The 560,812-nt window shown below is 31.5% G+C and overlaps 31 protein-coding genes and 2 long non-coding RNA genes across 97 annotated transcripts; 16 read left to right on the plus strand and 17 right to left on the minus strand.

The window, feature by feature from the left end:
• Positions 1–11,795: 11,795 nt before the first annotated feature.
• LOC126768607 (carboxypeptidase N subunit 2-like) lies at positions 11,796–17,663 on the plus strand. Its single transcript, XM_050486792.1, has 8 exons — positions 11,796–11,861; positions 12,544–12,699; positions 12,978–13,128; positions 13,793–13,936; positions 14,283–14,739; positions 14,917–15,176; positions 16,318–16,443; positions 16,645–17,663. Exons 1-8 carry the CDS (start codon positions 11,813–11,815, stop codon positions 16,886–16,888), a joined length of 1,587 nt encoding a protein of 528 aa, XP_050342749.1. The 5' UTR covers positions 11,796–11,812; the 3' UTR covers positions 16,889–17,663.
• Positions 17,664–19,672: 2,009 nt separating this feature from the next.
• Positions 19,673–51,579, plus strand: LOC126768776 (uncharacterized). 2 transcript variants are annotated; one of them, XM_050487072.1, is made up of 36 exons: positions 19,674–19,919; positions 20,888–20,992; positions 21,528–21,715; positions 22,265–22,573; positions 23,080–23,287; positions 23,409–23,579; positions 24,814–24,936; positions 25,018–25,323; positions 25,620–25,793; positions 25,877–26,011; positions 26,364–26,672; positions 26,772–26,951; positions 27,184–27,318; positions 27,392–27,703; positions 27,782–27,952; positions 33,238–33,360; positions 33,600–33,755; positions 34,195–34,317; positions 34,572–34,727; positions 35,009–35,131; positions 35,342–35,497; positions 35,601–35,723; positions 36,049–36,204; positions 36,304–36,426; positions 36,890–37,045; positions 37,187–37,309; positions 37,610–37,765; positions 37,935–38,057; positions 38,476–38,631; positions 40,130–40,276; positions 45,124–45,254; positions 46,024–46,572; positions 48,716–48,904; positions 50,309–50,568; positions 50,674–50,886; positions 50,966–51,579. In XM_050487072.1, the coding sequence occupies exons 1-36, from the start codon at positions 19,856–19,858 to the stop codon at positions 51,429–51,431; spliced, it is 6,798 nt and encodes a 2,265-aa protein (XP_050343029.1). In that variant the 5' UTR covers positions 19,674–19,855; the 3' UTR covers positions 51,432–51,579. The 2 variants fall into 2 exon arrangements, with proteins under 2 accessions (XP_050343030.1, XP_050343029.1); XM_050487073.1 differs by lacking the exons at positions 35,601–35,723; positions 36,049–36,204; positions 36,304–36,426; positions 36,890–37,045 and having other exon boundaries at positions 19,673–19,919.
• A 28,098-nt stretch (positions 51,580–79,677) lies between these two features.
• LOC126768452 (collagen alpha-1(III) chain-like) lies at positions 79,678–104,805 on the plus strand. 50 transcript variants are annotated; one of them, XM_050486558.1, is made up of 23 exons: positions 79,679–79,861; positions 94,130–94,304; positions 94,559–94,775; positions 95,057–95,253; positions 95,380–95,520; positions 95,888–96,028; positions 96,223–96,285; positions 96,627–96,788; positions 97,285–97,347; positions 97,655–97,804; positions 98,353–98,415; positions 98,689–98,838; positions 99,232–100,017; positions 100,189–100,251; positions 100,414–100,467; positions 100,513–100,584; positions 100,711–100,866; positions 101,011–101,034; positions 101,197–101,271; positions 101,947–102,051; positions 102,205–102,432; positions 102,568–103,482; positions 103,927–104,805. In XM_050486558.1, exons 1-23 carry the CDS (start codon positions 79,832–79,834, stop codon positions 104,502–104,504), a joined length of 4,608 nt encoding a protein of 1,535 aa, XP_050342515.1. In that variant the 5' UTR covers positions 79,679–79,831; the 3' UTR covers positions 104,505–104,805. The 50 variants fall into 50 exon arrangements, with proteins under 50 accessions (XP_050342522.1, XP_050342521.1, XP_050342515.1 ...); XM_050486559.1 differs by having other exon boundaries at positions 101,965–102,051; XM_050486512.1 differs by lacking the exon at positions 101,197–101,271 and adding an exon at positions 101,308–101,748 and having other exon boundaries at positions 101,011–101,172; positions 101,929–102,051; positions 103,927–104,804.
• A 3,193-nt stretch (positions 104,806–107,998) lies between these two features.
• On the plus strand, positions 107,999–112,491 carry LOC126768599 (uncharacterized). Its single transcript, XM_050486785.1, has 3 exons — positions 107,999–108,118; positions 110,633–110,783; positions 111,530–112,491. The coding sequence occupies exons 2-3, from the start codon at positions 110,633–110,635 to the stop codon at positions 112,099–112,101; spliced, it is 723 nt and encodes a 240-aa protein (XP_050342742.1). The 5' UTR covers positions 107,999–108,118; the 3' UTR covers positions 112,102–112,491.
• Positions 112,492–112,645: 154 nt separating this feature from the next.
• On the minus strand, positions 112,646–123,058 carry LOC126768598 (peptidyl-prolyl cis-trans isomerase G). Of its 3 annotated transcripts, none has more exons than XM_050486783.1 (14): positions 122,774–123,058; positions 120,935–121,024; positions 120,322–120,444; positions 119,247–119,417; positions 119,035–119,159; positions 118,607–118,713; positions 118,180–118,339; positions 117,458–117,543; positions 117,171–117,273; positions 116,817–116,936; positions 116,487–116,561; positions 115,163–115,276; positions 114,910–115,034; positions 112,646–114,314 (listed from the first exon to the last, which is right to left on the minus strand). In XM_050486783.1, exons 1-14 carry the CDS (start codon positions 122,786–122,788, stop codon positions 112,948–112,950), a joined length of 2,781 nt encoding a protein of 926 aa, XP_050342740.1. In that variant the 5' UTR covers positions 122,789–123,058; the 3' UTR covers positions 112,646–112,947. The 3 variants fall into 3 exon arrangements, with proteins under 3 accessions (XP_050342740.1, XP_050342739.1, XP_050342741.1); XM_050486782.1 differs by having other exon boundaries at positions 115,163–115,291; XM_050486784.1 differs by lacking the exons at positions 120,322–120,444; positions 120,935–121,024; positions 122,774–123,058 and adding an exon at positions 120,019–120,105 and having other exon boundaries at positions 115,163–115,291.
• A 5,321-nt stretch (positions 123,059–128,379) lies between these two features.
• LOC126768605 (phosphoribosylformylglycinamidine synthase) lies at positions 128,380–139,023 on the plus strand. Its single transcript, XM_050486790.1, has 23 exons — positions 128,380–128,811; positions 128,894–129,207; positions 129,282–129,418; positions 129,503–129,615; positions 129,684–129,937; positions 130,031–130,162; positions 130,301–130,429; positions 130,902–131,030; positions 131,128–131,202; positions 131,286–131,477; positions 131,801–131,974; positions 132,062–132,210; positions 132,461–132,664; positions 133,321–133,516; positions 134,088–134,217; positions 134,817–134,932; positions 135,047–135,315; positions 135,447–135,579; positions 135,794–135,895; positions 135,980–136,126; positions 136,334–136,550; positions 136,806–137,047; positions 138,624–139,023. Exons 1-23 carry the CDS (start codon positions 128,534–128,536, stop codon positions 138,803–138,805), a joined length of 4,014 nt encoding a protein of 1,337 aa, XP_050342747.1. The 5' UTR covers positions 128,380–128,533; the 3' UTR covers positions 138,806–139,023.
• A 25-nt stretch (positions 139,024–139,048) lies between these two features.
• LOC126768606 (fas-associated death domain protein-like) lies at positions 139,049–140,550 on the minus strand. Its single transcript, XM_050486791.1, has 2 exons — positions 140,042–140,550; positions 139,049–139,674 (listed from the first exon to the last, which is right to left on the minus strand). Exons 1-2 carry the CDS (start codon positions 140,340–140,342, stop codon positions 139,307–139,309), a joined length of 669 nt encoding a protein of 222 aa, XP_050342748.1. The 5' UTR covers positions 140,343–140,550; the 3' UTR covers positions 139,049–139,306.
• Positions 140,551–143,790: 3,240 nt separating this feature from the next.
• Positions 143,791–151,086, plus strand: LOC126768772 (glycine dehydrogenase (decarboxylating), mitochondrial). The gene is made up of 18 exons (XM_050487067.1): positions 143,791–144,076; positions 144,684–144,762; positions 145,171–145,306; positions 145,458–145,622; positions 145,707–145,935; positions 146,018–146,241; positions 146,359–146,534; positions 146,660–146,889; positions 146,971–147,147; positions 147,238–147,422; positions 147,744–147,945; positions 148,625–148,774; positions 149,229–149,341; positions 149,432–149,579; positions 149,831–150,038; positions 150,178–150,350; positions 150,426–150,506; positions 150,874–151,086. Exons 1-18 carry the CDS (start codon positions 143,858–143,860, stop codon positions 150,982–150,984), a joined length of 3,006 nt encoding a protein of 1,001 aa, XP_050343024.1. The 5' UTR covers positions 143,791–143,857; the 3' UTR covers positions 150,985–151,086.
• A 122-nt stretch (positions 151,087–151,208) lies between these two features.
• Positions 151,209–161,176, minus strand: LOC126768770 (uncharacterized). 2 transcript variants are annotated; one of them, XM_050487065.1, is made up of 14 exons: positions 160,911–161,176; positions 160,697–160,794; positions 159,999–160,087; positions 159,740–159,892; positions 158,356–158,492; positions 157,693–157,818; positions 157,106–157,197; positions 156,918–157,011; positions 156,675–156,831; positions 155,655–155,826; positions 155,359–155,575; positions 154,914–155,006; positions 154,515–154,656; positions 151,209–154,404 (listed from the first exon to the last, which is right to left on the minus strand). In XM_050487065.1, exons 1-14 carry the CDS (start codon positions 161,097–161,099, stop codon positions 151,619–151,621), a joined length of 4,545 nt encoding a protein of 1,514 aa, XP_050343022.1. In that variant the 5' UTR covers positions 161,100–161,176; the 3' UTR covers positions 151,209–151,618. The 2 variants fall into 2 exon arrangements, with proteins under 2 accessions (XP_050343022.1, XP_050343023.1); XM_050487066.1 differs by lacking the exons at positions 159,740–159,892; positions 159,999–160,087; positions 160,697–160,794; positions 160,911–161,176 and adding an exon at positions 158,860–159,339.
• An 825-nt stretch (positions 161,177–162,001) lies between these two features.
• LOC126768462 (piercer of microtubule wall 1 protein) lies at positions 162,002–164,079 on the plus strand. Of its 2 annotated transcripts, none has more exons than XM_050486579.1 (3): positions 162,002–162,294; positions 162,665–162,751; positions 163,773–164,079. In XM_050486579.1, the coding sequence occupies exons 1-3, from the start codon at positions 162,123–162,125 to the stop codon at positions 163,895–163,897; spliced, it is 384 nt and encodes a 127-aa protein (XP_050342536.1). In that variant the 5' UTR covers positions 162,002–162,122; the 3' UTR covers positions 163,898–164,079. The 2 variants fall into 2 exon arrangements, with proteins under 2 accessions (XP_050342536.1, XP_050342538.1); XM_050486581.1 differs by lacking the exon at positions 163,773–164,079 and adding an exon at positions 162,951–163,145.
• Positions 164,075–230,518, minus strand: LOC126768458 (synapsin). Of its 2 annotated transcripts, XM_050486573.1 has the most exons (16): positions 230,446–230,518; positions 228,916–228,970; positions 222,753–222,835; positions 222,206–222,332; positions 220,703–220,839; positions 220,259–220,477; positions 219,801–219,961; positions 216,419–216,504; positions 215,757–215,883; positions 214,946–215,050; positions 169,287–169,379; positions 168,590–168,702; positions 168,076–168,172; positions 167,773–167,940; positions 167,344–167,566; positions 164,075–166,977 (listed from the first exon to the last, which is right to left on the minus strand). In XM_050486573.1, the coding sequence occupies exons 6-16, from the start codon at positions 220,461–220,463 to the stop codon at positions 166,754–166,756; spliced, it is 1,602 nt and encodes a 533-aa protein (XP_050342530.1). In that variant the 5' UTR covers positions 220,464–220,477; positions 220,703–220,839; positions 222,206–222,332; positions 222,753–222,835; positions 228,916–228,970; positions 230,446–230,518; the 3' UTR covers positions 164,075–166,753. The 2 variants fall into 2 exon arrangements, with proteins under 2 accessions (XP_050342530.1, XP_050342529.1); XM_050486572.1 differs by lacking the exon at positions 230,446–230,518 and having other exon boundaries at positions 228,916–229,009.
• On the plus strand, positions 178,398–214,843 carry LOC126768461 (tissue inhibitor of metalloproteinase). 2 transcript variants are annotated; one of them, XM_050486577.1, is made up of 8 exons: positions 178,398–178,620; positions 193,372–193,445; positions 210,510–210,636; positions 211,227–211,309; positions 211,396–211,504; positions 211,886–212,007; positions 213,369–213,487; positions 214,201–214,843. In XM_050486577.1, exons 3-8 carry the CDS (start codon positions 210,525–210,527, stop codon positions 214,256–214,258), a joined length of 603 nt encoding a protein of 200 aa, XP_050342534.1. In that variant the 5' UTR covers positions 178,398–178,620; positions 193,372–193,445; positions 210,510–210,524; the 3' UTR covers positions 214,259–214,843. The 2 variants fall into 2 exon arrangements, with proteins under 2 accessions (XP_050342534.1, XP_050342535.1); XM_050486578.1 differs by lacking the exon at positions 193,372–193,445 and having other exon boundaries at positions 178,534–178,620.
• On the plus strand, positions 230,440–250,014 carry LOC126768459 (uncharacterized). 3 transcript variants are annotated; one of them, XM_050486575.1, is made up of 12 exons: positions 230,440–230,721; positions 242,092–242,213; positions 242,430–242,538; positions 242,738–242,850; positions 243,539–243,651; positions 243,747–243,825; positions 244,131–244,261; positions 244,544–244,657; positions 246,414–246,559; positions 246,968–247,044; positions 247,360–247,456; positions 247,921–250,014. In XM_050486575.1, the coding sequence occupies exons 1-11, from the start codon at positions 230,659–230,661 to the stop codon at positions 247,445–247,447; spliced, it is 1,155 nt and encodes a 384-aa protein (XP_050342532.1). In that variant the 5' UTR covers positions 230,440–230,658; the 3' UTR covers positions 247,448–247,456; positions 247,921–250,014. The 3 variants fall into 3 exon arrangements, with proteins under 3 accessions (XP_050342532.1, XP_050342531.1, XP_050342533.1); XM_050486574.1 differs by having other exon boundaries at positions 230,456–230,721; positions 246,968–247,074; XM_050486576.1 differs by lacking the exon at positions 246,968–247,044 and having other exon boundaries at positions 230,456–230,721.
• A 1,791-nt stretch (positions 250,015–251,805) lies between these two features.
• LOC126768773 (carboxypeptidase E-like) lies at positions 251,806–264,882 on the minus strand. The gene is made up of 8 exons (XM_050487068.1): positions 264,514–264,882; positions 264,240–264,436; positions 264,004–264,159; positions 263,613–263,779; positions 263,000–263,151; positions 260,615–260,875; positions 255,747–255,889; positions 251,806–254,053 (listed from the first exon to the last, which is right to left on the minus strand). The coding sequence occupies exons 1-8, from the start codon at positions 264,734–264,736 to the stop codon at positions 253,913–253,915; spliced, it is 1,440 nt and encodes a 479-aa protein (XP_050343025.1). The 5' UTR covers positions 264,737–264,882; the 3' UTR covers positions 251,806–253,912.
• Positions 264,883–267,274: 2,392 nt separating this feature from the next.
• LOC126768383 (uncharacterized) lies at positions 267,275–275,817 on the minus strand. The gene is made up of 18 exons (XM_050486407.1): positions 275,114–275,817; positions 274,911–275,035; positions 274,737–274,830; positions 274,498–274,657; positions 273,226–273,453; positions 273,021–273,129; positions 272,754–272,938; positions 272,466–272,570; positions 272,287–272,377; positions 269,548–270,265; positions 269,353–269,477; positions 269,183–269,276; positions 268,935–269,094; positions 268,583–268,810; positions 268,277–268,385; positions 268,024–268,208; positions 267,460–267,564; positions 267,275–267,358 (listed from the first exon to the last, which is right to left on the minus strand). The coding sequence occupies exons 1-18, from the start codon at positions 275,815–275,817 to the stop codon at positions 267,275–267,277; spliced, it is 3,609 nt and encodes a 1,202-aa protein (XP_050342364.1).
• Positions 275,818–279,795: 3,978 nt separating this feature from the next.
• On the minus strand, positions 279,796–281,195 carry LOC126768841 (protein THEM6-like). The gene is made up of 3 exons (XM_050487192.1): positions 280,944–281,195; positions 280,280–280,494; positions 279,796–280,104 (listed from the first exon to the last, which is right to left on the minus strand). The coding sequence occupies exons 1-3, from the start codon at positions 281,083–281,085 to the stop codon at positions 279,874–279,876; spliced, it is 588 nt and encodes a 195-aa protein (XP_050343149.1). The 5' UTR covers positions 281,086–281,195; the 3' UTR covers positions 279,796–279,873.
• Positions 281,196–281,363: 168 nt separating this feature from the next.
• On the minus strand, positions 281,364–283,438 carry LOC126768840 (protein THEM6-like). The gene is made up of 3 exons (XM_050487191.1): positions 283,289–283,438; positions 282,594–282,808; positions 281,364–282,023 (listed from the first exon to the last, which is right to left on the minus strand). The coding sequence occupies exons 1-3, from the start codon at positions 283,431–283,433 to the stop codon at positions 281,787–281,789; spliced, it is 597 nt and encodes a 198-aa protein (XP_050343148.1). The 5' UTR covers positions 283,434–283,438; the 3' UTR covers positions 281,364–281,786.
• A 2,124-nt stretch (positions 283,439–285,562) lies between these two features.
• On the minus strand, positions 285,563–296,438 carry LOC126768384 (doublesex- and mab-3-related transcription factor dmd-4). The gene is made up of 6 exons (XM_050486409.1): positions 296,346–296,438; positions 294,198–294,368; positions 287,813–287,986; positions 286,670–286,767; positions 286,022–286,203; positions 285,563–285,855 (listed from the first exon to the last, which is right to left on the minus strand). The coding sequence occupies exons 1-6, from the start codon at positions 296,436–296,438 to the stop codon at positions 285,563–285,565; spliced, it is 1,011 nt and encodes a 336-aa protein (XP_050342366.1).
• Positions 296,439–297,708: 1,270 nt separating this feature from the next.
• On the minus strand, positions 297,709–299,146 carry LOC126768836 (integrator complex subunit 12). Its single transcript, XM_050487186.1, has 2 exons — positions 298,505–299,146; positions 297,709–298,057 (listed from the first exon to the last, which is right to left on the minus strand). The coding sequence occupies exons 1-2, from the start codon at positions 298,934–298,936 to the stop codon at positions 297,761–297,763; spliced, it is 729 nt and encodes a 242-aa protein (XP_050343143.1). The 5' UTR covers positions 298,937–299,146; the 3' UTR covers positions 297,709–297,760.
• A 789-nt stretch (positions 299,147–299,935) lies between these two features.
• LOC126768823 (uncharacterized) lies at positions 299,936–302,432 on the plus strand. Its single transcript, XM_050487169.1, has 5 exons — positions 299,936–300,291; positions 300,442–300,663; positions 300,898–301,035; positions 301,113–301,332; positions 301,431–302,432. The coding sequence occupies exons 1-5, from the start codon at positions 300,043–300,045 to the stop codon at positions 301,901–301,903; spliced, it is 1,302 nt and encodes a 433-aa protein (XP_050343126.1). The 5' UTR covers positions 299,936–300,042; the 3' UTR covers positions 301,904–302,432.
• Positions 302,433–305,280: 2,848 nt separating this feature from the next.
• LOC126768839 (GTP-binding protein Di-Ras2) lies at positions 305,281–308,364 on the minus strand. Its single transcript, XM_050487190.1, has 4 exons — positions 307,987–308,364; positions 307,374–307,469; positions 306,931–307,191; positions 305,281–306,297 (listed from the first exon to the last, which is right to left on the minus strand). The coding sequence occupies exons 1-4, from the start codon at positions 308,122–308,124 to the stop codon at positions 306,163–306,165; spliced, it is 630 nt and encodes a 209-aa protein (XP_050343147.1). The 5' UTR covers positions 308,125–308,364; the 3' UTR covers positions 305,281–306,162.
• A 537-nt stretch (positions 308,365–308,901) lies between these two features.
• Positions 308,902–320,008, plus strand: LOC126768810 (constitutive coactivator of PPAR-gamma-like protein 1). 2 transcript variants are annotated; one of them, XM_050487151.1, is made up of 19 exons: positions 308,902–309,016; positions 309,267–309,480; positions 310,651–310,829; positions 310,909–311,022; positions 311,102–311,248; positions 311,329–311,490; positions 311,574–311,769; positions 311,853–311,962; positions 312,266–312,457; positions 312,592–312,874; positions 312,952–313,111; positions 313,655–313,780; positions 313,854–313,965; positions 314,718–314,942; positions 315,210–315,413; positions 316,284–316,459; positions 316,997–317,085; positions 317,178–317,311; positions 317,474–320,008. In XM_050487151.1, the coding sequence occupies exons 2-19, from the start codon at positions 309,333–309,335 to the stop codon at positions 317,540–317,542; spliced, it is 2,826 nt and encodes a 941-aa protein (XP_050343108.1). In that variant the 5' UTR covers positions 308,902–309,016; positions 309,267–309,332; the 3' UTR covers positions 317,543–320,008. The 2 variants fall into 2 exon arrangements, with proteins under 2 accessions (XP_050343108.1, XP_050343109.1); XM_050487152.1 differs by lacking the exon at positions 312,266–312,457.
• Positions 320,009–320,419: 411 nt separating this feature from the next.
• On the minus strand, positions 320,420–323,376 carry LOC126768832 (GPN-loop GTPase 2). 3 transcript variants are annotated; one of them, XM_050487182.1, is made up of 3 exons: positions 323,303–323,369; positions 322,605–323,067; positions 320,420–320,993 (listed from the first exon to the last, which is right to left on the minus strand). In XM_050487182.1, exons 2-3 carry the CDS (start codon positions 323,011–323,013, stop codon positions 320,986–320,988), a joined length of 417 nt encoding a protein of 138 aa, XP_050343139.1. In that variant the 5' UTR covers positions 323,014–323,067; positions 323,303–323,369; the 3' UTR covers positions 320,420–320,985. The 3 variants fall into 3 exon arrangements, with proteins under 3 accessions (XP_050343139.1, XP_050343138.1, XP_050343137.1); XM_050487181.1 differs by lacking the exon at positions 320,420–320,993 and having other exon boundaries at positions 321,687–322,751; positions 323,303–323,376; XM_050487180.1 differs by lacking the exon at positions 320,420–320,993 and having other exon boundaries at positions 321,687–323,067.
• Positions 323,377–327,704: 4,328 nt separating this feature from the next.
• LOC126768846 (60S ribosomal protein L37) lies at positions 327,705–329,077 on the plus strand. The gene is made up of 3 exons (XM_050487201.1): positions 327,705–327,800; positions 327,974–328,109; positions 328,901–329,077. The coding sequence occupies exons 1-3, from the start codon at positions 327,798–327,800 to the stop codon at positions 329,038–329,040; spliced, it is 279 nt and encodes a 92-aa protein (XP_050343158.1). The 5' UTR covers positions 327,705–327,797; the 3' UTR covers positions 329,041–329,077.
• A 2,044-nt stretch (positions 329,078–331,121) lies between these two features.
• LOC126768829 (PDZ domain-containing protein GIPC3) lies at positions 331,122–345,290 on the plus strand. Its single transcript, XM_050487177.1, has 4 exons — positions 331,122–331,665; positions 342,029–342,259; positions 343,171–343,422; positions 343,978–345,290. Exons 1-4 carry the CDS (start codon positions 331,423–331,425, stop codon positions 344,212–344,214), a joined length of 963 nt encoding a protein of 320 aa, XP_050343134.1. The 5' UTR covers positions 331,122–331,422; the 3' UTR covers positions 344,215–345,290.
• A 2,434-nt stretch (positions 345,291–347,724) lies between these two features.
• Positions 347,725–353,744, plus strand: LOC126768817 (succinyl-CoA:3-ketoacid coenzyme A transferase 1, mitochondrial). The gene is made up of 9 exons (XM_050487161.1): positions 347,725–348,062; positions 348,267–348,465; positions 348,574–348,692; positions 348,934–349,074; positions 350,134–350,554; positions 350,648–350,803; positions 351,264–351,385; positions 352,041–352,211; positions 353,325–353,744. The coding sequence occupies exons 1-9, from the start codon at positions 347,985–347,987 to the stop codon at positions 353,484–353,486; spliced, it is 1,569 nt and encodes a 522-aa protein (XP_050343118.1). The 5' UTR covers positions 347,725–347,984; the 3' UTR covers positions 353,487–353,744.
• A 2,919-nt stretch (positions 353,745–356,663) lies between these two features.
• Positions 356,664–358,252, plus strand: LOC126768845 (39S ribosomal protein L20, mitochondrial). Of its 3 annotated transcripts, none has more exons than XM_050487200.1 (2): positions 356,664–356,690; positions 357,711–358,252. In XM_050487200.1, exon 2 carries the CDS (start codon positions 357,719–357,721, stop codon positions 358,196–358,198), a length of 480 nt encoding a protein of 159 aa, XP_050343157.1. In that variant the 5' UTR covers positions 356,664–356,690; positions 357,711–357,718; the 3' UTR covers positions 358,199–358,252. The 3 variants fall into 3 exon arrangements, with proteins under 3 accessions (XP_050343157.1, XP_050343156.1, XP_050343155.1); XM_050487199.1 differs by lacking the exon at positions 356,664–356,690 and adding an exon at positions 357,497–357,515; XM_050487198.1 differs by lacking the exon at positions 356,664–356,690 and adding an exon at positions 357,553–357,628.
• Positions 358,199–359,687, minus strand: LOC126768849 (uncharacterized). The gene is made up of 2 exons (XR_007669276.1): positions 359,454–359,687; positions 358,199–358,390 (listed from the first exon to the last, which is right to left on the minus strand). It is a non-coding gene; the product is annotated as an uncharacterized LOC126768849 (long non-coding RNA).
• Positions 359,688–361,101: 1,414 nt separating this feature from the next.
• On the minus strand, positions 361,102–386,117 carry LOC126768814 (pancreatic triacylglycerol lipase-like). Of its 2 annotated transcripts, none has more exons than XM_050487158.1 (15): positions 385,902–386,117; positions 366,075–366,238; positions 365,350–365,470; positions 365,118–365,265; positions 364,642–364,794; positions 364,256–364,345; positions 364,018–364,153; positions 363,478–363,708; positions 363,335–363,410; positions 363,080–363,216; positions 362,295–362,356; positions 362,139–362,215; positions 361,998–362,067; positions 361,790–361,914; positions 361,102–361,432 (listed from the first exon to the last, which is right to left on the minus strand). In XM_050487158.1, the coding sequence occupies exons 2-15, from the start codon at positions 366,220–366,222 to the stop codon at positions 361,327–361,329; spliced, it is 1,680 nt and encodes a 559-aa protein (XP_050343115.1). In that variant the 5' UTR covers positions 366,223–366,238; positions 385,902–386,117; the 3' UTR covers positions 361,102–361,326. The 2 variants fall into 2 exon arrangements, with proteins under 2 accessions (XP_050343115.1, XP_050343114.1); XM_050487157.1 differs by having other exon boundaries at positions 363,478–363,690; positions 385,898–386,117.
• Positions 386,118–389,569: 3,452 nt separating this feature from the next.
• LOC126768848 (uncharacterized) lies at positions 389,570–390,804 on the plus strand. Its single transcript, XR_007669275.1, has 2 exons — positions 389,570–389,631; positions 389,902–390,804. It is a non-coding gene; the product is annotated as an uncharacterized LOC126768848 (long non-coding RNA).
• A 9,957-nt stretch (positions 390,805–400,761) lies between these two features.
• On the minus strand, positions 400,762–403,037 carry LOC126768821 (translation initiation factor eIF-2B subunit gamma). The gene is made up of 4 exons (XM_050487166.1): positions 402,673–403,037; positions 401,748–402,574; positions 401,426–401,655; positions 400,762–400,953 (listed from the first exon to the last, which is right to left on the minus strand). The coding sequence occupies exons 1-4, from the start codon at positions 402,830–402,832 to the stop codon at positions 400,791–400,793; spliced, it is 1,380 nt and encodes a 459-aa protein (XP_050343123.1). The 5' UTR covers positions 402,833–403,037; the 3' UTR covers positions 400,762–400,790.
• Positions 403,038–404,332: 1,295 nt separating this feature from the next.
• Positions 404,333–409,833, minus strand: LOC126768385 (serine-rich adhesin for platelets-like). Its single transcript, XM_050486410.1, is given in 17 exon segments — positions 404,333–404,444; positions 404,691–404,818; positions 404,889–404,994; positions 405,073–405,202; positions 405,321–405,694; positions 406,053–406,253; positions 406,328–406,440; positions 406,520–406,622; positions 407,071–407,183; positions 407,270–407,376; positions 407,456–407,709; positions 407,800–408,098; positions 408,286–408,312; positions 408,724–408,787; positions 408,976–409,068; positions 409,071–409,535; positions 409,684–409,833. Coding segments are annotated over 16 exon segments (2,640 nt in total). The 5' UTR covers positions 409,747–409,833; the 3' UTR covers positions 404,333–404,444.
• A 460-nt stretch (positions 409,834–410,293) lies between these two features.
• Positions 410,294–461,463, minus strand: LOC126768811 (mucin-5AC-like). Its single transcript, XM_050487153.1, has 7 exons — positions 461,211–461,463; positions 439,838–439,968; positions 413,794–413,860; positions 413,074–413,141; positions 412,665–412,841; positions 412,182–412,536; positions 410,294–412,074 (listed from the first exon to the last, which is right to left on the minus strand). The coding sequence occupies exons 3-7, from the start codon at positions 413,858–413,860 to the stop codon at positions 410,624–410,626; spliced, it is 2,118 nt and encodes a 705-aa protein (XP_050343110.1). The 5' UTR covers positions 439,838–439,968; positions 461,211–461,463; the 3' UTR covers positions 410,294–410,623.
• Positions 461,464–560,812: the final 99,349 nt, after the last annotated feature.

Raw genomic sequence — 560,812 nt, forward strand, 5'->3', positions numbered from 1 at the left:
ATTATATATAAATTTATGTATGATTATTTCATGTGTTTAACCGTTGAGTTTCTTTCCGGTTCCTTGCGGTAGAATCTTCATCCCGAACCGGTCGTATCTATAAAGTTAATTTATCTTATATTATAAGGATTCAAAAATATCTTATAATCCTATTTGAATTCGAAACAACAGGTGAAATTAGATTTTTATAACTTTTCCCTTTAGTTTAAAAGTCACTCGGAAATCGTAAGTCATTCCTGTGACCTTTCGCTAATTCACCTAGCATTAGTTAATTGTATTTTAATTCCTCGGTCATTTCCATTTTCATTGTTACTGTACGACCGGACTAAATATAATATGGTTTTAGGTAAATAACATATTGAGATGGCATATACGTTCATGGGGTTAAATAAACGTTTTATAAAGTAACTAAATTTAAAATTGAATGTCAATATTTTTACAAGATTAAATATATTTAAACACGATCCAACACTACTATTAAAATACTTTGAAATAATAATGTTTCATAATAAATTAACAGTTTGTAGCCTTTAAGGAATATCGGCTGGTTACAGACTTATACCAAACAGCATATTTTGTATGTACAGTGAGGAACTTTAATTTGAAATCCATTTAAACTTGAATATCGCACAACAAATATATAAACTCTAACAGCTATTATTTTAGCATGTAAGTTTTTAATGTTGGAATTAACGCTTTGTGACGTCACCAAGGACAACTGCTCTAAGATATCGAGTGAACAGAAAAATTATTTTCATACTTTTCCGAACAAAATTTATGAGCAAGACCAGCTGTTACTTGGTATCTCCGGTACACACTTATTTTCAACAATATTATTTTGTTCACGTTATTAAAAAAAATATAATCATTATAATAATGTACATTTATAAATATAAAATATATACATTTCACTAAATAAGTCGATTATTTTAAATATCCTGTTTGATGGCTTTGACAGTTCATGCATTGTCATAATACGACGAAATTAAATGTAATGCAAAAATATATACGTGTATATGTGGAGATGAATTCACTTGAATTCTATCATATAAGTATTAAGCGGATCTTATCTAGGATAAACAGAACGGTAATTGCCGTGTTTGTTTTACTATTTATAGTTTATTTACTCACGAAGAAAGAAGACTTTATCACTATCAATTTATATCTATCAAATTTCTGGCTTTTTTATGGATGAACTGGAATCGAGCTTTTTCATAAATTTTCGATTTTACATTAAATTGTACATAAATATTACGCATTTAATAAGTGTGAAAGTATGTTTGATTGGAGGTTCTTTTATATCAGAGTCAAGTAATATACAAATTTAAAATATTATATTTCAATTTATGCTCAGCGAACTGGACGTTCATCCGCGTAAAAATATTGTTTATCAATATTTTATTTTTGTTTAATTTAAAACATAAATTGATTGTTTGTTTACGGGGTAACTCAAAATAGCGTCGTAATTTAAAAGAGATCATATGAACGAGCTTTTTGTGTAATATTTTTCAAGTTAAAATTGGTATTTTTTTCTATTTTGCTTTGCTCTTGGCCACAACCATACATAATACAGATATACAATACTGATGTAATTTAAGATGTAACGCGTTTGATTAGAGGATGCCTATTCATTCTTGCCTTGAAAATACCTAGATCGGAACACAAACGCCGGAATAAAAAAATATTTAATGCTCACGGTATTACTGTAATTGAGGGCATCTTGGGTTAACATTTTTTTTTTTTTTTGAACAAATTATACATATCAGAAACAATATTATATACGATAGTATATAATATTGTAACTACAATAGTATAAAACTGTGTCGTAGCTACTAACGCCCTCCAATTCTACAGCACATTTATTTATTATTAGTTCATTGCAGACATAATAATAAAATATAATTTGAGTTAACAAAATATACCCACTGCCGAATAATCTAGTGCCGGTTATGCTTTTTCACAAACCTTTCGTGCACGCGTAGTTATTATATGTTTTTAATATATTAAATTCAGGCTAGTTTCTGCTTGTCGATGCTTATTTTATAGAATTTTTACTATTGGATCTAAGTAAGTAATAAAAGAAATACCTACATCCAGTATCATATCTAATCCTATCTGCTATCCGAATTCCATGACAGCGCCGAGCGACGTTGATGTGGAAACTGGGACATAAACAAAACATACTATCACGTGTATTGATAATAATGTATCTATATTAAAACGCACACACACAAAACTTAATGGGTTCTCAAACATGAGCAGTTTGTAGTTGACGCAATAACGCTAATGATACCCTAACGAAATGGAAATACCTTTTATAGAAACGCGGTAATTGTAAATAACTTAATATATTTTGTCTCAGCAATAATAAAATTTATTATTTTCGTAAGAACTAGCGATTACAAACAACTTTGTCAGCTTATTGTTTTTAAGTTGTGTTAAACTCAACGCGTATATGATTTAGAATAACCTAATATTTATTGAAGTTAATTTGATTACAAATTTTGTTTTAATGTTATTTAATTTCATGATATGATTTTTACAACTACCGACATTATAATGACTTAACTTTTGTATAAAAAGCGAAGTATTTACAATGAACGATCATAATTATTATTGAACTTGAGCAGGGTGGTTACTCTGCCTGTTTAAATAAATATTGTTTATAACCACCCAACACTTCTTTCGCTATCTTGGCCCACCTTCTGTTTCAGTTGTTTTTATAATTATTTCTAACTTTATTATCATTAATTTTCCGCATGCGGCTTCATGCGGCAAGTGCTAAGAAATTAATTTAGTGGTATTATTGTAACATATAATTAAATTGTTGGTGTTAGGGGTAGAATATAGGGACTTATTGTTTAGTTTTATTCATTTATAAAACAGCAATACTTGATATTGTTGTGTTCCGGTTTGAAGGGTGAGTGAGCCAGTGTAATTACAGGCACAAGGGACATAAAATCTTAGTTCCCAAGGTTGGTGGCGCATTGGATATGTAAGCGATGGTTGACATTTCTTACAATGCCAATGTCTAAGAGCGTTGGTGACCACTTACCATCAGGTGGCCCATATGCTCGTCCGCCTTCCTATTCTATAAAAAAAAAAAAAATTTTAATTTGAATATTATGGGGACTTTGTTCTTTATTTAAGTTCAATGTTAATTAAGATGATGCTATTCAATATTGATTTAAAAAAAAACGACCAATAAAAGAAAACTTCGAGCCGGGTCGAGACAAAAGAGTGACGATTGTCATTAAGAAAATGCAGTTTTAAAGGTTAAGGCAGGTGATTAAGGATTGGGGTGCATGTCAGTCACCCCCACGTGGTGCAACCTGGGCAACGGGGTCGACCAGCAATCCGATGTTTTTCCGGAATGCTTGTCGATCGCGGCTGAGACTGACGCGGCAGAAGTGTCGCGGGCCGCTCCTGGGACTTCTCTGTTGCGCAGAGTTGACCACCGAGCGGCTTCGTGGCAAATAGGAGGACTCCGGGGTCCTTTTGGGCCGCCGGAGAGAGGAGGAGTTGGTCTCCGGAGTCCTTTCGGGCTGCCGGAGACAGGAGTAGAGGAGTAGAGGAGGAGGGAGAGGCGGTCCAGTTTTGGTGTCGATGCTGGGCGGACAGACTTCGGTCACCGCCTTCTCAAACTCGTTTCCCCATCCAGGTGCCAACCTGTGGCGGGACCGAGGGCCTTTCCTTCACCGGCCGGGCCGAAAGGAGAAAACCTCAATAAAAAACAACAGGTGGGTCGCTCACCCAAAGCGACGGCCGCAGGCGGGGTCGCGGTGGTGTGCTAACACGTTCCCGTAACCCCGCCACCATGCGGTGAGACGGAAACGAGGAGGTTTTAGTGGGTAGGACGGTGGCCTTCTGCCCCGTGAGTCCCACATACCCGTCCCGGTCGTGTCCGGGCGGCAGGCGTAAACGCCTTTCCTCCTCAAAAAAAAAAAAAAAAAAAAGGTGATTAAGGATTATTGTTGTTTGAGGAACATCGAATAACATGAGATGGTTGTGGGGTATTGGTGATTGAGGCTACTCTATTGCTTTGTATTTGGTTAAAGAAATTGCAATATTTTTAGGTTTAGTAACTTTTGTTTGAAGTGAGTAAAAGTTATTATTTCTTTTCACTTACATTACACCTAATATGAAACCCAAAAGCCATGTCTCACAAAGATATTGCTGATATTAATGCTTCTCCATATATTGTTAGCACCAGGTCTTTTTTTGTGTAGCAAAAATAGGAGTTTTCTCCAACGAAGGGTTCTTCAAATGAACAACCGATAGCGGAGTCGCGGATGAATGCGCAGATATGCATGTAAGTTCACCACCTGCGGAGCCAACACTGATCTTGGTAATTTTAGTCAGTAAGAGTCCTACACAACACTCCAACATCATCATCCGCAATAGAAGGTATCCATGAGGATTTCTGTAGGAAAAAACAAAAAAATTATGCGTCTGCTAGGTATTATTCTATACTATATATATATATATATCGATTCAAAGAATAAGCCTGGGAAATTACAGGCTCTAGAAAAAACATAACATCTCAGGTAACAACGTCCATAACGTATTGACTGCTTCAGGTGTAGATTGAGGTACATTTAAAATAGTATCGATGGCCTTAGGGAGAGGTGACACTTAACACTGGGTAAACCATTTACCGATCTGCCTTCGTATATAATTTCAATATTAATAAAAATATTAATTGCCATGATTAACACAAATAAAATTCCCTTTCATCGATAAATAAATATTAAGTATGTTAAGTTTATTATATTGATGAACATATGTGGAAAATAAAGTTGTATTTATTGTTTTCTTCCGGTTACAGCAAAAACTATATATAAAGCTGAAGTAAAAAATCAAGATACATATATTAATTTATAGATAGATAGATAGATATATATATTAAAAAAACATAGGTTGTGTAATATTTAGGAGTCTTTAATTGTGTAAAATTAATTAGGTCAGCGTAGTCGGAAATTTTCAGTACGAACACTTTTGTGGCGAATGCTGATATAACCATAGCTATATACACAAACTATAGCAAAAACTTTGCAAGCAGATTTGCAGACATCAGAAATGTGTAGAGAGAAATTTGCGACAGAGGCTGTTATTTATTTTTAATAATGTTTAAGAAATGGAAGATAACAGTTCTATTATTTTAGATAATTTCAATGAAAAAAGTCGTGATAGCCTAGTGGTTAGAACGCGTAAATCTTAAGCGATGATCCTGGGTTCGAACTCGGGCAAGCCGCTAAATTTTCATGTGTTTAATTTGTTGTTTATAATTCTTCTAGTGCTTGACAGTGAAGGAAAACATCGTCAGGAAACCTGCATGTATTTGATTCACTAATATTATGCCACATGATTATTTCACCAACCCGCATTGGAGCAGCGTGGTGGAAAAAGCTCTAAACCTTCTCCTCAAGAAGGAGATAAGGCCTTAGCCCAGCAGTGAGACATTCACAGCCTGTTACTAAATAAAACTAGATCAAATTCTTCTCTTCTTTCAATTACAAAGAAGAGATGTGTGCCGTCGATAGTATCATCTCGATAACTTTGGGATTTGGATATGGTTTAAATAAGGTGCTGTTGTTTAAGTTTGAAGAATATTTAAAGAAGATGTGAAAAGTTTGGTTGCAAACTTAAACTATATTTTATTTATTAATAAACAGTGACGATGAATGAATTCATAAAGCCAAGTTCTTGCTTTTGTTGACGTGTTCATTAGCAATATTTTTGTATTAATAATAAAGTCCAGGAAAAAATACATGCGTTATTTGAACAAGTAAAGCTCAACGTTAGAAATAAAATTGAATAAAAAAATAATAATATGACATTCATCATATTATATACATTACAGTAAACATGAAATAATACATTCTAGGAGAAATAAGTTCACGTTACTACTAACAGAATATCTAATATCAACTTTAATAGAATAAATTTTTGCTGAGAAATTATTTTATTACTAATTACTATTACTAAAAGAGGTTTTTGTTGTTTTATTTATGTAGAATCATTTTTTTGAAATAATGAGATATGAATCCAGACATTGGTAATTACAGCTGTCACACAACATCTGTTAAAAATAATTTCTAATAGGTTCGAATTCTAATAATATGATCACAATACTTTCATTGTTACAAGACAAGTATAGATTGACAGCGCTTTGTATTAATTATCATATTTTAGTTAAAAGAACTTTACCATATTCTTCAAAATAATTTGTAAAATAAGTGCGACATAAAAAAAAAATTAAATGGACCAGACGTTTTAAATAAACATAGCATAAGATCGCCTGTCGAGAGAGGAGTGTAAGGGATGCGCAAGTGGAATCTGAGCCTTTGCTAGCTTTAGGCGCGCTTTTAAGAAATGAATATGGACTAAATACTGAACTCAAATACTGAACTATCCGTTCTTGTGGTCAGGTAGCAACAGAAGGTTTTAGAGTCAGTAATAATTAACCAAACTTTTATAAATATGATAAGACAAATTTGTTCTAAAATACTGAGTCAATATTTAAAAAAAAAAAAATAATTAATAAGTTCTTAATATACAACGTATTGTCGTTGTAAACAAAATAAAACACTTAGTAACGTTCAACAATCGATTGCTATGTTAAATTTTAAGCCATAATTAATTAATATTTGAGAAATAAAAAAGACGCCGGCAACATGTAACCAATAATTAACTTTCAGAGGAGCTTTTTGTTTATTTTTTTCTTTGACAAAATTTCAACAGACTATTAAAAAAAATAAAAATATGATTTCAATTTTCGGAATAGAAAGTACGAGTTGTCACTTATATACAGTAATTTTGTTTGGTGAAACTAGACTAATATTGATTTTGACTAAAGATTTTTTACCAGTGCCTGAAATACGCAATTTTTGTCTGGTGGACTTTAATGAATCTTAACTACTTCATATTAAAAATGTGAATGTTTGTTTATTTGTTATGCTTTGAAGTTTTAACTGAGTAGTTAGTAACGCAGAAAAAAATATAATATAGATAATATTTTGAGATAATTTTATAAGAAAAACATGCAATCGTTTTAAAAATGCTAAAAATAATAGAAGCAGAAAAAATATATTTTACATGTTAAACATATATTTTTATCTTGCTTTATGATTTTTGAGGCATCTCATGTCATGGCGTGCAATTTGATACCAGATTGAGAGTTAAGGCCATTGAGATAGATCACATTCTTAATTAGTATACGTCCTTTACAGTATTTTGGAGAGTTTTTTTGACCATCAACTCCGGTTATAACGACGAAAAGCTTATAACTAAGTTATGAGTCAACGTTTTTCTATTTCGATAGTTGTTTATCTTAGGTTAATATTGAAATTATGATTTTTTGTTACGTATTTATTAAATATAAAGGTTAAGTTGAAAAAAAAAACTGAAAAAGTGTTTTCGATATTATTCAAAATGTCGTTCATAATGATAATTAATTAATTTTGGTCACGCATCAATGACTGACTGAATTAAATATTATCTTGTGTGATCTATTTTGAAAACTCTTAAGTAAATCTAGTCTTCTTGAATATATTTTTCAATAAAATTGACTGACTTTCTTATAAGCTTTTGTTTTTATAAAATAAATTTAATTATAATCCACTGCCGCTGGGTCAGCTTCACTTTAAAGTTATATTAGACTTATATAATAATGAAGTATTTTATTACGATATTCGAATACTGATAATAATGCCTTTCAGATATTTATTTTCGAAGTATTTCCGTTGAAGATTTATTAAACGTCGAAGCTTACGAAGAAAATATTGTTTGGTTAAAGAAATGTTATTTATTGTACTTTAGTCTAGTTATAAAAGGCTAATTTTAAACAAAATTAAGTTCAATTTTAGGCTACATAGACTTATATCTATCAAATAAAAAGGGCTTTCTTAAACCTACTTGGGTTAATTATGGGCTTAAGGATTTCTAAGTATTTGATAGAATTTTAATTTTTCTTAAGTTATTATTCTTTAACCGTAATGAAAAATTTAGAGCACCTTAATTATAAGTGTTTTTTTTTCACGCATTGGAAGCCTTCAAAAAGCTACCTGACTCCCTTGGGGGGGAACTGAGTTATGTGGGATTCTTACCCACTAAAACCACTGCGATGGCCTCGGCACGGATCGGAGAGGCTGCTGGAGGTCGTGTTGATATAACTCATATGCTGCCCCTCCCGTGTTGTGCTTCGCTCATGGCTCGGCGAAGCTCTCCACAAGGGGTGAAGGTTATCTCGTCCCCCGAACTTCTCGCTAGTGCGTACAGCAGCGTGAGGCCATCTCGGCTACCTTCCTCTAAAGGGCTATCTGAAATGGGATACGTGAGGCCCACACCTGACGCATCCATGGCCCCGAGACGACGCCGACGTCGTCTCCACCTGTCACAGTGGTGGCATATCGCCGTCGATTCACGTTGAATCTTATTGTTCCGACGACGCGTTTGCGCGCGTACCGTTTTTCGCAGAGACGGTCGCGCCACATCACAAGAGCCCTCCAGTGTTCCTGCCACTTCAACATCTCAAGCGCACTCGGAGGGGGCGCGCTTTCACTGCTCTGACGGAGGATGCGGGTCTGTTAATAGACCCTCGCTTCTATATCCTCCAGAATATCCAAGGGCGGAAAGGACGGTTGCCACCTCGTAGGATATCGTGCGATACCCCCGCACTCTTTCTCGGCCACTTTCGCTGCGAACTTTGGATCTTAGTCCTGCAGCAGCGGACGCCCGATAGCTTGTGAGACTGAACGGGTGCCCCGTAGAGGGCCATCGATCACGCGACACCGACATGGAGACAGCTATTACAAATATAGGTGTATTGGATTAACTCGGCAACTACCAAGGTTCGGACATAGTATCATATTATGACTATATAAACTGCAAACAGACTATATAAGTATATCAACATTACCTCTTGCAAGAAATGTATCATATTTCCTGTTACTTTGTGCTTAGTTAAAACGTTACGTCTAATTTATGTTAAGAACAGGTTATATTTTAAACCAAAAATAAAAAATCAACTAAACCAACACTCAATATATACATATGTTTTATAAACTGTTGGAACTCATTGGACGGATGTAATCAATTCAGTTAACTGGTTAATTATGGATCAGTTTTAAAACAAAGGAAAGCATAAAACAGCGTACAACAAGTTACTTATATTTATAATACAAATAAATTTGAATCATCTATCCGAAATATAAATTCTGATAAATACAAAACTTTTCTATTTTAAACAAACTTTTAAATTATCATTGTAAATAGATAACGTTTAAAATAATATTGATATATTTATTAGTTTCATTGATCCCTAAAACATCGTTGTTAAAAAAAGAAAAGACGCGCGCTTTAAAACCGCCATTTTGTTGGTCGACAGATAGGTGAACGTCGTTTACCGCCGGATCTCCTCCTGCGCCTGGTTGGGAAACTATTTCCTAACCCAGGCGAGCACGTCCCACCAAGTATGGCCCCTCGCTCCATTACAGATGACAATATGGCTCCACCACATATCATGGAGTGAGAGATGGAGATGGCTCTTGATCGACTGAGGGCCAGAACCACAACGCCGGGTCCGGACGGGGTTCCAGGGCGTGTTCTGCGTGATGTCCTGGAACACCTAGACTTCGGGAACTGTTCGACGAGTGTCTTTCCAGTGGGCAGTTAAGCTGTGGAAGGAAGGAAAGTTGGTCCTGTCGCCGAAGGAGGGGCGCCCACTAAGCTCTTTTTTGGCATACAGGCCAATTGTGCTGCTGAATGAAACAGGAAAAATCTTCGAGAAGATTGTCGCTGCCTGTCTTGTTCAGTACCTCGAGGAGGTGGGACAGGGTGCGGTGCATGTCAGTCACCTCCACGTGGTGCACCCTGGGCAACGGGGACAACCAGCAATCCGATGTTTTTCCGGATTGCTTGTCGATCGTGGCTGAGACTGACGCGGCGGAAATGTCGCAGGCCGCTCCTGGTACTTCTCTGTTTCGTGGCAAGTAGGAGGACCTCGGGGTCCTTTTGGGCCGCCGGAGAGAGAGAGGAGGAGTTGGTCTCCGGAGTCCTTTCGGGCTGCCGGAGACAGGAGGAGGAGTAGAAGGAGGAGGGAGAGGCGAGTTCGCCCCGGTGTCGATGCTGGGTGGACAGACTTCGGTCACCACCTTCTCAAACTCGTTCCTCCATCCAGGCGCCAGCCTGTAGTGGGACCGGGTCTTTCAGAGGCTCAGTTCGGATTCAGAGCGGGTCGATCAACTATCGATGCCCTGAACACCCTGAAGACTTGGATCATGAAGGTGGTGGCCCGAGGGGACGTGATCCTAGCGGTATCGCTGGACGTGGCGAAGCCTTCAATAGACTTCCTTTTGGGACAATAATGGAGGCGCTCCAATATCACGGGGTGCCTTCCAATCTCCGAAGGCTGTTGGAGGCATACCATCAGAATCGGGTGGTCCTCTGGGAGGGGGGCGATGGGCGACTGGTCCGGCGTCGAGTAGGCTGCGGCGTTCCATAGAGGTGCTATGTGGACAACACCCTCATCACGGCGACGGGACGTACCTTTCAGGAGGTGGCCCGCCTGGCTGAGGTCGGAGCTTCGCTCACGATGGATCGGATCAAGATGCTGGGCTTGAGGGTCTCTCTAACAAAAACGGTAGCCCTCCACGGTCCACGTCGGGGTCCCCCTCGAGGAGCGTCTATCACCGTCCAGGGGACGGTGATTAAGGTGCAGGCACAGATGAGGTATCTGGGCCTGATTCTGGATGGAAGACGGAGCCTCGGGCAGCATTTTGTTCAACTCAGCCCGAAGCTCATCAACACCTCTGCCGCCTTGGGCCGTAGGTGGGCCAGAAACACCTTGCCGGCGTTTATACGCTGGTGTGGTGCGCTCCATGGCGCTGTACGGTGCACCTATCTGGGTGGACGCTCTCACCGCTCGTAACATGGCTCTTCTTCGGAGACAGGGTTCCGGGTGGAACCCTGTCTCGAGGTCGAGCGGCGACCGTCCAGGATTGGCGGAGTCAGGACCCAGCGAGCTTTGATTCACAGGTGGGAGGAGGACCTGGGGTCCTCGTCCCACTCGTATCTCGGCAGTCCTGGCGACAGTATAGGTGGTCCGTCCCCACTTGAGTCACTGGGTGGAACGGAGTCACGGCACACTCACATTCAGACTGACACAAGTACTTACCGGGCACGGTTGCTTCGGTAGGTCCTGCCACAAGTGCGTTGCGCCTTTTAGTGGGTATTCCGGTGCCTTCAGCGTCGGCGAGCCCCACTTCATGTCGGGGAAAAGAGTAAATGCGTTTTTCCAGCGAAAAAATAAAAGGTTTTGCCAACATTTTATTATTATTGATTTTAAGACATTTTAAGGACTTTGCAATCAACTGAAGTATATATTTAGGCCATTACATGATAAAAAGATATTTTCATATATATCATACTTCAAAAAATGTTTATAATTTATTTATAAAATAAAATTAGCTCTATGCCAGTCACGTCAGTTTTTTGGAATCATTACAATAATATTATAATAATATGAAATAACATATGAGCTATTTCGTAAATTAAATATTATATCCATTATATTATATATATATATATACATATCGTCTGATTATAAAATGTTTATGTAGTACGCTCAGAACAAAATTATATTAATTTTATTCATTAAGAAATGTTTATTCGCATTGAAATTTGATATAAAAGCTTATGAATAGAGCGATATTGCATCATATATGTCCTAGTTGAACAAAAGGACAAAAGCATTTAGGCTCCACGATTTAGTATTATTGTTCTCAGGTGATCAGTGGACCGAATCAACGCTATGAATTTAGTACATCTATTGCTTGCTCTACAAATCGTTGAAGTTAAAGGTAAAAAATATTCCATTTTTTACAAATAGTTTGTATAAAAAAACACTTATTGTGTTATCTTAAGTATAACATGTAATATAATTATTATCCTAAAGTACATTTAATACAAATTAATATATATTTTAATATAATAAAACTGAACTGTTTGTTTCTTTGCTTGAATACAATAATATTATTTGGAACAGCCAGTCGAATTTGAAAAGGCTTACACTAGGACCCACGGGAGCAAAGAGCATATTAAAAAAGGCTTTAACTGCGTGGAGACGCTAGTTTATTTAATACTGTTCCGTGATTCTATGTTTTAGCCAAGTAATGATTTATCTAATCAAAAATATTTTTAATCAAAAAAGAAAACCCTGAGGCGTTCACAAATAAAACATCTTCACTTTATAATATTAGTATACATATAACATTAACAAACCAAATCAAATCAAATCAAATCATCAAAAATAATTATCAGGTGTATCGGCAAGGTCCACCTTATTTTAGTAACATAAATTACATCAACCTTTAGTGCAAACTTTATATTATACTTTTATATTGGATCTTAAATTGCTTATTGGAGAAGTTAAACAATGGATAAGAGATTTGAATATGTGAAATATTTGTTTTTATATATTAAATAAATAATAAGTTATTGATAATTTTTTCATCAAAGTATTACATCAATATTTTTTTTCAGTGTTCAAAGTGACACAAGCAAAATGCAATTTGTCTCCGTGTGAAGTTCTCGAGGTATTGACCACAGGCCGTAGACCCGATCAGCCAAACAGTGGCTGTACCAGCGAGCTCCATTGGCGTAAACTTGACCGACGATTACAAGCTATAGAACAACCGGGTAAGCTTTATTAAATATAAGCAGTTAATAGGCGACATCAATTCATATTATAGTACCTTCGCCCTTTTTTAAATTGATTAGCTCTATGAAAACGCAAAAGCTTTGTTTATTACATCTATCTATCTTTAATTTTGCCTTGTGTGCGTTTCATATATATTTTTTAATTAATATAAATTCCAAAAGCTTTAATTCGCGTATCTAAAATTAGCCTGATTAACATGTATATTTGCATATAATCAATTTATTGACATATTTAGTATTTCAATTTTGAATCACAGTATGGTCTATAAGCTTTGGGCAGTCACGTTGGCGTCAATGTTCCAAGGGCTTGTGTAGATGTGATGCTACTCACCGCTCGCTCAAGTGTTGGCGGACTGGGCTTACTACCTTATCCCCAGATTTGATTGTACCAGCTGATTTGTATACTATGTAAGTATAACAAAACTAATTTTAACGAAAAAAAAAACTATGTTTGGATATATAGGAGCATAAATTATTTGGAGCACGATTGTAACGTTGAAAAGTACAAATGTATTTTTTAATTTTTTTTTTACTTATAGAGTATCGATTATAAACACTTCTAAATCCAGAAGCGCATCGAGCTAGGTGTTGAAGCGCACTTTTGCTAATAAAACAATACTGCAAAAGTTAAATCGATCGTAACTGCGTAAGTTACAATATATAAAATGCCAATAGGTTTTATCGATGTTACAGCGTATCACTGCGCCTGCAGCCCCACTGATTGGGACATCATAATTATCATTAACTAATATTTAATAATAAACATCAATTAACTTATATTTAAATAGCTGAAAATGTAACTTTTGTCAAATATATATTTACTTACTCGTATAAATAATGAATTTATATATTTTTTAAATTACTTTATCAGTAAAATGATTGACATTAGTTAAAACATTATCCAAGAAGCGTTGTTATCGCTGCGGAATGTCTAAAGTAGGCATACTGAATATAATACTGCAAATGTTGAATTATAATATTGAATAAATAATAGATAAACATATTCATATGAATGCGTAAAAGGCTGTTCGTTTTGTTGTGGTAAAGGAATACAGTGACAATATAATTCCAGAGACCTCGGCACAAACAGACTGCGCACTTTACATAAAACTACATTTAAAGGGATGCGGTCGTTAACGGAACTGGACATGTTTGACAATCACGTCGAATTCTTACCTTCTGGGATTTTCGATTCCCTTGTTAATTTACGGATTTTGTAAGTATATAAGTACTTCATTAGGGCTTATATGTGAACGACGTGGATGGTTATCTACTGAGACAACTCAATCTCAATTCCATAGGGAAGTAAATCGTGTTACTAGAATTAAGCACACCTACTACTTAGATATTAAACATCGTTAGAAATATAGTTAACAGATGTGTTAAATAAGAAGTTACTAGAAAAAATGAATTTCTTTTTGCTACAAAACTGTGTAAATTAATATACATTAAATAGTAAAAATAGGTATTGTAAATTTATTGATTTATTTAATATAATTTATCAAAAAAATAATTTTAGGCAATTTTGATTTAAAGAATAAAATAATATTTTTTTATTTCAGGCGCTTGCAAAGGAACTATTTAGAAGAAATCGACAGCGAAGCGTTCAGATATACGAAAAAACTATTTCATGTTGATTTGTCTAACAACTTTTTATATACACTGCCCGAAAGGCTATTTGTTAACAATTCCTATCTAGAAACAATCGATATTTCGAACAACCAAATCATATACATACCTTCCGACACATTTGTTGGACTTGAATCGCTTACAATATTAGATTTGTCAAGAAATAAAATTCAACAAATAGAAAATGGAACATTTAATTTGAACAATCTTCAAATTTTGAAATTGTCAGATAACAAAATAAATAATATAACGGAAAATGCATTTGAAAATCTCTCTTCCTTAGAAACATTGCTGCTAGATAAAAATAATTTACAAAATATTCCTACGAATTTATTTCGCCGTTTATTTTGTTTGACCTTCTTGGATTTGTCCAATAATCATTTGATTACTGTAAGTACTCATTTTTTACGACGACTCTAATGAAATTTTTAAAGTATTTTATGATAAAATAACTGTAATAGAATTCGTAAGCTATTTTGATGTTTTGTTTTTCGTTTTAATTTTATTTGTGAATATTTTTTGTCAAATAATATTACAACAGAAACTAAGTACTACATATATTTTCAGCTAACTGGCCTAGAATTCCTAAAGCTCAGACAGCTTCGGACCTTGGATTTAAAAGAAAATTCCATATCAGAAATCCCCGACGATATTTTCATGAATTGCTCTAATTTAGAGAAACTGGATTTAGCCAAAAACAAATTACGTTTTTTAAATATATCAGCTTTCCATGGCTTAGAAAATCTAACATCACTTATACTGTCTGACAATCAAATTTACGAAGTTCATTCTAAAACATTTTCGACGCTCAAGAATTTAACGACCCTGTAAGTAATTAAAAATCATTTTATATATAACCAAATGTATATGTGTCTCGTAATACATACATAATTCAAAATTCGTTTAAGCCAAAGTTTGTAATTAAGATGAAAATAAAGTAAATAATCTATAACTATTATTAAAAATAAATTTGTTTGTTATGCTTTCTCGTGTTAACTACTTATTTGGTTATCATGAAAACATGCATACAACATGAATGTATGTCAGGGGTTCATAAAAGTACATATGGCATGTAACATACCGTGTATGAGGGTTAGGTATCCAACCCGTCACACACGGGCTAAGCCACGAGCAGAAACTAGTATCCCATAAACCTTCTCTGGCCCAGTATGGGTTGGTGGCATCATACCATAGACAATCATGAAACATCCGGTTTCATAAATATAATTTACTATTAGTGTTTTTAGGACGATATTGTTTTCGTATTTAATTTTCTCAAATATTTAATATTCCACGTATATATCCATTATATATTTCATGTATATAGTCCATGTATTCAAAACAAAGATCTTAATTTTATTGCTGTATTTTGAAATGTTCATGTTCGTTTATAAATGAAATTGATTACATAATAGGCCGCCTATCCTTAGCTAAGAAGTTCTCAATTGTACTGAAACGACGTTGGGTTGGCTGCGTCGTTCATAAATCACAAAGAAAGACTAAGAACTCTAATCATTTTTACAAGTTACAACGATTACCGTACTTTAATTACTCTTTTAGAACTAATAAATTATAGTTACAGAAAATGCTAAGCATTTTAAAGGCTTTTAAATTGATTTTTTAGTTATAATTATTTATATTACAAATATCTGTATATTTGTGTATGTGGTATACAATGTTATGGTGGTAAAAAATGGGCCAAAACAATTAAAATGAAATGACATTATGTGGAATTTAAAATAGTAGCCGAAATACCAATATCAAATATAAACGAAACTTACATTGTTTTTTTACGCTTAATAGACAAACGTTTGACCGTTGACTCGCCTGTGATCTGCTATGATTAGGACATATCTACCCCAGGGAAAACAATCACGTGAAAACAATTTCGTGATCCCAGCAAGCACGAGGTCAGGCCTTAACCAGCCATTATAGGTTGTAGTTATTAATATTGGTGAAAATTTTCAGGTATTTGGATAACAACATGTTTCCATCTCTGCCGTCACGTACACTAGACTATATGCCCAAACTTGCAAACGTCAAACTCTCCAATAACCCGTGGCATTGTGATTGTCATGCTCTTTATGTATCTGCGTAAGTTTTATTTTAGTATTGTTTATATACAATCTTATTTATAACCATTAATAACATTATTTTGAATCACTCTTTAAATTCTGTAATATGTAAGATGATGCATTTTATTGCACTCATCATCTTTAACGTTAACTTTATATTAAAAATTATTTTTTTTGCTGATATTATATAAATAATAATATATTTGAATAAAATTTTCAGATGGGTACGCTTGAACGAAATGAAGATATGGGATTATTCGCCTACTTGCGTATCCCCTTGGTATTTAGAAGGTCATTTTCTTAAGAAACTAAAATTTCCTGAGCTATGTTCAGGGCAATGGGCCAGCATGGTAAATCTTTCGCCACGGCTGCCAATGCAGCAGCTTCTTTCTCTCAATGTAAGCGTCAACAGAAAACCTCAAGGCAGCATAGAGCATCATGGAGATATAGACGGTTGGAACTAAGACAATCAAATAGATTCTGAAATTAATATAATCTGTAATTACATCGTATTTTCTAGATATCATTTGTAACCTTATTATTATATTTATATTAATAATTACTTACACTTACTTAAATATAGTCAAAATTCGGTTCGGAAATAAAATATCTTTACCTCAGAAGAACCGGCAAAAGAAACTCATCGCATTTTTTGGCTATTTTTATAATTAAAACAACTTTGTTACAGCTAATTACCAAAGTATGCTATCCATGAACTCACTAATAACAATTTGTACACAAATTTTACTTTTCATTTTCTTTTTGGTTTGTTTTTTGTTATGTTTTTTGAACAACCGTAGACATAGCCCAACAAAAAATTACTGACTATGCTGTCGTAAAAATTAAATATTCTAGTTCTACTCTTTAAAAGAAATGATTATTAGTAACGTGTTAGATGCATGATATATTTTTGTATAGGTTCATTCACTAGTTATCTAGGAAGAAAAGTATATCTTATGATTCGGAGTTTAATAACCGAATGTCTTATCGAATTATCAAATTAAAAAAAAAAACTTAATTCTATCGTACTTTAACAACCATTTTTAGGTTACTTCAAATGTAAAGCTACCACCAGATCGGAATGTGGATTCTAATTTCTACCGAGAAGATTAAAAACTGAGTAAATCTACCTGAAATTTAAATCAATTAATATTCAAATCAACACACATATTAACAAACATACATATTAACAAAGGATTTATAATTATTCTATTGCAAGCAAAATATAAGTCCAGTCTTTAAATGTTATGTTAAAAAATATTAAATTAAAATCATTATTAAGATAAATAAATATTAAGTTACGCTCAATTTCGATTTTTCTATTGTTACTATCAAAATATTATGAGAGGTATTTTTATGACAGATATTCAATTTTTATATATTAGCATCCTTGATGATGATTCTGTTATCGTTTTTCAAAGAAAAAAAAAATTAAAATAATCAGACAATAAACTCAGTAGTTCTTTCAACGCATATTTATCATTGTAATAGTTTATAGATTTTATGATAGTTTTGTTGTAAAATAATTCATAAGGTTTTAATATGACATTAAAATTCATGAAATGATAAATGTAAATTCAATTAAAAAAAATATATGTAAATGTGATTTCATTAAAAATAAGAATATAAACGAAATTATTTCATCGAAACAACTGTCGCTTCCAAAATATTTTTTCATTATAATTATATTTTTAGAATATTATTACTGAATTTAAAAATGTTTTACTAACGTAATGTGTCTACTCTCTAATGCAAGATACGATAATTAAAAAAAGGTATGTTTCTTATTTATTATTAATTTTAATTTAGAAATATCAAGTACATATTACTTTTTTTTGTTATGTTTCCCGTATGTGTATTTTTTCTGTGTAATATCGGCAATCGATATGTAATTTTCTTATGCCGTCACGGCCCCTTTCAGACCCCGTTCTCTACTCCATTGTTTGTGCGTAGCTCGAGTACTAAATATAGTATTGATACATATTATAATAGTAGGAAAAATATATTTATTTCATCAATACAACTCTGTTTTAATTTATTTGACTCCTTATTTATTTATTGGTTTTTTATTCTTAACATAAGTCAATTTAAATACCTATCGACTATAATCGTATATAATCAAGATAAAGCTAACGTCATGATTAATCGAAAACTTATATTAAAATGCAATCAAAAATGATTATCTGATAAGAATAATATGATTATCACAGGATATGTTCGTTCCTAGGTCATTATCAGAAATTCCATAGCATTTTCTACAAATCCACTAGTTGTATACATTTTTATATATCAATACACAATAATTTGTTATCTTAAAAACAGAACTATGATTAGTTGTTTGAGTCAGTCAAATACTTGTTTACTTATTACTAATTATAACTTATCAAATATTTTTTTATAATATTTTTTTTAGATTATCCTCATTCATTCATTCATCACAATTGAATTTGACTATCTGTTTAAATTTCCCGTAAGGACGTAGAAGGTAGGTTTGTTTTTTTAAAAGTTATAAAAACAAAACGATGTATTTGTATTCCTTATCAATTATAGAACAAAAATAAATATATATAACATTTTAATCCATGCTATGATTAGTTAATCTATACAATACAAACAAATAAGTAATGTCCATAATATAAAGCTAACACTATATAAGAAAAGATTTTATATATTTCTTGCACAATTACAATAAAGTACAAGAAATAACTTTATTAATTAAGATACTGATAAATTATTTATAAGAAAGTATATATACGTTTCAGAGCTGATACTATAAAACGCAAATATATTAAGTTTATGACAAAAAAAATATATTTTTACACCAGCGATTAACATAACCATGGAATTTGAGGGGTAATTTGACATTCAAACCCAGAGGCATAATATTATGATCAATTGATTTAGTTATTTTTATTTCCCTTTTTATTTCACGAAAAACCGTGCCGGATGAAGGTCCTTCTGCACTATCTAGAAGTTATTTTTTATTTTCAAAAACATTTTTAATAAATAATGATCATAAACAGTCTTGCAAGTTTAGTGTTTATTAATTATCTGAATAAGCCATATTTTATGTGAAACATTTTTATCAAGTAGTCTATGTACCTATTTTTACTTACACTTGAAATAATCCATGAAAGATAATGTATTTATTATATTTCCATACAAAGATATGTATCGGTAGATTGGCAGGCCAATAATTGTCATCAGCTTTATCTGCACCTACGTGGACGCGATGATAATCACAAAGATATTAGTTTTGTGTAAACTTTTTTAATAACTGACGTATTATTTGTTATTTTCTTAACATTTAATCATTTTGGTTTTTACTTAATCATTGGTTTTAATAAAAAAATTGTATATTAATTTATGAAAGAAAGTTGTGCAAGTTTTAATATTGTGATGTGATTTCGAACAATATACATTAATTGAAAATGGGAGATCGCTGGGTATTATTTTTCTACGTCATTATCACGTCGTATATACAAGTGAATCATGGTAAGTATTTATTCATTTTAACCGTTTAAACATTATCACTTTTTCACAACTGCAGTGTCATTTTGTAAAAACTCACTCCGTATCACCCGTAAAATGTTTAAGACCGGCCATACGGTGATACGTTATTTTTATACATTTTAATTTATTGTTATTGTCAATGTCGCAATCACTATCTCAATTTTTTTTTTGAGTTTAGTTTTCTTACAGGAAATCTTTATATAAACATTTACGTCAAGGCGAAGATTTGAATTAAGCGAATTGGAAGAATGTTTTGAAATAAATTCTCTCTCTTATAACTTTTCTGTTGTTGTGGTTTCATTGTTAAAAATCTGAATGTAGCTCGCTTCTCTTTTTTATTTCTTTTTAAGCTTTATTATAGAATATTATATTCTCAATGACTAACAAATTCAGAATTTTTATCGGAATTATTTCAAATTTCAGTTTTTTTATATATTTGCGTTTGAAATAAAGTTTAATATATGTACTGCCGATATGTGATTTTATAGAATCCTTTGTTATTAATCACAATAACGCTGAATTAAAATGACTGCAATATTATTTTTAAGTAATATGATATGGGGTAATTCCGTGTAAATCTACACCGACCATAACTTTCTTTTAATCTTGTCATCAAAACAGAAAATAAAATACGAATCTATATGACAAACACCTCGTAAATATTAAACAAATCGTTATTGCACATCATTAATCAATATTTTTTCAATTGGGAGTAAGGAGTCGTTAAAGTCATCCTAAACGTATTTGTCACATACTAAATTTACGAAACGCTATTTATAGGGATGCTTTTAAACTACCTCGTAGACAATTACTGTTCATGATCAAAACGAATCATATTTTATTTGTTTATTTTTTATTCGGTAAACAAACAGTATAAATTTACAAAATATAAATATAATTAATAAATAAAACCATGTGTTCATATATAATAATAAGTCAACGTTTTTCAGGTTGCTCGATAGATGGAATACCAAATTGGTTGTTACCTCAAAATATACGAATACTAGACAGTGACAGTGGTATTATTTACAGAAAATCAACTACAGGCATCGAAGGTTAGTTTTTCACTACAGAAAAGCATGTTAAAATGATATCTTAAGAACATATATTTACATAATAATTGGTGCATTAGTAATCATGTAGCCTGAATGACAATACATTTGTTAAGTCTAGACTATATTTCACAGCTAAAATGCGCAAGGTGGCGCTATAATCATGTTATAATAAATATTTCATAGTTACAATAAGTGTAGTACCAAAAAAGTAAAGAACAAAATCTTTTATCGCGACACATTAATTTAACTGTAAGCAACTAGCCATTGTAAAACAACAGTGTAAAGCAAAAACATATCATTGTATTTAATGCAGATGAAACCGCGTGGCGAAAATATCAATATAATAAAGTAACGGTCTATTTGCAATTTGGATAAAACACTATCGATCTATTCTTTCGGTATATTTAAGTGAAAAAAATAAATGCTGAATCGAATGTACCTATTGCAAAATCAGACCCTTTACTATTAGTTTCGATAAGAAAGTTAAAAAAACGTATATAATAATAATCATATTTAAATGAAAATTACATTACAGCCATAAACAGTGTTACACATAGAACAGAAGGTCTTAATGGTGGACCATACGTAAATGTGTCACTAGTTGATTCTGAGCTTACTATCTCGACCCGTGATAATTACAAAACATATGAAGATATTGAAACCGCACAATCTATTGGTTTTACAGCAAATTTTAGATGCGCTGATGGCAGTTCAAGAAATTTAGTAAGATTATTTATTTTTGTTTACAGTTTAGTGCACACATTGAAAAATATATGACATAAGATTAACAGAAATATTTGGTCAAGCTGAGATGGCCCTGTGGTAAGAACGCGTGAATCTTAACCGATGATCGTTAGTTCAAGCCCGGGCAAGCACCACTGAATTTTCATGTGCTTAATTTGTGATTATAATTCATCTCGTGCTTTACGGTGAAGGAAAACATCGTGAGGAAACCTGCATGTGTCTAATTTCACTGAAGTTCTGCCACATGTGAATTCTACCAACCCGCATTGGAGCAGCGTGGTGGAATAAGCTCCAAACCTTCTCCTCAAAAAGAGGAGAGGAGGCCTTTAGCCCAGCAGTGGGACATTCACAGGCTGTTACGGTTGCGGTACGGATTTGGTGCGCAAAAATTCGATACTAGTTGTCTTAAAATGTTAACGTTTATTTTTGAGCATATAAAACCTGATTATAGGTTTTTTTTGCTATTATGTTAATTAAGGCAGTTTTAGTCAATTATTATATTGTTTTAAACAATCTTAAGTTTTTCAGGTTTTTAGTATAGATATAACTGACACCAATAATAACGACCCTGTGTTTAAGCCATCAAATAGTTATGAACTCACGCTAGCACCTCCAGTCCCGCCAAATTTTTTACTTACTAACTGCATAAGTGACATAATTGTCAGAGATATCGACCTAACAACGGAAAGGATTGACTTTACATTAGAAGGGAGCCAACTATTTGAAATCGCATACGATAATTCATCTACGATACCAAAAGAATTCAAGGCGACTTTGAGAACTACAACATTTATCAGATCGATCCCGGAGGCGATAATTCTCACAATCACAGCCACGGTAACTTAATATTTTTAAAGATTAGCTGATTTTAAGAGACACAAAAGATGAAGGGTAAATTGTCAGCAGTATGTCTTATTGAAATAATGTGTGGAATCGGCGGCATATTGTCCTAATTCATTAGAAATATATTCACATTCATATATCATTTTAAGTTTTATAAATATAACTTGTAAGCTACGATAAACTTCTATGGGATTCTATAGGATTGTCGTAAATAAGAGAGAAGTAAAGAATATTTAATTTCAACATGTATGTATGTATGTATAAATCTGTTTTTATTTAACATTTAATTATATTTAATAAAAACAATATAAGAAAGGTAATATAAATAATTAAGTATAACATCCTTTTTATAAAAGGCATACTTCCTGCGAAATTATTGTATTACAGTATTTCCGAGAAAGAAGAATATAAGCAGGGTATAAAGAAATAGATACGTATGATAAAACAGACGTTTAATTACAATTTCGATGATTAAGTATTTAATTAATTGTTTTGTTTAGGATGTAGATAGAACTGGTGATCCTCGAAGAACAGCAACCGCTACGGTTAAAGTTTTAGCAGACAGCCAGTTCGAGTTGCCCGACGAGCCAATTTTCTCGCAACCCTTCTACATGGCAAACTATACTAAGGAACATGAGTTCATTCTACAAGATTCCATTTATCTCCGCCAGGGTTACGACAGTGAAGTTAAATTTAGTTTGGACGGACGTAAGTAATTGCTGCTGAATTACATAATTTCAGAAGATATATATTTAAATATGTTAATGGGACTAGTTAATTTTGAATTGAAATACGAATCAAATATAACTTTTAAGTTATTTATTTTTAGAATTTTCGGAAAATTTCAAATTAGTTGCTAGTGGAAATCAAATAACCTTCACCGTTACAACTCTATTGCCAGAAGAATCATTTCAACAAAGAGAAATCTACCTCACAGTTATAGCACAGAGAGAATACACAAGCGGTGCAAATGCCATGATCGTGTTACTCCTGCCTGAAGGTAAGAGAGCAAATTACACTTCGATCAATAATACTATTGTTTATCGAAGAAATTACGTCACCTTTTATGTGTATTTATTTCCATACATTTCCACTTTTTTATATATATTTATACATTCAAACTTATTACAAATGAAATAACACTTTATGTATTTTCTTTATGTTTTTATTTTATATTGAAAATTTATCATATAATATTATATAATTATATGAATCATAAATTGCAGTAGCGTTAATCCCACTTTTTAACAAAATTTATATGTGTATAACTTTGTTATATTGTGTGATAAAAATATGATAAATAATAATCAAACAAATAATATGTTTACTTTTTATAGCTAGCTTTTTATAGCATAAAATATTACAAGACTATTAAATTTGTTTAAATGACTTCTAAAAAGAGACTGTCACTGGGAATTCCCCTTTGTAGATCGTCATCTTTCTGCTACGCATTACATACCTATACGATTACGAAGTACTCATGATTTAATAAGTACTTACACAACATAATTTATGCTATGCGATTTACGATTTTATTTAGGCTCTAAGCCTTATAAAAAAAGCTTTCGCATTTCTTATGTCTTGTCTATCAGTAAAAACGATTCCCTATACGAGGAATTTGATTTTTGAAAATATAAATTAATATTTTTCCTAAAGTAAGAAAATATTTTAACACAAATAAACTCGCTTAGTTTACAAAATTGCAAAATAATAAGAATATAATAATATATTGCGTTAGTGTTAGTGCTCATTTTTTTAAGTCTAAGCATTTTTATTTCGATGTTTGCATTGCAATTATATTGTTACAAGTCAATATAAATATTGGGTTTTATTAGGTAAGTGTATATACATAAGAATTTTATATTAATGTTAGTTTACAAGAACGAAAACCATACTTTTAAATATGTATTTACATTGTTATTTTATTTAAGTGGTAAGTATAAATAAATACAGTTCGCTAGAAAGACAGAATCGAAAGTAATTTTCGCTAGTGCCACGTGTATATCCACTGCTGCCAGTGCAGTCATTTTCAGCAACATTTTACTTGAAAAACACGAAGACCTTTGACTTACAGTTGCATGTTTTTATACTTTCTTATTCTATAAACAAAAAAACTATTGGCTTTATACACATGATTTTAGAAATTGTAATTGAATCTATTAGAACTTTTTTATCATTTGCAATAACGGTATATATTTTTTTGAATATGGCTTTTTTCGCATGTTTCTTTGCAGCTAGGGCATTAAGTTTTGAGAAGCCTTTGTATAGTGGAACATTGGAAGGGTATATTGTAGCCCATGAAAGTATTATTTTAAGCATTGGAAACTATTCTGATGTCACTTTTAACCTTAAAGGACGTAAGTACAACCTAACAAGCGCTGTAAATCTTTTAAATATACTTTAAAAAAATATTATTATAATAATAACGATATCAACAGAGTATGAGGAATACTTTGCTGTAAAAAGTACTCAAAACACAGTATTATTAGAGTTACAAAAGGAAGTATCAGAAAATATCATAAAGAAGAACAATTTTATTGCATTGAACTTGGTTGCATCTGGTATAAATGCTATAACAACTTCGACTGCAATTTTCCTGGAAATAATAAAACCTGATTATGAAACACCTGTTTTTAGTCAAAAAATATATAACGGATTATATTCAAATGACTCAAAAGTAAATTTTCAAGACATCAGCTTATTCCAAGGCTTCGATGAAACAGTTATGTTCGAATTAGTGGGGGGTGAGTCCTAAATATACATTTGTATATTGTAATAAAGAGTTTGAAATGATTTACATTTTTAATATATATTGAAATTTATATGCTCAAAAAATTGTATGCTCAAAAAATTAAAGAATTTTGTATCGTTAAATTATCTATAGATATCTTAATATTATCGATTTGTCAACAAGATGCCAACTTGGGCAACGTCTAAGTTTAATTTCACCATAGAATCAGGAAATTTATAATTTAAAATATTTTTTATTCTATTTTTGAACATTTATAAAAATAATAACGTTACATTATTCAAATTTCAGATCATGCGAAATATTTCTCAATGGAAACCACTAATAATAATATTGTGCTAGCTTTAAATTCAACCATTCCTGAAGATCTCATATTTAATGAGAAAGTATTATTATTCAATATTGTGGCTGAAAAGCCAAGGACAGTCGGTGCGAATACCGCTGTAGCCCTTAAGTTTCCAGAAGGTAGGTTGAGTATACCCCATTTGCAATTTTAAATAATAGTTCTCAAGCAACGTTTCAATCTATAAAAATAAACTATATTACAGAACTAACAGAACCTACTATTTTAAAGTTTACGAAAAACACTTACAATGGCGTTTTAAAAAATGGCAAACTAACAGTCGAAGACATCATTCTAAAATCAGGATTTACATCACAAACAAATTTTACATTAAATGGAGGTTAGTAATTTATTCAATATTCGTTAATAAATTTTTTTATAGAATATGAAGGCGGACGAGCATATATGCCACCTGATTAACCATCGCTTAAATACCCAATGCGCCACCAACCTTGCGACCTAAGATTTTATGTCCCTTGTACCTATACACTAGCACACTCACCCTTCAAACCGAAACAATAAAACCAAGTACTGCTGTTTTGCGTTAGAATATCTAATGAGTGGGTGGTACCTACCCAGGCGAGCTTGTACAAAGCCCTACCACCAGTAAAAACCATAATAACTAGCTATAGCATCATGTTCAAAAAATACAATTTTATATTATCATTTTATTAAATTGAAAACATTTTCAGATTTCAATCAGGACTTTACAATATCAAATACAAATAACGTAGTAACAATTGCAATATCGAATTCAGAATCAGTAGAAGAAATTGAAAAGAATAAGTTTGTCGTGTTAGAAATTGAAGCGACCGGAGAAAGAGCAGTTGCCGTAACTACGAGTGTTATTATTGATATACCAAAAATTGTAATTGAGTATCCAGTATTTGAAAAATCATTTTATAGAGGATCTTATACAAAAGATGGTGGATTAGAATTCACAGAGGAAATATCTCTCAGGCAAGGTTATGACAGCAGCGTTCAATTTAGCTTAGAAGGAGGTAAAAATCTGTCGATATAATTGATGAAAAAATACTATCCATTGATTTGTATCATAATTATGTAGAAAATTCTACTAAATATATTTTGTTCCTTGACAGAGTCTTCACAATGGTTCTCTCTAATACAAAATGAGATGTTAGTTAAATTGATTTCAAATGAAACAAATCCGTTGCCTGATGATTTAATAGACAAAAATAGTCACTTGCTGTTTACCATAGTAGCTGATAAGCTTGGAACTATAGGTGGAAGAGCGGCAATACATGTTGAGTTTCCAAAAGGTAAAATATTTTAGCATTTGTGTGATATTTGGGAAATTTATAAATCGTTTTAAATTAAAAGGAGCTGTAATTTAAAATTGCAAATTTATTTTAATTCATAGTACTTAGACTTTTTGCAATTCGAAAACCCCAACACAGTTGGTTATATTGTACGAGTCTATGCATGTGATTTTTTTACGGCACAAACGAGTGACGCGATTTATAAACGCATAATTTATTTTTTTTATTTTAGAAACAGAAGATCCTATTGTATTACAATTCGAAAAACGCGAATATATCGGACGCATAGAAAATGAGTCTTTACAATTAGACAAAATACGGCTTTTAAATGTTCGCGTATCCTCAGTCGCACTGAACCTAACAGGTGGTAAGTATTGTTCCAACCCAAATATTCAAACCCAAAATATTCATTATTTGATTAATTCAAATTTCTTTTACAGAATTTGCTTCATATTTTAGAATTAAAGAACAATCCGATTCCGTAACAATTGAACTGCTCGATATACCTAAAGAATTATTAGAAAATAATAATTTCTTTGTACTCAATATGGAAGCATCTCACCCAAATGCTTTTAAAGGACATACAACAATTATTTTGGACATTGTTAGGAGTCGTGAATCTCAATTATCACCAATATTCGAACAAGCTTATTATGTTGGAGAATATTCAAATCACGAAGGTTTGATCTTATCCAACAAGATTAAGCTTAGTCAAGGTTTCGATAAAACCGTTTCCTTTGAACTCAAAGGCGGTAAGTCTTTAATATCACTAATCAACTTATTAAAAAAGGATTAATAAATAGTATATTACAGTAGTTTATTTTTTTCAGATAGTTCTCAATGGTTTGATTTACTTCAAAAGGAAGAAAACAGTTTTACATTATCAGTTAAAAATGACAATTTAAATGAAGTAACAAATCAATTCCCTCTAATCTTTACCATTGTCGCACACAAAACTGGTAGTAAATCTGCACGTGCTACTATTATTATTACTTTTAAAGGTGATGTATACTCACTTTTGCTTATCACATATTATAAATAAGAACGAAGACCACAACTTGCTCATAATTATAAAAATAAAATAGATTAACTGATTGTTTTCAAGCAGTCACAAGATGTCCCTGTACTTTTAATATACTGGTCAAGAAGTAAGTGGCAAAATTAAGTTAGGGGTGATTAATCTCGAATAAGAGTAAACTAGAAATGTCAATTTTGCTTAACATATAGATGGAAACAAATGCATATTCTATTATGTATTTAATTGTAGATTTAAGTATTTTTAAATTACGTAAATGATTACAAGATTATCGACAACATAACGACATGAAATACAAGTGGCAAATAAAATGACAGAACTAGATAACCGCCAAACTTTCTTATTTACATTTGTAAATAATGAATCATGATTTTATAAATTCAATAAAAATATTTAACTACTTAGTCATACGTAATTTTGAGATAGCTTATTATATAATATAATATTATTCGAAATAGAGAATACATAGATGAAGCCTTCCTATCAGACGTAGTTTATATATTTTAATATCATTACATATCATTCATATTCTACTAGTTAAAATGTATTCAAATTAAACAAAAGTCGCGAAGTCTTCATTTCATATCCATAGGATATCCTAACTTTTATTTAAAATATATATTTAGGCATTTCTATTCATTCAAACATTACACTTTTTCAAATAAGGTCGTCTTGTTTTAAAAATATATTAATTTAATCTATGTCAATCAATCATAGCAACAAAACACATTAACCTTGAAAGGTTGCTTTCAGACGCTACTACTGTGCTGTATTCGTCAACACGACTAATATATGAATTTAATGATTGCGTGGTTTTTTTTCGTGTTCGCTGTATATTCAATAAGCAATACGTTGTTTTTCCTACATTCACTTGAATGGGTGCCCTTTTCTCTTTATTGTGGCTTATTTCGATAAATGAGCCTCATGTCTCAATTCACGTTTTTCTGTCAGCCCTACCAGTAGCGTATTTTTTACTAAAGACACTTCCCGCTTGCTGCTTACTTGTTTGTTATAAGAATGAGAGAATGAGATAATGAGAGCTCCGTCACCCACGCAGAGCCACGAACCCAACACATCACGGGTAGGGTTGCGGATGCGTTATATCAATTTGATTTTGTAATATCCGGATGCATTGTTTGTAATGAGTTGTGTTAGGCACAAAGTAAAGTCTCCATATCCCTGTCCTCCTCTGATTCTAAGGTTAACCCAAAATATCTACTGTATTTTACATAGTTAATGCACTAACAACGATGAAAAAATATATATTATGCCCCTAGTGCCTGTAATTACTGGCTCACATTTTTTTCTGACTACTAAAACTACTATATACTTTATACAAAAAGTACTTGTGATGTTTATAAGATGAAGCAACGATAAATTTAGCAATACATGAGACTTTATCCTGTGTACTATTAGCAGCGAATGAAATAATAGCACTTGACTTAAAAGCATCAGCGTTGAACTCTAGATCATCGCTATAATAGTACTCGACATGAAAGAGAATAAAACGATGGTTTTCGTGAAATTATATTACGTCAGTCATTATACCGAAGAGGGTCTACTAGAGTTCAATCAAATAAAAACTTTTCATGTCATGTACATAACAACATGCCTGATTTTCAATCATTTCATTTGAGGAGAGTTGTATTAATTAATGACTTATTCTTTTATTTTTATTTTTTTGTTTAGTCATGAAAAAGTATATTTTAACGTATATTTCTTATTTGAATTCAAATGCTACTTGCTACTCTCGTGATAACACTTATTTATTTGATAAGCATAATTTAAAAAGCAGTATTCTTGTTAGTAATTTTAGAATTCATTTGTAAAATATTACGTGAGACGTGCTTTATGGGAATGTAAACACTGCTAACTCCAAGTATTTGTGCTTGCAATCTTATTAACCAGCAACAAGTCCAACGAGACATTTAAAACAATATAATCGATCGAATAATACAGTATCGTCTATTTCAAGTACAATAATATTTTTTGTAGTTCATATTTTCATTAAATGAATGTGTTATGACGTAAAATATTACAATAGGCACATAATTCGTACATTTTTTAATTAAAAACCTTATTGAAAGTTATTCGCTTCAATTAATTTTGTGTTTTTTTTTTTAAGTTTATTTTTATTTAAAATGTTAACCCACACAATATACTCCTACTGTATTATGTGGTGTTCATCGCGTAGTATAAACAAGTATAGTTTTATTACAGCAATCTAAGTTAACTTATCAGTAAAGTTTATTTTATATGACAAATTAACGCTGTTATTAGTGGAGAAAAACTTTAAACCGTTTTCGCAATTTGCCTTCTCCTTAAAAGGGTGAGGAGACCTTAGCCCAGCATGGGACAATAACAGGCTGTTACTGTTACAATTTGTAATTAAGAACCAAGCAAATTACTAAGAAAATAATCTCAATGATCCGCCTGTACCAAGTGTACTTACTGCAGATATCACATGTATCCTTTTTAAACGTATCATCACTACATTGTTACATTGTAGCTACCGACGTCAAACAATTTTGCAATGTGTGGTTTATACATTGTGATTATAATGATTGAAATCAATTATAATGATTAATTCTGTCACATTTATTAATTATTGAATTAAAATCCAACATCTCCTTATATTGTTGTAAATGATATTACACTTCTAAAAAGTTTATAAAAAGTGTTGTAACATTAAAAACGGCCCGACTTTCTTTTTGTCTTCTAACTAAACCTATTACTAAAATTGATACTATGTTATAGTTTCGCTACCGTTTTGCCTTTTTATTATAGTTACCAATACATATATAATTATATGTATTGTGTCAACCCAACTAGCGATGTCGAAAGTCTTATGAATTTGCCAAATATTTATTTATTCAATGTTGACTTATCATTATTTACTTGTCTGCCTTACTGAATAAATAAATAATTTTGAAATACGTAAACTTATTTTGTACACATATCATACTTAAATTAATTATATAGTTATTTATTCCAGAATTTCAATTCAATTGTGAATATATTTTTCGACAAACTTCTTTACAGCTAAAATCTACAAGATAGCATTGTGAATCATTTCTCTATAACAAAGTCAGGATACAGTTCTTTTGCACTAAACAAAAGCGGTAAGTATTAAAAGATCTACTTGATGATATAATGTTAATTGTAACAGTCATAATTAAAAGTTTCGAAACATTAATATTACTGTAAATAAATAAAATCGAAACTTTTATCTAAACACATATAATAGTGCAAAAATTAGAAATCCGTCATTTTACCTAGTCGAGATCATCACATAATAAATTTATTCATTTAGTTATTAAGTCACAGCGTAGTTCTAGCTCTGTATATTTTTATTTTATGTATAGCTTGCTTGTATTTTTTTATAGAATATTAAGGTGGACGAGCATATGGGCCGCCACCTGATGGTAAGTGGTCACCAAACGCCCTTAGACATTGGCATTCTAAGAAATGTCAACCATCGCTTATAGCCAATGCGCCACCAACCTTGGGAACTAAAATTTTATGTCCCTTGTGCCTGTAATTACACTGGCTCACTCACCCTTCAAACCGGAACACAACAATATCAATTATATTAAAATTGTATTAATATTGCTGTTTTGCGGTAGAATATCTGATGAGTGGGTGGTACCTACCCAGACGAGCTTGCACAAAGCCCTACCACCAGTTTCTTACCGTAATAGAAGTAATCTTCATAAATTGACAAAGAAACCTAGAATTGACGTAATTTATTTTCTTCAAATCCGTCTTATATTAATTTTGATTCTTTATGTTTTTTTCATTTTACTTAATGTTTATATTTAATCTATTTAAAAAGAAACTTCTTATTGCGTAAATATTTATATTTCTTAAAATTATGAAAATGTTCTTCAAATATGTATTAAAATCAAAGTAAAAAATTATAGACTACGCATCATTATTAGAAACGTGATTGATAAACGGAATTAAAATTGCATATTTATTATTGAAATTTTAATAAAGTTTTAAAGATTTTTTTGATTTAAATAAGTTCTATTTAGATTTTAATTGATTAGAAGAAAACTTTCAACGTTGCATGTATTGCTTTATATTTTAGAATATATATCGTCTATTTGAATTACCACGATACATGCAAATTCATCGGCGGTGTTTCCAATGAAACTCACAAACATAATATATTCATCATACTCTACGCACACACTTTCTGCATCTTAATGTGTATGATGACGTAAGTATGTTATAAAATCATGGAAACCTCAAGAGCTTAACAGACGATACGAACTGCTTAATGATGTAAATATCGCAGATTTGATCTCCTTACCTATAATCTACTCGGCCTACTGCTAACACAAGCGTTAGGCCAATTGGTGAGGAAAAAGTAATATTAGCAAATCCTAAAAAACAGGATTTGCGAGAATTATTTCAAAATAAATAATTTCAATTTTACTAAAAAAATGGGTGAACGAAATGCTTCTTTATTATTAATCATGGTTAATTATAATATGTGTTTACTATCCAAAACAATATCAGGTACTTTTTGCTGAAATGAAAATTCAGACACATTAAACAAGTGGTGAAGATATGATAAGATCTATTAAATCAATACTAATATTATAAATACGAAACTAAGTATGTCTGTCTAACTATCATTGCTTTCCCTTATTTTTAGGGACTCTTTAGACCAGCGTCTACTAAAACAATCACATGAAAAGAAATATTAAAAAAATATATCGAAAAACAAGAATATACGGAAATAATGGTTAATAATCATCCAAAATATTTTTAAAGCATTTTCTTAGCCCACAGCAATGTCAGCGTGTCAGCTAACAGCACACAAATTGGAAATATGGTAAACGTGTTCCCACGACCAGACAGTGACAATTATACCCAAACAAAAAACCAAAAAAATAAAGGACCGAGTACAACTATTTATTGTTTGAATAATTGACCAGTGTTTATATATGTTTTTTACTCGTTAACACAACTTAATGTTATTATTGTGATATTGTATCTCGTCATATCTGATACGGCGATTGAAAAACTACCGAACATTAATACAAATATTTTTTTACCGATATGATATTATAGCAATACATAAAACGATATTATATGATATAAATTTACTGTTACAATTTAAATGAATATTGTGTGGTTTTCGTTCTTACTTAATTAAATGTTAAGTTAGATATAGATCAAGTTATTTTTGCGTATTGTATTATATTAATTATATTTTTGCCATATTTTATTCTTCAGGATCGGAGACCGAAGCAACATTTAGTAAAGTTCTTTATAATGGGATACTCGAAGATGGCGTGGTATCTCACGAACCCATCACTATATCCGGATACGATGGCACAGACATACAAATTATTGGAGGTAAATAATGTAACATAACGTATTGAATTTAAGCCTCTTTTGTATTCGTAGTATGGCCACATTTTAGCCAAAATATTTAAATAGAATATTTATATTTAAATATGCCTTACTGTACAAATTATGTATGTACTCGATACGTAATCTGATATGTATGTACTCGATACGTAATCTGTACCTAAGCATATATAGTAGGTAACTTTTTTAAGTTTTGTAGATTATCCTTTTTACTTTAATTTTAGATTACGAGTCTTCATTCGAAGTAAATTTTTCGAACAGTGTTGTGACTATACGCAAGGCCCCGTCAGCGGTGTTCCCAGTCGGCCTCACGCACGTCGCGCTGACGCTTCGGGCGGGCCGCGCTAGCGCTGTACTTCTGCTAGATGTCACAGATTCAGGTACGCCAAAAATTATGTCGCTTATTCATTCGGTTAGTTGATATTTTAGCTATATTTTTATGTGATAGGAAGGCGGACTGGCAAATGGGCCACCTTATGTTGGTCACCATCGCCGATAAACATTGGTGATGTAAAAAATATTAACCATTTCGTTCATAGCCAATGCGCCACCAACCTTGAAGAACTAGAAGTTATGTTCATTGTATCAGTAGTTACACTGGCTCACTCACCCCTCAAACAGAAACACAAAAAATACTAAATATTGCCGTTTGGCAGTATAATATTTGATGAGTGTGTGGTAACTACCCAGAGTGGTTTGCACAAAGCCCTACCGCCAAGTAAAGTTAAGCAAGTCAATCAGAGTTTTATATAATATATAAAAAAATGAAGTATATATAGGTCAATTGGTAAGGTAACTTTTCACATTTATTTTTTACAGGATCAGAAATCGAAGCGACATTTAGTAAAGTTCTTTATAATGGAAGACTTGAAGATGGCGCGGTATCACACGAAACGATTACTATAACTGGATACAAAGGCACAAGTGTACAAATTATTGGAGGCAAGTATTGATAAAAATTTATTCTCAGTTCACATATATGTATATCTACATATAAATTGGCAAGTTGTATTAATAAAATAACACGTATGGAAATATTTCAGCTGCAAGATGTCTTGACTTTCTTTTGACTGAATATATTTTGGTAGTCTTAACACGTACGCTTAGTCTATACTAGATATATTTTTGATGAATTTTAATATATTTACACTTTGTGTAATTAATCTCATTACTTATCCTTTATTTTCTAATTTTAGCTTACGAGTCTTCATTCGAAGTTAGTTTTTCGAATGGCATTGTGACTATACGCAGAGCCGCATCTGCGGTATTCCCAGTCGGACTTACGCATATTGCACTTACACTTCAAGCGGGTAGAGCAAGCGCTGTACTTTTGCTAGATATAACTCATTCAGGTATACCAGATCATTTTTGTTTCATCAGGTTACTCGATATTTTTCAGGAAGTTGAAAATAGTTTTTCTTTTAAATATCATAAAGGAAAAGGATACTATATATACGGTCAATTTTTAGTGAGTTTGTACTCCAGCATCATTACCATCACTTCTATAATTTACTTATTTTTTCTAAATCAGAAATTGCTTTGTTGCTAACATTAAAACTAACCTACAAACAATCATCCAATACTAAAATTGTTTGTTTCGGAATCAAATACAATATATTTTTTCTATCTTTAGGTTCAGAACGTGAAGCAACATTTAATAAAGTTCTTTATAGTGGGAGGATCGAAAATGGTGTAGTATCTCACGATACGATTACTATAGCCGGATTCGACGGCACAACTATTCAAATTATTGGAGGTAATTTTTATAACTATATTACAAGTTTAGTTGGAATTAAATCTGTATAAAATATCATTGAATTTAATGTAAAATACTTTTTCTGTCAGCTTAACTTTGTAACTTCACATTCCATGAGAAATATAAAGTTACGAGTATTTGTAAATTTTAGTATTTATTAAATAGATTTGCAACAAGTGTGCTTTTTGATAAACATTTATAAAATTTTAGCTTACGCGTCTTCATTCGAAGTTGAACTTGTAAATGGCATTGTGACGATACGCAAGGCCGCGTCTGCGGTGTTCCCAGTCGGACTTACGCACATCGCGCTGACGCTTCAAGCGGGCCGCGCTAACGCTGTGTTACTGCTAGATGTTACAGATTCAGGTTTGGCAAATTTATGTGATTTATTTTTTCGGTCGGTTAATATTTAAGTTCTGTAAGTCGATCAGTTATTTTTGTGCCAGTTGATAACTTTTTTTTTCCTCAGGATCAGAAATCGAAGCGACTTTCAGTAAAGTTCTTTATAGTGGAAAGCTGGAAAATGGCGTGGTAACCCACGAAACGATTGCTATAATTGGATATGATGGCACGAATGTACTAATTAATGGAGGTAAATATTATTACTATACTATGAGTGTATTTCAACTTATTTAATACTTAATTAAATTTATTGCATGTAAACATTTAAAGTTTCTTTAATAAAATTGTATATATAACATTAATTTAAAAAAAAATCTGTGAAATAATCGACGTTTTGCCACTCTAGTTAACTTTTAATTAATGTTATAAGTTTCACTTAAATGAAATCGGAAGTGAATTCGAACATAATTATTATATTATTCACACTATATAAAACATATTGTTACAAAAATACTTCCTTTTAAATCTCTTCTGCTAAGTTTAAATGTTACATACACAAATTCGTTATATTTTAGAACACGAGTCTTTATTCGAAGTTAATTTGTTGAATGGCGTTGTGACTATACGCAAGGCCGCGTCTGCGGTGATCCCAGTCGGACTTACGCACATCGCGCTAACAATCCAAGCCGGCCGAGCTAACGCTGTACTTTTGCTGGATATTACCGATACAGGTGTGCTAAATCGTTACTGTTTCATCCTATTACTCGACATTAAATAAGCTATCGTGTTTGTTTCTTAAAAGACCAAACTAGTAATTATTTTTTCTTCAGAATCACAAATCGAAGCGACATTTAGTAAAGTTCTTTATAATGGAAAGCTCGAAAATGGCGTAGTTTCTCACGAAACGATAGCTATAACCGGGTATGAAGGCACGCGTGTACAAATTATTGGAAGTAAGTATTAATAACCATTTATTCTCAATTAATATTATATATAAACACGTATATACCAGTGTAATAACCTAAAGTCATTTACCTAATTGATAGACTGAATAACATATTTTCGGTACACAACTAAATCCTGCCAAAAAATAAAAATTCATGGACTCAATAAAATACGCGTGCAACCTTAGATTACTTGGGAAGAATGAAATACCAAAAGCGTATCATTTTCAAAAGTTACATATAGAGACGTTACACAAAATTTCGACCGTAAAATTTTTCCTCTAATCGTGCTCAAACAAGTTTCAGCTTATGATTGTTTTAAGTCTGAACTAAACGCTTATATTATTATTATAAACATATTTGTTGTTTATATTGATTCATCATTATGAAATGTCTCTTTAAAAGAATGATTCTGTTACTCATCTTTGTAATTTCACTTGAAGATTTTGGCTAACCGCTCAGAAAATTTTAGTTTACGAGACTTCATTCGAAGTTGAATTTGCGAATGGTATTGTGACGATACGCAAGGCCGCATCTGCAGTGTTCCCGGTCGGACTTACGCACATCGCGCTGACGCTTCAAGCGGGCCGCGCTAGCGCTGTATTACTGCTAGATGTTACAGATTCAGGTAAGCGAAATTTATGATGTCATTTATGAATCGGTCAGTCAATATTGTAATAAAAGCAACATGATAATTTGTTAAGAAAATACTAAATAAGTGGAACCTATTTATGACCACTTGATAGCTTTTCCCATAATTTTTCTTCAGGATCAGAAATCGAAGCAGCATTTAGTAAAATTCTCTACAATGGAAATCTTGAAAATGGTGTGCTATCTCACGAAACGATTACTATAATTGGATATCACGGCACAAATGTACAAATTATCGGAGGTAAATATTGTTGCTATATTACGAGCATATATTATTATTATATTTTGATATACGTTTATATGTACGAAGAATATTTCTCCTCTATTTAATTTTGAATAAAATGTTATAAATTTCAACAATTAGTCTAAAAGTTAATTTGAACGTTTTATAATATACATCATACGAAATTTTATCGAATCTAATGATTGACATTGTTATGCAAGATATCTTTCATTTATATAATTGTAAATTACTGATAATTCGTTCTGAAATTAATTACCTTTATAATTGTACATACTCAAACTCTTTACACATTTTTAGCCTATGAGTCTTTATTCGAAGTCAATTTGACGAATGGGGTTGTAACAGTACGCAAAGCGGCGTCTGCGATGTTACCAGTCGGAGTCACGCACATCGCGCTAACACTTCAAGCGGGTCGAGCCAGCGCTGTCCTTCTGTTAGATGTTACTAATAACGGTACACCAAATCATTGTTGTTTGAGACAGCGAGTTAGAAATTAGTTTTATTTTTACATAGCATTGAAAGATAGAAATATGTGATACCATTTATGACGATTTTGTACTTGTCCTCTTGACATAATTTATTTAGTTTTCGGAATAAGATATAATTAATCAATTTTTTTCAGGATCAGAAATCGGTGTGACATTTAGTAAAGTTCTTTATAACGGAAATCTTAAAAATGGTGTACTATCTCACGAAACGATTACTGTATTTGGATACGACGGCACGAGTGTACAAATTGTTGGAGGTAAATATTAATAACTATATATTCTAAATTCATGTAACATATATAACAATGCTATTATCAAACTACCATAATAGCCGATAGCTGATTGTAGCGATAAAATAACGTGTAAGGCATAATTGTTAAAATGATAACATTTTTCTAATTTATAGACTGAAAATACTTCAGGTGGTCCTTTTAAAAAATAAAAATGCAAGCACTCCATAAATTATACGTGCAACTTAGAACATATAACAAAAATGAAATTCCAAAAATGGATCATTTTGAAACGTCACAGATAGTAATGTTACTCTAAAATTCAACCTTAAAATTGAATATTTTAAAACAGGTGCTATTATTTCCACATTAATGAAGTCAGAACAAAATTTTTTTATTTATTTATTCATTATTGGGCTTTTATGAATCGCTTGTAATATTTTAGCTTACGAGTCTTCATTCGAAGTTGAATTTGCGAATGGCATTGTGACTATACGCAAGGCCGCGTCTGCCGTATTCCCAGTCGGAGTTACGCACATCGCATTGACCCTTCAGGCAGGCCGCGCTAGCGCTGTACTTCTGATAGATGTCACAAATTCAGGTAAGCCAAAATTATGTCGTTTATTCATCCGATCAGTCATTATTTTAGTTAAGCAAGTTTTTAAGATAATTTTTATTGACAGGAAGTAATTAAGTCACATCCTTCGTTTTTTATAAAAATGTAAAAGGAAGTTGATAAAAACTTGTAAGCATAAATAAAAAAAATTGTGTTTTTTAATATAAAATAAAAAGCTCAATTTAGTGTATAAACGATCGATATTTAATCTGGTAATTTACATACAAGCAAATCTTATTCTTCGATCGCTTCTTATTAATTAGTGATCATTAATATAATAATGATTAAGCCATTAGAAATCGAATTGATTATCATATAAAATATCCTTTGCAGACATTTAAATACAAGTATCACTATGAAAATTTAAATATTTATCTATAGGCAGGGTTTTTTTTATAATTTCCATTAAATAAGGTGGGGGTAGAACTTTACCTTTGTCTATCTATCTGTCATTTAGTCTCATAGTTTTTAACCGTTTCTTTCATTCTACTTACAATTGACTTGATAAAACTAAAAAATATCATTTTTTTGTGCTGAAGACCATTTATTACAATTTCAAATACAAAATGGATATCTTTTGTCCTTATCGGATTTTAGTATATTCTGAAAATTAAATACCTAAAGTTCCGGGAATGTTAATGGATTTGCTTTTAAACTTATATTAATATAATTTACATGACAGCGCAATCCTGTCAACTACGTGACCAGAATTGTTTCTGACTGCACTGAAATTTAATTGAATGCATATTGAATCTAAGAAACTGCAAACTTACTTTTACAGTTGGAATAACTAAAATTTTAATGTAAAATGGAACCTACTTATAAAAAGAACAACTTTTTCTTGACATGGTATATTTATTTATTTAAACAAATAGGTTTCAATTATAATTAGTGAAGTTCCTAACTCTATAGCTAGGCGTAATTTTTTAAGGAAAGTATACAATATATAGCATCACGCTACAATCTGGGCGGAGAGATATATATTATATATTCAGACTTACATACATTAGTTAATATTTTCTATGTGTATATGTGTGTGTGTGTACTAAGCAAGACCTTATTTAAAGTTTATTATTTTATCTTAAATATTTTTATTTTAGTCTGAATTCTAATAGACTAGTAATTCTAGTAGACTTTATAAAGGTTTGGACTACACTTTCTCAGCAACTAAAATGGAAGCAAAATCTTCAATTTTCATGACGATAATTGTGATACATTGATGATTTTTAAAATTCTAATAAAATGGTAGATTTAAAACATATGAAAACATTTTTCAAATCAAGTAAATATAATTTAACATTAAGTCAATCATATTAACACAAATGTACACTACACTATTACAGGATGCTTAAACTTACCGAAACGCTGAATTAAACGGGGCATAAGGCTTTACGAGTTTTATTTTAACTCGAATGGCCACAATAACCACACGAACCGCAAAACCTCATTGCGACTATATATCTCTAAACTTTGTTCATTACAGGAGATACTGATCTACCCGCGGTGACATTTAGTAGAACGTCATATTTTTTGTGGGCGGATATAAATCAAACTGGAGTGGTTGGGAAAGTGCAAGCTACTGCGGAAAATGGTGAAAGAATTTTATATTCTCTTCAAGTTGATGACGACAGTGAGTACATGGTTCTTTTTAATGAAATACTACCTGTGTAAATGTTATGGCTTCGCTCGGGTACAATAAAGGGATAAAACTATTGTATTGAAGGTAACAAAGAAAACAATTTTTGGGACGAAAAGAAATTTCCCGGGCCTACGTAAACAAAATAATTTTCAAAATAATCGGTTCAGTGGTTTAGAAACGAATAAAAGACAAACATATTACAGTTTCAGTCATTTATTTACGCAAATAATAGTTATTTTTTTGACTTGAGGTGGAATTATATAGAGGAAAGGCATTCGTTGCCATGATAAAGAATAAAGAATTGTATTTACGTCACAAATTGCTTGGGACGCATTACACCTACATCGCCTCTTAAAAAATTAAATACTACACTAAAGGACCTTATTACTATAGCTTTATCAATTACAGATATAAAATGAAAAACTTATAAACCTGCAATACTTACATTTTCTGAATTGTATAAAATATAAAACTATATCTAACCTATTTAGCAAATAATTCAGAAGCATTACTGCTGAAATTCATCGTAAAATAAAAATAAGAATTAGCAATTCTTTAACTTGACATTTACCAGTTGTCCACAATCACAAATACTAAAAATTCATAAGACAACACTTTATAATACATTTTTTATTTTTATTATAAAAATACTAATAGGTGAATACTTAAAAATAACTTTAACATTCAATATTACATTAACAGTAAGAATTTTCATCTGTAACATAAATAAATATATAATATATTAAACCTTTTTGATACAAATATTTTGAGAAAAAAATTACACGTGTTTATTTGTATTACACGTGATGACTCCCTAAACTTCCTGATTTTACTGTTTTTTTGATATCAAACCTACCAGTGTTTAAGCATTCGATTGTCATAAGGTATTACACCAAAACAATATTGATTGATGCCTAGGGCATTTTGAAAGAATCGCTCTAAGCGACTTTTTTAAATCTTTTTGTTATATTATTCTTATTGAGTAAAATAAATATTATTATAGATATCATTAATATTTTTTTATGTAGTGAAAATTTTATAGACACAATTAGAATTGAGAACGATCATAAAAGGATCGCTTCGAATTAAATATTTAAATTAATTAATAAACAAAATCCAGAGTTAATACGAGACTAAAAAAATCAGACTGATAAGGAACGCACTCGTACATTTATAAAAATAACTTTTAAGTTTTGCGCCTTAACATTTAATTCACATTTGCATCAATAACCGTCACATGAGTTATAATTGCAATAGTTTAGTAGGCGTAACATCGTATTAAATGAATGTAATTATGTTTATGAAAATGGTATGTAATGGTAAAATGGTTTTGTTAGTAAAACTGTATAATTGTATTATAAAAATTTTGTTATTTATATAATATGTGATAATATTATATTATTATGAGATCTATGTATATTAATTTAACTAATTAACTAAGTTTGTTTTTATAATTTTTTTTATGTATGTCGTTTTAAATTGTACAGCTAATAGTTATTATCATGAGCTGTATTTGTTTAACTTGCCAAAATAAATTCCACTTAAAGATATATAGGAATCCAAGATTAATATTGCTCAATTAAGCATTGATACTTTAAAACGTTTTTTTTTTCGTCAAAACATTATGTAGAACTCTAAACAATTATTAACTTCGACCATTATATTTTATATCGATATAATAATAAGATATAATAAACATTTTATAATTTTTAATTTTATAATAAATATATAAGGTCGAATCTATGAACTTCGTGCAACAACAAATTCGTGACTAAATTAAGCGTACTTTTTATTTTTAACTGTCAAGTCCTTTCGATCAATAAATATTTAATTTTTAAAATCGAACTGGTATTAAAAATTTAATTGAATAATCCATGGCATGTTTAATACAGCTTATATCGTATAATAAGTAAAATTATACATACAAATTTACCGGTGGTAGGGCTTTATGCAAGCTCGTAGGGTAGGTACTACCTACTTATCAGATATTCTACCCCAAAACAGCAGTACATGGTATTGTTCCGGTTTGAAGGGTGAATGCTACTGTAATTACAGACACAAAGGACATAACATCTTATCCCAAGTGGGTGGCGCATTGGCGATGTAAGCGATGGTTAACATTGTTAGAAATCTTTGGTGACCACTAACCAGGTGACCAAGTATGCTCGTCCGCCTACATATACGATAAAACAATAATAAAAAATACAAATTTGACATTTCTACGCAACCATTATGCGTTATGGTGTTTCCACTATCATAGTTTGCCATTTCTTAATTTTTAGTAATCGTAAAAGTTTTAGTAATCAACCTAAGCTAACTACTTTTGCAAGCAGCTTAAGCTAATCTATAAACCATATATACCTATATCCTTTATAGAAAATTAATAATTAATTTATAAATAAATAATTTTTCATAATAAATTTCTGTTGGAGTATCTAGCCTTTTCGTGATTTTGTCAACCCTTTTTTTCATTGTTGATATTAGTTGTATGTATAATAACATTTAAAAAGTTTTTGGTGAATGAAATAAAGAAAACACTGATTTTTCGCCACGGAATATCAAACACTTCAATAACGCGTTGAAATCGATAAAAACTATTACCAACATCAGTGCTCATTTCGCCTAACGTTCCGTGCACTGCGTCCAATTCATGGCATTCTCGGTCGTCTTGCCGAGTCTACAATCCATCATTTAATCAACATATAATATACATTCGAAATAAAACGAGCTTCGTCGTCGATAAAGCAGTGCCTGTTCGTCAAAGAAACGCAAAATCGTTAGAGAATATTGTTGCTGTTCGGGACAGTAAGCGAGATCCCCAGACAAAGCTGCGTCCATTCCGCGTCGTGCGCAAGTGCTTGGTTTTTCTGAGTCATCAATATGGTAAATTATGCGTTAAGACATGATGTTTTATTCATACAGAGCTCAATTAAAAAAAGAACAAAAGCGCCGTGTATTTGTTGATTGAACTATAGATCATTTAGCCAAATTATATTCCTCATAATTCTAATGTCACATTTTCAAATTGTCAAAAAAGCAAAAACAATGGTTATACCACTTAAACTGGTTATTTCATAATTCCAAAGTCCGAGCGTATTTATTGAAAAACCTTATATATATATACTAGCTAACCCGGAAAACGTTGTGTTGGTTTTAAAATAAAAAGTAACAAATTTAATGTAAGTGTGTGGGGATGTGATCTATGACAAAAAAAGGAAAGAAGCGCTATAATCGATAACCGCCGATAAAAACAAAAAAACACCAACCATTCATTTTCTCAATTCAGTGTATTTCATTAATGTAATGGACATATTACAATATTGCCAAAGTAATTTAAACCCTTTAACAATAAATTAAACATCAAAAATATCTTTAAAAGTTTCAAACAATCAAAACCGAGTCTACTATAAATTAAATATTGTTACAATTGCTTGATAAATAATGGTCATTGATTTTCTTTTTTTTTTGTCTTTCGATAGTTTTTTTGACGCTGAGCATATGATTATACTATCATTTCTCTGATTATGCTGTCAATAGTAAACACTCGAATTATGTTTATATTGATGGTATATATTGTATGTATACTTAAATTAATTTACATGATTTACTAACTTATTTTTTAAGATTGCATTATTTACACTTGCTACAATTTCGGTTTCTTGACTTTCCTCCATAAATTCAATGAAGGCACGATACAATTCCCGTGTAAATTAAAACGAGAACAAAAAATAGTGCGGTTGGGAAAGAAGAGACCCGGGGAGGAATGAAGTCCTTTGCGATATTTTATCGTGTGCGAATGGAATTCAGAAACAGCCTTGCTACTGGATACGTGCCGATGAGCAAACCGTTCAATAGTGACATGCTCACACGCACATTTTCGTTATTTTATTGGATTTGTTTGACTGTTCTTTCTGCTCTATAATTATGAATGCTTGATGCTTTATTAGTTAGTAGTATACCGATAATGTATTTGATCTTTTAGTAACCAACCTTTTCAATATCATAAAATACGTTGATATTTCTTATCAATTAAATAAATCGTTAAATATTTTGCAAATTTTTAAATGACAAAATGACGTGACGCTTCTCATGAATGACGTAGACGAAAGTTTGATGAGGTTCACTATAAGTAATTATTTTGAAATTGTTCATACAAAAATACTAAAATCGTGATTACAAAATGCATATAATACAATCGAAATGATGCGTTAGGAGGGTGAAAATTTGGGGTTATACGTTTTTTTTTTTTGATGATAAATCAAAATAAAATACAAATTAAAAAAAATGTCAAAAAATAGAAAAAAAATCTGGATAGGGACACCCTTAACAGCTAGCGGTATGAAATATACTATACAACCTATTCTCATACCTCCCAAATATACATAACAAATTTCATAAAAATTGGTTGAGCCGTTTCGGAGGAGTTCGACCACAAACACCGTGACACGAGATTTTTATATACAGTAACAGCCTGTTAATGTCCCACTGCTGAGCTAAGGCCTCCTCTCCCTTTTGAGGTTGAGGAAGGTTTGGAGCTTATTCCACCACGCTGCTCCAATGCGGATTGGTAGAATAAACATGTGGCAGAATTTCAATGAAATTAGACACATGCAAGTTTCCTCACGATGTTTTCCTTCACCGTTAAGCACGAGATTAAATATAAACACAAATTAAGCACATGAAAATTCAGTGGTGCTTGCCCGGGTTTGAACCCACGATCATCGGTTAAGATTCACGCGTTCTTACCACTAGGCCATCTTAGGCTTGATTTTTATATATTAGATAAAAAATATTCATATATTTTTAAAACTAAATTAATGATTATTATTTTTTTTCAGATAATCTTCGAGAGCGTATTTCAATTAATAACGAGGGTGAAATTCTGCTGTCAGCTGCAGTCCAATCAGGCATATACAGTTTTATCGTAACTGCCACTGCCGAAAATAGCCGAGTTAATGCTACCGCTTCGGTGAGAGCTTTAATCGTATAATACATATCATATTACATTAGAATTGTATTTGGCTTTATTCAGCGCATGTAGGTGCAGTATTTGAATTTGAATATTGTACTAGTACTAGCTAGATACTACGGAAAAACTTTTAAATTTGATATTATGTATGTATTTAACCGCTAAATTAAGAAATTTTTTTAACGGTAATATTTCTTAGAACATGTTAAATTAATATAAATCCATAATTAATCTTAAGCTAAGCTAATTTTATTATAGCATTAAGACACGATTCAGCAAAAAAGTACATTTTCTTTTATAGTATGAAACGGTATTTTTTCCCATCCATTACGTTTAATTTGCTACCCTTATACACGATATCTTTGCTAGGGGTAAGGTTCAGTGATGAAAGAAAATATAAAATCATCGTACAAAAATTGTAAGCGCGCTTAAAGCTCTCGTGTCTCACATTCAAACAAAGCTAACCAATCTTCCGCTATATATGTTTTCCACGAAATGTCATATGATTCTGCTAACGGTACAATTCAGATTAATGAAAAAATATATAATTTCTATTTAATATTGCACTGACCCTTTTTGAATATATGCTTAATTTTATTTTAACTATATAAGTGTTGCCATGGTTTCAAGAAATACTTCTCGATAAATGTATTTAGATTTTTTATATTGTTTTTACTTTATCTTAAAAATTTTGTAAACGTATAGGATACTTAAACGTGACCGTTATATGCTATTTTAAAATTTAAATAATATTAACGTTTAAATTTAGGTACTGCTTCGAGTTGAGGCTCTACGAGATTGTGGCAGCGATATTGGTTTACCACCTTTAATAGTGTTAGAAAAGCCAGAGGAAGAACCTCATAAAAACTTAGTTATCTTAAACCAAACTGAGTACAAAGATTGCCGATATAATATTTTAAATAGCTGGCCAGCGGATCAATCATGGCTGTATGTCGACGAAGAAGGCTTGCACGCGAAGGCCATCGACCGGGAACACGAATCAATCGCCTTTATGACTTTATCTCAGATTCAAGTAGAGCTAATACTTCAATGCGACAGTGATGAAGTATCGGTCGCTAAGCGTTCATTAAACACAGAGAGACTTCAACTAGGGCCTGATGAATATGGCTCTAACAAATGGATCTTAGCCGACACTATTGTGTACGATGCGAGGCGCAGCTTTGTGAATCTTATAGTAAATGATATAAACGATAACAAACCCATATTTATTGGAAATGTAAATGAAACAATTTATGTTGGATTTCCAGTTACAGAACTCGAAGACGTTATATTACCGCGAGCTTTGACAGAACTAAAGGTGGGTCAGCTTTGGAATATTTCAATCTATAATTTTCTTTTATATCAATACACAAGATTTAAATAATACGAATCAATTTCATTTAGTAAAATTATTTGTAGAAACATCACACCTTTCGGTGTCGCTGAGGTTTTGACTTACGGCGCTTCAAATTAGTATAAAATACAAGATAACTAAATAATTTACTCATATCTGCCCCTAGGACTGATAATCATTCAAATATAAAGAAAATCGTATTAGAAATACAAAAATGTATATTTATGAATTCCTGGATAAGAACTCGGTATGCTATCCGCTTACTGATGTTCAGCTTTTTGAAATTCATAAATTAGTAATTTGCTTAAAAAATGAATTTTCATGTTAAAGTATATTGCACATGTAATGAATATTACTGTTTATAATTCTTGAACTGTCCGCCTTATTTAAAAACGCTCAAAACTATTGAAAAAAATTTAAACTCTTTTTTAAAACCGCTTCCACTTTTGTTTTACAGACTAAAAAATATGTAAGGTCAAAGACCGAGCACTTCAAAATATTTTGCAAATCATTTTTAAATATATTTTCATTCTTTATTTTTATATAAATATTGCTAATGTCGTGCTAATGTATTGGTACTTTACAATAATTAATTCGGTAAAACAATATTACATTAGGACTCACATCTTTTGACGTATTTTCAAATTATAAGCATCACTTATGTCATCTTTATGTTATATTATAAAATGAAATATGAAACAACATATTTGCATGTAAAGTTCAAATATTAAATATATATTATATACGATAAAAATGATTTATTGTACACTTACTAATATTATAAATGCGAAAGTTAGTTTCTGTGTAACGCTTTCACATCTTAACTACTCAACCGATCATCATGAAATTTTGCATACACATTCGCAGTAAAGGACAGGTCTGAAATCGGTTAATTATTGTTCAATTATTATTGACATTGTGAAATAGCATTGAAAAATGACTTGCTAAAATGTTCCCTCTGCATTGTCAATAAACAGCGAATCAAAAATGTAAAAAAAAATAGTGAGCTATTGAATTCACTCCTTTCTACTTCTCGGAGCGATGTTTACGTTACTTATACAAAAGCAAAATCGATGAGGCAGATAACCCAGGTCTCTGATATTCCAAAGGCAGCAGTTTTGAAAATTATTTTGATAAAATCAATAGTGTTAAGTACACAAATTTACTTCTAAAAATATCAATGGAAATAATTAGATTATGTTCATGACGATCTAACGAAAAGCAATCGAATTTAGTCTTTTTTCTACGTCTGTAAGGCTCAAAATCAGTGAGCAAAATGTCGGCCATTTTTATTTTGGTTTTCCAGGACCTATGACGAATCGAATGGGCGCAACTACAATCATAAAATAAATACTTAGTAAAGCTGATTTTTTGTATATTCTCACAACTACTATCGTAAAAATATATATACTAATGTATATATAAATAATAGTATACATACTAATGTATATATGAATATATATATATATATATATATAAATATATACATTAGTATATATATTTTTACGATTTTTGAAGCGTTATAACTCAAACACTCAATAAAGTATCACTCAATAACAGAACTAAATCAAGAATAAATATTTATCTGAACTTTTAATCGTTATTGATATAAAACATGAGTAAATCACATATACCGAAATGCTCGCCAGCTCCTTAGCCACATTATTTTGGTAGTTTGATGTGCCTGAATATTTTAATTTCCAAGCAGTATATTCTTTATTTGGTAACATAATTATTACAATTCTAATTGTAATAGACATAAAACCACAAACAAAAACAATTTCAAGTTAGTTGAACATACATACATATATATACTAGTGCCGATTAATAACAACAATTCGATTTTAGTTAATTAATAATAATTCAACAAAAAAAAATAACAAAATTAAATTAATCAACAAAACTGCAAAGATTCCAAACTCCTAGTGAAACGATTTTTGTTGCTTCGATTTCATTGAAAATTAAATCAGGCTCTTAAAATCATTATCAATATACTGTGTATGCACTATACTCTTACAGATACAATTTCAATTACGTACATTTTTTCAATTTCTGTATAACCAATATACATTGCCTAAATTTGTTTCTTCAATAAAACGGTTCGCAGGCGACAGATGCAGATGTTGGGGAGAACGCAGCTCTAATATATTGGAGTACAGAAGACAATCTTGCCGTGGCGCCTAAGACGGGCTTTGTACACGTGCGCAATACCGCACGTCTAGAAAATAATTCTCGTCTTACTGTATATGCTACTGATTTGAATGGCAAAGGTCTTACAGGAACGTTGGATATTGTGGTAAAGTATCTGATACTATTTAATATAATCAATTCATTTAGTTTTTTATATACTTAGCATTAAGGTATAAAATATAAATTTACCAGAGCGGATTCCAGGTAAACGATAATTATCAGTAAAACACACCCAATTAATTAGTATTATAAGGTAATATTTGTTCTGAATATTTTTCTTACAAATAGAATTGGTTTCTTAATATTGTTTCATAAATTATTAATATTAATGAGTATTAATGTATATAAAATAAATCAATAATGCCATCCATATTATATGGCAGGTTTTTGGCGTTAATATACATATATATTAGACAGAGTTAAGATGTTCGCCGAACAATCGATTTCGTATAAAAAATTAACATAGTCATATATATACAAACTTCCTTACCAAAGAAATCAACGTACGTGCAAACAAATTGTTAAATAACAAAACATAAAATAAATAAAGGTTTTTAACTTATTTTGTTAACATACTTGTAATTAAGTTAAATAATAAAAATAAAAATTAAATAAAACAAAGCTGAAATTCTAAATTTATAAACGCAAACTAAACCAGTTTCTAATAGCGGTAAAGTCACTTTAGACGACAATATTGTAAACTTTTTAGTGTTGATAAAACTTGTTTTTTCGCCAAAAGATACTAAACATAAGAATAACTTTGACCCGAAACGGTTCCGCCTCTAATTTATGTTATTTCAAGTAACTCCATATTTGGTACAACTGGACAGTGTATAATAAAACTTGGTAACATGCGACCTAACGATGTCACATCTAACTTTGTTTTTGATAACATATTCGAATAATTTAAGTAAGATATCATTTAAATTTACGTATGATTCATGGTTCAAACATTTCAATAAGTAATGCTCATTTTAATAAATTAATATATATGCATAATCATATTACCTTCTTAATTTGTAATAAACAAAACTGCATTACAAACAGTCAAAAACCTTACCTTCCAACGTAAATAGACACAATAAAACACATTAGTATTAAAACTAAATTTCATAAATAAACCTTCATACTTTTCTAAGTATAATGTAATTTAATTACCTTTTGTGTGTCCAGATATGTAAATAACAGATGCTCTCAGTGACTAATAAGAAAAAAACAATGTAAAAATAATTCACTTTATAAAAGGTAAAAACTCGTCATTCAACTGAAGTAACACATGACCTCAAAAGTAAGAGTCAATTAGAATGAAAATTTAAATGAAAGCTGGGATAAACAATATTATTTACTAAATTTAAAGTGGTTAACCTTAACCGTGCGCTTAATGTATTTATTTTCTGCAAAGTCAACAGCAAGTTCGACACTCACCAGTCTTGAAAACAAATATTGTTTTATTTTTTAATAAGTAAAATAATATGGTTAGATCATTTGCTCTTTATATTTCACTTTACAGGTAAAATTACTGAATAAAAATCAAATCGCAGTTATAACTGTCCGAAACGCATTCTTAGACGATGAAGATTCCGTACTAAATGACCTTAGTGAAGCTATTGGATACGAAATAAAAGTGCTAAGGACGGTCGTAATTTCGGAAAATAATGAAGATTCTTCGAGAAAAAGACGCGATGTTGAAAGTAGCTCTGGCGCATCTTTGCAACTCTACGTGTATGGATTACAAGAAAGTGAGCCCGTCGATGTCTTAAGGCTCACGAGGTATCATATGAATTATGTTTTTTTTTTTTAAATTAAAATAATAAAAAAATATATTTAACCATTAAATTGAAAGAATTATGTATAATATTTTTATTCTGCTTTCAGTGATATAAATAACAGTGAGGTTGTGTCCGTAAACGTAGCCCGAGTATTATCGCTGGAAGATCATCTTGAAGGTCTTGAGATATGTACAATTCCAGGACGTGACACTGTTCTCTTTGTGACCACCATAGTTCTAGCTGTACTGCTTCTGATAGTAATTGTAGTTATTTTTGTCTGGTTTATCCTGATTAAAAAATTCCAGATACACTTGAAATGGTAAAATAACTGTTACTTTATAAAGCCCTTCATAAGATATTATTTTTTATATATTAATGAAACGTTATGCTTGTTACAGGAGAAAAAAACAAAACTATGATCAATTCAATGATACTAATAGTTTAGAGTCTCGAAATAGTGCAATGGAACCAATTCCAAAAGTAGAAATTCAATCAAAACCAAGACTTAATATAGAAGAGTTAAAGAGAAGTGAACGCAGACTCCAAGAAATGCTTGATACACCAATACAAGAAATTCAATCGGTTGAACCTGTTAATGCTGTTAATGATGTAACCAATGAATTTCAAGTAGAGACAATACTTGATATTCCTAACCCTATTTCGCCGTTACCTATAGTTATTCAGTCAATCGATAAGTTAAAAACTGATAACGATGGATCCGACGATGAAGATGAATTTGGTGAAAAAAAAGAAAAGCCACGAAAATCAGTAGTTACATTTAACGAAAACGTTGAAAAAATCATTCATTTAGAAGATAATTACGAAGACAGGTCAGAACCTGATTTAGAAGTTTATAAATTTTGATTAGTTTTACTATAAACTCAAAAAAAGGTTTTATTTGTAAACTTATTTAAAACATTTATATTTTTTTATGCAAGCAATACTCATATGATTTTTTTAACTTGAAATTTTAATCATTTGTTCATTTTAAATAAAAATAAAATGTTCCTACACCGGTAACTTTTTGAGTCATTGACCACTTTACGAGAGACCCTAAGATAAAATTAAACATTAAAATGAAAGAATTTATCTTGGCTAACATCGAAAGGAAAAAAGTAGGTGGCATGAAAGTTGGAACACCACAAAACAACGTAACTAAAACAAGACACTAAAATGAGAAACGCGTTATTTATGTCAAACACGATCTTCTTATGGTTAAAATTCAGCACGAATCCTTCAAAATTTATGAATCTGACACATAAACTTATGCTTTCGCAAACATTTTTACAGTTTTTTTTTTTTTTTAATTTAGAACATAAAATTAAATAAGCTTGAGAAATCAAACTCTTGTCTCGAATATTTGAAAGAAATGTTAAATAAAAGCAATTTGAAAAAATAAGGCTAATCTTGACAATATTTTAACATTAACATCACTACTCTGTCCACACAAAATGATAATGAACTTATACGTTTCTTTACAGTTATCCTTTTGGCGAAGCATTTTAATAGCAATTTAAATATACAGCACATCGTATATAATAGATTATATCAAAACTGTATGTGATGTCGTTTTGATATTTTTTTAACATTTTATTTAAACAATGTTTTAAACTATAAAATATTTAATGGTTGTAGAGTTATATTCAAGCCCGTCAGTGTAGGTTCATCTTACTACTTAGTTTTTCTGCCGTCATACATTGTACTTCATACTGCTGAACCGAACTGCAAAATGAGTAAAACAGTTATAGTATGTGATGGACAAACTCTTACGTAATATTTGAATCCCATTGTTGGTTGGGTGAGCATTAAATTCCAGGCATTTACTAGTGATTATATTATAACTTAAGAAATAACAATGCCTTCTATGTTAACTATACTAATACATAAAGCTGAAGAATGAGTTAATCTTAGGATCTACGAGTCTGATTTTTTTATAGTATAGGTAGGCGGACGAGCATATGGTTCACCTGATGGTAAGCCACAAACGCTAATAAACATTGGCATTATAAGAAATGTTAACCATCGCCATTGCGCCACCAACCTTGGGAACTAAGATGTTAAATCTCTTGTGCCTGTAATTACACTGATTTAATCACACTTCAAACCGAAACACAACAATACCATACCAACCATACCATACCAATTAATTTCAATAAAATAAAATAAATATATTAGATAGCCTATTTACTAAGAAAAGTTTTAAGCGAAATGACAACACACAACATTACACTAGGTCGGTGAAATAAGATTAAACGCGAGTGAAACTGCGCGGAATAGCTTATATATAAGCTATAATAGCTTATATAATTAAATAATAAGTGCAAAAACTGTTTACGACTAAATGACGCACACAAAAATAAGAAGCATAAGTATAGATTGTCGCTATGTATATAGATTATATAATTACTTAGCATAGCATATTGAATTTATTTGTTCATCTTTATTTGTGAGTGGAATAAGGGTATAGAACGTTCATATTAAACAATTACTTTTTTATTGTGCCAAAAACGTTCGCGGGCGTAAGCCAAAAAACTCACCAGAGTTTAATCTCACATGCGTAAATGGTACAGCAACGCAAAGACGACAATCATTCGTTTTTATCTATATAGATTTATCATTATTTACAATCAATAACGACATTTACAAGATATTTTTTACGAGAGTTTTTTCGTATGATCATTGGTGACGAGGTAACGCCTACACAAACGTTTTTATTATTGCATATTATAATATATAGCTGCTGATTGATCATCTACACCTGCTATTAATTTCTTATATCTTAAATTGCACCAAATTATTATTTATATATAACAATGACAATAGAAAGACAAATGATCTTATTGTCTTTTTTTATTATTATTTAATAGTGTTGTATCATATTTATACATAAAAAATAAACATTACGAAGAATAAAATTCTAAAATGAGCACGCATATTGAGGACATTTTTTTATTAATAATTAATGTTCAATATCATAATGGTAAGTATTAAAGAAATGGAAACAAAAATGAAACGATACAAAATATTTCTATTAAAGACGTTATTAAAAGAATATTATACATTTGTATTTATCATAATGTACAGTTTGTTACACTCTTAAAACACAAAAATATCTAAATTTCGTTTTTTATCTGTAACAAATGTATAAAGTTTTACTTAAACAACTAACAAAGGCTTTCCTCGTACCAAATGTGGTACTGAACCCATATTAAATTTTGTAGCTTTTGTAAGAATAGTTGCTGACTCATTGTCTTTCTGAGGAGTTAAAATTTGACATTGAGACGATTTTTATTCTTTGAAAAGTATTTATATAATGTATATGTAGTTTATAAATTGGCACTACTCGCCAATATTAATTATCTACTAAAAATGTCATCTTCTTCTTCTTCTTCGTCGTGACACTCTTGTCAGTGCGGTTGTGGTCGCCATGAAGTATTATGAACTGTTCGGCGCAGATGTTAGTTCGCCTCACGAGAATAAAACAACTGTATGACATTTTTTTTTTCAAGTCGACATGAAAAATGTCATACAATCATTTTATTCTAATAAAAATAAATTATTTACTCCAATATATATGACTATTTATATTTGGGAAAATCTAAGCTACACTTTTTTAATGAAATATATACTTCAACATCAAGTTCAACTTATTAAAAATAAACATATTAAAAAAGCCTACTTACTCTCATATAAATATATAAATTTGTTTGAATTATATGAACTAGTTGTATTTAAATCATAAAAATTGGAATATTGTTTAATTAGTTTCAAATTTCTTGGCGGATCTTCTCGTTAGAATTCATCGTGGTAACTAAAGCTTAAAAGTTCAAAAATACTTTTGACAGTCAATGACTGACTGACTCAAAAAATGACTTTGATATTTTATCTATGATGACGACAATTTCTAACGATTTAATTAACAAAATTGCAAACACTACCAACAACTATTATAATTTTTTAGTACGTGAATAATATTTCGCGTTTAAAAAAATAAAGATGACGTGATTACGACCTAAGCTAAAAAAAAGTGCATTTTAATGACCATTACTGATCATAAAATATTTTATGACCCGTAAAGAAATTAAAACCCCATCCGTGAAGACATTGACGACGGATTTTACTTAAACTTATATTTATACATTTTAATCCCAGCTTTATTGTGGTGAGATTTATAAATATGATATTGCTTAAAATAAGTCTTTGTTACCGCAACATAATATTGTGTTCATATAAAAATTATCATACATGAACGTCTCCTTGAAAAATTATTTTACTAAAAGATTAGATGTCATACTTAAATACAACTGATACTTTTTATTATTGCTTTATTATTTTTAAGCTTCGAGCACAAGTATCACATTCCATCACACTCCTATACTGTGACAGAATTACTTCCAATAACTGTACTTTTTCTTGCGATGTAATATTTCACCACTGTTCTTAACGTAAATTGTATAATAGTTGAAGCTTGTTATGTAACTGGAACTTGCACCCCTAAAAGTTTAATTATTTTATCATCATTAATATAATATATTTATTTTATCTAGTGAGTCATCGAGTCGTTGGTTCACTTTAACGCATCGTTCCTATACGTGCCTTATTCAATTTAGACTTTAAATTATGCAATAAAAACACCGTCTTATTCCGTTTAAATAATAAAAACTAATTCCTATGATCAAATTGCTTCACAGCTGTCACTCTCGTCGAATTTCAATTAAGAATATTGCCCGTCATTATTTTCTATCGTCAGAGTTTTATTAGTAAGCACAGTATGTCATAAAATTTCAAGCTATTTTTTTTTTATGTCCGGTATGGCAAATGACTCTACTCCACCTGATGGTAAGTTATTTATTTCACATATTGCTGATTCCAAGTTTTTCCATTGTTTATGAGTTTTATACTTTTCACAACAAGTGATATAAACACAAAATTATTTAACAACACATCATAAACTCTATTTGACTTCTTGTAGTTTGTTTATATTTATGTCTTCTTGAAAATTTTGTTTATTCTTTCTATAAATTCCCAACAACCTATTTACTTAATAAATAAATACAAAGTTGGAAATGATGAAAATTATACCACAAATATAGATTTGAAAGTAAAGGTCGTTAAACTAATAAATCTACAAGTATTACACAACTGAAGGTGAAATGTATGCGAATCTGTCGAACATATATATATATGATACAACATAAATGTATCCGTACCAAAAACATCAATATACTTATGTATACGGTTAAATCACATAAATTATATGACATGTAAATAAATCGAAATGAAGTTAACTTTTTCTGTTCATATATTTTTAAGATATGACATATCTATAAATATAAGTATATAATGTTAGTGTTTTCTCGATTTTTAAATAACCCAAAACACAACAATAATCAAAACCACAATATCCTGAAACTCAACATATGACGAACGAGTTCTATTACAAATAATAGGATTATGTATTTATCTTAAGATGATTTAAAACAATAACAATAATAGGATAAATAACGTTTCTAACTACGTAATCGGATTAAAACAGATTTGAAACTAATATTAACGTACAAACCAATAGTGGCTAGTGAATCAAATTGCTTTGTGATTATTGCTATTAAAATATAAAGATTAAGTAAATATCTTATAATAATAAAGGCGGGATGTTTAGTAAATATTTATTAAATTATATGAAAAGACCTTTTGTTACCAAGTTTTCTTAAAAGAAACAGATGTTCCATCCGATTACTGAAGTTGTTTTTTAAATGATGTTAATATCAGTAATCAGTAATAGCCTGTTAATGTCCCACAGCTGGGCTAAGGCCTCCTCTCCCTTTTTGGGGAGAAGGTTTGGAGCTTATTCCACCACGCTGCTCCAATGCGGGTTGGTAGAATACACATGTGGCAGAATTTCAATGAAATTAGACACATGCAGGTTTCCTCACGATGTTTTCCTTCACCGTCAAGCACAAGATGAATTATAAACACAAATTAAGCACATGAAAATTCAGTGGTGCTTGCCCGGGTTTGAACCCACAATCATCGGATAAGATTCACGTTTCTAGCGTTCTAACCATAGGCCTATAAGGCATAGGCCATCTCGGCTTTTTTGTTAATATGGATGTTAATATATAGTCTATTTTTTTGGAAAGGGATTTTAAGTTTTAAATATTAAATCTCACTTATTCATAATAATACTTTATTTTCAATAAACAATAGAATTTCTTAACACCAGTACCATTCAAATAAAGAACAAAGTTTTATATTTTATTCATTTTTTTAACTATTTTCAATATTGTAAAGGTATTATTATCTACTAGCAACTCCCGGGTTGAGGTTTTTTCTTCGTTCATGCGTTTGTTTAAATGACGAGCAATGTCTCTAAAATTTGGTCCATTTTGCAAACTAATATAATGAATAAATGAATAAGTTTAGTTAGGACTTTAAAAAATTAAAAAAATTCACTGGTTCTTTTCTATAATCATATTTATGCCATCGTGAACTTTAAGAAACGTTTTCGTGTACGTGTTATAGATTTAGTAACGTTTGCTTGTAAAGTTTCCGGATCGACAATTTTCTCTCTGACTACGTTGACATGTTAAGTTATCTAAAAAAATATGTAGTGTATAAAAATAGATATTAAAAATTAAATAAAAATGTATGTCCTTAAAAGACGACTAAAACAACATGTCTTTTATATCAATACTATAGGTATTCTTTCCATAAGCCTACGAAAACAGTAAACAAATAAAAAACACTTATTTGTAAAGCAATGTAAATGTAGCTTATGACAATCATAAAAATTAAATTATTATAACATAATTAATAATCCAATATTTAATTCTAATATTTTTTATAGTTTTTTTTAGAATATAAATTAGAGTTCTAATTAAATACAAGATTTTTACAAAATTTCATAATATACCTATACTGTAATTTCATATTTACACTGCGTTATATTCCTTAATTGGAAACACACATTTATCATTCTCTATGAAGCTGTAAAAGCCGCAGATCTCGAGTCGAGGCTCATATTTTTAAAGATTGCTAGAGGAATTGAATTAGGAGTTGATTACTTTTAAGGAGTTTGTGAAGTAATTAACCCGTGCGATGACCCGCTTCGGCGAGTTGGTTTTACCGGCCGAGATAAAACTTTTCATTTGCATTTAAAAGCTGCATTTTAATATGAATACATCGCGATTCGCGTAAATTAGTTGGTGAAAAGGAAATTATATTTTTACTGTAATTACCCCATAACAAATAAAATAAATAATTTAAAATGTTATAAATAATTATAATTTTACCTTTGCCCGAAATTGAATGTAAAAACTTTTCTTATTTCCAGAATTAAAATAATACTCGTAAAAAGAAAAGATCATCAAATATGTATATATAACGAGCCGAGATGGTTCAGTGGTTAGATCACGTGAATCTTAATGAAAAATTGCTGGTTAAATTTCGGGTAGGCTCCACTGAGTTTTTATGCTTTTAATTTATTTCGTGCTTAATGGAACTCATCTAGTAAAAAGTAGCGTGGGTTGGATAAAATTCTGCCGCTTGTTTGTCCTCAGTACGCATAACAGTTCCATCGTGAATAAGCTACAAGCATTCAAGAAACCCTAAACGCAGCAGCTAATATAAACTACCTACTACTGTAGGTAACAAGTAATTTGGTACGGTAAAATTAATTAGCACTTTAAATACAATCTATAATAGTAATAATTAATCCTAATATTTCACAGGTGTGCTCACTATTCCCTCACTCTCATAATCCCATGGAACGGCAAATCGGATTCGAATCGGAGTGTGCACACTTCGAGTCGACTCCGGGCTGCTACTGAGATTTTTCTACAGAAAACCCCAATCTCTTTTTATCGTCTATGCCTAATATCTAACCTTTTGACCAACGAGACAGTCATAGAACATACAAAGGCACCGATAGAAAAGATGTATTTATATAAAGAAAAAATATTGTGTGTGTAGTGTAAGCTACAATATGTTTCAAAATATAAATTATAAATGACAACAATAATCAGTATGCAATACTGTATCGTTCATAATTCAAAACACATTCACATTTTGAAATGAAGACTTTCATGATAAGATAACGGAAGCACACGTGTCCCGGTTTACTGAACATAATACAAGATACGAATGCTCGCTTCAAAACACCTCTCTCTTTGTGTTTAACTTCTGGTTATAAATATACAAATTATATTGTACTTTTTCGTATTCACTTAAATATAATTCGGAAGCGATTTATGAAAATTTTATCCGACTTAAAAAACAATCTGTAATAGTAACGTTTTATTAGTGGTCGCTTTGTGCAAGCTCGTCTGGGTAGGTACTACTTACTCCTCTAATATTTTAACGCAAAACAGCAGTACTTGGTTTTGCTGTGTTCCGGTTTGTAGGGTGAGTGAGCCAGTGGAATGTCGGGCACAAGGAACATAACATCTTAGTGCTCATGGTTGGTGGCGCATTAACGATGTAAGCGATGGTTAACATTTCTTAAAATGACAATGTCAATGGGCGTTGGTGACCAATTACCGTCAGGCGACCCATATACTCGTCTACCTAGCTGTTTTTTTTATATTCGTCGGGAGGGCAAATGACTCTACTCCACCTGATGGTAAGTGGTAGTAGAGTCCAAACGCGACGACGGCCAGTACGGACGGGAAAAACGTTCTGCACTAGCCGCCTTCGCCCTGAAATAAAAAAAAATATATTCGGCTGTTTTTTCAACTCAGTCTGTAAAGCCCTCACCAACCACAAACCAATTGTTTAAGCAATAATTTATCCATACTGTCAATTCGACAGTTTACAATACAAATACAGCAATCTGTATTCCGGTTTAAATGGTGAGTGAGGTTGTGTAATTATTACAAGCACAAGGATACATAACTGTTTAGTTCCCATGGTTGGTCCCATGGTCCCACTTACCACCAGGTAACTCATTTGCATCTGACTTCATAATTAAAAAAACCGCCAGTAAATGTGCAAGTCGAATATAAGTTTAATATTTTTAAAATACTTTACAAAGTAGATCCTGTACAAATTTTTGACATTATCGCAGTATTAATCACTCGTTCACATTTGTTCACAAAAGTCGAGATGGCCCAGTGGTAAGAACGCGTGAATCTTAACCGATGAACGTGGGTTCAAACCCGGGCGAGCACCTCTGAATTTACATGTGCTTAATTTCTGTTTATAATTCATCTCGTGCTTTTCGGTGAAGGAAAACATCGTGAGGAAACCTACATGTGTCTAATTTCATCGAAATTCTGCCACATGTGTATTCTACCAACCCGCACTGGAGCAGCGTGGTGGAATAAGCTCCAAACCTTCTCCTCAAAAAAGGGAGAGGAGGCCTTAGCCCAGCAGTGGGACATTTACAGGCTGTTACTGTCACATTTGTTTGCACTTTATTCAAATTATTTTTATTGAAATATACAAAATAACGACTTCATAGTTAATCAAACTTATTAACAGTGATAAAATCATTTCATTTTTCACTGTCAACATAATTAATATAAGTCAAGATAGCTATAACGAAAATCCGTCTTTTTGTATGTATGCAGTTTATATGCAACACGATTCATTAATTATATTAGATTATGTAAAAAAGTATGCAAATTTGTCTTTCAAAAATTGATTATTATTTTTTCTTAGTCATTTATATCTAGATTTAAAAGGGTAACCTTAAGAAAATAATTACTTTAGTTTTTATAGAATCGACGACAAATGTTGTATCAACACAAGAAAATGAGACAAACTTATAACAGCAAGCATCCGACGCCGCGAAATCAATTCATACATGGCAACCTATTTCTGTAATAAAATCCTAAATACTTTAACTTTTGCCAATTTATTAATTTAAATCCCATTTTATAAAACATAAATAAATAAGGCGTATTAGTTAATAGAATATTATATAGATGATACAAAGCCGTGGGTTTAGTAGCATTTGTTAATTTTCATTCAGTGTAATAATTTAATTGTATTTAATCATGTGTATGAATTTTAATTGGTGGAAAGAGTGACTACTGAGTTTCTTGTCAGTTTTTCTAGGTGGAATCTACATTTCGAACCGAAGATCACTTTAAGTTTAATTTAATCTTCTAAAATGATAATTCAAATGTGCTTATAAAAGTCTATTAGAATATAGTATTCATTGTATTATAAAAAAAAAAACAAAAAAACAGAATATAAATAACAACTACATACAATAAGAGTTTACAGTGTGACAATAATTTTAATGACTGTGAAATTTAAAATAATATTAAAAAACATGCGACTGATTACAATACAATATAACATTCATTATTTTATACAAAGCATATTGTATAATTTTGTTTTAATAAATATGCGGTGCGTAAACCGCTAAAGGTTTTATGTAAGTTTATTTATTACAACATACAATAATGCTTATCAAAAGCATTTTTATGATTATACCAATCATATTGTTATAAAATAACAAATAGTAACAATTATATTGTTATAAAATAATGACTGAAAATGAATTACTATACTTTCCGTTAAATATTTCGTACGCCTAAAAAAACGGAATCCTTCTAAGATCACATTCGAGTCCTCATACCGTCCATATGACACCTTTTATTTTAATTACTGACAACCTATTTTTAGCCGAAGTACCGTAAAGTTAGCACTGACGCATCGTATGACGCGTAAGTTGTTTCTTTATGAAATATGCAAATTTTTAAAATACCCTCTATTTTTTTCTTTTTTTGGACACAAAAAATATATTACTTTGACGATAAAAACATTTTGTCAGAGCAATACATTCCAGTTCATCCGAGTTGGTAGCCTGTCGCTTTGAATAACTATAAAATCATGAGACCTGTAATATTTTATACAAATTTTTTAGTACTCGTAGTCCGTTGAAATTTGTAGTATAAATATTTTTTAATATTTTGAAATCGAAAATATTGAGGATAATTTTCCAATAAATGTAAGATGAACAATATTCAACAAGTTCACTGGAGGCTAACGATTGGAGGACACTTCTTCTGACTAACCATATTACACTCAAACTCGTTATTAATTAACTCCGCAGAGTTAAATATTTTTAACACTTGAAATGTTACTATTAAAAAAGATATATTATAAGCATTCCTTAATATTATAGATTTCATTATGTATGTAATCTTATTTATAGTGATGTTATCAGCCGATTCATGTTTTCATTATGCAATGCTATTTCACAAATATGTTTATATTAGTCTAGATCAAAAAGTTTTGGTAGGCTCCGGCCGGCAGCGCGATCATAATCAAAAAATCAAACGAAATATATATTTTATAATATTAAAATTGTTATAATACCAATATTATGTGTGCAAATAATACAGATTCTAACATAATAACATAGTAGATTCAATTTTTTTTTATAGAATAGGAAGGCGGACGAACATTTGGGCCACCTGATGACAAGTGGTCACCAACGCCCATTGACATTGTAAGAAATGTTAACCATCGCTTACATCACCAATGCGCCACCAACCTTGGGAACACAGATGTTATGTCATTTATGCCTGTAATTACACTGGCTCACTCACCCTTCAAACCGGAACACAACAATACCAAGTACTGATGTTTTGCGGTAGAATATCTGAAGAATGGGTGGTACCTACCCAGACGAGCTTGCACAAAGCCCTACCACCAGTAAACTTATTACTATATATAATATGATTGATAGAAAACAAAAACCACTGACTATTAGCTCTTCTCGGTAAAATGATTTTGTTTATCATATTTATATTATTTATTATTAAAATACCCTAAAGTAGACAGATAAAAATCAGATTTAGAACTTATTTACGAGTATTTACAACAAAATTCGAACATGGAACGACGAAAAATGTGATAATTAAATTGCCACATCTTATATACGAGGTCACATATGTAATATTTACCTGTTAAGACAATTACGTAATCGTAGTTCCGTTTATTATCATTTTAAGGAAAACATATTTAATTCCTTAAAACTTTCCGAAAAGGTATATCGGTCAGGTCGCTATTAACACCAAATTAAAAATATATATATAAAAACGATAAAATATCATAGATATCATAACTTCATATCATAAAACAGTCGTCCCCGGTGCATCTGTCTGTCTGAATGCGATAAACTCATACTGTTAACCAATGGATGGAGTGATTCATGAAAAAGGTTTTAAGTATATAATTCATAAAAAAAAGTTAAAATAGAACAATAAATGTTGAAGGTGTTGGAAAATTTTGCCGACTTCACCTTATTGACGTGTGTCGCGTAAGCCATATGTATTACAACATTGAAGTTCTATACTGATTATTCTAGACGTTTCAATCCGGAACGGATTTTATTACAAAGATTTTTTATTGACTACTTTAAATTCAAAGCTTAATAGAATTCCTAGGAGATAGACTTAGCTCCGGAACGCATTTTATATATATATTTACATAATGTAAATCACTTTAAATTTATTATACATAATATATTTTATACATAATATACAACTACTCGATTACTATATTTCTTTTACTTTTATAGAATCTTGTCTGACGGTTATTGTGTTGTGTTATATAATCTTGGTCTACTTAAGTTATTTATCGAGGATTGCGCTTTATGTTTCAGGAAGATTCAGAAGTAATCGTATTACTTTCATCATTGAGCCTACGCGTCGAATTTACGCCGCTTATGAAAGTAAAACCGGTTTATTTACTCATAATTTGAACACTTCCAGTTCAATTAGTAGTAAAATTACTTATTGGGTTTTTAAGATATCCTTTTTTTTGTTACGAATAATAATATTTTGTTATTACATGTTATTCATCCTACGTGACAATAAAGTTTGTCGCATTCAAACTTCTTAAAGCCGAGATGGCCTGGTGGTTAGAACGCGTGAATCTTAACTGACGATCGTGGGTTCAAACCCGGGCAAGCACCACTGAATTTTCATGTGCTTAATTTGTGATTATAATTCATCTCGTGCTTGACGGTGAAGGAAAACATCGTGAGGAAACCTGCATGTGTCTAATTTCATTGAAATTATGCCACATGTGTATTCTACCAACCCGCATTGGAGCAGCGTGGTGGAATAAGCTCCAAACCTTCTCCTCAAAAGGGAGAGGAGGCCTTAGCCCAGCAGTGGGACATTAACAGGCTGTTACTGTACTGTAAAGGTGACTTCTGATGCAGTGATGGCATAGGTAGGTTTCGTGAGGAAACCTATCGAGGAAAATCTGCCAAACAGAATTGGAGCAGCGTGGTGGAGTAAGATCCAGAAAGAAGAGAGTGAAACACTTACGGGCTGTTACTACAAACAAGTTTTCTAAATAAATAAATACATTATTAAATAGACGAATAATGCCCAGTTTCTGAAGTACTTTTAGTAGCGGTTTATCTATTCCTTAGCGATATCGGTTCTATAACTATTAAAAATGCATTTCCGAGCAACGTAACTTAAGGTATTCTCCGTCTAAATAAAAATAAAAATAGGGCGTTCATTTTACGTCTGATTGTCTCTTATTGGCCTGTTTCTATCTACTTGAGGTAATTTAAATAGCTTCCAACCATCGTCTACTCTCGTGGCTAAACAGGCCAATTCGTTTTGAAGATTAACGCGCTCCTCTACTTACCTTATAAATGTATAATACTTACTTTTTTTAATTAAAATAGATAGCGGAATGAAATGGATCAGGTGGCTGATGGTAAGTGGATACCACCTTAGCCGCTTTAACAATAGGTAAGTTCTGTTTAGCGGTAAAATAAGTGATAAGTGGACGGTACCCAGATGTATTGCACGAAACCCTACCGCCAACTATATGCGTTACTTACCATTTACATATTTTTGTATTATTTTCTATATAAACTCCATTATTTTATACAAAGATATACAACACATTAATTTTTTTTTTTATCAGTGGAAAATGTTGCAGTTTTGTGTTGCGAAATAATATGTAGTCTCCATGCGGCGACGTTCATCAACCGCAGTAACAAATTAACCAGACAATAAATAAGGGTACCGTAGGAAAAATTTACAATCTAGTTTTTAAATGCAATATGTTAATGTGAGTGGACTAACCTCTTCATGATTGTCACATGATCGGTCGTTTACCTCAATTTAGCGAGCTTAGCGGATATCAGTGTCCATTGTAAACATTTTATTGATGTTTTATTTTAATTAAATAAGCTTTTATTTAATGTTCTATTCAGCGCAAATAACAAAACAAGTAGGTAGAATTGATTTATCTTTTATTTATACGTTTTTGTTATTATTACGAATCCCAACCCAGTTTTTATGACATATCGTATAAACAAATTGAATGTATTGATGTGTTGCTGAGATTTAGGGAAAATTAAAATACAATAGTTTTCCCTAAATCTCGATTAATCGTAAGTCAAACTGTTCAAACGTTTTGCGGTATGGGAAAACGTTGTGTGACCGAATTTCTCAGAATACACAATATTTTAAATAAAATATGCTTAAGACGTGATTCAACATCTTAGTAAGATTACGGCTTAACTCCCGCACTAACTTAGGAGTCATGGAGACCTTTGACCTATTCTGGCACATTACAGCCATGACATTTGAAAACAAAATACGATATAACTCATCAAATCGATTGAAACGTATAAAGGCATGACAAAACAATATTCTTAATTAACATTTTTTAACCCACTAACAAGAGTAAACTGCCAGGGAAAGTGACTACTACCGATCATGGATATCTGCAACACTGTAAGACAAGTTGGTGTCTTGGTGATTTGTTGGTTGAGCTTATAAATATTAATATAATAGGACATTTTTTATTAACACACTGTGTCGCGCAAGTACAATTATGAAATGTTATCGAATAATCAGTATTGCGTCTTATCTATATTACTGAGCTAATATGTCTTAACGCAAGCTGCAAGCCTGTTTCATTTACACGGTCGCTCAAACAAGTCTTTTTCTCTCAACGTATAAACCATTTAATCGTAAAACTCAACGAAGCGGGACCTACGGGTGTCATACGTAACGTAAATCAGAAAATAAATAAATACATTTTAAAAATAATATTATATTTAATGTATTTTTATTAGATATAATTATAAATGGAGAATGTAATTGTAGTTGTACATTCATTTTATTAGAATTTAAAGAAAATGATGAGTGCCTGAGTACCTACCCAGAGGGACTTGCACAAATCCCTAACGCCATATAGTACATAACATAAATTTTATCGTAGCTTATGTTACAAACAGACACTATATGGTATTTATGAGATGTATTTTTGTGTAGACGTTACTACGATCTACAAATATTAAGCTTTTTACTTTTATTTGTTTCTTTGATAAAAAAGCTTCCAGAACCTTCGCAGTATATCTTTTGTCGTTGACATAAATATCTAATAAAAAATAAACATACTATTATAAAGTATTAACATGATATAATAGTTTGTTTGTCTCGAACATAAAAAAATATGATCTAAAATATTTTTCCAATCTCATTAGTAGTTTTTGCGTGAATCAGGAAAAAAGTAACCGTACTAAACCAAACAGTTAACATTGAAACTCATTGGATTGTAATCCTATTTGTGACACATCACGGCTGCTGACAGTTATAAAAAATTCCATTTCTACGTTTTATTTTTATATATTATCATTTATTATTGTTTTTATTATTTTGCCTTTTTTTAATCAATAAAATAGAAACTATGTTACAGCATAAACGAACTACAAAAAACGTAAAACTACGAACTACGTTAAATGTACTTATTAAAATTTTCAGGGATTTTCAAAATTGTTAGTAAATTAAACATTTTAATAATCATCCATGTTTTATTTAAACATATAATACAATGAAGCCACAATAGTTTGTTAGTTCATAATTTGAAATTAATTTGACATAACCTTGCACATTCAAATAAATAAAAAATTAGCCATAAAAAATTTACAGCCTTATCTTATCTGCAAATTTATTATTTTTTTCCAAACGCTCACAAAAAACGATTAAAAGGGGAAGTATGAGTAATACATTTGAGACCTTGACATGCCGATAAAGGTCAGAAGCATTCATTGATTCGATTTTAAGCAAATATTATAGCTTAAGATACGCAGTGAATCTTACACATATCTTAATAAGATTATTATAAATGATATTAAAATGTTAAGCCCTCTTGGTCCAATCTCACGGATTACCCAATTAATTATGCATATTTTAATCTATCTAACGCACTCACACATAATGCGTATGGACATATAATATATATACTTTAACGTTGTATATATGTTATCCCTCTTCTTCCACCGGAATAACCCGCTGGAAAGGACATCTGATACGACTAAAGAAAGGGAGCAGGACCAACATGCTTTCCAAGGTGACATGTAACAGTGCCAACTTTCTAAATCCGTGCAGCTACTGATAATTTTCTCGACTGCAAAACAAAATAATTTACCAGCCCGACCTGGGATTAAAAAGTCGCTTATATTCAAAAGCTCATGCTTAGTACTGAACGATAAGTAACGTAAAACTGACAACTATTCACTTTAGAATACTTTAAATTCGACGATTTAGAGTGCTTAGTGAATACTGGTATTTCAAATTAAAGTACAATCAGATCAATCAAAGACTAAAGCACAAATCGTATCTTTAGTTTATTCCATTTGTTGACTTAGTCATAAGTTATGTATGTATGTTTAACAAAATCCTTTCTCACAACTATCTCAAATAATAGTATTTGTAGACAGAACCATCTTAGAAATGCATCGTGTAGGATTTGGAGAAAAAATATCATAAAATATTGATAATATCACGATTTTTGAGATAATACCCTATAGCTACTACGAGCAGAAAATTGATACAAGCTTCAATTAACGATTGGATTTCCTAGTAATGTCTCGCCTACAAATCCTATATTATCTATGACAGATATATGTAGAACATTAGGGGCCGCGACTAATATTTGAGATTCTCAAAATTTTTATTTAAATTGTCAGAAACGTTATATCTTAATTCCTCTTGTTTCTTTTTTTTATTATCACATATACTCGAACATATTGCCTTAAAGGAAATGCCTTATTTTTGAATGATAATAAATAAAATAAATAACTGTAAAACATTTTCGGCTTATCCTGTTATGGATTCGGACATTTCGTTACATATATATCCCATTATACTTTGTCACATCAGCTGCAACATTCCAAATAAAGAACGAACGAAATCACAAGACCCTTTTCATTCGCTCGTTTCAATATCGATACATAAATCGTTTCAAAGTATTGTGTCGTTAGTATTTTAAGATTTTATCCCTAAATAGTCTGGCTAATCCCTAATGGATATGTACCATTATTATTAGTCATTCGTGGTATTATAATTGGCCCGACATTTTAATAAATCTTATTGGAAACAGTGGCCAAACCAGTTAATCAATTATCATATAAAAGTTATAAAAAAATACAGTTAGTCACGGTATTAGCGAAAAAGGTGATTTAGCAAAGCTTCAACGCGTTTTTTTTTGGACTCGACACCTCTTGTAATAATTTGAATTTATTTTAGAAATTGGCCTGAAATGTTGGAAGATAAACATTTTTTATGTTTTATTTATAAAAAAAATAGTAACCAAAACGATAAATGCATAATGATAAATTATCCAAATAATTTGTTTTAGTTTTAATCGATAAAAAATCCTCTGTTGTTGAAATAATATATTTTTTATTTATATAGTTTCCGATTTATGATACGATATCCATGATATTTTTTATTGCACCTCAAACGTAAAAATATAAACATTTATTGTGCTTCATGCGTTATTAACAAAATTTACACATCTTTAGGTCCATGGTCTGTCAAAAGTAATTAAAAGTACATCCTTCTTAAAATAAATTACCCAAAAAGCGCCCGATTCAGATAAAAAATAGGTATAGTTTAATTTACCTTTTTTTCTTAAAACACAGTCCCCCTTTTATAATATTTATGTCTTTCTACGTAATTGATTATATATTTCATACATTATAATTATGTATTAAGCTTGTCTTATCTTGCCCTAAAGCACATTCACAGTCCTGTAGCAGTATGAGTCTAGTAGCTTTTCGAAACATGAGATTCACATCACCATGCGTAATATTATATCCATCTTACGGCTCCAACATCGACTCTCCTCAGCCACGATTTATTTTAAGTAATCATTTTGACTAGTGAGTATCTATTAAATAGTTCCAATATTCAGGTGGAGCCGGCAGTTCCGCTGTTAATCTTCGGAACAAATTCGCTATAGAAATCAGAAAGCTCAACTATTAACAAACATTTTCTTAAAATATTATATTTATTTTTCGAATAGATAGAATATTATAATATGTTTGTATAAGTATCATAATTCATATTTTACTTGGTATATGGTATACTTATTGGTTGGCATAGTGGAAGCCCACCTTTGTAGGTACCAACCACTTGTATTCTACTGACAGTCAGTCTGCTTTTCTATTAGAAATAAAAAACGATAGGAGCCTTTAATGGCGCATTGATACATATTTACAAAATGCTATACTTTAAACTTTATTTCAAGTTTCAATCAATAAGTTTACCAACAGTTTATCAACAACCTAAATATTCAATGTTTATTACGTTACAACCACAAATAAATAAAAATGTTCATTGAGCTGTTAATAGCCACCTAATAGGAACGTAATTTATAAATAAAAAGTTTTATAACCAAAAAATTTTTGCAAATTTTAAAGACTCTTCTGATATAATTGAGTCATATTATTCGGTCCATTAAAAATAAATATCAAATTATAAATTAAGATATAGTAATTATTAACTAGTAATTAAGGTTAAGATAACATCCATTTACAATATTATTCTTGTTTCGCATATAAACGTAATCTATATAAATATTTACAAAAGAGGTAAGTTATATATGTTTATTTAACAAATTTTATTTAAATTTTTTTATTATATTATGAAAGTTATAAAAACGATTTATATGGAAGTTTTATAATATGTGGTTGTTATGTTTTTTTAATAAATCTTATTATGTCGATGTAGACGCAAAATTAATCTTCGGAGTCAACGATAGCAAAAACAATAACAAATCGCATAAAACATTTTGCTTGTATTTGCATGTTATCGTGTTGACTGATTTTACTGTAACGTCTATTGACATCTTCAGTTTTAAACTGTCTGTGGGTATAATATTATACGTACCATGTAAAGTTGGGTAGCTAGTAAGCGGGAAACGAGATTATCTCTAAGCCTCAGTTGGAAAATATCATGGTAGGGGCACTAAAATGATCTCGCGGCCATCGATTCTTCGATATAGAAGAATGAGTTTAGAAAATAGAAGAAACCGAGTTTGAGTGGATACGTAACTCGGTTTATCCTAAGGGAGCCGGCCGAGTATTTTATTGAAGATTTCTCGTGCAACAAAAAAAACGTAGCTCCTTAATTAATTATAGTAAATCAATTTATAAAAGTATATTTAAAATAAATAGGGAGTACAGTCCTCCAACGCATTAGTTACAGGTCAGTTTGCCAAGCAGTATAAGCGTTATTAATTTTTCCAATAGGAAAAATGAATGAACCAGTGAATTAACAAAAACAAATAAGATAACGACTTTATTGCAAAGAAAGAAATGCATTATTAATTTAAGAAACAGCTGAATCCTCGAACAATGTTATACAGATGCTAAATATAAACGGTCCAGTGATTGGAACACGTGAATTTTAACTGGAAATTGCAGACTCATGTACTTAATTTATGTTTATAATTTGTGGTTGGCGTTGAAAGTAAACATCGAACGGAAACCTGCATGTAATGGAAGAAAATTCTAAGCTTCATGTCTTCATCTCAGTGGCTGTACTTATACTTACAAAACAGACTCGAACGGGTGACATATTCAATAATACCATCCATTATTCATTGATTTATACAATGAATCTTTTACACGCGATTTCGAATCGACAATTTATCTGTCAGTAGGTTATGAAGCTTCCACGAATCGGAATGTGGTAGGTTCCGAGAAAAAGTGCTATATAACTTAAGCGTTAACTTATTAAATACCTTTTGCTTTTTAATAAAATATAATATTTAAATTATAATTAAACATAGTTATTAAAACAATCTTGTGTCTTATAAATTTCGTACAGTGTAAAAATATGCTGTAATAATATTCGTTACAGATTAAAGATATACTTGCAGAGATACTTTGCTTTTTATAGAATTCAAAATTCAGTTTACGCGATCGAAGCAAGATTCGCCTGATGAAAAAAGAAAGTTGACTGATTACGTTTTTCGGAACGCGTCCTTTAACAGTGTCACTTGATTTCAATATAAACAATTGTGAACGCCATCAATCTCGCGGTACGTGTCATCTTATCCTACATGTACTGATTGAATAAAATATACCGATAATGCCTTGATGATAAATGGGAAAATTAAGAACATTGGAACAGTTTCCCAAAATTATGCAATATATTTATTTTCTGTTTTATTTACGCCATAGCACCTTTTCTTGGATGTAACTAAGATTTGTGGAAATAAAATTAGATAAAAAAATATCGTTGACAAAAATTACAAATAAATTCAAACTTAATAACAAAATAATAATATCTTATCGTGTCCAATAAGATATATAAACAATTATTATAAAACATCTTCATTTCGCGCATTTAATGAAATATTTTTCAATTAATTCGTAATGATATTTGAAATATCTTTAAAACTGCCGTTTGAGCTTATATAACTAACGAAATATGCCCGGACCGACAATTTTTCTCTCTGACTATGCTAACACAATAAGCTATACCTAAAAAAAAAAAATAAACAACATGTAAACATATTATAAGGCCTATCATAATGTAAAAGTTCTATATAAATCTGATTAGTAATTATTTAAACAAAAAAAATAAACATCTATATAATGAATCCCTAAATAATTTTACAGATAAAGAATAATATCAGATATTTCCATAGAAAAAGGTCGCACAATGTTTGTCTCTTGACCACTTTCGTAGTATACCGTAACAACCTGTGAAGGTCCCACGGCTGGGCTAAAGGCCTCCTCTCCTCTTTTTGAGGAGAAGGTTTGGAGCTTATTCGTAGTATATTTAACTAAAATTTTAAATAAATAAATTCAACAAAAGTCCAACTTCATATATTTGATAATACGAGAAATGTGCATATTATATATTTATATCTCTTCATAACGCGGATGTAAATTGTTATAAAATCATACATATTCTCAAATTGACACAATTAACATGTAAATATTAAGAATATAGTATCAGAAATACACGTTAACTTAGTAATACACAGTATACTCCGAGTAGACAGTTCGTTGCTAATTAATTAGATCATTTTTAGCACATTGAGTTACTGTGATAATTTTGTTATAGCTAAATGTAGTAGATTTTTCTAAAATAATAATACATTCTTGGAAAACTTGTAATCTAAAATAAGCAATAATTGAACAGCTTTTTTTATTTCATGGGTAGGCGGATGGTGAGTGGTCACCATATACATTAGCGATGTAAGATATATTAACCATTCCTTACATCGCCAATGCGTTACCAGCCTTGGTAACTAAAATATTATGTACGTTGTGCCTGTAATTACATTGGATCCTTGGACCTTTTAAACCAGAAGGCAAACGCAAGTATTACTGTTTATAACTTAAATAAATCACTAAAAGCGGACTTATGGTATTTCAGTAATAACAACATTTTTAGTCTTAGAAAAATAACGATGATAAAAAGCGTAGGGTTTTTAATCATTAATTTTCAATCCGTATCCTGTATGTACAGTATAAATTTAATTTTATATAATTAATACATGTAATATGATTGATGAAAAAGAATAAATACTAACTTTCTCACAGATTTTGGTCGGTAGAATCTACATTCGAAACCGATAATAACTTTACTTTAAAATATAGATTTCGATTTAAAAGTTCTTCTAAGATCTTACATGATAAAGGTGCATGGTAAAGTATATTTTTATTTTTAATATATAGTGAATCATTTATGAATCGCGTATCATTTGCTAAATCATCTGTGGCTGTTTTCTTGGTCCAGTTAAAAACAATTAAGAAAATAATTTTTACAATAGCAACACAATAAATCATGTTACTTTCAAGCACTTTTACACAGGCTGTCTACTCTGGGGCAATCAATTAAATGCCAACATAAATTTATCTAACATTAGCATAAAATACAAACACTAAATGATTCCCTCAACAGATAGACAAAGGTATTAGCTTATTTTATTAATATTAGCTTATTCATCTTCACTATTGGCTGGTAAGCGTCCTAACTTCTTTCTTTTCTACACGCAGGTGCATGTATTTCCTTACCTAATACGAGATGAATTATGAACCATAAATATATGAAATACTCCGTAGTGCTTCTGAGGTTTAAAAGAGCGATCTTCGGTCATATCTATTCCTTAGTTACTAGACCATTGTTTCAACCCGCATTGAAACAGCGTGGTGGAATAAGCTCCAAACCTTCTCCTCAAAAAGGAGAGGAGGCTTTAGCCCAGCAGTGTGACATTAACAGGCTGTTACTTCTAGGCCATTGTTTCGTTAAAGTCATACCTTCCACAAGTAATGAATGGTTTCTTAAATATCTTAAATGAACATTATTGAATCATTAAGATTCCTACCAAACAACATAAATAACTTAAATGACAATATTAGAATCCGTGACTCGATCGAACGTTATTCAAAAATTCTGTATCAACTTATAATATGATTCAAACTGAGGGTATATTTTATTTACATATTTTTCTAATTAACTCAAATAAAATATAAGTAAAACTACATATAATAAATATGTCTTAGCTTAGCCTAGTATAATACAATAATATTTATATTATATCAACTCCTTTATTAAATACATTAAATATTATTAACTTTGACCTTTCTCTTAATTATAATTTAACTTTAAGGGTTTACAATCACTTGCAACTTGAGCAATGTGTATGCAAATACCACAATTTTAATCTGACAGCTTAATTACACGCATACACCCAAATTGTCCCCAAATGAAAAAGCCCACGCTGATGATTGGATAATCCTCAATATTACTCATATTCATATTATTTTATCAATAATCATCAATAATAAATAAAGTTGTCGCATTTTATCACACCTTTAAATGCAAGCCCTTTTTTAATGATTGCGTTTTTTTTTATGTTATAATCTTTTGCATTTCTGAATTAGCCGGCGTATCTTTGGCAATGCGGGTAAATAAAGTTTCATACAATATGGATCCTTGGTAGTGCGGCCAACCGAGTCTTAATTTTAAGCCAAATGTTAAACCCACTAAGATATGATTACAACGCTACTAGCGTAAATGTAATAACCGTTTTTGAACTAAAATCATAGATAAATTACGTACTGTAGGGTAATTTATTAATTGTTATCCAATAAAGAACAAATATTATGTAAAAATTTACTTATAAATATTCATTTTATTAATTGTAAGAAATATGTATAACAAAATAATAAATTTATGAATATTATAAATTTATAATAATTTATTCAATAATTTAATAATAAACAATCCGTTATGATAGTAAATTTATATTTAATCTACTATTACTAAAACTGTATTCATATACTCGTAAATGTATACATGTTATTTAAATTTTTGGTTACAATGAGTCACAGATAAAAAAAAAAAATTATACCTCGTATTCCAGTTTTTGATAACAAGGATCCAATCGACTTCTAAGTTAGTCGTTAAGTTTTTTTTACATTTTCAATAAAACAAGTTTTAATCGCATTCGTATGATTGAAATGACTTTATAAAATTACTGATAAATTAATTAATATTGGGAGTAGTTAAATTAACAAAAAAATTGTTAGTTTTTATTGTTAATTTAATTACTTTAATTTATTAACATAAACAAAATTTATTTTTTAATAATAGCGTGTTACGCAGCGAAGAAATGATTCAGTTTAAGTAGCGTATTGTATAAATGACCTAAGATTTCCAGATAAAAGCCATTGCGTTTAATGTAATTGTTGTAATTATAATAGCTACCCAACCTCAATTCGAGAGGTAGCCATTTAGACTTTATCCCGTAACATTGTTTTTAAAATACCTATTATAATGGCATGAATATCGCACTCAGCAATTTATCCGGGCACGAACGTTCCCAATCAGATTAATGCTAATACATCTTGCCACGCTACACAAATATTTGTCCAAATTGCAAAGTTATATGAATATTACTAATACTATGCAACTTTTTTTATAAACAATAATAAATACTGTGTGACAAATAATTGCAGATAAAATTACTATTGACTTTTTGTTGTTCATTTTATATAAAACCTGTTAAAGATGCTGTAGTTAGTTGTAGTGGAGAACGTTTCTAGACATATTTTTAAGATCTACAATTTTTCCACTTTTTTAGTATCAGTTAGAATTTTGCGAGCGTTCACCAAATAAGCTCGACTATATTCCATCGGCTACGGTTACAAAATATACAACATATTGAATATTTATATATACTAATAATTGGAATTATATAATAATAATATTAGTAATTTTGAGACGACGGTGAGGAATTTTGTTGCGGAGAGCTATATGTAGGAATAGTAAAGTACAAACGAATAATCTTTTTAATATCAAGTCTGAGGATAACAATTTAAATTACATTTTTGCTGCAGGTCTTCTGAGGGCTCGGCTCTCCCATGTGAGTAGAAAGCTTAAAGCTTATTTCACCATGCCGCTCAAATGTAGGTTGGTGGATACACAAGTGAGAGATTTTCATTCGACACATGCAGGTTTCCAAACGATATTTTACTTCATTGCTGAGCACAGCTGGGCAAACAAGATTCTACTCAGAGACTTACATGAATTGAAATTTAAAGAGAATTTTTTTTTTTTTTATAGAATAGGAAGGCGGACTAGCATATGGGCCACCTGATGGTAAGTGGTCACCAACGCTCTTAGACATTGGCATTGTAAGAAATGTCAACCATCGCTTACATATCCAATGCGCCACCAACCTTGGGAACTAAGATTTTATGTCCCTTGTGCCTGTAATTACACTGGCTCACTCACCCTTCAAACCGGAACACAACAATATCAAGTATTGCTGTATTGCGGTAGAATATCTGATGAGTGGGTGGTACCTACCCAGACGAGCTTGCACAAAGCCCTACCACCAGTAAAATTGTATCGAATATTTTTAATAACACTGAAACGGTCCTTGACTTAATTTTTTATTCGTGTTAATTTACAAATTATCAAAAATCTGACTTATCAAAACATCCTATATATATAGGATCTTTATACATTAAGATAAACCTGATCGATGGTTATGCTAAAAGTTTCTTTTAGGAATGATAGGGAACAATAATCCATGCTTTATTTGAACAAAGGAAATACGTCGCTAACTCCTATTCAGGGCTTGATACCGTGACACCTGACCCTGTTTTGTACATAATTATTTCGATGTTAAAAATAAAGCAGCGAGGCGGATTATTCGGCGGTATTTATTGCTAAAAGGCGAAGTATATATCATGTTGTTGTCAGTATGTAGGCAGTAAACCGATCGAGCTCGTCCGGCGGCACGGTCAACGAACCTACAGATTATGAAGAAAAAAAAATCGACTTTAAATCCGATCTCGCAATTCCTGTCCCTCCCGTTGTCTTCGAAGAATGGAAAGCAGCACGAATACTGCATCTTTTTCCAATACCGCTATCTTTATCTCTTGAAACTAAAATAAACATTACAGTGTTACTTAACCAAACAAGGTTATTTTAACGCATTATTTTAGTATTACCAATTAAATCGATGCGATCCGATATAAGAAAAATAAACAAGAAAAGACAAGTTGGCTTATTGCAACTGGCTGAAGACCTTTACTAATTAAAAGAAATATTTAAATGTACTTTGAGAAATCGTGATAATTTAAAAATGTATTTATATTTTTTTTATAGTCAATGCTTATTTTTATAAATAAAAAAAAACAAAGGAAATTTTACATATACGAGTACATTACTCTTACGCACAAGAATAAAGAAATATATTTTAAAACAATATTATTAATATTCTTGACTGTATTAGTCTTAGAATAAGAAAGTTTTTTTAAATATAAAGTACTAGCCACACTTGTAAGAAGAAGTAATGTAACAACCTGGAAGTCCCACTACCTAAGGCACTCCCTCTCCTTTTGAGGAGAAGGCTTAGAGCTTTTTCCACTACTCTGCTCCAATGTAAATTGCTGGCAGAATTTCAGTTAAATCAGACACAAGCAAGTTTCCTTAAGATGTTTTCCTTCACCACCGAGCACGAGACGAATTATAAACATAAATTTAGCTAAGAAAAGTCAGTGATGCTTGCCTAGATTTTGAACCCGCGATCATCGGTTAAGATCCACGCAGTCAAACAAAAACATCTAAACGCGGCGAAATAAAGTATTATCATTAATAAGAAGAAATAAAGTTTTATTTCTTCTTATGGGGAAATAAGGGAAAGAATTTGTGCGAAACAAAACTGTTATGGAAGTTAGTTTTCCCCGTGTTTTGTTTGTCCTATTATAATGAATATGTACACTCACTTTGTTTATATATATATATATATATTATTTAGGATTAGCTGAAATACAGCCTTTTGACAATATGTTTTTATCGCATTAGTTTTTATTAATAAATATGAATTTACAAACAAAAACATGAGCACACTAATATTTATGAATCTGTAACTTTCTTGACTATTTCTCTAAATATATATATTAAAAATCTATATGTTTTCCGGTCAGTAGAGGTATATCTAATTAATGAAAAATTGGAAGCAAAATAATCTTTAATAACTAATACCCTTCATGCAATACGTATCATATATATATGATTATATACATATTATACCATATATCTAAATGATATACCCAGTTTACTTGAGAAAATGAAGCTAGCACAAAAACCCTCAAAACCACCAACGAAGTTTATGTTTCACATTTAATAAAAATATTACGACAGTAAATTATTAATATTTTACATTTACACGTTTTAGTTGAAATGCTATACTGAGTGGCGTTTCGATTAGCTTTTATACGCAACTAAATCTTATTAATTTATTTCATTTTAAATATACAACGACACTTTAATTATACACCCAAAATATTACACTACTTCAAAAAGTTATAAATTACTTATTTAAATCATTTAATATATTATTTATAATTTAAAATTATTATAACGTGAGGGCCCGTGATAATTTTTTCTACATATCCGGAACGCCGTAGGTATTAAACGCATTATATATATAGTTTACTAAAAGTAATAACATGAATATATATGCGTCGACTCGAGTCGAATTCCCATTCCTAACGAATATAGGTTCAATAGAACTATTTATTATAATCCTGTTATCGACATTATTAGAAACACGACGAATGTTTCATCGAGGTGAATGTCCCCTTAAATATGTTATTTAATTGTAACAACAATATTTTTTGATATAGTATATTAAGAAAATTTAGAATTTAATGTTTTGAGAAATAAATATCATAAATATCGCTTTCGAGGTTTAATGGGACCCAAAAGATATATGTAATGTTTTTTCTGTATGTGATGTTTACAAAAGTATGCTCTGTCATATTGCAATAAGGATGTTTTTATTTAAATTAAAACAGAGATGACAAGAATTAAAAAACCGAAAAAAATTTGTCGTACAACGTTACTCCACATACATCTTAATTGTATCAAATATGTGACGAAGGACAACCAAACACATTAGCAACAAATTTTCGAATTTAACAAAAACAGACTTCTGCCTATTTTATCAATATTGTAAATCTTCCCTTGATCTTAGTGGTCTCTTAGAAATGGTGTTAATCAGGTATATTCAAAATCAATGAATTTTTAATATTCTATGACGAAAAATCTTAGATACGACGAGGATCACGTTTTATATTACAATTTTGTAATCGACTAAACATTTTTCAACATAACAGTGCTGACTTTGTTATACATAATCATAAAACAAACACCAAACTGACAGGATAAGCTTTTGAACTTTTTACTGCTAATAGATTAGACAGAGATAATTAATAACAGTTTGTACTTGTTTGGAACAATCTGACTATCATATTATCATTTTTGCTGCACAAATGCTATTCCTTTTGACATTCGATTAATTATCCATTCTATAAAATGTTTTGGCATTATTATATACAAAATTCACTTTAATAATGTGTAAACATGTCACTTCATTCATCAAGATCATTATAACATGAGCTTTCAAAATAATAAATAAATTACTAAAGTGTAAAATCAACTTTATGTTAATATAATGTGTATGTCCATAATAAAACAAAATAATGTTTAATTTTTAAACCTTTTTCGATTTTGAAATTTAAATAAATAACGGTTTTTATAAGTCCCTCCTACACATCTTTACATAATTTCTAGAAAATTTTTGCAATGATTTTATATAGTTTATCAAAAAATAATATACAGTTCAATAAATTTCCGCATTATAAAATCATGAATGTAATAAATTCGATAAAATTATTATTTTGCTATTTATGGCCGATAACATATTTTAATTTAAGCAATAATAACCTAAAAGAACAAATAAGTAAATAATTTTTATAAGTTTATTAACCTACTAAATAAAAAAGGGGATTTAAATAAAAAGAAAATATAAATCTTTCTAAATAATAACGCGAAATTCTAAACAAAGTACACAATAGACCTACTTAAATACTCGGAAGAGATAAATCTATACTAGACATTGCTGTTCAATGCAATATTTAGCAGTGCTGACAAAATTACCTACTGTTTATTTTTTAATAACGCAATCCACTTTTCACCCTCTACTAAAAATTTGCTTTAAGAACCTTCACAGTAAGAAAAATATTTGTGTATTCGATCAACTTATATTAAAAATAAAAATATCGATGGCTTCGAAGCTTAGAAGTAAAATTATGTTAAAAGGATACTGATATCATCTGACACATACATAGCTACAAGTTCTTATCACATGTCACCATCACGCACACGTGCTAAGGTTTGGTCGCCAAAATAAACCCACACATGGAAAAACACCTATATGCCAAATACGTTGCGGTATTCGACGTTAACGTAAGAGGTAATATAAGAGGCGCATCTTCGAGTTTGCACAATTTAGTTTTAAAAGCCTTCCGCTGGAGAGCGGGGCATGTTAGCGACTTTTAGCACGATCAGAGCTTAGCCGGCTCTGTAAAGGCTTTACCTTGTGTTGTATAACTGGATCAAGACAGTGCTGAGGCCCGAACGGCCACTTCCCGTGCCATGGCGCCGGGAATCTTATTTTACCTCTTGGTAAGTTTATTACATATTATTTATCTCAATACAAAAAAAAATTAGAAATATTTATTTACTCCTATAGGCCTTTTAATTGTTAAGATATATCCTATAATATATTTGTTACGGTAAATCAAAAAAAAAATTGTTGAAAAATTGAAACATTCCAATATATAAATATTTTTTATTTATATTGTACGCGAATAAAATATTATATACAATACAAAATATAATATTCATAATCATATGAAAAATACATCGTGAATATTAAATAATAAATTAAAAATATATTAATTATTGTTATTTGTTCGATATAATTTACTATCGTATTGAAAACGCGATAATTTCTATGATGACCTTGACCTTTTTCCGTGATATAAGCAATGTTTGAGTCATATTTACGGCGCTGAGTTAATTCATGCATTTAAGTCAATACTAAGTTATCTTATAAATTCCATCTTATGTAAACAAGCAAAAAGAAGAAACAATATCTAAGTTATTTAGTTCAAAAAGTTTACGTTTAAATCGTTTGGTAAGTTATAATTGCTTTATATAAAAGTAACATGAACGAATTAAATTAACCGTTTGATTTGATAATAAGTGAAGAAATTATAATTAATTACTTAAATTTCGTTTAAATTTCTGTATAATTTATTGAAAGAAATAGCGTATTTACATAGTTATTTTTTGGGTTTCAAGAGTCCTTGAAGTCAACGGATTTTAATATGATGTACAAACTATATGTTTTATTTATAAGGTGTATATCAAAATCAAAAATCATAATATATCAAAAAGAAAAAAATAACTATATACTATAACTTTTTAAGTCAATTTTGCACTTTGTAAATATACAGTCCGTAGTTTAGACAAGCAGCTACTAACTTTGTTAGCTCATGAAAATGTTATTCAAAACTTCGCTCTTCACCTGCGATAAATCAAACCGGCCCACAAAGCACTTTATATATTTATATTATAAAAAAAAACGACGACAATACATTCGTGACTTCAAATATGAATTTAGGGTTTCGTGGCTTTATAAATTTTATGCGAAATAAAATGTAATCTTATATTTAAATCTATCTAAAGGCAAATATACAATTATTATCTGAAGTATATAAAAATAATTGTACATTAATTATTAAAACATATAGACATAATGTCAATAAAAAAATTGTATCTACATTCAAACCTAAATGGATAACGTACATGAACCTCTTTCTTGTACATATACTGTAATATTATTATGCAGTAACAGTAACAGCCTGTAAATGTCCCACTGCTGGGCTAAAGGCCTCCTCTCCTCTTTTTTTTTGAGGAGAAGGTTTGGAGCTTATTCTACCACGCTGCTCCAATGCGGGTTGGTAGAATAAACATGTGGCAGAATTTCAATGCAATTAGAGACATGCAGATTTCCTCACGATGTATTCCTTCACCGTTAAGCACGAGATGAATTTTAAACAAAAACAAAGCCCATGAAAATTCAGTGGTGCTTGCCCGGGATTGAACCCACGATCATCGGTTAAAATTCACGCGTTCTAACCACTAGGCCATCTCGACTCTTATATATTATTATGCATTATATTATATATTATTATGTATTACAAACAAACTTTGATACTTTAACCTAAAATGAAATAAATTCTTGAATACGACAACATAACAAATACGTATCGCTTGAAAATAGGTAGGTAAACTGTCAAATAGAACAAACATGTAATCACCACCGAACATAGATATTGGCACTGTAAGAAATATTAAACATCGATGTACCACCAACATTGGAAACTAAGATGTCATGTCCTTTGTGACAGTAATTACACTTGCTCACTCGTCCTTCAAACCGGAACACAATAAAACGAAGTATTGCTGTTTGGCGGTAGAATATGTGATGTGGGTGGATAATACGGGCTTGCTCAAATCCCTACCAACACGTGAACTTCTTTAGCTTACTGTTTCTAAATGTATGTGTTATTTTTTTGCCTTAAGAATTTTATATTACAATTGAATATAATAATAACATTTCCTTTTTTGAATGCTATAAAGCTAGATATATAAAGATAGTCAAATTTAATATATTTAAAACATACAAAATATTTGGGGATACAAATTAAAGTTGATTGTACTTTACTCGTAAATTTGATTTACAAACACCACAAAATGAATGTATTCTGCAATATTACTAGTTAAAACGTATAGGGAATTGAATACGGTTTCTATAAGATCATATTTAGTAGTTATTTGAAATTTCAAAGGAGTGCATCCCTAGATTTCCTGTGCTTAATTTGTGTTTATGTATCTTGCGCTCGATGATAACTAAAAACAACATACGCTTTTACATATATCCGAATAAATTATTTAAGAAAATCCACCTACCGCAATGAAGTAGCATGGTGGCAAATCTTCCATTTTAAAGAAGGCATTTGGTCAGTTATTAGAAATTGGAAGAAAAACTTATATTCATTTACGTGTATGGATAATTTCTTATCGTATTATAATTTTCATTTTTTATTTATTAAAATACATTTTGTCAATTTTTTGTCAAAAAAAAGAAAAATACCTATTGATCGACTGAGAAGAAAAAAGTACTGAACCGTTTAGTAATTGCTTATTTATGTATAGATATTTACAACAGCCATAAAATATTTACTTTTCCTAATAATGCTTTCCGTATTTTTTTAATAACAATGAATTAAATATTACGACAACAAAAGGTTCTTCAAACCATTTAACTACGACAAGATTTCCTTGGACTTGGTTATTAATTATAAATTCAAAACATTATGTCATATTAAAAAAAATCTAAATTATGCAATAATTTGAATTTATCTGATTATTAAAAAGGTCATAAGTTCGTGGTATCAGATTTCTATATACAAGATTAAGAATAACAAACGAAAACGTATTTTATCTGTTCTGATATTTTTCCTATAGTATAAAGGCTTTTAAAAACAAAGCCTAGGTTGTATTATAGGCTGATTGTTTTATAATAAAACTGGTAATTAATTTCATAATACTTATAGTTTTATTTTAATTAATATTGAGTTTTTCGAGTTCCGTACCTCTAAAGGAAAAAAGGAACCCTTACAAGATCACTTCGTTCTCCGTCTGTCTGTTTGTCTGTCTGTTTGTCTGTCTGCCCATCGAGACCCTTTTCCTCGAGAGCGCGTAGAAGTATAAAGTTGAAAGTACTAAATACTAAGATCTGCGTTCCCTAGAGCTGTGAAAAAATCTAACCTTTAAGTCTACGCAATCAAAAGATATGGCCATTTATGTTTCCCATAAATTCGCAAAGCCTGACTAAAAAAGATATTTAAAAAAAATTAAAGAAATTAATTTTTACGAACAAATTAAAGGAAAACCTATGAAAAGTCTAAATCTTAAAATAACCTGGTAAAACTTTCAGTATTTTGTGGTGGTACGGAACCCTCGCACTCGGTCTTGCCCGTCTTTTGTTTATTTTTCACCGTTATACTATGTTACATTCGATAAGAAATCCAGAAATGGCAATATTGCAACCCACACGTTGTAGATACATATATTACGACCCTTCCTACATTAATTTATAAAGACATGTATATATATTATATGCGTATACGTTTTTTAAATTTTGATTCATTGATTCGATCATCATCGCAAACAAATTTTAAATATAAATAGGTTTTAATGAATTAATGAAGAATATTTAAATAAATTTTGTTAAAGCGTGATGTATGCTAACAAATCATTATTATTATTTGTTAACATACTTTACGCTTTTACAACTTAAATATATCTATTTTTTTAATTATTTATGAACCAATATTAAAAAAGAAGTTTAATTTTAAAGATTAAATCAGGTTTTAAAGACATTAAGTTATCAGCTCAATCTACAAAACCGAACCCGTTCTGTCTCAATCCTGTAACTTGTTACTTAGCGGATGTACGAGTAGCTTTAAGTATATGTATGTATATTATTAAAAAAGTAATAATAAATAAACATATTCAATGTATATGTAATTGCTAGATGTTCGGACTGACTGCGTATCGAGTAAAATTCATACAAATTCATACAAAAATAACATGTTAATGTTTGAATTTCCAACGATCCCTTCGATGGTCATGTTTTAAAATAAAACTAATTTCAGCTTTCTAGACTGAGTTGTTTTGGTTTTTGCATTGATAGTCAGTCAGGACAAACTTTTTTATAAGTATAGATGAAGTTTTAAATGAAATTCGAAGTATTATTTTAATTGTGTATTAACATTAAATTAATAGATAATTTAAATGTATAATAATCTTAATTATAAGCAATAAAATATGTAATATTGTTGTGTATGTATTAAAATTCAACATATGATACATTTGATTGAAATATATTTAATTATTATTTAATAGTTCATATAAATATGCAAAACAAATTCTAAAAATGATGCGTAACAACATGCATATTTTAACAAGCTTGACTGAGTCGTAATACATGTATTAATAATGAATCAAATAAATGAACGACTACTGCTATCGTAACAATTTTCCTATTAAATTTTAATTCATACATGAAATATGATTACATCGTAATTACCAAATCGTTAAACAAAAACGAATCTACAGTTTACAGATTATGACAATGATAAATTTTAATAAGTTGAAAATTCAATAGTGCATTGTGCAACATAAAATTTCACTTATTATGCCTTTTATTAATATTGCAACCTGTTATGACCATCGGTGATGCAAGGATGACGAACATAACAGGACATTGACATCGTCTGGTGTCTTTCAATGGACTGATGAACGAGTCTTTGGACTGGCTTATTGTACTGTCAATCATTGCGTCAAATAGGTAGATACGGTGGGCGGAACAAAACCAAAATTTGGCATAACTGATCTTGACAATGGACTATCTTAATAAAACATCGTAATTAAGATTCCGTTATGGGTTTTACGTCTTTACGCAGCGAGATATTACCGATAACGAACTTTAGAAGTAGTACAATATGAGCAGTATGCGGTAGACACGTATCCGTGTGTAGATACTTAGTATATTTTAATTGAAATAATGTTACACGGTATGGTTGCCTCTAATTATATACGTTTGTATTTAAATTATAATTAGTTTTTGTGTTGTATAAACTAAACAGAAGTCAAATGCATGTTAATGTTAAATTGTAATATTCAAGATAGTAAAATCCAAACAACGAAACCATCTCAAGTTGAGTGTCTAAATTTGAAGAGAAATAATGAACTCCGGTTCTGCACTACAACAAGAGATAAGGGCTACATTCATCTTTGGAAACTAATCATTTGCATTTTGATATCACGAATTTAGCCCGATTACCTAACCGAATTTCGAATGAATAACTCAAAATATTTTAAAAAATTCCTACATTGGTAAACTGCAACGAATCTTGCAATCATCAACTTAATGTATTCGGATGTTCTTTTGTAATTTATACTCAGAACACTAACGATACATTAAAAAAAACTTTTATTTAATTTGTTTAATATTAAATTATTTACGAGAAAATCAAAATATTCAGCAAATTTTAAGTGTATGAATCACGTCTATTTTTGTTCAGAAATATATGCCTCCTATACGTAAAATCGAATTGATCCGGTTCAGCGTATAAAATATGAATGAGACATGTGTTAACGGCTCACTTGTATGAGATTAGAATAGTTTAAAGGTTGAGGATAGGACCGGCTCACCTCTGACAGGCGACGCGGCTGTTCGAGTAATGACGTAAGATTTAAAGATGCGACCGATGCGGCCTTTTGAATTATTAGTAAATTCATTATAATTATAAATCAATATTTTTTTACTTAAATTTAAAAACACAATCTCTTTCATGATGGTTATGTTTCTATTAATATTAAGTTACGTACTATTATCAAAAGCTTACCTAAAAATTTAAGCAGGGCGCTAGTATAAAATAATTAAATTAACGAGGTATTAAAATCCATTCAGTATTCTCTAAGCATTCTTTTTTATTTGCATATACAAAATACACTTCGAGTAATAATAATTTGCTCCCAAGATTTAATATCCATTCAAGATCTTTTTGGGAAGGTGGTACACACAATGAAAACTCATTTTAGTTATATAATAATTTTCCATTATTTCGTATTTAAATAAAAGTTTCATACATTTTTAAATGCGAGCAATGCTTTATTTTTTTCAATGCCCCTTAATACTACTAGGTTATAGTTATTGAAAATAATATATGGTAAATTTCATAAATTTTCACCGAGGATTCTGCAGCCTGAAATATAATTCTTTTAGTATTCAAGTTATTTATAGCCATCCCCTTTATGCACCTTTGTTTGCGATAACAACGGAAAATACGTATCAATAAATTCTGTTAAAAATTGTTACAATACAGAAATTCTTATCTATAGACATGCGTCAGAAAGTGTTTGAATTTACATTATATATATATATATATACATATATATATATATATATATATATATATATATATATATATATATATATATATTATAGTGATTCAATTATAAAAAGAAATCTTTAAAAGTCTACTCACGTGATTACCGAAAGCAAATTTATAAGCAATATTAGACCCAATACAGAGGAGTCAAGGTTAATACAATAAACTTCCTTATTATAAGACTTCTTCCATCGACTTATTCGACATGAATCGGTTCAAATAAGATTTATATTTTAACACTATCGTGATCCCAGCTTAAGCAATTTGTCTATTTCTCACGACGTTCTTAGCTCGTTCAATGACCGTTATGAAATACCGATTGTTCATCTAAAAAACAAGAGATTTTAGACGTGATGAACCAAATTATAATTGTGAATGTTAAAAGCAAGTAACAAATGGTAATTAAAATTTTAATAACCGTTTCCCTAGATTACCTGTTATAAAAAATAATTTGATGTCTTTTTATAATTAAAAAAAAACTAGTCTTAAATATCGTACAAAAAGCCTTACACACGTTTCATTATATTGTATGTATTTCCATATACACAAAAGTACGAGGTATCGTTGAATGATGACTATAATATGCCTAATTGCGTAATATATAGGACCTTTACTGCATCAAAACTACGAGCCAAGTGGTGTCTAAAATAGCCAAGTCAACCTCGACTCATGAATGTCTCAATATTGCTGCTTATTTCATTACCAATACACTGTAAATATAATAAGAATGCTGCAGATATTTGTTATGCTAACAACATTGACTACAGTTTGTTTACAATTACAAAAATGGCATTAGATATATAATGGCATATTTTCATAAACTAACTATAGGCGTCGACTTCGGGCATAGGCATTGCTAAGGCACGACGTGGAAAGGCTTTCACCAGAAAAGTTATTGCCGCTCCCAGAAAACCTGGTCGCTTTCTAATTTCATATGATAAAAATAATTAGATAAAATAAATCTGAGTCACAATCAACTTTGACCCTAGCGCACAAGAATCAAAAATTTGCTAGATACGCAGATGCGCGGTACAACTAAATACAACGTTATATTAAGGTAGATGTATTGTTTTAAAAGATTTCGTTGAAGTCATACATAATTCATAATTCCTCTTATTACCAATATAAAAATTCCGAAATAAATTTAAAATTAATGTTTTTTTAAACAAAACGTAATTAAACTTATCAGATATCATAATTAATATAAGAAAGCTTCGTCAATTTAATCGAAAATAAAATCATAATTTGAAAATATTATTTTGTAAGTTAGAAATTATTTTTTAAGTTTAATTAGAAATTAAGAGTGATCACTTTCACGAGAGCAGTTCCGATATTGAAAAATTTATAAACAGCCGGATGAAGGCGACCTTCACTGGTTTTAGCAGACACTTACGTCTAAATTGCCGTCCAAACATAGGAGAGTGTATGACATAAGTCTCTGGCGTCACCTACCGCACCTTGACACAACAATAATTCCTCATAATGATGTATTTCATTCTTCAAAATTGCGGAATAATTGACACGATTTTTTTTTTAATTGTTAAGAAACTTGCTTGTTATATATTTGCATTAATATTCCAACACAACATATTTTTTGAAGTTTTTAAAGCTACACTAATCATTTTATTATGCCATGTTTTAACAACATTTTTAGCAAAAAAACTTAAAAGCACGTTAAAGATTAAATCACATAACATTCTTTGTCTTCATAAAATTCAATGTTTTTGTTTAAACAAGTTTTTAAAATGAAGATTGTGTCAATACGATATACATTTTAAAAACATTTAAAAGTTATGTTGTAACTTTCAAATATGTAGTCAAACATCGTATTTATTTAACAACAGCGAATACAATAACGGATGACGAAAGATGATGATAATTAATGGAAGGTCTAATCGATAATATTTTAGGAAAGAGCCTCTAAACACGAGAATGTTTATAAAGGCCTTGATTCCGACTACCGTTTAAAAACCACGGTTTATATTTTCCTTTATAAAAAAGATACGGATGATATATTAAAATTTTATTTTTATTATAATAAAAACTATTAAATCATGAATCAATGAACCATTCATTTATTGTCTATCCTACACTATAATATAAACAACGTTCGCTCTTATCGAACTATTTATTAAAGCTTCTTATAAACATTGCACAAATGTAGGTTAGGGGACAGGTTGCGCATCTAGCAAGCATTAAGGTACTAAATAAACGTTAAATGGCAATGAACAAGGGCATTCAAGTCACATTAGATCTTTAATAGAATCGTATAGAGTACCTGCCCATAAAAACGTAAATGTGACGCGACTGCATGCCGGCTGTGTTTATTGCAGTAATATTGCATTATGATGTTATTATTCAACCGGATCTCATAATATATACATATCTATGTAACTAGTAAGCCACTGTTACTGTTCATAAATGATGTTCACCAAACCGTAAATTTGTATTACGAGCTTGTAAACTTTAAAACTATTTATATTTTGTGATGCAATCCGAAAAGCTGTGAATTACGAGGGCTTTACCTGACTCATATGGAATTTTTTGAGGTACGTGTCTTCTCACTACCACAATGCAATAAAAGTAACACCTCGTAACTGAGTTTTTCCGGGCAACCCTTATGGTCTCTGAAAAAAAGTTTTGGATGGAGTTTTGGAGCACAACGCAGCTTCAATGCTGGTAGGAGGATACACTTGACCAAATTCCGTATGATATTTTACTTCACCGCCGATCATGAGATGAATTATAAACAGAAAAAAACAGATGAAAACTTAATGATCCTTATTCGGATTTGGAAACGCGATCTTAAATTTCATCCACGGATTTTATTAACGAGACGATACATTCGTAATTATTTAAATTAAAGTTCATTTAGCTTAAACAGTTAAGCGTACTATGAAAGGCCTATTTTTTATATTTAATCTAATAATTATTTGAATCTTGAATAAGTAAAATTGCAGTGTTTTAGCTATCTGGTAATGGTTAATGGTAAGAACTTTAAGGGCTTATACTAAGTTAAAAGTAGTAAGTATTTTAAATACCACGAATAATGTAAAAAATATATCACAAAGCGTATCATTGCCCATTCAAAAATAAAAATCACGAGAGCATCTTTGTAAACACAAAACACAAATGTTTATCACTCTGTTATTTCTTTAGTACTATGTATATTATTCTGTGCCAAATCCATGAAATGTCATTAAAAAAAAATCTTGACGTTTCTGTGTCATAGATATTATGGCAAATTTTACTGTTTGGACGCGAATACTTTTGTCAAATCCTTACACGTCCGTTTTGAGGATCAAAACTATTTTTCTTGATTCTTGTCTCGTACGTGATCCTGAAACATAAGACGGTATGTTGATTGTTGTGACTAGTGAGGTTACGGTCACGAACACCATGGACATTGCTAAAATATAAGCCGCGCGCGGGCTGAATTTAAAAACTATCCTTTACATGGCGAAGATACTTAGCCGATACTTCGCGATTGACCTGACCTAAATCCCCTTAAGTAATCCGTTCCAACAAATTTATAAAACTAAAATGGGTCTTGTTATCTGTAATATATAAATCGTTTACATTTTTAAATGAAATATGAAACGTTTTGTAAGTACAGTTTGTTAGAGTATAGTTTTTACTATTATTTAAATCATTATCCTATAAATAATGGTCATTGGAACTATTATATATTCATTTCATAATTAATTTAATTCAACGTTGTATTGGAGAAATTGTTTCTTGTACATTTTGTACATATTTTAGGTCTACCTCTGCACATATATAAAGTAAAACAATGTATGTATAATATTATTAGTATAATTGTTATTATTATAATTGCTTACAATAATATTAATTTAACTATACTATGATTTTATGATTTAAAATATAAAAATATAGTTACATACATACACACGTGTATATACAAAGAGCCGAGGAGGTCCAGTGAATATTAACCGAAGATTGCTGGTTAAAACCCAGACCAGCACCGCTGTACTTTCAAGAGCTTAATTAGTGTTTATAAATTAATCTTGAGCTTGGCCCTGAAGAAAACGATCATTAGGAAAGGAGCATGTTTCAGATTCAAATCTGCTATATGTGTATTACACCAACCCGAATGGGAACAGGGCAGTGGTTTGAACTCCATAAACCTTCTCCTCAAACAGAAGATGAAGCCTTAGCTCAGTCGTGGGACATTTACAGGCTGTTACTAACGTGTAGATTAAACATATTCTTATGCAGATGTGTATTAGAAACCTAGTAACTTTTACACTGCTTACATAAACTTGTGGTATTTCTAAATATTTTATGTCTACATGCTTAATATGTTGATATAATACAACAAAATTATTACATATCGAAGAAGGACATTGTTGGAATATCATAAAATAACTTCAAACATAGTTTATTTTATCTATCAAAACAAGTTTAAATTATTCATAATAATAATTCGAATGAAATATTTAAAATGGTAATTCCATCCTGATTCTTTCAAAGTTAAATTAAATAAATCAGGCACGCGTAACTCAAGGAAACTTTTTGTAAGTAAGTATGTTTATAAAGTTGTAAATTTACCGCCTACATACACGTAATTACGGAATCGCGAAATATGAAACGAGGGAACTTAACCACGAAATCAACATAAGAAGCAAAATTATATTCCTAATTCCTTACAACGACAATATTTATCGCCTTGTTGAGACTAACTTATGTCTGTCTTGTTTCGAAAATTATCATATTTGTAGTATTTTAGGGAAAGTATAAAGTAAGTAGATGTTATAAACCGAAGACTTTTAGTACAAGACTGTATATATATTATACTATATTAATAAATTTATACCTACTATAGAAATAATCGATGTGTTTATTTATCAGTCACTTTTTTAAAAAAAATGATTTACAAAGTATAAATGCCAAAATATGTTCAGGATTACGAAGATTCAAATGAAAATTATTTAATGAATATACATTTTGTTTACCGTCATATATGATAGAAGCTCACATTTGATATTTAATGTTTGACTGAACGAACTCCTTGACAGTTTTGCAATTGATTGCTATTAGATAAATAAAGGTTGGGCTTTTGTTGAAAATGCCAAATAAGCACAGAGTTCGAATCTGGGCAAGTTCTACTGATTCTGTATCTCGCGATCGACGATGAAGGAAAACATTGTGTTTTTCATGTGACGGGCGAAATTTCGCCCCTTGTGTACAAAACGGCTTGAGAACATTGTTAAAAAAAGCAGCAAAACATCTTAAGTCGAAAGAAGGTAGCGCCACATTTACAGATTGTTACTAAGCAATTACATAACACGTAGATGACATAACATTTGATAAAATATTCGCCTTAAAATTGCTAAATGTTTCTTTTTATGAAAATAGAAGTTGACGGCGACACAAGGTAATGTCGGAGCATACTTAGAACTCATAAAGTTTAATGTAACTAGGTATGGTGTCCGCCATTTGCCATAGAATAAAAACATCTAGCAATTAATCGTTAGACTACTTTGTTTCGTTTGAAACGAATGTAATGGGAATAAACATTATCACGTACGTTTTAGTTGGCTATTTTACAAATTCAGCTCTTCTATAAGAACTGACTTCATTACTCACCCGTGAAATGTTGACAACCAACTTATGTTGATATACTATTTTGATACGTGTATTCTTGAAATATTATAATAATTATGGTCAATGTTGCATATCACACTCTGACATTTCACGACCGTGAAACCGTGCTGCTGCTGGTGACTTTTGAGTTTGTTTTTACAAAGTAGCCCTAGAGTATATTTAATATAAAAACACGTGCTACTGACATTCATAAGAAGCTTAAAATATGAGTAAAATAAATGTATTGAACATTTCAATTGCCATATATTTATATATATAAATAACGTATGTAATAAGTTTTAATACACATATAATACTACAAACTTGTCACCGTGTATAAATACCAGAACATTGTTACAAACACGCACAAGTTGCGTTAATATGCAATTTGTATGTTAGAAATAGTGTCAAAGTAATATATTTAACTACACAAGACTCACTTTTATTGCATCTCAATCAATGGAAGTGTTCCTAAGTCCATTAGGAAAATATGCATGATTTCATTCATGTATATGTATTTTTTTTTATATAGAATAGGAAGGCGGACGAGCATATGGACCACCTGATGGTAAGTGGTCACCAACGCCCATAGACAATGGCATTATAAGAAATGTCATCCATCGCTTACATATTCAATGCGCCACCAACCTTGGGAACTAAGATTTTATGTCCCTTGTGCCTGTAATTACACTGGCTCACTCACACTTCAAACCGGAACACAACAATACCAAGTACTGATGTTTTGCGGTAGAATATCTGAAGAATGGGTGGTACCTACCCAGACGAGCTTGCACAAAGCCCTACCACCAGTAAACTTATTACTATATATAATATGATTGATAGAAAACAAAAACCACTGACTATTAGCTCTTCTCGGTAAAATGATCATACCCATCCCTCGGTGAGTTTACATTGAATTGTTATCAGTTTTATATTAAAATTATTTTGTTAAAATGACGATTCAAAAGTATTTATAAGACTACTTCTACGCTAAATACATAGAAAACATTTTTTTTTAAATAATACAAAAATAGTTTACAGTAAATGATAACGCCATTATTCGCATACTTACCGTGGAATTTAATACCATGAGAACAAACAAAAAAAACGTTTCTCGTATAAGCATTTAGCACAGTATACCCCAAACTTATATTAAGCTATTTATATTCATCGATTGTTTCCCTTTAATATCATCTATGTATGCGAACCATTATGTTCAATCCCCGCATTGTCTCATGAGAGATAAGTTAGTCGTTACATAGAAATTAGAATCATAATAATATTTAAACCCATCGATACTTATTCTGTAGTTGTTCAATGTTTCTTATTTCGAAACATTTCATGATAATCTGTGACATTTAAAATATAATGTAATATTTATTGATGTAAAATAAGCCTTTATTTTTGTTCTGACATATTATGTGAGTGTCTATTCAATATTTTGGCAACAAATTTACATAATTTTTTTACACATCTCTTAAAATGTTTATAAAGAAGAGCTAATGCTTAATTCAAATAATAGAAATGTTTTATGTTTGATAGTCAAAATTTATTTTAAAAATATACTTTTATTAACTTACTAACTATAACTCATGACTTTGCTCATTTAAAGTTATATTTTTGGTCTGATTTCATTGATTTATATTAAAAAAACAAGTATTATATTTATATAAAGGCCGGACCAGTTGGCGTGGTTAGTAGATACTTGCCTTTCACGACGAAGGTTGTGGGTTCGATTCCCACGCAGGACAAACATTTGTGAGCATGAACATGTCTGTTTGTCCTGAGTCTGGGTGTAATTATCTGCAAAAGTATATATTTACAAAAGAAAAGTAGTATATGTAGTATATTAGTTGTCGGGTTTCCATAGTAAAAGCTCCGCTTAGTTTTCAAAGGGCCGCGTGTGAATAATGTCCCAGGATATTATTATTTTTATTATAAATCCTGTGTTCAAGTTGTCAATATAAATTGATATCCAAAAGGGATCAGTGATTTAAACTTAAAAACGAAACCGAAAATTACTTTCGCTTTCATTATATTAATATTAATGGAACGATAAAATATATCAATTTTAGTAGAAATAATTTCTGTAATTGTAATGTTAACTGTTAAAAGTCGGTAAATGTCCCACGGTTGGGCTAAGGCCTCCTGTCATTTTTTGAAGAGTATGTTTGGAGTTTATTTCACCACGTTACTCCAACAAGAGTCGATTGTTTTGATTACACTTAATATTATAAAACCTTTTAATTTCCAGGCTTCACTGGTCATAACTAAGGCCAGCGAAGATGCAGCTGCAACAAGAGCATTAATTCAAGCAGAGGCCCAAGAAGCTCGAGAGTATGGCAATTTTGGAGATGACCAAAAAGAAATCGTAGTTGACATCGAAGATGAAGAGAAAAAACAATATTATGAAACTAACTATGACACCAGTTAGTATGAGTTTGTTTGCATTCATGTCAAATTATGAAAATAATTACACTAGTCAGTCACTTTGCATTTTGAATACAACAGGGGTTTAATGTTTTTTAATAACCCACGTCATTATAACCGATGATGTTTTACATAGTAACCTTACGAAAGTAACTTAATCTATGTAAAGGCTAAAAATATTTGCCTCACATTATTACTTTAGGGATACATAATCGTCATGGTTATTAATTAACTTTTACACTAATCGTTATAGATGCTTATGGATTTGGTTACGACGTGGGTCCAAACGGTCAGTTCCATCATGAGAACCGGGGGCCAGATGGTGTCACATACGGTTGTTACGGATATGTCGACCCCAACGGATATCTACGCGCTACGCACTACGTCGCTGACAGCCAGGGCTATCGAGTTGTCGAACCCGAAAAACCAGTCGAAGTTTTCCCAGATGAAAAGCACGAATACGACGAAAAGTAAGAAATTAAACACGAATTAAATGATTAAGTATTTTAATAATTATTATTATTGAGATTATTACATTGATTTAACTATCGATAAAAAAAGACAGCAGTGTTTAGTCCAATCACCCCCTAAACATTTATAGGTAAAGCCGCTTGATTTAAGGCTAAATAGTAATTATACAAATGCTATCGTATCAATGTCACTAACTCGTTTCTCACCCTATTTGGTGAGAAACAATAAATAAAACAATGTCGTTTTATTTTAATTACATATTTTTTTCTCCTATTTCCAGTTCTATGGAACCGAACAAGATACCTGGACAGGTTGTACCTTGGAATAAGTTATATCTACCTAGTGGATGTGGCAGAACACCTGGTGGCGTTCCTCCGAAGCCTCTACCGAAACCGAAACCAAAACCAAAACCACCTAGTCCGGCACCAGATAGCGCTAGCCAAACCAGTAACCCGAAACCCGACGTAGTTTACCCCGGTTCGTAATTATATTTATTTTTTCTTTGGCATATAATCACATTATATATATTCGAACAAATATTTAGATGAGCTTATACAAAATAAATCTTTTAATTTATTAAAATATTTTAATTTACTTTCTCAGGTCAAGGTGGCTATTACCCTGCTTTTCCGGGTACACCAGGAAGCCCTGGTAGTCCTGGTACTCCAGGAACACCAGGTACACCAGGTAGTCCAGGTGGACCTGGAGGCCCAGGTGGTCAAGGTGGATACTACCCAGGCTCTGGTACGTAAAATAAAAATAAAATAAATATTCTTAATACAACCTTTTAACAATTATGATGTGACGCTTTTATTTGATATTAAAACCTTGAAAATTGGGTCGTATTGACTAGCTTGACACATTTTATAAATCCTATCGTGACATTTAAAATAATAGGTAAGTGCATTGTTTATATCAAATAAATTGTGCATTTATACTTAAAATAGATTTCGTTCAAAATATCAAATAAATATTACTATACTTAGCACAATAAGTTTATTTTATCAACCTTTTATAATCGAAGCATAATAATTAAATAAATATTACTCTGTAAAAATATTCAATCATATTTTAAGTAAAAACTTATTTGGTGGTGGTATTTTTGATATAGGACATGGTGGCCACTATCCTGGTACCCCTGGCGCACCAGGCAGCCCTGGTTCTCCGGGTGGCCCAGGAGGTCTCGGTGGTCCCGGCGGTCCAGGAGGCCCTGGTTCTCATGGCCCTGGCGGTGGATACATCCCTGGTCCAGGTATATGATTTATTTTTCTAAAGTGTATAATCTCATTGCTGCTACATACTTTGTGTTTCAATTATAAAATTTCTTTCTCCGATAAGACTATATTATATTAAACTATATATTATATATAACTATTACTAAATCGAAATATTTTTAGCATTAAAGTTTAACATTAACAATAATTTGAAAAATAAATTTGTAAACAGTTGGACCTGGAGGACAAACTGAATCTAACGGCCCCAACGGACCCAGTGGACCTGGTGGACAAGGTAGAGATACTTTTTTTTAAATAAACGCTTTTTAGGTTAAATACAAAAAATAAAGATGTACATAATCAACACCATTATAAACACCAATATTTTTTTTATTGCTTACAATATAAACAATGAAAATGATAAAATTGTACTCTAAGAGTTTTATACTCTGCTGCTGGATATTTTGAAATTTAATTGATCCTTAGATTTTCCACAAAATCATTAAGTAAAAAAATTTAAAAATTTAAACGAAATTTAATTATAAAATATATTATATAAATAATGTGTGCTCTTGGAATAACATAATATACGTTAAATGCTTGAAAACCTTTCATAATAAGCTCTGTTTCAAAAAGAAAACCATGTAGGACAAGGCGGCTATTACCCTGGTACACCTGGCATTCCAGGTAACCCTGGAACTCCAGGTGGTCCTGGAGGGCCAGGAGGACCTGGAGGTCCTGGTGGCCCTGGTGGACCTGGCGCTCACGCTCCCGGAGGCGGAAACTACCCTGGTCAAGGTAGATACAATTTAATATATATTTTTAAATGAGTAGTTAATTATTACAAATTACGCTTAAATTTTGAATGATTCCTCTTTAAGCAACAGTATCACTTTTGTTAGCTTTACTTAAATATATGTTTATTTACATAAAAAATGAACAATGATGTGTAACTGTGAATGTCCCACTGCAGAGCTAAAGTCTCCTCTCCTTTTTTTTAAGGAGAAGGTTTGGATATTATTCCACCTCGCCGCTCTAATGCGGAATAATGGTGGAATACACATGTGGCCGAATTTCAGTGATTTTAGAGACATACAGGTTTCCTCACAATGTTTTCCTTTACCGCCAAGCACGATATGAATTATAAACACAAATTAAGCACATGAAATTCAGTGGTTCTTGTCCGGGTTTGAACCCACGATCAACGAGCATCAAAAGCCGGGATGGCCTAGGGAGTTAGTTTTATATTCAATATATAAGAATAAAATTAAATAAAAAATTATAATTCTAACAGCTGGACCTGGTGGAGCCAATGGATCTAGCGGCCCCAACGGACCACATGGACCTGGTGGACCAGGTAAGATAATATTAAAAACAAAAAATAGCAATGACTATTTACAAGGAATTGCTTATGTCCTTTTTTTACCCTCCAATTAAGCGTAAAGGTTATTGTTAGTGTTTTAGGGTTCACAATAGCGGTATGATCATACCTGCACATGGCTAGGTGGCCCTTAAACTTTTGAACAATAGACTTTTAAGTTATTGATTTACTAACTAAAAAAGATTTTATATGAAATTAAAAAAATCATTTTAAATATTTCTTTGCATGAAATATTTTAATAAGATTTCAAAAAACACCTTAAATTATCTTATTTAATTATTAGGACACGGCGGTTACTACCCTGGCAGACCTGGCATGCCAGGCAGTCCTGGAACTCCAGGTAGCCCTGGAGGGCCAGGAGGACCCGGAGGTCCTGGTGGCACTGGTGGACCTGGCGCTCACGGTCCCGGAGGCGGAAACTACCCTGGTCAAGGTAGATACAATTTACTTTATTATTATTATACGAGAGAACTCTTTACTCGTGTCAAGTTTACCATCCCATTGAATTATAGGAGTGAAAGAAAAAGAGTGCACTTGGTTTTTGCGTATATACTTATGCAGCTAAACATGTTTTGCGCAATTAGCTATTTTTGCTTGAAAAGGCCATATTATCATAAACATCGATTTACAAGCCTACCATACAACGTATTTATATTTACCTTACGTACCTTGTTAAAGTTATCAACGATCATTTTTCTCTTTTAATTGTGAGTGCAATATGAATTTATACAGGTACAGTGCAATATGAATTTATACAGGTATGAATTTATACAAAATTTATACAGGTTTCCTCACAATGTTTTCCTTTACCGCCAAGCACGAGATGAATTATAAACACAAATTAAGCACATGAAATTCAGTGGTTCTTGCTCGGGTTTGAACCCACGATCAACGAGCATCAAAAGCCGGGATGGCCTAGGGAGTTAGTTTTATATTCAATTTATAAGAATAAAATTAAATAAAAAATTATAATTCTAACAGCTGGACCTGGTGGAGCTAATGGATCTAGCGGCCCCAACGGACCACATGGACCTGGTGGACCAGGTAAGATAATATTAAAAACAAAAAATAGCAATGACTATTTACAAGGAATTGCTTATGTCCTTTTTTTACCCTCCAATTAAGCGTAAAGGTTATTGTTAGTGTTTTAGGGTTCACAATAGCGGTATGATCATACCTGCACATGGCTAGGTGGCCCTTAAACTTTTGAACGATAGACATTACGATTAAAAAAATCATTTTAAATATTTCTTTGCATGAAATATTTTAATAAGATTTCAAAAAACACCTTAAATTATCTTATTTTTTAATTATTAGGACACGGCGGTTACTACCCTGGCAGACCTGGCATGCCAGGCAGTCCTGGAACTCCAGGTAGCCCTGGAGGGCCAGGAGGACCCGGAGGTCCTGGTGGCCCTGGTGGACCTGGCGCTCACGGTCCCGGAGGCGGAAACTACCCTGGTCAAGGTAGATACAATTTACTTTATTATTATTATACGAGAGAACTCTTTACTCGTGTCAAGTTTACCATCCCATTGAATTATAGGAGTGAAAGAAAAAAGAGTGCACTTGGTTTTTGCGTATATACTTATGCAGCTAAACATGTTTTGCGCAATTAGCTATTTTTGCTTGAAAAGGCCATATTATCATAAACATCGATTTACAAGCCTACCATACAACGTATTTATATTTACCTTACGTACCTTGTTAAAGTTATCAACGATCATTTTTCTCTTTTAATTTTGAGTGTAAATAATATAAAATCAGTTATGTATTTAGGTATATTGGTAAGAATTTTTCGAACCGATGGTAATTCATTTTAAAGAGATATTGTTATTTTACTTATTATAATTTATTCAGGACAACCGGGACAGCAAGGTCAACCAGGCCAACCAGGCTATCCAGGATCAGGACAACCTACACAACCAGAATACCCGGGACAACCTGGAAAGCCAGGTCAACCAGGTCAACCAGGTACACCAGGACAGCCAGGTCAACCAGGACAACCGGGTAAACCAGGACAACCAGGCCAACCAGGCTACCCCGGAGGACCAGGGCAGCCAACACAACCAGGATACCCAGGACAACATGGACAGCCAGGATACCCGGCACAACCTGGAAAGCCAGGTCAACCAGGTCAACCAGGTACACCAGGACAGCCAGGTCAACCAGGACAACCGGGTAAACCAGGACAACCAGGCCAACCAGGCTACCCCGGAGGACCAGGGCAGCCAACACAACCAGGATATCCAGGACAACATGGACAGCCAGGATACCCAGGACAACCTGGACAGCCAGGTCAACCAGGACAACCAGGTACACCAGGACAGCCAGGTACACCTGGCCAACCGGGTAAACCAGGACAACCAGGCCAACCAGGCTACCCCGGAGGACCAGGGCAGCCAACACAACCAGGATACCCAGGACAACATGGTCAACCAGGATACCCAGGACAACCTGGACAGCCAGGTCAACCAGGACAACCAGGTACACCAGGACAGCCAGGTACACCTGGCCAACCAGGAAAACCAGGCCAACCAGGCTACCCCGGAGGACCAGGACAGCCAACACAACCAGGATACCCAGGACAACCAGGACAACCAGGATACCCAGGACAACCTGGACAGCCAGGATACCCAGGACAACCTGGATACCCAGGACAACCTGGACAGCCAGGTACACCTGGCCAACCAGGAAAACCAGGCCAACCAGGCTACCCCGGAGGATCAGGACAGCCAACACAACCAGGATACCCAGGACAACCTGGACAGCCAGGATACCCAGGACAACCTGGACCGCCAGGATACCCAGGACAACCTGGACAGCCAGGTACACCAGGACAGCCAGGTACACCAGGACAGCCAGGTACACCTGGCCAACCTGGCTACCCTGGAGGATCAGGACAGCCAACACAACCAGGATACCCAGGACAACCTGGACAGCCAGGATACCCAGGACAACCTGGACAGCCAGGTACACCAGGACAGCCAGGTACACCAGGACAGCCAGGTACACCTGGCCAACCAGGAAAACCAGGCCAACCAGGCTACCCCGGAGGACCAGGACAGCCAACACAACCAGGATACCCAGGACAACCTGGACAGCCAGGATACCCAGGACAGCCAGGATACCCAGGACAACCTGGACAGCCAGGTACACCAGGACAGCCAGGTACACCAGGACAGCCAGGTACACCAGGACAGCCAGGTACACCTGGCCAACCAGGAAAACCAGGCCAACCAGGCTACCCCGGAGGACCAGGACAGCCAACACAACCAGGATACCCAGGACAACCTGGACAGCCAGGATACCCAGGACAGCCAGGATACCCAGGACAACCTGGCCAACCAGGAAAACCAGGCCAACCAGGCTACCCCGGAGGACCAGGACAGCCAACACAACCAGGATACCCAGGACAACCTGGACAGCCAGGATACCCAGGACAACCTGGACAGCCAGGTACACCAGGACAGCCAGGTACACCAGGACAGCCAGGTAAACCAGGACAGCCAGGTACACCCGGCCAACCAGGAAAACCAGGCCAACCAGGCTACCCCGGAGGACCAGGACAGCCAACACAACCAGGATACCCAGGACAACCTGGACAGCCAGGATACCCAGGACAACCTGGACAGCCAGGTACACCAGGACAGCCAGGTACACCTGGCCAACCAGGAAAACCAGGCCAACCAGGCTACCCCGGAGGACCAGGACAGCCAACACAACCAGGATACCCAGGACAACCTGGACATCCAGGATACCCAGGACAACCTGGACAGCCAGGTACACCAGGACAGCCAGGTACACCAGGACAGCCAAGTACACCTGGCCAACCAGGCTACCCCGGAGGACCAGGACAGCCAACACAACCAGGATACCCAGGACAACCTGGACAGCCAGGTACACCAGGACAGCCAGGTCAACCAGGACAACCAGGTACACCAGGACAGCCAGGTACACCTGGCCAACCAGGAAAACCAGGCCAACCAGGCTACCCCGGAGGACCAGGACAGCCAACACAACCAGGATACCCAGGACAACCTGGACAGCCAGGATACCCAGGACAACCTGGACAGCCAGGTACACCAGGACAGCCAGGTACACCAGGACAGCCAGGTACACCTGGCCAACCAGGAAAACCAGGCCAACCAGGCTACCCCGGAGGACCAGGACAGCCAACACAACCAGGATACCCAGGACAACCTGGACAGCCAGGTACACCAGGACAGCCAGGTACACCAGGACAGCCAGGTACACCTGGCCAACCAGGCTACCCCGGAGGACCAGGACGGCCAACACAGCCAGGATACCCAGGACAACCTGGACAGCCAGGATACCCAGGACAACCTGGACAGCCAGGTACACCAGGACAGCCAGGTACACCAGGACAGCCAGGTAAACCAGGACAGCCAGGTACACCAGGACAGCCAGGCCAACCAGGCTACCCCGGAGGACCAGGGCAGCCAACACAACCAGGATACCCAGGACAACATGGTCAACCAGGATACCCAGGACAACCTGGACAGCCAGGATACCCAGGACAACCTGGACAGCCAGGTACACCAGGACAGCCAGGTACACCAGGACAGCCAGGTACACCAGGACAGCCAGGTACACCTGGCCAACCAGGCTACCCCGGAGGACCAGGACAGCCAACACAACCAGGATACCCAGGACAACCTGGGCAGCCAGGTACACCAGGACAGCCAGGTACACCAGGACAGCCAGGTAAACCAGGACAGCCAGGTACACCCGGCCAACCAGGAAAACCAGGCCAACCAGGCTACCCCGGAGGACCAGGACAGCCAACACAACCAGGATACCCAGGACAACCTGGACAGCCAGGATACCCAGGACAACCTGGACAGCCAGGATACCCAGGACAACCTGGACAGCCAGGTACACCAGGACAGCCAGGTACACCTGGCCAACCAGGAAAACCAGGCCAACCAGGCTACCCCGGAGGACCAGGACAGCCAACACAACCAGGATACCCAGGACAACCTGGACATCCAGGATACCCAGGACAACCTGGACAGCCAGGTACACCAGGACAGCCAGGTACACCAGGACAGCCAAGTACACCTGGCCAACCAGGCTACCCCGGAGGACCAGGACAGCCAACACAACCAGGATACCCAGGACAACCTGGACAGCCAGGTACACCAGGACAGCCAGGTCAACCAGGACAACCAGGTACACCAGGACAGCCAGGTACACCTGGCCAACCAGGAAAACCAGGCCAACCAGGCTACCCCGGAGGACCAGGACAGCCAACACAACCAGGATACCCAGGACAACCTGGACAGCCAGGATACCCAGGACAACCTGGACAGCCAGGTACACCAGGACAGCCAGGTACACCAGGACAGCCAGGTACACCTGGCCAACCAGGAAAACCAGGCCAACCAGGCTACCCCGGAGGACCAGGACAGCCAACACAACCAGGATACCCAGGACAACCTGGACAGCCAGGATACCCAGGACAACCTGGACAGCCAGGTACACCAGGACAGCCAGGTACACCAGGACAGCCAGGTACACCAGGACAGCCAGGTACACCTGGCCAACCAGGAAAACCAGGCCAACCAGGCTACCCCGGAGGACCAGGACAGCCAACACAACCAGGATACCCAGGACAACCTGGACATCCAGGATACCCAGGACAACCTGGACAGCCAGGTACACCAGGACAGCCAGGTACACCAGGACAGCCAGGTACACCAGGACAGCCAGGTACACCTGGCCAACCAGGCTACCCCGGAGGACCAGGACAGCCAACACAACCAGGATACCCAGGACAACCTGGACAGCCAGGTACACCAGGACAGCCAGGTCAACCAGGACAACCAGGTACACCAGGACAGCCAGGTACACCTGGCCAACCAGGAAAACCAGGCCAACCAGGCTACCCCGGAGGACCAGGACAGCCAACACAACCAGGATACCCAGGACAACCTGGACAGCCAGGTACACCAGGACAGCCAGGTACACCTGGCCAACCAGGAAAACCAGGCCAACCAGGCTACCCTGGTGGATCAGGGCAACCCACACAACCAGGACAACCTGGACAGCCAGGACAGATTACTGATCCAAAACCTGATACAAACGGTGCGTATATTTTATTTTATTATAATGATTAATCAAATCACCTGTTTTAAAATATTTCCTTTTTTTGTTTTATACGGTCTGACAGTAAAGACAAGTAGAATAAAACCCCTCATCATTGTCATTATGATCATTTCGTATAAGTAAAGTTGCAAAAAAGTTTTATCAATTAAAGGGCGCAATTACAAAAAATATCATGTTTACTTTACAAAATTATTGCAGTGACGCCATAAAAAACATTTCCAAAAATTGACTAGTATAAGGGTTAAATGTGCTATGGGATGATATCTGTATGGAAGTTCATCTGTTGGCCTGGTGCAATTTACGTAAAGATAGATGTATGGAAATGGATGTTTAAGACTCTTTTTATGAATAAGTAGATTCGGCCCGCAGCTCTTTTGATTGTTATTTATTAGTTTAAAAGTTTTTTTTTTATGATTGTTACAGGAGGTAATGCTATGGAACAACCTTCTGGAACTGGAGTACAACCTCCTGTCTATCCCCCATCAAGTCAAATGCCACCATTCCCGATATATGTCATACCTTACCCGTTGCCAATCGTGCCAAGTCCTGGATCGTGCCCTTGTTACCTTTTAAACCCGAGCAACAGTGGCCCAACTTCTGTCTCACAATCTCAAAATAATCAAAATAGCAACCAAGCTTATACGCCATATGGAATAATAGGCTTTATTCCTGTTGTTTTTGTACCTAATTGTCCAGGAAATAATACTGAAATGCAAACGGCGCAACAGAATTTCCCAAATGCAGTATCAGTTCCATACAATTGTGCTCAATGCCAAGCAAGCAGAGATGTCTATCGATACTTTGGAAGAGTAAATGGTGGGCGTAGTGTAGATCTAAATGATTTAAAGGAAATTAAATCATTAACAGAACTTGAAAATCTATTGAAAAATGAAATTAAACCACCCAGAAGGAGCCTCAAGAGAATAGCAGTTCATGCCAGAGTCCTCGATGAAGTAACAAATGACAAGAAGGTAAAAAAACTGGTGAAAAATCACAAGTAAATTACTTATGATTAGTAAGATTTTAAATAATTTTAAAAGGATTTTGAGGTCGTCCGACAATATCTTGGACGATTTCAAAATATTTTATAAATTTAATATTTATTTTCTGATAAATTCGGAATAAATAGATGATTATAAATTCAATATATCATCATCAAATATGACCAGTATGTAATATTTACAAATGTAATTTGTACTTGACTTGAATAAATATATTTTTGTATTTTATTTATACTTACAATTAATACACAATTACAATTTGTGGCAAATACAAGGTCAATTGTTTAGATTTAAGAGTTAATAAATACATATATGAATAATTTTAATAGTCGTCTTTTCTTTTCCTTCTTATTATATTTGTTGAACAATGCAAGTCACATTATTTAAATCACCGACAGTTCAAATTGTTTATAATTGTGATGTCATCATGCGACATTTTATTAACAGGCACGATATTATAATAGAAGTTTAGCAAACTTAAAATCTTGTATCAGTTTATAATAATATAAACATAATCGTTGAATATTTCATATTTAACTTTAATATGAAATATATACTACATCTAAAAATAAATTTAAACTTACCATAGTGAAGTATGTGTTTTGACAATATTAGTTAATTAATCCAATCCTAACTTAGTACGAATGACCGTGACTTAAATACGTCGTTGCAGGTCTTTAAGTCTCGGCACTGCGAGGCCTTGTTTTATTCTACGAAGACAAAAAGCACACATGTTTACGGTGTGGAAATACTAAGGAGTTTAGTTTGTGGGGAACGAAATTCCGTTTTATATTTTAAGGAAACTATACATTACACGCCGAATTATATTAATACGAAGTTAAGAATTCACTGCATTCCTTTTACTAACAAAATGTTATTATGTAACTATGTTAGTTAGTGTAATATTTTTGTTCACTTTGTTGTTGTTGGGTGTCAATCGTTCGGTTTATAACAGAATATTATATATTAATAAATTATTCATTCAAAATATCAAATCCAACACGAAAGCTATTCTCGACGAAAATTATCAGCTGCGCAGACATTATTGCAAACATAAATTTGTGCGCAAACACATTTGCTCTCTGCATTTGGAATGGCAATCCGATACAACCTGTAAAATGGCACTCTGTGGGTTCATTAGATAAAAAACACTTGCTATTGAAAGAAATTTTTTGGTTTTGCTTTATTAAGTGGCTACAATTTCGAATAATATGACAACGTGATTTGGCCGGGTAATCGAATGCTATTGACAAGTGGATACAATCATCTGTACATACTTGCATAAAATTTACTCACTTATAATAATTATTTATATAAGACTTGTGAGATATCAAGCGCAAGACCAAAGGCTGTTTTCTGAAGCACGGGAGTAACACTACAACTTTATAATTGCGAGCTTCGATAAAAATTTATTGACGTAAAGTACATTTACTATTACTGAGCTGACCGAGGATTCAAACCCATTTTATTTCCGACCGGAGGAATGCACAAGCTAGCTCTAAGAGTACTAGATCAAAGAGGCAGAGATGAGAGACAAATTTCTTATGATTATATTCTACAATCTTGTCAGATGTTGTTCGGCATTCATTTTAGGTTTAATTACTTTGTAATACTTGTCATTTAATGGATGTTACATGTAATTATTACTAAATTACTAATAACATCTAAGTACATCTGCGAGTATATCTATCAGGCGAATGTTTCCACTCCTTTTAAATTATTAATATTTTTCGATATTATTTTACCGTAAAAACATGAATATAATAATGATGAAAGCCATAAGTAAATCTATTTTATAGTTTTTAAGTTATTGTTTTATAACGTGTAGTGATGAGATGTAGTGTTAATGTAACTAATTTCTAAATAATACATCTATTATGACGACTTAATATTTATTTAAAAAATATTTGCCTTGTATATTAACAGAAATTCGAATTGCAAAATTCAAGTTTCCAAAAAAAGCCTATTGCAGTACCCATTAAAGTAATAGTGTTTCGTTTGTGTTTTATCCGTGTTCCGCGTTTAATATGACGAATGTATCTAATTGTATTACTAAAATAAGAAACTGAAGCTACGGTCATAGCTGTGGCCTTGACACGGCATCCTCTACTCGGTCGAGCGTAAAAGTAAAAATACGTCATTAATGAATAATTTTCACCGTTTGAAGTTTGTTATTTATACAATAATTATATAAATGATATTACGTACAACGATTATATATTATATATGGCCTTTTATATGTTCTTTTACTTTTACCTTTTGCGTTACATATTTATTTATACCTTTATTTATTTCACTCAAATAACTCAAGTAAAATATACTTTAAACATAAAATAAATTAGCAAATTTATAATCTTATCACTGTAGCGACTAAGCCTTTTGGCTGGAGACGGATTACGTGTATTAATATTACAAATTTGAAAGTAACTCTGTCTCATAAAATTAAAGGTAAAGCAAACTTGGACCCCTAGAAAGGACATAGGCATACTTTTTTATACCTGTCTCCCCCCTTGCCTTTCCCTAACTCGCGGGTGTAAATAAGTAATAAATATGTGGGAAAGGACGCAACAATGTATACATATATATAAGTTTTACTTGTTTTAAATAAATCCGTAAATAGAATTAATAAATGATTTGAAATAATTGATAGGTTCATAGATTATTAGTGATTAAACATTTCCATTAACGAGGCGCTTCAACTCTTTAGGATCTTCAGATTCAGTTTTGCTTGTGAATCTCACTTAGATCTCGCCCCGCTTTAAGATAGAGGTATGTGACTGGATTGAACAGAATTGTACAAAGAAGATAAACAATTTATTACCGTAATTTTAATAAAAAATAAGTTCAGTTTTACACAGAGTTCTACATATAGGTATATGAGCGTTTACTATTTCTGCCAACTGTCACCATTAAAAAAATTTCGTACCTGTCAATTGGGTACTATTACTAAAAGCATAAATATTTATTTAAATTACACATATGATCGATTTAAAAGTAAGCAATATTATAATACAAAAATCTTTTCAACGCGATAGATATAAACAACTCGATAAGATCTCTCTAAATAGGATATATATATATATATACATAGATATAGATATTTATGACCAAAATAACCACCGTGTTATTTAGTAGTAAATACTAATGTAGTAGTTTTAGTTACAATTTTATATTTTGATCCCTACTTTAGATAGGAATGTTTTTGCACTTTTCTGGCATATTTATAATTATTCTCCTTGTTTTAAAAAAATATAAACAAATTAAGTTTTGCTTTCCTACTTGATTGTCATATATCTACATATCTATTTATACATCAAAATAAATCAAGTAATAAACTACACAAATATAGTGTTGACCTCAACTATTACAGGTAAGCTATGATTTTATTACTCGTAGGAAAATGACACATTGTATCATGCTAAAATTAGTCTGCGTCATTGCATCTTTACAGAAGGACGGATTGCCTACAAACAGACTCATTACCCCTCAGTTACCATTGTCAATTATAAGACAAAAACTCCCACGGTTTATAAAGGTTCGACCGTATGCGTACGCACGCAGAGCGCATTCAGACTCATCCGCAATAGTGCCGAGTGGTGGACACCAATTCCAATGTAAGTTCGACATATTACGTATTTAAATTTCGAGATGATAACTGTCAAATGAATGAAATATTTATTTAAAATAATAATAGTTATTATTCAATAAATTAGTTCCAAAAAAATATTCTTATATTTTATGATTCAATTCTCCCATTTATTTTCAATAAAAAAATATTATTATAATTTAATTGAATAATGTGTGGGACAGTTTAAATATATACAGTACCATAACGTAACACATTCAGTATTCATGCGTTCTATTCATGTTGAATATTTGAATTTTATGTGCAATTTATTAGTCTTAGTATTTAGTTACAATTTGTGTCGGCAAAATACATTGTGTGTAAGAATTTATTAAAAAAAATTAATTTAGATTTTTTTCATTATTCTTCAATGCCACTATTACTAGTTTTATGTGCAAACCTGTATGAGTCACGGTTTTTTTTAACAATGATGAGAAATAAGAAACACCTTCGTTTAATACTTGTACACAGGAGTATAAAAATTAACTTTTCATTATTAATAGTATTCTATTCAATATAGTAGTACGGCTCTTTTTAGATATATAGTGATAACTGTGGTCCAGTGATAAGAACACCTGCATCTTGACCGCTGATTGCGGGTTCAAGCCCAGAAAAGCACCAAGGAAATTTCATATGCTTAATTAGTGTTCATAATTCATTTCGTGTTCGCGTGTTAAGGAAAACATGCTTATTAATACTGTATGCGTCGGATCTGTCACATGTATATCCACCAACTCGTATTTGCGCAATGTGGTGGAATAATCCCCAAAGATTATTTTTTTTGGATTTTTTTTAGAAAAGTTAATTAGTAAAAAAATATATACATATATTTTATCACTACTACTATAAAGACATGATGAATGATAGTGTTATAGGTACTTTACTGCCTCGTTGATCTAGTGGTTCGATATAAGATCGCAGATCCTTTGGTCCTGGGTTCAAATTCCGGGTCAGGCCAATAAAAAGTTATTGGGTTTTTATGTCGAAAATTCCTGGTAATGGTCCGGAGTCTGGAAATTAGAAGTTTGTACTCTCCTGGAATGGGAATGGGAGCCTGAACTTTTTGCAGTCGTGTCAGATTGGCGTCTCATCGGATTATGAGAATTAGGGAATAGTGAGTGCACCTGCGTTTGCGTACACACTTATGCACTATAATATTTCCCAAAAACTACTAATTCAATAACCTATATATTGTCATAAGTTAAATGTTATTTTACACAATAAAGATAAAAGTTGTGTGTATTTTTTTGTATAACTTTCCCATACTTTTGTGCATCACGAAGGATTTTATACTAAAAAAAGTATAGCAACAGTTAAACAGGTACTTAAAACTTTATAAGGGAAAATTGCAGGTAATTAAATTAATGGAAATTTCCTGAGCTTCTAACAACTTTACTAAATAAAAATTCACTAATAAAATTTTACTGAGAGAACTTCAGGATATAATAATAAACAAAGCGTAGTATGTACAACAGTGACGAATCCTAGCAGTTCTAGCTCATTTGTAGGGATAAATCGTTTACACTGTAAAGTCGACCGAATACTGTAATATATAACAAATAAATAAAGAAACTATTTATATTTTTATCAACCCATTACTTTGTCATTCGTTAAGCAAGCACTCGGGATCGCATAATGTCATTTATAGTTACTTTATGACTCGGAACCGAGTCGTGAAGCATACAGACGAAATATGTTTCGACTTGGATTCATGTGCATGTGTTTTTGTTGTCTTAGAAATGCCACCAAATTTTTTATTCTGTTCCAAGTTGAATGAGACCTTGCTAATATATAATTTATGTTATTTTTAGCAATAATATTTTCCATTTGGCTAACTCTACTGTGAATTGTCTAACAAAGAATTCACAGTGAATATTTCGAGGGTCAGAATGTTAAACGCTTACGTACAAGTATAGTTTACCTTCGCGTAGTAATAATTACTCGTGTTAATTTGCATTAAAGACCATTATCATTACTCATATTTCGTAGACGCTGACAAAATAATATCTACATATTAAAACATGAACATCAAAATTTTTACATTTTTTAGTATTTACAAATAGGGGGTACCTACTTATACTTACCATCAGAAGGTACTGTGGACAGTGCACGTATATTTTTGCAAAATAGTCGAAAAAAAAACCACGGTGTTAAATTTAGGCAAGAACCATTAAGTTTTCAAGTGGTATTTTTACTTCGTGCTCGGTGAAAAATAGACATCGTGAGGATCTGCATTTTTCTAGTAAAATCCTGCCCCATCCTACCATAATTTCCTACCATATTCCCTTACGGAAAAATATGTTAGGATATTTCTCGTAAAAGCCTTCTCGTAGCAGGAGGACTTTCCCCAGTGATGAGTCAATAAAGGACTAATTCATACATACATCATCAACTTTTTATAGCCATTTGAGCTTATCCCGCCATGCAGCGCAGACTTTAAGTTGATAATTCTTTTGTAAATACTTATTATATACTTATATAATTACTATATAACTTTTTACAGATGTCGAGCGTTAAGTATATTATAATGATGCTGGTCGTATCAACTACAAAGGCAACATCGGAAAATAAGGAAAAATATTTGAGGAATATATCTCCTATAGTGAAAGACCAAAATGAATTAAACGATGATTTGAAAACCGAAGGCAGTTCATGTGAGTTCTAAAAGTTTACTTACTAACTATTTAGAATGAAAAAAAACGATTTTAACATATTTATTTGTATATAAATATGCATATATATTTTATATTATATATTTATTATATTATTTATTTTTATTTTGTTTATATTTTTTAACAATTAATTTTATAGAATCGTGTGTATGCGTAAATCATAGTAACGAAGCTACTTATATTCAAAGTTTTATATCATAAATATTGTCATTAGAAGTCGGATATGGTGTGTTTATGTTTTGAACATTTTTAAGATATTGCTGTCATCGTAGTCGGAGAGAATATTGAAATTATGAACGCTATTAAAGCGAACGCTGTCAAATATAGTTTTTGTTTATCACAAAAACTGAAATGTCTAAAAGATTGGTAGATTTGCAATTTCAAAGTAAAAGTCTACGACAGAATATCTATTTTGTATAGTAAACACATTTTTCATTTTTATCACATCATTAGATCAAAATAAGAGCATTTATATTTTAAAATTTTCTGTAAAAATATACCACATACTATGTAAATGCATATTTTTATTGCGTAATATTTTTTAATCTACATTTAAAATACCATGGAATGGGATATAAAAAGAGTTACCCTATGAAATCGGACCGGATAGGTAGCGAATAGCGTTATTATAGGTATTTAACAGGTAATTTATTAATGTTGGTAAAACATTAGAAAACTACATCATATCCTATATCTATATTATATTAAACAATTGCACTTAATTACAGATTCTCATCAGTATTCAGACTGGGGTGGAAGCAATCCTGGTGGCTACGGATTTTCAGTAACAGGTTTCGGAACAATAGATGACAAATTAAATAACAATCCCGCCTCTAAAAGATTCGACGGTTATGACAACTCGCTCAAAAATTATGGCTATGCCGGTCATAACAACTTGGGTTATAATGAAGTATCTGGTATAGGTGGTTATGAAGGTTACGGTACTTATAAAGAGTTTGGAGGAAACATCCCAAGCGTATATAACTCCAACAAGTTCGGACCCGGCGTATATAACCCCAGTGGATATGTTCCAAACGAATTTGGTCCAAGTGGTTACGCTTCACCAGGATATGGCCCTAGTGGATATGAAGGTAGCGCGTACACAGGTAATGGAGGATACGGTGGTTACGGTGGCAACGGTGGCTTAGCCTCTTACAGCGGTTATAACAATCCTTATTACCAAGGCGGTGGTCACCTTGGATACGGATATTATAACAAAAAAGGCGGTTTCGGTAATATCTACAGCAGTGGTGTAACTCCTAGCTTAGTAACCGGCTATAGAGGTTACACGCGGAGATAATATGACAGAGATAAGGATTGACATAAAAATGCAACTGGTTTCGACTTATTGTTAAGATTAGGCTTCATAAATGTATTAAGAATTATTAAACATTCATTAATAAAATGTATTGAGACAAAATGTAAATGTAGCCAGTGGGTCATTCAGGACAAAACTATATTTAAAAAAAACTGTTTAAGTGTCGTTTTGGTTTAAAATATGAATTGGGCTTAAGGAGAAATATGTAATGCTATTATCTGTTCCACATAAGAGGAATACAAAGTATATTATAAAAACCAAAGAACCATTATTGTGATAAACTAATCCAAACTATTAATTTTATTATTGTATTGATAAGATAAAAAATGGATATGTGTGAATCTATTAAATAAAATGTTAATGCTATAATTACTCATTGTTTTTTTCAAGATCAAGATAAACTTTACTTGGAAAACGAGTTTATACTTCAGACCACTTCCGACCATTTCATATTTAATGACATAATAAATATGTGGTTTTAACATTTGTAACTAAACATATTTATTTAAATAATAAAACAATAATGCATAATTAGCAAATTTTATTACTAACAAAGACATACACGTAATCTTAAAATCATACTTCCTACTTCATTAAAACTTTTTTAGTTACATAGCATATTAATAAACATTAAAGTTTTATCGAAAAAGTCACCACTGAAATGTGTGCTTACTTATATAGAATCCTATTCAATGTGACAAATATCAAAAAATGTTCAACCATAACAATTATTATACAGTCAAAACAGCACAAATTTTTGATTTGGATGAACAATCAATGAAGAATATCGCAATTTTAAATATAATTTAATCCTTAAAGAGCTAAATATTAATCTGAGCCAGATACGCTCGTTTGCTTTTTCATAGACTTTAATGCCCGCTCACGAAGTTTTTTCTCCAAGTCCTCGTTATTCACCTTACCTTCCTCCTCTTCTTCCTCTTCTGCCTCGTCACTGTCAGAAGAATCGTCTTTTCGCTTAGAAGCTTTCTTGTGTTTTTTATGTTTCTTATGCTTCTTTGAGTGTTTCTTATGTTTCTTAGCCTTTTTAGACTTTTTAGGTTCATCGCTGTCCGAATCGGATTCTGAATCTGAAACCTTCTTCCTAGCTTTCTTCTTTGATACTTGGTCACTGTCGGATGAGGAATCTTCTTTCTCTCTCTTCTTAGCTTTTTTCTCGCCATCATCACGTGATTTTGATTTTATATCATCGGCATGTTTAGTTTTAGTTGGTTTCTCCTCACCTTTCTTGGATTTAGAAACTTCAGGCGAAGCTACTTTTTCTTTAGCCGGATCTCCTTTTTTACGTCTCATTTCTTTTTCAGATGAAGTAGAATCGTGTTTAGCTTTCTTTTTAGTTGACTTCTCATCACTATCAGAGCTATCGTCACGAGAATCTTCCGAATTGTCAGCTTTTTTAGTTTTAACTTGTTTACTTTCTTTATCTGGCCTCGAACGTTCGGTATTAGAATCTTTACCTCGTTTCTTCGACTTCTTATCAATATCAGATTCTTCTGGAATGTTCTTTTGTTTACTTTTAGAACTCTTATGTTTCACCTCTTCCTCTGAACTCGATTCTGAACTCGAAGATCGAGCTCTCTTCTTTCGTGACTTTTTCGCCAACTTCTTTTTAGGATTTTTTTTGCTTTTCTTCTTTCTATCTTCCTCTGAATCACTTGAGGAAGAATCATCGGACTCGCTCTCACTTGAAGAGCTTTCTTTTTTTGTTTTCTTAGATCTCTTTGAAGTTGGTTTCTCTTTACGTTTCAGTTTCGATTTGTTTTTTGATTTAGAGACTCCTTCACTACTGTCACTCTCCGATTCAGATTGCCTTCCTTTACGTTTTGATTTCTTTGCTTCTTGGACTTTAGTAGCTTCTTCTTCGTTTTGTTCTTTTCCAGAAGCATCGTCACCAGACTTATCAGATTTTTTGTTTAAGATTTCATGCTTCCTTAGAAATGGTGAAGGTGTCCGAGATAGACTCTTTGAATACTCTCTGAGAACCGGTACTGCAATAAAATCTTCCTTGTCATCGTCCTCAGTTGATTGAATTGGTTTAAACATGCCTTCATTTTGAAGAACAGGTTTTTCGTTTACTACGGATGATTCACGACTAGAACTCGATTCAGGTTCCTTAGAGCGCTCTCGGGGAACAGATACACGTTCAGGAGATTTCTTGCGTAATTTTTCCAAGTTTTCTGTTAAAAGTTAAAAAAAAACATATAAATTAATATAATCTGTTTCATGTAATTTAGCGTACCAAAGTTTCGAAAAGAGAGCGCATATAAAGTTGTGACTAATGTATTTAAAGCAATATTCTATGTAATCAATTTAATGCAATCGAAAAAAAAATGACAAATAATGGTGGCATATTATTGTTACACCACCTTGTGGTGTAACAAGTATAAAGTAAAGTATAAAGTATTTAGGCTGTCTCCATTTTCTTACAAAAAGAAATTAAAAATAATTATTTTTTTATAACGTATTATATTATATATGGATATAATCCAATATCATATGTATAATAAGCTAATCCAATATGCACTTTTAGTATTTAAAGGGCTGTGGTATTTTTTTTGTCAACCTAACTACTAATGATAAGAGACAATGCTAAAAGCAACGAATTAAAAACAAAAACAAAACTAAACTTCTCACTATTTACTCTGTTGAGCAAACACAACAAAAAAACTAATACCCGAGACGCGATGTCATGTCAGGCATGCGTACTGGCCGTATTAATCTTAATATTTAACTATTGATGGAATAAAAATAAATCATTTAAATTTTATTTACCTTTACGTGGTATGGATACAGATTTCTCTAAGCGCTCTTTAATCAAATCGCTCGACCTTCTATCACGGGACTTTCTATCCCTCGATCTTCTCTCTTTTCCGGAACGATCTCTTGACCTTTTATCCCTAATAAAAAGAGAATATTCAATAAAAAATAAATAGAAAAAATCATCAAATAAAATGTATTGATAAATAATTATTTCGCTTATTTCTAATAGCAACTGAATAATTTTTGAATCTGCATCGCTACTTACCTCGACCTGTCCCTGGTGCGGCGGTCTCGCGAGCGGCGGTCCCGCGAGCGCCGGTCCCGCGAGCGACGCCCGGAGCGACGACGGGAGCGCGAACGCCTGCGGGAACGCGAACGTCTACGATCGCGAGACCTACACGTTATGTATATATTTATGGTAAAATTTAAATAAAATTATTTTCATTAACATAAAAATGACAAAAGGCAGATATATATCATTATTTATTATTTATGTTAACAGTATGAACCAAAATAAATCTAAAAGTCATGATTAAGATACGCTACTGCTAAAAGCTAAATTACAAGCATTCGTTGTACGTAATATTATTATTTTCAAGCATGCAAATAAGTGTTTTATTGAAACACATATATTTTTCTATTTTTACCCTTTCCATGCGGGATCATATTTTCGATGTCGCCATCTTCATACGAGCGTCTTTTTATGAGATCAATACGGTAGGCATATTATTACGTTTCTTAAAATATAGACAACATTGGTATGGCCATAGTATCACAATCCTTATTTACATTTTTTACAATTAATCTATTATAAAGAATTATTATTCTTATACAAGTACTATACTACATTTGAAAGCTTATTATTCATACTTTTCACACGTTCTTATACTTAAATAATTCAGAAACTTGCAACACTATTCCGATATCCGATATTTCATATCGTATAGGAAGCTACAAGAAGCGAAGCATGCTTCTAATACATCGGCTCGTATGGGGCCACGTTTTAAATTATAACGTTTACTATATAACTATAGGTTGAAGAAAACCAAGCGCATGGAAAGGGTTGATCGACTTCACTACATTGTTAAATGAGCTTTTTAAATGTTTTAGTCAAAACATTTTTTTACATAATAAATTTATGATTTTTAATACAATCTAAATCAATCCTAATTGTTAAAATGGATGGTATACTGTAATAGTCTGGATATAAGTTTATATACGATATGATATAATATACATAATAAATAAGGCGACATCTTTTTTTTGTAATGCCTAACAGAAAAAACTACTGTATATAAAATTTGTACTAGAAGCTGCTGATGAGTCAGAGGTTTTAGTATATTATAAAATTAAATAAGCAAGAATATACATATATATATATATATATATATATATATATATATATATAGGTTTACCGTACTAGTAGAGTAAAAGTAACTGCGCTTCGTAGTTTAAGCCCACTATTTTAGTTACTCTCTAATTCAGGCTATTGAAGTGACAAGCGTGGATTACATGTTCTTGTTTTATAATAAATATAAAGTAACTATAAAATAAAGAGATGAAAAGGAAAAAAAATAAAAGAAAATTACCTGTCTCTTGAACGTCGTCGAGAGCGTGAACGTGTGCGTCTACGTCTTTCGAGCGATCGGCGACGTTCTCGCGACCTGGCGTATATAACTTTTATGTTAAAAAAATGTGGTCAATGTTAAAATTGAAAACACTATTGATAATAGCATATTACTTTTATATAACTACCAAATACAAAAAGTAAATAATTACCAAATGGAGATTCGTTCAACAAAATAGTAAAAGCTTAAATACGCTATATTGCAGATTTTTAGCGGTTCAGTTTTAATGCATCATAAACTCTAACGAATACATAATTATGTATATGCAATAAAGTAAATAATTCCACGTACCTCTCTCGCCGCTCCCGCTCACGCCGACGTCGCTCCCTCTCGCGCTCTCGCTCCCGCTCCCGTTCCCGTTCGCGGCGATCCACCGAACGACGGCGACTGCTGCGGCGACGAGACTTGCTCCTAATATTACATATTAAAATGTTATGTATTATTAGCAATATGTACATGCAAATAAAATGGAATAGAAGTAACTGTTAAAGTAAATTATAATTACTTTAATGTGTTATAAATTTTTAAAACTTACTAAAATTAAAAAAAAATCATTTTCCTTTATCATTAAAAGAGTTTTTATTGCCATGCAGCATCACAATCTATGACTAAACTCTAGAACCATATTACCAGAATCATTCTTACCTTTCCCTGCGTGAACTGCGCCTTGGACTAACACTTGTAGATGAGTCACGGTTGGAACGATACTGCCTTTTCTTGTGAGAAGATCTCTTCTTGGCACTCCCACCTAATAGTAAAATAATAAGATGTAAAAGAAAATACTCAGAATATAAAAGATTTGGACTTGCAGTCTTAAGTTAAGGTGTTGTACCCATTGCCCACTTGAAAGACCATTATTTATACCACGCCAGATAGAAGTGTTGAAAGGTTTTTTTAATAATTAATAACATACCTATCAAAAACGAACTTACGTGATGATGCAGATGAAGATCGGCGTTCACTAGATGAGTTGCGCGTTTTTTCAACAGGCTTTTCTTCTTCTTTTTCAGCTGCTGGCCTAAAGAAATGTCAAAAATTACAAACAATAAGTTACAAGATAAAAGTCAGCATTAGTATAATTTATATATACATATAGTATGTAACCTCAAGATATGTCAACTGCGCTCATAGCTCAATTCAGGGGAATGGCAAAAAAAGTAAAAATCAGTTTAACGGTGTTTCACATATATTGCTTACATTACATTAAAAAATATAAATAAAACTTAGCTTCGTTAAATAAAACAAAATCAACTAGAAGTTGGCTACTATATTTTGGCACCTTCACCGCAACCATCGCACCGGACACCGCAATAGTCGGAGAATACCACACATTTATTGTTTAATCAATTAAAAGATGCTATATTTTATTCTTTATAATAGATTAATTGTAAAAAAGTGATGGGAGAAAAATTACTATCTCTAAGTAATAAATGTGTTGAAATTAAGCTTGAATTTGGGCTTTATATAAACTTTTAGTACTTAAACTCCATGGACCTTTGGACCTACCCTCGTATTTTACATTATTGAATAATTCATATTTTTTCAATTAATATGTTTAGAAAGGGAATTTTAAGTTATTTATTATATTTATAAAATGAGTTTATCAAACTTTGTCAAAATAATCTAAATAATTCAAATTACTTTGTCTACATACTTCTCTGGTGATGCTGATCTAGATTTAGTTTCAGTCTCAGTTTTTTCTTCCTTCGCTGGCTCCTCTTGGACTTCTTCCTTAACAGTCTCAGTTGTGGAGTTATGGTTCACTTCTTCCTTGCTTTCAGATTCTTCAACTTTCTCAGGTGACTTTCCATTTTCTAAGCATTAAACAAAAAGGAACTTTAACATAAAATACATGAACTCTGAACACAACATTCACATGTTTAAGCAGCAGAATAGTATATATTATTTTTCTTAACATTTTAGAAAACTGTACAATACTTATATTTATAATAAAAAATACAGCAAGGTAATTATTATGCACTATTTAAACATGTCTAGTAATCGAAACAAATCTAATATACAATTAAACATATTTATAAATTATATTAGGTATGTTATGAATGTAATTATTTAACAACTACCTTTTGGCTCTGGTAGCTTGATTTCATCGACATGGGATGGTTTAGACTGGCTGCTCTTATCACGGCTGCGTCTGCGTGAACGGCGAGGACTGCCTCCACTGCGATGTCTACAATTATATAAATTTTAAAAACAAGGTTATTTTATTGTACCCGTAACTTAACGGATGTTTTTTTCTTCTTTTTTTACACCCACAACTGACAGGGTGTTTAAATGATTAGTAATGATAACTTCTTGAAAATATGTATGCTTAGCTATTAAGGAACTTTTTATTTATAATATTTTGCGCTACAATGAATTGCATACAGATTTTATTTAAATACCATATACAGCAAATAAGAATCTATTTTTTTTTAAATATTAAATTATAATTATTGATTACATATATTACTAATACTAATATATATTAATGACATTAAACAGATCATACTTCCTGTCAGAAGAACGGTCACGTGACCTGGACCGTGAGCGGCGCCGGTCGCGAGAGCGCCGCCGAGATCGCGAACGCGACCTGCGACGATCTTTATCTTTATCCTTGTCTTTTTGTTGTTCCTCCTAGAGCAATAATATATAAAATTAGGTTTTGTTTGATAAGCACAAAACAAATACATTTTATCCTTCTTTATATTATAATATACAAACCATTCGTTTCTTTATTTCCTCCTTTTTCTGCTGCGTGAAAGACTCCGGTATGCCGTTTTCACTCGCCTGTGCGCTCAGTAACAGCTCCCACAGCTCTCCCATGAACAGCCGAGCATTTTTTCCATTGAGGAACCCAGTTAAGTTGATCTGCATTTTCTTTGGACATGGGAACTGGGAGGCGAGGAAGCGGAACGGAAGAAAACATTAATTAATTAGTGATCATTAAACGAAGCATTTCACACAATCATCTGCTGAATAGATCCCATACACATATGGCGTTTACAGAATAGTCGGTTCGGAGAAAATAAAATTCGGCTCAACGAGGCGTCCAGAGCGTCATTCGGTAGCTATCTGTGGGTCATAAATGCGACAAAAATGACTCGAGCAGGGAAGCGAATGTTATACTATTAAGTACATGATTTTAATTAAATGTGTAGACGACGGCAGCCGTCGCAGCTAGACGAGGAGACTGCGAGGCGACGGCGCCGCGGCGTCGCGCGACGTCTCCTGCTCCGCTACCACCGACGGTTACGAAGCACGACGAGCGGCTTCGCTTCTGTCTTCAATTTCTTGCATCTGTAAGGGTTTTGCGAACACAACCACATTATGCTGACCGCAATGCCTAACGAAGGAGACTTCCCTACCACGAGTCAAGTATCTCTCTGAACGCCTCCAGAGCGTCGTATGCTACATGAGCTCACGAGACATATCGTCGTCAACGCACTTTTTATTGAGTTAGCATTGTTTAAGTATTTAATTTCCCCGTAAATACCGATTGAGAATGCTAAGGGCCTCCGTAAGAGTGGAGCGGGGCGGGCGGCGGCGGCGGGCAGCTGCGGCAGGCGGCGGCGGCGGCGCGCTAACCGGTGGGGACCATAAAAATAGCCATAGCCAATCAATATACATTTAACAATAGTATACTTCAATTGCAGTTTCCTTGTGCGTTATTGCAAACTTTCATTTTATATCCAATATAATATAACAAATTTCATATATATAAAATGGAAAGGAAACTGCAATGATTACATGTGTTTATAAATATTAATATTATAAAGAGTAATAAGGTGTTAGTCACCTTTTCCTCGAGTTGATTATTGACATAGTCGATGACGACGTCATCTTCCATCTTAAGAATCTCCGTAATCTTCTGTGTGATCCATGGCTTCAGCACATCTAGCTTCACCTTGGACATGTCCACCTATGAGTGAAAATAATAAAATTGGGTATACTATATTGGCATGGCATAACAAACAGACTTCATCCATAAAAATCTTAACTGATATCTGAAATTAAAAATCTTAACTGATATCTGAGTTTAAATCAATGCACCACTAAATTTTCATGTGCTTAATTTGTTTTTTATAATAATTAATCTCATGATCAGCGGTGATCAAGGTAAATATTGTAAAGAAACCTGTAAATACTGAAAGTCTGCTATGTGCATCTACTAACCCGCAATAAAGTAAACTCCAAAACCTTCTCTTCATAAAAGAGAGGCATTAGCACAGCAGTATAATTTTTAAATTTACATGCTCTTACTTTACTAACTATGTTTTAAAGTGACTACTTTGTAAGTCTAGTAGCCAGAAGTAAGGCCCAAATTGGTCTGGAGGACATTATTATATTTGACAGTTTACCTACACATATCTTCTATAAGTTAAAAATAAAATAAAAACAAAAAATATTACCTGCTGCGTCAAACAATCTCCGAACTTCATTTGCTTCATTAGCTTTTTCTCCTTGTCACTGAAGCGCGTATCTTGCTCTGTACTTGTACCCTAAGGAATTATTATATTTTATTAGGAATTATTAACACTAAACTATCTATGCCATCTAATGGCTTATTCAACACCTTCTTTTAAATCCTCTTCATTAGCAATCAAGTAATATAACAATAACTTGGTAAATGTGTTATTTATATTATTAATTATAAGTTAACCAACTCAGAATTGATTGAAAGAATACTGATATCAGTTCCGTCTAGGGCACACAGAAGTACTCACACCCACAAAATATTTCATACTCCTAGCGTAAAGTCTCATATTGGTAAACAAGCGCCCTTAGTATGGTTGTGTAATAAATATAACAATATTGTTAAATCAATTCAGGACATTGACATTTTTGTGACTCTCCCTCAATCTTTAGAAATAAGTCACTTAATTATTATAAAATGCATGATTAGTTTTAAATAATACTTTTAATAATTTTTAATTATGATTTTACCGACTGATTTTAATTAATTATGATTTTATTATAATAATGACATATTTATTATCTAATTTTGAAATTTTTTTTAAATTACTGATGATTTTTTGTTACTTTTAATTTGAATTTGATTAGATGAATCTTGAAGTGCTATGTACACTTGTAATTGATCTTTTCAATGCTTTATATGTATGTTGTAAGTGTGCTATTATAAATAAATAAATAAATGTGGGAAGTGTGTGGTTTTGATGTTTATTAATAAATCAGAACAAAATATCTTCCACCATTTCAATACCTCAATATGTAGGTAGAGTATGATCCAGAATTTAGTTAGAAGGCAAATGGCAAACATTGAGTAAATATTATGTTATTATTGTTAACATACATAATAATATATTATGCTATTTTAAAATCAGTATCTATTACGATGATATAAGTTGTTTCATTTATTATTAATTGCCAAAATGCTAAATTGATTGATTCAAGCTGTATTGGACTCATCATAGTAGATGGTGAAATAATATATTAAGGGTACATGTTGTATTATAATAAATAAACTGTAAGCCTGGCATCAAAAACAATCTGTGTTGTTATAAATATTTATATACATCATTTATAAGTATTTTTTCAAACATGAAAGCATTGTGATAAGAAATATCAATACAGAAAAGCGTTGACTATCCATACATAGGGTAATCTGTAACGAAAACTGCTCTTAGCTCCTATTTATACTTCTTATTAAACATTATCATCTGGTGATTACAAAATTTAGACAAATAAACATATTGACAGTTCACACATTCACAAAAGAAATGATAATATACACATAATAGTATATTATATATTGGTAGTTTTATTTATACAATAGTGAATAATACATTCAGCAAAATATTTGTATCGAGTGTAAAGTGTGGTAAATGTATTATTACCTAGTAATATTAAAACAAAATATATTATTTCCTACTCTACTAAGTTCTTACTACTCTATCTGAATTTTATATGTATATCCAATTTACATATAAAAATTCACCGCTATAACCTCTGAATACTTCTGATGACAGTTAAGACAAAATTCAACAATATCTAAAAGAGAATGATTCAAAAATTGCTATATTTATTAATAGTCATGATATAAATATTTTATCTGAGAAAGCGTCCATTGTTACATTGTGCTTTAAACAAAATGCATTGTGCTATGTTTTAAACAATATGGGTCATATTTTATTTTTCATCAATGTTTGAAAACTATTAATAGATTAGGTTAAGAGCATACGTAATATTTTCTACGTCTCTATAATATGTATATTAAAAAATATTCTTACCGTGTACATCATCATATTTGAGCAACAAGAAAAATCAATAATTTCAAGTAAGCGGCTTGGGGTTAGGCTCCCCCTAAAGGCGTGTGAATGCCTGGATTAATGAAGAAAATACGAATTCGCAGATACCACCAAGTGAAATAACTTTGTTAAATCAAATAATGATACTCAATAGATTATTATCACTATCCATTATAATACGTAATATTATGTCAAAAAATCGACGCTACTAACACTAATTACGAAAAATGTGATCAACCGCCATGTTAAAAACAAGATGGCAGATGCCGATTGCTGAGCGCAGTTCAGATAATTTTTTGTCTATGGCTAGCAAATAGAAATAGAAAATGTAAATGACAACTATCTATAATCTATTAATCATTTATATAAAAATAGATACATTTTTGATGCCACATATTACTATATATCATATCTATCAATATAATAGCATATCCTCGATTTACGGATATTAAGAATTGTGCTTAGGAAATATTTCAATTAATTTATGCTTTAACACTTACACAAACTACTGACCATAATAATTTATTAATCTCATGTCCTTTATTCAAATGTTTCCTAAATTCCTCATATCCAGAAGATATCGCTTACTTTGCAATAAGACTACATTTTGTACAGAGTATTGATTTTATTTTTGTTTATTATAACTATATTTTTAGTTTTTCTCTTTTAGTTAACAATAACGTATATTTTCACTTTATTCTCATACAGAACTATTTTGTTCTTTCGTTCTAGAAATATTTTTAGTACTTTGTTACGAACTTTACTTTGTTACAACTTATTTTAATATTTTAATGAAAGTGGCGTGCGATGTCTACTCATTTCAATTTAAAACCTTTTATAATTTTATAAAACTACATTCAAACCATTTTGAGCTACATTAAAATATTGTAATACATCATAATATTAAAAAATTGACATTACAAAAAATAAGTAAAATTAATAGTTAAATTAATTATTATGATCATTTAAAAAAGCCAACTATTGTTTAATTGAATAAAAATGATAAATAAAAATATGTGTTTCTTTTTAAAAAAAATGGCTATTTGTGCATTATTTATTTATTTATTATAATATCAACACCAACAAGAAGTACACTAATAAATACAATTGAGTCTTTAAACATAACGTTATACAAATCAAGTGTCTCCTAAATTATAGGTGTTGCAAAGTATATCAACATTTCGAGTTAACAAAAAAAAATAATTTTAAAAATCAAAATATTTATAACAAATAGAAAAGACATTAACAATTAAATTATTATAAAATTATCACTTGATTGGTATAAAATGAATAAAATATAAATATCTGAGAACATTTAAAATTTTTGAATATTAATTATTTGATTAAAAGCATACAAAAGGAAGAGGTACATTTATACATAAAGAAAAAGATGTTAAAAACAAAAATTGATACATTATTTTATACATTATAATCGAGGAAAAAAAAGATATTTTTTTTACGAAACTGATTCAAATTGTCATTAAAAATATCAATTTTAAGAGCTTCGTTTGACACTTTCTTATTGTTAATCATATTATTGAGCATTTTGTAGATATTATTAAAATCGATGATTAGCTTGTTAATTGGAGAGCAGCGCCCCTGACGGAAGTGAGTAAGTTTTTCAACGAAGAGAGTATACACAGATGGTCTAGTGGTCTTTTTAGGAGCACGAATCATAATTTTAGAAAGGAGGTAACTACAGTCGATAGTTCCGTTCAATAACTTATATAGGAAAATGTTATCGAGGACGCGTCTACGATCGTAAAGAGAAAGAAGCTTAAAATGTGAGAGCCTATCTTCGTAACTTGGCCGATTTTTAGCTAAATTTTGACTATAAGATAAATGCCATAAGAACCTTTTTTGTACACTTTCAAGTCTATTCTTGTAAATATCAATGTATTATGAAAGAGAAACTCTGTCTACGAGTTTAAGAGTAACGATAAACACTAAACAGGCCAAAGACATACTTACATTTTCCATGCGATTTGCCAATAGCGATAGAGCTATATACTGCATAATATAGTAGAGCTGTTATATTATGCAGTATGCACTTCGATTTTTTTTTTTTTTATATGTCCGGGATGGCAAATGACTCTATTCCACCTGATGGTAAGTGGTAGTAGAGTCCATACGCGACGACGGCCAGTACAGACGGGAAAAACGTTCTGCACTAGCCGCCTTCGCCTTGCCGGCCCGCAAGATGCCTCTTCACGCCTCGTTTGAAGGAACCCGGGTTGTAAGAGGAGGGGAACACGTGAGCTGGTAAGGAATTCCATTTTTTGGTAGTGCGACAAAGAAAGGAGTTGCCAAATTTCTTTGTGCGCGATGGAATTGATGTCACAGTTAGGCGGTGACATCGAGAACCAGCTCGCGTGGACTTAAGAAGGAAGGGGGAAGCAGGAATTAGAGAAAATAATTCCTCAGAGCACTCGCCGTGATACAGTCGATAGAAAGCGCTCAGTGCTGCTATCTCGCGACGCAATTGTAAAGGTTCAAGGGTGTTTGTGACCTTTACGTCGCCAATAATGCGTACTGCACGTCGCTGCAACCGGTCCAAGGCCACCAGTAGGTACTTAGCGGAGCCATCCCAAAGGTGCGAGCAATATTCAACGCAAGACCGTACCTGTGTTTTGTATAACAGGCACAGTTGTTGTGGCGTGAAAAAACGCCGCTTCTTGTTCAGAACTCCGAGTTTCCGTGAAGCTGTTTTTATAATAGCCTCGATGTAATCCCTTGGACTAAGGTCGCAGCGAATGTCCATCCCCAGCATGGCGATTTTGCTTTGTATCATCAGCGGTGTGCCACAGAGGGAGGGGTGAGAGTAAAATGGTGACTTTTTCGCTGTGAGAGCGCATACCTGTGTTTTCTTGGCATTAAACTCAACAAGATTATCAGAACCCCATTTGGCGATGAGCTCTAACGTCCTATCGAGTTCAATGACAAGATTCTCCCGCCTCTCCTCAGTTTCCGCCCTCCCAGCCACTGCGCGTCCGTGGTATCCACCATGCACTGTACTATCATCTGCATAGCAATGTATGTTCCCAAGGGAGAGCATATCATTGATATGCAAAAGAAAGAGTGTGGGAGATAGCACAGATCCCTGGGGGACCCCAGCATTCACTACATAGAATTGTGAAGCGCAACCATCTACTAAAACACGAAGGCTACGCTTGTGTAGGAAGCTGGCAATCCAGGTGCATAGCTGAGCAGGCAGACCATATGCCGGTAGCTTGGAGAGAAGACTTCTGTGCCAGACCCTGTCGAAAGCCTTGGAGATATCGAGGCTGACAGCCAACGATTCTCCATGCTTGTCGATAGCTTCACCCCAGAGGTGTGTTACGTACGCTAGAAGATCACCTGTGGACCGTTTTGGTCGAAACCCGTACTGACGATCATTAATTAGACAGTGATCTTCTAGGTAATGGATCAGTTGGTTGTTTAGAATCCGTTCCATCACCTTACATCGATCAAGTTCGATCACTTAAAAAAATTGCATGGAACGCTTGCATACAGAGGGGTACAATAAAATTACAGTCTACTGTGTTTCAATGTCCAAATACGGACTTAACATTGTGTAAGCCTTTTTAAAAAATTGCGGTACAATTCAATGCAGAACATTTGATATAAATTGTACCTAAGGCTTTGTAGACGTTCAAATTTATTTGATTTGTTTTGACTTAAATTAACATAACAAGTGTTAACGTAGTTAAGAATAGGTATAATAGATAATAGATGGATAAATTATGTTTATGTAACTTTAGTTCAGCTGTATTCAACCTGCGGCCCGCCAGCCATTTGTGGTTGGCCGGTCGCCCACTTGATGTTACTTTATTTTCAACTATTTTTAATTTGTAAGATTTTTATGACTACCTAAATAATTTGAATTAAACAACTCGGGCAATTAAACATCGGGCGGTACTGGTGGTCAGCACAGATCGCACAACTGCGCGAGTCCTGTCTGCGCGTGCGCAGTACTCACTGCGCACCCGCACCTGAAGAAGAAGGCCAGCTACATTAGACCAGAAAACTGAAGCATACGAAGCGTTCCGAGAAGACAAGTTGGCGCTCCGTAAAAAAAAATCGACTTTCATACTAACTCGGTCAGCTGATCGGTCATTTTGTATGGAGTCAATTTTTTTTACAATTATTTTTTTTAACATTGACATAACATTTATATCGACATGTTAACATGGGAACATTTCAGCTTGATAGGGTGTTTATCAAACACCTTTTATTTAAAACAGTGAACAGAGATCCGGATGCTAATGGTGCAATTTAAAATGATGTCGGGTAACAATAAAGTTTCCCACATCTGTCGAATTTCACGCACAGACAGACAGAGTTTAATATCAATTGGGATACATTTGTCAGATTCGAGAAGCTTGATGCTTAGGCCAATATAATTAAACATTTTTGAGCTCTTTTTACGCGGTTTTACGTTATAACGCCCAGCGTCATAACACGGGCGAAGCCGCCGGCACCCCTAACACCGCTGCGCCCGCTTATACCGCACACCCTGCACTATAGGGATAGGTAGACGCCTCTGGTAACTTTAATACATTTACTAGTTTGCGCCCGCGGCGTTGTTCGCGTGTAAATGGGGGGAGGCAATTGTTAGATGATAGATGTTCTTTTCTGTACTCCTGGCAACGTGTATGCAAAATATCATGTTGGTCGACTGAGTAGTTAAAACGTGAACGTGTACAAATAAACAAACTCACTTTCGCATTAGACTCTGTCTATAATATACTTATGCCGCCGTGAACTTATTTCATATCAAGAATTAAATTTCTTTATCATTTCAAACTTTGCACACAATATGGTTTTGCGTATACCAGAAGAACATGCTTATTTTCTTTTCAAGTAGAAAAGCTCAAATAATAATGACTACTTGAAATATGAAAAAAATAAATGTAAATTATATATTATGTAGAAATAGAAAGCAATCATTACCTATGCAATATTTAGATAATAATTGGATTAGTAGGGTGACGCTTTATACAATATATATACTGATACTAGCTCTAATTAATGAGGTTGGTATTCATAAATTGATTTAAGTACTTATAAAAACTGTTAAGTTAAAAAAAATCACTAAGTAATAGGTACTCTGGAATACAATTTAAGTACATCTAAACTTATTCAATTATAAAATAAACGTATACTTACGTATTACTTTTGTCTTATTAATTAAAAGACAACTTACACAAAGTTACCTAAGTAGGTACGTTAAATGATTTTGTTATATAAAATTATAAATATAAATTATTGTATTCAGATTAAGCAAAAAGTACCTTCAGATTTCATATGTAATCTTTATTATTTTTATTATTTACATATACCTACCTTACTGTTAAGTACTGTAAAAATGCTAAAAAGTACAAATACAATATTATTAATTAACTATAAATAAAAGCAATTTAATAAACTTTACTATTTAAATTCCAATCCCTTATGCTAATATTTCTTTAGAGGGTGGATTTCTGTACAGTTAATTTCAAACAAATGCTGCTAAGTATAAATATTAAGTTTTAAAAACTTTACATTTTTGACATTTATTGCGTAAGCTAATGTTATTGAGAAGGAAACTTATTTTCGTCTAGCGTCAACAAGTGATAAAGCTTGATCTTTGACATTGATGCAAGATAGTCATTGATGAAATACCATTATTGGAGTTTTATTAACTCATGTCAGTGTATTAAATGAGCTAGACTAGTACTTTATAAAAGTATTGCAGTGAACATGTGTATATTAAGATTTTTTACACGTGAAGCCTTTAGTGCACACAAAACTAAGGAAATACTTGCTAAATTAAAACAAGTTGATGCAGATGTGATAGAACTGTCGACAGAAATCTGCTACCATGTGGAACTCGCTGAAGGAAGTGATTACCTTAACATTAACCAAATAAAAATATTACAGTGGCTCCTTAATTCTCCGCTCAAACCTCACGCATTAAAAAATGAATCTGTGTACAAATTTGTGGGTGACCACCAGATCATAATTGAGATTGGGCCAAGGTAAGTCGCCATAGATTTTAACTGATATTATATGACTATTATGGTTGCCTTTTAAAACTATTTTGGTTTTAAAATATTTCAGGTTTAATTTTTCAACAGCTGATTCCAGTAATTCGGTTCAGATTTGTAATAGTGTTGGTCTCCATGATGTTGTGCGCCTTGAAGTTTCCACTAGGTATCTTATTACGTTTAAACATTCCAAAAACGTTAGTAGAGAATTATTTGAAGAGTTGGCGGCACCTATTCATGATAGAATGACACAGTGTATATACACAACAGAAAATTTGCCTCGACAAAGCTTTAATGAAGGTTTGCCTAAGGATTTGGAGCCATGGTTTGTGGTGCCATTGCAGGCTGAAGGTATGGCAGCTATGAAGAAAGTTAATGACAAATTAGGTAAGCCCCCAAATAATTAAAAATATTAATTCATTAAGCCAATAATATCTTTATTAATGCTATTTTACTTTTAGGACTGGCTTTTGATGAGTGGGATATGGAGTTTTATATGGATTTGTTTGTTAATAAATTAAAGAGAGATCCTACTAGTGTTGAATTATTTGATTTAGCACAAAGTAATAGTGAACACTCTCGTCATTGGTTCTTCAAGGTATTAAAAAGCTTTGTTTATAAAAACTATAAATTATAATGAATGATAATATTCATATTTTTATAAACATATGTAAATTTTTAGGGCAAAATCATTTTAGATGGAAAAGAGATAAATGAATCTTTAATTGACATGGTTGCATCAACACAGGAAACATCAAACAATAATAATGTTATTAAATTTGGTGACAACAGCAGGTTAGCATTCAACTTAAAAAGATTTGATTTGTTTTTATATGAGAAATTAATACAAAAGATTATTGCAGTGCCATCAATGGTTTTGTACACACAAAACTTAAGCCTATGGATGTGAAAATTCCTTCACAAGTCATCAAGGATATAACTGAGTCTGACATAATATTTACTGCAGAAACTCATAACATGCCTACTGCAGTGGCACCATTTAGTGGAGCAACTACTGGAACAGGAGGGCGTATTAGGGATGTACAAGGAGTTGGTCGTGGTGGTCACACGGTTGCTGGAACTGCTGGATATAGTGTTGGCAATTTGTTAATTCCAGGTTAATATAATGAATCAAACTCAATTGTTAAAATTATAATTAGTACACAATACAACATAATAAAAGGTATACAATGGTTTTATCTTTGACCAGGTTATGATTTGCCATGGGAAGAAAAAGAATGGAAATATCCAAATAACTTTGCAAGTCCTTTACAAATTATCATTGATGCAAGTAATGGAGCTTCGGACTATGGGAACAAATTTGGTGAACCTGTAATTTGTGGTACATAAAATTTCTATATTTTGTAAAAATATGCTATTAATGTATATATAACTATTTATTTATATATTCAGTAGTTTAATTTTTCATCTCGGGCAATTAATATGGATGAAAAATATTCAAACATAATATTTCTTTCAGGATTTGTGCAATCATATGGTTTGAAAAATGGTGACAATGTGAGAGAAGAATTTGTCAAACCTATTATGTTCAGTGGAGGTATTGGTTATATGCCACATACAATGATTAAAAAAAATAAGCCCAGTGAAGGTACTAGTAGAAGATACTTTTATCATATAAAAGCTATTTTTTTATTTTATAGTTTAGCTTGCATTCATCCACAGGATTCATTCGTGTGTTATTTTGTATTGTTAATTTTTTTCTGATTATTTATAATTTCATAATTTATCTATATTTTTTTTGTATAGGTTATTTTAATTTAATTTTAAGGTTGGTGGCGCATTGGTGATGTAAGCGATGGTTAACATTTCTTACAAGGCCAATGTCTAAGGGCGTTTGGTGACCACTTACCATCAGGTGGCCCATATGCTCGTCCGCCTTCCTATTCTATGAAAAAAAAAAAAATTTGATGTTTTTCTGCATATAATTATAATTTTGTAAAAGGTTTGTGTATTCAATGTTGGTGTGCTTAAAAAAATAATAATATAATTCTTTTAATGTTTTTTCAAAAGTAAAGTCAAATAAGTTTATTTTAGTCATTTTCATTCCAATGTTATTTCAGGTATGTTACTTGTGAAAATTGGTGGCCCAGTCTACCGTATAGGTGTTGGTGGTGGAGCTGCTTCTTCAGTTGCCGTACAAGGTGGTGGTTCTAGGGACCATGCTCTTGATTTTGGCGCAGTCCAGAGAGGTAAATATAATTGTGGTGTTTTTTTCATAATCTATTGTTTTATTAACTATTGAAAAAAAATATAATAACCATTATTTACTACAATTTATAAAAACAGGTGATGCAGAAATGGGAAATCGTCTTAATAGAGTTGTTAGAGGATGTTTAGAGGCTGATGTAAATCCTATTGAATGTGAGTATTATTATATTTCTCTTTTCAATTGATTGTCTGTTCATAAACTAAGATTGAAGATAATAAACATTGTCTTTATGTAGCCATTCATGACCAAGGAGCCGGAGGTAATGGTAATGTACTAAAGGAATTGGTGGAACCTGAGGGTGCAGTGGTGTATACTAAAGAGTTTCAACTTGGAGACCCTACAATTACCACATTAGAGCTTTGGGGCGCCGAATACCAGGAAAATAATGCACTACTGTGTTCCAAAGAAAACAGGAATATTTTAGAAGGTAGTTTATACAAATATTATATGAAATATTCCTTATTTATTTCTCTTAGTGCTGAAAAATAGAATGCTAAATTTCAGATTCTAATCTAAGATTCTCTTCTTTTTAAGTCATAGCATAACCACAAATTTTAAATAGTTTCAAATTAAAACAAAAAATAGACAGCTCAATAATTATTGAAAAGGACATTGCATACAAACATTGACATAAAAAATATTGTTTGCTACACATACATTACACACAATCATGTGTAATTTTTAAAGTAATTAATTTGTAAAGTGAAAATGTAGTTTTAAAGTAATATGATTTATTTATAATGTTTTTAGAAATATGTCGCCGTGAAAGATGTCCAGTTTCATTTGTGGGAGAAGTTACTGGAGATGGTTATATGAGTCTAGTAGAGGACCACTACAATGAAATCTATTTAAACAGATCAAATAGACTTAAGCCTGATGTTAAGGGAAAGTTACCCTACGATTTGCATTTGGACGCTGTTTTAGGTAATTTTTTAAGTTTTTTATTATGGTATATGTATATATATTTTTATTGTATAATATGTAATGTACATTATTTACGTATTTTTTTAGGAAATATGCCAAGAAAAACTTTTGATTTGAGACAAGATAAAAGAACTAAAGTGCCCCTATCACTGCCTGAAGATATATCCATTGAAAAGGCTCTTAATCGTGTATTGAGACTTGTCAATGTCGCTAGCAAGAGATATTTAACAAATAAAGTAAGTTACAGAGTTTTTGAAGTTTATGCTTTAGGTCATAGCATAACCACAAATTTTACATACTAAGTTTGAAATTAAAACAAAAAATCACCTCAATAAAGATTGTAAATTTATTTAATTTAATATATTTAATTTATCTTACACCCATTTAAAACATTTATCCAACATTTCTCTCAACTAGCATACAAAAGCATCAAGAAGATGTTTTTGTATGCTAGTTGAGAGAACCATCAATATTTTTCAACGTCAGGTGGATCGCTGCGTCACAGGGCTGGTGGCTCAGCAGCAGTGTGTGGGACCTCTTCAAACACCGCTCGCAGACTGCGCAATCATCGCGCTAGGTTTCCACGACCTCGTGGGTTCCGCTACGTCCATTGGCACTCAAAACATCAAAGGTCTCTTGAACCCCGCGGCTGGAGCTAGGATGTCGCTGGGAGAGGCTCTTACTAATTTGGTTAGTCTTTTAGATAAGCGATGACCTTAATGTCTAGATAAGGGATTCCATAGGTGAATTTGATTACTGAAGGTGTTGCGGTAGTTTCTGTCGCTTACGTATAATCCTAAACTCTTCCTTATTTTGGAATAGCCTATGTAACTATGTGGCTATTTTTTTACAACCCCATGATTTTGAATTTATATTTCATTCATAATATAAGAAACAATCACAATAATAACAATATCCTGCGATATTATTTACACACGGCCATCTGATTCCAAATTAAGCAGAGCTTGTACTATGAAAACCAGACAACTGATATACTACATATACTACTTTTCTTTTGTAAATACATACTTTTATAGATAATTACATCCAGATTCAGTACAAACATGTTCACGCACTCAAATATCTGTCCTGGGTGGGAATCGAATCCACAACCTTCGGCGTGAAAGGCAAGTATCTACCACGCCAACCAGGTCAATTTTTCAGGTGGCTTATAAAAGCTCTTTTGGCGAAGGAGTCCTTGGTTTTGGCGAAGGAGTTGGTGGTTTGTAAATATTGCCTCTCTCACTTTTTGCTCTATTTCTATCCCTTTGGGCTATTGAAGTGAGATAGACGGGAGAGTGCACGCGTACTCCAATATCCTGTACACAGCTGTTGTCGTGTTCCAGGTGTTTGCCGGTATATCGGAGCTGGAGGACGTGAAGTGCTCCGGCAACTGGATGTGGGCGGGGAAGACGGGCGCGGAGGGCGCGTCGCTGGTGGTGGCGTGCGACGCGCTGTGCGCTGCCATGCGCCGCCTGGGCGTGGCCGTGGACGGCGGCAAGGACTCTCTGTCCATGTGCGCCGGTGTGCACGGCACCACGGGTGAGCAGCATGTCGAAATCATCATCAAAATATTATTCTATACTGCCTACTGGCTGCATGTTTCGTAGTGTTTGTGTGATTGTTAAAATGCGTCACGTGATCAAGCAATATGAATAATGAAAAATTAATCTTATTTGTTCGAGATAAGAGATTTAATAATTGTCTACGATTTCCTGATCGGCAACAAGGCGTTTTTAAATGTCTGCCATCCTTCTGCCGTAGATTGATACTAGTGCTTTTGATGTGTCTATCACATGCTTGAAGATATAAATAGAGCTTTGTTATTAGAAATAAGGAGACCGGCGCTAGGTACGCCACATCTGGATTTAATCAGGATAACGGAACTCATTTATCTGATAATTATTCATCTATGATGCTATATCCTTTGTGGGCTCAATCATTAAACTGAATTACCTACATGATGTACCTTTCAGACAGACCTTCACATTTGGACGATAATAACCATGTTATATTAGTGGAATAAAATAAAGACTGCAAAAAAATGGTTTTATTAAAAATTTAACAGTATAATGTAATTATTTTTTTATGAAATAATTAATTATTTTTATAGTTCGTTCACCGGGAACGCTAGTTGTGTCCACGTACGCGCCGTGCCCTGACATTACAGTGAAAGTGGAACCCGTTTTGTTGAAAGAAGGTTCTGCCCTTATACATGTACCGGTGTCTGCTGGGAAATATAGGTAACTTGACATAGAGATAAACTTCATATGAAATACATTATTGTTTATTATAATAATTAGTTTGTATAAATATGTCGATAACCTTACTTTTAATGTAAGATAACATTTTAATGGTAAGAAGATTATTTGTTGATTTAATTTAAGTACTCTAAAAACTCGACTTTGAAATATCTTACTAATAATTCTGTAGGTTATATATAAAATAAAGCGTTAGTTTAAGACAATAGATATAACGTGTGCCAAAAGTAAAAAAAAACATTTATTTAATTTATTTTTAATTTATGATTGATAAAACAAAAATGTTTTAATTTGCTGCAATGGATGAGGCTATATTAAAAAAAAACTTTTTGCTTTGACATTTTTACATGTTTGGCAATTTATCATTTTAAGCCGTACCATTGGAGAATAAAGAAGTAACAAAGTATGAAAATGTTAACATATTAATTGAAATTACTACGATTGTAATTTAATTTTTAGTATGTAAATTAATATTGTTTTAAATCAAAATAACTTTAGAATGAATGCATGCTTTGTATCTTGTAATTTCTTAACTATTATGTTTCGAAAGTGTTTTTAAGTTTCATACATTTCTTATACAGACTTGGAGGCTCAGCTTTGGCTCAATGCTACAAACAGCTTGGTGAAAACCCACCGGATTTAGAAAATCCTGAAATACTAAAAGCTCTATTCAAGGTCACGCAAAAATTGCTCAAAGGTAAAGAATTAAAAAAAACTTTATTTCGATTAATATTTACTCAATTGTTTATACATACTGATATATGTTAGTTTAGTTTAGTAATTAATTGTTATGTTTTTTTTTTTTTTCTAGAAAAAATATTGATTTCTGGCCACGACATTAGTGAAGGAGGTTTTATTACGACGGTGCTAGAAATGGGTATAGGCGGTGTCCGAGGAATGGAAATAGATTTACTGGTTGAAAACAATGTATCTGCAATTGAAGGTCTATTCAATGAAGAACTTGGAATTGTCATTGAAGTAGCACAGAACCACGTGGGTTACGTTTTAACAGAATACAAAAAGAAAGGTGTATACTCCAAAGTGATTGGTAAAACTGGAAAGTATGGAATGGACTCTAAGGTAAGCTTTACTTTATTTGTAAAAGTAATTTTGGTTTTCTGTTTGACATTAACAACCGATTTGGCTAGTATTTTGTTTAAATATAAAAAAAAATATAGTATCGTTTGTGTTAATAAATGTTTTTTTTACAGGTTAATGTGAAAGTTAATGGTAATGTAGTATTGGATACAAAATTAATAGATGTATACAGAATGTGGGAAGAAACTAGCTATCAACTAGAGTGCTTACAGGCTAACTCTAGCTGCATCCAACAGGAATGGAATGGTAAGGTCTTGTCTCAACAAAATATTTATTTCAGTTATAGTTTTACCCAATCTGTACTTAAAGGCAATTTATATCATATTTCTGCGTTCATTTCCTGATTAATAAATTTAATCCAAACCTTCTCAAAAGGAGAGGAGGTTTTAGCCAAAAGGTCATTACAGGATAGTTTTTTTTTATATTTATGTTATTATTCATATAAACTTTTTTCCCATAGGGCTCGCTACTCGTAAAGGTGTAAAATATAATGTCTCATTCGACCCTTCCGCGGCTTTGATAAAGACGAGGTCCGTGAAAGTAGCAGTGTTACGGGAAGAAGGTAAAGCAAGTTCCATAAAATTTAATTGATAATATTTGTACTATTATTACTTGTATTATTAATAATTAATTTATATTAAATTAGGTATAAATGGCGATCGTGAAATGATTGCCTCCCTGATGATGGCCAATTTCGACGTGTTTGATGTAACAATGAGTGATTTGCAAGCCAAGAAAATTACTTTAGATGCTTTCCAGGGATTAGTTTTTCCTGGAGGCTTTAGCTATGCCGGTAATATTTTAAACATAATTCACAAAACTGAAAATTAATATTCATACAAGTGTTTAACTAAAAGTTTATATTTGTTTGTTCTAAAATATTATGAATGTTATATATTTTGTAAATAAATTGATTTAAGAATTGGAAATCAAAGAATTATGAACATGTTAACGCAAGATAATTATCTAAGTAACTCTATTATATTTATTTCATCATCAGATACACTGGGATCGGCGAAGGGCTGGGCTGCTGGTATTCTTTTCTCAGAATCTCTGAGTTCACAGTTTGCAAACTTCAAAAGCAGAAGCAATACTTTTTCACTTGGAGTATGTAACGGTTGCCAGCTAATGGCGCTTCTGGGGTGGATAGATACCGATGACAGTAAAAATCCAGGCAACACAACTCAGATATTCCTTGATCACAACTTGTCCGAAAGGTTTATATAACTTTTGATTTTTTTGTTAAACACAGAAATAACTATCTTACAAGGCTGCAATCTATTACCATTTTGCTTAAATTAATTTCAATTTTTATATCAAGAAAATACTGCTATTTTATTTTATATTTAGTGTAATTGTATCATTTTTGAAATTTTAAAATATAGTGTTAAATTAATTAATTTCGTATATACATTTTAAAGTTGTATTGTTCAACGAGGTATTATTTAAGTTTACCTCTATATCATTCATAGGTTCGAATGCCGTTGGAGCGCCGTAAAGATCAACGAAAGAGTATCCAACGAAGACGTTTGGTTCCGTGGTATGGGCGGCAGCGTTCTCGGAGTGTGGGTCGCGCACGGGGAGGGACGGTTCACGGTGCCCGATCAGCAGACGCTTGACAAGCTAAAAGTTAATGACCAAGTAGCCGTGCAATATGTGGATGACAACGGGTCTCCTACTGAGATTTACCCTATGAATCCTAATGGAAGCCCTGGTATGTAAATGCTTAGTTTGCTTGTAAGAATAACTTTATTTAGTAAGAAAAAATTAAAACAGAATCATTTTCTTCATCTATTTTGGTAAGTTTTAATAGAAAAATACACTTGTCAGTGTTATATTGTTATTATATATTATTTATATGGAGCTCTGACAATCTTGTTGAGTTTAATGCCAAGAAAACACGCGTATGCGCTCTCACGGCGAAAAAGTCAACATTTTCCCCTCTTCCCTCCCTCTGTGGTACTCCGCTGGTGATGCAAAGCAAAATCGCCATGCTGGGGATTGACGTGCGCTGCGACCTTAGTCCAAGGGATTACATCGAGGCTGTTATAAAAACAGCTTCACGGAAACTCGGAGTTCTGAACAAGGTGCGGCGTTTTTTCACGCCACAACAACTGTGCCTGTTGTACAAAACACAGGTACGGTCTTGCGTGGAATATTCCTCGCACCTTTGGGATGGCTCCGCTAAGTACCTACTTGAGGCCTTGGACCGGTTGCAGCGACGTGCCGTACGCATTATTGGCGACGTAAAGGTCACAAACACCCTTGAACCTTTACAATTGCGTCGTGAGATAGCAGCACTGAGCGCTTTCTATCGACTGTATCACGGCGAGTGCTCTGAGGAATTATTCTCTCTAATTCCTGCTTCCCCCTTCCTTCTTCAAAGTCCACGCGAGCTAGTTCTCGATGTCACCGGCTGTGAACTGTGACATCAATTCCATCGCAAAACAAAGAAATTTGGCAACTCCCTTCTTTGTCGCACTTCCAAAAAATGGAATTCCTTACCAGCTCACGTGTTCCCCTCCTCTTACAACCCGGGTTCCTTCAAACGAGGCGTGAAGAGGCATCTTGCGGGCCGGCAAGGCGAAGGCGGCTAGTGCAGAACGTTTTTCCCGTCTGTACTGGCCGTCGTCGCGTATGGACTCGACTACCACTTACCATCAGGTGGAGTTGAGTCATTTGCCCTCCCGGCGAATACAAAAAATAAAATAAAAAAATTATTGGTCTTTAAATCCCATTTAAATAGATCAATATACTATTAACGTATTAATCATCACTGAATAAAACTGACATAGACCTTGCATGAGCAAGGGCCTCAGGGCTGCGTTCATACGCAGCCCTGAGGCCGACTGTCAATACTTATGAAAGATTGAGATGAGATCATAGACAATTTTTAGTACTTTTTATATATTCCTAACAGTCAGTATAATGTATTGTTAAAATTGATTTACTAGATTGGTTTACTATTAATTGTGTAACTATTACTTTAAAATTGTAAGGACCAAGATTTATAATAAATCTATAAGGTTTGTAATCAGCTTAGCAAAACCTTAAAATCAATTGCGATTGTATATAATTGTTTTATGTTATGTGTGTTTATAATTTAACTTGTTATATAAAATTTGCATAATGTATGCAACGTTCATAATTTTTCGACGGTTTACAATCAGGCTAAATTTATTATAAACTCCTCACTGGTAACATAATCAGCAGTTACAGGTAAAACTATTAAATAGCATTTATAAAAAGGTGTGTATAAAAAAACAAAAATTGACTTTTTATATCAACAGATGGATTAGCGGGCGTGAGGTCTCCGGACGGACGCCACCTTGCTATGATGCCACACCCTGAACGCTGCGTCCTGCGGTGGCAATGCGCTTCACCACCGCCACCCACCTCCGACGCCTTCAGCCAAGCCTCACCTTGGCTACGACTCTTCCAGAATGCATATACTTGGGCATCTCAACACTAAACTCAAGAGTAGATTATTATTTGAATATTTCATTCCTTTAAATTGCATTTAGTTTTCTTAGAAGAACATGCCAATATAGAAATATTTTAGTATAGAAACATTCCATTCATAAAATCGTAAGTCTCATATACAAAATTGTGATTGAAATTTATACTCTTATAAAAAAGTGCCTTTTTTATTTACATGTTACCTCCAAAAATTGCCTCTTGAATTTGATCTTGGACCCGTTGAACTATATATATTTTACTGTTTTTGATTAGATTATAAGAAAAATTTTATTAAACATTTTAAAAAAAAAACATTAAAAACTATTTTTTAATAAAATATCTTTACATTTAATTATTATTTTTCTTTATAAATATGTATATATGATATGCCTATTTTATTCAGTTCTGTTTTATTAACAAATATCTATGATTTAAAGTGCAAAGCATAAGTAATAACATTTTTTGGCAATGCTCTTGTGTGTGTATTTTAGTAAGCTTAAATTAAATAAAACTATTATAAATTCATAGACATAATTTCTTGAATGGACTTACTGAGGTCCTTTCTACGGGATTTCTCTAATGCTTCACATAAAACAAAAAACCATCTCTGTTTATCTGCTCTAGCCTCAAATATTTTTATCAATTCTGAAGCCTTGGTTGGCAAATCATTACAATTGGTATCAATTTCATCTATTTTACATTCTCGAATTTTGAGATTTCTTCCCAAATCACGCCAAAAGCTTCCAATTTCTTCTATGATTCTTTGTCTAATTGTATCCATTTTCTTTGGACTAATTTCACCAAAGGAATTATTACATAGGCACTTTTCTTCATTTTTTGTAATTGGTTGCTTGATTGACGCAATTGGTATATTCTCAATAACTAAAATGTAAATCAAGAATCAAAATCAAGCTACTATTTAAATATACATAAATGAAATTTGTGGTATGGTCTAGTGGTTAGAACGTGTGAATCACAACTAATGATGGTGGGTTCAAACCCGGGCCACTAAATTTTCATATGTTTAATTTGTGTTTATAATTCAAAAAAGGAAAATATTGTGAGGAAACCTGCATGCGTCTAATTTCACTGTAATTCTGCCACATGTGTATTCCATCAACCTGCATTGGAGCAGTAGTGAGCTCCAAACCTTTTCCTTAAAAAAGGAGAGGATGCCTTAGCCCGGCCGTGGGACATGCAGAGGCTGTTACTACCATTAATCAAACGAGAATATGAAAATAAAACTTACCATATTGATTTACGTATCCTTTGGAAATATGACTAACTTCATAGTCACATATTCTCTTTAAAAGTTCGTCATTGTTAATTCTACGAGCTATTTCTTTTAAGGGTCCGACGTCATCTTCCGAAAGGACATTCCTTATTTCTAAAATATTTAGTAATTGGCCTATTGTATTTATTTGTTCGAATCTTCTATCAGAATCAATATCATCTTTGTAGAATTCTTTCAATTTATTAAGTAAATAAGTGTGATTATCACATTTACTTACATCAACCACAATTTGTTGCTTTAGTTCCGATAAAGTCATTTTTTATTTAAAGACGAGGAAAGGAAATATTCTAAATAAAACTATAAACTGTAATTATGTATTGACAATTATCAGCATTTCCTGCTAATTTACGACTTTGTCACTTTACGTCGGTCGTCGCCGTCGTCGTCTAGACTAGACGTCTAACGTATGTCGACTACAGTGATGCCAACTTTATGTTTTAGGGGATATATACCATTCACTACGAAAAATTGAGTTTTGCTGAAAAGTGCAGAAAAAAATAGTATGCAATAAAATTTATTAGCTTATAAAATTATTAGCTTATAAATGTTTACCGTAGTAAACAATTATGACTGAAAAAGTAAATTCAGGTTAAAAAAAATTAAGTTCGGGGCTGAAGAATGGAAAAAGGTTTGCAATCACGCGATCAAATGTGAAAATGAATATTGCACAATTCAACACGATTTAGACAATGACACTGATAGACTTGTAATAAATACAGCTGATAGTGGCAATTATATTGACCTCATTGCGAGCACACATAGTGAAATGGTAGAAGTAGAATTAATTAAGAATTTAAATGATTAAAACTTTTTATTATAATGTGCCATTTTAAAAATCGGTATAATGGTTTTTGTTATATATAGTACATCTGTAATTTAAAAAAAATACATCAACATGTTACAAAAATGATCTTTTTATTTTATTTTTCCATAATCTAGACATAGAAATAATTGGTATATTTTATTCAATTACACAGAAACTCCTGTTTTAACAACTCCTAGTAGATACCGGGCTGTTAATGTTTTGTGCGACAGAGATAATGCTCTACGAAGCCGAAATTTGTCGATTGTCTGTTTTCAATGGTCGAAGTGCAATATTTATTGACGGGTATTATAAAAAGTAAGTGAGGAATCAAGTATGTGCCCAAAGACATCTCCACACAAAAACAATAATAGAATATATCATATAGAATACAGATAAAACTTTAAACTGATCACATTTAGACGGTACCGTAGACAGAGAAACAATTAGACCAAGGGGCTGTGAAACCGCGATTGAGACAGAGATAGTTTGTTAATGTGTGCGTATAATGTTGCCATAGTAACTGCATTCCCTGTTTTGGGAGATAAATAATTTTTAGGGCTTAATTAAAACAAAATAAGTTTATTAAATTTTACTTTTAAATATTTATTATACTTTTTTTTAATTGAAATATTTTTTTGTTTTCCAACTACACCCAAAAACTGTTGCATTGTTTGTTTTTGTTTCCGTTATCAATAGTAATTCAGCATCTTTATATGGTACTGGATTAGCATTCTCTTCAGAAGTTGAAATCTAAAACACTCAATTAAATATTACTAAAGAATGGTTGCCACATATATTTATAAGTTAACCTCTTGACTCGGAATCTAATAATATTATAAATTCATGAAGAATGTTGTCGTTAGGAAATTATAAAAAGAAGAACGAATAAATTAAAATAACATATTTCCATATAACGAAGCACTTTCAGTTATTATTGGACTCCATATTTATTTGTTTACATTGTCGGCGAGTCGATGTTTTTTATCGAAAATCGGGACTTTTTTTGCTGACGCTGGCACCACTTACATGATAAATAATTATAGGCTATGATAGTACAAACTGGAATTTCCTATTATCTTCAGGATTTTAATATAATACAAGGTTCCGTCATGCTATGGCATAAATAAACATCACTGAGAAACTATATTTAGGGACAAAATAGTCGTACTTATGCGTAAACACACGCCGGCAATTTTCTTCTTGCTATCACTTTAACATAAAATAATACGACAATGCACCATTGTATAACCTTCGATATGATACGAGGATTGTTTCTCGGCCTTTTCACTGGGTAAGAATCGTTTTTTAACATAAAAGTAAGCGAAATTTGAACAAAAAACACAATGAACGCACTAACTGTCAAGTTTGTTTCGCTACTTGAGTAGCAAAACAAACACCAAAACTGGTTACGCGATAAGGAACAAAAGATTTGATAATTCTATCGCTGTCTAATCCAGTTGTAACGTAGTTTTCGTTCTCTTTCTTGCGTAAGTGAGAAGGAAATCGTAATTTCGTCTATTAGTTTCTCTGTCTACGCATTTTGCCTAAGTAGGGTTTCACTTTTATTGTATATAAAATAAATAAATTTATTTCATGGTATAGATAAACCTTTAGTCTAATTATATTTTGCCCAAGTCGGGGCACTTTCATTGTACTGTTAGATATTTAATAGTACTGTTATTTATTTTGACCCTAGTATAAACAACAGTCACAAGAATGGATGATTTAATATTGTCGCTGTACAGATATACTTTACTTTTTTGCCTACTTTTATCAGTAAGGAGATTAATATGTAACTGCTTTAAACGAAATCAAATCAGATCAACCTTATGACCATTCAGACATAATATAAGTACATATGTACTAAAAAGACCACGTAATATTACCTGACATAACATAACATTATCTGATTTAAAATGCGACTTAACCATTTTAATTCGGCTTTATTTTGCAGAACAAAAGCAAGGTAAAAATACCGTATTTGAAATATAAAGTACCACATAATTTCGAAAAATCTACCGTATTTTTTCATAATTTCTTCGATCTCTAAAATTAGAGTGTAGGCAAGTTAAATCTGACAAGTGATAAAGAGCCGTATCTCTTAAAAACTACAACACGAATTAAGTCTTATAACTAAACTAACTTAGTTTCTCTGTCTACGAAAGTTTATGACAAAATTCACTTATTAAGAAGGTTATATTATTATTTAACTGAAAATGTATCTTGATCCACAAGAATCGCTCGATATAACCACAGTTTTATTAAACAAAGTTGCGAGTATTTGTCATAAAATTTAATGCTATTTAGACACAATAATAGTTAATGATAGGTTTTTTTTTTATTTAAAAAAAAGCCGAGATGGCCCAGTGGTAAGAACGCGTGAATCTTAACCGATGATCGTGGGTTCAAACCCGGGCAAGCACCACTGAATTTTCATGTGCTTAATTTGTGTTTATAATTCATCTCGTGCTTAACGGTGAAGGAAAAACATCGTGAGGAAACCTGCATGTGTCTAATTTCATTGAAATTCTGCCACATGTGTATTCTACCAATCCGCATTGGAGCAGCGTGGTGGAATAAGCTCCAAACCTTCTCCTCAAAAGAAGAGGAGGCCTTAGACCAGCAGTTGGACATTAACAGGCTGTTACTGTACTGATAGGTTTATAATAAGTAATGATAAGTAGTTAATGATACAAAACAAGATCACATATTTCAATGAAAGTAAAATTTACGTCTAACGTAACTGATAAAAATGTTCAAAGATCATAGAATCATGTCATTATTATATATACCTATTCATTTTATAATTACTATTTGTATGGCCGAACTACATATTGTTATTGAATCGATAAGAAATTATCGATTTAAATGTATTCTTGCTTCAGTTGTGACCCCTCTATCAGTTTATCTGGGTCTCTTCGGTTAGTCGAACAATAATATGACTAAATACATCTGAATATTTCAAAATGCTTAGATTAACTAGTCGCGGAGTTTTTTTAAAAAATCGCTATGAAAGTTTACAAAAATTAAAAAGTAAAAAATGTTTCAATATAAAAAAATGTTGTGTTACTACACAGAGTTCAAAATCCGACAACTTGTTTCCGGAGAGGGTTGATTTTCCAAGCCGTCACATTGGTCCTAGGGATCAAGATATAGTTACTATGCTAGATCTTCTTGGCTATAAGGTAAGATTTGAAACACGTATAAGTTAAAAATAGGCAGTAGATACCTACTAGATGTGAAACGTAGTAGCGCTTTATTATATGTAAAATCTTTGATAATATCTGTTTTTATTTATTTTCTTAGTAAAGCAAAAAACAAATAATTTGTATGTATATAAATTAAAAAGTAGCGTAAAAGTTCGTAAAAATCTCACTGCTACGTAAAGCATAAGGAATTAGAGATGATTTAACTGTTTGGCTCCAAACTGAAAAAAAAAATTTCTTCCCAAAACATGGTATGAATTGTAAATCCAACATCAGAAAAGTTTAGTGAAATTTAGTCATATTCGAAGCAATATCGATTGAAATCTATGTTTTAATTCGTTTTCGTCCATCGTGGCTCATCATAAAATAAATTTATTAATTTTATATATGATCAGCACAATTATATTCATAATAGTATGATTATATTTATTTGAATAAATTAATTACTAAGTGTAGAAGCGAGATCAGAGATCCCGTCATATGGGAGCGTAACAATGTAAAGAAGGCTAATTCTTCATATACCACTAACGTAAAGTAAAATTTACCTTATTCTCTTGTTTAAAAAAATATGTCTTTTGTCTAATAGAGTTTAGATCAACTTACAAATGATGCAGTTCCTAAGCAAATCCAATTACCAAGACTTATGGAAATTGATGACCCGATGAGTATGTATTACCTTGTTGTATTTATATTTTTTTTATTTGTATATGTAGATGGACTGGCAAATGAGCGACCTGTAACGAACTGATAATTGGAAACCGCCGCCCATAGGCATTGGCGTTGTAAGAAATATTAACCATTTCTTTTAATCCCAATGCGCCTTCAATCCTGGGAACCACGAAGTTATGTCCTTTGTGTCTGTTTCACTGTCTCACTCTCCCTTCAAACCGCAATAAAACAATAGTACTTACGCTGTATAACGGTAGAATAAGTAGCGAGTGTATAGTACCTACCCAGACGGGATTGCCTTACCCCCAATTTATAAGTTATTACAACAAAATAAATATTATTTTTAATTTTTATCATTTGAATGAAATGAAACCTACTATTAAAAGTATTTCTCTGTTCTACAGGCGAGTATGATTTAATTGAAAGGGCCCGTAAAATAGCTGAGAAGAATCAGATATGGCGTTCATACATTGGCATGGGCTATCACAATTGCTGTGTACCGCATAGCATCATGCGCAATATGTTTGAGAATCCGGGATGGTGAATACTACATTTGATCAAAAATTAAAAGAATTTATAATGTAAAAGTTTCGCTTGGAGCAAATTAATAATAAATATGTTTTTATGAAAAATTAAAAAGTACCCTACACATATATCAAACGTTTTTATACAAAATTGCGTTATATTTTAGGACGACACAGTATACCCCTTATCAGCCAGAAGTGGCGCAGGGCAGGTTAGAAAGTCTATTAAACTATCAGACAATGGTTAGTGACTTGACTGGCTTAGACGTCGCCAATGCATCTTTATTAGATGAAGGTACAGCTGCAGCGGAAGGCCTATCCCTTTGTCACAGGTATTAAAATAATAATTTATTAACCCACAATCAACGGATCTTAGAGATATTAGACTATTAATGTTTTGTATTTTAAAATTTCAGACATAATAAAAGAGCAAAGTTTGTGGTATCTGAACGACTTCATCCTCAAACATTAGCCGTAGTTCAAACGCGATTAGATGCTTTAGGTTTAGAAGTTATTGTTGTACCAGATGTCCGGCAGGCAGATTTTGCACAAAGAGATATATCGGCCGTGCTATTGCAATGTCCCGATACTAGGGGTCTAGTTTACGACTATTCCGGATTAGCTGCCGCTGCTCATGAACATGGGGTTTGTTGCTCAACATTCTAGTGATCAAAATACAAAAGATCTTGGAACAATAAATATTTATTGCCATATTTATTATTTGCAGACATTAGTAGTTGTAGCTACTGATCTGCTAGCCCTAGCATTATTACGACCACCAGCTGAATGTGGTGCGGCTTTGGCAGTCGGCACATCTCAGAGGCTAGGCGTCCCGCTCGGTTACGGTGGACCTCATGCTGGTTTTTTTGCTGCTGAACATCCATTGGTTCGCTTGATGCCCGGGCGTATGGTAGGAGTTACAAGAGATGCAGCTGGAAGAGACGCTTATAGGTAAGGAGAAACAGTTTTTGTAAAAGTATCAAGTATGATGTAGTAGTTATGATGTTTTTCCAGCATTTGATATTTATTTAAAAACAGTACTTAAGTATATATTATGTTTTCTTATAGGCTGGCTTTGCAGACTAGGGAACAACATATCCGTCGTGATAAAGCTACATCGAATATATGTACTGCCCAGGCGCTTCTGGCTAATATGTCAGCAATGTTCGCAGTATATCATGGGCCGCAAGGCTTAAGAGATATTGCTACTAGGGTTCATAATGCGACTTTAGTCCTTGATCACGGTAAAAAATAAAAATAAGGCATATTAAAACTATATATTAATGACTACCTTATGAAGTGAAATGATCGAAAAATAAAAATAAATATGAATTATAACAGGTATAACAGATTGATTAAATAATTTTAGGTATACGGAAACGTGGTCATAAACAATCCAATGATGTATTTTTCGATACTCTGCATATAATTCCCTCGGCTGAACATGATGCATCTGTTATAAAAGCACGTGCTCAAGAGAAGAAGATTAATTTACGGTACTTTGAAGATGGAGCAATTGGCGTTGCATTAGACGAAACTACAACTATGCAGGATGTTGATGATTTGTTGTGGATATTTGATTGCGATAATGTTAATGAGGTAAAATTTTATCGTATTGTATACCTAATTAATATTTGTTAAATAACTAAATTTGTATTTAAATTATTTCTTTTATATTAGGTTATGAAAACTGGTGATGTAAGATCGCGCAGTGTCTTGAAGGGTCCTTTTCGAAGAACGTCTCCATATCTAACTCATCCAGTTTTTAACATGCACCACTCTGAAACCAGGATAGTACGTTATATGAAGCGATTGGAAAACAAGGATATATCATTGGTTCATTCAATGATACCTTTGGTAAGGTCTTTTAAATATTATTATTATTAAAAAGAGGAATTCATTGCTAAATATATGTTTCTTTTTTATGTTATAACTTGTATATTAAAGGGATCATGCACTATGAAGCTGAACTCCACGACTGAAATGATGCCTTGTTCATTTAAACACTTCACTGAAATTCATCCATTTGCACCCCTTGATCAATGCCAAGGATATCACACATTATTTAAAGAGCTCGCGAACGATCTTTGCGCTATCACTGGCTATGATCGAGTTTCTTTTCAACCCAACAGGTAATATTATTATTTTTTCTTTACAGTTTATTAAGCCTCTTATTTTAATTATATTTACCAAAGACATTAAAGTACAACATTGAACTGTTTCAAGCTTCAAGCTGTCGGTCCCAATTAGCTTTTCCTGCATACTACTTCTAGAAAAAGCTCAAACTTGCTCCCCTCAGAAATGATATAAATCTATTTAATTAATATGCTGTTCATTTGTAAATAAAACTTCAAAAAAGGATGGACTAATTTGGCTTTTTTAAAAATGTACGTTATAATACAAATAACGTTTTCTGGGAAAATTTAGCAAGAATATTCTATTTATATTTTAAGCGGTGCTCAAGGTGAATACGCTGGCTTAAGAACAATTAAACGCTACCATGAATATCGAGGCGATACTGGGCGGAATATATGTCTTATACCAGTCAGCGCCCATGGCACTAACCCTGCGTCTGCGCATATGGCCGGTATGCGGGTTTGTGCGATACGTGTTACTCCTTCTGGGGATATTGACATGGAACATCTTAAAGATATGGTAACTACCTAATAGTAACTACAATTTAAATGTATACCAATACATATATCATAGCTTAGAACACCACAATATCAATTTGAATTACCTAATACTATAACTGATATAATCATTCTTAAGAATGCTGATCAAAAATTGAAAATAGTCATATGATTGTCAATAATAGTGGACCTTTTCCGAATGATTTTCAAACTCAATACAATATAAAAGCAGAAATGTTAATAGCAAGAATATTTAAACAATTAACACAAACAAAAACATGCAATAATGATATTTTTTTCAAAAAATTATCACTATCTTTAGTTCTATTTATTACGTAATTGTACACAACATAGCGACATACAAATAAGGATTTTTTTTATAGAATAGGACGGCGGACGAGTATATGAGCCACCTGATGGTTAGTGGTCACCAAACGCCCTTAGATATTGGCATTGTAAGAAATGTCAACCATCGCTTACATAGCCAATGCGCCGCCAACCTTGGGAACTAAGATTTTATGTCCCTTGTGCCTGTAATTACACTGGCTCACTCACCCTTCAAACCGGAGCACAGCCACAGCGGAACATACTAAGTACTGCTGTTTTGCGGTAGAATATCTGATGAGTGGGTGGTACCTACCCAGACGAGCTTACACAAAGCCCTACCACCAGTGAAATTATAAGATGTTCGCGTCACACAGGTAGAAGAACACAGCGCGAAATTGTCGTGCTTGATGCTGACGTATCCGAGTACCTTTGGCGTATTCGAGGAGCGCGCGGCCGACGTTTGTGCGCTCGTGCACGCACACGGCGGACAGGTTTATCTCGATGGAGCCAACATGAACGCGCAGGTTATTTTGTATATGTTACGTTTTTCCAACTTCGATTTTAGGATTTATTATTAAAACCTTATTTAACCTTCTACGTAGATAAAAGTAACAAGTCACCTCTTCTCTACCTCTTTTAATTCTTCCACGCTGCTCTAGTGCGGGCCTGTGACTACGCTTATAGCAAAATTTAATTCTACACATAAGGTTTCCTCACGATGTTTTCTTTCACCTTCACAGCAAGAGATAAAATAATTAAACTCATTACTTGATAATTGCCAAGACTGTCTACAGTATTTATATTTATACGATCTTTACTGCATGGTAATTTTGATACATTATTTTTGGACTAGTATAAAATCGAAGCATTTTCCACGTACCAACTGGCAAGTTATTAATATTAATTACATTGTGTTTGAAGTGTATATAGTAGACTTATTTTATAATAATTCATGACAACACAGATTTTTCATTATAGGTCGGTCTATGTCGTCCAGGGGATTACGGCAGTGATGTATCACATCTTAATTTACATAAAACTTTCTGCATACCACATGGTGGCGGAGGTCCAGGAATGGGACCTATCGGTGTGTGAGTATGGATTTTTAAAACGATAATAATAGTTGCTTGATGAACAATTTTATACGTTTCCTTTATTCATTGTTAAATATTTTGTTTCAGCAAAGCTCATCTAGCACCATTCTTACCGTCACACCCGGTGATAAATCCACTTGCTGATTTAGGAGACGCGGCGCACAGCTTCGGCTCAGTCAGTGCGGCACCTTTCGGATCTTCGGCTATCTTGCCCATCTCTTGGGCTTATATAAAAGTGAGTTTATGCGTCATTGTTATTTTAAATGTTACTGTTTTTTTAAGTAAATTTGTATATATAAGTCGTTTAATCAAACGACTTTTATATTTATTAATTCTTAATATTTTGATTCAAAAAATGTCAAGTTAAACTGGAATATATACTTACAATTATTGATATGATTTACATTGTACTATAATATACAGAGATAATTTTATAAGCTGAATAAAAGCCCTCCGACCCTTTAACACAAGTATTAAATTATACAGATGATGGGACCTAAAGGTTTGAAACGAGCGACGCAAGTGGCTATCCTCAACGCTAACTACATGTCACGAAGACTAGATGGTCACTATAAGACTTTATACAAAGGTGAAAGAGGCCTGGTTGCACACGAATTCATCATAGACGTACGAGATTTAAAGAAAACGGCTAACATTGAGCCCGGTGATATCGCTAAGCGTCTTATGGACTTTGGTTTGTAGAATTATGAGTGTTATTATAAAATGATTATTAAATTATTCAATTTCTATTATTTTTACTATACATAATTAATTAAATACACAATGATACAAATAAAAAACGCAAATGGTACCTAATAAGTATTTGCGTGTAGGTTTCCACGCACCGACGATATCATGGCCAGTGGCTGGTACTCTTATGATTGAACCAACGGAATCCGAAGATCTTCAGGAGTTAGATCGTTTTTGTGACGCACTCATTACGATTAGAAAAGAAATTAAAGACATTGAAGACGGTGTCATTGACAAAAGGTTGAACCCAGTAAAGGTAATCATTTTATTAAATAAAAATACCCAACGCAAATAATATAACAAAATTTTAACGTATGAATAAATTGAACAGATGGCGCCACATACTCAGGAGGAAGTAATAACAGAGGACTGGAACCGACCTTACACTAGAGAACAAGCCGCTTTCCCAGCTGTACGTATTAAATAAGAAGTTTAAATACACAATATAATAATATTGTGTATAGCATATTCCAATTGACGGAGTAAAGTTAAATAAACTTTAGACTTACATACTTCATGCAATTTGATAATAGCTCTTCTATATCATTATATAATCATCAATGTACTACAATCAATATTGATTGTAGCACATTGATGATTGATTAATATATCTTTCTTAATAATAATACACTATTCCACTTAACTAATGCTTACTTAAATTTTACATATACGACTGAAGTGGACTTTTGCAATATTTTATCTAAAATATCATTTTATATAATATCGCTTAAAATATTTTATTTTACGCTATAACAATTAATTGTGTGTTTTTTTTCCAGCCGTTTGTCAAAGGAGAAATTAAAATTTGGCCAACAGTCAGTCGCATTGATGACATGTATGGTGACAAACATTTAGTTTGCACATGTCCACCTGTCATCGATGACTTTTGATACTTTTTGAGGTGAAATTGTAAATAAAATACTTCGTCTGCGATCACATAATGTATTTAATTATCAATATTGTCGTATAATAAATATTTTCTTTAAATAACATTTATTTTTCTCTTTCTCGAAGATAGTTTATTATGTAGTTTACTTTAATTTTACTAGTTTTATTTTAATAAAAATTAATTACCACGAAATGTTATCTCTAATCGAGCTTAATATTCCTTGCTATATATGTTTTTCATTTCAAAAACACCAAAATGAAGGTATTGTGATTATTCAGTTTCTTTTACATCATTTTATAAAGCTCAAATAGAATACGGTAAATTTCAAGCGGTTAATTTTTTTTATTTTATTATACAAAGCTTTTCGTATTCTGAATTAGCTATTAAGCGAATTATATTATCAGCTTAAAATATGTATTATTTTACACTATAACCAAAGTAATATTTAATTGTTTATCCACTTAAATCATGCAAGATTAGCCGATATAACAATTAATAAAGTAAATATTTCGAAAAATTATTTCTAGATATATCGAAATTAACTAAGCTAACACAAAATATATATAAAAAGTTTAAAATAATGAAACAACATACAATAATAAAATAAATTGTATTTGCATTATTTGGACTCGTTTTTATTTTTGCGGAGAATTTATCGATTCTTTTGGATACATACCCAATCTAACTCCAATATCTTTAGGCAAGCGAATGGGTGGCCGTGTTGGAAATGGATGGTAGGAACCTGTCGAAGGACTGCGTGGGTACGACAATGACGACAATGTATCTGTATCTAAAAGAGAGGTTATAGCACTGCAAGTGTCATCATTTTCAATCTTAGCTTTATCACTTATTTCCATCGAGTCCCTTGAAAGTGTTGGTGTATCTTTATTTGGAAATACTTTTGGTGAAATAGGCGTAGAAACTTGGTCTAATGATGTAATTTGGCATAACGTATCACTAGAATTACTTTTTGCACCCATTGGTGAATCATCATCCAAAGACGGATCGCACGTAAAACTAATAGACGATGTTACTCTCTGGGAAAAATCACTGTATGAGCTATTTTCGGTTTTTACTAAATTTTCACATACTTTTGGAGTTTGATCCATTGTCTTACTGCACTCGTCACTTACTTTTATCAATAATGAATCATTGTATTTGTTAGAATTCGTTAAAGAACAATTATAATCATCAGACGTAAAACGACGTTCATAGGTCGATACATCTTTTGACTCTGAAGAGGGTAACGTAACGGAAATCTTTGAATCACTCGAAAAAGAATATTTCGACCAATCATCTGATATAGGCCTTCTATTTTTATGCTGTAAACTACTAGAAATCGAAATTTCAGAATCCGTATTTTTGTAATCACTATCAACATGTTCCGTTCGACTTGAGCTACTTTTATAATCACATTTTGCATAAAAACCTTTATTTTCCCACCCATATAAATCTGTTTTGTTACCAAGACCTTCAATACTAGGTGTTTTAATACTTTTAAATGAAAACTCGTCACTTCCAGTTGCGACATTGCGTGTATCTAACGAAAAGGGGTCATCAATTGATATTGGTCTAGCTCTTAAAATATCAGTTTTGTCGGTTGTCACTTCTCTAGGAATTCTCTTAAGACAACCTATTAATGAATCGGAGGTGGATTCTTTAAGCAAAGGGGAGCTTAATAATTTTGTTTCGGTTATTTTTGGAGAAGGTAAACTACTTTTGAATTTTTTGTCTACATTTTTACTTATACTATCTTGCAATGAATTACTATTTACTGCAGAAATATTTTGCTTTGTTAATATTCGACTTAGTATTTGTGAATTTTCTTGAATTATTTGTAAAGCCCTTTCGCTATTTTTCCGACCAGATCGTAACATATATTCTTTTGATGCAATTGTGTCTGTGTCTGCAAGTAGTTCTTCTACATTTGTTTTATTTGAACTTTCAGAAATATTTTTACTATTATTATATTTAATATTGTTCATTTGTATTTCAAGGTTTCCTTCTTCATTTATTCCGGGGCTTACTGATTTTTGACATATAAAACTATGACTTTGCGGTAAGGAGGAAGCCCGTTCAACTTCAGTTTTTAAATTCCTTTCATTATTATTACTTTGAAGTGTTAACGAATCTGGTTTTTTAGGTAAACGTGAGTTTCTTTTTGTGGGACGTCGACTTGGAATATCAGAATTATTAGGATCTGATAATCGAGCTCCAAAAAATTCTGGACTGTGTTCAAAATATTTATCAATTTTCAATGGAATTGGTGGTTCATCTTCGCTGATAATAAGGCTATCAGAACCAGGACTTCTCGAAGGACTTTCAGCATATGGAATTGCTCCCTCAGATAGGTCAATATCAGGTACAAAATTCGGGTTCATAGCGAAACTGTCTATAATGTCTGGAGGTCTTGAATTTTTTTGTAGTTTTGCGGTAGAACATAGTTTATGAGGTAATTCTTTACATTGTGAGTCAAAATTAACAACGCAATGGCAAGATGATGAATTAATAGGGCTATAATCTGTTAAAGTGGTGGATTTTGACACATTCGTTTTTTTGTGACTCTTTCTTTCATCATATTCTGGTTTCTGAAAAGAATACTTTTTATCATATAATAATCTAGGATGACGCATACACTTTAGCGGGTACGTTGTAGTTAGACCTTTTTTCTTATTGCTGATATCGTGCGGTTCTTTTAACTTTAATTCAAAACCATCTATATAAACACGTAAGGGTTCGCCAGCAGCGGAGTCAAGATATTCAGAAATATTTTTTACTTTCATTTCTGTCGTACTTAAATTTTTTTCTGGTGAAGAAGTACAGCTAAAAGAAGGTTCTTTATTAATAGGCGGACTACTTTTGATATTTTTATACATTGGAGAATTTTGTTTAGCAGATTGCTTTTTGATTCTAGGATTTAAGCCATTATTTCCTTTATCATCAAATGGAAAATCTTGTTCCGAATCACTTGCTTTTTCATTTTCATCACAAAGACTAGTATCTGTACTAGATTCAGACCTTGAAGAATATGAAGAAGTTTCGCTAGAGCTACGAGATCGCATTGATGCTATCATTGCATTAGCTTCTAATTCGGATACTATCACGCCATCACCAGCTTCTTCTAAATCAATTGACGTTTTTCTTCCTATTTCTACATTTTTTTCCTTCTTAATATCTTTCCATTTAACAGAATTTCTTCTATTTTGTGATTTTCGGCTTTTTTCATCTTGCCAGCTAATAGTATCATTTGCAGCTTTGCTCTGACGTTGACATGTTATTTCAGGGAGAGATGTTGTTTGGCGTGATGGTGGTATAGCTCCCGGTGGAGGACCAAGTCTTCGTCCCCTTGAACTAACTATTGCACTTTTTCCCAGAAGCAAATTATTAACTGTTAGTGAAGTAGGAGAAGTGGGAACACCAACTGAAATTGAAATATGTAACATTTAGAGTTTTTGTTTTTAAATTAAATAATTTAATAATTAATTAATTTTAAATTTTTAAATTTATTACAATATGATAAAATGTTCTAACCTGCAGCGTGTCGAGCACATGCAGCAGCTAAGATAACATGAGCTTGTCGCTGCCTTTCACGAAGACGGGCATATTGTCTTTTGAGTGCTCCTATATCTAATGACAATCGATCACCCGCTCTATCTTCCCGTCTGGGCATAACCTATACATTAATAATAATTTTATTTTCATTAAAAACAAAAAAACAAAGTAGATCGTAAAAGTATTTTATAATTATTAGTTTTCAAAATGTATAAAAAGCCGTTATTGTAAAAAATATTCTAATAAGTATTATACTTAAGATTAACATGTATTATAAAAAAAGGTATGTGCTAAAATCACTTACAATTTGTTTCTAAGACAAAATTATAGCTTAATAAAATAAAATCAATCAATCATAAATAAAATCCTAATAGTTACCGTCGCTAACGCCATTTTATTTCCATCATCGCTAGAATCACCTTCATCTTCAGAGTAAAAAAGTCGCAAACCACGTTTCGTCATTGACTGCACCTATAAATTTTGAATGGTCAATAAGTTCTTGTGTCATAACCTGAGTCTTGTTTTCCTTTACAAATTTTTCGACGCAATTAAGAATTGAGATAAAATGAAACGATTAATTGTTTAGAACTGAAAGAACGTTTATATTATTATTATATCAATAAAGTTAATTAAAATAATTTAATTATCGCTTCATGTATAGTTTTAATTAAATAAAATAATATTTTTGGAGATACTAAATGTTTGAATGAATTATAATAAAAAACGTGGACCGAATTACGGATTTTGTGCTACTTAATGTGAAGATATATTTTATCTGTAGAGTACAAGAAAAGCGAAACAAAGTTTTTAAGATCATACTTACAGCTGATTGTAAAGGAGGATGAGATGCTGGTGGAGCATTTGGTGGTGCTGGTGGTGATACTTTGTATCTGTGCAGACTTCGCAAACGCGGCAGTTCAGGTGCTGAGTTGAAAGCAACAACTCTTACAACTAGAGTCTCTCCAGCTTCCCACACTGCACCGACACCTCCTCCCATACAACTGTAGAACTCATCTGCCGACCGTGCTGACAAAATGCGACTATAAAAAGATGTATCTCTTACACTTTGATCAAGTCTTTGACTAAATAAGAGTTCTATTTAAAAGTGTTTCTACTTACTCTTGAAGCATATCCCAGATGGCAAGTGCCGTAAGTAATAGGATTTCATTGCCATCTAGTAGGATTAGATCCCAGATTCTTAGCAATGAATCTCGTGGCAGCCATGTGGCGTAAAGCGTGAGAAACCATTGCATCGTAAATACATCTGGTAAAGGGGGTTCTACTCCTCCACCTATAATAATTAACGTATTGGTTATATATTATCTCCGCCATGTTTGGTATTAATATTATTTATTAATTTTTTAGCTTATTCCAAATGATAATTTTCTATTTATATTAAATACAACAAAGAAGCACCTTCAGATAGCCATAAAATGGTAAAATGAGTTCGCTCATTACCGCTGCAAGATAAATGGAGGTAAGAGACCTATGTATGAACTGGTCAATGAACCAAGAGTAATTAGCATCGATACAAATAAGAACAAGAAAATCCAGGGCAAATGGACGACTGGATAGGATGTATACAAAGTTTTCAATTCCACGACGTAATTTGCTAAAACTAGCTAAAAATTGTTGTTTCGTCGAATCTTCACAAAGAATTGGAGTCGCACCTCTCGAGTGCATCACACTGACAAAACCAAAGTGACAAATAGATGTAATAAGAAAACATCGTGTCGTCCTTTTTTGAGAGATTTGCTTAAAGTGAGTCTCGAAGAAGTTGATGCCGCCATTTATAACAACACCACATCCCAAATGAAATAGGACAAATAACAGGGCTCTATTGACAGCCAGGGTTATGCTAACATAATCACAGTCATCAATTAGCTGTTTCTTTGTATACCAAGAACCAACAATGGTGGAATATTTGTCCACGCCTGTATCACAAAGACTAATACGTGTATAAATGGCTGAGCTAATTAATATACTCATTTTGTTATGTTAAAATATAGGTTTAAATATAATTACCTATTATTATATAAGAATACCAATGTAAAAACAAGAAGTTATGTAATGATATATTTTGATTATTTGTTAAAAATAATAATAAATTTTATGTCAGCTTAGCATTTTAAAATATACCGTCGGATATTCTTTGTAAATGATCCATATGTTGGGCAAGACGTGGTAGCCGCAGTCGTAGGAGGTCTCTGAAGGCAGCCATATCGGCTGATAAGCCTCGGAGATCATCAGCGAAATATCCCTCTGGTAGCACCGCTTCAACTAGGTATATCATTACCTTAAATGTTTAAATAATTGGGCTTTGTATAATTGTATTGTAGGCAGTTGAAATTATTAAGAGATTTGATTACTATTTCAATTTACCTTTAGCGAATCTGATTCTGACTTATCCATAACTTCTAATATAATAGCGGCTAACATATTAAAACCTTGACAATAACCAACATCTTTATTCCACCTGAAATTAAAACGATTTACAATACATATAACATTTAAAATTTTATACAAATTATGTTAGATTACGTTATAATATTATAAGAAAATAAAAATACCTGGCATAAGCTAATAACACTCTCCGAAGCATAGCTTGATTTTCTCGTCCTTCTACTCCACAAAAAAGAGAACAGCCAGTCCGATGTAAATCCTGTAAAAGTATATAGCCATAAGTCATAGCGTTTATTACTGTATTCGAAGATAAAACGTGTATTAAATTCATTATAATTAAAATTAGTAATTTATAAACGTCTATATATTTGGATGATAATAAATAATTGTTGAAGTTACAATGTTTAAAACCAGTCTATTAAATGAGCAATTTTTGTATATATAAATATAAGTTTACTTTGTGTATGTCGAAAACGGCTTTAATGAGTTGGCTCTAATTTTGTATTTAGATAAAGTTTGCTTTTATGTTTAATAATAATAGTATTTTTTCAAGAAAATTTACAAAAATGATAAAAGAATGCCCAGTGAAGCTCGATCGCCCAGGTATCTAAAGCCTAAATTACATTTTCGATACTAAATAAACAGTATGGATTTAATAAAAACCGAAGAAAACAAAAAACCAGGCGGTAAAATTAGGTTCATTGTTCGAAGATTAGCTCTTTATGAGTTAAGTGTAGATGTATACAAAATGTACCTTGAGAATCTGAGCACTAAGTTCAGTATCATCGGGCTGAGCGGTCCCTCTGAAGCATGCACGTTCGGCGACCGGCCAGTCGATGCCCCGCGCGGTCAAGTGGCGATCTGCTAGCGTCAGCCATAGCTGAAAATTTCATTAAATATCCAATTAGTTTGTGATGGCATTCCAATTATTGTAGCTTACTTTTATGATAATTAATAAGTGAAAGCCAAATTATAATCATTTTTTTTTCTTATTATGATTTTATTTACAGACAGTTATTAAATCTTATAATATCTATAATCTTATAATATAATAATCTTATAAGAGTCTAATATGAATATTATAAACAAAAATATTTAGTCTATGTTTTAAGTAAATATTCGTAACTTCAAACTGACTGAGATTAATTTAAGAAAAAACTCTTTAATTTTTTCAATAATTTTATTTACTTCAAAATATGTTTTCCTCTTAAAAATGAATACATAGAAGTTTAACAACAATGTCTTTCCTTCACTCAATGCGAAATGTACCGAGGTATAAATATGAGTTCATATTATAACACACTTATGGACATGTTATCTACACGTAGATAACGTGTCCATAAGTAACATGTAACTTAAAGGAATTTACAAGCCCCGTTAGTTAAAATAAGTAACGAATAAAAGAATAGATACTGACTTTTCTTCGAAAATGTTGTGGTACCCCGGCAGGAAGACGAGCGACGAGGCGCATTGCATGCAGCCACTCCGCGAAGCCGCCCTCGCCGGGGCCTTCGTTGCCCGGTGTGACTCCAAAGCGAGCGCTCGTATCGCCAGCTTCATGATTATTAAATTGATTAAAAAACTTTCACTTCATAAACAGAGAAAGGAATTAATCAAATTTTAACTCTAAAAATTCATCCTATTCACTTAATGTTGTTATAGACCAAGATCTGTAAATTTTATTTGCTATAATTGTTTTGTAATTAAGATTATTTTTTACAAGTATATACATAATTATATCACATGTGTACACATATAACACTGATCACATAGTATAAATATCCGTTGCGTAAGTCTTATAAAATATCTATAAGCAGACATTAATTTAATTTACGAATTGAGTGAGTATAGATCAATACAAGATACAAAATATGTTTCTGGTCGTAATTAAATAAAGCGTTTTTGTAAATGTTATTTGTACCTGAGGCAGTCCTTGCAGAACTCGCCAAGTTCCTGAGAGAGTTCAAAATAGCACTCATCTGTTCTGTTCAACGTGGACATTTGACACCAAATGCATATCTTTATATTGCACTGAATAAAGAGTCAATGATCGATGAATATTATTCCATCAACACATTTTCATTTTTTGATACATCGGTATTTTTATTATAAACATAATAGATACACGGCGTACTGTTAAGAAAACATTACGCGAATTTGAAAATGCCATTTCGCCATAACATTTATTACTGCGTCGTCGACCAGCTGATACGATGTTTACCGGGCAAGTCACGGACTAGAGACAGACGATCCCACTAGGGTGCTCGCCCTCTACTACTTCATTGCAAAGGGTTTTATTTTAAATCGATTCTCGTATAGCAGCAAAGACAAAATTGGTTGAAATGCCGATATAGCGTGTTGTGGTAGATGTCTATGTAGAGCATGCGCAATCAAGTAAAAGAGCTTTATCTGTGTGTGTTGTCTATTGATTTCGCGCGGTTGTGTACGTCAGATACAGCTACGACGGTATTGAAAAAAGCACCTTGTGCTACTTGTTTCTACATACTATGTGGTGTGTGTAGTATTATTTAAGGTCTCTGAATGGAAGCGTGGCGATTTGTTATTCATAAAGTAGAAACGTTTGATAGTAATGTGAAAATTCATTTAAAACTTTGTTAAAAACAATAAATATATGTTTATTTTAAATATTTAGTGTATGAATTATTCGGGATTCTGACAAAAGTTGGCAGTGGACAATGAGGTTAACCCAGAATTAAATATTTTGTCATTCGATATTTTTTCTAGAGAATGTTAGGTTGTATTGACTTATAACTAAATTAAATTTTAAGTTTTATACATACTAATATGGTGGAGAAGCACGGTGAAAGCCGCGCATAGTTTTTTCTGTTGTCGATAAAGTCGATCTCGTGTCCGCAAATATTTTGCTAAGCGCTCTCCAGTTATTTGTAAACTGCCTTTCCATTCAATCAATTGATCACTGAGTTGTTGAATATCTATAAAAATACTTAAGATAATTAAAGCATTCCAATTAAACAATATAGGTACTTAACATTATTCAGTTGTGAATCGGAATTCTACAATTTGAAGCGATATTATTACCTAAGGATTCTAGGTAGCTTCGTTCAATGGCATCTGTTTGTTCTCCGTAGTTCGATTGTGATGACGTAAAGGATGCAGCTGCTGTTGATCTGCGAAGTAACTTCGATAATTTAATTTCATAGATTTATTAGTATCCATGTGGGAATGAGGGGATAAAGTGAAGCTTGTTATTATAATAGCAAGGTTTATTTTTATTTCTTTCAAATATAAGCAACAGAGATTAGCTTTTATGTTAATTTTACATAATAACATCCGTTTTTAGTTTTTCATTTAGACTTAGGAAATAAGTAAATAAAATAAAACTTGCTTTTTCAGACCTTAGTGACTTAGAGGGTTTATGGTATCAGTATATATTTAACTCCAAAACTATTTTATTAAAAGATTAAAACTAAAAAAAAAAAAACTAAATATTAATTTAAATACTTCCTCACAACGCACACTGGTGTACGTAGTCATAATGTGTATGTATCCAGCATGTCAGTATGGGGTAATTAAGTTTTCGTAAAATTATTAAAATTGGTAACTCTTGTAATGTCAACAAAACGTTTTACATTGTTTTAGTCACATTTTAAAGAATTGCATTCAGGCGGAAACACAGAAATTGAAACTACTTCAGTAAATGCGGCATAAAAGATAAACAAATAAACAGAATATTTTTTCAAGGCTATAAACAATCTTAATAAATATTAGGTTCTTACCCTTGACTGCATTCGATGACGCTGCTACTACACCAATCCCGTTGATTTGCATAAATGTCGTTTAGTAATTGATCTATCAAGTCCTTTACTTCCAGCTTCTAGAAATAAAAAAAATATCATCACCAAAATAAACATTTTTTTTTATAACCTTATTATTATAATTCTTAATTTTGTATGTGAATGAGTAGTATAAAAACTATAATAAATTAAATACCTGTTCAACGCTTTTGATTGGCGGAGGTGGTGGAATATGTCTTTCTTTCTTCAATGAATGGGCTTTTGGTATTTTAATTTTTTTGTTTTTTTTCTGCGGCTTCTCTTCATCTAAGTATAAAGAAGAGAAGTCTAGTTCAAATTTTACTATTCGTAAGTTAATCGGCTGGTCAATTGTGATTGTTTTCATTTTGAAGTCAATATATGTCAAGATGTCTTGTTGAAATATTATTGTTTATTTTTTTTTGTATAATTTGAAGTGTCATCACAAAAAGATGAAAACTTAATGAACTAGGCTATGGTGACGGGGGACGACCGATAGGCACCCACTCGTTTGTTGCTTGTTCGTCCCGATACCACTGATAACGCCTAATATGTTCATTTGAATGCATGCGTTTGGCACCTAATCAGAGACTTACACTAAAACGAAATGGTTATGTATTCTATGACATATACTGCACAATTTAGACAGCCGTATGATTTTATCATTCTATACACTGTAATTCCACTGTAATTCCACTTAAATATGAAATATATACTTAAATATCAATTACACTGTAATTCCACTTGCACAGCTTAAATACCAATCGAAGTTAAAAATGAAAAAAATAAGTGTATAAACATTCTCTATCACGTTATCAAAGTAATTTTCATTAATTAAAAAAAACATGGTTGATGGCAAGAGTATTGATGGTTGATAAGAATTAAATTTGTCCTAAAATTATATACTATTTTAGTAATAAAAATATATATATATACATCCCTCAGTATAAGTTGTTCTTTAGAAATATTTACATATTCAGTGGTTTTAAAGAGTCGATAATTCTATTCGTTTAACTGTTGCAAATTATCCTTAATTTTTCAGGCATTTTTATATACTCTCGAATGAATACTACAAATTGAACTTTAATGCACCTCTCAATCTTCCTCCTCCTCTCAAATAGAACATCAATCTTTAAAACAACGAAAATTTGTTGCGTATCTTGTAACTATTGATATTGGTAAAATTATTGTGGGCTGAAAACGCAGCATCAATAGTCAAAAGGTAGAAAAAAACAACGGTAAGAACACTTCGTTTCCATGGTAGCGAAATTTTGTATCTTTCTGTAACTATAGAAACCGTTTAATATAAAAGTTTTATTATATATGATTAAATAGTTCACGTGTACACAGTTATCTTATTTGTTTTTATGGATTTTGTTCCTTTTTGAGGATGAGTCAGGAAGAGCAACCTAAAAATGTATCCAAACGAGAGGTTCAGCCTGGTTTCTGTTCTGCAACTTGCACCGATAGGACAAATCTTCAACAGGAAATAAACAAATCTGAACTAAAGACATCGGATTTGTTTCATACTTGTAACCTGCCGAAGAGATTTGAGCATCCTCGTAAGTATCCTATAAAATGTATTTGATTATTCTTTTTTCACTAGACAATCGAGAATACATTTTTGATATACTACAATGTTTCAGCACCATATTTTTTATTTTAAGTTTTTAATAGTGTGATATTTTTAGTCTGTACTTTTTTAAAGTTTTTTTTTTACTAACAAACCACATTAAAGGTTTGATGTCGTTGTCTTCATAACACACAAGGCGTCTCTGTATTAATTATATAGGCGCTGAATACGTATGAATCATGCGGGCTGTTTATTGACTAAAACTTAGGAGCAATGATCCTTTTAATTTATTCGTCTCAACAGTAAAACAATCTAACTCATATTAATTCTACAGTTCTAATTTTAAAATGTTGCTGCAGATTGGTTCAACGGATATGGATGTCAAGTCAGTAAGCAGCATCCATTTTATAGAACGTCAGCGAGCGAATACGGATGGTATCCACCTGGTAATATTTCATATTTATTTAGATAACGTCTTAATTATAAAAATTTATATATACTCTGTGTAATCATTATTCCACAGATTTAAATAAAATTTTATGCAAATCTAGAACGCCCTGAAAAATCTTGCCGATATAATTTCTCATAAATCCTTTAGTCATGTTAAGCGAATTTAAAATGAAATGAAAGTGCTTGTACTTATAGGCTGGCACTCGGTTCCCTCAGTGTATTTTCCAAAAAACCAAGACTTTTCAAATGGTCTGGCGGGTGCAGGCATGTACCGCAACTATTCACTCAATACATCCAAGGACCCGTCGCTGTTGAAATAAGATTTTAAATGAGTTAGAAGATAGTGCTAAATAAAAATAATTTATCAATTTTAAGCATGATGCACAAATGCACAGTTTTACTTTATTTGTTTAAGATTAACATTTTATGTTTAATAGAATAGTTAATAAGTTATGTTAGCAATCAAATAGCACAAAATAAACTTGTCACCTTATTTTCAAAATGTTTTATTTAAAAAAACCTTTTTTTAATTGCTGTCACTGTTGCTATTATCCTTCTTATATGTATACTCGTAGTGCGATAGCTCGTCGAACGTAATAGCTTTTATAACAACGTATAACATAATTTTTCATTAAAAAAGTAAAAAGATGAACTTTACTGCAAAATATGTTATTCGTTTATTTATTCAAATATGTCTTTTTTATAAAGACCCCTCCAATTTGCACATCTTTTAAAATAAGAAATTATAAATATTATACATGAATGCAGTCTTGATTTTTGTAAAATAATATTATTCCGAATAATACTCCCATTTCATGTCATATTAAACCGAGTTAGGGATTTTTCTTTTTTGTAAGCTCAATAATAAATACCAGTATTGTTTAGCGAGTCAACAACGCTGCAAGAGTTTGCATAGCACATCTTTTTCATAATGTTATAAATAATAAGGGCAAGATGATGAAATTATAAATGAGTAAATTTAAAAGTAGTTCCGTAATAAAGTTTAAATATTTGCAGGATACTACTCAGTGCCTTCTGTGTTCTTTCCCGCCGGCCAAACCTTCACTAACCGTCTCGCAGCCGCAGGCATGTATCGCAACTACAGCCTTAACACTGGCATGGATCCCGTTGCCTACCGTTAAATATTCATTTGTAAATTTTTTATTGTTAATTTTATATTTATTATAGATTTTATATCAATCGTTTAAATAATATTGTTAACATATTTTCATTTCGATATAAAGTTAAATTTAATTTCTAATTTTGAATGTATCTTTTTAAAGTTCCTTTGTAAAAGGTAACAAATAAAACGCAGACATTATTGACTTACCAAAAGAGGTATTTATTTAATATATATTTATTATAATATAGATTAACATGCATTCAAATTCCATTATAATATTACATTCGAGTAGACATGGATGTCACTTGACAAGTAACAAAAGTATCAAAAAGGTATTTTCAGTCAACCAATTAATTATTCTCGTACGTTTCTTTCAGAAGTTTTAAATCATTTTGGAAGGATTGTTTTTTTAATAATATACCTTATAGTAGGATACTATTTTTTTACTTATTAATAAAACTTAAATTTAAGTAGGTAGTATAATTTAAGAAAGTCACCGTAAATAATAAAAAACCGTGACACACATGTCTATATTACATACTGACCGAAGATTATCATGATAAAATTAGGGCTCTTATTTTTCCATTACACACTCCTATTGGTAGGATTTTACAAATACGTTTCAATTTCAATTAATTTCATTGTTATAATGTGCCCATATTTGATCGCGACAAATCTAACGGCCATATTATATATGAGTAAGTATACATTGTATAACTTGTTTAGCAACAACAACAACAGCGTTATATTTAGTGTTTATATTATATATCTTAATAGTAATAAACGCAGAACAGTCTAATATAAAATTAACATAATCGATACATCAAAAACTCAACGATATTCAATCATTTAACGTACCGTGATATCAATATTTTTATTATAGTCATCTAATTGCGCATTTCATATATTAATTATAGCTAAAGTATTCGTGTTAAAATTCTGCTACAAGTGCGTATATAAATATAATCTAAGTATTATAGGATGTACGGTTTAATATCAAAGCTTTAACAATACATACGTCGAACAACTTGGATTATTCGAATTCCAAAAGTAATAGGAATTATAAGCGATTACAATTTCCTTCTATCGTTTGCAACGTACATCTCTACGCATACATATATTATATTCGTTGTATTGTAACAAGTGAAAAGATTTAAAATGAATATGTTTATTTATGTTATTGATTGACTATTGAGTTTTATGTGATGCAATCATGTCGATCCGTCAAACGTTTTTCAATTAAACATTTGAATATATTAATATTAATAAGCTACTGATATTTGCTATATAAAGCTTAATATGAAATAGATTTTAATAAATCGCTATTAAAGCGCAGTATATAAGATAACGATTCAATAACAACATACATTTCCTTCGATATGACGACTCGAACATTTGCTCTCAAGCTTAGATAAAACGTTTTCACTGTGTAAAACTAGGTACGTTTCAAAATCAATACCTGTTTAAAATTAATAAGAAAATAAACTCTTCTCGGAACTTGATATCGCTACGGTTAAACAATGAACCGTCACTAAAATTAATGACTAAGCATAACTCTAAATGTATTGCGTAAGGAAACACACAAGTACAACAATACTACTTATAACTACAAGATACAACTAGTAATAAGATATATAAAATGTGGATAAATTTTTGCATTCAACAATATTGTCTTAAATAGCATTGCTTACAACATTCCGTCAAGACTTGTCCACGGCCACTGACCATCCTCATCTTGGTAACACAGTTCCGAACTTATATATTTGATTAAATAGATAAATAGGATAAAGTGAAAATGGTTATATGCATTTAATAGGTCATATATAATCGATGATATTTTTATATTAACTAGGAGACATCGTTAAATAGGTTGCGGCATTTCATAATAAGATAACCAGATGCTAACTATTGAATTTCTGTGTAGATTCATATAGAAGATAAATGAAGAATTATAGATTAAAAATTAACGATTTTAGAGTTAATGTTAATGTTTCCAACGCTTATATATTATGTTAATAACATTCCACGCCACTCTCACTACCATTTCACACCGTTGTTTTATGATAAACATTAATTCATTTTATCCGTTAAATATCGTCGATTTCAAAGCTTATGCCTTTTTAAAGAAAACTAGCGATATCATGAAATTGAAATCAATTCTGAAGTTATGAAGACAAATGTGCCACCTACTACCACAAACTATAATGTGCCACGAAGGTTTCTTTAGCACACTAACAAAGAATTTGTAAGTTCGCTACGTTAGTTATATTAGTAGGTCTCTCTACTTATAAGAGTGCAAGATGCGAGTTGCGACGGACAACGCATCGAACGGGTTCGATCACAATGTAGCTCAGTTGATTCGTACTTTTATAATAAACTTATTGTAAAAAATCTATCATTATATTACATTTAAACTATTCTTACGGAATCTGCAGTACGATTTCGCACCTATGACAAATTGTAAACTTTATTACTGGTACGTACAAATTTACTCTATATTTACGATCATAGAAAGAACATAAATAAACGTTTGAATTTTATTATTCAACTAACAACAACTTTTTTAGTACTGGTTAACAGAAGTAGATGTTTTAGACTCTTTGTGAAATTATGCTAACGTTGGATATTATAGATCTTGTTTAGTAAGTTTCGATCTTACATGTGCCTGTATTTTATTACAAGACTCGTTCTAGCGTATTCATGTTTTTAATATATATCCTCAATTGAAGCTGTTTTACAAAATCATATCACGAAAAATTACGTCGACACTGTTAACAAAGGTTAGCATATGAAAAGCCAAGTAAACTTAAAACCGTTAACGGAGTCGGTTTTATTGGGCCAGTGTGACCTAACGCGGGACAGATTTGCTGCTGTGTTACATATCTCCGAATATTCCCGCGAAAGTCTTGCGCAAGTTTTTCATAGTGTCCTCCGCGTCTTCGGTAAGCGTGGCGCTGAGTGAGCCCTGTCGTGCAAATCCTCCGCGCGCGCTCGTGCCGGCGGCGGACTGAGTCGGCGCCTGTGCGCCTCCCGCAGGCGCCGCTGCGCTAGCCGTGCTCGGCGCTCCTGATGCGGATGATACGGTCGAGGATTGAGAGACTGTTGGTGTAAATTAAATAATTAAACGATTGTAACATGAACGTGTTAATCATTTTTCTGTAGACAAAATCTATTTAACGTGTTTTATATTATTTTCAACAAAATTGACAAAAACAGTTCTATTTTATATAAAAAAATATCTATCACATATAGAATAATAAAAAAAATAATACTATGTGCTAATGAGGTACGTATAGGAATTCTACTAAAATTTTATATAAAAACGACATTTTGACATTCATATAATTTGAAATAGTCGAAAATATGATTATTTGACTTATAATTTTTATTATAGTATAAACGCCTTTGATTCTCATTTACACATAGGTTTGTTTTTTTTAATATATCTTTAATTTTGAGAATCACCTTGAGAATCGCGGCGAGTGAGCGGTGGTGGTGGTGGCTGAGAGGGTTCCGCTGGTATCGGTGGCAGAGGGCGATCGATGCTGGTAGCAGTAGCTAGAGGAACTGGGGGAGGTACACTTGGTGGACCACCCGGCGCTCCAGGGCGATCCTCGGGTGATGCTGCGCCGCTACCGGACACAGAGCTCCGGGAAGTAGTCTTGGTAATTCCAGGTCGGCAAACGGACTGAAACCAGTGAAATTAATTAAATAAAAATTATGGTATTTTTATGCTTCAGTCTCCCTGAAGATGTTGCATGGCATGGCATTTGTATTTGTTAATTGGCAGTTGTCCATATAAGTGACAATATTGACATTTATTTAATGTTAAATTAAGAAATAAATATAAACATCCTGTAGGAAAGACTTAACCTATTTAAGCTAAACTTATACCTGCATACGTTGGAAGACAAGTTCTGAAAGATAGCGCCGGTCCTCCTCTTGAGTATCTCCCATAAACGAAGTGGCCGAATCATTGAGCTCAATGATATGCTCGCGACCGTCCTTCCCGACTACCAGTTCCAAGGCGCAAACTTCAAGACCGCCAAATATCTCACTCACCTAAAAATATTTACAACAATAAAATATTCAATCATGAACTTTGCCATAGACAACAAATGGATAAAATCTGTAAATCCATATCTTTAACAATATTTTAGGGGTAAAGATATTGATGGATAATATTCTTTGTTATACCTCATCAATCCACATTTTGTATCTATCATTCATGCCAATAGCTTCAAGCATTGCCGATCCTTGATTGGTTTTCCAATTACCAGATATAGATTTGCGCCTAAAAAGTACAAAGTTATTATTATTATACAAAAATTATTTGAAGTTGAATATATAAATGTTACACTCGCGTCTCGTCGCGTGTAGCGCCTGCGTGAAACATGTGATTATATTACATCTGAATTCTGAATTCTTATAATCCGTCAGGCGATTTATTTAATAATAGTACATAGCACGTTATAGTAATCAAACTCGTGTAATATTGCACCTATGCACGAAATTTTATAATATATTTTCAAAAACGACTTTAATTTTAAAATATCAGCAAACACATAGACAGTGTAATATAAGTATATATTATAATAGTAAAATAATTGTAACTAATATTCTAGTCATATTTTAATATTTGTAATAAAAAAGGTATGAAAGTAATTTAGACAAATTTTATTTTAGTTTGAAATAATATGGCGCTACTTACATGAAGGCCTTGTAGTTGGTACCAATTTTTTGAATATGGATATCATACTTAGCATCGATATATGGTTCCACAGTGCAGTATGTTCCCAACATAGCAACGACACCTGCTATATCCTATAAAATCGATTATTTTAGAATAATAAATATAATATTTTACTAATTCGTTACATATAATTTTAAAATGAAACAATAATACTCAATAAATGAGATAAATTTAATTAAAACAATTAAGGGTATGATTAACGATACAAACTATAAAACAATATACTATCAAATTAACAATACCCGGGATCATTCTTAAAATATCTTAAAATACCTTCTCGTATGTCGTAATAGAACATCTAAACAAAGTGAGTAACTAACGTGTTACAAAAATCATTTATTATTACTCAAAACAAACAATATATATAAATAATACCAAGATATTTAAGAGATTTTTTTTAATATCGCTGCTCTTCAAATAATCCAAATACAAATATATATAGGGTAGAGATAACTATACGTATATACATAATTATAAAAGATAATTTACAAATAAACTCAAGGTTGATAATAAGAAAATTACGAATAATACATTTATTTCTATCTAATCTTAAACGTGACTGCAGAACAAAGCGTCTATAGAGCATTATCAGTCCATTGTACGGTGCAACTGAAACTGCAGTTTGCAGATAATGGGTATAAATGTGCAGTGGTACCTGGAAGTCGGCCAAAGAGTCCACTTTCACCTTGGCCACGCCGCTGTGCGCGTGCCCGATCTTGATCACCACTGGAAACTTCGGCGCCGTTACCTGCTCGACAATCAGATTTCCCTTTACTATTTCCACTTATTGTAAAGACAAAAGGTCATCGTATGTTTAAATCGTGATGCAAATCAGTCTTAAGGATTCTGTTTTGCACGACCGCTCTTCATGATGTAATTTCATCTAGTTGAAGTCATTATGTTAATTTTATAAAATACTATTATAGCTACCCTTCTCAGCATCGCACGGGTAGAATAAGAGTGTATATAAAAAGATTACATAGGTAAATATACAAGGAAAAAATCTTGTTTTTTTGTCCCGGAACATTCGTGGGCGTACATAGAACACATCAATAGAATTTCATCTCCATTAGAGGAATGGTTTGACAGCGCAAAGAGGATAAACATACAATCATTTCGTTTCTATTTATTAAGAAGATTAACTAATTCCCGGTGTGAGTTGCAATGCATACATTTTTTTGTAAAAAAATATCATATACGATTGGCGCACTATTTAATTTACTTAAATCGCGTAAATTTTAATTAATGACACGTTATAATAATTCTATTGGATAAACAATGCGTGAAAGTGTGGAATACGAAAAGAAGCGATTATTCAATTTTTTTATATATTAGAGTTAAAAATAAGTAAACGTTTCGTTTCTCAACGCTAAACAATTTATCAAATCCAAAGTTATCAAAGTAAAAATCATTTTTGGAACCTTTACTGATTACTTTAACTTAGTTTTTCTATATTTTAAGGAATTTAAACGTTTAGGACTTAAATATTTTTTCTACTTTTAGTGCATATGAGACAGTATAAAACTGTTCAATTTTTCTTATAAATATTTTAACGTAAACAAAGCGAGACCTCCATTGATTTTTCATCAATTTTTTTTTAACGTTGTTTTGAGAAAACCATTAATTTTTCGTTAATTTAAAGTACAAAATAATTCAAATTCATTCTTTTATTTTATTTACTATTATAAAAAATACATTTGCATTCAAAGTAATTAAGAATTCCATAAATTAAATATATACAGTTATTTAATTGGGGGAATGAGCATAGCTTAACTAAGATGTTTGATTACACTGTATATAGCATTAATATTAACATTCATAAATTACCTGTAGACTATTATCAAAGTAACTATTAATAGCCATTACTTCATAATGAATAATAGCAGTACAGCTAAACTCTATTAATACTGTAATTATTTTGTGAACCATTAGTGTGTGAATAGGTTTTTATTATTCATAAATTACACATCGATTTTTTATAATAATATATAATAAGTTTATATTTTATTTTATATTTTTAAATGATGGTACACGAACTACGGCGTTTCCTATGTACACATATTAAGCATTTTAAGTAGAACCATGACGTCACAGGATCCATGGTTGTATCACAAAGACTATAAAGTAGATTAGAAAAAAAGGGTAATAAATTTTAATATATACTATTATCTAAATTATATTTAATTATAATTTAAATTCACAAAAAACAGAGCGAAACAACGCAAATTAATTATAACTCGAAATGTGGCATGGCCGAAAAGTGTAGTGTTAGAATTAGTAATAAATAAAAAATAGATTCACAGAACTCCTACCCAAAATAATATAAATAAATATTATCCGGTTTCTATGCTTGCAATGAAAAATATAACGTAAATATTAAATTTCTGTTGGGGTCGTAGAAAAATATTTCGATAGTGCACGTATCTCTATCTAGTAAAAGATAAGAAATTATCTTACGTAATTAAATAAAGTAGCTTTGAATAAAACTAATCTTTTTTGTTTTATCTCGAGCTAGTTTTGATGGTATCGAGACAAGGAATTTCCGAATGGATCAAATTATCAACAATGGTATGTCAATATGAGGTTACTTAAAACTATATATAGTCCATGATTCACGTACAGAATGTTAATTATTACTTCTATTTTATTAATACATATTTACGATAAGAAAACAAGGGTCAATATCAATAATTTACATAATATATGTTTGTGTGAAATCGAGTTTGTTTGTTTGTGACGCTTTCACGTGTTGAGTACTAAACTCGTCATCATAAAATTTTGTACACACGTTTTCAGGGGTACAGAAAAGGATATAGGGTTACTAGCACCTGACCTCTCCCTCACAAGTAGATACATCCATCCATCCATTATAAGAGACAACTTATTTTTCTCAACGTTGCAAAACTTTTAAAAGAACGGATACAAAGTAGTCATAACAATCGTTTCGAGAGAATTTCATTTGCGTACATATGTCAGAAGGTTATGCAATATTGGCACAGATTCAATAATATCTATCATTTTCTAAATCGAGACCATTGACGATCGATAAATTTCGAATATAAATGACTGAAGGTGTTAATAAACATTTTATTGTTATGGCGCTAACTTTTTTAACGCAATGATCTCTAGATCATTTCACAGTTCGTTTGTAATCCATGTACGAACTTTTTCGTAAATTCGTAAATAAGAGATACGAGTATATAGACAAAGTAAGACGCCGGAAAGAGAAAACACTAATACTATTTTTATATATACCTACTTATATTTAGTGACTACAAATGCACAGAATTCTCACCAATCTTCATAATCTCATAAAATATCACGGGATAATATAGTTTAAATTATATGATATCGAAATATTATGAATTTTATTATAAATTGATTCTCACTCACAAAGTGATTCTCACAATTGTAGAAAGCTCGCTAACTTACGACATAACAGTTATCTCATGGCAGATTATAAGATTTTTTTATTTTATACTTTAGGTCTATTTTGAAATGACATGTGACGTTTGAAGGATACACGCATCGCCGTTAATAATATCACCGTAATAGCGTATAACCGTTTGTCGGTTTTCATTATTAGGTATAGATTCGAATTGAGTTCAAAATAGTACTGCTTATTTTTTGTAAATTATCAACATCTTGATTTAATATCACAAGACCACCTTTTGATCGGCATGTATTATTTTATTTATTTATTTGTGTATTTCTGTTTAGATTTAGCTTTTCGCACACGACTGCCCAAAGAAGGAGTGTAATGTTTTCAGGGTTTATATATGTATGTGAGATTATTAACTCCACTATAACTTTTAAAAACCCGAAGGCTAAACAGATTTGTTAACCCATAGCAAAGGACACTGGTGATAAATGATGTACTTTTTAGTTCGTATTCTGGCAAGGCAGTCGTGTTTTTTATTAATTTTTGACATTGTTATGGTTAGTTAGGTATTACTTTTTTGTTTTGTATAAGTGCAATATAACTGTGTAACGTATAAAATGTGTTGACGCAATTATAAATTAGCCTTTTATCTCAAAGCGAAAATATATTTCACCGGCTGTTAAGTCAAACAAAATTATACAATCGTAAACTAAAGAAAATTATTGGTAGGCATATATTTTTGGTTTGATCTAAATAAATATTCAGTGTTAAGGAAAATATAAAAGTTTAAATTGTTTTTTTTTTCTATAATTATAGTTATAAATTTAATATTATACTAGAACAATTCATACTGGTTTCTAAACAGGAAACGTTTATTAATTATTGTTTCAAAACAAATTATGATGAAGTGCTTAAAATAGTTCTGAAATCATAGACATTGTTAAATATAAAAACTAAACCGACTAAGTTTTCTTGTAGGTTTCTTAACATTAAAGTGATAGTTAAAATCTCAAATATATTCGTTTATCAATCCCAGTTAAATACAAAAGTTATCTCAATTATAAATTAAAAATGAACAGTTTATGACAACATTTATACGCTTCTAATAGTATAAATACTTAGTTCAAATCAAAATTAATTTGTATTAGTTTATTTTCTTGAATGTAAATCTTTTGCAAATCGTATTTTATGATTTGCATTATGTATGTACACAGCGCATAACGTCGCAGTTTGTTAATCAACTTAATGGATAAAATCACTTTAAGCAAAACATCATTAACGTCGAACATACTACAAATACTTACATAATCAATTAATGGTATCAGATATACAATTAATATCTGATACCATTAATTGAAATTAAAAACAACAATTAATTAAATACTTTGTATTTTTCAAGAATTTCATAAATTATTTATGGGATTATTAGATTCCTTACACCTTGTGCGATTGAAGTTTGCTATGAATTCGATATTTTATGACGTTGTTTTTAAAGCAATGGAGGCGTATTCGTGGGTGGCTTTGGATCAAGTGTTCGATTCCATAAGACGTACTGCACAGCATGCGCCGGCTCGTGCTGATGACGCATCAGAGCTTGTCAACTTCGAGAAACAGACATCATCGCTTTGTGTATATTACTATTTATGGCTTGCCACAAGTCGTGTATAAAGGCATCTAGTGATTAAACGTCGCCGTCAACTCGATCGTAACATCCTTTGCGTTTGTGTTTACGCATTGTTACGTGTCAGACGCATCGCTCTTGAAACGTAAGGCGGTATTTTTGCATGCAAAGGATTGATGAGTAACTTTTTTCACTTGCCCACATATTTGTATAATGAAGTCACGGCTTAAATTCTATATGAATAATTTTAACAGAAAAGTCAAATGTTCGTACCTAGTCGAATGGTGCTGCCGTGTTGATCGGTAATAATTTGCACCATAACAAGAATATTTATCTACTGATCAATCTATATGATAACTTTGCGGCGTCTATGGAAGCATTCAATTCAAATATCAATACCGTCGCTGACAATAATTCTTAATGACTATAAGCAGGCGAAGAATAGTATTGCACAAGATGGCATACATTGTGTTCAAAGGACAAGACAATTGTCATTTATCACTATAATGACTGCCTTTGATGTTATCTTTCCGCCATACGAATGGTATATAATAAGATCGCACAATTATAAATTGACATCGCAATATAATAGTTATGTAGATGTTATCTAATCGCTTGTGTTAAATGAGCAAGTTTGCCTGTATTATGAGAATGTGAACTCATTACCACTGCTATTGACCTTAACCAAGGTGAGTGCTATGTTCATCGACCAAATTAACACCTTCATGCCGTTTACATTTTCAATCCGTGCATGATGTGGTAATAAGAGAATCTAATACATTAGGCGCCAAGATTACTGTACAAATAAACACAACTCTCGAATTGGCCATCTATATATACATGTAAAAGGCACTGTTCTGACTGACACTATGGATGACAGGACATGGAGTCTTGAAAATTTGAGGAGGCTTTCGTTTTATCATTTAGAGGTGCAGTATTAATTTAAGGATAATAAGGATGACACATCAAAACACAACTACACATACACTCACAACCACATTTATATATTTAAATTATTTCTATTATTACTTTTGATTTTATATTAATAAATATTTATTGCAAATTAACTTTATTAAAATTTTGCAATATACGCAACACATACTAAGTATATATGTTTTCATAGATATAATTGTTTTGATAATAAATAAATCATATAAAATCGTATATAAATAGATAATTATTCATTTATACAATAGTATACCTATAACGTATTATGTAATTTGCTCTGTGAAACAGGTACAATAATAAATAACAGGTAAAAAAGTAATAACAAAGATTAAACACTGGTGTTTTACAAATTATCTGTTATAAATGGAAGAGCTACGTTTGATAACACATTATTAATAGCGTAGTAATAGAAATGAAAAAAAAATCACATTAAAGTATCCAAAGAGTTCAGTGTTAAAAGTTTTTAATTAATTTGTTAATTTAAAGAATTTAAAATAAAATAAAAAATCGTTTCATTTTATTTATGCTGAGCTGTAATCATCAATCAACCAGTTATAATACGAGTATCATGAGCTTAGAACAACTGTAAACTCTTAACGTAAGAGATCGCAGATAATAGAAATATCTTAACCATGATTATACGGTTTGGTTATATTAATAGAGTGTTTTTAAATATGTATGTCTTGCCGTCAAATACAAACTAAGATGGATGGTGGAATTTGAGAAAAAATCTGTGTAGTTTATGCCGTGGGTTTTATATGTAAGAACCTTTAGCCTGGAACATAAAGGTGCTTTCAGTAGTGTTAATGTCTACATTATGTTGTAATTAAAATATTTATTGTTGTTACATAAACATAGTTGTTACTAGTTTCTTCACTTCCTTAAGGTGCCAAGCACAGACCCTAAAAACACAGTGCTCTTTGTGTTTTTTATTGATCTCTAAAAGAGCTACAAACCCTTTGTATAAACCTTCCGCATGTCCTAACATGGCCCTGGTCACCTACACTTGGAGGATAGGAGACTAATATTTAAACATTGTGTTTGAGGAACAACACCTCAGACATTACAACATGATTTATTTTCCTGTCCATTCACGCCATTCATATTGATCTACACTTTTAATTTTCTATTGAAATATAATCACAATCAGTATTATGTTTGTTTGAATAATCAATAAATACATTTGTAAGAGGAGTGCAAAATGTTGTCAGTGGGACAACATTTTGCAGAGTTATTCGGAATCGCTTTCCTGACATTTATTTAATATGTATTTTTCTGATGTAAGAACTGTCTCGCTCGATTTGATTCGTATAAGCTTCTTTTTTCATCTTATTTCGTTGTAATATTTAGTGCAGTATTTAAAAACTAAAACATTGCACTAAAAGCGAAACAATAATAGCTTGTTAAATATTAAACTGAACGATAAACGATATAGGTACATTTGCAACTTAAATATATGTTTGTCATATATACAGTCTTATCATATCGTTTAAAAGCACTTTATCGTGTAAAGAAGAATTCGTTTATCATAATATATGATTTAACATCTATAGATGGACGTCTGATTCTGAGTTTTACTTATCATCATAATATATCTTTATCGTGAATGTTAATTTAATGTCGTGACATTGAAGGAAAATACGAACTTATAAGTATTGAAATAATATTTTCTTATCGTTAAGTTTTGTACTGATACTATAATATAATTTATTATTTTTAAATTCAGTTACAAACTGAAACAGTTATAAACTTAAAGTTATATTATAAAAAAAAAATGTTTGGGTCGAATGAAAACAAATCAGTCGCAGACAACGAATAAATAGCGTCATATAAAAAACTAAATATTAATTGTAATCAATGTTCTACCATATTAAAAGATATATGAAAATTTGATAAAGTAGATGGCACGACGGACCTAGACTCTTTGAAGTGGTTTCTGGTTAAGAAAACATTGCATCGACAAAGCCCGACCCACATTGATAAGAACAAGAGGCATTTACAAACACACGTGCAATGTGCAAGGAAATTAATTAGTAATGTTTACTCTTTACTATATCATATTAATTATTTATTATTATTGCTCTAAGGAGTGTTTTATTATGTTTTTCTCGCTGTAAAGTGGTTGTCCCATTGTTGAGCTAAGGCCTCCTTTCCTTTTTAAGGAAAGGAGGCCTTATGGCCCAGTGGTAAGAACGCGTGAATCTTAACCGATGAACGTGGGTTCAAACCCGGGCAAGCACCTCTGAATTTTCATGTGCTTAATTTCTGTTTATAATTCATCTCGTGCTTTTCGGTGAAGGAAAACATCGTGAGGAAACCTGCATGTGTCTAATTTTATCGAAATTCTGCCACATGTGTATTCCACCAACCCGCATTGGAGCAGCGTGGTGGAATAAGCTCCAAACCTTCTCCTCAAATAGGGAGAGGAGGCCTTAGCCCAGCAGTGGGACATTTACAGGCTGTTACTTTTACATCAAGTTGCTCCGATGCGGATACTCCTTGGTGGATACTCGTAGCAGATTTTCATCCACTACAAGCAGGTTTCCTCACGATATTTTCCTTCACAGCCAAGCACGAGATAAATTATGAACACAAATTGAATATGAAAATTCAGTGGTGCTTTTCCAAATTTGGACCCGTAAGCATCGATTAAGATTCACCCCTTGTTACCACTCGGCCATAACAGCTCTCATCACGGTTTCTCTGTGTGAACCATGAATTATGAATAAACTTTAGAGCATTACACATTCTAAAGAACTTTGAAACATATCAGTATGTCATTACTGCTACTGCAAACTATCACTACTACCTACATATTACTATTTAATATTATATCTAGTAATAGTAACAGCGAGTAATTGTTTCACTGCCAGGCTACTCTTCGTGATCAGAAAGAATATAAACACGCTGTTATACTGCTGGTTGATAAATATAAATGTGGAAGAATTTCATTCGAAACAAGAAAGTTTCCTTACGGTTACACCACCAAATATTCAATGAATTATATATAGGTACTAATTAAGCTTAATTGAAACCTACGATTTTAGTTTTCGTCCATTTGTTCTTTCAACGAGGTCATTAACGCTTCTAATAATACTTGAAATAATAATGTAAAGTTAAGTAAAAGTAACGTCCTGCATATGTCCCACTGGTGCTCCTCCTCTCCTTTTTTGCTTACCCGGGAATTCGTAATTCTCGGTTGAGATTCACGTCTTATAATAATGATATAATAATGAAAATAAAATAATGTTTAAAAGATAAAGTAATCCTTTATATTCTATTGCCCAATAATAATCTCATCATAATAGGTAACATATATGTACAATCAGGTAACAGGTCAGTTCTATAAAGATAATATCGTGTGTATAAGTTAGGGAAAGAAATTAATTCAAAATGATCGTGTTGATATTTTGGTCCAGAGCAACTTGAAAAAAGCCGCTGTAGTAACATCTCCTTTTTTGCCAGATCGCATCCACGTACTTCAGAGATACATTCCAAGTAACTGTCGTTGCAAATTGTTTTATACAGATAACTATCACGACCAGTGTAGACTTTGTGAGCAGCTTAAGTTTCAAGCGTGTATTTGAAGTGCCGGTTTGGGTAGATTCTCTTGTTTACATCGGGCGCGATTCGCTGATGTCATGCGTAAAATCTAATTGTGATGATTCATCTACTTTTACCGCGATGCACCGATAAGAGATGTATCCTGCGTGTGCGATATCACGGCGAGTCCCTCAGCATACCAAGTCCCACGTGTTACTGAAGTTATTGATGGCAACAGTGGGCGCATAATAACTGGTCCGACTCAACGAAACGTTCAGACCGTTCAGTCACTGATTGCCCGCAACGGAGAGCGCGTGTCGTTGTCAAAGCGAAGCCGGTATTGCGCGAGAGCACACACGATAAATATTTTATTACCTAGTTTACAATTGTTGAATATAAATTGGACCTTTAATAGTGAGTTATAGTTTGTATCCCAAAGATTTGGATAAACAAAGATCAAAACTGAAAGTGAAACTGAAATATCGACGTGTGCAGGTGCAATGTTTACTTATTATATGTCGTTTATTTGTATCACATTGGTTGTGCTTGCATAACAGTAATTATGTTTTATTATAACTTAATTTTTTTTAAGATACTTTCGTGTGTTATGTCTAATATTAATTAAAAATATAATTTTATCAAATGAAAGAAATTAATTTCGAGGCGGACATTTGAAACGGTGTCTTGTAAATAAATTGCTGATTTAATCGTAACTATGTATTGCTTGTAAAACAAACGTGACACATTTTGTAAACATCGTTAGCGTTTAGTTAGCGTCCTCACACAATAACTACCGGTTAACAGCGTCCAGGTTTAGAATAGCTCTTACGTTAAATAGGTTACATTTGCCAATAATATTATTAACGCATTTACATTAACAAAAATCTTTACATTTGTAATTAATATTATTTTTTAAGCCTGGCGTTGTATTACTATGTGCATAGTAAGCGGTCTATTAAATTATTTATCAACGCGACTAAATATCTATAATATTTTTTTCTAATTGAATTCTACTTCCATATCAAGGGAACTATTAAGATATTTGTTAATAGACGTGAAAATCTGGTCATTAATAAGCAATTGATAGAAGAAATAATTAAAACATGTATATGTATTTCATTCCACGTACGATAGTCCAGATGATATATTTATAAGTAACATTTTACTGTTCACGGTTTGGCAAAGTGCAAAGACCAGAACCAATAGAGGTGAAGGAAGAGTGTCGTTAGCACACTGCAGGACCCACTGTGCTCTATTGATTAATAAAACGACTTTATTGCATAATGACATTGTTGTTGACATGTAAAAATAACCTTCCCGTATAGCGTTCGGAAATAAGTTGTTACCTACTGTGAATTGATCTATTTTATTATATGATTTTAAAGACCGACAAATGTTTAAGATCCTTGTTTAACTGTTTACATAGGCTTTTAATAATAGTGATAGTATTTTTATAAATTATTAATTTTTTAATTAAAAATAAGTTATTAATTTTTTGTGTACAAAAAGTACCAAATTCGTCTAATTTCTAAATGCTTAAAATCTTCACTTAACACTTGTTTTAATCTGTATACCTCTTTTAATATTTCGAGTAAAGCTTTTTCTGCAAGAACCCTTTCATTTAAAGTTTTTGTAAAGTAAAAATTGATTTTCCTTTTTAAAATACCTTGAGCGGTTGTCAACTTAACAGCGAATAGATGTGCAGACAGGCGTTACAAATTATAAAAGTGGTCCTGCACAAGCGTTCCGACAGTCTAGAGCATCATCGTTTGTTTGCTCTGTTTTTATTAAGTCTACCCTCGTTCGTCTAGTAGTCAAATTATAAAGCCGCAGATCCTGAGGTCCTGGGTTCAAACCCCCAGGTCGTGTCAATAAAAAGTTATTATGTTTTTTCGTCGAGCAATTCTCAGTGGCGTTGATTCTGCGCATGCCTGCGACTCTTTCCGGCCGTTTCGGAGTTGCGGTTATATTGAATTATGAGAGTAAGGGAATAGAGAATGCATTTGTGTACTATAATAAGTCCTGCGCAGGTGACAATGTCTGCTCTCTTGGGAATTGAATAATTATAAAAAAAAACTGCTAAGTGAATCTTTTAAAGGTAGCAAGAATTTAGAAATAAGAGCAACACTGGCACTTTTTGTACATAAAAAATTTAAATCACTATTATTAGAAGCATATGTAAACAGTCAAACAAGGATCATAAACATTTCTCGGTCTTTTAAATCGTGACCGAAATCGTTAACGATGTCGACATCATCATATTTATATTACAAGCCCTAAGAGAATATCAACTTTAGCAAATAATGAATATAAAAATATACCTGGAATATAAACAATAATAAAAATACGATAAGATTCCGACTTTCTTTAAAGATATTTTATCAATAAAGTGGAGCCAAAATTTTACTTGATATGGTTTACGTTCAATACCTGTTTGGTATCGTAATAATACCAATTACTGTACTCTGTAAAATACCTACAATGTGAAAATTCACGAGCTGCATTTTAACCGAACCCTATATTTAACGAGACGCATTTTGATTAACTATTCTGAAATTCTCTGAACAAATCTTCACACCGAATATTATCCGTGCACAGATTTGATCGCGGAAATGTTCTCACGACTAAGTATAGAAAAAGTAAATAAAACTATTACTTGAAATAAATTTAGAATATATAATATTTATTTTAGTAAATAGATAATTATAATAATAATTACCCATTACGAGCAATTATTATTTTTTCATAGCTGTTCTTAATAAAAAAATAAAGAAATAATGTATTTTCTTTTCTCAAGAGTGCATATAAAAACTAATTGAAATACGCCTCAAATTTATCGGCACTCCAAGTAAAGAATGAAAATATTTTATGGACTCCGCATTTAATTTAATATCCTATGGGATAGTGAAAGTCGTATATACATATATTAACGGTATTTCGAACATTCCCTGGTCCTAGCGTACGCCGTGACCCCTGATTGTTGACCCTGTACACGGAAGAAGTTAATCATGAACTAGACCCGCACTCCTCTCCTATGTAACTTTGAATTACGATGACATCGATACTGTACCACATCCCTATTCAATTATTTTAATGTATTATTTCACCATATGATGTTTTATGTTGATGCGGTTGTTAAATATTTATTATCGACGTTAAAACTCCTATTTGAAATTATTTTATCTTTAAATGTGACAAATAAATTTAAAATCGATTGATTTCGATCTTCGTCTAATTATGCTTTTACTTTTTATGTTGTATGGGAATTACTAATTTTATGTTTACTTATTTCTTTATTTAGTAATCATGACGAGAAACTATCTAATAAAATCAATCACACTAATATCATAAATACGATAATAATTAATTAAATGTCTGTTTATTAACTCATCACGAATAAACCTCAGAACTGGTCGTAATGAAATTTGACATAGAGCCTGGAAGTTGAAGGAGAAGGAACTTTGACGCTATGTTTAACAAGTGAATCTTATAAATAACAAACAACCTGAATAAATAATATTTCCGATTCAAATCTAAAGGGTATGAAGAAAGCGTTATGTTGATATGTCTTTTTTATTTTAGATTAAAAATAACTTCAAAAGTGACATATGTTCACATTATATTGTGACTGTCTTCAATTAGATTTGAAGTGAAAAAAATCAAGTTATAATTAATTTATGTAGTTATTTTAAGAAAAAAAAAAACGACTTGTGATGTAATGTTAAGTTATTCACTGAAGATTTAGATATAATAATTAAAATACTCATATCGGAAATTTCGTTTTTCGATACATTATTTCGCCAGATAGATACGCTAAGTACTTAAATATTAAGGTACATATACCGTAACAGCCTGTGAATGTCCCACTGCTGGGCTAAAGGCCTCCTCTCCTCTTTTTGAGGAGAAGGTTTGGAGCTTATTCCACCACGCTGCTCCAATGCGGGTTGGTAGAATTCACATGTGGCAGAATTTCAGTGAAATTAGACACATGCAGGTTTCCTCACGATGTTTTCCTTCACCGTAAAGCACGAGATGAATTATAATCACAAATTAAGCACATGAAAATTCAGTGGTGCTTGCCCGGGTTTGAACCCACGATCATCGGTTAAGATTCACGCGTTCTTACCACAGGGCCATCTCGGCTTTCCTAGACAGGGCATTCCCGGTTAATTTGCCATAAACAGCAACACGTTCCCATAGCAGTATCAATACAAATACGTTCATTAAATCACCATTACATTTATATCAAATAAACGTATATTCCCTCAGCGTACTTCACATCCTTATTAAAGATCAAGCAAGTTGAATACACAAGTTAGATTTATTACGCTATATTATTAATTGTTTCAATGAATATAGAACATAGAACGCGCAGCAATCATCTATAAAAGCTGCTTGACCCAATCTCAAGAATAGTCAGAGGCCAAGTTCATGTTATACGATCACGGAAGACTATTTTTCAAGTAATATTCAAAGTAAACATATTGTCGTCTTATCGTACCGAAATTTTAATGTCACGACGTAACAGATTATATAAGGATTTGTCTGTTTATTTTGATGACGGTAATATAAAATTCACGATAGTGAAAAAATATTTGTTCATGTGAAATATTTTAAGCTATATTATGTTACAATATACTTCTATTGGTAAATTTTATTCTATTATACGTTTATTTATAATCATCAGATTATTATAATTTTATAAATGCAATAGTAACTACGACTGTCTGTTTGGAATGGAATTTGATATAATTGTAGCCTGGACTTATATAAGGACAGAGGCATATAAAGTAGGGGATTTACGAGACAATACGGGATCTACGGGAAAAATATATTTGACATGGATAGAATTGAAACAGCAGATCCGTGAAGATCAAATAATATAAATTACAGTTATAAAACTAAAAAATTGTAATTGTATGGGAATAGTCAAAATAAAAATAAATTAACCTTAATTCGAGGCTCTTTTTTTGAATTCTTTGAAGAGGTCCACATATAAACTCTGTTTTTATATCTGCTCAATGATACCCAAATATCATGCGAATTAAATGTACTTGCAAAAAATTCAAATCGGTAAGAAGATAAGAACTAGATTAAAAACAATTTCCTAGAATTGTATTGCATATGATTGTATAAAGTGAAACTAATATAAGGCATGTTTAAATTGATTCAAAATATTTATTACACGTCAAACCTTGGCTTTTCTATTAGCACAATATGATGCAACTAAAGCAGGTTTTATAAACTTTAATGGAAATAAATTGATTATACACATTCTTTCTAAGAAGTATATAAACCTTCGGAGAAAGCGCGCATAAGTATCAGAGATAAAGGCAAACATTTTACAAATTGAATAAGAGTCTAATAAAATCGTTATCTTAATTCAATGCTGCGGGCGACGTTTTTCGATCGAGCACATGGCCGTAAACATGAAAAACCCAAGAATGTATGTCGGTCTCGAAGAATTATAATGTTTTAAAAACATTTTCATTATTTAGTATAAAATACTTTACATTTTTAAAAGTTTTAGGTACACTTTGGCCAAAACAAATCATTAGCAAACCGAGTCTAAGATGGTACATAGTTAACAAATGAATCAAACGATACAATGCCTTCTTATGTAACTGCAATGACAATCCCAGACAACGTGAAGTGAAATCATTGAAGTTGAAATAGATATTTTATTGATAGATAGGTTATAGAAACCAAGTATTAGCTAATATTACATGTACGTTTGATACGATAGAGGAAATATCTATGCGTGTACTTTGATATTGCGCTGGTCGAGACTCAAGCCGCAAGTGCGCACGACTCGCATTACTCCTCTGGAATGAAAACAATGGATTCATCGACACTTCGATGACAGACTGACGCCTTACAAAGATATACTTTTATTGTAATAGTAAATATAATAAATTATGATTTTAAATATTTTCAAATGTATTAAATTAGTATTAAATATTTTTAAAATCAATAAGTTGAACCGAATATTATATATAAATAAATTATAAATTTATGAAACAGTTATATTTATAAAAACAGTGCCAGTATTTTGATAGCCACTTTCATTTAAATGCCATTTACATTTAGAAGTACTATATCTATTCCTTAAAGGGAACTAGAGCGAGCACCATTTAGGTTTCATTGTTATATAATCTTGGTTACTTTACATTACAAAATATATATTTATGTTATGTTAAAATAATACGTTTTCTTAACAATCCCATCTTTCTTTTTATATCAAAATAATCACGGTTTATTCTTTGAAAAATACAAAGTTATTCAAATGGCATGTAACGCATCATTGCATTGAGTACAGCAAGCGTCTCTGATTACTTCGAACGCTCCAACAATCATGGGGAATGCTGGCACTAAATGCCATTTATAAATGAAATTTTTCGCTACGATAAAGCAAATGTTCAAATGAGTACTTCAAAGTCAACTTTTCTAAAGTATTGTCTTCGTTTTAATCAAATTTATAAAATAACTTTCACGATTCACATTGCAGAATGGATTAAACAAGAATGTAACAAAAATTTACTAAGAAACTCAATATGAAAATTGAGATATAAAGAGAATCCAAGAAATGATTTTAGTGTCTTGAATGGTTCACTTAATAATGGTCTTATATGTTGGTAATATTAATACTGAGTTGGAAAAAGTTATTTAAATTTTTGTAATTATTTAAAATCATCAAAGAAATTTAAACAACACTATTGTTTCCGTTCTTGGAGTCGTATTTATCATCAATCTATCCCTCATGTTGCATCTTTGGCGTTATCTCGAACCGACAATTGCATCCCACGCGAGTCTACGATTTATATATCAGTACGAGCGCCAGGCGCCTATTATAAACTCATACTGATACTTTATTTTTATTACAAGTATTATCAATTTACATACTTTAAACACACATTAACTAATTATATTAAATAATTTAATATTTACGCACAGTTACATTTAAGAGCGCGCAATAAGTAATGTACAAACATACGTTGGGTTCAACAGTTTTTGAACAACCTTTGACCGTCTGCAAACGTTTACATGTAAGAAATATTCAGGTGTGTAATATCAAATATCACTTATGATGTGGAATATGATTATTTATATTACGAGTACATATGAACTAGCGTCTTAGCGTGTAGCTGGCGCCGCATCGACGGTAACGGTAATACGAGACGCCTAACTTGAGCTCACTTCAGACCATCTTGTGCTATGCTAATAAGAACCCTGGTAGACTGATGAAGGTGTAAGATTTACAGTTAGTATCAAAACATCAGACAACATTTACGAGATTATTAAAATACCGATTTAGTTGACCTGTCAAATTACCTCTAAGCGGACCAACAATTATAACATCATCCTTAAATAAATTGAAATTCGAAAGTAATTTAAAAGTCTTAAGTAAACTTGTAAAAGCAAAATCGGCAGCATTTACCATGCAGACAAGAATCTAAGTTTAAAAATTTTAATACATAAAATCTAAATGGAAATTCTCCTGAGTGGGTACACTCAGGAGTGCTGTTGAAAGTTTTGTGATCAAAGCATGTCCAAGAGTTGAATCACGACCAAAATCATGTTGGAAGCTGAACGCATTGTGAAACGATTTGGTGCCAGAGCGCGTCACGGCAGCGTGCGCATTAGCTCATGCTTCACACTATGTTATTACTGTACCTTTATTACCATCGCATGGATTAAAAGAAAAATAAACTCACATAAAATGTATTACATAATTTCTATATTCAAATATGATTTGTCTAATAAAAATGTATATTTTAGAGAATAACTAATTGCCATTTAAAATATATTACAATTAAATGAATGAAATAATTGGAAAACCTGTCTTAAAATTGGTGTGATTAAATACACGGAAATCCTTTATTCATCAAGCGTCAGCCACCTTTTATTTTGTAATCACAATGAATTCAGGGCAATACGACTCTTGCATTTTAATCTCCGCATTACGTTTATTTTATAATTTATTGTGTCGTGTACCTTAACGATCAATTTTTGTGACAAGTAACATTACCTTTTTCGTTGCAAATCCTTTTTCCAACTCCGATCTTAGTAATGCCGGATCGATTAAGCAATTTATGGCAATAAAATACTTATTGCATACTTATAAGTGGCTGCAATTTTGTAACTTGTACCATGTTTATTATATGAAATCATGAGCAAATGTTTTCAAGGAAAGTAATCATTTATACTTTGAAGAGTTTTTATTCTTCAAGGGTCAAAGAAACGGCTAGGGGGTAAAAAGGTAGAATAATTTATATTAAACAGAGTAATATGATTTTCGTGAGTTTTCTTTTAAAATAATTTATAAGATTTATCAAGATTATAAATGTGAATTTTAGTTTTTGGTTGAAAAGAAGAGAGCCTTTTAATATGTTTCTTTAAAAATAAAAGAAAAATACTAAATATTTTTATTTGTATTATTAATATCTAAACTGTGCCTGAGATAAAAAAATGTCGTGATGATTTACCGGTAATTAGCATTTTGTAATGCAAAGGTTCGTTCGGCCCAAATCAATGAGTCATAATCAAAATATATTTTTTGTACAAAATCTTACATTATAATATTATTTAAGGAAAGTACTTATGCGAGTTGCGTTTGCCAAATCGTCTTTAAGTTATATGTGGGCCAAATGTTATTTTATTATACCTCAATATTTAAGTCGTATTTACTGCTTTAGTCGTTTGCCGATATTATGGGCCGTGACATCATAGTGCCAGATTTTGAAACTGACCCTTATACAACACAACACAACAAGTACAATTACCAGTTGTATATATAATTAATTGTTGTGTTTAATGTTATGGACTCCAAGTTCAACTTGTTTAATGTGTACGTAGTTTTTGATACGAAAATTCAAGCTATCATATTGATTTGTAATTTTGATTGTAATAAAAAATACAGAATTATACTACTATAATATCATTATTAGTACCTTAAAAATTTGTAACCGAATTATCTTCTATAATTGTGTATTCCACCAACCCGAATTGGAGCAGCGTGGTGGAATAAGCTACAAACCTTCTCCTCAAAATAGGAGAGGAGGCTTTAGCCCAGCAGTGGGACATTCACAGGCTATTACTGTTGCTGTGGATTTCAAATAAATATTTTTAATTAGATTAAGGTCAATCAAATATTAGTATATAACACTCGCTAATTATAACTGTTAATTTGGTATTGTATATAAACAATATAGCTACTCCAGAAATAAACATGACCGATGACGATTTTAAGAAAGGCGACACACCAAACGATAATGTAGACGCAGTCACATAAATAAACAGTAGTCGGATTAAATAACGATCGTTTTTTTTTCATTTAAGCTCGATTACTATACGCTTCATTAATAAAACGAATTCGGAGTCATTTCGTCTCGATCTCAACACATTTTGTTTTGGCTTCTTTCTACTTTTTGATCATCGTTATAATATTGTACATCTACAAAACGTCCTAATGAAGTTATATGAAAATTTAATGAATTATATTTAATAACTTTACTTTATAAATAAATTCACGTAATGTATCAACTAAATTATGTTTCGGGTATGATAGTGCAGTGTTCGATGAATAAGCATCGACACGTGATCCACAGTAAAGCCTTCTGTGAGGTAAAAGTTTAGTCATTTCATTCATTTGGTATGATGTAATCACTACAAGATGATTCCCGGATAGTCATAGTTCGTTGCTTCATATTTTTGCTGCCGCGTTCAAGGTTAATAACGTCATTACTCTTGTTTACATAACTTCCCCTAAATTATTGCCAGCGTTTATGTATGAAATAAGCAACACCCGGCTGCCGATGATAAACTAAACACTATTTTTCTGACTGTTACCGTTAAACATAGGATAACATGTATACGTCATTCCACATTTAAATTATATCTTGTGTAAACATCCTGTGGAAAATACAATCCAGCTACAGTCGGCCAAGGTTGCGCTCTGTGGATATTTGGCATAGTAGACTGATTACCTGCATTTTTATGATCTTGCTTACATTGAACATTTAACTTTTAATATTATCGCTTTGTCTAATCTAAACAACATCATATTTTATAGTTAAATCTAAATTATGTTATACATAATATAGTTTAATGATTATATTTTTATTTACAATAATTAAATTAAAGAATCTTAAAAATATATAATAAAGTTACTTTTTTAATGTTTCATGAATTAAGTGAAAATTATAAAATCTTAAATTTATTATTTATGATATTAATGATATATTTATTTTATAAATGTTCTTAAAATTTCTTTTATAGGCTTTATCTTTTACGCAATTATTCTTTACTCTATTTGGATGCATAGATCAATAGATAGAATAGATAGGCGTTACCCATATACGTTATTGATCTATCAAAGATTACAAGTTGATTGGAGTTTGGCCAGAATTAGTACCATTTTGGATTTAATATCTGGCAAATATTCAGGGAATACACAAATAGTGATTTATAAATCTACGTTTCATTTGATGATATTTTGCCTAATTTAATTATCACTATAGTGCAAACGTTTTATATTAATTCTATAGTTGCGGTATTATTATATTATATCACGCGAACTTACTTTTGTAATCCATACTATAAATATTTGAACTGTTTTGTCGCCATTTATTATATAACATAAAATGTATGTCACATTGTAGATAATCGCTAATGTTAACGTTGGTCAGGTTTTATATAATTATGCGTCACGTTAGCATGCGAAAGCGATCCCGTGGCGCTCCTCGTTAAGACGGAAAGGGTACCGCTGGTTTTTTAGTGGGTATTCCGATGTTCGGGGCGCACTCGGCGCCTTAGACACCGGCGAGCCCCACATACCCCCTCCACTGTTCCCGTAGGGGAAACGCGTAACACGTTTTTCCAGCGATAAAAAAAGGTTTTATTTAATTATGACGCTTATCTTATAACAGCCGAATTATCAGACCATTAATTTGACGGGCCGGTTGGCGTGGTTGATAGATACTTGTAGCCTTTCACGCTAAAGGTTGGGGGTTCGATTCCAAACCACGACAGACATTTGTGTGCATAAACATGTCTGTTTGTTCTGAGTTTGAGTGTAATTATTTATAAAAGTATGTATTTACAAAAGAAAAGTAATATATCAGTTGTCTGGTTTCCATATTACAAGCTCTGCTTAACTTGGGATGGAATATTTTTATTATTATTATTTTCGCAAAACTATAAACAAATTACCAATAATGTCGTCGGGAGGTTAACAAATACAACAGTCAAAGCCCTGTCAAAACGTACTCATTTTTGCACTACTATATTTTAATCAACAAATATCCTGCTCCACATATATTTTAAGACAATTATAGCATTTGAGTGTGTTAAAGATGAACCTACAGCTTAGATAACCGCAAACAAAATTTAATGCGTTATAAAGCAGAGTGGCGTTAATCGTCCACTTGAGTAACCTTGACCTTAGTGCTGAACCAAAAATTCATGCAAGTGTTCGATACAGAACAACGGCCATTGGCTTTCGTCCAAAACTTTCTAAAAACGGGTTAGCTGCAATGTTTCAATTAAGCCCAACTGCCCAAGTGTTGGACGATTCGATGAGCCATGGTCCGTGAGAGGATGCAAACCTCGTCCAACCTAAACAACGATCACTAATTAAGAAGATGATTTATGTACTCGGCGTACTTGTTAAATTAAATACAATCGCTTTTATCCTCTTTTTAAGTTTCAAACATTAAAATTGATGATATAATACTGCCCAAAATTATAAGTGTACGAAACATGCAATCATAAATTAACTACCAGTTTTTTACTTGGTAATGAATCATAATATGTTTTAAACCGCAAACTTGTCGACTTGAGACAAAAAATACAAATATTGTTATGTAGTAATTATCAAAATATTATTATATATGACAATTTTTTCTACTTACATAGTGTTATTTTGATGCTGGATTCGTATGTCAGTATTAAATAAATATAAAAAGAGTCATTATCACATTTAGACATAGCATTTACGTGATAAGTCAACAAGTTTGTTTTTGAGTATCGTTTAAACAGATTCTCGTTAAGATTAAAAAACGTTTTATTTTTTAATATTGTCTAAAAGGTGATCGTGATCAAACAGCTTGTCACGTTTTATAAAATTCAATATGTAATTTACTCCATTATTTTTATCTCAATTTTAAGATATATAAATAATCTCACTTATATCATCACTTAATATAGTATTAAAACATATAAAATATCGTATAACGTACGTTTTGCAAAAATATTTACATTATTAATGAAATCACGTATAGAAATGATTTCACTTAAAATGTGCAATTTGATTTAAAATTATTAAAAAGAGCTTATGATTCAGTTTCCATTTATAAATAAGGTTTTCTCTAAAAAGCTAATGATCTTATTTCAAGTGATCTAATTCTAACTGACTTCGCATGACCTGCATAATGAATGCAAAGAAAATGTAGTGAAAGAGGCCGGCAAAGTCTACAACTCTACATACCTACGTCATTCTGCATATATTGTATTTTATACGTACTTGTACTCTTGTACGTTTTTCTCAGTTAGATTGCGTGTCTGTGTATGAGAGGATATTTATTTAAATGCATAGCAAATACAATAATAGACGTTTTCAATCATACGCTTAATAAATGTAATAATTAATTCATTGAGCATCAGATGTCGCGTCAAGACTTACTACTGCACTATAATTAGACCACGAGTCAGATTGCTTATACGCACCGTTACTGCATACTTGGCCCATATATTCCGATGAATATGCGTATTATTATACTCACTTCATATAAAGTAGTGCATTTACCGGTGAATTAAGGAATCGCATGGAAAATTATAAACTTTTGATTGTCGCATCTACATTAGTTTCAATATGCAATGTTTGGTTTATGGGCGATTCGGGAAATAACAAAAACTATACGATAAATATTAAAAAATAGCCAGTGAATTGAATTTAAAAAGAAAATTATTTAATAAAAACACATTCAGTGCATTATGTTATTACGCGTCGGATGAAGTTGGTAGATGTGTGTATAATAACATTTTTTTTTTCAAGATATTCTTCTTCCATGTAAAACAGGTCGTAGGGCTTTTTGCAGACTCGTCTGTCACTCATCAATTATTCTACCGTCAAACATTAACATTCATTATTAATGTGTTTCGGTTGGTTGGACACTCACCCCGAGTGTGCCAGTATTATTATATTCACGAGAGATATAAAATAATATGATAGATCATATGCTTTGGCAGCGATATGTCGCTGTAAGGAGTGGTGTATACTGTTATTAGTGCTAGAAACTATTGGGATGCCCATGCCCAATTACCATTCGGCCCATATAATTATTTGCCTAAACATTATTAAAAAAAAAATGAAATTCATGGAAACAAGTGGCGTTTAAAAAAAACGGACATACAAATAACTTCTAAATAGGAAGTAAATATACACATTCTAATACTAGGTATTATTTTCATATATCATAAGACGAAGATAAATGCTAATACATATTTATATAATTCAGGCATTAATCAAGATTCTACATATAATCCGGTTAAATTTAATTTGAGCGGATTTAGTAGTCATATATTCTAGAAACGACATTAGTAATATTGTCAGCGTTTTGAGTTGTATTATGATACAACATTTGATTTGCATTTATTTATGGCTTTCGTTTCTTGTCATGTCAAAAATATAAAAAATTAACGACGCGTTCGCGAAGAATGCGATCCCACCCAAGAGCGTCAGAAGACGTTTAAGTGAACGCGACAATTTTATAACATGGACGATTTAACTTTACGTGTTATTTAATAAGTATTGACTTTATAAAATCATTTAAGCTTGTATCATATTATGATATTTTCAAAAACAACAAGTTATTTTTATTCTTACCAGATGACAAACATTTTATTTATGTTCCTTTTATGTGACTTTAAGTTAATAAATATTTGACACATCTGTTTGGAGGACTTTAGATGTAGATATATGTAAATATATATATAAATTATATAAATTTGACTTTCAGTTGAGAGTTTAACTTGAAGTGTACGCAAATATTTCCGCGTTACAAAATGTATCAGAGAAGATTTATGTAACTTTCAAAATATTTGTAATCATAATTTTAAGGTAGTTTGCTTTAATTTATGGCACTGATTAGATGGAATGTAGGGCACTGCCACCAACACAACTCCTACAAACAAGCAAGTCATATCAAAAGACCGGATATTATCCACCAATTTAATTTGGTGCGTTAAGCCGATACGTCAACGTAGAGCACCATTAACTAACTAAATTTATTTAAAGATTTAAATAGAATCGTTTGTACCCACCGATTTGCTTATAACAAACAGTTGCCAAAGCTTATAAATAGTAAGTACATTTGTTTGTAGTTGGATTAACGGCGGCATTTAGACCTTGAGTTCGCTATATGTGGAGTTAAAATAAATGTAAAATAATAAACACATTTAACATCAAATAAAGTATATCAAATATTTTATATTAAATATTTAAAAATATGATTGTGCAATATAAGAATGTCGTTCAATCTGCATCATTTATGTACACACATTATTCATTGTACCGTGAAGCGTTCTTCATCTCCATAATGTTAACTATATTGACATCTTAGCGAATTCTATTGTTCGCTAACCTTGCTGTAATCGAGTTAAGATAAGCAAAGAACGTGGCGAACGAACGAGGTAATGCAAGACTGATAGAGGCGAGTCAACGTGCATAAGATTAACAAGATAATGATCGCTTAGCTAATCTATCTCAGGGCATATTTAGAGGACGTTCAAAGTTGAAATGTATCATCCTGTTATTGGTCTGAACAAATAAGAGAATCTATATACATTGACTACAAAAAAAAATGAGTTCAATATCATGTGAAATATAAAAAACTATTACACTCAATTTAAAATGCGATAAATTCTCATTAAAATCTATAAAACTCATTACCGAATACACAAACGAAATGCATTTAGCAATCTTATTCTACATGTTCGCGTAGAAACTGGGGTAATGATCGTATGCTTTAAGTATTCAATGGCGCCATAAATTGAAATACACTATCGAGTCATCAATCGCAAAATAACGAACTGCTGTATTGTATGCGGCAAATGCACTAGGTGCAGCAGTCTATGAAGTCACGGCTGTAATGTGAGGTTTTATTCGGTTAGTAGTTTGTTATACGATATGTAGACTTAATAGACAATTCTGCGTAATGTTACGTCAGAAATAATCTCTATTTTCAGATAAATTGGCACGAATTCTCGAGACACGCGGTATCTGACATGGACCAGTCAAAGAGCTATCACAATATCGCTCCGTATGTCTCGCTGACGCTAGTGCTTAGTATACATATGCAAATAATGAATTACCTCGCCAACGTTAAGTCGCCCTTCAGTAATCAACTTTTAAAACTAGTTGCCATTATTCTTTTAATATCAAGGATTATTATTGAAACAGCGGATTATTTATAATGACACATTATGGAAACATCGAACGCCTCATTTGGTATTTAACGGAGGAACTCAATTTGTCATAGCCGAATGTTTATAGGTAAGGACAAACCGTGGGTATCGATTAATCATTTTCCTGTTTCGGTACTTTCAACAATGTTTATTTTTCTTGATATACAATAGTATAATAAAAGAAAAGTGATGTGATTCATATCAAACAATTAGGTACTCCGAGTTACAATTCCTCGAACCGTTAAAACATCGTTCATAGAAGTTCTTTGATTAATTTACAGACCGAAGTAACTGTGTAATAATTTGTAACATGAATCATTGAAACATTCCCATTGAGATTTGTTCTTGGACAAAATATCATCTGGAACATAAAACAGATTTATTATACATAATTTTAAAGACGTTGAATCACCTTTATAATTAACGATAGTTAATATTTTGTCTGACTTCAAAATTTCTCTTAAATCGACGTATATATAATAGCGATAATAGCGACGTCAATGTTTTATGTGTGTAGCTTCATATAATAGTGCAGTAGAGTAATAGCCGAGATGGTGAGAGTGGCTAAAACACGTAAATCTTAACTAAAGATTGCGGATGCAAGCCCGACTAACTTGTGTTTATTTTATGTTTATAATTCATCGCGTGCTTGGCGGTTAAGGAAAAATCGTGAAAAATGTATATCTACCCAACCCACATTCGAATTACACGGTGGTGTGACAAGCCTCACTCTCGCTTAAGAAGTTATTTTGGCCTAGTAGTGACAATGATCTTTACTGGGTGTTTTTCTATAGCTTCTTTAATAATATAAATAATAACACACGGCAATTAGATTTTACATTTAGCTAAAACCTTAATCAAAGGCGACTGAGCCTTGACATAGAACAGACATGAAACAGATTACCTTACATTAGCCAGGTGTCAACCGGTCACGCAATGCATCGCGTTTCACATTCCTCATTACCATTGTATGGAAGAGAAAATAAATGCAGATAATTATTTTAACTTTTATGTTTCTTTTTTCTATACTAATTGAATATTTAGTAACAACTAATTAATATGTACATATAATATGTATATACTTGCTGTTTTGTCTACGAATATCAAAACACAGAATTGTGTTTTTATTTATTAAGTTGCATAATGTGCATTGCGCATTTGTTTCAAGTCCAGAGAGTAGCGCGCGTCTTTATTTATGGGCATCGCCTCATTCACCTAATTTATTGTACAAAATATCGAATGCTCTCAATATATTAACGAGGTGTCTGTGGGCAAATTGGGTCGAGGTCGAGTCCATTACGACCTAGAGAAACGTTACTGTTAGAATTAGATTCGCATAATGCAAGCCGAGATATGCGATGTAAACAAAACGCTGCACGAAATTCTTTTAGTGCTATTAATATTTGTAATAAGGAAAATCCACCTTAGTTTTTGCAGTCATAAATCTTTGAATCACCGATGCGTTCAGAAAATTCCGTGTAAAATTTTACTTACATGTATTTGTCGGTAGAAATTACTTTAAAATATATTTTCACATTATTAATGTATAAAGCAACGTAACGAATTAATAATTGCACTCTACAGGTGCAAGCCTCTCTTCATCCTCTTTCGCTTAGGAGAAAGTCAAGGATTGATATAATATATTTAACAAATTGAATCGCAACTGACGGGATTATTCGTAATAAAATTCTATTTTCGAGTTGTAAGTTATTTAGATAAACTAATATATGCAATTCAAAATAATAAAATATATCATCATTTTTCTGTGCAATAATTTAAGTAATTTATACAATTTTATCCGTGTAAACTATCGATACAAACTTTCAATCGGTCCTCAAAGAAACAATTCCTTGTAACAACTTAAGATTACAAAGCTATTATATTTGCACCATAACCGTATGAAGGGCCCCTAAGAGGAGTCCCAGTCACAATGTACATTCATTTAGCGAACGACTAAACGGCATGTGTTGTAACTACGCCCTACCTAACACAGAAGCGTTGCAAATTGGTGAAACTATGCTAATATTCTATGAATATATGACACTTGGGAAAGCGGAAAAGCAATTAAACAATGTGTATAGAAACTGTACGTAAACAAATATGAAATGGCACAAGAAATCCTGCCAAATATAATAAGGAATCGTTTTGTAATGCGTTATTTAAACATGATTTACATAATGAGATTTTATTTTGGAAAATGAAGTCATATTTTATTCTCGAAAGGTATTCAAAAACATACGCAATAACAGGTTGCCACCGCATTTGCAGGCGGCATAAGTAAAATTCTGAATAAGCCCTTCAAAGGCGGGTCCCACGAACAAAGGGTAATACGTCTTAAAATGGGAATTTTGAGCAGGTGAGGTCGCATCAGTCCAGGCTAGCGTTCACTTTTCTCCTCGGCGTCAAACAACATAAATAAACGAAGAAGGTTGAACGTTTTTTTTTATTTCCACCTGGTTTTATGCGCGAATGAATATCGTATTGTTTCGAGCATTCTTTCATAACCTAAACTTCGTTTTAAAGACTCAAGCGATCGTAAAGTCCAGTTTATGTCGGCACATTTCGAAGTCATCGGTCTTAATTTAGATGTTACGTAAGCATTTCTAGAATTTAAAATGAAAATAATATTATGATATTACGCATTTACCTTGTAAATGTTAATGACATAATAATTAATTAAACGCGGGTGTTTTGTACGGATTTAAGTATTATTTAAAATTTTATATGGCATAGCAATTATGAAATACATTCAATCAACATTTTATTCCTTTTTTTAGTTTTACCTTGTATGATTATTTACGAAAATAAAATTATATGATTTTCAAAACACGGTATATTTAATAAATATTATACAACATTTTAAAACTAATGTCATTTAACGAAATCCGTATATGTATATCTTCAAAATCTATAATATCATTTTATTTTGAACATCACCGAAATATTGATTCTGCTCAAAGCGATACGGTAGCGTCTAATTCAATTTCTAGTCACCCGATAATTTGTTGACAACGTGAATGTATTCACGTTCGTTTTTTGTAATGCGCATTCCATACATCAATCAATTTTATGTAATGTAATACATAGCTTTTAAGAATGTTATAATTTATTATGTTAAAATTTCAACAATAACAATAATAACAATTTTGAAATTGATTTTGTAAGCGGGTACACACGTAAGATATTTTTATCTGCTTATAATTATATTAAAACTAGCACAACGAATCGCGGCTTCGTTTGTGAAATATTAAAAAGATATTCTTAGTATCTAAATCATCCCTAATATATGATAATATTAAGTTATCGGTAACCTCAAAAGTACGAAACTTTAAATGATAGCCCAAAAGGTCTACACCAATATTCAAGTCAGGACATAGCCTAATATTTACTTCATTTGTAAATAAACTAATTTTATTGATAATATTTTAAAAATCGAAAGTTCGAACAAGACTATTTATTTTTGTAATTTTCCTAGCTTGCTGTTACATAACTTTATACAGTCTAAATACATTCATCATTATTTATAACCAGAAGTATTAACATGTTTTATTAAACGTCAATCTAACTTGAGCGACACAAATCCTTTCACGAATATAGTTGAACTACATTTATGTGACAAATCGCCAAAGTCGATGACTGCTTAGTCGACATCAAAAGAAATATTTTCGAATTGAAATGCGGATATGTTTTGCGTAGATGCATTTGGTAGACATGTTATTTGTTATGCAAGAATCGCAATTCACATATACGACCAATACTAGTTTATCGACTTGACAGCATGTTCGTTTGTTAAATGTTTGATTTATGACCTGAGGCAACGACAGGAAGCTAACATCTTCCATCCTTTTACGACTTCGGCAATAAAACGCATATATGTTCATTTTACCAAAAAATACAATTCTCTTCATTTTTTATATATAATATTTGTAATGATGAAAGGTTTTTTTTTCATTTCAATGTATTGGTTTGGTTGGTTTTCGATTATTACAATTTAAATTACTTCTCAACATTTCACATTACTTTATATATTTTTGTAAGTCTCCTATATATGCTAATATATTAAAATTAGATATATTTCATATATCTAAGATAATATTGTATGTATTCAATGAGATGACAAAAATGCAACAATATTATTTATTTGTTTTTTTATTAAAGGTTGGCTACGTAGTAAGTACCATTGTATCGTGCACTCGAAGGCGCTTATCGTATTGATTGATGTCAAACCTGAATCTAGTTTTATTCCTTTTACCACAATTTCTGCAATTATAATCTCAAGCTTAAGTATTGCAGATAGCCATAAAATTGCACGTCATTTTTGTTTCTTCAACTGAAATATTTTTTTTAGTTTTTTTTTTGTTGTGTCTAAACCGTTCAAGGCGGTTTTGGTTTAAATATAATTCATTAAATTAGTTCGCAATAATGCTTACGGTGGCGACCTATTTGGGCAGCGCGTGGTAACGCTTGTTACTTTGAAGTTAATTACACTATTGTCACTGTTATGGAGTTGTAATTTTTCGTGGCTGTTGTATCATATATCCAGACACATCGATCAACATTGATAGGAGTCCGATAAATCAGCATCAGTCCGTTGAACAAGTGGACAACCTTGATTATTCGAGCAAGACGATGACTCAGCCACTACATTAATGCGTTCTGCCTAAAGCTTTAAAGCATAAATTTCATAATTGCAGACACGTAGACAATGCGAGAACAAGTGAGAGCGGGACCCCATGAATAAAAGATGTAAAAACCGAACGATACTTCCAGCAGATAGAGGACACTCAAGCGAGATAGGGCACGATTTTATTTTTACATCGTCCAAGCGTTTCAGGGTGAACCGCGGCCAGACGATAAGGAATAAATAAAATATCATTTTGTTTAAATCCCCATTATTGTAAAAGTGCCTACGAAGGTGGCACTTGAATTGAATACGGGCTAGGTGAATTATTTTTTTCACATTTTATAACTATACTATTGACCATTTTATTATGACCGCAATATGCCCTTTTCGTTACAATGGTCATACTATAAGTTGGAACTCATTGTAAAATATATATTTTTTATTAATAGCTTAACAAGAAACAACTGCAATCTTACTGCGATTTGGATAAAACATAACAAACTAAAGGTATTTTTTGTTATTTCTTTATATTGTCATAATATTTATTATAATCAATTAAACCTTAATAAAATATATAAATCATACATGAACTATATATGTCATCATAAAATCCATATCTAAATAATTATTATGTTCATTTGTAATCGATTACCATATTAATTGAATATAAAAATAAAAACGGGCGTGGGAATTATCGTATTCCGTAGTAAATAACATGAATACTGGCAACATACTAAAAATATATGGCAATGAATCATAGCCCATTCAGAGAGCGACTGGAATGACGCAGCTTTACGACCCGCCGCCACGATAAAGGGAGTTTCTACGAATTTCGTTGGATACGCATTATTTTTAATCATATTTAAAGGATTTCTAACATTTAAACTAGTACATAAAACCTTTAACGGCGATAAATTCGTATCCAAATGTAAATAGGCAAAGGCTAAACATTTTAGGGTCTTTTTCTTCACTGTATGTCAACCGTTTTTTTTATTGGTATCTAGTGACGAGTGTTGTTATCGATTAAAAACGAAACTTGCAAACCCATATATTATATGATTTCCTCAAAATTTAAATTCGGATTGTGGTTGAAACTCAGCCCCTGGGCGAACACTAACTAAAATTGCTCATTTACAAATGTTTCCATATAAAGACGTAAACCACAAATCTCCATAATATTAGGCAAAGTAAGTAATTTAGCAAAAAGTCGAATTTAATTAAAACTTGGGTTAAAATACCCTTTGGCCATAATTATACTATATGAAAAAATATATACTGCATATTATTTCATACACGAGTATCTTAAAAGCATCATGGGTGAACTGTTTTCGTGGCTTTAATAGCGTTAATTTGATGCTACGTAATTATTTCGAGACGGATTCATTACCGTTATTGACAGCAACCTATTTAACGTTCTTTTTTGTTTTACGTTTGCCTTAAAATAAATATGAATGAGCAGAAGAATTTTAATGACAATCTCGTTGGTGATAAACTACATTCATATTCACTATCAACACTGTCCTCGACTTCGCCTGCACTTTTAGCAAACATGTACTTGCATATACATATAATATATTTTTCACTAAATAATGTAGCAAAATGTACACTTAATAATTTCATATTATTATTGTTTAATTATATATTTCGCAAACGTTGCGTTATTTGAATATAGTTAAAAGAAATACTGCAGGTTTCTTTATGATTAAATGACGTAGTATTAAAGCCGAAACTTTTCCAACGAAATAATTAATAAAATCCCAGTAAAGGGATTTGTCCATTTTTATTTTCTGATGTAAAAAATACTAAACTGAACTATTTGTAATTTTTTTTAAAATATCTAAGCGGACGGTTAAATGGGTCACCTGATGGTAAATGGTCGCCCGTAGACATTGGCGCTTTAACCGTTCCTAACATCGCCAATACGCCACCAACATTAGGAAATATGAAGTCCCTTGTGCCTGGAGTTGCACTGACTCACACACCCTTCAAACCCTTCTAAGTATTGCTGTTGTTGTTGTTATGTATTTAACATTTTTGAATAATAAATTCAAATAAAATCATTGATAGATAGTCTCCCTACAATTTATTTGTGTTTATAAATAAAATCCCGATTAAATATGGTGTGATGACATTGATGTATGTTCAAGTGGTTTCAATAATATTTTCTGATGATGACATGTGTACGAGTGGACTTATAACAGGTAAAAAATGAACTTTCCGACTAGTTCTAGTTGTGTGTTATCGATATATTTTGAATAAGACATGTATAACAAAAAAGGAGTACTATTCGGCTTCCTTATATTTGTTATGCAAAATACTTGCCAAGTGCGAGTCGGTCTTGCACACTTAGTGTCCATCCTTTTGGGTAGGAAACTTTATATAAAATAACTCAACTATTAAAGTAACACGTAGTAAATGTACTAAGGTTAAGGACTCATATTCTCATGACAGGACAGTTGTGACGGTTGACGGTTTATTCCATCACGCTGCTCCAATTTGACTTGGTGGACACATGTGGCAGATTCTTCGTCAGATTATCCGACACATGCAGGTTTCCTCACGATGTATTCTTTTACCGTCGAGCATGAGATTAATAATAAACACAAAATTATCATGTGTTTGATCCACACGACAATTAAGTGATCCTTGCCTGTGCTTAAAGCCTTGAACCCGCAATCTTCCTTTAAGATTCACGCGTACAAACCACAGGGCTATCTCGACTCACTAATAAAAAAATGGTTACGACTATACTACTAACACAGCTATATCTCTATGAGTTATTTTTATTTTACTAACTAAATTGTATAATTATCGTATGATATTAATTATGTTTCATAAAGATGAAATCTCGTTTATAAGCTATGATTATGTTGCGGTATCGTCAGAGGTATTGGAAAGGTTGTTAGGCGCGAAAGTTCTTAACAGAGTTAATGCAAGGTGCAAGATCAGTATTACCACTATACGGACTGCTTTCGCTAGCAAATGGTATATAAATATATGCAGTTCGCTATTAATCGTTGCACTGTATTGTAGGTCTTATATTTTGAGTCACAAAGATTATAATACTTGAACTCAAATATTATCATAAGTCTATACGATTTTTTCGATTGGTGATATTTAATATATATATACATAGGCGTGTTAGTATGAAGCTCCCTTCTTCGTCAAATACAAAATATAAGACTTACATTACAGCGTAAGGAATCATAAAGTCATAAATATTTATAGAACTTATTCATATTATAATTGTTTGCTTTAATTTAAATTACCGATTACTTATTCATCGTATTTTTTATTTTTCATGTTTCATAATACTTTGAATTTTATTTTATATGAATGCATTTGTTCTTTTATAGAACTTCTTTCCGAAGGTTGTATGTGAGAGATAGTTAATCCTGTTATACAGAAGGATTAAAAACTCATTACACATACTCCATTGGTCAGCGACTAGTTCAGAGTCAAAATAATATTATTTTATATGTTTTTTACACAAATGTGAAGCTACTAATAGTATTTATGATATTATTGACGTCATATTTAATTTTCTATATTTAGAATTCAAATTTAGAACACAATATAGTTTCTTGTTTTAAGCTCAGTCAAGTTGCCGAAAAGAAGGGCCTATACCCGAAATAATTTAAGCTAAAATTGTGTGAGTGAGTATAAATTAAATTTAAAATTAAAATGAAAGCCGATTAAATAAATTTTTGGCCAAGATTTTTTTCGGCCTTTAATGCTAACCCGACTGAGCTATGAATTTAGGAATTATGGTATTTTGTCTCTTAGGACATTAACAAGGGAAAAATAGTGACACGCCTTTTTTTATGTTAAAACAGATTTTTTAATACTCCTATTAAATTACAATACAATTCTTTAAAATAAATCGGGAATATTAAAGGGACTTTTCAACCCGTTTATACGTTAAAATTTGTGATTTCCGAAGTTGAGAATTTCAACGAAATTGAAATATTCTTATCCCATGAGAGTGATTTATAAACTAATTCGTTCGTCTAACCGAACACTCGTTAAGTCCATGGTGTCGTGATACTGATGGTTTCACATATTCTGTTACTGATGAAATTGATTCCCTTTACACAATGAAGCTATCACCGATCGCTTCACATAAATCGATGTGTTCTAAATCATGAACCGATACGGTTTTATCAATGTTGAGGACCCATTACAATAAGCGGATCGTGTTATATTGTCTAACATATATTTTCTCTTATCGTAATTGAAAGTTACTTTGACTTGTAATTATTTATTGTATGAATTGTTTGCTTTTTAAGATAATTAATAACAGATAATGTTTGTTATTAAAATGAAACTCGACCTTCTTCTAAGTCAATATGCTAAAATAATTTTTAATAATTGTTGTCACATAAAATCTAATTACAAATTGAAATTAATCTAACGAAAACTCTCTGCGAAAGTATAATTGAAATTAAAAGACATATTATTATACAGACTCAATTTATTCTATATTCATTTAATGTATTATATATATGATCAAAAACATTGTGTTTTTATACATTGTACAAACTTATAAATAGTATACCTATACCAGTAGAGATCGCATGTGTAACAATAGTAATAAACTTGCACGATGTGTCAGTAAACATTACCTGTAATGCTAACAAATAGAACTATTTTGAAACGATTCGCTTAGTCACAGTAGTATTTGGATGTTCCTAAAACAAATGGTTATTGCTTTATCTTGTAAGGAAAGTGTGTATACACGTGGGCGGTCGAGTTCCTTTGCTAAGTCTGTTGTTACACCGTGGGGTCAGCAGTTCACTGCCTCTTAGAGAAAAGAGACGCCGCAATGATTCATGATATTGTTTTTTAACTAACAGGTTGTTTATATGCTCGCATTTCCCGGTAATTGGTTAAAAACTCGATGTGGTTAAATTGAGGTAAAAATAAACTATAATATATAAAATCGGTCCGCAAATTTTTGCATCATTACAATTAAATAGGGATACACGTGTTGTAGACGTTACAACAATAGAAGCGAAAATTATATTTGTAACAAATTCGTATAAAATATATAATATTGTATCTATAAAAAAACAAAATTGAACGTCTAATATAGAATATTGCAGTGATAATTGTCAAAGGGCTCTTGTGTTGTGTGCAAATCAGGATATTTCGAAGACCCAAACATCACGAGACTACGTGAGTTGGCCGAACACCAAATACACTCATAATATTTCTCATTGCTTGACTAAACATTGCACAAAACGTACAAATTTATGTACTTTTGTAAACTTTCATGGCTCCAACATTCTCAGACAAACGTGGATATTTTACGGAAACATACCTAGAGTTATATAACAAATGGCATATTGTATTTATTATTGTGGAAATTGTGATATGTCATGTTTATAGTGTTATATTCCTGTTATATAGGCATAACAGTAAATATTCATTGCATAATTAAAAGGTTTTTTTATTGCTTTAGTTTTGACATAGTTTTACTGCCGTACACCACTAAATAATCACCCTTTTAATTTTATAATTTTAATTTTAAAAATTATTTTTTTAAATTATTTAATTAACAAAGACCGTCTGTTAATATTTAATCAAAATAAATATTAATCAATTAAAAAACAATTCATTACTTTACAATTACCTAATAACATTTATTTTAATAACTCAATGATATTTTAGTGAAAGTATATTTTTAGTTGTTATAATCCAATATAATTTATTAAACGCGGTTACATTAACAAAAACACGCATAATAAATCTCAATTTAATTGCCGAGACAGCTTAATCTTAAAATAACCAGTCATACCACCGGCCTATCAGATGCTACAAAAATTATTGCAATTATTTTTAACTTGTGCGCTGTCATAAACAAGAAATGCGATATCATATCGAGAAAAAGAAGACAATTGTTTACATGTTCTTACTTGAACATGAACTTAAGTCATTCTATTACAATTATATAATATCATTGATCCGGTATTCTACGTTAGTCGCATTGACAGGGGAATTTGTAGTGCATTGATGGCAACTAATCTTGCTGTCTTCTACAATAAGCCTATTATAACGTAATGCAACAAAATATGTAAAAAATAATTGTATCTCTCAATAACATTTCAAGTGCCAACGGAAGTCAATTTTTTTATCAATTATTATAGTTAAATCAAATTAATAATACAACTACATAAGTATTATAGCCCCGTATATATTAAAACTTAAATTTTCAAATTAAATAAGATACGAAATACTTGTCAGTCGATTTAAATAGATTTTGTCAACGATTTGATTGTTCTGCAAACGGAAATTCAATAAAATTTACATTAATAACATTCACACTACTGGAAATTAAAAAAGAAATAAAAGTTTATAATGTACGCTTAACCTTATTCTCTGATCCTTCAGTCTCATAAAACAATATTACTTTCGCTCTTACTCAACTTAAATCGGAGATGTAACACGTCATCGTATTTTAATTAAAAGTTCAAGAGTACGGCGGTTATGCATTTCTGTAGTCATCTTGTATATAAAAATGAATGTTAATATATTTGTTTAAGATTGTTAGATTTTGACACTGTTGAAACGATTACCATGAAAGATTGTACAAAGATGTCTTTTTTCATAGAAAACGGCTCTGTGCTATACACTTAGTTGTAACTCGCCACTAGATGGCACTGCAGCACGTCAACTTCTATACCAAAACCGATTGCCAAACTATACTACTGTATAACTTGTGTACACGATTGAGTCGCTTGCACTCCGGAATGTCAGCACTTTATAGTAGATTGAAACACCTACGGATTACGTTGAGTTACATTGTTATATGACAAAAAATGCAATGTAATTATTCCACAAATTATGTCGATGATATAGGTATACTTGGACAATATATTTGATAGTAAGCATCAGGATCATTTATTCTCAGAATGTTAATATAATTCTTTTGTCGCTTTAATACAATTTTATATCAAAATGTAGTAAGTCAGCATTGATATTAAAACAATGAGTAAAGCGGTTTGTGTATTTTTTTCATAATAACAATCGTGAAATAATAATGTTCAAATAGAGAATTATTATTTTTATTTTATTCGGTGTGCTTTCATATTATTGTTTTTTGGTATTAAACATATTAGGTTTAAGTTTTAATACAAAAAGTCATCTAATTTATTTTATAAAACGTCCTCCTTACCGATTTCGGTCATTCTTAACAGAGACTAGCCAACTGCGCAGAAGATATTATAGAGCTCAAGCGTGTGCTCAAACAGGCGCACTCTCTATTCCCACACTTTCATAATTCAACAACAAGAATATAAGCACAGGAACCACGATTTTACGTTCTACGAGTATGTACGCAGTAGCACTGTACAGTACACTACTTTTGAACTGTGGGTTGTTACTGAGATTTTTTGTCAGAAAACACAATAACCTTAATTTAACCAGGATTTGAACCCACTGCGAGATCTGCAGCCTTATAAGCTAACTACTGTATAAAAAACGCAGTCAGGTATATAAAATATAGATAAAAAAACAAACTAAAGTTACATAACAATTAATTGTCTAACATGAAACAAAACCTTTATTAAGCTATCGATATAGCTCAACTATGCAACATTTAAATTAATTGATTAATATACTTGACTTGCTAGATTGATTAATTTATTTAAGGTAATGATTGATGTGTCACGAATCAAAGAGAGATTTATTTAACGTGTCCACAACAACGACAGATGTGACACTCGCAAACATTGTTAGCGTTCTTTTTTTTTATTTATTCTCTTGTTTTATTTATTTATTTCCAAATCAAATGTCGTTTGTTTAGATAATTATCTGTTGCAATTAAAATGAATGTTGTTAACATTCAATATTTTTTAATTTTTGTATTTCATTTTATTATGTTATCTTAAATGTTATATTTTATAAAATGTATTAATTAAGCTCCGAAAGTTTACACAAGATATTTGAAAGTGTTGTTTAATTAAATAAAAACGCTTTATCCAAACGAGTTCCTAAAACCAAATGTTGATATTTAAATGAACGCAACCTTGCAATTACTGTGTCATTATTATTTTATACATTTAAATATACAATTACATACATGTTTTTTCCTTAAAACGAAATTAATTTACTAATCAGGATTTAATAGCGAATCTTGTTATGTGGTCATTTAAATAAGGCTATGTTTACATGAAGTAATTAAAGTCATTTTCATAGTGTGGTTAATTATTTTAAATTTATTTATCAGTTTCCTTCATGTATTATAATAAACAATGAAGCCATTCATGTTCTATGTATTGAAACCGCAATTCGGAAAATCGCATACCATGGCAAAACCACAAAATATGCGTTGTGTCCTCCATTATTAGTGTTATTAGAAACCTTTAAAATTACATAGTAATGATTACTTTCGTGTTTCATGCACATAAAGACGAATTCATGTATAAATGTTTTATACTTTCCTGTTAAAGGAATGTAATAAAAGCCCATAAATGTCCCACTGCTGAGCAAAAACTCCCTATCCTCTTGATGAGAAGCTTATTGCACTTTCGTGGCAAAATTACATCTGTAAGGTTTCTTAGGATATTTTCCTTCGCCACGTGAAAATTCAGCGGGGGTTGCCCGGTTCGAACCCGTAATATTCGGTTAAGATTCATATATTCTGGCTGGCTGGTTGGTTATCTTGGCTTTGTAGTAACTAAATATCCTTGTTTGAAAATAAAAATATCTTACTTTTGTGACTACGCATTTGTGGCGTTGAGAAATACATACATTATTTAAATTGTTGCGTGTTCTTTAAAAAGGATTACGTAAAAAATCGTGACAGCTATATGCAGTTAGGAGTCTATTAACCGCATTGTCGTATTCTTTGTAGGGAGCTGATCCAATTATATGGAGCTCAGAGCCGTCGTAACTTTACCGACTATTACGATTTATTTGACAGTTCATCTTATTTAAATGATCAATCGTAAACACAAACTTCTGTGGAATAACAGTGTTTCATCAGTACCAGTATGCGTTTCGTTTAATTTAATATTAAATTAGAAAATAACGCCACAGGTTCGTTCGCGAAAGTTTGAGAATATGATTTAATATAAACTCTAAAAAAATACCAATACAAACTATTCTATTTTACTTACAATTTTTAATTATATATTTTATTTTCTGTTTACTAAAACGCAATTACGATTAAATTATGTTAATATTTTAACGGATACGCGGTGTCAACGTCTTGTCAATCTTACATTTTGACAAATCCATCTCTGCATTGCACGTCTTGCACTTAAAAATAAATCGCGAAATTAAATATCATGACACCCACAGACATGCGCAACCTTAATAATGTATTCGAAAATAATGATTATCTTGTGTGAGAACTGCTTGATATATAAAAAATATTTTATTTTATTATGTTTAAAAAAAGTTTTTTTTATCTCGTATCAAATTTAGTTGAAGCTGACCCATGAATACCTCATGGGTTGTTATCCTCTTATTGTGGCGCCATTATGTTAAAAAAGTATCCTTAAGAATGTGTATAATGTTCAACGTTAGTAGTTTTCTTACATAACGTGCATTATCAATTGATTATTTTATTTATTATACCAGGAAAATAAACATTCTAACAATAAATAATTAAAACATATAAAATAGACTAATTATATTTCCAATAAAAAATGTCAGTTACAATTTTTTTCTGTTTAAGCCGTATCTTTTAAAAAATTTATGTGTGTTATATTTAGTTTTCACATTTCAGAGGTCTATCTTTTTTATTACCTGCACCTATTCTATGTTTTGCAACATCTATTTTGCTCTAAAGTAAAAGAGAGTCAATTAGGTTGTGTAAGCATTTGATTTCGTTCGTGGTGCGATTCTCAAGGGTCATAGTTTCCATAATATTTACCTTTCAAATTGATATGACGTCGTATTTAACGTTGTTTGTGGATATTTATTTTGTTGTTGTTCTTACTAAATTCTGTCTGTTTATAACAGAACTGAAATGAGAAATGTCATGAAAAAATCTAGAAAATCAATACAACTTTAAACAAAATTTTCATTTTATATGTGAATCGATTTGAAAAAGAACTTCTTTCAAAAGAATAGAAATTTTAAGTCAATGACAACCGTTAAAACCTTTATGAGTACTTAATGCACTACCTTCATATACGAGGTACTTCTATATAACAAGTACACCTACGCTCTTTCCGGACTTAATAGCTTGCTTATTGTTCTCTAATACTGTTAGCGTATTTGAAAATAACACGCCATTACAAATTGTATAGGAGAAAGTCTTCATAATTGTGTATAGTGACACAATGTCAATATTTATAGGAATTATAGTTAAGTAACAAATGTGTACTTATAGCATAAACATAATCTCCCTTTTAAAACGGCACATTTTGTTTGTCTCTGTGTGTCATTTACGTATGAAATACTTCAATAGCTATAGAGTATTATAAAAATAATACGTTGAAAAGTTGCTACAAAAGCTATTGTTAAAATATCCGATTATACATGGAATGTTGATGTTATCAAGAACAAAACTTTAATCCGTCTTTTATTCCCGTTCTCACGACATCGTGACGAAAATGTCGTTCGAATATTGTTATTAAATTATGAATTGATATAATCTTGAATGGTCCATCGCTATTGTAAAAAAGATTAAAAACTTAGTTATGTTACTTCCTTCACTCAAGATGGCGACAAGCCCATTTAGTTTAACACGTGAGAATGCGCTCTTAATAAACGTAAACCAGCAAAAAATTGTTACGAGCAGGGTCTAGTATGTTCGAGATAAATATTAATATGTTAATATTAAAAATACGTGAGGTAAAACGGGTAAATTAGATTAAGCCAGATCTCACGTAGGTATGGCATTTATTTACTCATTTGCGCTTTTGAAAATTTCCTTTTGTCATTTGCAAAGACATCATTATTCTTTGTCAAGCTTCGACAAGTATAATGAGTAAATCTTTATAAAGGGCAGAGCAATAAAAAGTTATTAAATATATTATTAAAGACGTTTTATATTCAAATACAACAATCAAAATTTTTATCTACAAATTATATATGGTTTAAAAAATTAAGTAATATATTTATGCCTAATGAAGATTCTGTTTTTTACTCTTATAGCTATTTATTTTTTAATTTAACTTTACCGTATATATATTAAGTATATTCGTTTCAATTAGAAAAAATACTACTAATTAACTAAAAAGAAAATAGTATAATTAAGTAATTTAAAAAGGAAAGAAATATCTAAAGTGCTTAATTTATAAATCGATATTAATATAGAAGTTTAATCTTGTCAAAAACGATTGAAAAGGAGAAGCACGAATACAAAAGGCATCCCGCTACAAAATTAGACTCAAATTATCAAATTAGGATTTCAAATTGGGCTCATTATAAGATCAAATTGTTTTTACAATAGTAATTTTCTTGTAAGGCATTCGAGCTGATCACGAGTTGTGGAGACAAACTGCAAGCTGCATTGTAATTAGAGGTATTCGAAACCAGTTGCGCCATACAAAAAATAAATCAAATGATCAGACATCATCTCCATTGACGAACTATTTTTGGCCAATGAATGCGTCGTTATCTCATTGTGATGCTGCACTCGATATATTAGGAACTTCATGATTAAATTTTCGTTTAATAATGGACAATCGTCCATTTATTTTTGATTTGGATCGTTGGTTTGCATTTTACGATGACTTTGTCTTCTCAATCACAACTATACCTAAATACATTTGTACAATAATGCGATAATTATTTTCGGGTAGAGGCCTCGAATACTTTTTTATATCCTTTATTTTATTTTACTATCGTTTATTTAGTTAAAACTTCTATTCATGTATTATCAACTATATAAAACCAACTGAATCGATATAAAAAATAAGTTTTATATATATATATATATATATATAAGGTAAAGAAATAAAAATAACATTTAGTAATTTGAATAAAGAGGGTCATAATATAAATGCGTAAGCTCTGTATAATCTTATTTAAGCTTAGAAAGCGTAGGCGGACCACCCTCGGGTAAACAAGTACTTTAACACACCGTTTTGCATCAACAAATTAATATCTCTCCACATCTTTGATATTATGTTCTTAAGAACTGCAAGGAAATTTTATTACAAACCTGAAGTTCACGGTCGACGTTTATTACTCGGCGGTTCCTGTTATTTGTAATTTATACCATACGTTTTAATGTTACATGTAATGATTCAATTGTTTTCATTTTTAAATAATATATTATGTTTTAACAATACAAGAATATTTCGTAATGTAAAATGGTTTTTTTTTCCAATAGATAAGCAAAAAGATCATGCTGACTAGACTGCTGACTTTAGCACTGGTGGCGGCGAGCTGGCACGCCACCGACGCCTGCACCTGCTCACTCGAACATCCACAGTCACACTTTTGCAACAGTGATTTCGGTACGTTCCTTTGTTTAGCTTTCTGCTTTGTACTTACCGCTTTTTTCACATGAAGTATGAACGTAATCAATTTCTGTTTATAGATTCTTACACAGTGACTTAGTTCATTTTACACATATTATTTATCAACAATGTAAAATAATTATCTTCAAATAAAGGTGCACAGTAAAAGTTATATTTAAACGAAAAATATATAACTCGTGCTTAAATATAAGTTTATTTATTAGTTAAAACTATTTAAAAATAACAAGGTAATATTTTGTTGACGGTAAGCTGCGAGATGTTCATGCCAAATCTAAACGGTATGTGGTAGATATCTTTTCAAGATATAAGCACGGTTTCTTTTATATAATATTTCTGGTACGTATGATTAAAAACGTGGCGTTAATTAAAACAGAAGGTCCTAGAATAAATAAATATAAAAATACCTACGTGTATTTATTAAAACTGGCAAAGTTAGCTGATATCCGCTTTATAACAAAAATAATTAAATTTTTAAAGATTGTATAAAACTTTTACTTCTTTAAAATAGTTTATTAAATGAAAAAGGTTTTTAGGGTATTAACAATATTTTTTTTTAATTATTTCAGTGATCGTGGGTCGTGTACAAAAATTATTCAAAGGAAGTGATTTTTATGACGCATACAAAGTTAAAATCAGAAATGTATTCAAAGTAAGTAATTTAGAGTCATATTTCTTTACGTAAATGCTTATTACTTTATTGATGAATTGTTACTTATTATAAAATGTATTTTATAGGCAACCCCGAAGGCAGCATTAGCCTTAAAAGCTGGACGAATATTAACGCCTTCACATGATTCCCTGTGCGGAGTCACACTTCAGCCTCGAGAGACATATGTTATAACAGGTACCTAGTAGTTGAAAATTATTTACTATTATTAGTATTTCAAACATAAAATAAAGTTAACGACTTGTCTCATATATTAACTTGAAACCATTCAACAGATGGTTTTACGACATAAGTTGTTCTATGCATGTATTGATTTCCTTATCGAGATGTTGTTTGTTTATTCGCCTTATTGTACACATAAAAAATAAAAGATCATTTTCAAAAAATCCTTAATGCTATTTTAAATTATACTAATGCTTTATAAAGTCGGATTTATCTCAATAAGAAGTTCCCTTCAATTTAAGAGATTTTACTCAACTTCAAGCTATGAATATGAGAACTATGTCTGATAAACGTAAATATCATATGTTGTTAGTAAACATTGCTAATTTTCTTTAGGTCGCATCGTGCACCTCCAGGCACACATACATCTCTGCGGGTACATTAATAAGTGGCGCGAAGTTACTCCGCGACAACGAAAAGGATTCAGACTGCTCTACAAACAAGGCTGCACGTGCAAGGTGAGCATATTACTACCTATACCTATTGAAAGGTTTGTACAAACGATATATTTTATGGAATCTATTAATACATTTTTAAGAAACCTTATGCATGTGCAGTCATTCAATTAGATTTGAAATATGTATTTCTGTAACACTTAAATATCAGTTTTATCAACATACGTTTACATATTGAATGTATATTGTTGAAAAATCTCCCAAAAAAATTAAAATACCCGGCATTATTCTGTTTGTGTCAATTTATATATTAAACACTTCAGTGCTAGAACGTCTTTGATTTGATAAATGCGACTTGCGAAACGTTTTTTGCGAAACTTCTGAATTTCGCCTCGTAGAAAATTCTTGAATATAGTAGCCGGACATAATGTCACTGTTTCAATTTAGTACGAAATAAACAGTTAACCAAACAAATAAAAGCGAATTCAGAGAAAAGAATAATGATACTCGTGTAGTTTTTTTTTATAATAATCAATCCTAAAAATCAGTCATAATTAAATAATAACATTCTTTTTTTTACTTACTTAAAAAATATTTTACGTTATTTAACTTTCAACGTTAACATGAATGCAGGGTAGGAATGCAAAAGTACATAGAGGACGTGTAAGTGACGATGATGCTCGACTTAAACGAGGCTTATTAGATTTACCCAAGAGTCGCCGCGAATGTTATATCTTAAAACTTCATTTTACGTGTTTTTTCAAGTAAGCGAGTCACGTATTCCTTTCGTTTATAAAAGTTTTAAATAAAAGAAGGCCTTGTTCAGCCGTCTGCGTTGTTCACTTTACGTGTTTATATTGTTTGATTTTAACTAAAGGCTTACTGTTCGTCGCTTGAAACTTGATACAAACGCATATTTAAAGAAACGTAATCTACTTTAAGAATTTATATTATTTAAATATTTCATCTCAAATAATTATTACAAATATAATATTATTTAAGGTACGATTTTAAATATTGACCTTAAATATTGATCTTAATTGCAATTATTTAAATATTTATATGGGCAATTGAGATATACAGATTAAAATCGATGAGGACTCAGACTTAATGCACTTGGGCAAAAACCCAAATTGAGTTGACATTAAACATGTAAATTACTATGTACGAATCGATCTAATGGGACTATTTTAGATGTATTTATAATGTAATAGAGAATCTATTGTCTTATTAATCATTATTATTATTAATCATTTTATCATAATTGTCTATTTCATCCAGTTTCTCTGATTAATTCTTAATAAATATCATTTTGACAAATAAAATAGTAGCTTCAATTAACTTTCACGTATTATATTGAATTATCATAAGTAATATTACATGCGTTATTGTATTGACAAACGAGGAAATGTATTTCTTTACAGGTGCATGTCAGCCGCCGCAGTACGAAATCGCCAAACACTTGTGTGGCGGGCTACGACGAATGCTACGAGCGACATGGTATCTGCCTTCATGACCGCGAACGACGCTGCCGCTGGACTAGGTATAATTTACATCTCATTTAATTATCACCCGAGATAAAAATATCTGATTGTACTCACATACGGTAACATCATACCATGAAATCTAATATTTATCGCTTCTTACAGTACATTCAGATAATGTATTGTTTTATCGCAATATAAAATATATTTATTATAATTATGAGTATTTTTTTAAATTTTATATAGATAGTCAGACTGGTAAATGGGCTACCTGGTGGCAAATGGTCACCACCGCCCATAGACATTGGCAACAATCCCTCACATCGTCAATGCGCCACAAACATTGGCGCACACACCCTTCAAATCGGAACAAAACAATACTAATTATTGCTATTTGGCTAGATAGAATATGTATAAATTAAATAAATTTAATAAGTTTTTCAGGCTTCATAGCCTGAAAAACTGTCTTAAATAAAATGTCTAGTGAAGTAATACTTCCTTGTAGATAATATTTTGGTTATAACTCAAGCGCCGAAATTAATTTCATTTAAATATACTGTGTTTATGTCGTAGTAATAATATTAATAAATAATTCAACGAATAACTAAGAACCAATAAAGGGTTAATTGCCCGGTTCAAAATAAGCGCGATTTCGCAAACTTCATTAAAGGGCAGAATTTAGTACTTATTGATGTTAAATATAGACACTTTGATGTTCCGTCCGGTGCTTTGGTGGCTATGAATCAATACGTTACGATGGTTTACGTTTCAGGGCCCCGGCTCTCACAAGATGCCTGCAGAAACAACACTTCAACAGCACCATGACTTGATTCATCGAACGACTCGATCAAACGTAAACATTTAATTGTAACAAACATTTGTATATTTGATTCGACTCCATTAAAATTCCGGTTACCTTTCACTGTTACTAATAATTAATTTGTAGAAAGATGATGAGTTACTAAGCCAAAATCTTCATCCTAACATGCCTCGTAGGTTCAGTCTTGTAATTGTGGTATTACGCACAATAACTAAACATTTTCGTTTAATGTATGTAAGATATTCAAAAGATTGAGGATTAACGTTCTGGCTAGTCACGGAGGTGTCTAACAATAGAACTACGACGAAAATTAGGCAGCAAGCATGTGGTTATATTGTTATATGAGATAACGATGCGATTAAATTATGACTATATAAGACTTTAGTGACGAATTTACTGAGAATCATTACCAATTGTTGTTTTTTGAAAATATTTTGACGGTTCAAAATTGTTGTTTTGTCTCATTGACATAAGTAAATTTGAAGTTATTTTGTATTATTTATTTAAGTTATATTTATATTTAAGTTAAATACTGTAAATTAACAAAAATTAGTAATGTAAGTAAATTACAATAAAGACTTGAAACCAAAATTAAAATTATTTTTGTACGCCTTTTAAAATAATATAGCAATAGTGTTTATTCATGAAACTCGAATTATTAATTATCACTGTACTAATCCTTACAACTTAAACTTACCATATCTGTGTGGTTATGATAGTAGGTCTGCTCGATAAGAGGGAAATTTTCTCTGCCAAGACGTCTTTGCAACTGGAGCAAATGTCCAAACACCCATGGTCGGTCCTAAGAATTAAAAAAAAATACTAAGTTACAAATCAAAGGAAACATAAAGTATAATTTTTAAAGTTTCGTGTAAATTTAAATTTTTCAAGTAACTAACAGTCCTTAAATTCAGATATTTCCACATTTAAAATAAACATACGAATTAGAATATGAAAAATAAAACACGAGGAAATTTATCCAGTAATACAACCCTACTAGAAACTCATCTACATAACTACAGACTGGTTGTCGTTCTGACATTTTTACCTTCCCCCGGGGTGCCATGTAATTTATCAATATGTAAATTTGACTACTTTTTCTACTTTTAATAATATCAACTGCAAACATTAAAGTGACTGATTTATTACGTAACATCGGTTATTTTAGTCGTTCTTTTTATGGATATAGCTATTAGCTTTAAAAAAATAGAAGTCATATAAAATGTTACATGTTAGGGTCAGTTGCGAATGCACAAAGCAATTGTAAATTTAAATATTTATATACACATGTATAATGTATATAAAGATGTGTTACAATGATTATTTCCATCCAATATAAAATGAAATCCACATAAAATGAAGCTTAACGATCTTTTTCTCAAAAGCTATTAACTAGATTAAAAAAAAAACAATATCGTCGTTTTGAAAAAAAACACACACAGTCACAGATCCTCGTTTTGATTTATTCTAAAAAAACAAGTAAGTAAATTGTAAAAACACAATAATACCTGGAAATGATAGATGGAGTTAAGGCTGTTAATAGAAGGCACACCGCCAAACTTCAAACCAAGAAGCAATGCTCGGTGGTCAGCGCCAGCGTCGCGGACGTTCTGCCGCACCAGCACGAAATCTGGCCTGTTTAAGTAATTAATGCAAAAATTATATTCAGTAACAGCCTGTGAATGTCCCCCTGCTGGGTTAAGGCATCCTCTCCCTTTTTTTATTATATTATTACAATAAAATATAATTCGTTTCGTAACATATGAGACAGTTACACTCATTTCGCCACATTAAGGATACAACTAAGAAAAATGAAGAATCCATAAAAAGATGATTACATAAATCTATTCGTACTCAAATTAATTTCATGTCCCTTTTTTGTTATTCCGTAATATTGATTTTTTTTTTATTCCATAAAAATAGGCATTCATTTCATATGTTGGAATTGTATAAACATATCACGAAAAATAAAATCAATAAGTAAAATATTGAAGTAACATTTCATCTCGTTCCCAATTACACTAAAATCTATTTCCAATGAATTTATTACTATGTTTTAAATGAACAAACACATATATTATATAAGAAACAACTTCTTGTCGACATGCTACGATTAAGAGACAAGTATTATACGAATAATCGAAGTTGATATCAATGTACACATACTTACTTAAAGCAACGAGTTACTTTAGTTCCGCTGCGGTAGACCGCCATAGACACGTTTGATCCATCGGAATTCGCCGTCACAGACAATTCCTACGAAATATATTCAATTTACCCATTTTAAAATATAATTACATTTTAAGCAGTTTTTAGATTAATTTTCAGGATAAACTCTAGAAAAGGTTTTATAAAAATTATTGTTATATACATATGTGTCGGTGTTGGTAACACGAAATCTGCCGGGGATTCTTAGCACCCCCTGCCCCGCCGTTACCACAGCTGTTACCAAGGCTAGGAATAGCAGGGCTGCCGGGGACTAGGGGCCGTGGTTTAGTTGCGCGAATCATGAGGGGATATGCCATAATCGCCACGCTTGGCAGACGGGTTGGCGATCGCAGTAAGTTAGTCATAGTACTCAGAGAGACGCTGCTGCCCGTTCTCTGGTGTATATTCCCTCGGGTCGACTTCTACGCCCCCCACGGGATGAGATGGGGTGGTGATATTCGTCGCCGTCACCACACGGCGAAATCCTTGGGGGAGGCCTTTGTCCAGCAGTGGACGTCTTTCGGCTGGTGATGATGATGATGACATATGTGTCAATGATTAAAGTATAAAGAACGTAACAAAGCTTGTGTTACAAGTGACGACGAAAGTTTAAGGAGTCGAATTTACGACTTTTGCTTTTACCGCGACTCGCGTACGGGCGAGTCTTGGCTATTTAATGCACGAGTTTAATCATTTATTTTGGTCTATTAGCCATTCGATCAAAAACTCTATACATATTATTAAGATAAAATCAGTTAAGCTATAGCTAAGCTAAGTTTCAAGGCTGTTTTTACAGCTAACAATTATGATTTAAATAATCTTTATACCACATTGAAAAGATTAGAAAACGATTAAAAGTTTTTATACTTGGAAGCCGATCAAGGTAACACTTCAACAAGTCTTTCTTAAACTTTTATTTTAATTACACTAAGCAAGAAAATGAGAAATAAGCATAATATCGCATTAGAATTGCATCTATTTGCAAATACATATATGCATACCTATATTGTCTATTTTAAAAATAAATTAAAATTAATTAATTTGTTATAAGCCTTACTCAAAATAAGTTTACAACATTTATTTATAATCTCACAATTTTATTCACATTCATGAATTAAATATGAATATATAATAGTATAAATAATGCATTATATGTACCCAAATGAGTAACTATTTAAATTGACCTAGTAAATAGGCGCCATTTTATAAAAAAAAATCAGAATAATTAATTTGGCTAGCACGCTTACGTTCAGTAGTTTTGAATTTAATTTAACATTACTTTGGGGTAAATACTCGTAAGTGGATTCATTGAACACAGTTATTAAATGAGCGACATGCGAGCAATCATTGTAATGGCTTGCGAGGATTGTTCGGGTATAATTGATTGAGTTTTAACGTTTTATGATGAAAGTAATTTATCAACGATAGAAGAGAATATAGTTCAGTTAAATATTCATAATTTTCACCTAGACTTTAGTTTATATTTTTTTCATATATAACATTATTTTTTTAGAAACAAGATTAACGAATATTCGATATACAAATACGTATATTTATTATAACCTTTAGGTTTTTGAATTTAAGTATTTTAGAAAATTTCTTTTTTGAAATCCTAATAAATATTATAAAGGCGAAAATGATTTTATTTGTAACGCTTTCACGTCTTAACTACTCAACCGATCATCATGAATGTTGCATACACGTTGTCAGGTACAGAAAGAACACAGGGCCTAACACATGCACCGCCTTCCTGCCTCTTACGAGAAAACTAATAAATAATATACAAAAAACTGCTAAACAATTAAAAAACAACACCGAAAACGTTTAGGTTTTAAGTTAATTTGTCATTACTTTAAGAAGGAATAATATCAAGATGGCCCAGTGGTAAGCGCGCGTGAATCTTAACTGATGATCGTGGGTTCAAACCCGGGAAAGCAACCACTGAGTTTTCATGTGCTTAATTTGTGATTATAATTCATCTCGTGCTTTACAGTGAAGGAAAACATCGCGAGGAAACTGCATGTATCTTCACCACAATTTTGCCACATGTGTATTTAATATTACTCAAATTCAGCCACATGTATATTTCACCGACCTTAAAAAAGGGAAAGGAAGCCCTAGGGCTAGCCCAGCAGTGGGACATTCACAAGCTGGTACTATCTATACTGGATGACAATTTAATTGAGCTGACATTATTGTTTAATTTTATTTCTTATTCTTCAGCGTAAAAATTTTAACTATATTATGTAGATATAATGTGCTATAACGGATTTTCTGTAGGTCTTCCTAAGACTTACGATTTAGTAGGAAATTAATTCGATTTATCTCTTATGAGTAAGTCAGCGTAAACGATGCCAGTACTAGAAAATACATTATAACTACTAGAATACAAAACATCAAAATTTATATACTAAGTTTAATTATTTTACACTAAAATCTTTCAGAAGTTAAAACACGTAGTGTAATTTAGTCAAAATCCATAGTCTAAGAAATACGCGATACGCGACTCTGTTTTTATACTAAATAGAGATAAGTTTAGAATTATTAAACACTTATATGAATATGTACATTACTTGATGGGTTTCGTTTCCACAGTACAGAGTAAAAATAGAAGTAATGTTGTATAATGTAATCGATTACTCACTAATAATAGCATGACGCATACTACGTACATTATAAAGAGTAAAATGACTTGAAAAACATTGTATTAACATATGAACAATCGATTTGAATCTATGACATTTGAAATTATATACAAAAATTATTATTTATTAATATAAAAGCTGTTTATTTCCTGAATTAGTGTGGTAGTTGACTAACATTTTTTAAATTATTTTTGATTTAATAATGTTGTTCGAAGCACTAAGGGCAAAAAAAATTAAGTAAAGTAAAGTAACAGTCAGTGAATGTCCCACTGCTGGACTTAGTCCTCCTCTCGTTTTTGAGGAGAAAAAGAAGAGAAAAGAAAAATTAAGCATATAAATAATCAGTGATGCTTGCCTGGAACTGAATTCGCTATAATCGGTTAAGATTCACGCATTCTAACCACTGGCATCTCTGTTCAGCAAGGAAAAAAACAGCAGAAAACGCTGCCAACTTCTAAATTTTTAGCTGCTACTAAGATATCTCGATAGAAAGTCCCAATAAAATATTATTGACCCGAATAGAGATTACAACCTCGGTATCTGCAGCCTTACAAGCTAGCCAGTCAACCACTGTCTCTATGGCGCTCATCGGCAAAAGCAAGCGAAGGCAGTTTGTGCTAATGTTGTACGTTGTATTTGTATTAATTTGTAGTTGTCGAATGCGATCATCGCTTGTTCTTTTTTACGCCTATTACTTACACGGAATTCAGCCTGTTCCACGCGGATATCCCACTCGCCAGGCAAGCGGCGTCCGCGGAAGTACTTCGACCAATCGGTATTTTGATCGTCAACAACTAGTAGCGTGACACACCGGTCGCGATTATACCCTCGGCCAACCGAAGCTACAGATGTAACGCTTCCTATTTATAAAGTAACAAAGACATTTATATTTAGTAATTATATTTGGTATGCACTTCACACAAAAAAGTGATTAATTCTAAAAGCATTTACGAGTTGCAGCGATTAATGTAATAGTGATTAATCGGTAGACTTATACGTAAAGCGACATAATGTCATGACATTTAAAATAATCAATTTTATTTTCATTATAATTATATTGTACACAAGGTTATTCGTCGCTAATTGATCTAAAATTGAATTATGTTGATAATTACATCAGTGTTAAACGAGTAAATATTATCATATATTTACTATACCTAATAAATTAGCTCCTTGATCACGTGCAGCGCCTGTCAGTGATTGCACGCGCTGCAGAAGTGACTCCCTTGACTTGGCCGGGGAAGACGGGGCGGAGGTGCCTCGCGATCCACCGCGAAGATTCAAGGAAAGATCACCGCCAGTCCCGGCGCTAGCGCCAGCGCTACCGGTGCTAGGAGCTGGTGGTGCGGTCCCACTGCCCATGCTGCCACCAGTTGCTAAATGATCATATTTTTAAATCCATGTAATATAAAAAAATTAAAAATAGTTTTTTCAAATAAATGCACTGTAGAATGCTACTTTAAATACAATGCAAAACATCGCACAAATACTTGACCTCTTACTAAATAGATGTATATAATATATATGTAACATAATTCATTTATCATTGCTGATATATATTTTTTTTTATTACAAAATTATAATACTAAAAATGTCCTCACCCTGGGAGGCCGGCCTCTGATTCTGCGGCTTGGGCTGGCTTGTGGTGGCCGGTCGGCCGGTGTAAGGATCCACTTCGCCTTCATCGCACTCGGACTGCAGGTCTCCCGAACTGAATCTGCGCAACGCCTCCGCTGAGCTACGCACCACCGCCGGGACAGGGACACGCGGGGAAACGAAACCGACACACACAATGTAGCCACCCACGCCCTCTCCATTGTAAACAATTTTAACGGTCTAACTTTTATTTAGTTAATTTCTCGATAAGATCATTTAATTCATATAAGCAAGATTGGATTACTTTTGTTACATAATTTGGTACCTTATGAGAGATTTTGTTCATTATGATTATAATAATTAATATTACAGGTGGTTTTATATAGTATTATCTTGAACATTTTTTTGGTAAATATTAAATAGGACCTGTCGGCAGCTTTGCTTATAAGCAGCATGTGGCTTATGTTAAAATTGATATTTAACCATTTAGACCAATTAAAGCAAATACAAACATAGACTAACGCATATGAAAATCGCTGTGAAAATGGAATAGCTGAAATTATCTACGCGCCCTAATCGATTTATTCCATACAGCTTAACTGTTCTACTAAGCACATGGAATAACAACAGCGACGAGGGAAGCATCATGCACGGATGATGGTTTTTTTATTTTGTTTTATATATCCTTCTAAATAATCACACTGAGAAACCAAGGATAAATCCAATATTGAGAGCCGATGAGTGTTACACGGTACGCGGCAAAGGGATGTGAAAGGTGTGTCTCATAACTAATGAGAAATCAAACGCCGTACATAAGATATATGTAATTATAAAAAAGTTAAACCTCCTTTGAGTGCAACATTTTTATATTTAATTTTTGTATAAATATATGAAATAATGAACAGTTAAATACAAAGACAAGACAGGTATTTATCTATAGATAGCTTAAGTTGATTTCTCAATAGTTATTTCGGTTGAGGTACATAGGATCTATGTGGAAAGTGAAAGCATTATCAAGCGTGCGATGCACTTGATAATTCAGCAATAAAATATGACAATATGTAGCAATTTTTATAAATCTTTGAATAAATAGACAGTTAATATTTTAAAGCAGAATATTTAAACACAGATTAAATAGAAAACAATAAATCAATTGGCAATATTTGAACTTCTATGAATAATATAACGTATAAATTGATTAAAATAATTTTCACCGATAGTGACTTTACATTCAATTATAGTCATGTACATCAATATTCAAATAAAGATAACGTATTTATTATAAAACGAAAAGAAAAAATAATCGATAAACATTGTTGAGTTTTAAGCAAGAGACGTGCAGATGACCCTAAGGAGCCATTTTTAAAGGGCGCAAATTATACCTCGCCTTATTAAGATTTATGTAAAATTGCTATAAGGCTTTTCGAAGCGGTCTCTGTAATATGCGCTGACGAAATAAATGGCTCCCCAGGTGATACCGAGATTTGTTTTGTTAACATAAAACTTACCTTCTTTTCAGGTAATTGACATTGGAGGTAAATGAATTTCGGAAGCTTGAGAAAGACAGGGTTGCTGTGGTCGCGGCCTGCGGGCCACAGATTCCAGGGCACCCTGAACGATCTATTTTGACCGCTCCTGGTACAATTTTATACATTTTTATTGTTTAATGCTATTTTTTATTATAATTATTTAAAAAATCTATTATTTTTCTCTTTCTTTTCTTATACTAATAGCGACTACAATCTTCTATTAATTAATCGACGTTACACAGCTTAAGATACTAACGCCTATTAATCTCCTTAATGTTTTCACTACCCTACGTGACATGTGTGACAGATAATCTGGATACACTTGACACTTATAAAAGTTGTTAAGATTATAAATGATTTATTACTTGTACAAATAAAATAAGAAATACATAAAGAAGATAAATGTATGAATACGCAAAGACACGCCTTGACTGTAGTCAACAATTTTGTGTCCTGTTAAAATACACTGTCTATGTTTAAAATGCAGTATTTGCAAATTAAATTTAGTAGTGTTCCATTAACTTACCTCGGGATGTTCACCCGCAAGTGCAGAAGTCAATAGTATGAGAATAAATAGCGAAACCCGTGGCTGAGGATAGGACGGAGGTTCTGCCGACAAAACAATTTGTTTACTTATTGATTTTGGTCACCCTTACTATACTATAATCACTTTTAGTCTAGTTAATTAGAGTGTACAATCCTAAAAACAAATAATAGTATTCGAACGATTATTAACAAACACGCCTATGTAAGTTGATGAACGAGTAACTAATGAGTTTCTTGCCAGTTCTTTTGGGTTGAGTCAACATTCCGTACCGGCTGTTATAACTTTATATTTAAATTAATGGTGTGAAATGATTATAAGAGCCAACTTGAATAAACGAAAATTTAATTTTGATCTTTTGTTTAAGTTAGCTTAGAAGAAAAGCTTACAATAAAAAAATCTTTAGTGTCTGAATGAAACAATGTCATTAATGTCTAGTCAGATGTTACACCTTATAACATTTTTTGCTACGCCATTTTTAAAAATGAACCTTTCATAACATGAAAGCGTTAACGTTTCGGCTGAAGCTTGCGTGACTTGAAATTCTTAGAAAACTGTACCTACGAAGTTGGATATTATTTTTTTATTTCAAAGTACACTACTTGATTAATTGTAGACACGAAATTATTCAAATAATATTTTGTTTATAAAATCACAGAGAATTTTCACTCATATATAAACATGTTTGAGTCTGAAAATTAATAGGCGATAGAATAACTAATCATTGAACGGTACACACCCAAACTATTCAATGCTCTTACAAAAAATTGAATATAATAATAAATACATTATGCAGTTACTTAGCATTAAAAAAGCTCATAAGCCAAATTTCATGAAATATTGCTTTTTCTTTATTCAATTAGATTATATGAGAGATTGTTTGGATTTGATTTATCTATATCATAATTTGTACTCAAGACATAATCAATATATGTATATATACATACACACATAGATATTAAAACGAAAGAGTTTCTGATATGTACAATGATTGACAAATAGGACATCAAATCTTTGATATAAAAATAATGTTCTACTTGCCGAACCCACCCGCGATCCAATCTCAAAGGCAATAGCATAGTTCAAAGCAGTGTGAATAAGAACAGATGCACTATCTCTTCTTTCACTCTCATAGTCCAATACGAATGCGATCAAATTCAGAAACAACGACTTTACATTATATTTCAGAGCCGGAGAGCTCCTTGTTGGAAAAACTCAATAATTTTTATAATTTGACCTCTGGCTTCGGACGCAGACCTCGGTATCTGATAAAAATCTCTCTCGGTAGAAAAACAATATGGCGACAACTTTTAGACTTACGTTATTTTAGTGCCACGTCACAGAATTTGACTGTATTAACGATTGACGACTTTAAAATCAAGATGAGATAATTTCTGAATGATTCTTTATATTATATTCGACGTGTCTACTTCTAATTCGATTGTCCTAGTATACTTTTGGCCGGTAGCCAACGACCCGAATCTTCGCTCCACCCTCACAAAGCTTCCTTCAGCCCCGTTGACTTCCATTCTCGAGTTCATGCTTACCCTACATACACGTACAATAAAAGTGATAAACAAGACCTAAAGTTTATACAAAATATAAGCTTATCTCTTTTGAGCAATGTATTACCTTAAATATTTTCTTTGTACTTATATAATATGTTATATGAAAATTCATAAATTATAAATATAATTAATTAAGTCTTGCTTCTTAAGAATTTAAAATGTGTAGAATAAATATATTTTTACATATATTGAAATGATAAAGTTTTATTTAAGTGTAACAGCATTTAAATGCGTCACTTCTGGGCGAAGTCTCTTTTTAAGGAGATGGCTTGAAGCTTATTTCACGACACTTCACAAAAAAACTCAAAAACATAAATCAAGCGCATAAATTCCACGATATTCGGTTTAGATCCCATTTCTTAAATTAAATTAATAAAAAAATAAGTTTTTTATGTATGAACAGAATGATTTGTTGACATACAGTGAACACACAAAGTATAAAGTACTTTTAAAAGTACCTTCCCAGACAAAAATCAAATAATCTGGTATGGATTATGACAATCCGGTGGAATGGTTCTTGTATGAAAGATATTAGGTTAGAGCATTGAAAGCTATTAGGGAAGCTTAATCTAACCTAATAGCCTAAACCTAACGGATAAATATGGATGGGCTGTGTGCGATATGAGCATATTACGAGAATAACTTAGGACTAGGGATAGACATGAATGAAAGAGAAAAGCACTTTGAGCCGACCCCAAATAAATGCGATAAAGAAACATGATTATAATGAATTGAATGTAGTTATTTATAAGTAAAAGATTCAAATATGTCAAAACCAAAATGTATTTTATTGAAGTAGGCTCTCGCGAGCGCTGTTGCATCATCATTCGACATGATTAAATTAAATTTAAAGTTAGACTGATTTTGAATGTAGATTCCAAAACAAAGAAAAATCAGCATGAAACTCATTAGTTACTTGTTTCCTATAATCAAGTTACATAGCTATAAATACAACTGAATTATTTTTTACTAGCAAAACACGCAAGCGTAGAGTTTAGTAAAAAATACATGCTTCGGTCTTGGTAATTCGAAAATAGCGAAACTACCTTAAAAAGAGGCAGTTATTTTGAAATAACAGACAGACAATTCAATTATATTTATTTGTATAGGAATATTTAAAATAAACTTAAATTTTGCGAAAGGCGCTGCTCATTGCCTTCCCATTGACTTTCGTACTCAAGCTGACTCTTGGCCTCAATCTTTTCATGGGATGTCAGAGTGAGAGTTTCTTTAAAAGTCACTAAATATCATATAATATATTAATAGATTATAATAAAGATATAAGTTTTTTTTTTAAAAGGTATAAATTAATTCATATCGCAGTACTGCAATCCGTTCGCGAACAACAAGCCGATAGTGTATCTTCTCTTTGTTTAAAATATAATATAAATATTTTTGATTTTTAGTTCAAGACACACAAATATTATTAAAACGATTGATATGATTTGATATTTTTATATGTTGTTTAATTTTAACTACAACAGACATAGGAATACTTTGAATAAGATATTTGTAGATCTCAAGACTAGAAAAGACGCAAAAAACATTTTTTGTTAAAAATAATGAACGGTAACTTTAGTTCAATTTATTTGACACGCATTATTAATACTTATCTAACAGTTATATAACTGTAGTTATGATATTTTTTAAAGACATTAGAATACATTTCAACCAAAAACTTATCATACTATTCTATATATAATTATTTTAAAAAGTCATAAGGTAAGAATCTTAACTTGACCCGTAGTCGAAGTCAAGCTTTCGGTTACGAGTAAGTATGACACGTAAATTAAGTAAAAAATTACATATATAAAGTTCTGCTGAGGTTTTAAAGATTGATTAATAAAAAAAAATTAACTATGCTTATATAGAACATATAAGCATAGTTAAATTTTTTTTTTATATCATCCAATAATTATTTTAAATTAAATCGAATAATTTAGTTTAAATTAAAAATAGTTCTAAATTAACAGTTCCTTAAATGATTATGCTCTATTTTCGTTAGTTTAAAAATTATATATTTATATTATTAATTTTTTTGATTACCTAAATTAACCTAAATTTAAATTAATATACCTTTTTTAATAACATTATTTTAATATAAGACTAAATATCAAAATTAATATTAAATATAAAAGTATTTTTCCTCAGTAGAATAATGTTCTGAATAAAATATCTATATATTAAATCGTTTTGTCTGAAAGAGAATAATTATTTTTTGAATCTCATACTCGGTTATTTGCTTTTACTTTGAAACGTGCTACGGTGCCAGCAATTTAGTTTACGGTGGTGTTGGATATAATATGATTTTTTTTTTAATATTACCTGGAATGCTTTCCAGTATCCATTTAAATAAATAATATAATTACTCTTTACGTCGGCCTATAGAATATGTTCTAACAATAATATTCATATTGTTTAATTTAATTTGTGATATAGAAATATATTCATTATTAAAGATAATGCTAAGTTTCTTACCTTTTGATACTCAGTACAATTTATGTCAAATACAAGGTAATTTAGTAATAAACTTACAAAAATACGATTAAAATGTCATTTCGGGTGTTTTGTCCCATAAAATATGTTTCACGTAAACGAATTCCACAGCTTTGTTAACAAAACCAATAAATATTCAAAGGTTCTAAACTACGTTCCTCTGGTCGACAAACAGCGCCAGTCATCTTCTGGATTTGTGCCAACTCGGCGACGAGAGAATCGATGAATTGAGCGTGGAACTCAACTCGTGAAAAAGGTATAAACAATATATATTTTTAATAACGACGTTAATATCAAATTTTATTATTTAAACAACTTAAATAAAAATACAAAAACAATCTAAATAAAAATAACACAAAAATATTACAATTGTTTTAATATCTTATTTAACTCTAATTAGATACTAATAACATGAAAGATTTCTAAAGTTAGGTAATTACATAGAAATAAATCTGCCGTTTTCACATTCCACACATGCTCGAACCGTAAGGTTGTTAAAGTAATAATTATTCAATGTTTCTAAACTACACCAATGTGTTTGACAAATAGCGCCCCAAATTTTCTGGAGTCCTGCCAATTTCATGACATTTTTCAACGGAAGAATCGATCTCACTGGGAGTGACACAAATGCAACACAAAGTTATTAATTTTATATTTGTTTCTTAAAATACTAAAAAAAATGTTTAAAGTATTGTTAATACCAGGGGTTGACGTTAAGTAAAACTAATATGGACGAGTAGTTTTGGCGTAACGTAGATTGTTAATAGTTAGATGAATAAAAAATTCTAGAACGCTTACTGCACCTTCCATTGTTAAAATTCAAATAAATTAAGAGTATATATAATAGGCGTGATGGCTCAGTGATTAGAACGAGCTGAATTTTCTTGTTCTTATTTATGTTTATTAATTTACTCGTGTTCGGACGTGAAGGAAAACATCGTGAGGAAATTTGCATTGCAGCGGCACATTTACTCTACTTTAATATATGTATATTGTAATAATAATATAATAATATTTATTTGAGGAATAGTAATAATGGTTACATTTTGTCAGATCAAATCAAATCTAACCCAAACAATGGTCAATAGTAATATCAAAAGAATACCGCCCAACTCTATCGAACTGTGATTTAATACAACACCCAAAGGAATTATTTGTATATATACTATATACTTCGTATAAAATACACAATACGAAGCAAGATCATAAATGAAATATAAAATCGATAATGCGATCTTTCTGGTTACTGGTAACTTAAATAGTTTTGGTACTAAATATATCGCTTTTTCTTAGTTCTAAGTCGAAACATAAATTTCGTGTAACATTTATCACTTTCCGAACCTTCCGCCTAGGGGTTCAAAATTACTCCAACATTCCAGATATTTTATTTGAAACAAAAACCCTCACGTCGCGTAAAAATAACCGGCAAGCCATCCCATTGTTCATCTTCCCATACGTTCAAATGGAAAATATATAAAAGTCATACATACGTATATTGTATTATTCTTAAATATTTGCAACAAATTTACATTTATTACTTCAACAAGTATCATACGTTATTTATATATTTCTTAAATCAAATAATTTGGTCGATTTATTCAAAATTATAATCAGTACAGTTAATATATAATTTACTTACTTCATTTCTCTAGTCGCTAAAATATTTTAAATTCCAATTTTTATAATTATAGCATAACATGATTACAAATAATAATAATAAGATAATATATATAATCACCTTTTATTGCAAATAAAACAATTAACAACTTATTGCCATTGTATTGTATTGTTAAAATTGGGTCAATCGAAATTATTGGTTATTACGAGATAATCATAAAACGATAAAACATTATTTAAATTAAATATTATATCAATATTTTGTCATTTAAAATGACCGATATTTCAAATACTTGTTCTTATTCCCCGCCCTATATACCTATTTAAACTTCTCCACGCTCCCATAAACCACAAGAATCATAGCCATTTGTAGGTTTTCCACAAATTCAGTTAACGTATAAAATGTTCAGATAAGAATGATTATTATTTTGTAATTTGATCTGTTATATAAAGGTTATACTCACATATTTAAAGTAAATCCGATAGCGTAGAGAATCGGCTTACGGAGCACTGGTTGCGCTTTAACGGGAAGGAAAATGAATGTAAATGGGGGTGCCTTCCAAGAGACTGAAGTGAAAATCGGCGGGACGGCGCACGCCAAACATGTTATTGATTAAGGGCGGCAACATGCCTAGCGACTGTATCGCCATCTATAATCGCCGCGCTCACTAGGAACTAAACAAAAGAGTTACTCTTTATTGAATTGAGATGGCGCAGAACGACAGAATAGAAAATGGTTGTAGTAAATATTATTTAACAGAGTATTTTTGATGTTATGAATAAATCAATATGAGAAATATTTGCGTAATTAAGACAAATCTTAATTATATTACATAAATATCATGCAGAAGGTATAGTTTCTCTTTGTATGCTAAATAGCTCATTTAACAATCGTAGCCTTATATAACCGTAGGTTTGCTTCCCTCTACATTTGAATATGCAAACGACATTCCAGCGACCTCGTGATTCTTTATTCACAATTTCAATTTTTTCTTATTGATTAGTAGCAGCGATCTGGACGCGTTGATATCTTTTATGAACAAATGATTTCTTATACTGAAGATGTTATATAAAATCTTTATTTTCTTAGCACAACTTGAATTTAAAGTTATCTTTATCAAGTTATTTATAGTTATTATTTAATGGTGGTAGGGCTTTATGCAAGCTCGTCTGGGTAGGTACCACCCACTCATCAGATATTCTACCGCAAAACAGCAGTACTTGATATTGTTGTGTTCCGGTTTGAAGGGTGAGTGAGCCAGTGTAATTACAGCCACAAGGGACATAAAATCTTAGTTCCCAAAGTTGGTGGCGCATTGGATATGTAAGCGATGGTTGACATTTCTTACAATGCCAATGTCTAAGGGCGTTGGTGACCACTTACTATCAGGTGGTCCATATGCTCGTCTGCTTTCCTATTCTATATAAAAAAAAGTCTTTTACTTTTATTTATTTAAATATTTAACATAACAGTAATGGGTAAGATATATAAAAATCTTTTTTGAGGTCAAGATAATAAATTATTAGAACTGTAGTTGAAAAATGAACACAAAAAGGTCATTGCAATGTCAGTAGGGACCGGTATAATAAGAATAAAACTTTTTGAGGGAAGATTAGCCGGTACCGTACCTGCATATTTGCAAGTGTGTGTAAGGTGTACGTCACACAGGTGAGAGGTGCGCCTGTGGGCGTGTGTCGTAACGCCTGCCCGCACGCCGACGCAACACTGCATGTACGACTTTTGTTCACAGTAGAGTTTCAATTCATTAATACATATAACTTTTTATAAATAAATTTGCCCACAAGAAACACTTTCAGTATTACAGTGACACAATATTTATAAACACAGTTTTAATTTTATGCGAAGCTAGGTTATGTTTTGTTAACTTGCTCAAAATATACTCTCAAGTAGTATATAAAACGTGATGATAAATGGTTGTTTAAATCTACGCTCTATGCTAAGTGCTTGTTTTATAAAGCTCATTAGATGTAACCTCTTAGAATAACTTTGACAGGCTTCGCTTGATAGTGCACGTAGTTGTGAACACGGCCGCTCACAGAAAGTAAAGTTTGTTGTTCTCGTAACTCAACGTGCAGCGGCACTCAGGTCTCAGCAGTGTCGCTCCGCTGCGCGCCCCGACCGGCCGCCATGACGCGCTGACCTGTATTCCACAAACTTGTGACAACTGACAACAAACTTGTAAAACATGTTGTGTTTTACCTGGAGATATGTCTTCGCCAGCACGCTGCTAGCCACGGCGCTTGCGCAGGTAATTGACAATACTCTTATCAAAACCTGCGCACTCACATAGGGATGCTGATGATCTCATTCTATAGATATCTGTGTATATTTTGTTAGTTACAATCGATACTCGAAACTTCATCTCCTAACATACGTTTTTTTTTTTTATATAATACTCATAGATCTTATACCTATATTAATTTTCTAAACACGTTTAATATTGGAATAGTATTTTTATTTTATTTTTACCTTACAATAGTCTTGTAAAAAAATAATTAATAATGTAAAGTAACTTTATATACGATTAAAATTTTAATTACAGAAAAGTAATATTGCATGGGAAGTGTTATTATGTTTTCCAATAAGGGAATGTGAAGTGAAAGCATTAAAAATTATCACGTGGATAAAACGTAACGTACAAATATAATTTCATTGAAGGAATGTGAGCATTATTTAGTGTTTCTTCATTCATCAAAAGCACATGTGCAAATACGACAACGTAATAGCATGTCATAACGCCGTTTAACCCAGATACGCATAACATAGGTAACATACTACTTAGATATACGATGCTACACCATACATTATCTATCTTAAGAACTGTAATTATTAAACTAGGTATGATTAGAATAATGCTTTAATATATTGTAAAGAAGATTAACAAACTTGTTAAATATACATCAACAAAATTGTTTTAAAAATAAGTCTCTTCTGCAGTATATACTTAAACAAATAAAATAAAATGTATAAAACGGACAAATTTTACATCTTTAATATTATAATATAATCCGATAAATCACATTAAGATCTCATATAAATTTATATATGCATTTTACGGTCATTGAACTAATAAGCAAAAAATTAAAAAAGATTAATTGAATTATAAATTACATTATCTTTTATACCATATTTATAAAGCTGGCGAATTTTTATATTCAAACAAAAATGCGCTAATTATAAGTACCTACTAGGATATCAGATTTAATAACAATATTATTGTGTTTTTGAGATCGTTAATCAAAGAAGGATCTACGCTAAATAACTTTATGCTATATTTATCCAAAATGCATACCTAATTGAAATTAAACGCAAGCGAAACCGCGAGGCAAAACTATTCGTAGTAGGACTATATGTGATACGAACACAAGGAAAATAAACACACATTTCTAGATGTTAATATTCTGTAGGAGGTTGTCAGCTGCACAGTTGTATAAATATTCATGACTTGGTTACTTCGAGGCATTGTTAAAACATTAAAATTTATAATGTGGAAAATTAAAAGTTTTTACAGACAACGTATAACGATGAACCCATCGTATATTAAATAGAGTTTAGGAAAGGGGAACAACAATTCTACTAATTTATAACAGTTATGATACATTCCCGATTCTATTCCTCACAATAATAACCTCAGCTGAATCGTAATTGGGACCTATTGTACTAATTTTTAACGGTTACGATACACGAGTTCCCGTGTCTATTCCGATCGAACTTCGACCGAAACGCAAGTACAAGTAAGTTGAATAGGAAAACAGCTAATTGACGATAACTATTACATTTCGATTTGATTGCGATAAAGTGACAATGTGTTATAATTGCCAATCCCAAATCACTTAATACGATCAGATTAGGTTTTAAAATGTAATTCATTTTGACTTTTAATAATAATCTTAATATATCGTGTATTTATGAATTCTACGTCTTTTGAAGTTTATTTTACTTTATATTTATTACAGTACTGTTGGGCTAAGGCCTCCTCTCCCTTTTTGAGGAGAAGGTTTGGAGCTTATTCCATCAAACCTGAATTTAATGACTGTTCTTTAAAACTTAATACAATTATATAAACTCACATTGCAGACATTTTTTATTGTAAACGAGATTATAATTCATGATAACTATTTTATCACACCACAAAAAATAACTTAACTGCATCTAAAATTAAAAGTTTGAGAGATTACGTTTTTTTATATACCTGAAATGTATATTTAACTATATAGGTACATATACTATTCATAATTACAACACATTATATAGAATCTTAACCGATGATCGTGGGTTCAAACCCGGGCAAGCACCACTGAATTTTCATGTGTTTAATTTGTGATTATAATTTATCTCGTGCTTTACGGTGAAGGAAAACATCGTGAGGAAACCTGCAGGGGTCTAATTTCTCTGAAATTCTGCCACATGTGTATTCCACCAACTCGCATTGGAGCAGCGTGGTGGAAAAAGCTCCAAACCTTCTCAAAAAGAGGAGAGGAGGCCTTTAGCCCAGCAGTAGGACATCACAGAATAACTATTAGCTACAATTGTTCCATTTTTAATATTAAAAAAAAATGCTTCGTATAATCTTAGACAGAATTTGTACGAGTTATTATATGGCAATAGAAACTGAATTCAACTGTACCGTATAAGGCAAACAGACCAATGCCAGTGTAAGAGAGGCGTGCTGGCAAGGCTACTGGCGCCCACGCATGCCCTAATAAATAACATTTCTATCGCAAATATTTATTGTTTGACTGTTTATATTATGTTATACATCATTATAAAAAATATTTATTATAAATGATTGTTTGATTTTAATACGTTGAACAATTAGAAGAAGATTGCTGTTTCACGTTTCTACGTTTCATTATCTCGCTATAGATGATGAAAGGCGGTTACTGCATAATAGCTTAATAGATTGCTGTTGATCCGATTTAAGATAAAAGATAAGAAATAGATCTATATCCAGTCTAAAGATTAATGAGAAACACATTGAAAACATGTGGGTTAAGCGTAGTAGCTTTTAGTTTTAGTGAGTAGTATTCGCTACATGAAGCCTTTACTAAAATTAATCTAATCCGATGATCGTGGGCTTAAACCCGGGCAAGCACCACAAATTTTCATATGCTTAATTTGTGTTTATAATTCACCTCGTGCTTGGCGGTGAAGGAAAATATTGTGAGGAAAACTGCATGTGTCTAATTTCACTGAAATTCTGCCACATGTGTATTCCACCAGCCCGTATCGGAGCGGCGTGGTTGAATAAGCTCCAAACCTTCTCCTAAAAAAGGAGAGGAGCCTTAGCCCAGCTGCGAGACATTCACAGGCTGTTACTGTACTGTAGTCATTTCGGATAAGTTATATTATATGTTGTTTACCTTAAACATAAGCTAGTTTTACTAAATATAACCAGTTTAAATAATTAAAAAATTAACTCGTTTGGTACAATAAATGGTCATCGTACTCTGACCAATCATGTGGAAGAAAAAACAACATCTTTTTAACAAAGAATGTTGAATGAATATTCACCTAATTACCTGAGATATGGCTTTCTGCAAGTCCATTGGGTTAGATATTACCTACATTCCAATAAGTCAGTCAATTATTTAACTACAAAGTTCTTCAACTCGAAGTTTAAGTGTAATTCTAAGTAAAAGCTTGGCCACCAAGCAGCAATACTTAGTATTGTTGTGTTCAGCTTGCCACCTTTGTCCACAGCTTGACAAAGGTGCCTCCTCCTGTCTTTAAGAGAAGTTAAAGAACTTATTCTGCCAATCTACTGCATGTTGGTGGATAGTGGATACTCGTGGAATTTTCAACCCAAAAATAATTACCTTAATTTAATTTCTAGAATATAACTTTATTTAGCTAAAATACTTGCATCGAAAATAGGTTTCGATATTTACATATATGATAATGTTATGTTAATTTGTAACTATTTCCTCCAAAACATAACACGAATGATATTAACCTTCAAACATAGTGAAACAAATTACTTCTTCTGATAATAATATTGATAAACTGTAGATTGATAGTTCTAAAAGGCCACACATGAACGAAACGAATACGATATTGACATAAAAATTGTAATAAACAGACTGATCAAATACCTGAAGCGACATGACTACTCGTATCATTCATGGAACCAACTGTGACTCAAGTACGAGTACCTATATTGACTCACGTCGCATTCGCAAGTTGACTGTTTTAATAATGAATCAGTTGTGTTTAACTTTTAAATGATTTTTAAACTTATGGCATTGAATGAAAAAGGCGTAGGCGCATAACCTAGAAACGTACATATGTATTTACTATTCTTATCAATCTAAATGGTTATAAATACTGAGTTTCTTGCCAGTTATTCTCAATAGAATCTATATCCCGAACCTGTCGTATGTAGTTTTACATTAAGTTTAACCTTATAAAATAAAGATTTAAACGCGCTTCTAAGATCCTACTTATACAACAGGTAGCATAGGTTAACCCCTCCTAGAATATGAGAAGAATATGTAAGGAAAACTTTGAGTTGCCGTTCTTTATGCTATAAATAGCACATGATCCTCCTTATATTTTTTAACATTGTTTTGTATAGCAATATATTGTATTGGTGTGACATCGCATTACACGGTGGCAAATGGTTCAAACATGTCATACAAGTGTAGCGTGCATCGCATAACAATAAAGAATTCAAGGCAATATCGACTAACGTCATCCCAATGTTTAATGATTTTATTTAAAAAAACATTAAATACATATTTTTAAAACGTACTCGTCGAACTAAAATTACTCTTTTATTTACGGCTAGTTTTAGTATTTTTTTAAATAAATAAATTGTAATAATTTGTGTAAGTCATATATCACAAAGTTGGTATTGTCACTTTTATATTTCTTGGCAGAATTTTAACGTTATCATTAGTACTCTTGCCTTTTATCCTCAAGTATTTGTTATATTGGAAAAAATTGATTTTGACAAACAAATAAATTGGACCGAAAATGAAACCTACATTTTTTAATAAGGGAATATTCTCGTAAATCCGGTAAAATGTAATTTTGCATCACACGACAACAAAATCCTAATGTGTCACGAGAAAGTTGTAGAATAAGTAACGACTCTACATAAATCAAGACCCTTATCAGAATGTTCTAGAATAAAACCTAACTCACACATATATAGAAAAGCAATTTTGTATAAAATATTTATAGCATAATAAATATAGAAGTATTATAATAACATACAAATAGTGTCACTTAACTGTACATTTATTAAAACAAAAGGTTTATATAAAACTAAAAATGAAAACAAATCATAAAAAGACCTACATTCAATTGACAGAGAGGATTTAAAAACACCAAATGTATCCAATACACGTTATTAAGTATAATTATATTTTCTGAAAATTGTTATTAATTTTAGCGATTCCTCGAATTTATCATTGATCTAATACTTCAAGTGATCGCGTAATAGATCCAAGCAGTTACACCCGCGCTCACGGCCTCCACGACACGGTACGAGGTCACTTCTTCCTTAAACATTGCAATTATTGCGTTACTTAACTTTATATAACTGTTGCTTTTGATTTATATCTAATAAAGGAAAAATAAGACTCTGTACTGAAAGCGTTGAATTCGACGAGTATATTTTCATAGACAGGATATAGGCACCGTTATGTAACTTATAAAGCGTATAAAAGATTTGGAATAAAACTTGACGAAAACATTAGGCGTGTGCATGAAACGCTCTGATTAACAACGTTCGATCTTGCTTTGATAACGTTATTCGCGGAAGTACATTGGACCTTACATGGAGCCTAAAATAACCTCTATAACAATAAAAATAAAGATTACATTTAAATAATAAGATATGTTGCAAACAGTATATACCTCGACCAACTTACATTAATTCATAATATCATCCTTTACATCCATCATATACATACTTTTGTTTCGTAATACAAGCTAACAAGGACAACATAATAGCATTATCCTCATCAGTAGGGTCATCGGGTAGTTTAAACGCTCAATTATTTACGTCTATTCTCGAGAACAAAGCTATCTTTAATAGGTCTATTTATAATATCGCAGCACAAAAACTTAATCTACTGTTACAAACAAGTTAGCTTTACCCATTATCCTGAATGTTAATAGACGCCGTTTTGGTCACCTAACTTAATCTATTAATTTAGTTAGTATAATATTCAAAGTTAACTTACATAAGTCAGCAGGTGACGTGACTGGTTTTGTCTAAATTGTTTTTCAACCAATGTATATGTATAGAAAAAATTCTTACGTCACAGCGTAGCTAAAACACTTTGTAAAGATAAACTTATCTGATTTTAGGCGTGTCTGGGGAGTATTGTTTCTCAGCCACCACTTGACAACTCGTTGTATGTCGAAGTTCCATTACAATAAAAAAATCCATGCATATTAGTAATATTAGAAAAATATATTTAAAGTATATATACGATTCAAATTGTTGGATTTAAAGATGAATATATCAACCATCTGCAAAAATATTTATTACATTTATATATAACATACTTTTATCAATTATTTTATTACATTTCTGTTTAAAATTACTAGGAAGGACATAAACAGCTTAATAAATGATAAAAATTGTTTTATATAGCTGGTCGAATCAGTGGCAAAATCTTTCATTTCTTGGTAGAAGGTGTTTTAATGTTATTTCAAATTTCTAAATACTAAAAGGCAACGTAATGATATGTCATTAGTTCCACCAATCGTTCCGTCTTCGCCACATAGGCAGCAATCATCATTGACCATTTCCTACCCACCATGGATGTATCTAACAATGGAAAATCCGTGGGAAACCACCTATTTGCACATATTGCTGTGATCATCTTTAAAGTCTCATTTGTTACACGAATTTTACAACTTTGATAAAATATTATTATTGTTATTATTTGAAATTTCACACATAATTTAGATATTATAAAATAAAATTAAATATAGTCGAATATAATTGTCATTATTATATAAACATTGACGAACGGTTTTAGCATAAAAAATTACAAAAAAATATTGTTGAATAAAAAACCGATTAATCAATATTGTAATTTACACCGATTATCTTTTGTTTTTTTTTTATAATAATAAAAATCAGTTACATTATTATTATAAAATTGTGTATTTTAAAAATATCAAGTTATACAAAAAGTACATTTGATTTTTTTGTCTTTGCTCTAAAACTGTCCTAAATTGGACAGGATGACGACGTCGCAAGAAATATTGGTGCCACAAAACCGGTTAGTCCAGTGGTTACGTCAAATCAGATACATATAGGGATATGGTTATCGCTTTTGTACTTATGTAACATATAAGTACAACCTAAACGTTGCATCGTTTCAATGAATTAGGGTTAATTATTTTATTATTTAAAACGAACACCGCACCTCATTTGTCTTTAAATATTTCGTGAACACGGTCAAAGAAACTTTCAAGATGTAAGCGAAATGATTGTAACGGTTATCGGAAACCTTCATCAAGAATTCCTACTATGTTAGATTAAATTTGATCATGGGATTACAATCCATGATTACCCATTAAGAAACCGTCAATTTTATGATACGGTTTTATATCCAACGGTTCAATATCGTTTCTATACTTTTCATTCTACACGAATTGCTTTAAAAAGATAAGTAACTCAAAATTATCTAAGATCACATCCGCTTTAACTAGAAATACATCTACATGTGTTTAAATAACCCTTTTACTTCTTATTGTGATTTTTAACGCTTCAAAGAAATACCGTTAGGCAAATGATAGTGAGGCTGAATGGAAGGTTGCTAATGTTATGAGACAATTACAATTCTATATGGTGTATGTAGGTTATATTGCAGATTAAAAACACATTATTCAGTTACTTATATCCATATTTCATCCCGTTAAAATAATTCTAAGCGCTATGAATTAAACAGTTTACAAAATCTTAAGAAGATAGAAACACTGGCAACCCTAAAATACAACACAATAAGTTTTTAGATAAATAATAATGTCTTATCTATAGTTTTTGAACGCTCATCGGTCACAAATTACAATATAGCTTGCCATCGAGCAATGTTCATTCGGATTTAAGAATAATCAATTCATTTATCTTTGATTTTTGTTTGATTGACGTTTCAGAAACTGGAGGTTACTTCGGTAACTTATTATTATATTGTTCAATATAACGGATCAAATTATTAAATTTCATTTTATACTCAGTAACAGTTTCTTTATCTGATTATATATTTTAGTGATCTAAATACCACAATAGCCGCCTATTGATTATAAACGTTGCTTCACCTTGAAAGTTTCGTTTACCTTTTGTTTTGTTTCGATTTAATATTTATTCACATTTTAAACTTAAACATTAGCAAAAGTAGCTAAGCGTAAAAGTAAGTAAGTAATTAAGCGGTAAATAAAACATTAGTTGCGTATTTTCTCGAGTAACTTGGAAAATACGCAACTAATATTGTTCGCTTATATCATAGCATATTTTATTTATAGGAAGAAACGTTTAGTGTATATAACACAAAATATATAACGCATTGCAGATACGATGTGATTCTAAAGTTACCAAATTAAATCTTCATTTGCTTGTACACGTAATTGTAATTCATAGTGTCAATTTTTTTATAAATAATCTTAATTAATATTAATGTATAATAGCTTACACATATTACATACTATTAAAAGTTAAATTGTGTTGAAACCTCTAGCACATCTTGGGATATCTATCTATGCACTCTGTAAAATGTGTTTTTAACCCATTTATGCACGCAGGGTCGTTTTCGCCCCACCGAAAACAAAATATTTTACTAAATGTAAAAAATATTAAATCGGTGCGAACAAAAGCTTTTGGTATTTAATTTAATATATTTAATCATTTTAAATACGGGTTAATTAAAATCCTGCATGGTTTTTAAAACTGTGTTTGATCTTAAAATTAAGTATAATTTAATTGATAAGAACAATTTCTCATCATCTCTTCTCTCTTCATTTTTATAAATTTCTTTGACACCATTAAGTTAACATTTACGACGACGTTCTACTCTTAACAATCGTAGTAACTAAAGTACGCGTCGAGAGCTGACCTGTATCTAGGAGGCTAGACGTCCATTGACCTCAGTCCTGTTAAGTTGGCACCCTACACATAGGTACTATCTCTGAATATTTTGTGAGTCATTACTAAGCAACGTATGATAAATGATGATTTACTTAGGTATTTTGATCTTATTTGAGATAATATATATTTATTTTTATTGTTTTTCGCACTTATAATAGACAATTTACTAATTTACTTGCAGTATTTTTGTTTAACCTTGCGTTTTCAAATAGTGCGTGTCAGTTTGAATATAAAAAGACATATAAAAACGTTACAATGATATGTAAAAACCTACTTGGTTTTTCCTTGTGTTTTTTCAATGAATACGGATATTACACAAGTCATACCAATATCCATTTGGAAATCTGTTTTTCCAACCGATACGTGAGGAAAGTCTGTGTATATAACTGTATTAACTAAGTATATAACTATACTAACTCATTTCCACGGCTTTGTAATAGTGTAATGGTTCTTGGCTTTGAGTAATGTTAGAGTACTATCAAGGCAGATCGTGTAGATGAGATCGTGCACGCTCGTCGCCCCTAGGGCGCGACCCTATACTATTACTTCGCATTGGTTAAATGTATGGGCTAGTTTAGCCCATACATTTTATCCTTAAAGTATTCTGCAACATATATTAAACTACATACGTAACTAAGTATTTCTGTGTCTATGTATACAATATGCAAAGGAAAGAAGTTACATAGCTTATGTAAGAATGTATATATGCCAAGACCCTGATTCTCAGTCTTATTTGTATTTTTCAGTCAAGGAATTCTCATTAGCAACCCGAAGTTTGAAAGTCAACGTTGCATCTCGAAAAGCTCCCAAAGCCGTTGAGAGACACTTTTGGATAATTTATCCTGCACTAGTTACTGTTGAGAAAAGCCGCCGTGACCAATAAAGGGGAGGCAGTTGCATACAAGCTTGTAGATACTTTTATATTATATAACTATACAATTGAGGATACATCTTAGTTTCCTATTGTACATTCTAATTTAAATTTTGTTGTATGTATAATATACTGTTAAAAAACTAAACTACTTGAGAACACCTTTATAAAATCTGAAAGTACTTTTAAATCTCATTTCAATACATTTATTTATTCATTTATTCATATAAGAAACACCATATTCGCAAAATAACAACAAAAAGTTACGATAATAGTAGTCTAGTACAGTGTGATACACAATTACAGGCATTTACTACAAATACATGATAATTATATGAAATATATGAATATTTAAGAACCTATAAGAAAATAAAAGTATTCCTACTGCCTCTACCTACCTACACTAGGCAGTGTAGGTACTTTTTGTACTCTCTTTTAGCCATTTAGTATTACCTAACCCGAGTACACAAATCGATGACTTTTTAATCTATTGTTCAAGGTTCTAATGAATGGCATGTCCCATCACATGGTTACAAATGAAAGCAGCCATAAAAATAATGATTTCTTTCTGATCGATTTTGGTCACGCAGGCTATTCTCAAGGGGAACTAGCCAATAGCAGGACGTATTATAGAGCACAAGTGTGTGCATAAACAAAACTGCACTATCTATTCCCTAATTCACATAATCTAATGGCAATTACGACACGAATGTAAAGCACGACAAGAATGTTAAGCAACACTATCTTTTATATTTTTTTTTAATTTCATGTAGGTACACGTTACATTGCTGAATTGCAATTTTGTTACATACATACAAATGTATATAAAATTAAAATATATAAAATTGTATATATAAAATTGTATATGTTATGTGTTTAATTAATCTATAATTCTTATATATTTTAATTGTAATTCTTTATGATTCTAATTTTAATTTTAATTATTAATGAATGTTCTGTAATTATAAATATGTAATCTGTAGACAGTTATGGGCCTCGATGCCTGAATAATAAAGTTATTATTATTATTATTATTATTAAATGCGGACTAGCGACTTTGAATTTGTGGACTAGTCCACAAATTCAAAGTCGCTCAGCGTGCTATGGAGCGAGCTATGCTCGGAGTATCTTTGAAGGATAAGATCAGAAATGAGATTATCCGGAAAAGAACCGGAGTCAGCGACATAGCTTGCAAAATTAGCAGGCTGAAGTGGCAGTGGGCTGGTCACGTATGTCGTAGGACCGATGGCCGTTGGAGCAGACGAGTCCTAGAGTGGAGACCGCGAATCGGCAAGCGCAGCGTAGGGCGCCCTCCAGCCAGGTGGACCGACGACCTTAAGAAGGTGGCGGGCACCAACTGGATGCGGAAGGCGGAGGACAGGGAGCTTTGGCGCACCTTGGGAGAGGCCTATGTTCAGCAGTGGACAACGATTGGCTGTTGATTGATTGATTTGATTGATTATTAAATGCAACAATATTACACTGCTTTATTCAAACACGTCATTTTTACAAATAAGTCATACGAATTTTTGTTAATAAGAATTTCGATATATAATTTTAAGAAAACAACTATATACAAAATTACACTACATACTATGTACTACTTATATCATGAAATTTTATCATTTTGTTAACAGAACACGGAAAGCAGTGGTGACTTCACACCAGTAGTTAGTGCAACATGTAAGACTGGTGTAATGTCGATAAGGATCAACTTCAGCCAGCCGTTCAATGGAGTGACGCATGCTCGAGAATTCAGGTAATTATTAATTATCTTTGCATTATTTTATGAATTAATTTGGATTTTCAAATCAAAGTACTTCCTGTTACTATTGCTTCACAAAAACTTATTTTAATGTGAAATTCTTAAGTAATCAGCAGGTTTTGTTGATATTATTCTGTTATTTATAACCGTAATATAAGAAAATAAATATACTTAACATTGTCCTTAAAAACACATTTGAACTTATTCCAGAAAGCCGGCTTGCATGACACTGGGTAATGGAACCGATTCTGTAACTTTTGACATTAACCTCATGGCTGCGCCAGGTTCACCGGATTATTGTGGAATATTCTGGAACAATGTAAGTTTAACAATTACAATAAAAATCAATTTTAAATTTACATCATATTTACAAATGAGTACCTATTATTTTCTTTTTACTACTTAAAACTGTTTAGTACAGGTCTATTAAAGTTATAACACTCTGCAAACCAAAATAAATTCTTGGCTATGTGTGAAAGATTGACAACGATAATGTTGACATATAAAATTGTCCCCAGCGCACAGACGAACGATCTTTGCCTCTGGCTGTTCGCGTGCACCGAACACTCGAGCTTGCAGACGACAAGTTCTATGTCATCACGTGTGGCAAGGCCGGATTCAGAAACGCGAGGTCAGGGCGTGGATTTAATAGTTTACACTTGATTGTGTATATAGTCTGTACACTATTATGTATAGCAGACACTGTACATTCTTAACATAACAATGTAAAGTTTGTTACCTACAGAGTTAAAATATGAAGTATGTTTAAATGAAATTTTAACATGAAATCCTCAAACGAAATATTTTATGTTTCATTCTTACAATATTCTCTTCTTTGCTTTTGCTGGAATTATGGCTGCTTTCATTAACTTTATGAAATAGGATCTGCATGAAGCTGAAACTCGCTCAAGAATGCAGTATTTCGGCTATTACTTGGTTTCCATTTATCGGAATAAAAGTACTTAGTTTTTTACTTGTTTAAACAGAATGCTACCGAACTGGATGTCCGTAAAATATTCAAGTAATGCGCAAACACAATCAGACACAGTATTATAATAATAGTTGTAGTCAAATTATACAGTAGTTAAATTATACATAGAGAAATAGAATTCGCTTTAGACAATGCTTTAATAATAATTAGATTGTACGACACTACAAGTATAGACGCTAAATATCTATGCAATGGCAATAAATATTAGTCGAGGTAATATTAGTTGTAAAAGTTTATCTCTTTAAATCACTTGAACCCTTTTAGGTACATCGAAGTAAGAATTAGTGATACTTTTAATTAAAAAATATTTATATATCACTTTACACAGAAACGAAACGTCATTGGTATCTCTACGAATGTTGAATGCCGAAGGACGGAAGGTGTTGAATGCTGCCTTTGGAATGCCTTACACTCTCCGCGCAGAAATAACCAAGTCTGATGGTAATTATAACTTACTCATCTTTTAATAGTTATTTTAATTTATTTAATTTAAATTTATTTAAATTTAATATGAATATTTTTATTACCCATTCCAGGTGCTCATGGAATACGCATGAGGAATTGCTTTGCTTTCAATATGCGCAACAATTCTGTGTATCTATTGGATAAACGAGGGTAAGTTATTTTTGTACTAATTAGGAATAACAAAGATAAGTAATCAAATTTCTTGCTCATTAATATATGATGATTTATAAAACCTAAAATAAACTGGTATAATTACGTTATTTAAATTAAAAATTAAATTAAAAAATATATAAAAATAAATTACGTTATAATTGTTCTTAAATCAATTCTTAAATAAAATCAATTTGACACAAACAAGATAGTGTATGAAAGTACATACACAATTGAAGCATTGATTGTGTCATATTTCTAGTAGTAGAATATATATATTTTTAATTAAAAATATAAATTTTCAGATGCCCTTTAAAAGAGCAATCAGTGACGGTAAAATTGGAAAATGGCGCCGTGGAATTAGCGATAGCATCCATGTTTCGTTTCCCAGATTCATCGCAAGTCAATTTTCAGTGTGACATCGGCATTTGTAAAGGTTTGTATTTATCTTTATTTATTATGTATTTGTAGAGCGAAATAAGCATAAAATGCTGTAATTTACTTATACATTAATGAAAACTTGCATTTATTACTAAAAATATATTTTGCTGTATTATTTTTAATTTATTTAATACCATATATTTATTTGCAATAATTATAACAAAACAGAAACAGGGCTTGCGTGTATATAAATCCCTAAACAAATAATTAATTATACTTCATAATTTACTGGTACTGTATCATGAAAAACTATTATAGATAATTTTATATCTTTCAGGCAGCTGTCAAGCTATAGATTGTACGACAGACGGACGCACGGAGCCGGCGGACGAAGAAGGGTCCGTCACTACCTCAACTGGGATATTCGTGCTTGATCCCAACGACAGTGCTGGTGAATACGCAGATTTAATACACTACTTATTTAAAAAATAACCCAATTTACGCTTCTTTACGTCCTACAAATACAACGAATTTATTAACCTCAACACTTACTTTTTCTGTGAGAAGTATTGACTTAACCATTGACATTTTACAATAACGGATCGTACATTAATCACGTGAAGCTTAACCTTTTAAGCATGGGGGGGGGGAGGAGTTCGGTGCTATAATCGGATATCAGGTGTATTTATTTTACGTAGAACGCATAATTTCTAAACCAAAATGATGTCGCCGAGTGGCTTGATGAAACTGACGTTGATCTTCAACAAAGCACAGTGCCAACAGCTGACTTTCAAGATGCTTATCCATTTATTTGTGTTGAAAGTCTCGCTAATCCGTGGTCCGAAGACAATGTCTTTTAAATATTTCCATGTACAAATATATGTTTTTTTACGCCTTCCTTTATTTTTTATACAAGTCAAAAACAACCTGCAACCTCAATGTCTGTCTGGGCATTTTTATCACGATGCTTAATTTTCCAAAATTTAATCAGATTATACCAGTATTTAAAGACAATATTCTGAAAATTTCATTACACTTTGTACTAAAAAAATACACGTGATTTTGGATATGGGGGTAGTCTAAAACCTCACCACATATCACCAAGGGGGGACGGGGTTAAAAAGTTTCTAAAGAACATCACGTGATTAATGGACGACCCTTAAATAACTTTTTAACGATTGTCAGTGTAAAATAAATAATAATTATTTCTAAATTATAATATTATAAATATTTAATCCTTTAATATTCAAATTTTAATTGCTTTCATGAATATAATTTAAATAATATGTAATAACTATGTCCTAAATATTATGTCATGGTACTAGAACACTAAATCGACAACGGAGATTAAAACCTCACATATAATTTTATTTATTGGATACTTAAATAATTATCAGAACATACACGATAAGCAACAATTGCATATTTAACATTCTTCTTCGTGTAGTTACAAGTTTGTTTTCCTTAAGTATTGCGAAGGTCAAATGCTTGCGGTTTATATGCCAGTAATTTGAACTAATCGTAAGAAGTAAAATTTATTTTACAAAAGCAATATTTGGTATGCTGACTGAAAAGTTAATTTACCAAATTGTAACTAAAGATTATGTTAATGTTATAACGTAATATAATTATACATATACCTCAATATTTAATTAGCAATTCGACAAAAATATCTTCAAATATAACTGCATGAATTGGTCAGGCCACTAAGTTGTTTTACGTCAAACCTTGAACTCTCACAATTCATGTCGAATTTCCGCTTAAATTGTTTGTAACAAGATGCGTAGTTACCGCCGTATCATAGATACGGGGCCCGCTAGCTACAGGGGCCCCGACCCGAGTTCCCCGAGACCCGACCCGAACTCTAAGACCATACACTAAATTTCCCAAGAAAAAATGAAAATATTATACACATTTGAAAAATGAATTTGAATAGCCAGTTTAACTCGTTAACAGTCAAAGCGCTAAATTCACATGAAAAAAAAGAAAAAAAACGTCATCGCCGCAGTTAAAATAATATTTCATCAAATTTTGATACAGGGATTGATCAAGGCCAAGCTACTTTGTACTACAATATTTTCTTATGAGATTGAACGTCGTGGGTGAAAAACTCAACGAGTGACAAAATTAATGTCGTGGAACGTAATTTATTTTTTATTTATAAACTGAAGATGAGACATTTTATTATTTAATTTATTCAATTATAGTTGCAGCATTGGCGTGCTCGGAGAGCGGTATCCGGCCGCTTTGGCTTCTATACTTAGCGATCGCATTGGGAGTCATGTTCCTTGTGATGTTGCTCATCAACTGCTTCCTCTGCACCGCCATGACTTGTTCCTGTGCAAGGACTGACGTGAGTAATACATAGACGAGACACATTGTCTTCACAATGAGTATTTTTTTATTTAAATTCAAGTAATTGGTATTATTTTAATAGCAAAAATACAGTTACAATTACTTGTATTTATTTAAATTGTTGTGTAAATTTTGCACTCGTATTAACAAACTTATCATTTTCATGTTTGTCGATCTTTTCATCTGTGAATAAAAATATTTTAAAATGTTGACAACAGTCAATATTATTTACTAACTTGTGGTTTCCGTGTTCCTACACCGACATTTAGTTCATAAATTTAGCTATTTGTACTCGTTTATTTTTTTGTTGCAAATGATATTTTCCAAACGGATAGTTATTGACTTTATAATGGCCATGATATATGAGGTGTGGGTTAACGGTAACACCTCGTTCATGTACTCACAGGTGATAGAGAAGGACCCATCTGTGGTGGAAGACTATGACCCTTACCGCAGTTGGCACGGCAGTCAGTACGGCAGCAGGTACCCATCCTCCACTATACACTCTGCGAGGTAACTCTCCTTGTTAGATTCATTTTAATGTTTTATTGACATAACATTATTATTTCTTTACTAATTTTATTTATTTGTTATAACATTCGTTTGAATAATAAGCACTGCTTTTATATTTTTTATAAATACCGAAATGTCGCGATATTTTTTACATCGAAGATGAAAATAACTACAATGAGTTAGTTTGAAAAAAACCCGTTTCATCTTAATTTACTATTTTATATACGAATGAATATAAAATGTATATCATAAAATAATATTAAATGTATTTGAAATTAACTTTAGGTCAGTATCGGACAACAGCGACCATTACGCCATAGTTCAATCGAGGCCGGGGAGTCGTCACTCCGGCATGCATCGAAATAGGCATTGATTAAACGCGGTAAGACTCTTAAAAACGTGGTAAGACATTTAAAATAAAACTAAAATCAGCATGGTTGGTCAGACAATTGACGGAAATCAAAGCGTTCAGGGAATTTTAGTAACATACATACATGTATGTTTTATGTATCGTATTTTGTAACTACAGGCAAAAGGGACATCTTAGCTCGCAAGATTGGTGGCGCATTGGCGATGTAAGGAATGGTTAATATTTCTTACATCGCCAATGTCTATAGGCGGTGGTGACATTTACCATCAGATGACCAATTTGCCCATCCGTGATATAATTTATTGAATGACTTTTATTTAAAATAAAACAACTCGAGTACAGGAAATTTAATAACCTTATAATAAATATAAACCCTATGATTTTTATGATTTGTATTTCTCTATAAATATATATAAATACAAATCTTTTGACAATTAGGTATATAAGGCCATTAAAAATATTTTCTCTTTTTTCAGATCGAAGAGATTACTTGGTGACGCTTCATATTGAAAATTGTGTCAGTGTGAAGGAACGTGATATAATGAGTAATGTATATAGTACTTTAACGTAAATATTACACATCGCTGAGTATACCTAATAGGAACATAAGGACTACCCATAAATGGCAAGATGTCTTAAATCGATATAAATTTAATTTTTAGGTTTATAATTATTCTTGAATATTTTTGAAATGTTAAAGATTGAATCAGATTTTTTAATAAATAAACAGATTATATCGCATAATTCGATCTTAATGATAGTATACCCGTGCCATTTTATATCCATATGTATCAATTTGATTCTGAATCTGATATAGATCTGAATTAAATTAAGTGAGAAGTTTATTATTTTATTTGTCAACTCTTAGTTTTTTTTAATGTAATACAATATGTTGGGGTGACACCGGATCGGGAAAATACTAAACTTGATATTTTTGTCGCTCACTAATAATAGTAGAACGTCATTTTGAAGTGTACCGCAATTCAGTGCCAAGGAACAATACACTACTGCCTAACTTACGAAAGAATTGAGATAATCTTCATTAGGTATATAGAGTTTGTCACTGAAAAGATCGGATTTTCCTTTCGTACAAGCCTTATATTTTTAAATGTTTTATCTTCATCCTGAGTCTAAAGTTTCCCTGGTATAAAAAATACCAATAATAACTTTAAATTTACTTTAATCAACAGCCGCTGGTAAAATTAATATCATCCGCAATTCCATGAACATATCCCAAATCGATGTACACAACCGAAAACTATCCGAACTTACCCCAACGTACTGTACTTGAAGAATGCAACGAATCGGTGCCGTAGTTTAGGAAATTAGTAAATAATACGTAAAGCAATGACGTACGTAGAAATAATTTTAATATGTTGTCATTAACTAAACGGCTCTTTTATTTGCAAGAATATGTTTAAGATTATTACATATGTATTGGTCTTCATTTGCTCAACAATGCTTCCATACTTTGGAACAAATTTATATTATTTATATTTTATATAAAAAAAATGTTTAAGTATATTATGAATTAAGTGCACATTTGAAGTTCGTTCCAAAGAACATGTGTTTGAAAACGAGTTAATAAACTTGCAGTAAAAGATAAAATGTAAGCGTAAGTAAATTATAAAAATGAAAAATATGCAAATGATTTTCAGTAACTTGAAGTGGTAATTGTTGAGCTATTATAAATAATTACTTATTTTAGAAAAAAAAGCTTGCTTTCGTTGCAGAAGTGTTTAATTTTGTGAGAGACTTTCCACGAAATAATTGCTTTGCAGTTCAGCTATCCTGTAAGAAAGTTTGAAAGTCTGCACTAAACACGATCATGAAAAGCCACAAAGTCATATACAACATTCTATAAAAATATAACATTTAAAATATATCACCTTGGTTTTCAAGTGATATTTTACAAAACAGCACTGCCGGTATGAAAGAAAAATAAATTGAACTGCCTCAGTTGGTGCTATGAAAATATTTACTCGGTGTAAATAACAGAAACGAAATATTTAAATACGAATGTAATGTATATACATTTAAGATATTTCACCAGAATTACGTATTAACGCACAATTTGTTACTATTAATAAATGTTCACAATTTTAAATTAAATAAAAGAAGACATAATTTGTGCACTTATTGTAAGCCACATCATTACAGTGTATTTAGGATATATAATTAACAGTATTAACGTTTTAATAATTTTGTTAACCAGTGTATTGAACGAACACATAGGAGCGTAACATTATGTGACTTTGATATTAATATAACGAGTAATGAGTATTGTTTCAATTATAATTCGAAGTTACGTAACATTTAATCGTTTAAAATGTGACGTAGGTATCTAAGCACCTCTAAAGTTTAGACAGATATTGCTTTAATTTTTAATTTCACATATAAAACATTACGAGACATTTTTTTATTTCATAACTTGCTATAAATTTTTCTCTACTGCTTCCAGCTTAAATTTTATCCGTCCATAGTTTATATAAATGTATTATATTATGTTATAGGTATATTTAGATTGATATAAGTAAAATGTGAAATAAACAAATTTTAACAAAAACATATTATTTATTAACATACTTCCTTGAAATCCTCAAGTCTGCAAATGTGATGAAGAGATGATATGGATATCTAGAAACTATTCGTTATCCGACCAAACAGATTTCCAGCTGTAGGCTGTTACCAAATAATAATCAATCTCATAGGAGTAACTTTTTTTTCTTGACTATAGATACTGACATATTTTACTGGTGGTAGGGCTTTGTGCAAGCTCGTCTGGGTAGGTACCACCCACTCATCAGATATTCTACCGCGAAACAGCAATACTTGATATTGTTGTGTTCCGGTTTGAAGGGTGAGTGAGCCAGTGTAATTACAGGCACAAGGGACATAAAATCTTAGTTCCCAAGGTTGGTGGCGCATTGGATATGTAAGCGATGGTTGACATTTCTTACAATGCCAATGTCTAAGAGCGTTGGTGACCACTTACCATCAGGTGGCCCATATGCTCGTCCGCCTTCCTATTCTATAAAAAAAAAAAAAAATATTAACATTTTAATTTTGAAACTTTTAAAATCACGCATAAAACAAATCGTTGTTTCTAGAGATCCACTGATCTTTGTTTTAAATGTTGGGTCTAGCAAAATTGCAATCATATACTTTAGTTTTTAATGTAATAAGATAAACATCACTTGCAACAAAGCTCTGATGTGTAGTAAGTCAACGATTATTAAAATATAAATTATTAAGTTCCACCGCGTGCTAATATCCAATCCTTGCATCAGCCTGCAGCTACGGTACTATTTGGCCGAATGGTTTTGGTATTCCGAACTTAATGAGTGAAGTTGGGCTCACGACGGCTTGCTGCTACCTTCATACGATTTGACGGCAGGAGAGACGGGACCCGTAGACCCGTGGCGCCCGTGTGCCCCTATTGATTTACATGTGACGTCGTTCGGACGACGCTTGCCATTTATAATTTAATTTAATACTCTATTATTATCCATTACATACATATTATAAAAAGTCACCCTAACTCCTGAACTGGTGCTACCCGTGCTTCAGAAATCATCATTTATTTATACCAGTTTTATTTCGAATATAGATATTTCTAACTTCTACTAATTTGTAAATTAATATTGTTTCATTACCTACACACCTAATTCAAGCAGTACTTTTACTTTACATGTTTCATTCATATGTACTGCGATCGTCATATTTTTATAGATAATCTGATATCCCCCATATGGCAGATAAGATAATGAACATTGCATATAATGAATCGATATACTTTTGTAATCAGTACGTTTCAGTAAGTAAATAACTGTAAAAGTCAATGTATTTTTAACCTAAGCCGTAAATATCCACAACATAACAAGTCTGTTTTTTTATATTATAGGTTGGCGCACGAGCATATCGGCCACCTGTTGGTAAGCGGTCACCAACGCCCATAGACATTGGCATTTTAAGAAATGTTAACCATCGCTTCACCAATGCGCCACCAACCTTGGGAACTAAGATGTTATGTCCCTTGTGCCTGTAATTACACTGGCTCGCTCACCCTTCAAACCGGAACACAACAATAACAAGTACTGCTGTTTTGCGGTAGATTACTGATGAGTAGGTTGTACTGACCCAGATGGGCTTGCACAAAGCCCTATCACCAGTCTTATATTTACCTTTGAATTACCCCTATAAATTGACCCATCCCAAGGAAAACATCCCAAGTTTTCTATTCGCATTCATATTAATGTAATCAGTTAAGCTTACCCCAGATACAAAAAAAAATTGAAACACATACGAATCTATCACATATGTATAAACGATTGATGGTTTATTGCTGCAGAAACAAAAAATTGATTGCATAAATATTTATTTAATAAGTGTTTTACACTACATTATTATTATAAAGACAATCGAAATCACATATAACTATTACTTTACACGAATTATAGGATTATTTCAGTTACATAGCATTCAAGTCAGTTTTCTTTACAAGATATTATGAAATGTCAATGATTACACAAAATGTAAGGGAACTTTAAGGGTTGTTAAAGTTTATTATTTAATTTATATTAATCAAAGACATACATACATTGATTTAGACTAGAAAAAAAATTCCGACGACATAATATTGATAATACAAACAATAGATTCTTTTTTTTTTATTTTAACAAATATAATTAAACATTGGTAACTATTAGGCATAAAATTATACATATTACATAGAAAATATAATTCATCTGTCTCTTTGAGCAGAGGTAAAGTTAGTGTCGAAAATAAATTATAATTAAACTTTCATCTGTATCAATTGATATAAACAATTATAATAAAGTTGTTCTATAAAATAAGAGTCGAATTTATAACCAATTCCAATGGCAGAAATGGAGATAAATTAACAACTTGTAATATAATCTATGGATTCATGAAAATAGCGTTTTGAAAGTCAGCGAAATTGTTATCGAAACTTTGGAAGTAGATATTAATTGTTCCATTCTACTGAATGGAACAAAGTTTTATTATAAACTCCCGTCCGGATTTCATAAGGGTTTTATCTCGTGCTACCAGAGATATAAACAATCATTAAACGATCCATTCGCCCGTACTAAGGGCATGACAACACGCCCTGCGTACTTTTTCATGCGTTTATTTAAAACTTAACAAAATATTATTTAGGCAATAATTATCGACATGAAATGTTATAATTAATGTATTATTTATTTATATTTCAAAGTATTTACTTTAACAATAATAATGGTTACAATGAATATATCGATTATTTATTAAAAAAATTATCGCGCTATAACGCTATCGCGGATTTTTGTTAGAACCTTTCATGAGAAATAATACCATACATTATTTTCCTGCAGCTTTAACTATTCACGTAGGGAACGCCATGAAAGCTTTCAAGGTGAACGAATTATTCCAACTTGGTTGACGAACATCATCATGACTGTTAAAAATACATAATTAGCAAATTCCATGGAATATGTTAATCTAAGGTTTGATTATTTTTACACTTTCTGCCATTGGAATGTAGTGTACAAACATTATTCTTTTATATTTGTAAACAGTTTAAGTGTGAAAATAATAATGTTTACGCTGTATATAATTAATTGTACATTATAATAACATCAAATACTACTACACACGCATTTTAAAATTGAAATCTTAACGTTTTATTGATAAAAATTATGTCGTAATAATCGTAGACCATTTACGTCTTGGAATGCACAAAAACGTAATCGAATAATTAAATTTAATAATTGAACGATAATGTAACTTATCTTAATAAAATATATATGAATGTTACTGAAGATTTGTTATTGTGAACGAAATAAAAAAATCTTTACATGAATTGCCTGATACGAGGAAACGTATATGATGAATGTTTGTGGTAACTGAATTTATATTATTATTATTTACCTTAAAAGTATTTACAAAAATAATAGTCATAATAAATATAGATATATCTTATTAGTTTGTAGTTTATTATTCATTTCGTATAATTAAATTTCGGCGATTTTCGTCCAAATAAAACCGCACAATGACGTCACATTATCTACGTACGTATCGATTTCAATGAACTAAAGACATCGAATAAAGTATCCAACCATCTACAAGCTTCAAAAGTATCTTATGTTTACGAATGAAGCTACTCTGTATAGAACACGAATTAGAATTAACAGAACATGTTTCTCAGTACGCCAAGTTTTGACACGTTCGAAATTTTAGCGCCCCAACGAGTCCAAAAACAATATTTACTATTTTTACTAGTATTTAAAATAGGAAAAGGGCACAATATTTTTTTTATATTTGGCTAGATGACGCAAAAAGACAGACAAATCTTTTTATATTAAAGTAGAAACGCATTAAAATACGGATACGTCAGGCGGTGCAACATACGATCCAGCATAGTCATTTTAGTTACTTCCAGGATAGAGTAGCAGATCTTTCGGGCAGCTAGTGCGAGTCGCGGTGGTCGAGCAGCGCGTCGGTGAGCTGCCGGTAGAGGTCGCGCTTGTAGATGCGCGGCTGTCCGTCGCGAAGCCCGTGCGGGTACAGCCCGAACGAGCTGTAGTCGTCGAACCAGCTCGTCGTAGGCTGAAAGATGCACATATCCATAAATGGACATTTATGAAATAAAAACACACACACACACACACATTGAATCTGAAGGCACTTACATAATTTACAGATGAATATTAATTTAAAAAAATAATCGAAACCGTATTTCGGTGCCATAACCTTTCCGATACATGTCAAGCATTCTCTGATACATAGCGCGAGAACAGATTCGTTGATAATGTTATAAGACAGCGAATTAGAGATAATTCATAATTTATTTATAATAATTATATATAAAACAACAAGTGATTGATTATTATTGGTCAGTAATCCGTGATCGGAAATAACTTTGCCCAAAAATATTAAACACAAGTCTTTATGTTTTGTGTTTGTGTTCGATAATATGATATTAATTGGACGGCGTCATCACGGGACGGGACTATACATTCGAAATTGCAATATTCGTTTTGACAAACAAGAAAAAACCCCGATTACATAACAGTTTACCTTTTTTATAGGATGTACGCAACTAATGTCTAATATTTATATTCGCAATAAGTTAAATTATTTACATTAAACTATTTATCTTCAACCAATATAAAAGAATTATTACAAGACTTTAATTTTTTATTCTTTTTACTAAAATTTATTTATTAACCTTATCCCTAATCTGCAGTATACTACGTCATACCGACAGAGAGCACTCAATTTTAAATTACCCCCAACAAATTGGCCCAGGAAGCCATCCCACGCTACTAATTCCGTTAATTCTCGTAAATTTATTCCGTAATCATGACGTTGATTACTCTTAACTCAGTAATCAACAACTTAAATGAAGACTTAAATCACAAAGCCATGCTATTTCGTTCAAGTTGATGTTTCATGTGAAAATCGATTTACTCCAGATACGAATTAATATTGAAGCACCTACGCGTCCATAACGTATAAACGATTGACGTCAATTTGGAACCCACTCACTAACGCTTACGCTCACTTATTGCTTAAGACGTGTGAAATTAATTTGTCATATTGATTAGATTTGATTATTGAAAATCACTAAGAATATTAAAATAAACGCGTTGGTTGCTGATAAAAGAAATCCCATAAAAATATTAATAAATAATATCATAACTATTGTAACTAACATTATAAATGCGAAATGCCCAAATTAGTGGGCAGAAAATGGTACTTAAGGTTTAGCCCCCCCCCCCCCCCCCCCACACACCAACACAGACGCGAACAAAGCGCGGACGGTAAATAGTTTTTGATAAGTTTGTTCGTATTGTTCTATTTTCAAATACAAAAATATCATTTTGTTACGCAGAATATATCTCATGTATTGTATACTGAGAGGTTTTTTTATTATTAAATGCAGTTTTTCCTAGCGCACCAGGTTCATGTATTATATTATATAAAATAAAGATACTTCGGCACCGATCCACTTATCGGTATTACAAATGTATAGTTTTGTTTAGATTGTATGTATACTTTTATTAATTAAAAATGGACATCTTCCTTGAGATAATAATATTATATATAAGTATATGATGTAATAAATGAAATGTTTTATTCAGGTGTGTAGAATAAATGTAAGTTATGCTGTCGTCTTCTCAGATCTGTGGTATTACTTTCCGAAGCGGTGGTGTGACGCAATATATTGAATAAGGACTTTGACGATTCCTCTTGCTAAATGGCCTCAACCTCCATGATGTAATTATACAAAATTTACCTCAAGTCTGAAGTTGACGACTCTGGCGGATGTCTGGTGTTTCGGAACAGTGACGATGCGGGAAACTGGGAAGTAGCCGGGATGATTCGCAGTAACTTCGTAATGTCCGGGAGTCAGGAGTCGGTAGTAGTCGCCGTACGCGCCTGAAAAAAAAAACACGTATTCTTTAACTGTATTGGAATATATATATATATATTGGCTTACATGTTTAAATGCACAATTTCGGTTACGCAGTTAAACGTCAGGCGGAATGGAGATATTTCGTTTTATCGGTCAGTAACTTTTAACCTTAAAACGCTTTGTAATTATTATAAAAACAACTATTTTTTAATAGACATGATTAATTGTCAATTATGCTATAGTTAGTGGGCAATTGAGTCCCGCTTAATTCATTGTCCAACATATTGAATGCGTTGATTTCTGTTAACACCTAACGTACATTTAAAATTTCATCAAGTTTTTTGGGTGCGTACACAAAAACACACGCGGTATAAATTAATCTTCTATCAAATGTATCGAACGATGTACACATTGTTCACAATACGTTTTCAACTATCTCAGCTCTATGAGTGATCGATATCGGAACAGAAATTGAAGTAAAAAAAATAAAAAGAATAGACGTTTGACGTACATGGTGCTTTCAGACACTATAATTGCTTTGTGACGTCATATTAGGTACTGAGAAAGGGGCACGCTTGTTTTTTATATGATTTGACGCACTTTAGCTATTTACGGAACACATTTTTGAATTAAATGCCTCTAGAGACAATATTTATCTACCTTTAGGACGCATACCTGAATGAATGTTTGCTCAATTAAAAAAATATATAAAACAGACTAAAATTATTGGCACTTCTTTAGAATCATAATATTTTTGAGACTTTATGGAATTAAGTTTAATCGTCGCTTTAGATAATTTACTTTTGTCCGTGACATTGTTTACATTTCGAACAGTTTTCTGTAGTTTTTTTAACAGACTGCTCATCATTAAAAAGTTTGTTGTTTTCTAACTATTTTGTATTTTGGCTGAATTCCAAACGACCGTCGCCGTAATTTAAGGACACAGTTGCATTTAAAACGGATTAATTTACATAATAGCACGTGATAAACAAATGCAATCTTACGATTTTGAGATACAACGAAGGTAACATAAAATACACTTTTTTATTAAACTAAACCTTATACAGTAAACAAACATCCTTTATCAGAACATGTGAAGTGAGTATAAGAAATCAATTAGCAAAATTATAATTATTATTGTGACTTTTTTCGTTTGTAGTAATTATTAAAAAATTTCAATAAATTGCTATAATTTAAAATGAAAATGGTAAGAATTATATAAAAATCACCAAAAAACACTGCGTCTACCTACCTAGGCAGACAGGCAAATGGACCATCTCATCGTACGTCACTATCGCCCAAAGACATTGGCACTGTAATAAATATAACCATCCCCTACATAGTCAATGCACCACCAACCTTGGGTGTTGCCTGTAGATACACAACTTAATCTCTGTTTAAACGCGAACAGACCAATACGAAGTATGGCTGATTGGCGGTAGAATATATGTGGTAATGGTACCAACCCAAGTAGTAATAGTAGTAAGTGGTAGAGTTGCACAAATCCCTACCGACATATAATTGAACAAACAAACAATATTTGTAATAAAAAAAATCCCTTTAAAAGTTCACAACATAATAAGAACCTAATTAACAATACGTTCCTTACGTCACCCTAAATACTCATTGTCTGTTACGTCACACACTCGTAATTGAACCTACAAACGCAATGACCATTAATTCACTGCACGATACAATAGATCTTGTTGACATTCTATTCATTGGATAAGGGCTTCGTGTTCCATATAGGAGACGACCAATGCAAAATGGCCTATATAGACTATATATAGCTATGCATAAAAAATATTTGTAAAACACCTTTCTTGAGTCAATTAAAAAAAAAACTTATATAACATTTATGCATGTAAAATTAAATGTACACAGTCCTACCGTTATTTACATTATCATTATATCATTTTAATACACTAGCAGCCGAAATTATATTAATTATGTACAGAGATTTTTATAAAATACAAAATTAAAATATAAAGAACAAAATACACATTACAAATTTTAAAGCAAGAACACGCTGTCAAATATATTGTCCTGTGGCATTGTACCCTTGTGGCTGGCACTATTGCCTCCGTACCGCTAGACTCAGCCTTTGGGCTAAATAAGCGCCAGCTCTTGGGTCACCAGAAGTGTGAACTAGTCTCTTAGAAATATCTTTATGATGATTATTATTATATACCAACTCAGTAGATTCAATCTATTTTTTTGGCTATACCTAAACTACCGAACAAATTAATTAATCTTTATTCACTCAAACGTTCCTTTGATGTTATAACAACGTGACATAAAAAATATATTAACGTTTTTTTTTCAATCATGAAAGAAAATATAAATTATTATTAATGTATAATTTAAACTGGTACATTTCTAAAATCTTAATATTATAACAATTAATTAATAAAGGAATTTAAAGGTGTACGTAATAGTTTATTCTACACTAAAACCTTGTTGACATGCGTAAACTTAATATAAATACTAAGCTACGAAAACATATCCAAAGATATTTTCTAAGGGAATTACTATATATTGAATTTAAAAAAAAAAAAAATTTCGAACAAAAGTTGATCACAATGGTCAATTTTTAAGACGCTTATCATATCTGATCCAATGTCTAGGACTATTTTTATACTGGAAATATAATATCTCAGCGCGTATATAAAATTATTACAATTATGTTTTTTTATTTTTTATTGCAAGCCTCTATATAGAACGTACTTAAATTATATTTGACATTATGGTACGAGTAGCTGACGTTCATCCATAGTAACTTAAATAGTGATTTATATTCGTTACTTCATACATAGCGGTGAAAAATATTAGAACCTCTTTTTAATGTTCTAGAATAAAATTTAAAACAACAATAATAGCAGTAGGAAGTTGTGTATCGTAAACAACTTCGTCCTTTAATTTACAGTTTTAACCTTTTGTTGGCATTTTGGGGTGAGAGTTTCGTTCTACAATGGAGAAGGTGAACTGGCGACGGACCACCTGTCACTAGTCTAAATGTTCCGCATCCGTAAACGATACGATAAGGCTCGTGGGAAGTACACTGCCCTGCCACAATTCTTGTATTGATTTCTAGATAGCGCTATTTCATTGACGTCGATGAACCACACATTGCTTTTAGCTAACTACAGTGTACTTCGAAAAGCCGAGATGGCCCAGTGGTTAGAACGCGTGAATCTTAACCGATGATCGTGGGTTCAAACCCGGGCAAGCACCACTGAATTTTCATGTGCTTAATTTATAATTCATCTCGTGCTTAACAGTGAAGGAAAACATCGTTAGGAAACCTGCATGTGTCTAATTTCATTGAAATTATGCCAAATGTGTATTCTACCAACCCGCATTGGAGCAGCGTGGTGGAATAAGCTCCAAACCTTCTCCTCGAAAGGGAAAGGAGGCATTAGCCCAGCAGTGGGACATTAACAGGCTGTTACTTTACTTTTACTTTTAGTGTACTTCGCGTGCTTATGTATTCATCCTATTTGCCAGGGTATGTGTCACTAACTAAAGAGAATTATACACATGTAAAATTTATCGGATTACCATAATGTCGAGGGCCTTTGATCTCGAAAAAAATTTCAAACATTTTAATATATAAACTTAACAATTCAAATCTAATCATTTAAGAAACTTACAATACAATTAAGTTTTTTGTTAACCCAGAGAATATTTCAATAATTGTGTTTGTCTGTAGTTTTGTTTGTATAATACTCAGACATTCTACAGAAGCTATCAATAATAATACAAAGCGGTATGTACAACGTTCGATTAGCAACAATTCGATATCAGTCGCAGTTATATGACAGGATGCGCACATTATGTTCGTTTAGATACAAGTTTGTATGCGTTTATTATCGAAATATGTTTTGCAAAGAAATTGCGAGGAATTCATGATACTTATACAATCATTACTAAAGAGTTAGGTCAACTTTTACGAGTGGCTCTGTGCCGTTGGAGCGTTCAGGTGTTTCTCCACACAGTATATCGGCCTCGATCGGGAAGCTTTTTGGCCAGTTTGGTATGGAAAATCCGACATGAACGACAGTACAATCCGATCGGATTTGCCTCAACAACAATCAATCACCAGGCGATGCTTTTCGCCTTTAAAATTTGATGACGATACGGGAGGCAAGTAGTTTTGATAGGTCATTTGCAATAATAAGATTCATGAGTAATTAAGCATTTGCGTTTTGTTGTTTTTCACGAAAAGCGATGACAATCTGACCTTGGCAGTAGTGAGATAATTATTATAACCTATAACCTTTCACAAAATACCCGGACCGAGATATGATAATACTAACGAGCGGGTAACGAGCAAGTGTGCTCTAATCCGTCATCGGCTCTTTACTGAATAGCAAAGTATTACATTTTAATACAACGATGTCGGCCTGGCTGCCAAATAACAAACATATATGTATATTATGGCAGCAGCCCTTAGGGTTACTCTTTATAATTGTTAGTGCGAAAATGAGTTTGTTTGTTTATTTATTGAATTGTTACAAATCAGGGGTACAGAAACTGTTTGTTACCTTTCTCGACTAAGCCCACTAAACTAATCGTAATTAAATTTGACAATATATTATTATTACGGGAAAGAGCTACTATATGATTAAAGCATGTGTTATATAAGTATATATCTATGTTTATTTCTATCTCGATATCTTTCTCTCTCTCTCCGCGTTGGTGTGTGTGTGTGTGTGTGTGTGTGTGTATGATATGTGAACACTTACCGGTGGTAATATCATGTCGAATGGGTCGAGGAACAGGTCCAGTGATGTTGACGATGGATATAATAGCGTTCTGTATGAAACCGGAGTCGTCGCTAACAATGCCCTTTACACCGGTGTGAGCCTTCCATATGAAAGCGAGCAGAGCGTCCTTATTGCGGGCCCACTCATTCTTTAGTTCCTTCTCGGGAGTGTACTTCTGACAACCCAGCTCGAGGGTTATTTCAAACGCATTCGTTGCCAAGTAATTGAAATCTTGCATTCCTGTAAACGATTCACTTGTTATGTTTTTGTATTTGCCGATACAAGACTTTAATTGCAATTATTTAAGATGAGACTAAGTATATATATATATATATATTTCCCATTCAAAACATTAATTTTCCGTATTATTTGTATCTACGATGAATGAATGTATGATGTAACATTATTTTATTTATTTAACATCTATCGTTAAAACATTACATTTAATCTGGGAATAAAAGATATGATTAACTTCCCATAGCAAACACTCCGCTATAGTAAAAAAATAGCACACCCTTAATCATTTCCGGCCACGGTGAGCATTCTCAACGGCTACTAACCGCACAAAGTTATAGTGCACAAGTTTGTACGAAAGCACAGGTCCATCCGAACACCGAACAGCTACTGAACTTTTCTTAATAGAAAAACTTTTTTTTATAGAATAGGAAGGACGAGCATATCGGCCACCTGTTGGTAAGCGGTCACCAACGCCCATAGACATTGGCATTTTAAGAAATGTTAACCATCGCTTACATCACCAATGCGCCACCAACCTTGGGAACTAAGATATTATGTCCCTTGTGCCTGTAATTACACTGGCTCACTCACCCTTCAAACCGGAACACCACTACCAAGTACTGCTGTTTTGCGTTAGAATATCTTATGAGCGGGTGATACCTACCCAGACCACACCAGTACACCAGTAAAACTTGAACCAGCGATCTACATTCTTTTAATCTAGCCATTAGACCAACGAAGGACTAAAAAAATGTAATATATAAAAGAGCACTGCTTCATAATGTAACATACATATAAGAATTAGCAGAGTTAGGAAGCATTTAACGTCAGATATATTGCAGTCTGCGGCTGATGTTAATCAAAATTTTCTCACCAGCTCCCCCAGCTAGTAGAATTTCTACGAATATTAACATATTTAAGAAAGAAACTATAATCAGATATCGCTATATCAAAATTACACACTTAAAGATAAAACATCTCATTATAAGTGAGCAAATTAATATATCGGCTAGCCAATGAGATGTGAACTGATTTTTTAATGCTAATTACGTACTTATTATCCATGATTTTAGATTCGAATTGTTTTATTGGTACGAGAAACAAAAAGTTCTTATAAATAAGACTAAGTATTTCTAATGAAAATGAAAATACTACTGACTAAATTGTATACTTCAACTCAGCTCATAGTCATCAATAACTGGTCGCTTGATAAAACTAAATAAGAAAAAAAATATGGCTAATACACGTCGTAATTATACTAAAATCGATTTGTGATTAATTGAGAAAATGATGATTCTATAAATATAAGAAATTTTCATTAATGCAAATTATACCTATTCAATATATTAATTCTATCTTAATATATTATATATATCTTATATAATATCTATCTTTATATATTAATTCTATCTTAATATATCTTAATATATTAAATATCTTATATAATAAAATATATATATGAATATATATATATATATATATATATATATATATATATATATATATCTTATATAATATCTATCTTTATATATTAATTCTATCTATTTCAATATATATATTATATATATTTAAGTAAAAAACATACTAAGTATCTACTAAGTATTATATATTCGCCGAACAACTTTTTGTTTCACGTACCAATACAACAATTCGAATCTAAAATCATGAACAATAAGTACGGAATTAGCATTACAAAACCAGTTCACATCTCATGGCTAGCCGCATGAAATGTCAGAGTGTTTCGTTTATTATTTGCGTTTCCTGTTATATAAACTAGTGTAATTATCTTACTTAACACGAGTAACAAATGCAACTAAAATATTACAATTTATCGATCGTCGTTTGTAAAATATTTTACGGCAGTTATTAAAATATCTTAAAGTGTATTTCACTCTTTTTTTCTATGACGATATATAATGGAAACTTAATTTCAAGCTAAAGCATAGCGCATAAATTATTCAACACATCTTAAACTTGGAATTTTAGTAAAATATTACAAAACGAAAACAAAAATCTCTCTCGAAAACACCCGATATAAATATAGTATCTGAATCTAAATCCACGCTCATGAACTGTGTGTATCAGCCCCCCAAATACGCGTGTGGTGCGGCTGTCCGCAGTACGAACCTCCCTTGAGACTGTACCAGGCGGCGCCGTTGGTGACGCCGCCCTGCTTGCCGAAGTTGTAGGCGCCGGCGTCGTCGGGCCCGGCGTGGCAGCCGGCGCGGCTGCGCGACGACATGTCGGCGTGCGCGCTCGCGTACGTCGTCGCCAGCTCCCTGCAACGAGGTGGCGCTCGAGCACGGTCTTGGTGGTCGTTTCCCAAACTTTTATAGCCCTAGCCCGATCTCTTTTACTCTTACCGAAAACCTGTATAGCTATTTCGGTGCAGGAATTTGCACATACAAGTCCATTATATAATTGAAGTTTTCAACTTTTTAAATGTAATTGATTAAAAATATTGCATATCTGCCAATCAATAAAAATTACCTCTTTTCTTTAAATTTAATATGAATCGTAATAATACTGTAATATACAAACAAACTTTTCTTTTAAATAATAAAAGCATGATTGAATAAATATAACATCAATCATCAACATTAAGACTACAAAATATGTTTAGTATATAAATTTAAGTTTATTTTTTCTTAAGTATGATTGATTCTATAAATAAAAAACAAATGTTTTCTTAAATTCAAATTCCATTAAATGTTGATTGTGGTAGCACAAAAAATCTCACCTAAAGGTATCATCATCAGGACTAGCAGAGTATTCAGACACAGGAGCACCACTCCTGCTCTCATCATAGGGATAATTGGCCACTAAGTCCCCACCATGCATTGCCGCACTCAACACAAATGGCACGGACATAATCCATCGCATTACAGATCTTGTTTCAGGCTCCAACTAGATAAATATATCCTTGTATGAAAATTATCTTGAAATCAATTAAAAAATTTAGCAAAAACAAAATTATAATTTTTGATCAAATTCATTGTAGCTTTCAGTTAAATTTAATCCACCAAATATTTATTTTAATATTTAAAAAATAATTATAACTAAGCATTAAATGCTTCATATTTATTTATCTTAAGAGATTTCAGTTGTTATTTAAAGTTTGTAAGTCTTACCGGGGCAGCGAGACGAGTCAAGTCTTTCAGTAAGTGGTTATTGTGGCTGATACCCTGACGCTCAAACTCAAATGTGATTGCATCAAGATCTGGAAAGTTCCTGTTTAAGTCGACGGAGTGATTGTTATTTCGTCCGATGAGATAATCCTGACCTCCCTAAGAAAATAAAAAAGAAAAATTCAATTACCTTTTTAATATACCTCAAATGAATAATTTAAATCATTTCTGAAACTTACTGTGTCTGTAGATAATTGCCAGCCATCAGGATTCATAGAAGGCAGTAAATGTATGCGCGTGTTATGAATTAGAGTCCTAATATGACGGTCTCGCTTATTATACTGATCACAAAGGTAATTCGCAAGACCCAATAATAATTCTCGGCCAAGCACTTCATTTCCGTGTATGTTCCCTACATATTTTACTTCGGGTTTATCTATTATGAAGGAAATTAAATACAATTATTATATTTATATTATTCATAAATTTGTAGTAAAAATAAACAATACTTACAAGGTTGATGGAATCCAGGGCTGTCGGCAAATTCTATTACATATAGGGGAACATTCCTTACAGATGGCTCAGTTAATGTGTAAACCCTAGTAATATTAGGGCACTTTTCATGAACTTCATCTAAAACTAAAGGTAACTCTTCGTTATTATGATGCTTCCAAACAAATTCAGCAGAAGCAGTAGCGAAGAGGACAAAACAAAGTGATTTATACACAGCCATCATATCAGAAATATTATTTTTGACACAAGATTAAATTACAACATTCTGAACACAACGCAAGTATTTAAATAACAAATTAGAACAACTTGTTAACACACGTCCCGCACGGCTCGTCTTCTGAGTTCTGAAGCTGTATCGAGTTATCGATCGATTTTCCCGCGATACCCACACAGCACTTACTTCTTTATGTTGGTAGAATTAGTGTTCGAATGTTGCTACAAGAAAAAATATATATTGTTAACACTACATAGCCCTTAACTCTGCCCAATTAATTATCTACTTTTTGACATCTACCTTAGAACATAACTTTTACAGAGTACGGAAAAGTTAACTTGAAAATGGTTATAAATGAAATATGTAAATTCTTTATCATATTTAAATATATTATTTTTAACTACTCACAAACATTATGACAACCGTAACTGAATTCGTTTTTTTTTTAAATAATAATTGTCATGCTCTATACACATATATACATTCCATGGTACTTATTGGTGGGATCGAATGTTCTCGCTGCCAATAAATAAATCGATAACATTTATTAATTACAATGTTAATATTCGTGTCGACAATCAAAATGTTTTGTTGCCGCACTCAGTAGTACTAGTTGTCAAAAAGCTTAATAACCAAATGAACAGACCATTTGGTTATTAACTTTTTCCAATAAAATAAAATAAAAAAAATCAATTTATATAGGAGTTCATAAATAGTCGTTAATCAAAATCGTTTGCGATTTGTTTTGTAGAGAAATTTTATGAAATAGAATACCTATCATATTATATTTTATAAAATTATCCACCAGGAGCGCTTATTGACTTTCCATATATTTTGCTTTTTTGTATTTTTCGCAAATAATCAATTAATTATAAGGTTATATTAACCGTCAACTGTTTTATTACATTTGGTTAAGAATGCGTTTATATAATTGTATACAAGCTGTTTTACCCTACTATTATTATTTTTTAGACAAGGTAGTGCTTTGATTTTTTTTTTGTAAATATAGCTATAAATTTATAGCCATAGATGAACCATTACGCTAGTAAGTATATAAGTACCTAAATTTTTATGAATATTTTTATACATCTTAATCCAATATTGAAAATTGCTCTAATGGATCATTTTCAAAAACTCTTTAAATCTTTAAGAAGTACGTTATGAACTTAATATATAATCATAGTTTTTTTAAATAATAGTCGCTATATAGATAACTTGATGTAAAATTTGATATTTACACGAACCAATAACAGTTTTTATTGTCAGCGCCATCTATTGGCTCATTTCTTTCTTAGGAACAATGACAGCTGCTTCATATATTTCTCGGGATCAAAACGAAAAAAAATTCAACTGTAATTACAAATTATTTCAAATATATTGTGATTTTGTATAATATTATTGTATTTTATAATCATTACCTTGTTGTACGATAATGTACGATAATTTTAAGGGCCCTGTTACGACAACTGGCTGGCTTTAGGTTGTGAACCCTCTCGCTAGTCACTTTGGGAATTTTTAATAAGTACAATAGGCAACACTGTGAACACAGCTTGACGCCATCGGCGTCAAGTAAAAAAAAAAGAGTATTTATAATTTATATGTAGGTATAATGTTATTTGAGATGAATTTACAACTTATTTAATTATTTATTGCTTTACTTAATAACAAAATATAGGTAATTTACCGATTTTTTTATGTAAGATTGGACAAACGGGTAAGAGGTTCACCTGATGTAAAGGGACTAACACCCCCTATGGACATGGACACCTGCAACACCTGAGAGCTTGCTAGTGTGGCCTTTACATTAAATAGTTTTTCAATTATTTTCAATCTTCGTTGTTATTCGACGAAAATTAATTTCTTTAGCCAATTTTCAGCAAGACGGCGTTTTTATTAATTTCAACACTGAGGGACTGGCTCATCAGGTTAGATTCAGTTGTAAGCTGATATAATAATAAATAACATTTTGAGCTTATTCTATCTCACTATTTCGGGTCCGAGTTCGGTTTGGTGGATACATGATGTATCTGAGTAGATAAGTTTTAAGTGATGCATACCTACTGGTTTTCTCACAATGTTTTCCAACACCGCCTTGACTTTGTTAGAATAAGGATAATAATTATTTAATCTCGTGATTAATTAATTATTATAAACAATAGCGGTGTTAGGGAGCGCGAGCGTCGGCCTAGGGTGCCAGAGTAACTAATTAAAATAAAGATTGGGAAAATAATAGACATTAATTGTTTTTATATACTAATTATTGGTATACATAATTATTTAAACATTCCTTCAACTTGTCTTTTTTTTTGCGCTTCAAACTTTCTAATTTAAATGTGCAAAATATATAAACCTATGGGTGCAATGTTAAACGTGCTTAATAGTATAATATATAGAATTAAAAATAATTAGTTTCAATTTCTAATGTTTTATTTATTTGCCACTTTATATTTTTATTAAAACAGTGAGCGTGCAACGCAGATTGAAAAATATAAGATGTAGGTAAATTAATTTTTATTGGTTCGAACTTGGAAACGTACAACACTTAAGTTATTTCTTTCTATGTACAAGAACTTCTATGAACAAAGCGAGGATAGATATGGCTACACCAACTGCGTAAATGATGAAAATTCCCTGGAATTTAAGATAATCTAATAGAGTTAAATATATTTTGTAGTATTACATTTATAAGGATATATTAAAATATTAATCATTTAATTTAAAATTATTTTCACCTCAACATGTCTCAAGGCAAGTGGCTCAACAGTTTCGATATCTTTTTTGGAACGCGAAAGTTTAACTGCAAGTTGAACTTTGTAATCCAAATACTGTAAGGCTATCTAAAAAGAAAAAATATATTAATCGTTCATGTTGCGTTATGCTTACCTTTTTTTTTCATAATATGTTGAAAGATGGAAAACAAATATAACTATTAAATTAAATACAGATCACTAAATAAGTATTTGTTTTGTTTTATTTTCAACATAAACTCTCTAAAATCTGTGTAGTAACTAGGTAATTAAGTGTTGACCAACGCCCATGATATTGGGCACTGTAAGACATATTGTAAACCATTCCTTATCTCATGCAACACCGTTAGGGAGACGGAGAATGGAGATGTTATTTCCTTTCGCCTGCATTACTGCTCCTCCGTCAACAGTTAAACGGGAACAGTGCAATACAAAGTATTGCACTTTGGCAGTTAAATAAACGATAAATGTGACACCGTCAAAGTCGGGCTTGCATAAAACCCTCCTAAAGTAAAATAAAAGTCCAGTAAGTAAGATTGAAATAATAACCTGATTCTCCCAAGCTAACAAAAGTCCTGATTCATGAAGGCGTCCTATAAGATCACTTAATTTATTGGTATACACTGAACTTTTACGCATCATCATAATACATTGTTCAAAATAAAACTCTTCCAGCATTATTGTGTAATCCAACGATGCTACTTTGGTTATATACTCTCCGATTGCGAAAGTTCCTTAAACGAAGTATTTGCTTTATAAAGTATGACATTTTAAAATACATGATAAAATTATTATTTATTACCAGCAGGTAATTTTTCAATTCCGAATGCAATATTTCTATTAAAACTTTTGCGTTTCAATTCTTCGGCGGAGTATGTGTGATATAAACTTACTAACTTCTTAATTGTAGGCTAAAATAGTAAAGTATACGTTAATAAAACAATATGGTTATTTTCTTAATCTCACTTCATATTAATAACAATGCACACTTCAATTTGTCAATAGAATGAATAAACGTTAATAAAAGGTAAATACTTGACTTTAAGCAAAAGTGTTAACTTCTATAGATATATTGTAATATTATTATTAAATATAGAGTAAAAAGAACCTCCTGTGATAGTATAAGAGAGAACGTCCAAGCGTCATGAGTAGCGCCCCATATAAGATTTCTATCAACAATATCTTGTATCGTGTCAACCGTTGGTTCATACTTGGGAACAGTGAAGGTGGATGCTAAGCCTCCCCCATAAGCATTATCCAAAACTAAGCCTGCTATCATCATCCATCCAATGACGCTGCGTATACGCCATGTAGGGAATCCCGATTCAGGCTGTGACTACATGACAAATATTTTATTATTAAGTAGTCATTAGATAAGACTTAACTATTTTATTCTCATGTGGATGTACCAATAAGCTATTTGTCCAAAATTTATTTAAACTATCTAATATTGATTTTACCTGAGTTATCATAATTCCGAAGGTAATCAAAAAAACGTTATCCATTTCAAATCTTTTTACGACGATTAGAGCTAAGGACGCAGAAATAAATGTAAAAAATAACGCAATCCACATATAAAGAGTAAATGGTAGTAACGGCAACTTCCAACTCGGTAATAACCTAGAAAAAAAAATAGAATTAAAAAAATTTATTTACAGTTTATTATTTAACTTTACTTTTTATGACTAAATATATACGAATAAAATACCTAGGTGAAGGGGCTATACACGTTACACCAGTTCTTATATAAGGTGCTGAAAAATCCATTACTACGAATTCATCATACCAAGAATATAAAGCCGCTGCAAAAAACAGACATATTTCACTTATATATAAAAAAGATCATTTAAAACAACGAGGGTACTATAAAGTCCTTACTTATACCAAGATCCGCCTTATCTTCGACAACATTTCCTAAAACTCCGACACCAGTAAGATTATCATAGATTTCTCCCCACTGATGTTCATCATTTCGCACTAATTCTATAGTACAGTTGATCCACCTTTAACAGAATTTTTCAAAATACTTCTCTACACTACACAGGAAAAAAATATAAATATTTATATTTGTACCTGCAAAATTCATTGATAATCCTCACGTCCATGCCATCACGCCCCTCTGGTTCTATAGTAGGGTCCAAATCTAATAAAATATAGGGCTTATAAGTAAATCCAGCTGCCCTAACCGTTTTCCCATATAAATTAGACATATCATGTGGAAATAAATTTCCATTTTTTTCAAACTTTCTTGTGCAAGAGTTCCATTTATCTAAATAAATAGGTGTATTGTGTTCAGCGGTTCCAACAAATTTATGTGTAATTAAATCATAAGTTTCGCAATCATACAACACATCTGAATGTATTATAATTAATAAATTTGCCACGAAACTAACTTCTTTCATGGACAATATGCTTAGTAATTTCTGTTTACTATGACTATCGGCATTTTGTGTAGGCAATATAATAATTTTTCTATCACTTCTTCTGACGTTTCCCATATGCACAACTTTTTCAAAAACATTCATAAATATTTCTGGTTCACTCATTTGCACGATGTAATCAGAACAACCCATCTCTGATGCGTTCAGCATAAGGTTGGCAAATTTCTCAAAGCTTTTCGCAGAAATATACATGAAATGATTTGGTAATTTTATGTCAAGGTACTCTTCTGATATGACAGTTATACAATAAGATGAATGTAAATAGTTACTAATTACGACTTGTAACAATAGTTTTAGGGGCCAAATAGACTCTGGCAACAGTGTTAACATTTTCAAATATCCCAGAGAAACTGATTTCAATTAAGATTTTTGCTAGATATTATTTAATTCTAGACTAATGCGAAATCGAAAATTGAGCAAGTTTTTATACAAATGATTAGGGTCCCTTTTAAGATATTGAAATACCTTTTAAAATAAATTTGGTAATAAGTCTCTCTTCTTGTCACATCGGTGACTAATATAGGTACATATATGGAAGCGATAACTTAAAAAAATCACTTAGAGCAGACTTGTAATATTTTAGTATATACAACATTTTTAGTTTTATTTTCGTGCCGTTCGTTTCGTAAGTATATATGTAAATAAATGCGTATGAAATAGCTATACGATCATGTAAATAACAGTGAAATACTAGTCTGAACCTGCAATATTTTGCAACCATCGTCATGCGAAAAATTGGTTTTATTATTCCGTATTTACAATCCATTTAGCAAAATTATGCCTATTAACTACACTATTTACTATCTTTTGGACATACAAAAGAAAATTTCTATGCAAATAGTTTTAGTCTTTGAAGCAGGAGTAATTTGTCATTTAACCACAAGTATTATAGTCACAAATAACAAACGGAATTCTTTTGTAATATTTATACCTCTTGAGCATAACTACGGCAGAATTCTTAAATATTACCACGTAAGTAAATCATAATTATACTAATCTTAATTTATATTAAAAAATTTAAATTTTAGTTTAAATTATGCTTTGTTAACCTATTTAGGTACTTGTGTTGGCTGAAGTTCAGAAAATAAGAAGGGATGTTTGACCAGCAGTGAGACATTTATGGACTCTTACTTTAACGTTATACAAACAAGGGCATTAAAAATATATAAATACACAATACAGTTCTATTTATATGAGTAGCAATGTCTTTTTAAGTTAAAAAAATATTAGGGAGATTTTTGTGAGACAGTCAAATGCGCTGTGCTAATGGATATTGTATTATTATTACACGACAGGAGAGATTTGTTATTTTACGCCGCTAATAATATTAAGATAAATTAATCACTAAACTATGAAAAAGACATAAAAACCTTTGATTAAACTAAGTTCACACATGACTGTGCTATAATTTATGTGTAGGTATGTTTTTTGGCCAATCGAAGCAGATAATTTTTTTTTAATTTAATTAGTTAAGTTACAATTCAAAGTCATTTAAACTTTTTTTTATTGAATAGTTAGGCGGACGATCATCAAGGCCACCTGATGGTAAGTGGTCACCAACGTCCATAGAAATTGGCGTTGTAAGAAATTTTAACCCGCGGAGCGAAAGCATGAGGCGAGTGCCTAAGCTGACCCATTCCGCCGAAGAAGACCAGAGAAGCGGCGCCGACGCAATGCGTCCTTCTTCCCACGCCATAAGCGCCGCTGTGGTAAGAGGGGTACTCCGTACCCCGGGAATCTCCCTAGGAATCGAGGCCCGCTTATCGCAGGCCTACCGGTATTCCGGCACGTTCAACGCCGGCAAGTCCTACATAAATGTAGGGGAAACGAGTAAATGGGTTCCAGCGAAAAGAAAAAAAAAAGGCTTAGTCTTGCTTATCTACCAACTATCTTTATAAGTATTAACCACCTTTCATGCTCCGCCATCTATATCTGAACTATTAAGGTCTCACATAATGTTCTCTCTGCAACTAACAAATCTGCGAAGTGCAGGCAAGACCGTAGCTGTGCGTCGGTTCCGCGAGTCACTCACTTCAAAGGTGCGGTGTGAGAGTCGCAATTACAGCGATACGTTCTTTTTCATTTTGCATAAAGGGTCAATCCTTTAAATGGCTATCACAGACCAACACGCACCATTAGAACAGTCTTAGTGTGGTGCGTGGCTGTCCGTGGTCGTCGACGGTGTTTAAATAATTCACGTACCGTGAGAAACGTGGCTTACGTTTGCTTGCTTAAAGTAATATCCGCTAAATTAAGTTCAATATGGTTGTAGCATCAAAACAAAAAAGACTCTTAATTCATTTATTAATTGCACAAAATTTTAAACATACATTATTTTTCTAATTATCGGTCATAGTAGAATTTCGTCGACGTGTTTTAGTTTTTTTTTTGTGGATAAACATTTCCATTGCGAAAGTGAAGAATGACAATGTTATTCCAATCGCATAAATTATGAAAATTCCCTGCAATTCAAAAAATCATTTGAATTTTACATTGATTTATTATTTAAAATTAAAATAAACATTAAATAACATTACATTAAACACTCACCTCAACGTGTCTTAACGCTAATGGCTCTATGTTTTCAACGTCTCTTTTTGAACGAGAAAGCTTCACTTCAAGTTGTACTTTATAATCTAAGTACCGCAAGGCTATCTAGAAAATTTATTTAATTTTATGAGCTTTAAAAATATACTACTTAAGAGAATTTATTTTCGAGTACTTGAATTTATAGCTTATCATAAAGTTGTGACCCCAAAATACAAATCGTTCGATCAAATTGTTTTGGCAATACGTATTTAATATAAATTTAAAAAATCAAACACTTGTGCAATATACCTGAGTCTCCCAAGCCAACAGCAGCCCTGATTCGTGAAGGCGTCCTATGAGATCGCTTAACTTATTTGTATACATAGAACTTTTACGCATCATCACAACACACTGTTCAGCATAAAATTCTTCAACCATTATTGTTAAATCCAATAACGCATCTTTCGTTATATAACTACCGATAGCAAAGTTCTCTACAAAAAAAAGTGTTATAAATTAAGTCGATTTAGTTTATATGTACCTTCTATCTGATGATGATGTTTTTATTTTTATCACCTGCTGGCAATTTTTCAATACTGAAAGCCATATTCCTTGTAAAACTTCTACGATTTAATTCTTCCGCAGGATACGTACGAAATAGACTCAATAAGTTCCTTATCAAAGGCTGAAATTTAATAATAAAAAAGTCAAATAATTTTATATAATTTCCTTAGAAATTGAATGAAAATATCTCTATGAAAATGATATCAGGTATTATAACCTCATGTGAAAGTATTAGGGAAAATATCCAAGCGTCATGCGTAGCGCCCCATGTCAATTGTCTGTCGACTATATCTTGTATTGTGTCAATTGTCGGTTCATATTTAGGAACGGTGAAAGTAGACGCTAGACCACCTCCGTAAGCATTATCCAAAACTAAACCTGTCATCATCATCCATCCGACCACACTGCGTATTCGCCAAGAAGAGAATCCAGACTCAGGCTGTGACTAAATTGATAAAATTATCATACTAGAAAACACTTTTTACATTTAACCTATTTTAATACAAACAAAAATAAAACACAAGTATGTATATATACACTCATTTAGGTGTAACGCATAAAAAACGGATAATTTACTTATTGCTTTATTAAAATATAATTAATATGTATTGCGCTTGAAATTAATCAAAAGCAACATTGATCTTCCAAATCATTCCCACAGTTATATATTACAACAGTTATCTTCTCCATTGTAATATGTAGATATTATATAAAATATGAAACCATAAATTGATTTTTAACCAATCTTTTTTAGCCATCGCAGCAAGGTTTGTTTGCTAAGGGTTCACTATAATTTTTTGCTTTCGTAAATATGTGTTATCAGCCTTTAAACATTTTAAATCTATCGATTAAATAAATAAATTCTATCATAATGACTACGGCTTGTCGACGTTTATTGTAGTAGGCTTAGATTTTAGCATTACATAAATATATTTTTATGGTTTCTTTAAAAATAAAAAAATATATAAATATGAAATACAGTAGATTCAGCACTATAACTTGACATCTAACCATATACTTATGAAACGAACAAGGCAAATAGCCAATTACTGTTATATAATAAATCTGCTACATCGAACGTAAACTAAGTAGAAGTTTTTATTAAATTTCTTTAATGCAAATTGTGACGTATAAAAATATATTAACCTATATTAAGTAATAACAACCTTCGCAGGAGTGAATTTAGAGTGTGCAAGTGTGCGCTTTCTATTCCCTCACTTTTTACCTATTCCGATCGTTCGGCCGAATCCGGATTGACCGGAGAGGAAACCAATACCAAGATTTTACTTGCTATCCGATTCATCAGATTGTAACTTTGCCAACTTTCTATCTCCGATTTGCTACTAAGACTTTTTTGTCAGGTATCTTAATAACTTCTACTGTCCCGAGCATTCGACAGCATGACTTCGAGATCTGCATCCTTCTATAATACCTACATATTACACGAAAATGCAGTAAGATTAGGTTCGAAACCAAATAATAAGGTTACCTGCGTGACCATAATCCCAAATGTTGTCAAAAAAACATTATCTGTAACAAATCCTTTCGCTACTATTAAGGCCAACGATGCATATATGAATGTAAAAAACAATCCAATCCACATATACAGACTAAAAGGTAATAAAGGCATTTCCCAACTTGCTAATAACCTGAAATATACAAATGTAAATTATAAACTACATGTATATTATTCATAGAATTAATAAATGTTACATAAGAGATGAGGACCTCGGTGAAGGTGCAATACATGTTATGCCGGTTCTTAAAAATGGCGCCGAAAAGTCCATTACAACAAATTCTTCAAACCAAGAGTACAGTGCAGCTGCAATTATAACCGACGTTTAGAAAGAATTATCTTATAGGTAAGCTGCGTCATAATTAACTGATAGCATGTCATCTTACTTATACCAAGGTCGGCCCTATCTTCGAAAACATTTCCAATAACACCAACACCAGTAAGATTATCATAAATTTCTCCCCATTCATGTTCGTCATCTCTCACTATTTCAACGGTGCAATTAATCCACCTATTAATATTTAAATAATAATAATAATGAATTTAGGAATTATTGAAAACGCTTGAAAACACATCATATTTTGAGTACCTGCAGAATTCATCAACGATTCTCACTTCTATACCATCACGGCCTAGTGGTGTCATATTAGTATCTAGATCTAGTAAAACATAGGGTGTATATGTAAATCCAGCAACTTTAACTATTTTGCCATATAAATTAGACATATTATGTGGAAACAGATTAGAAAAATTTTCAAACTCAGATGTACATGAATTCCATTTATCTAAATAGACAGGTTTATTGTTTTCATCTGGTCCAACAAATTTATGTGTGATTAAATCATAAGTATCACATTGACTGATTGAATCTGATGGAACAATTAATAAAATATTCGCCAGGAAACGAACTTCTTTCAGTGTCAGTACATTTATAAAATTTTCGTTGCTGTAATTGCTGGCGATGGTCTTATTCTGTGCAGGCAGCATAATTACTTTTCTATCACTTCTACGAACGTTTCCCATATGAACAACTTTTTCGAATGCAGTCATAAATATTTCCGGTTCATTTATTTGCACAATATAATCGGAACAACCCATCTCTGAAGCGTTGAGCATAAGATTAGCAAGATCATTGGTATTATTCGCATAGAGATATATAAAACTCTTAGGTAAATTAAAAATCAGAGTATTTTCCGAAACAACTGTTATACAAATGGATGAATTTAAATAGTTAGTTACAATTGTTTGTAACAATATCTGAATGTGACAAGAAATTTCTGGTATTAATAACATTTTTATTATAACAAACAATTTCATAAAGATTTGGAAATACTAAATTTAAAAAGACTATCAGGTGATAATTTCAAATATTTTGATGAGTGAATGTTACTTTACAAATATTAGTTCCATTTTATAACAGTAGACAAAGGCGTTTGGGTTCTTCTTGTAGATATAAAATCATTTTTCAATTTCTCTTATAATAAATATATCCCATGCTACATAAATTTATATATAACAATACCAGTATAGTATACAAATAACTCGTGAAATATAAAAATATATAGATGTTATAAAAAAATTAAAGTATTTCATTTCTTCAAATATTATAAATACATTTTGATTTAAATAATAAACAATCGGAACCAACGCTATTTCAGCCAGCTTTAACTGACGTATAGCTTATAAAGCATTAGATATTCGAAATGTCATATAATAAAATGATACCTATTTACCGTCACTGTTTACCATCATTAGGCTCTTCAAAGAAAATTTACGATGTGTAATTGTAGCCTTTCAAAGAGTTAGCAGTCGTTAAACTTATGAAAGAACGATTCCCTGTTCGTGTTTTTAAAAAAAATGTTTAAATAAAATTAAAACTTATATAAATTGTAGCACTCGACTTGACTGCCTCGTTAGTCTAGTAGCTAGATACAAGGCCGCAGACCCAGAGGTCCTGGGTTCAAATCCCAAGTTGGGGTAATAAAAAGTTATTTTCTGTCAAAAAATCTCAATAGACTCCCGGAGTCTGGAAGCTGGAAGTGCCTACATTCCCGTGCCTCGGAAAGCACGTAAAGCCGTTGGTCCTGCGCCTGAACTCTTTTCGGTCATGTCGGATTACCGCCCCATCAGATTATGAGAGTTAGGGAATAGAGAGTGCACCTGTGCTTGCGCACAGACTTGTGCACTATAATATCTCCTGCGCAGTTGAGTAAAATAAAATATAACACATTTTTAAATAAAAATAAAAAATAACGATTTATTACCCTAATCAACTTCTATTTTAAATTCAGTTAGAAAAATAGACCTGATATTTTAGCTCGATTGAGTAAAAAACATACAAACACAAAATTCCGTATTTTTACGAAAAAGTTTAGTTTTTTAATTTTATATACTTTACGAAAAAAAAGTAGTTTTACTACTACCCTATTGCTATTTTTTTGAATGCAAATGACTCTACTCCACCTGATGGTAAGTGGTAGTAGAGTCCAAACACGAAGACGGCAGTACAGTCGGGAAGAATGTTCTGCACTAGCCGCCTTCGCCTTGCCGGCCCGCAAGATGCCTCTTCACGCCTCGTTTGAAGGAACCCAATCCGGGTTAAGAGGAGGGGAACACGTGAACTGGTAAGGAATTCCATTTTTTGGAAGTGCAACAAAGAAAGGAGTTGACAAATACTTTGTGCGCGATGGAATTGATGTCACAGTTAGGCGGTGACATTGAGAGCCAGCTCGCTTATGAAGGAAGGGGGAAGCAGGAGTTAGAGAGAATAATTCCTCAGAGCACTCGTCGTTATACAGTCGATAGAAAGCGCTCAGCGCTGCAATCTCTTGATGCAATTGTAAAGGTTTGATGGTGTTTGTGACCTTTACGTCGCCAATAATGCGGACCGCACGTTGCTGCAACCGATCCAAGGCTTCCAGTAGGTACTTAGTGGAGCCATCCCAAAGGTGCGAGCAATATTCAACGCAAAACCGTACCTGTGTTTTATACAACTGGCACAGTTGTTGTGGCGTGAAAAAACGCCGCACCAGTTTCCGTGAAGCTGTTTTTATAACAGCCTCGATGTAATCCCTTGGACTAAGGTCGCAGCGAACGTCAATCCCCAGCATCGCGATTTTGCTTTGTATCACCAGCGGAGTACCACAGAGGGAGGGAAGAGGGGAAAATGATGACTTTTTCGCTGTGAGAGCGCATACCTGTGTTTTCTTGGCATTAAACTCAACAAGATTATCAGAGCCCCTTTTGGCGATGAGTTCTAATGTCCTATCGAGTTCAATCAAATCAAACAAGATCATTCCGCCTCTCCTCGAATCCGCTCGCCCAGCCACTGCGCGTCCGTGGTATCCATCATGCACTGTACTATCGTCTTATAAATAATAGGTTATATTACCTATACTTATAAATTATTTTCCGGTAGTTCAATGATTTTTTTGTATATATAGTAAATATTTAGCAGAAATATCATATATAATCCTAAATAAGTTCAAATTTATAAGAAAAAGATTTGAGTTTGCATTTTGTATTTGTAATATTAGAACAATTTTAACAATCCTGTATAGGCATAATGAGCGGTCTCTTTAGTAGCTTAACCAAAACAAATACCGATAATTGAGAAGATTTCTGTGAGGCCGCTAAAACTGTTAAAGCTAATGGATATTTTATTATTGTTACGCGACAAGACACACACGGCACGTAGCTTAGCGCCACCAATTTAGTGCAACCGAGTAGTCATGATATTTATTATTTATTTCCTTTAATTTTATTATTTTACTGCCATATTATATCGTTATCATTGATAGTCACTCATATGCCACAAATGAAGAGAAACAAAAGAATTTCAGGGTATGAAACTAAAAAAACACTTTAAAAAGTAAATAATAATAGCAATGCCCGTTTTAAAGGAATTACTAATATTGCTATTTACTCCTAAAATTAAGCGTACCTGCAGCTTGTGTTAGGAGTGGAGACAAGAATAACTCAAGGGGTCAAGATCGGACCCGCCACTTTAACATCGCTAGGCGACCCGTAAAGCAAGCGCGAATGGAAGTTATAAGAAAAATATAAGGGTTAAGTTAATTAAAAAGATTTGTAAATGAAATTTTTAATATCAAACCCATTGAGATGGGTTCGGTAAGCGAAAGTACAAGACCAGTTTATTTAACTATAAATAAAAATTTCTTTAAGATGATCGCTTGTGTGGTCGTGTTTTTTTAGGGCGAGTTGGGCGTCAACATTATAAATTATAAAAAAAGTTTGACTACTTCTTACGCTCTCGATTATATATAGATACAATTTGATTTCAATCAAATTATATAATGATCTAAATTCAAATCTAACATCTTGTAAACATTTTTATACCTCTAAAAAAGCTATCACTTCGTCCATAAATAATTTTATATATTTTTAAAATGTACATATAAGATAATTTGATTTATTTATTATAATTAATAAACATGATTTTCCTTACGGTAGTTGTTAAACATAGTATTATCACTGCGTAAACTAATAATTAGGTAAATAATTACGGTTAGTTTAATAAGTAAGGTTCATTTATGGTTTGATTGTAATATGATTTTTCATAAAATTTCATTAAATTACTACCAACACTTTAGCTAAGAATTTAGCTGGGGTTGTTGAATATATATAACTGATAATGATATGAATGATAGAATATTAATAACTGTATTATTATTTTTTTTTTATAGAATAGGAAGGTGGACGAGCATATGGGCCACCTGATGGTAAGTGGTCACCAAACGCCCTTAGACATTGGCATTGTAAGAAATGTCAACCATCGCTTATAGCCAATGCGCCACCAACCTGGGGAACTAAGATTTTATGTCCCTTGTGCCTGTAATTACACTGGCTCACTCAGCCTTCAAACCGGAACACAACAATATCAAGTATTGCTGTTTTGCGGTAGAATATCTGATGAGTGGGTGGTACCTACCCAGACGAGCTTGCACAAAGCCCTACCACCAGTAAACACAGCGTATTTCTTAAATTATACAAATAAACTTTAAACTAAAAAAATTAGCCCTAGCATTTACTACTGTAAATTATTTAATTACGGTAAATACCTTATATCTCTTTGAAATTAACACCAAAAATTCACTTCACCCCCTACACTATTCATAATGTGCAGGTTGTGTAAACAGTAACCAAATACAGGACGACATAAGCTCCATAATACTGTAATAAGTAATATAATACTCTACTGCTAGTGTTTCTTCCCCTATAGAGTTACTAAAACTAAATAACATGCAAATCAAACAAGCTTCTGATAATTTATTTATTTATAAATTATAACTTATAAGTAGTTATAAACATTTTATTGTAGCTTAAATTTTAATCCTTCTTTCTCAGTCTGGCACTTGAGATCTCTATGGCTTGAAGCCAATGCTTAATTTCTTCTGGACATTCGGGTTTGACTTCTGCGCCTGGTATATTTTTCAAAAGTGTTTCTGAATCAATATTAATAAGATTCTGTCTCGACAACACAATAGCCCTTACGAAGCCATCGCTCAATGTTATGAACTTCTGCTCTATGAACAGAGTTTTATCTTCCCAATAAACTAGCTGTGAAAAAAATGTTATATCTATTTGTTAATGTTAAATATCGTAATCGGTATTTAGCGCACAATACAGTGTTTGTTTGAGTTCGTAAAGATCAAATAAACAAAACATATCTCTCTATATGAATAATGTATACGAATAATTTAACATAAAAAAAATAATTAATGAATCAAATCACCTTTGTTTCCACTTTGTATGCGCTAAATATGGGTATCGTTCTTCTGTAACGAATGCTTGATGCCCCTTGTAGTGCATGACCATCAACAGCTTTAATGTTCGCGTATATGCCCGTTCTGTCATAGAAATGAAATCTGGCGAAATCAAGTTCACGAACGTAACGAGCATTGTTCATATGCCTTAAAAATATATCCACATCTTGGGTCGTACAAAACCCTGTAATCATTAAATATAATTGTTAAGCAATTATAAAAGAAAAATGTCGAAACCATTATCATTGGCTAATTATTAATTTTATTGTCATCATTATATCGTTAAGCCTGCACACATTTAGCACTATACACTATTATAGTAAATTTAACATAACATACATTCTTTTACATTACATTTTACATATACATAACATATCTTGTTATAATACATATTAATGTCGCAATTCATTAACTATTTGTTGAATTTTAATAATAAACGAGCGTTGTATATTTAATAATAAATAAAAAATAAATGATACTATCAAAAACAACATTTGAATCGTTAAAAAAGTTAACCTTTTGAAAAAAATACATTTCAAAAATATGAAGTAAATAAATATTTATAAGTAAAATTAATATTATAATCAATTTACAAAAATGATGAAAAATAATTTGATCAAATAAATTACTCACCGTAAATAGTTGATGTTTCATTTATTCCAGTTTTCTTTTGGAATAATCTTCCAATGGCTATTGTGAAAGCGACTCGAATAAAGTAATTAACGTCCCAGAAAATATATAATAATGCTACTATCGTCGCTATGATACAGTACATTTTGATAAAAGTTTATCAAATTAAATACAAACAATAAAAATGTACGCCCGGCTGCAAGTATTGATGTATACTGTGAGTGGTTACACAGCTGAGTACAAGTATTCACTGACGTCACTGACCAACGGTATATAAACCGGTACGAAGTTCAAGATTGTTCTTTTTTCGTTTTAATGATTTTCACCTTAGCATAAAACAAAATCTACTATGTATCAAGATATTATACAGATATTATATACAGATTCTATATGTAGCTAATATTATATATGTAACAATAAATGTGGATATAGTATGACGATGAATTAATAAAGCATTCCTGTATTTTCGGTTTAATATCTAAAATAAAATTTTGATCTGACTTGAACCTCAGGAAAGGTCTAGTGAAATTTTTCTTTTTTAATTATTTTACCCATCACTAACCTTACTTTACAGTACCTATTAACAGCCTATTATTTGAATAACATAATATTTAGCCAAATAAAAAAATCTCTATTGCAAACTATTTGAAAAATAATCAAGTTTTACTTTAACGTCTAAAAATTGTAAAAAAATATGTACGAACTGTGTTAAAATTGAAGGAGGTACAGCTATATAATAGGTAATATTATTTAACGACTACAGATTAACGGAAATAAAATAAAAAAACTATGCTTAAACAAATACGTTATACTTCTAAAATAAATAAATAAATTATTATTAACTCTTTAAGCGTTCCTTAAGTTCGCACTAGATATTTCCATGCTTTTCAACCAATTCTGTATGTAACAGGGACATTTTGGTGCCAGTTTCGATCCTCGCAGATCTCTTAAAAGACTAGTAGTCGTTTGCTTATCTTTGCCAATTGCATATTGACGGGATACTAATAAATATCGTAATTTGCTATCAAATAATGTTACAACTTCATGTTCAAAGAATAAAGACCTCTCGTCCCAGTACACAAGCTGCAAGAAAAGTTTTAAATATCTTAAGCTAATATATACATACATAATCGTATGATACTATGTTATATTATGACTGTAATTTCATCGAAATATGTAGATTAAATTCTATTTTTAATTTGTTTGTAATTTTAACATAAATCCCCAAACACAAATTCCCAAAGAGTGAATTATCATAGGATAAATGGTACTCGTACTTGATACTTGATGATTTTTTTGTATTGAATAATTTAAGTTGGTTATGATATAATTTAAGTCTCAGTCACTCGGGTGAAATATTTTCTTATAATAATTAAAATTACATAATAATAAAAATCTTAAAATAAAAATGAGATGCAACAGCAACAGCTTATAAACTTAACGTTATAGGTACTCTGTAAGAATTTTGTATGAGCTGCTAGTTAGAACTAAGCGCTTCAACGAGATGCTGTATTTTACTAATCACATCCAAATTATTTGATGCAAGATACTCGTAGACCGTTACACTTCAGGCGTAGATGATTACAGAACTCAATTATTTGAAGCTAACGTAAATTATAGTATAATGGTAGAGCTTAGACTTAATTTACTCACCTTAGTGATAATTTTATATGGCACGAATAAGGGAACAGTATCGATAAATACGGTAAGAGTGGACCCTTGTAAGGACTTTATTCCTAATTGCTTACTTTTAAAATAAATGCCAGTTCTATCATAAAAGTGATATCTTGCAAAGTCAATTTCACGGACAAGTCTCGCTAAGCGTATGCTTTTGAAAAGAACGTCACAGTCTTGAAATGTACATAATCCTGAAAATATATAAGGTAACTATAATAATAATTTTGTTTTAAGAATAAATATACGTTAATTATTATGCTTGTGTATTAAAGACTCGATTATAGTTTAAGGAAAGACGTAGTAGAAACTATTCATTTTTTTTGTCTCTGTTTAATGCAAATAAAAATTTTATTATACTTTTTACATACCTAAGCTTATATTTGATTATAAAAACTTTAATATTACCTATGTTCATATTTACAAAATTCAATGTTAATTAAAATACTAACCTGTAATGGAAAACCTAAATATTTAAATGCACCTCATAGATGGTAAACGGTTTATTAGAAATATCTTTGAAAATAATATTATTGTATAATATTATTATATATATTTAAATATATAATTAAATATATAAAAATAATATTATTATATATATTTAAATATATATATCTTTTATTATATTAAAAATGGGTATATGAAAACAAACAATAAACGAGGTAATTTCTTACCATAAATAACTGTAATGTCACTTAAAGAATATTTTCTTTGGTAGAGTCGTCCACTGATCACGGTAAAGCATGTTCTGGTTACGTAACCCACATCACAAAACATACATATAACAATAATTGTAACTAAAATATAAATACAAACCATTTTGAATTGGTTGAGTGGCACAAAGAACCACCATGAATATATATAACATCTAAGTATTGTAAGGAAATTAATTCATAATGAATTTTAATGAGTTTGAATATTGTACCAAGTCAGGTTTGATGAATTTTGTTTTTTAAATGTACGTTCAATTTAAGTTGTATAGGATATGACTAATATTATAAACGCGAAAGTTTGTGAGGATGGATGGATGGTATACGAATGAAATTTGGGATAGGGATAGCTAACAGCTGACCCCCTTCCATTGCTAATATGTACAAATATTGTATATCCCAACCTAATCACTCACTGGCTGTTTCGACAATATAATGGCTAGCGTATATATAACGCAACATATCCCATCAATTAAAAATTCATTAATTTTTGGGAACCCTGTACCACCCATGTGACCATGTGATCCTAGTTCAAAGTCTCTGGTCTATTTAATTACGATTAGGTAATAAATGAAGACTGCAGTTGGACCTGCGCCTACGGACCTCATACATAGGACTAGCTTTGAATGACCTGGTAAGTGACGGCATTATTGATTTTAAAAGATTGTAAAAATATTAATGTTTTTTACTATCTGTCGCGAAAAATATTGTATCGAAAATGCTATAGAAATTAAAATAATCTATGTTATACGCGTGCTAATCACAAAATAGATCTTAATAAAGACATTTCATTAAAATAACTTAATTATAAATTCGATTAAAAAAAAAATCTTTGCGTAATATATTTTACTAGTTCCCACGTGCTAGACAACGAATTGCATTTCCATATTCAAACTCCACGCAAAAAAGTAGTTTCAAGAAATATGCAACTTGCAAGCCAGTAATAATATTGACATAGGGTATAGTCGTGTCGTGTGTAAGAGCCAGGAGTTAATTAATTTTATAAATAATCTTTTGTTTATCCAAAGTATTAGAACAGCGCTACAGAGATGTCCGTCTTCATTTTGAGTATTGTCACGAATTTGTTATTGTCCCAGGACTCCCAAATAGAAGCTCCCTGCGTGGAGGGTCGGAAATTATGTTTTGTTTGCTAATTTATATTAATTTATCTTCCTTTACTCTGAACAGCATCGTTTGCAATAGAGATATTAGTGCATACATATTTCTAACATTTTTCGATTATAACGGCTTAGTAATTATTTTATGAAAAAAACACCTTTAAAGTAAAACAATTACCTATTTTTATTAGGCTTAAAATAAATTATAGTCATTTCACACGATATTTTATTTATTACGTATGTAGTATATTATATACATTGGAATTACAATATGTAAAGATATATTTGGCATTAAAATATCACTTGTTCAGTTAATTAATAATAATACATGTAAATATAAAGAAATAACATTGACATTGATTATAATCTTATATAATAATAGAAGAAAATGTATAAAATTACGATTTTCTTCTAAAGCGTACCTACAAAACGATTTAAAGAAATTAAATCAAATGCGAAATGATCATTAACTTCACGAAAAAAAGCTACGAGTATAATGATTACTAATACTTCTAATAAATATAATAGCATGTAATTTAATTAATCTACCAAAATTGTACCTACTTAATTACAGACTATTCCAATGACAGACAGAGTAAAGATTAATAAAGAACTTACGGTTTTATCTATAACAGTTTTCTAACGTTTATAAGTAACCCTTATAAACGTTAGAAAATATAAGACCTTAATTTATAGAACATCATTCACTAAATCGCATGGAATATGTGAATCTGAAAATTGATTATCTCAACTCATCTACCTTTAGAATAGGCTATAGTGTAAAATGCAGAAGTACTAGAAGAATAGCCTATTTAGAAAATTTATATTATTTAAAATGTAAGTTACGTGAAATTTTAATTCTAATGTCTTAAACTAAATAATTAAGTTTTTAAGTAATCGAATTACTTGCTAAAAACTGCAGTTGTCTATACTTACTGTTTATTTTTATTTAATATGTTATACTTTTTTATTACAATATAAACAACATGGCTAGAATAACCCGGTGTCATTTACTCATCATCATAAATGTGCAAGCATATTACGTAGCATATACCTAATTACAATTAATTATTATGCAATATAACAAATTTAGAAATACAATATATCAACGAAATTAAGCTTAATGATGGCTGTTACACTGTCTGCAATCAGGTGTACAAGATGTAGGTGGGGCATGTGGATGCTGAAGCGGCAACAGTAGCGGAGCAGATAGTGTAGGAAGCGCAGGTAGAGGTACCAACCATTCCGAGCCACAAACTCGGCCCATCACTAGCGTAGGTAGTAATGGCGCTCTAGGCCCAACGGGGCGAAAAGCAGACCATCTAGTTTCTACCTCTTCTGAACTTGATACTGACTCAAATCTAAGACTCGAGCTTGAACCAATGCCAGCAGAAGTTTTGTCCCGATGGGCCTGTTAAATAATATTCAATTAGAGTCATAATCGCCATAGCTATTTCTAGCTGCAACTTATGCATAACTGCATAATTACCGAATCATTCAATGTTAAAATGATTTCAAAATATGTAAATTATTAATAATAATAGGTATAAATTTGGCAAGATAATTACTTTGGTTGTATTTTGTAAAATTAAATTCTTTACATGTATGGCGTTGCAGTGCTCAACAGCGCGGAGCAGGTCGTGATTACATCGTCGCAGCACCAGCTCCAACACAGATCGCTTCTTCCCGGGAAACAGCTTACGTAACATCTCCAACCCCGCAGAACTCACGCTGCTTGTACTTTCGTCATTCGAATCGATGCTGTATTATAAACATTTTATATACAATAACATATATCATTTTAATATTTATAATGATGTTTTTGTGATATGAGAATTATAATGGCATTTTCAAGTTTAAGTATTTCTTTTCATTTTCTATACTTAGTGCCAATGTATGTGGGCTAAGCCTGTAACCACGCTCAATAGAACTAGGCCGATAGTGTGACTGTTTTAAAACAAGTCACTCACTACAGCACTCGTTTTATGAATATAAATAACTATTACGCAAAAAGTAGATCGAAAAGAGATTAATAAGTGAGTGATTACACATGCAAGAAATTAATAACTGCAGGAATTGACTAAAAATAGTGAGGAATGACACCACCACAACACCACAAACGAATGATGATGATGACATTCTTTTATATAATTATAAGAAAGCAACAAGTTATTTATTAAACTTATTTAAGTAAGCAATTGCTTATAAAAACAATTTAATATTATACCATGATCGCGTCGCTATATTAGCGTTTCCGACGGAATCGGGGGTCACACTGCAGCAGTCCGGCAGAGAATCACTCGTCTCGCTATCGATGTGTATAGGCTAAAATAAAAAATTGGTAATAAAATGTATTTAATTATAAATAAAAATATTTGTAAATGGTGTTTTTGAAAACATTAATCGAAATTCTTTTAAAATTAACTGACAGTAAGACTGAGATAAGGCCTTCTCTCGTGTAAGGAGCTTGTTTTGGTAGAACATTAAAATAAGCAAGAACAACACAGATATTTTCACATACTGGTGGTAGAGCTTTGTGCAAGCTCGTCTGGGTAAGTACCACCCATTCATCAGATATTCTACCGAAAAACAGCAGTACTTGGTATTGTTGTGTTCCGGTTTGAAGGGTGAGTGAGTCAGTGTAATCCCAGGCACAAGGGACATAACATCTTAGTTCCTAAGGTTGGCGGCGCATTGGTGATGTAAGCGATGGTTAACTTTTCTTACAATGCCAATATCTATGGGCGTTGGTGACCACTTTCAGGTGGCCCATATGCTCGTCCGCCTTCCTATTATATATATATATATATACATATATATATTTATATATATTTCTTTAGAATTAATTGTAATGTGTATATTACTTTTGTTTAGACAAATGTCAAAAACAACGAAGGTCGTCATTTAGTAGGCACCCCAATTATAACAAACTTAAAATTGTTGAAAAAATAAAGAAACATTTAATTTTAAAAAAACACTAAAATTATATGATATCACGATATCCTATTAAATCCAATATTAATTTTTGAAGCATTTTACATTCTTATGTTAACTAATCATTAACATAATAACTACTGGCAGTAGGTAGATATTGTAATGTGGTCGTCACATTTTAATGGTATTTTGTCATAAATAAGTCAATAGTTCGTAGTAAAATTGCATATGAGCTACATCATGGTTTTAAATCATCATAATAATATCAACCATGTGTAACAAAGTATTTAACATTAACTTTTATAAATATTCTTCAAGTTTTATTTTTACCTATTTGTTTTCTAAACTCGCTTGCTTAAATGCTTGAGATCATTTTCTTAAAACAAACCACAGTTGCTATTTGCATGACTTACAAGAGTTGTTTTTTTATACTTACAGTTTGATCATCGACAGCAGAATCTGGTTCAGGACCAGGACTAGGACAGGGGCCCGTAACACGCATACCATATATACGACCGGGTGGTAAAGCCTCCATTGCTGTTCCACTCTCAACCGAAGCTAAGTGCAAAGCTATTTTATCTTCAGCGGCTTGCTGTCTTTTTAAAGCGACCTACAAATAATTAATTTGTCTTTTATTTATCACATTATGTATATACCTATATACCAAAAAAATAGCAATGTTGTCGTACTGTAAAAAATAGACCTTTAGTCTTCAATTTGTATATTTTGTCATGACATTGAACGATTGGTAAACTGATATATAAATTAATTTAGTGGAAAATCAATGTCAAACAGACATTGTTTGTATTTGATGAACGGTCACCCAAGGGATCAAGACCATTACACCCGGGGCGAACGCGGGCTCATTGGAAATAAAAACAAAACTCGATCCCTACAAATCAAATAAATACTGATGAAGAATACAAATTGTTTAAAAATAAGACTCATCGTAATACAAATAATCGCAGCAATTCAGTTTTATATTCACACTAAAATAAATTTGAATAGAATATGAAAGTATAAATATAAGAAAATGTAGGCAATGGCGTAAAATAAGTTATACCTTAAAATATTTTCAGATTTATCACCTTAGCAAAGAAAATTCTTACGAGATTTGCAAAACCGACTCAATTCATTAAGAGCTAATATTGAAGCCAATAGAGATAAAAATTTAAATGAATTTAATACGCTCAGAAAATCGGGATAAAAGTGGTAGGACATCGACAGCGATGCATTACTGTTCAAACCGATCGATGTTTCATCCGGCATCCACAGTAAACATGTGCCACTTGTTTAAATAAACCCAGCAGCGCATTAGCTGGTCTCGATTTCACTACATTAAAACACATTAACGCCTTAACATTGCATGTTATTTCTGAATTAGGTAACTGATATGTTTTGACTCTTTTTGGATCGCTTTAAAATTATATGAACCACCTATATCTAGGACCCCACATGTTGTAATATTAATAATTTTTTGTTAGAATATACACAACATTTATTATAATAGTTATTTTTGTGTAACCCATGCGTGTTGTCGTTAAAAAGAGTAAAAAAAGAAAGTATTATAACAGATTGTGTATGTATTCTACCACGCTGCTCCAATGCGGGTTGGGGTATACACATGTGGCAGAATTTCTGTGAAATTAAGCACATGAAAATACAGTGGTGCCTGCCTGGGCTTGAACCCGCAGTCATCGGTTAAGATTGACACGTTTTAATCACTAGGCCATCTTTGCTAATCGTGATTTTTTCTTTACTTCTTGGATTCTATTTTATTTCGCATGTTTCAATTTATTTTCAATAGATAATAAAAATCTGTTAAAAACAATCTAATGAATTTTAGCTAACACAAATATTTTTTGTAAATAAATAATCCAAACTATCTACTTTTGTGTAACAGTAAAAAAAAAGTCTACCAAATTTTTCTTTTGTAAGTCTGCCGAATTACTTTAAAGGAAAGAATAAAATAAAACAAAAAGTGTCTTTATATGATTAATGAGTAATATTTAATTTGTATATAGAAATAATTTATAAAACATTTTAACATAGTTGATAATATCAATCAATCTTTGAAGACGTTAATCTTATTTTCAACTTCAGCGCCGGTCCAGAGATAAAGCAAAAGAAGCAGTCGTACTAGGTGCCAGTAGGGGACAATGAAAATGATAATATGAAAGATGAAACATGAAAGGCTATGTCAAAAGTTCCAATATTGTGAGGAAATAAAAAGCGCGGAAAGATATTATCGATCTATATTGAGGGCTATGGTCTAAGCTGGGCATCTTCTATTTTGCTTTTTTTTTAATAATAAGTAACTTTATTCACCAATTTGTTTTTGTACAAAACCAAATTGCTACCTACAAAATAAAGTATTTCTAAATTTAAACTAATGAAAAAGAGTATAAAAATAAGTATATAATAAAATAACTATAAAAATTAATAAATAATATTATAACGACACAAAATAACATTTAAAATTATAATATCTAAAATTGTATAAAAATAAAGTACTTATTATGATAATAATTGTTAAATATACAATGTTCCTTAGCATTATTTTCACGTTAATGACGTCATTTTAACATAAATAACCAGCAATAAATACCCAGCAAATAATATTATAATACTACTATATAATAATAATATTAACTGAATTATATTAATAAGATCTTATAACAAATAGAAACCGGTAAAGTTCGAATGAGGCTCATGTGAAGGATGCGTACTATCACAATTTGTAAAGTATAAAACAAAAAATTATAACACCACATTTAAAAATAAAAACATCTGCAATTTCATGCTTGTCCCAAATACATAAAAAACATACTATATACTTTTATAGTGACTTAAATATCTTTTAAAACTGCAGATTAAAATTAATTTGTATTTCTCATAACGAATCCTCATAATTGGTATAACACATGAGACCTTTTTGTCGTCTCAAAATCAACTTCAAGATTCGAAAATCGTTAATAAATGCTATGCATTCCTTGGATTGGACCACAGAACTCTATATATGATAATCTAGATTAATTATAAAGTGATTTTTTTCTAATAGATTTTGGTAAGATAGGCTGTGTCTGACAGACAAACAGACACAAGATTAATTTTATAAGGGTTTCGTTTTTTCTTCGAATGTATGAATCCCTCAAAAGTTATCCTCCCTCAATATGTAGTAAATCCTTACAACATTTCGTATAACACATTAAATATTTTATCGATATCCATACAATTAATACATTAAGTGTCAATAATACGCCAGTCGTAGTTGTTTAAATCGGCAAAGAAATATCGGTTGAATCGATTCATTTTATAACTCATTTGAACATACTAAGTTTACAATATCTCTTATTAATCACTTTACTAATATATCTGCTTTAAGACAAAAAAGGTTCTTACAAAAATGAAAAAAAAAATCTTATCTATAAGGTCATGTTCAATAGGCATGTCGTGCCGGGACCGATATACGTCGAGGGGAAACCTCTCGAAGTTGTTCCTACCGACTTGTATTATCTGTCCTAGGTAGGTATATTCACTAACAACTTCGAAAAGGAAGCCGATCGAAGAATTCGCTTGGAATGGGCAGCATTTGGCAACCTTCGTCAAGTCCTCAAGCCGTCTATACCGCAATGTTTGAAGACGAAAGTCTTCAACCAATGCGTCTTACCTACCATGACATACGGTGCCGAAACGTGGACACTAACTGCGGGACTAGTCCACAAATTCAAAGTCGCTCAGCGTGCTATGGAGCGAGCTATGCTCGGAGTATCTTTGAAGGATAAGATCAGAAATGAGATTATCCGGAAAAGAACCGGAGTCACCGACATAGCTTGCAAAATTAGCAGGCTGAAGTGGCAGTGGGCTGGTCACGTATGTCGTAGGACCGATGGCCGTTGGAGCAGACGAGTCCTAGAGTGGAGACCGCGAATCGGCAAGCGCAGCGTAGGGCGCCCTCCAGCCAGGTGGACCGACGACCTTAAGAAGGTGGCGGGCACCAACTGGATGCGGAAGGCGGAGGACAGGGAGCTTTGGCGCACCTTGGAAGAGGCCTATGTTCAGCAGTGGACAACGATTGGCTGTTGATTGATTGATTGATAAGTAGTGGAAACTATCGTACCGATACCCTATTCCAATCAAGAGTAGAGGAGTAAAGTAAAAATTGCATGCGATTTTCTGCTGTATTTCGCACTATAAACAGATCTTGAGTAATTTACCTTTATTTAAAATATAACACTATTCCACTTAACTACTTATAACCACATTTATTTATTTTTCGAAGTTCCGAATACAACTTCGCGGACATTGAAAACACCATTTTTTCGCGAAACCATAGTGAATATCATATTATTATTTATCATTACATATTATGAATATTCAAGATCTCGACCAATGATATCGCGTCAATTGATACCGGTGATTAATGATATAGGTGTCACTGTTGTTTATTTAATTGGAATAGGCTATAGGTGGGTCCGGTTTTAAGTCCATTTTTGTTTTAAAAAAACAATAATGGTAGTGTTCAGACTTGTCAAATAGGAAATATGAAAATAGCAGCAATTTAACTATTTAATACATTTATAAAATCAGCTGACAATTAAGTAATCTGTATAGGAACAAACACCGCTAAAACAAGGAAGGAAATATGTTCAAAATACAAAAGTACTGTACGTTGGACGTAGTTATACTTTGGACAAATGAAAATAAGCACATGCAGTTGCTGTAAAGGGTTAATTTGCACTAGTGACTACAATAAAATTAGCCGTACGTATCCACACGTTTAATAACCAATGAACACTAAGGAAAATAGCAAAATTAAAATCATTTAGGTATTACAAACAGTATCACAATAGTATAATAACACTTTAAACCTTATATCATAAGGTTTTTTCTTACTTAAACAACTAAGTTAATTTCTATTAAAAAGTAATAAAATCATAATCAACAAGCTTAACATTTTTTGCAACATATGCCAGTTTCCAAGGTACTTAGTTAGGGGGGCAAGATACAACATCGTAAAAATTTATTTTAACAAACTTCATGAACACGCTTAAAATTGACATAACCTCCAACGTATACCATCTTATACCTAATTACACGTACATATATTTTAGTGCAAAGAATAGTTTTTAAACAAATTTAGGTACTATAGATGCTTCATACATAGAGTGCAAATAACAAATACTATCTCGTTGGTTCAGTGGCTTGATGTAAGGCCGCTGACCCGGAGGTCCTGGGTTCAATTCCCAGGTCGGGCTAATAAAAAGTTATTGGGTTTTTCTGTCTGAAAATTCTCAGTAGCAGCCCGGAGTCTGGAAGTTGGAAGTGTGTGGCACTCCCGTACCTCGGAAAGCACGTAAAGCCGTTGGTCCTGCGCCTGAACTCTTTCCGGTCGTGTCGGATTGCCGTCCCATCGGATTATGAGAGTGAGGGAAGAGAGAGTGCACCTGTTTTTGCGCACACACTTGTACACTATAATATCTCCTGTGTAGTTGGCTAATCTCTCTTGAGATTGGCCGCCGTGGCCGTAATCGGTCTGGAGGACATTAAATAACAAATTAGCTTTTTGTTGTCATGGATACGGCGCCGACGAATCACAAGTACAAGTACAATTACAATTTATCCTTTTTTTTAAATATAAGTTAAAAGTAATGTTATCAAATGTCATAATTCAATAAAGCACTCCCGCTTTCTGTAACGAGTTTTTTTAAACACAATTTTAATTTCCGAAATTATCTACTGCTAAAATTATTATTAAAGCAACAAAAATCATTTACGGAAAATAATAAAAAAATAATTTTATATTCTTCATTATTATAAGTAAAAATAGGTACCATCCTCTTACAACCCGGGTTCCTTCAAACGAGGCGTGAAGAGGCATCTTGCGGGCCGGCAAGGCGAAGGCGGCTAGTGCAGAACGTTTTTCCCGTCTGTACTGGCCGTCGTCGCGTTTAATTTTTTATAGTAGTTTTTTTTTATATTCGCCCGGAGGGCAAATGACTCTACTACCACTTACCATCAGGTGGAGTAGAGTCATTTGCCCTCCGGGCAAATAAAAAAAAAAAAAAAAACTACTATGAAAAATTAAGATGTGTATCTACGAATGCCCCATACAAAGTTATAGTTTCTTACTGTGGTTAAAGGTCGGGTATTTTAATAGTTATTACGTACATACATCCGTAATAACTATTAAAATACCTATAAAACATTATAAAATCTGACTTTATGAAAAATAAAAGATAACAAATCAACATAATTATAATAAAGATACTATATTTTTAGACCTATCGAATTAAACGAACGATAAATTTACCTCGATTTATGCGTTAGTTCCTAATCCTTATCAAAATATATATTATATGTAAATATTAAATAGCGTAGTAATTTTAATCACATTTCGTTGGATATTTATTTATTTTTAAGAAATTTCATTTTAAAGAAAGCTCTTTTATAAATAAACTTGGATCAAGAATCACGAATTTAAGCTGTATATGTACCTATATTATAGATGTGACTTACCGTATTGCTTAAAATATTAAATTATATATGTACGTAGGTATTGAATAAAATATATAGTAATTCAAAAAAAATATGTAAAAATGGAAACTATATTTTAGATAAGTACCTATGTAACATTCAATTAATTAAAAAAATATAAAAAATGAAACGACAAAATTCTATAGGAATGACATCTCGGAAGCACAGAATATTTTGATAAATAGGTAAGTCAACCAAGTAGGTAACATACAAATAATCCTTTTATCTAGCAATTGGAATAAAACAGGAAATAAGATAATACAATGATTTAGAACTAAACTCACCTGAGCAGCCATGATCCTTTGTCTCTCCTTTATCAATCCGCACTTGGGGCACTGACAATCTCGATAGGCACATGCCTTTTTGTGGCCACGTAGACTAGATATAAGACCATGATTTCGACACCGAGCACATTTCGGTACACGGGCCCGACCGTTATTCATTTTTAGATAGCACTGTTATTTTACGTAAATTATGTTTAAGCAAAAACAGAACTTTAGAAAGAATGCATTAATTTGCAAATATGAACAACTTAATAAAACACACTATATAATTATATATTTTTTGAAGTAAAAATAATATCATTCCAAAAAAAAATAAAATTAATTTATAAAAATTTCGTTAATAAAAAAAGTAACTAACATTGTATCCAGTTTAGCATATGTCACAGATTTTAAAAATTACCAAGATCGACCGCCCACACAACACTCCTCCCTGAAACTATCGATAAGCTTTGATTGTTTACTCGAAAACGTTAAGATGGAAGGCGTCGCTACAAATTACTCGTATCTTTAGCCGGCATATAATCCTCAACTCCATACTATAGATAATAGAGTCAAATTCCTGAAACCGATGCAGCATCCCGTTCCTTCTTATCCGCCCCCGCACGAATTTTAGCCAATCAGATTCTCCTAACAACCCTATTGGTTACAATAGGTTGTTGGCACAACAACGGAAACTACAGTGTAGCTTTTGGCTTGTATTTCACGTATAAAAGCAACAAAAAGCTATATGATAATATAATTATACTTACATAGGTATATCAATCTTTTGTATAAAGAATGTTGGTAAATAAAGAAATATCAGGAAATTTTCGCATAACATTTAGTTACAAAAAATGGTAGATAGATAGGTACACAAAGATATGCTTATAGCCTCTATATCTATGTAACTATATAGAGATATTGGTTTGTCATAATGATCGAAAGTAAGTCGAGTAATATCGAATTAGCAATGGACTATTACCTATTGAACATCGACGGACCCTCAATTAAACTAAAGCAATTTATTTTGAGCATACTCATTCGAAAAACATTTTTTAAGATACGACGTACCTATTAGTGCCTATATACATCATAATAAGATATAGATATATTTTATTTATTATTATATGCAGTCATATACAGGTGGTACATTACTGCATGAATGCATGAAATAATATGATGAATAGATCCTCATATCCTATGAGGTATTCCTTACGCCGTTGGTTGCCTGGAATAGATCGCTATGTAGCGATAAGGTCGCCAAAGTTGTATATTTTTTATTTGCACAAATTATGTAAAGGCACTTTTAAGACCTTTGTCTAATGTCTAATCTAACCTAATGTCATAATGCCAGAGGTCTCTTCCAGTCAAACCAAAGTTGAACAGAGCTTAGGTAAATAGTACAAAGAATACATAGTAAAACAAAAATATAAATAGTATTTTACTATACTACACGAAGAGACAAATACACATTATATATTCAAGCTTAAATATAGGTGAAGGTGACATAAGTGAACGAACAGGAGAAAAGAAAAGGAAAAACAACAACGTATGAACTCTGACAACACAAAGGGAAAACTAAATGAAGAAAGAAATAACGTATACAGGTTTGTGTAGGTTAGACGGAAAAAAGACTTAACATTACTTTTAAATAACATCTCAGTGGTCGCTTTTATATCAATAGGAATGTTGACAACTTGTTATCAACAGAACGAAGTTTGCAGTTATGGACGTCACTGCAGGACGTTAAATTTACTTCTTATGTATTCTGAAGGTCCTGGATCATTTATTCCTATGTAACGATAAGGTCCCCAAAGTTGAATGTTTTTACCGCTACCTCTTAAATAAATTTAAACCATCCCTGCATTTGGGACATTGTAAAAAAGAACATATTTATATAAAAAAAAAAAACTAAAACGGGAAGGTAATAATGATAACAATAGGTATATCAATAATCAAATGTATATTTATATCTTAATACTTTTCCAATTCACAACTGTTATTTTCCGTTGTCATGACCACATCATCTCATCCGTTATTTTGGTTGCCATAGCAACATTTTTGTACAAAACCGAATGACGTTCCGAAATGAGCCGATCGGGTATTAAGTTCTGTTATCACTTGAACGTGACGCCAGTAATGGTTACAGGTGGGTTTGGTGGACAGTACCGGCTTTAAGTGTCGTGGCATGACATGGCTTGGCTTGGCTTGTCTCGTCTCAGCATGTGGCGTGGCGATATGTAGCGTGGCATTATGCGGCATGACGTTACAAAACAAATAAAAAATCACTGATAAGATTGCATGTATGGTAAACATTTTTTTACCGCCACCTGTGAAATGTCGCCCCCGCCAAAGTGCCGCCCCCCTTGCTACGTTACTGCATGTACTTTTCGGATATTTGTACGTATATGTGACAGAATTTTATTCGATCTATGCATGTTTCCTAACGATGTTTCCCATCACCGACGAACACGAGACACTAAAATCCATATATTTTATCCAATGGTCAATACTTTTTTTTTTTTATAGAATAGGAAGGCGGACGAGCATATGGGCCACCTGATGGTAAGTGGTCACCAACGCTCTTAGACATTGGCATTGTTAGAAATGTCAACCATCGCTTACATATCCAATGCGCCACCAACCTTGGGAACTAAGATTTTATGTCCCTTGTGCCTGTAATTACACTGGCTCACTCACCCTTCAAACTGGAACACAACAATATCAAGTATTGCTGTTTTGCGGTAGAATATCTGATGAGTGGGTGGTACCTACCCAGACGAGCTTTTTATAACTTAATGAGCGTACACATTTTTTGTAATCTGACTACATCAACATTTCACATGGCACAGACAATACGTATTTGAATAGTATATGATTCATATTCGACAATATACCTAAGAGTCATAGTCATCAAATTAAATTAGGATCAGGTACAGCCCTAAGATCAACAATCAAAGACATTTTATCTCGCCTTTGTCCTTGTTAATATTATGATTAAGAAAATAACTTTCTGTCTGTTACTTTTTCACGATTAAGATAAGCGAGAAGGGAATTGTAAGATCTACAAAATGCTTTAGGATTCTAACTGGACTAAACTCTTTTGATGATCTTGAGGATAGCTTAAAAGCCTGCAGGTCCTGAGACATGTAGCCCTAAGTTCAAATCCAGAGTCATTGCAATAAAAGTTATTGGATTTCTTTCTCAGAAAAATCTCAATTACTGAGTTTAGAAATTGACAGAGTTAATCAGTATCCATGGAAATTGGCTACTGTGAGCTTTAGCTCCAATTTATTGTATTAAGACCAATTTATTGGTCTGGCTAAAATAATTTCATATTCATAATGCAAAAATCAACAAAATAAACTAAGTAAATAAAAACATGGGCAGTCAATATATTATTTTTCCTATTTTGTTATAACACTACATGAAATGGAGTAACCATAACAATTTAATGTATGTTGAATAACAATTTATGTACATTCAACAATTCAAACAACATCTGTATATAAATTATAATGTATAATATATAATTAAATCAATACTTTTATTTAAAAACGATGAAATAATATAATTATTTTAATTTATTTGTTCTTCTTTTTTTCATGTTGTTTTGCTGCCTTTTTTTTCATAATCTGTATTCTTTTATCAGCTGATATTATATTGATATTAGGAGTGACAACTTTTGAAGGTGGAGATGATGAAGAACTACTAGAAGATATTTTCACCGGAGTTGTAGATCCAGATACTCGAGTAGGGGATTTAGACGGTGATGATATAGTGTTAGTAAATCCACTGGCAAATCCTTGAGATGTGAGACATGAAGCACACTGCCAGCCAGATGCCATATCATTGTCACTTATCACAGGTTTATGGCAATCCTGGAAAAACAAGTATTAACAGATAAAAAAGATTTTTTTTACACAAATTAAGATTTTAGATAATTTATTTGTTAGTATTTTTATCTCAAAATAACTAGATGGTAGGGCTTTGTGCAAGCCTATCTGGCACACCTATGTATCACCCACTCATCAGTTATTCTAAAGTGAGTCAATGTAACAACAGACACAAGGAACATAACATTTGCATTCCTAAGGTCTGTGGCACATTCGCAATATAGAGAATCGGTGGTGACCACTTAACATCAGGTCGCCCACTTGGCCGTCCATAAGTTTTCTAACCTGTCTAAGTCCATTAGTGGTAGGTAAAAATAAGTATACTTAAACTTTTATTCTTTTCATTACATGTCGACTGCACTTAGAAATATAATTAGTATTATTCTGTATTTGGAATTATTTTAGAGATTTGTTATATTTAACATAATTTACCTGGTGATATAGTGCATGGCAAGCATCACACTCTACTAAGCGATTGCCTGCTTGCACTGCAATTTGTCGGCAAACAACACAAGTCAAATCTTCTTGTAAGAAATCAAAAGCAAGTTCTCCATCCATAACCGAGCCATCGTCGTTTTCTCTTTCTGGAATTTGTATTTGCTGTGGGCTTTGTTGCGGTATAGCAACTGTCTTTGTTATACCTAAAGTTTTGTCATTCTTATGCTTGGATCGTGACGGTGATTCAAGTTTTTCTTCAATAAGATATTTTTTAGGTAAAACTTGTCCAAGAGTCTTCGAATTGCCATAGGTCTGTCGAATCATATCATCAAGTGTTAAGCGTAATTGTTCTGTCGAATCGGATGCACTTGAATGAAGATATTTTAAGCATAGCTTAATAGATGGGTCAAAATCGATTGAAGACATTTTTATAAGGTTCTAACAGTAACAAGTTTCCTGTGCTTTCTATGGTTTTTAAATTTTAATAACCTGTATCTCTAAATGCAATCTCTTACTATTACAGTTTCATTACGAATCATTAATATGAATAAATCAATACATTCAAAAACAATAATAAATATAATTATAATATACAAAAGAATATAACCACTACGTTTTAATATATTGCGACAATTTACTTACTTTATTTGGCAATAGGCAAAGGCAAAATCCTATAAAATTGACAGGGGGCGTAATTATAGTGACGGGTTACTAGTTAACAAAATTTGAGGAATAGAAATCAAAAAAAGCCACCATGCTTTCAAAAAACACTGAGTATAAGAATCAAAAAGTAATTAATATAAACTTATCATCATTCTTATTATTGAATACCTTCTACAAACCCAAATATATTTTACATTATTGTTAAATGTAGTTTAAAATGTAGATCATTTAAAACATACAGTATTGTGTTACATATTACGTCAAGGGAATGCTATCCAAAAATTCAGAAGTCTATTTCGCGTTATTTTAGATCCGAAGAACACAAAATAAAAAATACTTTTAGGACACAATTGAAATATCAATTGACAAGAAATTAATTAATCACAAAATTAAGGACATTTTATCAATACACGACTGGAACAATTCAAATTAGTTAATTAGGCATATAGAAATCGTTTACAGATCACATTGATATCTCAAGTTGTACGGCAAACCCTCGAACATTGCCGCGCGGATGCCGCTCGTTATGTATACCCAGCTTTACACTGAGAGATAGCAATTACAATTAGCGCGTAAAGAATAGCAAAAAAAAAACGAAGATATCGACAGGTACGACGAGTATGCTGCCAGAGCTATTTCCCGTTTTGCAAGAACGCGCCACATTTTTAATACGTAATGCGGGCAATAGTTAAGAAACTGTCAAACGTTGAAGAATATTATTGTTCTTGACATATAAAATTATGTTTTGAATATTTTGACATATTACCATTTTTCAAATACAAGTTCCCAATCAACGTCTGAGTCAATGTAAAAAGTCTAATAAACTCAATGTAAGAAATTTTTGAAAAAAAAAAATCCAGACGATAATCATGTTAAGAATATATATTTTACTTTATATTTTATTTGCTAATACGGCGATAAGCAAGTGTAATGTGCAGATAGGTCCAGAACCATGGGACTATGTGAATAATATCAATTCAATTGCGATTGACGAGAATATACCACCTGATCTTAAAAATAAGCCACAAAGAAAAGTACAAGCCAACAATAACATAGCAACAGGTGAATGGTTTTATAAAAGGATATTAACTATTGTTTTAAAAGGAGGCCAAATAAAGGTATGTTAACAATGGCTTAGCCGAATTTAAAATTGTTGAAACTAATATTCATTCAATAAAACAAATCAACTAACAACAAAACTTTGCTGAAATTCTGAAATATTAAACAAACCATAATAGGATAATTCTTAAACACATTTATGTTTACAGAAAAATGATGATGGTACTATTGATATATTACTGCAGATGAAGTACAATGAAGAACGTTGGAATATTCTTGATGGCTATATCAAGCCTAATACCGTTTATTCTGAAGATATGTATAGACGTTCCATGGGATATATAGAGGAAGCTATAATTAAACCAAGTATCAGTGAGAAGATTGTCTTTGCATGGAGTGAATACTTTCAATACTATTTAACAGAATATAAGGTAATGGGTCTTACCTATATGATGAGTAATATTAATAATAATAGCTACTAATTAATATATATACAATCACATTATTAAATTTAAAATTCACATATTTTTTTTTTTAAATTAAGGATTTTCCTTTTTAAATTATACCTAAGGGTCATAAGTATCAAAGGAGGGTTGCAGTAAGAATTGCTGCTGACAAAAAATTTAACACGACAGTCAAGAGTTAATTGAAAAGTATTTTTTTAGGTACACATTATGTGGGCTACAAGTATTGTAGCAGGAGTCATGACAATATTTTGGTTATGGAACCATATGTCACATAAACATTTAATAATATTAATGATTATTGGTCTTTATTTATACGAAGTGTTGATATCTTATAAGGTAAGTCAATCAAATTAACTAGTTGATGATAGGGAAAAAATGTATTATTTAAGAGAATGTTTTATTAATGATTTTAGGAGGCTGAAAAACAAGAACTAGATAGATTTATAACAGCTGTCAACATGTGCAAGTGGTACATTTGGACAACGGACTGTCATGTGTCACCACCAGATCCTCTTATATTCATGAAACACATGAATCCACTAAAAATCGGCATCCGCATGTTCACCACACTGGTATCAGAACCCATGATAACAATTTGTGAAACTATGAAAATTATAATTCATGGTGTTACTGGTAAGATTGAATTTTATTTTTTGTATTAAAATCATTAAAATAAACAGTATTATTTAATATTTTTGATCAGTGATTTAAAGTCTCGTTTTCTTTTGCAGATGGATTATGGTTTCCATTGAATAAAATTATGTATGGAATTTTGGTTGTAACTTTCATGATACTTGTGGTATTTTTGCTGATAATCATAATTTTCAATTATATTCTAAACATTCCATTCAAGTTAAGCTTTTTGGGTATTGTCAGTATTGGATTAAAACAACGTAATAGAAGAATGCAAAATACTATTGTCAATGAGCCTATTAGTACACCAAGAAGTGATAATGGTGATAGAATTAGTGGCGAAAATTTGTCGAAGCTCTTAGAAGTGTACACACGTGCCTTAAATACTGTTACCTCTTCACAAATACAACAAAAAAATACATCACAAAACACAAATCCATCTCTGACATATAATTCAAAATTGACAAGATCAGCAAGCACAGGCCGATTGCCCAATTATGAATGTGAACATTTTATTAATAACAATACTTTACAAAGATATAAACAAAATGGAGGTGGAGATGCTCACTGATATTATAGTAATTTTTATCTTAATAATTACAACTAGTCTACTACCTACTCAGCATTCTAAAATGTGAGATGATAAAATAAAATCTTAACTTTATGCTGCATGTCAGGTGGCAAAAAATAATAAAGAAAAATAATTTAATTTAAAGACTAACACAATAATACACATAAATAAGTATTTAAATGTTCATAGCTTGGGATAGTATAAAAAAAAAAAAACTTATTTAATTTTAAATGCAAATTTAATTCGAAGTCCAATCAAGTTAGTTAAGTATTGTAACAAATGTTTTTTAATAACCATGTATGTCTTCTAATACTATTTGTAAATAAATAAACATTTTAAATGGTAATTTTTATTTTATTAAGTGATGCTTAGTGAGTAGTGGTGTAAGAAAATTAAAATATATTATTTAATAGAAATATTTCGTTCAGATACAAAGAAGCATAATTAATTTATTAAAAAAATGATACAACAGTATCTAAGTAAGAAGCAAATTCTAATCTCGATTTAATTTCTTATATTACTAACGCTATTGGTCAAACAACATTCGCAACCCCATAATTGATTACATAATAAAACATTATAAATATGTACAACTATCACTTGTAGGATGATTTAATAAGGTTCATTACCTCTTGCACAAAAATCCAGCTAAGCTTTAACCATAATATTCGTGTGGCGCTACTATATTCGACTAGTCTACAACTATAGAATCTATATGGTCTAATCAATTATCAACCATTTTAAATGTCAACACTAAGTTATAGTATAATTACTTAAATTAATAATTTAGGCATAGTATTTGAATGTCTTAATAGTTAAAGAGAAATTACTAGATAAAGGTTTTTCGCTTATTTTAAAGCACTTTGAAATTAATTGTGTCCAGAATAATTAAATGAATGCTTACTTTACTGCAGTTAGGACATACATTCTTTCACCCTTTATTATCTGTAATTATTTATCTATTACGTAAATTAGTTGTTAGTCAGGAATATTTATGATGTGTATCATGGTTTTCAATAGAATATTATATTTAAGTAGTAAAATGAGTAGTTTAATTTAAAGATCATAAGTTTAAATGTGTCTGAATGATTTATGAAACATTATATTAATTTATCATTTATGTATCTACTTTAATATTATTGCCATTAATATTTGGGCACTTTTAGATGTTAACATTTTGGTGTTATATCTTTTAATATCTATTTCTGAACGAATTTCTGGAAATTTTTATTTGTAATGTTATAGAATTGTTGAATAGTAAAGCTCCTAAATTATTTCTACTCCTTAAACTTGTACAATAAATTCATCTTACAGCTGCATTGTTAAACGCGCGTCTTAGTGTAGATCAACTAAGCCGTTAAATATTATTTGGAATATATTTGAATCTATCTATGAAATATCTAGTAAGGCTAATTTATTTCGACCTTTTGGATTTTATTTTAGCAAGAAAGCTGAACTAGTAAAGTTTTTACAAACAAGAAAGGGAATACTTTAAGAAAAGATAATGCTGCTGTTAGTTTTTGTTAAAAAAAATTTAAGCTAGTAATAATATTATGTTGCGACATAAGGTGATCTTCTAAGTTGAAGTTAATTGCAAAGTTGAAGAATTGGATTTAAAAAAGAGAAAGTAGTAGTTAGGAAATAGCTCAGTCATGTAAATAAGATGTTTCCCATTGGGGTAATTGTCATTTTTTGTATATGCATATGGTATGTATTGATTTCTTATTATAATGGGATAATTGTATTTTTATACAATACATAAACTAATTAATAATAGGTAACCAAATGCACCACATGTATGTTACGAATTGATGTGATTATTATTTAATTATTACATGACTGAGCTTGATAAAAACGTTTTCATTTAAGTCTAAAATACACACGCGTAAAACTCGAATATAAGTATACCGTTAATATGCATGTTATACTCAGATAAAATCATAGGTATATGCCAAAACGGTAGTTAAATAAAGCATTTTTGTTTCATGTACATTTGGCGAATCAGTTTATTACTTTTATGTATGTATTGAAATCGTATGATTATATGATATATTAGTAACATGTTTGACAGTATGTATGAATATATAGCTGGACTACACAGACACACGTTAATTGCCAGCTCATATATGATCCTTCACTAGCATACCTTTAATAAAAATACACAAATATTAGTATTCATTAGAAGTGAGAATTTCATGATCCTTGTGCACTTTTTCAAGTTATACGCATGAGTATCCTAGGTTTATATGAGTACCGACTACAATATATCAACGTTTACATTCAAAGTAAATTACGGTAAAAATACCTCAACCAACATCAAACAACTTTGGTCCAGTTTCAACAATTTAACAATCTTTTTTTTATTTTAAATCTAAATTTTAAATCATGCTGAAAGCAAAGCACATTATAAAATTGTAATATGAGCAACTAATTAATTTTTATTTATTTTATATGATAATCATCAAGTAAATAACTCATTACGAATTTAATCTCATTAACGCATGATCAAAACCATTCCATACAAATTTAACCTTCCTATAATAACATACTTTCCTAAAGATAACCTCACTATAAGTTGCATATATGATAAGGATAATAGACTAGATAAATTTTTATACTATGGACAATTTTACTTGGATATGTAAGTGAAAGATATTAAATAAAGTGAATTAAAACTAGCGATAGCTACTTTTACAATAATTATATAAATTATTTTTATTGTATGCATTTGTTAATAAATGATTATAACAAAAAATGTCACTGCGAGATTTACCTCTAGTTTCTAAATATGACGAGCAAACACTTATTGGTCACATATAACAATGTCATCGCCTTTCAATGACCAATTGACCATTCAAATTAAAATTAAATTCGTTAAATTTACTTTGATCAGCGTTTTATTTGAAAATGATTTAAATTATAAAAATGATAAAATTTTCAAATTTTGCACTAAATACAATATTTTGATACTTATTATGGCATACATTGTGGATTGCCTTCATAAAATCTTGTTGATAAAAATCTAACTTCTTACCAATTTCATATTTACTTAACTTTCAAGTTTTTACTTTACCAAATCTTACTGTTTATAAATACTAAATGTAGTAGTTTTTGGCACATTCTTTAAAAATCTCGCAATGACATTCTGACAATTCTTTTGTTTGCAAAATAATAGTTTTAATATATATCTAACAATAAAAATGTTGCATAGTTCAATAACTAAAAAAAAACAGTTGAGATCAATAAAAACACATCAACTAAATGCTATTATATAACATCACAATAACAATTGAAACAAATAAATATGACATCTAACAAAAATTAATTACATAAAGCTAAAATCGAATACATTTTTTAATCTTCCAACAAACACATTATTACTGTCAGAAATACGATATACATAGAGCAAATTTATTACTCCTTCATACAATGATTTAATGCAAAAAAGCCATTATAAAATATTTCAGGTACTAAATATTAAAAACATACTTATTTATAAAAATGCATCATGACTGTTTATAAATCAGCACATAATTTAATAACATTAAGTCCTAGAGACTTGATTTCGTTGTATTTTTCACACTAACATACGGAATTTTTTATCACTTCTTAGTGTCATGTCAGTCATTATTTTATGTAATATGCAACTAGTGTAAATAAATCAATTCTTATTATTAGCAAAATATTAATTTAGAAGATGTTGGATTAATTAATGAAAATGACTTAATAGGCATAATAATAATATTTTTGCTTAATTAAATGCAATGTAATAAATCCATACAAATATTGGATTTATATGACTAGAATAAAAAATACATCATATTTATAATCACATACAAGTAATAAACAACATTACATGCAAACAATACTTTAATCTATAACTGTTAAAATATATATTTTTTTACTGGATTGTGTGCTTTAATTTCAATATACAGATATAGATAAAAGCTATAACCTAAGAACCAATATTCTCTGAAAAAATGAAAGGCTGTCCTATTGCTCTCACATGAATTTTATATACAACTTCCTACATTAAAATGATCATTTCTGTAAAACAATACTCAAATATTAAATTATGCACATTGCTTAAAGAGGAGTTTTTAATATTGAACTGACCATATTTTTAATACCAATATTTTTAACTAATTAACCCTAAACTAACTCATTACACAATAAGATTTTTTATATTGTCATGTATTACGCAATGTTGCTTATTACTTGATACTAAAAATAAATGAGATAATAAATAATTGTTTCCATTACATGACAAGGCATTTCTCTCTTCCACTAGCAGATGCTTCACCACCTTCTTTAACCACCTTCTCCTTCTTCTTTTTTCCTTTACCATCAACTTGTAATGAAACATTTCTGTTCTTTTCCATATTCAAAAGTTCCTGTAATGTAAAAAATACTTATTAGATTAAAAACTGCAATCAAAATATTTATCAATTTATTTAATTCAATATATCTAGTCACAACTACTCAGAGTGGAGTTGAATTAGGCCTCAAGCAGGGAGAACCTTTTCAATGTTTTCAGTAGGAATTATTAGTAATGGAAGAATATTTTAGTAATAATATTGTTGAGTGGTCTGATTAGGTCGGTGTCACAAACCCTCAAACTCACTAATGTAACTGTTTGATGAATGTTTCATATTAGTAAATGTGAAGTGAATATACATTGTAAAACTTTAATTTAATTGTAGGAAACAGTTAATACTTTGTTTTGTGGTTATATTTAAACCTCATGACGTTGATGCCCACAAGACTAGTACCCCATATCACTGTCAAGGATGATAATGATGTTTTTCCCCATCATATATATAAACATATATTAAGAAACTAGTAGGAAGTAGTAAAATGCTAGCAAAAAACTGAGTTTTATATGAGTACAAATGGCAATGCTTTGTTTAAAGAAGTAATAATATTAATTGAGAATTCTAATGATTAATACCTTGTTATTTTGTTTTATTAATATAGGTATAGAAAAATACATGAATAAAATTATGTTGTTTCAAAATATATTTTACCTGAAAAAGCTGAGTAACATTATGATTTGTTTTAGCCGAAGTTTCCATAAATGAAACTCCCCAAGTTTGTGCCTGTGCTTGTCCCTCAGCAGCAGAAACCTCTCGTATCTCTGGACTCTCGTCACATTTGTTTCCAGCAAGCATCACTGGAATATTTGGCAACTCTGTACCTTTTATTTCTTTTATTGTCTGCCATATTGGCTTTAATTCTTCCAATGATTGTCGACTGCTGACTGAATAAACAAGAATGAATGCATGACCCTGCAATATAATAATAACCATAAGTCTACATTATGGACACAACATATAACAACATATTTTATGTCAGTATTTTTAAAAGTTTATAAATAAAATGTAATCTGAATAGATTAAACATCCACATAAATAGCAATTAAATTGTAAATATTTTTTTTGCAATATTTTGATATTAAATGACTTCTTACCTTACTTATGGATAATCTCTGCATGGCTGGAAACTGGTGAGATCCTGTAGTATCAGTAATTTGGAGAGTACAAATTGTTTTGTTGCTGCTTATAACCTGCAAAGCCAATTATTTTTCAAATAAAATATGTATGTATACTGTCTGATAAGATTGACTTATGTTTTTTTGCAATTTTTGTTTGCAAATGTCATTATTTTTATTCAATTATTGGTAAATTTAAATATTACATCAACAATAGCATTATATATACAATAATTACAAATATATTCAGTTTGTAATATGATCCTAGACAGGACATTCTTAAAGCAGTGGACAGATTAACATTATGATATTGGCCTACAGCCAATGGTATTTAAGGAAAGTTGCCAATCTTTTCTTTAGATAAGAGATCATTAATAAATATCCAGCATATATCTATGTTATGCATATTCTTGAAAATTATAAATATATTACTAAATGTTATTTGAAAAAAGCTACGTACTTTATGCCAAATTAAATTGGTATTTTTTTTTGTAGCTCCCAAAATATATAATAAATAAAATTGTTTATATTTTTTTGTCAAAAAGTAAAATAAAGTATGAACCGTATAAATAATAAGCAAAATGTATCTTACTTGTCTATAAGTATCTTCTATGGTGGGTATGTAGGATTCCCGGAATGTGCCTTTAACAAATCGCAGAACTAGAGAACTTTTTCCTACACCTCCAGCACCAAACACAACAACACGGTAATCGTTGCTTTGCTCTGGCATTGCTAGTGTTTTTTTTTTAACTTCTTTGAAAGCAATTTATGAAATTTATTTTCACTAGTTAATGATGCGATTCCTTATAGCATTTTAAGCTAATCCAAAACGATTGTAAGATTAGATTTTTAACTTTCAATTAAATGTAACAATAAGCTATATTTTTGATAAAGTAAAAACACATTATTAGTATTTTTGTAGTTTTACAACGCCCAATCATCACATACCTACACAAGGAGTGACATGACGAGTGACGCTATGAACTATCGGCTATCTTATCTATAACTTTAACTTAGCTAATGTCAACTTTTTTTTTTAAATAATTCATGCCATGTACTGTAGAACTTAAGCTTATTCTATTGAATTATAATAAAATATGCAATAAGCTGACTTTTTACTATGAGATATTAAAATCGCGAAATATAAATACATTTATATATATATAAGTGTAAAGGGCTCTACTTAAACTACCGCGAGTAGTACCGCGATTTTAATTAATATTTCGAAATATAATAATATGATATATAAAGACAATATATAACGTTATTGTTTTATTGTTATTAATGATAAGTAATACAATTACTTTTCTTTATATACCTACTGCTTTTTAACTGTATAATTTCATTGATCGCTTAGAACTGTATATAATAATATATAGTTAGGATACTTAAATACGGTCTTCATTTATATTTTTATGGCGTATACATATCGTAGATATGTATACCGTAGCGTTCAGAGTTTTTATATTATGGTACATCAATCAATAATTTATGCATTATCTGTGGAGACGAACATCGAGCACTGAGCAGGGAAGGATTAGAAAATTACAAAATTACAAATGGCTTCCGTTTCCAACTTTCGGCTGCCGTAATTCACTGTTGGCATGGTTTTTTGAAATAAGGTTCGTACATGATGTCCTTTGAATTTTTTTTCTTTAGTTGATTGAAATATAATTATGACTATACAATAGACGCGATTCATTATATTTTAACTAAAATTAAACATGAAAACGTGCCGGTTATGTATTAGGTCTATGCATGTTTTTTTTATTAATCTAATAATTTATTACTATTTAAAGAAACAACTGTAGCTGTCATACTCAAAATAGAGTGTATAATTAAAGTACAACAAGTAAATAATATCTTTTACAGAACGCATAATTAGTCGAGACGAACGCGTTCGATCGAATTTTTAGACGATTTTACTGGCCGACGACCATGGGCATTCAAGATCTACAAATATTTTTAGAAAACGAGGGTGTAGGTGTTGACTTGTTTCGAGTCGCTAGAACACATCCTGGTGGTTTTCGATTAGTACTAGACGCTGAAGGGTGCTTAGATCGTCTATATGGAGGATATTTTTCAGGTAACTATATACCTATTCACAAATTAAATAGTTTCATTAAATTCAAGTACATTTTCTCCTATATGTTCAATTTTCATATCTTATGGAGGTAGATTTGCAATTTGGCTTTAATTATTTGATATAGCACTTAGGAATCTGACTGGGGTTATAATAAGTAAAGAATAAAAATGAATTAATAAATGGCTATGTGCATTTGTAAAAAATAATCACTCTGATTATTATTTTGTTCTACTATGTGTGGTTGAAATTAGCCCATTATATTTTTGTATACATCTATGGCACAATACCTTTCGAATCATATGTTTCATTTCTAGACTTTTATAATAAATGCCAATATTGTATGTCATGTCTTGTAAATCTGATTTGCAAAGTCTTTACTGCCTTCATGTACAGTTATTATAATAGCCTGATTATTCAACTTAGTAATTTAATATCTAATACATGTCTAAATAGTTGTAAACAAAGTTAAAGAACTAATGTTACACTGTCATTTGCCCCCTTAGCTGTAGATTTGATGGCCAATTAATCAATTGTCTAAAAATATGCTAAGAAGCTGTGTTAAAACTTTGCCCTGGTAGAGCATAGGCAACTTTAAATTTAACTCATAATATTCATGCTTATTCATGAAACTTATGTTGCAATGTTATTGCTAGTAGAATATGAATATACTTTCAAAAATTGTTTACATACATTAGAATATTATTTCTATTTATAGAATATTATAGTAAAATATTATAATTCGTGATGCCAATTTCAAGATAGATAAGCCAACCCAGCAAGACATGTTATAGTGCACAAGTGTGTATGTGCAAACACAGATGCACTCTATCGTCCCTCAATCTCATGATTTAATGAGACAGTAATTCAATATCAACATGCCCTTAGATTCAGACACTTGTTTTTCGAGCCACAGGAATGTGCACACTTCAAACGGAGTCTAACTTCGGGCTGCTACTGAGAATTTTCGATCTAATAAATTTTTATTTGCCTTACCTGGGTTTTGAACCCAAGAGCATGGGATCTGCGCGTTATATCTAGCATTAGATCAACAAGTAAAGTCTATTCAAATAATAAATAAAGCCTATTATATATCAAAGAATTGATATGAACAAACCTTAGATTGAAGTCAATTCATTGCTAAAGTTTATTAAAAATAATGTTTTAATCCAGATTGGGCATGTGGTGGACAATGGGCCCGCTGTGTTCAATTTCTCACAACTTTGGCCCAAGCATTAGCAGAGCATCAAGTGGCTTTATGTGTTTGCTTCAATGGAGCTCACCCCACACCTCCAGCGTTGCCACATCACTGGATCCAAACTCAATCAACATATAGACAAAGAGTAAACTCTGTATGTAATATATAAAAACATTTTATTACTTCAGATATTTGTTAAAAATTAATTTTTAAGCTAACATACTTCTCTGCAGGTGCTGCGACATATTGTAACAAAAGGCACCCCACCACCAAAAGTTTGGTGGGTTCCTCCGACAGGATTACATTCTTGCCTTAGAACAGCTTTACGATACCTCAACATCCCAATTGTATGTAATGTATCATATATGGTTATGGGTTGAAAGTTTAATAATGAGTATTAATGTAAAAAAATATTTACTTTATTAGATGGTATCATCTGATGATCATTGTCAAGAAGTGGTTGGGTTGTGCCGTGAGAAAACTTATGCTGGTCTGGTTGGTTGTTCTGGGGAATATTTAGTTTTTCAACCACCAAGATATTTTAGCTCATCTCAACTTAAACTTACTTACAGAGTTAGTATTCACTTAATTTTGTATAAATTATTAAATTGACTTAAAATTTTATTAAAATATTAATTGATATTTATTTCTAGTCCTCCTTAGAAACTAAAGAGTACATGGTCCATGATTTACCGAAGTTACTTGATGTACCCCAAGATAGACTTTGCCTTATGGCTGCTCTTCTTGGTGGAGTTATTTTATCAGATCAAAGTCTTACTGACTTTTATAAGCGCTTAGGAATTGCTCAAAAAAAGGTAATATGCCTTAAGCATTCTTTATTTTTTAATCAATTAACCTAATAAGTAATTACATGACTAGCCTTTTCATATGATTTTAGCAACAAGTTCCTCCAGAAACTCTTATCAAAACTGTTGGCCAATTTGTGAAGGATTTACCATCATCTGATATAGATGCTGCTTGCATTGAAATATTTGGTGACTTGAATGATCTTCGTGCTGCTAAATTAAAACAGGCTGTACAATATTATCTTAATGGTACCAAAGATGGATTCCTTAAATATAGAACTGCTTCTGGTAAATTGCACATATAGAAATACCATCTTATTTAATACTTCTTATATAAAATCTTTAGTTTTACATTTGGTATTTGTTTTCAGGTCGTCGCCCGAAAAATAACAAAAAAAACCAAAAGCCAGACTTAAGTCCCCAGTCAACATCTATGGACCTCGACACTTCGAAATTGGCCTGCGAGTCTTCCGAGCATGAGGTTTAACATTTGTTTCTTCTTCATGTACAATTATAGCTAAGGTCATCCACGCCTTTTACATCAAAACACTCATTGGCATACATTAAAGATGCAAGAAATGCATGTTATTCACAAAATTTAATTACAATTTCCATGTGCCAGGTTTTTCTAATTTCATTTTATAATTCTCCTTTTTGCTTTATTTTATTTATCATTTCTTTCTATTATTTTATCCTTTTTTTTTGTTTTGTATATTTTAATTTTACTAACATCGAAAGTAAGCACTTGGAAGTTATGAAAAATTCGAAACTCAATAAATTACAGCAAAAAGGCTTGGAAGATTACAAATTGGCTACACTTAATGCGTTCATGAATTCCGGCTATGACATCGAGGAACACTGTCACGAATTGAGCCACAGCGTCGCGGGGCTTTCGTTGGATGGCGGGGACGCGGCATCCGTCAAACAGCTACCCGTTAAACCTACTGACAAAATCGAGAAACCTACATCCAAAGAGGTGTGAATCATGTAGTGTTCTTTTTTGTATTTGACAGTATACCAACGTGTATCATCTCATGTTACGTTTCCGATACTTAAATATTAAATAAATACAAATTAGTACATAAATAAATACAGACAAAACAATTACAGCCGACAACAAGTGCTGGCAAGCACATTCAGAGCGATGACAACTGTCCGCCGGCGCCCGCTGAGGTGCTACGCACGTGCGCCGAGCGGCACACGCGAGGTCTCATGCATCCACAGATGCTTTCTATCCTCACACATCGTCAAATCACTCTGCCCGTTCTCATGGAAGATGATAATCATCGTGAAATACCTTCAATACACCATTTTTTCAGGCCAATAAGACAAAATGTATATGCTATCTTGTATAACATGCATCACCATAGGTTCATGGCCCAAAAAGCGAAAGGTAAGTTATATATATTTTTCTTTCTTATAAAATATAAGAAAGAAAAAAATAGAGTATATTACAAATAATTATTACAGATGAAGGCACTGCTATTGCATCAACCAGCAACGAACGTCCTGCCACTGTTCAAGTAGCAGAATGGATATTTTCTCGTGTGAATCCTGGAAAGAATCCAGAAATTGTGCCTGGAATTGTTCTTGATTGGCCAGTACCAACGGTACAGAGGCTTTGGTTTGGGTGGGTTCTTCTTCTTTTTTTTAAACCAAGCATTAGGAAACAAATATCTAGATTTTCATGTCGAAGTGCGTTTTTTACATAATTTCTATAAACTCTTCCTCAGATGTGGGAAGCATATTAGTACAAATTTTGAAAATTCTTAAATAAGTTATTTGTATAAATGGCATCAGACCTAATATGTTAAAAAATAAAAATATTAATATAATATGATTTTTTAAATCACATATATTGTGTTTGAGATTAGACATAAAAAGTCCCAAAGATGTATTAATTTTAAAATCTAATGAAAGAATTTGTTTAATGGAAAAGGATTAAAATTTATATGATTGCTTTATAAATTCCATATTATTTTTAATGACATTTTAAAAAAGTCAGTCATTCAACAGAGTGACATACTTTCTCAAAATTAAAAACTGGTTTAACTTCCTCATCCCTCTAGTAATTAATAAGTCTTAGACGATAGATGAATTTTCATGAAAATGTTAAAGCTACAATTATTTAAATAAGACTAACATGTAACAAAATATTTGGTTTGACTTGCAGCACAGCACAAGATGATAAATGTCGTCGTATGCGTGCATTTCTTTCTTGCATGCGCTCCGACACTCCACTTATGCTAAATACCTCATATGTGCCACAGCATCTTCTTATTTTAGCCACTGTTTTGAGGTAAGTTTGGCTTATTTTGTGATATATTTGATATTTTGAGTTCTGACTTAATAAGTGTTATTATTATTATTAGGTTTATCATGACATCGCAAATACAAATCTTAAGAAGACAGGAGTTAGACGCGTTTTTGGCTACAGCTTTTTCAAATGATCTCATGAATGCTCTCCACTTACAGGAAATGACGGTAAGTTGTTTTTTAAATAATAACTTGTGTACAAAATGTCATTGTCTTTTAATTGATGGTTACTGATAATAGATTGATGGTAGTCTACTTATCAGCTACACTAAGATCTGTATCGTCCAAAATCAACTTGAGTGAGGTTGGTTAACATCAGGTATGACACACTATACATTTTTTTATTAGTGGTCAAAATGAAATTATTTGTTGTACAAACAAACTTGGCATTTTTCTGTTAACTTTAGAAAGCAATGAAGTCAGCAAACATAACTATGAGACAAGTACCTTTAATGTCAAGAAGTTGTTATTTATATGTATTAAAAATTAAAAAGGACCTAAAATTGATCCCTGTCATAATGCAGACTTAGAAGAAGATTTTAACTCCACTAACAAACTTGACGATTGTCTCAAGTATTACGTAGTATATGATAAGAGATATTCCTTAATTACAGTAATGTTCATTTTTCCATGTTTATAAATTAATTTCTTTATTAATTTCTTTATTTATTAATAAGCTGTTATGAAGAATTATTTTAATATTTTAACAGTTTTTGTATAGAAAATTTGTAATAACTTGATTATTTCTAGTAGAAGTAAGCTGACAATACCAAGTACTGCTGTTTTTCGGTAGAATATCTGATGAGTAGGTGGTACCTACCCAGACGAGCTTGCACAAAGCTCTACCACCAATAAAGCTCTACCATCAGTAGAGAACTTCTTGTACTGAACTTTATATATAATTATGAGGTTTCGTGTAGGTTCAAGGCATGAGCTCGCGTGGCGTGCAGCTGGGCGCTCTGGTGATGGCGGGTGCAGAGGCGGCTTTGCTGGCCAACGACGCTTGCGGTGCTCCCGTGCCATGGCTCGTTGCCGCTCCCTGGCTCTACTTTGACGGCAAGCTACTGCAGCGCAACCTGCACCGCGCGGCACACTGCAAACACTTGGCGCAGCTATGTGACAATCATCTCGACACTGTCGTCAAGGTATGTTTCATATTATTTTGCTGCTATTTAGTTAGTTAATTTAAATATAAATAAACTTATATCGAATCAAATCTGATATATTTCTTTTTATAAACAAATTTAAATTTCTATACCATTCTGGTTTTTTTAGAGAGGTATATTTTAAATCTTTTATCGATCTTAGTTCACAACGACCCTTTCAGAGAATTAAGCGGACTGATTAATTATGTCTTAAAAATCACAGAAACGTCTAATGGGTTGAAAATACAAAGAGCTCGTGCTATGCAGGTGGAACGTATGCGCAAGGCTATTCTTGAAGGTCTAGAAGTGGAGTTTGCGATGCCACCCCTACCGCTAGTGGGCGTGGTGGGCGAACCGTTGGCGTGGCGCGGTCGTGGTCGCGGCGCACGGCTAGAGATCGCTGGTGTTGTCGTGGGGCAGTGGGGTGGCGGCTCCTACCCCACGCATCCGCGCGCGCCTCGTTACCCTCAGGTACCGTGCTATTATTTATTAATATTATTATTATTAATATTTGTTCGTTTTTTCATTGCTATAAACGAAATTAAGGATTATTTGTATACAACGTGTAAAAGACACCCTGTCAGACCCAAAATTGCACATAGGTATCGTTAGGTAGCTCCTTTTAGTGCCTTTGAAACGCCGTTAGCACGTGTAAGGGCGTGTCACCACTGCTCAGCGGCAAGTGTTGCGGCATATTGTCTGCCGAATAAAAAAACCACATATCACCTAGCGCACTCTATCAGTAAGCGGTTTGAGCCACTTAAACACTAATGCGTAATTTACTTATTTGTTAACTTTTTCAGGGAAACATACAGTAATTTTATACTCATAAGTAAAAAAAAATATTTCATAACAGTTAAGTTTCAACGACTTACTAAAATATAAACGGTAACATTAACCACACAGGTTATAAGAGATAAAAAAAAAAACCACTTAAAATATAATAAACGTTAACTACAGCTGATCATCGGAGGTCATGACCTCGTGTTCTTGCTACCCGATAGGTGTATGTATTGTCGTTATTAAATTAAATTTTAATTTTATTCGGCGTAATTTTTTTACTTAGTATTTTAAAAATGATTACATAAATAGAACCGTCTCACGATACCTAATAACCACTTAACGGGTCGGATAGGGTTTGTCTTACACACTGTGTACATATATGTATAGTACTTTTTGCCCGCGTGTAGTCAGGTGTTAACAACCCCGGACAACCTGTATGCAAAATCATCATGCCTGATGATAGATTGAGAAGTTAAGAAGTGAAAGCGTAACAAAAATACTCATTTTCGGATTTATAAACCTTAGTTAGGTTTTTAAACAACTTGTATGATCGACCAGGTGAGCTACGTGGGATACACACCAACGCCTCGCAACGCATATGGTAGTCGCAGCTGGCGCGGCGGGCGAGGACGTGGACGCGGCCGTGGCTCCGCTCCCCTACCCCGCGGCGCCACGCGTATCCGTCGCCCGAGACACCATGAGCCGGCCAAGCCCGCTACGCTTAGCATCAACGGGTTAGTTAAAACCATGATAACTAGTTTGAGATCATAATTTGTTGGCATTACATAAGCGAATATATTATGATAAATATAAATGCTATATACTTAGATATAGATTTATGCTCTATAATTTTATACTCTATACTTAGATATATATATATATATATATTTGTATGTATGTATATGTGGTTAGTGGGATGTAGATATGTGTAGTCTATTAAATATTTAGTATCTCCTTTTTATATGTAAACGCACTTACCTGTTCTCTTACAAAATTCTTTCACCAAAGGTTGTCTGTTAGAGATCGCTATAAGCGATAAGACCGCCTTTGCGCACCATTTTTTATTTTCTTTTCTTTGATTGCTTCCTACTTCTCTCATTTTATGTATATGTTGTGCAAAAAGTTTTAAATAAATAAATAAATAGATGACTCGTAATCATTAAGAAATAAAGCATAAGAACTGCTTGTGCTAAATATATTTTTTTCTGTAATACTTATACTTTTGCCCTATTATGAATTCAGTCAAGTATTATTTTTTCTTTTTGTTGCAGTAAAACTGTTAGGCCTGGTGATATGAGTCCTCCTGCTGATGATGGCAGTCCTCATGAAGATAGTTCCCAGCCAGAAAATGACGGTGAAGGTACCCGCTTTTGAGAGAACCTTAGTGCCTATAAACTTAACGAAAAAAGAAGAAAATAATGACATCATAAAAGAATACATTTAATTTTACAGGAACTCAACCACAGAAAACAAAGACTGGAAAAAATATTAAGAAGAATTTAGGAAAAGGAAAAAAAAAGAGCTCTAACCACAAGACTGATGTAGCTCAGACATTGGAAGCCAATGGACCACTAGATAAGAACAAGGTGACTGCAGAATAAATTTCAGCAGCCCTTAAGGCTATATACAAACATCAGGATGTTACAATAAAAAAGTCCTCGTTCCAGACTTCAGCGGACCTCAAATTATGTCTTCATGTTCTCAATTATAATAAGTTTATTTGTCGTTAACATGTTCCATCTTTTTAGGTGGCGGAACTTAGTCATAGTTCTGATCAAGAGCACTTTGGACAAGGTGATGCACCAGTTAATAACTAATTGTTTCTTTAATTCCAAAGGTAAATTTATGTATTTAATACGTTTACATTCTTAGTACATATTTAGATATAACATTTGTCATTCAAAAATGTCTTTACTATCTCTTATAACTGTATTTTTTGAGGAAAGCCAAGCACATAAAAATCTTGAATTGCTAGTGATGAATATCAATGTATCATTGACCTGTATTCTTTACTAGTTTTTGATAACAATTTCGTAATGACGTCGTGGGAAACAAAAACTTATTTCAATAGCACGTATTTCTTCAGAGATTACATTCATCTGTAATAGTGAGAAAAATACTTAATACCTTACAGAAAGTTCATGAAGGAGAATATATTTATTCAATCAATATGTATACGTGCCTCAACATCTATGAGACTTCCCAATTAAGAGACTGATTTTGTAATAAGTCGACTGGCACAGAATGTGGCCACTTGTAAGGTTCAAGACATGGTTTAAAACCTATTTGAGACGATATTAGACGTTTCAACCCTATTCAGACAATTGGTTCTCTGTTTATTTTGCTTTATGTTTATAGGAGTATATATAATAATATTTATTGAAACAAGTTCTCCTAAAAGAAAACAAAAGCAAAATATTCAAGAGTCTACTACTTTAAGTAGTAAAGTGTATATCTTTTTTTAAAGATAATAACTCTCATAACATCTATTATCTGACAAGTGATAATTAGAAAATATATTAAAATTAACATGTTGATTGTTAAGTCATGTTTTATTAAAAAAGTGAGATGACTTAGTAAAGAATATGTTTAGTTTAGCATATGGAATACTGAGTCAGCATTATTTATTTACACATAGTATATTTACAATTTACCAAATTATTGTTTTATTTCTAAGTTTGGTTTGGTCTATGAAATCCCTAATTGATTTTAAATACTACTATTTTTAAGTTCTTAAGTTACTCTATGCTGTCAATCATTTGTGACAGATTTTCTTGATTTCATAAGCTAAACCAATCGTGTTCAGACTTGTTTTTAGGATTTCTTGTTGTATATTTAGGCATTATTGATTGTGTGAATGTTTTGTATTATCCGACATATATGAACTGCTATCATTCCAGTTTGCGTTCTCTGCAACTTTTTATCAAGCATTATACTTAACTATATCTAGTTTGATAGCAGTTCATAACCTATATTGGGCTAACTGAAATCATCTAAGACCATTTTGAATGAATTTTATTATTATTGCACTATTTTCATTTGCACATGGGTTGTCGGATATTTTATACCATAGTGGTAAAAAAGATGTTAAGATTTAGGATAGAAATTGCATTTATTGAATGAAGGTGGTGCTTTGAAATTTAGTCTGTGGGACTGCCTGAAACGAGTCTGAAACTCTTAGATTTAAGTCTATTGATAGACGTTTAATAAAACTGAACGAACATTCGTGTATTGAGCTTTCCACTTCCTATAGGGTATTATTTCGATAGAATATCTTAGATTTGTTAGTGATATATTTATATGCATTTTAGGAATCTCAAAACTGCGAATGTTCTTCACTTTATATGTATTTTTGTAAATTTGTTATATTGTTATACTTAAATTAAGCTGGAATGACTAACAAAAAATTGAGACAAAGTCTTGATGTACTCGATTGGTGGTAAACTGTCGACTTATCAGCATAATACACGTTACATTCCATTTCAAAGATAACACGAAGGTTCGAAAACATACGAACAGTTGACACCAGTAGAGAATGGAACAAAATGAAGACTTTACAATTTGCTTAAACCCTGGCTGAAACATAAATAAATATGTTGCCACAATAACATATTAATTGATTTTAATAATGAAAACATGATCAGAACTTGTATGCACACGTATAGAGGTCACGCCGCTGTCTCTAGTGATTGCCTAACAAAGTATAACGTAATGCGTCTGACTACTTCGTAATTAACGGCCACGAACGGCTAGAATCGGGCCCGCTCCGGCTCCGATGCTGTATTAGCAAACAGCCGATGCTGTATTAGCAATGCGGCAAACATACATAATATTATAAACATATATTATTGCTTGCTTATTAAATAAACACGATGTGTAGCGTTTAGAATTTTAACTTCAATGTATTTTCATTTGTTTAAGAATTATGTGTATCAACAATAAAAGCATGTTAGAGGTTTGGTTATATTTCGTAAAGAAGTCAAGATTTTATATTAGTCGGTTTCAACTAAAGGGCACTATTTGTGTGCGAACACTCAACAGGACCCCAAATCTTAGAAGAATCTAGGGAGGTCAGGATATTGGATTCATATTTGTTTTATGACATTACACCTAAATCTATATTTGTTTCATGGAATATAATGAAATAAATCCATCCAAAGGCAACTTCAAGTCAGCGGCAAACTTTTTTTATATACGATTGAAGAACTCAATAAAAATTTCAAGCTATGGGCAGTAGGTTTTAGGAAAAAAAAATTAACTTCAGCCAGCAAACGTCTATGCAATTATATGAAAAATAAAACAAATTGTGATCAACACGAATTGAAAAAAGACGGAAATAAAGTTTGAATGATGAAGTTACATTTAATTACTTATCGCAGTTTGAGGTTTACTTTAAATGCATTAATTTCTTAATTTTTCCAGAAACATATTTAGGTTTAACTATAACCTGATAGAAAAAAAATCTGGAACTAATTACCTGATCTATCTACATTCTTGAACAATATGGGATCTCGAAAAGTGTAGTGACGCAATATTTACATTTACTGTTAAATGTTTGAATATATAAAAATAATTGCCTTTTATGTTACCATACCGTACTTTGCTGCTTTCATATATACTTTGTCACATATTTAAAATGTAATATTAGCGGTGATTCCAAGAAGGAAGTAGATTTTATTTTTTCTCTTAAAACCATTATTCACTATAGTTTTAGAATATTCAACAGTGTAATTAATACCTTTAATCCATTTTATAACTTGTTTGCTGACAATGGTCTCTTAATATTGTCAACATATAATAAATATATTAGAAAATATTTGTCATGTAATACATAACACTTTTCGTAATTGAAGTAGCAACATGGAACTGTGGCTTTTTGAAAACACTTATAACTTAACAACATAAACCTGCTATATAGTATAAATTATTAAAATGTTCATACTACTATTTCAGTTTGTGAACAAAAAAAATATATTGGATCAATTTAAAATTGTAAAGAGTTGTATTTGTCTTCAAATAAAACGTTCCATTATTAAATTTTGTTTTATTTCAATCTTTTAATTCTAAACGTTTATGTACTTCAGAAATAGATGTACCTTCAATATTGGCTATATGATTAATAACAATTTGGGTTGCATCTTTTATATCATTATACTTGTGCAAAAGTTCAACTTGAATAGGTTTTGTAGTTTCATGATGCAGCAATTGATCTAGTCTATTTTCAACTTCTAAAAGCTTCATGTACAATGTTTGGTTACTTTTAGACATCTGAAAGTAAATAAAAAAAGAACATGAACATTTTATACATTATTTTTTTTGCAAATATGTTGATTTTTAATTCTGAACTTCATGATACTATAATTAATTATAATAAGGGTAAAACTAGAACATTACAATTTATTTCTAAATTGCCTCTTGGTATAAAAATCAACTTAGGAATGTTTTTAGGTATTCATAATAAATAGCCAGTTTTAACAGTAATGTACTCCTAATCGAATTTCGCCGAATCTCGAAAATTATCCAACTACGAATACAGGTGCACTTAATATTCGCCCTGTCGTCTCTCTCCCCTTGCCTGATCATACTATTACTGTGCCATTATTTTTTTGAGAGATAATCCATTGATTATAAGATAATATATATTATTAAATTACCTTAGTGACATTATCGTACTTCATAAATTTATATTACAGATTTTTCTCTATAATTCTCAATTTATTACCTATATCTATGCAAAATGGTGTTTTAATTTAGTGTTCAATTGTACTTAATAAAAAATTTTGCTTGCTTATCAATTATCTTGTATATATATTGCAAATATTTGTTTTTATTATATTGATTATCAAATTGCTATGCAATTAGTAGTTGTATAAAAGAACGCATTGCTAGTTGTAACAATAAAAAATAAAAGACACATTGCAAAACATGCTGGAAGCTAACTAGTTTAAATAAAAAATCACATTAAGTAGTACATTGTTTATTCAAAGTCACTTTCATGTTTATCACTTACGCCCATAGCACATGCCAGCATACTGTTAATATGTCTACCTTCTTCGGATTTAAAAACATATCCATTAGCTTTATCTACTACATTTTTTACACTTAATAAACTTTCCTTTTTGAACATATCTACTAGTTGAAAGGAAACTAAACTATAATCTTCAATAATAGATATTAAAGCACTGTTAAGCTTTTTATATTTATTTGTAAATTTCTCATTGTCTAAGCTATCCAGCAGGTAGTTTAAATCTAATACCTCTGTGTAAAAATCAATGCTAAATTCTAATTTATCAGCATGTTTCTTAAGTAAATCAACTTTAGTTAACAAGTTAATGTGAGGTAAGCCAATTTTCAACATTGCATTTAATGATAATATTAAAGCTGATATAAATTTTCCAGCATCTGAACAATGATGCGAGTCAATTAAATGCACAACACATAACTGGAGAGATAAAGATGTAGCTAATTTTGAAAAAATGTTTCTTAGTGAGTCATAATGGCTATAAAGTTCCACTTGACCCGGAAGATCAAATATATAAGTAGTTGAATTTTCGCCTTTAATTTGGTCTAACAACCAGTCTAGATTTTTCTCTAAAGATTCTATACAATAAACTAAGGCTCCATTTGGACCTAAATTATGTTGATCCATAACATCTTCAAGAACTATAAACTTTCTAATATCTATTTCAGGTTTGTAAGAAATGCAGTCATTAGCTGGATCTAAGTTTACTAAAACTACTTTTCTTCCTATACTTTTCAATAACTTAGACATCTCACTGCAATATGTTGTTTTTCCTGCACCAGGTGGACCAAGAACCAATTGTCCATAGAATTTATTAACAGTCTTGAACTTGTTTAACATACTGATGTATTACTCACTTTCTTCTCCCTTTAGATCCAAAATGATGTCTTTGCAAGCTTTTACAGTCTCAATGTCATATGACTTTAAGTTTATAAAGATGCAGAGTGGTTTTGTTATATTTATTGCTTCTGCTAGATATCTTGCAGCAACCTGCTGTTCCTCTCCTGCAGCACCAAAAATAACTTTTGTTGTATAAATATTGTCTATACCTAAAGGATTGTGCACTTGATCTCTCTGAATGGTTAACAGACTTCCAATTTTTTGATACTGAGACACAATTAATAATGTTTTGTCAGTGTACTCTGCTATAACAATTTCTGTAGGAACATCATCAATATCAGCCGCTATTGATTTGAATAACTTTTGTCCACTCTCAGTCCCTGTATGTTTTATTGTTAAATTTTTCATAACATCTAATAGTTCCATTATTTCTCGTAACAGAAATAATTATTTTTATGTTAATTAAAAAAGTGCACACTTCTGTAATCAAAAGATAACTATTTTATAAACAAGTGTTTATAGAAACTTATAAGTTGCTAAAGTATCTAAGCGATATATTTGTAGTCGATTGTATTTGTGATTCCAATAAACGGTAAGGTTTATTTGTCAATTATTTTATTATTTAATAATTTACTTTTCCGATGTAAATACAGTGTTATCAAATAATAAAGTACGACTTAAAAATATGTTAAAGAAGGACGAATAATGTACTTACTTTAAGTATACTACTAAATTATATTTTGAAAAAATTGATTGTTCAGATTAAACTTACAACACAAAGAGTTAATATGATATTGGTAAAGAGAACAAACGAATTTGAAATCGATTAATCGAAAATTTTCGATTATTTATAGTAATATAATCGTTCAGATATAAAATATTTTTTCAGATCGATTTTGAACCCTACATCGATTCAATGAATCGATTCATAAACCTCCAGAATCGGACCGATCAGTTCAAAGAACTAGCGATAATATTCATCAACTGGCTGCGGTATTTAGTTTTTTAGTTTTTTGCTGTTATCTAAATATATATAGTATAAATTTAACATTAGTTTAGTGGTCATAAGCACTACTGCTGACCAAAAGATCCTGGGTTCGATCCCCACCTCTACCTATTCTTTCGAAGGAATATAGGCGTGATATTATGTTTATTAATTTAATAATACTTCCAATTACTTGTATTTGTGGTAAATGGTCATCAATAATGTCCTGTATCTATATTAGGCAATTAGGCATGTTTGAAATTGGCGCGATTAATCGAAAATCGATCTTTTAATGCTCGATGTAAACAAGAATCGATTCTAGTATGTTCAACTTGAATAGAATCGGAGATCGCTATTTTTAAAGTGAATCGACATGCGTACAACGAATTGATTAATGAATATTGAATCCGTCATTGATACCACAGAGTATATTAAAATTAATCGTTTTAAAACGTAGACAGAGACATTAATAGACGCAATGACGATGACGATTCCTTCTCACTTACACAAGAAAGAGAACGAAAATTACGTTACAAATGGCTTAAACAGAGATAGAATAATCAAATCTTTTGTCGCTTATCGCGTTACCAGTTTTGGTGTTTGTCTTGCTACTTGAGTAGCGAAATAAACTTGACAGTTGGTGTGTTCATTGTGTTTTTTGTTCAATTTTCGCTTATTTTTATGTTAGAAAACTATTATTATATGATTATTATTAAAACGATAGCAAGAAGATAATAGCCGGTGTGTATATTCACTCGTAAGTACGACTATTTTGTCCCTAAATATAGTTTCTTAGTGATGTTTATTTATACCATAGCATGATGGAACCTTATATTGCATTAAAATCCTGAAGATAATAGCAATTTCCAGTTTTTATCATTCATAACCTGTAATTATTTATCATGTAAGTGCTGCCAGCGTCATCTAAAAAAAATGTCCCGATTTTCGATAAAAAATATCGACTCGTCAATAATGTAAACAAATAAATACGGAGTCTAATAAAAACCTAAAGTGCTTTGTTAGATGTAAATATGTTATTTCAATTTATTCGTTTTCCTATTTATATATATAGAATTTCCTAACGACAACATTATTTAACATGAATTTATAATATTATTAGATTCCGAGTCTGGATGTGAATATAGAAATAAATGTGGCAACCATTCTGAAACACTATTAATAACGAAAATAAAAACAAACAATGCAACGGTTTTAGGGTGTAGTAGGGAAAAATATTTTAATAAAAAAAATGTATACATTAGGTCCTTACATATGAAATTAGCGTTTCGTCGTACTGACTATTTTGAATCTGAAATATTATTATAAATTAATTTAGCTGGTACATTTGAGTTTTGAAAACAGTCATTCATTTATTTTTTCCTCATTATTTTTTTCTTTGGCGTCGCTTATTACCGCACAATGGAAAACATGAAATATGCAGAAACAGCTCGAAGGATTAATAATGTGTACGGCACTGGTGTCGCAAAAGAAAGCACGTTACATTTTTGATTTCAACATTTTCGTTCTGGAAGTTTCGACCTTCAGAACCAACCCCGTTGACGGTCGGAGACCAAAGGGGAAAATAAAAATTAAAGGCTATTGTGGAAGCGGATCCATCACAAAGCACTTCAGAGATAGCTGCAGGCTTCGGGGTAAGTGATAAAACTGTCTTAATCCACTTGAAGCAAATCGGGAAAGTAAAAAACTTTGAACGATGAATTGAATGAATCGAACTTGCAAACACGAGTCGACTGCTGTGTTACTTTGCTCAACCGACACTAATGAAGGGATTTTAAATCGAATTATTACTTGTGATGAAAAGTGGATACTGTACGATAATCGGAAGCGCTCGTCGCAATGGCTGAACCCTGGAGACCCAGCCAAATCCTGCCCTAAAAGAAAATTGACTCAGAAAAAGTTACTTGTGAGTGTTTGACTAACGCCGGTGTCGTTCACTACAGTTTTCTAAAATCTGGCCAAACGATTACGGCATATATCTATTGTCAGCAACAGTAAACCATGAAAGAAAAACTAGCTGAAGTACTGAAAAGAAGAACCAGCTGCTAAACAACCGAGAATAGTTAATCGCTCTAGGCCACGACACTGCTGCTTCACGACAACGCAAGACCACACACTGCACAATAAACAACAACTAAGTTAGATGAGCTACAATTTGAATGTCTGCGACACCCACCGTACTCCCCGGTACTTACCTTGCTCTAACAGATTACCATTTTTTCCGGAATTTGGACAACTTCTTACAAGGAAAAAAATTCAACTCCGATGCGGCAGTCCAAACCGCCTTCAAAGAGTTTATTGATTCTCGCCCTCATGGTTTTTTTTAGTAAATGGATCAATGAACTACTTATGAGATGGCAAAAGTGCATAAATAACAACGGTGCATACTTTAATTAATTAAATATATTTTACAAAAAAAAATTGACTTTATATTCCTCCCGTACAAAACGACAATTTCATATGTAAGGACCTAATTAATATTAAAAAGTAAAATTTAAAAATTTCGTTTTGTTTTTATTAACTCCTGAAAATTTAAATTGGAATGCAGTTACTATAGCAACGTTATACGCAATATTGACAATATCTCAATCTCAATCGCGGTTTTACGGGCCCTTGGTCTGTTAGTTTCTGTCTGCGCTTTCGAAAATGTAATGATTTTGTAAATCTATTTAAATTAATCAAAGTAATTGGAATGTAATGTTAGGCAGCCCTCAATTATTTGTAAATATAATTCATCATTCAGTTTTTAACTCAATAACCTGTAGCATTACAAGTATGAATCCAAGAAATGTAAAAATAACGTTTCTTGATTTTTTTTTCTATTAAGAAAATATTATTACTTTATATTTTTATCTGACACAATCCTAAAAATATATTTTGGTTATACATACAATATTTTATTTTTAAGCTTTTCAATGATATCATACATATGTTATATTTTTCATATAACAATGTAGAGGAGTGACGCTGTCGAGGCCAATTGGGCCAACAGCAACAAGTTATTTCGAAAAAAAAAGTAGAAAAAAAGCTATCGAGTGTGGGAAAAGTTATTAGTTAAAATTAAATAAAAGATGATAGAAATTAAAAGTTAAAACACATTTATTGTTATACTGAAGGTAAGTCTCTTACTTTTATAAAATTTAATTACAACAAAATATAATATATTCTATTTGTAAATATATTGGAAGCTATTTGGATATTGGATGACTGCCTCGTTGGTCTAGTGGCTTGATGTAAGGTAGGACTGGTCCTGAGCTCAAGTCTCAGGTCGGGTCAATAAAAAGTTATTGGGTTTTTCTGTCAGAAAATTCTCAGTAGCAGCTCGGAGTCTGGAAGTGTGTTCACTCCCGTGCCTTGAAAAGCACGTAAAGCCGTTGGTCCCTCCCGCGCCTGAACTCTTTCCGGTCGCGTCGGATTGCCGTCCCATCGGATTATTAGAGTTAGGGAATAGAGAGTGCACCTGTGTTTGCGCACACACTTGTGCACTATAATTTCTCTTGAGATTGGCCGCCGTGGCCAAAATCGCTCTGGAGGATATTATTATTATATTGGAAGATACCCATGATATTTTTTTAAATAAATTCTACCGCTTTTTAATAGCACCCAATTTAAATCATTTCTTTTTATTGAGATCTAATCTTGAAAACTGACTTTATTATTCGAAAACCTAATCTATAAATGACAAAAAAATGATTTCCTCTTTTTACCTAGTATTTCGCATTTTTTTTTTTTGATAAAAACCGGGAAAGCAAATGACTCCACCTGATGGTAAGTGGTAGTGGAGTCCAAACGCGACGACGGCTAGTACAGTCGGGAAGAATGTTCTGCACTAGCCGCCCCCGCCTTGCTGACGCGCAAGATGCCTCTTCACGCCTCGTGGAAGGAACCCAGGTTGTAAGAGGAGGGGAACACGTGTGCTGGTAAAGAGTTCCATTTTTTAGTGGTGCTACAAAAAAGAGTTGCCAAACATCTGCGTGCGCGATGGAATTGAAGTCACAGTTATGCGGTAACATCGAGAGCCAGCACGCGTAGACTTCTGAAGGAAAGGGGAAGCAGAAATTAGGGAGAATAATTCCTCAGAAATACAATTATAAGAACACAATTTTAAGAAATAATATTAGGATGTAGGGCAACACAATTGAAAAAGATAAACTGGCAACATCGTTTCGATTCTTTCATCGTCCTTTGATTGTCAAATTCCGACAAAATGGTAGTGTAATTTAAAAGTTTTGTATTAAATCGTAAAATATCGTTGTAAATGTGATATTTAATCATGAAATTTTTAATGAAAACAATCTTGGATTAAGCATTTATTTGATCATATTCAATATTTTCCTATCACTTAGTGTTCTTTTAAAAATAACCTATTGGTAAATATTTCAGACGAAGGGTACATCCAGCTTCGGTAAACGCCGAAATAAGACACATACATTATGTAGGAGATGTGGAAGATCATCTTATCATATCCAAAAATCTAAATGTGCTCAGTGCGGTTATCCTGCAGCTAAGTTACGATCTTGTAAGTGTAATTCTAACATATTAATATTGTAAGGTTATTTGAACGTGTTATTGCTCACATAATATGTAAATATTAACTCAACTTTTATTTAATCCTACAATGATTGCGGAGCTATTCGAATTAAAATAGTTCCTTGTAAATGTAGGTAAATTATTTTTACTGAATTTTCAAAGATATGGCTTTGTAATATAATTCTTATGCCATTTTTGAATAATTTGTACAGTGATTTTATACTATTCAATTTTATTAAATAAAGTATTAATTATATTAGTTTCTGTATATTCGAATTCATATTATATTGTTCCTTTTTTCAATTACTACTCAGATAGTAACACCTATTTTATAGAAAATTTTCATAAAAAAAGATTAGAGAAAGAGGAGTAGTCTTTGTTTCTGTGTATGATATTCAAAAAATGTTATATTGTGGCATTGTTTTCACTTTTGAAAAGGGTTTTTCTGGATATATATATATAACACATATGCAGATTAATAAGTGTAATATTTTGCTTGGGTAAATTTAAATGCCACTGCAATTACTGGCTTAAAGACAAAATATCTTAAATCCATCTTTATTCTTTTGTATCTATCTCTAGTGGCCTATTAGCTTGTCTGCCTTCATTGCGTTTTTACTACAATAATGAATGAATTGACGTCCATGAAATTATATGTTTTCTTATTTTTATTGATAAAAATTGATTTGAAAACTATATACTATAAATTTATTGTCAAATTGCTGTCTTTTATGTATGAAATTAATTTCTGTTAACATCAATTATTCAATTTGTTTTCAGACCACTGGTCAGTAAAGGCGAAACGCAGGAAGACCACAGGTACTGGCCGTATGCGTCACCTCAAAATTGTCAGAAGGCGTTTCCGCAATGGTTTCAAGGAAGGAAAGCCTACTCCTAAGAAAGCTGTTGCCTCATCGTAAACTTATTGCTTATTGTCAATAAAAAAATCATAAAATATTTCATTATTTTATTTCTAAAATTTAATTATTTGAAATAAATTTCATATTAATCTTAAAGAAAAAAAAAATTTAAGTGCTTAAGCAAGCAAATACAATGGGGCACTATGTAGAAAGTAAGACATTATTTTTGGTTGATTATGTTAAGGATTAAGACAAAACTTTAACAGAAATGCTCAATTACAGCTTGTTGATTACTCGAGAGGAAGTATTATCAATATGTTAGTTCCCTAGGATAATAAGACAATGGGAGTGTGAAATAGCTTCTAAACCTAAGCTAATTGCAGTAAGGGATTAGAGCAGGGTAATATGAGTATGATAATCAGTACTTGTGTATGTTCCATGTATTCCCAGCCAAAACATTTGGTTCTTTAAAAGTAATTGTAGTTTTTTAAAATATTAACTATCCATCCAACTATCCGGTAACTCTTACGTAGAAAATATATATATGTCCTGATTAATTTATCATCAGGGCAATTATACTCAGCTGTATTTACACTTTTTCTGCCAGGTTTATAAAAATTACGTAGAGTGTCGTAAAACATGGCCTAATATATATTTTCGAGTACATCGACGCGATAAAGGCGATGCCACTAAATCCATAATCGTGTTCCTTCCAGCGAGAAGGATTGTCAAAATTACTTACAAAAATTTTTATTTTATGATTTAAAAATTCATTGATAACATAGTAACTACATTGTCCTTTGTTTACCTAACGAATTCGCAATGCAGGACACAATCATTTATTTTGTAATGTTAGGTTACGATTTTTTTTTTAAATAAAACATCTATAATTAATTTAAATGTTTGATATTGATCCGGTGGGATGCGCAGATAATAACCGCTGAATTTTGTTTTTATGTATTTGCCTCTCCTGAGATACAATTCATTATTTTATTATTTTGTCCATATATTTACTACCTAATTATATGCAATTTTGTTAACGAAATAAATAAAATAAAATCATTTATAGATAGCTTAGCAACCCTTTTAGCTTTTCGTTCGATGTCGTCGCACCTATAATTATAATTCGAAACCGCATATGGACGAAACAAGTTTGGGTACGATTTCGGATAAACGGTACCTAGTGAAACTGTTTAGACCACATTGAATTTACAAATATCGTCTTCAACAATTTTTTGTTTTAAGGTCTGATAGTCGGTGTAATGCGGTAAATCTTTCTCATTCTGATACAGCTTTAAGAGGTTGGAACCCTTATTTTTGGGCACTTTAACATAAATAACCTTCCTACCTATATTTTTCTATACCATCGTACAGAAAAGTAACTGGCTTTCAATTCATATACCATTCATTACAATATATTATGAATTAGATCGGCTGCTCAAATTTTCGACTAAATGAGAAGGCTTAAACGTTAAATCAAATTTTAAATATGTAATATTAATCATCTTTAAAACAATGGTATTACAAACGTTACGATATTTCAAATGAATTACATTGCATTTTAAAAACAAATTAAATAAAATTGTTAAAAAAAATATTTATTAAAATGTAATTAATTATATTTGCAAGCAAGTGTATTTCTCTATTAATAGTTTTATTATCTATAATAATAATATATTTATGTATATTAATAATAAGTATTTCGATTCTATGACAGAACTTTTTATATTCATAACATTCTTAAAATAATAAAATTCTTATACAATTTATTTTTATCAGATTTTTTGATAATAATAATTTATTAATTGTATAACAGTCTCAACATAAATTATAACAACGTTGTTATTGAAGGAAATAATTTAGTAATACTTAATCTAATATGTATGCACCAAAATATTATATACTTTTTGAGCAGCAAAAGATTTATACAAGATAGTTAATAGAAAATTTTGGATAATTAAAATACAAATATATCAGAATAGTAGAATTTCACAGTAAGTTTATAACGTGAATTTAAACTAGGCGGTATTTTCGTACTCGTTTAGGTATGCTTTTCCGACACAGCCCTTGCCATCTTTTTAATTTGCAATCATTACCGTCACCTGACAGTGACACTTGACAGTTGACTCAGTCGAGTCGAGTGTCGACAGTCTGTCAGCCGATTAACAATAATTCAAACGTCCTGTCTCTGTCCGTGATACAAACTATTCGCTCTCATAGAACCTTCAACAATAGAATTCCACATAATCTTATCCAATATCGTCATTGAATGATACCTTATCGTGAGTTATGACGCGATGATATTCACATGTACATTGTCGCAAGTTCTCCGCTTTGAATGTGAATAATTTTGATTTTTGCTGTAGGGGAGTGTAATGAGTTCGCGTTAACTTTTACTACAAAGTAACTTAAGTTTACAGTTATTTAGTGATATTTTTCGTGATGTCGTTGTTTAAGAAGAAGGCGCCAAAGTATTCAGCGCCACCGGTACCTCCTCCACCGGTGGAAGACGTACAGAACCATCAATCTAACGGTTTGGACAATAACAACGGTGCTCAGAAGTCACAATTAGTGTTTCACTGTCAACAGGCACAGGGGAGTCCCCTTGGGCTTATTTCTGGATTTTCAAATGTTAAAGAGCTTTATCAGAAAATAGCAGAATGTTACGACTTTCCTCCGGAAGATGTAAGTAGCATTTCGAATTTCATAACAATTTAAAAAATAAATATTGACTTATCTTCATAAGGCTTACTATATAATTTTGAAAATAAATGTTTTAACATGTTCTGTTGAGTACTTTCTGCGAATTACATTTTTTGTATTGTTAAAAGGTGGACCAGCAAATATCCCATATCAACTAAGTGGTACAATAAAGATATGTCTTGCCATAGACATTGTTATCATAAACCATATTAATATAATTATGAATATACTATTAACTTTTTCTAAGTTTTTATGGTTCTTAATCTTTTTTTAAAGAATCTAAACCATAATTTATTTGATTTATTCAAAGTCCTAAAGTATATATATTTACTATTATTTAATGCATAAAGACACTCTATCATGTAACTAACAGTTTTGGAAACTGTTAAAATAATATAATGTTAAAATTATATAACTGGAAATTTATTATAAATTGGATTAAAATTGCTCATTTCTTAAAATAGGCATGTAGTGATACATAATATTTAAAAAATGAGAAAACTGCTTATCTAATTGATTGGAATGTTTTATACATTATGAAGATATCTTTTATGATTGTACTATAACATATATTGATTATGGAAATTAGCTTTTTATAACATCTATTTACCAACATTATACAAGCTCTATATTATTTCATTAGCCCGCAGATATCTCAATATTCAATAAAACATTTTCTTTTATTTTTGTGAAATTTGAGTCTTTGAGTACCTTTTCACACAGTGTGGTTTGAGTGTGTTCAGTGATTGAGTTTGTGTGCATTCGAATTGCTGCCACTTGCTATCCACCCACGGCTTCCGTCGTGTACACTCTTATAGTATTTTTTTAAGAATAATAGCATCCCCATTTCAAGGAATTTCCTAGTATTTTAGTTATTTACCCCTCCAATTAAATAAAGGTTATGCTGTGAATTATGACAATAGACCAAAGTTCGAACCTGGGACTTGTGTGCTGCTCGTAAACCGTAGCGCTATTGGTCCTTATATGGTTGTGTATTAGCTCTATATGTTTGCTTTTTGTAAATTTTAGTTATAAGAACGTAACATATTTTAATAAATAAAATTAATTGTTTTGATTTATTTATTTAAACCAGATTAAAAAATATACATATCTATTATATGTGTACTACAATAGGTAGTCGCATTATACAGTTCACGCTCTATCTTTTGGCGTGGTTTGGCGCTCAAAAATTCGTCATAGGTCGTACTTCTAGAAGCGCTCGCACAGTAATTAATTCGAACGCCCAACACATGGAATTTTGTAGCATTTTAGAAGTTGTTATTATATTTTTTCAAGTCTTTTTATACATATATGTAATATATTTAAATGATTTAAAAAATTAATTCATTATGAAGTTACGTTAATTTTGGTATAAATTTTTCTTAATAATTTTTTTTTTTTATGAAGAAATTCACAACTATTTCGGAGCGTTTTTACTAGTTTTTTGCTTTTGAATGTAATTTTTTTTATAGTTAATTCATACTAATTTCAAAATTTTAGGCCGCTATGAATTAAATCACTATTTAAACTATAGTATTATATTTTTTCCATTCAAATTGGTCAGTACCGTAGTTCAATCTACAACCTCAAAAAAGTGCATTGGTGCATTATTACATAAAACTAGCTTTGATATTTTGACTTTCTATAGATAGCTAAACCCGAATGAAGAAAATTGAGGCTGCTATGAACTATACTAATAACTGTTCTTCATTTTTCAATAACTTAAAAATTTCAGTCTTTTAGTTTCTCAAAATACGAACATTTAAGTTGATTGTTTAATGAAAAAAATACAGTTGAAATGTAATAGCGCTCTTAACGAATAGTATTTCGATTAACACGATAATGTAGTTATTGTCACATACCTAATTTCATTTCATTTGGGTTTTATTCTCTATAAGTACGTTCGTCGTAAGGGGTCAGTGACAAGCTTATGGGTTTTTTTTTCTATTATTCCGCTTTTTTAGTCCTATTAACTTCGCTGATATTATTATAATATATAATATTGCAAAAAGAGTACACTAAGTGCTTACCTTCTAGTGGTATAACTTTAATCTTTAGCTTCATGCCTTCATTTCTCCTTTCGACAATATAATACGTACCTCAAACAAACAGCGAATTTGCAAATCTATTTAATTCTGAGATATTTTTTTTACTATGATCACATGTCAAAAATGAGAATAATGTTCTTGTTAAAAATGATTGTCGAATAGATTATGTAGTTTAAATAGTAATGTGATAAATTAATAACGACATTCGGCCACAGATCGAAGGTCGACTTGGATTGCATAAATATACTATTGAATTTTCGTTAGGATTACTGCAAGAAAGAGACTATTTCGCGGCATTAGTTACTTTATCTGACCAAAATAAAGATAAATAATAATTATATTTAATAATTTCCTTATATATGATGAATATTAAAAAGTTACGAACGTGTGTATCGTTTTTATTATAGTTTGATATTTTCCAATGGTTTAACTACAGCGGGTAATTTTCCGACATTTTTAAATTTACCTAATTATTATTTTACAAATGCATTCGTTTTTTAAACTAAATCTGATAAGAATTAATGTGTGATAAAGATAAGAGATAGTAACTTTATAACAGTCGACGGAGAATGATAGATCTCTTTTTCCCCTCTGATTAATTCAAGTATGATATGGAAAATGTTTCTTTGGCGGACAATCGAATCGAAATTAAACCAGCCTGTTCTTTGCAAAGGCTCTTCGCCCGCCAATACATACTTTTTTGCGGCATAGCTATTGAAAGTATATACTCTAAACTATATGTTCAATCAAAGTCATTACATTCAGATTGCGAAGGGGATAAATTTGCTTGCAGCGTTTCTGACATGCAGACAAAACCACTGGTGGTTGGTATTCAAAGAGACGATGCTTTGACAACGACTCGAGATGGCGTTGCCGTTTTCGGTCTGTTGCAAGCGCTGAGCGCGCTACTCTGTATTGGTCTTGGTTGTCTTCTATCTTAATGTGCATTGCAAAAATGTCCTCATTTATCGATTGGAAATTCTTCATCGTTTTGTTTCAACATACGTTTCAAACAAATTATGGTTAATTAATGTATTAAGGACTGAAGATATCCTTAATGAGATTCTACTAGGACTTTGGTATGCCGTGACTTATAGTCCTTGTTTGAATGAGCGGGTCTGTGCCCTAGAACCACGTAGGTGGTTTTTCTTCCTTTCTTAAATGAGTTGCTTCGAAAACGAGATTCGTATCGAAGTTCGAGCATGAATGATTTACAGATTTGCTTCACAAAGTTTATGCACGTCGAACTTTCTTGCCGGGTCCTCCAGCTGGACAAGCTTACTGATATTGACTTCACCCACTATGTTATGGTATGGTAGTTTCTCTCAAAATATAATTAATAATTACAGTATTCGTAAATAATACTGTTTAGCATTAACATATTTAGCATGTATCCATTGTACGGTTATTATTCTTATATTTTACCGTGACATCACTCTATGACTATTAATAGTTTGACGCTGACATTGTTATGATAAGAAAAAATCAAGTCAACATGTTTTTTGCACGAAATATGAACAGTTAGCACTTTTCTATGACACTAATTGCATTTCTTATTACAATTAATATTCAAATAATTGCGATAAAAATATTCTTTTCCGGAAAAAAAAAATTCTATTGATCTGTATTCATACAATAAGATCGTAAGAATATTTCAATTAAAAAAACCACTTATAACAATAATTTTATTAGTAGTTATTATAAAAATATTTTGTGATTTATATTTTTTTAATTCTATAATTTACAATTTAAGATATGTAACACAATTTATATGCTACCTGTAATTAATACAGGAAATCATACAATAAATTAAGCATTACAAGCATTTGATCATTATATATATTATATATATATATATATATATATCAATACATTGTAAATGTGAAATTGTATCACTATGTACATTACACACTTTTTTTCAACATATTTCTACTTACTACTAACTTCCTTCATTCTTGATACTACCTTAATAATATACGGAATAATGCTTTTTGAGACATATTTTATAATCTTTTATAATAAATCTTAAAGAAGGCCTATTCGATTTAAGTATTGCAGTTAGTCACAAATTCTCTGTGTTTTCTCAACTCACGCAAGTTTGTCTCAACTTAATCGGATGAATTAATTAATTTTAATACATAGATATCATTAAAGAAAAATATATTCTATAAATGTTATAAACATATCTTAATCTATAAATGCTTCCTTATATTTTATTGACTTCCGTGGATAAGTAGGTCATAAGGATTAGGAATATTTACCGCTGGTCTGATATCGTTTGCTTAAAATAAATGGTAAATTTTATCGACTTTTTATTTATTTATTTATTTATTTACTTATTATAGTATTAAACCAGACTTTGTTTTAATAATAATTTAGAGATAACTTCGGTTTCCGAAGTGTACATTAATGTTCATTGTGTATGTATAATTGAAAATCAAAAATTGTTAAAGAATTCTGTAAATTTTTATATATATACATAGACCTCGGCCTCACCGGATTGAAGAAAAGATACAATCACGCCATATGTTTTGTATTATTTTTTAACAAACTGTATTTGTTAAAAAATAGTCATTTAATTGTTTGCTTATTCAACGTTTTACAATTATTGAAAATAAATCTTCAAGGTTGATTAAGGACCGCGATTTAACCAATTCATTAATATTTCATTACATGACATATTGCCACTATCTATATGTGATTAGAACGCGCGATAGATTTTTTTTTGTCAAAACTCTTCCTCATGTTTGCCATATTTGACATTGATTGATTAAGTTATTTTATGTCAGTCACAGTGGTTAAAGATAGAATGAGATAGAAGCATATTTCTTAAGAAATCATTGTCAGTATAACAATTGAAACCTAGATTACTTTTGTCATACACGTTTATATAATAATTATATACCCTTGTTTAATATTAGTACCTGGGCCATCGAGCTTAGCTTCCCTTTTTTTTGTGAAAAATTGCGTTTTTTCATTAAAGTCTAGATAGATAAACGTATAAAGCAAAACCTTAAGTATATACAAAATTTGAGCAAAATCGTTAATTTAAATATAAATTTATAATTTAAAATAATTACTCATTTAATAATTGGTTGGTAATTCTAACGTAAGGTTGCCCAATAATTGTAATGACTGTTCTGAAAATGACTCATGAAATCGCATATTATCTATCTTAGTAATGTTGATTCGTAAAGTAACTAGTTACAGTAACAATTATAACGTCTCCCACGTTATGATAATTTGTATTGTTGAGTGATATTAATTAATTAAAAATGCGTACTTACTATTAAATACTTTTGCCCTGCCCTCTTCTCATCATCATCATAATTACTCTTACTTACTCTTATTTAATATATTTCCATGACGCTAAATCTGCCTGGAAATGTTACAATGGATTGGTTCACCACCAGCATACCTTGTTTGTGGCGTTTTCTTGCTCGTATAATCGATGTGCGTTAAGAGACCAACGGGTTCAATTGGTTGATACCTTTGTCCTATTTCCTTTTGGGTTGGTGCTAAAGAGAATAGCAGCACGGATTTCTTCAAAGGCACTGATAATGTATCAATCTGCCGTTCCTGATTGTGTTGAGATAGCGCATCCGCGGTTCTGTCGCTGCGTGGAGCTATACTCGGGATGCCAAAGTGATCTCACCCTCCTTACTAGTTTCGTAAGACAGCACGAGGTCATTTTGGCTGTCGTCCGACTCAGGGCCGACTGAAAAAGGTAACGCGAGATACCCACTCCACGCGTCAATTGCCCCTGTCTTTTAAGAACCGGGCGTCGGGGCTGTGGAAGGGCCGAAACAGTGGATCGGCCTTTTCCCTTTTCCACTCTGCCGTCTCTTTCTGGACCATGACGGCCGCGTAGAAGGAGGCTAAGACCCTCAACTTCGATAACTTGCGGAGCAACGCCGGCTCGATTGCTCACAGCGAGAGGTCTCGTCCGACCTTGGGGACGAAGATTTGTCTCTCTGTCGTCCGCGCCACGGTAAAATGAAATTGAATGAGAATAAATTGCTTGTAACTGTGTGGTAGAACTGTGCTCATCATATGTTACAGCTTCTTGAGATCAGGCACAACAACAATATGTGAAGTATGCTGTCTTAACTTAAAAATGAGACGATTTTACGATAGATTAGTGCTTTATGAAATAAACGCCTCTTGCCGCTGCAGTCCACTCATTATGTTTATATGAAAACACTCATCCACAAAATGCAAAGGCAATGACGATAATGACAATGAAGAAAGGTCTTTAGTATTATTGACGTCGCCGATCATACTCAACAAACTTTAACATATTTAATGAACATATTATTATTATTGTTATGTTATAGTAATACTAAATAACCTACATGACACATTATAATTTATAAAATAATAAATGAAGACATAATGTCTGAATATATTTTTTTGTCAATGTCATATATAAAATTTATTTGTCAAAAATACTAAAAATGTACATGTCGCTGATCTTATTTACGCGGTAACTTCATGGTATTTATATAAATAGATGAATGCGTATCGTGTCAATAATAATTTATCATTAATCATTACTCCAGAAAATAATAAACGGAGAATAGTTAAAAGAAATTATATTCAATAGGAAATCGCAAGCAGCAGTAAGTAATTAATAGGACAATAGACGACCGTGACGATCGGCCAGTAAAGGTCACTGGCGAAAATGTTTCAACAATTTCTTGATATTTCACGCTTTATAAAAATACTAAATAAGGTTGTGTTTTTATTATAATATGCGATAGTTTAAAATATGTATGTAGGTATTAGGTGTATAGTGACAATTACCCCAATGCAAATGGAAACCGACCAAGTGCCTGGTAACATGCACCCGAAAGGCTTTGGTAACTTAATATTTTACAAGTGTGAATGACATACGTGTAACAACGAGCTTAAAATATTTAGTTTATTGCGTTATAAAAATCGGAAAGTTATCGCAGTGTTGTATTATTGCATGCTTATATAATTAGTTCAAAACTGTCATTGCGGAAGCACGCACGGCTGGATGGCCAGGAAGTAGAACGGCCCACGGGCGCAGCCGGCAGCCTCTCGTGTGTTACATACAGCACTACTGTTACATTAATTTGTCCAAGTCGACAAATTATTATTAATATTAATTATCACTAAAAATTACAGCAAAATATTCTGATATAACGATTAACTTAGTCTGTGAAAATTATAAACAAATAATTGAAACATGGGATATTGTCATCCGAATAGTTCTCATTATTATTCAAATTGAAAGCGTATACTATCTATGGCAGTGTTATGACCCACTACTCGTAGGTCAAGGACCGGATGGTCGACTAAACGAGTATAAGAATTTACTAATACAATGCTATGCAGTCGTGTTTGCCGAAAGTCGAAAGTTAGTAAAGTATTTCGAGTGTTACGACATTTAATTTTTTTATCGATGCCTCAAATTTTAATACTTTTATAAAGGATTTATGTATATCCAACTTGTTGAACAATACCTCTATATATACATGTAACGGTTTTTAATGTTTATTTTTATTTATTACATATATAGTAGAGTAATATAATATAAATATTGTACGTTTTTGTTACTTGATATATAATAAGTAACTTAATTTATTCTGGTACATGAGGCTAACAAGCTTCAGTTCCGGTTTGTCATTTTCGGTGTAACGTTGTTCTGTTTATTTGGTTTTGAATTTTAAAGTATTTTTTAAATAAAGACTTGAATATATAAAACGATACTATCAAACTCTAACCTAACATACGTACATCACTTTCAATCAATCAATCAATATGAAAGTTGTAGCCTTTTGTAATAAATATTCTCAATTTATTAATGTATCTTAATGATTTTAATGATTGATATTTATGATAATACACTATTTTAAACCACAGACTAAAAAATCTAAAAGTAAATTTCGAATGTACATTACTTAATACATTATATAACACTTAAAAACATTTAGATCAATATTAATTTTTGTAATAATTAGTCACTTAACTTTATATTTCAATAAAACGATAAATCGTTGGAAAATATTTATTCAATGTTTAATTTGCTTCAATTATTTCGAACTTATCTGCGATCTTTTAAATACCAAGATATTGTATCTTCTTGTATGAACTTATTAGCTGGAGTATGAACACTTAAACATAAGCTATAGATAAAGACAGTCTGTACTTTTAGAATTAATCAAAAGATAATATTTATAATATGGCGCAATAATGTATATTACGTTAGTTTTTATAACGTGACTATATGTACGTATGTACGAGTATTATATAGTAACCCAGAGATATATTACTTAATATCCATGCGAAAACAAAAAACATTGCACGCCTCGAACGCGAAGTAGAGAGTTATGAATATAAAGTAGCTTTACCAATTTTGTTATCGATTCAGATAAAATTATTTCCCTTTATAATGGACACGATAATATGGTAAAATACACTAATAACAACAGAATATTCTAGGTACACTTCTGACATCTTTTTTGCTAAGACAGAAATCAGACGTCAGTTGTGTTGTATTTACACGATGTATCTGGATGTTGGTTTACAATTACAAAAAAACACTTTATTGTTTTATTAATTTCGGATTTTAATTATATATGTAGGCTGCTTTGAACATAACTTTTATAAATTATCACGTTCTTTAAAAATAAATTAAATTACAAATGCAATGTTACAAATTTTAAAACAAACTTTTGAATTTGAAGTTTGAATTGTTGTTGTGCTTATTCTGTCTAAAAAGGAAATTCGTATTTTTAGTTTATTGGGGTTTAATTGTTACAGTATGACATTTTTGTTTGGCTTGGTATTTTAGTCAGACCTTGCAGCGTAGTATAACATATATAGGTATACATCAGATGTGTGACTTTGGGGGCTTTCCAATACTTTTTTGTTTTAGACGACATTACCAAATAATTTTAAAGTATAGATTTGAGTATCTTTCAGTATAATATTTAAATAAATGATACGTCATGCTTCCCGTAAGCATGTTATGTTATTCTTAAGAAAATTTATTATTATATGGCCATCCGTATATTATATATATAAAATGTTATACAAAAACAGTTAAATATTTGAGTAACAGTTAATAAAATATATTTGTGGGTCAACATAATATCTGTATTATGTGAAATCTGTCTGTGAAATAACCTATTTTTAACCGTGTTCAAATTTCGAATTAAGCCAATATACGATTATGTTAAGGTTTTTCTGTCAAAAAATTCTGATTAGCTCAGAGTTTTGGAGCTGTTTCTTACACTCATCTGCTACCCTCTCGATCTTATGGTCATATCGGATAGCCTTTTTATCGGATTTTAAGTGAGGGAATAGAGTACTCATGTGTACGTGCACAAACTTGTGCACTTAATGACAATATCTCCCGAGCAGTTGGCTAGTCTGCTTTGAAAATGGTAATCTGACTTGCATTCCTTACAATGGCCCTATATCAACTATCCATTATTTAAGTTCAGCTCTGACAACGACGAGGTTAAAAATAAAAATATTCTTGTCATTAAATGTAACGAAACTTGCACTTGTTTTATAAAGTAGTAGTAAGGTGATCCTTTAGTAGTTGGATAGATCTTAAGAGTCATTCATATCCATATAAAAACTTAAATTCTAACATATTCATATAACCAATTACTGTAAACAAATGAAGGACTTTCCGATTCAAAAATGTCGAAATTTTCATACGCTTTCTCTTCTTTATTGTACCTATACCTATGTAGGTACATACTTCTATTTATTTCAAAGTCGACAACCAACACATGTTGCTTATAAGACGTATTCGATTTTATAACGAGACTTAATGTCAAGGCGAAATTTATGCAGTGCCTTATCATATTATGATATCTGACAATTTCAGACAATAGTCATATTTAATAATAAATTTAAAAAGCTATTATATTATCGATTCTGAGTATACATGTATTTCGCTTGTGTATGTTATCTTTTAATTGTTTATATACTATGAATTATGCAAGCCTATTCTTCCAATAAGGAAGTCTCTGCACGATTTTAACACTGTTGTTTGTCCAGCCCCATGACTTTTGTGTATTTATTTACAATATTGTTTATTAATAACTAATATATAATAAATAGGTGAATAGTAGATATAATAATAGATGGTGTTGCGTTTTTACGCAAATGAAATTGTCAAGAAAGCCAATATAAGAAATATGCTGAATTATTATCAATGGCCACGCTACACCTAGGCGTGTCAAATAGGATTTCCTAACCTAATTGACTTAAAAGGAAATTAACATTTATTATTCTGTTTATGGTTTCAGATTTTATTCTGCACTCTAAACACACACAAAGTGGATATGAAGAAGTTGCTTGGTGGCCAAATAGGATTAGAAGATTTCATATTCGCACATCGAAAAGGTCGGCCAAAGGAAATAGAAATAGTTAAAACTGAAGACGCTCTCGGCTTAACGATTACTGACAACGGAGCAGGATATGCCTTCATAAAGCGAATAAAGGAAGGATCTATTGTTGCAAGAATTCCTCATATAGAGGTAACATAGCATCATTATAATTCTCCATAGAAAGAAATACAATCATGGGCATTAGACATTAAGTCATTGCCTTATAGAGTTAATACATTGTTATAGGTACCTACTTCATAAGAAAACTTTATTAACAGTTTCTTTAGAATTTCTTTGTAAATCCCTTTGTAATGAATCATCCGGTTATTATAATTGCTTACGTAGCAAATTGTATTGATGAATGCACATTTATTTGTTATTTGACTCGCATAATTTATGATTCAATTAATCAATAATAACCTATGTTTATCTGGTGTAGCTTCCAAAAACCCTTATCTGATCGTTTTAGAATGATATTTTTCCTTGTCTCGCATGGTCACAAATATGATAGTAAAAATATATACATATTTAATTTTCAAGGCCAATCTTAAGTTTTTCACTTATAATTTTTAATAATTTTTTTTATATATAAATTTTATTTTAATAAATGTTTATAATAATGATCGTTGACAAATTTTGTGGTAGAAAAATTATGTACTTTACGGTTCTTTTTACAATTTTTTTATTATATTCTAAAAAAGGATAATATAAAACAAAATACATAGTTACATGATTTTAAATTAATAGGAAATTGACTTTTCGAAACCTTATCCAAATATTTCGTTAACAAAATTTTTCTAAGTAATATAACAAAAAAAAATCGTTGTAATTAAAATTTATTATTTCTCTACCAACAAAGTTTAATGAACGTTCGACAATTTAGATCATCTCTATTTATCGTGAAAGTAATAAGTGTTCATGTACATTTCATCTTTATTGGACATGAAAGAAGCGTGTCAATCGACTAAACTGCCCTATATTTAACGGCAGGCCATTCGCCTCTTAGCAAGAGGAAGTAAACTATTATCGTATTAAACTGTTCTCTTTTATTGTGTCTTCAGGTTGGTGATCACATTGAACGACTAAATGAAGAGAACATGGTCGGTAAAAGACATTATGAGGTGGCTAAACTATTGAAAGATATACCTAAGGGTACTACATTTACTATAAGATTAGTAGAACCATTGAAAAGCGGTTTTGGGAGCATTGGACCTAAAAGTGGCAGTGCTAGGTCCGGTAAAAAACAAAATTATGGATCAGGCAAAGAAACGCTCAGATTTAAGGCTAATGGACAAGCTACGATAGAAAATGAGGTAAGACAAAGATGTTTTTAATGTCTAATGATAAGTAGAAAACGTAAAAAAATCAAATAAATACTTTCGAGTGGCTAGCTTATTAGGCTGCAAATCTCAAGGTCTTAGTTTCTAATCGTGTATAGAGCCAATAAAAACTTATTGGGATTATTTATCAGTCGTACCTCGTAAGTTATAAGTTGGCAGTATTAACACAGTCGTGCCTCGGAAAGCACATAAAGTTCCTGTGCCTGAAATCTCTACTTGTCAGGTAGCTGTCCCAACAGACAGTTGACTATTCTCTGCCGAAAATGGCCTCCGTGATCAAATCGGTCAATAAACAAAGTAAAAAATATATTGCTAGGCACGCCATCGCTTTATTTGCCCACGTGAATAGTCTAGCTCTGTAAATAACTATTTTTTTTAACTACGACTCTTTGTTTGCTACTTTCCAAAGCAAAAAAAAATCTAAACGAGTTTTCCCATTACGATAACATGAATGACAAATATTGTATGTTATTAAAATAGATTTTATTACTATATGTATTTAAATGCGACACTATTTTTTTATTGCAGCACGACGAGAAATCAAAAGCAGGCATAGATAAAATAAATTCCCTCCTTGAATCTTTTATGGGAATAAATGACACAGAATTAGCAACTCAAATGTGGGATCTTGCTGATAAGAAAATAAATTCGATGCAACTTGCCGAGGCTATTGACAATAGTGACCTCCAGGAATTTGGGTTTACAGATGAATTTATAATCGAACTTTGGGGCGTCATCACTGATGTTAGATCTGGAAGACTCTAATAAACTTTAAAAAATATATACGTGTAGGAATTGAAAAGTTGAGTACCATCAAACTATTAAAAACTTTCGATTAAAAGATTTCGTATTAGCAATAATTAAATAAGTTATTTATAACAAATAGATAATATTGTATATTATTTACATTGTTAAGTAGAGGATATGCTTATAGTGTTATTATGTGTTTATATTTTCTGTTACTTATGGTATGAAATTGTTATTATGCGGCAATTAATGTCTAATTATAATGATTCAGCTTCATTTATTCTTTCTGAACATCACTTAACTACGTCACATAATATTTGGTAATTTAATTCACATTGATCAAAATTATACTAATGAACCGAAATTACCATCCGCTATTTAAGTTAATTAACATCTATTTGTGTTAAATTACTTAACACAAAATATTACCTAAGAAGGTGAATTGAAATATTTTCTATTTAAATGTAGTAATGGATTGCATGTTGAACATAAAGTTCATTTTATTTTTTATTTTTATAAGTCGACCAAAAATGTTTTGTAAAATTGACCTCTTTAATTTACATTGATATTAAAAAAAATCTCTATTTATAAAATGTTTTTTGATCGCAAAAAACAAATGTATTATTTAATGCATTTTCGATATAGTTGTAAAACTAGGTTTTACAATTCTATGTGCTGTTAGTGTTTAAATAAGAAGTCATATAAAAAAGTTACAAACAATGTTACAACAAAAATGTTTTGGAATAATTGCGTTGTCAGCAATATAAACATAAACTTCACAATAGTAAGTTGGGTTTCTTACTATAGCATTGAAGATCACAGATCTACTAGTCCTTTGACCACAATTCTTATTTCAAACAACGAAAACAAAAATCATCTGTCATAATGAATAATAATTTTTTATATTGTGAAGTCACTCTTTGACATAATTTCATGTTTTCCTATATTTAAAATTTCATATATTACAATAACTTATTAATTTTATGTAAGCTTTTTATCATTGATATATACCTATTTGACATTTTACAATTTGAAGTGCCTTATTGTAACTGTGACAAGGTGATTATAATAATATTCTTAATAAACATATGTATTTCTATTTGAATGTGTATTCATTTTTAATATTTCAGTATATATTTTTTTCAACTAAGATTTATATTAAGCCAATTTTAAATGTTTATGAAGTTATCACTAATAATCTCGTTTTCTAATGGAAAAAAAAATATTACGTTTTACAACAAATTTATTGGTATAGTGTGACCTGCGAAGGATGATAATCCAATAATATTTAGGGGGAGTGTAATAGTAGTTAAATACATCAATGCTTTATATCGCGATTAGTTTCATTGATGGAAATCGAGAACAATAATTTAATACCTTCTGCCAAACCATCCTCAACCTCAACCAACCAAACTCTGTCAACCTTTGACTGTTAAATGTAAATTATAAATGCAGATAATTTAATACATATAAGATTATGTTGGGTATTATGTCTAGTGAATGGTACATATCAAGAAAATGTATCTAATATACCATACCTATATACATTACTATTTGTACCAGTAGTTAAAGGATATTTTCTTTGTTACCGAGAGCCGCTTGGACTGTGTAAGCGAGTCGGTGGGTTTAGTGTGTAGACTTCTTTAAGAGTTTGCGAAGCACTACCCAAATGGAGGTAAGAAAATATTCGGCAGAAGTTAGGTATACCTAAGTATAAAGAAATAGTCTCATAAATGTGAGATATAAATCATGTTATTTATAATTGATAATAATAATATCCTGGGACATTTTACACACGGCCATCTGATCCCAAATTAAGCTTGTACTATGGAAATCAAACAACTGATATACTACATATACTATTTTTATTTTGTAAATATATACTTACATAGAAAATTTACACCTAGACTCAGGACAAACAGACAAAATCAAAAAATCTAGAAGTCCACAGTCGAAGAAGTACGAAATAAAAGACACTTGAATTCGATGAAGCGTAAAGTGATTAATTTTAGCTTCCACATATAAATATTCTAGATAGATAAGATAATCTTGTCATTTATCTATTCTGTAACTAATAGACTACTCCATATCAACACTGCAATTAAGAGATTGTTAATTTAATTACATATACAAATAAAATCCTTGATATGATTTTGTCAGAAAGGTTTCACGAACAAATTAATTACGGCACCAACTTAAACTGCGCCTTTATGACTTATGTTGTTTTGAACTGTGCCTACCGTAAATCGTAAGTTCTTTGCCTAATTTATAAATAACTTACGGTTTTATAAAACAACCTTTGGCTTCATTTAGGATTGACAATTGGAAACAGTGATAGTGCACAACCATTATTTTAATTTTTATTATAAATCAATATTTTAATAACATATTTAATCGTAATATATCTGACTATATTATTGTTATGCTTTCAGTTAGTAAACAGATAAATGTTTATATCATATTAGTTTTACTAGAGACTTTTACTGGTGGTAGAGCTATATGCAAACTCGTCTGAGTAGGTACTACAAACTCATCAGATATTCCGCAAAACAGCAATACTTGGTATTATTGTGTTCCGGTTTGAAGGGTTAATGAGCCAGTGGCTGTAACTACAGGCACAAGAGACATAATATCAGTTCTTTAAAGCACTACAATATAGGTATTCATAATCTAAGTTGTTTTTTTTTCAAAAGTTGTGGTCAAATGGGCCACAACCGCCATAGACATTGGAATTGTAAGGGATAATATTAACCATATCTTAAATCGCCAATGCGCCACTAACCTTTTTTCTAGCTCAAGCTTGCTTCATCCTTGGACTTAGACCGTGTCACCGTGACCATGACCTTGCTTTATATCAGGCAAGTTAACAGTCAAACGCTGGCCTATATGAGATAAAAAAGACTAAAAACTAAGATGTTATGTCAAAAAACAGTATACAGTTATTTTTTTTTCATTATTTTTAACTGTTGAACATAGGCTTACTTCCTCTTACAGAAACAGATTACAGTTTATTTTACCAAGCTGCTTCACTTACTACCTACCTAGTTACTTTTTTAAATAGCAAATTTTCATTTTTCGCGGTAACTATTAAACTGTCAAATTATGACGTTTCAGATCAGTATAGCCAGCTCTGTCCAGAGTTCATTCCTTCATTTATGGGTAAAATTATTATAAAGATTAAGATTATATTGTACAAAATTACAATTAAATTGGAATAGAAATAAAAATATATACCTTGGAACTCTGCTTCATATTTTTTTGCAAGAATTTAAAATTGGCCTAAATAATTTGTATCCAGAGCTATTATATACAAAATATATAGGTATATATACTAACTTCCAAGTACAGTATGTGTAAATATTCCAATTAAAAAAAGTACCTACATATTTAATTTTATTGAATACATTTTTATTTTTTACTTTATATGAAGTATTTTTAAATATTTTCAAATTTCAACAATTTGTGTGATATATATAATATTGGTTATAATGCTATCTATTGAATATGTATGTAAATTTATCGCATTAATTATTTAAAATACTTGTTTGTATTGTGACTTGCTTGTGAATGTGATATTGATATCATTCACTGCGAGAGAATAGTGCCTACAGCGTGTGTTTACTGTAGCTGTGAATGTGAAATGTGATCTTAATATCATATTGTTTTATCTTACCCGGTTGACCTTATCATTTTGTCGCATTTTGCGATTTTTTTCTCAAGATTTTATCAGTCTTTATCTCATTACTGGACTCAACAGTGTGTTAGAATTAGTACAGTGATAATTTAAAATGGTACTACTAACTTCTGGAAAACTTTTCCTTTTAAAATGGAATTCTTTTTCTCCTACAACTATTTCAATAGGGAAGGTAGGTCTTATTTGTATATTATACTTACTAACTTATTTTAATACTTTATTTTTTTCTGCGATAATACTGGACAGTATTTACAAAATAAATGTACCTGTTAAAAAGATAATTAAATTTTAAATAATATTAAACAAATATTTCAAATATTTTCTTTGTTATTGAATAATTTCTAATCAAAAATATAATAAAATTATATTGTCACAGATATTATCATGTGCTTCATATAGCACTGTAAATAAAACAAATAAAATATATAGTGATGTAAATGAGGCTGTAAAGGATATAAAGGATGGATCGAAACTTCTAGTAGGAGGCTTTGGTTTATGTGGAATACCAGAAAATCTTATTATGGCTGTAAATAGAAAGCCTGTTTCAGGACTCACAGTTGTTTCAAATAATGCAGGTATGTCTTATTGTATATTTATGTATATTGTTCCCATTATTAGGTGATAAAATTGATTTATTTCATGGAGTAATTTTCTTCAAAAGTTTTATTTTCTATACATTATAGGAGTGGAAGATTTTGGTTTAGGTATTTTGCTTAAGAAAAAACAGATAAAAAGAATGATATCATCATATGTAGGAGAAAATGCTGAATTTGAGAGACAGTTTTTGAATGGGGAGTTAGAAGTAAGTATTCAATAATACTACTAATATGTAAAGTACTAATATGTAAAGTATATAATACATTAAAGAAATATTTCACTATTTTATTCAAACCAATCAATACAAATATGTTAGTTCATAAATTTTGCAAGTATGTTTATTTCTATATCCCTTTAATTATATTTGTTTTTTTTTTTAATTATGGAAATATACATATAAATTTCCCTAAACTATAAATATCAATTTCCCTATTGGAACTTACTAGGTAGAGCTAACACCACAAGGAACCCTGGCTGAAAGGATAAGAGCTGGTGGTGCGGGAATACCTGCATTCTTTACACCAACTGGATATGGAACATTAATTCATGAAGGTGGAGCACCAATAAAATATACTAAGAATGGAAAGGTGTGTTAGTAATAATAATATAGTATACAATATAACATTCTATCAATTTTATATAAATATTGTCTGGTGTAAAAAAATAATAATGATTGTGTTTGTGATGAAGTCATGCTAAAGTAGCATTACATCAAAAGTGTCAATATTTTTGTTGTTAACATCACTTAAAGTGTGTAGTTTTGATTCGCTACTCTAAATGCATCTAGCTCATATATATCAATTAAGTTGATAATAATTAGTCTCTTGAATTTATGGTTATTTTTTACACTCTTTTATCTTAAGGTATAAGTTATTATCTTAAGGTATTATCTTAAGGTAATAGGTTTTATTCAGTTTAAAAATCATAATGAAACTTGTCTGCATTATAAAAACCTATATTATACCTAGGGCACCACAATATCTGTAGGCGGCGTTGTACACTACCATTGTGGAATTAATTGAAATATACCATAATTAAATAATTCTTATCTTAATCTGAATTAATAATAGATCCAGAACTGAGTCCACCTTTTATATATAATATAAAAGAGTATTTTTTTAGTATATGATTCTCATGGTATTTTTTTTTAGAGGCAAATTTATGTCTTATCAAAATAACCGATACCGCGGTCTATCAATATATATTGCAACAATTTAAAAAATATATAAATAAGCATATAGTACAATGTTGATATTTTAGACAAGTGATATAAAACCTTTTCTTAATAGGGGCCACAAACATGTCTTAGTCATGGTGTCTTGGGCATGATTTCCTAGGTTTCGGGAGTTACAAATTAAATTAAACGATAAGCGGATTTATGCAGTGTCCGTGGCAACAAGCAGATGCTTAATTCAAATTATTTAGGTGTCAATAAAAACCTTTAAAATTTAAAATAGTTCAAAATAAAGCTTAAGTGGGCCAACCACAAAAGCCGGGTGGGTCGCAGGTTGAGTACCGCTGTTTTAGATAGATCCAAGACATTATTTATTTTTCTTACAGTGGCAGTCATTTAGTAGAGATGATAAATTATCATGTGGTAAATAAAAAAAATATAAGTCATGAGTTCTTCATTCTTTTTTGTCCAGATAGATATAGCAAGTGCTTCTCGAAATGTGCAACAGTTTAATGGTCTCAATTACATAATGGAAGAGGCAATTACTGGCGACTTTGCATTAGTCAAAGCTTGGAAAGCTGATAGACACGGCAATTTGATTTTCCGAAAGAGTGCAAGAAATTTTAATCCAGCAATTTGCAAGGCTGCAAGAGTTACAATAGCTGAAGTAGAAGAGATAGTTGACGAAATTGACCCGGACGTTGTGCACGTACCGTCAATATATGTCCAGAGGATCATTTTAGGTGAGAAATTTGAAAAACGCATTGAAAGAAGAACAATAACGAAACCAAAAGAACAGAAAGAGAAGAAATCATCAGATCTTATGAGGGAAAGAATAATAAGACGAGCTGCTTTGGAATTTAAAGATGGAATGCATGCCAATCTAGGAATCGGTAAGGTTATTAAATTATTTAAAAAAATATTGGATTTAAAATCTATCTTTGTGATAAAACTATATGGTATGTACATTTCGATGTTATTTCTAGGAATGCCGATGCTAGCTAGTAATTATATCCCGAAGAATGTTAAAGTTTTATTACAGTCTGAGAATGGAATTCTTGGTCTCGGCCCTTTTCCCACTGAAGATGAAGTAGACCCTGACCTTATCAATGCTGGAAAAGAAACTGTAACCGTACTCCCTGGTAAGTATTTTTTGTATCATTAATAAAAATAACATCAAATAAATAAAAATAATAATCGGAATTCTAATCTTCTAAGGATAAGATAATTAAAGGTGATTTTGTTAGCATATTTGACAAATATATCAAAATTAATTTTTGATACATTACATTAAATTAAATAATTATTTTTTTATTCATAAAATACCATAAATTTTACTTATGTAATGGGCGCTCAGTACTTTACTTCACATATATTTATTGAATATATTTTTACCAGTTAATATGATAACAGTGAAGAAACAACACAGCTTAAATAACAATTCACTGTATTCGTTACTTATCTGAGATAATTATATGTATTATAGTCGTTATGTAAATACATAAAGAATTTGAATAGTTGCCTATCTGGCACCGGTTTAAACCGGTTTTAAGGTCTTTATGGTCTTGTTGTTGAATTGTAATTTATTTTTTGTTTTTGCAGGTGCTTCTTATTTCTCATCAGATGACAGTTTCGCTATGATCCGAGGGGGCCACATTGATTTAACCATTCTTGGAGCTATGCAAGTTTCACAGTATGGAGATCTAGCTAATTGGATGATTCCAGTAAGTATAAATAGAAAAGGGTGTAGGTAGTCAATAGGGGGCGTTTTCGTGGTTTTTGGCGGCGTATATATCGCCGTAGACGCTCAAAACGTAAGTTTCGTAAGATTCGACTAATGTCTTGCTACAATATTAAAAAAAAAAAATTCGGACAGTAGAAAAGTTTACGAGGCGTATGTATGTCACGTATAGAACGATCGTTCACTGATTTAACTTAGTGTAAAGGAATTCATATAAATCAAAGTAAATTTTGATAAAGGCAAACAAAACGTTGTGATGACCTAAAATAGTGGACTTGTTACGTCATTGTTATAATTGAATCATTTATTTTAAATTTATTATTATGTCGTGAATTCAACATTCACTATCTTTGAAAAATAACGTAACAAACATCAATATATTATTATAATCAACTTTAAATATTCATTGATATATTTAAAAGAATTATAAATATTAATATACTTATAATATGAATAACCGCCATACTTTACTTTTGTACCATTGCTAAATCTATATTGGAGTGCTTACGTAACCAAGCTAAACAAGTTTTGTAAGTTATAAATAAATAATTCAATCATATAAATATTGGTACATTTGAAGTAAATAATATAATAGTCATATTATTATTATTATATAGCCATATTATTTTTATTTTTAGGGTAAAATGGTTAAAGGTATGGGCGGTGCAATGGACTTAGTGTCTGCGCCAAGGACTAAGGTGGTAGTGACTATGGAACATGCTGCTAAAAATGGCGCCCATAAAATTCTACCAGAATGCAATTTACCGCTCACTGGCAAGAACTGTGTGGACATGATCATTACAGAAAAGGTAAACACAGCAATCAATAGAGTCATTGGTTATATATAGTAACTATTATTAAAGGACAATTAATCTTAAATTATATGCAGGCCTAGACTTGATCCAACGACCCTAAGCACTTTGACATTTGATTCCCGCACCCATTCCGAAACGATTTGAATAAAATTATATAATTTTTAAATGGGGTGCCTTTAGGCCTGTGTCTTGTAGGCAAAAAATTTAAAAAATAGCCTATTCAACATTTTAATTTTTATATAAAAATATAAATTAGAAAGTGTGAATGTGATTTCGACTATAGACGATGTTAGCAGCGACGGAAATACTAAACAGGAAGTAAAGATAAGCGCTCATATGTCAAACACCATTAATGATACATGTTTAATTATTTCAATCTAGATTTAGATTTAATATTAACCTACCACAATATTTTAATACATGATTGTGTTATCACGTAATATATAAACACACGATATATTGCAAAAGTAGTCATCATAAGAAAATTAATGTTACTATGTTAATTATATTAAAATAACATCAAGTAAATCAATTTATAGTAAAATTAAAATATATTTTTTTTGATAAAAAAATATATAATTTAGATGATATGCTTAATATCATATATGCTATATATGTTTTAATTTACTAGTTAGTAATGATAATAATGATTTTAATTGAAGCTACCATTGGGCAGGTCTGGAAGGGTATCACCCAATCTACCTCTAAATATATAGTTTGTATTGTTTTATCGGTTCAATGATGTTGAGTGTTGACTCAAATAATCCCACATTTGAACGTACTACTTACTTTACTAATATTAAAAAACTGGCTTTGTATTATTACAGTAAATACTTCAATACTAGCCATCTTTTTACATTGCATTAAACATTTTTCACTATTATTTAAAAGTACATCTTTTGACATATTATCTGAATATTTTAACCACCGTCCATATTGAGCAATCCTATAAATGGGTAAGACAAATTGACTTAAGAGTTGCACCTCGTAGAACCCTCATGTTTACCCAAGCTCCAGGAGATCTCTTTTTTTCCATGGATTCTCTGAATTCGCTGCTCAAGTACAAAATTAGGACATTGATATAATACTTTAGCTTTTTTTTTCCAGTGTGTATTCGAAGTGGACAAAGAAAAAGGTCTAACGCTGACTGAATTAGCTGAAGGTGTAAAAGTGGAAGACATACTTGTTAGTACAGGTTGTGAGTTTAATGTCGCTCCAAATGTGAAAAAAATGGGTGACATTACACAAATTGAAGCTACTAACGAATAGATTGGTTTTATTCGAAATATACATAATACAGGGTTGTCAAGGTCGTATATAGTAAGCAGATATATTAAATATATTTCAAAGTAAGAATTTATTTTTTTAATAAAATATATTAATGTTATATTTACAATAATTATGTGTTCATTATAATCTAAGGAACTTAGTTATTAATTTGTGGTCAACTTTTGAAAGTGAAAAATATACTTATATTTGTCATTAAGGAAAATATATTCGTTTAAAAATAAATAATAATAAACAATATTTATGCAAGTGTTTCATTGACCAATAAAATTAGTTAATTAGGATTTTATAGTGTATTATGTGATTGTGATGAATATAGATGACATAATTAAAAAGGAAATTATGAATAACATTGCAGTTTATGAGATGAGAACCTTTTAATGACTTAGAAGTGAAGAATGTGTGGCTTATAAAACTTTTATACATTTTAAAGAAATGTAACAAATAAAATAACTGTTTTATCTTATATGATATCAATAATAATTATGGACTTATGTTAAAATCTAATTTGATATTTCCATACACTCTTCATCCTTACAACTAAAGATTAACAAAAATATATATATTTGATTTCTTTTCTCGCTATAGAAGATATACCTTATATCGGATATTATCGAAAGCAGACAGTGAGATCATGTCTGTCACTCTCAGATTTATATTAGTATGGATGTATGGATTCATGCGAATAGCTATTTTTTTTTTATAAAAGTAAATGCCCAGTTTTTAAATAGATTTATTTTGTACGTCAACTATCGTTATCTCAAAATAAACAGATTTGTAGATTTTTGTGTGAACAGTACTGGTCGATTTATGAAGTGATTCGTACGTTTTTGATTAGTCTACTTTAAAACGTCACTTTTGTTTGCCTTAAACGTAATCAATGAAAAAATATATAAATACGAAAGTTAAATATGAGTAACGGTCCAAATAGTCCTATTGTAATCTGGATTTCATATATATTATGGCTTATATCAGTTCTTGCTATTTTGTGGTCATTAGTATTATTCTTCTGTAAGTCAATAATCTTATTATTCTTATAATTGAGTAACAACACATATAAAATTCACATTAATATAAGAATGTGTCTTAGATGTTTGACTGTCTCGGCTATTTAGTTGTAGTCGCTTCTTTATAAGATCTTAACGATATAGTATTGAGTTTTTTTGTCTAAATCTTAAGTAGTAACCCGGAATTTCAAATGGCATACCCGGGCCAAGCTAACTTGTTGGTCTTGCACGTGATTTGTTCTGGCGGTATCAGATTTCCGCTCAATTTAATTGTTAGAGTTAAGGAACAGTCGGCTCGTCTCTGTAGAATATTATGATGTTAGTAGAATACCTTCTTGAATACATGTAGCATGCTCATCATAGTAATATTGCGATTATTATCAATATTTCTCTTTACAGGTGTTGGTGATATTTTATTTTTAACTGGTACAGATCTCGTGAACGCGGTTGTACTGCTCTCCGCAATCATAATGCTTCCAACGAATTTTTATATAGTACATGCGATTGCAAAGGGAAATAAGATTGAGTTGCGTATTTGAAAATCATTCAATATTAATATTTATATCATTTTGTTTATGTGGTGTACGTTTGTTTAATTGTATATAAAATATAAACCTACTTACAACTCGCCTAGTGATATAGTTACTAAATATTATATACGTACTTACTAAATCTTTTGATCAAGCGTGAGTTGTTCGTGAGATGAAAAAAATTGGCAATTCTTACAAAATGTATTTATACCTTTAATTAAATAAAAGCCAGAAGATTTATGCCTTTTCCTATTTTCCTCTTGAAGTCATTTTTCCTCCTAAAAATGATCTCATGACATAGATTACAGACAGCTTGGATGGCTAATGATTCTCCCAACTGTCTAGTTAAAAAAAGATATAATTCATTCACATCCTTATTTGTTATAAATCTTATACTATTAATATTACCTTAGGATTAGATTTTAAGAATTTAAACATAAGTAATTGATTTGATATAACAAGATAACATTCATATAAATAACATAATGAGCTAACAAAGTACATTTCAGATATAAATCAAATTAATTTTATTGCTTGCAGACATAAAGCAAAAGTCTTTTGCTGTCGACTATGGACATGTATTGTATGGATAATTATAATAAATAGTGTTGGTATCATTTTATGCATTCAAAGAATTTGTTCTTGCCAAGAGGTTACTAAGAATTATTTAACTAATAGTCTTAGGCAATACAGGATAGCTCCTAAACATAGACAGTTTATAGACAAACTGCAATGGTCTCTAGGATGTTGTGGAGTAAGAGAAATTATATCTTTATTTATACTAATATTTTATATAGCTTTTTATTCGTTAAATGAAGTATATGCGTTGACTGAGTATTTTCTACATGTTATTACGAAATATTTCAAAAAGAGTTAATTTAAATATATTTTTAACTTTTTTAATGTAATAAATGTGCTTATAGATCAAATTAGAAAGAATAATAGAACGCATTAAATTCGATTCAACGCGTATTTCTTAATATTCAACAAATTAAAAAATATTTTAAAACTATGATTAAATTGTAATTAATAATTAGAATATTTTAGTTCAAATCGTATAAAGATTGGTTTAGTCAAGACTGGCATGACAATATACGCGACTTTGAATGGACAAGTACAAATAGTAATACAAACTCAATAAAAAATCTAGAAACAGACAGTGTTCCATTTAGGTAAGTGTTGGCACTCATTATAAAGACATTGTTTAAAATAACTAACTTTTACCTGTTTGGTTAGTAATTTAAATATTAGGTTCCAGATATTATCATAAATTATAGGATTCTATTTAGGTGAACCTACTTAGGTAGTTTTGCAAATACGGATGTTGTTCGCATTTTAATGCTTTTTAAATTTCAGACTAATCGAAAAAAAATCTGAATTTAGGTTAAGGAATATAAAAATTGGTTGATTAATTTTATGAATAATATTTACTGCCTTAGTTGTTGGTTAATTACTGCTTTAAATTAATTAGTAATATTTTATATACTTTTATTAGTTGCTGCAAAAGTGGATCTTGTGTCTCGAGCTATTTAAAAGAATTGGGTAATCACTCGATAAATACGAGAGGTTGCGGTAACATAGTACATAAATTTATCATTGTGTCTATCACTGTCCATCTTTTTATGTTTGCCACTGTTATATTATTGGAGGTATGTTTTAATTATTACGGTCTCAACAAAACGAATGATATAAATTTATTTTTATAAGTCATATTCATTGTTTTCTTTTTTAGATTTTGGTACTTAGGCACATCATTAACAAAGGCGATGAAGAAGTCGGTTTCAAGCAATTTAGCAATAAGTTCAACATACGACACATAATGTCTGTTAATGATAATTTTGAAGTATCGAGTGATTCTTACATTATAAACGAAGAAGACAGTGAAATTGACTCATCTAATGCTTACTGTGATGAAAAATGAATTTATTTTGATTGAATTAGTATTAATTAATATTAGGTTTTGATACTAACCAAAACGATTTGTATTAATTGAGCTTCAATATTATATAACTAAGAAGATTTATTGTTCTTATTGTTGCTTTTAGTGCGATTGCCGATTACGTACATCATAGTACAGTCATTTTATAATTCTTTTTGATGCTTGAGCCCGAGAGTTAAATAATATTTTAATAAAATTCTTTACTTATTCAATATCGAGTATCTTGCATAAGTGATACAATCTTCCACATTAAAATTGTCTTTTAAACTTAAGCTTTAAAACGTTATAATTCTAAGTTTTATTTAAAGTTATGATTACATTTGAAATCAAAGATTATTTCGCCCATTGTTTCAAACAATTTAATCGTTATCACAATAATAATGGTGCAGCCATTTAGAATGAAGAACTTATAATAATAATTATCCATATCAATTTAAAATTTAGATATTTACTATACATAGCTGTCAAATGTCACAATTTTTTTTACTAATCTGTGATAGCTACTGCCTAATATTACTAATGTCAAATGTTTAAGGTAGGCCAAACTTAGGTTATGTTATTAAAATAATAAATGGGTTACTGATTAAAATTGTTAGACTTTATTAAAGGAAACAATACTGTAGGCATATAAGTTTGGTTATCGAAACCGTAACGATTATTTTAGTTAATAAGTGTACTGTGCAAGTTACACAGTAATGAGTTTTAAGTAATACAGTATTCAACTTTGCAGGAATAAAAATGGTATTTTTAACCGTTGCTAATTGGGTTCGAGCCCGTGGTCCTGATGAATTCTGGAGGAAAAGAAAAATATTTAGATTGGCAGCACACTTCACTGGCCGTCGACGAAATTGTTATTCAGTAGCAGTACGCAATGTTCATCGTGCTTTAGCTTATGCAACCAAAGCTCGTAAATTAAAGAAGGAAGATATGAAAGCACTCTGGGACACACGTATAACAGCAGCATGCGAACAACACAATATAACGGCCTTTTCTTTAAGAGAAGGGTTGGGTCGCGCCGATATAATGTTAGATCGCAAATCACTATCTGATTTAGCAGCATGGGAACCAAAAACATTTCACTGTCTTGCTGCAGTTGCTAAAGAAAAACTAAATCTGGATAGTTTTATTGATGGAACTGATAAGAAAGAGCCGACAGGAATCAATTTAAACCTTAAGGATATAATGTTAGAAGCTTGGCTTAAGGAAAAGAAAAAATAGTTAGGGCTAATTAATTTTATTCTATAATATAATAAATAGTTCCATAGTCAACAATTTAGATTTTTTTAGTTTCCTATTCCCTTTTTAAGTTGTTTGGTTAACTCATTTTGCTTCTCTAATATATAAAGGTTTTCAATTTTTCTTCGTTGTTGTCTTTCCGTATCTCGGATAACACCCTCATGCATTTTTTCTCTGTAAAAAATATTGAAATCAGTAAATATATACCTTTAACAATATTTGTATATGTGCAAATAATTTTGAAGCCATTACTCTGTGTAAGGCTTTGTGCAAGCTTACTTGGGCAGGTACTACCCATTCAGATCAGATATTCTAATGTAAAACAATACAGTGACAATGATTATGGGCAAAGGCTACTACTTACACGTATTGTAAGATGGCCCATTTTCCAGTCTACCTACCTACTAGAAATAAAGATTTTTTTTAAGGTTGATTCGCTTAATTTAGTTTAGTAGTAAAAATATTAATAACTTTGCCCTGAAGTTAATTTATGTTATCTAATTCTCATTTGTGTAATATAATATAATAATGTCCTCCAGACCAATTTTAGCCACAGTGGCCAATTTCAAGAGATTAGCCAACTATGCAGGAGATATTATAGTGCACAAGTGCACTCTTTATTCCCTAACTCTCATAATACGATGGGATGGCAATCTGACATGACCAGAAAGAGTTTAGACGCAGGACCAACGGTTTTACGTCCTTTCCGAGGCACGGGTGTATATACTCTTCCAACTTCCAGACTCCGGACTGCTACTGAGAATTTTCTGACAGAAAAGCACAATGACTTTTTATTGGCCCGACCTGGGAATTGAACCCAGGACCTTCGGGTTTGTGGCCTTAAATCAAGCCACTAGACGAATATATTATATATCATATAGCAAATGTTAATTCTTTAACATTGTACAAATATTTATTGTGAAATATTACATGTATTTTAATACTTTATATAATAGCCTGAGGAAAATTATAAACACAAATTAAGGACTTGAAAATCTGGGTCTGATTATCCTAGTTTCAGATTCAGGTGCTCTAACTAGCAAGGAAATCGAGAAAAAACGTGTTCATAATTAACTTTAACCTATTAATTATAACAAAAAAATGAGACAAAGATAAAGTACAATGTTATTTTAATATATAATAAAAATTAATAAATAAAATAAAATTTAATATATAATAAATAAATTTTATAGTCTATACTTAATACTAAAATTTAAAGGTATTCTCAGATAAATACCTGTCTGCCTGCTGTTTTATATGGACATAACTAACTATAGCAACAGTTACAGCACAAGATAGGCCCAATACTAATTTAGAAGTTATCGAAGACATTATGAATTTTATCACAATTAGAAACCTATTGATTAAGTTTATTTATAATCAATACACATTTTGGTGTTTTTATTAAAATTTTATAATTATTGACATCCTTTTGGAGTTATTTACGATTTTTGAAATGTCACTTTCAAATGTCAAATTCAGCGCATAGAGAACAGATGACAGATTACTTAAGACATAGATAAGAAATTGTCAGTTACTTCTATTTTCTTATATTATGCCACCTAATGTTATGTGGTCACCACCGCCCATAGACATTGGTGATTTAAAAAATATATCAACCATTCCTTATATCGTCAATGCGACACCAACCTTGGGAACGAAGATGTTATGTCCCTTGTGCTTATAGTGATGGTATACTGGCTCACTCATATTTAAAACCGGAACGCATAAATACTAAGTACTGCTGTTTTGCAGTAAAATATCTGATGAGTGGATGGTACCTAACGGGCTTGCCCAAAGCCCTATTAAGACTACCACCTAGTAAGATAATAAGTACATAATTTATTTATATTAAGGCCTTAAGCGTATACAAATTAAAAATAGCTAATATATAACTCATGACCTTGAATCGTATTCATGACGTGGAATAGTGTCACGAATCCTGGCAGCAAGTTCTCGTAGAATCGCAATTCCGAATCTATAGGCGAAAAATTAACTAGCCATCCTGTCACCAGAAGAGGCATTAAGACGACATGTTATACTTTTAATAAAGGCTTCTGCACTATTACTTCAAGGTTCAATTACTTTACTTACAAACGGAACAAAATATAATTTCGAATAAAAGACAAATATTTGTATCGTTTGCTTGCCTATTATTAATGTCCGACCGAATATCGAATTTTGGCCAAGCCAAAGTCAAATTATTGTTATGTAGCATTTAATAAGTCTTCCATAATTTTGCTATTTATAAGCTTCCTGCCTCCCTTTTCCTCTCCACTCATTTTTGAAAAATAATTATTGTTTTAGATTTTTCCTTTCTTTTTAAAATATATTTTATTCAATTATAAAATGTAAATATAATTTTGCATTTATATCTTTTACGTGATTCAGTGAAAATATGGTGGGTAATCATTTAAAGAAATAGCATAGGTAATAGAGTAGTCCTAAAAATAGTAAAACAATACGAGATATTTAGGTAATATTTATTTGTAGTATTAACTTTAACGAGACTTAAAATCGATTTTATAATTTCTTACATTAGGTACTTAAAAATTAAATATAATAAAATATATAATATTTACAAAATGATTATTTACAGCGGAATATAAAAACAAAACAAGATTTTGTTGAGTGCATATTTAGAATTACACGATGATTAAATAATAAATGCTCAAAGCATTTGCATTTTTACATTACAATGTCGAGTAATTTACAAACTGTTATATACCTAATTCCTAAAAATTTACATGGTGGTTTCCTTTAAACGTTTAATGTATAAATAAGTTATATAAATACATAGTGTCACCTATTTGGTTCAGTGATACTTAATATTATATATTAAATAAATATACATCTCTTTTGTTTTTTAAATAATACGAAGTCAGTACTTTTTACCATTAATGTGATAATTTTTTTTGTCTAAAATCTATATGTACTATGTACACATATGTTTTATTTGAAAATATGAATGTTCAGCCTGCAATAATATCACTGGGAATTTTAACATCACAACCTTTTAAGGCTTTGCCAATAAAATGATGTTCCCATAAAGTTTCCATACAGTAACACATGTCCCGTTCAATTATAGAACATTCAAACGTATGGCACGACTAACTGTTGCAGTTGTCGTAGAAACTTGCGGAGCCTCGATTGGGTATTTCGGCGAATTCCCGTTTTGGGGTACACAGCTTACTGCTGAAGTCAACATTTCGTTTACTAAAAAAAGAAAAAAATATATATTTAAGATTTACGGTACCTTCCTGATTCTATTGTTCACAAAAATAAATCTCAGCTGAATTGTAACTAGGGGAAAATTCTACTAATTTCTGTTAGGTAAAATTTCGGTTAGGGTGTGTTTCCATTTCAATTTAGAAACAACTTTGACCTAACATAATTCGATCATTGGATTATAATAATAAAATAGGAAAACTGCAGGGATTACATTTAGATTCGATTGCGATTAAGTGACAATTTGATAGTAGAGTTGTCCTCTGGATATAATATACCATGTCGCCTTGCGTTTGAGGTTCAGAAAAAATATATTAAGTTAAATTAATATGTGTTCAAAATTACCCTCTGCTCGGTAGTTCCATCTGATCGACAAGGACAGATTTGACGTAAAGGCGGTCATTACACCATAAAATGCAAAGTGATCGCGGCTCTAGTACATTCATATCGTACTCCCACGACAACTCCACCTGTTTAAAAAAAAGTTTTTTATTATATATAATTTCTTCGATACAAAAAATATATTCTAACACTAAAATTATAATAAACGTACTTTTCTAACTTTTCCGCCTAAATCCATAGGATTCGTAACTACAGTTGTGTACGACGTTCCATGTTCTAATCTGTAACAGTAAAATTAATTTAAACAAATCGTTTAAAAACAAAGAATCGTAGCAAGAAGTGACTTCATTACTTTACGTAGTTGTTTGGAGTGAGATCCATTCCTCTTATAACTCCTCTATCAGATAATAGCGTTACTTTCAAAAAACCCTGCGGAAATAAAAATAGTATTTTTTTACATTAAGCTGATAAAAAATATGAATACAGTGAATATATAAATTTTATTTACCTGCACCCATGATTCTGCACCTTTAGGGTTCGCCAAATGGACGACTACCTTGTAATGGCGCTCTAAAATTTTTAGTAAAAAAATTATGTTAGTCACATAGTATATTATGTATCCATGTAAAATTGCATAATATAGTTTTGTTCTTACAAGAAACTACACTTTATTAAAAGCATAACCCCTGAAAGCATAACAAATATTTACGTCACTAATCATTGCTGACTTATAATTAGTAAAAATTGTTAAAAAAGTTAAAATTGATTATTAAATCCTATATTAATATGTTAATCCATTAAGCTGTCCTATATTTGACTATTTGATGTTCTTCTGATTGATATTGAGCACTGTGGTTATTCTCATGTTAGACTAGCCAAAGTGCTCAGTACATATTATAATGCTTGTGCATTATGTTTGCGTATACACATATGCATTCTATTCCCTTGCTATCGTAATTCTACGACCAACGGCTCTAGGTCTTTTCCGTCCTTAAATACAACCAACTGTATGTATGTATGTAAAAATGACAGAAAAATAACAACAATGTCTTATTGATGTACCCAGAGATTTAAGCCCCGTTTCTGTTTAGACCAAATTTAAAACAATAGAAATTTGGTTGCTTATGTTTCATATTTGGTTGCTTCTGTTGCTCGTACAACTAACATTATAATTATTTTATTAAACTTACATATTGTAAAGAAGTAACTATACAATCTTATTTATATATACTGTATTTTTCTCACTTATACACGTTCTTAAAAAATCGCTTAAAATTTTTCGGTTATACTTACGACAAAATGGCAGTTCCTTCCCCGTACTAAGATAATATTTCGCACCAATTGTATCTTGTTCTTCAGAGGGATAAACTTCGTTTTCTGTTTGATTATTTTTATTTGTAATTAAACCAGGCGAACTATCTGCATGAAATCTAAAATATAATGATAGGTATATTTGTAGAGATATTAATGAGACTCGTTCGAATGAGCCGTATTCGTTTTAGTTAGGATATATTATAAGATTTATTACTGAAAATATTCTCCACTTACCCCATTATAGCACAACCATGACCACAATGGAAACACTTTCCTGATACGAAATGTTGATACGACGGGCACTGATGTCCTAAAAAGTCCAGAGGGATTAGAAATAATTCGTTTTGAATAACAAAGTACATTTATATAAATCTTACCGATATAAGGACATTTTCCATTGATAGATTCTGTAAAGAGCTTAATAGCTCGGACATGGTTGCATGCAACAAGAACTCTAGAAGCTTCCTCTAGCCCCTGTTTTACCAAGGTAAGTGGAATTAGCGGTCCTTCAGTTAAGTCACAACCCGGTTGCTCTTTTCCATTGTTCGGGTAGAAATCCAGGTGACCCACCGGTTGCGACATTCCGTATCCTGCCATAAATACAAAATCTGTCGCACGCGTGGAATAAAACACGTCGAAAAAATTAGTAAATAGCGATATATATAATAATATAAATAAATATTTATAATATATACAATGGAATGACACATGAATCAGCTGAATAGCATAAATATGTACAAAAAAAAATGAAAGTGTTAGTATGTAATCTTAGTAATTATAGAAAAGCAATAAGCTTTACGTAGATTAAACAGTAAGAGTTTGATGTTAATGATGTGGTATTATATGTACAAAAGTTATTGTGCGGATTTAAAAGCATAGAGGTGGTAAATGAAGATGTATTTACGTTCACTTTTTACCTAAAAGAAAAATGCTTTTTCCATCTGTGTGTATAACATCTACTAGTTGAGCATCTGTAGGGTCCAGCCTAACGTGGGTTGGCATTCCTTGAAAGTAAGGCTCGGCCGGATCGAGTCCGGTAATTCTTCCTAAGTCCTAAAATATTAACAGCTAAATCAAAGACAATATGACGATAGAAACACAAAAAAGAAATATTAATAAAGTATCATTTTTATATTTAGTTGTATTAATACGAACCTGGATTTTCTCTCCAGCGTAGCCTGCCGTGTGCGCGCCTAGTGAATGACCTATGATATGCACATCTAGTGGATTGAGTCCATGTTCTTTCTAGAATTATTTAATGGCGTATTTTAAAATACAAATAAAAATATTATTTTATTTTATATAAAGTTTGACGATGATGTTTAATGACTATAAATTATTTATTTAAAATAAGCGTTATTAATTATTTTATTAAATTATTACGTATCCAATAATAAATTTTTTAGGATATATGAGAAAGTCGATAAATATAAAAAAGTAATTATGTCGAAAGGATTTAAAGTTGTAAATGTTTTTGGCCTTTAAACTTAGATTATTAGCACTCCGTGTTTTTTGTATGAATGTAAGCAATATTTATTTACCTGCAATGTGTTCACAAAGTGTGCAACTTCGAGACCTACTAGCCTTGTATTCGCGGTGGCCTGTGTGTAAAGTGGTAGACTACCTCCGGCCCAGTCCACTACGACCACATTAAAGTCACCTGCTTTCACCAATTCATCTTTCATCTCGCTAACCTGTAAGAATAATATCAAAAATAAATTTCTTATAATTATTTCTTGTACATGGATAGATTCGTATAAATAAATGGTGACATTTTTCGAACATTTAATTTACAATAAGACCGTAGTAAAATGGCACTGCACGCAAGCAAAATACTTTGGCTAGACGTTATGTAACGACCATTTAATAAAAACTGCTATTTCTAACAGTAGCCACGGACACGAATCTAAGTTACAGATTGCAGTTACAAAAATATCTCTTATGATGTGCTTGGAATTATAAAATATATAATTTGTGTATAAATGTCAGATGAAGTAAAATATAATTGAATACTTACCCAATTAGAGAGCGGCGTGTCAATGAACCCGTGAATAATCATTTTAGTCAGGCGTTGAGGACTAAAGTTTGATTTCGCTATAGTTTTGTTAGCATTTACGTTTAGTATTTGGCCATCAGTTGGATTCTTTTTCGTATATAAGATGAATCTGTAAATGTTCTGGTTATAAGATATGCTTGAAAATTATAATAAAATAGCCCGTTTTAATTATTAATTACTTTTTTTATTTTACCTGGTGTTAATGACGACTCTAGGCAATGGGAAGACATTAAATGGTCGGTGAATAAGATGATACCAACTACGGGTTATATTTAGGCAACCCAATTCGTCGTAACATCTTGTTTCATTTTCAACTAAAATGAATGAAATATGCAATGAGAATATTTTATATTAGTACTCCAGAAGAACACGACTGTACGTTCAATTATTACTCTTTTAGTATAAAATTAAAGGGATTTTCTTTTTCTTTCTTGTATGTTTATAGAAGTATTGTTTTACTTTATTAAATTGTTGAATTTATGTCTCTGAAATTAGTAGCTTTCTCTTGTTTTGCCCTGTATCAAAATTTGATAGAGGGCCCTTCTTCCTAACCGCAGCGTTCGTTCGTGATACATTGATAAACTTTGTTTTCTGTTTTTTTCATTTTTCGCCTTTTTTATATTGCTTTATTTCTATTACATACGAAGCACTGAACCAATTTACCAAATGGAGTATGAAATGACATCCTTATATAAAGATTAACATATTTACGTATGGTATACATTTGGACATAAGTACCCATGATAAAATAACTCAAATGTTACATCATGATCTATTGAAAAGAAGTACTAGCTTTATAAAGAGCGTTGTGTCTTGGGGATATTGAGATGATTTTATCTTATATTATCTATGTTATGTACTATTATACCGTGAAAATATTACTACATAAATTATCTATAATAATATCACTTTACTTACAAGGCAACCATGGTATGTTCACTTCAATCCGATCGGAACGAGCCCAATTGAAAGGGTCGAGAATTCCGGCGAAAGCTGGTTGCAGTACCAGTAAAATGCACCATAACATTACTCTTAAGTGCCTGTCCGTTAGGTAAAGCCTTCGCATAATACTTGTATTGCACCTGAAATCATTAAATATATCGATGACTATTAAGATAAATTATAAATAAGTTAAAGATTATCTCTAGCTATATAACTCACGTAGTTATTATATAATACACGCATTATTTTAAAAAGAGAGTGCAAGTTGCAGATGACTTGGTTTGAATCGATGAATCGGTTTTGTAATGTATATATGTAGTAGTAGTAAATAGTGTTAATTTTTAAGGGTTGCATAACGTTGTAAATATTGGCTCTCCTTGTAAAGGTGGAATCTGGGCAAATTTCATAATTAAGATAAGACAAGTATATACCAAACAGTTTTACCGGAGTAGTTGTTTAAAACCTGACTCGGTGGTTGCTATAATTAAACTAGTTATAATAGATTTTTTTATTCAGCGTATAGTAGCCTAATAATTGCCTACGTTTTTCATCGATAATTTAGCGTGGCACGCGGAAGCCGTTATGTGTTATATCTATTACGTAATACTCGTACGTTGTATTATTATTTAGATGTTAAATTTTAAGCATACAAATATTAGCCAAATAATAATAATTTTAATTATTATGCTTAAATTAAAATTTTTGGTTCACAAAGTAGTTTTTTGTTTTTTTAAAAACAATGTGTAAGTTTTTATGCAAGAATTTGTCAATAGAAAATAGAAATGCGGTCAAAAATTTTCTTATAATATGTATTTATTTAAATTAGGAAGGCACACGAGCAAAAACAGTGGTCACATTATATAATTATGCATTTTCAACATGCAGTCATAATATGTTCCTTGCGCTTAAAATTACACTTTCTCACTTATACTCCTGAGTTCAAATCCCCGAACTGAGATAAAAACTAATAAAAAGTTATTGAGTTTTTCTGTCGAAAATGTTCAGTAGCAGCTCGGTGTCTAGAAGTTGGAAGTGTGTGCACTCTCGTGCCTCGAAAAGTACGTAAAGCCGTTGGTCCTGCGCCTAAACTCTTTCCGGTCGTGTCGAATTGCTGTTCCATCGGATCATGTGTGTTAGGGAATAGAGAGTGCACCTGTGTTTACACACACACTTTTGCACTATAATATGTCTAGCACAATTAGGTAATCTATCTTCAGATTGGCCGCCGTGGCCGAAATCGGTCTAGAGGATAAAAAATATTTACGTATATTATTAAAAAAATATTACTGGTGGTAGGGCTTTGTGCAAGCTCGTCTGGGTAGGTACCACCCACTCATCAGATATTCTACCGCAAAACAGCAATACTTGATATTGTTGTGTTCCGGTTTGAAGGGTGAGTGAGCCAGTGTAATTACAGGCACAAGGGACATAAAATCGTAGTTCCCAAGGTTGGTGGCGCATTGGATATGTAAACGATGGTTGACATTTCTTACAATGCCAATGTCTAAGAGCGTTGGTGACCACTTACCATCAGGTGGCCCATATGCTCGTCCGCCTATCTATAAAAAAAAAAAAAATTTACGTATATTATTAATTGATTTGAAAAGAAATACTAGTTATAACTAATTATAACTACTTAACGTGACATCCTGAGGTATTGTGAACGCTCGTCTCGTGTTTTCACAGCTTGTCTCCATTATCTGCTTTTGTTTTACAGTGAAAGTTTAAGTAGTCATAATTGCTATTACAGCAATAACGAATGTTGATACAATCGAGACTATGAACGTGAGAATTTGTTTATAATTTCTCGAGTTCAAATATATGAAGTGTAGGAATCAAAAAAATTATTGAACTTTTTATGTTTGTGTACACGTTTGTAATTTAAAACATACATAATTATATACCTAAGCACCGTTTATTTTCCATGTTTGGTCCTAGATTTTTGTGGTATACCAATATATTTTAAATTATATTTATTATATTTTAAATTATGTTATGCAAGCCTTTAGGCTATTCTATCGCTAAACAGCATACTTTGTTGCAATAGAGGCGTAGTGAGTACGCCAATGCAATTATTAAAGGAGCAAGGGGTAACACTGTTTAAATCCAGTAATCGGCGGCACAATGACAATGTAAGAGGAAAACATATCTTATAGTGACGGTTAAAGATAGAAATAATTTTTTTGACCGGTTTTTTAATCACCAGTAAAATTTGTCAAAACGACGCTTTAATTCATTTGATGCTGGTAGAAGTTAAATGGCGATTTGAAAAATTGGTCTTTAATTTTTTTGACGTGATAATAATTCAGGTGAAACCTCATGATTGTCCTTATGGTGAATTTAGAGATTATAATATACTCGTAATAGTAAAGTAGAGGGCAGTTAAGTTTTAATGATTTTATATCCTATGTGATTACATATTTATAGACAAAAGTTTGTTTGTACTCTTTGGCTTCAGCTATTGGATCTATTGATAAATAAAACATTGAATATTAAATTATAAATAGCGTTATATATGCTTATAAAACAATTTTAAATAATTTCACCTAGTTTAAAACAATTATATTTTATATTTTTATTTAATATATTTTTTTATTTTATTATTAGTTTTTTTTAAGCCATTTAATGGTCTTAGAGAATCTTTAAATCCATATCTAACTTAGCTTAGCAGTGCATTTTTACATTTTTCGATTAATTAAATACCGCTTAAACGTTATTAAAAGACCAATTCACTTACAAATTATAATTTTGAACTGTTACTGAATAAATTTATTGTATCGTAAGTGATTATTGCCTGATGGCAATTTTAGATACCGATATAACTTTCACTATTTACAAGCAAACTGGCCAATTCTGTCGAGATAACCTAGACCAGTGAATGTAAGTTATTTGAAGAGGCACAAATCATCATACAATCATGAAAAAAAAAACCTTTTCCAATTACGAAGTACGGAAGTGTTTTCTATGTGACGCAATGTCGATGTCTGATATAACTTAACTATGTATTAGGTAAATTATGGTTTAAAGTTAGGTCAATTATAATTCGAGTGTTGGTACCATTTATTAGATGCTACCTGTCAATAGTTTATTGCATGTAAGCGCTCATGGTAGATACTCGTCAGTGTCATTGACGATACTAATTACAATTGTCACCGACTTGTGTTGTAGTTGTATGTAACAGTCTAACCTCATTTGTACAGAATTTACAATTTTACTTCAGGTTAATTACGGTGTGTGTGTCGCAAGTAATTGTTCGTGCGGCCTTTATGTAATCGACGTGACTTAATGCGACTCTGGTATTAAAAGGATGATATAATAGACACTATGTAGTTTAATTTTCATACTTGAGATTTTGAGGAAAATGTATTTCATTTAGTTAACAAATAATATTTACCTATTCGATTTTTGTCAACGATTAAACATGACTACATACATACTACTTTCTTGTTATATTTACTAGTACAAGTATATGCTTTATATATTCCTGCAATTGTATCAAATGTATATAATCTAGATCAGCATGCTAAATGCCAGATTGTACTGACGGAATTACAAGTAGGTGAATTATGGATGTTGCTGATGCTCTGGAAATGGTATCGAACCTACTCCACATTTAGGACCGGTTCTGATCCAACTTACCGGTTTATGCTAACAGATAAATTGTCATGCTTTTTGCCACCTGAACAGTTACAAAATTAAGTTTAAATCTTAACTTTCTTATTAATATACTATGTTAATTAAAAAAATACAAATACGTAGTTGTTTGTACTAATTTTAATTTTTAAAATTAAAAGTTAATTAATAAATTAATTACAATTATGTCATAAACTTAGACATGATATGAAATATATTTATGTATGGTATATTTTTGTTCTTAATAAAAAATCACATATCTATAAATAGTACTACCTCTATATAACAGGGCAAAAAATGTCGTATTGGTTATCAGTTTTGTTTACTTATACAAATGTCTGTCTCTGTCGAAACAAATAATATATTCAAATTAGTGTTTGTTGAAATTAAATATTTACATTTATGCTAAGGTGTCGTATGACATAGAATTATATTTAACCTTATGAATTTTTTTGTAATGTAACGTAATTCACAAAAAAAATGTTTTTCAAAGTTACTGGACTAAACTAATTGAGACAACTAATACCAAATTTATTACCATATATAATGTCCGTGTCTGCATTTTTTAATATAGACTCTGCAATATATTCAACCACCAACCCGCATTGGAGCAGCGTGGTGGAATAAGCTCCAGACCTTCTCCTCAAAATGAGGAGAGGAGGCCTTTAGCCCAGCAGTGGGACATTCACAGGCTGTTTCGGTTCGAATATTTTCAATTATAGAATCGTGAATGTTGCATTGATTTAACTCAATTATTTAATTCAAACCATCCGCCTTCCCATAATTGATGCTGAATTCGATTAATCATACAATAATGTATATTATCATAAAATACATTATACAGGCCAAAATTTCAAATATCTAAAGAATTTTGTAATTGTTTGCTTACGTCTGTGAACGATAAAATATAAAAATATAATATTTTTTTAGGGTTGAAACTTTAAAATAGTATATATGAAAAGTATTTTATACATACTACTCTAGTTTTATTAAAGAGTTTGTAGATACACAAGTACGGATTGTTAGTCTATCCATGTATAACGTACGAACGTAGAAATCTAATTTATACCTATCTAGAGTATATATGAACGGGTATTAAACCGAGGTAATAAATAAGATAAATCGTTGCACACCGCACGGAGAGCTATAAAACCCATAAAAATGTTAGCCTACTTAGATTCATGTTATATACTATTTTGTAAGAAGAGAACAAATAGCGCAGTACATCTGCGCTTAGTGGGCTTATACATATATTTCCATCCAAATTCAAACCAAAGTAGACAGATATAAAAAAACCTTAGATTTACATATTCCATGCGATTTGATGCGATGCTCAGTTCTTCCTTAATATGTCTTACCTACCAAAATTACGGTGTAATTATCGAGACTTTGGCAAGAAGAAGGAATTCACTGATATTAAAAAAGATTATATATTTTCATTATAGATTCGCGACAAGGGGTGTCGCGAATCTATAATGAAAATCATAGATTGTTCCAGAATTCACTATGAAAATAATTTAATGAAAAGTTTTGAATTTACATACCCTAAGGTCTATAAGGTACTGCTAAGTGTTGAGGTACGCAATTCGGATTCGTTTGTTCAAACACAGATGCACCTCGACTCAAGGCGATTATCGACTGTCGGTTGTGTCGGTACTTGGAGTTTCTTAATCATAAAATATTTTTTCTCTGTCTTTCATTGTAAAGCACTTAGCAAAGAATTGAATTGTATTAAGAAATATCTTCAACTGTCAACTACAGAATGTTCACACTTGTAAAAGTGCAATATAAGTAAGTATAAATAATATATATACTGTATTGTATTATATTATTATAGTTTAATCGTACAAGCCCGTGAAATAAGATCGGTTTATTTTTAAAATTGGAGTGTCCTTGTCATTTATATGAGCCCTTTTAAGGTAAAAATCATCATTAGTATACGACTATACTAAAAGTAATTATTAAGAGTTGCCTGTATTTCTAAGAATTCTTAATATATATTATTAATAAGAAACAAATGAAATTCAGTTACCATTCTCATTAAAAATATTAGGATTTATTTGAATGAGCATATAATTAATTCCACGAAAAGGAATTTTATAATACTCTAAACACTTTTTTTTTCGATGTACGATATATTTCTTTTTGACTGTTTTAAAACATGCTTAAAACAATAAAATAAAATAGTTCTTCACATTTGGTCTGTATATTTAAAACGAAGTCTAAGTGGTATGAGTATAGGTAATCTAAATAAACTTATTTGCTATAAGCTATTATTTATATTGAGTTCGTTAGATACATGAAATATTTCAACAAAGACAAAAAACGTAAGTAAATATTTTAGTTATACAAAACACAAAAAATTAAGATTATATTCTTAAACCATTTTCCCATTTTTGTCACATTTAATAAAATGGGATAATATACTTTAAATTCTAATAATACTTATCTTCGATGAAGTGATTAATATAACATGTATTAAGGATAAAACAATTCTTCCTTTTACGAAAAGTAGTTGAAAAACATTTCTCATGTTCAACAACTTTTTTGGCAATTCATAATTTCAACAGTTGTGTTTTAATATTTCAATAATTTTTTAATTGTCTTTCTCTACAATATCTACCTCTAGATAGTGAGTAAAAAAACCTATACAAAATAAACAATTATTATTGATTTATTAATATATTGCACTTTCTAATATCGAGTGAAGTACGCATTATCTGAATTTATAATAAATGATGTTAGTTAAGATATTTTAGCGTGTTCTACAATCCACGTTAGGTAATCCTAGTGAAAGATATCAACGCGCGGCTACGAGTACGTACGCTACGATTTAAGTATATTTTTGTGGTGCTTTTGGAGTTTGTGTTATATAAATTGATTATTACAATCCTATCTGAGATTAAGAAACCTGTTTGAGATTCAAAAGTGCATTTTCAAAACTGTATTGCATTTTTAAATATAAAGAAGCGAATGTTTCATATTTTTTAAAGCAACCTAAATATAACAAATGTTAATTTCTTATTATTAGCATTTAATCCTCTTAATACTTAGATAGATTTTTAAGGCTGATAATTTAGCTAAAATATTTCTTTTTGAAGACAAAAGACTTTTGTTCTTCAAATTTTTAATTACTTTTAAATGTGTTGTTGTTGTGTTACCTTTGTATTACATTTATTTATTATTTTTATTTATTTGATAAAATGCAATTTTGAAAAGTAATTCCCTTGAATAAAACTACAGTTATTCTCGGAAATTACGTTTATATTTATTTTTAACCTTGACATGAATACACGTATTCCAATCTATTTATATTACTTTAATAATAAAGGTCAAATATATTTTTTTGATAACCGGTGAGTACCTGTTTGCTAGGTAATCTAATAAAAATGCATAATTCGCTTTTTTTAATTATAATTATATTTGAGCAGTAGATATATTTTAGTTTATATTTAAGTATATATATATTCCTATACTCCTACCAGTTAATGATTTAGCTTTGTTTATTTGGCATTGACATAGGCATAGTTTTGGAAATACTTTTTTATCAATTTTTGATTACAAGATAAATGTTTCTGATAACTCAGATTATAGATAATAGTATTCTGTTTTTTTTTCAGCCTTTTGTCATCCACTGCTGGACGAAAGCCTCCCTCTTAGAACGCCAACCATTCTGATTTAATCTGATATAAGATCTCAGACTCAGTAATATTATTATCATATATATATGATAGTATATGGATTATCTGACATTATTTTAAAGCAAAGCGTATATTAAATTACGTATTTGCTTAGTTTGATATATTATTTACAATACAGAAAAAAATATTATTTTAACATTTACAACTTTAATTTTGATATTAAATTTATCGGAATCCCTAATCTAGTACAGCCGTGTGACCTGATTAAAACTTGATAAAGCGAAAGTGGTAAAACAAGTCCGTGAAAGGCGTTCGGTTGATTCTAAAACTGGAGTATGCTTCTGAAATATTAACTTTTTTAATCTATAAATTATATTTTTAAAAATTAAATTAGTTATTGTTTATATATAAACTGATGTTTTTAATCTCTACATTATGTGATCTCTCTTGTTATGTGAAAAGTTAATAAAATAAATTATAGACTATTAGGTATGTATTCAAGATCTATTTAAAATATATAATATATAAATTCTTTTTAAGAACAATAAATTTTTTCTTAATAAGATTTTGGTTCAAGCTATAGGTAGAACCTACAGCTTGAGCTATGCATATGTATAATGTTATTTCGTATCTTCTGCATCAACAAGCAGCGGCAACTTAAATACAAACCACTAAATAAAAAATAGAAAGATTTAAATATCTGTTTAAATATACTACACTCGTCTAAATTCTGTTAAAAAGTTTAACTGAAAAATATTTATAAGTACGTTTGTACTTGTAAGCTTGCCTAGAATGTTGTATTTTACAAAGTACTGTTATGTTCAGGCTAATGCACTTCACACTTTCACCGTGCACTTGCCACTATCACTTTTATATGTCTTTACCACTGAAAGCTCATGAACCGGTATATTTTCTAACAAGAAACCACGCAAACTCATAGTTAATTATAAATATTGAGTAATATCAGGTAATGAAAAAGCGTAATAGTAAATTGTATTATCAAACGACTATTGAAAATGCATAGGGATAGTGTTTTTGAGTATTTTGATAACGTTATACATATATATTGATATTCTACCGCTACACAGAAATTCTTGCTTTTGTTGTGTTCCAGTTTGAAGACTGAGTGAGCCATTGTAACTAAAGGCAGAAGTGACATAATATCTTCGTTCTTAAGGTCGGTGGCATATTGGCTATGTGGAGGAATGGTAAATATTTCTTACATCACCTATATTTTTGTGCGGTGGTGACCACTAAACATCAGGTAGCCCATTTGCCCATCCACCTACCTATTATAATTTATATATATTATATAATAGGTAGACGGATGGACAAATGGTTTACCTGATGATAAGTGGTCACCACATCTCATAGATTTTTGTTGTCTGAGAATAAATGATTATTATTATTATTATTATTCTTATAGATATTGGCTTTGTAAGAAATATTAATTTCTCAATACAAAAATACTAAATATTGCTGTTTGGCGATATAATATGCGATGAGTTCTTGCACAAAGTCCTACTACAAATTTAACTATAAAGCATCCGATAGCTATAATACTATGATACTCGTAATACTATGATCGATCAAAATCTACCCGTACTTTTTAGTTATATAGCTTATAATATAAAATATTAATCTTTATATATATAAACAGATACACTGCGATTACTATACAAACAAGGTATTATGAACATTTTAATGATAAACTATATAAATGTGTATTTCAAAATAATAACGAGAAAGTTTCATCGATATGAATTTTAGTGAAATAATTTAAAAATTATTAGAATAATTTACAGATTAGAAACTTAACAGCTTAGTCAGATTATCGTGTAACACCACAATGTGTTCAAATCAATACTTGTTTAATATAAAAGTTAATTTTCCTTGACATACATACGTGTTGAGCGACGTGACAATAAACGTTAAACTGTGGAATAATACTAAAAGTAATACTTACCGAATAATATGAAGTGGCTAGTTTAATAAGCACTCGAATTTCCTATATTATATTATTTAAGAATTGAAAGTACATTTGACCGAGACATTGTCTAAACATTTTATTTTATTGTACCATTGTTCTCCATTACAAAGATACCTCTTAATTCACTCTGTAAAATTTGCGATACTCGTAAAAATACCCGTTAACTTGCTATTCGCTGAAAGGTGAAATTTGAAACTTAAGAAGAAAACTTCTTTAGTTCTTTAGAAATGCAATATTAATGTAGAGGTCACATTTAACGCTAAGAGAAATCTTTAGTTGTTTAAATGTAAATATGTAAGTAGTAATGTAGAACGAACCCAACTTTATTACTTTTCATTTAGTGACCTACTAGAAATTAAATTTTACTCTTTTGTTTTGTATTCGTATTGTATGTACGTTTTTACTTCTGATTTTTCTGTCTATTTTGTTTACCTTCTCTACCCGAAAAGGAAATAATCTCTTCAAGGGATAAACGCAACTTTTGTATTTATGTTTTGACATTATTTTATATTGTTTGTTTGTACGATAGAAACTTTTTTATAAATAAATATATTTTACATCGTTGTATAAAGTATAGACATTATATTTTATGAGTTATTATTTCATGTGCCAAGTGGGAATTAAATAAAAAGAGAATGTATTTATCTGTACGTAGTTTCGTGGACTTTTAAATACCGTTATTCCGTGTAAGCGTACTCATTACTGGTAAAAGACAAGTTTTCTTTAAAACTCGAGTAAAGCTACTACTACTACTAGCTTTACAAATATAAAAAATAAGGAAATGAGGTTTATTTAATTACTAGCAAAACCCACGTTTTGGCAAGCCTGGAATTAATTTTATGACGGAAATCCTTTAATATCTGCCATTTTAACATAATACATAATGATATATACATAAAAAAATTACTCGGTAATAGCGGTAGTCTAAAATAAACGAACAACAAACGAATAGCAAGTAGCCATATTAACTTAAAACAAACAGTTATTTTTATTATATTTAACTGTCTGTGCTTAAATATATACCAAGGTGTCGTAATTTTAAATATTTCAGTAAATTCGTTTATGTTCTAACTTATATTTGAAGTAATGTCATCGTAGATTATTTTACAATTTTATTAGGTTTTATAACTTATTATAAAAAAAACAATATTTAATATAAACCAGTTATGTTAATGAAATTTTCTCTCAGAATGCCTTAGATCGTTAAAACTATAAACTCTACAGTTCTGCAGACTATTGTTTAGACGTCTATATAATATGTATAATTGTGCGTGCATGTCTTATAATAGCAAGTGTTTTGTGAAAGTATGTAATTGTTGATGTAATGTTTATAATAATATAATATTTTAGACCAAATTCATAGTTCAAAGTACGATTGTATAAGTTTTGTAATGATAAAACAGGAAATGGCAATACCTATAAAAAAATAAGCTAAGCCTAAGCTAATAGTAACCTAAGCTATTAAAAAAAATTCACGACACCAATCTAGAGCAGTTTGTTCATAAGTTTTGATTTCATTTGGTTTGATTATGGTAATAATAATTAGTGACGGTTTGTAGTACGTTACGTTACGATATAATTGTAAATAACATGAAAAACTTATACAAGATAATAACTGTTTATAATTTATTATTACAAAATAAGACGAAAAATATGTAAACGTACATTTGGTATCATCACATGTCAAAAATGAATTTTTTTTTTAATATTTATGCAACAATATCGAGATATATCACTTAAGTGTTACACGAAAAGAGGCGAGTCGGTCAGTAAATATGTACGTCTAATTAAACATTACATTGACCTCGGCTCCCCATTGCACACTAGCACAGTTACATAAGTTGCAGCAGAATGGAGTACCTATATATACACTTTAATACGTCACAGGTGTGATACGGTAAATATGAACAGCAGCATCTGGTTACAAAACAAATAAATAAATGAACTTTAGATATTTATGTGTAGAATAGTGGGTCACTTAGCGAAAGTATTTGTTTTCTCTCGAGACAGCTTCGCTTCTCGCAAAACGTATTGAATTATCGAGTCCAGACACCAGATGAAAGTTAATAGAAAATTGATTGGTTTCTTCAGTATAATGTGACAATATAATATAACTGAAACATAATTTAATGTGAAAACTCTTATAAAATACTTCTGATGTAACTATTTAACTTCAAGCATTGTTATATGTTTATTTAAATAAAAAAATATGTTTAGACTAACTAATAGTATAGCTGTAACTAGCAGATGTGGCGAAATATGAATTGTTTATTACAAAAAATGAGTAATTTGTCAATTTTTAGATAGCTGTTTTTTTTTTGATTTACAAGCTAAAATGCATAATCAACAGCTTATATTTTAACTCAATTAATATATCAAATTAAAACCCGGGGTCATGTTTATTTTCAAATGTTTATAAGTTAAACCTATGTACATTTAATAAATAATTATTATGTACAAACGTAAAGTAACTTGTTGCGTAAATCAATCGCTTTTGTGTTTTGATGCAAGACAAGTAGCCTAATTAGCCTATGAGCTAAAACTCCGATCGTTGCTATGTTCGATGTGCTCTATTAATCAACGCAATCATCTGAAGGCTTAAAGAGATCAATAATATTTTCGTCAATTTTTTATTCAAATAAATAAACACATTGGTTGAGAAATAATTTGAAGTTATATGTTATTTTAACTTATTTTTTCAACAAATTTATTAATTTATACTCTACAATCGTTCAGCGTCACATTATATTTTTTTGGTGGTAAGGCTTTGTGCAAGCTCTTCTAGGTAGGTACCACCCCTTCATTAAATATTCTACCGCGAAACAGCAGTACTCAGTATTATTGTGTATCGCTTTTAAGGGTGAGTCAACTAGTGTAAAATACAGGCACGAGGGACATAACGTCTTACTCGTAGTTCCGAATATTTTTTTACAATACCAATATCTTTGAGTAGTGGTGACCACTTACCATCAGGTGGGAAACGGGTCCGCCTATCTATTCTATACAAAAAAAAACTCTTTAGAGTTACACGCCATAGTAAAAGAAAACTAAAATAAAATGCCTTAAAAACAATTGAAGTTTACTGTGTAATATAGATACTGTTTTTGCGAACCATTTAAAAACTCTTATTTGTATCTTACATATGAAATACATCATGGTCCTTATGGGCCAGCAAGATCATCGGATCTAACACCCTTGGTTATTTTTAAGAATTACTTAATCCTAATCGGTGTCAATACTGTCGTGATAAAGAATGCTAAACATTCTATGTTTGCGTTGATATTTATTCTATGACCGGTTTTCGATGGTATGTAGAAAAAAGCAAAAGTTTACCAAGATCGTCTTCAGCACTGATTATGTTGAAATAAACATATGATTTCTATGCATCGTTGTGGAAACAATGAAAGCAATTCTTCGTCACAAAACACTATGTGAGTCCGACGCGACGGTCTGAAACCTAACGCAACAGTTATATCACAGAACCAATTGAGGTCGGTCGGTAATGTAGCGGTCATTAGGCCACGATTTTGAGGTCTTTCCCACATAACAGCAAATTGCTGTGACGTTCTAAATGTTTGGACTACAAAAATATTGTTATGTTTCATTCGATTTAATCATAAATAGATTATCACGTGTGGTAACGAATATATTTTTTAATAGTTTCCGCCTGCGGCTTCGCCCGTGTGTGACGGGGTGGGAGGTCAGGTGTTAGGTAAAAGTAGCCTATGTCCGTCCTTGGGGTTCAAGCTTACTGCGTACCGAATTTCATTAAAATTTGTTTATTGGTTTAGCTGTAAAAGCGTAACAAATAGAGTTACTTTCGCATTTATAATATTAGTATAGATAATATAAATCGTTTATAAAAGGATTATTTGGAACGATGTATACATGATGAATTCAGTGATATCGTATTACTGATGTAATCCAAAAAATCAAACCTTTAACATTGGTGACTTTAAAGCTAACTTTAAATTAATTTAAAAAATTATTACGCAAACTTTAATTTTAGTTTTATTTAAAAAACATCAATCTCTTTAGTATATTCTGCATCCTACGTGACATAAGCCCAATAATCTGTTCCCAATATTTTATTAATATTAAATATTTTATTATTTATTTTTTAGTATTAAATGGGCAATTCTTGCAAATGTAGCTGTAATGATTTTGCTCAAATTTTGTATTTGGATAAAGTTTTGCATTTTAAGTTTACGTTTATAAAAATATATAACTAATTATTTTAAGAGCCGAGCGAAGTTCGATTCAGCCCACCTACTGAACAATTTAAAGCATTTAAAATATTTTTGTAACTAATTTAAAAGAAGAATTTAGGGAAAATCATTGTATTCAAGACGAGGCGGATTTGATACTTGTGCGTTTTAAAGGAAAAAAATTAGAAGTTATAATAAAGTTAATACAAGTAATGAGTGTAATGTTTTTTATATTCTATATCAAGTAACATGATGAATAAATAAAAGTAAGTATTAATAATAGAATTGCGGTAGTAAGACAATGATATATTGTTCGCCGATAGTAAATCGTAGATATATATTGTGATTTTGACGAGCTACGTGTTAAGTACAACGCCAAGGTCGTTGTCTATATAGGGTGAACATTTAGGTTAACGGTATTTTAAGCATATAAAACCTTTTAGCGTAACGAACTTTGACTCGCCATAAAATGAGTCAAGCGAAGCGTTAAAATTGTATCCAAATATATTAGTTTTCCTTGGAAGTTCAAATATTACGAGTTTATTTGTTAGTTTACTTTGTATATATGCATAAATTATTATTTTATAACTATAGCCCACAGTGAAGGCCTGTGAGGGCAGGGAACAGGTGTTAGGTACCTGTCCTATGTCTTTCTCTGTACACGTGACAAAGTATTGGCAAAATTGCATGATGGTTGAGTAGTTAAGACATTAAACTGTACCAAACAAACAAACTTTCAAATTTCACGGTGGGTTACTCATTAGGTTACTTATATTTTATTCGCTAGATATTTTGCATGTATGATTGTTTCTACAAGTACAGTCAGTTAACATCATTACATTATATAGCTACCATTTATTGCCTTTTAAAAAGAGCAATTGTAATATCATAGATATGAAAATTACTACTTGGTAGTAGGGCTTCCGTGCAAGCCCATCAGTGTAGCTACCACGCACTCATCACATGCTCCATCGCATAACAGCAGTGCTTAGTATTTTTGTGTTTTTGTGGGTAAACCAGTATTACTACATTGACCTAACTTGTTAGTTCGAAAGGTTCGTGGTGCATAGGCGACGTAAGGGATAGGTAACATTTCTTACAAAGCTAATGGTTGTAATCACTTAGCAGGCTGCCGATTTATAAAATAAATAAATGTAAAATTAGAAAACAATTTAGCGAAGGGACTTTTGAAAACCATAACTGTAAATTAATTTTAAGTTGTTGTCGGAATAAAATATAGATTTTCGTATTTTTCGTATCTTATCCAACTAACTAATTACTATTAAGCTACTTTTTTATTATATATATAAAATATTTTCTAAAATGAAAACAGTAATAAATTATTATCAAAGATTAAGAGAGGTAGAGTTAATTTTAATTTGCTTATATTGTTTCGTTTCGTTTACGTATTTATGCCGCTTGTATGTGTAATTGGGTATGTATAGTGGAAATCGTTTTCCACTATTTTGTAATGGCTTGTTAGTTCTTATGGTATGATTCTTGAGGTGCTATTTTTATTTTAGTCAGATAACGAAAAAATCTAATGGTTTTTTGTAATAACAATGCTATTATGATTCAATAATGGCTTGTCATTAATAATGTACGATAAAATAAATCAAATGTGCCTCGGCAATTGAGACATTCTAAAATGAAACACAAAGTTACTGAGATGTTAATCCATAAAACTTGTGCAATATTTTACATATTTACACACAACGCGGTGCTGCCGTATCGAATGTAACTCTTGTGTAACACTGAGCCTTTGCAGTCCACTGGCTCTTCCTGGAGGTTTACCGGCATCTGATATTGAGACAATATGTGAATGTGCTTAATCGTAATGAGGTAATAACTTACTTTGTTGTGTTTAGTTGTTATACGTGTTTCCTATTCTTTTATCGCCACGTACGTAATGTATATACGAGTAGTTGTAACTGTGTGAATTTTCAGTATTTCATGCGTTTTTTTTTACTTCAGTAGTTTATTTCGACAAATACAAACCGTTGTTCAATTAAACATCATTCGAATTATACAATTTATTGTCTATACTCCAGTTATCTGAAAGCGATCATTGTTTTACGATACGACAACTTGTTGTATTTTATATTTTTATTCATATTTGTTAATTGGATTGCAATAAATGAATAAAGAAGTAGTATATGACAAAGTATCCTGAAGATGTAACGTGATTTGTATTTAATGAGTTTACACAATATATTTTACTGCATCTATCAATAGAATTGCAAAAGCAGACATAGATTTTGCTAAGGACACTGTGAGTAGACAAATGTGTCCAACGTTAAGCGTGATACGCATACTAATGTACATATGTTGAAAATATGATACATTATTACAATTTCGTCCGCTCAGTTCTGTTACTTCCTGCTATTCATTTAAAAATAAAAAATATAAGGTGGCCTTCTAATTATAAACGATTTAAAGTTTTGTAAATAAGAACTATAAAGGTATCTGTAATATATTTGAAACGGAAATGTTTGTATTTTAATTATAATAATCAAAACCATATCTGTAAATACTTAAACATCAAAAGAAAATGCTTTATATTATCGTTTATTACTATTATTAATTTACTTTGTAACGTTTACTTATAAAGGTTAGAGTAAGTCTTTCAGAGTATTTAAAAATTATTCATTAAAACAGTTGTTTTTATCCTATTTAAAGCTGGGCTTTTAAATAATAAAACATAGTGATGCGGAACCACGACGATTATACTTCCTAAGTCTTCAATTACGTAAAACAGATCCAATTGTTAATTACAAACGCACAATTTTATACTTTAATTAAATACAATAATGTTTCTAATAATAGTCTTTACGTAATTGAAATCTTTGTTTACACAATATTTTGTTTATTTCTTATTGTAAGGGTCAAAGTAATGTTTATACCGAAATAATATAACGAGAGGTAATATTTTTGTTTTGGTCCGTATCGAAGCTTGAAATAAAAATTAAAGTAGATTTATTTTTATCATTAAGCCAACTGTAACTGTTACCTTTACACAAAATGTAGGTATTTTATTAAGAATCTATAAATACATTAACTTATTGCGAATAAAACATTACAAATCTTATATATAATAAATTGAAGTATTTATAAACGCTCATATATGACTTGATCAAATAATGCTAATGCTTTTCATAACAAGTTTTAACGAATTTAATTTGTATTTCAGGAGATAATTATTCATTGACTTAGTGATAAATCTTTGAATTTATAATATTAACAGAATTTCCCACATTTTCGAAGGTTCTAGTGATTAGAAAGCGGTGCGTGTTGCAAGTAGCCGGTCATATGGACTAACTTGCTTAATGCAGAACACGCGCAGGCTTTCGTAGTGGACACCCAAGGCTCCGATAACGTATTGTGTAATCTTTATAACAATCAAAATATTAGAAGGAGAATAGTTAAAATACAAGTTTATCTAGATATTATTTTTCAATAATTATATAAGAAAATTTGATATAAGAAAATTTTATATAAATTGATGTTTATATGTATTTATGATATATTGTGTGGTTGATGCTATTATTTTTTTTTGAATAAACAGCTAATAAATTATAAAAAAAAATTAAAATCTGATAATACTTAGCAATATGACTTAAATATGCAATCAAGCAATTTATTATTTGTTTAAGAATATACTTAAATATTACTTATTAACAAGTATGCCTATATTAAAAAAATTGGAAATCAATAATAATATTATACAAATTAAAACGTTAACTTTCATATTCAAACAATGATCTATTTAATAAGTGAACCGAAGTTAAACTTGGCTAGTAATTAATCCTAGGGAAATTATAACTATTCAATAATATTAGATAATAACAAGCTTAGCTTGATTATATACAAAATTAATGAGTCTGTAAGCCTGTTCAACAATACAATTATTAAACAAAAGTGTTAATAGTTCCCACAAGTTTAACTACCTTCTACATGTATTACTAGTTACTAGGAAAAATATATGCAAACTAATGTTACAAAGATGTAAGTTTGTGTGCTTTTCATTTTTATTCGGATGTACGCAATAGATAATACGCATACAAGACAATGATGAACTTTCAAATTATGATAGCGTTTAGGGTATCGGTTATTATATAGATATATACTATTTTATATATCGTTACTTTTACCAATCTAGTATTCAAAAAGCGGTTAGTGTATTTTTCAGAGGAACGTCGGTGACATCATATCAGATATACCAAAACGTTGATGAGATATATACGTATAGTTTTAACAAAAAATTTTTATCTACAGAAAAGTCCGTAATGCAAATATCTGTCTGTTAAAGAAAACACAATTATTAATTAAAGGTACGGTAAATTAACTTCGATTAATTCGTCTCACAGTCGTTTTTTTCTTTGTACATTGTTTGAAATAGAATGGTGATATTACAAGATTTGAAATAATATATGAGGAAGAAAGACGTAAACAAACGTACGATAAGATCGCATGATGTTAAGTGCTTGTTGTAAAATATTTGTTCTCATAATTTTAACAAGTAAATTTATCAGAAAAATGTTTTTCATCTACTTTGAAAATGTGATACAAAGTCAGGGTAATTGGTGTATTACTTAGCAATTTAAAGGTTTTTTAAAAAAATATGTTGTCGTTGTGGGTGGGCTGTATGAATTCACCGTAATAGGAATATGAAATTTGATAAATTAATCAAATAAAATTTTGTAATATTGACAAATTAGGGCCGGACGTTTAAGGCGTTTCTTTGTTCTTTGGACAAACAGTCCAGGGGAGAATGGAGGCCGGAATGAATTCCCGTATGCACCGACGATCTTGTGCGAGGCATCGAGATCAATCTCTCTAGCGGGGAAAGGCCGAATGCACTGCCGAAGAGGTCGGACGAAGGATCGTGATAAGCTTCTCCAAAAAATATTGAATTACATTTTTTTTTTATATTATCTGTACTGATAAGGAAAAGACGACATAGAGCTGATGATAACTGTACATTATGTTTCCAAACACAGATTTCATATTGATTCTTAATATTTGCAGTAACTTTAAAATCATGAATTTATATAATTCCAGACGTTCATCCTTAATAATAATCCAATTTGATATCGTATCTAAAGCCTTCGTCTCTATTCTGATATTTGTTTTCCTCTTCAATAGTACGTTACATTCATTTCTCCCTTCCTCTATATTTATAGCATTAAATTTTTCATATTCATTGTGACTTTTTTACGACGTTAGTTTTAACTTTCGCCCATTATATATTTTATTATGCTCTAATTAGTAAGAATAGAATAATAAACAAAATGACACATCTAACGCTACTTATGCAAGTGTTCGAGGCACGTGTTAGCGAGTGCAAACGGGTTTATTTTGGGTTTAGTAACTGTATACACTACTTCAAACACAAGAACTTATCCAAGTTGATTTATTCGTACAATGTTTTGTTCATTGACAAGTTAATATTAATTGCCATGTGAAACACCAATAAATAATATTAAGTAGCATCAAAGAATATAAATAACGTAATGCTCTGTTTTTGTTGTTACGTAGCAGTAACGGCTGTCCGCAATCACGCGTAGATATATGTAGTTACGTTAACGTACGCTAACGTTTCGTTACAGACTCGGAAGTATTTCCTTAAATTATACAAATAGCCAAGTTAATTGTGCTCAGAAACACTTTAACCGGATGAACAAACGCTGTTTTTATTATATATAATTTTTGCGTGTTTTGAATTCTTATTGCCACGTGATGTAATAAGAATTTAAAATTCGTACACGATAGACATCTATAATTTTAGAAGTTACTTAAAATATAAATTAAATATTTTATTTTTGTAGTTTTTTATAATATATTCGACATTCGATTTATTTAAAATTTATAATAAATGATAAGTTTTGCTTTGTCATGTCATGTTTCATTTTTTTAAGTAGCAATAAAATAAATTTTATATTTAACTTTTTATATAAAACGTAAGAATGTTATATTTAAATCTACTTCCTCGCTCCATTAGATTTTCTTTATGTCTCATGAAAAATATTTATGCATGCATTGTTATAATAAATACGTAATTAGAATAAATGTAGGTACAATTCTCCTTCCTAGTCTCGTTTATTACCGTTCACTTAATTTGTACGGAAATATATTTTAAATATTAAGAAGGCAATTAGATTTTTTTAACAACGTTACGTATAACGCATATCTACGTACCTACTTAACTTGTGCAAATAAACTTCTCATAATTTTATGAGGTCGAGATTAAAAATATTTGATCAATATAGATGATCAACTATAAAGATTTTACGATTGTAATAAAAGAACGATATTTAGATTACTTACATACCTAAAAACAGAATCAGCTGATTTGTACGTCCACTACAAGTCTTCCTCTTCTGATATATCGCCCACCTGATACGAATCACAGAAACAAACACGGTATATAATAAAATGAGTGTTGCCAAACTGATTTTATAATACCTAAATATATAATGGAGAAATTGAAGTGTAGTTACACACTGAATTGAAATGGTATTTAATCGGAATCACGTAATTTTGTAACGTTTCCGAGTTTTGTAAGCGTGGTTTCGGTGCGCGTGCGCTGTACGGGAAAGTTCTACCTCAACTGTTTTCTTGTCTTGCGATTGTCGGGAACTTGATTGCAAAGAACGAACGACCGCACCGGTTGTGATGCTGGAGGCTTTGTCTTATTCTTTAAATTAACTTTCATATGTATATTAAAAAAATATTGCTATTTATCTACTCACCCTATAGTAACAATTTATTAAATTGAACTACAAAATAGCGGTAAACATAATGTTATATATTTTTGGTACAAATTAACACGAGTTTTTTGTGTACTTTTTCTATTAAATTCAAGATTTTTTTTTTCACTTTAATTTTATTACTTAATTTTCGATAAATACTTCGCCGACACTCAAAACGCCAATTATTTTAAAAATCCATAATTAATATAGCTTATACAAGATCTCGAACAATTACCTATATTACATCAATTCAATGTCAAAGTTGGTTAGTCCTTTTCACTCCTCTTGAAATTGGCAAAGGCTATAAGGAGTATTAGTAGAGTTTGCGAACACATTAGTTAAGGAAGTTAGGCAAAAAAAGAATTGTTGTTTTTTCAGAAAAAAACGTAGAAATGCCTTTCTTAGCCTATTTCTCAAAAATATTGTTACCAGTCATTTTTATTCTTAATAGTGTTGTAGATTATTATTAATAATAATTTAATAGTCATATTAAATTATCAAACAAAAGTGGCGATGGTAAAACTAAAGTGAGGTAAGTAGCGAAATATACTTTTCCAAATTATAAATGAATTATCCCCTTTTTGGTAGTGAAGGATACATCATATTATATCGGTTGGTATGAACATATAGGTTGTAACATCGTATGTACCTACGAAATATTCTGTTTCTCTCTATTTACTAAGGTGTAAAACATTGTCTTTAAAGGCTTCTATGCATGTAACGCGATAAGTAATTTATGTGGTGGTTTGGTTGGCTTATAGATATTTTTCAATAAAAAAATATCTACTGCATATAAATTTGACCTGTAAGAACCTTTGGGCCATAGGATGGTCCCCATAATTCTAATTTAATAAGAAGTAGGTACATTCTAAATGTGTTGTTTTATATTCAAATTAACAATAAATAAATGGTGATGCCACAAAGCGATAAATTAGAAAGTGTTATGGATTCCAACCAGGTGCCTTTAACCTTGACCGAAGCACGCAGTAAGGTCAAGCACCATGAATTAATTAAGCTCCAAATATTCGATGATCATTATGAAATATAATTGTGTTAGAATTACAAAATATTGATAAATCTTACTTAATACTCAATACAAGACTAAAAAGATGATAAAAAAGCGTTGAATTAGTATTCGTTGACTCCCGTGCAAGATAAATTAAAATCTAATTGCATTTAATTAAAATATGCATGTATATAAAAATTGCGGAAAAAAGTAACTACAGCTTTTCGTGAAAGTACTTCAATTTGAACTGTTCAAAAGTGCTTTAAAAATAAGAGGTTGCTTGTATAAAGATTTTAATTACAATATTTTTTATTGTTTGGAATTGTTTAATTCCAGTGTTGTTTGTGCTATAGTATAAAAGAACGTAATATTTTACTTGTAGAGTAGAATAGAACCATTTCATCGCCAACCGTAGGAAATATATTATTATCCATATAGGCAATGCAGGCAAAGTGCAAGGTGTTTTAATTTGTGGTTGGTATTTTGAAGGAACTCAAAATTTCCCAAGCACTTTAGGTGTTGGCTTGATCAGACTTTCAAACTATGTGGCAAGTGTACCTATGATTTGAAAAAAATAAGCAGACAATCTAGTAGTAATGTTTGTTTGCGGAAACTTTATCTTACCTTATGAATATATACAAAGTACACAAACATTTTCTATAAAATTATTTTTCAATTCTTCCAGTCAATTTAACTTGTGAAGTTTTTAACTGTATCAATTTTATGTACGTATAACGTAAACTTAAAAGTATGGATGTGCTGTGGTTAAGATTGCACATCAATGTTTGCGGTTTTTTACAGTAAAATTCAGTAAATTTAAACATTTCACATTTTAAATCATATCATAACAGGTAAAAGTCAAACTAGTTGCAAAATAAACTAGTGTCATTGATACAATTGCCGAACTTGAAATTTGTTTTAACGTGTTATATAAAAATTGTTGTCTACAAAATCAGTTACTTTGGTACGCTACATGTTTAAAGTTATATTATAAATGAAAATAAACTTAAGTACACTTATCAAGGTAGTTTTTATTTTTATTTATAAAAGAAGTTTTTAAGTAAAACAACCGAATCCGTCGAGACAACCCGGCGGCCTATATGGAAATAATCATGTCGGCAACATGCGCCTAAGCTGTCAAGCTGTATTTTTGCGCCGTGGAGTGGGACGAAAAAAAACTCTTGCATTAATCGAGTTTAATGATTATTTTTATTTATAATTATCCTAGAGGTACAGCATACTAGTTATATGACACAACATCTTTCGACACGCGGCAATCATTAACTGCCAAAAAAGTTCCTCATCTCGAGCCGCCGACAAAGATTTTCGACTTGCAATGAGTGAAGCTTGACTAACCCGCCGATAAAAAGTTGCCGACATAGTAACAACAAGTATCCGACGAACTACGCGTAGAGAGACAATTTTGTAACCCGTGCACGCTGGGCCTGAAACAATTGAAAGCATCCATTGTTGCCATACATACTTAAGTTCCCTAAAATTTGTATCGATACATACTTGTAACGTTACAGATTTTAGGTTCTTATAGATTATAGATTCAATTCCAATTTAATACAAATTTATTTTTCAAAAACTTGTTTTTGAATTGTTGTCAGACTTGTAATGTACTATTCAGATGAATTATTAACGATTACGGTTACAACGTGTCATAAGTCAATTACGATTATAGACTAAATTTGATTGATTCTGAAGAAGGCGCAGATTCTCTGACGCACTTGCTTGATGCACTCACTCACTTTACTTTTTGATTACTTTCGTTGTACCGTAATCGTGATTGATCATTACATATTGTAATCGTAATCGTTAATTATTAATATATTTGCGTCTTGCTCAAGCTTAACTGTTATGCTCTTTCATTCCAATGCTGTATTGGAAAGAATATTAAATTATATCAAAAAACTTAATAAAAAAATGAGACATATAATCATATAATAAATTTATGTATTGAGACGTTCGAAGGACTATTTTTAATTAAACAGTTATTAAATGAAATTAATTGAAAATTAATAATATAGATATATATAAAATAATAAATGATATAAATATTTTTATTCTCGATATTCATTTTAAATCCAAATTTGGCACTTAAGTACATATTTTTATTATAGGTTTTTAACCATTTGGTATGTCGATCTCAAAAACTCAAATGCTTTGGTTTGGCATATGGCAACATTTCAATATTTATTGATCAATTCAAATTCATTCGCCTTTAGTAATTTTCAATTCAAACAATTTTAAGTTTAAACAATTTCTTGAAAATATATATTTAGTATAGCACTTTTAAAGTGAGTACATATTAATTCCTTATTCAACGTCCGTATTCTTAAATCGTAGTTAATTATCCTAATTATTTAATAACATTACATTTTAATTGTACAATAAAATGAGACAAAACTTAAATTTGTAAGGTTTTTCAATGCGTACAATAAATTATTTTAATCTTATAATAATATCTCCAAATTGGCTACAAATATATCGTTCAGATATCTGTATGCAACTTTAATTTTAGTAAGTTTTTATATATTTTTTATAAAATAGATATATTTTTATTACAGGAGTGTGTCGACATTAATTAACATACCAGAAAAATGGAACTTTCAGATGTTATGAAAAAATTAACATTAAAACCAGCTGGGTATGATTTTCGTCAAAAGTCATTTAAATCAGTGGAGGTTGATATTGATGATGTACCAACAGAAGTTATAATTATAGAGTACATTGATAAAACATTATTAGTTGTGTCTCAATATCAAAAAACTGGGAGTCTGTTAATGTTTCATAGACCTCAAGTGAACAGTCCTTTCGGTCTAGACAATACTTATACAATAAGAGTTATTTTTGGTGATGCAGGAGAGGAACAGCGGGTAACAGCAAGATATCTAGCAGAAGCAATGAATAACACGAAGCCACTTTGCATCTTTATAAACTTAAAGTCATATGATGTTGAGACTGTAAACACTTGCAAAGACCTGATATTTGATCTTAAGCGGCAAGAAAGTAAGTAATATAATGGTATGTTTAACAAGTTCAAGACTGTAAATAAATACTATTGGGCGCCTGGCTCTTGGTCCATCTGGTGCAGGAAAACCACTATATAACAGTCATATATCAAAGTTATTGGAAAGTATAAAAATAAAAGTAGTTTTAGTAAACTTGGATCCAAGATGTTTTAGACTTAGACTGTCTGCTAGATAACAAGCATTTGCATATAAATCAATCAAATGACAAATTTACATATAAATAGAAAAGCTTAACAGTGCAATCATTTATTATTATTGAAAAATATATTTAGTTTCCTTTCAACATGATGCAAAGTTAATGTAGTGCAAAAAATGTAGTAGATAAAGCTCATGGATATGTTTTTAAATCTGATGAAGGTAGACATATTAACAGTATGTTGGCATGTGCTATGGGCTTAAGTGATAAACATGAATCTGAATAAACAATGTACTAATTGATGTGATATTTTATTTATAACTAGTGAGTTTCCAGCACATCTTGAAATATCTCATAATTTTTTTGTTACAATTGCAATGCTTCCTATTACACTGATGATACTGCTATCACAACACCTTCACACAAATCTCAATAACAAACTGTACAAGTTTTTAAATAAGTGGAGGAATGCAAGAAATTTTATTATCAAAACTACTCAATATTACTGCACATAGAGGGAAATAACAGTATTATAGAGTCATGACCATGATAATTAAAAAATAATCTAAATTACAATAACTATTTCAAGCTTCTATTATTTTACTTATCTATACAAAAAAGTAAAATTTAATTGTGTGTGTGATTTCAAAATAACTCATTTTAAGTTAATGTAGCTATATGCGAGTAACTAAAACCTTTGTCAAAATTTTTCTCTGTTCGGGGTTATCTACAAAACGACTAAAAATTATAATTACAAAGAACTGTATTTTTAAAAGGAGTATTACAAGGTATTAGGTAGGCTTAATCTTTATTTCATCAAAATGGGTTGAGTCTATCAAAAGTTATAAGAAACACGTTTACTCCCAAGCACTATTGAAACGACATTGACGAATGTAATACGAAAATATACATTCTTTGACGAATGTACATTTTCAAATACATCGATGGGATGAACGAGTAACGGTCGGGCGATGTAGCACTGTGTACGAAACTGGGTTCACGCACCACCATCATCATCATCGGTAGGATCAACAAGGAGGGTAATCATAAGATTACTCTCCTTGTTGATCATCAAATTCTAGTAAGTAGTTACCTACTTACTAAAATTTGATTATGTTATTTAGAAGATTATTCAAAATTGTAACTACATTGTCCTTTGACTATTTAATTCGCAACGCTGGACTCATAAATTAGAAATAGAAATAATATTAGAAATAGATTTATTTAATTACACGTGTAAAAAATATGGTATACTTAGATATTTTTTAAAATTAAATAAAAATCTATAATAATTTAATTATTTTATAGAGGTCCGACGAGAAGCGCAAACAAATACCGTTGTATGATGTTTTTATATTTTTGCATGCTGTATTTGCATCTAGTAATATTCATATTATACCACCTAACTGAATTTCACGCTGACGAAGCCGCGGGTTTTACTAGTTAAATAATATGTAGCACTGGCAGATTTACACATTTTTCAGGTATAAGCTATATTTATTTTTAGCACGTTGCATAAATTTTTTTTAAATATCTCTGATTGTACAATGAAATGGAAGCAGGAATTTTTTTCGATAAGACATCTTGAAGACTTGTTACAGCAAAGACATCAGAAATCAATCGTACATTTTTTTTTCATTCTGTATATGTAGCTATAAATCTATTAAAAAGTTTGCGCTCTAGGCTCAAGTCTACTCAGCCTGTTGGTAAATCCGGCATCCGCTACTGATATGTAGACTGATTGTATTGTTAATCTAGTGGCTAGCTTGAATTGTGGTGATGGATTACAGATGGTAAGATTCCAGGATCAAGTCCCACATAGGACTAATTAGAGGTATTGCTTTTATTTGTAACAACCCGGAGTTAGGAATTTGAGCCATAAGACTTATATGAGCGAGAGAAAATCGAGTGCACCTGTATTCGCAGTAGAATCGTTTGCGAGATTTGTCGAAATTCGATCATGAGTATATTACCTAATATGTAAACTGTTTATTTCATTCCTAAACTTCAATTTTACAAAACTACATCAATAGTCAAATGTTTTTGTGTTAAGAGTTCTTCACCGCTCGCATTGTTGACGATAGAGAAATTGAAAACAAGTTTACTTAAATAATAAATATAAGTATATTATTTCACATATAACACGACTATAATATGATACATTAAATCTGTATATTTTGTAGTACAGACACAGTTACAACATTTTTTGATCACGACAGATTAAGAACGTACATTTTGATTGCACATAATTATTTAGGAAATATGGCAACATTAGTTATAGCCTGCATAACTGTGACCCAATCCGATGAGCTGCATCATTATGTAACTGCGTTCTCCGGTAATGCTAGCCGTCCAATATCATGTATTACTATAATATATTTTTGTTAGTTTTACTACTTTGCATTGAAACTTGATATTTGTTTAGTTTATTTTGTTAATATTTTGTCAAGTAAAATAAAATACACAAGAAATTGATAGAATACAAAGCGATTTAACGTTTTTACAAATAAATTAACAAGAGTAAAGAACTATATTTTAAGAGGACAATTAGCATGCTTAAATTACAACACGCAAATACAAAATCAACATCAGACATATAACATAGACATATTTTTTCATTATAAACTAGCATTTTAGTTATTAATTGCATACAAAATCCTATATATATATATGTATATATATATATATATATATATATATATATATATATATATATATATAAAAGGTATGCTTTTCTTCAATTTGAGCAATATTACATAATCTTTATTTCATCTCGATTCTCAAGTTACGTCTATTTTTTTCGGCATTTAAAATAAATTAATTGCTAGGTTTCCTTTTAGTATAATTGATATGACGTCATGAATAGGACTCTACGTGAAAGTATTTAACAATTGTATGAGCCTGAGTATTTAACAATAGTATGATGAGGTATCTTAACTAACATGCAAAATACAATTGTACTGAATATCATATTATATAAATAAAGAGTTTTATTTTATTGAATAGGTAGGTGTTGATAAGTATCAAAATTTTGAATTTCATACGAAATCAACTGGATAGTACCTATCTAATTACGGTCTAGTCAAAAAAATAAGTATTTTATTTTTTGTGTATGTGTACCCAGACTCCCAGAGATTCAAATCTGTCTCTTGAGTTGTATCAGGCTTTTTTCAGCTAGACATGTTAGAAAAGAAAATACACAAGTATTTTCAAATTGTAGGTATTAATCCTACTATACTGTTTTTTACTTATTAATAGTGCATCCGTGTAAATGTTTTCGAATACTTCGTGATAATTGGTAATTTCTCATTCTTCATTAATTGACGCATAGTGCATGTTAATGCTATGAAAGGTTTGTAATCTGTGCCATCGCTGACTAAATATCCGGGGTATGTCTCTCATTAATATCCAATTAGCTCTATACGTGTCGGTAGTCTATTTCCTATATGATGTCACTGTTAGTAATTTACTAAACTAGTTTTAAAACGTATTTTCTTAGACTCACATTAATTCGTAGGATATTGTTTATTCATACATTTTTCTTTTTCTTTCTTCTTATGACTATTTGACTTTTATCGTAATCACATATTGGGATCGAATATAAAGAATGAGCCATATGCACTCATATATATATATATACATTTTGTAATGATACATATATTTTGTATTGATAACATTTTATATTTTACCAAAATAAGTTGTACCAGATTATTATATATCCACAAAGTAAAATCTAAAAGTTGGCTAGTAGGCTTTAGTTCATCAAAATTAATTTTCTGGACTTTTTGTCCAGAAAAAAAAGAAAAAACGTCAAACTTGTAAAAATTGGTTCCTTCAGTTACATACGTATTTCTCAATACTTTTTATCAGTAGCATTGTTTGTTGAATGAATAATAGCTGTTTGCTTCTCTGCTTTATTCATTACCGGATGACAAGACAAGATTTGTTAACGTGTAATAAAATAACTTTGAAGTGTGAAAATATAAAAAAATAATAATAAATTTACTTTGACATAAACTGATATTAGAAAATATTTATTAATCACTAGTTCCCGTCCCCGTGAGTGGGCGGGGGAGGTGTTACCTTTACCTGACACCGTGTAATTAAAATTTCATAATTATCATTTGAGTAATAAAAACGTGAAAGCCTAACAAACACACAAACACACTTTCGTATTTATAATATTGGTAAGGATTCAGATGATAATTAAATGATTGTAATCAATACAGTACTTACTGGTACGTGTATGTGGGGTCGGCACAACAAGTTTTTTCCTTCCACTTCTCTCTGTCACTCGTCATCTCAGCACTTACCCCTTTCATACACATATCCTTTCTTACGCAATCCATCCACATTTTCTTCGGCCTCGCCCGTCCCCTATATCCATCAACATTCATACTCATCACCCTTTTGGTAACATGCCTTTCATCCCACTTCATTACATGCCCATACCACGCTAATCTATAACTCTTCAACTTTTCAACTATTGGTGCTACTCTCAGACTTCCTCTGATATACTCGTTTCTTATCTTGTCCATTCTAGCTACACCGCACATCGCTCTTACCATTCGCATCTCTGCCACATGTATTCTTTTTACATCCTCTTCTTTTGTTGCCCAACATTCAGAACCATACATCACGACAGGCCTAACGACGGTCTTATAAATCTTAATCTAAAAAGCCCCACAGACCTGTTGCCATTTCATCCACCCTGAATTTTTCCGGTTCCTTACGTCCCTGTCAATGCAACCATCGCTCTGGATGCGATGGAGCAAACCCGAGCATACTGTTACATGGACACCATTTAAAGCTATGTAGGAAAAATTGGAGGTACCACCGAACTCGCAAAACAGTTTTTTTTTTTTATATTCGCCGGGAGGGCAAATGACTCTACTCCACCTGATGGTAAGTGGTAGTAGAGTCCAAACGCGACGACGGCCAGTACAGACGGGAAAAACGTTCTGCACTAGCCGCCTTCGCCTTGCCGGCCCGCAAGATGCCTCTTCACGCCTCGTTTGAAGGAACCCGGGTTGTAAGAGTAGGGGAACACGTGAGCTGGTAAGGAATTCCATTTTTTGGAAGTGCGACAAAGAAAGGAGTTGCCAAATTTCTTTGTTCGCGATGGAATTGATGTCACAATTAGGCGGTGACATCGAGAACCAGCTCGCGTGGACTTAAGAAGGAAGGGGGAAGCAGGAATTAGAGAGAATAATTCCTTAGAGTACTCGCCGTGATACAGTCGATAGAAAGCGCTCAGTGCTGCTATCTCACGACGCAATTGTAAAGGTTCAAGGGTGTTTGTGACCTTTACGTCGCCAATAATGCGTATGGCACGTCGCTGCAACCGGTCCAAGGCCTCAAGTAGGTACTTAGCGGAGCCATCCCAAAGGTGCGAGCAATATTCCACGCAAGACCGTACCTGTGTTTTGTACAGCAGGCACAGTTGTAGTGGCGTGAAAAAGCGCTGCACCTTGTTCAGAACTCCGAGTTTCCGTGAAGCTGTTTTTACAACAGCCTCGATGTAATCCCTTGGACTAAGGTCGCAGCGAACGTCAATCCCCAATATGGCGATTTTGCTTTGCATCGCCAGCGGAGTACCACAGAGGGAGGGAAGAGGGGAAAATGTTGACTTTTTCGCCGTGAGAGCGCATACCTGTGTTTTCTTGGCATTAAACTCAACAAGATTATCAGAGCCCCATTTGGCGATGAGCTCTAAAGTCCTATCGAGTTCAATGACAAGATCCCTCCGCCTCTCCTCAATTTCCGCTCGCCCAGCCACTGCGCGTCCGTGGTATCCACCATGCACTGTACTGTCGTCTGCATAGCAATGTATGTTCCCAAGAGAGACCATATCATTGATATGCAGAAGAAAGAGTGTGGGAGATAGCACAGATCCCTGGGGGACCCCAGCATTCACTACATAGAATTGTGATGCGCAACCGTCAACTAAAACACGAAGGCTACGCTTGTGTAGGAAGCTGGCAATCCAGGTGCAAAGCTGAGCAGGCAGACCATATGCCGGCAGCTTAGAGAGAAGACTTCTGTGCCAGACCCTGTCGAAAGCCTTGGAGATATCGAGGCTGACAGCCAATGATTCTTCTTAAGTCCACGCGAGCTGGTTCTCGATGTCACCGCCTAACTGTGACATCAATTCCATCGCGTACAAAGAAATTTGGCAACTCCTTTCTTTGTCGCACTTCCAAAAAATGGAATTCCTTACCAGCTCACGTGTTCCCCTCCTCTTACAACCCGGGTTCCTTCAAACGAGGCGTGAAGAGGCATCTTGCGGGCCGGCAAGGCGAAGGCGGCTAGTGCAGAACGTTTTTCCCGTCTGTACTGGCCTTCGTCGCGTTTGGACTCTACTACCACTTACCATCAGGTGGAGTAGAGTCATTTGCCCTCCCGGCGAATATAAAAAAAAAAAAAGATTCTTCATGCTTGTCGATAGCTTCACCCCAGAGGTGTGTTACGTACGCTAGAAGATCACCTGTGGACCATTTTGGTCGAAACCCGTACTGACGATCATTAATTAAACAGTGATCTTCTAGGTAATGGATCAGTTGGTTGTTTAAAATCCGTTCCATCACCTTACAAAGAACTGAGGTGATAGCTATTGGCCGATAATTTGCCGGGTCAGACCGATCCCCTTTTTTGGGAACCGCTTGCACATTAGCTCTTCTCCAAGCCTCCGGCACACATCCCGAAGAGAGAGAAAGTTGGAACAGGCGCGTTAACACAGGAGACAGCTCCGCTGCGCACTTCTTCAGCACTATGGCTGGTATTTCATCGGGACCGCTAGCTTTCCGTACATCATGTGATTGCAGCTCCGCACGCACATCACGTTGCCTGATTTTAATGTCAGGCATCGTATGGCCACATGAACGTATTGTAGGTGGCAGCGCACTACAATTATCGATGACGGAATTGTCGGCAAAGAGTTTTGCCAGGAGATCAGCTTGCTCTTGCGGACTGTGAGCTAGCGATCCGTCCGGATTTCTGAGCGGTGGCAGCGAAGGTTGGCAGAAATTGTTTTGCACAGATTTGGTCAGACGCCAGAAGCTACGGGAGCCCCTAGGATGCGAAACAAGGTCATGATCAATCTGTGCAATGCGCTGTGCATCCGCTCTCGTGTATGCCTTTCTACAGGACTTGGAATTTTTATTATAGTTTGCTTTCAGTGAGTCAATGTTAGATGCCCCGCTAATGCAGCCGTTGATCCACTTGCGATATGCCGCCTGCTTAGATGATACAGCATCGGCACATTCACGAGTAAACCAACGGTTACGCGTACTCCTACTGTCGAGATCTGAGCTAGGAATGTAGTATTCCATTCCCAACATGATCTCGTCAGCAACAGCAGCGGCACTAGCTGTCGGGTCATTCCCACTGAAGCAACGTTCCTTCCAAGGGACCGACGCATAGTAATCGCGCATACCGTCCCAATCCACCGACTTATAGTGCCAAACGCGACTTTTGCATACCGCTAGTGGCAGCAGCTTGGCCTGTGGCACTCTGGTAGATATAAGGCCGTGATCCGAAGAGCCAAGAGGAGCCTGAACCACAACCTGATATTCCACCGGGTGAGAAGTCAGCAGAAGGTCCAGTAGAGAAGGTGCTTGCCCATCAATGTCTGGGATCCTGGTGGGCTGATCAACCAGTTGGGTCAAGTCATGTGTGAGAGCAAAAGCATGAGCAATCCTTCCAGCATGGTCAGTTTTGAGGGATTTCAACCATGATTCGTGGTGAGCATTAAAATCCCCCAAAAACACCAATTCCGCGTTAGGAAATTGCTCTTGCGCAGCATCTGCCACCCGACTAAGATGGTCAAATAGTCGGCTTGTCTCCAAGTCACCATTGTGGGATCTGTAGAGGCACACGTAGACTCGGCTCTGACGAACCAGGTCCACACGTACCACCAACATGGAGAAGGAGGGGTCCTCCAAGCAGCGCAGTCGGCGACAGCAAACATCCGTCCTGACGAACAAGCATACTCCGGCTTTCGCTTTGAAGGATTCTTCGAGCGTGTAGCCGGGATAATTAAGGTAGCTGGTATCGGCAGGACGGAGTATTTGTGTCTCCGTGAGAAACAACATTGCTTTCCGTGCTGTCTCGAGATGGTGGTGGACAGCGTTGAGGTTAGTGTGGAGTCCACGTATGTTAGAGAACTCGACTTCAAACAGCGAGGATATGGTGGGGGTGTGCACCACCCTGTACTGTACGCTGTACGACCGTTATTTCTGTTTTGTTGCGCCATTTGGGAAAAATAAAATGGTAAAGAGACGTGAAGCGAGCGATGTATTGCCACGATAGGGATGGGCAAAGTGTGGAGGCGTGTTTCCCCAAGTGGTTGCCAAAAGGAAAAATACAATGACTCGCTGGACGGAAGGGCCCCCGAACCCCCCCGGAAGTGGCAGCCGGGACCCCACCTACCGGTCACCAACCGGCACGACGGTCCACCCCGAGATTATGCGTGGCCTGGTGGGGCAGCCTCACGAGCTGGTTAGGCACCCTCGGGCCCCTGTACTATGCCACGGGCGGCCAGCGGAACAGCCGTTTCTTTGGGTCTCCCTGTCCGGCAGGTCAATACAGTTTCCCCCGGCATTGGTTCAACAGCCGTCTCCATCGGACCAACACCCATCGCGGCAATACTCGCTCGGGCTCTGGCTGTACGCTGGCTGACCTTGAAACGCGGCTGCAAGCCACTTCACGAGTTTTTCACCATGCGTACGGTGGTAACAAGCCAGGCGGATGTTTAACATCCTACCACCAGAAAAAATAATGTCCTCCGACAACAGTTTTTCCGTTTTGGTTCTGCTTATTTTTAAACCGACTCTCTCCAATCTTTCCCGCCATTTTTCGAGCTTACTCTCGACCTCGGTTGAATTATCACCAACGACAACAATGTCGTCATCAAAGAGCATACACCAGGGTGCTTCCTGCTGTATGTCCGATGTCAAAGCATCCATAATGAGGAGGAACAAATTAGCTTTAGCATTATACATGGCACGGCTAAGCCGCAGGTACTTCACAGGCACTCTTTTCTCTTTCAAAACCCACCGGAGGTATTCGATCCTACGCCTTTTCGAGATCAACGAAAACTATGTGTAAGTTTTTATGTGCACGTCTGTACTTTTCACGGCGTAATGCAAATACGGCGTCCGTTGTTCCTCGTCCAGGCATAAACTCAAACTGGTTCTGGGTCACCTCACTATTTTCTCTTATTCGTCTCGCTATCACTTTCTCCCAAATTTTCATGCTATGTGACAAAAGCTTTATACCTCGATAGTTGCTACAATCCTGCATATCACCCTTGTTTTTAAAGATGGGTACTAGTGAACTGTTACATCATTCATCCGGGACCGTCTCCTCATTCATTCATTCATTCAGAAACTTCCATACTTCTACAGGTATACCGTCAGGTCCTACAGCTTTCCCATTCTTCATATCTTGTACAGCCTTTTTCACTTCTACACTAACTTCTTGCACTAAACGACAATTAATTGGACCGCATACTAGCATTCCGCTTCAATCATTCTCATAGGATAATACAGTAGGAGAAATTAAAAATATATGTGTCCGTCTTTTATAAATATATGTCCTAACCATTTTTATGTTTGAAAAACAAAAAAAAAATAACTACAACTAGTTTCGTTTAATTATCATAAAGTTATAAGCTTCATCAAAGTAAATAACATATTGATATTAATACTGCAATCAAAACCAGTAGTAAATACTACGAAATATTTAAATAATAGCACGCATGTTGTACGTTAGCAAATAATAGTACTGGGCGAATGAGTTTGTTTAAATGTTTTTAACAGTGCGAAATTGGGACTTGTAGCTAGTCGAAGAAAAAAGTCGAAACTTAAAATATAGGTATACTTTTAATTCATACTTAAAAAAAAACTGATAGATTTTACTTACAGAGCCAACGTCTATGGCCCACCCATAGACAATCACATGGCCGCCCCATTTGTCAATATAATTACTAAATTTTATAAAAAAAATATCTGTTGTACTTGTAATTAATGCTATTTTCCAATATTATTACTTTAATTGTAAGTAGTTACTTAAAAAAATGGCGTGTTTTTACGTGTTTCTTTCCTTTATTGGTGGCCATGTTAACGTTAACAACAGAAATGCTGTGTTAAAATATCGGAATATAATTATCGCTTTTTATTAGGTCACATACACACATTAACAAATTATATATTTTAACAATAGGATTTCGTCTATCAGGTATAAATAAAACAAGAAGAGATATAAAATATTTTTGAATTTGTTAAAATTAGCCCAGAGTTATCATATTATCAGTAGTTTCGGCAAATAGTTGATGTTTTCCAGAAGTAGAAGATGGTACAACGTGATGAGGACCGACAAGGCAATACTGGAGGTTACAATCTGTGTCAACAGTTGCTCCAGTATAAACAACACAATCTTGAAGCACACACCTGAGAAAGGAGAAAAAAATTAAATTTACTTTCTTTTTTTATTCTTTTTCTAAAATGAGGTTTTGGATAGAAGCAAAATATATTTAAAAGAGATACTAAAATAAATGATTGTTCTCTTTCAAACATTTTCTTAAATTAAATCTAAATATAAAATTGTGATCTGTGATTGTACATAATTCTTCTCCCGAATGGCTTGACCAATTTGATGAAATATCTATTTTTGTATTATATTGAACCCTATGAATTTAGATAATATTATTCATATCATATGTTTTATTAATCTTTCCTAAATAAAAAAATTCTATTCTGGGTAAATATTGAGAACAGATCTATCTAGAGCAAAGCATAAAGTAATAGTAAACCTTAAATGTCTTTAATTATTTGAGTTTCTATTTAAAGTTTTTTTTAATCATTTCTAATTGCATTTATTAGACTTATTTATATCATATATTGTGTAGAATATTTAACTTACCCTTCCTTTATGCTGACATTGTTCATTAAAATACAATTAGTTAATCTAACTTTGTTTTCAATTACACAATTTGCTCCAACAAATGTACATTTTATGGAAGTCTTCTCCGCAATAACACTTTTTTCTCCCACAGTACTTGCGTCATCAATTTGTTTAGTTTTCACTTCACTGTTTAGATTTATTCTATCTGTGAGAACTGTACCAGTGACTTCTTCCCATTTTGAGAGTATCTGAAATACATATATAATTTATGCAATCAATAAAAAATTAAGGAAAATTAAAGTGTGTGATAATTAATAGTATGTCTTTATTTATATATTACCTTACTATTGGATAGATAAAATGAAGATAGGGTGTTGACTCTAATACCAAAAGTATTTTTATCAGGAATCAGAGCGTAACATCTCAATGTATCATTGTAATAAACTCCTTTACTGCCAAGTTTATGATCGTTATATGCAGACATTTGTCTTATTTTACTTTCATATCCTTGGTCAATGGCAAAATCGAAAATATCTTTACAAATATCAACATTCTTCTCAGAGGTTCCTTTTTTTTCCAATGGATTTTTAGGTTTTGAAAGTTGTTTTCTCACAATGTGCGGTATAAGTTCACCCTTAATAGAAGTAAATTTATCTGACTCAACAAGGTAGCTTACGAGCCAATTTTTCATAACATACACATGAGCATCTAACAATCTGCTAAACAAACTAATAGATCCGAATTTTTTCAAGAGTACACGAGGTATTTTTATATTTTCTTCAAAATCACTGGCGCTAGCTAGAAAGACAAGTCTTTCGGTTTCTTTGTCAATACAAACAAGGTCTCTATCTGGTTTGGCTTTACTTTTCAAGCCCGGCAGTTCAATCCATTCTTCCGGGCCATTGTTAAAGAATAAGGTAGCAAGGGCTGCATCATGTTTACGATAAAGATTTAAAACTTCATTTAAATTAATATTAGTAATAAGATCTCCAGATATAACAATTAGATCAGTAGTTACCCGACTACTTATATGTTTTAGGGAGTTTGCAGTGCCCCAGTCCTCATCAGAGGGAATAACTATTAGTTCATATTTAATTTTTAAAGGACACTTCTCTAATGCATTTAAGATGTTTGATTTATCCTCGTCGAGAACTACTACCATAGTGTCTGGAAAGAAGAGAAAATAAAATATTATAACAATTATTATAAGAGTTGAAACAAAACAAATATTATTGAACATTTTTGAGGGAAACTTATAAGCATACCTTGAAATCCATATTTTTCGAGCATATTTAACGAATACCAAAGGACTGGATATGGTCCAACTGGAAGTAGACATTTCGAAACTGTTCCTCCGACATCAGGCAAGCGAGAGCCTCTTCCTGCTGCTAACACCACAGCTTGAAACTCTAGTATTTTGTGCATTTGCGCAGCTTCCCTATGTTAAGCTAACCTAACCTTATTAAGATCAAAAATAACAAATATGCAAGTTATCGTATATAAAATATTACATATAAATACAATCTTGCAACAAGTAAAATAACATTTGATTAGACGAAATGTGTACAGTAAATACAGTTTTTAATTCTCGAGTTAAGAGTGAGTTGAGCAATGTTGTCATTTATGGAAACGTCACTTTTTTATTTGTCAATTTTGACGTATCAGGTATATTTATTCATTTTTTTAAGCTATGTACAGATATTTTAATAATATTATTTATTACGCATTACAAATTTATAGAAAAAAATTAGGTTAATTTAATAATATATTAACTACTTAACATATTATTCAATTTTTTGTTTAATTTTTTCATCTTAAAAAAAGCAAAAGTCAATCAAAAAAATTGCATCATACAATCGGTCCAAAAAATTCATTATTCAATATAGATAAGTTACATTCGCTTATTGACTATTGGCACTGGTGGTAGGGCTTTGTGCAAGCTCGTCTGGGTAGGTACCACCCACTCATCAGATATTCTACCGCAAAACAGCAATACTTGATATTGTTGTGTTCCGGTTTGAAGGGTGAGTGAGCCAGTGTAATTACAGGCACAAGGGACATAAAATCTTAGTTCCCAAGGTTGGTGGCGCATTGGCTATAAGCGATGGTTGACATTTCTTACAATGCCAATGTCTAAGGGCGTTTGGTGACCACTTACCATCAGGTGGCCCATATGCTCGTCCACCTTCCTATTCTATAAAAAAAAAAAATATTAAAAAAACAGTTAATTTTTTAACCGATTCGGAAATAAGCGTCTAAAATCTGAAAAGAAACTAAGCGGTTTTTTTTAATGTAATAATTCTTTTGGGCCCAGATTAGCCCTGTGAGTCACACCTGACATGTTATAGTTTTACATAATTGTATCATTAATGAAAATTACATAAAGAATATTTACATTATTGTATCATTAATGGACTGAAAATTAAAGACAAGCAGAACGAGTTTCACACCATTATAAAAAACGGTATCATCATCATGAAAACAGTCGTAGTCAGGTTGTATGAAATGAACAGCTCATATTTAAAAATTGATAAACAATAAACTCCCCCTTTTTAGACATTAATTTAATCAATAATTATCTATTTGGAAAATACTTGTATATAATGTAATACTTTACAAAGTACATATAAAGAGTTTCGGTACTGCATCGTCTTTCAATTTATTTGTCTCGCAATTATAATTATTTTAAAATAAAACTTTAGACCTTTGGAAACTTTACATTGATCTTAGCTTCCAAATTTTAACTTTTTTTTTTTATAATTAGTTTTGACATGGTTAATACTCGTATTTTTAATATCAGTAATATTTTATAATAACGCAAAATACTTAAGTGATACGTGATTATTAGTGAAAATGAAAATTCTTATCTTTACATACATTAACAGAATATTTTTTGAAGAGTATTGAAAATAATAAGCAACACCTTTTAGAAAAAACTAGAAATACAGAGCTAAGCACTTAAAGGCTTAGTAGTAAATTTACTTATAAATCTCATAGAAGTGGAGGTGGATTGGATTCGAGCAGCTGGACGTGCAATCTGTAGTTCGAATTCAGGTTGTAAATAAATTTAAAATAGTATGTATATAGTACAGTTTAAGTGAACATAAGTCGATTGCTTGTTTATTACAAGCGAAATACATTTTTTATGATATACGAATATTATTTTTATAAGTTCAATTTATTTTAATAAATCAAATGACTAAAATTCATTAAAACTAAAATTTTTACCAAAAATCACATCACAATATCACATTAATAATCATTAATTAAATTATAATGTTACTTAGTCATCGTCACAAGGCGGCGGTGGTGTAACTGACACGCTGTCACTAACTGTCTTCATCATAGATGGTGTTCTTTCGAAGAAGTCAAGTTGTATAGCATTCGAATCAAGTTTTGTGTTTGAATAAACTAGTTGAATTAAAATTAATTATGTTAATTTTTTTAATAAAACGTTTTAAAAAATATTTATTTTTTATACCTGTATTTAAACCTTGTCCATCTTCTGACGGAGCAGACGTTACATTTGCTAAATTACATGGTACGCATGGTCTCAGTTTTGGCTCTGGCTCATCAATTTTATATGTCTATAAATAATTATATCGGTGATCGTATTTTAAAAAACAAGTGAAACATGATAAGACAAATATAAAATGAAATTATACTTTTCCATCCACACCGATTCCTGTAGTTGTTTGACGTAGCGAACTTATAATCATTCCAGCTGGAGCTCTCTTTGATGTGTTAGCTACAACTGTATGCGACCCACCACAAAATCTTTGACAATAGTGTGACCTAAATTAATAAAATTAGCAAAACATATTACTTCTTCTATTTGATAAGATCACAAAATATAATTGTACACATATAATACTTGTTTTATTTTAAGCGTTACATTATTTTGAAGAAACACCTGGGATCTTTTGGATGTTGTATTGGTCTACCAGGATAACATAAGCCATGGTCGCCGTCTTCTTTAGGCTTCGTAATACTTTCATTTCCTATAGTAGGAGGTCGTTTTGATGAATTTGGTAAGACCGGTAGAGGTGGTATAGCATTCGGTTCCTCGATATCCATATGTGCAGGAGATGAACACGAGAGACAGGTTGTATCACGAAATAGTTTTTTCGCAGTGGCAGCTGATCGTGGTTCGCCAACAATATCCAGTATCGCATTAATCTTACTATTCAATTTTACGAGATTGCTATTTATATCATCACGCAGAGATGCTATTTGCACCAAACCAGCCTTTTCGTTGAGTTCTCTAAGTAGATCATCTATAGCTTTCTAAAATAGTAATTCTAATTTATGGTATATTAATAATAAAAATAATGTCCTCAAGACCGATTTCGGCCATGGTCGGCTATTCTCAAGAGAGATTAGCCAACTGCGCAGGAGATATTATAGTGCACAAGTGTGTGCGCAAACACAGGTGCACTCTCTATTCCCTAACTCTTATAATCCGATGGGACGGCAATCCGACACGACCGGAAATAGATCAGGTGCAGGACCAACGGCTTTACGTGCTTTCCGAGGCACGGGGTTGTACACACTTCTAACTTCCAGACTCCGGGCTGCTACTGAGAATTGTATATGTTTTATTTTTACAGTCGATACTTAATAATCAATTGTATATGTTTCTTACTTGCCAAGTAATTTCTTGATTATTAAATTTATCATAAGAAGCTGCAATACGTTTCTCGAAATCACCTCTAACTGCGTCAAATTGTTGCTGTGTTACGAGACCATTTAAAGCTCCTAATCCAGCCTTATCGCGTAAAGCGTCTGCTACTTCATCACGATCAGATTTAGTTCCACGTAATAACTCAATTTCTTTCCATAAAGACTATATAAAACATTTTATCAGATGCGGATGTATACTATTTAAAGTAGCACAAAGAAAAACAAAATCATATTTACGCTAAGATTGGAAGAAAACATATCTTGACTTTCCTTTAATTCTTTTTGTTTTAAGTTCGTAGCGTCAAAATCGATTTGTAGATTATTAAAATTTAAATTTAATTCGGCAATAGCTAAAATGTGATACATCAAGTTAAACATTAAATTACTTTTCAGCAATATATATTTGGCTTTAAGCATGTGACATTGTACCAGTAGTGTCTCCACCCGTATTTGCTATGGCTTCAGTCATGGATTCTAAGCCTGCTTCTAAGTCATGTTGCATTTGAGTCAGTTGCTCTTGATAGCTCGTCATCTAATAAAGTAGAAATTTGTGCATATATGTGGCACATTTAATAACTACGACTAGTGACAGGTACCAGCCTGTGAATGTCCCGCTGCTGGGCTAAGGCCTTTCTCTTTTTTTGGGGAGAAGGTTGGAGCTTATGCTCCAATGCGGGTTAGTGGAATACTCATGTGGCAGAATTTCAGTTATATATTACTGTTTATTAATTACTATCAAGAGTATAATTTGTTTATTTTTTCTGAGAATTCTTTTGATTTAAATAGTCACTTATTAACATACTGTATGGTGTGAAATATTATTTGTTCAAAAGCAGAAGTAATCATTTTGTTTTATCTAAATAAAAAAAAGTTTAATGGTATTATAAGAATAACAAAATAAGAAGGTTTTTTTATAATCATGGTCAGTTTTGACAGTTAAGCTTTCATTATAAATATACATATAATAATATCATAAGTACCTGCGATGATAGACCAGTGTCTAAGGTATTGATTTTCTCCGCATAATCAGATACTAAAGTTTCTATATCATCCATACGAACGTCCAAAGTTGTTGCCTTATTAACTTTTTCTTCTGTAAAGTTTGTTTATATTTATCATTGTAAATTCGTAATCCAGGATGGATTATAGGAATATACATTTAATATTTTATAGTCTAACCTAATTTATGTGCTATCTTTAAGGCATTTTCTGCAGTACACCCTACTTTGCTGGTCATATTTTTTACAGTCTTTAAAAGACTATCATACACTTCCTGCATAGCATTGCTAAAAGCAAAACGTGAATTGTATAAAAAAATATTTTAATTACTATTCAATTTGGTAACATTATTTGTTCTAATCTTACTCCATTTCATAAACATTTATTGTATCTCTTTTTATATTAGGTAAGTCTTCTGTTTTTGTTTGGTTCGTTGGTTCTTCAAACAAATCTTCAACAATTTCGGTGTGTGATGTTTCTGCAGAGCGTGATGGTAAAGCTTGTATTTTTTTCTCGACTTTCGATGATTGTTTACGAATTGGAGATTTTCGTGATACTCGCGAAGAAATAGTTGATACGTGACTAGGGGCACCAAGAATATCTTTCATTTCTGTTTCATTCTACAACAATCGTTTTGCTTTTGAATAATTACATAATTCAAACAATAGTAATATCATTTTATAGTTTGATTACTCGATGTACTATAATACCTCCTGGACTTCTGTTATTTCTATACCTTTTCTTATGGCAAGATCTGTGATTAGTGACAACATTTGTTGTAATGTTATTTCTGCAGCATCTAGTCTAGCAGACAATTGTAAAGCAGCCATAGCGTCAGTAAGAGAAGCTCCTTTGCGAAGGTCTTGCATTAATTGCGTATTATCCGGAAATATTGCTTTTCCAGCTAAGCTAAATTTTTCTTGCAATTCTTTGACTGTTTCAGCTAGTTTATCAAATTGGTCTTTTGTTACAATGGATAATTTTAGTCCTTTGCTGTCACGAAAATGTCCTTAAATAATCATATATGTTATAGTCAATATACTAAAGTTGATTAATTGTACTAGTAATATGATTTTTATTGTTACCAGATTTTGTTTCGCCGTTTTCAGAAGATACTCGTTCAACTGTTATACAGTAAATAAATAAATTTTCGCTTTAAGAGCAAAATAAATTAAATTGAGAACAAAAATACTCACCAATAAGTAGCTTCTCGAAGTGCATTTCTGTTAATAAATTGTCATTTATTACTACAAATATTCAAAGGACATTTTTCCTATTCAGATATCCGTAAAGAAATTTGGTAAAGTATGTTTTTTTTAAATTTGAGAAAAAGAAGAAATAGTAATTTTATAATTTATATGGTAAGTATACTGAATTATATAAACTACACTTCTTGTTTAATTTTTTATAATTAAATAAAAATGATAATCAGAGGTACTGTGTATGCTTGTTCAAGAAAATGAGAAAATTGACTTGACCTTTGGAAGGGAAATGCAGAAACACACAATCTCGTTTGGAAATAAAATTAATTAGTCGTGCCAAATTCCTTGATTATTCTGATCAGTAACCTCTTTTAAGATTGTTATAACCATTGGAAATTCAAAAAAGTTGATGATGATGATATAAATAGATACCCATTGAATCTAATGACACCATAGGAGTAGGTGCTTTCTCGGCTTCCTCTCGGGAGTCAGCTCTCTATATAAAATGTAAAATATTTTTAGTATCAATGTTTTTAATGGATATTAATAGAAACGACTATGTTTTACTTACAAAGGTGGTACAGAAAAATATAAATGGTACGTCACCTGTGTGTCCAGATTAAAATCTATAAAAAAAAAACAAAAGAAAAAACAAAAATCAATAAAATATCTTGCTCGTTGCACCTGATCAACTATTCGTAGTTCACGTTCTCTTTGCTGTTCAATAGTTTCCAAAAGATGATGATAATCCTGCGAGGGAAACTGAATCGATTTTGATTAGTACCTATAATTAGTTTAGTTTTTTAATTACTTTGATTTATTTATGATTGGCCCACCTTTTTTTTATCATCACTGATGGTTTTGTTTGTAGGCGACTTATCCGTAGACAACGTAGTTTTATCAGAAGATGATAGTGCAGTTGAAGTTTTCAAGGATGAAGATGGTCCCGATGACGTAGTTCTTTCAGTTGTTGATTTTGAAACACTTTTTTCTGAAGATCTATCTGTTGTAGATTTCGAAGAAGTATCTGTTCTTTTTTTATCAGTGCCCGCGCCTACATTTTTTATACTTCTTTTCCTCTTTTTACCACCGGTCAGCAGTTTGACTTCTGTTATAGAAATACTTGATGTTGAACGAATAAAACTAGGACCAACTGCAACACCAACTTGACGCTCTAAAACTCGTAATTGCCTGGCCAGTACATATAATACTGTTTGGATAAGCTTTAAATTAACAATATTCTCCTGCAAAATTAACAAAATGTATAAATAAATTAGAAGAAATAGTTTTATGATAAATCAATTGCTTGCATAACAAGTTATATAACATATAAAATATGTATGTTACATAAAATTTAAATAACAGTAAATAGTTGCAAAGAATCTTGCTCACATCTGGGTCTCCAAAAGCAAAGTCTATCATTTCTCTAATAGTCATAATATTGGTGTCTGTCATTCTTGAAACACAAAACCGTCTAATATATATTCAATGTAAAGTTTTTAAGCGAAAGCAATTCCCGTCTAAGTATGCTGTTTATTTAAGAATTTATTATTTTCTTATACATGTGATCTATACTTTTCCAATTCGAGTTGGTTTATTATATTTGTGACGTATGTCACCAATAAGTTATTTAAATGTAGCAAAAAAATATATCTCGTCTGAGTAGCTAGTGTTATATGAATTATGACATTTTTTAATCTTTTTCTGGCGCATATCTACGATGGTTGAGCGCAAATATTCTGCCAATGTCACGTATAAAAGAGATGACACATATGAGATAACACGGTTAAATGAGTTATGATATTATCTGAACAAAACTTTTTGTTAAATAAATTATATGTAACTATCTACTTTAAGAAGTACGTTAAGTTGTTAGATAAGAACAACATGATCACAAGCACTATTGACATAAATGTACTATTAATACTTGTAGCAATCATGTTAAATTAATCTCAATAAAATTTAAATATTGTTAGGTTGGTATACTAATAGAGAAAGACCATAATTATTAAAAACTTATTATTTATTTTAAAATACATATTTACAAGATTTATTTAAAAAATATCATAATATTTAAAAAGATAAGAAGTTTCACATTAATAAAGGTTGATTTTTGAAAGTAATTTTCTATCTACTCATGTGAAGTAGTTAAGTTTAAAGTATTACATAAATATTTTTAATTGCGCGTATTTAGATTCGAAAGTATACTCGATTTATTTAAATAGCCTAACGCAACGTTTTCAGAAGTACGCAATCAATCATCTGAACTCATTAAATTTAACTATCTATTTAAATATGATTCTACTTATCTATGAATTAAGTGAGCTAAATATTAGGCACGAATCCGACAGTCAGTGGAGCGCGAAGTGATGCAGGCGGGCGCCTCGATAGGAGTCGGTGAGGTGACCGGCACCGTAGCCTCAGTGCCCACACTTTGACTAGAGATTGTATGCGCTACAGATGTTGTCGGTTTGGACTGTTCCTTAGGGCTGTGTTCCAGCTTAATCTCCTTGATTTTATTACCAGCTACGTCATTCAGTGATGATCTGTCTTGTTTTTTAAAATTGATATTATCATGATTCATTAAAACTGCTAACGGTGGAACAGGTGGAATATATGCATGTGGTTCATAATTATCATCTACATAGTCCTCAGGGTTCCATGCTGCAGTAGTTGTTGACGTAGTAGTAGAAGTGGTTGACGTAACTTTTGTAGTAGTCGCACGTGATGTTACTGGGGAGAACGTTGTTGTAGTGGTAGTCTTGACGGATACAATTTTATCTGGTATAGTTTCGGGCACAGGAACAGTCACAATCTTTCTATATTTACTAGATCTTGTCTTTCGTCGCGTTTTAAGTTTTGGCACATCGAGAAAGAATGGATCAAATATATATTCTGATTCTTCATCATAGTTTATTGGAACTATTGGTTTAACAGCACTAACCACATTACCCACTGTATAATTCAATCTTTTTCCGTTGCTGTCACTTACAGATGCGCTAGCTGTAACTATTACGCGAGGTGGACTTTTTGGTTTCGGTAAAGAACGTTCTGTTACATTTGGTGGTGCTACTGATCTTGCTGATAAGGATGATTCATTCTCAGGAATCGAATCATCACTGCGTTTACGATCGTAGTAGAAAGGGTTAAAGGGCAAAGGTTGCTGAGGAGGCAAATGTGATGGGAAAGACTGTGGGCGATGTTTAATAGAAGTTTCTATTTTTTCTGAAGATTGTGTATTAGGCACAGGACGTAAAAGCTGATCACGTGGGTCATGAGTAGTAGGACGAAATGGCGTTGGTTGAGGTCGTTGAACAAATGGCACTGGACGAGGAGCAGGTCTTGGAGCTGTTCTAGAAGATTCATATTGAAAGTGATCGTATTGATTCGGTGGTGCATGAGTTATATAAACACCATCAGCTGGACGAAAACTTTGACGTTGAAAAGAAATTGCTTCAGATCCTGGACCTCGGTGACGATAGATAAACTCTTGGGGTGACAATAAAGAGGGGTCTATAGTAGATGAAGGAGATACAGATGGTACAAAAGAAGGATGAATGGAAGGCGATAAATTTGATATCGATGGTGATGGGGATGATAATAAATGTGGTACAGCTGCTTGTCGTGTTGTTAGGGGTGGTAATACGGTGCTTGTCATGGGTTTTTTTGTTGTTGTAGATGTTGTTGTAATAGTCTGAATAGTTGTTGTTGTTAGTGGATGGGAGTATTCTTCCTCATAATCTGAATTATCTTCGCCGATTTCACCTTCATCTTCTTCATACTCTGTTTAGTAAATAAAGTTATACAAATTATAATTATTTAATATAACAGTAATTGGCATTCATGAAACTATATACGAAAAAAACAATAATAGAATAAATAATAAATACCATCATTGATTCCGTCTTGCTGCTTAGATGGAAGTAATGGATATGATGAGGAATTCCTATTTTCATTCTTTTTTATGTCCTGAATAGGATCTTCAGTAGAATCAATGACATCTATTGATAGATTTATAATTTTTTCAGGTGTTGTTGGTGAATCGTTAGCAAATGTTGCTGAATCGTCTGTCGTACTAGGTTTGCTTTGTGGACGTGATTGTTCTGTTGGCTTTGCTGGAGGTTTCGTTTGATCTGGTTGAATAATTGGCGGTGCCGTGCTTCCATATAATTCTAAATTTAGACTATAAAACTTTTCAGACTTTGTACAGTCTACTTCATCTACCCTCTCGCATACACGTGTTTCCTGAAAAAAATGATCAAGTATACAATAATATGTTTTTGCAAATAGCATTATAAATGTTATTTTACAGAATTGTTTAAGATTTTTTATGATGTAAATTAAAAAAATAATATCTTTTTAATATCTAATACCTGATCAAAAACTGTGCCATTAAGGCAAAGGAACTTGATATCCATGGGCTCGTCTTGCTGTCCTACCGTGCACACGTGGAACATCTGGCAGGAGGTCTCAAGGTCAGCGTAGTAACCGCCGATTACCTTCCCGGTACATGTAAAATTAGTCTCGGGTAGATTATCGAAGTCCAAATACTGAAAATAATAACACAAACATTTTGTTATACATTTTTTAAATATAAAAATGAATGTTAATGTTATTTTTTTTTGAGAACAATATGATATTTGACCGATAACCGTGAAAGTTAGCACATACGAGTATATTTTATGGAGAAGGTACTAGGAATGTGCTATAACGGTATTAGCAAGTATATATATATAAATCCATTATTCTTTTAAGTGTACAAGTTAAATAAATGAACCTCACCCCTGGTTTAATGGACCTTGATATCCGAAATTCATTTTGGAATACAAAAAGCAGCAACCACAGCCAAACTGAAATAAAAAAAAAGATTTATATTAAATAATTGTTATGTCACCAAAATTACATTGAATTAAATATTCTTAATTTAATAACTGAAGTATTGCTAGTTTTAAAACAAAAATAACTCAAAGTTTTGACGTTAAGGTCGACGGAAGTAGCCAGCTGGTGAATATAAATTTATAATTTACAGTAACAGCCTGTGAATGTCCCACTGCTGGGCTAAGGCCTCCTCTCCCTTTTGAGGTGAAGGTTGTGGAGCTTATTCCACCACGCTGCTCCAATGCGGGTTGGTAGAATACACATGTGGCAGAATTTCAATGAAATTAGACACATGCAGGTTTCCTCACGATGTTTTCCTTCACCGTTAAGCACGAGATGAATTATAATCACAAATTAAGCACATGAAAATACAGTGGTGCTTGCCCGGGTTTGAACCCACGATCATCGGATAAGATTCACGCGTTCTAACCACTGGGCCATCTCGGCTTTTTTTTTTTATTTATAATTTTGTAGGGTAAAAACAAATTAAAACTATTACAGAAAGTGATCACATTGTCGACTTCAAAATTCAACATAAATAATCATTAAATGCTTTAATAAAATAATTTTAACTAGTTTGTCGTAATTACGAAGATGTAAGAAATGTTTTAATGAATTATTCACCTTGTAACGCAGAGGCGGAACGCACAACAAGCGTGCCGCCGGCTGAGATCCGAGCCTGCCGTCTCATCTGAAATGAAACAAATTGTTTAATCTCGTTTGAAACTATTTCCTGTTTTTGGCTTTATTAGTTTGTTTGTTTTGTTTTATTGTTATGATCTAAAATGTTATAGGGCTAATAACGAATTATTATATGTTCTTTTCATCATCGGCTAATAAAAGTATGATGCACTTATACTTTGTATAATAAAACTAATATATTTTTAATAAACTCATACTTGCGACCATTCAACATTTCCTGTGCATATATAAATATAACAATGTAGGTAATCATTACGAAAAGTCAATAAGAAACTTTGTCTGTAGGTACCTACTTAGTTGAAAAACTAAACAAATTTCTGTAATAATATATCAGAAAATATATGTCATTGAAACCAAATGTTCATTTAAACCCAAAAATAGCTATAGTAATAATTTCAATACGATGTTACTTGAACTTTGAACTTCTTGCTATATTTAAAAATGCGGTTATAGTTCTAAGAAAAAAAGTTTTATTATTTTGAGCTTTATAGATTAAAGTTTATACAAATAAACTTAAAAACTAACTCATAAAATTTCATAAAATCTGGCGAGACACCTAGTGTCTATATATATTATAATAATTAAGTCCATAAGAAAAAAACTTAACGCTTTACATAAATAATAATATTACACTATAGTTTAATTACAGTAATACAAAAGCTATTTCGATTATTATTATTATTCTATGACATTTCGTTATTGTCGAAAGTGAATAGGTATAATGGCTTGCTTAGCAGTTGTTTGAAAAATTTACCATGTAATCAATGTTTACTTGTATTGCATTCTAATAACAGGGCTTGATATAACGTAGCGATAATATCCCATTTAACAATAGCTGCTTCGGAATTTTCGCACGCGCATCATAAAATAACAACAGGCTTTCGACATTTACAATTAGCCATCAACAATGAATTGTTCCGATATACCTCATCCAAATTGCATAAGAAAACAATTAAATATTTTTAATAGATGTAAAAATGTTCTACTTTTACAATGTAGTTAGTAAAGGAAGTAGGTCGCAGTATTATATTTTTTCTAAATATTAATATTTTGCCTTTTAATTGACTTAATAAGAATTTATTGTCTAGTGAATGGCGAATAAGAGCGAATAAAAAAGCGGTATATATACTATACATTTACGCACGTACAATGTTTGACTCCTTAAAATTTTTGTATTTAGTTTAATATATTTTAAAGCCCTCACGAGTTTTCTGCGTGTTTGAAACAATCGCATTATATATCCGAAATTACTAGTCATTTTATTACTAGAAAAAGTTTATCGCTGAACGTGACCGGAGAAAATATAATTTAATAGGAATCTGTCTCATAAATAAGCGCATTGTTTTTTTAATATTCATTGTGATAGGAGGGTAGACTCGCAAATGAGCTACCTGATTGTAAGTGGTCACTACCGTCTATAGACGATATAAGCACTAAGAAATATTAACCATCTCTTATATAGCAAATGCATCATCAACCTTAGGAACTAAGTTGTTATGTCCCTAGTTACACTGGCTCACTCTTTACAATACTAAGTATAGAATGCACTCGGTTGTAGAATATGTGATGCCTAAGTGGTACACTACTCGGGCGGGCTTGCGCAAAGCTCTACTAAGCTCTACCAAGTCGTCAAGTCGTTCTGTGATAATCCATTGATTCATCAAAATGTCCGGAAAATTTACAAGTTAACTGTGCCCGTGATATTGTATTAAATTGAAAATATTGACGAAGTCCGTGCAACTGTTACATCTCTTTTGAAATTATAATTTCTCCTAAATTTTAATCATTATAATATATTATATTATAATATAAAAAAGCCGAGATGGCCTAGTGGTTAGAACGCGTGAATCTTAACTGACGATCGTGGGTTCAAACCCGGGCAAGCACCACTGAATTTTCATGTGCTTAATTTGTGATTATAATTCATCTCGTGCTTGACGGTGAAGGAAAACATCGTGAGGATCCCTGCATGTGTCTAATTTCATTGAAATTATGCCACATGTGTATTCTACCAACCCGCATTGGAGCAGCGTGGTGGAATAAGCTCCAAACCTTCTCCTCAAAAGGGAGAGGAGGCATTAGCCCAGCAGTGGGACATTAACAGGCTGTTACTGATATTATAATATATTGTTAGGAATGTCTTCCGACGGGCCGTGGCCTACTGGCGCGATTTGATCACTCTTTTTAAAAAAACCTATTTCTATCTTGATTTCTAATAATATTATATTAACAATATAATGGATTTTTTTACTATAGCTCTGCTAAGTAGATCTACACGGAACGTAAAATAAACTTTAATAGTCGAAATAGCAGTTATTTGTATTCGTTCGATACTCAATGTTTTTAATTACTATTGATTTATACATTTATCATTATATCATTAAAGTAATAAATTGATAATAGAATTAAAGTAAGAAGAAGTAGTTAGGTATGTCATTACAATGAAAACATGTGTGGTACAACTGTAGTATAATATTTATAGTACGTTTACATTGACAGGATTAGGGAGTGATGTGTTGGTGATGTAATGCCTTTCAAATTACCATGAATTAACAAAACTAAGCTATAATCAGAAAGTGAACGGCTTTATTAATATTCTTATTATGTTAAGTAAATAAACGAGACTAATAGTATGATGATACATGATGTAACGTTGGCTTAAACGTAACACGATATATTTTATTATTACCTGTACGCTTTGCGAGGCGCAATTTGAAATGAGAATTGAATGTTTTTTTTTCTTTCGTAATTAAAAGTACGTAAAGGTATATTTTTTCATTTCACGATATATATTTTTTAACCTATATACAGTACAAACAACCAAATAGATAAACTGTTAATGCTTTATTAATATTTAATATAAGAGAGATTAAAAAAAATGTTGATTTATTTTAATTTGATTGATTTAGAATGAATTAAATGATTATTTACATATAATGAATGAAATAAAATGATTGAAATTTAAAAATAAAAGTAATATTTAGGTATAAATTAAAGATAGTATTATATAACAATATTATCTATTTCAAGTCTTTGTTAATTTAAGTATACGTAGCAGGTATGTTTTATTAAATATTTATGTATTTAACAATTCGTTATAATTATTACCCCTCATCATTTTATAAGAACAAGTGTGGATACTATTAACATTTACAAAATATGTATCGTCGGCATTACTAATATGTTATCCTTCAACACAACGCACTTATATATTGTAACTACTTTTAAAGTAATAGTTATGTAAAGAAGCAGCTTTATAGCCATTGTGACACCAATGTCTAAAAGCGTAATAGAGTGGTTCAAGTAATATTTATACTGCTTATGGAGCTGACAAATAAGAAAATAGATAACTGTAGAAATACATAAGTAAAATTGAGCATGATTATTTGTTATTGTGAAAGTTATTGCTTTAGTGGTGGTTGTGTCAGATTGTCCTAGGGCGTGGCTTCCCCGTAAGGCCGAAGCAGTGGACCGGCACGAAATTGGAGCACCGCGACAAACTTCACAAGTGCTTACGCTACGAGAGAATGTTCGATGTTTTGATCTACACGGAACGTAAAATAAACTTTAACTATTCAATTTATCTCATGTCTTGACTTTAACAATATCAAAACAGAACAAAATATACGATTAACAACATATTATTACGTGCAATTATTTTAGTAGTCATATTTAAAAAGTTAAAATTAATTGTATTTTCTTGAGATTCCTTATCTTATTTATTGACATGTCTCTGAGGGTGCTATACTACTAGTTATCAGTTAGCATTTAGTTACTTGTGTACTATCACGAAGTTTAATTTTATCGTTATTAGGATTTTTTTTGTTTGTTATTGAAATTAATGTAAATTATAACGAACTTAATGTAGTTAGGTTCTTCATTTTACAAGTTTAAACATAAGATATTTTTTGCCTTTATTGTTTTTTTTTTATATTTGCGACTTCCTTATTGACTCATGTATCGTGTGCTAGTTGTCTTCTACGTAATAAGTTACTATTTTATACGAATTACAATTAGTACGTAAATTATGTATTTTATCAACAATTTTTTTAAGATCCATCACAAATAATAGTCCTAGACTAGGGGCTCCGCTACCATCCGTCCCAGCAATGCTATTCTGTAAGAACTCATTTCATTACTGACCCTTGATATTAATTGAATCTTATGGCGACTTATGGCGATTTACTATTTTGATGCGTGTATTCTTGAAATTTCATAAACATCTTTTACTCAAAAATGATGATACTTACGTTATTCCTTATAATCTCAATATTAATTCAATTAAAAGAATGTCTTATAGAAAAAGACGAACACTTTCTTTTCAAATTATTGAATAACTATATTGAATTTCCTTTCTTACTTAGTAATGTATGGGGGTGTATCAAAAAAAATGACCGTTTTATCATATTTAAGATTTAAAGTCTGTAAATGTTTTAATCCTATTTTATACTTACCAACACTTAATAATCCCTTTAGAGCATTCTCTAAACTTGTTTATTCCTATCCGACTTTTAAAAAAAGCCTGGTTTAGTTATTTGTTTTAGAGAAGAAACATGACAGTTTTCTACGTAATTCTCGTAATTTTAAGGCATTACTGGAAAAATAAATTTACAGTCGCTCAAACAACTCGTGAAATTATTAAATATGAAGGGAAAGGTGTTCTTAATCAGTGCACTGCGCGGTGTTGATTTGAAAAATTTAGCAGTGGAGATACGACGTTGGAAAAGAAGAAGGACTCCAGGCGACCATTAATGGATATCGTTGAGGTTCTGCAGAAAGCCTGTTAAGTCAGATCCGTCTACAAGTACTCGCGAACTTGCCAGGGAGCGTAGTGTCGAAAAATACCATCTAACTTCCATAAGGAAGGTGAAAAAGAGCAGTAGACTGGTCCCTCACTAACTTATTCCTCAGCAATCAGCTAAGAGGTTAGCAATTTGTGAAAATTTATTGAAAAACCTTGCTGATATGAGATTTTACCGGAAGATTAACACCTGTGATGAAAAGTGGGCTTACTGGCGAAATCCGAATACTCGTGAGCAATGATTAGGTCGCGGTCAAACTGCTTTTCCGGTTGCTGCAAGGGAGCAATTTGATAAAAGCCCATGTTTTGCGTTTTTTGGAATTTTTAAGGTGTTATCCATCACGAATTTGTTCTTGATGGATGCTCTATGAACTCTGAACTCTACTGCGAACAACTGGATAAATTGTACGCCAAATTACTAGAGCGTTATCCTGCTTTGACCAATCGAAAAGGAGTTTTATTCCAACAAGATAATGCTCGTACTCACACTTGCCGTCGAACCAAAGAAAAGTTTGAAAAACTTCATGGGTTCGAACTCCTGCCTCATCTAGCATATAGTCCAGGCCTCGCACCATCAGATTACTACTTATTTCGATCCATAGACCATTTTATTCAAGGGAAAATATTTGATAATTTTACATCAGTTGAAATTGCGGTCCAAGAGTACTTTGACAGTCATCTCAAGGAATGATATCAGCGTGGGATCGAGCAATTGGCTAGCATATGGCTAATGACGGTTGATAACAATGGACTATACTTCAAGTATTAATTTTATTTTATATAAAAGAAATAATAATACAAATATTTGGTTAAAAAACGGTCATTTTTTTTGATACACCCTATTATTTAGTGCATGTCCTCACATGCAAACAAGAAATAAATTTTTGTTCGATGTTCGTAAATTGAAGTACGTACTCAATAGCTTCATTTACAGATCGTTCATAAATCATAATAATAAATTCAATAATCTTAATTTATTTATTTTGTTAATAAAATAAATAAAATGTAAAATAGAATTGTATGTTAATGATTTTTAACAGAATTATTTATTAATTTGGTCATATTACATAAAATTTTAATTAATTTATCATTTTTATTTTAATTGTTATTTGTTATTATTAATTTTATATTATTTGCTTCCGTCTCCACATCTGCTATGTATTTTTGATTTAATTATTTGTAATCCAATCAGAATTGTGTGTTTTTTTTAATTGATATTATTTTGTTTATTTTGTAACTGTCGTAAGAATATATAAATAAATAAATGTTATAATTATTATGGTCGATCCCGCATATCACTTTCTGACATTTCATGATCGTTTTTTGTGGTGAGTTTCGAGTTTGTTTTTACATAGTAAAAAAAATCGTAGTACTTAAGTTGGCAGCGTTACGCTCCCGTGCTTCGCATGCACCGATCAAGAAAAATAAACAGGGCTTTTTTTAAAAGTTTAAAGCTCATGGCTCATAAAATTAAAATTCTATTATATCTTTAGGTACTTGAAAACAATAAAAAAAAATTGTTTTCTAATGACGTTTTTATAAAGAAAGTGGTTTTGTTTTAAAAAACACGAAAAGCGAAACTGTTATAAAATCAATCATTCATCTGTTAAAATCTTCTTTTCTCAGAAGTCGACTTTTTTTAGAAAGTTGTCGTTTTGCATATCATGATTATTATAAATATTAATATTTGTTACATTACAAAATATCAATATTTATACCAAAAAAAATAAATAAAATGTTACAAAAGTACATTTTATAAGTATAATTTAAGGCTTATCTTGCCTTATAGTATTTAAATGCATTGATATATTAATTTTGCAAAACTCATAACTTTTCGTTATAGAAATAATTCATTCTAAACCATTAATCAGCTCGCTTTTAGCGGAGGGTTCGAGTATAAAATGCTTAGAAATTCAAAATAAAGTACAGTGCTTAGATTGTCAGTCTTCGATTAATAATGTAAATGTATTGTTGATCGAAGTTGTTTCAAAGTTACATAAAGCAATAATCAAAACCATATAATATATAACAATTTTGATGCTCTTCTAATAAACATAAGAGAAAATACATAAAAAATTGACAAGATACTAAATATAAGGTTCAAGACATTTATTTTCTAAAAAAGAACGAAGTCCACTTAAACTTAAGGAAATAACATAAAATATAAAGTACTATACCGTAACTTATAAGTCTACGTTTTGTGTCAGTAAATAACTTATTAATCTTTTTTTTAAATATATTAATTGAATTTGCATTTATAACGTCTTTAGGTAGTGAATTGTAAAGCTGCGCTCCTTCAAATAATATACTTTTTGTGCCATACTTAGTTCGGAATTTGGGTAATTCGATTTTGTCGGTTTCTTGTAAGATGAGAATGGGTTTTTGGTTGAAAGGTAATTTGTAAATGTGTGGTGTTTGTTGTGTATCTAATTAGATATGTAGTTGTTTGTATATATATATACAAACTATAATTAATAATTAACACTTAGTTATTGTACAAACGTGACTTTGTGGAATGATGGAAAGTATGTTAGATGAATTTCGAAATCAACGGGTGTAAATTGAGTTATACTTTCCATTTTTCATCAGTCGACGAAATAAAAGTTTTTGTTACTATTAATATAGAGTAACTGTAAATACTTTAAAAAAATATATGAGGCGCCAAAATAAAACAAACAAAACAAATTTAAATATTTAATGTGAGTTTAATTAATTTGAATAAATTATTAAAGATATTTTTTTTATGATTCGAATCTATCGACAAGCGAATTAATGGCAAGGAACTCTCAATACTCGTTAAACTGGCTCCATATCAGTTTTTCGTTTGTTGTATTTAGTGTGCAAAAATATAAATACAACAGTACAGTATTACTACGTATTAAGGTACAGAGTAACGGGGCAAGTGAGCGAGTCCGTTATGTCAGCAACTCAACGAGTAGGTACCGACTGGTGGAGGCGCATAGCGGTCACTGTGTTACCGGCATTGCGTGAAGTACTTATAGAACTTTTAATATTATTTAAATGAGCCCAACTATTCATGTCAATAATTTGATAGTGTAATAATTTAAGCTCTTTTACGAGGTCTTGTTTAATTTTTATTTGATTTTGTATGGGTAAATTCAGTTCAAATTTAAAAAAAAATCTTGTATGTATCTTGTGTTTAATCAAAAATATAAAAAAAATAAATAAAAAAGAAGCAAATAGAAAAATTTCGAAATATGCATATAATCTTTACGTTTTTTTGATGATATACTCGTAATGCTTTAGGTTATGAAGACAAAAGTTATAATATAATAATCTGGTGCTGCTGCTAGGTATTTTTTTAATATTCTTTCGTTTCATTTTTATAATGACGAAAAGTTTTCGGCACTTGCGACATTTTTGTTTCGCTAAAAACTCATATAACCCAAATATATATTTGTTTCTTAAATCAGTTAGTTGAGAGGAGTGGTCTACGGATAAAAATTGACAGCGCTTTGTATTAATTTTATCATATTATAGTTAAAAGAAGTTTAAAATGTTCTTATTCATTTGTAAAAGACTTAAAACACGAAAAAAACATTGAGTATAAAAATGAAATCGTACATCGAGAGGGGCTTGTAAGAGACGCGCGGGTGAAGTCTGAAATTTTGTTGGCTTTAGGCGCGCTCTTAACTTCACCTATATAGCATAGTATATGGGTTAAATCTTACAACTGAGTGATTAGTGTTTTTTTCGATCTCGAGTATATTTAACTATATTTTATTTGTTAAAGTACATGAATTAAATAAAAGCTGAAGTTAGAAATATTTTTTTTTCTTGAAAACCTATAATATATTTGTAAAGTGAACAAGTTTTAATGTTAATCCAATAAATTGACAGAAAAAAACTTTTTTTATTATGTAAGATGATTTTATATATTTAATTCAGATAACAGAAACTAAAAAAGAAAGTCTTGGCTACCTTACTACGTTATAAATATACAGACGTAACAAGCCTTACTGTACTATGATTTAGAGCATCAACATTCGCTTAATTCATCAAGAATTCGTTGATGAGTTTTACATAACAAGAAATGAGGCTGCCTATTGAATTATCAAAATTATAAATAATACATATTATTTTATTAACGAATAGTATAATTATGTACTAATGCAACATTAGATTGTGTAGTGATTTTAAAGGAGAATTACAATTATAAAGATATTACCTCTAATTATCTCTAACTCAAGAGATCACTTGATTTTATTTCAATTTCAACGCAAATCTTCTGAACTGGGGTCAAAGTACATCATTGTTATTGGACAGTTTTTTTAAATACAAACTTTGTAGAGAAAAAGATGTAAATATAAACTAAACACTTAAATAGGAAGCCCTACTGTTTGTTTTATAAAATTAGCACTGCAACTCGTTCCGAAGATATTTTTCATCATATAATTTGAATTAATTATATCCGTTTCCATTTTTTTGGCCTGTGAGATTAAAATACATGTTTAAATAACTGGTAAAAGTGTTTAGCAGTTGTATTAAATACAGTATAGCATTACTTACTTAATGTGAAACGATTGACGGTCAGTCACGAAATCGATCTAATTTCAAAATAAGACTTTCATTATGATCATAACTAATAAATATTAAGGGTATTATAACTGTATTTGAAATGCAGCTTTGAATATTTAGCAATCAGTCAATCAGATTTTAAATAAATGAACAAATATATAATATTTGACGTATTGAGATTACAGTCTCGAGTTTCGCGTTATGAATTAATGATTTTACATATAGTTAATACGCCATTTGTATAGACCAACCTAACAAAACACAGTATATATTTTATTAAATTTTGTTGGTGAGATTCTTGGATAAGGAAAGTAAAAATCTTCAAAATGTATTAGCTATTTTGTATTTATTTTTCAAAAATCATAAAAATAAAAACCTTGTATGGAGATTACAAAAAAAGTATTTCAACAGGTTACTAAGCTTATTCACGTAACGTCTCGAACAATGGATCGCCTACGCCTTAAGACAATTACGCTAATAGTGACCTACGGCGCGCGTGCCAAATGATATCGAAGCCATATAAGGATCATTTAACTACCGTTTATGTAGTCTGTTCCAGGCCTGATTCACTGATTATGCTTATCAATTACACCGTCGCTGCCGCCTACACTTAGCGCTTTCAATTGTTATTTCTTTTATGGTTCATTTTATAACGTAATTTACAACATTTGCTTATATTTCAAAATCCATTCAACTTAGCTATGTTTATAAGTAAATGTTACTAATATACAAGCGAATAAAATAAAAAACTTACGTATTTTATTCCTTACAGAAGTGAAAACGGTAACTGGTCTATAGTGAATGCGTAGAATGAGTGTCGTGACAATGTGTACTCTACATTCAAATGAATGTGATTGACAGTGAGTCAGTACTACGCGTCACCGGTTCGTAAATAAACAGGATACAATTACTTTATACTTTTTATCCACATACTTTGAAGACTACTAAAATAGGCATAATCTCAATATCTAGGAAATTAATTGACATCCTGTATAAGGTTAACTATTTAACACATAATATTTTATAATCATTTTTTTATGTCATATTAATATTTTATAGATTCTCTGTTTTCAGTCTTTATTTGGTAAGTGACTGATTAATTGTCAGAATGAAATAATGCGATAATTATGGAATGCGATAATAATTTACTGGTGGTAGGGCTTTGTGCAAGTTCGTCTGGGTAGGTACCACCCACTAATCAGATATTCTACCGCAAAACAGCAGTACTTGGTATTGTTGTGTTCCAGTTTGAGTGATGAGTTAGCCAGTGTAATTACAGGCACAAGAGACATAACATCTTAGTTCCCAAGGTTGGTGGCGCATTGGTGATGTAAGCGATAGTTTACATTTCTTACAATGCCAATGTCTATGGGCGTTGGTGACCACTTACCATTAGGCTCATATGCTCGTCTGCCTACCTATACTATAAAAAAAAACGAAAGTATTATATATTTCCTTGTATATGCCTCGGTAATATATTTAGTTTTTACATTTGAATTTACCTATACATGGTACATTTATTGTTTGATGTCCTTTATAAAAAAATGCTCAACCTAAACTATTTCGCAAACAACAATTCACGACAAATTTAAGAAAATGATAATAATTAGTGTTGATTGTCTGTCTAGCCGAGACTGCCGAGGTTGTTGCCCTGAGTCAAATAGTTTGTATCCTGGATGACACGATGCGGAATGCAGTTAAAGGTCAGATTAAATGGCGTAAGACTTTATTTTTAATTTTTATAAGTTTTTAGAATGCATTTTAATAAGGATCTATAATATTTAAGGTAACAAAAACTATAAATTCTAAATTTATGCAAAAATGATTTTCTTAGAACAAAAAGAACTCATGACGGACAGCGTATTGGACTGGTAATTGCCGTAAGGACGTACGATACAGTTTCGATGCATTATTAGAGGTCACCTATTCATCATGTAGAATTAAATGTTGCCTGTATTTAATTGCACCTTCAAATTGACTACATTCTATTTCCTTGCTAAAACCAACCGTGGGCTTATTCACGTACACAAGATAGCATCTTTGTCTAATAAATATTTAGCGCAAAAAGCCCTCTAACTGAACTACCGACCGTCTACCGCCTCCGTCGAATTCCGCGACACAGGAAGTGTCGTTCTAAGAAGTTTTTATTGTTTACTCACACATATACGTTGGAATAATTACTTTGATTACTGTATCCGTTGGTCTTTCAAGTAGATGAGATATTCATTTAAGTTTGTATTGAGTGAAAAGGAAAACGGGTGCATTAAATATTTATCTGTACAATAATGGAACTCCAAGTAAGATATAATATTAATATATGCTATTCATTTTTGTTTTGAATAGAGAAGCTATTAATGCTATTTTCGTTTTTATTACATTTTGCATATTTATATTTATAATTACTTTAATAATTACTAAGGATAGTACGATCGATCGAGATTTTGAAAGCTTTTACATTACTCCAACCATATTTGGACGAAGTAATTTTTTGTATAAAAATGAGCATGACTGACTTTATTTTACTGGTGGTAGGGCTTTGTGCAAGCTCGTCTGGGTAGGTACCACCCACTCATCAGATATTCTACCGCAAAACAGCAATACTTGAGCCAGTGTAATTACAGGCACAAGGGACATAAAATCTTAGTTCCCAAGGTTGGTGGCGCATTGGCTATAAGCGATGGTTGACATTTCTTACAATGCCAATGTCTTGGCGTTTGGTGATCACTTACCATCAGGTGGCCCATATGCTCGTCCACCTTCCTATTCTATAAAAAAAAAAATCTACAGTGCATATTCTTGTCGAAGATTAGCCACATGTGCAGAACCACACTATAGTGCTCAAGCGTGCTCATACTCCCTCATTATTACTATCATAATCCGTAGTGAGTTCAGTGATAGGGCCGATGTCTTTACGTTCTGGCCATGTGAGGCCAGAGTTACTGAGAATTTCTTTTTTCCAATAAACTTTTTATTGTATGACCCGGGATTTGAACCTAAGATCTGCAGCCTAATGAATTTCTTAAGAAAAAATTTATAAATATAAACATGTTACACAACCTAGGTTTATTCATAAATTTTGCTTTTGCGTGAGTCTGTATTACGCTAATAAAAAGGCTTTATTAGAAAAATTTATATTTACTATTCGTTTAATGTTCTATGACTTTGAGGTCATTATTTGACGTAATTACCCGGAGTTCTGACCTGCCCTGTTCTGACGGAAAGAAAATAGCCGGTTTAGACGGTTTACACTTTCTTTTCATAATATTCTATAAGAAAGTCGAAGATAGCAAATCTTTATTAGACAGTATTGATGATTTTTATTTTAAAATGCAATAATTATCAGCAATTCAAATTCTAATTGAAAAAAACTATTCCTTGATTTGTACCACAATTAAATTGCTGATATGCATAAAATGTGCAGGTTTTGTATAAGCTTGTGAAGTGTGCCCATTAAGTAATTATTGCGTTCAGTCAATAATAAGCGAGATTTTACGTAAAATTAAGAATATGTTATTAGAAAATGTGATTATTGATGATGTCCTTTTGACCAAATTCCAGTCACGGCATCCAATATTAAAGAATAACTATATGCGCAGAATGTACAGTTATTATAGTGCTCGAGTGTATACTGTATATTGTTCGCGCTCATGGTACGATGACAGGGGAATCCGTATCGATAGCAGAAATATCAGGCGCAGGATCTGAAGATATTTAAGTTCTTTTTAGGAAGTAAGAGTAATTTATCAATTAACACTTCATATTTTTTACCAATACTGAGGGTATTAGTAAAAAGTATGTAGTGTAATAACTTTTAATAAAGATAATGACTTTTTAATGGACCAATCCGGGAATTGGAATCAGAACTTTGCATTAACTGCCATATAAACAAGCTACTATATAGGGTTCTTAAAGATATAATATGCCGATATAATATAACATTATTATATCGACAGATACCGTTATTTCATATAAATCTAAGTTTACATTACTTCATACATAATTGTTGTATATAAGCGTTTTGTAGGTCCAAATATAGCAATGCCAGTAATGGCATTTACAACTTATATGCAATTTCGAAAGAAAAGTTCTCATGGACTGGTCATTATATAATATTTTAACTGAAGAACATCTAACCTTTGCTGAATAAATTTGTCTTTTCGACCTGGGTTTGACTAGTTTTGAAAGGTTATTTATATATAGAGGATGAACTTTCCGAAATATGATGTATCTATAATTAATTATAACTTATTCCTCAATGGAGTTTTGTGTTATATTTGGGAGCATATTTATCTAATTGCATGCCTTGCGTAACATGTTATGTGGTCAGATGTTTTATTTCGATGTTGTAATGCTAGTATACGTTTTATAATATGAAGCGCAAATGACAAACCCATGATATTCATAAAACAAATCGGAGAGAACATTAATTATACAACATTTACAAAAAGAAACAAGATTTTTCTTTTTTGAAAATAAAGGAAATTATTATAATTTAATAAACAGCGCAACAATGAAAAATTTAACTCAATCTTAATAGTATTACAAGATTTAATTTACACTGGCTAAAACTAGTTTATGCAGGTCTTGGGTATAGTAAATAACTGACATTCGGTTATTCAACCGTCTTACAATAGATGCAAGTATTAATATGATATTATGCAAGTAAATCAATGTCTATTAAGTAGTAAGTCTATAATTTATAAGAACAAAGAGAACAGTGGAGTTGAATAGACGGGTTGTAATTAAATTTTGACATGCATTTACAATCTTGAACGATATTTTATGTATCTATTCAAATCGGTAATGATATGGAAGATGATAAATTAGAAAATAGTTTTGTATTATACAAAAAAAAGGCGTCTTTATGGCGTTATATACACCCCGAAAGAATTACCACGTAATCTCAGAAATAAAAAAGATTATACACGTCTTTATAAATAATAATTAATTCAAGTTAGTTGAGTAATTTAGTAAATAGTATATTTAAATTTACCTTCTGACAAAACCTTCACTTAATATCTTTAATTATTATAATTTAGATTGCGCTACAGATAAGCAAGTTAGATCACAGCACACTACACTAAGAGTATCTTACGTTGGACGAAACACATTGCAGATGAACATTTTATATTATACAGATATTATGACGATTTTTATTTATTCGCTAATAAAAATGTATAACTATCAAATATGTCAGTGAAATAATATGTGGAGGACACGCCGCGCCTATTAAACATTCTTATTACTAATGACGATAGCAGTCCGCAAGTCCTTGACAATATCAGACGTAATCGTAATAGACGTTTTAGCAGTGAGATCGAAATGACATCTGTGTTTAAAATTAAGTAGCCTATCATCATTTCATTCGTAAAATAACAATCTATACCAATATTATAAATGCGAAAGTAACTCAGACCGTTTGTCTATTACGGTTTTGCGGTTAAACCGATTTTAATGAAATTTAATATTAAGCAAACCCCAAGGAAAAACAAAGCATACTTTTTTGTTTTTAACACCTGAACTCTCCTCTTTAAACACGGGCGAAGCCATGGGCGCTAACTAGTTAAATGTATAATATAATTATTAATATAACCATGCAAAACAGTGTCATCGTACTTTTTATCGAAGGATAAATAAATTATTTAACGCTTCAATAAATAGAATACCGATATTGATTTGATTGTAGTGAAACAATATTTATGATTAAAATCCCGAATAAGCGCTGACAGCTAGATTTAAGGGCAAGATAAATATCAAAAGTGTATCTCGATATTGTTTATCTGTACTTGTCTAGAGAGTTTTATTGCTTTCGTTGAGCGCTCATCACGTTTACCGTGAGTCGGCCTTAACACAGGTTATAATTATTATGTTCCTGCATTACGTGAAGTAATTAAAAGTTATATTGTCATTATTTACAGATGATATTCACAGTTTCAACACAAAATCAATTCCCATGACCTTTTATTTGGTGGCCATTCGTAAACTAATCGTTTTGTATGTAGCGTATTTTTTGGTACCGACACGGTTCTTCCGAATTATTGTTTATGATGCATTCATTTGCTTACTATATCATTTTGACAACGTATAATTATCTCGCAGAAAACTTATATACCGAGTAGATACTGGAGAAAAGCTTGGGAAATGTCTCGGGATGAATCCTAAGAATAAGTTTATTGAAATATATTAATTATAGAGATTGCTATATTCGTGATCCATGATTTCTATCAAAAATATGCACCATGTTTAATTTACCATATAAATTGAATAGTAAGCGAAGCTAAGTAATAACAACTATTCGAGTTTCTTCTCGTGAGAGGATGTTTTCCGAAACAGTAGTAGTTTTTTTTTTTTTATATATATTCGCCGGGAGGGCAAATGACTCTACTCCACCTGATGGTAAGTGGTAGTAGAGTCCAAACGCGACGACGGCCAGTACAGACGGGAAAAACGTTCTGCACTAGCCACCTTCGCCTTGCCGGCCCGCAAGATGCCTCTTCAAGCCTCGTTTGAAGGAACCCGGGTTGTAAGAGGAGGGGAACACGTGAGCTGGTAAGGAATTCCATTTTTTGAAAGTGCGACAAAGAAAGGAGTTGCCAAATTTCTTTGTTCGCGATGGAATTGATGTCACAGTTAGGCGGTGACCTCAAGAACCAGCTCGCGTGGACTTAAGAAGGAAGGGGGAAGCAGGAATTAGAGAGAATAATTCCTCAGAGCACTCGCCGTGATACAGTCGATAGAAAGCGCTCAGTGCTGCTATCTCACGACGCAATTGTAAAGGTTCAAGGGTGTTTGTGACCTTTACGTCGCCAATAATGCGTACGGCACGTCGCTGCAACCAGTTCAAGGCCTCAAGTAGGTACTTCGCGGAGCCATCCCAAAGGTGCGAGCAATATTCCACGCAAGACCGTACCTGTGTTTTGTACAGCAGGCACAGTTGTTGTGGCGTGAAAAAGCGCCGCACCTTGTTCAGAACTCCGAGTTTCCGTGAAGCTGTTTTTATAACAGCCTCGATGTAATCCCTTGGACTAAGGTCGCAGCAAACGTCAATCCCCAGCATGGCGATTTTGCTTTGCATCACCAGCGGAGTACCACAGAGGGAGAAGGGAAGAAGGGAAAATGTTGACTTTTTCGCCGTGAGAGCGCATACCTGTGTTTTCTTGGCATTAAACTCAACAAGATTATCAGAGCCCCATTTGGCGATGAGCTCTAACGTCCTATCGAGTTCAATGACAAGATCCCTCCGCCTCTCCTCAATTTACGCTCGCCCAGCCACTGCGCGTCCGTGGTATCCACCATGCACTGTACTATCGTCTGCATAGCAATGTATGTTCCCAAGAGAGAGCATATCATTGATATGCAAAAGAAAGAGTGTGGGAGATAGCACAGATCCCTGGGGGACCCCAGCATTCACTACATAGAATTGTGAAGCGCAACCATCAACTAAAACACGAAGGCTACGCTTGTGTAGGAAGCTGGCAATCCAGGTGCATAGCTGAGCAGGCAGACCATATGCCGGCAGCTTGGAGAGAAGACTTCTGTGCTTTCGACAGGGTCTGTCGAAAGCCTTGGAGATATCGAGGCTGACAGCCAACGATTCTCCATGCTTGTCGATAGCTTCACCCCAGAGGTGTGTTACGTACGCTAGAAGATCACCTGTGGACCGTTTTGGTTGAAACCCGTACTGACGATCATTAATTAAACAGTGATCTTCTATATACAGAATAAAGACGTGAGACATTTCCCAAGCTTTTCTCCAGTATCTACTCGGTATATAAGTTTTCTGCGAGATAATTATACGTTGTCAAAATGATATAGTAAAATATTGACGATTCAAAAACTGTACTGTAAAGTTTGTTTGAATATTGACATTTGATTATATTTGATTGAAAAGCATGTTATTTACTAATCATTGGAAATATAAAATAATTACGTAACTTTTAATATTATTTCTCAATTTGCATATAGTATAAAAACAAAAAAGAGGTTTTAATAAATTTACAGTTTTGATACTTAATAATTACATCAAGAATGAACCATTACATGTTAAAAGTTGGATTGACGTAAATGTGTCTGATTCTGTTTGACAATGACGCCATTATCTGAGGTAAATACCAACTCTAATTTCTTATGACACGTGTAAATAGTTTTTCGGAAACTCCCAAGAAACTACAGAAACTAACCAAGTCATATGAATACATATTATGTTTACACAATTGTGTGTAATGCCGTAAATATATATTTTAACGTTTTACAGTAAATATAATAAAAATATTACGGGAATTACCTTGCTTAGTAAATTCTAAAAAGAGCCTAATGTAACAATCGTTTAAATATACAATATATAATATAAATATTTATGTATATATAAAGTTTGTATGTTTGAATCTCATTATATATCGGTCTAATGCCGAGATTGCCCATTAATTGAGAAAGGTTATGTATACTCTTATTATAAAAATGAAAGTAACTATTTGTCCATCTTATCGAACCATTTTTGATAAAATTTGGTATGAAGTAAAACTAGTAGACTGTGTAAACAATACGCTGCCCCAGTGAGTACTGGGGCGGAGCAGTAAATTTTGACGCGGCTGAAACAAATGCTGTGTGTGTGTTTTTTAAATAATGGATGAAATAAAATTGACCTCTAAGTTCTGTGTCGGAAGCGCTTTCATATACGAAGAGTGTCCGACTATTAATATTACAAATGCATTAGTATCTCTATCTCTCTCTGTCTGTTTGTCTATTGCTAATTCTAATGAAGTTTATACATAGAGGTGGGACCTGGAAAAGGAAATAGGTATATCAACTGCGGCATATAAATGGCGATATCTAAACTGAACGCATTGGGAGTCGCGGGGAACATCAAGTCTATAACATTAATAATTAAGTTAGAATTATATCTTGACAAGAGAGCGTCAGTGTAAACGTGACTGAAAAGTTATTGTTGTGTATTGTATTGTAGGTTTATTTTCCTTTCAAGATGCCGTAATCATATGCTTGATCTATGAGTTGTAATTAAGTAGCATTACCTTATTACTTCTATTTAGTTCTGAGGGTATAATGATTTGTATGATTACATAATATTTGAACGCTTTAGTCTAATTAAAGTAGTTTATATTTCGGAATATGAGAAAATTATCTTTTTTTATTAACGATAATTTTAATTGAGAACAATAAATATCGATTTGAATTTAAAAAAAGAATTGTGAACCATATCATTTTACATAAATATTGTCTCTTAACTTTTTACAGTATTATCAAAACTAACGAAATATGCTGTAAGTTAGGGTCGTAGGAATTTTGGCTGCCTCGAACTAAGTTACATCAAAAAATTTAGCCACAGAAAAAGTTTAAATTTCGCTTTAAATACATGTTTGATTGAACTATAAGGTGAGTCAGTTGATAAAAAATGTAATGTGGATGCTAAAGCGCTTATTATATGCATGTTATATTTTTTGTCAACATACGAGTACAGTACGGACCAAACGCAAATCAATGTCTGCGCTATTCTACTACGGTGTTTTAACCGTAACAATGGAGAAAGTGACAATCAGTACATTTCTTTGAGACAATCTTCTTAATAAATATCGAATTGCAATTCTATGTCAGTGACTGATGATAATCAGGTAAACAAAGATAAATGTAATAATATTTATTACGAATAAGTATTTTAAAGTAAAAGACGGCTCTGATTGTTATTTGTCTGCTGGATGTTTTTTTAATAGTTTATATAAAAAATACATTTAATTTATAAACGAATTTATATTTCGAATTTATGTAATACGAACGAATTTATATAATAAATCATTATTTTTGTCTATTATTATAATAGGTATGTGTCATCAAGTGATTAGATATTGCGTCTGATCACACGAGCACCATTATAATGATTCATCACTTACGGTTAGATGAGAAACACACAATTTTGTAGGTGGCATGTACAGGCGTTCGGTGTGCATCGCTGCAAATCGTTGTTGCTGTAAGCCAAGGGCAGTAACGTTTTCTATACCTTATTTAACCAAGGCCGTAATTCCTTAGACGTACGCTGATCGTAAGATTAATTTAATGTTCGCGTAGACCTTTACATCAACATAGGTGTATATTTAAGTATTTTGCATTTACCGGAAAGTGTGTTTGGATTTATTTTCAATTAAAATAGCTCAGTATGATCTGTCACTGATTTTATCGACTTTAACATTTATTCACAGTAGTGTTCACTCATTGGTCGGAATTTGACGTCAATCATTATTGAAAATCTTAGAAAAAGGTAGAAATCTATATTTATACCATATTTTTATTGGTACCACTGAAACCCATCAATAGTTAACAAAAAAAAAAAAAAGAAGAACGCTAGACAAAACAAACGCTTGATAATGAACTGTTATGTCTATGCCTATTTTTATATAAATTATTAAAAAAAAAATTAATTAAAAATAAACTCAGTGCACCCAATACTTCAGACGCTATTCCTTAAAATGTACTTATTTTCACTTATTAAATTAAGCATGTAGATCAGGTAGATAAACAGCGATAAGTGAGGACGAATTCTTAAAGGTTGCGGCCTAGTGGTATCGTTGTACAATTTAAGCTGTAACTCTGACCATGTCAGTCGTATATTCTGAAGAGAGTATCTGGAGTCTAATACAGAATTGCATAGCAAGCATTTGCGTCCGACGCGTGACGGAGCGCTGCGCAATGTTGCGCAACATCGGAACGCACTCAACCCGCTTTTACCACCAGTACAGTTTACATGGAACGTTTTTATTACGTAAAACTGTATCAAAAATTGTATTCACGTAGAACCGTCTGTTTTTGTAACATTCGAACGACCAATCTTACTAAATAGTGTTGCTATTAAATCGATTTATATATTTGGCAAGATCTAATGGTTAATACTAACCAAGTAGCTAACACACTTAATATGAGTTATATATTTATTTAACGTAATGTTAGATGGCTTACTGAAAACTGACATGTGTCTTGTATATTTTTTTAAACGGAAATACTTTATGTATATTAGTATATGATATAAATCTACTTTTAGATCCACAGCCGGAGCCTCCTTATGCAAGGTATTGCAACTTTTACTTTCTTCGTAACGCTTAGAATGGACAAAAAGTATTATTATTTTGCCCCGTGATTATTTATTGATTTATTATCACGTGTGATGATATTTTATTAAAAACAAATTGTAATCACCTCAAATTACCTTTGCAAATAAATTTAAACTTGAGACTGATTTGGTTCGTGAGAAGTAGTGCAAAGGTAGAAAAGTCAAAGTCAGTTTACAACTCGACACGTAATAGTGTACGTGAGTTGTCCCCAGGTGCATAATTACGTTAATTATGTTAGTCAATAATCAACAAGATTAAAACTAACTTTCAAGGAGTAGCAACTGTCAATTTTATAATTAGTTTGACTATGAAGAACTAGTTTATGCCTGAGTCTTCGCCCGGGTACGAGGGGAGGTGGGGGTGTTAGGTACCCTATGTCCTTTTCTGTACCCCTGACAACAAGTATGGTAAATTTCATGACCGGTTGAGTAGTTAAGATGTGAAAGCGTAACAAGCAAACAATGGGTAAATGTTATATAGGTATGCGGCATTAAATATAAAAATAAATTAAATCATTTGTAGATAATATAAGGCATTTTACACGATTTTTGTTTAAATAATACTTAAAATGACGTTCTTATGCCCTTGACATTTCCTACTTCTGCATCTCACTCACGTCTGTGAAGACATTTAAATATAGCTTTCAAGCATTACAATTAATATATCCTTATAGAGACATTATTTGACAGCCTCGTTGGTTTAGTGGCTAGATGTAAGATCGCACACCCAGAGGTCCTTGGCTCAAATCCCAGGTCGGGCCAATAAAAACTAATTTTGTTTTTCAATCGAAAATTCTCAATAGCAGCCCGGAGTCTGGAAGTTGGAAGTGTGTATATTCTCGTGCCTCGAAAAGCACGTAAAGTCGTTGGTCCTGCGCCTGAACTCTTTCCGGTCGTGTCGGATTGGCGTCTCATCGGATTATGAGAGTTAGAGAATAGAGAGTGCAACTGTGTTTTAGCACACACTTTTGCATTATAATATGTCCTGCGCAGTTGGCTAACCTCTGTTGAGATCGGCCGCCGTGGCCAAAATCGGTCTGGAAGACATTATTATTATCATCCTTATAGCGATAGACTAACTAATAAAAAATAATGGCCCTATTTTCAAAAAGTACACTACATTTAATGTTGCCATAGTATGTTGATACGATAAATTGTCTTTATCAATTCATATAATATTCTACTAGCATATTAGCTTATAATTTCTAAATGATGTATTGCCAATAGAATAGTTATAGTACTTCCAAAGTTTTCATTTCAGATAGTAACGCTGATATGAACACGAATGTTGTTACTAAATCTATTTGCAAGCCTCGGTTCCGGTACAGTAGCTGAGTGGCATTCAAGGTTGACATACAATTAGTTGCTTTAATTTATTATAAAACAAATAACTATGTTATAAATCGTAAATTACTTCTTCAAATTTGTATAAAATGATATACTAAAACGTTAAAATTTACAAATGAGTTAATTTTATATTCAATCATATTAATCCGTAACAGCCTGTGAATGTCCCACTGCTGGGCTAAGGCCTCCTCTCCCTTTTTGAGAAGGTATGGAGCTTATTCAATCATATTACTTAATCGGTTCTTGAGCTTAAAGAGTACTTGAATATATATAAGTGGGTGCAAATTCAAAGTATTCCTCTGCGAAAGTTAGTTTATGTTAGTAGGTTCCTTGAACTTTGCAAATTTGATCATGTGATTGAACGTCTGATCGTGCTTTGTTGTTAATTATTGTTCATTTTACCGTTATTATAAAATGGGGATCATGATTTTTCGTATTTAGCCATATTTTATACATAGCATATTTTGTGAAACCTAATTTCAATTTATTTTTGAAAGCCTGACGAGCGAATGACCTCGTTGATGAGCATGAAGATAGGATAGGCAGAGAAAACGGAGGTATACTCTCTATTTCCTTGCATTTATAATCCGATAGAATGGCAAAATTATCGACCGTCAGCTTGGGTCATTAAACAGATTCAGGGGCAGGCCCAACGGCTTTTCATATTTCATTTCCGAGACGCGGAAATGTAAATACTGCCAACCTCTAGATTCCCTTTGAACCGTGGATCTCGAGATCTTAGAAATAGCTAATAGATTAACGAGCATTCCTTACTTTTGACTAGGTGGCAGAGCTTTGTCAAGCCCGTCTGGGTAGGTACCAACCCACTCATCAGATATGCTATATAGTTGTTGCGTTTCGATTTGAAGGATGAGTGAGCTGGTGTAACTACAGGCACAAGGAAAATAACATCTTCGTTCCCAAGGTTGGTGGCACATTGGCGATGTAAGGAATGATTAAAATTTCTTATATTGGCAATGTCTAACATCTGCCTGAAGACTTAACATCAGGTGGCCCATTTGCCCGTCTATCTACTATTTCATAAAAAAAAAACATTTACTAAAACTTATTTCACTTAAATCAGTCATTACAATGGCTTGAATCAATCCTTCAAAGCAGACCACAGAAATATATAGTATTTTATTTGGCGGTAGAATAACATAACATTAATTGTTACCACCCAGCAAGCTTGCAAAAAATCATATTATAATATATTCGAACTTATATAATAAATTTTTTACATCCAGAGGACATTATTGGACTATTACAAGAGCGCTTTTATGTTTATTTTATCAAAGAGAACATACATTTTCAATAGTGTAAGAAATCAAGCTTTAGCAGAATAATTTTAATTCCAAGAATAGTCTTCAATACTATTCATTATGTTGCGATACTTTGAAGTACTTTGAACCGATATAGAAGCGCTAGAGTGCAATATGATTTCGAATGCCTGATTTGAATATCATCATTACTACGTCATTAATAAGCATTCGTTCCACTACGACCCATGATTGATGAGGATCGATTATATCGCAATCAGTTGCAATAGAACACGGAATTAGCATTTTGCACGGTCATATGAATGTTTATTCAGTTCAAGTGCGCGGAACCACAATAGTGTTTCGATGATTTTCAATTCTAATAACCTTAGTATTTCTAAACACTATAAGTCAGCTATTCCACTCCTTTCTACTTATAATGAAAATGTGATATGGCTTGGATATCCTCTTCTCGTAATTGCCACGTGTTTTAGCCTTTATGATTAAGGGTCGTCGTCCATATTACGTCATTGCACTGCTAATCATAAACGGAGGACGTTATGACCTTTGAGCCTATTACACTGGCTAACTTAATCTTCAATCGGAATACAGAAATAAAGAGTATTGCTGTTTGGTGGTCGAATAACTGATGGTTTGGTGGTACCAATCCATTCTTGCATAACTCTACGAATTTGACGGATTTTTTCTAAGTACTATTGAGTAAGTGCTACTAATTTTGCGTGAGTAATGCTAGCTAGGAACCAAGACAATATTAAAGGTTAATAATTATGTAAGTAAGAGTTAGTAAAATGATAAAAAGACGACATAATGACATTTTGTTTAAGTTAACATTTAACGAGATCGAGAAGTCGAGATGGCCCAGTGGTAAGAACGCGTGAATCTTAACCGATGAACGTGGGTTCAAACCCGGGCAAGCACCGATGGATTTACATGTGCTTAATTTCTGTTTATAATTCATCTCGTGCTTTTCGGTGAAGGAAAACATCGTGAGGAAACCTGCATGTGTCTAATTTCATCGAAATTCTGCCACATGTGTATTCTACCAACCCGCACTGGAGCAGCGTGGTGGAATAAGCTCCAAACCTTCTCCTCAAAAAAGGGAGAGGAGGCCTTAGCCCAGCAGTGGGACATTTACAGGCTGTTACTGTATAACATTTAACAAGTTGAAATGTTTGTTCATCTTATAAAGTTAAGTAGGTACATACTTTTGTGAAATATGTGAAATGATCATATTTATAAATAATTATATGTTATAAAGATTGGACAATAACAATAAATATAAGAAAAATAAATGGAAAAGAAAACAAATAATAAGCTAAGTGCGGTTAAAAGCCAAACCAAGCAGTGATAAAATGGCTACTGCAAAATGCTTCTTGTTGCCTCGTGAGTATTCTTCTACTTTTAATTAACACTAATATAGCGCTAAGCAAAACTAGCTACAGTAAAATAACTTGATTTTAAATAATTTATAACGCTAAGACGGAAGAACAAATATGCAGGAAAAAATACCAAAATCATTATCGTTTAAAATATACATAGACAAGGCTTTTTATATAATACAAGAACATATAAACATATCTTGAAATTACTTTCAATACAGAATAGTATCAACATTAATCAAATTTTATTTATTTTTTTATAGATAGCGTGGTGTTAATTCTTTTATTTCCATAGAAATATAAGCAACAAAAAGTAAAAGAGTATTTGATTTTCTTGCAGATTCTTCTCGTCATAATCTACATATTTTCTGATATTCGGATGGTAATTCATTAAATCCTGTTCATGTAACAGGATTTAATGATTAAGTAATTTATTGATTGAAATTTTACATAAACGTGTTAAAAATATGTGTTCGATAAAAAATGCGGTAAAATAACTCGATTTAATCGAGTCCGGATGGCAGACTCATATTTCAGACGATTACAGTGGAACTCTTTATCTAAACATTAGTGGCCTCGGCTAATTTTAGCACAACGCTGCGCCGGCTCGTTGACCTGTTGATTAGCGATTTGTACCGATTGTTAACGTTTTCATTACCTATTCAATACTCGAAATCCTGTGTCGTATTTGGCTAATGAATATCCTCATTTCAATGAGTCGGTTTACTGCATCTTTAATGAGTTGTCTTGTGACAGAAGAGTTTATAATTGGTGAGCGTTGCAGTCATACAAAAACGTGACAAGCGGCAAATTCGCAAGCGCAGGTTGGTGCGGCAAACTCTCGCCCGATGTAATATCAATTTGTTCGCCGGCCTTGGCACACAAGCATGTTTAGTTTCTCTCAACTAAATGGGGGCATAAGTTTTTATTCATAGTAAAAATGACTAGCATAATTTGCCTTAAAATGTCTAATTATATATTAGTCATTTGTAATGTAATTTATTTATTATTAGGAAGACAAGCAGTTACACAATACACAAAATATTAAAAAAAATCACAAACCACTCAAGTTTTTACAAATAAGTAAATCAAATTCATCGCATAGTAGATTGTGGAGACGGTAGCAATTAAAATAATATTATTAATAACAAATAACAATTAAAATTAAAAAGATAGATATGACGTATTATGTGGGTATATCTTGAAACTACTTACAATACAGAATAGTATCTAAATTAATCACATTATTTTATTTATTGGTGGTACAGCTTTGTGCAAGCTCCTCTACGTAGGTTCTCCACCACCACCCTACACCTAATACTACACCTACTCATCAGATATTCTACCCCAAAATGCCATTATTTGACGTTGTTGTGTTCCGGTTTGAAGGATGAAAACATTTCTTATCGTATATTTAATAAATTGTAGTACTTAAGTTGGAAGTCAGTCCTTAAAATATTATTCAAATTGATTTCTTATATTGTATTCCTGATTATATCAATCTTACCTCAGTGTGACAGCAACGTGAAGCGAATGTTAGCTAGTCGGTTGTGTGTCGTGAAGCCCGCATGATGCTGGCGGCGCGTTCTACGTCATATTATATGGAGACTAGCTCAGGTGCATTCAGGTGCTCATGTTCTGAAAAATAAATAACAAATTTATTAAGTTGATCAAATTTTGCGACGCCATTCATCTTTTTGCAGAAATTATTTAACTCTCTTACTTTGATCAAAGACCCGGATAGATAGATAATATTTAAATAAGTTATATATTTTGTTTCTTTGTCGATTCTGTTAAACTTGCATCGAAAAATATGCTTGATATTTACATTAGTTTTATTAAATATTTATTAGTTATATCAGTTATTTGAAAGATATTGTTGTTGCAACTATTCTATTACACTACTGCCACCCATCGATATCTTTGTGTTGCTATGTTCCTGCTTGAACACGGTGAGTCAGTGTAATTACAATCACCACGGACATGACATTTTAGAATCGATGGTCTAAGGGTGCGTTTAGACTTATAGTACCAGTTTGGAGCTTATTCCATCATGCTGGTTCAATGCGGGTTAATTAAATACACATATGGTAGCTTTTTATGCGACAGATCCCTCGCGACGTTTTCTTTCAACACGAGATGAATTAATATAAACACAAATGAAGCACATACGAAGTTAATAGGTTTGAACCGGCAATTTTCGGTTAAGATTCACGTGTTGGAACATGAGGTCTATTTTGGTTTGAAAAAATTATTTTACATAATTCGATTCAACCGTATGTATATAAATCCAATCAATTTCAATAGAAAAAAAAATTATCATTTGACATAAGACGACGTAACCTAACATCAATGAGACAGTTGGTTATGATTTCCGGAGCTAGTTCTTTGAACAATTTTTATTTCATTTCGATGTTGTCGTCGATCAAAGGTCAATGAATACGTAATAGGTCACTTATACATTTTTAACAAAAACATTTATTTAAATAGCTTTATGATTAATTGTCATCGATTTATTAATGTCAAATCTTAGCAGTTATTGCCGTGGCTGACACATTCTTGTGAAAATGATATTTTAAACGAACTCGGTTCTTATATTGTCACTTTTTTTATTAATATAATATTTATATAGTATATTTGCAAAAAAGTGTAAAATATATATAACATCCCGTCTTATTTCCTCCACTGATGTCCCGGTTCATTCGGAGAAATGCAGTTAGCATTCTTGTCTATTCATAAATTCCACGCTGTCATCATTTGTACAGTAGTTATTTTAAATTTTGATTTGTATATACCTACTTGTTTTATTAATGTATATTAATTTAATTTACAACTCATATACTATGAGTTGTGTATATTTTCTATCATACGTCAATCACAGAATAATTTTGGTATGACTAGTGAAGATAAACGCAATAAATAGATTCATAAGTTAAATTAAAAAAAGTGTTGATTTAATTCGTCTACTTAAACGACAGTAATTTAGTATAAACTATATCTGCTTGTCACCAGCACAGGTGTGTGCAAAATTTTGGACTGAAGAAGAATGCTTGACAGAAGTGAATTTGATGGAATTCGATGGCACACATACATACTAGAAATTAAATTAAATTTTGCACGAACAGGTACCAATAAACATAATTGTGTCATAAAAAATAATTAAGTTATTTTTTTTCTTTCGAGTGTGATTTAAAAATATTATTATATGATTGAAATATTTTAAAGAAAAATCTATAATTTGGTGCTTAAACGTTCATCGTATAGATACTATATATATGTGTTGTATATTCTATGAGATAAACATAACGTCAACGGCGTCTGAGAGAAAATCGCCGGTCCGAAATTTATAGCGAACGCTGACATGATTATTATAAATACATCTAACCTATGAACAGATTGATATGATTTTAAATGTTTTACAAGATATTTATATTATGTTGTGAATAAGCTACGATAATGCATTAATGAGTTTACACATATATGTTTAAATAAAGAATTTCTTATCAGCTATTAATTGTGGTTTAAGTTAATACATATTTCTGATTAATATCTGAAAGCGCTATATTTGTAAAAACTGCAATTACCAGAAATATCGTCGGATGCTCTGATTTAGAACATGTGGATTTTACCTAATCGCGTGTTTGAATTCGGACAAGCGCTTAAATTATCATCTTGATCAGTCAGAAACACATCATTAGGAAACCTGTATGTGTTGGATGTTATTCTATGACATGCATATATTCATTGACCTACGGCATGTAGAGCACCTTGGTGGTAGAGGTTTTCGACCTTTTCCTTTACACGAGGCTTAAGATGGAAATTGTTCAGATGTAGGATATTTACTCACTGTTACTTGTTACAATATATATATTTATTTATAAATTCTCCGTCTATAGAGCGCCTTGGATTATTATTGGCTTGTTAACTTTGTTTAAATGTTTGCTCAAATTTTAAAATAACCAAACCCGTTATATTATTATAAAATAAGAAAAAGAAAATTGTTTTCTAATATTTAAACAGTATTGCTAACTGAAGTCGGATTAAATTAACGCATAATTACATGAGATAGAACACTCGAAGTATTCTCAGTAAGCGGTGCTTGATTCAATAAATTATTTGTTATTTATATTATAAAGTGAACTAAGGCAATAAAGTGAAACAAATAAAGTGAACTAAGTGTAGGTAGTATAAAGTACAAGGAAAATCCTAAAACGTATCAGTTCTGTGAAAAGTCAAGGTAGTCGCTATTATGTTATGGATTAAGTATCAGCGATCATTTAAAATATATTTATGATTATACTATATTTTAAATCTATCATCCATAAAGACCTTATTAATCAATCCGAATAATTCAGATACATAATTCGAGTTAGACTATTTAAATATGGTTATGTGAATGTTAGAGTTGATAAGTCAAATGTCATCCGACCGGTTTCGTTTAATATCGCCTGCGCCTTAAAGGCATGCGAGATGATATAATTGGCGAGATATTCGTTTTATTGACAAATCAAGTGCTTGGCGACAACGCGAAATGTCGAACGAGTATTGTAGCAGTTTACAAGGTTTCGATACCGATGACATTCAGATGGAATGCTGCTATTTAGATTAGATCCCGCTGTGTCGTTCCTCCGTAACGATTTACTTCAAATGATAAAACGTATAATCGAAAGATAAGTTCGATAGTTCGTTTGTGCAAAAAAGTGGTCTTATCGTTAAAAAGTGATTCTACTTATTGATAGAAAATTGCAACGAACGATATGGTGGTGGTACAAAAAGAAATATGAATACTATAATAATTAGTTGGTTCAAATAAAAATGTCATTAAAAAGTTTTTTAAAGTAACAGCTTTAATGTTTCTTTTAAATAAACCTGAGAGAGATCTTATCAAAGCACTATCGTACCTGACTGCTGTTTTAACGAGCACTCGTTGTATCTTATTAAGTAAATTAAATCTGTAGATAGTTCAAATGAAAGTGTGCTTTAGTTTTTGTAACTAAGTAGGCTATTGTCCCCGGGCGCAAAAACATTGTCACAAGGCGCGTAGCGGGGTCTCGCACCGCACGCTCGCTGTGACCTCGCCAGATCGAATAATAACCAATTCAATAATTGCTCACTCACTGTGTTCGTAAGGAACTTATCTCACCTCTTTCAATACTGTAGCCACAATAAATTGAACTGACACATACGAGTAAATTTGCTTGCGCGAAGTTTCAACGTTTTTTTTATTAGATTGCGTGCCTGTCTTTAAGTGCTATGGAATTGATATGGAATTAAAGGATAATACGATACTCTTATAAAAATGATATTGAAATTAAATTAGATTTTTATAACTAAATCATAATTTGGTAAAAATATACATATATTACATTATGATTTTAATTTTTACTGCATAGGAATAATTATTTATTAATTTACCTTTAAATATCAACAATAAACCAAAACGAACTATATATTTTCGGTATATTGATTCGATTGTTGAAAAGAAAACGTTACACAGACATGTTTGATGTTGTCCCAATATATATTTTATGACAATGATCTAAAATCCGTAAGTCAAGGAGATAAAAATATGTTCGATTCTGAACAAGTTTTATCACGGAACGCTGTATATAGTAATAGATTTCTGTTTTTCCCAACACTTTAATTAAAATCAAACCTCTTTTGTTCATGACATTTTTTTTAACGTACATCAATGCCTTTAACGCCTTTAGTTTGGTATCATAAATTTTGCTCCCAATTTTACACGCTTATAACAAAACGAGTTATATAATTGTTTTATTTTAATGTGTTAGACCAGTGAACACACAAAAATATCTCTATATAACACCGTTATATAACAGCGTATTAAACTTGCAAATTCTTTAACGCTATTAATTGTATGTCTATATATATTTTTTCATACTATTAGAAAAAAGTTGTATTCATTAATGTAACTTTTAACTCGATCAATTAATTTCAAAACATATATTAACAAAGTTTCACTTTTAAAAATCCTTAATTTACCTTATCCGTATCCTTACATACACTTGAAAAACACTACGAGCAAATTTAAATACAATGTTTTTTTATTTAACAGATAATAAATATTTCGTGTAGTGCTAATGGTTTTTAAAGTACCTTTACTCATATTGTTAGCCCCAACTTTTCAATTACCTTGTTATGCCAAGGTTAATAGCTAATATGACGAATATTAAGTGAACATATGTACGTAGTTATAAAGTACAATTATCAATTATATCCATTAGTGGAGCGAATCGTAGTTTTCAAAACAATAATCATTACATTATTTGGAACCTTGACGAAAACGATTGCTTGTACGCGGGTTCAGAAATATTTGTTTAGTTTCCGCGTCGCACGGACAGACAATGCCTTATAAATCTCACAATTGCTTTTAATGCCGTATTATCTTTCCTTCAATTCGTTTATTTTTTGCTGAAATTACGATATAATATAATTGTGTACGCTCTAGAAGTAATATAATAGCGAGTATGAAATTATTTGTCAATAAGTTTTTTTCGTCCGTTCACTAAATAAACCGTTGTCTAATAATATTTCGTATAGTATTAAGAAAAAAATATATATAATGCAATAATAAAAAAGCACACAGTACACTATTAGTCTGTCATAATCAAATCGTATTAAGTAAAAGATGCAATGCTTTAAACGAATGTATTTTTATAACGAAACTATTTTAATATCAGACTTTTTAAAAAGTGATAAATACTATAGAAATATTTAGAGAGGATTATAAAATATATAAATTATAAATTTTTTGAGAAAAATAAAGTGTTATTATATTGTTATCTTACATGATGTATGTTAGCTAATTTATATAATTCAAAATATTTTTATAATCAGGACTGCGACAGAAGCAACTCTGTCAAAACGGCAGGCAAATCAATATTATACGATCGCGATTAAAACCTTATCGGCGATGATGTATGATATATGAAATGTAGTTTACATAATATAATATCTTTTTATGGTAACTATTATAAATTCTATTAAATTTAGTTGAATATATAATATATAATAAATGAGCCAACTTTATTAAATACAATATCAAAACTGAAATTTAACTATATAAATAATCTTGAATTGATTAAATAGCTAATTTAAAGGATTTAGTGCATGTCATGTAGGTACGCATTATAACTCACTAAAATAACGCAAATATATTTTATACAGGGCACGCATAGCAATAAATATTGTGCGTAATTGTTGAACTAGACACACTCAGTCTACAATGATAGTCGTGGGAAACGCGATGGCATTTATGCGACCAATGCGATTCGGTCGCATCTTCGTTACCTAACCCGTACGTAACACGCGAGGCGCGACAGTGTAAACCAGTCTTTCAAATATCATAATAGACTGTTAAAGATACAGAAACGTCTTTAAATCAATAATATTACAAGTAGTGGATGTATGCATGGACAATCAATTCACCTGAACTATATTAGGCCTAAATTGTATTAATGTAAAATGCAAAAATGGCAATATTCTTATTACTTATCTTACACTTTTTTTTTTATTTTAAGATTCACAAATTTTCTTATAAATATATAAAGTTTCTAGGAGTGGCTATAAGGAAATATATGGAATAAAATTCCAATCTGCAAATAGAAAAAAATAATGTTCAATTTTATAACCAGGAAAAATGTATATATTTTTCATTACGAACTTCTATTGTAGTTTTTTGAAGTTTTGTTATTTTATTTCTTTTTAATGTTCGCCTTAGAATTTTTGCATGTTATACAAATAACGGCAGTCTATAGATTTATAACTCTGCAAAAGTTGCCAGAGGTATATAGTTTGCGAAATACATTGACCAGTAGCACCGGATCCTGCTAAATGATGTTATGTGAGTTATTACGATCAAAATGACATGAAATGCGAAAACACGCTGAATTTATTGTTTCTAAATATGGTAAAATTTTCGTTTTATATGTATTCTGTGTTCTTTATCTTATTGTATAAATTATGGCATTTAAAATACACTCGTTTCTTATATTTACTATTAACACACATTATCTATTCATCACAAAATATTTGTCGTAAGAAGTAGCCGTACATTTCTTGATAAACGATAAAAACAATTTTATATATTTTTATTTTTAATATGTGAACTATCAACAAGTTAAAAAAAAATCTATTAACTATATAATATATAGAATATTTTACTAAAGTTGGTAACATGTACAAAGTTGGTTGCGCTGAGTCGTTTATTAAGATGATTTCCGTATCCTTCTTATTTGTTAAAAGGATTGCAATTATAATATGACATCTAACATTTGACATTATAGAAAATAAAATGTCAGTCACGGTGTTGGAAAGCTTACGAAAACTGACACGATCAGTTGCTAATCACTTGTTTTGTCATAATTACCTTTTGACGCAACCTTTTCTACCTGGCTAATAAATTCTTATTTCTTATTAATAACACAAGTCATTGACCATAAATCTTTTTTAAATTATTCTAGCAAATATTATGCTGCTGATACATATTGGGCATTAATAATTTTTTTTCTTGATTTACAAAAATAACGAATTATAAATTTACTTAGAAGAAATAAATCTTCTAAATTTAGATTTATAAACTAGCGACAACGTATTCCCTCAGAAAGTTAATGCTTTAAATCGTTTTGGTTAAGCAATTTATTTTAAAATTACCTACTGACTACCTGACTGTAAATTTGCAAATCACGAGAAACCTTGATTTATATAATCTCACGATATCGAATTTCGGGCTAAAAAGTTTTGATTTTACCAAGAAATTCTTCAGTCCATTCAGTTCCGTTTCAAACTTCATTGAGAATTGACGCCGTGGCCGATAGCACATTATAATATGTATTAATATAAAATTTAAAATTTAGTTATTAAATAGAGAGCGACTTGTTTAACAACATAATACAAATAAATTAAATGAATGCCAACGTCGATTTGAATTTTAGAAACATTTTTATAGACATATTTTTATTGATCTCTCACTTTTTAAATAAAAAAAATTCAACTTACTCATGTATTTTTTTGTATTGAAATCATATTTAAAAGTATTTTAACCGCGCCCTCTCAATTCTTTATTTAGAATTGTATTGTAACTAAAGCCTGTGGAAACTGAATGGGAATCTAGTTTATATCTAGATTATCACATACCCACATACATTATCACATAATAAATGTTTTGCAGGTGTGTTGTAAGTTGTATAAAAGAAACACAAACCATATTACATTTATATTCACTGGCCCACTAATATCAAAACAACACCTTCTAATTTTGTCCTTAAAGGAAAAACATAATCACTGCGGCATTAACTCTTCGTAATGCGGTTTCATATTATTTTTATTATCTATTTATGGTTCGAAATAATTTTATACATTATCAGCTTATAACGAATGCGGTTGAAACAGTGAATTATATCCAATTATAGACAAATGGCATTGAAGTTAACAATAACGATTAGTATCTTTTAAAGTTTAAGCAAAAAAAACGAATTATATAATTTAAAGTTTTACCAATTTGTAAATTCGATAAGTGAAATCGAGATGGTCAGTGGCTAGCACGTGAATCATATCCGAAGATTACGAGTTCAAACCCTGACAAGCATCACTGAATTTCTATGTGCTTAATGTGTGTATTCATCTCGAGCTCGGCGATGATGAAAGCGCTATGTATCTGTTGAAAATCTGCATGCGTAGATGTGATGGGTTGTTGTCTACCAAAACGAGGTTGCACAAAGCTCATGATTTCCATGCAGGTTATATAATAATTCAATTGTTTTTAATTATCAATATAACTTGACAGTCGAAAAATAGTAGAATCAGCATTCTGAAACGATGGTAACTAAAAATCTAGTTTAATCTTGTAAATTGACGATTCAAAACTGCTCGCAAGAGCTTGAATCAAGTATAATATGTGATATTAAGAAAAAAAATATTTTATTATATATAAAAATAAATATAATAAATATATATATATATATATATATATATATATATATATATATATATATATATATATTCTTTTTATTACTTATGTACCAATTATGTTCTTAATTTGTTTAGTATATAGTATAACGATACAAATGTTACAAATTAATGATATATTTTATTCATTATAAAGGCTCAGTTAATTTTTGCTGTTAACATTGTTAACAATTCATTTATATCGATTCTCATACTATTGATGAAAGACGAAGACAAAATTGATGGACGTTAGATATCTGATGTTTAAATTACTGTTTGCGTTGTTTTGTTATATATGAAAATCGGTTATAATATTCATTGTTATCGTCGTAAACATATAATCTATACAAGTATAATACAAATGTGTTACGGTTTCTAACTTTAATTACGAGTATTAATTCTGTATTTTACGTAAAATTATGTCGGAATACAAGCAAGATCGTTGTCAAAAAAACGTACAACAGGATTTCCATATCACAAATATTAAATATATATAAAAGCCTGTTTTCATTGTTAGTTTCTTAAACTCAATCATCACGTAATAATCGTATAATATCTTTCATTTCGTTTTAATGATGTTATAAGGCCCGTATTAGGCCCACGCAATATAAGAGTCATATAATTATGAGTGCTGTATCAATGTTATTTCAACATAAAGTGTTCTTATAAGCAGGTCAGAACCGATTTAGTGGGTTAATCACATTAAATCGGATCCAGTCACATAAAATAATAATGTGGGACCGTTAATTGCGTTTATCATTTACTTGAAACACTTGTTTCTATATCAGTGTTCTTCACATACACACAGTAGGTCTCTTTTGAATGCTTCTCAGCTTAGTAACTTAACATACCTTGACTTCGTTTAACAGTAACTGACTATGTAAGAAGGATATTTCTACATTGAAAATGAAAGCCTCTTAAGGATGATAAAAATTTTTATTCGTGTTAAAAATTTATTTGCAGTATTTGTAATAAAAATATCATTTACCAGCTATTCAAGTAAAGCAAAAATGAAACAGCATGCATACGCCTATTTAGAGTAGTCAACAAGACACAATAACACGCTCACTCTTGCTCTTACAAGAATCTTAACTTGACAAAAAATAAATCCGGCTTCATACAATTCTTGTTGTAAATTTTAAAAATTACTTAAATATTAAGAATATTCTACATTTTGTTGCTATATTATCTAAATATGTATATTGTTACTTTGTTGCCGTATGCCGGTAACACTGTGGTCGGGCCAAATAACAATAAAAGTTAATAGATTTTTTTGGTCAAGAAATTATTTGTAGCTCGGAACCACGATACAATTGGCAGTTTATGTGTTATGTGGTTTCGTACCTCGGAAAGCATGTAAAACAGTTTACTATGTGACTTATTGTTGATTGAATAATATAGAGAGTGCATCTGTAAAGTTAAATTCTGTAAGAAAAAACTTCGGAACTCGCCGCAGAACAACGTCGTGAAATATTGTGTTTATAATAATATACATACATGCATCAAAATAGCGTGTCACTAAAAGTTGGCTAAATATATGTATCACAAGTGAGATACGGAGTGAGTTTTTAGAGATTCACAATGCTGTGTTTACGTACACACTTTTGATTGTATCTTCTACCCAGTCAAAAAAAAAATCTCATAGTCACTAGTGTATGAGATTTTCTGCTGAAGCAGAAGTAAAATTTGACAAAAGCCCAATTATTTTAAATAACGAAGAGCTAGATAAAAATATTATATCCAAACTTACATCACTTTTTTAAAATAAAATGAAAAATTCTCATGAATTATATTCATTAAATGATATAATGATAGCATTAGACCTTTCATTAAGTTTTATATTTTATTCATCTTAGTACGTTAATTAAGTAAAAAGAGAAAACTACTTTAAAATGAAGTTAATCAAATAATTGTGATGACATATAAATTATTATTTTAATAATAGACAAGAAATAATAGGCAATCTGTCCCACCACAAATTTCACCAGACACCAGTTACAGTCACGACTGCTCTGCTACCGGAGTTTTAGGGTTCAGTTTTAAATTAATCTCTTAACGTTAATATACTTTAACTTTAGAGTATTAATAGTGCTTCATTTTTTCATAATTTACTAATATGGTATGTATTTGTATTACATATCGCAATGCTTAATCTTTTTTATAATTCACTAATATTATGGTATGTATTTGGAGTATATATCGCAAGTAACACTTTATAAGCGCAAAAACTCCTTTGCAGAATTTTACGGCAATAACAAACTCGATACTCATCGTAGAATACGATCGTGAACTGTCAAAGGTGATATGGCTACATTGATTAATAATAAACGATACGCTAGTGAGATACCAACCGAATTGGAAGGACCACCACCAATGGAAGCAAAGGCGTTTATAAATTATTTATGTACTTACTATATAATAATATAGAACCGCTTTGTTCAATAATTAACAAACTAAATAAAAAATCTTTCACGAGGTCATTGTTTTTGGCAATTGTAATTGCATCTAAAGTCTGACATTGACATTCTGATATATTATTAGCTATTAAAATTCTTTAGTCAAGTTTTATAATACGTTTAATTAATTTTTTTAATACTTTTGTTAATTTTACCGTGTTAAATTTTTTGTTAAGAAAAAAAGAAGTTTAAAAGCTCTATTTCAAATTAGAACATTTTTAAACTTTTTTTTTATAGAATAGGTAGGCGGACGAGCATATGGGTCATCTGATTGGTCACCAAATAGACATTGGCATTGTAAGAAATGTTAAACATGGCTTATACCGCCGATGCGCCACCAAATAACACCAAATAACTTTGTGCAAGTTCGTCTGGGTAGGAACACACCTACCTAGACGATCTTGCACAAAGTTTTACCACCAGTAAAAAATATATTATTTAAAAATACAAGCAAATTTTTTAAAATATATACAATGCGTTTTACATTGTATGCGAAGTTTTTATTTTTCCTGCTAAATTAAAATATTTAATGTAATTCTATATAAATAATTCAATACGGAACATTAAGAATTAAATTGATTTACAATCAGTCGATTTTTAACTTTTTGTGGCACCTGGCGGAAGACCAACGTCACGATACAGCTATTAAGCCCAGTAGTCTGTAAAATCGAGTTTTATTTATAAACAGCACGAATCCGCATTTATTTATATGTTTAGGGTATTAAATTATGGCTCACTGAATTAAAAAAAATAGAAAAATAGATGGGCTTGGTAAATTAAAGGAAATATTGAATATATAAAAAGATTTGACTTACACTTAGGGTCAGATTTAAAGGTTGGGAGGTCCTACGAGGTCACTGAAAATTTGGTGGAAGCGGACGAAAAATAAAATTACATATTTATTAATTTGTTCAGATCAACGGAGGGAAATTGTTAACGATTTTAAAAATACCCTCATGAATGTGTCTCTTTCTCTCTTATTAAAAAAAACAAATACTCAAATTGAGAAGGTCCCTGTTACCTTCCATAAATCCGTCTCTGAGTTTACGTTTTATTTGATTCAATAATTAATATGTTGTAAACAATAAATTAGTACTATTTTTAAATTTCATTTATAAATACTTCAAACGAGATTTTTTATGACTTTATCCAAAATACTTTTTTATATTATATAAATATTATAATATAATATGAATTAAATATAATAATTCCATATGGCGATTAGAAATGAGTTAAATTGTTCTAAAATAAAATTATTGTAAACATGTAAGTTGATAACTATATAATAGATTACTATTGAAAATTTTTCTTGTAGTAAGCATTATTTTAATACGATCATATAAAGATGGTAGAAAATTTTGAGGTTTGCTTAACTTGTTTTAGTGTGTTTCATTTTGTATCTATCCCAGAAACAATACCAAATTTTACTTTTCCGTATTTTTGACAATATCATTAAATTAATCATAGAAATAAAAACTAAATAATTTACGTTATGAATAAAGTAAAGTGAACGTGGATATATAATATAATACTTTTTATATAATTTAATCTGATGTGTTTGATTACGTAAAAAACATAACAATATTGAAACTAAACAATTTGATGAAAATAAAGTTGTATTCGGTCTATTAATAACACTTTCTAAATTCAATAGAATGTTTTAAAAAAGTTTTTCTTTTAAAGGAAAATAATTTTTATATTTATCAAAGATCTATGTTAAGAAATTCTTATAAAGTAAAATAAACGTACGTTTATATAAAGCGGTTTAGTACTTCAATCCATGTATAAATAATAGACCCTTGACTGTCTAGTTGGTCTAGTGGCTTGATTTAAGGCCGCAGACCGGAGGTCCTGGGTTCGATTCTCAGGTCGGGCCGATAAAAAGTTAATGGGTTTTTCTGTCAGAAAATTCTCAGTAGCAGCCCGGAGTTGGAAGTGTGTACATTCCCGTGCCTGAACTCTTTCCGGTCGTGTCGGATTGCCGTCCTATCGGATTATGAGAGTGAGGGAATAGAGAGCCCATCTGTGTTTGCGCACACACTTGTGCACTGTAATATCTCCTGCGTAGTTGGCCAATCTCTCTTGAGATTGGTAGCCGTGGCCGAAATCTGTCTGGAGGAGATTATTATTAAATAATACACAACATTTTATTGGCTAATCTGTAATTTTAGATGTAAGAAAATAGCTAAAAGGTTTCAGCAATTATGAGTACAAATATTGTTTTTATATAGCTTTGGCCTAACATATTTTTGTAAAGTTAATGTTAACCAGCTTTGTTTTTTTCGTAAAATTATTAATACTTCTTTGAATTGAAGGAAAATTTATGGACATTTTAAAGTATTTTATGAATACCTACACAAAATATATAATACATTTTTTATATGCAACGTCCTTTTATGTTAACGTACGGTACAGCAAAATCTATCACTACTTCAGGGCACAATTAATTTTACATATCGATATTATAAATGTTGATATATGCATATTGACATTTGAAGATTTAATAACGTTAAATATCGCTACATTCTTCAATAAAGAACCTTTCTAGTAACAAGGCTTATTCAATAACATATAACCAAAGGCGATAGTAATTTCAAAACTTTTAAAGGTCGATACAAAGTAACCGATAATCGTTTTTGCATGTACAAAGTACGAGTTCATAAAGGAAGGATAAAGAATAACAGCGTGTAAGTTTAGTTAGGAACAATAGCATTGTGGTAGATCGTGAATATGCCGCGTTACTGTGAGGAATGCGGCATTTTGAAAGTAGTACGTGCAAGGTCAAAGGTGCACTGAGCTGATTGACAGCTATGACAAGATATCCGTTCTAATGCATCCACTTCATCACTCTGTATTGCGCCTGGCAGCTGTCTACATATAACACCACCTTATTACATTTGTGCTTCTGCTACAAATATAAATCGTTACACGTTTGGATATCTATATTATGTATACAGTTTCTGGTAATTTGGTATAGTTATTTAGTTAAAACATTAGGTAAACAATTGTTTCTTTACAAAATAAACATAAATATTAATAAAATTACCATTGAAACGACATTGAATGTCGACAAGACAAAATGGTTTATATAAATCCGGCATCTGAAGAAGATCACCGGTTTCTATGACTGTGCCGTTTGATGTAGAAAGTTTAAATCAAACAAGTCACCAATGAGAATCGTGACCAGCAAAGATGTCGATAACTTATCACATGGACACGGGCACAATCGCCCGCCTTCGCAATAGCCAAGTCACATGCGACAATCAATGTATTGTGATGCGGACTATTGAATGCGATCGGAAGAAATCGCAAGTGTAGTTGAATTGTTATGATTCGCGAAGCATCGAGATTGTTTGCGGGATAAAGACCTCAATTTTAAAGATGTTTCAGTAAAATAACAACTCAATGATAGATTTGATACGCGTGTTTGCAAACGTCCATAAAGTGCAATTATGTTTCGAACTTGTGAATCATGATCTTATTTTGATGTAACAGACTTTTAAATTTATGTTTAATAAAGAATAATATATTAAGTAGGTTACCTTAAAATGAAGTAAACATGATCTTAGAATTCAGTTTAAGTCTGTTTTCTTTTCTCTGTTAAAATAGGTTTTGGTAATAGCCAGGTCTTTTGTAACATGAGTTCGTTTAAGTAGTATGGCGGCATTGCATGCGACGGCGTGGAACAGTTTTCATCATGATCAATTTATTCGTTATTGTTACGTGATTCAAGTCAGTATGATGTTTTTGTTTTTAATATTTATTTAGAAAATACTTTTAATTATTGCATTTAAATATGCAACGGTGTAAACAGTAAATTGGTCGAGCTGAAAATTGCCCTGCAAACTGTCATCGGCTGTATCGGATTTACTGAAAACTTAATCCAGTGTTGATAGAGCTACTATGCGTCAGATAAAATTGGTTTAGTGTTGTTGTAATAATTTGTTCTCGAAAGAAACATTTACGATTTGTCCCAAATTTATATACATTATTTAAAAAAAATATATCAACGTTTGAGGTTTGTTATGTTGTTATTAACGATAAAAGGAAATAAAAATATTTAGTGTTAGGGAAATTACTTTGGGTGTATGTATTCTAAATAGTCTAAGATATTTTATTGAATATGATTGGATCATTTTTGTTATTCAATGTTTGAACATTTCTCAAATAGTACGTGGGCGTTACGGGTTTTATTACCTAAGATTACCCAATATTTGCAAAAGAAGTAAAAAGCGTATATAATTTTATGGAAGTTTGAATGAATAGTATTTAATGGAGATCAACTATATCATTCGATGGATCATAAAACAGTAGCTTGGAAGCCTTAATTGATCTACAATGTGAAAATTGCATGTTTGATCCTAATTTTTTGTATATTGCTGGAACCACTTTAAAAAAACTTAGTTAAACGTAAACTTTATTAAGTCGTCGAGTCGAGAAGAGATTTAAGTCGTCGTTAGGAAACTTTCATCACGCAAGGTAATATACATTTGACATTTCTATGCTTTTAGCTGTTTTCTACATACGAATTCGTTATTCGATATGTAAAGTGTCTAGGCCCGTAGGATTGGATTGCTAGTGGTCAATTTTGTTTATCGACATTGGCATTGTAATCCGAGTAGATACTGAACATGACTTGGTCAACGATTGGAGGACTTTGTCTAGTTGTTTTTTTACCACATTATTGGTATAAAACAATAACACAAATGATTGATCCATAACCGATCGAATAACAGGTCAGCCAGTTGATTGTGTGACCTTTGTTCCTTATACTATTTAATTATAGAGAAAAATAGCTAATTACCTAAATATATGAGTTAGTAACAACAAGTTACTTTAATACCAAAGACCTTGAACCACTATCTGTATCAAATAAAACAAAATATATATTTATAAGTAAGCTACTAAGAGTATTTCGAAATTTATATAGCAATATATTTTAAAATAAGTCCTGGGATCACACTGGAATAAACCCAGAGGCGGGTCGACGACCCGTGCATCTGATGTCGTGTGAGAGACGCCACAATTATTTATCACTTGTTATTAATAGGCACTAACAATAAATGATAACACGTACAGGTGATTTTTATATTCTATATATAACAAGTCAGTTATCTCCTTAATTCTTACTTGGTTTATATTATGGCTTATTTATATTCATATAATATTTACAATTGCGTGCGCGTACTTAATATTATGTGTAATATGCGGTTATATGTTTTATATATTGACATTATTTTCGTGATATTTTATTGTTTTGAATGTAACATCATAAAATGGCGTTGCTGTCGTTTTATTTTCTTTAACTTACATGTAACTATAAACACTTACATGATATTATAATCAATCATATTCATCGGTCAACTTAAGAACTTTTATGGTCGTGTAGGTATTATATTTTTAATACAATACTACATGTATTTTGTTAAGCAATTTATATTTAAAATCAATATTTAATAAAAATACAAATTTAAATGATATTAAAAAAATAAAGTAAGTTAGAATATATAAACAGTGAAATATATCGGTTTCATATTGTTATACAATCATTTTAAAAGTATATTACTTTTATTTAAAAAATGTAAATAGGTTTTTTGTAGCAGCTAAAATATAAATAGGCCGTACATTGGATCAGTGATCCGCGGTCACGTAACATGCGATGTTGCTTCATAGCTTGCGTCAATTCGCACGCGACGACACTGCGCGAGCGCATCGCGAGTTCCATTGGCAATTCAACGACCTTTATGACTTTTATGAAAAAACATAAAAATGATCATATTAGTATTGAAATAAATATGGAGATATATTTGATACTATTATATCTTGGTTCTTGTTACGTCATAATAGCTATACTTATTTATATTCGAACGCATATATTTTGCATTGCATATATATAAGCTTTATATCACTGACATGTATGTATTTAGTGATATAAGCTTGATTTAAAAATAATAAACATTTCAGATGAGAAGGATAACTAACGTTCACTTTTTATTACACGAATCACAAATTAACTTTTATGGTATAAATAGTTTTATTATTTTAATATATAATAAAAATATAAAATGTGTTGTAATTACTATCGTAATTAAAAATTTTATTAATCATACAGAACGATTAAGATATAACTAAAAGCGGTATTTGTAATGCATACGGTATAAATATAGACCATACTGGGACGGATTCGAATTACATAAAACATATTTTTGGTTACATTTTTGGGGAGCTGTAGCAAAGAGCGCCGTTGTTTAGAATAAATAGTAACTTTCAGATGTAACACTACGATAATAGACATACCGTTCCGGAAAATTATGATTACGCAATGTATTGTTTAAAAATCAATAGATGTTTTTTGAATGAAAGAGCTAATTCTATGGTTTCGATCTTATTATCTCGTGTAAAAATAAATGTAAAAAACGTTACAAATATATATACCCCCATTACTATTTCTAATAAGCGTGACTAAGATTTATGCTGGTTCTTGTTGATAAAATCAATATTATGTCATCCGACTGTCTATCCTTTGTCGGTCTTTCTATTGCTCGACAGTCATGCATATCTACACTCAACTCTCTTGCTTTGCAATACAACATTCATCCCTAGGCATTACATAAACGTGTATGGACTTCTATAACTACAATATTCGGATACATTTATGAATTATAATAATAATGCCATAATGTAGGTAGGTAATTGGCTATTAGACGACTTTTGTTCCTTTTGAACTTTTTGTTCCTCTTAGACATTTTTACCGCACTGATAATGTAAAATTTGTATCTGTGCGTACAAGGAAAATATTATTAATTTTGTCAACGGTAAAAAAACGGAATGAAAACACTAATAACTTTTAAAATTGATTTCGAATTTCGAACCTAACATTATTTTTTATGACGGTAATTATTTGCTAGTTCGCCGCAATGCTTTGATGCTTCGTCTATTATTCGTTATGATGCGGGTTATTACAAATGTGAAGGTCGGTATGTGTCAAACCTGTCGGACAGAGCGTCTGTCAGAGGCCGGTCGAATGTTAAACACCTGTCGAAACACCTCATTATCCAATTGCCTGGGAAACACATATTGCACTAGTCAACGAAGAATTGAAAGTAGTTAAGGATGTAATAAGCTAAGCATACAATCAAAACTGCTCCACATTTTTTTTATAAGAAAAGTCGATCGCATTGGGAAAGAGACAGAGATTAAAGGGATTTTAATATAATGGTAGCGGCTTTGTATTATATAATGTATTATTATTATAAGACTTAATTTTATTTTCAGCCTAGAAAAGACTCGCTGTGGTGCTTGCTTTGCTTTATGCTTTAAAGCTTTAAAGCATTAGATTAGTGTAGTATTATATTTTACTTTTTATGCATGATATTGATTTTTAAATTTAAATCGAAATCATTTCGACTCGATTGAAAAAAAAGCTTAAAATTATTATATTATGTTGCTAATTTTGATTTTTAAAATCCGCTTAATAAGAAAATTAAACCAAATGCTTATTACTCTTATATTTCTTTATTCTGCTATCATTTTGTCTAATTACAAATGAAAGGGAACGAGGGCAAATTGGTAGCATAATTGTGGTCGTTTCTGCCCAAAAATGTAAGCATTGTATGAAATATAAACCATTTCTTATATTGCCTTTGCAATTATAACATTGGCTTACTCTTCAATTAAAAAAAAATCGTCTAGGGTGAGCATACAAGGCCACCTTGAAATATGTGACCTTACAAATATTTTACCAATATCATATAAGCGACGTACGATATTAATGATAAGGGACTTTTATGCGTTTAATCGATTTGGGGTTTGGTTGTATTGTAACTGGAATATCTTTATTTTACTTGATTATGTTATATATTAGTATTTTGTCACTTTATATAAAATTGTACTATATAAATATACACAAAACTATTCCCTGTGTTTTTTAAAGAAATAAATGAAATATACCTTTACAATGGTACGTAAGTATGATAAATTTTCAATCATCGATACAACAACAGTTGCCAAAGACGCAAATGAATATATAGTACTTGCCAAACGTTACAATTTTGTATAAACCTTTTTCATAATTTTTATTATGTAACAGTTTATAAAATAATCTTTAATTGTAAATTTATTTTGTGATTATTATTATTGATGGGAAATGATTTTAATAGAACTTTTTTACTATATTTAAGGATGGTCTTTAAATTTAACATGCAACTCCACCTCTAAAGGTTAGAAAAAATAAGGGCGAATAAATAGGATCCGTCTCATTTTACGAGTTCTTCATATTTACTACACAAAGTATTAAATTTTATTTAACATAATAATTGACAAAAATAATTTAAATTAATCCATTGAAATTCAAGAGAAATATATGTAATTGTTTATGTCTGAATAAAAAAGGATGGATGTAAAAAAATATGTTAGATATTAGATGCAATATATACTGTGTATAGTTAATAAAACTTTTGATTTATGACTTCCGTTGACGGCTGTTTCATACTAGACAAATTACCATGTTCGCATAGATCTCAATTGTGACATGGCGTTAGATTTAATTAAGATTCGTACAATACTATTATATTTATAGACATTTGAAGGTCACAGTTTTTCTGAAATTGTAAATCTTAAGGAGCTCAGGCTTTCCGTACACGGCAGGCTCGTTCGAAAGTGTTCGCTGGAGCGAGTCGTAAGCACGTTAATAGTTGCGCCACTTCTAAAGGTCGAATGCGAATCGATTAATAAAATCGATATATACCGCCCCAAATAATTATTTGTTGAAATCGATAAAACTAATTAATACGTACTTACTTACGTACTTTTATAGGTCTTACGTAATTATTTTATAAGATCGGTAACAAATTTAAAAAAATCGTTACATCCGATTTATTATTTATTAATTTGCTCTGTAACGTTGTCCATATGGGACAATAATTATGATCATTACTCTAGTTATTGTGTTTCTATGTAAAATAAGAATATGTATTCATTGGTGTATTTTACGAATACAGATGATCCCAAATGCAAACTGAGAGGAATGTTGTATTGGGTGTATAATCAGACAACTCGCGTCGTGACCTGACTCACAAACTCAAAACTTCACTTGGATTCACACTGAAGCACAAATAGATTGTTTGAATTGGTTTAAATAGTAAATATTAATACAGAAATTCTGAGAATAAGTCTATATATTTAATTTTATAATTAATTTTATAAAAAATGTTAATATATATATAGCAAATTATACTCGTACTTATAATAGAACAAAAGATTCGTCACTTTCATTATCAATATATTATTGTAATACGCCCTTGATAATAATAAAATTAATTTTAAAAAGAAATAAGTATCTCTGTTTGGATATAATTATTATCATGTAGTTGGTAATACAATTATACATATAATTTTTAGTATTCATATTTCTATTGTTTAGTTGTAAAATGATGATTAAATATGAAAATAGTATTAGGAAATAGATTATAAAGAGAAAAGCGAAACGAGTTTCCTTATTGTCACGATATCTTTGCATGTATTAATACCGGGAAGACAATTTTAATTGCGACAATGTGTTCATTAGTTTGTTTTTAGACCAATTTAATAAGTGTATTAATTACATTTCTATCCTCAATTAACTAACTTTGTGCAGTATTAACATTCATGAGGGCTTTGTATATTTCTACATTCTGAAGTGGTATAAGTAATATAGTGGGCGTTCGTCCTCTGCATTGCAAATCAGATAGGGGAAAGCAAATTGACACGTATAGGTAAATCGTGAGTAAAATAGTCGCCAGGTGTTTAATAAGGATTTACTTTCAATCTTCTGTCATTGAAATCCAACCTTACATGCATACTGCATATGTAGATACTATATAACTTTCAAGAAATCCGTTTGTCATTAGGTACTTGAAAAGACTACGAATATATTATCATTATTATACAAGCTAGAATTGTATAACTACTCAATTGAATTTAGGTCTTTTTTCATCGTTTAAAGCAACATTTTTATCTTCGTCTCACCGACGACAACTGAATATCTGAGTTCAAAAGTTTAAACGATGCACTTTATTTGCAATCCTCGCTGAATAACAACAACTAGATGGGTTTCGTAGGGCGTGTGTTTTGAGCTCACGACTGCATAACAAGTATCTGGTTTATGCATTGTGTGACAGTTGTGATATAGTGGTTTGTGTCTGAGACAAGGCAACACGTGTCTATAATAAATGGAACCAGTTTTAATGAGCCGATTGCAAGTTGGTCATAATCACTCGCTTACCGACTAGCCTGCTGACCACTCACTGGCGGGAAATAGACATCCACTTTCGACATTACATTCGTAATGTGTTTAACACAAATACAAATGAGTGATAATAAATTATTTGCAACCAGTTCTACTTCAAACTGTTGCATTAAAAATAATAGTTTTCGTATAAATGTATTTTATCTCATTATTAATAATATAATACAACTTACGTTTTAATGAGTGTAACATCCAAAACTGTCGGTAACTATGTTTAATTTATCATTAATGTTATATCATATAAAAAAACCACCCAAATGGTATTTATCCACTGTGAAGTTTGAACCAATCCATAGGAAAAGAGTTGAAGGTCACGTATAGAAAAACAAAATTATGAAAATGACACTGGCGAGGTTTACGGCGGTCGAGAGTAAGCGACCGTGCAACACGTATTGCCGCGCGGTAGGAGTAAGCAAAACTGACATACGCAGCGCGCAGGCGCTGCCAAGGTATTGTTAAAAGTTACTTTTACTTACGAGACTTGCTGCTCTAGGCGGTTCGCTTGAGACCTCGCTTGCGGCGCCCGCGCACGCGCAACGGCTTTACCTTTACGTTCGCGAAAGAGAAAAATAGAGGTCTCTCCTTTCGTTGCATTACCGATAAAATATAGACGATTATGTATCGAAGAACATTTCTGATAGATACTGCTTCGTAAACCATCAGTCACGGTTCATTGAAATTTTAGGCGAGTATAACTTTACATGTAAGGAGAGCGAATACAATAATTACGCCGGCATGCACGTAACATCTTATTTTGATATTATATAAATAATATTATAAAATAAGAACATTATAAAATAAGATCTTTTTCATTAAATGCAAAATATATTGAAGTATTATACGTAATCTATAATATTATCGCGGTTAATTATGTATGTATAAGGGAAGAGGTGAAAAGACTTAAGCTTGAGTTAGTATAATAGTAATTTTGTTATTAAACATTGAAATAAAGTAACTGTGCATTATATTTTGCTCGTAATTTTTACATCTGCGAATTCATTTCTGTAATAAAATTCTGAAATGATTACTTTGCAAATTATTAAATTTACAGTTTATGTTAAGAAATATTAAAAAATAATATTTATTACTCAATGCAAGATTACATAAACAAATATTGTGGATATAGTATTTGTTGTTACGGGATATATTTTTGTAAAAAATTATTACAGCAAAAATATTTATATAGGCTCTATATTTAATATTACATCAAATTTAATAAATACTTTACATATAAAGTTAATTTGCTTAAGGGGGCGAACCTCCCTTTCGAATTGCGTTTTGTAAACTTGACGGACTTGACCCGACAACCACGCGTGTAAGAGGAATTATTGAAATACGAGACGGGGAAAGCAACTTCGCTCCAGTTTTTTATATCAATAAATATTTTTTACCATTTTACTATCTATAAATATCATTTTACTATGGATAAATATTAATATGTTAGTATATTCCGACCATTAACAAGGATCTTAGTTGTATACTTAAAACAGGAGGTTTTAGATTATTTCTCGCTTACTAATTTCCAATATAGCATAAAGTTTAGTAATTTAAATGTGAATATAGTAGCCTTTACTTGCATTTAATATAATAATAAATAAACAATTGATATATATATATATATATATATATATATATTTCAATTGTAACATGGAAGTCGTTTTGATTTCTTTTAAACTAGTTGTGCCTTTGAATAATTGTACATGCCTGTTTATTTAATTGTCATTTAATCATATTGGTTGAAATTTACGGCTTAAAGACCCCGGCGGGCCCCACATACTCCCCCACTGTTCCCGTGGGGGAAAAGGCGCCAATTGCGCCCCGAACATCGGAATACCCACTAAAAAATCAGCGGTACTCACTCCGTCTATTCGGAGGTGGCGGCCGACATTGGGTTCTCAACGGAGGGTTACCTACGTCATCTACTTTGTAAAACTTATCTGAGAGGTTCGGGTTACCAAACCTCTTTGTATCAAAACCGTGCCACCTGCAATATAAGTCATTGCCTTATTTCTACGAATTTAAAAACCCCTGAGGGAGTGTTTGTATATTGCATTACAAAGTAATATATTATTATATATGTATATAAATCAGCAACAATTACTCGAAGTCCACCGAACAATATAATATATATATATATATATATTATATTTTATGTCTCTTAATATATATATATATATATATATATATATATATTAAGAGACATAAAATCTTTGTTCCCAAGGTTGGTGGCGCATTGGCAATAAGCGATGGTTGACATTTCTTACAATGCCAATGTCTAAGGGCGTTTGGTGACCACTTACCATCGGGTGGCCCATATGCTCGTCCACCTTCCTATTCTATAAAAAAAAAACCTACCCAGACGTATAAATATTTTATATATTTAAATACAACAGTTTTCCCAATCTCTCATATATATACACACACGCACACATACGTGTGTGTATATATGTGTAAGACTCTCTCTTGTACACACATGTAAACACGCATGCATGCATGCATTTAATGAAAAAATCTAAAAAAAAAAGAAATTGAATTTAAAATAAAAACATTATATATGATTATTTCGAAAAATGCTTTCTGCTTATATTTTAATAACTGTACAAACTATAAAATAACAGTGTAAATACGTTTGCATGAAAACTGAATACAATTAGATTATTTAAATTTGGCAAATAAGCAAGGATTCATTTTAAATATAGAAAGGAATTATTTGGTAGAATGTTTGACTTGTTTACCCATTATTCCATAGATCACAATATAAATATAAATCGTATATCAGTCCTATCCCTTCTTCAATTCTGTAGTGTTTGTCTCGGATTATCTACACCGGATCCGATTTAATAAATGCATTCGAGAAATAACTTACAGATTAATTAGCTTTTATAGTAGTGTTATAAACATTACAAACAAATAAACATAACTAATAACTAATTAACTAAACTGTTGTAATAAACAGTGACTAAAGCCGAAATACATCTAACTACCACGTGCCTCGAACACTAGCATAAGTACAGTTCGAAGTGCTTATTATTATCTCAATAAATTAAAGTTCAAAATAAAATATATGGGTGAAAGTGAAAATTTTCGTCGCAAAAAAAATTATGAATAGGAATGATTTTATTTTCTCGCTGGAAAAACGTATTTCCGCGCTTCACGGCTCACCGGCGCCAAGTGCACCGGAATACCCGCTAAAAAATCAGCGGTACTTAATCCGTCTATTTGTCTTAGTTCAATTGCGCATGATACCGTGCCGCCCCGAATTAATATGAATGTTATAATGACATTAGCTAAGAAAAAAACTGTAAAAATTTTAAAGGAATGAAAAAATGTTTATCTATATGCTATTGAAGAGGAAAAGTAGCTTCAAGGCGGAGAAGAGGTTTTATATATAAATGATTATTATTAACATAAATGATTTATCGAATGAAAGCGAGGATAAGGATGACTACGAAAGTTGAAAAAAATTATGATTTTAATTCGATTTGAAAAATTCGGTTTAATACATATAATATTAAGTACCTATACAAACATAAAGAGTATTTTTTAATTTATTTATCCACTGACGGTGCACTACAATAAAAGCAAAAACCTCTCCGAGATGAATATATGATGGATATTTTTTTGAAATACAAATATAATCATAAGGTGCAACATTTAAGAACAAAAGAATGATTGTTGTAAAACATATTTACGAGATACATAAGACACTGGCATTTCGCTAGTAACCGGAGACTGGTCAACTTGAAACCCGTCAAATATTATGTATCAAGGTCGCAGAGCTCGAGTTTCTTTTAATTTTTATTATTTTATCGACACACAACTGTTTTTACAATACGTATATTTGTTTTATTTTTGCATAAAGTTTTATAAATTAATGTTCAGTTTTAATTTGAATTTCAATTCAAATAAATTTTTTTTTAAATAATTAAAACAAAACTTAAATGAACGTTATGTAAAATTATTCTTTAATATTTCTTTGTTTTTTTAGATTTGTGTTGACTTATCCTCATGTTTCTACGTGAGATTTTTTAATTTTTGTTTCAATATGATCGAAGAGATTGCAATCGAAAATGAAATCAAAGCAATGCGGTAAATGATATGAAAATTTACGTAAAAAATATAAATTGACCCTGAGTTAAGAAAGTATTATAATTTCCTAACTGCCTTATTTATTGTCTTCGTTCGATATTCTTATTTCTCCGTGATTTTATATACTTTGTATCTTAACTACCAACAACAACTTAACAGACTAAAATGAGATATAGAATATGTATGACATAATCTTCGTGAAAAAAAGGATTCAGCACACTTTTACAGCCGGCCGGCTGCCTGACAACAATCCCACTTGGAAATGTTTATGGTGTTGTTATCATTTGAAGAAGTCACAAAATGGGGTGGACTATATACTTGATATTACTGATTTTTTAATAAAAATAAATATATTTCATACTGTTAAGCACCTACATTTTAAACAGTTATAATATCTCAAATTATAACTGCGGAAAAACTCGCATCATTTTCTCATTTCATTTTCTTCAAATAAAAACATTCTATTATTATTATAAGAATTCGTATTAATTAAGGTGCTCCTATTGTTTTTAATGAAAAAATCTCTACTATGCTTTTGCAGAAAGTCTAAAATAAATATTAACACCTTCGAGGTAATATACAATTAGTTGCTTAGTAGCGCCATCTAGTATTTGATTGTAACACTACGGCTTATATTCTTACTGTTACATTTGATGTTAGGCTTTAACTTCAACTTGATATTGCTAAGTTTATCGGATTGTAAAATAGATGTCGTTCTTTGTTTAAACATATTTTTTAAACGTTGTACTAAATAATAACATTAAATACATTTATAAATTCAATCTTACAATATACAAATGAGCAATTCTTTTACATTTATTAAATATACAATGTATATATTTCGTAACTAGGAAACGGCTCTAACGATTTGGCTTAAATTTGTTAATATCAAACACAGTGTCTTGTCTGAAAAATCGAAATATTTGACAATAAAAAAAAACAACTTAATATTAAAACCGAGTGAAAATCAATCGCTCAATACATACGTACTGTACCTAAATTTTATAATATTTAATGTAAAATATAATATTAGAATATTTGCTATAAATATGTAATTATTCAATAAAATCTTTTATTCATATATTTAGATAAGTTGAGTTGATTAAGTATAAAATAATCTACAACATCTATTACTTTTATTCCTCGATATAATTATCAAAAATGTACTTCAATCAACTAGGTCATTGCAAGAAAATTTTAACGATAATTTACAAAATTAAATTAGATATAAAGCTGTTGCGGGATGGGAATGTAGATCCAGCAGAGAAGAACCGGCAAAATCTAAGTAGTTCATCTTTTCCATTAATTAAATTACATAATTTATGCGTTATGATATTTTAAAAGGTCACGTCTTAAATATTCAAGGATGAATCAAGTTAAAGTTATCATTCTTCCACAATTTTTCTTTCTTTTCATGTACTTTGTAATTCATAAAGCAAAACGAATCAGCGGTACTCCACTTGTATGCTACAAAGCGAAAAGTAAAAGTCCATTGAAGCGAATATGAGTGATCGATCATCTTCGGAAGCAAAGTTCGATGGAAGAATTTAATATTAAATTCCCTTATCAAAGTTTTCTCAATAAATTAGTTTTTTTTTTCTCTTATATGTAACGATACTCAATTGTGAAATGTTTGTGTCGAAATTATATTTTTCATAATCTTTGCATCATTGTCTCACTGGTGTAATAAGTTATTAAGAAAATTAAAGCACTAATTACTATCATTTATCTTATACCATTATTTCACTGGAGTCGAGAATCTTATACCTAATCTTAGCTAATGATTGTGCGCTCAAATTATAGCAAGCACGTTTGAATTTTCATGTGTTTAATATAGCAGTGTGGCGGAATAAGCTCTAAACCTTCTCCAACGAAAAGAAGACCTAAGCCCGGCAGTGCGATATGTACAGGCTTTTAATTTTCTTGATTTATTTTTGAACAAAAAAGTAAATAAAAAACGGGAAGTACTTTGAAGGTTTGTATTTTACACTACATTTATAACAATTTAAATCATATTCGTATACTTAAATAGCATAAAATATATAGATAAAGATAATATACATAATATTATCATTACACATAATTTTATTTGGAACTATTAAATTTAAAATAATTGCCAATCAAATATTCCGCGGCTTGTTTCGACATCATTTTAGTTCTGTTTACAACACGATCGCTTAAAGCTTTCAAAATTACCACAATTGTGTTTGAGTGTTACGAAAATTTAAATAACTAACTATTTTACTGCAAATTGCAATCAACTGTAAATAAACCTACTACATATAGATACTAGGTAAAAATATGAAAATGGAAATATTTTGAATAAATTTTATATTTAAAAAAAATATATGTTATTACTAAAATGCAAAGTTCATAAATAAAACATTCATCGTTTATTTTGCGGATAAACATGTTTATCAAATAAAATCAGTATTAATTATAAATAATGAAATAGTTGTAAAAAACCGTTTATAATATTATATATGAAACCTGTGAAATATCCTTAGGTAGTAATAATATTAGGTAGTCCTGAGGGTATTGCATATGTTTGATTGTCATTACCTGAACTATTGCTCTATCGTGCATGTGTGAACAAATCTGCCTATAACATTGGTTAGATTAATTGAGCTAGATTACTAATATATGTATATACGTTTACTTTTTATGATAATATTATTTACAATTTTGGTTTTATTTATTTATTATCTGATACTAATATTAGTTATATTTGATGTTTAAATTATCGTTGTAATCTGTGAAAATGAACATGCAACTCACGCGGGTCTCATGAAATTTTTATCAAATTTATGTTGAGTAATATAAACATAAATTATATCTGTGTCAAGAAAGAGTAGATGGCATAAACGAATCTGAAATTAGTGCATCGATATAAAAACGTTGAGGTGTTTTTATATGAAGTTATACCAACCTGGCTGGTTCCGCTTATATAAATTAAAACATTTTTTGTTCTCATATAATTTAAATTTTTTTGTATTGAAAACTGAACTTAGATATTAGCCTAGGGTCAGTTTTCAATAAATATTGTTTTAAAGTATATGAGAAACGTATATGAATACGGAATCTTAAATAAAGACAATTAAACATTTGAAATACCCTCAGGACTATCTAATATTACCTCCTAAGTGTATTTCACAGATTTCATATATAACATTATAAAGCTTAGCCAAGCCTAACCTAGAATCTAAGCTTCAAATTTAAATTAAAAAATGTTAAATACTGCTGATGAATTTTAAGATTTGAGAAAGTTAACTTTTTAGAATTCAAAATCATGACATCAATAATACATTCCCGAAACTAAATACTTCTCATTTTATTTAAAAACTGAAATCGTTGTGAGTATTATGGATGTAGAAATGGAATAACAGATTTATTTAGAAACTATAAATGATCACGAATAAAATCCTTCGGTTTCATTATAAAAAATTACAATTCGGTTCTTCGGTTTCATTATAAAAATTACATGTTGTATTATTATTCTGTCGGAACAAACTCGAAACTCACTGCAGATTACAATCGTGTAAAGTCAGAAGGTGACATTATAACATATGATATACGCATTAAAACAGTATACCACCGTATGATGGTTTTCAAAATTTCATGGGTGAAATACAAAGTGAGTGTGAGCGTTTATTTCACCAGTGAGTTCTTACAGAATAGCACTGGTGAAATAAACGTTGTCAAAGCGAATAGTGTTGATATCTGTATATATGTGTTAATTTTTTCATACAAATAATAATTAAAAAAATATGAATAACAATAACGAAATGATATCATACAATTAAAAACCGAAAAACACACGAAGAAATGATCAACGTAAATGTTTATTTATACGCACAGCATTCGCTTGATGAATTGCCAACATCGTTGCAAACGAGAACATTATTTATGGAATACATATGCGAATGGATTGTTCAGATAAATCTATTATAATCCGTTTTACTTGATATGTCGCTAATCAAACGAATCACATAATTAGCTCGTATATGGTACTCAACAATTTTCGGTATTTGTATTTTGTGACTTAATTTTCTATAGCAACGTTATAACTAATTTTACAGTGTTTCTTTTTGAAATTTAACAGAGATAAATGTATAGTTAAGATGTTTGTTATATGTCGTAGCATTAAATAATATACAATGGGAACATCTATGCGTTGTTTAATAATACATTACGCATATTATTTAAGTTTAGAAATATAAAAAAAGAACTGGAAACAAATTGTTTTATATATTAAAAAGTATAAATTTAGTAAACTAGTTTGTACAATCAAATCGAATATACTTTTTACAAGTAGGCATCCGCGCTTGACGGTAAAGGAAAACATTGTGAGGAATCCTGCATGTGTCTAATTTCTGTCTCCTTAAAAAGGAGAGGAGACCTTAGCCCAGTAGTGGGACATTCACAGCCTATTATTGTTACTAAGTAGGCATTTAATTTTGAGTGTACATTTAATAGAATTATATTAATGTGAAGTTACTGTATCGACATCTTATTTGGTGGATGGAAATGCCTTAAAATTAAGTGGCAAGGTTCAACCCATACCTTTTTCCTTTTTTTTTTTAAATAATTCTATTCGATTTTAAATATCTAACTTACAAGCAATTTTTTTTACAATAACATAAAAATGGCATATATTTTTTCGTACCGTAAATCAACACCGGTGGGTTATATCGTTTGCGAAAAGGTCGAAGAATCGCCTAGCGCAGAATTACTATGATTGATTGTTTATTTGTGTATTATTATATTTCAAAATATACTTTGTGAAAAATATGTCAAACTATACGACAAAATCCATTTCTGTTTCTTTCCTATTTTTATATATACCTAAACATAAGTATGTATAAATAAATTTAATAATCGTTTATTTATTTTATACTATAAGACACAATTAAACAAGAAAACAAAACAAGCAAATCATTTATTTATGAAAATGATTTTAAGTATTGTAGAAGTATACTACTATAATATATTGTAGTATATATATTTTGACTTCAGTTGGGTTTTATTTCTTCTTCTAAAATCGGACTAAGAGGATAAGGGATAATTCTTCTTTGAAATTGACTGCTGTTGTCAAAATCGATCAAGATAACATAATAATAATAAGCCGAGATGGCCTAGTGGTAAGAACGCGTGAATCTTAACCGATGATCGTGGGTTCAAACCGGGCAAGTACCACTGAATTTTCATGTGCTTAATTTGTGATTATAATTCCTCTTGTGCTTTACGGCGAAGGAAAACATCGCGAGGAAACCTGCATGTGTCTAACTTCACTGAAATTCTGCCACATGTGTATTCCACCAACCTGCACTGGAGCAGCGTGGTGGAATAAGCTCCAAACCTTCTTCTCAAAAAGGGAGAGTTTTCAGCCCAGCAGTGGGACATTCACAGGCTGAGAAGATTTGAAATTAGACACGTACAGGTTTCCTCACAATGTTTTTCCTCACTGTCAAGCACGAGATGAATTATAAGCACATATTAAGCACATGAAAATTCAGTGGTGCTTGCCATGGTTTGAACCCACGATTATCGGTTAAGCTCTACGCGTTCTAACCACTGTGCCATCTCGGCCCAGTTTTTTGTCAACATATTCGTATTCAATTGTTTGCATAATATATTGTCAATACAGCAGAATATAATAAGTAATTATGATATCGTTCCAAGCAATTTAATATTTGTACTTTTAAAAGATATTTAAAAGACGATAGTGGGTTATAACAACGTTAAATAGCTAGCTTAGTTCAGCCTAGCTTTCTTCATTTTAATTGGTATTCTCAAATTTTGTAATCTCCACAGACGTGTTCTCTTTTTGTGTGTTTTTACTGTTGTTTTTGTTTAACGTAATTTTAATGAGACAATGTTTTTATTTCCAGGCTGCATCGTAATCAAAGTTTTAGCATTACTGATAACTAAAAATTTTGATTGGACTCTAATCGTGTATTTTGTTGGCTTTGTAGGATTCTGGATTCCTAGGTCTGGATGGTATTTGGCCGGCTTGTCTAAGATCAAGTCATGTTATTCAGGTCAGTCATTGTGATGAACTTTAATTACCTATAATAATAATCATAATCATTTATTTGCATGAAACGTAGTTTTGTAGATGTTATGATTTCTTTATAAGTCTCTAATACATTTCGCCCACGATAGGCACATATTTGTTAACAAGTAATTGTTTGTTAATAAAATAAAGTTTTTGTAAACGCTGATATTTCTAATTAAAAAAAATAATATTATCCAAAATTATCCATTTACTAAAGTTGAATGAATCATCAAATTCATTAATTATTCATTCATTCAATACATTCTTGAATTTTTAAATAATCTAATTAACATGACTAGTAATAGTGTAAAAGTTGTCCGGATTTGAATCCACAATATTTGGCTAAGTTTCAAATGTTTTAATTTGTATTTATAACGTATTTTGTACTCGGCAATGAAGGAAAATGCATATACGGCATATGGTATATCGGATAAAAGTCTGTCAAATATGTATCAACATTTTTTTTTCTATGTTATAGGTAGGCGGACCGACTTGTCAGAGCGTCACGTTAGCATGTGCAAGCGATACCGTGGCGCTCTTCGTTAAGACGGAAAGGGTACCGCTGTTTTTTTAGTGGGTATTCTGATGTTCGGGGCACACTCCGCGCTTTGGACACCGGCGAGCGCCACATACCCACCTCACTGTTTCTGTTTTTAAACACGTTTTTCGTGAAAAGGATGGACGGACAAATAGGCTATCTGATGGTAAGTGGTCACCACCGCCCATAGATATTGGAAATGTAGGAAATATTAACCATACCTTCACATCGCCATTGCACCACCAACCTTGGAAACTAAGATGTTACTCTTCAAACCACAACGCACATATTAATAACAATAAAATATTAATAATAATAAAAAATTGCTGCTATTTAGCGGTAGAATATCCGATGTGTGAGTGGTACCTACCCAGACGGGCTGGCACTAAGTATGTTTTTCATTAACTTCTCTTATAATCTTCTCAAGAGTAGAGGAAGCCTTGGCTCAGCAAACGGACAATTACAAACTGTTCCTTTACCTCTCTATAAATGTGGATGGTAAACAGAGGACAGAAACGATAGTACGTTCGAACTGTAACTAAATCTATTGTGTGAAAGATGTCACATATAAAAAGGAAGTGACTGGAAGAGAAAAACAATGCGTCGACCTACATTGAAGAGGACGTCGAGCAGATACATGGAGAGCGAAAATAACAATGTATATAATTTTATGCCTTAAGTTATTACATGTAATGGTACTAAAATTAGTATATAGTTCTATAGCTCAATACTTAATACGCACGAATTACCTTCGAGTACGTTACTGCTCCTCCCTCGTGGGTTGGAGTTTGGTTGATGTTATATAATCTATAACTTATCTTAATGTATAAGCGTGTAGATCAAAAGTATTTTTTAAAATTGCGCTGATAGGTCTTCGTATTAACGCGTTCTTATAAATAATAACTTCAGATTTATAATAAATGTTATATATATAACATTTATTATATTACATTTCTGATATTGTAATTGCATCGTCAAACTGCAAACCGAACGTTACATCACAGTTGCAAATATGCTTTGATTGTATTAATTAATTAGTGGTCGTGTAATATTCGTATTGTTTACATAGTGACTGCATGTTTATTGTTTGTTAATTGTAGTTTAAACTAATGTATAGGGTTTTATTAAGTATTTGTAATGTATAGGTACGGTTTTCATTATATGCTGTAACTTTTACTGGTATTAAATTCAGTGCGATTACAGCATTACTTAATATTTATATTAAATTTTTGAGTTCCGATTTTACGCACAAGGGACATTTTAGTTCCTATGGTTGGGGAGTATTAACGGTATTTGAATACGTTAAGAGATGGTGGTGACCTGCCTCAAAAATAAAAAATTGACGAAATTATATTATTGCTGAAACAAAGTCATATTTTAAAACATTACTTCGTTTCCTAAGTCGAACAAAATATACCAAGTTTTCAGACAAAATTCTACGTTCCTAAGTAGTTAATGTGACTCTATTCTTCAGGGACCGCGAACTGAGGTTCGAATAAACCCAATGACCAAGTTTCACGATGTTTCTGCGAAGTTACTGTCACGGTGATAAGTAGGTACTCAACGCTTTTAAGCAAAAGGCCATTTAAAAGTGACGATCCCGTAAACGACTTACCATTTCAGTTGAAGGGAACTTCCATGAACCCGAGCTTACCTCTATCATTTTCACTATTTTTTTAAATAGTTCTTGCTTTATTTTATAAGTAATACATTTTATGGGTAAATCACACCATTTTAATATTAAAAAAATGCAAAAAGAGACTAAGACTGTATATAAAGCAAGATACTTTTACATAATATGCGTTTATTGAAATTGCCGTACTTTATTAATATTGCTAATGTAAAATAAAATATCAATGCTAATAGTTGGGCGAATACTAATAAAAATTTTCATATAAATCGCTTTTTTTACGAGGATAATGTTTTTTTTTAAATATAAATAATTATTAATCGTCACTAAAACTTTTCTCACACCCAGCGAAGCTGCTATTTGATATATATATACGTTAAACATTATGTCTTATGCTAAAACAGATATACTAAAATTTGTTAATTCGGGGATAGAACGTGCGGTTCGAGGATATCGAGGCCGAGGTCTGACTTGGCCTCGTCGGATTGCCAGTGACGTCAGCGGGACCGGGCACGGATGAAAAACGCATGCGTTCGATACAACCCCCGCCTACCGTAGCCGTACCCGCCACTACTCGGGTGGCGCGCGGCATTACTACACGGTCGCCCGCCCGCAGCTTCGTACCCGCGCCGACTAAATAAACTTTCAGTTAAGTGCGTGCCGTTTAAATGGACATGGACTGAAAAATTGTTTCTGTGACTTTTTATTCGTTTGAAGTCGGAGTCAGATTCATTGGATGCAAAAGTTAAGGTGAGATTTTTCTTGAAATGAGAAATTAAAATGTCTAATATAACAAATCGAATTGTTTATAACATATTTATATTACTATTAAACTATAATACCAAATAATTAAAAATAAAATATTACTGCTTTTTTAAATAAATCTAAGTTTTTTTTTGTCTATTCTGGTATTTTTTGTTTAAATATATATGTATTCTTAAAATAAGATTTAATGATGAGAATATGTAATTATATTAAGGGTTAATTAATGAATTATTATTAGAGTTAATATTAATGCATCGTATGTGATGGTTGCGTAACTGCGCCGATATCAAATTCCCGACCCGCTGATCTAACACATCGCAGAGCCAAAGCAGTTTATGCATAATTTTCTGAACTACCGACACGATACTTGAGATGTACGATATGATTTATCTTATGATAGCAATAATTCTGAGACAAACTGAAAAGGTTTCGGAGGTGTTATTGTTAAGTGGAATTCTAGTTTAGATTTTTTTACGTTTGGGATATTAATTTCTGTTTTAGTTATTTTTTACGTTTAGGGATAAATCATAATACAATATTTACCTTTATAAATATTTTATTAAATATATATAATAGAATTATAATTAATAATAGATTTATTAGTTTGATATTCATAATTTGGGAGATGAATTTTATATTAGTTATTAGATATATTTTTAAATTAGTCGGTTTATATTTTTATCATGTACGATTTTAAATTAATTCGGTATGAAATTAGCTATTATATAAATGAGATACGATTAGTTTATAAATTTATAAGTAAAAGTCTCCTTTATAAATGTAATTGCTATTTAAACATTGTACACGATATTTTGCGTGTAAATATTTGTGCAGAATAAACCGTCGACTTTCGCTGGGGACCTTTTTGTTTCACGTGATGAAACATACATACTATCTTATTAAAGTTTTTAATATTCATTTATTTTTCGTTTTCAGGACCGATTGTTTTAAATTAAATTTTATTTGTTCCCATGGAAATTTCTAGTTCTATCTTGATTATTACAAAATAAAAAAAAATGCTAGTCAGAAAAAAATAATTCGATATTTAATAAAGATTTAGTTATTTTTTATAGTCATCATGTATTGCAAACAAATAGACTTTTTCAAGGTTATTTTGTGTATATATCATCTTAACAAGTAATAAAACAAATTATTCCAAGACTCAAATAATATTTCCGTGTTGCTGAATCTTTTTTGAAATCGATTATAAATTCAAAGTATTAAATATCCTTCCAAATTAATTTAATTGATACTAAATCAATTGAAGATAATGTGTTAATTGTCAGTTAACAAACTAATTTTAAACTAAAATCATATTCGACAAGTGGCTAAATTATAGTGGTTATTCAATGTGGTATTTAATACTTTTTCCAATACGTAGTTGATTAACGATTTTATTACCACACATTATCAACATGGCACTTTGTTGACAGAACCTTCATCGTGCACGTTTATCTGGATATATATCACTCAACAGAGATTTTACGATTAAGTAATAAAGCTTTTATATTTTACTTTAACTGATTCGTCTAGTGGTTTACATATAAGGATGAAATGTTTCATTGGGTTTTCGGTTAAGAAATTTTCATTAGTAGCCCGGTGTTAGGAGGTTATCATTGATACGCTTTTATATCTCGGAACGCACTAAATTATTTGGTCTTGGTTTGGTCCCTCTTTAGTCGTTTAAGTTTTCGGAGCGATCGAAGGGAAATCTTCACTTGTATAGTTCGGCTATCTATTTAGATAAGGCACCTGTACTTATACATATACTTGTGTACATCTTCCTGCACAGAGGGTTATCATGAAGTTTGGTAACTATAGCGGAAGTTCGGTAATGAAGTTTTTTTTAAAATTATATATGTATATATATAATTTAAAATAATATAGTAGAATATTTTAGTAAGTTCGCGCATATAATATTTTAGTAAATCTCATCAGTGCAAAGCGCAGATAATAATAGCCATAACAGCTTAGGTCTTATGATAACAGTAACAGTAGTAGTCATTGTAAGAAATACCTACACATTTAATATATTAATGTCTATGCGTAATAAAATATTGTGATTTTTTTAAACATTTAATTAAAAAGTTATAAAACGCAGCAGTTTTGATGCTACAATTTCGCTGGCAAAAACATGGTTAGATTATATTGAAACATTTTTAGAAAACTATACTAATACTACAAATTTAATGTGATACGACTTAAAGAACTAAAACAAAAAACAAAACTTCATATCTGAAATGACTAAAATTTAGGAATAAAATTTGAAAAGTTAAAAAAAAAGGATTACAAAAAAAGCTAAAGGTTCTAAAAAAGAACAATATATTAATGTATAATATTATTATTGTAATATTATAACTATAATATATGTAATTTTAGATTTTACACGCACGTCTCATACACGCCCTTCTCGGTGCACGTGAGAACGTGCCTTCACGTTTATATGCTTTTTCTATCTAGAGCGACCGATTGAGTGTTGCGCTGTTGTTGATGCGCGTTGCACGTATTTGGTAAAATATTCTTTAGAATATGCAATAGTTTTTTCAAATATACTATGATAATTAATTTTAGTCATCCTTTCGTCTCAACAGCGCCGCAGCGACTGGTTTAAGAAACAAATATACTTATGTTTGAAATACGGGTGACATGAGACATGAGGTAGCAGAAGTGATTTTTTTGTAGAAAGTAAATGTAGAAAACGACAAAAGCTTTTTATTGTTATAAAATGAAAGGGTTTTACCAAAAATTCTGTCACTGGCGATATTTTTTTGTCCTTGATTATTTCTTAATTTCATTAAATATTCAGTTTTTGTTTGTTTTGTTGTGTAAATCAGAAGAATGAAAAATAACATTTTTTTAATTGCAAATAGTTTTTGTTTCGTTCAGGCACATTCCTTTTAAAAATAATGTAGTTTACGTGCAATATATTATTTTTAAATTTGATTTGGATTTACCGATATCAAACAAAATATGACTATATATGTCCTACCATTAAAGTAATTAAATGTTTTTTTTTAGGAAATGGTAAGGATGGCTATAGTAAAACTTAACTATAGGTAAGTTAATAAACTTAGTTTATGATTCAGAAGAAGAATTTCTCTTAGAACTAGCGTCACTAAATTTTTCTTAGTTCTTAGTACGTAATTAATGTATATTGTGGCGTTGAGAAATTATACGAGAAATACGGGTCTTTTATAGGACTTGCTTAGTAGTAAATGTCTTAAGTGAGAACATATGAAGCGGCTTTTAATATAAGCCTGAGTTATTAAACTATGAACAAGACTCAGAAAATTTTAATAATAAATTTATTTTCTTTTTTAAATCAACCTACCAACCAACAAGATATACATAATATATATGTATATTACGATGATCGTATATTTTATATATTGTTCATTTATAAGGATGGGTTAATTAATAGGTTTATTATTAATAAATTTGACACTTTATTGTTTTGTTAACAAGTAAAATTAATTTTAAAGATAAAGATACAGATATAAAAAAAGACATAGATTTTAATTATAAGTTCAAAAACTTCAAGTTATCTTATTTTGTAGAATGCCAAAAGTTCAATAATAATTATAATTTATGTTTTATCTAGAAAAATGTAAATAATCTTAATTTTACACTACAAAGGCTACAAAGAGTTCTAGTGTAAAGAAATTCATTAGCGTTCATCTATTAGAGAATCTATTGATTTGTTAGTGGGTAGACGAAAGAGAAACAACTCTAAGCTTGTTAGTGTGTAATTTATTGAAACAGAAACTGCATCTATACACCAACATATTACATAAAACTATTTCTCATCGTTAGTCTTAAGCTTTGTATTTTTCTGTTTATATGAAGAAACATGATTTAGGTTTTGCAATTTCAGAACATAAATAAATAAATAAAAAATATTCATAAAATATTGGTTATTTTTATTTAGTAATATTAAATGCATGAATATAAAATATTAATTTGATCCTCGGTAAAAGGTGTATTAAATTTCATTCAAATATTTCAAAATTTCTACTTTTATGTGTATTGAATTTTATTTCAGTCGTGTTGTATAAAATAACAAGTGTAGCTTTATGGATATAGGTAAGTATATTTACGATTCATGTATCGCTTCTCTAAATATGCGTTTTTTTATCTTTATCTAAGATAATATATAAACTACTGCCAAACTAAGTTAGTTTATAATGAATTAAATTGTTTTTAATATATAATTAAATCTCGCAAGTGACTGAGTCTAAGCTATGAATTTTATATCTGGATTTCACACTTAATATTCACAGATGTCAATTGAAATATTGACGCATTTTTAAAATATACGTAGGAACCATAGTTTTGTTCTAAATCGAGAATTTTCTGTTTTCATAGACCAATTTTTCGTATCGCTTGTTTATTAAAAATATTTTTTTTACCTCTCTGTATATAGTTCCACTTAAAGCCTTTATGAACAAAGCCAAAACGCAATTTGTTGCGATGCTTCTGAAATCTGGAACAGAAGGAAGTAAATGTGTATAAATATTCACTTTTTTTTAGAATAGCGTAGAAATCTCTACTTCGTAAGATAACGATAAAGTTATTCATATAAATTTACTTTATATTAAACATAATATTATACTGTTACTATTTCATTTTAAAAGTTATATTAAAATTAGGAGCGAAACTTTGTGCAATCTAACTACATGACAGAGAGCATATTGAAGAAGTTTTATTTCATCAATACCACCTCGATGCCTGGATATCCACAACAGCGATATTTTTAAGGCATTTCCTGCCATTCACACATCCATTATGTGGAACTACCTTCCCCGGCGTCTTTTCCGAACCGATATGACATAGAAACCTTTAAGAAAAGAGCGTTTTTATTCCTTAAAGGCCGGCAACCGGCACCTACAAGCCCTTCGGAGTTGCAGCTGTCTATGGACGGTGGTAGTCACTTTCCATCAGATGAGCCCCGGGCCCATTTGCCCCCCTCTTACATAAAAAAGTATATGACTATGAAAAAAAAAATAGTATATGGACAATGTTTTCAACAATTCCAACTCAATAAATTTAAATTAAATATTACTGAATTGTACGACTGTGTAGTAATTTTTTTTATAAATGTAGTATTATGAATAATAAACTTTAATCGTCCTGATTCTCGAATGTTCTTTGATGCGATCTTCGTTATCTACCCCTCGCCGATCAATTACTGTAAGAATTACTTAAATCCATGGTCCCTTCTCCTGAGACTAAAATTTAGCAATCAGTAAAGTCAGTGTTTACTTTTATTTAATCTGTAGAAATGTCGTATTGCGTAATGATTGAAAGAAGTTAATGCTGCGTTTCTTCTATTGCGGTTGTTCTTCTTCTTACATAAATTAAATTCATTTCTAAAAATTCGACAATCATAATAATAATTGTCTAAAAATATTTGATAACAGCTTTGCCTGTTTTCAGCTAAAATTATGGTTGTGTTATGAGGGGATGGATATAATTTTTTTTATGTACCAGATACGGTACTTCAAGCTAAAAAAAGAGGTTGTTAACTGAGGCCAAGAGAAATATTAAATCTCTCTGTAACCTATTTGTTCAGTTTGTGCACGAATATTATATATATATATATATATAATTGTATATATATATACAACTATATAATATGTCAAGTAACCAACCAGGTTTTAGAAGTGGTTTGTCCGTGCAATCAAAGTTATCGAATTTTATGTCAGATCCCATCAACGAGATGGATAAGGGTTTTCAGGTTGACTTATCTATATTTAGTTTAGCAGCGCATTGGTCATTATCGACTATTTATTAACATTTTGGCTCATTGTAAATGAATGCGTTTACTATACTTTATTAGCAGAAGACATGAAAATATATAAATATATCGAAAATGACATCGATTTTAAACGTTGAAATGTTTTTACATAAATACACAAGATTTCACAGTATTTCAATAGGTAATGGAAATTTGACTCTTGGTATAAAATTATATTCTTATTATAAAGCCTTTGTACTCAGCAGATATATGGATTCCAATCTGTAGTGTAATTTCACAGCATTAAAAAGTATACACATATTGCTTTTCATGTTAGTGGTATTTCTCATATTATTTTTTCAAACAACATTTGTTTGAAAAAATTACGAATATGAGAGGGACGTATTCCGCTCAATGCAAGATACAAGTCACTGACCCGGAATATTCGATTTATATCTCTCGCGCCTTAAAAACTGTAACAGAGTCCGATGTTAAGGAACATATTCATGATATGGGACAGGAGTGCCTTAGCGTTGAACGTCTTCCACAGCACAAGGACACTGATTTTAATTCGTTTAAGGTCAAGATACACACAAGTATGATGAGTACATTTTTAGAAAGCAATTTTTGGCCCGCAGGCTTAGTATACCGACGCTTTAGAGAACGACACACACGGAACTCTTTAAATAATTAATAATATGGGTAGTACGACCAGAACAAATATCACATTAAGCACGTTTAACCGTCGTTCTATTAAAAGATCTGTCAATATGCTCTGAGTGTGAGTATCTGCTTATTGTATAAATTGTGTATGTCTATTAATAAACATAGTATGGATATCTGTTTTTGATTTTACCGCACTACTTAAAATGATTGCATCAAAAGTAAGCTGCTCTTTACAACCTTGGCTATTTTTTCTACCCCCCTTTTGCTGTTCGGCTAATATATTATGTTTAGTTAAATGTTTGTATATTTCTTCACTTATGCAAGCTGATAAAATTTTACATATGGTTTGTAAGCAAGTTATTGGTCGGTATTTATCTGGATTTGTGTTATAATGTTTATCTTTAGGTACTAAGTATGTGATTCCATGTGTTATATATTTCGGTAGTAAATGTGGTGATTGAATGAATGTATTTAAGTACTTATGTGTGTATGAGTGTATGCTATTAAATTTCTTGTACCAATAGTTGTGAATATTGTCTGAGCCTGGGGATTTCCAATTGTGCATTCATTTGATGACATCTATAAATGTTTCTATTGGTATGAATTTGAACTCCATCTCTGGAATATGTGTAGTTATTTCGTTAACCCAGTCTGCATGTTCATTATGTCTCTATGGAGTTTTCCCATGTCTTAGCCCAGAATTGTCGAAATATTTCAGGGGGAGGTATTTTAGATTTTGCTCATTATCTTTGCAATTAGAAAATAAATTTCTATAGAAGATTTTTTCATTGTTTTCTATTTACAAATTCATTCTAATTACAAATGTTTTGTTTTCTATTTTACGGGCAGTACACGTCAAATATCTCTTAAGTCTACTAGCTGCTGCATTGAGTTTCTTTTTTTTTTTCTCGCAGTGGAAACCTTAAGAAAGTTACCCGGGGCCTATGGGCGTGGAACTCAATCGCAAAACAGCAATACTTGATATTGTTGTGTTCCGGTTTGAAGGGTGAGTGAGCCAGTGTAATTACAGGCACAAGGGACATAAAATCTTAGTTCCCAAGGTTGGTGGCGCATTGGATATGTAAGCGATGGTTGACATTTCTTACAATGCCAATGTCTAAGAGCGTTGGTGACCACTTACCATCAGGTGGCCCATATGCTCGTCCGCCTTCCTATTCTATAAAAAAAAAAAATTGGGTTACGTGGGATTCTTAACCACTAAAACCACTGCGATGATAGACGATGAGACTGCGGGATCGTGTTGATATAACGCATCCGCGGCCTCTCCCGTGCTTTGCTCCACTCGTGGCTCGGCGGAGCTCTCATCAGGGGATGAATCTCGCCCCCCTGCACTCCTCGCTAGTGCGTACGGAAGTTCGAGGCCATCACGATTTTAAGCCCTGGGCGTCTGGGCTATGGGAGGGCCGAGACGACGCCGTCGTCGTCTCCGCCGAGCAGGATCAGCCCTTTCCCGTTCCCGCTCCGCCGTCTCCTTCTGAACCATGACAGTCACACAGAAGGAGGCTACGGCCCTCCACGCCGATTCCCTGCGAAGCATCGCCGACACGATTGCTCGCAGGGACAGGTCTTGTCCGACTTCACGGACCAGGATCTCCCTCTCCGCACTCCATGCGGGGCACACCTCCAACGTATGCTGAGCTGTGTCCCGGTCCGCGTCACAGTGGTGACACATCGTCGTCAATTCGCGTCCGATCTTACACAGGTATTCTCCAAAACAACCGTGACTGGTCATTACCTGCGTAAGTCGGAAGGTGACTCGTCACTTTCGTCTCATCCAGGCTTCGAAGGCTAGCAGTATCGCTCCAACGACGCGTTTGCGTGCGTACCGTTCTTCACAGAGACGGTCGCGCCACGTCGCAAGAGCCCTCCGGTGTTCCTGCCGCTTCAACGCCTCGAGCGCACTCGAAGTAGGCGCGCTTTCACTGCTCTGGCGGAGGATGCGGGCCTGTTGGTAGACCCTCGCATCCATATCCGCCAGAATATCCAAGGGCGGAAAGCGCGCTAGGACAGTTGCAGCCTCGTAGGATATCGTGCGATATCCCCGCACTATGCGGATGGCCACTCTCCGCTGCGAACTTTGGATCTTAGTTTTGCAACGGCGGACGCCCGATAGTCTGTGAGACCAAACGGATGCCCCGTAGAGGGCCATCGATCGCACGACACCGGCATAGAGACGGCGAACTTCCTCCCTCGGTCCCCCGAGATTAGGCAGCAGTCTGTGCATGGCACCCGCTACCTTTTCGTCTTATGGGACGCGATCCGAAGGCCCAACTCGCAGATCTTTTCGACGACAATGTTCACCCCAAGGCACGCGATGGTGTATGAGTGCCCCCCTAATAGCGGGGTTGAGTTTCTTTTTTAAGGTATCTAAGAAGTGTTCTATATGCGTGTTTGTATTTTCATATTGTGCGTGTGATTGATATTGTGTCTTTATGAGTTCTACTGCAGCTCCTACTTTTCGGTTTCTATTTCCTCTAATAAATTGTGTTAACCTGCCTGTATTGACTCATAATTCCCTTATTTTATTTTCTAATCTTCTTTGCCAGCTAGGTTTTCTGTATGATTTATTTTGTTGGTTGTTTTGTGTTGAGAATGTCATTCTTGCCCCATTACATTTAGCTGCTGTACATGCGGCACAGTAAATTATTGTCTGTAGAGTGATAAAATTTAGTATCAGTGTTTACAAATTTTGTCAGTATCATCGTATCTATGTATTTCATTATTAATGAAAACTTTTTAGAAGTACTTTGTTTAGGAATGTATGGTCTGCTAGTTGGTTCAGTATCACGAAAATGTTCTAGAGCATGTACGAATGAGTTCTCTATTTCAGTGTTTACTTCTAAGGTAGTATTAAACATTGATTACGTGTTGTTGAGGTGCTCCATATCATGATCGTTGGTGATACTTTCTATGTTTTGTTCATCGATAGGGGTTGATGTATCGGAATCAGTGCATGTAACTGTAGTGTTTTGCGTTTTCCTAGTTTGTGAGTTTGTTTCTGAATTAGATTTGAATGCATCGTAATGTGTAATATTACTTTGTTCTGTTGTTTGTAAATGTTCATTATCTGTATCTTCCGTTAGTAGTGTGTGTATAATGTAATTCATCTGCTACTTGTTGTTTAATCAGTGTTAATCTATCTTGTTTAATAAATTTATTATTTATTATTGCCCTTCGTTGATCCGCTAATCTTTGCTCTGTAATGTGTGTAAACTCTGAGTATAAGTTTATAAACTCTTCATACAAACTTTTTCTATAAGCGGTCTTATTAGTCTCTAATTGTGATATTTTGAAATAAATCCTAATAATTGCTTCATTGCATTCATTTGTCCATTTCATACGTTTTCCTGTTAGTGTGTTAAGGGATATTCTAATATTTGTAGCGTTTTGTTGTATCTGAGTTTAGATTACTTGCAAGTCTGATCTAACTTCATCGTAAATCTGATCAATGGTTTCTTGCGATAATAATTTCTTTTGTATAATAGCTCTACGTTGGTCACCAAATCTCTGTCTGCTTACTTCCGTATGTGGATATTTATTTATACATTTTATATGTAATGAAGAAAGATATGAATTTGTGTCTGATTCTAAATTTGTAAGATATAGGTAGGTACGTAGTATGAACTTATTCATTTCCATACTCCATTTTTTACGTTTTTTTACGCCACTGGTGGTGGACACAGGTTCACTGACAAAATTTGTCTCCGGTGCAACATCCACCAGTTGAGCACCGGTTGATGATGAATTTGGTGAAGATGCATACAAAATTGGTGATGAAGAGGGTATTGATGGGAATAAAGATAAGGGTAAATTAAATTAGAGGTCCCCTTGTCTCTAAAGTTCGCATACTAACGACTAAGCACCCCCATCATGTCATCAGTCATGGAGCCCTCGGCGTACGCTGTTCCACCTTGGCTTGGGTTGTATCTCTCTTGGTCTGTCTTCTCATCTTAGGCCAATCCAAAATGAGTAGCTCTATTGGCATAGCCCTAAGAATCATTGAAGCGCACAAGCCCCACCACGTCGGCAACGTAAAGATACGTCGGTGGGGTTATTATTATTATTATTTAATATACCTTGAAATAGCCGCAAAATTCTTGATATGTGGTATCTTTATAAATTATTATGAAATGAAGTGCATTGTATCAAAAAATGTCTTCTTAACATGTCATCCTTATCATTGCCAATTCCATAAATATTCGAGAGACTGTATATAAAAATACTCATGTTCATGCCGCAGAAAATATCTCATGAAACAGACCTCTGTTACCCATGTATGAGTTAAATACAATGAAATATCTGAAAAAACACCTGTATATATTAAGAATGTAATTAATCTTATACGAATTATATACCATTTTTATATTGGGTAAATGTATATATTTTTTATTTAATTTTTTAAATAATAACTGTGTGTCCTACACATAAACTTGTATGCCGTGTTAAAAAGGTAGAAAGGTACAAACAACGTTCGCTTTGGTTTTTTGGTAGTGTCTTTCGGAACAACACGAAATTCATAGTATAGAATAGAATCAGTATTAGTAGAATTTTTTCTTCAGATGCATTGTATCCATGTTTAATTATTTAATTCATTTTATATATTATACTTTCATTTACTGTTTTCGACAATTTCAAGCTTATTTAATTTAATTCGAAGTGCCCCAAAAATATTTGTAGTTTTATTTTTATTATTAAATGAAATAAATAAATAAAATGTTAACAAGACATTTATTATAAATTATTATAGTCTGACAGCGTTGTATTTCACAACTCGAAGTGATAAAAAACGAGTTCAGTTTGCTCTCGCCACGAGAAGCATCACCGCATTTATCAAAACAGAAAAGGACGTGAAAAGCTCAAAGCTTGTGAAACAATCTTGTTTCGTCCTCAAGTTGGCCCTTTCGTCTGCAAAATAATAACAATAAAATGGTGGGAACCCATGCAAGCACGGAATGGAAATTCCAAAACTGGTTTACCGACTAATGATAAAAGTGTATCAAAATTTTAAATTTATAAATGAATAATGAAAAAGCGTATTATGACCCCCGTGACCTACTTTTGTGGGTGGGTTAAAATAAGAATTTAGAGAAAGATAGATATAGTTGTTCGTTTTTGTATTTATAGTAGCATGCTGTTTAATATATTCATTACAAATACGCATTCTGTCACACATTAGCCTTATCTTATAAAGGATTTGTCGTTTTAATGTATCGGGCCTCAAATTAGACAAAACTTTGTCTTTTCAAACCTTTAGGTTTGCACGTATCATTATTTCTTTAGGTTTGTAAGTTTATTTAAAAAAATGTATCGTCATTTGCTTAGTCTTACTTATTGCATTTACTTAATCGACATTGTGCGTTTGTAGCACTACATGAAATGGGATTTGGTAGACTTTTTCGGCCGGCCGTCTTCCTGTCGCCAACATTTTTTGGGATTGCTTTGTTTTTGGTGGGTTAGTTTTCCTTTAACCTTTTAATGAAGACTAAATTCTTCTTAATAACTTTAAATTTTCAATGGTATTTGTAAATGTGCTAAGCAAGAAACTACTTAGTTGATTCTTGCAATACCCGCAAGGAAAGATGGGTTTATGAGAAGATTTATTAACATTGTGAAATAATGAATTGGAATATAATTTGCGATATTCACAAAAAATATATCATCATTATTTTTCTGATTAAAATAGAGAAGCTGCATTATTAATTTAAGTAATAGAAAAAAAAATATCACAGCTGTAGCCCGTTAAAAAAAGTGGTGCTGATGACAAAGAGGGAATATTTTAACTACGCTTACCTTTTGTGCTTAGCCAATTGCTAGATCAGGCACCTTGAGTTCTAGCCCTACGGCTGGTTCTAGAACAATCTCGTTGATATTGCATGTACATAAATATTTCAGATTCTGAGCGATTTTCTTCTGCGTCTTCTACATCTAAAGAGCTAATCTAGCTCCAGAATCGTTACTCTTCTCGTAATCCCTTAGATTTAGAAAAGAAGCGTTAAGCGTGTTAGTAAGAGTGTTTCATGTAGTCAAGACAGTAGGATCTTCGTACTCACTGTTGGCATTGAGACCACATTCGTTTTGTACTATGTTAAGAAATATCGGATGACATGTATTTAAAATATTTAATTATAATAGTTTGATCATTTTATTTCTAAGCAACAACAAAAAGCACATTTACAACGAATATTAGCTACACTACACCTTTAGTCCATAAATTAAAAAAAAAATCTTCCTGCGTGTTTTCAATCTTGACGTGTTTAGTCACGATAAAAATAAAACAATATGAACCGCAAACTTAACAGGCAATCATATTTCAGATAGATATCTACTCTATTAAATAATATATATATACAGCAAAAGTTATGACAAGACTTAGATGGCGATGTAGGATTTTTTTTCTATGTGTTATGTATACTACGCCAGGCCCCAGGAGGCTAATTATATTAGGTTTAAAAACATAATTCGTCAAGTCATTTAAATTATATTTGCACAAGTACGCTAGCAAATTATTCCCAGGAGTTTATAATTTGGCCAGTTTCTAGCGCTCACTGAATTAAAGGGATCATTAGAACCGCACTAAGGGTCATCATATTTTTAACCTATTTTCGTAGTTATCAATCCCTTGATGTTCGAGACGCACTTGCGAAAATTATTCGTATATTTGAAGTGTAAAACTAAATCGTATTCATTAAAAATGATTTTTCTTTTAATTATTTTTTTTGAAATAATTAACCAAATGTCTGGATCGTACCAGCGGCTTTTACATCGCTAGGCGACTCCTAAATCATTGCGCTATTGACGCTTATTTATTTTAGTAACCTTGTTTTTAATCTTAATTAGCACTCCACATAGCTGCACGTTGCGTGCTTAGACTGAAATTAGTATAATTTCGCGCAATTGGGACAGATATGCAAATTATTCAGTCAGGAAAGGACATAAATTAGCTAAATGAGATTTATAATCCCTTTATATAATTGTTAAACAAAATTTATATAATAAGCACAATTTGTAGAAGTTTTTTTTTTTTCAGTTTTCTTAAAATTTTAGCTTTTAATTATTTTTGTATAGACTAAAAAAGAATGAACTGGCGAACCACTGTAATCTATTTTAAACGATTGGAATCAGCTTAAATGTGTACAAATATACAAATAAATAACGGCGTAAAGTGGATAGACGGCCGCGCTCATGAATTAGATATAAATTATCAACGATTACTATGACAGCTATTTATTATACTAACCTGTGAAATTGAGTTTAACATAACATAAAACAGAGACGTGAATTTCAAGAACCTTACTAGATTTAATAACAAAAGCCAATTTTTCTATCAAAGAGTTCTTTAATAGGATATACATAACATAAATTAAAGTGTATTGTTGAAGATATCTCGTTAATTAAATTGATATGTAACTTCTGTAGTGCAAATCCATTACTGAACGTTAGCTGTTAGCTACGAGAATTCATCTATTGCTAAAGCTAAATGAAAAAGGCTTTCGACGTTAGAAATGCCGATCCATTCTCTTATGTTCCGTAGCCATGACTTCCTTCTCCTTCTAACGTATCAATCTCCTTCTATCTTGCTCATCATTATAAATTTAAAGAGTAGTATTTCTCAGAAATAACATACCAATCTTTATTTAGAATGTCCTAAGTAAAAATGTTGTTTGAGAGCTCTAATTCGTTTATTTAATTTCATTTTTTAGTAATAGTTTCAACTTAGCACTTGTTTTATAATGAATATTATATATTCAGTCAATCGATCAGAATATACCTTCAGTTTTGCAAAATCTAACAGCCGTGGCAAAACATTTTTGATATTAGTGATTTCATGTTTCGTGGAGTCAATGAAGTTTTATTGCAAAAATTATATTTCGTAATCATAAACATAATTGATGACTAAATGTTATTGCAAGTAAAGGATTTTATTATTCTTCAAGCTTAAGGTTCTTAAAGTAAAAAGTAAAATTATTTTATAAATTTATAATACAAAGTTTATCTTATACAAGTCATCCTCTATCTGCTGGGCAAACGCCACGTCTTCTCTTCTGAGAATATTGCTAACTTCACTATATTCGTGGGTTGGTGGTTATAAATGTGGTTGAATTTCATTTGAAACATGCAACCTGCATGTTTCCTCACGATGTTTTTCTTCACAGTCAAGCTCAAGATTTATTATGAACATAAATTCATATTATATTATTTAAACCAAGTACTAGATGGGTTCCATTGGGATATCTCGGCTTAACTGAAACTAATAGATTTTTTATAAGTGTAAAATATTTATGTATTTATTTTGCGATTTCAAGTATAAGAGTAAATCTATTTAAATGAATTAAGTAATTAAAGAATGTAGTATGAAATAATAACTCATCTATAAAGTTCGTTTTAGTGTTGTTTTCATTTTTTTATTGATCGAATATTTTTAAAATTAAGGACAGGTCAAAGGCTTTTGTCTAGACTTGCAACTATAACTGAGGCTATTACTATTTCACAACATTTTCTTTACACGAGACCATAACGACTGTACTTTATCCAAGTGCAACAGAAGTTAGTTAAACTTTGTTCGTCAGCTAATTTCGATGGCCATTCAGCTGACCGTAATCCCCACGAAACTGAATGAGAGAAGTAAAACCACAAATTAAGGTCGACCAATTTCCCTTTAAAACACCTATCACAAATTGGTCGAGGAAATATTTTGGGAATAAAATTTTGAGGGGTTGACGAAATGGTTTTCGGTGTTTTTATTACGGTCGGTAATGGCTTAACGTACTGGTATTTGGGAATTTTTTCAATTTGAAACCGATACAAGAAAACTTTGTATTATACATTTGTAGATTTTTAAATTATCTTTTGAACATAATAATTTGAAACCTGCTAATAAGTTTTTTTTACAACATGGAACTCATGATATTTGTTTTGAATTTTCTCTCTTTAATGAGGAGAGGGAGGAAGTTTTTAATTTTATTTTGATCGGTATATACTAAATGAAGTCATGTTATTTTGTATTGCTTAGAATGTTGTTATGTAACAAATTATTAAAGTTTTATTTGCTGTATTGAACTCAATAATTAAAATTAACTTTAAATTTTTATCTTACGTGTTTACATACAGCCAGCTTTAACTAAAAACGACATATCTATATTTCTTTAAAAACAATTAAATTCATATTCTATTAAAGACTAGCTAATAGCTTTTCAAGTACTTTATTTGCATAAAACCAAAGCAAGCGTTAATTTCAAGAAAATAAGTGGCGTATCTTATAGCGGTGGTTTATTAAATATTAATTAATGATTTCGTAGAGTAAGATATTTATCCTTAATTACTTATTGAATCCTCAAAGTTAAACAAACATTGTAAAATTAATTAATTCATTTTAAATTAATTTGTAACACTGAGTACGTTTACAGATTATGTATATGTACTTAATAATTTAAGCATAGAAATATAATGTAACATGATATCTTAATCTTTTTTTTATTTCTATGATTAAAAGTGTCTTTTTTATTGTTTATTATTTACTTGTTCGTGAATTACATCTGATTTGTTATTAAAACTCGCCTTTACAGGTGTCATTAGCTTCTTAAATTAGATTTAATTCTAGTGGCAATACAAATATGTTAAAATCAAAAAATGTTTTTAAAATTTTTAAATCCTTCAATATCACTTATGTGCATAATTGCCTTTGATTCTGAAATATATCTTAATGCACGTTGTAATATAATACGGTATCATTATATAAAAAAGACAATGCGGTGAAAACTCTACACACAAGTCACACAACATACAAGGTATTAAAATAACATTTATATTATATAAATTACTGTTAAATTACAAGGGTGGTCCTTGTCATTTAACAGTAATTTATGTTGTTTAATTTGGTAGCAACATTTATAGATTTTTTTGGGAACGTAATGTTAATGTTTGTTTTTTTTTTGAAAACCAAACAGATGAGTTCACATTTTTACAGTATTACGTAATTATTTTATAAAACAAAAACATCTAACCATAATAGGAAGTTGAAAAAAAATACTGTAATTATTTATAAAATTTTATTACTCAAATACAAATCTTCGAAGTAATCATGAGCTTACAAAACAATTTAAATTTATTTTAATAAAAAAGTTTAACGTAATAGTGATAGAAATAAAAGCCGATGAGCAAGAAACAGCCATTAAATACAAACAGCAAGTTATATCGGGGTCAAGTAGAGGTTTGGGCGGCTCCATTTACAAAGATAAGTAGAAGCAAAACCTTAAACGTAATTCTCCGATTCGGTACCCGTCTCGGGACTACATTGGGTCCTGTTTTTTTTAAATCTATTTTTAAATTATTTTTTTACCAACTTTTATGTTTTCCAAAAATATTTTGAAGCTCTATTGCTCAAGGAAGTAAGGGTTGATTGTAATAGGCGATAGTAATAATAAAATACTTTATTACACTGAACGTGGAAGTATATACAATAATAATACTACACTGAACGTGTAACGTGGAGTGTTTACTAAGAATATGTTAAAGGCCGCATAAAAATATCCAAGCCACACCAAACATTTGTAAGAAATAAATATATAATTCATCGATAGGGAGCAAATTTGTAACCGCCTGTTTAGTTACCAGTTAAAGTCACCACTGAGTCGACCGTTGAATGATATTGAAATTATTTTACAGTTCCAGATTATGATAGCGGATATCGTGTGTGAGTGATATTTATTTCAAATATTTTCGCAAACAATACAAAAATTCAGCTCTCTTTATATTTTTTTTGTATAAAAACGACTATTTTTTGTTTTATCTTTCAGTTGCGCTAAATGGACACAGATTATTTAACAATGTCACGTAGGATGCACGAATACACATTGGATTGATTATGCCGAATCAAAATAATGAGAAAAAATATGTTTATTATTTATTTAAAAAAAGATTTTATTTATTTTATATAGGTATGTTAGTAGTTGTTATATTTAATATGACAAGAGTTTCGTGTACAAAGCAATATGCATAAATATTAGATATAAGAATGAAATATTACCAAAAGCTTGGTGTTATTTCTGCTGTTACATTCCCTTTAATCATTTGCGGCGGCTCACTTTTAAGGCGTATTTGATTGATGGATTACAGGTGCACTCAATTATTATACTCGTTCACCAATAAAATGTAATATGGGAAATTTCGAATAACATAATTTTTATGTACTTAATAAAAAAATTAGCTTGAATTACTCATTTTTAATATATATCTATTTATTATAGACTTCTTCTTCTTCTTCGTGTGATTAGTACTGCGTTTGTGTGAGTTACTGCTTTACGACCGTGGGTCGTTGCGTGACGTTATGTAGTCTATATATTTTCACAATAAAAGGGATATCTATTGCAAAAATATTTTTTAAATTCAAACTGGTAGATTCTGATATCAACGCATTACATAATGGTATAGATTTGTCAATCGATCTTCTTCTTCTCGTGCCTCTCCACTACTGGAAGTTAGCCGTCAGCTCAGCGAATTTTTGGCTGTCTTGCGCCAAGCGAAATAGTTTTTCCACGCTGGCGATCTTCGTCCATTCACGGATGTTGCACAACCAGGACTTTTTTCTTCTTCCAGCGCGTCGCTTACTTTGCCCATCACTTTAATTTGGAGCAGTTGGTATCGCTCGTGTCTCAAGACGTGGTCCAAATATTCGGTTTTTCTCTTCTTGACGGTTTGCAGTAACTTCCGGCTACTAGCGACGCGCTGGAGTACTCCCACGTTCGAAACTTTCTGTGTCCAGCTAATACGGAGCATTCTGCGGTAACACCATATTTCAAAAGCTTCTAGACGTTTCTGGGTGTCAGCTTGCAAAGTCCATGCCTCACTACCGTATAACACTACTGGCCAGACATAGCAGTGGAGTATTCTTAGTCTGAGCATTATGGATAGTTTACGGCTGCACAAAACCTTCTCCAACCTTTTAAGGCTTGCTCGGGCATTTTCAATCCGGGTGTGAATTTCTTGCCTACAGTCCCATTCTTCATTTACCCAAGCACCGAGATATTTATACATACGCACCCGCTCTAGGTATTTACGTTCCACCTGAATTTTCGACTTTAGATTATTATCCCCCGACACTACCAGAAACTTGGTCTTGCAAATATTCATACTTAACCCTGCCTTCACACTACACTCGTTAAACCTGTTCACCAATGTCTGTAGGTCGTTTTCTGAAGAGGCTATAAGTACGGTATCATCGGCGTATCGTAGGTTATTCACGAGTTGACCGTTAATCTTGACGCCTACCTCCAACCCCTCCAGATCTTCAGATATTACAGCTTCCGAGTATATGTTAAAAAGCGGGGGAGACAATATACACCCTTGACGGGCACCACGGCAAATTTTAACTTGATCGAATGCTCAACTCTCACAGCTGCTCTTTGGTTCCAGTACAAGTTCCTAATAACCCGTAAGTCCATCCATTAAACGTTCCATAAGTATGTCATGTCTTACGCGATCGAACGCCTTCTCATAATCAATGAAGCACAACATAACGTTGGTCTGCATGTCTTTGCATTTTTGTACTAGAACATTTAAGGCAAAAAGCGCTTCTTGTTTGTCAATCGATAACGACAATGTAATTAGACACTAAAAGTTCGTCTTTTAACAACAGTCTTTCTTCATAAGTATTATTAATCATAATCTTGATAGATTCATAGACAATCTTGTTTTTCATAAATATATAAACGAAATAAAGTACATAGCGCCAGGATTATGTACCTATCTATCTATCTCATTGAGGTTGTATAATGCGGTAAACCTTGTTACAAGTTCAATCTATAGCGGTTTGAACATTATTTTGAATTGAACATGCGGTAATGGTGATGTGAATTTTGATGTACAAATTCTACTTAATTATCAAATCATTTGCTTGAAAAATGATTTTTATCAACCAATTTTTGTTACACTAACTCACCTAACAATCGCAGCAATTATTTACAAAATCCTGTTATTAGTTGGTTTCTGATTTGATTATGAGCTGTATTCTATATGAATATTTTTTTTAATTTAGATGGCATTTAGTTTGTAATGCGATCTTATAAAAACAAATCTAAAAATATTCACCAAAGATAGCTGCTGCCCGCTCTTTCAACAGAGTATGAAAGGGGGGGAGGGTGTAGATACACTATGTCCTTTTTCTGTACTCCTGACAGTGATAGTAAGTGCAAAATTTCATGATGATTGGTTGGTAATTAAGACGCATTACAAAACAGAAAGCTTAATAAGCAAAAATTAAGAAAAAAGCTAACCTTCGCATTAATATTATTAATATGGATTTGATTTTAATTAATATATACAGACCTGATTCAAGGCATTATTAGGTATACAGTAGCCTTATTAACAATATTAATTTTTATCTTGTGCTTGTGCTGCAAAGCATCAGAATCGAACCGGAGACTAATGATTCTAGGGGGCCTGCGTGGTAAGCTATTAGTACTTAAATTTTTTGTGTATTGTTATTATATAAATATGTAGTTTTCACTTCAATTTGCATTTAGTTCTACGAGGAATTTCTGGACAAACCACAAATTTTCTCACTGGGCTTAAGTGCTCTCTATTACGTCGGACCCACGTAAGATTTTTCTAAGGGTCTTATAAAAGCGGTACGAAATAAAAACATAACAAAATATAATAATATCATAACGTAACATATATACTATATCATAATCTTACAACTCAGATCCCACTACAAAGTAATGGACGATGCCTTCCAATTATAATTAATTTTGGCAATAGTGACCCGAGACCCTACACATACTAAATATGCACTATTTATAAAAAGGAACATTTTAATATAAAATAACCATAAATTAATGTGAAGAGATTGTGTGATTTCGAAGATTTAGTTGTTCAATAATGATAACATATAAATATTTTTTAATTTCAAATAGTTAGGCAGAATGGCAAATAGGCCACCTGAAGTTAAGAAGTCGCCACCGCCCATCGAGATTGACTTTGTAAGAAACCTTAACTATCTATTACATCGTCAATGCGCTTCCATCATTGGGAACTAAGCTTTTATTTCGTGCCTGTAGTTACACTAGCATGTTTTAGTTTATGGGGTAAATCCCCATAAACTAAAACACGGCAATATGAGTATCACTGTTTTTAGTATGAATGTAATAATGAAATTTTTTACTTATTATTTTATTATATTAGGATCGGTTTTAAAAAATCTTTGTTCATGTAATTCGTTTTGCAAAATGTTACTGTAAATTCGAATATCTTGTCTGAAGAAATGATTTAAATAGCTCGCAAAAACGAAGACTACGTATAATAAATTAAGCTTCGCTCGAATTTGCCATACCTCCAACGTCTCTTTGTGGAGAGTAAAAATATAAAAATTTGCTGTATGGTATTGAGATGAGATCGCAATAAATTAATGAGATGCAAATGAGGAATCGTATTATAAAACGCTCATCTGAATTTATAACAACAATAAAATATTGAATTGTATAAATATTTAACGTCAAATAGAAAATATGTAAGTTATACGCAAGCTATAGATAAATGTGACTCACAACAAATTTAGTTTAGGCTACCAACAGTTATATATTGAGTATCAGTATTTATACGAATATTTAAGTGTAAATTTTAAACTAAAAAAATGTTAAAAAATAATACATATAAATATTTGTATGGCTAATGTATAGTAATACATTAGCCATACAAAATACCTCAACATACTAATAGAGAAGCATAGATTTTTTTTTTGTCAAATCTAATCTATTTCTTAATTTCACGAGGCAGCAGTGGCCTTCTGCTTTGAACAATTATATCTAAAGCTAAAGATGTATTTTCTTAAGTCAACAGAATAATTTATAAAATAAATTATCCAGGTAACAAGATATGTAGGCACGTTTAGAGTTAACTTTTTAATGAAAGTATAATTAGCAGAATGATCGACATTTTATACGTTTATTTGGCAAAAATATGAAATTAATATGCCGCAGTCATTATACCGAACATAAAATATTAGATCCTTACATATGAAATTGGCGTTTTGTACGGGAGGAATATAAAGACAATTTTTTTTTGTAAAATATATTTAATTAATCAGAGTATGCACCGTTGTTATCTATGCACTTTTGCCATCTCATAGGTAGTTTATTGATCCCTTTACTAAAAAAACCATAGGGGCGAGAATCAATAAACTCTTTGAAGGCGGTTTGGTATGCCACATCGAAGTTGAATTTTTTTCCTTGTAAGAAGGTAATCTGTTGGATTGCTCCAAAGGATTACCATTTTTTGTCCAGGGAGTACGGTGGATGTCGCAGACATTCCAATTGTAGCTCATCTAACTTAGTGGTTGTTTGTTGTGCAGTGTGTGGTCTTGCGTTGTCGTGAAGCAGCAGTGGCCTAGAGTCTTGTGAGACTTTATGTTAGTGTCAAAAACACGATTTATTTTAATTAAATCATGCAAAGTTTAAAATTGAACATAAAACATTTAACAACGTGAAAAAGTACATAACTCATTTATAGTTACATAAAAAAAAAAAACATTTATATTAATATACAAGCAAAATAGCAGAATCTTTTAAAAGCTGTTTCATACTCGTTGCTTTTTAATTTTATATCAAGCGTCGGTTACGTGCAGACACATGTGCATATACGAAAGTGCTATGACAGCTAGACCCTCCTCAAAGACAGCCGATAATGGACGATACTTGATATCACGAACGATATCTTTATGCTGAGCTTTCTATTGTTTGATTTGTAATCCCTTTTATTAAGTTATTTTGAATCTTGTCGAAAACTGTTATTATATTCACTCGTGAAAAACGACATTGTTTCCAGAAGAATTAATTTTAGAAATGTGTTTGATTTAATGGTTATAGTTGGTAGGATAACAATGACAATGAATTGATATAAGTAGTTAAGTGGAAAAGCGGTGTAATATAAATAAAGATATATTAATCAAGAACTGTTTGTATTGTTTAATATAGCTGAGCTATTATAGCGCATATAATATAAATCTAACGTTCGTTTATATCAACTTCCTTCTTTGATTGGAATAGGCTATAGAAATAATTATTTTTCGAGTAGCTAGAATAGACCATAGAATCAAAAATGTAAAAAAAAAGTTTTTTATTAAAATGAAATATTTGTGTGAGGTTTCAATTATTTATAATACGGCGTTTTTTCCAATAATAAAAAAAATATTAGAGCACATTTACGGTGTAAGACTAAGAAATTATTTATAAAACATTTTTCAATCGATCCAATTCAATTTCAAATTGAAAGGATTTATTCGGTATAAATTTGAAGATTCTACCACTCGATTCAACGCAAGACAATGACAAATCTTAATGTCAGCCGGTAGTCTCAACAAATGTGGTGGCAAGACAAAGATTTATCAATATATTTTTTATTCTTTTCTTTTGAAAGGAAATACCAAATAAATTGCAATTGCTAGTTTATTACTAGGTACGGTATTCAAAATAAATTGGATGTAAATTCCACTTTTCATTATTAGCCGACTGCTTTATGGCCCGAGGAAAAATAAGCGGAGCGGAACTGGTCGCTTGGTTATGTTTTTGTACCCCATTTAAGGGAAAGAAAAAATACGTGTTCGGTTTTTCGTTGTTGTTTTTGAAGATGCTATAGATTTATTCGTTAATATAGGAAAAAATGTCACTATAGTTTCAAATTATTTAAACGTAATGTTGGATTTAAAAAAGAAATACTCCGCAAGAGTTTAAAGGCTTTAAAAATAACGTTAAGTATAAGTATATATAGTCTAAGTATATATAGAAGTATTAATCTATTTGAGGATTAAAGTTACTAAAGATAATTAACATAAATAGATACTCAAGCTATAAAACTAGACACTTTTAACAGCAAAAATGCAATATTTAAAAAAAAAGATTTTTTATAGTTATGTTTTAGTTAAAGTATGCTATTGTCGGGTCAAGTGTGAGAGAGTTTCGTACTATCAAGATAAAAGAGAGATTGCTGTCGTGTTCAATTAGGAATATTATGGCTAGGGAGCGGGCAAGTAGAATTTTTAATGATTTGCTCATGTGGCAGGCATTAAGAAGAAAGTGATAATTGTGCCATAAGAAACATTAAAGACTGAGTCTGCTACAATGTTGTTGCATTGTCAATTTACAGTCCTTTGAATTCGGAAAAAAAACGGATGTACCGGATAATTTGCTCATGACTGTCTCTGTCACTGACAGATTAGTTCAGGATGATTCTGAAAACAACGAAAACCGAAAAGGCACATATACAGGACTATTATATAACTTTTGTAGTAATTAAATTTTTGTTTTTTTTTGTATGATTTATAAAATGTTCTCAATTATTCGATATTGTGAGAGACCCCAGATAAATATTCTGTAAGTTTGTTGCTGCTGCGTTACAATTATTTAAGCATTGTGCTTTAAAAATGTTTAAGTCTGTGCAGCTCAAAATCAGTGAGCAAATTGTCTGCCATTTTTTTTTCGTTTTCCGTGAGTCATAACAAATTGAATGGACGCAACTAGAACCATTAGCAAATTACTTAGCAAATGTTTTTTTACATTTTGCACAACTACCTCCCGCGGTGATGCAGAGATTTTCAGGATGATTTTGACCATGAGCTCTAAAGGCAGATACGAGCAAATAATTTAATACTCTAACATAAAAATGTGTTTAAAAAATTTAATAAATAAATGTAGAAAATATGCAAATTCACGCTTGAAGCGTGATTAAAACTTTTTAATGAGTATTTTTTTTAGATTTTAGGCTTAATTATTTTAGAAATGAGGTGAAAGATATCTTTAATATTTTCAAATTATGCAGCTTAAAATAAAATAATAATATATTGGTATTTTTTACAAATATTGGACTGATATTTACAGACACGAGAGTTTCCTTAAATACGTAATTCTAAAAAAACCCTTTAAACAAAATGATGATTTTTGATGAAGTGATGAATATCTCTCAGTTGAATTGCAAAATATAATATAAAAGTGTATGTATTTGTAAAAACGTTGTAAAATATTTTTTACGTGCTTCAAAATTGTTGGATTTAACAGTCGATGAATAAAAATGTATCCAAAAGAATTGTCCAGTTGTATTTTATCTTCGTAGTCAAATAAAAATCTCAACCGAAGCCACGAAGTAGGTCGGTATGTGTGGGTAGGCACCAAAAATTGATTTTATTAGTCTGAACTGTAGTGGAAGTGAAGTTTGTCCATTAATCAAATCCACCGAATTACTTATTAGTTATGGTGTTTGTGTAACGGCTCTTGTATTAAGACGAAGTTGGTTCGAAGATCTTGGAAACCAAATAGTAAATATACTTAGAGCCTCGAATTATTTGGCAACGACGTTACATTTTAAGTGATAAACATGTGATGTCATCTTGTGAAGATATCGGAATCAATAGAATAAAAATTACCGCTTAACATTTAAATAATCTAAATAATATAATAAAATATTTCTTTATTATAAAGTTTTTTGGAGTTTAACATAACAACACTTCCAAACGATAAGATTGCAATCCCATCGGATTATGAGAGTTAGGGAATAGAGAGAAAGCACCTGTGTTTGCGCACACACTTGTGCACTATAATATAGGAGATATTATAGTGTAGTTGGCTAACCTCTCTTTTGATTGGCCGCCGTGGCCGGTATCGGTCTGGAGGACCTAATTTTTATTTAAAGAATCACTATTGTTTTTTCATTATAACTGTGTAACGAATTCTTATTCTGAAAGTCGAGCTTTCTTAAGTCATGTTTTTGAAGTATAAGTACTTACTTTTGGACATTTCGTATCTAAATTCGAATTAGAGTGCATAATTTTTGTATTTGAAACACAATGCATTAACCTAAAAATTAATCGAAATGTTTAGTTCGCTTTTACTCAAGTCACGATTTGAGTAAGCTCAACGAGTTATCATAAGCTTTGAAATTCACGATATCTCAGAGAGTTATCGCTGTATTCTGATTGCAGATCGGATGTCTGACATTTTGTGGGGAAATAAATAGGAAATCGTTCAAGGCGTAGGGTTTATATTAACTTGTGTTTTTTTCTATAAAATATTATAGAAAGATTAGGGATTACGTTTAATATCTGCACATAATAAAGTTGTATATAAATGTTAAATAATGACACGTAACATGCCGCGTGAGTCTCGTAACATAAATATAAATATTTTTAAGTGAGCTTATAATTTTTAAGTATTATCAGGAATAACAAAAAAGGATACTTAGAAAACTATTAATGGATTTTGCAGAAATATAAGTAAATAAAAATTATATATAAATTAATTACATAATGTTTCGCATCGCACTCTTGTTTTGTTGTCCGCAAAACAAACACAACTTCTTAAATACAAATATGTTTATAGTAAAAACATACTTATATGCATTTATTTGTTTTCTTTATTATCATTAAGATTCAATTATACGAAACCAACCTCAAATACAAACTCATTAATTTCATAGTTCGACTGAGAGCCACTGCAAAAAAGATTTTTAAATATTCACCACGATCGCAGTTGACGTAGAGACGTTAATCATTATTTCTAGCTGAAGAACAAAGTGACTGTAATTCAGCTTACGGCGACAAGAAATTTTCAAATGAAATTTTCAAGTGCATTTTTTTAAAGGTCATTCCAATTTCCTTACGGTCATAAAAGTAACTGCTAAAGGTGTTTCAAAAACCTCTCTGTACTCTATCCAAAATGGGTTTCAGTTTTAAAGATGAAGTCATCAGAGTATGCTTTTTTGGCTGGCACTGACAGGTTTCGTATTAAGTATTTATTCGTATTAGAAAGCAAGAAAAAATGAGAATTCTGGTACAAAGATTAGCTGAAAAGAGAGAAATACTCTAACGTAATAAAAATACTTCAAATATAGATTTAAAAATATTTTCAATTGAATGAAGAAACTACCCTGAGAAATAGTATTTCAACATATAAAAAATTAAGCTCTGTTTTATATGCCTCTGGTTTATTTTTTGTAATATTAATATAAATTCATTAGTTTGAGTTTTTGAGATAATCACTATTTGAAATTATTTATAATCAAGGTTCAAATCATATTTTCTTAAATGTCGAGGATGACGGCTATATTTTTCCATTGCGTGCGCGTGACAGCTCTCTTTCACTCGTGCTAGAGAACTGAAGAACGTTACGTACAGTTCTCATATATGCTACGATCGATAGTTCATCAGACATCGTAGATCAGATTAAAATTAGATTTTTAATTTAGCCAATACCTTTATTTTACTTCAGGTATCACTAATAACCATTAGGTGGTCCGTGGCTACCTTAGACACAAAATATTTTGAAAATTTCATGTTCATAATGGACGGTTAAGCTTCGTAACATAAATGATGCATATATTTAATATTGCTACGTTAATCATTTAGTGTGTTTACGAAGTTTTACTCTTCTAACTTTTGTTTAAATGCTAGGAGCGATTTAGGAATTGGATTTTGGAAAATCCATTATCCTCACGGCTGCACAAGTCCTCCCTTAGCTTATCATCTTGTTCGAATGGAATACTAATTCATTTTACCTGACAAATTGGGAGTGATTTAAGAAAGATTTGGTTTTGTGCCTCTATTTTTTGTGACAGTTACGTAAGTGTATTTTAATGCAGTGCATACAAATGCAGTTTTTGATCTTGGGATCCCATTAACATTGCTTACCTAGTAAATTAACTAGCAAAAATTGATTTCGAAACATTCTTTTTATTTGAATATTTTTTTAAATTGAAAAGACAACTATTTTTTTATTTAGCACCAGATATTATAATATTCTTCATTATTTAAGATACAATATTGATTTCTTATACATTTTTACATTTATATATTTGGAGTAGGCTTAATTTCTAGTACAACCGAGAAGAGATGATTTAAAGTCTTATATAATGCTGAAAATAAAAATCATGGTGGTGCAGTTTGATTGTAATGAAAATTTTAAAGTCTAACCCTTGAGATGCTTGAAAAGTACAACAACTAATTTAATTGCTACGGGGCGTACTAGTACTGACGCAATAAGTTATTAAGCTTAGCTTAATTATATAATTATGCGACGATGTCGTTCTACTTCCAAATAACAAGTTTCTAGTGATTAAGCTGGCGCGTTAAATATAATATTTTGCGTCACGTTAGGCGCCACACTTGACATCAATCACGTTTCGATGGGACGCGAACAGCTTGCTGGTTTCATGTGACACGACAAAATTATTTTATCATTACGTATAAAAATATTTTGAACAAATGGTTAAAAAGGAATATCTTATACTTAATGTGGAATATATTGATAAAGGGAACTTCTATTACTTACAAATTTAAACATTATTTATTAATAATATATTAGCGTTGGTAGGTTGATGAACTTGAACCCACCCAGGTGGATTTTATACAAGTCCACCTGGGTGGGTTCCATCAATTACTCTAGCGTGAAAACATAACTTTTATTGTGAATCGCTGGTTGGATTGGGAAATAAATTCGAGTAACTACAGACACAAATAATAAACATCTTAAATCTCATAGTTAGTGACGTATTGGAGCTATAACAAATGATTTACTCATCTTATATTACTAGTGTCTTTAAGCAGACCTCTGCTTCTACTTAACCTACCTAGTCCTTTGCCTTGATACCATAATATATATAAATTTAAAATCACCATATTTCATATTTCGTAGAGCATATTACATAAAGTTGAATTGGCCATAATAAATTGTACTATTTATTACATACATATTATGTAACTAAAAAATATATTTTAGTGATGTAATTATATATGTAATTATATATTATATATGTAATATAATATAATTATATATATAATTATATTTATAATATAATTATATATGTAATATATATATATATATATATATATATATATATATATATATATATATATATATGTAGTTATGTTTATAAAGACATTTTTAATGTAATAAAATAAGAAATTTAAAATAATCAATTTCTTTTTCTAAGTTGTATGTCTGAAGTAAGCAATGAAACTTTTACAGAATTAAATTGTTGACCGTAAATCGTTATGAAAGTAAATAACCCCATTGAATACAAACTGCTAATACAGCAAGCCTTACAACCAATTTAACACTTGTCCTTCAAAAAGTTTTTCAATGGAACGCGGATAGGAAAAATTGTAAGATATAGACTTGTTATTTCAAAGAAGTATGTCGATTCGTTTGAAAGGGGATGGATAAACTTGGTAGATAGCCCCGAGAGAAAATTCTTATTCGTCAAAATATTTACAGTGCCATGAGAGGAGGACGTTTGAGTTTATTTTATCCTTTAGATCTTGCTTTTAGTTAAACTATATTTTACATTTGAGATTTAAATCGAAAAATAAAACTAATAAAAGTTTAAGATTTATTATTTGATTTGTCCAGCGGTTAATGGAAAATCGAGAAATCAATTTAAGTTAAACACCACTGGATTAAAAGCATTAAATTTTTATTTAAAAAGAGTCTCGTCGCTCGGTAATGCAAATATTGCGAGGAAACCTGCATGTGTTGGAAGCAATTTTAAGGCGTGGATATATGTAAAGTGGGCTTATTTGAGTTGCATTAAAACCTTTTTTCTCAGTAATCGTTTTCGAAAACACTTTTCAAAATATATATGTGAATTTACGGATACCATTTTATTTTTGCTCAAAAAAAGTAAGAAAAGTACATTTTCTTTTCGTAATTTGTCCCTCTTTGCTCCTAAGTTATATGTCATGTCACTAGATTTTTCTATTAACTTCTATTAAATAATAAAACATTTACTTTTGGATTATATTTTATATATTTTAATAATATTTTTAAAAAGTGTTTTTACTTTAAAAATGCGTGCAAATCGTGTTGCAACCCCTCAACGGCCCTCGCGTGACTAGTCGTTTATGTTGAACAGTTTTTTTTAAATTTATTGATAGACTGGCAAATCGGAAAACTGATGGTAAATCGCCAACACTCTCCATAGATATTGGCACTGTAAGAAACTTTAACCATCCAAACTAAGATATCTCTTGTGCCTGTACTTAAACTGGGTCACTCATTTTTCAAACTGGAATACAGCAGTATAAGTCCTGGTTGGCGGTGGAATATATTGTGATGAGTTGGTGGTATCCACCCAGGTGAGCTTGCACAAGGCCGCAAATATGGGCCATATTTATTTAAAGACATGTAGTGAACACTGGAGCTAAATAGACTAAGCTCCGTTTCCATGTCTTTAACTTTTGCTCAGCGAAATTGAGGCATTACGTACGTATTTTGATCATTATATTGAGTAGGAATTGTTAATATGTTATACTTAATGTTCTTTTAAAGTACTATATATTCGAACTTTCTCTTATGTATAAGAGGTTTAAAATTTAGAGATAACCTTATCACAAGACTTTGGGTCGCGGAGCTTGGAATCGAAACTCTAAGCTGAAGTTATTTATAGTTCAAAGTTCGTAGAAGCAACGTTATACAAGATTTCGTTATCGATTCTAATATTATATTACTTAACATGTGTAAAATACACATAGTAAAAGAGGTTTTTTTATGTTCTAATAAGGAATATATATATAAAAATATATATAGCAAATATAAAACAACGAATCTTAGAGTGGAGACCGCGGTTCGAGTTAGGTGAACCGATGATAAATTAAAGAATTTGGTGAAACCCGATTGGATGCGGAAGTCGGAGACGAAGAAGTTGGGACCTTTGGAATACCTTGATAGAGGTTTATATCCTTTGGAATATCGATTGATTGTTCATGATTATAAACTAAAGTATAAATTCAACGAAATATATCACATAATGTTAATACAGTATATACACTTGATTTATACCGTAACAGCCTGTGAATGTCCCACTGCTGGGCTAAAGGTCTCCTCTCCTCTTTTTGAGGAGAAGGTTTGGAGCTTATTCCACCACGCTGCTCCAATGCGGGTTGGTGGAATACACATGTGGCAGAATTTCAGTGAAATTAGACACATGCAGGTTTCCTCACGATGTTTTCCTTCACCGTAAAGCACGAGATGAATTATAATCACAAATTAAGCACATGAAAATTCAGTGGTGCTTGCCCGGGTTTGAACCCACGATCATCGGTTAAGATTCACGCGTTCTTACCACTGGGCCATCTCGGCTTGATTTATAATATTTACTAATAATGACGACTTGATTTATAATATTTACTAATAATCAATACTATTTTTGATGGTCCAGTGGGTTCAAACCCGGGAAAGCACCACTGAATTTTCATGTGCTTAATTTGTAATTATAATTCATTTCGTGCTTTACGGTGAAGGAAAACATCGTGAGGAAACCTGCATGTGTCTAATTTCACTGAAATTCTGCCACATGTGTATTCCACCAACTCGCACTGGAGCAGCGTGGTGGAATAAGTTCCAAACCTTCTCCTCAAAAAGGGAGAGGAGGCCTTAGCCCAGCAGTGGGACATTCACTGGCTGTTACGATTATATATAGGCCTCTGCATCTTTGTCAGATGATTTAAGCAAGTCACTCTCCGTGTTGTTTTCCACCTGCAAGACAGGTGAGCGAAGTGTCCTCTCCGTGGATGCTGCTACGCCTGGGCAGGCGACTTTATGGCAACACGGGCTTGCCCAGTACCCATGCCACCCTCTCCTCCTCCCCAGCAGGATCCGCAGGAATGACGGGTCAATACGTGTGGTGCTGGTTTGGCCGCAGGTGACTGGCTTACGCCTAAACGGAGGCACCGCTCCGGGTTTAATATTAGTTTTCCTTCTTCTTTGGCGTGACGCTGGGATAATTTTGGGAAACAACGTATCAAGGAGAGGGGTGAGGATACTGTGACCACGGAAGATACAGGAATGTGACACTAGTAGCTAGAGCAGTCCGGGGTCGCGTACCCGTAGTGATTCCAACCAGCTATCGGACAGATAACTGGTAGATCCACCCTCTGGACAAACTGTTACGATTACGATTACGAATACTATTTAAATATTAGCACAAGTCGCTTGCAATAAATTTTCACGTTAAAAACGTTTATTTATAAAACTCTTTTTTAATGTCGCTGCGTTATTTCGTGCACACTTTTCAATTTTCGGCACAGTTGGAAACTGGTAAAATATCAACTACATTTGTAAAATTTAAATTGGTGTTAAGTTTTATTTTAATGATATTTTTACTTTATTAAAAAAAAAAGAAACTTCATTAGGGCTGTATAGTTACCTCGCGAGTTGTCATTTGTAAACACCTTATAGATCCATTCTAAGCTATTATCTTATATTAAGTGATTGCGTTTAAATCATTCTCTGATAATAATTTAAACGCAAAACGTTTGTCGTCTGGACCTATATTAGATCTATGCAACAGCAATTAAACAAACAAGGCTGGAGGTGGAGATTTGGTACTATTTCTTCTATTATGGTGTCCCAAGGGTTGACCCGCGGAATTGGACATACGGGGAATGAAGATACGACTCGACCGTTGTGATTTATTTTGATGGATACCCCATTTGAATTAAATATATTATTCAAGCACCCGATCTGTTATACGGATGATGCCGTTTTAATTTGAATTATATGTTAGATGTCTTTATTTTTACGACAAAAAATATAAGATTGCGTGCTTCAGACGCACTCCTGAATATCATCCCTGTTTTTTTCCTTTAATAAAGACGTTGACGGGTAGAGACACGCGAAAATTAATTCCTATTTGCAGCGACGTGACTATAATACATAATAAGATGTATTGATATATATTACCTGATTTGTAAAAAAAATCCTAAGACATATAATAATATCTTTTATAATAATATCCTGGGACATTTTTCACACACGGCCATCTGATCCCAAATTAAGCTTGTACAAAGCTTGTGCTATGGAAACCAGACAACTGATATACTACATATACTACTTTTTTTTTTTGTAAATACATACTTATATAGATAGACAAGACATATAACTCCTAACATCAAAGTGTAATTTGTAACTTATATGAGCTCTCTCTCTACAAGTATCAAAATTTATCATTTTATACATTCGAATTGATTAGTTCAATTTCAAATCTAATAACGTCAAAAATTTAATAATTATATTTATTTTCTTCTATTTTTACTGAAATATAAAGTTTGTTCTATTCCGTTGAGTAAAATAGATTCTTATTAATATTGTTTTTTCCTTTTTCAATATAGGGAGGTAGACGGGCAAATGAATCATCATCATGAGAAGGTTATAATTCTATAAAAAATATTAAATATTATTTATAATGGGTCAATACGCCTCCAACAATAGGATATGATGTCCTTTGTAGTGTACCTCTACAAAGTAAATGCTGTTTAGCGTACAGGCTTGCCTGTAGTTACGAAAAATACTATTATATTAGCTAGATATATAAAAAAATATAAAATGACTGTATTAAAGTAAAACAAAAATCATGGCACAAATGTACCTATATGAAATATGTTTTAAGCTATGCAGTTACTGCTTCTTTTAAACAGGCTATTAAATTAATTGATTGTCGAGGCACCTTTAGTATGTATTTTTTTTCGAACTGTAGCAGTTTATTACATATAAAAATGTATTTATTTGATCATAATCATATGTAATGCTGAACGTTTAACGCCCTGAGGCGTGACTACAAAGTATAAATGGACAGCCGACAAGGGTTTGTTGTTATTCACTGTGATAAAAAATTGCCAGATTCCTTTATGAAAGCGGCATCTTGCAAAATTGCTTGAACACTTTCCCTCCGTTTACAGTGAGATTTAGTTTTTGTATCCGCTCTTTTCTGAGGATCACCGGAAGCCCCTCGTACGTGCTAAAATATTGTCTGTAAATTCACAATTTATCTTCTTATAAATAGTCACACAATATTCATACGTTATTATACATATAGTACGTTTGTGATATATTCTTCTATCATTAAAATGAAAACAATACAATTTTATAACTCATTATATTAATTATGATAAAGAATAGATTTATATATCAAGAAGCTATAATAATAAATTTACACGTGTATTTATTTAACATATGTGTTTTGTGTATTTAAATAATATTTTAAAATTTGTAAGTAAATAGAATAGATTCATGATGCTATTCAAATAAGACTTATCTTATGAGAAAATTGAATCCAGTTTAAATATAATTGTGATCGTTAGTTGTTTGTTTTAATTCATCTACAAGACCTAAATCTTTAGTAAGACCTAAGTCTTTATTAAAGTATAATCTAGCTTAAATATTTAAAAGCTTCATTATTAGAATATATTTTTTGTAGTTAAAGACAAATCTTGTATAGATTATTCTACGAAAAGGGAAGGAAATAATTTTGATTATATTATCATTGTGAGCACACTCGTGTATCGACGAGCACTCAGTTTTCATTATAACGTGATTCGTCGCTGAGCTCATAAGAGGCTTTCAAGATTGGATATATCTACTACAAACTGGTATACAACGCGAACGAATCGTACACTATTTTCAATTTTGGCTATTATATATAATATTTTTATGGAAAGGTTTTATAGTATCCATTTTATTGTAGCTCATCAGTAGACGGTACTGCAACACATTCACTTCTATACCGTTCAACCGATTGCCATAACAATTGGCATAAGAGTAAATGTAATCGCAGGCAGGTTATATTGCCTGTAAATGTAATTGGCTTAAATTATTATTAGATTAAACTGTTTTGTAATATAATAAGAAAATACTGTTTAAGTATAGTAATTGAGTGTATAAGAATTTTAATATTATTTTTATCAATGGAAAAATATATTTGAGAGTTTTTAATAAATTTTACTGGAACATAAATGCTGTATTCTTTTGAAATATTCACGTTTCTTCTACATTTACGTTCTTATGTACAAAAGTTATTAGAGTTCTTCAGTCGATTGTTTTTCGATGGTTGTCGGGATGAATACGGATATATGGTCTCGGCTGCCTCGGGCTATTATTATTCCGTAAACAAAGGCACGCCAAGAAGTACCTACTGTCATAGACGCAGCTCGTAGATCTTTTGTGTTATATTCCTGTAACGTTACCATATTCATTTCGCGTTGTATTGTTAGAATAATAAACATTTTTGATCTCGTAGTATGATACGTGAAGTACAAAAAGTATCATATTTGTTAATAAATTATAAAGAAAATCAGTAGTAACCATTATATACTTACTATTACACAAGTAAGTATATAATGGTTACTACTCCATGTCCTCCGTGCAGTGACGGAGAAAGAATACATTTCACTGCCCCTCTCTTTCCCATGGGTGTCGTAAGAGGCGACTAAGGGATATCTGAGCGACCATCTGCTCATCTGGTGGTAGGATGCTAACATCCGCCTGGCTTGTTACCACCGTACGCATGGTGAAAAACTCGTGAAGTGGCTTGCAGCCGCGTTTCGAGGTCAGCCAGCGTACAGCCAGTGCCCGAGCGAGTATTGCCGCGATGGGTGTTGGTCCAGTGGAGACGGCTGTTGAACCAATGCCGGGGGAAACTGTATTGACCTGCCGGACAGGGAGACCCGAAGAAACGGCTGTTCCGCTGGCCGCCCGTGGCATAGTACAGGGGCCCGAGCGTGCCTAACCAGCTCGTGAGGCTGCCCCACCAGGCCACGCATAATCTCGGGGTGGACCGTCGTGCCGGTTGGTGACCGGTAGGTGGGGTCCCGGCAGCCACTTCCGGGGGGGTTCGGGGGCCCTTCCGTCCGGCGGGTCAGTGTATTTTTCCTTTTGGCAACCACTTGGGGAAACACGCCTCCACACTTTGCCCATCCCTATCGTGGCAATACATCGCTCGCTTCACGTCTCTTTTCCATTTCATTTTTCCCAAATGGCGCAACAAAAAAGAAATAACGGTCGTACAGCGGTGCACACCCCCACCATACCCTCGCTGTTTGAGGTCGAGTTCTCTAACATCCGAGGACTCCACACTAACCTCAACGCTGTCCACCACCATCTCGAGACAGCACGGCCAGCAATGTTGTTTCTCACGGAGACACAAATACTCCGTCCTGCCGATACCAGCTACCTTAATTATCCCGGCTACACGCTTGAAGAATCCTTCAAAGCGAAAGCCGGAGTATGCTTGTTCGTCAGGACGGATGTTTGCTGTCACCGACTGCGCTGCTTGGAGGACCCCTCCTTTTCCATGTTGGTGGTACGTGTGGACCTGGTTCGTCAGAGCCGAGTCTACGTGTGCCTCTACAGATCCCACAATGGTGACTTGGAGACAAGCCGATTATTTGACCATCTTAGTCGGGTGGCAGATGCTGCGCAAGAGCAATTTCCTAACGCGGAATTGGTGTTTTTGGGGGATTTTAATGCTCACCACGAATCCTGGTTGAAATCCCTCAAAACTGACCATGCTGGAAGGACTGCTCATGCTTTTGCTCTCACACATGACTTGACCCAACTGGTTGATCAGCCCACCAGGATCCCAGACATTGATGGGCAAGCACCTTCTCTACTGGACCTTCTGCTGACTTCTCACCCGGTGGAATATCAGGTTGTGGTTCAGGCTCCTCTTGGCTCTTCGGATCACAGCCTTATTTCTACCAGAGTGCCACAGGCCAAGCTGCCGCCACTAGCGGTATGCAAACGTCGCGTTTGGCACTATAAGTCGGCGGATTGGGACGGTATGCGCGATTACTATGCGTCGGTCCCTTGGAAGGAACGTTGCTTCAGTGGGAATGACCCGACAGCTAGTGCCGCTGCTGTTGCTGGCGAGATCATGCTGGGAATGGAATACTACATTCCTAGCTCAGATCTCGTCAGTAGGAGTACGCGTAACCGTTGGTTCACTCGTGAATGTGCCGATGCTGTATCATCTAAGCAGGCGGCATATCGCAAGTGGATCAACGGCTGTATTAGCGGGGCATCTAACATTGACTCACTGAAAGCAAACTATAATAAAAATTCCAAGTCCTGTAGAAAGGCATACACGAGAGCGGATGCACAGCGCATTGTACAGATTGGTCATGACCTTGTTTCGCATCCTAGGGGCTCCCGTAGCTTCTGGCGTCTGACCAAGTCTGTGCAAAACAATTTCTGCCAACCTTCGCTGCCACCGCTCAGAAATCCGGACGGATCGCTAGCTCACAGTCCGCAAGAGCAAGCTGATCTCCTGGCTAAACTCTTTGCCGACAATTCCGTCATCGATGATTGTAGTGCACTGCCACCTACAATACCTGCATGTGGTCATACGATGCCTGACATTAAAATCAGGCAACGTGATGTGCGTGCGGAGCTGCAATCACTTGATGTACGGAAAGCTAGCGGTCCCGATGGAATACCAGCCATAGTGCTGAAGAAGTGCGCAGCGGAGCTGTCTCCTGTGTTAACGCGCCTGTTCCAACTTTCTCTCTCTTCGGGAAGTGTGCCTGAGGCTTGGAGAAGAGCTAATGTGGAAGCGGTTCCCAAAAAAGGGGATCGGTCTGACCCGGCAAATTATCGGCCAATAGCTATCACCTCAGTACTTTGTAAGGTGATGGAACGGATTTTAAACAACCAACTGATCCAATACCTAGAAGATCACTGTTTAATTAACGATCGTCAGTACGGGTTTCGACCAAAACGGCCCACAGGTGATCTTCTAGCGTACGTAACACACCTCTGGGGTCTATCGACAAGCATGGAGAATCGTTGGCTGTCAGCCTCGATATCTCCAAGGCTTTCGACAGGGTCTGGCACAGAAGTCTTCTCTCCAAGCTACCGGCATATGGTCTGCCTGCTCAGCTATGCACCTGGATTGCCAGCTTCCTACATAAGCGTAGCCTTCGTGTTTTAGTAGATGGTTGCGCTTCACAATTCTATGTAGTGAATGCTGGGGTCCCCCAGGGATCTGTGCTATCTCCCACACTCTTTCTATTGCATATCAATGATATGCTCTCCCTTGGGAACATACATTGCTATGCAGATGATAGTACAGTGCATGGTGGATACCACGGACGCGCAGTGGCTGGGCGGGCGGAAACTGAGGAGAGGCGGGAGAATCTTGTCATTGAACTCGATAGGACGTTAGAGCTCATCGCCAAATGGGGCTCTGATAATCTTGTTGAGTTTAATGCCAAGAAAACACAGGTATGCGCTCTCACGGCGAAAAAGTCAACATTTTCCCCTCTTCCCTCCCTCTGTGGTACTCCGCTGGTGATGCAAAGCAAAATCGCCATGCTGGGGATTGACGTTCGCTGCGACCTTAGTCCAAGGGATTACATCGAGGCTGTTATAAAAACAGCTTCACGGAAACTCGGAGTTCTGAACAAGGTGCGGCGCTTTTTCACGCCACAACAACTGTGCCTGCTGTACAAAACACAGGTACGGTCTTGCGTGGAATATTGCTCGCACCTTTGGGATGGCTCCGCTAAGTACCTACTTGAGGCCTTGGACCGGTTGCAGCGACGTGCCGTACGCATTATTGGCGACGTAAAGGTCACAAACACCCTTGAACCTTTACAATTGCGTCGTGAGATAGCAGCACTGAGCGCTTTCTATCGACTGTATCACGGCGAGTGCTCTGAGGAATTATTCTCTCTAATTCCTGCTTCCCCCTTCCTTCTTAAGTCCACGCGAGCTGGTTCTCGATGTCACCGCCTAACTGTGACATCAATTCTATCGCGAACAAAGAAATTTGGCAACTCCTTTCTTTGTCGCACTTCCAAAAAATGGAATTCCTTACCAGCTCACGTGTTCCCCTCCTCTTACAACCCGGGTTCCTTCAAACGAGGCGTGAAGAGGCATCTTGCGGGCCGGCAAGGCGAAGGCGGCTAGTGCAGAACGTTTTTCCCGTCTGTACTGGCCGTCGTCGCGTTTGGACTCTACTACCACTTACCATCAGGTGGAGTAGAGTCATTTGCCCTCCCGGCGAATATATAAAAAAAAAAAAAAAAGTAAATGAAAATAAATAATTAACGTATCGTTAATATTTTTTTGTAACATGAAATGTAAAAATTTATTATGTTTAAATAAAAAAATGGACGGTATAATATTTACTGTTGATAATAAACTATTTTACTTTATCCGATCATGTCGGTTGTAACTAAAAGAAAACAGGATAAGCCGTCCAAAGCTTGCTCGTTATTGTGACCTTTTCCTTTTACACGGAGTTTAAAGATTGAAACAAACCAAGTAACTGTTTATTATTTTCTAGTACAATATTAATATAATAATTAATTAGCCTTTATAAATGTTATATTATTTCTACTATGATACCATTTTAATGTATTTACCATATACAGGTTGATTATAACAATCCTGTCATATAAATCTCATCATAATATTCTTACGTTATTAACAAATTCATACATAATATTAATAATTGTTCCAAGTCTAAAATTTAAAAACCAATTAAAAAGAAGTAACACGCTGCATAATTATGTCTTACCGCTGGATAAAGATCTCACGAATTGAGTGAATTAGAATTCAATACACTATTCTAGAAGGGGTTGATGTATTTAATTGAGGATGATTAAGATGTAGCACATACAGATTATCCTCTCGATGGTTTCATCCACCAAGCAATATCGATAATGAGAACAAATTATATACACGAAAAGTCAATAATGTTTTCCCGGATAAGAACCCACAATATTTGATTAAAATCAACGTGCTTTATTCTCTGGGCAATATCGGCAAAATTAATGAAAATGTTTTATCAATAAGCAACTTTCTTAATTTAGTCTTTAAGAAGGGGCGCTTACCAAGGGCCTTAATATTTAATAACAAAAACTTGTTGTGTAACACAAACCTTCTTACCCGGCTATACAGGGTTAATAAGTCTTTTGTAGGACAAAATATACGCCATTGGAAAATGATCCCAGAAAAGGTATAACATTTTTAATAGTTAAAGTTAAAACAAACGATATATCTAACGTTTGAGTGGATAATGGATTATATAGAACTATTTTTTCATAAGAAAATACACCTTGCCGAGGAAACATTCCCTGCAGGACTTTTAAAGTAAAAATGTAAAGTTATTCCTTTATATAATTGTCAATAAATAAAAATGATTGATAAGTCTGAGGTACCACTTTTCAAACTGGTTTAAAAATCCGTAAGCCAGTGGAACGTTTCTATAGAGAATAGTTTTTGTCAATTATTTAAAATCAAAATTGTTATTTAATATAGAAAGATATTATTTAATACAGAAGTTGCTTTTAAAAATCAATTGTTAAAAAAATCTATCGTTCATCTATCTCTCGTTTCGGAAAAAAACATCTCAGGCCTAAGAAGAACAGGCGAAAGAAACTCGCGTTTTTTTTAATCACAGCTGTAACACTGATAGGTTTCACGACAATAATTAAATTATATAGGGTAGGAAATGATCGTTTAATTTCTAAGATATACCTATGCAGAATTATCCACTCAAGTGTAAATAAAAACTGTACAAAATTTTAATTCAATCATATGAATGATGCATGAACGCATAGGAAACAAATAATAAGTAATGCTTTACTTTTATCTATAATACTTTATATATATGAGCCAATACGATAACAGTATGTTTTAATTTTCAACGTTAAGATTTTTTTTACAAATTTAAACTTGTTTTATTGTCATTTAGATACACAGATAGTCGAGGGCACGTCTTGATGTTTATGGTACCTGAATTAATTTTATGAAGCGTTTTCGGTTTTTCATGGCGTCCCTGGAGCGCCATTTGTTTTACGTCGTTCTTAAATAGCATTAATGTAGCACTACGCGATCGTCTTACCGAAGTTTAATTCGGAGCTAAAATAAAATAAAATTTGCGATTTAAATTCCAAGACAAATTTATTCGTTATCTAATACATTATATTTCATCGTGTTAAGTATTATAATGAATACAATTGAATATTAAGACAATAAGGAGTTGTAAAGGTCAGGACGCAATCAATTACGTTTCAAAATTGCCTAATTCATCACTTTCATTCAGAACAGTTGAAGGTTGGCAAGGATTGATTGACATCACGACAACTCCTGATGAGTGAGCGTCAATCTGTTCATTCGATGTGATAAGGGGTTGAATTACGTCAATAAGTTAATTTTCACAAACTATTAAGAACGCGAGTTTAAATTTTAGTATTTATAAGGCAGTTATATTAACTTGATTATGTTTTTTTTAATTAAAATTACTAAGCTAGTCTGTTAATTTTTAATTTACTTTAACATAACAATTACTTTCTTCGTAGACTTATTTTGTGTTTGTTGGTTATGCTACTTGCAAAGTAATTTTGAAGGAATGCACTTAACTTAGTTCATTTTTATATTTATTTTATGTTCTTGTTTTTAGCAGTTTTTCCTAATAATGGGGTTTCATCGATAGTATATAAAGAGTACCAACGACACGTGATATGACTACAAAAATAATGCAGACTAGCTAATACAACGTTCGGTATTATAACTTCTGCTATACATCGACATCGTAAAATGCGACCTTGACATGTGAATATTCTGCCGTCAGTAAGTTGCCTGTTTATCGGTTTATTTCAGGATATACTTCGGATAGTGTACATAGAAATTTCACAATCGTTTGCTTCACAACGGCAAGACGTCTTAAGAATTTGCCATTTCTTATCTGGTTGACATCCAATTAACTCGCAAGTACTCTTGAGGAGTAAAGTAAATAGGCATTAGTAGTAAAGTAAATAGACATATATATATATATATTATAGGCAAGTACTCACCACATCATCGCTCACTATTACGTAAAGCTGTCGCTAAGCGTAAGCCTATATTTCCTAAAAAACTTAGTAGTTATATCCTGTATTTGTGATTTCAATTCTTGCTATACTGTTATAGCCGGAGCACAGCTGTATTTGTTGGATGTACTACTTGTAATATAATTATAGCTACTATAAGGTTGCTCCGTGTGATGATGATGAACGATGTTATGAATAGAAATTTAACAAATAAAATTAGATTTTTATAAGCATTAATAATTTCGTTATTTACATGTTTTTTAATTTCTTTAATTTTTATTTTTTTTTTAAATCAAGGCGTTAAATATATGCAAAAACTATTATAATGTATCAATATTATTTAACTCTTTACATTTTTTTAACGTAATATTTCTAAAAGATTTAAATTAAACCTATTTTTATTATTAAACTAAATTTTTTCTCTCTTCTTTATATCGCGATAGTACGAAATCCTCTTCATGCGAGTCCTACTTGACCGGTTTTTTTATAGTCAAGTCGATAGCATTTTCTAACTGAAAAATATTTATACATCATTTTTCAATATAAATATATTGCATTGCTGGCCTTATGAAAGTGTCTGGTTTTATAGCTTGGGTGTCTACGAGGTGGAGTGGTTCTCTGAGGACTACAATAATAGTTTTTCTTTTCTATTTTAGATATATACACGCGAGTCTGACTTATACGTGAATGAGATTTAAAAAAAAACCTAATAATTAAAGGCTCTCGTTTTTTTTTGTTAAATCATTACAAAAAGTTCAAATGCGTATTATTTTCGTTTATACGTTATTCTAAGAAATTGCTATTATTTATTTACATATGAAATTGTAATAGGTTTCGCATATAATAATAAATATAATATAACCTGCATGAGTTCGAATCAGCTCAGGACGATTTCCTATACTTGAATTTAAGTCGAAAAAAACAGAATCCATCCATTAACATGTCCTGTAATCCCTTTTAAAACATTTACTATAAACGAGGTGAAACGGCCGTGAAGATAAGAGAGCTAGTTATCTCTAAAGCCCGTATATTCTTGTAAGTGTGTCTCATTTCGTGCTACTTCAGGCGTTTATGTAGTAAATTGAGCGACAGAGATGTAATTAACTTGAAAATTTCCTTTGATAAATGATATAAAACATTAAAATGAAGGTCAAAAAACTCTCAAGTGCAAATTTAATTATTAACCTTATTTAAAAATTTTCCAAAAAAAACGTTACATAACAATACGTTAAATATATTACTCAATCATTGCGGATTTAGGCCTTGACATTTTTCTTCTACAATCCTTAGGTATATCTGATTTATGTAAACAGATGCTTCGAGAAGTATATTCTATGTAGACTTAGATATCTATCTACAAACAAATGGCAGGCGCCGCCTAGTCAAGGTCGTGAGTTTAGTCCCCTCCCTACGCATCGGACGAAAAAGGACGTACCCGCTGTGACGCCGTAAATCCGTCTCTTATAAACGCTGCCGCGAAAATCGACTGTTCAATCTTGTATAAGTACTGCTTGTAAATTGTATATAAAAAACTATACTAAGAGTTTTGAAATAAAAGGTATGTCGAATACTGAACTAATGTTATTAGGTTAGTTTACATATCAACTTTAGGAATTACTTTAGACTAAATAATATAATTTAAATCTAAAGAAAATTATCCGCTCATTAAATTTATTTATTATAAGTAAGCTATACTCCTATAAACACTAAAAAGGTGCTTAAAAAGGAATATTTTTTTTTAATACAGAACTTACTAGTTTTAAGAGGAAAGGGGCTGAGGTTAGATATAAAAAATAAAGCAGTAAAAAGTACGGCCTTCCTTGGGATTCAAGCTTCTTTCATAATTTTTTTTTATTAAAATCGGCTTAGTGGTTTAGCCGTGAAAGTGTGACGGACAGGTTTACAGTCGAATTTATAATTATTTGGCTATCGATGAATTTTTTTCATCAGCTTTATGTATTTATTTTCTTTACTAATACATTTGTTTCTATTATCTAGCGATTTCCTAACTTGTTTTTGAAAGATTATGAAGACCTATTTGCAGGTTGAAAGCTACACTATACATATTATTATTTTTATACAATTTTCTATACAAAAACCGTATGATAATACAAACAGTCTCCATGTATTTCGCAAGTCACAAACGGACGTTAGAGTCGATAAATCTGACTGACCTTATTTGTGGCATTGGTATCTGGATCTGCTTTAACTTCTTTGGCCTAATTAAACAAGCTTGTTAATTTAATTTTACCTCCATATAATCTCGTTTGAATATTGTATTCAAATTCATTTGAATATCCTATTTATCTTTAATTTTAACAATTAATTATCAGAAATGATATATCGTTAAGAATATATTAGGAGAATTGGGGAATTTAAATGAAAATCTACTTTATTCGAATAGGCTTATCATTTTACTACATTTAAATCGACATTTTGAGGGTATAAAGCTTTTGTTTTGTAGTAAAACCTAAAATGAAGTTAAAAGTTACAATAATATTGTATATAAAACCGTAAAAACATAAATTTTCTTTGTAGAAAAAATTATCAGACGTCCTCTAATATTTAAGTTGATATTATTTATACTCTTACGAGTATAAATAATCTATAGGTTATTAAGACAAAAATGTATAATTAATTAAATTTACAAATAATCTAGGGCTGCCTTTATTGACTTTCAGTAAAACCTTTTAGCTTTATTTTCACGATATAAAGCTTTTGCAATTTACTGTAATTTTCAACAAAAAAACACAACCTACATGTCACTTTATAAAATACATATATTCATTGTTTCTTAAATCAGGCTTTGCGATGAATTTTATTGGAGGACAAAAAAATTGACAGAGCTGTGTCAGTTATCATACTATAAAGTAAAATAAATTCTTCAGAAGAATTGGCAATATATGTGCACGAACTAAATAAATAAATACAAAACTGTCCTTCGTTCGAGACAGAAAAAGTATAAAAATGAGATGGCGTCACGAGACGGCGTGTAAGGGACGCACGGGAAATCTAAAATTTTGCTAGCTTTAGGTACGCTCTTAAGTTCAGTGTAATATAGCAACTACTGAGAAGAAGCAGAAAGAACTCAGTCGTTACTTTTCACCACAATTAAATCAAATATACCTGATATATGTTGTTTGTATTATATGCAACACAATTATTACTATTTGTCACGAAAATCAACAAATGACAACTCCAAGCTTTTTTTTATAGTTTGTAACACATTTTATTGAGTAATATGTTTCATTAATTAATAAATATATTTTAACCATGTTTTAAATTACAGCAAGACGAATACAATATTATTGTATTTTAATTATTCAGTCAAAAATACTAGAAAAAATTGTTCTAGCAACACTATGTTCGCATTTGACGCCATTAATAATAAAAGTTATTTAATTTTATCGAGCAAAAGTGATATCTAATAAAGTGTTCATTATGCTATCACGTGTCAGATGAAATTGTTCGTATGTGAAGTTATATGTGAGGTGTCAAAAACGTTCACAAACGTAATATATAGAATGTAAATTTATACACCAAATGAGGTATACTACTGAAAAAAACATCTAATTCTACAGACCGAGTGCCACAAGATATGAAGTTGTTATTATATGCACTTATTAAAATTAGGATACCAAAATTGTATTTACTACTAATATAAAATATAAAATTAAACAAAAAAATACGGTCGAATATCATCATCATCATCATCATCATCACCCTTTTCGCGTTCACTGCTGGACATAGGTCTCTCCAATGGCACGCCACTGAGCTCGCTTTTCAGCTCTCAATCTCTAACCGCTGCTAGCCAACTTGCGTATATCATCACTCCACCTAGCTGGAGGGCGTCCTACGCTACGTTTCCTAAGGCGTGGTCTCCACACCAGAACACGTCTACTCAACGGTCGTTGATTCTGCGACAGTAAGCCCACTGCCACTTCAGCTTACTAATCCTTTGGGCTATGTCGATAACCTTGGTTCTCTCTCGGATCACCACATTTGGGATTCAATAGAGAAACCTTCAGAGAAACTTCGAGCATAGCCCTCTCCATAGCTCGCTGAGCGACCTTAAAATGGTGGACCAAACGCACTGTCAGTGTCCACGTCTCGGCTCCGTAGGTCATAACCGGTAAGACGCACTCGTTGAAGACTTTTGTCTTCAAGCACTGCGGTATCCGTAACGAAAAGACTTGACCGAGTTTTCTATAAGCTGCCCATAGTGAATACAGTTGCTTTTAATAATTTGACTTTTATGTAATAATAATCCTTTTAACTATTCTCGATAATTTTATTTTTGAACGATACCATGTCAAATGTCAATGATTTTATTTATTTCATATAAATACGTTTTTTATAACATCGAGTTTATTGTCAGTATTAAGTTTGTTATTAAAATAATAGCTACGAGTATAAAATATTTATGATTGTTTTTTGTAGCATAAGTTTAAGGTCCTTTTCTATTATCAACTTTATCGTCACTTTGTGACTTTCGACAAGAAGAGTAAGGGCACATAAATTTGAACGGGTTCTTTTAGGACAAGATCAATACCCGAGTGAAGTGAATTTGATATAAAATAATAATCTATTATAACAGAAAAGACGGACTCTCCATTATGTCGATCCTTATTTACAATTTCGTGCAGTCATTTTTTAAATTAGTTTAACGTAGTACGTTACTGTTTATAAAAAAATATATAATTTGTAAGATAATTAAAAAAAACTTTTGTATTAATAAAATATAATTTTTGTATTTCATAATTTTAAGAATCTTCAATTTTTAAAATGATTTTAAAATTTATGTAGTACTAAAAAGATGGAATTTAAATTGTAGTTTCTTGTATATAATGACCCTACAGATGAGTGAAGGCCAGTTCTATAGCTGTCAACTTTTAATAATTAAAAAGTTTTTACAGTTGCGAGCCAGCATTTCTTAAAACTAAACTCATAAAGCCTAGGTTCTCATTAACATCTCTACGTCACGTCTCTATTTAAGTACACTACAAAACATGTACAGAATGCTAATAGGGTCATTATGACGACTAGTATCGTCTCTACTTTGTATAAGGGTAGGTCTGGATTTAAGTTCTTTATCGAATTAAACATTTGTAAATGCACGACGAGTCAATCGAAGCGATTGCCATATAATCGTCGTAAAATTTTTACCGACCAAATCAAAACGATTCGCGCAATGTAATTTTATAGCGTTGTAAATGCCCATCGTTTCATGCGATTGAAAGTCTTCATTCATATAAACCTTATTTTTGCATCCTTAGCTTTATTTAAGCAGTTTAAGCAGATTTTCGTATCTTGGTGATTTCGTTATTTTTATGCTCAGTATGAAAAAAAAAAAAATGTTTTGGTTTTAATCTGATTTCTGAAATTGTTTTATTTAAAGAAATGCCTCTCTTGTTAACACAAGATAATGGTGCCGAAGACTGTTTGTATTTAATGAACAATCAACGGCAACAGACCAATCCACTATAACTCATACATATCTTAAAAAATTATTAAGTATAGCACAGTTATGGCGTCATTCACACTGACCATATACGAAGCATAGACATATCGAGCCGGGCAGCGATAATTATGCATGCAGCAACAACGAAACCGCGGCTTTGCAAAAGCGTATCCCATGTAATCGTTGCAATATTTCGCCACAGGGAAAAATAGCTTTTATTATCTTTCTTATCTAGAAAGCCTGTTTGAAACAACGCGTTTAGGGATGAAAAAAAATATTACCTAATACACCGAATTTAAAAATAACAATTGCGTGAATATATTGCGAAATAAAATCATATATTTTATTATTATTTATTAACGTTATAAAAAGCTTTTGTTGTCGGTGCCAAACCCATGAACTTTTAAATTTTTTTTTGTACAATACACGATTTCTTACTATATTATATAAGGAGGTCCTGGGTCCAAATCCCCCTTGGGACAATAAAAAGTTTTTGGGTTTTTCTTTGGTAATATCTCAGTAGCAGCCGGGAGTCTGAAACTTTTAAGTGTGTACAATACCGTGCCTCGGAAAGCACGTAAAGCCGTTGGTCCTGCGCCTAAACTCTTTCCGGTCGTGTTGGATTGCCGTCCCTTCGAATTATGAGGGTCAGGGAATAGAGAGAGCACTTGTGTTTGCGCAAAAACTTGTGCACTATAATATGTCCTCCGCAGTTGGCTAATCTCTCTTGAGATTGGCGCTGTTACTAAAATCGGTCTGGAGGACATTATATATAATCAAATATACTAAACTATATATAATGATAAATAGGCATATATATATAAATCATCTATTGATTTTGGTTTGGTTTGGTTTGGAGCTTATTCCACCACGCTGCTCAAATGCTCCAAGCACGAGATGAATTATAATCACAAATTAAGCACATGAAAATTCAGTGGTGCTTGCCCGGGTTTGAACCCACGATCATCGGTTAAGATTCACGCGTTCTTACCACTAGGCCATCTCGGCTTTTATAGTATATATATTTATATATATATAGTAGTAAGTAAATAGTAAAATTATCAACGTCAATCAATAAGCGAGTAAAAGTAGTAAAAAGCGGTAATATTTTGTTAATTTTAATATGGATTATTTCAGGGTCTCAAATAATTTATACCAAAGTAATCGGGTATAGGATGAACGTCCGTTAATTTGTGAGCATTTAATGTGAGCATTATTGAATATAATTTAACTAGGTAAATATCAAAGCGATTTTGATTAATAAAATAAATTGCTCAAACCTGTGTTAATTGCATTATGTTTAAATAATCTGAATGAATTCCTATTATTAAGAAAAAAAAAAATAACCATACTTTGACGATTTTAATAGATTTAAAAATAATCTTTGGACTTTCAAATTGACGAAACCAGAAATGAAATTAAAACAAAATTAATTACTATTTAGTAACGAAATACGTATATGTGCCACTTATTTAAAAACAAATGTATTCCAGACATGAAAAATTAAAATATAGAAAGAAATAAACTATTAGAAAAAAGTATAATGTGAAGATATATGCAAGAATACTATATTACCATCATTTATTTTTTATCCTTACAAATTAATTAATTATATAAATTTTCTTCACGATCACAAAGCAAAGTTTTTTCATATGAACTCTAATCAATTTACGCTAATTTATATAAAGTTGGTAGTAAAGCGCGTTTGAAAAAGCAAACCAAAATTATGTTGCGATTATTTAATCGCGTTGCTAAATTTTAAACTCAGAAGCTTTAATTAATATAGTTTTACTGGAATTCTATAGAAAATGTTTTACCCTAAAAACTGCAAACTAACCATTTAAAAAAAAAAGTATATTAATTGTGACGTGATTGCGTCATTTTTTTTGTGTAGTCCGTTTATTTTTGCAGTTTTTAGACTGTTGATATATAAATTAAAGATTTAGCGAGACATCAAAATATATTTATACAGTTTTCCCAGTGGTACCACTTATTGCAATACACGAATGAACGGCTATTGGTGTATTGCAACGCCAAGTTGTATATCTGGTGAGGGTGGTGGATGATAACAAAAATAATTAATTTAATTATTATAGTGCATTATATAGATGTACAAAAATATAATAAATTCTAACTAAGTTTAGCATAAAACGGCCTGATAAAATTAAAACGTGTGTAGATAGAATTTCAAAATATCACTTAGTTAAGTATACTCAAATTATAAGACATTTAATCTTCATTTTTTGCTGTACAAAAAGGTGTTTAAATACTTTAAGCACTTTTCTGTACAACTCACTTATTTCACTAAGTGGAAGAGAATTATGCGGGTCGTTATGGCACAATACCATCCAATTTAGACGAATAAATTCATTTACTGCATGTACTAAATTATTTAAATGACTTATTTGCGTGTACAGTGAGTTATTATCATTAAATAATAACGTACAATAATGGTGACATGGATAATGTGTCATAGACACATCTCTATAATGGACACTATTGTTTATTGAAGGCATTATCATTAATCTATTGTTGTTTATTTTGTGAAAATATTTCACTAGCTGATAAAGCAGATTCTTCCATGAGTCTGTGTGAGTAATGCTTGTTGTTGTAGTCCATGCTCTTACTAACTGTGTTACGCATAAGCTTTAATTATTATCCACATGTAGCCTCTCTTTGCTAGGGAATGCCTCTTCTTCCTTTAGGGAGAAGGATTCAGAGTTTATTCCACATCGCTGGCTTACTGCGGGTTGGGTATATGTTCAAGCTTAAGCTGTTTACGGAACATGCAACTTGCTTATTGTCCTCGCGATATTTATTTTTACTAAGAACAAGTTGATTTATAAAAAACATAACATTTAATGCATGCCTACGTATACGTTATTTGAATCTTTGAGATTTGGTTGGTTGGAATTACGTTAAGTTTTCTATTCACTGTTTCATTATAATTTTTAAATTTCCGTACTAAGTATGTCAAATATATAAATAAATTATACTTTTAGGTTTTATCGATAATAATAATATCTGCGAATAATAATTATTATAAAATATGTATGTATATGAACACACAGGTACACAGGTGGTAGGGATGGCCCTTCTGGTTGGGTACCACTTACACATCAGAAATACTGCCGCTAAGCAGCAATACTATAGTATTGTTCCGGTTGGTCGGCGTTCCGGTTTGAAGAGTGAGTGAGCCAGTGTAACTACAGGCACAAACGACATAACATCTTCGTTCCCAAGGTTGGTGGCGCATTGGCGAGGTAAGGAATGGTTATTATTTCTTACTTCGCCAGTGTGTATGGGCGCTGATGACCACTTACCATCAGGTGGTCTATTTGCTCGTCCCCCTGCCTATAACAAAAAAAAATTGTTACTTTTTTGTTTTGTTTGAATATATGTTATTAAACTTTTAACCTGTTGTATACATATATTTACTTATTGTATTTTTTACTGTTTTTATACATGTGGAAGACAGTCTAGGTATGTACCACATGTTCTACTGCCAACCAGCAACACTTGTAATTCTTATATTTCGGTTTGAAGGGTGACCGAGCTAGTGTAACAGGCACAAGGGACATAATATCTTAGTGCCCTAAGATATTATGTCGATGTAAGGGATGGGTAATGTTTCTATTTATTTTATATCAGTTAACCCATTTGCCAGTATGCTTACCTATTTTAAATAAAAAAAATAATCAAATAATTTTAGTATATGATAAATTTAATGTAGTGATTTAACTATACCATAATGTAGTAAGAATTTCTTTAAAAAAATCCAAACAACTCACAATTGCTTTACAACATAAATAACAGTAACAAGAATAAAACTTAAAATATACGATTTCATTGCTCATATAAGAAACAAATAGAATAGTCTGAAGTATGAGTCCCTCATTTCGTTTAAACAAAATGTCTAAGAAATAGACAATATAATAATGTATAAAAAATTGCCAATAACTGCAGAACAACTTTTTTGTATTTTTTTGAATCATGACACTCGTTATTATGAATAATAGTATGAGTTCCTTAGTATGTTTTTTATTGGTAATAAAAAAATCGTAAACATTAAGGTTTTTTATGCCATGCTATTTCTTTGTTTTACTGATGATGTTTAGAACGCGTGAATCTTATCCGATGATCGTGGGTTCAAACCGGGCAAGCACCACTGTATTTTCATGTGCTTAATTTGTGATTATAATTCATCTCGTGCTTAACGGTGAAGGAAAACATCGTGAGGAAACCTGCATGTGTCTAATTTTATTGAAATTCTGCCACATGTGTATTCTACCAACCCGCATTGGAGCAGCGTGGTGGAATAAGCTCCACAACCTTCTCCTCAAAAGGGAGAGGAGGCGTTAGCCCAGCAGTGGGACATTAACAGGCTGTTACTGTTACTGATGTTGTTCAGTTCTGTCACCTTTTATAAATATAAACAAGGTAACTAATTATAATATCATAATCTCAATAAACATGTCTGTTTGTCCTGAGTCTGGGTGTAATTATCTATATAAGTATGTATTTACAATAGAAAAGTAGTATATCAGTTATCTGGTTTCCATAGCACAAGCTTTGTACAAGCTTAATTTGGGATCAGATGGCCGTGTGTGAAAAATTTCCAGGGATATTATTATTATTATTATTATCATGTAATGTAATAATAATTAACCTAATAAACCCAATTTTTGGTAGTTATATGAGTAACCCATTTTGAATTAGACAACATCTTCAAATGAACAATTCGATATCACCTATTGAATAAACAAAATAAATGTGTAATTAAGGATATCAACTTGCAACACTACATACAACTGACATTGATTATTTTCTACTTATATCCATTTAAATAAATCTCCTTTCCTCTTATATCCTGTGATGTCGTTTGAACAATGAACGACGGTAATTTTTCGCGCCATCTTGAATAAGCGACGCCAATGTTAACTACATGTGAAAATTTAGTGATTAGAAAAAGGGAGCCCCCAAATAAGCTACTAGCAAAATGACAATTGCTGTATATGAAAGTATGAAATAGCTTGACAATGCCATAAATAAATATTTTTCTCAAAATAAGAGTAATTTCTTCCCGTTTTTCGCAGTTAAATATTATCAAGATCTGGTTAAAACTCAGTTACATTTAAAACAATTCTTACAAAATATATACTCATAAAAGTTACAATCTGTTATTATCCTTTTTCTGGATAAAATATAAAAAAACCTACATAAAGTAGGTTTTTTTTATTTTTATTTAATAGGTAGGCAGACGAGCATATGAGCCACTTGATGGTAAGTGGTCACCAAGATTGACATAGTAAGAAATGTTAACCATCGTTTACATCGCCAATGCGCCACCAACCTCGGAACTAAGATGTTATATCCCTCGTGCCTGACACCTAACTGAACACAACATTACTAAGTACTGCTGTTTTGCAGTAAAATATCTAATGAGTGGGTGGTGCCTACCCAGGTGAGTTTGCACAAAGCCCTACCACCAGTAAATACCTCGTTGGTACCTAATAAATGATATAAGGTTTGGAGATCAAGCTATTTCAATGCCTGTTGCTGGATAAATATGTGACAAATTGTCGTTAGATACATGCATTTCCTCACGATGTTTTACTTTCCTGCCGAGCAGAGAATGAATTATAACCATAAATTAAGCACTTTAAAATTCAGTGGTGCTTTCCCGTATTTGAACTCACAATCTCCAGTTAAAATGTGATCTAACCATTGAGCATTCTTGGGTCTTATATATGATGTACCCCTTACAGTTAAGGGCTCATACATTTAATAGATGAAAAAAATCTTAAGGAAAAATTTAATCATTAAATACGGGTCACAATATAAAAAATAAATTTAAATCCTGTTTTAGTGTTATGGAATGGCATATCAAGCAGGAAGCTTGTTTGACCCGCGCCTTGAGCGCCTGGAGGCCTAATAAACTGGCTTTGTCGCTTGAGGTTACGGAATTGTTACTAGAGATATAACCGACTATAGCTTGGGCAAAGGCATCCGATAGGAACACGAACATAAGTATCCCTGAATAACTACTATTATATATACATTCATGAACGTGGTCTCTAAATCGTTTCTACAATTAACAAAACACAAAACAGTTTTCATATTATGGTTTATTCATAAAAATAAGTCGATACATTATATATATAGTATATATATTCATATATAGTATTATAGGAATATATAGTCTCTGTTATTATATATAGTCTCTGTTAGTAAAAAGTTTCGTACCGGGTAAGGATTATTTAGTTAAAATACCTAATAATATTATATTCTTTTAAAATAAAGCACAAAACTTACCTATCTCTGCCAGTTCAGTCGGCTGTTACGCTGTTTTATATAAGAACCTCATTAGGTTTTAAAGAGATAAACAAGAGTAAAGTTAGAACACACATAAACTACGTCTAGATCGCCTGAAGGCCTAACATACTAGTTTCGTGAACGCTCACGGAATTGTGTTACCCCAGATACTTGCAGTGTCACCGTTAAAACTAACTTTCATATTATACAAACTAATTTATATCCATGACTTTGTTCCCATGACGTCACAATACATGTTGATTTAAAACGCTTCAAAATTATTTTATATAGCGCAACATTTTATATCTCGAATATAAATTTAGTTTCAATAAAATCGATCTATAACTCAGACTAACATGTAAATAAAGTAAAAGAAATATTGATATTTTTAATATAAAACGTTTTTTTTTAGATATTTGTGTAGATATAACACAAGGTTATATTATATGAATTTTATATAATGACAGTAGAAATTAATAAACATAAGGTAAGTAGGTAGTTTATTTATTTTTTTTTGATTTAGAATTTATACTGACTACTGACTGCCTCGTTGGTCTAGTGGCTAGATGTAAGGCCGCTCTCAGACTCGGCTCCTGTGTTCAAATCTCACCTCGGGCCATTAAAAAGTTATTGGGTTTTTCTGGCGAAAATTCACAGTAGCAGCCCGGAGTTTCGAAGTTGGAAGTTTGTACCCGTGCCTGGGAAAGTACGTAAAGCCGTTGGTCCTGCGTCTGAACTCTTACCGATCCTGTCGTATTGCCGTCCCATCGGATTATGAGAGTTAGGGAATAGATAGTAGAGAGTGCACCTGTGTTTCTGCCTCAAGTACTAATTCGATCATGATGAAATTTAACTTACCCGTTGGCAGAGGAACAGAAACGGGTATACGGTATCCAAACCCTGTCTCATAAGCGGGCGAAGTCGCGGGCGGAAATTAGTATCAACTATATATTGACGCATCAAAGTGTAATCAATTTCCCTATACTCATAGTATTTTATACAAATGTTCTAAAACATCAAAAGTTTACAGTCAGAGTTATGGTTGGCCTATCAATAAATTTATTTTGATATCGGCTCTTTATCCGCGCGGCACGTACTGCAAAAATTTCTTTTATTACGTGGGGAGTGAGTTATGGCCTCATCTGTACATTCAGTTGTGGATATTTGCACCTATCCCAGTCTTTGTGCTCACAAATCGCCGACACTAGGAAAATAATGGCTTTGAAACGACTGAGATGAGGTTTCAAATAGTCTATATAATATGATGTTAAATGGAATTATTTTCTTTCCTGTAGTGTTGTTATATTTGATAACATTATTAACTAAGGAGAGATGTTTGAAAAACATCTCACTAATGTACGATAATATGGCTACAGTATCACTATTAAAATTTATAATAAAAAAAGGTCTATATTAATGAGCAACATTAATAAAAAAAGTAAAAGTACTTGTTGTACTGTGTATTTATAGATATTTATTACATTTTCATATAAAATTTCCAAAATCATCATCATCATTAATCATATTACATGAGAAGGCAATTTTATGAATATTGAAAGAATAGATGTAGCGGCCAGTGTCGCTAGGTGTAAATTATTATAATTTAGCTATGTATTTAATTGCCTGTCATTATATGAGTACCATAATTGAGTAACAAATATTCAAATCACTAAATTTACTTGCTGTTACAACTTTTACGTTTGTTTTTCAAATATACTAAATATATGTAGCAACCTATTTCACGAATACATTTTTTTTGCGTATTATGTCAATGAGTCGTCTTAAACATAAACTACGGAAATTAAAGAAAAATTACAACACTAATGAGTACGTTTTCTTGTGCTAAATGAAGCGAAAGCTTAGTCCAATTTACCCGTGCCAGGTAACAGTCGCCACTCTGCTTAGCCTTTGAATATGCATGTCGAGTCGTGAACAGAGCTTTACGGCGTACGTTAGTTGCTTTACGAAACTTACGGGAAAAAGTCTCGATTCTCGTTTATTGTCGTATTCTTTGAATGTTTATTTGTTAACAAGCAAACAAGTTTTTAATCTGCTTTATAATAAAGTATTAAGAAACTTTAATATGAAAAAAATCATGACATATTTATTTCGGTGCATTATTACTTACATACCTAACATTTATATGATGATATCGCAACGTATATACTTTTTATTTTTAATATGTATCTGGATACGGTTATGTTTTCTGATTTGTTAAATGTACTCTTTTCCACTTTTCCTTTTATCTCTCTTTTGCTATTCCTGTCACGAGGAAAAATATGTGAAAAGATATTTTCATAACAATACGGTTTCACTATTTATGCTACATAAATGACGCGAAAATAAAGCTACTGTTATATACAAATATACGATGCTTGGGATTTATTTTAATGTAACCTGTGATCTATCTAAAGCATTCGATTTTGTAGTACACGGAAGGTTTTTATATAACCGTATATTTTATTTTAAAGACAAACCTCTTGATTTTATTAATAGATAATCGAAATGGAATAATATCGTAGGGAAATAATATCATTTCATATGAATTAATTATAGGTCCTATCCCATTTTTGATTTGTATTAATGATCACCCTTTCCCTTTTTGAGACATTTATTTTGAATTAGCTGTACCCGTGGTTTCACCCGCGTATAACTTAAATAAATCACTAAGTTTTATTTTCTTGTGATATTAATATTTATTGGTTTTCGCCGCAATCGGATCTAGAAAGGGCAACATATTATTATTAGCCATGAGAAAAACAGCATTCCCTGAAAATATATTCCGACATGCTTCAATGTCTTTCTTTTTATGATTAACTAACCGACTAAGTGTAAATTTAACAAAACAATGAGAAAAAAATATATAATACTAATAATAAAGTAATAAGACTAATAAGTGTCTATGGTCTTATCTCGATAGCTTTTGTAAGAATTAATGCCATGTTTATAAAAAATATTTCGCAAATAATGCATTATTTTAGAATAAATAAGCTAAACCCTATATAATATGATTGATCATATAGATTTGAGCTCAACTTACATTGGAAACTCCTAAATCTCTGAAACGTCCATTTTTTAACTTTATTTTTGGTCCTATTAACTTTCAATCATTATTATTTTACAGATGATAATTTATAGATAGCTAAAGTTGCAGCTAATTGAAGTAAACGGTTATTTTTTGCATTTTTATCGAATAAATGTTCGACGAGATTCTTTAAATTGATTGACCTGATTGAAATTAAACAAACACTAAATTTTAAGTGAAGTTAGCTACAATACATTAGTGAAAACTGCACCCAAATCCGTTAAGCCGTTTCTAAGATTAGCGGGCACAAACGCACAGAAGAACAGACAAATAGACAAAAATTCTAACAAACATTGTTTTGGGTTCCATTGCGTTGATAAAGGCCCCCGATAACAGTTTCAGACATCAATTAGAACATTTTTATTTTATTATATATATAAATTTTAACAACTAGTTTACTTACGGATCATAATTCAGAAATGTAGTAATAACTTCACGTGAACAAAGTTGTAGCAGCTAGTCGAATAATATTTTCAGAATTGTATTTTTATCCGATATAACAGAGAAAAGTAATCGTTACTCACTTTTGGATCTTGTGCATGCATGACAGGTCGCGGGAAACCGGGTTAGCGTCGTTTCCCGAGTGTATTATTATTTCTTACAAGTTTGAAACTCAAACGTTTTGTAATATAAGAGAAGGTTTTTTAGACTTCTACTTATAACCATGTTACAGAGAAAAAAAGCATCTGCTTATATGTTTTTTTCCATATCAGATAATAGTGAAAAAATATTAAGTGAACTATGATTATATTATTATTATTGTTATCAAAGGGAATCAAAATAAATATTTTTTAGATAAAATTAAATAAGTACTTTGTCTATTTTTAAGTAGGCTTACTATCTATATAGGCATCTTAAGATTCAAGTATTCTCTATTTCACGTTGCATAATGTGCTTGAATTTAAGCGCCTTTAGTGTCTTCATGATTGCACTTAAATCAAGCGCAAAGCTCTTTATATAAAAGCATCGCATTATTCTCCAGTTTTCTTGGGGCAATTAAAACAGCTTGGTGCAAGACTAAAATAATTTTAAAACGGTACAATTTTCATGATAATAATTTACCGTAACAGCCTGTGAATGTCCCACTGCTGGGCTAAAGGCCTCCTCTCCTCTTTTTGAGGAGAAGGTAATAATAATTTATTAAAATATATAAGGATACAATTTAATAGATATATATAGTAGATGTATATGTATATGTAGTAGTTTTACAATTAAAGTAGTATGTTATAAATGAAAATGGTATTTAATTTCACAAAATTATACAAACATAATAATATTTTGTATTAAATGTTCAATTTTCATCTGCCTCAATATGAAATTAGTATTTTCGATGATCCGACTAGCATAGCATTAGACACAGCGTCGTATCTGATTCCATATTTCTTTAATGTATAATCTGAATATAGGTTATATTCAGATAAGGCCTTATATAGCCTGTATTATAATACCAATAATATTGGGAAAACATTGGCATTTGCAAATAAGAATAAACAAATTTAATCCAATTAAAAAAACTTCGTACATGACAAGAGTGCGTACTAAAGTTTATTTTACTTTTTAAGAAGTCTTAATAATGCGATCATTAAAATTCATTGAAAGATTTTTAAGAGCAACTTACGCAGATATTCTTTGCTTAAAAGGTAATTTATAGTGCAGACAATGAAGCATTCTGTAACTGCCCAGCAGTGGGACATTTACTGAATGTCTAAGGTTTCCTCTATGAGGTGTAATGAGCTTCAATGTGGCTTCAATGTGTCAAGCACATTCCATCCGACACATGCAGGTATCACATACAAGCTTAGTGGTGCTTTAAGTTTGGACCCGTAACCTTCGCTTACGTGTTCTAGCCACTGGCCTAACTTGGCCTTCGGCCAACAATCGATACAGTTTGTAGCAAATAATAAATTTATTTGAAATTAAATCAAATTAAATATTATTTTAACAAAAATGAACCAATCCCTTATCTGTTTAAATGTTATACAAAGACCATCTCTTTGTATAAGTCGGGTAAGATGTTCAGATATGTATTCAGAAACTCAAGCAATCTTCAATGCTTATTTCCATAATCAATGCACAATATACTTACTTATTATGGGGATCACTTAAAATTATCTTCAGGCCAATGTAATTTCAATTCGGAGGGATCTTGTTAGTTCAGTAACTTAAACCTGATTTGGTTCTTTAGCAATTTCCTTTCCGATCTGTTCTGAATTTACCAATTGAAGTTTTATTAGTCTACCTTAATTGCTGAAGCGATTGACTTTACGTGATTTTTTTTTCTGTAGATTTAGTTGCTATAAAATTAAAATTATTATTAAGTTTGAAAACATTAAAACAGTGATAATTGAATACAATAATTAAGAAATTGTACATATTTTTTGCGAGTATCAATTGGTAAGTCCGTTGTGACTACCTGGTTTATTGACTAGTTTACAGGACTGAGGACGCTGAGGGCAATAGCAGTTCAGAGTTTAAAAGTGCTCAATATATAGTGTGGTCAGTGTTTCCACTTTCGTGCCTCAGAAACCACGTGAACATGTCTTGCCATAACTCTTTTTGTGTCCTGTTTAAAGTCCTATTTTTGTTTAATTTAAAAATAAAATTTGTTACTTATTTTATACATATGCCTACGATTATATTATATTAAAATGCAATTAAATCGGTTATTAAAATTATTTCATATACAAATTTATTTTTCGAAGTATTTGCTACGGCAATGTTTGAAGTACCCTTAATAACGAAGTCTACTCGTAAAGAATTCATTCTACCGAGAACTTTTCATATAGGCAAGCAGAAAACGTTGGAATAACTTCTAATTAAATAAAAGTTTTGAAAATGTAACTTACGTTCAAAGCCTAAAATACTTAATTTTTAGTTCCGTATAATTAAGTTTTAACAAGATTGTTAAGCAAGATGGAAGCCTTTTATTAGGATTATAAGGGATTAGAAAAAATAATAAATTAAATAAAATATAATATTAATTAAGGGTTTATATATGTATGTATTTAAATCAAATGTACTCATATAATATATTAGGTCCTTATATACAAAATTGGCGTTATACGGGAGGAATATAGTCATTTTTTTTGTAAAATATATTTAATTAATCAAAGTATGCACCGTTTTTATCTATGCACTTTTGCCATCTCATAGGTAGTTCATTAATCCCTTTACTAAAAAAAAAACATGGGGACAATCAATAAACTTTTTGAAGGCGGTTTGGACTTCCGCATCGGAGTTGAATTTTTTTCCTTGTAAGAAGTTGTCCAAATTCCGGAAAAAATGGTAATCTGTAATGTGATGGAATGTAATGGAGCAAGGTCCGGGGAGTACGGTGGATGTCGCAGACATTCCAATTGTAGCTCATCTAACTTAGTGATTGTTTCTTGTGCAGTGCGTGGTCTTGCGTTCTCGTGAAGCAGCAGTGGCCTAGAGCGATTGACCAATGTGGTTTGTTTAACAGCTAGTTTTTCTTTCATGGTTTGCAGTTGCTGACAATAGATATCTGCCGTAATCGTTTGGAGAAAGATAATAAGATAATAGATAATCGTTAAGAAAGTTGTAGTGAATGACATCTGCGCTAGTCCACCAAACACTCACAAGTAATTGTTTCTGAGTCAATTTTCGTTTAGGGCAGGATTTGGCTGGGTCTCCAGGGTTCAGCCATTGTGAAGAGCCCTTCCGATTACCGTACAGTATCCACTATTCATCACAAGTAATAATTCGATTTAAAATCCCTTCATTATTGTGTCGGTCGAGTAAAGTAACAGTAGCAGTCGACGCGTGTTTGCAAGTTCAATTCACTCAATTCATGAGGTACCCATCGTTCAAGTTTTTTTACTTTCCCAATTTGCTTCAAGTGGATTTATACAGTTTTATCTTACTTTCGACGAGCTGGTTGGCGTAGTTGGTAGATACTTGCCTTTTACGCCGAAGGTTGTGGGTTCGATTCCCACCCAGGACAGACATTTGTGTGCATGAACATGTCTGTTTGTCCTGAGTCTGGGTGTAATTATCTATATGAGTATGTATTTACAAAAGAAAAGTAGTATATGTAGTATATCAGTTGTCTGGTTTCCATAGCACAAGCTTTGTATAAGCTTAATTTGGGATCAGATGGCCGTGTGTGAAAAATGTCCCCGGATATATTATTATCACTTACCCCGATAGCCTATAGCCTGCAGCTATCTTTGAAGTGCTTTGTGATGATCTGCTTCCACAATAGCCTTTAATTCTTCAATTTCCACTTTGGTCTCCGGCCGTACACGGGGTTGGTTCTGAAGGTCAAAATTTCCAGAACGAAAACGTTGAAACCAAAATCGTACCGCGTTTTCTTTTGCGACACCAGCACCGTACACATCATTAATTTTTCGAGCTGTTTCTGCAGCATTGGTGCCACGGTAGAACTGGTACTCGTAAATATACCGATATTTCATGTTTTCCATTGTGCGGTAATAAGCAACGCCAAAGAAAAAAATAATGAGGAAAAACAAATGAACGACTGTTTTCAAAACTCAAATGTACCAGCTAAAAGAATTTATAAATTTGAATTTGGAATTCTTAATCAAAGAGGATATATTTCAGATCAAAGTGGTCAGTACGACAAAACGCTAATTTCATATGTAAGGACCTAATATAATATTAATTTAAACTATACGAGTAAATTTTTTCGGGCAGTGATTGCAGTATCAAATCATTTTTTGTTAGTAAACATTTCATACATTAACAAATAAAGTTCCACTAATAATAAATATAATATTTATAGTTTTTCGCCTGACCGCTGCAGAGAATAGACGTGTGTTCATTGCTTCCTTAAACTAGTAAAAAGTGTCCCGGAATTCTATACTTTGTGTGAAATATACCTAGCATCATAATTACATCAACAATCTTTTAAACAAAATAATATCGAAGTGCATGTGACAGTAAGAGGAGCCTCACACCCGCGAAAGCAGAGCGGTTGCTATTTTTTGACTCGCTCGCATAGTGACCCTGCGTTTGACGCGTACGCTTATACACGTAAGTTCGTACATCGACTTTATTGTATTGTAAAACTTATTGCGATTGCTGGTTGAAATTATTTAACAAATAATGAGCGTAACACGATCGCCTCCTACAACCACAGGTGGTGGATCACAACCTGATCTATCAAAATTACACGTGGATATTCCTGGATCGCAAATAACATTTCGCTCTAAACGGAAACAACCAGCTGATCGAGAATGTGAGTGCTCGGAAGAAATTAAACTCATACGCAGTGAATTAACCCGCATTACTACACTGCTGGAATCATATGCTGCGACTAACTCGCAAATGATGGTACAAATGAATGACTCTATTGGATCAATAAAAACAGAAATTAGTAATCTAAAGCTTTCTCATACCGAAATAAAAAAATCATTTGATAACAACATAGCTAAAATCAGCGCTGAAATACATGATATAAAATCGTTAACTTCCAGAATCTCATTAGAACACTACAATGTAAAATCTCAGTTATCCCAATTAGAAACAAAATTAAATACTGATAAGAAAAAAATAGAATCACTAGAAACTAATATGCAGGAATTAAAAGTGAGTCTGATCCCCATGACCAAGAATAATGACATTTACACAAACGAAAAGTTGATTCGCGAAGTACAAGAACGCAAGAAGAGAGAAAATAATATAATTATTATGGGAGTTGCTGAAAGTTACTCCAACATCACGATAGAGAGGAATTTACTGGATGAGGCTGAAGTACTCAAAATACTGGAGCAAATAGCCACAGACATGCCAAAACCGAGAAATATTTTCCGTATTGGTAGGTATAACCCAGGAAAGAATCGTAAAATTAAAGTCTGCTTTGAGGGGCCAGAAACAGCATTGTCAGTGCTTAAGAGCCGTAATAAACTGCCTAACAATTTAAAAATATTCTCTGACCAAACTCCCACCCAACATAAATTCTACACACTTTTAAAAACTGAGCTAAACGAACGTATATCCAAGGGCGAAACCGATATAACAATTAAATACGTCAACGGAACACCAACTATCGTCAAAGCTCCTACAAAAAACTCCAATCAACAATAATAAGTTAACACTATAAGTTACCAAATAGCAAATGACTATCGAGAATTACGCACTGAAAAGTCACGTTTATCCTTCTTGTACCTAAATGCCCGCAGTATTAAAAAAAAAGGAAAACTAGACGAATTAAAATGCATTTTAAAATCCATACCATCGACCATCCATATCATCCTTCTCTCTGAAACTTGGATAGCATCCGAAGATCAAGCGAAACAAATACAGATAGAAAACTATACACATTACTATAATTTCAGAACAGACGTTAGGGGAGGTGGAGTGTCGGCTTACGTACATAATGATCTACAGCATAGATTAATAGATTCAATTTACCAGGGTGGAAACAACTACCTATGGGTACACATTGAACAATGCGCGGTAGATATTGGGTTAGTTTACAAGCCTGGTGATACAAATTTTGAACAATTTCTTAAAGACTATGATAGCCAATTACAACTACGTAGAAGGTCGATAGTATTTGGTGATTTTAATATCAATTTATTGGAAAAAGACAAACGAATAACCAAATATAAACAAATAATACAAGAATCGGGGCATAGGCTGCTGAACAAAATTAATGAATTACACTGCACAAGAGACTCAACTACAAAAAAATCAATTATAGACCACGTAAGTACAAATTTAAGCACGAATAATTTCACTGTTGCTATTATTAACTCATCATTATCAGATCACAAAAACATATATGTTCAATTGAATAAATTCAAAGCTCCAAAAAGAATACGAACCACTTATGAAGCTATAGATTACACAAAGTTGTACAGTTCCCTAGAGTCCTCGCAATTGATTAACTCAATTGAGAACTATACAGAGCTTGAAAATATAATAAAACAATATGTTATGGACTGTAAAGAAAGAAAAACCAAAATTTTAAACCACATAAGAGATGATTGGATAAGCAAAGATATCGTCGATGGAATAAGTCAGAGGAACTTTTTATGGACGCAATATAAAAACAATCCCGACAATGAGTATGTAAAAAATCAATTTTATTCAAAGAGAAGTGAAATAGGTACGTTGATACAAAATACAAAAGATACATACTATTACAAACTATTTACAAACAACGCAAAGAATCCTAATAAAATTTGGACCTTAGTTAATAAATTATGTAGTAATAAAATAAGTCAAAGTTGTGCTCCCTCTAAAATAATAGTAGAATCAAAAATAATTTCTGATACAAACGATATTTGTAACGTATTTAAAAAATATTTCGCAACAATAGGTTTCCTCTTAGCAAAAAGAATACCAACACAACACCACAGCATCCTACACACAATTAATACAATCAATGAACATGAACTTGTAACATTCAAACCGTGTAGCTTTTGTGAGATTGAAAGACTGATAGGGGATCTTGATTCAAATGCAAGTAGTGGTATAGATAAGATTAGCACAAAAGTATTGAAATGTTTATGTAATTTAATATCAAAATGTCTGGCACGCTGTTTTAACAAGCTTATGTCCGAGGGACTATTCCCAGACTCATTAAAGGTCGCAAAAATAACACCTATACACAAATCTGGATCTTTAACAAACCCAGAAAATTATCGTCCAATATCTGTGCTACCTGTTCTCTCAAAAATCTTAGAAAAATTAATTCACAACCGCTTAATAACGTATTTGGACTCTTTTGATTTCATTACTGAACGACAATACGGCTTTAGAGCTAGAAGTAACACCACTGCTGCAACTGTAGATCTAGTAACAAAAATAAGACAGAACCTAGATAGAAAGAACATAGCTCTGGGCGTATTTATCGACTTAAAAAAAGCCTTTGATACCGTAAGTCATAAAATCTTATTACATAAACTTCAAAACATAGGTATCAAAGGTACTGTACTAGAAATGTTAAAATCGTACCTAACAAACAGATTGCAAATCGTCAAAATTGGTGATATACAAAGTAGTGCTTTGCCTGTCACCTGTGGTGTTCCACAGGGCTCAATTTTGGGACCACTTCTCTTTTTAATTTATGTAAACGATATTGCAACTTTGAAACTAAATGGTCACCTGACTTTGTATGCAGATGACACCTGTTTATTGTATTTCGGTAATAACATAAATGATATAATTTCTCAAGCTCAACGTGATTTAGATGTTTTGCATAAATGGTTCAATCAAAATCTTTTAACTATTAACGTTTCCAAAACTTGTTACATTGTATTCAAAACTAAAAATAAAAGGATTGCACCGCATGTTCCATTAACTATTGACAATTTTCCAATTGAGCAGAAAAACTGTGAAAAATATTTAGGGTTACGAATAGACAATCACTTAACTTTCAAATATCAAGTAGATTACATTAATAAAAAACTTTCCTCTTTAATTGGGTCATTAACAAATATTTCAAAATGCTTACCTAAAAAAATAAAGTATAACATCTACAATTCGCTAGGAAAATCGCATTTATTGTATTTAATAGAAATATGGGGTAATACTGGAAAAACAAAACTGCAAGAACTACAAAGAAAACAAAATAAAATTATTAAAATACTTTTTAGATATCCACCTTTGACATCAACAACTAAACTTTACAAAGAAACAAATATTATGAACTTACGACAACTTTATCTATATAAAATTCTTGTATTCTCATTAGAAAAAATATTAATAAATCGATACATTCAGAATTGTCATTTATAAAACAAAACAATAAACGTAGCACCCGTAGACCAAGCTTATTAGTACTCCCAAAAATTAGAACCAAATTTGCAAAAAAAAATATAACTTTCGATGGAGCACAACTATATAACAAATTACCATCTTATATAAAAAATGTAAGCTCAGTTAACGGGTTCAAGTCTCAACTCTCAAAATATATTTTAGAGAATACCCACTTTTGTACCGATTAAAATACACACATCTATTTTACTATATTACATTCCGTTAACTAAGTATCTATAAGGCGAATATATTTTTGGTCATCTTTACATTTATCATACTGTTCTCATGTAAGTGAATCTTTTTTTTTGAAAATAAATTCTTAAACCTAATTTAGGTGATATATTATATATTTAATTAAATATGAATATAGAATAAAATTATTACGATTCAATGCTCTATTTTTTTTAGGATATCGTATCGATATTTATAAAAATACAATAATATATTCATTCAGTTGTAATTTAATATGTTTTTTCAGTTTTAGATTTTTATGAAGAATTTCAAAAAATATATTATATTTTTATGGATTATATTTTGAATGTGCATCTGAGGAAAGTGTTCTTATTAGTATATGTCTTAGTTTTAATATATTTAATAGTCAGTATTTTTTTATTTTACATAATCGCACGTATGTAAAGTATAGAAATGTACTTCTATTTCTAGAAATATTATTTATTTAAAACATTATCAAACATAGTCTTGTCCTTTTTTCCTGAAGTAATTGAGTGCTTATATTAGCAGAATTATTTACTTTTTTAGTGTTAAAAATGCCTTGATTTATGAGATATATATACAATTGGATATATCCTCGTTAATATTAAATTAGACACGGCTTTCAAACTTTTCTTTGACTCTTTAATTGACAAAACGTAGATAATTATTAATAACACAGCAATTTTAATCTAATATTCGACAGCTGAACAATTCTACCGTACTTTTGATTTAATTTTACCAATTTTTAAATATAAGAATATTATATGACGGAAAAAATTGAAAATTCACACAAATTTCAATGTCAATTCAAAGAATTGGCTTAATTCATTTTCATACTAGTTTTACTTCAATTGTCTCCGTTTCCATATTTGATTTACCTTAGGGGTATCAATTGGGTCATTTATTTTAGGTTTTATGAATGATGTTAAGATATTATTAGTTACAACAAATGTTTAATGTTTTTTCGTGATTTCAAATTACATAGACAATATTAGAAAATATAGTTAGTTTGTATAATATTAACAAAAAGTAGAATCTGATTTTATGTAATTACTTAAGAAATAGTTAAACGAATGTAATGCGTGATATGGGTATATTCATAGATGGTTAAGTATAATCGATGTTGTTATGAACATGTTTGTTTGTCCTGAGTCGGGGTGTAATTATCTATAAAATATATTTAGAAAAGAAAAGCAGTAAATGTAGTATATAAGTTGTCTGGTTTAGATAGTACAAGATCTGCTTAGTTTGGGATCAGATGGCTGTGTGTGAATAATGTCCCAGGATATTATTATTATTAAAGCATCAATTAGGACGGCTTTAAGTAATTGTTACGTTTTGTAGCATATAACAATACCAATTGTCATTATCGCACTTACTAAACTATGAGACTTAAGAGGGCACAACACTTGCAACAATTAAAATAAGCTGCCTGCAATATTGCATTTTTTTAGCTGACACCATACAATTATACGAAACTAAAATATTAACTTGATAAACATAAATATTTATTATTTTTATTATGAAATAGTCATTACTATTCAATATTTATACAAACGCTAGAACATGAAAAGCGAAAATTCTATAAGTTTTTTTAAAATTCAAGCAAATAAAATTTAGGAAAAATAGCGGCTACTTCTAAATTATGTGTTGCTTTTCATATTTATATTCAAACAGCCAGCCAGCTACCACAAACCGTCATATTTACCTTCGAGCTGTGTATTTTCAAAGCTAAGTTAATATCGTAATGAACGCTTGGGTACAAAACAGTATGCTGTAGTTTAGTACAGACGACAGAAATACATAATTGTGAATCACGTGTATGAGTCTGGGCATCAACATTTGCATTTTAAATCTACTTTATGTTAAATGAGATATATCATATAATATTCTTATAGTTTAACAACATTATTAACGGAGTGTGTTTATACCTTTTTTTATGCTGATAGCAAAATATTTAAAGTATGTACTTTTTGTATTTGTCATTAAAATTGAAAGAACTACAAATAAAAAACAGCACACATGGTAAAACGAAAACTACAAATCTTTTTTACATTAAATTCGTTAAAACTTAAATCACACAAGGATTATACAGCATTCCTTCATAATGCTCAAGTGTATTAATAATAAGATAAAAATTGTTCAAACTACCTTTTATTTACTTATAACATAAAACTTAATATTTTCTTTTGTAATTACTGGTTTTCGGTTATATTTTGTACTCAAATCGGTCAACTTATCAGACGAAATTTGGAAAAAACGAAAATGTTACAAACTATTGACCAGGTGATGAGGATCAAGATAGTAACAGGAAACGCACTAGCGATAAGTTTGTTGTAAAATTTTATGGAAAAAACTTTAGTAAATATTTAAGGGGTAAATGAATTAAGAAACCTAGGTCGTATAGATGACAGCGTTTTTAAAGGATTTTTTTTTAATGGTAGCTTGATTAAAAAATAACATGATTTAAAAAAAAAACATAATTCAAAAACCAAAGATTATTATAATAAAAAAAATGGCAAGTCTCCAAGAATAAATCGGAAAGCAATTTCAGCTCCTAAGAGGATTTCAATTTCCAATAATCTATTCCCTGGAATCATGATAAATACTAGTTCTACCCATTTCATAGAATTCAATTTTAATTTGTTATACGTTCTTTTGAAGTAAACTATTTATAGTTTGTGCAAGAAATTGAATTCAATCAACTAAAAATATATAAAAGAATAACTCTAATTACTGAAGAAGCATATCAACATAAGTTAGTAATTATAACAAAATTAACTTCTTAATTCCTCTTCCTACTTCTTAATGTACTCAATAATTACTGATCAAATCCATTGATTAAATAATTACAGTGATTTTACTATTGTTTTTAATTTAAAATTTTTATCGTTGAAATTTACGAAGCTTTCATGAAATATGCAGTTAGTGTTTTAGAATTAAAAAAGTTTATCTTCTATAACTTGTGTCGGCACCACTATTTACATGATACACAGCAGGAGTTCAAACGAAGAAATTGCAGCAAATATGAAACTCGGGAAACACTTGGATGTGAATTTTAGTTTACGAAAACTTGCGTAGGTGTGATATTAAAATACCCCCAAGTAAAAATTAAATAAAGACATTAAACGAACAATACAAATGTTATATAACTTTTTACATAATATATGTGTATTATATTTTCATTTCAAAAATATAATAGTCAATAAACTAAATTCTTAATATTCTATTGTTACAAAAAAAAAAATGAATATATTTAAATTCTGATTTGCTTTTGCAAAATATTAAAAATACTTTTTGCTAACGAGCTCTTGTTCACGATTTATTTTCAGGATTACTGTAATAATACCCGTGACTGCCTTTCATTGCCTTCGAATTTATCAATGTATATTTATTGTTCTCGAATAAAATATAATTAAGTCAGTGCGTTTATTATGTGTTTGTCATCCATTTACGTAAACCATTAGAGAGGGTGCTAATGGAACGACATTTGAAACGGCAGTCCCAACAAATTGACGCCCAGCTACCGATACTCTATAGGTTTTAGTCCAACTTCGTCCTAATTGTGAATACGATCGATATTGATATTGTATTGTCTGAAAGCTATACTATTTGAATGAGATTATAGAGCAAGGAGTACCCAGAAATTTATTATATTTTATTGTTTAATTTATAAAAGGTTTTCAAAACTTTATAACAATGAATAAGATAAATTTTAAACATAGATTATGTACACGAGACGTCACTAAGCACCACCGAGCTCGGAGTTGATCCTGGTTATGATTCATGCGTTCTACTCACTGGTTCATTTCGGTTGGTCATCGTATTTAGCTAGAAATATTATACTAAACGCTTATATATATTACATAAACTAATAATAATAATAATAATATCCTGGGACATTATTCACACACGGCCATCTGATCCCAAACGAAGCAGAGCTTGTACTATGGAAACCAGACAACTGGTATATTATATATACTAATTTGTTTTTGTAAATACATATACTGTTATAAATAATTACACCCAGACACAGGACAAACAGACATGTTCATTCACACAAATGTCTGTCCTGGGTAGGAATCGAACCCACAACCTTCGGTGTGAAAGGCAAGTATCTACCAACCACGCCAACCAGCCAAATAATTTCAATAAAAGCCACCAATGTTTTAAATGCACTCATGTGTTAATAATTATTAAAACCTTATGTAGCTACTTTCATTATAAAAAATGACTGCAATATTAATTACTGTTTACACTCGTGGTTATCCTATTATTAACGGTTTCCGCCTCGTGGTAATCATTGGATGAAGAGTTTTTTTTATAGAATAGGAAGGTGTACGAGCATATGGGCCACCTGATGGTAAGTGGTCACCAACGCCCATAGACATTGGCATGTAAGAAATGTTAACCATCGCTTACATCACCAATGCGCCACCAACCTTGGGAACTAAGATGTTATGTCCCTTGTTCCTGTAATTACACTGGCTCATTCACCCTTCAAACCGGAACACAACAATACCAAGTACTGCTGTTTTGCGGTAGAATATCTGATGAGTGGATGGTACCTACCCAGACGAGCTTGCACAGAGCTCTACCACCATACACGTGTGTTATAGCTCGACTATACCGATAAAACAATTAATAAGAGTAAAATGTAAGAATTTTCTTTATTTACTGCTACATTAGCTTCGTTATAGTGTTTCACAATTTTAAACAAAGACTTATCTCCAGTCACTTTGCGAGATATTTTAAAAGAGCGCCAACATTAAATCGGTGTTGCGTGAGCGTTGAGTTGTACTTTTAGATTTATCTTGAATTAGTAACTTTACTCCTTAATGTAGTTTCTAAGCAAAATTTGAAGAGATTTTAAATTCAAATGAGATCGTTTCAAGCAAGTCTACAGATGAAAATAAACTTTTCTGTTATTGAAGTTTTAGCATGATTTTTCCGCTTTTTAGCGATTTCTATTCGATTTTGACACACACAGAGTCACATTAGTTATATTTTTTTGTATTAAAAAAATCTAATTTATAGTAATAGATGTTGTATGATGACCAAATTTCATCTTTAAAAAGTTTAGAATTAGAGAAGGGAACGAAGTATCACTTTTTTATATATTTATCTAACAGAAACATTTGTTTTACGATGAGAGCATCTGTTCTTAGTAATAGTTTCGTTAAGATAACGTCTCTCGAGTATAATCTGTTACAGAAAGAATTATGTGCAAATCTTTTCTTTTGTCTACGTTTCACGCTGCTATTTTGGCAACGTTCTGCAAAAAATACTCTTAAAATGAATTAATAATAATTACCCTATTTTAGATTAAATATAATTAAATAAATAATGTAAATTTATAGCATGTTTTTGGAAAAAAATATCTTTAATTAATTTTAAGAGCTTACAATAATTAAATTCTAGAAATACCCTTAACGGTAATTACGAAAGCTCAAGTTATTTATTAATATTTTCAGTTTCACCGGCTGTTCTAATAATCTTCTTCGTGCTATTGTAAATTAATAAGACTTTAAATTAAAAAAAATCGTCTGTGACTGCGATATATTTATAATCTGTGTTTTGAACTAGAGAATTGTGCGTCCTCTGGGTCTAGTTTTTTCAGCATAGTGAACAATTGTAGGCACACAACTTGAATGAACACACTCTCGAATGGAAAGCCTTTGATGCGATGGTCGTGTGTTCTTGAGACGAAATTGCTGTAGGCGCTTGGACGTCACATTACTGATGTGAGAATGCTACGCTTCGAATAACGTAGAACACCCTTAGGTTAAGTTAGGTAAGTGGCTACCTATGTGAATTGGGGATTAATAATGAGTGACATGACAAAATTTTACTTTGTACGGTTTGCCTTAACTTAAATAAGTTTTACCTTAAAAGGTAGATTAATGTTTTTTTAAAATTTGTGAGTGTTATAAATTTCGAAAGTAAACGTTTTGATATTTAAATAAATTATTATTATTTTCAACATTATCATTTGTTTGAAATTGCGAAACTGTATTCATAATTTTAAATGTAAGGAATGTTTACTAAAGACTATAATTTTAGACTTAGCCTTGAACTTAATTTACCTAACCTAATTTATGTTCAAATAATATCATTTTGTACTTAGAAATGGACTGATACAAAGATGACATGCATATATTGTACATAATATTAATATGAAATTGCCATTATATCTGTCACTTATTATAGTAAGGGTCTTTTTATTAGAAAAAAAATGATTTCTATAAAAAAACTATATGAAATAAAAAATTAAAATAATACAAAGCATAAAAAATATGCTCTAAAATATAATTCATTATTTATAATGCTTAAAAATAATAATAAATTTAAACATAATATAAAAATTATAAATTCAAACTTTCGATGAAGCATGTATTTCATAATAAATTGCATTATATATAATCACTGATATCTTGATAATAATAAGTATATACGGAGAAAGATGGTGAGACATTGCATTCACAGCGAAACACAAAAGATGTATATTGCGTCAATTTAAAGACTTTTCCTAGTTAAAGCTAAATCTGAATCGTGTCTGAAATACAATTGTTTCTGGTGATGTATAGAACAGAACTCTTTTAAATCTAATTTACGTAATAATTAAAGAATGATTTTTCTTTTGTTTTAAGGTGAAGAACATAGATAGCTTTGTTAAATCTATTTTTTTAAATTTAAAAATAATGAATAATTTATAAATGGTAAATATTTAATTACATATTTTACTTATTAGATTCAACAAGAACCTATTTTAGTATGCAAATGATAATTAAAACAAATGGAACATAATTCAAATTGATAGTTCATTTCTTGTTGTATGTCAATCTCACACCTATACTGCCGACAAAACTGACCTAGAACAGGAGAAACACGATTGTTTTTTCAATGGATCATAAGTTACAATATGAATACAAGAACCAGTTGCTGTAGCCGATAAGTAATTTGTAATAAAATTTCTAAATTTTTTCCCTGATGTTCATTAAAATTTGCATTAAAACTTAATAAATGCTACTTCTTTCTACAATAGAATTGTTGCTTTTAAAATGTTTCTTTTATAGATAACTAACTAACTATTATAGGTAATTCCAAGAAAATTATATATATTTTGTAGTAGAGAAACATGGTTTGGCAGATTCTTCAAAGCAAACTTATTTTCCTACAACCTTTATTTAGTTTAAATATATTCCAGTTGGTGAACCGGCGCTAAACAAAACAGGGGAAACGTTGCATTTGTATCCTAGGGGAATACATTCACAAAAATAGGTTACGGCGGCAAATACATTCCATTCCGGAATTTCATAATCATTTTGTGTGGAAAATTCAATGTGTCATAATTTTAAAAGTCTTATAATGTTATTTTTATGTATGTATTTGAACGTTGGTTTATATATATTGCAGTTTAAACAATTCATAAAGTAATAATAACTTACCTTTGCGGAAAAATAGATAATTAGTACTTATTATGTAAAACTATTGGACACACTTAAACTTGTATTTAAAATGAATTGTAGAGCTCATCAATTTTAATTAGAGGGTCTATATGTATGTATTGAAAACTTAATTGAAGATTAAATATAAATTGCGGGATTTAAATCAGCAGAAAAAAACATTAATGTTCGCCCAGTGGTCGAAATTCCATACTCATTAATGAAACAGAAATTTGAACATTTTCGTTTCTAGTTTTTTTTCAATTATTTTTTTATTAACAATACTAAAGCTCGTCAATAGCTACCAAACAATAAAAAAAGAAAATTGGTTGACAAACAGAGGAGAAAAAGATACTGAAAACGGTACTGTGAATAAGCATTCGAAAAGAAATACATTTAAAGTATACTGAATGCTTGGTAAGGAATTACTTTGCTGGATTAAAATATTTATATGTATTTGTAAGTATACAAACATTGAAGGCATAATTTGCTTCTATTAAAAATTTAAAACATTTTAGTTAAGAAAATATACTTTTTAGTATGAAGTTTCAATCAAATATTGAATAAATAATCATTATTATTATTATGCTCAGTGGTTAATCAATGTTAATATAATTATTTTGTTAATAAATAATATGCATATATTCTATAATTTATTATCAAGTCAAAATTTGTATCTGCAAAATTGTAATAAATCAACATAACAAAGTGGAGGTAAGGTACATTTAATTAATCTTACTAAACGTCATATTATTGTAGGGTTCTGTATTGCAATAGATATAAAAATATAAGATATGAAATTAAATATTTTTTTTTTAGGTGATTATATTATCTATCGAAGGCTAACTAACTTTACTCTTGACTTAGTATGCAAATTGAATAAAAAATGTTTTCCGATACTAACCAATAATCTATATTTTGTTAAACCGATTAAGAAGTAGTAGCATCGAGTTTCCGTGCCCAATATTCCTACTACAAATAAACATTGCCCTCAGGGACGCAGCTTGACGAGGCAACTTCGAGTCGCTGCTTTCTACACTAAATTTAATAAATTGAATTTACCGTTATCTGTTGTGAGAATATTGAGAAATATTGCTACTGCTATTAAGTAATATTTTGTTTAATCGTTGCGGCTATCTATAACTTTTTATGACGGATCTACAAACACGAAGTTAAAACTCAAGTTATATGAAATCGATGAATAAAAATTACTCGCATAAACGTGAAATGTTGAGAGAATATTAGATATGAACAATACTTTTGGTGTTTTATTTAATTTCATCATTTTATACGAAACACTTAAAACAACGAAAAAGAAATCTCTAATTAAAATATCCTCTCAGTCTCGAGTGCGAACGCGGAGACAACTTCTGAAGTTTTCATTTTTACAGCGAATAAAAATATACCATTACTAAAAATTTAGTAAGGGTCTTTTTATTAGAAAAAAAATGATTTCTATAAAAAAACTATATGAAATAAAAAATTAAAATAATACAAAGCATAAAAAATATGCTCTAAAATATAATTCATTATTTATAATGCTTAAAAATAATAATAAATTTAAACATAATATAAAAATTATAAATTCAAACTTTCGATGAAGCATGTATTTCATAATAAATTGCATTATATATAATCACTGATATCTTGATAATAATAAGTATATACGGAGAAAGATGGTGAGACATTGCATTCACAGCGAAACACAAAAGATGTATATTGCGTCAATTTAAAGACTTTTCCTAGTTAAAGCTAAATCTGAATCGTGTCTGAAATACAATTGTTTCTGGTGATGTATAGAACAGAACTCTTTTAAATCTAATTTACGTAATAATTAAAGAATGATTTTTCTTTTGTTTTAAGGTGAAGAACATAGATAGCTTTGTTAAATCTATTTTTTTAAATTTAAAAATAATGAATAATTTATAAATGGTAAATATTTAATTACATATTTTACTTATTAGATTCAACAAGAACCTATTTTAGTATGCAAATGATAATTAAAACAAATGGAACATAATTCAAATTGATAGTTCATTTCTTGTTGTATGTCAATCTCACACCTATACTGCCGACAAAACTGACCTAGAACAGGAGAAACACGATTGTTTTTTCAATGGATCATAAGTTACAATATGAATACAAGAACCAGTTGCTGTAGCCGATAAGTAATTTGTAATAAAATTTCTAAATTTTTTCCCTGATGTTCATTAAAATTTGCATTAAAACTTAATAAATGCTACTTCTTTCTACAATAGAATTGTTGCTTTTAAAATGTTTCTTTTATAGATAACTAACTAACTATTATAGGTAATTCCAAGAAAATTATATATATTTTGTAGTAGAGAAACATGGTTTGGCAGATTCTTCAAAGCAAACTTATTTTCCTACAACCTTTATTTAGTTTAAATATATTCCAGTTGGTGAACCGGCGCTAAACAAAACAGGGGAAACGTTGCATTTGTATCCTAGGGGAATACATTCACAAAAATAGGTTACGGCGGCAAATACATTCCATTCCGGAATTTCATAATCATTTTGTGTGGAAAATTCAATGTGTCATAATTTTAAAAGTCTTATAATGTTATTTTTATGTATGTATTTGAACGTTGGTTTATATATATTGTAGTTTAAACAATTCATAAAGTAATAATAACTTACCTTTGCGGAAAAATAGATAATTAGTACTTATTATGTAAAACTATTGGACACACTTAAACTTGTATTTAAAATGAATTGTAGAGCTCATCAATTTTAATTAGAGGGTCTATATGTATGTATTGAAAACTTAATTGAAGATTAAATATAAATTGCGGGATTTAAATCAGCAGAAAAAAACATTAATGTTCGCCCAGTGGTCGAAATTCCATACTCATTAATGAAACAGAAATTTGAACATTTTCGTTTCTAGTTTTTTTTCAATTATTTTTTTATTAACAATACTAAAGCTCGTCAATAGCTACCAAACAATAAAAAAAGAAAATTGGTTGACAAACAGAGGAGAAAAAGATACTGAAAACGGTACTGTGAATAAGCATTCGAAAAGAAATACATTTAAAGTATACTGAATGCTTGGTAAGGAATTACTTTGCTGGATTAAAATATTTATATGTATTTGTAAGTATACAAACATTGAAGGCATAATTTGCTTCTATTAAAAATTTAAAATATTTTAGTTAAGAAAATATACTTTTTAGTATGAAGTTTCAATCAAATATTGAATAAATAATCATTATTATTATTATGCTCAGTGGTTAATCAATGTTAATATAATTATTTTGTTAATAAATAATATGCATATATTCTATAATTTATTATCAAGTCAAAATTTGTATCTGCAAAATTGTAATAAATCAACATAACAAAGTGGAGGTAAGGTACATTTAATTAATCTTACTAAACGTCATATTATTGTAGGGTTCTGTATTGCAATAGATATAAAAATATAAGATATGAAATTAAATATTTTTTTTTTAGGTGATTATATTATCTATCGAAGGCTAACTAACTTTACTCTTGACTTAGTATGCAAATTGAATAAAAAATGTTTTCCGATACTAACCAATAATCTATATTTTGTTAAACCGATTAAGAAGTAGTAGCATCGAGTTTCCGTGCCCAATATTCCTACTACAAATAAACATTGCCCTCAGGGACGCAGCTTGACGAGGCAACTTCGAGTCGCTGCTTTCTACACTAAATTTAATAAATTGAATTTACCGTTATCTGTTGTGAGAATATTGAGAAATATTGCTACTGCTATTAAGTAATATTTTGTTTAATCGTTGCGGCTATCTATAACTTTTTATGACGGATCTACAAACACGAAGTTAAAACTCAAGTTATATGAAATCGATGAATAAAAATTACTCGCATAAACGTGAAATGTTGAGAGAATATTAGATATGAACAATACTTTTGGTGTTTTATTTAATTTCATCATTTTATACGAAACACTTAAAACAACGAAAAAGAAATCTCTAATTAAAATATCCTCTCAGTCTCGAGTGCGAACGCGGAGACAACTTCTGAAGTTTTCATTTTTACAGCGAATAAAAATATACCATTACTAAAAATAAATTTAATATTCTATTGACTAAAATTAAAAAATATATATTACATTTTGATATGTTTTTTAAGTACATACAGCTTAGGTTTGTTTTATTAAATGTGGACAAATTTTGTGAAAATATTATTTACAGCCTATGGTTTAAAAGACTTAAATTTTTTTAACATTTTATATTTATGATATTTCACTTGGTGGTATGGTTTTGGGCCCATCTGGTAAAGGTGCCATCCACTGATAAATTAATTATTCTACCACTAAACATTAATACTATTTTTTATCAAGTGTTCCTGTTTGAAGGATAATAATTGCTTAGAAGGGCCTTAACATCTTATTCCTATGGTTGGCTTCACTTTTACGTTATATATATTTATAAATTCATGATTAATGTTTCTTACACTGCCAATATCTATGGGAGGTCGTGATCAAAAGAAAAAGGTTAAATTAGAATGTTTTAGATGCTTTGTCAGGAAATAAATTATGACTTGTGCAAATGTAATTACTAAATAAAATTTCCTTGATTAATTAATGATTTATGATTGAATAAAATCTGTACAACTGTTTGAAGATCATCAGGTCTTCTCTAGCTGTTGTAAATATGTGATCAGCATCTCCTGGTCTAATCGATTCAAAATTACATGGTAATACTAATCTGAATCTCCTCAACCCTTTTGAGGAGGCCTTAGCCCAGCAGTGGGACATTAACACGCTGTTACTAACTACTAACTAACTGATCTGATCTGATGCTGCGGGATCATGTGGAATCAGCAGAATACCCAATTTCTCACCAACTTACAGTAGAAGTATCTTATTTATATCTTTATTCATAATAGAGATTTAACATAGTAGTTGAATATTACACTTTAAAAATTTGTTTTTACAAATTAATTTCATTTAAATCAGGTGGGTCTACACCCACCTGATTTAAATGTAAATGTAGTGTAGTGTAATCCTCGCTAGATTATAAAATAATTTGTATTAAGGAGTAACACTCCCGTTCCCTTTTTTGTTTTTTTGAGTCGGAGCTTTTATTTAAGCACTTTATATCTGTTTTTCCGTGATTTTTTTTTCAAATTTCGATATAAAATGCATCCATTTCAAGTTTCATTATAAACCAAATATTGGTTCCTCGTGTATACAAATAAACATGTTGGTAAACATAAGTGACAATATTTTTAAAAGTTTTGTTTTGTCCTCTGGTTTTTTATTCCCAAAATTCATAGATTTTATACATAGCGGACTTATTTAATTTTATTTCCTTTGTATTTTTGAAATTATTCGCACCAAACGCCGCATACTGAGCACTAAGACGCTACGAATCACAGTCACATTACAGTTTTATTACGTAATGTGTAGGTGACATGATACTACATACTTGTACATAATATACTAGCGGATGAAATGTATTTAACAACATTACATTCTATTAGAGTTCCCGTGATATATTATTTCTCTATGCAAAAATCAATTTTAAAAGATTTTAATACTGCATACATTTTCATCGTACAAATAAATATCAAGGTATGTTACATTTTTCCCAATCAAAAATCGCTTATCAGATTGGAATGGAATTTTTATGTTTTAATAGGTAATTTTAAGATTAATTATATAGGCTTCAATGATGTATGCTATTTAAGGTGTAGATTAGTATGACAGAAGATCAGTTTGTTCGGCAAAGTTCATTCCAAGTGAATGTTGCCATAACTAATAAGACATAAAAACTTTGTATAAAAGATTTATAGATCTCTACAACTTCTAGAGAAAACGAGTTCGAGACAGCACAATGTTTAAGCAACTCTGACTATCTATCTATACGAGACGTTAATGTTTAAAAACTAAAAAGGGAAAAATGTTGTTTTGCTTATTTTAATTTAGGCTCTTTTTATACTTGTAGTTTGTGGGCTAATTATACATTAAAATCATACAATGTTCTTCGTGTCCAGTACAATAACGCCTTTAGATTGCTGATGGGCTTGTCTCGCTTCTGTAGTGCTTCAGGGATGTTCGCTGAATTGAATATAGCCTGTTTTTACCCATTAATGCGAAAAAAGTGTGCATCCTTGGTTCACAGGGTGCGGGCCAGCTCAAACAAAATTCTAATCATGGTAGCTAACAGACTAGACTGTATATTTATAAATCGCTGTTGTAAAGTTTCGGCTGGACCAGTAAATTGTATAGGCAGTAGATAGTAGTGTTTATTTTATTTTATTTTTTTGTAATTTTGTATATGAGTCTTGTTACTTGAATAAATAAATTATTATTATTATTTTTTTTTTGCATCTTTTTTTATATCTCCCTTTTTACAGGGGTAACTTAACTATCACGCGGGCCATGACCAAGCGTGATAAGTTTGTTAAATATTAAATTGACAATGGTGATGTGAAGAAATTTCGTGTAAGACGTGTGGTGTTCAGCATGACTGCTTTTTGTAAAAGTGTGAGAGTGGACTTTGACATTTGGAGAATATTAAGATTAGTCTTGAGTGTTTTTGGGATAACGCCTGTACTTTAGAGAATGATTGGTAAAAATTTCACTGTGTTTATTGACCATTGTTTTTTAATTTCATTAGCCAATTCTATGTATTTTATTACTTTTTCATTGTGTGTACCGAGTAGGTTGTGTATAATTATTATTATTATTATTTTCAATATGTTAATTTTTAGCAAAATAAAAAAAATACATACAAAAAACTCTTTTTTTAGATATAAATTGCCTTTTACAATTTAAGACTTTTAATCAGCTTGTTATTTGTTTAAATTCATAAAAGAAGATATGGGGCGTGCGTTAACAATAAGGGCGGATAGATGAAAATAATAATGTCCTCCAGACCACTTTCGGCCTCGGCGACAAATCTCAATAGAGATTAGCGAACTGCGCAGGAGATATTATAGTGCACAAGTGTGTGCGCAAATACAGGTACACTCTCTATATAAGAGTTCAGGCGCAGGACAAACGGTTTTACGTTCTTTTCGAGGCAAGGCAGTGTACACAACTTCCAGACTTAGGGCTGCTACTGAAAATGTTATGACAGAAAAACCCAAAAAAAAAAATTGGCCCAACTTGGAAATTGAACCTAGGACCTCTGGGTCTGCGGCCTTACATCTGGCCACTAGACCATCTGGATAGATGATACTGTATGGTCCGAAAGCCAAGTGAAATATTAATTAATTATTCAGTCATTATCGACTAGTTACATTACAAAATAGGCTTGTAACTTATTCTTCGAAAACATATCATGAGGTTAAAAATCCTTAGCTTACGTTTCAAAGTTGGAACGTGTAGCTTATTATATGGTAGTACTGCAGTAGTGTAGTTTAATATCAGAGTTTTGTTATTTATGCTAAAGAAAGAATAACTGTGCTTACATACTGAACTATACAAATGTTTTTGCTCAAAAGACTTTATTAACAACTTCTGTACTATTTTTTGTTATAAAATATTTATTAATTTAAACTAGAATTATAGGTAACACTAGAAATATCCCTACAATTTTATTGGGTATTGAACATAATCACACCACAAAATATATTATTTTATTTAATTATTAAGCTTGATTATACACTACATTTTTTTTATTTGTACACCATTGAGAAATATTATCTTATGTATACGCAGTTCGAAAATAGTCATTTTTATTTTGTATACTGTAGTATTTTGTATGCGTATTGCATGCCAGTATTTTTGATATTTATATAGAACTTAATATAAAATTTAATATGTTAAATTTTGTGTCAACGACTATACAATATGTAAACGTAAATAGCCTTCTTTAGTTGTTATCCCTATGTCGTTCTTATATTTGTTGTAAGACTTCTTTAAGATATTTATTCTTTTAACAATTCTCGACGGGATGAAATAGCTCGTTAGTCGCAAAGAGCTTGCTACCAAAAAGAGTGACAAAATTATTTTAAATTTTTGCTTCACTACCTTGCTCTGAATGAAAACGCGTCTATATATTTTTTTAGTTTAGGTAGGATTTTGTGGAGATTACTCAATATTTCGAAAGCTTTTACAAACTGAACAATGAGCAACCTAAATATTGTGCTGGTTAGATAGACATACTTTTACACTTTATTACGCTAGGGCTTTTTGAGATATTTTTGGATAAATATATATAATGTATATATGTATAATATATATATATATATATTTCAGTAGCAGACTGCCTAAATTTAAAAAGAAAATTTCAAGCAAAAGTTATAGTTTTATAGTTTCGGATACTATTCAATTTTTTTATGTAGAAGGAAGAAAACGCTGTTTTGGGTTTTTTTAAAAGTCCTACTTAAATCAGTATCTTCAATTGGTTGGATAGCCTAAACAAATACGTGATGATTTTATTTTCATTAGCTTCGGCATACTTTTGCATTAGTTATTTTGTTGTACTTGTTTGTTAATTGTTATTTTTGTATATTATTTTTGATATAGACATATTTTTAATAAAACCTATAACCCTCAATTAACGTATAATTTGTTTTTATTGAATACTTTCTTTATAAGTTAATATTTAAAGGTGTATTTTGTTGATGATCAAATAAATAAATATCGTCATAAAATCATTATCCACACATCTTATGGCACGCACTTCGTCTTTTTTCTCAAATGTTTTTTTAATCTTCTTCGTTCTTTTATGGATAAAGCTTTCACTTAATAGGTCATTTATATTGACAACGATTAATACTTCGTGAGAAATAAATCGAGTTAAAGTTATCGTGCATTTTGTTTAGTTTATCAGACCATATATTTGTTTATTGTGACATCAATCTGTAAAATTTATTTAAAAAGGGTTGATTATCATAAAAAATATTTTTTATGTATTTAAATCATTTATAAATTTGATTATAATTAAATGTTAGGTGTCCTTGAATAGTTTGAGGTATGATTTAATTTGTTTTATATTGATTTATGTGTTTTAAATCATACTATTTTATTTTGATCAAATAATATAATAATTAATTATTTGTGAATATATTTATTACATTGTGCATGTTGCTATATTTAAAATCTTTCTTATCATTACTAAATCTTTTCTTAAAAAGTTTTGTAACATTAGGTCAGATTTTTATTAACATTAAAATTTAACTAATTGGAACACTGTTGAAACAGGATGTAACAATAATAATGACGCATGTCATGTTGGCTTCAATATGCTTGTACATTAAACAACTAAATTTATTATGAAACGTTATAATTAAATATATTACGAAATGTAATGATTACTGGCAATCCTAAATAAATAAAAATACACACATAAATAAATATCGTATCGAATCGAATCATACAAAAAATTTAATTGTGATGTCTAAAAGTTTTCAATATTCGTTTTTATTGTATCGAGTGCCACATGCACTAACTTTATTTTATCACAAACAGGAATCAAATTACGCGTACGTTGTTGAAAAGTGTATTTTTAGTATTTTATGTCAGCCAACACTGTTCTTTTTATAAATTTATGCCCAAATATTATTTTTTTATATGTAATCTCTTATATACCTTATATAATGTCTTGTATTCCTATACAAATATGTTTTTTTTACATTGTTGATAGAATCCAAAATAGAAAGAGAATACACTCATTGTTTATTTTTAAATAAAATCTAAAAATTGTAATTATGTGAATTAAATTAACATTTTTTTTTGTATTTAACGGCTTAAAAAAACTAAGCACTTCACAAATATTGTGCCGTAGTTAATACTGCTAATTACTGTTATTGATGCTCTCATTACCTCTCGCTTTGTGATATCCCTAGTGATTAAAAATACACTTGAGTAAGTCGGGATCAAGTCGTTAAGGTTTTAATGAGCGTGTGATTAATAACTTCGATCAGTAATAAGCACGTGAGTTAAAATTTTTTATTGTATAAAAATGTTTCGATAGACAACAAATTATTTCACTTATTATTATATTTTTGATGTAGTATTTTTAGATATATATATATTTTAAATAAACATCACCAATTTTATAAATATTTAACAAATGCAGGTGGAAGAATAGATTTCATATATTTCATTCTGCAAAATATGATCAAAAGATACTGTATAAATTTAAATTAAATAAAACTTGAATGTTAAATTAAATGAAAATTCAATTACAATTCTTTGCAAGGAATTGATTGAAAATCAAATATCCTGTGTTTTTACAACATATGTGAAGACTGTGATTCTTGCGAAAATGCAAAATAAGATATAACTAAAATTAAAATAAAACCACGACTATGAAACAACGATATTTTTGAATTGAGACACTATATATACGAATAAAAGACGTGCAAAAGTTTTTACCGCTTTTGTGACTGGTTAACATTATGAAAACAAAATTTGTTGATGTTTTGTTAATGTGTTTTGGTTATGTATAAAATAAATAAATAAGCCCAGATTGCACGTTACCGAGAACTTAAATCAAGCTACGCATGATGACGGACGGACATGATTTTAGTTTTTTACCAATTAATCCATCGGATTATATGTATAATCATTTAAAAGTAACCAATCAATCGTTTTATTGTTATTATTCCTATTTTTAATTGGATGATTTTTTTTGGAACTTCCAAAATACTATGTACATTTACATGTGTATAATTATCTTTTCTAACTGTATAATTATTTTAGTGTAATTGTAATTTAGTGTACGTGTAATTTTAGCGTGTGTTAGAATACGATAGTCTAAGTGATCTTGAAGAGAGATTCAATTTAGTCTTTAGCTTAAAATAACAGTTGAATTTATTACTAAATATATACAAGATACTACTAATATACTCTCGGTGATTAAGTGAACATGTGCTTAATATATTGTGAGTATCGTCATTGATTTAATATATAAAGCAAGCCTTTCGAATGAACATACGTGTTTGTACATCAAAGGCTATCTATCCATTCATATGTGATATCGAGTATTACAGCATATCGAGAAAGCTATGCTCGTGTGATTAAAATAGTGTTGTCTAAAAGAAAAGCATTTTTAGATATAATATTTTAAGACCATGATACAAGACATAACATGATAAAAAACTTAATCTCAAGATTATTGTTATTGTAAATTAATATTAAGTTTTTAAAGTTTAAACGCTTCTTGATAATAATAATAAATATTATATAATATTCAAATAATATTTGTCAAATAAATACTTATATAGCAATTATTTTTCGTGTGACGACTTTCGAAACAAAATATATATTATAACGTAAATTTTTAATAATTCAGTATTCCTCCATTGCTCATTTTGAGCCACGGAGAAATATAGAAAATATTTATTGTATTTGCGCATTTTTTTAAATGTATATGTTAGCGCTTGACTGTTATCACACCTGATGGGAAGTGATGATACAGTCTAAGGTGGAGCGCACAATAGGGTAATTTATTAATGTAGATTGTTTTAATTTTTCCACTTATTTAAGCGCGAGTGGTTTTGGGCACGTGTGAAATGTGACGATTTTCGGGTCATTGCTTAAATTATCTCACATAGCTCAGACTCGTTAGGTGTAATTTGAATGTCAAAAGAAGTTTATTTATTTGTTACTTATCATGGCTTTAACACTTGTCAAAATTTTACGAATATGAGACAGCTTTTGATTCAGAATGATAAATATTTTTACACTTATCGCGTGCACAAATGAAAAATTATACACAATTTTAAGCAAACTCTATACAATTAACGTTTAATGAAAGTATGAAAATATGCTTATAAATTTCTATACGTTTTATAATACGTATAAAATAAGAACTAAAACATATGTATCCATATATGTTAAAATTCTCAATTGGTTACAAATTAATAATATTTGTTTGTAAAGATATATACGAAATATCAAGAACATTTACAAAGACAGTAATGTATTATATTAAATAGCTAATCAAAATTCCAGTACTATATATTAAACTTAGACTATTAGTCAACCTTCGGCTACATTCACTGTAACAATAGCTCATTGGCTTCGAACAATGTTCGCATACGAAATTATTATTGTAAAATATAGTATAAACGAGGTACATACTTGTTAACTATGAATGTTTTGTCAAATCAAACAGAACTACATAGTATTACTCTGGATCTGACCACATACATTCAGTTGGTCGATGTACGAATAAGCCATCTTACGAAAACGAGATTTTTGTTGCTACTAATTTACAAAGAATTAAGTTATCATCTTGCGATTAACACCCGAATATCTTTTATACATTATTTTAAGAAGCTAATGGTAATTGATATGTATGCTGCAAGAAGAAACCTCTCCTTATATCATTACAAGGCTTCCATGTTTCTAAGACAATATCAGTAACTAAGATGTCATACGCCTTGTGCTTGTTATTATTATTATAATTTTACAAATATTGAAACTATTTATTATAAAAACTGGCAATTTGGTTTATTTAGGAGCTCGAAACTGCCTTCGGTATGTTTTTAATAAAATTGAAGTACATACAATTGCGTCACAATATGTTTACGATAACATCACTCTATATAGTAAATCTGAAAGTGAGTTTCTTTGCGATTTTCACCGTCATAAAATATTTCATACACAGTTCAGAAATTGACATACTATACATGAATATAAGGGAGCTCATACGCGGGTGGAAACTAATTATGTATATTCACATTAATATAGTTTATTCTTCTATTATATGATAGAATCAGCGACTAACATTGTATAAACACGAGGAGTACAAGTTAACTAATAACACCAAGTTTCCGACTCCACAAAGTCAATACATCCTTCCTGCGTTGGTGTTCGTTTCTATAATAATAAGATTTCGCAGATACTTTTATCATTGCGTATTAACAGATTTAATCTCATATAAAAAATTATTGGATAAATTTATTGGATAAATCTTATTACGCAATACATAATCCTACTACTTATATTTTAAATATTAGAATGTTTTTTTTTTATATTACACTCACGTTTTAACCACGAAATCTGTCATAAATTTTTTTTGCATAATCTCAGGGGTACAGAAAAGAACATAGGATATCTAATAGTAAATCTTCTCTTACACGTGGGAGAAGAGGAGAAGCCGAAACTAGTTATATATATATATATATATATATATATATATAGATAAAGTGGAGTGTTTCGTGTTCGTTGATTTAGATACAAGATTTATACAGGACTATGTATTTCATTTGAGAAAAAAGTAACTACTAAGTTTCTTGTCGCTAAAATGTAACCTGTAACATGATGATTCAAAAGTGCTTGTACGACTCAACTGGAATAAAGAACACTAATTTGATTTGGACCTAGCGAGTCCTACATAGTATTAATTTTTGTCGGTAAAATAGATAATTTGTTAGTGGTTGGTACTGCGCCATGCGGATCTGCACAAAGCTTTCCCAACAAATAGAATGAAGCATACCCTCACATAAGTTTGATTTCTAAAAATCCCTCCCTCCCTCTTTAAGCATACCATTTCCTTTACTTTTGTTTATAACTAAATGTTACCAGACTTTTGGTGCACAATAAACCATATTTACTTCTATTTTATTCTATTCTAAGCTAAACAAATAACTGACATAAAGATGGAGTCGATTAGATGTGTCTGTGACTTAATACGATTGTCAATTTCCCTTTTATTCGATTCGCCTTAAGCTTCGCCATCAGTAAAAGATTTAATTATTGGTCGTCCGTATTGCATTCCCCGTGGAAAATGTTTAATTTAAAAGGAATTTGAAATCAATTAATGATTTTATTAGTTGAAATAAAATCTCCAATGTACAAACTACGTACATTTAATTGCTACTTATATTACTCTGATAATTATTAAATAAAAGAAAAGTAATTATTTAGTCGAGAGATTTAAATCATATTCATGTTACAAAGACGTAAATTGTTTTATGCGATTGATATAATAGTTTCGTATGATAGTAATGAGTTTCAAGACGGAGATTACTAGTAATTGCAATATAGTTCGAGACAAAATTTTCGGTTCAGGTAGATTCAAAGCGAACGCTCCAAAATTTTCAACAGATTTCAACATTTACATTTTGTATGTACTATTAGTAGCTCTTTAATAAATATGTATATATATTTATTTAATAAACAAAGGGCACAGTAACCATTTTAGTTTTTGAAAAAATGGAAAAACTACAATTACATAGTAAGAAATATTTAAACATATAAATTACGTTTAACACTTTGCAAATCCGACCCAAATGGTCGGTTTTTAAAGGAAGATTTGAAGAGATATGTCAATGAACGATTGAAAAATAAAGACGTGGGCGTGCGGTAAGATATATCGACAAAGCGTAAACGGTTAGATAGCTTAGTTGTATTAAAACATTTGTTTATATTTTATTATTCAAAAAAAAGTATCAT

The sequence above is a fragment of the Nymphalis io genome, chromosome 5, assembly GCF_905147045.1.
Source record: "Nymphalis io chromosome 5, ilAglIoxx1.1, whole genome shotgun sequence".
NCBI lineage: Eukaryota > Metazoa > Arthropoda > Insecta > Lepidoptera > Nymphalidae > Nymphalis > Nymphalis io.

Coding starts and splice junctions, on each gene's coding strand:
- LOC126768607 (XM_050486792.1), top strand. CDS start 11,813: ATGAATTTAGTACATCTATTGCTTGCTCTACAAATCGTTGAAGTTAAA. Junction 14,740..14,916: donor CCAATAATCATTTGATTACT/GTAAGTACTCAT, acceptor ATATATTTTCAG/CTAACTGGCCTAGAATTCCT. Junction 16,444..16,644: donor CATGCTCTTTATGTATCTGC/GTAAGTTTTATT, acceptor TAAAATTTTCAG/ATGGGTACGCTTGAACGAAA.
- LOC126768776 (XM_050487072.1), top strand. CDS start 19,856: ATGGGAGATCGCTGGGTATTATTTTTCTACGTCATTATCACGTCGTAT. Junction 27,953..33,237: donor TATTATTATTACTTTTAAAG/GTGATGTATACT, acceptor TTTATTCTTCAG/GATCGGAGACCGAAGCAACA. Junction 40,277..45,123: donor TCTTCAAGTTGATGACGACA/GTGAGTACATGG, acceptor ATTTTTTTTCAG/ATAATCTTCGAGAGCGTATT.
- LOC126768452 (XM_050486512.1), top strand. CDS start 79,832: ATGGCGCCGGGAATCTTATTTTACCTCTTG. Junction 97,805..98,352: donor CGGAAACTACCCTGGTCAAG/GTAGATACAATT, acceptor TAATTCTAACAG/CTGGACCTGGTGGAGCTAAT. Junction 102,433..102,567: donor AGGTACACCAGGACAGCCAG/GTACACCAGGAC, acceptor CAGGACAACCAG/GTACACCAGGACAGCCAGGT.
- LOC126768599 (XM_050486785.1), top strand. CDS start 110,633: ATGTCGAGCGTTAAGTATATTATAATGATGCTGGTCGTATCAACTACA. Junction 110,784..111,529: donor GAAAACCGAAGGCAGTTCAT/GTGAGTTCTAAA, acceptor ACTTAATTACAG/ATTCTCATCAGTATTCAGAC.
- LOC126768598 (XM_050486782.1), bottom strand. Junction 117,274..117,457: donor ATCTTCATCTGCATCATCAC/GTAAGTTCGTTT, acceptor TTTTACTATTAG/GTGGGAGTGCCAAGAAGAGA. Junction 116,937..117,170: donor CGCAGTTCACGCAGGGAAAG/GTAAGAATGATT, acceptor ATGTAATATTAG/GAGCAAGTCTCGTCGCCGCA.
- LOC126768605 (XM_050486790.1), top strand. CDS start 128,534: ATGTGTATATTAAGATTTTTTACACGTGAAGCCTTTAGTGCACACAAA. Junction 136,551..136,805: donor GATCACAACTTGTCCGAAAG/GTTTATATAACT, acceptor TATCATTCATAG/GTTCGAATGCCGTTGGAGCG. Junction 137,048..138,623: donor GAATCCTAATGGAAGCCCTG/GTATGTAAATGC, acceptor TTATATCAACAG/ATGGATTAGCGGGCGTGAGG.
- LOC126768606 (XM_050486791.1), bottom strand. CDS start 140,342: ATGACTTTATCGGAACTAAAGCAACAAATTGTGGTTGATGTAAGTAAA. Junction 139,675..140,041: donor AGGATACGTAAATCAATATG/GTAAGTTTTATT, acceptor TTTACATTTTAG/TTATTGAGAATATACCAATT.
- LOC126768772 (XM_050487067.1), top strand. CDS start 143,858: ATGCTTAGATTAACTAGTCGCGGAGTTTTTTTAAAAAATCGCTATGAA. Junction 145,623..145,706: donor GGCCTATCCCTTTGTCACAG/GTATTAAAATAA, acceptor TTAAAATTTCAG/ACATAATAAAAGAGCAAAGT. Junction 145,936..146,017: donor CCGCTGCTCATGAACATGGG/GTTTGTTGCTCA, acceptor TATTATTTGCAG/ACATTAGTAGTTGTAGCTAC.
- LOC126768770 (XM_050487065.1), bottom strand. CDS start 161,099: ATGAAAACAATCACAATTGACCAGCCGATTAACTTACGAATAGTAAAA. Junction 159,893..159,998: donor AAGCTACCTAGAATCCTTAG/GTAATAATATCG, acceptor GTATTTTTATAG/ATATTCAACAACTCAGTGAT. Junction 155,827..156,674: donor TTTACAAAGAATATCCGACG/GTATATTTTAAA, acceptor TAATTATTATAG/GTGGAGGAGTAGAACCCCCT.
- LOC126768462 (XM_050486579.1), top strand. CDS start 162,123: ATGAGTCAGGAAGAGCAACCTAAAAATGTATCCAAACGAGAGGTTCAG. Junction 162,295..162,664: donor GAAGAGATTTGAGCATCCTC/GTAAGTATCCTA, acceptor ATGTTGCTGCAG/ATTGGTTCAACGGATATGGA. Junction 162,752..163,772: donor ATACGGATGGTATCCACCTG/GTAATATTTCAT, acceptor AAATATTTGCAG/GATACTACTCAGTGCCTTCT.
- LOC126768461 (XM_050486577.1), top strand. CDS start 210,525: ATGCTGACTAGACTGCTGACTTTAGCACTGGTGGCGGCGAGCTGGCAC. Junction 211,310..211,395: donor AAATCAGAAATGTATTCAAA/GTAAGTAATTTA, acceptor TGTATTTTATAG/GCAACCCCGAAGGCAGCATT. Junction 211,505..211,885: donor AGAGACATATGTTATAACAG/GTACCTAGTAGT, acceptor AATTTTCTTTAG/GTCGCATCGTGCACCTCCAG.
- LOC126768458 (XM_050486573.1), bottom strand. CDS start 220,463: ATGGGCAGTGGGACCGCACCACCAGCTCCTAGCACCGGTAGCGCTGGC. Junction 215,051..215,756: donor ACTCCATCTATCATTTCCAG/GTATTATTGTGT, acceptor TTTAATTCTTAG/GACCGACCATGGGTGTTTGG. Junction 167,941..168,075: donor ACAAAATGTGGATTGATGAG/GTATAACAAAGA, acceptor AAATATTTTTAG/GTGAGTGAGATATTTGGCGG.
- LOC126768459 (XM_050486574.1), top strand. CDS start 230,659: ATGTTGTGTTTTACCTGGAGATATGTCTTCGCCAGCACGCTGCTAGCC. Junction 230,722..242,091: donor TAGCCACGGCGCTTGCGCAG/GTAATTGACAAT, acceptor TTTTGTTAACAG/AACACGGAAAGCAGTGGTGA. Junction 242,214..242,429: donor ACGCATGCTCGAGAATTCAG/GTAATTATTAAT, acceptor AACTTATTCCAG/AAAGCCGGCTTGCATGACAC.
- LOC126768773 (XM_050487068.1), bottom strand. CDS start 264,736: ATGATGGCTGTGTATAAATCACTTTGTTTTGTCCTCTTCGCTACTGCT. Junction 263,152..263,612: donor CCTGATGATGATACCTTTAG/GTGAGATTTTTT, acceptor ACCTCGTTGCAG/GGAGCTGGCGACGACGTACG. Junction 254,054..255,746: donor TCGTCAACTTCAGACTTGAG/GTAAATTTTGTA, acceptor TGCATCTTTCAG/CCTACGACGAGCTGGTTCGA.
- LOC126768383 (XM_050486407.1), bottom strand. CDS start 275,817: ATGTTATTAATACCAGAAATTTCTTGTCACATTCAGATATTGTTACAA. Junction 269,478..269,547: donor ATTATCAATGAATTTTGCAG/GTACAAATATAA, acceptor ATTCTGTTAAAG/GTGGATCAACTGTACTATAG. Junction 267,359..267,459: donor TTGCCTTGAGACATGTTGAG/GTGAAAATAATT, acceptor CTTAAATTCCAG/GGAATTTTCATCATTTACGC.
- LOC126768841 (XM_050487192.1), bottom strand. CDS start 281,085: ATGTACTGTATCATAGCGACGATAGTAGCATTATTATATATTTTCTGG. Junction 280,495..280,943: donor TGAAACATCAACTATTTACG/GTGAGTAATTTA, acceptor TAATGATTACAG/GGTTTTGTACGACCCAAGAT. Junction 280,105..280,279: donor CATACAAAGTGGAAACAAAG/GTGATTTGATTC, acceptor TTTTTTTCACAG/CTAGTTTATTGGGAAGATAA.
- LOC126768840 (XM_050487191.1), bottom strand. CDS start 283,433: ATGGTTTGTATTTATATTTTAGTTACAATTATTGTTATATGTATGTTT. Junction 282,809..283,288: donor TGACATTACAGTTATTTATG/GTAAGAAATTAC, acceptor ATATATTTTCAG/GATTATGTACATTTCAAGAC. Junction 282,024..282,593: donor CATATAAAATTATCACTAAG/GTGAGTAAATTA, acceptor CTTTTCTTGCAG/CTTGTGTACTGGGACGAGAG.
- LOC126768384 (XM_050486409.1), bottom strand. CDS start 296,438: ATGCCGCATAATGCCACGCTACATATCGCCACGCCACATGCTGAGACG. Junction 287,987..294,197: donor AAAGGATCATGGCTGCTCAG/GTGAGTTTAGTT, acceptor AATTATTTGTAG/GTCGCTTTAAAAAGACAGCA. Junction 286,768..287,812: donor CTGCTGTCGATGATCAAACT/GTAAGTATAAAA, acceptor TTTTTATTTTAG/CCTATACACATCGATAGCGA.
- LOC126768836 (XM_050487186.1), bottom strand. CDS start 298,936: ATGTCTTCAATCGATTTTGACCCATCTATTAAGCTATGCTTAAAATAT. Junction 298,058..298,504: donor GCCATGCACTATATCACCAG/GTAAATTATGTT, acceptor TTGTTTTTCCAG/GATTGCCATAAACCTGTGAT.
- LOC126768823 (XM_050487169.1), top strand. CDS start 300,043: ATGTTAAGAATATATATTTTACTTTATATTTTATTTGCTAATACGGCG. Junction 300,292..300,441: donor TAAAAGGAGGCCAAATAAAG/GTATGTTAACAA, acceptor TTATGTTTACAG/AAAAATGATGATGGTACTAT. Junction 301,036..301,112: donor AAGTGTTGATATCTTATAAG/GTAAGTCAATCA, acceptor TAATGATTTTAG/GAGGCTGAAAAACAAGAACT.
- LOC126768839 (XM_050487190.1), bottom strand. CDS start 308,124: ATGCCAGAGCAAAGCAACGATTACCGTGTTGTTGTGTTTGGTGCTGGA. Junction 307,470..307,986: donor TAGAAGATACTTATAGACAA/GTAAGATACATT, acceptor TTGGCTTTGCAG/GTTATAAGCAGCAACAAAAC. Junction 306,298..306,930: donor ATGTTACTCAGCTTTTTCAG/GTAAAATATATT, acceptor TTTACATTACAG/GAACTTTTGAATATGGAAAA.
- LOC126768810 (XM_050487151.1), top strand. CDS start 309,333: ATGGGCATTCAAGATCTACAAATATTTTTAGAAAACGAGGGTGTAGGT. Junction 309,481..310,650: donor ATATGGAGGATATTTTTCAG/GTAACTATATAC, acceptor GTTTTAATCCAG/ATTGGGCATGTGGTGGACAA. Junction 313,112..313,654: donor GTACAGAGGCTTTGGTTTGG/GTGGGTTCTTCT, acceptor TTTGACTTGCAG/CACAGCACAAGATGATAAAT.
- LOC126768832 (XM_050487181.1), bottom strand. CDS start 322,587: ATGTTAAACAAGTTCAAGACTGTTAATAAATTCTATGGACAATTGGTT.
- LOC126768846 (XM_050487201.1), top strand. Junction 328,110..328,900: donor TGCAGCTAAGTTACGATCTT/GTAAGTGTAATT, acceptor ATTTGTTTTCAG/ACCACTGGTCAGTAAAGGCG.
- LOC126768829 (XM_050487177.1), top strand. CDS start 331,423: ATGTCGTTGTTTAAGAAGAAGGCGCCAAAGTATTCAGCGCCACCGGTA. Junction 331,666..342,028: donor ACGACTTTCCTCCGGAAGAT/GTAAGTAGCATT, acceptor TTATGGTTTCAG/ATTTTATTCTGCACTCTAAA. Junction 342,260..343,170: donor CAAGAATTCCTCATATAGAG/GTAACATAGCAT, acceptor TTGTGTCTTCAG/GTTGGTGATCACATTGAACG.
- LOC126768817 (XM_050487161.1), top strand. CDS start 347,985: ATGGTACTACTAACTTCTGGAAAACTTTTCCTTTTAAAATGGAATTCT. Junction 348,063..348,266: donor CAACTATTTCAATAGGGAAG/GTAGGTCTTATT, acceptor ATATTGTCACAG/ATATTATCATGTGCTTCATA. Junction 351,386..352,040: donor TAGCTAATTGGATGATTCCA/GTAAGTATAAAT, acceptor TTTTATTTTTAG/GGTAAAATGGTTAAAGGTAT.
- LOC126768845 (XM_050487200.1), top strand. CDS start 357,719: ATGGTATTTTTAACCGTTGCTAATTGGGTTCGAGCCCGTGGTCCTGAT.
- LOC126768814 (XM_050487158.1), bottom strand. CDS start 366,222: ATGCGAAGGCTTTACCTAACGGACAGGCACTTAAGAGTAATGTTATGG. Junction 363,709..364,017: donor AAAAAGCATTTTTCTTTTAG/GTAAAAAGTGAA, acceptor CGCGTGCGACAG/ATTTTGTATTTATGGCAGGA. Junction 362,216..362,294: donor GTGCAGAATCATGGGTGCAG/GTAAATAAAATT, acceptor TTATTTCCGCAG/GGTTTTTTGAAAGTAACGCT.
- LOC126768821 (XM_050487166.1), bottom strand. CDS start 402,832: ATGCACAAAATACTAGAGTTTCAAGCTGTGGTGTTAGCAGCAGGAAGA. Junction 402,575..402,672: donor CGAAAAATATGGATTTCAAG/GTATGCTTATAA, acceptor TCTTCTTTCCAG/ACACTATGGTAGTAGTTCTC. Junction 400,954..401,425: donor AATGTCAGCATAAAGGAAGG/GTAAGTTAAATA, acceptor CTCCTTTCTCAG/GTGTGTGCTTCAAGATTGTG.
- LOC126768811 (XM_050487153.1), bottom strand. CDS start 413,860: ATGAGACGGCAGGCTCGGATCTCAGCCGGCGGCACGCTTGTTGTGCGT. Junction 413,142..413,793: donor TTCCGCCTCTGCGTTACAAG/GTGAATAATTCA, acceptor TTTTTATTTCAG/TTTGGCTGTGGTTGCTGCTT. Junction 412,075..412,181: donor GCAAGACGGAATCAATGATG/GTATTTATTATT, acceptor TTTACTAAACAG/AGTATGAAGAAGATGAAGGT.